The sequence below is a fragment of the Salvelinus namaycush genome, chromosome 14 (assembly GCF_016432855.1).
Source record: "Salvelinus namaycush isolate Seneca chromosome 14, SaNama_1.0, whole genome shotgun sequence".
NCBI lineage: Eukaryota > Metazoa > Chordata > Actinopteri > Salmoniformes > Salmonidae > Salvelinus > Salvelinus namaycush.
The window spans coordinates 14063486-14468410 of NC_052320.1; the positions used below are offsets into that span (position 1 = coordinate 14063486).

The following is a 404925-nucleotide window of genomic DNA, read 5'->3' on the forward strand; positions in this document are numbered from 1 at the left end:
TTCTGGGTTCTAATACTGTGTGTCCAGGGCTTTTTTTAAGGGCCTAGTTGTGTTAATACTTGAAGACATTTAGGCCTTCTACTTTCTTCTTCACTTCTGTAGGGGAACCTGAGGGGCGAGCATGCTCACAGCCTTGTCACACTATTGGTAGAGGGGTCACAGAGGTCACGTCACAAAGCAGCATCAAGACACATCTCAGGGGAAGACAGGATTTTAAAAACAAACAGAACGCTATTAGATGTAATGGTGCCGTTCAATTCTGCCAAATCATTTCTGATCTGATTCTAAAATCCCTTGCCTTCCCACACCTAGCATGGTTGCCTCTTTTGTGTCTGTAAATTGTTTTTTAAAAACTTGGTGCTATTAAGTCAGACATGAAAATACAGCGCACTAACACTCATGTGTCTGTCTCCTTATATTAATGTAGTACATGTGTTGTTACATTTACTTCATTTCTACATTTGAAATAATATCAGTGTAAAACACATGCTACACTTGCCTACTTTCCTCCACCTCTCCTGAGGTTGGGGAGGTTGTGTTGTTCTCCAGATTAAATAAAGGTTTATTTTAGTATTTTTACTGTGGCTCAGTCTCCTCATGAGTCCTATCTGATTGAGTAGATCTCAAAAGACGTCAAGGTGGTGTTTTAAAGAATGAATGTAGATTATATTTGGAAGTTTTTTTTATTATGAGCGGTTCTGAGAATTCTAAGACATTTTGTAATTTTGCTTCTGCAGTCACAATCATGTGCTTACTATTTGCAAGTCAGGTAAAATATCAGTTTAGTCTGGGTATGTGGGGGTCCCAGGACCGACTTTGGGAAACCCTGATTTAGTAGACGCTCTTATCCAGAGCAACTTACAGTAGTGCACTGTACATTTCTCATACTGGTCCCCAGTGGGAATCGAACCCACAACCCTGGCGTTGCAAGCACCATGCTTTTCCAACTGAGCCACACGGGACCATATTTTCATCCCTATATGACGTTGTGTGTGTACTGTATGTGATTGTACTGAATGCGTGTGAACTGTGTACTGTTACTCAATGTGTGTGTACTTTATGTCCACGTCTCGCCATCTAAATCCTCAGGAGGGTTAACGCAGAACTGCGTCAAGATGTTCCTCAGTAATTTTCAGGTTCAGTAGCAACTAGCCTCAGTAGGTCTCATAGAACTAACAGGTCTGATATGGAACTCTAGCAGCTGCATCATTTTGTTAGCTGTTGTACCTAACGCACTATGCAAGCAGACTCATACCAAAATATTTTGACATGGATATGGCTTCCATAACTTGGGGTAGACAGATTGGATGAGACGAACAGTAGACATACAGCAGACAGAGTAGATGACTTCAGCAGTGGGAGAATACAGTTGAAACCTGCCTGGTGGGAAGCGTGCTAGCTGTGACCTATGGAGCTCCAATGAGCATGCTCGCCCACACTGGTTGATCACATGACAAATATGGCATCATAGTTTCACAAACTTTTCACATTTTGTAAGTTTAAGATTATGTTGATTAATATTCTAAAAATGAGCACTATCATTTCACTTAAAGTTGCTTCATTTTTATTTATTTTTGTTTCTTTATTTTATTCATTTCTGTTGTTTATTTCAGGCTTGATTCTGCTGTTGTAGAGCAATCAGAAAAGCTTGCCATAATTGTTTTTCTTGCGTTATTGTGTATTCCCTCCCCACATCCCCGTTCCCTTCATGTTGGATTTTTAATACCGTTCTTCTAAGTGTCTTCCCCGACTGGAGTTCCCACCCTGACATATACAGTCTCAGTTGAGTGTCTGTGGAACAACTGTGATAACTGACAGTAACATCAGCCCGAGAAGGGGTTGTCAACTGCTTTGTGCCAGACCCAAATAGATCTGTGTATCTATATATCTATATATACAGTATGGCTCTGGTTTGAATTGATAAAATGGAGGATTTTATGCTCTGTATGTCACATTGAGTAGAGTTACCATTACTCATTGGGAAAGGTTACAATGTGATTATTGTGTAATTGACAGGAGTAAACACTGCATAAACACAGATGAGAAAAACATCATACAATCACAAATCAAGTACATTGAATGCCCTATTTGTGTGGTCTTAAATCATAAGATATAATTTGGTATGGTTGATGTACTGAGTATGTATAAAGTAAATATGGGCACTCATCATTGATGAAGATATTATTTCACCTTTTTTGACATTTTTAATATTGTCTCTGTTTCATTTTTTGGGATTAAGACATGTTGAAAAATACTGTCACAAATTTCTAGTGAATGGAAGTGTACTACACATAATATTGTCCATTGGATGATACTGCTCTTGTTCCTGACTGAACCATTTCCAGAGTTGAAAGGAATGACTCTTCCCCTCCCTCAGTGTTTCTTCATTAAAACAACATTCATGTGCTATTGAGAATCTTGTGAGTTGTGTTCTTTTCACAGTCATATTATTTTTACCCAGTTCTATTATTATTTTCTTGTATCATTTTTTAAATGTTCTACAGACAGTTGTCCAATTTAGTCCTCCTTTATCTACTAATTCACTTTCAGATATTGCACACTCCAGTCCCAGGATATTCAAATCAAATCAAATGTTATTTGTCACAGGTGAAATGCTTACTTACAAGCCCTTAACCAACAATGCAGTTTTAAGAAAATACCTAAAAAAAGTACGAGATAAGAATAACAAATGATTAAAGAGCAGCAGAAAATAACGATTGATACGATGATACGATTGATAAGATTGAATGATACGATTGTTACCCTTAAGCTTCATTATGTTCGCTCATCATCTTTAGTGGGCCAGCTCTTTACCCAGCACCCGAGAGAGTGTGATTCTCTATTACTCTATTACCAGGCCTATTGACAAAGTCAAGGTTCAATGTTCCCAGTGGAAGTTAGACCCAAGTCGGGTTTCTGATATGGATAGCCTCAGGACCATAGAGATCTCTTATTACTGTAAATTATGATTATCAGATTATATGAGGCATGGCAAATGTTTATATAGTAAGTAACCATGGCAGCATTTAAAAATGCATTTATATTTCATTTTTACTGCTCTGTTCTACCAGCATTACATACACATTACATTGCAACCGGGGAAGAAGAAGCATCCCAACAAATAGGTCCCGTGAACACAGAGAAAAGTTCAGTTGTTATTGATTACTGGCCATGTAATATTGGAGACATACTACTGTATGCACATTGGCCAAACGTCAAAAGAGACGACAGAATTCTTGCAGTTACAGCAAGTCAAACTAGTCATTGTTGAATTCACATTCACTGCTGGGACTGCACAAGACAATCTAGCCTTGGGATACATACACTATATGTACAAAGGTATGTGGACACCCCTTCAAATGAATGGATTCGGCTTTTTCAGCCACACCAGTTGCTGACAGGTGTATAAGATCGAGCACACAGCCATGTACTCTCCATAGACAAACATTGGCAGAAGAACGGCCTTACTGAAGAGCTCAGTGACTTTCAACGTGACACCATCATAAGATGCCACCTATCCAACAAGTCAGTTCATCACATTTCTGCCCTTCTAGAGCTTCCCCGGTAAACTGTAAGTGCTGTTATTGTGAAGTGGAAATGTCTAGGAAAAACAGTGGCACAGCCGTGAAGCGGTAGGCCACATAAGCTCACAGAATGGGATTGCCAAGTGCTGAAGCGCGAAACGCCTAAAAATCTGTCCTCGGTTGCAACATGTCACTACCGAGTTCCAAACTGCCTCTGGAAGCAACATCAGTACAAGAACTGTTCGTCGCGAGCCTCATGAAATGGGTTTCCATGGCCAAGCATCTACACACAAGCCTAAGACCGCCATGTGCAATGCCAAGCATCAGCTGGAGTGGTGTAAAGCTCGCCGCCATCGGACTCTGGAGCAGTGGAAACACATTCTCGAGAGTGATGAATCACGCTTCACCATCTGGCAGTCTGACGGACAAATCTGGGTTTGGCAGATGCCAGGAGAACGCTATCTGCCCCAATGCATAGAGCCAACGGTAAGGTTTGGTAGAGGAGGAATAAAGATCTGGGGCTGTATTTCATGGTTCAAGCCCCTTAGTTCCAGTGAAGGGAAATCTTAATGCTACAGTATACAATGACATTCTAGATTATTCTGTGCTTCCAACTTTGTGGCAACAGTTTGGGGAATGTCCCTTTCCTGTTTCAACATGACAATGCCCCCGTGCACAAAGCGAGGTCCATATAGAAATGGTTTGTCGAGATTGGTGTGGAAGAACTTGACTGGCCTGCACAGAGCCCTGACCTCAACCCCATTTAAAACCTTTGGGATGAATTGGAATCCCGACTGCGAGCCATGCCTAATCGCCCATCATCAGTGCCCGACCTCACTAATGTTCTTGTGGCTGAATGGAAGCAAGTCCCTGCAGCAATGTTCCACCATCTAGTGGAAAGCCTTCCCAGAAAAGTGGAGGCTGTTATAGAAGCAAAGGGGGGACCAACTCCATATTAATGCCCATGATCTTGGAATGAGATCTTCGACTAGCAGGTGTCCACATACTTTTGGTGATGTAGTGTACTTCCAGAGACAATCACTTGGCAATGGATGGTTACATAACAATATTAAATGCAGCTTAGGCTGTTCACAAAAAGTGTGGAAAGCTGCGCTGAAATCAAGTGTTGTGTCTTTACTATCATAAAATGTGAAAACTGTTATTTTATCAAATCAATTCTCTGTAATTATTATTAAGTGATTAAACTAATCATGTACATTTAATTAACTAGGAAGTCGGGGCACCACGGAAAATGTTGAGATTACAAAGTTATAATTTTCCGAATATAACTCTTCAGATATTTTAATATCTGATCAATTAGTCTTCTATTAATTAATTATTATTATTATTTCCTTCCTCAGTCTCATCTGAACGTCGTAAATTGTTGGTTATCTACGCGAACCCAGCCTCTACTATGAATCATCCATACACCAATTGGCTCAATTATTTATTTACTAACTAACTAAATAATCACAGAAATACATAAACAAAGAGTAGATATTGGTTACTAACAATGATAGGAAAGAGTCCCTAGTGGGCTAAGCCGATATGACCGCTTGGTGGACAAAGGGAAGGGGTGGGACTGAGAAAGAGAAGGAAAGACAAATGAATTCATTACACACAGTCTATAATTATATACATTGAAATGCTAATCCTTCTCACATGAACGGCCGCTCATTCGAGAATAATTGCAAGTATATATTTACGCGGGTATGTCATTGTTGTCTTCTCTGTTGGAATCCGGTCCGTCTGCTGGAGAATTCATCAGAGTCTCTCTGGTTGCGTTTCCCAGAAGATCAAAGTATTTTGTGCTTAGAATGGATACTTCAGAGTACCATTCAGAAATGTTCTCATAGAAATGTTCTCAAATGTATTCTCGTCCTCGGTTTACGTAATTTCTAGCTGCAGACTAGTAATTCATATCTAAGATTTACTCTTATTCTGTAGGGATCAATAGTCTCAGAGTTTAACCATTTCCAGCCGTGTAGCCAATGCTCCACGTGGAATAGTGTCCTTTGGTAGAGTTGTAGTTTCACACACTTCACCCGGCATGTTTTCGTCTCAGAAATTCAACCATTTGCAACCTCAGCTCACGCTGGGGTTTGCTTAGTCTTAACTATTCTTCACCAGGAGTGGGTTTTATCTGTAACAGTAGAAAAGAGTGGTCCATGATGCCTAATGTGCTGTCTGGGCTCACAGGGGTGTGGCCACTGACTAGTTCATCTTTATATGAAAAACCCATACTCCCATTTAGAAGGTTAACATCACATTACATCTTTTCACAAATAGTTTCATGTTTAATCACATACGTTTCACAATATTTAGATGTAAACCTAATAGCTTGGAAATACACTTTAAGAGATACCGTTATGTGTGTTTCCTGTCCTTCATGAGATCACCAAATGAAACACACTCAACATAACTGTCCCCTAAGTGTCCACGGACCATTCCCACACTCTCAAAAGTAGACATATTGTTTAATTCTCCCATTTTGGGGATTTAAGAGTTTGACCAAGTGAAGTCCCTTGTTCTCTCTCTGTGCTCTCTCTGCATGACCAGGGGGAGAGAGTCTCTGCCAGGAATTTAAGACCTGAGACAATAAAACCTGGGTTTAGGAGAGAGAGTGAGAGAGAGAGAGGGGGAAGCCACGATCTACACCCAGAAAGGGCCACGTCATGACAGAAGTTACAAATCAATGCCACATTCAAGTGTGAAGACGAGTAACCTTGTCACATTATGTTGGGAGATTTCTAACCCTAGGGTCAAAAGTGAATGTGATACTTTGGTTGTGGTGAGAGTTCACTTTCATGGTTCATGTCACAATGACCGTGTTTATGTAAAAAGGATTATGCCATTGGGCATTTCTATTCAGTGTGGTTGACTAGGGATCAAGGTTCAGGTGAAGATCAAAGGTCAAATATTGTTTACGCATAACGTCAATACACCTGGAACATTGCTTGTTCTTTTTCTCTTTCTTTTCCTAAATATTCACATTCAAGTGTAAAATCCCAAAATGTTCAATTGTATTTAGGTATACTACAGAATCACTGGTGTTGATCTTCTGTGTCTTTCACTAATGTTGAGTCATAAGACTGAAAGGAAACTTATCGGTAACAGCATATCTTTTGCATCTAGTATTTTATGACATCGTAAATCTTCACACCAAGCCCAACAAGAATACATTCATGGGGCTAGGCGTCCGGTCAGCGGGACACCTGTCGACAACTTCCGGTGAAATTGGAGGGCGCGCAATTCAAATAAATAATCATAAAAATTGTGGGTATTAAACATCTAGGTACATACAAGTGTCTTATATTGGTTAAAAGCTTACATTTGTGTTAATCTAACTGCATTGTCTGATTTGCAATAGGCTTTACATCGAAAGCATGCCATGCAATTATTTGAGGACGGTGCCCCACATCAAAATATTTTTCAACCAGAACAGGCTTCGTAAAATCACAAATAGCGATTAAATATTCACTTACTTTTTGAAAATCTTCCTCTGATTGCAATCCCAAGGGTCTCAGCTACAATATGCATGGTCGGTTTGTTAGATAAAATCCTTCTTTATATCCCAAAAGTCTGTTTAGTTGGCACCATTGAGTAATCCACTTGTTCAACATGCAGAGAAAGGAATCCAAAAAGCTACCGCTAAACTTTGTTAAAACAAGTCAAACTACGTTTCTATTTAATCCTCAGTTACCCTAAAACGTAATTAAATTATAATATTTCATACGGAAAGAAGTATGTTCAATAGAAAAGTAAAATTAGCAAGTGCCCGTCCTCTTTGTCGCGCGCGCACAGACTGATTTCCAACTCCGACTCCATGTACCAAAACTCAAAATGTTTCCTCGTTTGGGAAGAAACAAGCCTGAAACCTTGAACGAAGACTGTTGACATCTAGTGGAAGCCAGAGGAATTGCAATCTGGGAGCTGGAATTGGATAGGACCCATAGCTTTCCATTGAACATTTTTCCTGTTGGTTTTTCTTTGGATTTTCGGCTACCATATCAATTGTGTTATAGTCTCATACATTATTTTAACATTTGAAATGTTAAACAAACTTCAAAGTGTTTTCTATCCAATGGTACCAATTATATGCAAATCCTGGCTTCTGGGCCTGAGTAACAGGCAGTTTACTTTGGGCACATCAGTCAGACAGGAAGTGGAGAAAATAGACCCTAGCCGGAAGAAGTTTTAACTAGACTGAGGAGGGTTGTGTACCTGTGACCTAATTTTTATGACAAGCAAGTGGGGAGGCCGGTGACATCAGAGTTTGCAGTTGAAGTTTGCATTTTGTTTTTTACCCTTAGTGTGTGAACATTACTGTATTTCTACTTGGGCTATTGTTTTTCCCCAAAAAATTGCTGGAGTGCATCTTTAAGTACAGTATCTATAGATGGACTATCCAAATACTGTCACAAAATATGTGATTATTTATCCACTTTGTGTTCTAAACATCAGGTCATCTACATGCTACAGATTTCTGGTGATACATCATCTTGACAGCTGGTGAGTTCCTGTCAGAAAGCCAACCCTCACTACGGCCACCGGCCAATAGGGAATGATGTATAACAACAATGTGCCTGTGTTGCCAGTTATTCTAAACTCTTCCTTGTTACTTTAGACTGCAGAATCTTTGTTAGACACAGTGGCATTTAGCAGCACCCCGACCCTGAGGTCCCTCTGTCTTAACAAAGCCCATTGTTAACTGCAGAAAGCTGAGATGTTCTTCCTGTGGCAGTCCAATACGTGTGGAGTCCTCCCTAGGACTAACAAATAAACATCCAGAGAGGCGTACAGGTAGGTGTCAATGAGTCACTCTCATCCTCAGGGTGGGGTGGAAAGGCATATCACTTGATCTATGTGCTTCTCTCCTATTCCAAATTGGAGCTATCTGTCTCTATCCTGTGTACCAAAATGCAAAGTTTGCCAAGTTTATTCTAGGAACGCTAAATTTCCTATATTCTCTGAGACCAACAGTACATGTAGGCATATTATGTACAGTAATTGAATCTCAACCAACTGTTCCACTATACCTCCTCCTACTTGTGAAAATCATTGTTTAGCTATTTCACCAATCACATTCCAGCAAACAGTAGCATACATTATCATCTAAATCATAATCTCCTTATCTCTCTGTGTTATGTTTAAAATCCTCTCGCCTCACATTGTAAAACAATACAACATGCTCTAATACTGATGTGTGTCCATTTCCAAACCTGTTTACCAAACATAAAGGAGGGTTTTGATAGCCTGGCAGGGTGAGGACAGGGGGGTGGAACAGAGGTTTTGGTGGACAGTGATATTTAAATAGTTGCAAGAAAGATTTAGCAGGTCATAGGCTACTGGGCCATTTACCTGAAAACTACGGAAAAAGACAACGATCATGTTGCCTCGCATAACACTGCTGTGAAGGTGCTGTTGTTGTGGTTCCCGTTCAGGCAAATCCCCTGTTGTAGCCTGTTATTAAAACAGGAAAGTCACACTGAACAACAGGATGCAGAGAAAGAGAGGGATTAGGCCTACTGGAGAAACCTGCATTTCACGAGAGCACCCTACAAAGGAGGGCAGGAGGACATTTGGTGAGGAAGGTGCAACTGGGTCATGTTTGTAGTAAAACGTTTTGCACCAGAAAAGTTCAGATAGTACCTGGACATTAGTTTCATTCAATATCAGTCTGTTTTCATCTGTTTGTGCCTACTGAACATAATCCTGTTGGCAGAAAGCTGCTACTCCCTGTTGGATTGATTCTACATGACTGGCTCATCCCAGGTGATGTGTCTCAAGGTCAGGGGAGGTGCTAATTACGGTGCAAACAGGAAGTCTGTTACAGTTGAAGTCGGAAGTTTACATACACCTTAGCCAAATACATTAAACTCAGTTTTTCACAATTCCTGTCACGACTTCGGCCGAAGTTGGTCCCTCTCCTTGTTTGGGCGGCGTTCGGCGGTCGATGTCACCGACGTTCTAGCCATCGCTGATCCACTTTTCATTTTCCATTGGTTTTGTCTTGTCTTCCATCACACCTGGATCCAATTCCATCAATTACATGTTGTGTATTTAACCCTCTGTTCCCCCCATGTCCTTGTCCGTAATTATTTCTTGTAGTACTTGTGCACAGTATGCTGGTATTACCGGGTTTTGTTTGACCCATTTATTGTATTGTTCTGTTGACGGTGGTTTATGGATATTAAATGACACCGTTGTAAATCAGTTTTCGCTCTCCTGCGCATGACTTCTCTACTGCCAGTACGAACCTCACTACAATTCCTGACATTTAATCTGAAGAAAACATTCCCTGTTTTAGCCAGTTAGGATCACCACTTAATTTTAAGAATGTGAAATGTCAGAATAATAGTAGAGAGAATGATTTATTTCAGCTTGTATTTCTTTCATCACATTCCCAATGGGTCAGAAGTTTACATACACTCAATTAGTATTTGGTAGCATTGCCTTTAAATTGTTTAACTTGGGTCAAACATTTCGGGTAGCCTTCCACAAGCTTCCCACAATAAGTTGGGTGGATTTTGGTCCATTTCTCCTGACAGAGCTGGTGTAACTGAGTCAGGTTTGTAGGCCTCCTTGCTCGCACACGCTTTTTCAGTTCTGCCCACAATTTTTCAACAGGATTGAGGTCAGGGCTTTTGATGGCCATGCCAATACCTTGACTTTGTTATCCTTAAGCCATTTTGCCACAAATTTGGAAGTTTGCTTGGGGTCATTGTTCATTTGGAAGACCCATTTGCGACCAAGCTTTAACTTCCTGACTGATGTCTTGAGATGTTTCTTCAATATATCCACATAATTTTCCTCCCTCATGATGCCATCTATTTTGTGAAGTGCACCAGTCCCTCCTGCAGAAAAGCACCCCCACAACATGATGCTGCCAACCCCGTGCTTCACGGTTGGGATGGTGTTCTTCGGCTTGCAAGCCTCCCCATTTTTCCTCTAAACATAACGATGGTCATTATGGCCAAACATTTCTATTTTTGTTTCATCAGACCAGAGGACATTTCTCCAAAATGTGTCCCCATGTGCAGTTGCAAACCATAGTCTGGCTTTTAATGGCGGTTTTGGAGAAGTGGCTTCTTCCTTGCTGAGCGGCCTTTCAGGTTACGTCGATATAAGACTCGTTTGACTGTGGATATAGATACTTTTGTACCTGTTTCCTCCAGCATCTTCATAAGGTATTTTGCTGTTGTTCTGGGATTGATTTGCACTTTTCACACCAAAGTACGTTCATCTCTAGGAGACAGAACGTGTCTCCTTCCTGAGTGGTATGATGGCTGCATGGTCCCATGGTGTTTATACTTGCATAGTATTGTTTGTACAGATGAACGTGGTACCTTCAGGCATTTGGAAATTGCTCCCAAGGATGAAGCAGACTTGTGGAGGTCTACAATTTTTTTCTGAGGTCTTGGCTGATTTCTTTTGATTTTCCCATGATGTCAAGCAAAGAGGCACAGAGTTTGAAGGTAGGCCTTGACATACATCCAAAGGTACACCTCCAATTGACTCAAATGATGTCAATTAGCCTATCAGAGGCTTCTAAAGCCATGACATCATTTTCTGGAATTTTCCAAGCTGTTTAAAGGCACAGTCAACTTAGTGTATGTAACTTCTGAACCACTGGAATTGTGATACAGTGAATTATAAGTGAAATAATCTGGCTGTAAACAATTGTTGGAAAAATTACTTGTGTCATGCACAAAGTAGATGTCCTAAACGACTTGCCAAAACTATAGTTTGTTAACAAGAAATTTGTGGAGTGGTTGATAAACGAAATTTAATGACTCCAACCTAAGTGTATGTAAACTTCCGACTTCAACTATATATCAAGGATACCAGGGGACTAAACCTATTGTTCAGATGCTCATTCAAAGGTGACAGTCCTCAACTTGATAATGAAGAGGGATTTGCCCTGCCTCCATTCCAGTCAATATAACACACTTCACCTGCAGATGAGGACCTGTGCTCTTACAACTACAGAAACCTTCTCGTGAGTATTACTTATTACTATTATTGATTATTAATTTACCAAAATGAATGTTTACATGAGAATGTTTAATTTTATTCTAATTTATTTAATAGTTCTTATGCATTCTAATCCCTTGGTCATTCATTGGTAATATGAAAAATTTATATATTTTGTAATAATTTATAAATTATTGTGTCATTGAAAATATTATGCGTAAAACCATTTTTCAGTTTTCTTGTAGATTTCTTGCTTTGAAAACTGAAATTACAATAATGTTAACTCAGGTATGTATTATTGATTAATTAGATTGTTAATACACCATAATATGTATTTATGTTAATATAAATGACTGTACAACGTTCAGAAAATAATGTATGATCTCCTCTTTCAAATGTATTCATAGACAAGTGAAAATTAAAAATAAAGTGCTTTTTTTTGTTGTTCCTCATTTCTATATCTTTGCAATTTGGTCTGTTATTGCTGCAAACACCCACACCTTTACCTCTGGTTTGGAGAGTAAGTACCATCTAAGGATAACACACAGCATTATACCTGTCGGTCTACAGTATCAGCGTTATAGTTAAAGGGGCAACCTGCAGTTGCTCCGTTCATTTTTGGACTTAATGATATGTACCCATTGATTCTCGAAGAATATAACTTATAAATGCCTCATGAGCTAAGTTCAACTGTTGTACCACATCAGAAACCAAAATATAAGCTGGTTTTACTCCAATGTTTGTAAACAAAGCAAATGTAAACAACCACTGTATAGCCTCAAAACATGGGTAAAACTATAATTGTGATATCATGGTTGGTCAGTCCTTGCATCCACAGCTCTGTCTATTAATTTGAGAGTGGTTATATTTCTCTAGGCCCATCCCTCAGCTTTTTACCAAAACAAAGGCGGGGCACCTACTTTGTTATTGTTTCAACGGCATATTGACCCTTTAAGAGTTTCTCCAGTATTTTAGCTCAGCTGTCTCTTTGTCCTGGTCCTCTCAGCCTGCAGGACTGCTTGGTTCAATGGGGGTAAAGTGACCTCGGAGGGGGGCTCAGAGCTCTTCAGTGACCTGAGAAGGAACCACAGGAGAGGGATCAAGTCTCAGCACACTAAAAACACATTCCACAGGTAGTGGCCACCTTAATGGCCTGATCATAACCTGATTATAACTGGGTTGTCATAACTGTACCTGATCATAACTGTGTTGTCATAACTGTACCTGATCATAACTGTGTTGTCATTACTGTACCTGATCATAACTGTGTTGTCATAACTGTACCTGATCATAACTGTGTTGTCATTACTGTACCTGATCATAACTGTGTTGTCATAACTGTACCTGATCATAACTGTGTTGTCATTACTGTACCTGATCATAACTGTGTTGTCATTACTGTACCTGATCATAACTGTGTTGTCATTACTGTACCTGATCATAACTGTGTTGTCATAACTGTACCTGATCATAACTGTTTTGTCATAACTGTACCTGATCATAACTGTGTTGTCATAACTGTACCTGATCATAACTGTGTTGTCATAACTGTACCTGATTATAACTGTGTTGTCATAACTGTACCTGATCATAACTGTTTTGTCATAACTGTACCTGATCATAACTGTTTTGTCATAACTGTACCTCCAAAAGAAACCCTGGGAATATCAGACGTCAGGGACATCCTACACTCCTACAAAGTCAGAAAACATACTACTGTATCCTAATAACCTGAGTTAAAAAGTGAACAAAATAAAAATACATTTGATGGTGGATTGTCAAGATATTCTCTTTGCAACTGTGCATCTAAAATACTGTGAGTGATTTATTGATTAATAGAGTGGCAAATCATTGGGTATTGATTGACTTTACTGCTAATAAATTATTTTGTGATCATGTCACTTTGCATGAATGAGCATTAGAGTGAGAGTTTCTAAGTAGAGCTTTCCTCTCACAACATTCAGAGTTGCGTTTTGCTTTGTTTTCAGTATATATCAGAGGAACATACATTGAACATACATTTTCCCCGTCTTAAAGGCGAAATCTGCAATTGCTACATCCATTTTTGGACTTATAAATTAAGGATATATACCCATTGATTCTGGAAGACTACAATTTCTAAATGCCTCATGAGCTTAGTTCTGTCAGATCCCACCAGGACTTGTCACGCCCTTGAGCTTTTTATGTCTCTATTTTGGTTTGGTCAGGGTGTGATTTGGGTGGGCATTCTATGTTCTTTTTTCTATGATTTGTATTTCTGTGTGTTTGGCCGGGTGTGGTTCTCAATCAGAGGCAGCTGTCTATTGTTGTCTCTGATTGAGAACCATACTTAGGTTGCCTTTTCCCACCTGTCTGTGTGGGTAGTTGTCTATGTGTTGTTGCCTGTCAGCACTCATTTTTGTATAGCTTCACGGTTCGTTTGTTATTTTGTTAGTTTGTTTAGTGTTTGTTCTTTAATAAATTAGTATGTACGCATCCCACGCTGCGCCTTGGTCTCCTCTCTTTGACGGCCGTGACAGGACTGGAAAATATAAGCTTGTTTTACTTCAATATTTGTAAACATTGTAAATGTAAAGAAACACAGTGTAGCCTCAAAACATGGATAAAATTATAATATTCCCATAATGTACACTATATATACAAAAGTATGTGGACACCCCTTCAAATTAGTGGATTTGGCTATTTCAGCCACACCCGTTGTTGACAGGTGTATGAAATCGAGCATACCGCCATGCGATTTCCATAGACAAACATTGACAGTAGAATGGCGTTACTGAAGAGGTCAATGACATTCAACGTGGCACCATCATAGGATGCCACCTTTCCAACAAGTAATTTCGTAAACTTTCTGCCATGCTAGAGCTGCCCCGGTCAACTGTGAAGTGGAAACTCTAGGAGAAACAATGGCTCAGCCACGAAGTGGTAGGCCACACAACTCACAGAATGGGACCACTGAGTGCTGAAGCGTGTAGCACGTAAAAATCTTCTGTCCTCGGTTGCAACACTCACTACCGAGTTCCAAACTGCCTCTGGAAGCAACATCAGCACAAAAACTGTTAATCAGAAATGGGTTTCCATGACTGAACAGCTGCACACAAGCCTAAGATCACCATGCACAATGCCAAGCGTCGGCTGGAATGGTGTGAAGCTCGCCGCCATTGGACTCTGGGGCAGTTGAAACGCGTTCTCTGGAGTGATGAATCATGCTTCACTATCTGGCAGTCCGACGGACAAATCTGGGTTTGGCGGATGCCAGGAGAACACTACCTGCCCCAATGCATAGTGCCAACCGTAAGGTTTGGTGGAGGAGGAATAATGATCTGGGGCTGTTTTTCATGGTTCAGGCTAGGCCCCTTAGTTCCAGTGAAGGGAAATCTTAAAGCTACAGCATACAATGACAATCTAAACAATTGTGCTTCAAACTTTGTGGCAACAGTTTGGGGAAGGCCCTTTCCTGTTTCAGCATGACAATGCCCCCGTGCACAAAGCGAGTGCCATACAGAAATGGTTTGTCGAGATCGGTGTAGAACTTGACTGGCCTGCACATAGCCCTGACCTCAACTCCATCGAACACCTTTGGGATGAATTGGAATACCGACTGCGAGCCAGGCCTAATTGCCCAACCTCACTAATGCTTTTGTGGCTGAATGTAAGCAAAGTTCCAACATCTATTGGAAAGCCTTCCCATAAGAGTCAAGGCTGTTATAGCAGCAAAGGGAGGACCAACCTCATATTAATGCCCTTGATTTTGGAACGAGAAGTTCGACGAGCAGGTGTCCACATACTTCTGGTTTTGTAGCGTAAATTTGTTCATTACAATGGCCAGACCAAGAATGGACCGTTTGTGCGTCACATCCGGTGGAATATTCTAGCGGATTCGTCTGTGGGGCTTTAAAAGCAGGCGCGCTCAGACGCAAAGTGAGATACTTTGGACAGGAGAATCATTATTGGAATGCGATAAACAGCCACTTTGTACACATGAAGAAGTAACTATTACAGAAGAGAGATTTATTTAATACGATTGTTTAGTTCCATTCAAGACGTGTCAATCATTTGCACTATTTCAGCAGCATCTTTAGGTCATTCCAGGTAAGTACAACTGTTTAAACTAACCGCATATCAGCTTACATAGTGTGCATAAAACCGATTGTTGTCTCCTATATGCAATTTTTATGAGCATTTCAGTCAATTTTATTTAGAGAGGCTATGGATCGAAGATTTTGTTCTCAATGTGTGACGCACTTTGTATAAAATAAAATTGCAGCAACCATTTTGTTTTTGTATTTTGAAAATAATTTAAGATTTAAAAATACTATTATCTACAGTGAGAATTATGCGTTTAGCGCCCAACTTTACCCACTGTATAGACTATTGAACGTAGTAAACCGGTGAAGAATTTATGATGATGCGCGTGGCTCTGGTGCTGAAGAAACTGCGTAGTGTGCTCACACCCACCGGATCAACCTATAGGCTACTGCCGAGCCCACAGTCGACTTGTTATCTGTTGTAGCTAGATACTCTAGTACTTTGACTGTGTTTAGGAACTTGTAGTAGTTCATGTTTTGAAAATGTACAATAAATATTGCTTTTGAAATAGATTTTCCTTTGAAAATGAAATTGATAGTCTTATTTTGGAGCGTTTTTGACTATAATAGATGAGGCTGCTATGGCTTGGTACATTGTGAGCCTAATATTTTTTTTGTGAATGAATTTTATTTTTTTATTTCACCTTTATTTAACCAGGTAGGCTAGTTGAGAACAAGTTCTCATTTACAACTGCAACCTGGCCAAGATAAAGCAAAGCAGTGTGACACAAACAACAACACAGAGTTATACATGGAATAAACAAACATACAGTCAATAACACAATAGAAAAAGTCTATATACAATGTGTGCAAATGAGGTAGGATAAGGGAAGTAAGGCAATAAATAGGCCATAGTGGCGAAATAATTACAATATAGCAATTAAACACTGGAGTGATAGATGTGCAGAAGATGAATGTGAAAGTAGAGATACTGGGGTGCAAAGGAGCAAAATAAATAACAGTATGGGGATGAGGTAGTTGGATGGGCTATTTACAGATGGACTATATACAGGTGCAGTGATCTGTGTTTCCGGAGTCCCATAGGGCAGCACACAATTGCGTTTCCGACAGATTAATTTGATATATAATTATCAGAGAGATTGGTGGTTGATTGAGTTACTTTAGCCATAGGCCTACAGTGTTTATTTATGCCTAGATCAGAGTCCCTACAATAATAATTTGATAGCTCAGTCAATTATAACTGCAGGGGATTAAACCAGTGAAATTGTCTTGTAGCCTACCATAATGGACAAATACAGACCTCAAACCTGGAGCTCTGAATATACCACGATTATGTGCACCATTGTTATAGCAGTCATTGTAATATGTTATGAAGTTGACTATACATTAGGACAGATAATACAAATGAAAATAAAGTAAAATCAAAATGCAGCAAATTGTTCTCTTAGTCGACTGGGTTATCTCACTATGGGACACACCCTCTTGCGGGTCATTGGTTGAAGCCTTATTCAACCACTCCTATTTGCCATATCTTCAATTTTAGCCTACTGGAAAGTGTGTGCCCTCAGGCTTGGAGGGAAGCAATAGTAATTCCGCTACCTAAGAATAGTAAAGCCCCCTTTACTGGCTCAAATAGCCGACCAATCAGCCTGTTACCAACCCTCAGTAAACTTTTGGAAAATATTGTGTTTGACCAGATACAATGTTATTTTACAGTAAAGAAATTGACAAACTTTCAGCATGCCTATATAGGACATTCAACAAGCACTTTACATTTTTTTTAACCTTTATTTAACTAGGCAATTCTTATTTTCAATGACGGCCTAGGAACAGTGGGTTAACTGCCTTGTTCAGGGGCAGAACGACAGATTTGTACCTTGTCAGCTCAGGGATTCGATCTTGTAAACTTTCGGTTACTAGTCCAACGCTCTAACCACTAGGCTACCTGCCACCACTTACACGAATGACTGATGATTGGCTGAGAGAAATTGATGATAAAAAGATTGTGGGGGCTGTTTTGTTAGACTTCAGTGCGGCTTTTGACATTTTCCTTGGCCCCAAAAAACGATACCGCAAAAAAAAGTGCAGCCTTTTAAGCATTCTAGTACAGTTAAATAGTTAACACACACACGGACGCAGCGGTCTAAGGCACTGCATCTCAGTGCAAGAGGCCTCACTACAGTCCCTGGTTCGAATCCTGTATCACATCTGGCTGTGATTGGGAGTCCCATAGGGCAGCACATAATTGGCCCAGCATCGTCCGGGGTAGGCGTCATTGTAAACAAGAATTTGTTCTTAACTGACTTGCCTAGTTAAAGATTACACACACACCACACTAACCAAAAAGTTATTTTGTTGGCATTTACGTATGTCCCCATTACCAGTAAAACATAATCAAAACCTATTTATTTCACTTACTTGCTGTGCTGTTTCGTTGTTCATTTGTTCAATCGTTTCATTCCAAACCAGGATTTCATCATGCATGTCAAGCAGTGAAGTTTCAGCGCTGTTTGTCCATGGCCTCTCTTCCTCGGTGCGCACTGTCACTGTGTCCGTCTCCATCTTGTCCAGCTGTGTATGTAACATTTCACGTTAACCCTGTTTGTCTGCATCGAAGTAGCGGTCCTTGTACCTAGCGTCGAGCATGGTAAAGAGGCTCAGAGAGAATGCCACCGAATCGCTTGTTCACAGCCTCAAGTTTTACCCTCACGGTCTGTGTCAGAAGTTTTGTTGAGCAGGCGTTTCATTGCCATGACAGACGGTATCACGTCTGCGGCAGACGCAGTTGATGAGCTTATTTCCCGAGTCAGTTGTTCGAATGGAGCCTGTAGTGTGTTCATGTTCTCAAATGCCATTGAAATTGCAGCAGCGCTATGAGAACCAGCACATTCTTGAGCATGCAATACGGCTTTCCTCAGTATGAAATCCTCGTCGACCCACTGTGCTGTCAGACTCATAATGCTCATGGGGCTGACATCGCTGGACCAAATGTCAGTAGTGAAGCTCATGGATGTGAGTTTCAACAATACTGTGTAACTCCGGTAGGGCAACATTTGAAAAATAGTGTATACCGGGGCTCGACCAGTCGGCGAAAGCCAACATAATCCACGACAGAGCATGATTGATTGTCAAGGCCAATGAATTCCATTATCTTGGCGTTAATGGATTTCGCCTTTGAGTTGTCTCAGTGAAAATGCCTTACTCTTTAAAATGACTGCTTGACTTGAACTTGTTTAGTTGTTGGAAGTGTGTGCTTAGCATTTTTCTGCATTTGTCTGTGTAGCGCTGTCTTTTTAATTATGTCATCTACTTACGTTATATAGGTATGCACGTTAGCTTTGACATCTGTTTTGCACATCAGTGTTAAACTAGACATCGGCCGATGTTGGCATTTTTGGTTAATATCGTCCGATTCCGATATATCGTGCATCCCAATGTGTTATGGCTTTACACCCCCTGCTATATTGTGGATAAAGAGTTGCCTGTCTAACAGAACACAGAGGTTGTTGTTTAATGGAAGCCTCTCCAACATAATCCAGGAAGCATCAGGAATTCTCCAAGGCAGCTGTCTAGACCCATTACTTTTTTCAATCTTTACTAATGAATTGCTACTGGCTTTGAGGAAAGCCAGAGTGTCTATGTATGCGGATGACTCAACAGCTACTACAGCGACTGAAATGACTACAACACTTAACAAAGAGTTCCAGTTAGTTAGAGTGGCTGGTAAGGAATAACTTAGTCCTAAATATTTCTAAAGCATTGTATTTGGGACAAATCATTCACTAAACCCTAAACCTCAACTAAATTTTGTAATTAATAATGTGAAAATTGAGCAAGTTGAGATGACTAAAATGCTTGGAGTAACCATAGATTGTACTGTCATGGTCAAAACATATTGATACAACAGTAGCTAAGATGGGGAGAAGTATGTCCATGATAAGGAGCTGCTGTACCTTCTTGACAGGACTGTCAACAAGGCAGGTCCTACACCTACTCATTCAAGGGTTTCACTGGCTGTTGAAGAGGTGGGACGCTAACGTCTCATGTACCCAAGAGAGGTTAATTGAACTCTGAAGCATTTATCTGGGCTGCATTTTCTGAGGCTGGTAATAATGAACTTATCCTCTGCAGCAGAGGTATCACTGGGTCTTCCTTTCCTGTGGTGGTCCTCATGAGAGCCATTTTCTTCATAGCGCTTGATGGTTTTTGCGACTGCAAATTTTCCGAATTGACTGACCTTCATGTCTTAAAGTATTGATGGACTGTCGTTTCTCTTTGCTTTGAGCTGTTCTTGTCACAATATGGACTTGGTCTTTTACCAAATAGGGATATCTTCTGTATAACAACCCTACCTTGTCACAACACAGCTGATACACAGCTGATTGGCTCAAATGCATTAAGGAAATACATTTGAAATGCATTCCATGTGACTACCTCATGAATCTGGTTGAGAGACTGACAATATTGTGCAATGCTGTCATCAAGGCAAAGGTTGGCTACTTTGAAGAATCTCAAATATATTTTGATTTGTTTAACACTTTTTGGGGTGTTATTTCATAGTTTTGATGTCTTCACCATTATTCTACAATGTAGAAAATAGTAAAAATACAGAAAAAAAAACCCTGAAAGAGTAGGTGTGTCCAATTGAGGCTCTGCCACAACTTGACGTTGAGTATCCCACGCCTCCCCCACCTTCCAAGAAGACTAGGATGGATGGAATCTCCTCTGAGTGATTCTACATCCGTCTGACAGTGTTTACCAGCCTTCTCAGACTATCTGGTGTCTTGTTGGCGTCTTCCTGGGCAGAGCCACTCAAGTCAACTTTTCCTGCCTTCCGCCACTTGGATATGCACAGCATGTAGTCGTTGGGATGGCTCAGCCCGTTTCCTGTGGAGCCTTCCCTGGCTGAGCACCTTGACCTGACAGCTTTGAGCTCCTCTTCCTGTGCCCCCAAGCTCGCTCAACTCAATGACCGCTTCACTGCGTCCGTGTATTTTTATTTTATTTATTTATTTTATTTTTTTATTTTTTTATTTAACCTTTATTTAACCAGGTAGGCAAATTGAGAACACGTTCTCATTTACAATTGCGACCTGGCCAAGATAAAGCAAAGCAGTTCGACACATACAACAACACATAGTTACACATGGAGTAAAAACAAACATATAGTCAATAATACAGTGAAAAAAATAAAAAAATAAGTCTATATACAATGTGAGCAAGTGAGGTGAGATAAGGGAGGTGAAGGCAAACAGATATATGTATAAATAAATAAAAATATAAAAAGGCCATGGAGGCGAAGTGAGTACAACACAGCAAGTAAAATAAAAACTAAAAAAAAACACTGGAATGGTTGGTTTGCATTGGAAGAAAGTGCAAAGTAGAGACAGAAATAATGGGGTGCAAAGGAGCAAAATAAATTAATAAATAAATACAGTAGGTAAAGAGGTAGTTGTTTGGGCTAAATTGTAGATGGGTTATGTACAGGTGCAGTAATCTATGAGCTGCTCTGACAGCTGGTGCTTAAAGCTAGTGAGGGAGATAGGTGTTTCCAGTTTCAGAGATTTTTGTAGTTCGTTCCAGTCATTGGCAGCAGAGAACTGGAAGGAGAGGCGTCCAAAGGAAGAATTGGTTTTGGGGGTGACTAGAGAGATATACCTGCTGGAGCGCGTGCTACGGGTAGGTGCTGCTATGGTGACCAGCGAGCTGAGATAAGGGGGGACTTTACCTAGCAGGGTCTTGTAGATGACCTGGAACCAATGGGTTTGGCGACGAGTATGAAGCGAGGGCCAGCCAACGAGAGTGTACAGGTCGCAGTGGTGGGTAGTATATGGGGCTTTGGTGACAAAACGGATGGCACTGTGATAGACTGCATCCAATTTATTGAGTAGGGTTTTGGAGGCTATTTTGTAAATGACATCACCGAAGTCGAGGATTGGTAGGATGGTCAGTTTTACAAGGGTATGTTTGGCAGCATGAGTAAAGGATGCTTTGTTGCGGAATAGGAAGCCAATTCTAGATTTGACTTTGGATTGGAGATGTTTGATGTGGGTCTGGAAGGAGAGTTTACAGTCTAACCAGACACCTAGGTATTTGTAGTTGTCCACATATTCTAAGTCAGAGCCGTCCAAAGTAGTGATGTTGGACAGGCGGGCAGGAGCAGGCAGCGATCGGTTGAAGAGCATGCATTTGGTTTTACTTGTATTTAAGAGCAGTTGGAGGCCACGGAAGGAGAGTTGTATGGCATTGAAGCTCGCCTGGAGGGTTGTTAACACAGTGTCAAAAGAAGGGCCAGAAGTATACAGAATAGTGTCGTCTGCGTAGAGGTGGATCAGAGAATCACCAGCAGCAAGAGCGACATCATTGATGTAAACAGAGAAGAGAGTCGGTCCAAGAATTGAACCCTGTGGCACCCCCATAGAGACTGCCAGAGGCCCGGACAACAGACCCTCCGATTTGACACACTGAACTCTATCAGAGAAGTAGTTGGTGAACCAGGCGAGGCAATCATTAGAGAAACCAAGGCTGTCGAGTCTGCCAATGAGGATGTGGTGATTGACAGAGTCAAAAGCCTTGGCCAGGTCAATGAATACGGCTGCACAGTATTGTTTCCTATCGATGGCGGTTACGATATCGTTTATGACCTTGAGCGTGGCTGAGGTGCACCCATGACCAGCTCTGAAACCAGATTGCATAGCGGAGAAGGTGTGGTGTGATTCGAAATGGTCAGTAATCTGTTTGTTGACTTGGCTTTCGAAGACCTTAGAAAGGCAGGGTAGGGTAGATATAGGTCTGTAGCAGTTAGGGTCAAGGGTGTCCCCCCCTTTGAAGAGGGGGATAACCGCAGCTGCTTTCCAATCTTTGGGGATCTCAGACGACACGAAAGAGAGGTTGAAGAGGCTAGTAATAGGGGTGGCAACAATTTCAGCAGATAGTTTTAGAAAGAAAGGGTCCAGATTATCTAGCCCGGCTGATTTGTAAGGGTCCAGATTTTGCAGCTCATTAAGAACATCAGCTGACTGTATTTGGGAGAAAGAGAAATGGGGAAGGCTTGGGCGAGTAGCAGAGGGGAGGGCAGTGCTGTTGTCCCGGGTAGGGGTAGCCAGGTGGAAAGCATGGCCAGCCGTAGAAAAATGCTTATTGAAATTCTCAATTATAGTGGATTTGTCGGTGGTGACAGTGTTTCCTATCTTCAGGGCGGTTGGAAGCTGGGAGGAGGTGTTCTTATTCTCCATGGACTTTACGGTGTCCCAGAACTTTTTTGAATTTGTGTTGCAGGAAGCAAATTTCTGCTTGAAAAAGCTAGCCTTGGCTGTTCTAACTGCCTGTGTATATTGGTTTCTGGCTTCCCTGAAAAGTTGCATATCACGGGGGCTGTTCGATGCTAATGCAGAACGCCATAGGATGTTTTTCTGTTGGTTAAGGGCAGTCAGGTCAGGAGAGAACCAAGGGCTATATCTGTTCCTGGTTCTAAATTTCTTGAATGGGGCATGCTTATTCAGGATGGTGAGGAAGGCATTTTAAAAAAATGACCAGGCATCCTCTACTGACGGGATGAGATCAATATCCTTCCAGGATACCCCGGCCAGGTCAATTAGGAAGGCCTGCTCGCTGAAGTGTTTCAGGGAGCGTTTGACAGTGATGAGTGGAGGTCGTTTGACCGCTGACCCATTACGGATGCAGGCAATGAGGCAGTGATCGCTGAGATCTTGGTTAAAAACAGCAGAGGTGTATTTGGAGGGCAAGTTTGTTAGGATGATATCTATGAGGGTACCCGTGTTTACGGAATTGGGGTGGTACCTGGTAGGTTCATTAATAATTTGTGTGAGATTGAGGGCATCAAGCTTAGATTGTAGGGTGGCTGGGGTGTTGAGCATGTTCAAATTTAGGTCGCCTAGCAGCACGAGCTCTGAAGATAGATGGGGGGCAATCAGTTCACATATAGTGTCCAGAGCACAGCTGGGGGCAGAGGGTGGTCTATAGCAGGCGGCAACGGTGAGAGACTTGTTTTTAGAGAGGTGGATTTTTAAAAGTAGAAGTTCAAATTGTTTGGGAACAGACCTGGATAGTATAACAGAACTCTGCAGGCAGTCTTTGCAGTAGATTGCAACACCGCCCCCTTTGGCCGTTCTATCTTGTCTGAAAATATTGTAATTGGGGATAAAAATGTCTGAATTTTTGGTGGTCTTTCTAAGCCAGGATTCAGACACGGCTAAAACATCCGGGTTGGTAGAGTGTGCTAAAGCAGTGAACAAAACAAACTTAGGGAGGAGGCTCCTAATGTTAACATGCATGAAGCCAAGGCTATTACGGTTACAGAAGTCATCAAAAGAGAGCGCCTGGGGAATAGGAGTGGAGCCAGGTACTGCAGGGCCTGGATTCACCTCTACATCACCAGAGGAACAGAGGAGAAGTAGGATAATGGTACGGCTAAAAGCTATGAGAATTGGTCGCCTAGAGCTACCAGAGCAGAGAGTAAAAGGAAGTTTCTGGGGGCGATAAAATAGTTTAAAGGAATAATGTACAGACAAAGGTATGGTAGGATGTGAATACAGTGGAGGTAAACCTAGGTATTGAGTGATGATGAGAGAGATCTTGTCTCTAGAAACATCATTGAAACCAGGTGATGTCATCGCATATGTGGGTGGTGGAACTGCAGGGTTGGATATGGTATAGAGAGCAGGGCTAGAATCTCTACAGTGAAATAAGCCAATAAACACTAACCAGAACAGCAATGGACAAGGCATATTTACATTAAGGAGAGGCAAGCTTAATCGAGTGATAAATAAGGGTCCAGTGAGTAGAGGTTGGTAGGGGTCGTGGCGATCCAGACAGCTGGCCGGGTATATGGCTATCGGTAGCAGCATAGGATGGAGGTCTGTTTGTAGATACCTCGTGCGTTTCCGTCGGTAGGTTCCGTGTAGTGGGGTTTTGTTCAGATAGCAGCCGATAAGACAGCTAACGATTAGCGGGCCTCAGATGAGCGTTCAGGTAACGCCGGGACGGAGGTGCCGGTTGGATAAATCCCTCGGGCAGATAACGTCGGCAGTCAGTCGTGAAGGCCCGGTGGGGTTCCGTATCTGCAGCAGCAACAAAGAAACGGGTCCGGATGGTGATGGAACTCCTCAGCTGGCTAGCTCCAGCATGATTTGAGTTAGCTCCGGGGTCGACGTAAGCCAATAGTCACAATAGTATGAAAGGATTTCTGATCTGCAGCTCAGACGGGGCGCTCTGTGAAACCATCTGCCCTCCTCTCTGTCTACATGGTAGTGCAGGCTGTGGGACTCCCTGGTGAATACTGGCACCGTCGACCAGGAGAAGCTAATGGAGCTAAGTCCCCTTATCGGCCATACCACTCAAGCGTACGCTGAGGCTTTTGGGAGGATCATGGTGCATTAGATCGTTGGCCAGAGAGCCCTCTGGATGTCTGATAGGGAGAAGGAAAAGATCCTGAATGGACAGCTCGATCCCAGCATGCTGTTTGGACCAGACATATCGGAGATCCAGGCCAGGTTCGAGTCTAAACTAAAGGAGATGTGGGCTCCCTGTTACCATGGAAACAAGCCACAGAAGCCCACATTCACCCAGGTCGTCACCATGAGGCCTCCCTCCCAGAACTGGAGGATCCCTAAGAAGCCTCAGCAGCCTTCTCCGGCACCTCCGTCCCAGGGACAAGGACCGTCTGCTCACCAGCAACGCGGTGCCTCAGGGCACAGGCATCACTCCAAGCAATGAGTAGCGGAGACCACCTCAGCTCCATTTGGAGGGACATGGAAAAAGCAGCACACCTAGCGCAAGGTGTGGGGGCTCGAGGAGCCGGCAGAGCTCCTCCGACCTCGACGGCCAGAGTCTTCTTAGGAGTCCTGCGTCAGGTCACAAGCTCAGGTCACAAGCTCCTGTAGCACAGGTGCCCCCCATCTCAAGACCTAGAAGTTGAGGCAGGTCAACACTGTTTCCCAAGTTCAGTTCTCTAATGGTTCCCATTACATACAGGCCCATAGGCCAAGGGTGATGGTTCAGAATATTCCCATGCAAAACAATGAACCTTTCGAGGGCGTTATTGTCTGGCCTGGCTGGTCCCACATCCCTTCCACAGGACAGGTTGCCCACATGCGGAGTCGCCCCAGGGGAGCAACTTCCACAGGGCTCCCCTTCCCCCCGTCCCCCCAGGGGACTTGTGGGTCCCTTGCGCCCCACAGTGAGCTGTGGCGCACGTGTGCAGTCTCCCCTTGGGTCCTATGCACTGTAGACCAGGGGTACAAACTACAACTAGTCCACTGCACGGGGGAAGCGGCCCTAGTCCAGAGAACAAGATGCAGTCTCTGTTGGCCAAGGGAGCCGTACGCGTGGTACCAAGGGAGGAAGCTCACCAGGGCTTCTTTAGCCATTATTTCTTAGGTCCCTAAAAAGGGGAAAGGTGATACGCCCCATCCTGGATCTATGACACCTCAACAAGCATCTGAGTCTACACATTCTGAATGCTATTGCATGCTGTTAGATTGGATTCGTCCGAATGAGTGGTTCACCACAGTAGACCTCAAGAATTCTTATTTCCACCTCGGACTGCACACAGGATATATGAGATTTGCCTTTGAGGGCATAGTCTACGAATATCTCACCTTACCATTCGGTCTGTACCTTGCCCCACGGACATTCACGAAGTGTGCCGAAGCCACCCTAGCCTCCATATGGGAGAGAGGCTTAAGAGTCCTGATGTACATCGATAACTGGTTGATCTGCGTGGACACTCGGGTTCAGGCAGCGGCGCATATAGCCCGGGTGTTGACGTACTGGCTCGCTCTAGGTTTAAGTATAAATCGCACCCAAAGTTTGCTCTTACCAATGCAGCAGAAAGTCTCTTTGGGATTGTCTCCGGACTCACCATGGAAAGAGCAACGTATTTTTACTACTGCCTCAGTGTTTTGGCTGGCAACATCAGTTACATACTGGATGTGTCTTGGGCTCATGGCCTCCATAATTGACTGGTCAGGTCGTACAATATGTCTACGGTAGTGTATATCAACCGCCAAAGAGGAATGCGCTCCTGTCAACTTCACTCTCTGGCGTGAGAGATCTTGCTATGGAGCAGTGAACATCTGTCTCTCAGAGGAACATGTGTCAGGCAGACTTAGCTCTGGTGCGGATTCACTGTGGAGTGGCGACTTCATCCCAAAGTTGTCAAGGGGGTGTGGGAGCATTACGCCAGGGTTGCCGTTGATCTGTACGCATCGCACGACAATGCGCACTGTAGCTTGTTGTTTACGATGAGATCCCAACGTGGCCAGACGTGCTTATATACGCCTTCCCGCTAGTGGGCCTGGTTTATTTTATTCCCCCCCACCCCTTGACAGAGTGCATTCCTCCTTGACAGAGTGAGGGCGAGTGGACTATCCTGATAGCCCCGCATTGGCCTGGGAAGTGATGGCTGGTGGAGATTGTACAGTACCTCTCCTATACGCGCAACTATGGCGCATCCCACAGCGAAGGGATCTGCTATCCCAAGCACAGGGTGAAATAAAAAAAGCTTGCCTCCGAACGTGGTTGCCACAATTCAGAGCGCCATAGCCCCTTTTACAAGAGGTCTTTATGACCTGAAGTAAAGGGTATTAGAGATGGTGTAAGAGACGCGACATGGCCCCTCGTCATTGTTCCATCACTGCCGTTCTCTCCTTCCTACAGGAATGGCTCAACAAGGGCACGGCCTTTTCCACCTTTAAGGTATACTTGGTGGCGATCTCAGCCTGCCATGTAGGACTAGGTGAGACGACGATCGGGGCTGACCCCCTGGTTCGCCGTTTTATCAAATGGAGTCTCTGTCCGGTCTCCAAGCCACTTGCCCCATCATGGGCCTTGGCACTGGTTCAGGATGCAATTACATGCGATCACTTTGAACCTCTGGAGACAGTGGCTCTTAAGACTATGTCTTATAAGATGGCCTTGTTGCTCTCCTTGGCCACGGCCAAGCCCTTTAACGACTTTCATGCGCTCTGTTTATTTGTGCGGCGGCTAGTTGGGCTCCACCTCACACCTTTTGAGGTTCTATCCCCTGGATGTAACCGCGCCCTCCCTGGCGCACGCAGTCCTTGGTGCTGAGTGGGATGGATCAGGTACATTACCATACATTGTAATATTGTGTGTGTGTCTCTTCACTGTCCATGTTGTTCCATAAGATGTAGTTTTTACTGCTTACTTGAGTTACTTGATGTGGAATAGAGTTCCATGTAGTCATGGCTCTATGTAATACTGTGCATTTCCCAGAGTCTGTTCTGGACTTGGACTGTGAAGAAACTCATGGTGGCATGTCCTGTGAGGTGTCTGAGCTGTTTGCTAGTAGTTTTAAGTTGATGGGTCATTTATAACAAAATCTTTTGATATAGCCAATCATTTCAATGGCAGTTTCACTGGTAAAGTGGACAAACTGAGAAGTTTAATAACATTGAACAGTGAACCATCATATTTGTGTATTGAAGATCTAATAATGAAAGAGAAGGATTTCTGTTTTGAATTTGGTTAAGTTTGTGTGGAGGAGGTGGAAAAACAATTGTTATGCATCAATAATGACGAGCCACCAGGTATAGAGAACGTAGATGGTAAACTATTGATAATGGCAGCAGACATTATTGCCACCCTTATTTGCCATGTTTTTAACCAAAGCCTAAATAAGTGTTTGTGTGTCCACAGGTGTGCAAGGAAGTAATTACACTACCTAAAAATAGTAAAGCACCCTTTGCTGGCCTTAACAGCCACCCAATCAGTTTGCTGCCTGCTCTTAGTAAACTGAGTCATTTTTTAACAAAAACTTGTTCTTTGAAAAATAACATTATAAACTACTGACTTTCAGCATGCATTTAGGGAAGGGCACTCAACTTGTACTGTATTGACTCAGATGACTGATTGGCTAAGCTGCTTCTCTAACATCAGATATGTACAGTGCGGTATCTCTCAGGGCAGTAGCCTTGGTCCGTTACTCTTCTCTATTTTTACAAATGATGTACCACAAATGATTAACCAAGCTAAAATGATTATGTATGCTGATGTTTGCACTTTCTACACATCAGCACCGAAAGCCAGTGTTTTCACTAAGACTCTTAGCAGATGTTCGTGTCAGAATGGGTAATTAACAATAAACTGGTCTTAAATATCTAAAAACAAAAGCATTGTATTTGGTTCAAACCATTCTTAGACCTAAACCTCAACTGGAGTTGTGCATAAAGGGTGTGACCGTTTAAAAAGCTGAACTCCTAGGAGGATATCATAGTCAAGTCATATTGACAAAGTTGTTGTGAAGATGGGGAGAGGTATGTCTGTTATGAAAAAAATATATGTTCTGCATTTTTGACACATCTACTGTACTAGTTATTCAGGCTCTGATCTTGTCCCATCTTGACTACTGTTCGGTAGTATGGTCAGGTGCAGCAAAGAAAGACCTAGCAAAGCTGCAGCTGGCTCAAAACAAAGCAGCACGCTTTGCCCTTAACACATAACTAACATCAACAACATGCATGATAGTGTTTAATGGTTGAGGAGAAATTGACTACTTCTAGTCTTTTTGAGAAACGTGTTTGACAATGCCTAACCACTTGTATAATCTGTTTGCATACACTTCAAACAGATGTACATACCCCATCAGACATGTGACGATGGATTTCGTCACGATACCCAAACAAAAAAAACACACTAAATGCGTCGCTCAGTTATGTATAAAGTCATTGTGGAAAGCTCAGCCACCAGAGTTTACTCTGGCAAAAAGTAAGTTTAATTTACAATATGATGTTGGTCCTTTTTTTTAGCACAGCGCCTCTCCTCTCTAAAGATCTAATTTAACTGTACTGTATATATGAATAGTGTGTAAATAGCATTTTTGTTGTCTGTCTTTCCAATAACTTTTTTAAATGTAATATCTTATGATATTTTTGTCTTACTGTTCTGTACTTTGTCATGTATTTGTACATTTTCCTTTGGACCCCAGGAAGAGTAGCTGCTGCATGTTCAGCAGCTAATGGGGATCCTAATAAACTAAACTTAACTGAAAATGCTATTTCCTTTTAAGTATGTTTTTCAGTCCAGAACTAGGCTTAATCTGTTTCTTGGAAACAGTCCCTAAATGTTGTATTTTTTCCAGCTGTTGTGCTGTGGGCAGACTGACGCAGAGAGAACCATGATTCTGCTGACTCCATCCTCTGGTAAGTGATTGTTTTTGGGTGCCCCTGGGCAAATGTGCATGACAAGGTTTTGATTATCTGTGTCAACACTAGAGGTCCTGGTAAGAATCATGCAAAAGTTGTATCCTGTTTTATAAGTGTGGTGGTAAGGTACTGTAGTATGCAGTATTTGAGGGTAGATGCAGTAGATGGAAATAGTCAAGCCCAAAGGGTCAAGTCAAAGACACACGCATGTGAAGAGCCGGGTTGAGGACAGCTATGAGCCACTAGGCATGATGATGATAATAATTATGTGTTTAGGTGCTGTAGCTAACATAGAAGTGAGTGTCGTTTTTTCACATCTGAGATCACGTTTTTCCCTTATACTTGTACTAGATTAGAGTTATAGCAGGTTGTCTACTTTCAAATGATACAGTGGATAATACATATTGTTACTCATCAATATATGTGATTATGTAGATTTTAATTTAATGCTACAGCAATATCCTTTATTTCTATTTTTTGATGTACTGTTGCACCTTTTTTCTAGGAGTGTAGGATCAGGTCCCCCCTTTCTTATTCATTATAATCTGAAAGGCAAAACTCATCCTAGATCAGCACTTCTACTCTGAGACACTGAATATGGGCCCAGAAATACTAACTTAAAAGTGTGAATGTGTCTAGCTCTGGCTTGATACTTGGTGGTATTTTTTCAGTGGTGAGACAGTATTGACTGGCTGGATTAGGGATCAGACCTGGCGTATCCTTTCCACTGACTTGTGAAACACAAGATGGCCATTTTTATTTTTCCGGAAGAGTAAGAAGTGTGTTTCTGTTCTAACTGGGTTATTTCAATATTTTAAAACATTCTAGGCTAAACAGACACAGCTTAGTGGAAGATACTGTAAATATATCTGGTTATTGATTTAGCATAGTTTACCATTTTGGGTTTTCTGGTTAGGTTGTCGAAAGCCAGGTAATGTAAATCGGAAATGAGAAGCATGCTTGTCAAGTGAACTTAACTTCTTCTTAGAAGTTGTTGTTGGCTTGTGCTTTGTCTCATACACTGTTTTCTTTCAGATGAAGAGTCTGTTGAACTCGACTGGCTTTGGAATCACATGAAGTTCTGTGTGCAAAACAGAATAGTAGGAACATGACTTTAACCCTTTTTCACGTACAGACGTTAGTTTGTTAGACTGTTTTTTTTTTTTGTTAAGTTGCTATGGTAAGCTTGTTATTTATGTTTATTTTATTTAGTGCTATGTGTGTCTTTGTCTGCGAAGACAACCTCTTTGCTACTTTTATCACTTCAGTTTATTAACTTCTGTGTGAAATCTAAACTCTCTAGCAGAGCCACAGACACTCAAGAACAAAGATCCCTTTGTTTGCCTTAATTAAAAACCCTCACAGCATTGCAAGGAACAAAAACAGTTCTGGCCATAGTGAAGCAGCTTGCATCATTAGACCTTCCAGCTTGCTAAGTAAGATGACCTATACATGATGCCTTTCAATATGTTTCAAGATTCTGTCATTATTAATTCAATGAGAGTCAAATTAAATTGCCCTTACATTCTTTCTTTGATTACTTTAATAACTGTGATGGAATTACTCAGTATTATACAGTTACTTCTGATAGGAACTTTGTTATAACAATACTTGGTTTCCACATAACAAATGTATAAGGAAACTGTATTTGCAAGTAATTACTATGCCATTTCTACAAACTATGACAAAGACAGACAACAGACAAACTGTTAAAGATAGATCATTTTTTTAATAGCTACCCATCCATGTGAAAGATGCTGCCATGTGTTTGTCATTGTTCCAGGTCACTGGTTTTGCCAGTCAACCAGCTTAATGAATCAACAGCCCGGTAGAGTCAATATCTCAGGGTTGCACTATAGTAGTATGTGTGGAGGATAGTCCATTACTATAGTATAGTACTATGTGTGGACAGTCCATGACTAAATCATAGTAATATGTATGCACAGTCCCTTACTCCCTCCCCACCAGTCTGTCTCCGCTATAAATGTACTATACACTGCCGGTCAAAGTTGTAGAACACCTACTCATTCAAGGGTTTTCTTTATTTTTACTATTTTCTACATTGTAGAATAATAGGGACGACATCAAAACTATGAAATAACAATTATGGAATAATGTAGTAACCAAAAAGTATTAAACAAATCAAAATATATTTGAGATTCTTCAAATAGCCACCCTTTGCCTTGATGACAGCTTGGTATTCTCTCAACCAGCTTCACCTGGAATGCTTTTCCAGCAGTCTTGAAGGAGTTCCCACATATGCTGAGCACTTGTTGGCTGCTTTTCCTTCCCTCTGCGGTCCGACTCATCCCAAACCATCTCAATTGGGTTGAGGTCGGGTGATTGTGGAGGCCAGGTCATCTGATTCAGCACTCCATCACTCTCCTTCTTGGTCAAATAGCCCTAACACAGCCTGGAGGTGTGTTGGGTCATTGTCCTGTTGAAAAACAAGAGATAGTCCCACTAAGCGCAAACCAGATGGGATGGCGTATCGCTGCAGAATGCTGTGGTAGCCATGCTGGTTAAGTGTGCCTTGAATTCTAAATAAATCACAGACAGTGTCACCAGCAAAGCACCCCTACACTAGAACACCACCTCCTCAATGCTTTACGGAGGAAATGCACATGCAGAGATCATCCGTTCACCCACACCGCATCTCACAAAGACACGGTGGTTGGAACCAAAAATCTCAAATTTGGACTCCAGTCCAAAGGACAAATGTCCACCGGTCTAATGTCCATTGCTCGTGTTTCTTGGCCCAAGCAGTCTCTTCTTATTGGTGTCCTTTTGTAGTGGCTTCTTTGCAGTAATTCGACCTGATTCACACAGTCATCTCCTGTTGAGATCTCTGTTACTTGAACTCTGAAGCATTTACTTAGGCTGCAATTTCTGAGGCTGGTAACTAATGAACGTATCTTCTGCAGCAGAGGTAACTGTGGGTCTTCCATTCCTGTGGTGGTCCTCATGAGGGCCAGTTTCATCATAGCGCTTGATGGTTTTTGCGACTGCACTTGAAGAAACTTTCAAAGTTTCCAGATTGACTGACCTTCATTTCTTAAACTAATGATGGACTGTCATTTCTCTTTGCTTATTTGAGCTGTTCTTGCCATAATATGGACTTGGCCTTATACCAACTAGTATCCCCCCCTACCTGGTCACAACACAACTGATGGGCTCAAATGCATTCAGAAGGAAAGAAATTCCACAAATTAACTTTTAAGAAGGCACACCTGTTAATTGAAATGCATTCCAGGTGACTACCTCATGAAGCTGGTTGAGAGAATGCCAAGAGTGAAAAGCTGTCAACAAGGCAAAGGGTGGATACTTTGAAGAATCTGATTTGTTTCAAACTTTTTTTTGGTTATTTTATAATATTCCATGTGTGTTATTTCATAGTTTTGATGTCTTCACTACTATTATACAATGTAGAAAATAGTAAAATAAAATAAAAACTTGAATGAGTAGGTGTTCTAAAACTTTTGACCGGTAGTGTATATTTGCAAAATAAGTATTACATGAGTCACTATGACAATATTGACACTATCAAATGGTGTTTACTGTACATACTGAGCCAGCCCCCTCATTTGAATGTTTTATTCTGAAAAGTGGAATAGTCTATCGAATGGTGGGTCTCCAATAAACGTACATACTACTTGGTAAGTGCTACTACTTTTTATTAGTTACATGAATCAGTTTTGTATAGGTTTGTAAATAATGTACAATTTGTATATTAAAAATGAAATTTCTTTGCAAATGTTCATTCTTTGATAACGAAATACATGATTTAATACTGTGTGCTTCAAAAAATTATAATTGTTACAATCTAAATCACGTGTATATGAATTTAGGTAATACCATATACTCAACATGCTGGTTACAAGTACTGCTGTAGGGTGGGTGCATGGGACTTTACTTTGGCCCTTTAATTTTCACTCCTCTTTTTTCCATATCTTGGTACAACTGCTGATTGCTGTCCTGGTGTTGAGGGGCCACTTAAGTAGCAAGTCATATGAGCCAAACAAGTTAAACCTGATCATTTGCAAAACAAAATTGTTATAGCAATGATTATTTTGCGTGTTTGGTTTGTTTGACATCCGTTTAAACAGGATAGCACTTTTGGCATACTGTACAGCAGTATAAGTATGGCCATCAGATATGATATGGTCCTATCATATCTTTAGTGTTTTAGCAACAATCCTCTTCAGAGCAGCTAAGTGAACCTAAAATAGACCACTAGCTAATAGCAATCACTGTCCTCACTGTTCTCAGGTTTCTTCCAGCACACCAATAAGCTCTTTCTGAGCGAGCAGGCCACTGGTGTCCAGCTCAAGGAGTTTGTACGCAAAAATGCAGCCAATGCTCTGTCTATGGCCAACATGCTCATGGGCATGGCCTCTATTCTCTGCAGCCTGAATGGGTGAGTGAACACACATTTCAGTATCTGATTTTATTTAAGAAACTATAGTATGGATTGAATGTTATTACTAGTAAATGGATTTGTAAGTGGCAGTATTATGTTACAGCAGCGTACATCTTTGTTAATCTGTGAGGCATATTTTTATTCAAAACAAATTTGATTGCCATATTGACAGTTAAACACACATGTCCTGCCAAACAAGCTGAGCTGTTGAGGGAAGACCAAGATGAATACAAGCAGCTTAACAAGGTCAGGTCATCTGGCCTTCAGCTCTAAAACATTATACAGCACACTTCAAACACCACCCTTAAAGCGTTATTGAAGTTAAATAATATACGCTCGTGGACAGTTTTTATTAGGCATACCCATCTTGTACCAGGTCAGACCCCCCCTGTTGCCTCCAGAACAGCCTAAATTCTTCAGGGCATGGCTTCTACAAGGTGTAGCATTCAAATGTTGCTCAATTGTCAAGGGACCTAATGTGTGCCAAGAAACAATTCCCCACACCACTGCCACCAACCTGTACCGTTGTCACCAGGCCATGGACTCATGCTGCTTATGCCAAATCCTGACTCTGCCATCAGTATGACTTAACAGGAACTGGGATTCGTTGGACCAGGCAATGTTTTTCCACTCCTCAAATGTTCAGTGTTTGTGTTCGCTCGCCCACTGGAGCCACTTCTTTGTTGTTTTTAGCTGATAGGAGTGGAACCTGGTGTGGTCGTCTGATGCAATAGCCCATCCGTGACAAGGACCAACGAGTTGTACGTTCCGAGATGCCGTTCTGCACACCACTTTTGTACTGCGCCGTTATTTGCCGGTTTGTGGCCCGCCTGTTAACTTGCACGATTCTTGCCATTGTCCTTCGACCTCTCATCAACGAGCTGTTTTCACCCACAGGACTACCGCTGACTGTTTGTTTTTTGTTTATTTCACCACTCTCAGTAAACCTTAGACCAGGGGTCTCCAACCTTTTCTAGCATGAGAGCTAGTTTGAATTTTTTTAAACATGTCATGAGCTACTTTTTTCCCCCAAATAGGCACATTCTTCTCTCCCCTGCAACTCTTCCCCGAGTCCTTAGTGTACAAGAGAAAGTAGTGCACTGTTTTCTGTCAATATACATGGTTAATAAACAACTTTAAGGGGGCACTATAAAATCGACAAGTTTATTCTCTCACAAATTATGTTTTATAATTTCCCAAATTATGTTGTCAGTGTTATTTCTTTGCTGTTTTAGATTAACTTTTTTTTTATCCCTCAATTACAATTGTTCATAGAAAAATAATGAAATTGGAAGTTCTGAGTTCAGGTCAATGGTTAAATAACATTAGAATACCATTTTTTTTTAGGTCCGGAAGAACACTTAACAAATGTGGATTTTTGTTGGTGTAATTCCCCTTTTTAATTGTATCTCGCTCTTTAATTGCATATCTACAGTGGCTTGCGAAAAGTCTTTTTTCCTATTTCGTTGCCTTACAACCTGGAATTAAAATGAATTTTTGGGGGAGGTTGTATCATTTGATTTAAACAACATGCCTACCACTTTGAAGATGCAAAATATTTTTACTGTGAAATAAACAAGAAATAAGACAAACAGAACTTGATCGTGCATAACTATTCACCCCCCCCCCCCCCCCCCAAAGTCAACACTTTGCAGAGCCACCTTTTGCAGCAATTACAGCTGCAAGTATCTTGGGGTATGTCTCTATAAGCTTGGCACATCTAGCCACAGGGATTTTTGCCCAATCTTCAAGGCAAAACTGCTCCAGCTCCTTCAAGTTGGATGGGTTCCGCCGGTGTACAGCAATCTTTAAGTCATACCACAGATTGAGGTCTGGGCTTTGACTAGGCCATTCCAAGACATTTAAATGTTTCCCCTTAAACCACTCGAGTGTTGCTTTAGCAGTATGCTTAGGGTCATTGTCCTGCTGGAAGGTGAACCTCCGTCCCAGTCTCAAATCTCTGGAAGACTGAAACAGGTTTCCCTCAAGAATTTCCCTGTATTTAGCGCCATCCATCATTCCTTCAATTCTGACCAGTTTCCCAGTCCTTGCCGATGGAAAAACATCCCCACAGCATGATGCTGCCACCACCATGCTTCACTGGGGATGGTGTTCTCGGGGTGATGAGAGGTGTTGGGTTTGTGCCAGACATAGCATTTTCCATGATGGCCAAAAAGCTACATTTTAGTCTCATCTGACCAGAGTACCATCTTCCATATGTTTGGGGAGTCTCCCACATGCCTTTTGGCGAACACCAAATGTGTTTGCTTATTTTTTTCTTTAAACAAGGGCTTTTTTTCTGGCCACTCTCCTGTAAAGCCCAGCTCTGTGGCGTGTACAGCTTAGTGGTCCTATGGACAGATACTCCAATCTCCGCTGTGGAGCTTTGCAGCTCCTTCAGGGTTATCTTTGGTCTCTTTGTTGCCTCTGATTAATGGCCTCCTTGCCTGGTCTGTGAGTTTGTGGGCAGCCCTCTCTTGGCAGGTTTGTTGTGGTGCTATATTCTTTCCATTTTTTTATAATGGATTTAATGGTGCTCTGTGGGATGTTAAAAGGTTTGGATATTTTTTATAACCCAAACCTGATCTGTACTTCTCCACAACGTTGTCCCTGACCTGTTTGGAGAGCTCCTTGATCTTCATGGTGCTGCTTGCTTGGTGGTGTTGCAGACTCTGGGGCCTTTCAGAATGTGTGTGTGTGTATATATACACTTAGATTTCACATACATTTAAACTCAGTTTTTCACAATTCCTGACATTTAATCCTAGTAAAAATTCCCAGTCTAGGTCAGATCACTTTATTTTAAGAATGTGAAATGTCAAAATAATAGAGAATTATATATTTGAGCTTTTATTTCTTTAATCACATTCCCAGTGGGTCAGAAGTTTACATACACTCAATTAGTATTTGGTAGCAATGCCTTTAAATTGTTTAACTTGGGTCAAACGTTTCAGGTAGCCTTCCACAAGCTTCCCACAATAAGTTGGGTGAATATTGGCCCATTCCTCCTGACAGAGCTGGTGTAACTGAGTCAGGTTTGTAGGCCTCCTTCCTTGCACACGCTTTTTCAGTTCTGCCCACAAATGTTCTATGGGAATGAGGTCAGAGCTTTCTGATGGCCACTCCAATACCTTGACTTTGTTGTCCTTAAGCCATTTTGCCACAACTTTGGAAGTGTGCTCATGTCCATTTGGAAGACCCATTTACAACCAAGCTTTAACTTCCTGACTGATGTCTTGAGATGTTGCTTCAATATATCCACATAATTTTCCTCCCTCATGATGCCATCTATATTGTGAAGTGCCCCAGTCCCTCCGGCTGCAAAGCACCCCCACAAGATGATGCTGCCACCCCCGTGCTTCACGATTGGGATGGTGTTCTTCGGCTTGCAAGCGTCCCCATTTTTCCTCCAAACATAACGATGGTCATTATGACCAAACAGTTCTATTTTTGTTTCATCAGACCAGAGGACATTTCTCCAAAAAGTACGATCTTTGTCCCCATGTGCAGTTGCAATCCGTAGTCTGGCTTTTTTATGGCGGTTTTGGAGCAGTGGCTTCCTTGCTGAGCGGCCTTTCAGGTTATGTCAATATAGGACTCGTTTTACTGTGGATATAAATACTTTTGTATCTGTTTCCTCCAGCATCTTCACAAGGTCCTTTGCTGTTGTTCTGGGATTGATTTGCACTTTTTGCACCAAAGTACATTCATCTCTAGGAGACAGAACGCGTCTCCTTCCTGAGCGGTATGATGGCTGCGTGGTCCCATGATGTTTATACTTGCATACTATTGTTTGTACAGATGAATGTGGTACCTTCAGGCATTTGGAAATTGCTCCCAAGGATAAACCATTTTTTTCTGAGGTCTTGGCTGATTTCTTTAGATTTTCCTATGATGTCAAGCAAAGAGGCACTGAGTTTGAAGGTATGCCTTGAAATACATCCACAGGTCCACCTCCGATTGACTCACATGATGTCAATTAGCCTATCAGAAGCTTCTAAAGCCATGACATCATTTTATGGAATTTTCCGAGCTGTTTAAAGGCACAGTCAACTTGGTCTATGTAAACTTCTGACCCACTGGAATTATGATACAGTGAAATAATCTGTCTGTAAACAATTGTTGGAAAAATGACTTGTGTCATGCACAAAAGTAGATGTCCTAACTGACCTGCCAAAACTATAGTTTGTTAACAAGAAATTTGAGTATGTGGTTGAAAAACGAGTTTTAATGACTCCAAGTTAAGTGTATGTAAACTTCCGACTTCAACTGTATGCACGCACAACTTTTCCGTTTTTTTTATTTTTACTTCACCAATTGACTATTTTGTGTATGTCCATTACATGAAATCCAAATAAAAATCAATTTAAATTACAGGTTGTAATGCAACAAAATAGGAAAAACGCCAAGGGGGATGAATACTTTTGCAAGGCACTGTAGCGAGTGAGGAATGGGCACTTTTAGTGTGCCGGTCTAGTGATGGTTCTTTACTGCTGCCACTCATTTCATGGCAGTTTGCATATAGAAAATAATAGATACAAATGACATATTTACTCATGATATACTTCTGCCAGGTAAGCCTACTTTGCAGTTAACATTTAATTGACAAGGTTTTGGGGAAAGTATTTCTGTCAACCCAGGAGACGGTAATCACATCAACTGGCTACACACAGGGATAGACAAATGTGCACACCAGACAGACTGGGCTATATTGCTGGAAATTGCTTGGCATTTTTAAGCCAATAGTGGCTAACCAGGGGTGGGATAATGTTAATGTTGGGTTGATTAGATAGTAGCTGGGAGCTTGCAGTGTCTGATACCTGTGATATTTGTTTATGACAGTTTGCGGAAGAACACGTGAATTGCATGTACTTTCAGAATTGTTTGGTGAGCTAATAAAAGGTGGGCTGGGCTGGTCACTTTTTTTGCCCATTCTAACGTTCAATCAAACAGTAACTGAATGCCTCGACGTCTGCCTGCTTTACGTAGCCAGCCACATGACTCACTGTCTTTAGGAGCGAACCATTTTCATGAACTGGCCACTGAGAGTATATGGTGTGACAAGCAGCTAAGTAAGTAGAATATACAGTATATCTTCTGCCATCAAGCATCCTAAGTAGGTCCAGTGGTAACAAACAAGTAATGCGTAGGTTATAATTGTGTAATTACAGTTTTATCATGTAAGTACCTAGTGATTTCTGTATTGTAAAATAAAATTCTACCCAACATTTGACCCTCATTTTCCAGCCACCAACATGCTGCCTGCTGGCTGGTCCTGATTGGCTACCTGCTGGATTTGGCAGACGGGGCAGTTGCCAGGCGACTGGATGCATGCTCTGCACTAGGTGAGTGGAGTGATGTCCATTTCCCAGGGTTAAACTTCCACAGACACGCTGATGCACTAGCCTGAAACATGTTAGTTTGAAAATGACTATGAGAGGGCAAGACCACACAAACATATGGAACCAGGTTAGTGATGCACACAGCCCAGCCCTCTACTACAGGCACTGGTCATTATAGCTGATGGATCAAAAGGCAACAGTTACTCCTGAAAAGACAGAAAAAGGAGGCATGTATAATGCAGAGAAGTGAATTTACCAATGTATTTACATATTTTACAGAGGTAAGATCAGAAGCAGATCAGCATACACAGAAGCAGATCAGCATACACTCTTAGAAAAATCTATAACCTAAAAAGGTTCTTTGGCTGTCTCTATAGGAGAACCATTTTGGTTCCAGGTAGAACCCTTTCTACAGAGTTTTACATGGAACCAAAAAGTGTTCTCCTATGGGGACAGCGGGAGAACTCGTTTGGAAGTGTAGATACAGTGCCTTCAGAAAGTATTCGCACCTCTTGACATTTTCCACATTTTGTTGTGATACAGCCTGAGTTTTAAATGGATTAAATTATCACTGGTTTACACACAATACCCCATAATGTCAAAGTGGGATTATGTTTTTAGACATGTTTCAGATTCAACAACAAAGACCAGGGAGGTTTTCCAATCCGTCGTAAAGAAGGGCACCTACTGGTAGATTTTTTTTTTTGAATATTCCTTTGAGCATGAAGTTATTAATTACACTTTGGATGGTGTATCAATACACCCAGTCACTAAAGATACAGGTGTTCTTCCTAACTCAGTTACCAGAGAGGAAGGAAACCAGTCAGGGATTTCACCAGTGGTGACTTAAACAGTTTAACGGCTGTGATAAGAGAACTGAGGATGGATCAACAATATTGTAGTTACTCCACAATACAAACCTAATTGACAGTAAAAAGGAAGCCTATACAGAATACAAGTTTTCTAAAATATGCATCCTGTTTGCAATAAGGCACTAAAGTAAAACTGCAAAAAATGTGGCAAAGCATTTAACTTTTTGTCCTGAATGCAAAGTGTTATGTTTGGGGCAAATCCAATAATGCATTACTGAGTACCACTCTCCTTATTTTCAAGCATAGTGGTGGCTGTATCATGTTATGGATGGACTTATAATCGTTAAGGACTGGGGAGTTGTTCAGGAGAAAATAATTACGAAATAGAGCTAAGCACAGGCAAAATCTTAAAGGAAAACCTGCTTCAGTCTGCTTCCCACCAGACACTGGGAGATGAATTCACCTTTCAGCAGGACAATAACCTAAAACACAAGACCAAATATACGTTGGAGTTGCTTACCAAGAGGACATTGAATGTTCCTTAGTGGCCTTCAAAATCTATGGGATGACTTGAAAATAGCTGTATACCAATGATCAACAACCAACTTGACAAAGCTGGAAAGAAAATATTGTACAATCCAGGTGTGCAAAGCTCTTAAGACTTACCCAGAAAGTCACAGCGGTAATTGCAGCCAAATGGTGGTTCTAACATGTATTGACTCAGTGCTGTGAATACTTATGTTAATGAGATTTATATATTACATTTTCAATAAATGTGCAAACATTTCTAAAAACATGTTTTCACTGTCATTATGGAGTGTTGGGTGTAAATGGGTGAGAATTGTTGTTTTAATCCATTTTGAATTCAGGCTGTAACACATTAAGTTGAGCAGTGTGATTACTTTCAGAAGGCACTGTAAGTGACAGCAGAGAACTGGTTTTCCTTCTGAAGACCCAATAAAAAACATTCTTAAATGACATGGAGAATCCAAAAGGCACCTAAGTGACAGCAAACCAAACAACTTTGAATTGCATTAAGTGTACTTGCTGTCACTGCTATCCTGATCTGATCCTGATCTGCTTCTATCTTTGTATGTAGTTCAATAAATTATCTTCTCTGCATTGCAATGGCTTCATGTTGTTGAATTCCCTCAGCCGTAGGGCTATTTAAAAGACTTGTGTATTATTAGGAAATGGCATAGCTAACGTTTCCATACTCATTGTTCCCGACACAGCACATTCTCAAATGATCACAACATAAAAGTACATACTTTGTACATGACAACCTCCTGTGTGCAGATAGTCACGTCTACACTACCGTGGTCGCCACGGCTGCCTGAAATAGCTCCCAGCAGGTGCACCACAATGCATCGTCACCCGGACATTTCGGGCTTTGGCTTTGTCCCGACAGTATTTTTCTGCATGACTTTGCAGGTGGGTGTTGTTGTACCCCCCCCCCCCCCCCCCCTTTTTGTGTCAATTGAACAATCACTTTACGATTAAGCATTCTAATTCGGGGAGATCATGCTCCAATTGTCTGTTTTATCCCAATGCTTTGGGCTCTCAGCATATCTGAAATTGCTAAAATTGTTGACCCCTGTGCTGTGGAATTCCATCTCGTTCATTGGAGCTGGGGTCAGAATCACCTCATGCTCGTCGCTCAGTGAAAACATTCTCCCTGCTCAGGGGGGACAAATAGACTGTGGCATTTGGGAATGTTGTTTACAGAGGAAAGTGGCAGGCCTGTAAGGTTGACACTGAAATGTCCACTACAGACAAACACACTCACGCATGCACGCACGTGCACATACTCACACACACTGATAAGTAGGCTGTTGGCATAAACAAGATTAGATAAACTTGTTTTGCCTTCTGTAAGAAGGCATTAGCAGTGAACTAGCCTCACAGCAGTAGCATGTTAATCTGAGTGACTCGAAGTCATGAGACAAATGTATAACTAGTCACTTCCTGTCTTTCTGGTTCAGGTGCTAAACTGGATGATTTTGCAGATTTCACAACCTTTGGGATTGCAACTTCATTGCTCCTGAGGACACATGCCTTAATGGACAACATCCTGTGCATGTGCTATGTCCTGTCTGTGATTGTCCGACTCTGCTTCTTCTCCAGCGGTAAGGAACGCCATCAAGCAGAAAAAAAGCATGGTATCCCTTGTGAAATGCTAGGATAATAGCATGATCAATTTCTAGACAGTCTACGAAAACATCTCTTTGTGTATTTGCCATTCAGGAAAAAAACTCATCTTTGGGTATTTCAGATTCAGAAGTCCTGATGTGGATTCTGTCTCTTTCTGTGGCTATTCATCTCCAGGCATCCCCTTCATGTACCGTGGCCTGCCATGTATCTACTCTTCTGCCATCCTTGCCTGTCTCTCCCTGCTGACCGGAGGTAACATGGTGATCCTGCGGGTCACTGCTGTGGCCATGATCCTCTTTATGGTCAACCAGGGATTCTACCCTCACGACAGGGTCCTGGAGTCACAGGCCTGGAAGAAGGTGGTCTACGCTGGAGGTAATACTCGAGACCAGTGTTTCTTAATCCTGGTCCAGGGGACCCAAAGGAATGCACAATTTAGTTTTTGCCCTAGCACTACACATCTTATTCAACTGATCAAATGTTTGAGTTGATTAGTGGAATCAGGTGTGTAGTGCTAGCCTCATTATAACCAGCCTGAACTCACGAGCTTACATAAATGATTTGCTACACGGATCATTTATGTAAGCTCACAAGATTAGGCTGGTTGTGCGAGGCTAGTGTAGAGCTAGGTCCCCATGACCAGCATTAAGAAACTTAACCAGTAAAATAGTGTTGTGGAAATTTAGTACTGAGAGAGATTTGGTCATTTCTTCAAACAATCATCTTTATTTAATATTGATTAATTATTGCAATAACCCCCCCACCATTGAGTGTTGGACTGAGTAACCAAACCTTTACACAAATGCAGAGTACTATATATAGCTGACACTAACAATGCTCAGTCATGGTTGGTTCAACCCCTTTCATGCAGACCAAGGAGCATCATAAACCACTCTGGCTTCATCCTGTCGTTATCTGCAGTTGGGGGGTTGTCTTAAACCCACGCTGACTTTGTCTCAAAAGTTGCATCTGGGAAACTATGAGGGATTGTTCTACTCCTGTAACAGCAGCCTTCCCTCTCTTCAAGAGAAGAGAGGGTGTAACAGGGATCGGACCAACACGCAGCGTAGCCAGTGCTCAACATGTTTAATAAAACGATAAACACGATACAAATGTGGCAAACCGATACAGCCCTATCTGGTGCAGAGAAAACACAAAGACAGGAAACAACCACCCACAATCCCCAACACAAAACAAGCCACCTATATATGATTCCCAATCAGAGACAACACAACACCTGCCTCTGATTGAGAACCATATTAGGCCAAACATAGAAACAGACAAACTAGACACACAACATAGAATGCCCACCCAGCTCACGTCCTGACCAACACTAAAACAAGCAAAACACACAAGAACTATGGTCAGAACGTGACAACTCCTAAGCTATCTCTAGTAAAACACATTCTTGTCTCTGTAATGCAGTCTTTAACCCATTTGTCAGCTCAAGCCATCTCCGGTGACTATACACCCAGATTAGCTGCAGGGAACTAGAGTGGAGCCCATGAAAACACACATTAGCAGGACAAATGTCTTACCGTTAGTTAAATATGAATTGTTAACCATCAATATCAAATAAACCAGGTAAATATGTAATTTTTCTATCACAATAGGTGGTAGAGAGGAATTGAATTAGCTGTTGAAAGGCGAAGGCTTGAACTGCCCTGTTCCGCCTCCGTCCCACCCCCCTGGACGCCACTTCCCTTGAGCTAAACAGCCGTATCACATTCTGCGCATCATGTGTTACGTAGCTGCTCCCTTCACGTTTCTCACTTTACTCACTGTCAGTCGTGAATGATAATTCTTCAAGTTTTACCGGTGAAACATCCATGCTGCATCTGCATGCCAACCATTAGATCTCAATTAGTTACATGGGAATATGCATTTTAGATATTCTTGAATTATATGTACAGTGTTTCGTGAGAATTTTAAAGCAGATGGTGCTAAACTGTAGTATTCTTGTGTTTTTGTTTCAATCAAAGCACATGTTATACCTAGTGGCGCATGCTGTGTAGTTTTGGCCGCATGTGAGAGAAATGCAATCATTCACACAATCATCCTAAAATCTTAAGAAATTTCTCAAGAAATGAGTTGGCTGTTTTTGTCTTACATTAATGTTAGCATATTATATTTGGCTTTGTAGAATACTAATGAAACATTATGTTATCTTGCAGACATTGATTCAGCTTTGATCTAACTTTATTAAACAAGCACCATTCTCCATTTATTGAAATTCACTTGAGTAGCCTATTCTCTCGGGCAGCTGAACATTCTACATGTGACGGCGGGTTGTTCTTGAATTGCGATGTCGTTTAGAAAAAAATATGTTTTTTTAATAAATGTATTTGGAAACATCTTCCCATGTTTAAATATTTGGAAACATCCTTTTTAAATCAACTAATATGTCAGCTTCATGACTTTAAATAGTTTTAACAATGTTGATAACATTGACACCAGTAGGAATAGAAACACCAATGATACATTTTAGGTAAATTAGTATAGTCTTAAATGGAGGCCACAGATGGTCAAATCTAAGGTCATTAAATCTTTTTTAAAAACTGACTTAAGTGATATAATTAATCACAATATGATTTCCCTTCATTTAAATTGAGTAATACCAAGTGACACTTTGGATTTAGGCACACCAAAATGATCAATGGAGTCCTCAAATTTATGACATACTAAAAGGGTGTGATTAGCTAGTAATTTTCTTTAATATAGACCCCTCCCTAATAACTTTGCCACTGGAGGGAATGCTCAAGGTCCTTGTATGAGTGATTTTTCCACACTGCAACACCAATGACCTAAAACCTAGGGACACATTTGTAAAAAATAAATAAAATAAAGGTATTTAAATAGTTATTTGTTTTTATTGATCTCTACAATTTTGTTTATTTTCTAGCATTTAAAATAATAGATAAACCTCTCAATCCCCAAAACATGTCACTACAACTCTACCGGGTTACTACTGGGGCAAGCCAAGTACTTTAAACAATGCATAAACATCAAGTTTTGCAGTATAAATGGCTCGCTTTATGTTTTATCATTGATAAAAAAGTTCAATATAAACAAAAACTTGTATGATGTGTGGCAATTTGTAATTTTAAAGTTTTTCATGGTTGCAAAGGCAAGGGAGCAAATGCCACCATAATTCAAGAACAACTCCGGGGATAGGCTAACCAGAGTTTGACAATGACAACATGCCCGTCAATTCAAGTGATCAGTCTGCCACACATAGGTTACAATGTGTCTGGGCGCTAAATTTGATTGTTGTTTATAGTTACAACAACTTGGCGAAGTTTGTACACCAGACCAAGATATCCGATCATGTGAGTGAGAACAGGAAAGAGGGGCAAGTGGCAGCAGGAGCAGCATCTACGGAAACTTTTTTGTGTAGTCTAGAGAAGGCTTGGTTGTTTACCTATCAGGAAGATGCGTCCGGAGAATTCGGCCAAGCAGCCACTCCATTAAAATAAAGCCTGGGAAACACTTTTCTGTGGAAACTAAAATGGTAGATTGGATGTTAGATGTGTTAAAACAAATGTATATTTGGTCCAGTAAAATATTGGGATGTTGATACCAGGTACTTTACGCATGTGAGCAGTAAAGAGTCCTCACTTCAGAATAAGAGTTCATACTTAAATCTCAATTGAAAGTTTGAAGTTTATTCATGTTTCAGATCACAAAAATCCAGCAATGAGAAAGGTAGGTTATTTGTTTAGCTAGGCTATTCATCACATTTTTCTGTTTTGTTTTGCAGGAGTTGTCATGGTGTTCTGTTCCTCTTTCCCTCCGGCATGTGTGTACTACCTGTTGTGGTCTGTGTCCTACATTTTGTTCCCAACAACACTATGGAGCTGCAAAGTGTAGTAGGCATTAAAGGACTTGCTACAAATTCACACTCGCACATACATGGCTTGTCAACAGGCTGTCCAGTGGGGTTAACTAAAGCGCCCAGACTGCTGCTGCTAGCTATCCACAGCGGATCGAAACAGGACGTAAGAGGACGTTGTAATGTTTTTGTAAGATTGAACTGCCTTTTTCATCATGAACACTTGATGGATAATGTACTGTACCTTAGCCATTTTGTTTTTGAATAAGATAGGTTTTGGGTATCTGTAGCTATTATGTTTGTACAATACAACTGCAGAGTTGTACTGTCTAGTGTGTGTACTGTATCATCCTTATGCACAAATTGTGCTTGAGATTACTACAACAATAATACAAAAAAGTATTTTCAGTCATTAATAAAGTCATTGAGTAGCAGTTTTTACTGTAAAGAATAAGAAAATGTCAACAGTTTTTGCAGTAAAAAAAAAACATGCCCCCCCCCTTTTTTGTTTTACTGAACATGCTAGATTCAAACATATGGCATGCTCTCAATTTGTAAGATATTTGTAATAAAAAAAAGTTTCATTATATTGCAGATACAAACGAAGTCCATTAAATCATGTTTTTTTTAAATTATGGAAGACACTACCATCTTGAGATCTTATGTTCTACTGTACTTAAAATAACTACCAAAGTGATTGTACATAATGAATTGTGTGTGGATATGGGATTGTTGAGAAATATAATTTTTTTATTTTCCCATCAACACCAAATTTGTTGTTTTTGAGCATCAACTGCATTCTTTAATTGGAATAGTTTTAAAAAAAATGTTATGTTCTAGCCATTTTGAGACAAGATTAGTTTGCTTTTATTGCAAGCAAAATGTAATCGTGCTTTAATTTAATAGTGTTTACGTTCCCACCAGATATACAGTGCCCTCTGTAATTATTGGGACAATGAAGCATTTTTTCTTCTTTTGGCTCTATACTTAGTTTGGATTTGAACTCAAACAATGGCTATGAGGTTGAAGTGCAGACTGTCAGCTTTAATGTGAAGGTATTTCATCCATACTGGGTGAACTGTTTAGAAATTACATCACTTTTTCAACAAAAACAAAACAAATTCCCTTGTGTAGTAAAACGTTACATTTTTGGTCCCATATTTGTAGCACGCAATGATTACATCAAGCTTTTGACTCTAAAAAATGTTGAATGCATTTGCTGTTTTGTTTTGGTTGTTTCATATGGTTTTGTGCCCAATAGAAATGAATGGTACATGATGTATTATTGTGTCATTGGAGTCACTTTTACTGTAAATAAGAATAGAAATGTTTCTAAGCACTTGGTAGAATACATTGTAGCACAGATAATCCTGAATGAGTCGTGAATATAAATGATAACCGCCCCTGTTATTGTAATGGTGAAAGGTTAGCATGTCTTGGGGGGTCTGATACTTTTTCACTCATTATTCATGATTCATTCCGGATTATCTGTAATCGTGGTAGCATCCACATTGATATAGAAGTGTTTAGAAACATATTATTTTCAATAAAAGTCACATATTACACAATACATTATTTACCATTCATTTCTATTGGGCAGAAAATGATCTGAAACACAACTAAAACAAAGAGCAAATGCATCCAACAAAGTTGTAGAGTCACAAGCTTGACGTAGTCATGGTGTACTATGAATATGGGACCAAATAGTACTTTTTACTACTTTAATACAAGTGAATTTGTCCCTCCCATTTTAGGGGAGCAATGTACAAAAAGTCCTGTCATTTCTAAACGGTTCACCTGCTATGGATTAAATACCCTCAAGTTAAAGCTGAGGTTCTGCACTTTAACCGCATAGTCAGTGTTTGATTTCAAATCCAAACATGGAGTATAGAGTCAATAAAAGAAAATGCTTCACTGTTCCAATAATTACAGAAGGCACTGTATATTAAAGTGATCATAGGCGAATGGTGAATACAATAATGGGCATTCATATAAAATAACTGGGTTCTCAGTGTTCTTATTAAATGCCCACACCAGTAGAAATCCACTTTTTTTCGAGCTGAAAGACGATGGCCAGAGCTTACCCATAAAGTTTGACAATGATTTAAGTCAAAGTATATTTGGGCTTGAAGTGACATCTGAACTGCCCACTTTCCCAAAATCCGTGTGAATGCGGTGTCTTTTCCTATGACGTACACATTTTCAGCCTCCGTTTTGTTTCAGGGCTGGGTTTTATTTGAATGTTACCACCCACCAGCATGGCATTGTTTATCATTTAGAAACCTCTGCAAAAGTTATTCATCTTGGACTATGTTGAGCCAAACAGTCCACTTGACTGCCTGAACCATGGAGCATATTAAAATACTTGTTTTTATTTTATCATAAAATTATCATAAGCCATTGGATAATTTGTCGATTTTCGCGGCATTATTTATATATATATATGGTATATTGCGTGATATGTTAGCATTTCGCAAACCCGCTACCACTGTCGCCCCAAGATGAACGGTTTTGCTTCACTACACGCTCCACTGCTTTGATTGGTGTAATGTTGGCTAGAAACCACAAGTGTCTATGCAGATAATGAAAAGGGACCCGCAAAAGAGAATTTAAGGAACTTCTAGACGAATTGGTTGTTTACCCACAAAACCGCCGCGTGCGCAACTATGGGGTATAATAGACGGGTTTGGCTTAGATTGTTGACAGCAAAACTATATTTAATCTCCAATGTCTATTGAAAACAAATACATTTGCACAATGAGCACGTGTCTCTCACATCGTTGTTGGTTAGCTAAACCATCTAAAGTTACATGTAATGTGTGGCGTGTCATTTCACTTCCCCTGTGAGAACCATGAGCACGGGCAGACTTGGTTTTGCAGTGTCGCAGCTGAAACCTGCCTGCAGCCTACCTAACAAAGTTTGCATCGTGTCCATTACAATGTAGACAAACGCATATCGGCTATCTTTCAATAGTTATCCATATTTAACGGAGCTTCACCTTATTCATTCGAACTATTTCAATGGCGGATTCGCAGCCGCAATTTATGGACGATGCCAAAACTTGAGATAACAGATGGCGAAGTCAAAGATAAGTCAGTGGTTTCCATCTGTGGCAAAGTTTTCCCTAAACCAATGCTTATGACCAATCCAGCTCCAGAACGAGCTATAGAGCCAGCTGGCTAATCTTTTGAATATGGTGTAGTAAAAAACATGAGGTTAGAAAGACACAGCTGTCAGTGCCCTTATTCATTGATGTTTATCAACTCCACATAGACAGTCCCACCCTCAATTTGTCAATATGTATGTATAAGTAGCCTTCGTCATTCTTCGGGGGTCGACCCTAAATGTGCATTTCCTCTTTAGGATCAGAAATTATGTTGACATAGTGGCGGTAACTTCCTCTGAGGGGCTCCTTTAAAGCAGGGGTTCCCAAACCTTTTCACTCATGCCCCCCTTCCAGCATTGGGGAACACCCTGTGCCTTGTATATTTCTATGGGCACAAACACTGATCATGACATAAACTGTTCACACCCCTCTTGTTGGCAGAGAGAATGACATGTCTATGTATTCATGTGATATTTGAAAGATTCAAACATTACAACAAAATCTATGGGCAAAGAAACCTAGCTAAAAAACGTTAGCTGACATGGGCTAGTTGATCTGGACATAACCGACAAGTTATAAATAGCTCTCTAAGCAAGGTATTCAATGACTTACATGAAAACTGATGATGCATTTCGAAATTTCACCTTGTGCATTCTACTAATACTGTTGAAAGTTGTACGTTGAAAGCCAGACTACGTTCCCCCTTGGGTGAGCCTCACAGTTTGGGAACCACTGCTTTAAAGGCTCAGTGCAGTCAAAAACATGATTTTCCTGTGTGATATATATCCACACTACGAGCTTGGAATAATATAGTGAAATTGTGAAAATGATAATCTCCTTTTAGTGTGAGAGCTGTTTGAAAAGAGCCTGTTTTGGTGGGATGGAGTTTTGGCCTGCCTGGTGACATCACCAGACAGTAAATTAGTTAATTGACCAATAAGAAAGAGTTCCAATTCTCTCTGCCAATAACAGCTAGTTTCCCTCTCCCCACTCTCAGACAGTCATTTTAATTTGACTTACACATGACATTGTGGTCAGACTTCATCTCCTGTGAACGTAGCTTTATATTTGGTGTTTGCGCACCTCTGCTTCTGTTTTAGGAGGCTTTTCACTTTCAGTAGTACATAATAAAAAAATGCTTTACCATCCCATTGCTTTTATTAACCTACGGTACAGTGAATAGTTAAACTTTTTTTTTTAGTTCAGTTGATAACCTGCACCCTTTCACACTATAGTGCCAGCCTGAACCATTCTGTGCTGGCTTACATGTATTCCTTTCTTGTTGTCATTTCCAGTATGATTTCAACAACTATAGTGGGTGTGTAACCAGTCCTGCACAGATCATCTTGGCTTGGTTCGGCTCACCTCAGCTCAGTAGTGTGAAAAAGTTTTGCAGTTACTTTTAAGCGTGAGTCATGAGGACAAAATGTTGTCCGGAATATTCCCGTTCTTGATCTATTTCCACATGCCTCAGTGTGTTATTCTGAAATTGGTGGTTTGTACCTCTCTTTAGAATTTTAGATATGAGTGTGTGATGGAGACAATGTGATGATGGGTTTGTTTTGAATTGGCTTAAGAGACTGACTGACAATAGCAACAGGACAGTAGAACTATAAATGTCACCTCCACACCATCCAAACTGCTTGTTTGTTGGCATCATGGTCAATGATAAGCAATGTTATTCAAATCAACAGTGTTGAGTGTGTGCAGTACAGTTTTACATATCATGATCACAGTGACTTCAAGACAGTCTCATTGTGGACATTAACTGTATGGCTACAATACTACATGTCTCATTACTACCGTTAAAGGCACAAGAGTTATCCTCACCAAATTATGAACTAGTAAAACATCTTATGAAGATCTCTATTTTAAATTCTGTAAATGTTTTGACAATTAAAGTGGTGATATAATGACTTGCCTGGTTTCATGACACCGGGGACAATATGACATCAAGAACACTATTCTTACATTTGTATAATTTCTTAAAATATGTTCTCTTGTGATGGCCTAAAAATGTGAGTAGACAATAACATTATAGTGGCAGATCTTTTTTTCCTGACATCCATTTATGTGCTAAAAGGGACACATCCAAAAATGCAATCTTACAATAAGGCTTTGTTGCATGCTCCATACAATACTTCCACACCCTTATGCACCCTCATTATGTCAACCCATTTTACATTTCATTTCAGCATCATAAAATAATCTCTCTGAAAGTTTATAACACATTTGATACCACAGTACAGTACACATCAACCTAAAATCAACTACAGCCATGCTTTGTCATGGACTCACCCCTTGCTTCTAGCTTCTTCATTCATGAATGTGATGCCTTGGGCTAGATATTTAGGGCAGCACACCTGCCCTCTTGATGTAGTCAATGATGTCCATGTCCTCTGGGATGTAGATATCTGTAGTGCCAGCAAGGTATGTGTAAGACCCCAGAAGCTTGATGATGGCTGAGAACACAGGCCGGTCCTTGAAGCTCCACATCCAGCAGTACTTCATCAGGTCATACCTGGAGAGAGAGACCGGTGAATAGAATGGAATGAGAGCCTAATTAGATTAAATAGGCAGCTACAACATGGAGGCATTACACAGCTAATAATGGGCTTTACATTGGCTATGGCATAATTACATGTATATTCTTATGGTTTAATGTGAATATTCTTATGGTTTAATGTGAATATTATAGACAGACTGTTTTTGGCCAGGGACGGGCAGACTTACAAGGGTCCTCCACAGTTGTCTGGCTTCTTCATCCTGTATGATTTCTGTAGGTGGAGGAACACACACTCTGGCTCCAGATCAGGGTAGGGGGGAGAGCCTGAGGGAGCGATATGAAAAATAAATAAAATATTGAAGACTACTAAAACAAAAATAAACAAAAAACCTAACTGAAAATATTGTTGTCTTATTGTAGAGGTAGTCCTACATTTGCAAAATTACTTGAATCAGATATCAGCAAAGTAACAGTTACCCAATGTGATCAATTCATACAGAAAGATTCCAAAAGACCATCTGAGGGGGAGAGAAAACAAGCATGTTGACATGTTACAAAAAACAACTGAAAGTCAAGTAGAAATATTATGTCAGAATGTTAATAAAACCAAACAAACGTTTGGTTAATGTACACTACGCTATGGGCCGGATTCCCAAGCACAGGTTAAATTTAGTCCTGGACAAAAAAAAACTAGTTCAATGGAGATTTTTTCATTGGGAATGCTTTAGTCCAGGAATGGGCTTAATCTGTGTCTGGGAAAGGGGCCTACATGGCCCAAAACTCACACATCACTCCTGTCTGTGGTTGGGTGCTTCATCATCCTCTCTGGAGCCTGCCATTTGAGAGGGACCTCAGCTCTTCTCCGATTGGCCAGTTTGTCATTCTGGCACCTGCGATTGGCCAGTTTGTCAGTCTGGTGCTGGCGGATCTCGAAGGCCAGGCCCAATCCAGATACCCTCACAGAGAACCCTGGACCAATCAGGATGTTCTGTGCAGCAACATTACCATGTACAAGCCTGTGCTCTGACAACAGATAGTCCTGAAAGAAGACATTGTAATAATAATGAAGTGCTTGAATGCAGACACCTGGATATAGTTGATGTGATACTTTAAATTGCTTGGATTACATGCTCATAGTCATTGTATTCTAGCAACTGACTGCAGTACCAATGTTTTCCATGAGGTGTCGTTTATTGACGATGAAACTGTTGTAAATCACATTGGTATCCTAGGACATTACACTGTATTCACTGCAAAGAGCTTGTTGTGGTACTGTATTTTGGCCTTCCATTGGATATTAGATCTCTCCAAATGCTACAGAAAATCACTTACCAGGCCTGCTGCCACCTGCTTTGCCACCAAAAACACTGATCTCTCTGAAAAGTGTTGCAGTGGATCCAAGGACTCCAAATCACTCTGGAGAACAGGGAAATTAATTATTATTCAGTCAACTCAGGGGGATGCTCAGTATTCAATTTCTGAAATTCAAGTGACCAATTATTTCTCTGTAGACCATTCAATTAATGACTTCGATTTGAATTAAATGTAACTGAAAAATGGAATAATAATGAATTAACATCATATTGGGAATAGAAATACAGTATTATTCATATTCAACATGCTTAATTAGTGAGGGCTCTGGTGAGTATGATTTCCAATGTATTTGTTACAGCAAATAAACTTGAACTTAAAGTCCAACCCATTGTTGTCTTACATTTCTCAGGGTCCAGAGGTAGTGCAGAAGGTTGCCAGGACTACAGGCCTCCAGTACCAGGTACATAGGTAGTCTCTGTGTCTGACAGTACAGCATCCGGACCAGGTTCTGGTGTTTACACACGGTACCATGGAAAAGGATCCAGTCAACAAACTCCTTTGCCTCAGGCTGATTTATGCCTCCTGAAAGGAGATTTTTTTTCTATTTTTTAAAAAACATTTATTTAACTAGGCAAGTCAGTTAAGAACAAATTCTTATTTACAATAACGGCCTACCCTGGCCAAACTCTAACCCGGACGACCTTGGGCCAATTGTGCGCCGCCCTATGGGACTTCCAATCACGGCCGGTTGTGATATAGCCTGGAATCGAACCAGGGTCTGTAGTGATGCCTCTAGCACTGAGATGCAGTGCCTTAGACCACTGCACCACTTGGACCAAAGTTTTTAACTTCTTAAAGAAGGAACAAAATCATAAAAATCCTAATCCATTGCAGTGGGATCCTATAGGAGTCAAATTTAAAACTTCTGTATGTTTTTACCTGCGAGGTACACACAACTCTCCCATACCTCAAACTTGCTTGGTGCAATCTCTCCAAAAATATGCAACAGTGTCCCACGCACAGCCTGTATAAAACTGTACAAGCATATACCTCGGAGTGTCTTGACCACTACAGGACTGGGTATATCCTTTCTTCTCATTGTGCCTCTGCAGATAGGACCATAGTGGCCAGTCTGCCAGAACTCTAGCCCCTCCAGAGTACATTCTCCTGGGATCTCCATCTCCATCCCATCTCTCACTGGGCTACTGGACACACACTCCTGACCTGCTGGATGCAACGCAGTACTGTGCTAAACATTTGTGATGACATGCATTTGAATTTCAACTTGAAGTTGTTTCTTGAGGTTGATATTTTAATGTTTTTACAATGTCCTGTGCCTTCCTTGGCAATAGATGGCTCATGTTAGTCATGGTTCAGAGTGTGCATACTGATGCAGTGTTGATATGAACAGGAACAGATTTCATTAACAATTATTTTTACGTCATAATTCACTGTGGTGAATTCACTAGACAATATTACATATCTAACACAGGTTGATATTTCCAATAGGTTTAAGTTTACCACGATTGGTGTAATGGGCAGGGATGGAGGTCCTCTCTGGTGTTGCTCTTCTATGGAAGAGACTGCACAGTATGCTGGTCACAACAACCACTGTGCTGAGAGCCAGGAGAGTGGGGATAATGATCACAGCTAATGTGCCTGATCCTTCCTCATCTGAATACATACACACAGTTCAGATGGTATGAGGGGAACACAACACAATCACTGTAACTGGTGCACTCAGACAGACAACTGGTACATCAAACTTGGCTCTTGTTGCACATCTAATATTTTATCTGAGCTGGTGTTGAGAGACTGTTGTAGTTTACACATGGGAACATAAAAGACTTACAGCACAGAGGGTCTGAGGTGTTGTTGCATGGAGACGCCTGCACATCCATAGATTACAGATGGTTCTTACCATTTCTCACATCTTCAGGAAGAGAGATTAATCCCACAAAAGGCCTATGAATTGAAGAATATAATCAACATAGTATTCTTTTGGTCTATAAACACTTTTATGATGGGAGCATTCATTCAGAGCCAGTCAGGTAAACACTATAATGGTTGACCAGCAAAAAATCATAATAATGCTAGTAATATACAATAATTGCACCGCATCAATACAGGATAATAAATCAGGTCTAGTTAGTTGACATTTCAACAACAGGCAGTACTGCTGTAGTCATTTTGTAATGGCCTAGACCAGTGGCTCCCAACCTTTTTCAGTTACTGTACAACCAACGGAATTTTGCTCTGCCCGGAGTACCCCTTCATGTTAATTTTACCAGTAGGCCGATGGTCTCATGAGTCTTCTCAAGTACCCCCGTGGATAGGTCAAGTACTCCTACAGTCGGTGTCCTACCCCTGGTTGGGAACTACTGGCATAGACCACATAACAAAAAAAACATACTCTAATTTTCAACTCACGTAAAATATCGTAAGCACATGCAGATACAAGCTGATGGGATAAAGTCAACACCTGGCCATCGTGCCAATTACCAATAGGCCTACTAATTGGTCTTCCAAGCAAGACCGAGAGCTGTAAGAACAGCGCGTCCTCACAGATACCAAATGAAACTGAAGTTAAGGACGCCGGCAACTTACCAGGGAGATATCAAGAAAATGTGTCTCCATATGCCTACCTGTAATATTTGAGTGAGCTCTCGTGACAACAGCTTTTAGAAAATACACACTTTAACGTCGAATGCCCTCTGCTCTGGCTGAGCGGGCTATGACCATGAAGGTGACCGCGGTAAGTTGACTGACTGTTAATTATTAACACGCGGACATTTTGTGACTAACTATTTATTTAACTATTTAGATCATATTGAGGGGAAACGTGATATGATATGTCTAGTACGCCTTTTCTGCTTTTCGTATGTGTCCTCCATTCACAGGTTTCCCCATCATAGACTTAGATAGTATATCATTGTATCAGACTTAGATAGACATCGCATCATTATCTGTTCCGTTATGTCGTTTGTGAGAGCATGGACAGCACGATTGAGGCCATCTCCATAGTGATGGTGAGGAGTCCCATACCGAAAAAAATTAAACATTTTCAAATACTTGACTAAAATATTTGCCAAATATATTTTCATACAAATGTATGTATTCCAAATACTGTACATTTACAAATGTATGTCACGCATTTAAATACATTTCAAAATGCGTACAAAATATATATTTTCTTTTTTGGGGATATATTTCACATGTATCCTAAAATGCATTCCAAAAATATATTTTTAATGTTTTTTTTCCGTATGGGGACTACCGTTTCCGGAAGCGACTTCACCATTAATTTTGTCGACTCGGTTCATTCAAACATCGTTAAGCTTTGTTTTACTATTGACAGTTACAGCAGATTTTGGGGGGATTGGGTATCGAGTTGCTCTCCTTAAATATTAGTGATGGGCATTCCGGGTCTTTTCAGTGAGCCGGCTCGTTCGGCTCAGCTCACCAAAAAGAGCCGGCTCTTTTGGCTCCCAAACGGCTCTTACATTTTTTTGTTGTTGTGTTTTTTCAACTCAAACAGTTTGCAATAGTTTGAATATGATTGGTGTTAAAACAATTCTTATCAAATGAAATCATACTCTACCTTAACCACAATGTATTTAAAAATGCATTGGTTTGTTATGAAAAAGAATGCTATTAAACATTTACATTTAAAGTAACTTTTTAATGTATATAAACAGTGCATACAAATCTAACCATTCAAAACGAATACAATCTGAACAGCATAATAGAATATGGCACCATATCAAAGAAAAATAAATAACAATTTACAAAACTGCCGCATCCCACAAATTGGAATAAATGTAAAAAATGATGCTATTACACATGTGCATTTAAAGTATAACTTTATGTATATAAACAAAGTGTATATAAATTGAACAATTCAAAATGAATACAATCTGAACAACATAATAGAATATTGCACCATATCAAAAAAAGAAAAGTGCAAAACTGCAGCATCCCACTTAAAACATTAAACTGGTCCCTCTTTTCTCTCCTTCATTGCCATGTTATAACCAGCAGCACACAGCAATGCTGACCATATTTTGCTTTTATGAGAGATTTGCATTAAGAAACGCAAGCTGCCTAACTTGAGGGGCTGATGCGGTTTCTTATCTCAGTAATTATTTGTCCCGTTTTCGAGAAGACCCTCTGAGGGAATGGATGTGGCCACTATGCAGAGTCTCCCTGTCATGACTTTAGTAAGCCGTGGGTAGACAGGGGCCTTGTTCTTCCACCAGCTCAGAGGGGCTGAGGGAGCCCAGAGGGGCTCCTCCAAATAGGATCGGACCTCCATTATGGCATCTGCTGAGGGATTCCTTCGTGCTGCATCCCCAGCTGCTCTCTCGTCAAACAGCAGACGTTTGTGGCACTATTGCTGGTGCTTCTGCTCCATCTGATCCCTCTTCTTCCTGTTGTCTGAGCCAACTGACTGCTGGGGCTGTCCCTCCCTGCTGCTGAGGTTATTCTTTGAAGAGCCTCATCAATCGCTCTGGCATCACTGAAGCCTAACTTCTTAAACATGGGTCAAGTGCAGCGGTTTCTGATAGCACGTTATTATATTCCATTCTGCAGAACATTATGTCCATTGATGAACATAGGGTGTCCATCAACTCTCACATGTCCTGTGGTTACATTTGCTTCTCTCTGGCGCCTGGCTGTGATTCGCTGCAGACCCTTACACAGGAGTATCATTTTTGAGGCTGTCACATAGCTGAAAAGAGTGAACAGTAACTTATCAAATCAAATTTATTTATATAGCCCTTCGTACATCAGCTGATATCTCAAAGTGCTGTACAGAAACCCAGCCTAAAACCCCAAACAGCAAGCAATGCAGATGTAGAAGCACAGTGGCTCGGAAAAACTCCCTAGAAAGGCCAAAACCTAGGAAGAAACCTAGAGGAACCAGGCTATGAGGGGTGGCCAGTCCTCTTCTGGCTGTGCCGGGTGGAGATTATAACAGAACATGGCCAAGATGTTCAAATGTCCATAAATGACCAGCATGGTCAAATAATAATAATCACAGTAGTTGTCGAGGGTGCAGCAAGTCAGCACCTCAGGAGTAAATGTCAGTTGGCTTTTCATAGCCGATCATTAAGAGTATCTCTACCGCTCCTGCTGTCTCTAGAGAGTTGAAAACAGCAGGTCTGGGACAGGTAGCACGTCCGGTGAACAGGTCAGGGTTCCATAGCAGCAGGCAGAACAGTTGAAACTGGAGCAGCAGCATGGCCAGGTGGACTGGGGACAGTAAGGAGTCATCATGCCAGGTAGTCCTGAGGCATGGTCCTAGGGCTCAGGTCCTCCGAGAGAGAATTGGAGAGTGCATACTTAAATTCACACAGGACACCGGATAAGACAGGAGAAGTACTCCAGATATAACAAACTGACCCTAGCCCCTCGACACAAACTACTGCAGCATAAATACTGGAGGCTGAAACAGGAGGGGTCAGGAGACACTGTGGCCCCATCCGATGATACCCCCGGACAGGGCCAAACAAGAAGGATATAACCCCACCCACTTTGCCAAAGCACAGCCCCCACACCACTAGAGGGATATCTTCAACCACCAACTTACCATCCTGAGACAAGGCCGAGTATAGCCCACAAAGATCTCCGCCACGGCACAACCCAAGGGGGGGCGCCAACCCAGACAGGAAGATCACGTCAGTGACTCAACCCACTCAAGTGACGCACCCCTCCTAGGGACGGCATGAAAGAGCACCAGTAAGCCAGTGACTCAGCCCCTGTAATAGGGTTAGAGGCAGAGAATCCCAGTGGAGAGAGGGGAACCGGCCAGGCAGAGACAGCAAGGGCGGTTCGTTGCTCCAGAGCCTTTCCGTTCACCTTCACACTCCTGGGCCAGACTACACTCAATCATATGAGTCTTCAGTAAAGACTTAAAAGTTGAGACCGAGTCTGCGTCTCTCACATAGGTAGGCAGACCATTCCATAAAAATGGAGCTCTAAAGGAGAAAGCCCTGCCTCCAGCTGTTTGCTTAGAAATTCTAGGGACAATTAGGAGGCCTGCGTCTTGTGACCGTAGCGTACGTGTAGGTATGTACGGCAGGACCAAATCGGAAAGATAGGTAGGAGCAAGCCCTTGTAATGCTTTGTAGGTTAGCAGTAAAACCTTGAAATCAGCCCTTGCCTTAACAGGAAGCCAGTGTAGGGAGACTAGCACTGGAGTAATATGATCAAATGTTTTGGTTCTAGTCAGGATTCTAGCAGCCGTATTTAGCACTAACTGAAGTTTATTTAGTGCTTTATCACGGTAGCCGGAAAGTAGAGCATTGCAGTAGTCTAACCTAGAAGTAACAAAAGCATGGATTAATTTTTCTGCATCATTTTTGGACAGAAAGTTTCAGATTTTTGCAATGTTACGTAGATGGAAAAAAGCTGTCCTTGAAACAGTCTTGATATGTTCGTCAAAAGAGAGATCAGGGTCCAGAGTAACGTAGAGGTCCTTCACAGTTTTATTTGAGACGACTTTACAACCATCAAGATTAATTGTCAGATTCAACAGAAGATCTCTTTGTTTCTTGGGACCTAGAACAAGCATCTCTGTTTTGTCCGAGTTTAAAAGTAGAAAGTTTGCAGCCATCCACTTCGTTATGTCTGAAACACAGGCTTCTAGCGAGGGCAATTTTGGGGCTGCACCATGTTTCATTGAAATGTACAGCTGTGTGTCATCCGCATAGCAGTGAAAGTTAACATTATGTTTTAGAATGACATCCCCAAGAGGTAAAATATATAGTGAAAACAATAGTGGTCCTAAAACGGAACCTTGAGGAACACCGAAATGTACAGTTGATTTGTCAGAGGACAAACCATTCACAGAGATATCTTTCCAACAGATAAGATCTAAACCAGGCCAGAACTTGTCCGTGTAGACCAATTTGGGTTTCCAATCTCTCCAAAAGAATGTGGTGATCGACGGTATCAAAGGCAGCACTAAGGTCTAGGAGCACGAGGACAGATGCAGAGCCTCGGTCTGACGCCATTAAAAGGTAATTTACCACCTTCACAAGTGCAGTCTCAGTGCTATGATGGGGTCTAAAACCAGACTGAAGCATTTCGTATACATTGTTTGTCTTCAGGAAGGCAGTGAGTTGCTGCGCAACAGCTTTTTTTTTGTTTTTTTGAGATGAATGGAAGATTCGATATAGGCCGATTAGTTTTTTATATTTTCTGGGTCAAGTTGTGGCTTTTTCAAGAGAGGCTTTATTACTGCCACTTTTTTAGTGAGTTTGGTACACATCCGATGGATAGAGAGCCGTTTATTATGTTCAACATAGGAGGGCCAAGCACAGGAAGCAGCTCTTTCAGTAGTTTAGTTGGGATAGGGTCCAGTATGCAGCTTGAAGGTTTAGAGGCCATGATTATTTTCATCATTGTGTCAAGACATATAGTACTAAAACACTTAAGTGTCTCTCTTGATCCTAGGTCCTGGCAGAGTTGTACAGACTCAGGACAACTGAGCTTTGGAGGAATACACAGATTTAAAGAGGAGTCCGTAATTTGCTTTCTAATGATCATAATCTTTTCCTCAAAAAAGTTCATGAATTTATTACTGCTGAAGTGAAAGCCATCCGGTCTTGGGGAATGCTGCTTTTTAGTTAGCTTTGCGACAGTATCAAAAATACATTTCGGATTGTTCTTATTTTCCTCAATTAAGTTGGAAAAATAGGATGATCGAGCAGTGAGGGCTCTTCAATACTGCACGGTACTGTCTTTCCAAGCTAGTTGGAAGACTTCCATTTTGGTGTGGCGCCATTTCCGTTCCAATTTTCTGGAAGCTTGCTTCAGAGCTGGGTTATTTATTGTATACCAGGGAGCTAGTTTCTTATGACAAATGTTTTTCGTTTTTCGGGGTGCAACTGCATCTAGGGTATTGCGCAAGGTTAAATTGAGTTCCTCAGTTAGGTGGTTAACTGACTTATTCAGGTTCATGTTTTGTTTACTGATACTACATACTCATCTACTGCTCATATACATATATAATACTGTATTAAATAATGATGTAGTAATAACTGCTTACTGTACCTCTCTCCACAGTGACCTGCTCAAAGGGTTCCAGGACTCTGCACACCACCTCCACCACCTCCCATTCCTCTTGGGTCAGAGCATCAACAGGTGCATTGACAATGGCCAGGGTAGAGATGATGACATCCTTTGACTCAAGAAACCGCTTCAACATATAAAATGTTGAATTCCACCTTGTAGTGCAGTCTTGTTTAGGCCTCAGCTCAGGCATCCCCATCTGGCATTGTGTAAACTTTCATTTTTCAGCACCTACTGAGATCCTGTGGAAGTATTCCACAGCTGCTTTCACTTTGTCCACAGTGGGCTTCATCACCTTCAGAGCATCTCTTACAATCAGGTTGATTGTGTGGGCAAGACATGGATGATGGGTCCATTTAAAGATTTTCATGGCTTTGGTTATGTTAGCTGCATTGTCGCTAACACAAAAGACCACTTTTCCATCTACTTGCCATTCTCTGGCCACTCTCAACAGTTCCTCTGCCAAGTTCTGAGGTGTGTCTGTCGCTGAACTCAAAGCAGTCCAGAAGACAGCTAGACATCGAAAAATCTTCAATGAAGTAAAATGTAACCAACATGTAAGAACTGGTTACCCTTGATGTCCAGCAGTCAGTGGTAAGGCAAACTGCAGTAGCTTTTTGGACTCTTTCCCGCGCTGAAGCCTGTGTGCTCTCGTACAGTGTTGGAATATGTGATTTTGAAAGGGTTTCCCTGCTTGGAATTGTGTACGTTGGATTTAGACTACTGCTATAATTTCTAAAACCTCTGTCCTCCACGATCGAAAATGGCTGGAAATTGGTGTCAATCATTTTAGCCAATGCAATATCAATTTGGCCTTGTTTTGCTACAGACATAAACTGGTCAATAGAAGACTGTGTTGCTGTGGGTCATGGAGTAGGCCTACTAGACTGAGGATCCACCACTATCACTAGCAGGCCCGCTAGCTAGCTTCACAGTTGGGTGCACAGTTCGCATATCCCGGTGTAGGTTGTGCGTAGAACCGGCTTGATATGAGATTTTGTTTTGGCAAATTCTACACTGTGCTCTAACATTGTCTACATTATTAAAATGCATCTAAATGCTACTGTGCTTCCGACTCATTTTCCAGCTGTTGTTTTCATAGCAGCCGAGGAGAGAGAGGAAGAACAGCTAAGTGTGTGACTGTGTGAGTTGGCTCGGCCCTCCCTCACGCATCTTTGGTTCATTGCTTGACACTGTGTCTGACAGGAACAACAGGTGAGGCTGTTAGTCTGAGCAGACAGTCAGAACGAATGTGTGTGCTTGAGCATTTAGGCCTATATTATTTTAAATGTTTTCGTTCTTTGAATTAGTTATATTATTTTAAATCTTTTGATTTATTCACATCTTTATTGTTTTATATTTTTATAAATAGATTTGTCTCTTCTGATATGCGAGCCGGCTCCCAATGTTCACCTACAAGAGCCGGCTCCTAGAGCCGACTCGTTCGCGAACGACCCATCACTATTAGTCATCTGATTTATTTGTTTCGGTCTCAGCTCCTGATATCATAGCATAAAAAAACGATAATATGATTCCTGAATTAGCCAAGTTGCATGTGCACCCAGCTATATATTTGTAGGTTTTCATTGTAAATAAGAATTTGTTCTTAACTGACTTGTCTAGTTCAATTTAAATAAATACAAATAGTTTCCCCTGGCTAAACTAGCTGGCTAGCTGAACTATGCCAGTTTTCGTCCCCATTGCCAAACTTCCTAAATACTGCACCCTCATCTTCAAAATGTATTTGCTAGTTATACAATCATGTAACTAAGAAAGTTGCTGGAAAGAAACTTGAAAATGATTCATTGTTTTGATCCATTGTCATGACTGGATTGAGTTATCCGTCGTAAGACAACGGTGATGAAGGATATCAATGCTACTTAACAAGGATCCAAGTTAATTTTTGAGATCCACCGGAGTCATTGGCGTAGGGTTAGCTGGCTGTTTCTAACTAGTCTTGGAACTGTGTTAACGGGCAACCTCTCCCTGCTTGGCTCGATGGGATATGTAGTGATTTTGCCAACACAGCCAGATATGTACAGTCATGTACCCTTAACCTTTTTTTAAACTGACTATCGTATTTGTTGATTTAAATCAAGCTTTATTCATATAATGAGTAATCCAGGAATGTCACTAGTTAATTGAGATGAGAAACCTCGAAAATAGCAACTCTACAGAGCACCAAGGACTACAATGAATGGCTAAATTAGAGATGGATGGGAGTCTCTCCTGTCTGAGGCAACACTTATTGCTACGCAAATGGATGTTGCACCTCAATTTAGCAAGGAACACAGCCGCCAGAGGAAAAGGAAGAGATCTCTCAAGAGGAGACCGCTAAGGACAGTGCAACAAACAGGGTTTCGAAACAGTGTTTTTTTACTGCTATGGACAACATAAGTGACTTGGACACTAGGTTCCACACCACTGCAAAAATTGTAGAATAATTTTCTGCTGTTCTGAAAATTGGGCAGATTAGTAAGGATAAAGTATCTTCTAAGATGCAGCTGCAAAGCATTTTTGGACAAGTGTATTGCTTTATGTATATTTTGCGCATTGCCTGTGAATGTTGCTGGTGGCGAGAGCTTTCAGTAAGCTAAAACTGATAAACTATTTGAGGTCCACTATGTCCCAGGACAGGCTTTGCAGTCAGTTAGCTAGAAAGCTGGACTTCAAAGACTTGATCAGGGACTTTGCTAGCAAGAAGGTTTGGCTCTTGGTAAGCAAGGGCCAGTGATAACTGTTAAATGGCATGGCTGTGGATATTGGATCACTACACACGATGCCCACAGCCTGAGAACAAGATGTATCTCAAAGTAATGGCTGGATTGCCATAACATTTGTTGTGCACAATCAAGACCCCAAATGGAAGAAACCTATTGATCTGTTGACCACTTGACCTTCCCTCTAGCACCACCATCAGGCCTTTTCATTTCCATTTCCACTTTTACAGCTGCTTATTTTCTAGTTGGTATGTATACTTAGTTAAAAAATCTGCTGCTGATTTTATTATTTTGAATAGATTGTAATTTTGTATTACATTCTATAGATGATAATGTTAATGTATTTTATTTGGAGAGGTTATACTTTAGTTATTCATTAATGTTAAGAGAATGTTCCATTAAAGGTAATTTTAATGGTAACATTCTTGATACTGTAAAAGATGGCATTTAGCACATTTCTTAGAGGGTATCAGTCTTGCATCAAATAGTGAATTCCACTGTATGCAGAATGTTGCATGCATGTCTGCACAGTGTTATATTTTCACAGCTCACTGTCAGTAAATATTGGACTACAAGAGTTGCAAGCCTGCAAAGGAAGAGTTATTTAAAGCTTTGATTGGGTTCTGGAGGTGTGTGGTTACAGCAATTGCGCAGGTGTGGTGGTGTGGCCCAATGTGATATCTTTTCATGGGGCCCAAAATTCCTGGCAGGCGCCCCTGACAGCAGCGCCCCTGATAGCAGCACACTGATACGGAGCCCCACCGAGCCATCACGACTGGACTACCGACGTAATCTGCCGAGGGGTTTTTTCAACTGGCTCCTCTGTCGCGACGTTCCCTGAATGCCCATCTGCTAGCCTGCTAGGCCTGGCCTGCTAGCTGTCTGAATCGCCATGTCTCCAGCCCGCCTAGCTACTCACTGGACCCCTATGATCACTCGGCTACGCATGCCTCTCGCTAATTTCAATATGTCTTGTCCATTGCTGTTTTGGTTAGTGATTGCCTTATTTCACTGTAGAGCCTCTAGCCCTGCTCAATACGCCTTAGCTAACCCTTTAGTTCCACCTCCCACACATGTGGTGACCTCACCTGGTTTAAATTATCTTTCTAGAGATGATATCTCTCATCGTCACTCAATGCATAGGTTTACCTCCACTGTATTCACATCCTACCACATCCTTTGTCTGTACATTATGCCTTGAATCTATTCTACCTTGCCCAGAAACCTGCTCCTTTTACTCTGTTCCGAACGTACTAGACGACCAGTTCTTATAGCCTTTATCCGTACCCTTATCCTACTCCTCCTCTATTCCTTTGGTGATGTAGAGGTTAATCCAGGCCCTGTAGTGCCTAGCTCCACTCCCATTCCCCAGGCGCTCTCATTTGTTGACTTCTGTAACCGTAAAAGCCTTGGTTTCATGCATGTTAACATTAGAAGCCTCCTCCCTAAGTTTGTTTTATTCACTGCTTTAGGACACTCTGCCAACCCGGATGTCCTAGCCGTGTCTGAATCCTGGCTTAGGAAGACCACCAAAAACCCTGAAATTTCCATCCCTAACTAACATTTTCTGACAAGATAGAACTGCCAAAGGGGGCGGAGTTAGCCTGAAGAGTTATGTCTTACTATCCAGGTCTGTGCCCAAACAATTTGAGCTTCTCCTTTAAAAAATCCACCTTTCTAGAAACAAGTCTATCACCATTGCCACTTGCTATAGACCACCTTCTGTCCCCAGCTGTGCCCTGGACACCATATGTGAATTGATTGCCCCCCCATCTAGCTGCAGAGCTTGTGCTGTTAGGTGACCTAAACTGGGACACCCCGGCCATCCTACAATCTAAGCTTGATGCCCTCAATCTCCCACAAACTATCAATGAACCTACCAGGTACAACCCCAAATCTGTAAACACGGGCACCCTCATAGATAACATCCTAACCAAACTGCCCTCCAAATACACCTCTGCTGTCTTCAGCCAGGACCTCAGCGATCACTGCCTCATTGCCTGCGTCCATAATGGGTCTGCGGTCAAACGACCACCCCTCATCACTGTCAAATGCTCCCCAAAACACTTCAGCGAGCAGGCCTTTCTAATCGACCTGGCCCGGGTATCCTGGAAGGATATTGACCTCAGTCCGTCAGTAGAGGATGCCTGGTTATTCTTTAAAAGTGCTTTCCTCACCATCTTAAATAAGCATGCCCCATTCCATTTAAAAAAAAAAACAGGAACAGATATAGCCCTTGTTTGACTCCAGACCTGACGGCCCTTGACCAGCACAAAAATATCCTGTGGCGTACTGCATTAGCATTGAATAGCCCCTGCGATATGCAACTTTTCAGTGAAGTTAGGGACCAATATACACAGGCAGTTAGGAAAGCAAAGGCTAGTTTTTTCAAACAGAAATTTGCGTCCTGTAGCACAAACTCCAAAAAGTTCTGGGACACTGTAAAGTCCGTGGAGAATAAGAACACCTCCTCCCAGCTGCCCACTGCACTGAGGACAGGAAACACTGTCACCACTGATAAATCCATGATAATTGAGAATTTCAATAAGCATTTTTCTACGGCTGACCATGCTTTCCACCTGGCTACCCCCGGTCAACAGCCCTGCACTCCCCACAGCAACTCGCCCAAGCCTCCCCCATTTCTCCTTCACCCAAATCCAGATAGCTGATGTTCTGAAAGAGCTGCAAAATCTGGCCCCTACAAATCAGCCGGGCTAGACAATCTGGACCCTCTCTTTCTAAAAATATCCACCGAAATTGTTGCAACCCCTATTACTAGCCTGTTCAACCTCTTTCGTATCGTCTGAGATCCCCAAAGATTGGAAAGCTGCCGCGGTCATCCCCCTCTTCAAAGGGGGAGACAATATAGACCCAAACTGCTACAGACCTATATCTATCCTACCCTGCCTTTCTAAGGTCCTCGTAAGCCAAGTTAACAAACAGATCACCGACCATTTCGAATCCCACGAACCTTCTCCACTATGCAATCTGGTTTCAGAGCTGGTCATGGGTGCACCTCAGCCACCCTCAAGGTCCTAAACGATATCATAACTGCCATCGATAAGAGACAATACTGTGCAGCTGTATTCATCAACCTGGCCAAGGCTTTCGACTCTGTCAATCACCACATTCTTATCGGCAGACTCAACAGCCTTGGTTTCTCAAATGACTGTCTCGCCTGGTTCACCAACTACTTCTCAGACAGAGTTCAGTGTGTCAAATTGGAGGGCCTGTTGTCCGGAACTCTGACAGTCTCTATGGGGGTGCCACAGGGTTCAATTCTCCGGCCGACTCTCTTCTCTGTATACAGCAGTGATGTCACTCTTGTTGCTGGTGATTCTCTGATCCATATCTACGAAGACGACACCATTCTGTATTTTTTTATTTATGTCACCTTTATTTAACCAGGTAGGCTAGTTGAGAACAAGTTCTCATTTACAACTGCGACCTGGCCAAGATAAAGCAAAGCAGTGTGACACAGACAACAACACAGAGTTACACATGGAGTAAACAATAAACAAGCCAATAACACAGTAGAAAAAAAAGAAAGTCTATATACAGTGTGTGCAAAAGGCCTGAGGAGGTAGGCAATAAATAGGCCATAGGAGCGAATAATTACAATTTAGCAGATTAACACGAGTGATAAATGAGCAGATGATGATGTGCAAGTAGAGATACTGGTGTGCAAAATAAAATAAAAACAGTATGGGGATGAGGTAGGTAGTTTGGGTGGGCTATTTACAGATGGACTATGTACAGCTGCAGCGATCGGTTAGCTGCTCAGATAGCTGATGTTTAAAGTTGGTGAGGGAAATAAGTCTCCAACTTCAGCGATTTTTGCAATTCGTTCCAGTCACTGGCAGCAGAGCACTGGAAGGAAAGGCGGCCAAATGAGGTGTTGGCTTTGGGGATGATCAGTGAGATACACCTGCTGGAACGTGTGCTACGGGTGGGAGTTGTTATCGTGACCAGTGAACTGAGATAAGGCGGAGCTTTACCTAGCATAGACTTATAGATGATACTATATGTATACTTCTGGCCCTTCTTTGGACACTGTGTTAACTAACCTCCAGACGAGCTTCAATGCCATACAACTCTCCTTCCGTGGCTTCCAACTGCTCTTAAATGCTAGTAAAACTAAATGCATGCTCTTCAACCGATCGCTTCCCACACCTGCCCGCTTGTCCAGCATCACTACTCTGGACGGTTCTGACTTAGAATATGTGGACAACTACAAATACCTAGGTGTCTGGTTAGACTGTAAACTCTCCAGACTCACATTAAGCATCTCCAATCCAAAATTAAATCTAGAATCGGCTTCCTATTTCGCAACAAAGCATCCTTCACTCATGCTGCCAAACACCCTCGTAAAACTGACTATCTACAGCTCAGCGTTCAACACCATAGTACCCTCAAAGCTCATCACTACGCTAAGGATCCTGGGACTAAACACCTCCCTCTGCAACTGGATCCTGGACTTCCTGACGGGCCGCCCCCAGGTGGTGAGGGTAGGTAGCAACACATCTGCCACGCTGATCCTCAACACTGGAGCGTGCTCAGGCCCCTCCTGTACTCCCTGTTCACCCACGACTGCATGACCAAGCACGACTCCAACACCATCAAGTTTGCAGACGACACAACAGTGGTAGGCTTGATCACAGACAACGACGAGACAGCCTATAGGGAGGAAGTCAGACATGGCCGGGTGGTGCCAGAATAACAACCTATCCCTCAACGTAACCAAGACTAAGGAGATTATCATGGACTACAGGAAAAGGAGGACCAAGCACGCCCCCATTCTCATCGACGGGGCTGTAGTGGAGCAGGTTGAGAGCTTCAAGTTCCTTGGTGTCCACATCACAACAAACTAGAATGGTCCAAACACACCAAGACAGTCGTGAAGAGGGCACGACAAAGCCTATTCCCTCAGGAAACTAAAAAGATTTGGCATAGGTCCTGAGATCCTCAAAAAGTTATACAGCTGCAACATCGAGAGCCTCCTGACTGGTTGCATCACTGCCTGGTACGGCAATTGCTCGGCCTCTGACCGCAAGCCACTACAGAGGGTAGTGCGTATGGCCCAGTACATCACGGGCTAAGCTGCCTGCCATCCAGGACCTCTACACTAGGCGGTGTCAGAGGAAGGCCCTAAAAATTGTCAAAGACCCCAGCCACCCCAGTCATAGACTGTTCTCTCTACTACCGCATGGCAAGCGGTACCGGAGTGCCAAGTCTAGGACAAAAAGGCTTCTCAACAGTGTTTACCCCCAAGCCATAAGACTCCTGAACAGGTAATCATCTTCATCTTCTGCACATCTATCACTTCAGTGTTTAATTGCTATATTGTAATTATTTCGCCACTATGGCGTATTGCCTTACCTCACTTATCCTACCTCATTTGCACACACTGTATATAGACTTTTCTATTGTATTATTGACTGTTTGTTTATTCCATGTGTAACTCTTGTTTGTGTCGCTTTGCTTTATCTTGGCCAGGTCGCAGTTGTAAATGAGAACTTGTTCTCAACTAGCCTACCTTGTTAAATAAAGGTGAAATAAAAAAAACAAGTAGGCATGCTTTAAGTTCATGAAGTGAGCGCTATTAAAGCGTCCAGCCTTTGGGAATCGCGCTCCAGTGAAATTGGGCACGCTCCGCTGACATACTCTGTTCAGAACTAGGCTTACTGTTCGTCAATATAGGCCTCGTACATATACACATTTTCAGGATCTACATGATTTAACCACAAGATGGCACAGTCACGCAATAATTGACCCAATGAGTGTGACTGGACATCCCTCTATAGATGACTAGAGAAAATAGATAGGCTTTTTCTGTTGGCCCTAAATGATTAAAACCGTGATTAGTCCACGTGGAATTACCTTCAGCGAATGCATTTGTAATTGCACTGACCTGTTTAATTTATTACTGCTAATCTTTACCATTCAATTACAAACCAGTAATATAACTACCTACCGAGGAATGTGTAGTTACAGGTATAAGGGCAATTTAGTTGAGCGCATCTGTAGCCTACAAGAAGAATGTGATATTGTTGCAATAGTTCACCTACTGGGCGCGCTCGATTTACCTGCTTGCGTGCCGGGTCCCAAAACGTTCCCGAAGAACAACTGAGAACTCCGTCTACCCGCACGCTTGGCGACCTAAATTAACCGCGTCCATTGAAAGCTGATTACGCGGAAGCCCCGCCCAATTATTTTCCATTGGTTGATTTACAATGTTTTTACTCTTGTCCCATGATCTGATTGGAGGTGGAGCCAATCCCCGGCTGTCATTTGAGGCTGGATGGGCTTTCCTTCAAGAAATCAACATGTTAAGAAGGAGCAAAAAAAAGTTTAGGCCATTTCTCAGCGTATGGTTGGTTTCACTGACTGTTGCGCCTTTAGAAATATACCTTGCTGTGTGAGCCACTGGGTTGAATCGGAGACGAGACTACATGAGGCGTAACAACTGCCGAGACCGCGCGCTTCTGAGCTGGGTTTACGAGGGTTGAAGGAGCAAGTTGTCAGCAGTAGACTACACTACGCGAGTTCTACGAATATATTCGCTGCTTGGGCCAGGTATGTTTGTCAGTTTCTAAGGATAAGGATTGCGTCGCTGATATCAAGTTTGAGGATGTAGAACAGGTGCGCGGAACTAAGCTGACACCTGGCTAATTTTGGAAAAATAATTGTAGGCTACATTCGGGCAACAGTTTGTGCTCAATTCAACGATATAGTAGCTCGAGGATATGTTGTTCATCAAATTGATACATCGACTCTGTCTCAAGTGGAGTTTAGGCCATGTGAGTAGCGCATCATAGGCTCAACTACGGATCAGTACAACATTTACTTATTGGCTATTGTGCGCAATAGACTTAGACAACTGTTTCAGACCGATTCACTGAAAGTGAAGTAGGTTACTGATTCAGAAGTAGAGCTTCATTGCCCAACCACTCAAGAATTTAGCGCGAGTTACAACCCAAGCTACCCCGCGATTGATCTCGCCTCCTGCGATAACACTGACGCAGATAATCGTGCACTACAGTCTATTGAATTGCAGACACTCGGGTGACGTTCCAGTCATTCAATGTACGGGATGTTCATACGGATAATGCTTTGAAATGACAGCTGCTCAAGGAATGGAATACAACCACAGTGAGCAGATTCTCATCTCAGTATCTCGGTGCAAAAATAATATTTTGCCTGATAGCCTTTTAGGAGAATAGCTGCTTGTCTCGTCTCTCAAACAACCAGTGTCTGGGACTCTCAAGGATTACACGAGGGGTTAAACATGTCCAGAACGCTGAAGAAGAAGAAGCACTGGTCAGGCAAAGTCCAGGAGTGCGCCGTGTCATGGGGGAATGCCGGGGAGTTCAGCTCGGTTGTGGAGGTACTAGGGGGAGCGGAGCTAGGCTACTTCCCGTACCTGGGACAGGTGATTACCGAGGCGATGGTCTGTCACGTCGGGAGGTTACCGAACAGCGGGGACGTGCTTCTGGAAGTGAACGGCACCCCTGTCAGTGGCCTGACCAACCGAGACACCCTTGCTGTCATCCGCCACTTTCGGGAGCCCATCCGTATCAAGACCGTCAAACCAGGTATGTCAAGTGTTTGCGCTCTTACGCTTGAGGTTTTGTAGCCTGCTATACTTTCCAATGTTAGGCATTTATCATGAGACGTCAGTTTCATACTATGGCATACTGAATTCATAACCCAAGTCTGGTCTGAGAAAAGGCAGGGGGCATTGATTATCATACAAAACCAAATGGATTCCACAGGTCACATACATGAGCACTGCAGTGACAACATGCGTTCTATTTAACACTGACCCCTTATAGTCACCCACATAATTCCCAGAAGCCTCTCTTAATGTCACTCACTCCCTCTCTGTGCTGTACTTGAGGTGTAGGCCTTATGTGCCATGGGCAGTGAATGGCCTGGGTCACGGCTGTGAGGTTGACTGGGCTCAAACACAGCACACTGTCTGTGGTTGGAATGGCATAAATAAGACACACTTGTAGATGGGCTGCATCATTGCAGCTGAGACCCAAGCCTCCAGGGTAGTGAGAGGATCAGGTGTGTGTGGGGGGGGGGGGGGGGGGGGGGTTGTGGTGTGACTGTCTCCGACTCGCCCATGACGACTTATGCCAGTGCCTCCAAGCTAATAACAAAATATAAGTACAGCAGGGGTTTTATAGGCTGCTATAGAATAGTTGTGCTAAGATTTTTGTAGTTCAACATACCTTTAGCTTGAATCGGCACTATCAAATTTGCGTGTAATGTAAACCTTTGTTTTGGATAGACCGATGTTGTGCATCTTTTTCCCTCAACCTTCCTCTGTCCTGTTCTTGCTACACAGCATCCTTGCATTCTCTTCAATAGCCTACATCTTCTCCATGTCATGTACTTACTGATTTAGTAAAATCTCATTATCCTGCTCCCTCGTCTAACCTGTTTTCATGCATAGACTTTATTTTTCTTCCTTAAACCCATTTCATGGCGGGAGGGCCTAGTGTCTGCGTTTTCTTTTCTTTTTTTTCTTTCAGTTAAGACCTAGACAGCAGGTGAGGGGAGTTTGGTGGTGCCTTAACCTCTCTGGTACAAGTGGGATGCTAGTGTTTTGTTCGATAATGTCACTCTTTATGACCAAATACATCCTTTTTTGTTCGCGTTTTGTCCAGTAATCCGAATGCTTAAGGCGCGTGCACTAATAAATCCAGACAAAGTTTTTTTAAAAGTAGAATAAAAGTTAGTAGAAACATGCCAAACGATTTTTAAAATCAATCCTCCGGTTGTTTTTGTCATAAATAATCAATAATATTTCAACCGGACAAAAGCTTCGTCAATAGGAAAGCAGAAACAAGAAAGGCACGTTCCCGATCAGGCGCAAAGCTGATGAATGGAAATAGATACCGACAGGCTCAGAGACAGTTTCTATCAAACCTCATGCTCCAATACTGGCTGCTCAACGGTAAGGGAGAGAACAGCTTGTGTATGGGGTCCTTGATGATGCGGTGTGCCTTCCTAAGGTACCGTTTTGAGTCCTGGATGTTTGGGAGCATGGTCACTAATGTACTGGGCCATCTTCACCACCCGCAGGAGGGCCTTGCAGTCGTGGATGGAGCTATTCCATACCAGGCCTTGACGCAACCGGTCAGGACACTCTTGATGGTGCAGCGGTAGTATTTTGAGAGGACCTGGGCCGGCATGCCAGATTTCTTCAGCCGCCATAGGAAGTAGAGGCGTTGTTGTGCCCTTTTGACCAGAGTGGTGGTGGTTGTCCATGACAAGTCCTTGGTGATGTGGACGCCAAGGAACTTAACTCGGGACTCGCTCTACTGCAGCTCTGTTGATCTGGATCTGGGCATGTTCCAGTGTTTTCCACAAGTATGTAGAGTAGCCAGCCCAATCGAAAAAGTAGCCAGCCAGGCGGCCCTCAATGTTTGGCCGAAGGAGCTCTATCTTGGTGGTCTCTGGTACATTCTAATGTCTTGATTCCATCAGGACTGCACAGTGACATGATTGAAACTTTATTAAGTTCATCTCTCAGAATGAAAACATTTTGTGGTATTGTGTAGAAAGACATTACCTTAAATGACTTCAAGTGCATAAATTCAGTGTAATGTTAGTAGTTTTGAATATTTTATAGTCCTGTATGTTTAGGACTATTGTCTAAGAACATTTAACCTTTAGATTAGACTTCTTTTAAAGTTTTACTGCAAGATATGGATTGCCACTTGAAATTATGCATTTTATTAAAACAAAAATTTTTGGAAAATAGCCTACATTATCTTCAAATAAATGTAAAGGTTTAGTTTTTTTCAGGTTTTCACTGTCAAGTAAAAAAATATATAACGTTCACAACAATGCTTAAACCACATCAGGAGACTACTTTTGAGGTCAATTCAAGTGTGAGGCTGTTTACGATCACATGTGCAATAAAAAAAACAATGATAGAGTTAGCAGAAACTGGTGGACACATGCACAGATGGGGCATTCTTGCCTCTGAAGGTTACAGGAAAAATAATCAGTGTTGCATTCTGCTTATGTCTATGATAAACTTGGGCTTGATACATTTAGTTGGTTCCCTACTAAGGTCAATAGATTTTTTTTAAATTGTTGAATTCTGTTTTACTTCTTGGATTTCGTGAGGGCCCTAATTATTATATTTGTACCAGAATGAGGCTCTCCAATACTAATATTGTTCCTGCAGTGATCTTCATTCACCATCTTCATTGAATGTTTGAATAATTTATCTGCATATGGTTGTCAAAAACCCTAGGCCTACCAGTAGTCTGTGCAAATTAGGGAGCCAAATGAATGGCTCTCTCACCGATTCGGTAGGCTACACTGACTGACCAGACGAGGCACTCATTTTAGCGCCACTGTCTGACAAGCCCGACATCCTAGAAAATCCTTTGGTTTACTTGTCCCGATGCGAAACCATGGACATAACCACATTGCATGATTTATGAATGGCAAAGGGATTTAGGAGATCAACTTTATTCAGTCAGTTCGACACCTTTTTATAAACTAGACAACACATGGTGTTCAGTTGTCAATCAATGCACAGTAAATAGCATACTATACGCCACGTAGCTTGCTATACGAAAGAAAATGGATGAATGTGCCAGAACAATAATTGGGCTAAATTGTGGATTTTGACTCATTGTTACCACTTACAGTACATTACACGGGATGTTGCAAATTCACAAGCATCATGCTCTCTCCCTCCATGTAAAGAAATTAGACCGCAACCAATCACAGGGCACACAAACTGTACCGGGACACGGTACAGACAGCAGTTTCCCTGTCATTGCTCGCTTTGTGACTGACATGCGCCTGTCCTATCAATAACTCTCTAGAAGTTGTATATTGTTCATTCTCGTGAGAGAGGGCTCGACGGACTAGCAAATTGAAACTTTTAAATGAACAGTAGCCTATGAGGTGGAAAAGTAGCTGGTTTTAAATGGTCTGTAACTGACTGATTTAGCCTACAGCCGGCGCTAATGGGAAAACACTATGTTCCCTCTGCTTCCTGACGTCAACAATCAACTCCTTTGTTTTGAGAGGTTGTTCTCATGACACCACAAAGCCAGGTCACATACCTCATCCCTATAGGCTGATTCGTCATTGTTGGTTATCAGGCCTAAAACCATGGTGTCCTTAGCAAACTTGTCGGTGTTGTGCAAAGCCGGTAACGAGGCGTATTGGATTCGCCCCAAACATAACACTTTTTATTGAGGACAAAAAGTTTATTGCATTATCACATTTTTTGCAGTATTACTTTAGTGCCTTGTTACAAACAGGATGCATGTTTTGGAATCTATTTACTCTGTACAGGCGTCCTTTGTTTCACTCTGTCAATTAGGTTAGTATTGTGGAGTAACTACAATGTTGATCATCCTCAGGTTTCTCGTATCACAGCCAATAAACTCTGTCACCATTGGCCTCATGGTGAAATCCCTGAGCCGTTTTCTTCCCCTCCGGCAACGGAGTTAAGGATGCCTGTATCTTTTTGTAGTGATTATTGATACACCATCCAAAGTGTAATATCTTCACCATGCTCTAAGGGATATTCATTGTCTGCTTTTTATTTTTAACCATCTACCAATAGGTGCCCATTGCGAGGCATTGGAAAAGCTCCATGGTCTTTGTTGTTGAATCTGTTTAAAATTCAGTGCTCGACTGAGGGACCTTAGATGTGTGGGGTACAGAGATAAGGTAGTCATTCAAAAATAATGTTAAAGAATGTTATTGCACACAGTGAGTTCATGCAACATATGTGACTTGGTAAGCACATTATTACTCCTGAATACTTATTGACAAGATGTTTCAGGTAATTTGTAAACATTTAGAAAAACACTTTCACTTTGACATTTGTGTGCGTGTAGACCAGTGACAAAATCTCGTATTTTAAATTCAGGCTGTAATACAACAAAATGTGGAAAAAGTCAAGGGGTTGGGTGGATACTTTCTGAAGGCACTGTAGGTGTTCCCCTTGTTCAGATGTGTTAGGCTAGGGCTGTTGCGGTGACTGTATTACTGCCACACCGGCGATCACGAGTCATTAAGGCAGTCATTCCACGTGACTGTCTAGTCACGGTAATTAGGCTTCTCCAAGCTCTGCTGCTGATGATTTTATTAGTAGCCTATCAAACTTGCTAACGGCCTGGTACTCAGCACTCTTGTCACTCTAATCACTCTGACATCAACGCAACTGTAATCAAAAATCTAATCATACACTTCATGAGCTCATGTTGCGCCACATTTCCATATGCAATGCAATTGTGCAAGAAAACAGAGTGATGGCCTCTACTAAAAAGAGGATCCCATCAGCTTTCTATAGGCTAGGCCTACTATATTATATTTCTCAACTTTCCTAATATCAAGCACATTGCTTATATTTACCACGGGAGTATAGCTGACATGAACAGAAGCGTCCTCCATTCACTATTTAACGGGATCGGTGTCCCTATACTGGGACGTTTGTTGCTAACGTGCACTGTGACTAGAATGACGTTAAAAGTAACATCCTACATTCCAGGACATGGACAGGTCTTATGTGCAGAAAGCTTAGATTAACAAATATGTAACTGCACTGTCCAATTTACAGTAGCTGTTACAGTGAAAAGATGCTATTGTTTGCGTTGTGTGCACAACTTTCATCATAGCACTTGGGTTGATACCTTCACCTCTGAAGGTTACTGAATGGAAGTACATTATTTATCTTGCTCTGATTTGTCATTCTGAGGGTCCTAGAGATAAAATGTAGGATAGTTTTTTTTGATAAAATCATTGTATATTCAAATGTAGGATCTGGGTTCTACAGTTGAGCCCCTGCTGTTTCTGGCCCCACACCCACCCACCCCGTCCGTCCATATAGATGTGTGAAGGTTGTCTTTCTGTAGGGAAGCTAATTATCCATCATGTATGACCTTCCTTGGAGTGTGTAAACTTTTATTTTTATTACCATATCATTTTTGTATGTTGTCTGTGGTTATGTACTTTAAAATGTATCAATTGACCAATTCGGCAGACTTGATTTAAACATTTTGTGCCGTATTAAAATGCTTCACTGGCTCAGTCAAACTTTGCACATACCATCTAGTGGCAAATCTAAATTGCGCCTGAACTCTAATTTATTATGGCCTTTCTCTTGTGTTCCAAAGATGTTAGATTAAAAACACATTTTTTATCTTTTACCAGATCTAATGTGTTATTCTACATTTCACATTTCCACAAACTTCAATTCGTTTCCTTTCAAATGGTATCAAGAATATGCATGTCCTTGTTTCAGGTCCTGAGCTACAGGCAGATTTGGTTATGTCATTTTAGGTGAAAATTGGGGGGGAAAAATGGGTACAGTCCTTTTAAATGCGTATATGACATGTGTTTTTTTCCCCCTCTGCACGTTTCGATACAGGTGCATGATAATTGTCCATTCTAAATCAAAACAAATTGCATATACACTACCGTTCAAAAGTTTGGGATCACTTAGAAATGTCCTTGTTTTCCATGAAAACATACATGAAATGAGTTTCAAAATGAATAGGAAATATAACCAAGACGTTGACAAGGTTATAAATAACGATTTTTCATTGAAATAATAATTGTCCCTCACTTTGCTTTTGTAAAATAATCCTCCATTTGCAGCAATTACAGCCCTGCAGACCTTTGGCAATCTGAAGAGATTTCACCCCAAATTGGATTGGCTTGATGGGCACTTCTTACGTACCATATGGTCAAGCTGCTCCCACAACAGCTCAATAGGGTTGAGATCCAGTGACTGTGCTGGCCCCACCATTATAGACAGAATACCAGATGACTGCTTCTTCCCTAAATAGTTATTGCGTGGAGCTGTGCTTGGGGTCATTGTCCTGTTGTAGGAGAAAATTGGCTCCAATTCAGCGCTGTCCACAGGGTATGGCAAGGCATTGCAAAATGGAGTAATGGCCTTCCTCCTTCAAGATCCCTGTACAAATCTCCCACGTTATCACCCCCATACCATCACATTGCCTCCACCATGCTTGACAGATGGCGTCAAGCACTCCAGCATCTTCATTTTTTCTGTGCCTCACACAAATGTTCTTCTTTGTGATCCGAACATAGACTTAGATTCGTCTGTCCATAACACTTCCAATCTTCCTCTGTCCAGTGTTGGTGTTCTTTTGCCCAACTTAATCTTTTATTTTTATTGGCCAGTTTGAGATGACTTTTTCTTTGCAACTCTGCCTAGAAGGCCAGCATCCAGGAGTCGCCTCTTCACTGTTGACGTTGAGACTGGTGTTTTGCAGGTACTATTTAATGAAGCTGCCAGCTTAGGACTTGTGAGTTTTCTTTTTCTCAAACTAGACACTCTAATGTACTTGTCCTCTTGCTCAGTTGTGCACTGGGGCCTCCCACTCTTTCTATTCTGGTTGGATACAGTTTTCGCTGTTCTGTGAAGGGAGTAGTACACAGCGTTGTACGAGCTCTTCAGTTTCTTAGCAATTTCTCGCATAGAATAGCCTTCATTTCTCAGAACAAAAATAGACTGAGTTTCAGAAGAAAGGTCTTTGTTTCTGTCCATTTTTAGCCTGTAATCAAACCCACAAATGCTGTTGCTCCAGGTACTCAACTAGTCTAAAGAAGGCCAGTTTTATTGGTTCTTTAATTAGGACAACAGTTTTCAGCTGTGCTAACATAATTGCAAAAGGGGTTTCTAATTATCAATTAGCCTTTTAAAATGATGAACTTGGATTAGCTAACACAAAGTGCCATTGGAACACAGGAGTGATGGTTGCTGATAATGGGCCTCTGTAGATATTCCATAAAAAAATCTGCTGTTTCCAGCAACAAGTCATTTACAACATTAACAATGTCTACACTGTATTTCTGATCAATTTGATATTTTAATGGACAAATTCTTGTTTTTGAAAGAAAATGTAAAAAAAATTAAGTGACCTCAAGCTAATATTGTCACCTACCAAATGTTTATCACTTGTGAATGATGCCCAGCATAAGAAACCATGCCTTTTTGTGTGTGTGTGCGGCGAATGAGTTGCACACCTCATGTAGCCTAGCCCATGGGCCTATTAGTTGCGATACAAACCTTATCAAAACATAAGTGGCCAAATAAATGAAGCACATTAATCTGCTTTACAATGGATGTAGAGCCTAGCTGGCATACCTAATTTTCACCATAAAAATCACCTTTTTATAATTCAAGCATTACATGCGTAATTGCATTTGTGCTCACTTTTGATATTGGTGTTTTCCCGCTAATGAAACATTTGTGCTTATAGCCTACTGCCATGTGCACATTGCTGAGCTTATGTGAAGAAATAGCCTAATAGTTTATTAACATTTCCAGCTAAACGTTCTGATCTGTTGCGTCAGCCACATTGTTACGCAATGTTTGATGCGAGGGGTTGTATTAATTTGGGATCTATCGCATCCCACAACTGTCCCAGACTGTTTGGAATATTTATTTATCGCACAGAATAGGTCAAGTTTTGTTCTGTGGGGGATAGTAGATTGACATAGGCTAGTGCTTTTGCCTACTCATCTTGTTGGCTTACAAAGTTAATGTGGACAGTTCTTCCAATGGCTTCAAAATGCTCCTCAGAATTGGGTAAGGACGCTCGCAGTTGTCTGTCCTTCACTTGTAGCCTGTGAGAAAGACCCAATCACGTGATGGAGAGCCATGTGAGTGCGAGGTGCTTCGGAGCACACAGCATTCATGAAGAAGGGCACAACGGCCACTGGCTGCGAAAGGCATGGAGAAAAAGAAAAAATAGGGAAATTCGAGGCATTATCAAGTGCTTGTCAAATTGTGAATGAGTGACTGAAGTGTGTACAGCCTGTGCAAGAAACTCAAATCGTTTGGAGAATATCCTTTCTATTTTATTCAGCTTTGTTCTATTGTATTCTTCATACTATAATGCACGGAATTCTAAGCAAATCTTGTCTGCTAAGTGAACTAGTGTAGCCCACAGCCATTTGGCAGTCAGATTAGGACATAACATAAGGACAACTCAGAGTATGCTTTTCTGAAATATACATTTTCTTCATATCATGCTTCTTTAGACTTGTCTAAAATAGATTTATTCGACTTTTTAAAATGTAGATGTTCCAAATGTCTGCATCAGTGGCTTGTAGGCTAAGTGTGTTTAATTAATGGTCAATTACCGTGAGACCGACCAGTTATTTGCTTGAGAATTTTTGTGACTGCCACAGCCCTAGTTACGGCCGTATAAATGGAATCTTCCGTGGATCTGTTGGCGCGGTAGGCAATTTGGAGTGGGTCCAGTGTGCCTGGCATGTGGGCCATGACCAGCCTCTCGAAGCACTTCATGATGACTGAAGTGAGCGCGACGGGGCGATAGTCATTTGGGCATGTCACCTTGTTTTTCTTTGGCACTGGGATGATGGTGGTCTTCTTTAAAGCAGGTGGGGACTACAGCCTGGGACAGACAGGCTGAAGACGCCCGCTAGCTGGTCAGCACACACTCTGAGGACGTGGCCAGGAATGCCTTCTATGCCAGCCACTTTGTGATTATTCACACTATTTTTGTAGGGCACTATGTAAGGATTAGGATGCCGCCATGGTCTGAGTGAAGGGGCATTTTGAAGTAACACTTAGCTGGAGTTTGTTAATGGTGCCAGAGCGGAGCCAGGCCTGCAGCCTTGAAGTGAGTCCAAGTCTAATGGATTCAATCACAGCCTTAAATCCCCAATCTGCTGTGCTGGTGTTACTACTGTAATCTATAGTCCTGAGAGGCCAGGGTAGACCTAAAAGGCTATAGGCTACAATCACCAGGTGATTGCTTCAGGGGCTGTCATTATGTAGTGTGATGAGTGGTAACCATGGCAACGCAGTCCATTTGCTGGCAGGCAGTGTGTAATGAGACACCTGAAACTTAAGTGTAATGGCAGGTGAGTTGTGGTTCCTCTCTAGGTTTCTTCCTAGGTTCCTGCCTTTCTAGCCACAGTGCTTCTACATCTTGCTGTTTTGGGTTTTATGCTGGGTCTCTGTATATAGCACTTTGTGACATCGGCTGATGTAAGAAGGGCTTTATAAATGCATTTGATTGTATTTGATGGATTGCATGTCTTTGTGCCTACGATGAGTGACTGCAGTATTGCACAAGGGATTTCGATATACTCCATCTCAGATTGTGATTTTAAATGTTCTGTAGTTAGAAACGGGTTAGATTAGTATTCCTTAAACACTTTTGTTTAAATATAATTTGATCTGAGAAATTAGGATAATTGATTTCACCCAAATTGGCCATATTTTATTTATAGGGTTCATATAATCGTCAATAAATATAGTAATTAACATCCAATTTGGACCTTAATTCTTCCTAACAATGGGAAAGACATGAGGAATCCAATAAAATGATCCATAGCCACCCATGGACCTCCCACGCCAACAAACAGTATTCAGTATCAGTTCTCAACCTTGGTAGAAGAATACCTTGAAGCAAGGGTATGCTGTAGAAGGATATGGTAGGGTGTTTAGATCCCCTGTGAGGCTTAGATAATGGAGTGGGTGTGCCATTGATTACTGTTAATGAGAGAACCAATTCACACTGGTTTTACCATCTCCTGCCCAGCAGAGTACTGCTGCAGCATATGGTGTTTAATGTGGTCTCGCAGTGCTACAGTTTTATGGTATTGGTATTGGTATTTTGCAAAAGCAGCAGCTATTCTTCCTGGGATCCACACAAAACATGACATAATACAGAACATTAATAGACAAGGACAGAACTACATCAAATGGGGGTTGCTGTTTTAACTAGCTGAAGGGATCTACCAACAACCTCTATAGCTTCTGTCCAATGCTCTTACAAACACATTTCTGCATCGTTGGACAAAGTTGTCTATGAAATCTAAGTGATATTCTCTGTACACTGGCAAGGAATTCCTTTTTCACCAAACATTTCAGCATGTGTATTTGGGTAGAACGGTACCCCAGCCCACACAATTTCACTGAACTAGACCACCACTACCAGAAAAAGTTGCAATAAACCACACTTACAAATCGAATTGTATTTCTCACATGCGCCAAATACAACAGGTGTAGACCTTACATTGAAATGCTTACTTACAAGCCTTTAACCAACAATGCAGTTTTAAGAAAAATAAGTGTAAAGTAGAAAATAGAAATAAAATAATTAAAGAGCAGCAGTAAAATAACAATAGCGAGGCTGTACAAGTACCCCCTGTATATAGAGTCGATGTGCGGGGGCACCGCTTAGTCGAGGTAATATGTTCATGTAGTTATTAAAGTGATTATGCATAGAGTAGCAGTAGTGTAAAAGAGGGGTCTGGGTAGCCCTTTGATTAGCTGTTCAGGAGTCTTATGGCTTGGGGGTAGAAGTTTAGAAGCTACTTGGACCTAGAATTGGTGCTCTGGTACCACTTGCCATGCGGTAGCTGAGAGAACACACTCTGACTAGGGTGGCTGGAGTCTTGGACAATTTTTAGGGCCTTCCTCTGATGCCGCCTGGTACAGTATAGAGGTCCTGGCAGGAAGCTTGGCCCCGGTGATGTACTGGGCCATACGCACTACCCTCTAGTGCCTTGCGGTCGGAGGCTGAGCAGTTGCCATACCAAGCAGTGATGCAACCAGTCAGGATGCTCTCCACAATGCAGCTGTAGAACCTTTTGAGGATCTGAGGATGCATGCCAAATCTTTTCAGTCTCCTGAGAGGGAATAGGCTTTGTCGTGCCCTTTTCACGACTGTCTTAGTGTGCTTGGGCCGTGATAGTTTGTTGGTCTTGTGGACATCAAGGAACTTGAAGAATGGGGGCATGCTCTGTCCTCCTTTTCCTGTAGTACACAATCATATCCTTTTGTCTTGATCACGTTGAGGGAGAGGTTGTTGTCCTGGCACCACACGGCCAGGTCTCTGACCTCCTCCCTATAGGCTGTCTCGTTGTTGTCGGTGATCAGGCCTATCACTGTTGTGTCATCGGCAAACTTGATCATGGTGTTGGAGTCGTGCCTAGTCATGTGTGAACAGAGTACAGGAGGGGACTGAGCACACACCCCTGAGGGGCCCCCTGTGTTGAGGATCAGCGTGGTGGATGTGTTACCTACCCTTACCACCTGGGGGCGGCCCGTCAGGAAGTCTAGTATACAGAAGGTCCAACTCCGTAAATGACTAGTGTTGGTTTCCTCATAAATGTGTGTTATGAAACACTGACAGCAACCGCATTACGTCTGCCATCCCTGTTATTTAAAAAAATAAAAAATAATTCTCCAGCTATAATCAACTGTGTTCCCCACATGCCACAACAGTCCCTGAGAAAATCTAATAAGTGTTCTTTCTCTATCGCTTGCTTTTTTTTTTTTTTTTCAGGTAAAAGCTCATATTTAAAGAAGGTCCCATGGCGGAGTCGGGAGAAGCCAGCTGTGTACAATTAATTTTGTGACGCTGTCACTCAGAGGGGTGGGGGCAAATCCTTGCCTCGGGTGGTGCCTTTCACAGTGCCTTACCCAGAACAGAAGCGAGACAGAGGTCACAACGTCCTACTTCTGTCATGCATGGCATGGAGCAGAGGGGCTCAATCAATGACAACCAACCTGTCATATAGAGGGGGCTTATCTCTAAACCCTGTTGACTTGTGACAATATTCTGATGATTTTTAGCTCATGATTATAGACCATGGACTGCAATTGTTAAATTAATTTTAATGGCTTTGTTAGATTCTCCATGGCCTGCTTATAAGGTTTATAAGCCTCCCCAACTTCCTTTCATTGGTGACACACTGCCATCCAAATACAGATGGAACACCTCTTGACTTCTCTTATCTTTGTGTGTGTGTGTGTGCGTGCGAGAGAGCATATCACAGACCTGACTGGCTCATTCCCCAACCCCATCACCCTCTATCCTGTCCGCCAGCAAGGCCGTCAGTGGGGAAGGAGTGTAGGAGGGAGGGAGGGAGCGAGCGGATGGGTGCGCTGAGGCCCCAGACAGAAGCAGCTGCTGTGAATACTTAAGTGTCTGTCTTCTCCTCTCTGCCTCTCTCCTTCTCTCACCCCTGGCACGGCCCACTCCTGCAACAGCAGCAGCTCTCACTCAGCACTAAGGTGGTTATATGGGCTGACTTCCAGATTGTCTTTATTGCAGTTGCTTTCCCAGGTTCACTATATTGCAGTCATGCTGTGCAGATGATCAGTTCTCACAATGCCTAGAGAAATGCTTAACTTCACGAACATCTCCGAAGATGGCTTAAACTTTTTTGGTTTTGTAGGTCCTGTGTAGCTCAGTTGGTAAAGCATGGCGTTTGCAACGCCAGGGTTGTGGGTTCAATTCCCACGGGGGGCCAGTACAAAAAAGTATGAATGTATGTACTTGTAAGTCGCTCTGGATAAGAGCGTCTGCTAAATGACTTAAATGTAAATGTTACTGAAGTTTTTAAACATTCTCCAGAGATCTGATCAGCAGCACCACAGTGTACATCCACCCCTCTCCCACTCCTTCGTTCCCATACTGCAGAGCATGAGGGAGACACAAATACTCCTCCTGTCTTCCTGAGAGAGGGGTTGAGGGAACCAGGGAAGACTTCAAGAGGTGGTGCTAGTCTCTGTTTGGCCAACACTTGTCGATCCCATCACAGCTGTGAGTGTTTGAAATAGAGGTCGACTTCAAGTTTTCATAACAATCGGAAATCGGTATTTTTGGGCGCCGAATTATTTTTATTATTATTTTATTTTTTTCACCTTTTATTTAACTAGGCAAGTCAGTTAAGAACACATTCTTATTTTCAATGACGGCCTAGGAACGTTCTGCCTCGTTTAGGGGTAAGTTGCTAGCTAGCATTAAACTTATCTTATAAAAAACAATCAATCAATGACTGTCATTGCTCCAATGTGTACTTAACCATAAACATCAATGCCTTTCTTAAAATCAATACACAAGTATATATTTTTAAACCTGCATATTTAGCTAAAAGAAATCCAGGTTAGCAGGCAATATTAACCAGGTGAAATTGTGTCATTTCTCTTGCGTTCATTGCACGCAGAGTCAGGGTATATGCAACAGTTTGGGCCGCCTGGCTCTTTGCGAACTAATTTGCCAGAACTTTACGTAATTATGACAACATTGAAGGTTGTGCAATGTAACAGGAATATTTAGACTCATGGATGCCACCCGTTAGATAAAATACGGAACGGAATAAACGTTTTGTTTTCGAGGTGATAGTTTCCGGATTAGTCAAAGGTATATGGTTTAGAGAGAAATAGTCGACGCGTTATAATTCCTGTAATAACTTGCGGCTGAATTTGAAAGGGGTTCCTTCGTTATTTTACCGTTCATGTCTTCCATAGAGAATGTCTTGATCTACTTCAAATAAGGTCTGTGTTTCGTGCAGGCTTAAACCGCCTCGACGTTTTGATACCCGTGTAAATCTCACTAGGATAAGGTAACGTTTGTCAACATATTTTCATAAATCCACTCTACAATTTTTTTTATCTTCGCTTATATTTAGCCAATATTGATCAGAGTTACCTTGTCCTATGGATATCTACACAGTTATAAAATTGGCACGGTGATGTAAGCCTACACGAAACACAGACCTTATTTTAAGTGAATCTAAAAATATCCTATGGAATAAATGAAGGAACCGCTTTTCAGATTTTGCTAGGTGTCATGGGAATTATGACTCGCACTTTGGTTGTCAATTCTTACCATGCCCATTATTAAAATAGGATTTCCTGCATATAGAAATTAGTTTTTGTTTTCAACATTCATCACAAGTAACTTAAACTCTCTTTTTATTCAAACAGTTGAGAGTATTTGTCTCTTAAGCAGACTCTTCAGTATCATTGTCACTTCAGAGCTGTGTGTGTATTTATGTATTATATTAAGTTAAAGTAAGTGTTCATTGTTCATTCAGTATTGTTGCAATTGTCATTATTACAAAAATGTGTGTATTTTATATATATATATATATATTTTAAAAAATCGGCCGATTTAATCGGTATCGGCTTTTTTGTCCTCCAATAATCGGTATCGGCATTGAAAAATCATAATCGGTCGACCTCTAGTTTGAAATGAGTTGCACTGCTGCCTGTTTGTCTGACAGAGCTGACTCTTAATGACTAGTGACGACCCGCCAACTGGAGAATGCCCAGTGTCCCTGCCGCTTGTTATTTATCCCTGTTTTATTGTTGTGGCTCTGGCTGTCACGGCCGGGACCGTCTGTCTGGTAATGAATACGGCCTGCAACAATGATGACTGATCTCTTCTCATTGCGTCATTATCTAAGGGAAGGGGATGCATCACATTTTTAGACAGGAGATGTGTGTGCTGCTTTCACTACTGCACCCTCCTTTCTCTGACATTGGTTGTTTGATAGTGTAGTGTCAGCATCAGCGGTAGCAGCCATGTCTCAAGCAGTGGAGGCTGCTGAGGGAAGGATGGCTGGAAAGGAGCAATTGGAATGGCATCAAACACATGGAAGCCATTTTTGACATATTTCATACGATTCCTCTCCAGCCATTACCACGGACCATTCCTCCCCAATTAAGGTGCCACCAACCTCCTGTGGTCTCTAAGTACATAGATGCCTGTGGAAGTTCCGTACTGTTCAATTCGGTGGTTTACCACCAGGCAGAGACATGGCTATTGTTTATTCCCCTGGAGGAAAGGAGGTCAGTAAATAAATAACATCACGCACTAGTGTTGCACAGTATACCGAAACGTTGGTACTTAAAATACATTTTAAAAAAAAAAACTGTTTGGTACTAGAATGTTACTTTTGGTACTTCTATCAAATGTGTATTACGTGATTGAGAGGATCAAGTCTATCAGCTCAGTTCCTTCCAGCACAAAGTGCCTGCTTCACTTACTCATTCATTGTTGTAGCTGTCTGGGCTCCAGTAGCTCCCCAGTCCCCACAAGTTGAACACTTGATTTAATGCAACGAAGCATGTAGAAATGTTGAAACTGTTTGCAAACAATGTTTGATACCGTTCCATTGATTCCATTCCAGCCTTTACAATGAGCCCATCCTCCTTTAGCTCATCCCACCAGCCTCCTCTGATGTCCATATGGGCTAGAACACTTTTACAATGCAAGATGAAACCGGAAGCTTCCAGCTTTAATTGTAGCCTAACGTGTCTTGGTAGCTTAGAGCTAAATTCACTACCCAAGTACTTTAAAATAATATGCAAACCATAATGCAAAATATGCAGATTTTTCAAAGCTGACTGTCTCAACTTTATTAATTCACTTAGTTTTTGGTGGCGAGGGAGACCAACTTCTTCGTTTTCCTTTGCCACAAGGCTGGTTTCCACAAGATTCCATTGGGGGTGGGGGAGAAATCTGTGACCAACAGATGCATATCTGTTAAAATGTATTCCCAGTTGTGAAATCCATTGATTGGGGCCTTATTTCAATTGACTGATTTCCTCATATGAACTGTAACACAATTTTTGGGGTAAATTGTTGCATGTTTTTTATTTTTTGGTTTTAGTGTAGAATGAATAAAACGAGTGTCCCCATTCAAGTCAATGATGACATAATCAGTGGACTGGCAGCCATTGTGAGTGTAGCTGTAGGAGCTTTGAAGGAAATAAAAGCATCAAGTGTACCCACCAATATGTGCTGTGATTTGAGTCAACTCAACTGACATTACAAAAAATACAGGTGCCAACCACATGCTGTCACAAGGAATCTTTACCCCCAGCTTAATGCTAAAGTGTACGAGTCAATGACCTGAGAATATAATGCAGCTGTTCAGGCAATGCATCCTGGGACAGATAAGTAGTCACCTCGGTAGATGTTTCCCTTTCTCTCTCTTCAGCCGTAAACGAACAAATGCTGTCTCATTCCCCTGTGCAGCATAACGATCCCTGTCACGGACACACTGATAAGCAGCTAAATGCTGACGGCTTGACGGGAGATATGGAAAGGAGGGAGAGAAGGGAAGATTGGATGGTGTGTGCCCAGGGGGGGCCACCCTAGCCCTTGACCATGACTCTCAGTTCTATTTTAATACACGAGTCATTGGAGGAACGCGTCTTCTGTACGGGGGAGTTTTGCTAAGAGCCCCGATGTTCTGTTTGAAGATGAACTCGCATCGCTTGCGTTATGGTTTTGGAAGCATAAACACTTTCTTTCATATCAGCGAAACATTTCCAAAAACAGAAGGTTAAATTGATACAAACCTTTTTTAGGTTTGTGTTCCCACACTGACATATTTCCATGTTACATCGGGTGTTTACAGAAGATAGATGGAAGACAGAGGGACCACCTGTGCTAATTAGCATTCTAGCATGCTCCAACACCTGTTTGTAATGGAAGAAGGCCGCCAGAAATGTTGTCACTGAAAAATACTGTAGGCTCTGTGATAAAGCAGGTTAAAACAGTGTACATTTTGCTTTTGTTAAATTATTTTGAACTGATATGAAAGTAAATGGCTTTGTTTCTGTAACCATATTGCAGTTTGAGAATCGATTCACGTTTTAAATGGAGGTTTTGTCTGACTGTCAAAAGTCTACCTCTGAAAATAACAATGTCCTTGGACCATATAATTTCATGAAATCACAAGTCCAATACAGCAAATGAAAGATAAACATCTTGTGAATCCAGCCAACATGTCCGACTTTTAAAATGTTTTACAGCGAAAACACAACATATTTATGTTAGCTCACCACCATATCCAAAAAAACAGCAATTTTTTCACAGCAAAGATGGCTTTCACAAAACCCACAAATAGAGATAAAATTAATCACTAACCTTTGAACAACTTCATCAGATGACAGTCTTATGACATCATGTTATACAATACATTTATGTTTTGTTCAATAATGTGCATATTTATAGCCAGAAATCGTGGTTTTACATTGGCGCCATGTTCAGAAATGGCTCCAATAGCGAAAGTAATTACAGATAGCCACGTGAAATACAGAAATACTCAACAAACTTTGATGAAAGATACATTTTTAACATATAATTAAAGATACACTGGTTCTTAATGCAACCGCTGTGTTAGATTTAAAAAATAACTTTAGTAAAAAGCACAGCATGCAATAATCTGAGACGGTGCTCAGCCATTCTCCGCCATGTTGGAGTCAACAGAAATACGAAATTACATCATAAATATTCCCTTTGCATTCTGATGAAAGATCATCAAAGGTGTGCCAGGAATCCTAGTTCCACAATAAATCTTTTTTTTGTTTTATAATGTCCATTACTTCTGTCGAATTAGCAACTTTGGCTAGCATGTGTAGTTCACGTGTCCATAGAACTTTACGCTAATGAACGAAAACTTCAAAAAGTGATATTACAAATCGAATAAACTGGTCAAACTCAGTTGAGAATCAATCTTCAGGATGTTTTTCTCATATATATCCAATAACGTCCCAGACGGAGCATTTCTTCATATCTATATAACCGATAGCAAGGAAGGACATCACATGCGTAGTGTGCGTGGCCAAGAACTGTCAATATGCCTGACCAGTCACTCCAATGGCTCTCATCCGGTCCCACATCAAGCTATACGCTTCATTCCACGTTCTACTGCCTGTTGACATCTAGTGGAAGGCGTATGAAGTGCATACAGAGAATTTTCACTTCCTGTTTTGGAAGTTTGCCTGCCATATGAGTTCTGTTTTACTCACAGATATAATTCAAACAGTTTTAGAAACTTCAGAGTATTTTCTATCCAATAGTAATAATAATATGCATATCATATGATCTAGGACAGAGTACGAGGCTGTTTAATTTGGGCACCAATTCATCAAAGTGAAAATGTCGCCCCCTATCTCATGGAGGTTTAAGCTCTTTAAGAGTACAGCTTGGACAGACCTGCATGGATAGAGGAGTAGATGACTGGAAGGGGCCTATTGGCCAATTTGGCCTGACCACAAGATGCCATTGTACACTGAAGAGGCACCGAGGGGCAAGGGGAGGAGTGGCAGCTGGCATCTCTGCCCACAATCTCCTGACCAGAACATTTCCTGCTGAAGGAGATGCAGAGATTAAAGGGATCAGAAATGCAAATAAACAAAGCAAAGTATAGAGAGTGAGAGGATGTGACTAAGATTGGTGTTGCTTCTCTGTGTACAGTGTGTGTGGTACTAGTGTCTGTGCTCCTGTGTTACTAGAAGACCTGTAATCATTCCTTCCTAGCCTGACTAACGCTCCCCTCCGCTCGACACTCCACCGCTAGAGAACAGGCAGTTGGCTTTTTGGAATCTTTGTCTGCAATTAACTCTGTCCTCCTTGTGAGCTGCCAGTGTGTCCACGTGCTTAAGAATGAGAAACTGGGATTGTTTCTTCAGTTCTAGTGGCCTTTTGAGGAGAAGTGCAATCAGAACGATGGGATTTGTTGCTTTATTCCTGCAAGCTGGGGTTTGATGAGGTCATTGATTCTCCTTCCCTCTGTAAACATTCAGATATCAACAAATGTTCCTTAGTTACCACTCTGTTCTGTGACAACACCGGTGTTTGGCCCTGCTGATTTGTATTTTTACAGCACTTGTTTTTTTCTTTGATTCATTTTCTTTTCTTTTCTCTGGGGTTGTGGTATAAGAGGGAGAGAGAGAGAAGCCAACTGCTGTCTGTGTTCTCTTGGGCTTGCTGCTTGCCCTTTTCTCTTCCTGGTTGTGTTAGTCTCAGGCCTGGCAGGGCCATGGTGGCACATTGGTCCACTGCCCTGATAGGCCTTGCTCAATTGCCTCTGGGGTCTGCCAGGCTGCCAGCTCAACCCACTCAGCTGTTTGGCACTGCCACTCCACCTTGAATTTATTTGGGCCACACCAGCCTACCTTCAAATCACCCACTCAGCCAGCCAGTCAGTTATTGTTCTGTGTCCACAGCTGTTGTCAGCTCCGATTTGTGCCTACCATGGGAACTTTGAGGGGGATGTATCTGGTATTGCGCCCACTGAATTTAAAGAAAAGTAGCGTTTGCTTAGAGGGGGCAAATACAGGGGGTAAGATTTAATGCAGTTGAGACACAAACTAACACTGAAGTTCCAAGTGGTTCAGAGAAAGGAAAACTGAACACCGATTCATTATTACCAATCTCTACAGGATTACCTGGCTGGAGTCTATCTCAAATGTTGAATTGGTTGCTGATGCAAGATGGGAGATACATTTTTAAACCCTGTCATGATATTGGATTGGCCTATCGCAGTATACTATGCTCTAGATAGAAAAGTGTCCTCATCAGATTTCATGGATGCCATAATTTTCTGCTCAGGCAACTTGGTAGGTCTTGCTCGTTTGGTCCGATCAATAAGCTGTTAGGTTTTCTATCTGAGCCAGTTAAGCCAGCGTCCATAGCAGGGCAACTGATCTCTATGTAAAGGACACACACACTACAGTGGACCTGCAAGCCATCCTGTGTAGCATACAGGGTTATTTATTTTCTTAGCAAGTATATCTTCACTGGTCGTTGTAAAGTGTTTCTTTCTCATATTTCATTGGCATGTTGTCCACCATCGTGAGCCTTCAGATTCAAAGACTGCATGTCTATTCGGTCGGTGGAAGTATTTGTTCTAAAAGCGCACACATCCTCTTTATTCAGTCCACGATTGTCATTTCCCGTTCTTCACTAATAGGCACACCGCTCCTGATGAATTGCAAATTGTTTGCTCCTGAAAGGAGGATGCATTTTATATAATCCGATGAAAGCACAAGGCTGCATGGCCTCTGTGTAGCTCAGTTCAACTTCACTAGCACCCCTCAGTACGGGGCCTCTAAGGGTCCTTTTGAGATTGGCCTTTTCAACTGGATTGGTCTCTGTAAGAAGATGAATGGTGGCTCTCTGTATTATCCCTGTGATTGTGACTGCTGGAGTGGCCATTACCAGTAATCATTCAGTACTTTTCATGCAGGAGAAAGTGGGATCCGGATCACTGATTGCCTCGGTGTATAATGGCACAAAATGAAAACTGTTCCTCTCTCATGCACCTTTCTTCACAGACTGCATCTCATCTCTCCTTCACTGTGAGTATGGATCTTTCAGCTGGGTTGACCAGTCCGAATTCTCACACACCTACTGAGAACCTGTGACCATTAACTGAACCCATGGTTGTCCCAAGAGAACCATGTTCCCTCTTGATCATTGTATCTCTGCTCACCTTATTTCCTGAGATGATAGGATTATGTAAATTCCAAGCTGCGAGAACATGCTCTAAGCAGCACCATATGTAAAACTGCCTTCAATTAACTTTTATTAGCAACAATGTGTCACAAGAAATAGATCTGTCAGTTCTGACGGCAGCAAGTGAGTTCTCCCAAGGCGTTTTTCAAAAAGTGCTTCAAAATTGATTTCCTGTTTAACTGCTTTACATAAGCAGGGAAAATGTCCCACTCAAAGAACAAGCGCTACAGTTCTGTCTAGTTTGGAATTATTTAATATATCAAGTGATTTAATCATTGCATAGATATATGACATGACTTGTCAAAACACAATGTTTCATAGTACAGTGACATAAGTCGCTCCCCAATATTTGTAAAAATGTAGCTCCCTTGCATATTGTGTAAAAGACTAGGTTAATATTTGTATGAAATTTGAGTCATGTAAGGAATGCAGATATGTAGAGTTTGATGGTGAGAACGGAACACTGTGTGCAGATGGGAAGCTGTACTCTCAACACGAGGAGTGTATTGTTACCAACAGGTGTTTTTGTTCTGGCTGCCAGCTCACATTGTTTCCATTTGGAGCTGTGAGGAGTACATGATATCCTCTTCAGTGTAAAAGGGTTTCCTTGGTGTTTGTCTTTAATCCTTAGAATAATAGTATTTTCTACGCTGAACAAAAATATTCATGCAACAATTTAAGATTTTACTGGGTTACAGTTCATATAAGGAAATCAGTCAATTTACATTAATTCATTAGGCCCAAATCTAAGGATTTCAAATGACTGGGAATACAGATGTGCATCTGTTGGTCACAGACACCTTAAAAAAAGGTAGGGGCTTGGATCAGAAAAGCAGTCAGTATCTGGTGTGACTACCATTTGAGTCATGCAGCACAACACATCTCCTTCACATAGAGTTGATCCGGCTGTTTAATGTGGAATGTTGTCCCTCTCCTGGATATTGGCGGGAACTGGAACATGCTGTCGTACACATCGATCCAGAGCATCCAAATATATGCTCAATGGGTAACAAGTCTGGTGATTTATACAGGCCTTGGAAGAACTGGGACATTTTTAGCTTCCAGGAATTGTGTACAGATCCTTCCGACGTGGGGCTGTGCATTATCATGCTGAAACATGAGTTGATGCCATTCATCCGCCGGCATGACAATAGGCCTCAGGATCTCGTTAATGTATCTCTGTGCATTCAAATTGCCATCAATAAAATGCAATTGTGTTCGTTGTCCGTAGCTTATGCCTGCCCATACCATAACCCCACCGCCATCATGGGGCACTCTGTTCACAACGCTGACATCAGCAAACCTCTCACCCACGCCATACATGTGGTCTGCGGTTCACTAAAACAATGTTGGAGGCAGCTTAAGGTAGAGAAATTGACATTCAATTCTCTGGTGGACATTCCTGCAGTCAGCATGCCGATTGCACGTTCCCTGAACTTGAGACATCTGTAGCGGTGAGACACAACTGCATATTTTTAGTAGCCCTTTATTGTCCCCAGCACAAAGTGCACCTGTGTAATGATCATGAGCATTTTACCACCCAACCTGGAACTGCGTGAGTAATGTTAAGTCTGAAGCTACTTTTAAAGCCAAGAAGAAAAATAAATGACTGTGATAGTGGTTCCTCCTTTTTAAAATTTGTGCCCTTACACCGCGGGACTTAGTGGTACTCAGCATCATGGCTTCATTGCTACAGACTAGAGGAAAAATCATAACCATTCAACAACACCAATACCGATTTAATATGAGGTTCAAAAAAAGCCGATAGAGATTAATCGGTCTTTTTGAAACCTTTTTTTTTTAGAGATTTGTAATAATGACAATTACAACAATACTGAATGAACAATGAACACTTATTTTAACTTAATATAATACATAAATAAAATAAAATGAGTTTCAAATAATGAAACATGTTCAATTTGGTTTAAATAATGCTAAAAAGTGTTGGAGAAGAAAGTGAAAGTGCAATGTGTGCCAAGTAAAAAAGCTTAAAGTTTAAGTTCCTTGCTCAGAACATGAAAGCTGGTGGTTCCTTTTAACGTGAGTCTTCAATATTCCCAGGTAAGAAGTTTTAGGTTGTAGTTATTATAGGACTATTTCTCTACCATTTGTATTTCATATACCTTTGACTGCTGGATGTTCTAATAGGCACTTTAGTATTGCCAGCCTAATGGAGTTGATAGGCTTGAAGTCATAAACAGCGCAATGCTTGAAGCATTGCAAAGAGCTGCTGGCAAACGCCTTAACGTGCTGTTTGAATGAATGCTTACGAGCCTGCTGCTGCCTACCACCGCTCAGTCAGACTGCTCTATCAAATCATAGACTTAATTATAATATAACACACAGAAATACGAGCCTTATGTCATTTAATATGGTCAAATCCGAAAACTATTATTTCGAAAACAAAAAGTTTATTCTTTCAGTGAAATACAGAACCGTTCCGTATTTTATCTAACGGGTGGCATCCATCAGTCTAAATATTACTGTTACATTGCACAACCTTTAATGTTATGTCATAATTACGTAAAATTCTGGCAAATTAGTTCACAACAAGCCATGCGGCCCAAACTGTTGCATATACCCTGACTCTGCGTGCAATGTACGCAGGAGAAGTGACACAATTTCCCTAGTTTAATATTGCATGCTAACATGAATTTCTTTTAACTAAATATGCAGGTTTAAAAAAAAAAATTACTTCTGTGTATTGATTTGAAGAAAGGCATTGATGTTTATGGTTGGGTACATTCGTGCAACGATTGTGCTTTTTTTGCAAATGCGCTTTTGTTAAATCATCCCCCGTTTGGCGGTTGGCTGTCTTTTGTTAGGAAGAAATGGTCTTCACACAGTTCGCAACGAGCCAGGCAGCCCAAACTGCTGCATATACCCTGACTCTGTTGCACAGAATGCAAGAAAAGTGACACAATTTCCCTAGTTAATAGAAATTCATGTTAGCAGGCAATATTAATTGAGGACAGAGGGCGCTGTTTTCACTTTGGGGAAAAACGTGCCCAATTTAAACAGCCTCGTACTCAATTCTTGCTCGTACAATATGCATATTATTATTACTATTGGATAGAAAACACTCTCTAGTTTCTAAAACCGTTTGAATTATATCTGTGAGTAAAACAGAACTCATTTGGCACAAACTTCCTGACCAGGAAGTGGAAAATCTGAAATCGATGCTCTCTTCTAGGTCCTGCCTATAAATGGGCATGATACGTATTAGTATACATGCACGTCATACACCTTCCCCTGGATGTCAAGAGGCTGTGAGAGAAGAAATGGAGTGTTTATCTTGGTCTGAAGTGGAATGAATCCTCTTGGAATGACGTGTCACCCATTTCCTGTTTTCAGGAAGGCGTGAGGTTGGACCTGGAATTGCCTTCTGAAAAGCTTTCGTTATAGGCGACTACTATCTCCGGCTTTGATTTTATTTGATACATGTGACAATATCATCGTAAAGTATATTTTTTAAATAGTTTTATTAGATTTTTGAAATTTATTCGGGACGTTAGGCGTGTTGCGTTGTGTGCCTTTGTTCAGAAAGGAGAGCTTCGCGCCACTTGGCTAGTGCGCTTGCTAATTCAAGAGGGAAAAAGGACGTTCTAAATCCAAACAACGATTGTTCTTGACAAAGGACACCTTGTACAACATTCTGATGGAAGATCAGCAAAAGTAGGACCCATTTTATGATGCTATTTCATACATCTGTCAAACATGTGAACTAGTCGTTTGCTCCCAGCTGTTGGGTACTCTCTCGCCATACCTAAGCTGGATGCCGTAATGAAGTTATTTTTAGAATTCTAACACGGCGATTGCATTAAGAACTAGTGTATCTATCATTTCCTATACAACATGTATTTTTTAGTTATGTTTATGAATAGCTGTGGGAAAAAGTAGCTACGTTAGCACAATGTATAACCACTGATTTCAGCTCTAAATATGCACATTTTCGAACAAAACATAAGTGTATGTATAACCTGATGTTATAGGACTGTCATCTGATGAACCTTATCAAGGTTAGTCAAAAATTATATCTTTTACTGGTTTGTTACGATCGCTAACTTTTGCTGCTGGGAAATGGCTTGTGTTTCTGGCTATTGTGGTAAGCTAATATAACGCTATATTGTGTTTTCGCTGTAAAACACTTAATAAATCGGAAATATTGGCTGGAATCACAAGATGCTTGTCTTTCATTTGCTGTACACTATGTATTTTTCAGAAATGTTTTATGATGAGTATTTAGGTATTTGGCGTTGGTGTCTGTAATTATTCTGTCTGCTTTCGGTGCAATTTCTGATTGTAGCTGCAATGTAAACTATGATTTATACCTGAAATATGCACATTTTTCGAACAAAACATAGATTTATTGAATAACATGTTATAAGACTGTCATCTGATGAAGTTGTTTGGTTGGTTCTTGGTTAGTTAGGTTGGCTTTGTGCATGCTACCTGTGCTGTGAAAAATGTCTGTCCTTTTTTGTATTTGGTGGTGAGCTAACATAAATATATGTGCTGTTTTCGCTGTAAAACATTTTAAAAATCGGACATGTTGGCTGGATTCACAAGATGTGTACCTTTCATTTGCTGTATTGGACTTGTTAATGTGTGAAAGTTAAATATTTCAAAAAAATATATTTTGAATTTCGCGCTCTGCCTTTTCAGTGGAAAGTGGGAGGAGTTCCGCTGGCGAAACGCCAGCGCAGTACAGGTTAACTAAATATGCAGGTTTAATAATATATACTTGCATGTTGATTTTAAGAAGGCGTTGATGTTTATGGTTAGGTGCAACGACTGTTTTTTTCCCGCGAATGCGCTTGTTAAATCACCCATTTGGTGAAGTAGGCTATGATTCAATGATAAATTAACAGGCACCGCATCGATTTATATGCAACGCAGGACAAGCTAGATAAACTAGTAATATCATAAACCATGTGTAGTTATTCATTGTTTTTTTCATAAGATACGTTTAATGCTAGCTAGCACCTTACCATGGCTCCTTGCTGCAATCGCATAACAGGTAGTCAGCCTCCCACGCAGTCTCCTCGTGGAGTGCAATGTAATCGGCCATGATCGGTGTCCAAAAATGCCGATTACCGATTGTGATGAACTTGAAATCGGCCCTAATTAATCGGTCGACCTCTACTACAGACCACCGCAAGGGGGAGGTGGAGCACTCATTATGCTTTTGGGTCCCAAGGTTTATATACGACCAATCATCAAGTGGTTCAAATGATGAATTTGATGCGAGCCACACGTCCCTGGTGACGTTCTTCAGCAAAGATGGCTACAAAACATTTACAGTGGAAGCAAAGGTATGTAGTTATAGCTAGCTAGCGAGCTAGCTAGTGTTATGACATGAGTATGAATTTGTAATTCCTGTTTAATGTTTTAGGGACTCCTGAGAGAAGCAACAACCCAGGCTGCCTTGTGAAACAGTGGATGTAAAGAATCGAGCTAGCTAAAGCATTTACTGCAAATTGAATGTACAATTGTGTTAGCTTGCCTTGCTTATATTTGCCATGCAATACAGCTGAAGTAACATAGCTAACTATTTATTGGCTTATTGTGTAGTGGAGGATAACTGTATGCCTATGGATGTGTAGCTAGCTACAGTATGTAGCCGATCTGTGAATGGACCCTATCTATGCACCTCAGCTATCATAGTTGTTGAATGGCATTAATGAAGCCTATGGATTGAGTAGAATATGATAACTTTATTGTGCCATGGATGTAAGTCCTATATACATGTACTGTAGTTATTACCACGCATGAGATCCACACAATGTAGCCTGTAAATTGAATATATTCTCTGATCATGTACTCTTCCTTGGCAAATAAACGTGCGGTTCAGGTATGAATCTCAGACATTCTTTTTCAGTCATATCAAACTCCATTATTTGAATGATGTCTTGCATGAATGTATTACAATTATACACTTCAACAGTGTTTACCACTCCTGTCCCTGGGACATCAATGATTACACATTGTAACTATGCAATAGACTAGAAACATGATTGATTTGTAATTCATATATACAGGGGAAAAAACTGTACACTCCACCTATGCATATCTAACTCCCTTCATCTGCATTAATCTGAGGACACAGGATATGCGTAGAATTCCAATTGAGATACGTCATTTCAACCAGTGGAGAATGTGAAACACTTTATTGAAAGTTCATTATCCATGTGTAATAAATACATGCGTTATAAATATTATAAATACAAGTTCAATCTGTACTTCAGTGCACATATGGTGTGCATTATTAAAAAAGAGGACGAAAGATGAGGCGGGGAGAAGTGTAGAAGACAAAAGGAAAGAAGTAAAACAGGAGCAGGGAAGAATGCATATGATTAATAAGTGCTACCCTAATATTCTCTCAGTTCATCACAATTACATAGTGTCTCCTCACCAGCCTTGGGCTCCCAGTCGGCCCGAAGGTTATCTTAAGAGCGGGTGAGGTGGCTGATGGTGCTGGCTTCCTCTCTCACATCAAAACATACCTTCAGACGAGAGACAGATGGATAGAGAGAGAGCATGATTAAGCCTTGTTTTTTTTATTCTAACATGGTCAGTCATCATAATCATCAGGAGGTGAAATGCAGAACTGACCTTGGATCATTAACTCTGGGACTACTACATCTGTATTTCAATGTAAAGCATCTCTTTAATAATTCTTCCTGTATAATATAAGTAATATATCCCTTATAACAAATAATGATAACATTGGCTAGATAGGTACATGTGACAATACCAGGATCATATCAAGGATAGCGTCACAAATGAATGCATAAATACCACTTGACGCTTGATGATGACTTGATAATTTGAATCAGCTGTGTACTGAGTGCTAAGGCAAAAACAAGAATGGGCACCCCTTTGAGTTCCCAGGACCAGGACTGAGAACCGCTGCTTTTCATTGGGAACTCTTACGCTTTCACAGCTCTGTCTGAAGATTATCTGAGGACAGGGAACCTCACAAAAAATAGACTACACAAAAGTACCTGTTCTATCCAGAATAGCCTACTCTCTCACTTTGACAGCTGGGCCTGCTATCCTTTCACCCTCCTCCAAAAAATAGAAATGTTTTCCATTATCAAGTGGCACTGGGGCTAAAACAATATACTCTATAGTGTGGGAGGACTGCACCTAAAAAGGCTGGAGACTCATAACTAATCGAAGAGCATGCATGTATATGTCCTGACCAAACGATGAGTCAGTGGTAGAGTTCACTTGATGTTGTGTTGCAGCACAGCAAGATTCTCAGTAGACGGGGGCATGGGATGTCAGGAACAATGACCCCATTATCAGTGTTTCCAGATTATCATCCTGATAAAGCAGGTCCTCCACCTGCTGAATCTGGAATGCTCAAAAGAAACCTCTGTATTAGTGATGATAAATTTGGCAGCAACAGGGGCTTGATAGTCCAGTGAAAATATCTGAGCGTTTATGTGGTGTAAATCTTAAAATTAGCAGCTGACATAAGGGTTTTTTAATTAATGCCTGTGAGACAGGTTCCATGTACAAGACAGGCAGAGAGAATAAGATCACAGAACATTTTAATTCTCTCTGGTTATGGACACTTTTGCAAGTAATAAAGCTTCCACAGCCTGTTGATCAGACAGTGAACATCTGGCAATATCTACATTTTCGACCCCTTGATCAGCTCGTACTCAAAGTAAAGACAATGGCTTATTTTTTGTAGATATGAAAACAATAACTGTGATGACCGTTCAATCTAAAGCAGCAGATGTCATTTTCAAGATACGTCAATACAGCGCAAAGCATTCTTACGAGGTTTGATGATGAAGTTGTCAAAAGCTTTTATACAGAATGTAACTCCTCACAAGATGTTACAATATGCATAATACAAGTAATTTTTTTCGTTCTACTATATCAATATTTACCTTGAAGGCCATCCATTTCTTCTGACTCCATCCATAAAGTATCCAAAAGCAGTTGCTGCTTTGTTATTGGCCGTAGTGTCCAGATAGGACATCTATACGCTTAACATCAGACTGGTATTGTGGTTGTTCATTAGGTGATGGGAAATATGCATACAAAATAATATACTTACCTACCTTAAATCCATCTATACCACCAAAGATGACAATGTTGTATCTTAAAAAAAAGCATTGGAATTAAACATTTCACTTTTAACCTGCTTCATTATGTATTACCAGTTGAAGAACAACAAGAAAATGTCTACAAATAAATAAGAAAGTTAAAATAACTTCTTAGATTTGGAGACCTTGTACGTCTTTGATATAAATTGTTAAGGTACTATGTGGACGGGAGCAGGAACAGAGTATTTTTGCTGAGCAATGCAACGAAGCTGGATCATTCTGGCAATGATACCTGCACCATCTACAGGCTGCAAAGACTCCCTAACTCTTTGCTGTTGTACACGATTGCTCAGACTTCCTTTGACCATTCTAAAGCCCGCATGGGGCATATTGCCTTACTGGTCCTGACTTTCTGGTCTAACTCTTCATCTGACAGATCAGAATAGCATTTCCTGACAGACATATTGTGTTCTTTCATCCTTCTGTAAAAAAAGCTAACCATTACACTGTCATGAAATATGATTATATATTGACTATGAAACAACTAGGACATGGCCTTATGAGTTGCCATGAAAGAAAGTTAGATGAATTCAACTGAATGTCGACAACAGGCGTTCGTAGCTAAATGCCATATCCTGCCAGCACGCCCTCAAGCGAGCCACTCAGGCGGAGAATGACGCGTGGAAGAGGGCGAGGAACGAGATGGGAGTAACAACAATTTGTTGCAAGTTGGGGAGGGGGGGCTAATAGCTGAACAGTAGACTATTCAACCTACTAAACCCCCCCCATTCTATCACAGACCAGATTTGCCCTAACGACCAATGGGAAGTTAGAGCACTGATTTATGCTGTTGGGTCCCAATGTACTACTGTGTCTAACTGACAATGAATGGGCAATATAAACCAAATAATAAACTTAATTGTGCACGACTTCAAATGAAACATGCAGGGAGCAGGTTTCGAACCCTCAACCTTCTTGCCCGAAGTCCAGCGCGCTATCGACTGCAGAGTCGATAGAGCGCGTCCTCGCAGTAGCTTGCTACTCAATGTAATAAAGTAATGACTTTTCAAGTAAGTTACTTTACATGTTATGTTCGCTGACAATTTGTTAGCTACACTGTCCTTACAAACCACATCATTACAGCAGTATGTACCGGAATGTTAGCTAACGTTAGTAGTTATTTTTTTACATTTATTTCACCTTTATTTAACCAGGTAGGCCAGTTGAGAACAAGTTGTCATTTACAACTGCGACCTGGCCAAGATAAAGCAAAGCAGTGCGATCAAAAACAAGAGTTACACATAAACAACAACACAGAGTTACACATGGGAAAAACAAACATACAGTCCAATAACACAATAGGAAAATCTGTATACAGTGTGTGCAAATGAGGTAAGGCAATAAATAGGCCATAGTGGCGAAGTAATTACAATTTAGCAATTAACACTGAAGTGATAGACTGTGCAGATGAGGATGTGCAAGTAGAAATACTGGTGTGCAAAAGAGCAGAAAAACAAATGGGGATGAGGTAGGTAGTTGGATGGGCTATTTACAGATGGGCTGTGTACAGCTGCAGTGATTGGTAAGCTGCTCTGACAGCTGACGCTTAAAGCAATCACAGGTGTTGATTGGGAGAGCTAAGACAAGGGGTAAGTCAACAGCTAAGACAACAACAACAACGGGTAAATGGCGATGAATGGGCAAAGGGTCAGTTAACTATACAAAGGGCCTGAGTTCAAGGCTGGGGTTGACAGATTAACAAAATGAAGTACCGTGTTATTGAACAGTCCAGCAGGCATCAGCTGTGTAGCCGAGTGATCATAGGGTCCAATGAGCAGGAGTAGATGAAACAGGGAGCCGTTCGGTAGTCGTTACTACGCTAGGCATTCGGGCGACACAGCATTCAGAAAGCTAGCGGGCCGGGGCTAGCAGATTGGTCTTCACCGACATCCACGATCCAGAGGCCGGTTGGGAGCACATCGGCCGAATTACGTCAGCGGACTAGTCGTTATGGATCGGCAGGGCTCCGTGTTGACAAAGGGTCCAGGCAAATTGGCACTAGAGGTATTGTAGTTGGTGTACTTCGTTGGCTAGCCGGGAGATGGGCCTAGCTCGAGTCTAACTGGTGCTTGCTTCTGGACAGGGGCGTTAGCCACAATAGCCACACTAGCAGCTAGCCAGCTGCGGTGATCCGGTGTAATGGTCTAGAGCTTGCGGCAGGAATCCGGTGACGTAGCGGAGAAAAGCAGTCCGATTATGCTCAGGGCTGATATCGCGCTGTGCAGGCTAGAGGTCGACCGATTTAATCGGAATGGCCGATTTAATTAGGGCTTATTTCAAGTTTTCATAACAATCGGTAATCGTCATTTTTGGACACCGATCATGGTCGATTACATTGCACTCCACGAGGAGACTGTGTGGCAGGCTGACTAGCTGTTATGCGAGTGCAGCAAGGAGCTAAGGCGCTAGCTAGCATTTAAACGTATCTTATAAAAAACAATCAATCTTAACAATCACTAGTTAACTACACATGGTTGATATTATTAGTTGATCTAGCTTGTCCTGCGTTGCATATAATCGATGCGGTGCCTGTTAATTTATCATTGAATCATAGCCTACTTCGCCAAACGGGTGATTTAACAAGCACATTTGTGAAAAAAGCACTGTCGTTGCACCAATGTGTACCTAACCATAAACCTCAACGGCTTTCTTAAAATCAATACACAAGTGTCATAATGCTGGCCTGGGGGTAGGTTTATGACAGTCATAAATACCCCCCCCCTTTATTCCTCTCTACCCTACTGATGTAACTATTGAAAATCCCTTGGTTAACATAGAGATTCTGGGAACATCAGAAGGTGGGGGGAAATTAACCATATTTTGGTAATCCAACCAGTTGAACATATTTGTTGGTACTTAATGAATATGATGCCAGTTCGGTTGTCATCTGAGACATTCTCATCAATGATAGGATGACATAAACTGTACAGTAGAAAGTCTAGACATTATAGTCATCAGATTCACATGGAATTGTTGTGCAATTTAAATGTTTAAATATGAAATTATTTGTGAAAAGATTAAATGTAATTTTTGCTTTTAAAATGTGAGAATTGGGTTTTCATGAGTGAATTAGCCCTGACTCAGTGGCCCGCCCACGTGAAGAGACATTGATTATAAACTATGAAACACGCCCTCCTCTCCCTTCCTATATAAAGCCTTGACGACAATATAACTTCCTGTTCCGGGGACATTAAGGCGACGGCCTTGACGTTAGAAGGACAGGTGACACCTACAGAGCAAAGCCAATCTCAGCTACCTAACGAAATTAGCATTGAATACCCACGTGAAGAGGACGATCGACACGTCGAATATGATGAATTTCGACAATACCAGCCAGAATATAGCATGAACATATAAGCATGGCAACGGGGTATGAACTTTGAACTCTGATTCACTCCAGCCGCCAAGCGTGGACTGGGAAAGGACAGACAGAGTATACCGTCTACCACACAACGACGTTACTAAAACGGGTACAGTTTACCTCCAGAGACGCTCTTCAAAGGATGGAAGACCTCTTGGGCAACTCTGCCTTCCATCTACCACCAACCTATTGAAGCGCAGCTCAGAGTAAATATTTATTGCATTTTCCTTTTCCAAATGGGCGGAAAATTTAGAATGCATAATATTCTGTATTTACGATAGAGTAGCTGCCTACGGCCCGATAGAGACATCGCTTCTCCCTTTTGTTCTTCAGTCTTCCCGCTCTTTCACTAAAACCCAGCCCCCTTTTCTTTGTGTAACCAGCTGTCATATCTGTTCCGTCCGCTAGGGACGTTTTCCTTTATGACATAATGTGTAATCAAGGAATGATTCATTCTGTGTATATGTAATTCTGTGTGATTAGTTAGGTATTTTATATTGCTGATTCAACTTGTTAGCCAGGGTTCGTGAAGATAACCAAGAATTTACAACTTTCAGATGAGACTGAAATAAGGTGACGATTAATATTGACTGCTATTGATGTAAAATATTACTAGGTCTTTAAGAGTTTATTCGGAAGATAATTGCTCTATAAATATTATTTCGTCGTGCCCCGACTTTCTACTTAATTACATTTACATGATTAGCTCAATCAGGTAATATTAATTACAGAGAAAGGATTTTATAGAATAGCATGTCATATCACTTAATCCGGCATAGCCAACAACACGACACAAGTATATATTTTTAAACCTGCAAATTTAGTTAATATTGCCTGCTAACATGAATTTCTTTTAACTAGGGAAATTGTCACTTCTCTTGCGTTCTGTGCAACAGTCAGGGTATATGCTGCAGTTTGGGCCGCCTGGCTCGTTGCGAACTGTGTGAAGACCATTTCTTCCTAACAAAAGACAGCCAACCGCCAAACGGGGGATGATTTAACAAAAGCGCATTTGCAAAAAAAGCACAATCGTTGCACGAATGTACCTAACCATAAACATCAATGCCTTTCTTAAAATCAATACACAGAGTATATATATTTTTTAAACCTACATATTTAGTTAAAAGAAATCCAGGTTAGCAGGCAATATTAAACTAGGGAAATTGTCACTTCTCTTGCGTTTATTGCACGCAGAGTCAGGGTATATGCAACAGTTTGGGCCGCCTGGCTCGTTGCAAACTAATTTGTCAGAATTTTACATTATTATGACATAACATTGAAGGTTGTGCAATGTAACAGGAATATTTAGACTTATGGATGCCACCCGTTTAGATAAAACGCGGAACGGTTCCGTATTTCACTGAAAGAATAAACGTTTTGTTTTCGAAATGATAGTTTCCGGATTTGACCATATTAATGACCTAAGGCTCGTATTTCTGTGTGTTATTATGTTATAATGAAGTCTGATTTGATAGAGCAGTCTGAGCGGTGGTAGGCAGCAGCACGCTTGTAAGCATTCATTCAAACAGCACTTTCGTGCATTTGCCAGCAGCTCTTGGCTGTGCTTCAAGCATTGAGCTGTTTATGACTTCAAGCCTATCAACTCCAGAGATTAGGCTGGTGTAACCAATGTGAAATGGCTAGCTAGTTAGCGGGGTGCTCGCTAATAGCGTTTCAATCGGTGACGTCACTCGCTCTGAGACCTTGAAGTAGTAGTTCCCCTTGCTCTGCAAGGGCCGCGACTTTTGTGGAGCGATGGGTAACTGATGCTTCGAGGGTGGCTGTCGTCGATGTGTTCCTGGTTCAAGCCCAGGTAGGGGCAAGGAGAGCGACGGAAGCTATACTGTTACACTGGCAATACTAAAGTGCCTATAAGAACGTCCAATAGTCAAAGGTATATGAAATACAAATAGTATAGAGAGAAATAGTCCTATAATTCCTATAATAACTACAACCTAAAACTTCTTACCTGGGAATATTGAAGACTCATGTTAAAAGGAACCACCAGCGTTCATATGTTCTCATGTTTTGAGCAAGGAACTTAAACATTCGCTTTTTTACATGGCACATATTGCACTTCTACTTTCTAATCCAACACTTTGTTTTTGCATTATTTAAACCAAATTGAACATGTTTCATTATTTATTTGAGGCTAAATTGATTTTATTGATGTATTATATTAAGTTAAAATAAGTGTTCATTCAGTATTGTTGTAATTGTCATTATTACAAATGAATTTTTAAAAAATCGGCCGATTTAATCTCTATCGGCTTTTTTTGGTCCTCCAATACTCAGTATCGGCCGTTTGAAAAATCAAAATCGATCGACCTCTAGTGCAAACTGGCAGGTATTATCCGGGCTAAAGCGGCTGGAGTCTGAGCTAAAAGTAAATACTGCTAGCAGTGGCTAACAATGACTAAATAGCTTGATAGCTAATTAGCTGGCTAGCTTCTGATGGATGTTCCAATTAGAAGTAGATTATGATATTTTTTGGGGGTGGCCAAATCGGTTTCCAGAACTACCGATTTCCGATTGTTATGAAAACTTGAAATCGGCCCTAATTAATCGGCCATTCCGATTTAATCGGTCGACTTCTGTCTAAAAAAATAGCAGATCCGTACCACATTGGGTGAGGTGGGTTGCAGAAAGGTATATTTAATTTTAAAATGTAAAAAAGCAATTTGAAATGTATACGGGGAAAAATGTATATTTACACGGGACATCGGACGCACGGCTTATTGCTGGGCCAAGTTTGACAGTCTAACTACAGGCTGTCTAACTACCCGACGTTTATTGACTTTAATATTCCTATCATTCTTAGCTTAGCTCAATGGTATAGTTGTTGTGCGTTCTTAATGGCCATTTGGGTTCTTTCGTAAATTTGCTCTGGCTATCTACTCCGATTTTAGAACACTCTCGTCTGTGTACTAGAGCTCAGAATAATGAATTTACGAGCGCCCAACACCCGTTGAATATGGCCGGTGTCAGTAAACGTCGGCAAATAAAGTAATTAAATTGTTTCCAGCAGCACAGTTGGTCACCAACACTCTCGTTAACACAAACTGCCTAATCAGCTCTGCTAGGGCGAGTAAAATGGTCAGTGGTCTCATTTGTGTCTAGTACTAGCTAGCCAACGTTAGCTTGGGTGCTTGACTGCTGTTGTAAGGCCAGAATGCTCAAATCAACCCTACTCCTCGGCCCGAACATCCAGTGTGCACTCCGAGAGCGAAGCGGTCTCAATTTACAAACTGATAATGCTATGAATTTATGAGCGCAGGCACTCCAGATTTTGAATTTAAGTAGGCAAGTCTGTTAAGAACAAATTCTTATTTACACGGACAGCCTACTCCTTCCTCCCTGTTGGGGAATTGAACCCCGGTCTCCCACGTGCCAGCATTTTGTAGTACAGGCATGGCCTGTTCTCCCTTATGTAAGGAATTAGGTACTTTCCCATGCTTACTAGAGTATGTATTGTAGGCTATGTTTACTTGTCAGCCTGCACAGTAGCCTAATAAACAAATGCAGGTGGCTTATATCTTCTAAATGCTTTATTATCCAAATGTGAAAGCATGTACAGTACTGTATTTCTTCTTCAGTATATTTATGCTTTTGTTAATAAAATAATGATACATACTTTCAAAATGCAGATGTTGATTTAGTTATAGATCCATAATGAATTACTATGTGAATAAATATCACACATTTTACAGAAATATATTGGAACAAAGTTGTCTAATGAAGGTGCACAATTTTTAGAATCTCCAAATCCTCTCATGCCTACTCCCGACCGTCACGTTGTATAGCGCCATATTTTCCATTCCATCCTAATGTTTAGTTTTTCTTGGAATAGAATCACCATAATATTAATCAAATCAATTAAGCCAAATTTCGTCATCTATACTATGTTATTACAAAAAATATTTTAATCTCTGGTAATGCCAATAGCATAATCAGCGCTTTAACTCCCCCTTGCGCTGGTCTGGAGCAATGAACTAGTGATGCAGGGTACTGTGCTAAACCACAAATGACCTCTAAATCCCGCAGCATAATCACACAACTTTTAGTTGAGCAATCACTAAGTGAAGGCTACCAAGCTTGCTAGGACAGCACAGATCCGGCTGCAACCTCAATTAGCACTGAGGTTGAAGTGAGAGGTGTCAAAGCCTTTGAGCCCAACAATGGTAGAGTTTCACAGCCTCCCCCACCCAAATGCAGAGGGCTTTCAAGTCCCCTCCGTCTGTGCAGAGATCATTACAATACAGTAGGCCTTGGATTCATCTATATTTTAAACTGATATGCAGCCAGGACACTTGTAAATTACCTCAATAAGAAACAATATTGTTGCTTTGATCACATCAGAAGATATCCTCCTCGCAATCTCCAATACAACAGCCACAGGACAACTTTGTTTGGATGTCGTAAAGGACCAATCGCCGAAATTGAAGAGATATAAATAACTAGCTAACTACCTTTTCCACGTGGAAAAAAACGGTAAACAGAGACTTGGGATTAACTACAAGGAATCTGCCTCCCGGGGAATTTTTGTTTGTTTGACCGAGTGGGTGTGACACCTACTCCGCTTGCCTGCTGCACTGCTGCTTGGATTCTATCTGGCAATCTGTTCAGTCTTCCCTGGCCTGTCTCTCCCGTCTGATACAGGTACCCCCGCCATACTACCCCCTCTCGCTCTACCGAGCGTTCACTCGCTTCCAGCACACACGCACTGTTGGGGCGAGTGACTCTGAACTTATAATGGCTAGCTTCAAGTTGTTATTTTTTTAGTGCTTTATGCTATTTGCCTCATGACTCCTGCATGCTTTGACTATGAACTTGCTTGTTTACCCGACCTTGGGACAGACTGTTTTTTCCACACTCGGGACTCTGAGTCTCTCTATTGGTTACACATACTCTTGGCCTCCCATCCTATTCTAACCAAATCTCGTCGGCTTTGAAATTGCTGTACAATATGATCTTGTTGCCATCTACTGTTCCTAGCCCCAATTCTGACTTGTGCTCTGTTTTCTGCACGTTAACACTAGACGCTTATTACCTAAAATTGATCAATTAGAAGTGTGGGTTCACAACTCCAATCCAGATGTTGGTCATTACTGAGATGTGGTTAAGGAAGAGCGTTTTGAATTCTGATAACCTTTCTGGTTATAACCTTTTTTTGTTAAGACAGATTTTCCAAAGGTGGTGAAGGGGCAATCTTTACCAAGGGAAGACCTTCAGTGCTTGGTTGTCCTACCAAATCTGTCCCCAAACAATTTTGATTTGCTAGTTTTAAGCATTAAACCTTCAAATAGCTCTTTGACTGTTGCTGGGTGTTATCGTCCACCATCAGCACTGGCCTGTACCCTAAATGCCCTAAGCTCTTACACTAAGTCTGAATTCGTCCTGCTAGGTGACCTAAACTGGGACATGCTTAAACCACTTGACCAAGTCCTAAAGCAATGGGACTCCCTGAATGTTTCTCAGATTATTACCAATCCCAAAAGGTATGACTTTAAACACCCAGAAAAGGCTACTGTCCTTGACGTTATCCTCACAAATAATCCTGATATGTATCAGTTTGGTGTTATTGTAATGACCTTCGTGATCACTTTTACAGCCTGTGTTCGTAATGGCTGCTGAGTGAAACGAACTGTCCTGGTTTGTCATAGACCCTTGCTAAAAACTTTAATGAGCAATCCTTCCTTCATTACCTTGCCTCTGTAAATTAGTATAGAATCAGGTTGATCCCCTATGTCAAAGACGCTTGGACCTTCTTTGATATTTTATGTAGTGTTAACAAACACGACCCCATTTAAGAAAATTATAATTAAAAACCGGTTCAGCCCCTGGTTCGACTTATCTGGCAGTTACTCGACCTCAGGAATTGCATTTGGCGAAAGGCTCGGCACACACATACTCAGGCTGACTGGCTCTTGTTCAGACAAATGAGAAATAAGTGCACTCGGGCCATTCAGAAGGCCGAAGTTAGTTACTTTTAAGGAGCAGTTTTCTCTGTGTGTCTAACCCCAAGAGGTTCTGGAAAATGGTTAAAGACCTGCAGAATAAACCCTCCTCCTCACAGCTGCACATGTCCCTTAATTTTGATGTGGTTGTTGTTACTGACAAGAAGCACATGGCTGAGCTCTTTAATCACCACTTCATTAAGTCAGTATTCCTATTTGATTTAGCCATGCCTCCTTGCCCGTCCAACATTTCCTCATCTCCCACCCCTTCTAATGCGACTAGCCCTGATGCTCCTCCCTCTTTTCCCCCTGCCCCGCTTGCTCCCTGCAAGCAGTCACTGAGTCCGAGGTGCTGAAGGAGCTCCTTAACCTCTAGGGTATGTGGTAAAATTGCAGAGCGCCAAATTCAAAATACAGGAATACACATAATAAGCATTCATAAAATATACAAGTGTTATACATCGGCTTAAAGGTGAACTTCTTGTTAATCCAGCCGCTGTGTCAGATTTCAAAAAGGCTTTACGGTGAAAGCATACCATATGATTATCTGAGGACAGCACCCCGTGTAAAAAAGCATACAAACATTTACCAGCCAAGTAGAGGAGTCACTAAAGTCAGAAATAGCGATTTAAAATGTACCACTTTGATGGTCTTCATATGGTTGCACTCACAAGCCTCCCAGTAACACAGTAAATGTTTGTTTTGTTCGATAAAGTCCCTTTTTATGTCCCAAAAACTGTTTTGTTGCCGCCTTTTGTTCATTAATCCAATGGCTCCAAGGCGGTCACAGCAGGCAGACGAATACATACTTAAAGTACCGGTGAAGTTCGTTGAAACATGTCAAACGATGTTTATAATTAATCCTCAGGTTGTTTATCTTTATAATCAATAATAGTTCAACCGGACTATACCGTTTTCAATAGAAAGGAAAAATAACAAAGCGTGCCGAATCAGGTCTGCAAAGTTCCTCTGACCAAAATGGCTGTTTACTCGTCGTTTTTCAAAATAAAAGCCTGTAACCATGTCTAAAGACTGACATCTAGTGGATTCTACAGGAACTGCAATCTGATTCCTAACCCATTGGATTCTCTATAGGCATTGATTTGAAAAATAGCCACATGAAAATAATTCCACTTCCTGGATGGGTTTTTCTCAGGTTTTCGCCTGCCATATCAGTTCTGTTATACTCACAGACATTATTTTAACAGTTTTAGAAGCTTTAGAGTTTTCTATCCAAATCTACCAATTATATGCATATCCTAGCTTCTGGGCCTGAGTAACATACTGCCCCCTACCCAAGAGGTTAAAATTGACCCCCCCCCCCCCCCAAAAAAACATCTGGGTCAGATCTTTAGACCCTCCTTTAACTTCTTATGGCTGCAGGGGCAGTATTGAGTAGCTTGGATGAAAGGTGCACAGAGGTGCCCAGAGTAAATGGCCTGCTCCTCAGTCATAGTTGCTAATATTTGCATATTATTATTCATATTGGATAGAAAAGACTCTGAAGTTTCTAAAACTGTTTGAATTATGTCTGTGAGTATAACAGAACTCATATGGCAGGCAAAAACCTGAGAAGTTCCACTTCCTGTTTGGATTTTTTCTGAGGGTGGCAGATTTTCAACCAAGCTCTCATTGAAATTACAGTGAGATATTGATGAGTTTTCACTTCCTACTGCTTCCACTAGATGTCAACAGTCAATAGAACTTTGTCTGATGACTCTAATGTGAAGGGGGGCCGAAGGAGACAGGAATTAGTCACCACTGCCACGAGCTGACCATGCTTTGACCACGAGCGTTCACGTGATAGGCAGCTCCGTTCCATCGCTCAACTGAAGTCAATCTAATTCTCCGGTTGGAACGTTATTCAAGATGTATGTTAACAACATTCTAAAGATTGATTCAGTACATCGTTTGACATGTTTCTACTGACTGTTATGGAACTTTTGGACATTTCGTCACGTTATAGTGGACACGCTTTGTGACTTTGGAATTGTTTACCAAACTCGCTAACCAAAGTAGCTAATTGGACATAAATAACGGACATTATCGAACAAATCAAGCATTTATTGTGGACCTGGGATTCCTAGGACTGCATTCTGATGAAGTTCATCAAAGGTAAGGAAACATTTATGTATTTTCTGGTTTCTGTTGACTCCAACATGGCGGCTAATTTGGCTATTGTTCTGAGCGCCGTCTCAGATTATTGCATGGTCCGCTTTTTCCGTAAACTTTTTTTGAAATCTGACACAGCGGTTGCATTAAGGAGACGTGTGTGTGTATGTATGTATATATATATATGCAAAATCACTTGATGTTTTTGGGACTAGTGAATGTTACGCGCCAATGTAAACTCAGATTTTTTGATATAAATATGAACTTTATCAAACAAAACATGCATGTAACATGAAGTCCTATGAGTGTCATCTGATGAAGATCATCAAAGTTTAGTGATTAATTTTATCTCTATTTCTGCTTTTTGTGACTGCTATATTTCGCTGGAAAAATGGCTGTGCTTAGGTGGTGACCTAACATAATCGTTTGTAGTGCTTTTGCTGAAAAGCATATTTGAAATCGGACACTTTGGTGGGATTAACAACAAGATTACCTTTAAAATGATATAAGACACATGTATGTTTGCGGAATTTTAATTATGAGATTTCTGTTTGAATTTGGCGCCCTGCACTTTCACTGGCTGTTGTCATATCAATCCCGTTAGCGGGATTGCAGCCATAAGAAGTTTTAAGGTTGCGGCCCATATCATCGCCAAGCCTATCACTGACCTTTTTAACAGATCTCTCCTCTCTGGGGAGGTTCCCATTGCGTGGAAGGCAGCCATGGTGCATCCTTTATTTAAAGGTGGAGATCAAGCTGATCCTAACTGTTATAGGCCCATTTCTATTTTGCCTTGTTTATCAAAAGTTGTCAATAATCAACTGACTGGCTTTCTATAGTATTCTCTCTGGTATGCAATCTAGTGTCCGCTCAGGTTATGGATTGCAACCTTAAAGGTCCTCAATGATGTCATCATTGCCCTTGACTCTAAGCAATGTTGTGCTGCTATTTTTATTGACTTGGCCAAAGCTTTTGACATGGTTTCCATTCTTGTGGGGCGGCTAAGGAGTATTGGGGTCACTGAGGGGCCTTTGGCCTGGTTTGCTAACTACCTCAAAGAATGCAGTGTATAAAGTCAGAACATCTTCACTCAGCCACTGCCTGTCACCAAGGGAGTACCCAAAGGCTTGATCCTAGGCCCCACTTCTCAATGTACATCAACAACATAGCTTAAGCAGTAGGAAGTTCTATCATCCATTTATATGCAGATGATAGTCTTATACTCAGCTGTCCCCTCCCTGGATTTTGTGTTAAACGCTCTACAACAAAGCTTTCTTAGTGTCCAACAAGTTTTCTCTGACCTTAACTTTGTTCTGAACACCTCCAAAACAAAGGTCATGTGGTTTGGTAAGAAGAATGCCCCTCTCCCCAACTTTGTGATAAGCTCTAAACCCTCAGAGGTAGTTTAGTTTTTTTTCACCTCACAAGTACTTGGGAATAGGGCTATACTGTATGCTGTCCTTCTCTCAGCACATATCAAAGCTGCAGGCTAAGGTTAAATCTAGACTTGGTTTCCTTTCTCACTCCAGCTGCCAAACTAACCCTGATTTAGATGACCACCTACCCATGCTAGATTACGGAGACGTAATATATAGATCGGCAGGTAAGGGTGCTCTCGAGCAGCTAGATGTTCTTTACCATCAGATTTGCCACCAATGCTCCTTATAGGACACATGACTGCACTCTATACTCCTCTGTAAACTGGTCATCTCTGTATACCCGTCGAAAGACCCAATGGTTGATGCTTATTTATAAAGTCCTCTTAGGCCTCTCCCCCCTATCTGAGATCTACTGCAGCTCTCATCCTCAACATACAACACCCGTTCTGCCAGTCACATTCTGTTAAAGGTCTCCAAAGCACACATCCCTGGGTCGCTCCTATTTTCAGTTCGCTGCAAACAGAGTTTTTTGCAGCTCGTTACAAACTGGACAGTTTAAAAAATAAATATAATTATTTCACCTTTATTTAACCAGGTAGGCCAGTTGAGAACAAGTTCTCATTTACAACTGCGACCTGGCCAAGATGGAGCAAAGCAGTGCGACGCAAACAACAGAGTTACTTACACATGGGATAAACAAACGTACAGTCAATAGCACAATAGAGAAGTCTATATACAGTGTGCAAATGTAGTAAGATTAGGGAGGTAAGGCAATAAATGGGCCATAGTGGCAAAATAATTACAATTTAGCAATTAAAAACTGGAGTGAGATGTGCAGAAGACGAATGTGCAAGTAGAGATACTGGGGTGCAAAGGAGCAAAATAGATAACAGTATGGGGTTGAGGTAGTTGGGTGGGCTATGTACAGGTGCAATGATTGGTAAGCTGCTCTGACAGCTGATGTTTCATCTCTTCATTCAAAGACAATCATGGACACTTCCTGACATGTGGCTGCTTCGCGTGATGTATTGTTGTCTCTACCTTCTTGCCCTTTGTGTTGTCTGTGCCCAATAATGTTTGTACCATGTTTTGTGCTGCTACCATGTTGTGTTGCTGCCTTGCTATGTTGTCTTAGTTCTCTATGTAGTGTTGTGATGTCTCTCGTCGTCATGTGTGTTGTCCTATATTTGTATTTTATTTTTTATTCCGTCCCCTGTCCCCGCAGGAAGCCTTTTGGTAGGTCGTCATTGTATATAAGCATTTGTTCTTAACCTTTTATTTAACTAGGCAAGTCAGTTAACGTATTGATATGCCACACCTGTCAGGTGGATTGATTATCTTGGCAAAGGAGAAATGCTCACTAACGGTGATGTAAACAAATTTGTGCCCAATTTGAGATGCTTTTTGTGTGTGGAATTTCTGGGATCTTTTTATTTCAGTTCATGAATTATGAGACCAACACTTTACATGTCACGTTCAGTATATCTTCTGTACTTTGTCATAATGACAACACAGCATAGTGTTTGCAGCAGCATCTTTTCTTGTGAATATCATAGTGATGATCTGCCATACAGTATGTGACCCAGGTCCACAGATGTGAAAATATGTGATTTAACTCCAGCCCACAGAAAACATTTGTATGACGCTGCCCCACTACACAAAAACTAGTTTCCTCCTCTGCTCCCGTCACCTTGGTTTGAAAGATTTTTTTTTGTGTGTGTGAAGGCTGTCATCACGTACCTTACTTGGACCTGAGTAATCATTAAGACGACGCGCCCTCAAATCCGTGTGTACACACACACACACACCCTCCCTCAATGCTACACACGCGCCATGGAGGAGCTATCAAAGTGAAAGGTTGCCTCTGGAATCACTTGTAAAGGGGAGCCTCATAGTCACATTATAAAATTTCATTGCTTTCACTGATGTGGTCAAAAAACATTTTAAGAACACCTTCCTAATATTGAGTTGCACCCTGCTCTTTTGCCCTCAGAAAACCCTTAATTTGTCGGGGCATGGACTCTACAAGGTGTCAAGCGGTCCACAGGGATCCTGGCCCATGTTGATTCCAATCCAGTTTTAAGTTGGCTGGATCTCCTTTGGGTGATGGACCATTCTTGATACACACGGGAAACTGTTGTGTGAAACCCAGCAGCATTGCAGTTCTTGACACAAACTGGTGTGCCTGGCACCTACCACCATACCCTATTCAAAGGCACTTATGTCTTTTTTCTCTTGCACATGCCTCTTCTGAATGGAACACAATCCATGTCTCAAAAGCTTAAACCTTCTTTAACCTGTCTCCTCCCCTTCATCTACACTGATTTAGAAGTGTATTGAACAAGTGACATCGATAAGGCATCATGTCTTTCACCTGTATACACCTGTTCACTCTGTCATGGAAAGAGCAGGTGTTAATGTTTTGTACACTTAGTGTATATGTGGAATCTTTTTGTTTCTCTGTCCTGATTAAAACACTCCGGAGGGAAGGGAGCAACGCAGCTCTGACACTGAAATGACTGTAGCAGTAGAGCAGCATTGTCTGATTTGAGGAGAGGACTATTAGGGTGACTTCCTCTGCCAAGATGGCAAATGAGTGCATTTCTGTTCTATAGAGCTCCTGAGGGTCTGGGAGAGGAGCCAAGCTCTTTCACTGATGCAACACTTCTTCTGACCGAGAGGCAGGCAGCCTCTACAGCTCGGCAGAGGAGAGGGGACACAGAGGGACAGTGATGGTTAAAGTTAAGATCCTTCTAGACAGCCACCCTCTCCTGAGTGCTGACCTTAGTGACCTTTTCAAACACAATAAAGGAGAGGTGGCTCTAGGCACAGGGAATCATTGCTCCTTGTCGTCTAACTCATTGAGAGCATGTTATTTAGACAGACAAGGTGCTGTGGTATAATCTTGTCACGTATATGACTGACTATGCAATCAGTTCCTGTATTTGTTTAAACCATTTGATGGCTTTTATGTAAAGGTGGTTTTGACTCTCTGTAGGACTTGTACCTGTTGAACCTGACATGGCTCTTCTGACTGCCACAGCCCAATTGATTAGCACCTTTGCCCCCACAGAATAACTAACCACCACTGCTAGCTAGTAGGTACACACCTTAGTGAACTGCGATAATATTAGACAGACTACTGGCTGAGTTTCAGGTCCATGTAGGTCTGTACTACCTGTTGTCGCTCTGCCTCTTTCTACATCTACCCCTCTGTCTACTTCGCTCTTCCCCTTTCTCTCTCTCTCTAGGGTCATTCCATGTCTTTTCAGCAATTGTTGAAATATAATTTGATCTCTGAGAAATTAAGCTAATTGACTTATAGGATTCATATAATATTAGAAATATTGTACCAACTATTCTCTAACAGTGAGTAAGACATGAGGAATCCAAAGAAATGGCCAAAAGCCACCCACGGACCACCCACACCAATATCACCCAAACGAGTATACAGTATCCATTCTCTGTCTGACAAGTAGTATGGTGATGCGACTCAGAGTATTGCTAATTCGTCCTATTTCATGTATTCTCAGTGAATTTGGTGGCTCCGCTGTTCAGAGAAATTAGTAATTGAAGTAGTTTAGGTTTGTCACGTCTTACGTCCTGATTATTACCAGGTTCTGACCACTAGATGGTGCTGTTCCTGCTATATTGCGTAAAAAAAAAGAAAGATTAAATTGGCCAATTTGGATGCAACTAATTAGCTCAATTTCTCATAAATCAAATCATATTTCAACAAAATAATGTTGCGGGAATGCTAATCTTATCTGTTTCTAACAAACAACAATTTCAGAACAATCTGACGGTGGGTGTCAATCCTCCTTGTGCTTTTTGAGGTGGAACAACCATCTACCCCTCTCTCGATCTACCCCCCCTTCTTTTTTCGTTCTCTCTCTCGTTTGTTCCATCAGCCTGTTTGATTACTCTGATTTATGCTGGGTGTTTATCACGGCGCTCCAGCATGTGCCACGATATGTAAATATGTGACCAGCTTTGTCTCAAGCAAAAAACAGCATTATTCAAAAGCTTGCATGCATAACTTTATGATCAATTGTTGGAATCCACAGGCCCTCAGTCACTGATTCCTCTCCTCCTTCCACTGCTATAGGCTAGCTGGTGTGTCATTCCACTGTATGTCACAGCTCAACCTAGGGAGCCAGGCTTGCGATAAGGGCTTAGGTTTCACTGTTGTTCAGTTGACAGTCCAGAGATTTGCTGTTTGTTGATGGTTCCTCAAGTCCTTGATGTTGCCTTAGACTGAGACAGGTGCACACTTTGCTTGGCAGAGTTGACAAATGAGTTGACATTGAACCAGTCTCTGGCTCACACGCACACTCCCCAGCGCCATGTCCTGGACGTATCTATTATTATCTCCTATGCATCCATCATCCCCTTGCTTGATGATGTGGGGTGCATAAGTGGCCCCTGCTCTTTGGCCTCTCCATGGCTCTCCAGTGCTCTGTAGGGGCCCTTCTCCCTCCCTCTGTTGTACTTATTTGTGTGGATCTCCATTGTGAAGGAGCCAGTGACCGGATGCAGAGATTTGAGTGTTCTTTTCCTCTCCACTGACTGGTTACAGTACTGTAGAATGAGAGATGGGGGAACAGAACAGGTTGTTTCCTGTTTGTTGATTGGTTTGGGCATGGCATTATTGCCTCTTTTTGTAGCCTGGTGAACCCAGACTGAATGCTACATTGGTGGTTTATCCAAGCTAGCCACTCAGGGTTTATCTTGACAAAAGGACCAAGAACCATCTGTCTATTGATATGTAGGACATGGAACTGAAGATCAACCCACTGGTTTGTCCTTGCCATTTTTGGAGGGGCTCAGTCACGGTCTCACCTTATTGTTGAGTGTTAGAATAGTAGAATACACAAGGTGCAATTCAGATATTCGTTTTTTGTGCGTCAGCAGCTTTTCTCTTACATCAGTCATTTAAAAAATATATATTCACATGAATCTGTCACCAATTGGATGGATGGAAACCTAGCTAGTTACAGGAGTAGTTCACATACTATGGGAGTGGGTCCTGCTCGTTCTAGTCTTTTGACGACTGAAACCCTAGCAGTGTGGGGTTGAAGATAACATCTGGTTTGGCCCCCCAACTCAACCTCAGGATCACGGTACAGAACCTTCTGGCCGCTCAGGTCTCAGTCATATGTAACTAAGGTGTTCTGTGCTGTTGCACTGGGGTGGTCTGTGCCTGTATTCACAACGCATCTCAGAGTAGAAGTACATTTTCAGTATAATTTGAAAGGCACAACTGATCCTAGATCAGCACTCGTAAGTACGAGCCCAGGTCGGGAGGGCGACTCAGCGGGGTATTTGTCTGGACCTCAATATTCAGTATGCCATGCAGCCCGTGCTGCAGTACAGCTGTATAGTAGGGTTGTTGTGCGGGGGGCCCTGGCCAGTGTTTAGTGAACAAGAAGAGGCGGGCGAGGAGCGAAAAGGGCTTTCGGAAGGCCGCAGCACTGCAGATGCCTTCTCCTTTAACCCTATGCCTCAACACCCACGCCACAACACACCGTCAATGCGCTTACCTCTTGAGTCCCCCTTTTTGTATGAATGTGAGAGATTGAATGTCACTGTAGTGTGGTGGCACAGATACCACATTGTGTATCGTCAGAGAGGCGTGGGGTGTGGTGTATGTGTGTGATGATGAATCGATGATGTTCACAGCAGCTCGCAGCCAAAGTAGCAGCAAGAGAAGAAGATGGCTCAGACAAACAACCCTCCCTCCTGCTGGGGAGCGATGAGCCAGGCTCTACACCAGCCAGGGGAGAGCTGGACTAGAGTCATCAGAAGACTGCATTCGGGGAAAACAGAAACCCAAATTACGCCAATTGTATACTATCACCAGACAACTGTCTCTGTATGCCTCTCTCCTCAGTCAGTAGCACCAGCCAGCTCTACTGCATTAATGGCACTGTGAAGCGGAGAGACATGGCTGAATGACTAGATCTGCCCCATTCACAGCAGTAGCCACAATGGCATGGTATTTCCTGGTGATAGTATACAATTGGTGTAATTTGGGTTCATGTTTTTCCCTAATGCTGTGCCATTATGTTGTAGAGTTGGCTGGTGTGACTGACAGAGCCCATGTATGTAGGCCCGTGTAGATCAGTTGTTAGAGCGTGGCAGCGCCAGGGTTGTGGGTTCCATTCCCACGGAGGACCAGTACGAAACTGTATGCACTCCCTACTGTAAGTCGCTCTGGATAAGAGCGTCTGCTAAAAGACTCAAATGTAAATGTAAAATGTATGTACTGCGTGGTGAGTGTACTGCACTTTGATCAGCTGCTGTTTGATGACTCAGATTTGTGCTCTAATATTTTGTGTGTGCGCGCACCAAGGTTTGTCTCTACAGTTTTCTCCACTGACCAAAGTCCACTGCTGCTCGAAATCCAAGCTGTGAGTGTGGTCCCGTTCGATTCTGACTAAATCAGTTCATGCTTGAGACAATTTGCCTTTGACACAATTTGTGTTCTGCTTGTCAGGCTGGTTCTAACACATGTTGTCAACTGCTATCAAATTAAATATATACTTTTCCTGTAGTCTTCTGTTTGGAAGTGTGAGCATCGGCTACTTCCCACCCTCCACACTCAAACATTCACATTTGTCCTTTGGTCCGTTTATAGCCAGTAAACATGGACTGTTTAAACGGAAACCAAGCCCCTGTGTTTTCCCTACACTACACTGGCCACTTTTATCATGTAGATTCCACATACAACGGCAACACCATCTACCTTAGCCAGCATAGTATTTGAATTATACTGTATAGAGTAGTCCCATCAATCTTTCTGCAAAGCGGAGCACAAAGGAGGGTGAGGCAACATCCCATATTGTAGGAGCTTTGGTCTCCATCCCATAGGACTCAGACATTTCTGTTCACATGCAATGAATTGGTGTAATGTGGTGCTACTTAAGTAGGTAGTTCTACAGAGGAATCACTGACTGCACAGCTAATTTCAAGAGAAGGTGAATGTTGCATAATGTGTTCAGAGGCCAAAACTCTCATTGGTGAAATTAGCCTTTTTGAAGTCATTGTAGCTTTGATATGATTAATAAGAGCCAATGATGTTGAGAAGATTATGCATTCTTTAGGAGTTGTATTTCTCATCTCTTCTTTCTCATCTTTCCTCTCTTCTCCCTCTCCTTTCTCCTCTTTATTCAGTTTGCTTCAACTGCTATTGTGCACCAGCCTCACTATACTCTGTTCATTCAGTATGGTGAACGACATCCCCACTTGTCTCCAGGCTTGGCGAGGCACCAGTAGACAGTGGCGTGTCCGTGACTATTGGCTCTAGAATTGCTAAGTGTGTTTGTCTCTGACTCAACATTCCGAAATGGGCCTGCTGGTAAAGAGTGGAATAGGAAGACTGCAGAAATGGACCTGCTGGTAAAGAGTGGAATAGGAAGACTGCAGAAATGGACCTGCTGGTAAAGAGTGGAATAGGAAGACTGCAGAAATGGACCTGCTGGTAAAGAGTGGAATAGGAAGACTGCAGAAATGGACCTGCTGGTAAAGAGTGGAATAGGAAGACTGCAGAAATGGACCTGCTGGTAAAGAGTGGAATAGGAAGACTGCAGAAATGGACCTGCTGGTAAAGAGTGGAATAGGAAGACTGCAGAAATGGGCCTGCTGGTAAAGAGTGGAATAGGAAGACTGCAGAAATGGGCCTGCTGGTAAAGAGTGGAATAGGAAGACTGCAGAAATGGACCTGCTGGTAAAGAGTGGAATAGGAAGACTGCAGAAATGGGCCTGCTGGTAAAGAGTGGAATAGGAAGACTGCAGAAATGGACCTGCTGGTAAAGAGTGGAATAGGAAGACTGCAGAAATGGGCCTGCTGGTAAAGAGTGGAATAGGAAGACTGCAGAAATGGACCTGCTGGTAAAGAGTGGAATAGGAAGACTGCAGAAATGGACCTGCTGGTAAAGAGTGGAATAGGAAGACTGCAGAAATGGGCCTGCTGGTAAAGAGTGGAATAGGAAGACTGCAGAAATGGACCTGTTGGTAAAGAGTGGAATAGGAAGACTGCAGAAATGGGTTGTGAGCTTCAGAGGCAGCAGTGGATGTGCTATTTTAGCCACAGTGAATAATGCAAGAGATGTATTACATAATGCAAGAGTCTTACATCATGAATAATGCAAGTGTTACATCAGACTGGGTAACAATTATGAGTTACACTTTACTTGACACCCAGTGTCCATAGCACTTATGACGTGGTCATAACCATGTCAAATGTAGTAACTGACAACTTGTCATAACCTGAAATAATATGGTCATAACACTGTCAAGACCCATGTATTTACACCTGTTACATATGTTGTTTTATGGCTGGTTATGACCTACATAAGTGTCAACCCACATTTATTAAAATTTGTTTTTTCCCTGCCAAGAAGTCTCTTAAATCGTTAGTTTTTGTTGGAATAATTTCTTTATATTCATGTATTTTTAATAATTTTAAATAACTTGCATAAAATACACTGTCAAGAAGCATTCTGACCATCCTGTCACTTTACTTCGAATAAGAAAATCTACTTTATGACACGGTCACGAAGCATTATAACCATCATAGGCCTATCTGGCTTATATGATTATCACGTAGAAAGAGGCGGTCTTGTCCTGCTCCTGAAATCTGCTTCTGCATTCATCCCAGTCATCAGCAACAGAGCATTGGGGTAGGTGCATATCTGACATCAATGTGTGTGCAATTACAATGGTAATTTAACATATTCAATTAAAATACAAATAAAAAATTATATATAGTACCAGTCAAAAGTTGACACCTACTCATTCAATGGTTTTTCTTTTCTTTTTACTAGTTTCTACATTGTAGAATAATAGTGAAGACATAAACTATGAAATAACACATGGACTCATGTAGTAACCAAAAAAGTATTTTAAATATAGTTTAAATTCTTCAAAGTAGCCATCCTTTGCCTTGATAGCTTTGCACACTCTTGGCATTCTCTCAACCAGCTTCACGAGGAATGCTTTTCCAACAGTCTTGAAGTCCCCACATATGCTGAGGGCTTGTTGGTTGTTTTTCCTTCACGCTGCAGTTCTTTAGGTGTGTTTTTTTTGCAGCAAATCGACCATGAAGGTCTGATTCATGCACTCTCTGAACAGTTGATGTTGAGATGTGTCTGTTACTTGAACCCTGAAGCATTTATTTGGGCTGCAATTTCTGAGACTGGTAACTAATGCATTTATCCTCTGCAGCAGAGGTAACTCTGGGTCTTCCTTTCCATTGATGGTCCTCATGAGAGCGAGTTTCATCATAGCTCTTGATGGTTCTTGCGACTGCATTTGAAGAAACTTTCAAAGTTCTTGACATTTTCCGCATTGACTGACCTTCATGTCTTAAAGTAATGATGGACTGTCATTTCTCTTTGCTTAATACAGATGTTCTTGCCATAATATGGACTTGGTCTTTTGCCAAATAGGTCTATCTTCTGTATCTACCATGTCACCAAAATTCTTACACAGGGACACTCAAAGTCAATCTTAAATGAATCATTGTTTATTTGTCAGCGCGCTGGAGAGGTTCCAACCAACTCAATGCACCATAGTACACATGTCAATCAGGAGCTCTGCCTGGGCAGTCCCAGCAGTTGTCTTATATATGGCTATATACAGACAAGTTATATTTGCATGGTTTAGCATAATTAATGAATCATTACCGTTTTGTTTCATAACATGTGGCAGACCAATACTGGTTCATAACATGTGGCAGACCAATACTGGTTCATAACATGTGGCAGACCAATACTGGTTCATAACATGTGGCAGACCAATACTGGTTCATAACATGTGGCAGACCAATACTGGTTCATAACATGTGGCAGACCAATACTGGTTCATAACATGTGGCGGACCAATACTGGTTCATAACATGTGGCGGACCAATACTGGTTCATAACATGTGGCGGACCAATACTGGTTCATAACATGTGACGGACCAATACTGGTTCATAACATGTGACGGACCAATACTGGTTCATAACATGTGGCGGACCAATACTGGTTCATAACATGTGACGGACCAATACTGGTTCATAACATGTGACGGACCAATACTGGTTCATAACATGTGACGGACCAATACCTCACAAGGCTTCTCTCTAAGCTGACACCTTGAAACTGGGATATCTTTAGTTCGTTCTCAAAACAACGTCTGGGTGTGCTGCCAAATTGCAGCTACTAATGGCAAGGATTCGTTCAGTCAGTCACTTCGTGAACACAGAAATTGGTTTATAGAACAGCACACATGGAACACAGAAATTAATAATAAGAAAAGCACAAACATTAAAATTCCCATTACACGCATTAGACATACCACAAATTAACTTTTAGTTTTTGCCGATTGCTTACACGCTGAAAGTGAATGCTTAGACAAGCATCAAAACCTTAACTTTTGTAACCATGCCTTAAACAAAGGCACCAAAAGTACAAACACGCTTTGCACTTTGTTTGCAATTCTGCAACACACTTGCAAAACACTACACACTGTTTCTTAGACACTTCGTTCAAGAATGAAATATCTTGCAATCATTGGGAAAACACTTATATTCAAAATGAAAAACATAACTGAAATTGGCAACACCCACACACACAAACACTTCTACAGTTATTGAACCCCAATTAGTTTGAGCCTTAGCACTACAAATAGACCTCAGGTAAGCTCACCACTTTTGTGAGAACTTTGCAAACATGGAGGCAGTGAGAGCAGAGGAGGACAAAAACAAAGAAGGGGACCAGGCAATAGACGGAGACAAACTCAGCAAAAAAAGAAACGTCCCTTTTTCAGGACCCTGTCTTTCAAAGATAATTTGTAAAAATCCAAATGACTTCACAGATCTTCATTGTAAAGGGTTTAGACACTGTTTCCCATGCTTGTTCAATGAACCATAAACAATTAATGAACATGCACCTGTGGAACGGTCGTTAAGACACTAACAGCTTACACACGGTAGGCAATTAAGGTCACAGTTCTGAAAACTTAGGACACTAAAGAGACCTTTTCTACTGACTCTGGAAAAACACCAAGAAAGATGCCCAGGTTCCCTGCTCATCTGCGTGAACGTGCCTTAGGCATGCTTCAAGGATGCATGAGGACTGCAGATGTGGCCAGGGCAATAAATTGCAATTTCCGTACTGTAAGACAGCGCTACAGGGAGACAGGACGGACAGCTGATCGTCCTCACAGTGGCAGACCACGTGTGAAACAACACCTGCACAGGATTGGTACTTCCGAACATCACACCTGCGAGACAGGTCCAGGATGGCAAAAACAACTGCCCTAGTTACACCAGGAATGCACAATCCCTCCATCAGTGCTCAGACTGTCCACAATAGGCTGAGAGAGGCTGGACTGAAGGTTTGTAGGCCTGTTGTAAGGCAGGTCCTCACCAGACATCACAGGCAACAACGTCGCCTATGGGCACAAACCCACCGTCGCTGGACCAGACAGGACCGGCAAAAAGCGCTCTTCACTGACGAGTCGCGGTTTTGTCTCACCAGGAATAATGGTCGGATTCACATTTATCATCGAAGGAATTAGCGTTACACCGAGGCCTGTACTCTGGAGCGGGATCGATTTGGAGGTGGAGGGTCCATCATGGTCTGGGGCGGTGTGTCACAGCATCATCGGACTGAGCTTGTTGTCATTGCAGGCAATCAACGCTGTCATCCTGACATGACCCTCCAGCATGACAATGCCACCAGCCATACTGCTCGTTCTGTGCGTGATTTCCTGCAAGACAGGAATGTCTGTGTTCTGCCATGGCCAGCGAAGAGCCCGGATCTCAATCCCATTGAGCACGTCTGGGACCTGTTGGATCGGAGGGTGAGGGCTAGGGCCATTCCCCCCCCCAGAAATGTATGGGAACTTGCAGGTGCTTTGGTGGAAGAGTGGGGTAACATATCACAGCAAGAACTGGCAAATCTGGTGCAGTCCATGTGGAGGAGATGCACTGCAGCACTTAGTATCTGGTGAATTGCAATAAAATGCAAATTAATTACTTCAAAATCATACAATGTGTTTTTCTGGATTTTAGATTCCGTCTCACAGTTGAAGTGTACCTATGATAAAAATTACAGACCTCTACATGCTTTGTAAGATGGAAAACCTGCAAAATTGGCGGTGTATCAAATACTTGTTCTCCCCACTGTATATATATATTTTTTCAATTTAACCATTATTTAACTAGGCAAGTCAGTTAGGAATAAATTCTCATTTACATTGACGGCCTAGGAACAGTGGGTTAACTGCCTTGTTTAGGGGCAGAACGACATATTTTTACCTTGTCAGCTCGGGGATTTGATCTAGCAACCTTTCTGCTCTAACCCAGTGGTTCTTAACCTGGGTTCGATCGAACCCCAGGGGTTCGGCGGAGGTCAAGACACACATCCGACTCATATGATTCGTGATGACACGCCCCGCTTGGCCATCATTGGCTGCAGGTGATCACGCTACATCGCTTGGCCTATCTGTGCTGCAGGGAATTTGTTGCACTCAGTAGTCGACTTGTGACTGTCGTGATGGTACGTCTTGTGATTTCTTTCTTAATATTTTAATCCCTTCATACTTACTATGTCGAGCAAAAAAAGAAAGTGGTCGGACGAATATGTACAATATGGATTCACATGTATAACGGAACGTGATGGGAGTCAGCGTCCTAACTGCATGATTTTCAATGCCAAGTTGAGCAATTCTAGTCTAGCACCGGCAAAACTAAGAGAACACTTCCTTAAGCTGCATGGAGATGGAAAATACAAGAACACAACGCTCGCTGAATTCAAGGTGAAGAGAGCCAGATTCGATGAAAAGGCTACTCTGCCTGTTCTCGGCTTTGTACCCATCAACAAACCGATCCTCACAGCATCGTACGAAGTTGCGTACCTGATCGCAAAGCAGGGCAAACCACACACCATTGGTGAAACACTCATAAAACTAGCTGTGTTGAAGATGGCGAATATCATACTGGGAAAAGAGGCTGAAGTTAAGTTATCCCAAATTCCTCTGTCAAATGACACCATCAGCGACAGAATAGAGGACATGAGCAAAGACATCTTGGCTCAAGTAGTTGCAGATCTGATTTCAAGCCCGGCAAAATTCAGCCTTCAACTCGACGAGACCACAGACGTTTCCAATCTAAGCCAGCTTGCTGTATTCGTGCGCTATGTGAAAGACGACGTGATAAAGGAAGATTTTTTTATTTTGTAAGCCTCTTTGAACAACAACTAAGGCAGCCGATGTGAAGAAACTTGTGGATGACTTCTTCAAAGACAACAATCTTTCGTGGGATATGGTTTCTGCAGTTTGTTTGGACGGAGCTCCAGTCATGCTGGGAAGAAAGTCTGGTTTTGGTGCGCTAGTGAAAGCCGATGCACCACACATCATTGTTACGCATTGTATTCTGCACAGGCATGAGTTGGGAACAAAAACCTTGCCTCCAAAACTGGCAGAAGTATTAAAAATTGTAGTGGAATGCGTGAACTATGTGCGAACTAGTGCTCTGAGGCACCGCATCTTCAGTGAGCTGGGTAAAGAAATGGGCTCTGAATTCGAGGTACTTCTGTACCATTCTAACGTTCGGTGGTTATCCCGGGGACAGGTGCTGAATCGTGTTTTTGCCGTGCGTGTGGAATTAGCCCTGTTTTTGCAAGAGCACCAACATTGTCATGCAGATTGCTTCAAAAATTATGAGTTCATTCTCATTTTAGCGTACATGGCTGATATCTTCGCAGCTGTCAATCATCTCAATCAAAAGATGCAGGGCGGTGGAGTCAACATCATCGAACCGGAGGAAAACCTGAAGGCTTTTCAAAAAAAGCTACTGTTATGGAAACGACGAACAGAGAACGATTACTTCGCAAACTTTCCCCTGCTGGACGACTGTGTAAGTAAGATCGAAGATGTATCTGGAATCGGAGACATTTCTGTACCCGCGGAACTGAAGCAAGCAATTGCCACGCACTTAGATGAGCTTGCAAAGTCTCTCGACGGATACTTCCCTACAAGAGAGTCATATCCAGCATGGGTGAGACAGCCGTTCACGTTTAGTGTTGAGACAACAGATGTCAATGATGAATACCTCGATGAAATCATTGAAATTCAGCAGAGCCAGGTTCAACAGCAACTCTTCAGAACAACAACGCTTTCAACGTTTTGGTGTCAACAAATGGTAACGTACCCTGTTATTGCTAAGAAAGCTCTGGAGATTTTCATACAGTTTGTTACAACATATCTTTGCGAGCAATCCTTTGAGGATGCTGGACATAAAAACTAAGAAAAGGAACAGACTTTGTTGCGAAAATGACATGAGTGGCACTTGCCAAGGTGAAGCCGCATTTCTGAACTGGTCTCTGAAAGGCAACAGCAGAAGTCACACTGATTTGCAGTAAATATTCATTATTATGTTTGTTTTTGTGTGAAAATCATGTTTTGATGATTTTGTTCTTTGAACACACGGTGTTGATGTTGATGCACGGTTCATTTTGTGCACCAGTAAAATATATACCTATGTTTTGAATTTGAAAAAATCATATTTTATTTTTCCAATTAAGAAGGTGATGTTGACTCCACCGCCCTGCATCTTTTGATTGAGATGATTGACAGCTGCGAAGGTATCAGCCATGTACGCTAAAATGAGGTGAATGCGCATATGAAACTGGTGGGGTTCAGTACCTTCAAGGTTAAGAACCACTGCTCTAACCACTAGGCTACCTACTTGCCCCCTTACACTCCATTTCTCAATCCGATTGAGGAATTATTTTCGGCTTGGCATTAGAAAGTGTATGACCGCCAACCACATGACTGCCTGCCTCTTCTGCAAGCAATGGAAGAGGCATGCGGAGACATTGAGGTGGGGTCAGTCCAGAATTGGATATGACACTCAAGGTCATTCGATATTTTCCCTGTTGCCTATCCAGGGATGACATTGTTTGTGATGTGGATGAGGTGATGTGGCCAGACCCTAACAGAAGGCGGGATCCATAAACCATCCACCCCATGCCTTACAAAACTTTTTTTTTTACCATTGCACTGTAATTATCTTTGTTTCTGTGAGTTTACAGTAACATTGTATTGATTACTGTACTGTAATTCTACCTTTTTTGTTGTAAAAACCTGCAATGCCTTTTATATTTTTGTTTTCATTGAAATGTGAGTAGATGTACCGTACTGGATTTTTTTTCCACAGAAGCCAGTGTCGTGTCTTTGGCCATGCCAGATTAATTGCTATGATATACTATTCTATAAAATAAATTCTCCGTAATTAATATTACCTGATTGAACTAATCATGTAAATGTAATTAACTAGAGAGGGACACCACGAAAGAATATTTATAGAGCTGTTATCCTCTGAATAAACTCTTTAAGATTTAGTAATATTTTACATCCATAGCAGTCAACATTAATCGTCATCTTATTCAGTCTCATCTGAAAGTTGTAAATTCTTAGTTATCTGCAAGAATCCTGGCTAACAAGTTGAATCAGCAATACAAAATTGGGTTTAATTATTTATTTACTAAATACCTAACTAATCACACAGAATCACACATACACAATTAAATCATAACTTGATTACAAACTCGTCATAAAGGAAAACGTCCCTAGCGGGCGGAACAGATATGACAGCTTGTTACACAAAGGAAAGGGGCTGGGTTTTGGTGAAAGAGCGGGAGACTGGAACAGAGGCGAAGCTGTGCTATCGTAAATACAGTATCTTATGCATTCTAAATTGTCGCCCATTTGGAAAAGGAAAATGCAATAAATATTTACTCTGAGCTGCGCTTCAGTAGTTTGGTGGTAGATGGAAGACCGTGTTGCCAAACCGAGTCCTCTGTCCTTTGAAGAATGTCTCTGGTGGTCACTGGATACGTCGTAGTAACGTCGTTGTGTAGTAGACGGGATACTCTGACTGTCCTTCCTAACCTGCGTTTGTAGCAGCTGTTGCTAACTCAACGGCTAGGAGGTATCACTTCTGTAGTGAATACGAGTTCAAAGTTCATACCATTCACAACCAAAGTTCATGCTGATGTTGGCTTCGTTCTGTAGTTATTATCTGAACCATTCTGACATCGGATCATCATCCTAATGTACCCGGAACAGAGGGTTATATTTTTGTCAATGGCTTTATATAGTGGAGGGAGAGGGGTGTGTCTGAAAAGTTTGTAACCCATGTCTCTTCACAGGGGCGGGGCACTGGTTGAGCAGAGGCCCAAACTTATGAAAACCCAAATCTCTCATTTGGAAGCTAAAATTACATTTCATCTCTTCACAAATAATTTAATATTCAAACATTTGAATTAAACAACAATTCCATGTGAATCCGATACCTCTGATGTTTAGACTTTCCACAGTAGAGTTTGTCATTCTATCATTGATGAGAATGTGTCAGAGGGCAACCGAACTGACATAATATACCTTAAGTACCACCGCATATGTTCAGTTGGTCGGATTACCAGAATATAGTTCATTTCCCCCCAACTTCTGATGTTCCCAGAATCTCTATGTTAACCAAAGGGTTTTCTAATGTCACAACAGTAGGGAAGAGGAACGGGGGAGGGGGGGAAAGAGGTATTTATGACTGTCATAAACCTACCCCCAGGCCAACGTCATGACACCAGTATGAGAAAATTACTAAGGACACCAGTGTTTTGTATAAAGTACATCAGTGTGTTGCTGCTTTGAAAGAGTAATTCAGATGGTGCATGTGTGTATCATTTTGTTGCAAAAATGCCATTTTGGAAAATGATTTTTTGGTTTTGATTGCAGAGTTTCATTTTGCCATAGAAGTGAGATGTTTATCTCTAAGTGTTGTCTTATCTGGCTTGTTTGTAGAGTTTTGACACAATGAGTCAAATTCCGCAATAAGTGTGTAAGCAATCGCAAAAAACTGTAACAAGGCACGGGTGTTAGTCACCTGGAATGCATTTCAATTATCTCATGAAGCTGGTTGAGAGAATGCCAAGGTTGCGCAAAGATGTCAAAAGCGAAGGGTGGCTACTTTGAAGAATCTCAAATATAAAATATAACTTTTTTGTTTACTACATGATTCCATATGTGTTCATAGTTTTGATGTATTTGCTATTATTATACAATCTAGAACAAAATACCCCAAAAAAGAAAGTCAAACCCTTGAATGAGTAGGTGTGTCAACTTTTGACTGGTACTCTATATCATAAACATAATGTTGACACGGTGTAATGGAGTGTTTCGCCTTGTGTCGTTGGTTTTGACACTCTAATGTAGGTGTCATAACTAGCCATAAAATAACGCAATGTACTGTATGCCACAACAGGTCTAAATATGACATGGTTATGACACTGGTTGTCAAGTAAGGTGTTACCCAATTATCAATGGAATTGCTATTATACAATACATTCACTCCCAAAACTCAGGGAGCAGACTGTAATCCAGTGGGAATATTGTGTGCGTATGTGTATTCAAGGGTCAGGTGGTTGTGTTGCGTGCCTCGCTGGTTCTCGTCTCAGGGTCAGGTGGTTGTGTTGCGTGCCTCGCTGGTTCTCGTCTCAGGGTCAGGTGGTTGTGTTGCGTGCCTCGCTGGTTCTCGTCTCAGGGTCAGGTGGTTGTGTTGCGTGCCTCGCTGGTTCTCGTCTCAGGGTCAGGTGGTTGTGTTGCGTGCCTCGCTGGTTCTCGTCTCAGGGTCAGGTGGTTGTGTTGCGTGCCTCGCTGGTTCTCGTCTCAGGGTCAGGGGAAGAACAAGGGGAGTATATTCGTGGCAGATGCAATTTAGCTTAGCTAGAACCCACAGCTGTGCCGTTACTTAATGAACACCTCCACCCCCACTCCAACACACACACCATCCCCATTCACTTATACGATGTGGATAGGAGCACAGCCCCAGCCACATCGGGGCTGCAGTGGAGCGTGTTCAAATCACTAAGGACTTATAATGGTCCACTCATGTGCACAGTCGTAAAGAAGGTGCGGCAGCACCTCATCCTCCTCAGGAAGTTAAGGTATGGCATGGGCCCTCAAATACAAAAAATAAATAATAAATCATTGAGAGCATCTTGATTGGCTGCATCACTGCTTGTTATAGCAACCGCACCGCCCTCGATCACGTGGCGCTACAGAGGGTGGTGCTTACAGCCCAGTACATCACTGAGGCCTGAGGTCCCTACCATCCAGGACCTCTACACAAGGCAGTGTGAAAGGATGGCTCGGAAAATCGTTAGACTCCAGCCATCCAAGCCATAGACACTCTCTGCTTCCGCACGTTACCGGTACCGGTGGATCAAGTCTGACACCTACATGCACCTGAACAGCTTCTATCCCCAAGCCATAAGACTGCTAAATAGCTAACAGAAAGGCTACACTGACTATCTGAGTTACCTTTGTATTTTATTTTTGCACTGTCTCTATTCATACTCACGCACACTGACACCAACACACATAACATGCACACACATACTGTCTCTGTGCACACAAAATCATAAGTTACGTTGCTGCTGCTACTCTGTTTATCATATCCTGATGCCTAGTCACCTTACTCCTATACCTATCTACCTCTATCACACCATTAACCCTACACATTGTAAATATGGTACTGGAATTGACCCTGTATATATTATGCTTTTGTTTTTATTTTATTTCCTGTTTTTGCTCTACCTTATTTGTTTGTGCTTTATTGATTACTGCAGTGTTGGGTTTGAAGCTTGCAAGAAAGGCATTTTACTGTGCTTGTGCACGTGACATTAAAACTTTAACTTGAAAATACACTGATTTGGTATTATGCTCGTGAACTATGAAGGTGTGTGTGCATGTGGGACATGAAGGAAAGGGTGGAGACCTGAGTCTGCAGTTTGTCTATGCGTCTGCCTGGAGAAGTAAGCGCATTAAAAGCAACAATGTGTACTTGTCTTTCCCTTTTTCCTCTCTTTTATAATTAGTGTAGTGAAGCCCATACTGTGTGTGAAATTCCATGCTAGTGTAGAACATTTGTTGTGAAATGAAAGGACCCCTTTTCTCCCTGCAACAGGTGGAGAGCGGTCAGTCACACAGACCAGGACATCATCCCACCATGTGTGTTCAGCCCAGCCAACAGCAAACAAAGACTCTCTTTAAATTCCTTGTCCTTTTTCCCCTGTGTTTTTTTCTCCCCTCCATGCAGCCTGTGTTTCCTGACATTTCTCAGTCCATTAGTCAGTGCCTGCTAATTTCAAGGCCTTTCTCCACACATGCCTCTTCTCACTGCTGGCGTTCTCTCTGTTGGCTGTCCTCCCTCGTTCTGCTGGAGCCAGGCCAGGGGTGATGTGATTGAGAGCAGTTTTACTGGGATTGGGGACAGTGGGTGTTTTTGTTTGTGTGAAAAGGGCATGCTCAAATCTCATATTCCCTGACTGACACGCCTTTAACAGTGTGTCCACATACACAAAGGAGGACATATCAGAGGAATGATCAATTGTAATTTTCAGCAGCAGGGGTGTCTTGTGGTGCAGCGCCTTTGTAATGTGCACATGGCAAGAAAGGGTATGCACTCCCACCCACTGTTCTTCCCCTCTAGAATGGTATAGTTTCCTATATTAGCTTTGGCCAGCCGCTTGGTCGAAACTGCATTAAAGCTGAGGCCCGGCAGATACCGTAGCGGTGCACTTCACCTGACGGGCTACGTCTCAAATGTCACCCTATTCCCTTTTGAGTCCATAGGACTGGTCAAAAGTAGTGCCCTATATAGAGAATAGTGTACCATTTTGGGAAACGGCCATGGACTGAAGGACAGACCGCGATGCTAAGTACGGGCTGCCAGGACATCGGTGCTTACAGAGGATGGCCGGACAGCCACAGAGAGCGAGAGAGAACCCTCCAGCCCTCTGCTGAGCTCAGCCGCCATCAGCCCATCACATCAACCAGCAGGGACAAGGATGTGTTCCCTTCATTCTTGGACCTGTCTCACTCCATCTTCACACCCTCTGCCCTTCAACTAGAAGCTGGTCCGGAGGCAGCTTGAGGCACTGAAAAATCCTTGTATAATTAAGACCATAAAGAGTTCCCGTCATCCGTTCCAAGATTCTGAGAAGTTCTCCACTTCCACTTTGTGTTCATTTTGTCTTCGTGGTTAAATGAAAACACCACCCAAAAACGATGTCTTGGTATTTTTTTTCATTAGGCTACTGTTGATAGTCCCTAAATGTTTCGCATGTTAGCGATCAAGTTGTCAAGATATACTGTACATCTTTTAAAATGCAAAAGTCATCATACTGGCTGTATTTCTGTGTTTTGAAAGTTAACGGAATTGTGACCACGTTTTCCAGAAAGTCTGGTAAATATCTGCTCTGAATGAAGATTCAGTGATGTCTGCAGAAAGAATGGGGTGTCAGCTATGATATGACACCTTCAGTTTGGGAAAAATCAATTTTTGTTTTTGAACTACAGTAAATGAAATGGATTTTCACCCGGTTAACATAATTATGGTAATGTATGGGTCCCTGATCTATACTACACAGAAATGCATAATTATGGATATGAATGTCATTCTCCATGTTTTACAAGTTTGGACATTAAAGCACAGCAGTGCACAGTGTAGTACAAATCAGCAGGACGTAGGAAAGTACATTACAATGTACTGGAATGGAGGACAGTAGCAGGAGACACTATGAGCTGAACATAACAGTATGGCAGTGAAAGAGAGGACAGTAACAGGAGACACTATGAGCTGAACATAACAGTATGCCAGTGGAAGAGAGGACAGTAGCAGGAGACCCTATGAGCTGAACATAACAGTATGTCAGTGGAATGGAGGACAGTAGCAGGAGACACTATGAGCTGAACATAACAGTATGTCAGTGGAATGGAGGACAGTAGCAGGAGACCCTATGAGCTGAACATAACAGTATGCCAGTGGAATGGAGGACAGTAGCAGGAGACCCTATGAGCTGAACATAACAGTATGTCAGTGGAATGGAGGACAGTAACAGGAGACACTATGAGCTGAACATAACAGTATGCCAGTGGAATGGAGGACAGTAACAGGAGACCCTATGAGCTGAACATAACAGTATGTCAGTGGAATGGAGGACAGTAGCAGGAGACACTATGAGCTGAACATAACAGTATGTCAGTGGAATGGAGGACAGTAGCAGGAGACACTATGAGCTGAACATAACAGTATGTCAGTGGAATGGAGGACAGTAACAGGAGACCCTATGAGCTGAACATAACAGTATGTCAGTGGAATGGAGGACAGTAGCAGGAGACACTATGAGCTGAACATAACAGTATGCCAGTGGAATGGAGGACAGTAGCAGGAGACACTATGAGCTGAACATAACAGTATGTCAGTGGAATGGAGGACAGTAGCAGGAGACACTATGAGCTGAACATAACAGTATGTCAGTGGAATGGAGGACAGTAGCAGGAGACCATATGAGCTGAACATAACAGTATGTCAGTGGAATGGAGGACAGTAGCAGGAGACACTATGAGCTGAACATAACAGTATGTCAGTGGAATGGAGGACAGTAGCAGGAGACACTATGAGCTGAACATAACAGTATGTCAGTGGAATGGAGGACAGTAGCAGGAGACACTATGAGCTGAACATAACAGTATGTCAGTGGAATGGAGGACAGTAACAGGAGACCCTATGAGCTGAACATAACAGTATGTCAGTGGAATGGAGGACAGTAGCAGGAGACCCTATGAGCTGAACATAACAGTATGCCAGTGGAATGGAGGACAGTAGCAGGAGACCCTATGAGCTGAACATAACAGTATGTCAGTGGAATGGAGGACAGTAACAGGAGACACTATGAGCTGAACATAACAGTATGCCAGTGGAATGGAGGACAGTAACAGGAGACCCTATGAGCTGAACATAACAGTATGCCAGTGGAATGGAGGACAGTAGCAGGAGACACTATGAGCTGAACATAACAGTATGTCAGTGGAATGGACGACAGTAGCAGGAGACCCTATGAGCTGAACATTACAGTCAGTGGAATGGAGGACAGTAGCAGGAGACACTATGAGCTGAACATAACAGTCAGTGGAATGGAGGACAGTAACAGGAGACACTATGAGCTGAACATAACAGTCAGTGGAATGGAGGACAGTAACAGGAGACACTATGAGCTGAACATAACAGTCAGTGGAAGAGAGGACAGTAACAGGAGACACTATGAGCTGAACATTACAGTCAGTGGAATGGAGGACAGTAGCAGGAGACACTATGAGCTGAACATAACAGTCAGTGGAATGGAGGACAGTAACAGGAGACACTATGAGCTGAACATAACAGTATGTCAGTGGAATGGAGGACAGTAACAGGAGACACTGAGCTGAACATAACAGTATGGCAGTGGAAGAGAGGACAGTAGCAGGAGACACTATGAGCTGAACATAACAGTATGCCAGTGGAATGGAGGACAGTAACAGGAGACCCTATGAGCTGAACATAACAGTATGTCAGTGGAATGGATGACAGTAGCAGGAGACACTATGAGCTGAACATAACAGTATGTCAGTGGAATGGAGGACAGTAGCAGGAGACACTATGAGCTGAACATAACAGTATGTCAGTGGAATGGAGGACAGTAACAGGAGACACTATGAGCTGAACATAACAGTATGCCAGTGAAAGAGAGGACAGTAACAGGAGACACTATGAGCTGAACATAACAGTATGTCAGTGGAATGGAGGACAGTAGCAGGAGACACTATGAGCTGAACATAACAGTATGTCAGTGGAATGGAGGACAGTAACAGGAGACACTATGAGCTGAACATAACAGTATGCCAGTGGAATGGAGGACAGTAGCAGGAGACACTATGAGCTGAACATAACAGTATGTCAGTGGAATGGAGGACAGTAACAGGAGACACTATGAGCTGAACATAACAGTACGTCAGTGGAAGAGAGGACAGTAGCAGGAGACCCTAGGAGCTGAACATAACAGTATGCCAGTGGAATGGAGGACAGTAGCAGGAGACCCTATGAGCTGAACATAACAGTATGTCAGTGGAATGGATGACAGTAGCAGGAGACCCTATGAGCTGAACATAACAGTATGCCAGTGAAAGAGAGGACAGTAGCAGGAGACACTATGAGCTGAACATAACAGTATGTCAGTGGAATGGAGGACAGTAACAGGAGACACTATGAGCTGAACATAACAGTATGTCAGTGGAATGGAGGACAGTAGCAGGAGACCCTATGAGCTGAACATAACAGTATGTCAGTGAAAGAGAGGACAGTAGCAGGAGACACTATGAGCTGAACATAACAGTATGTCAGTGGAATGGATGACAGTAGCAGGAGACCCTATGAGCTGAACATAACAGTATGTCAGTGGAATGGAGGACAGTAGCAGGAGACCCTATGAGCTGAACATAACAGTATGCCAGTGAAAGAGAGGACAGTAACAGGAGACCCTATGAGCTGAACATAACAGTATGTCAGTGAAAGAGAGGACAGTAACAGGAGACACTATGAGCTGAACATAACAGTATGTCAGTGGAATGGATGACAGTAGCAGGAGACCCTATGAGCTGAACATAACAGTATGCCAGTGGAAGAGAGGACAGTAACAGGAGACACTATGAGCTGAACATAACAGTATGCCAGTGAAAGAGAGGACAGTAACAGGAGACACTATGAGCTGAACATAACAGTATGTCAGTGGAATGGAGGACAGTAACAGGAGACACTATGAGCTGAACATAACAGTATGCCAGTGAAAGAGAGGACAGTAACAGGAGACACTATGAGCTGAACATAACAGTATGTCAGTGGAATGGATGACAGTAGCAGGAGACCCTATGAGCTGAACATAACAGTATGCCAGTGGAAGAGAGGACAGTAACAGGAGACACTATGAGCTGAACATAACAGTATGTCAGTGGAATGGATGACAGTAGCAGGAGACCCTATGAGCTGAACATAACAGTATGCCAGTGAAAGAGAGGACAGTAGCAGGAGACACTATGAGCTGAACATAACAGTATGTCAGTGGAATGGAGGACAGTAACAGGAGACACTATGAGCTGAACATAACAGTATGCCAGTGGAATGGAGGACAGTAGCAGGAGACCCTATGAGCTGAACATAACAGTATGTCAGTGGAATGGAGGACAGTAGCAGGAGACACTATGAGCTGAACATAACAGTATGCCAGTGGAATGGAGGACAGTAACAGGAGACACTATGAGCTGAACATAACAGTATGCCAGTGAAAGAGAGGACAGTAGCAGGAGACCCTATGAGCTGAACATAACAGTATGTCAGTGGAATGGAGGACAGTAGCAGGAGACCCTATGAGCTGAACATAACAGTATGCCAGTGGAATGGAGGACAGTAGCAGGAGACACTATGAGCTGAACATAACAGTCAGTGGAATGGAGGACAGTAGCAGGAGACACTATGAGCTGAACATAACAGTATGCCAGTGGAATGGAGGACAGTAGCAGGAGACACTATGAGCTGAACATAACAGTATGCCAGTGGATCGGAGGACAGTAGCAGGAGACACTATGAGCTGAACATAACAGTATGCCAGTGGAATGGAGGACAGTAACAGGAGACACTATGAGCTGAACATAACAGTATGCCAGTGGAATGGAGGACAGTAGCAGGAGACACTATGAGCTGAACATAACAGTATGCCAGTGGAATCGAGGACAGTAGCAGGAGACACTATGAGCTGAACATAACAGTATGCCAGTGGAATGGAGGACAGTAGCAGGAGACCCTATGAGCTGAACATAACAGTATGCCAGTGGAATGGAGGACAGTAGCAGGAGACCCTATGAGCTGAACATAACAGTATGCCAGTGGAATGGAGGACAGTAACAGGAGACCCTATGAGCTGAACATGACAGTATGTCAGTGGAATGGAGGAGAGTAGCAGGAGACCCTATGAGCTGAACATAACAGTATGCCAGTGGAATGGAGGACAGTAGCAGGAGACCCTATGAGCTGAACATAACAGTATGTCAGTGGAATGGAGGACAGTAACAGGAGACACTATGAGCTGAACATAACAGTATGTCAGTGGAATGGAGGACAGTTACAGGAGACCCTATGAGTTGAACATAACAGTATGCCAGTGGAATGGAGGACAGTAACAGGAGACACTATGAGCTGAACATAACAGTCAGTGGAAGAGAGGACAGTAGCAGGAGACACTATGAGCTGAACATAACAGTATGCCAGTGAAAGAGAGGACAGTAGCAGGAGACACTATGAGCTGAACATAACATTATGCCAGTGGAATGGAGGACAGTAACAGGAGACCCTATGAGCTGAACATTACAGTATGCCAGTGAAAGAGATGACAGTAGCAGGAGACACTGTGAGCTGAACATAACCGTATGCCAGTGAAAGAGAGGACAGTAACAGGAGACACTATGAGCTGAACATAACAGTATGCCAGTGGAATGGAGGACAGTAACAGGAGACCCTATGAGCTGAACATAACAGTATGTCAGTGAAAGAGAGGACAGTAGCAGGAGACACTATGAGCTGAACATAACAGCCAGTGGAATGGAGGACAGTAACAGGAGACACTATGAGCTGAACATAACAGCCAGTGGAATGGAGGACAGTAGCAGGAGACACTATGAGCTGAACATAACAGTATGCCAGTGGAATGGAGGACAGTAACAGGAGACCCTATGAGCTGAACATAACAGTATGCCAGTGGAATGGAGGACAGTAACAGGAGACCCTATGAGCTGAACATAACAGTATGTCAGTGGAATGGAGGACAGTAGCAGGAGACCCTATGAGCTGAACATAACAGTATGCCAGTGGAATGGAGGACAGTAACAGGAGACCCTATGAGCTGAACATAACAGTATGCCAGTGGAATGGAGGACAGTAGCAGGAGACCCTATGAGCTGAACATAACAGTATGCCAGTGAAAGAGAGGACAGTAGCAGGAGACACTATGAGCTGAACATAACAGTATGTCAGTGGAATGGAGGACAGTAGTAGGAGACACTATGAGCTGAACATAACAGTATGGCAGTGGAAGAGAGGACAGTAGCAGGAGACCCTATGAGCTGAACATAACAGTATGCCAGTGGAATGGAGGACAGTAACAGGAGACACTATGAGCTGAACATAATAGTATGTCAGTGGAATGGAGGACAGTAGCAGGAGACCCTATGAGCTGAACATAACAGTATGTCAGTGGAATGGAGGACAGTAGCAGGAGACACTATGAGCTGAACATAACAGTATGGCAGTGGAAGAGAGGACAGTAGCAGGAGACACTATGAGCTGAACATAACAGTATGCCAGTGGAATGGAGGACAGTAGCAGGAGACACTATGAGCTGAACATAACAGTATGGCAGTGGAATGGAGGACAGTAGCAGGAGACACTATGAGCTGAACATAACAGTATGGCAGTGGAAGAGAGGACAGTAGCAGGAGACACTATGAGCTGAACATAACAGTATGTCAGTGAAAGAGAGGACAGTAACAGGAGACACTATGAGCTGAACATAACAGTATGTCAGTGGAATGGATGACAGTAGCAGGAGACCCTATGAGCTGAACATAACAGTATGCCAGTGGAAGAGAGGACAGTAACAGGAGACACTATGAGCTGAACATAACAGTATGCCAGTGAAAGAGAGGACAGTAACAGGAGACACTATGAGCTGAACATAACAGTATGTCAGTGGAATGGAGGACAGTAACAGGAGACACTATGAGCTGAACATAACAGTATGTCAGTGGAATGGATGACAGTAGCAGGAGACCCTATGAGCTGAACATAACAGTATGCCAGTGGAAGAGAGGACAGTAACAGGAGACACTATGAGCTGAACATAACAGTATGCCAGTGAAAGAGAGGACAGTAACAGGAGACACTATGAGCTGAACATAACAGTATGTCAGTGGAATGGAGGACAGTAACAGGAGACACTATGAGCTGAACATAACAGTATGCCAGTGAAAGAGAGGACAGTAACAGGAGACACTATGAGCTGAACATAACAGTATGTCAGTGGAATGGATGACAGTAGCAGGAGACCCTATGAGCTGAACATAACAGTATGCCAGTGGAAGAGAGGACAGTAACAGGAGACACTATGAGCTGAACATAACAGTATGTCAGTGGAATGGATGACAGTAGCAGGAGACCCTATGAGCTGAACATAACAGTATGCCAGTGAAAGAGAGGACAGTAGCAGGAGACACTATGAGCTGAACATAACAGTATGTCAGTGGAATGGAGGACAGTAACAGGAGACACTATGAGCTGAACATAACAGTATGCCAGTGGAATGGAGGACAGTAGCAGGAGACCCTATGAGCTGAACATAACAGTATGTCAGTGGAATGGAGGACAGTAGCAGGAGACACTATGAGCTGAACATAACAGTATGCCAGTGGAATGGAGGACAGTAACAGGAGACACTATGAGCTGAACATAACAGTATGCCAGTGAAAGAGAGGACAGTAGCAGGAGACCCTATGAGCTGAACATAACAGTATGTCAGTGGAATGGAGGACAGTAGCAGGAGACCCTATGAGCTGAACATAACAGTATGCCAGTGGAATGGAGGACAGTAGCAGGAGACACTATGAGCTGAACATAACAGTCAGTGGAATGGAGGACAGTAGCAGGAGACACTATGAGCTGAACATAACAGTATGCCAGTGGAATGGAGGACAGTAGCAGGAGACACTATGAGCTGAACATAACAGTATGCCAGTGGATCGGAGGACAGTAGCAGGAGACACTATGAGCTGAACATAACAGTATGCCAGTGGAATGGAGGACAGTAACAGGAGACACTATGAGCTGAACATAACAGTATGCCAGTGGAATGGAGGACAGTAGCAGGAGACACTATGAGCTGAACATAACAGTATGCCAGTGGAATCGAGGACAGTAGCAGGAGACACTATGAGCTGAACATAACAGTATGCCAGTGGAATGGAGGACAGTAGCAGGAGACCCTATGAGCTGAACATAACAGTATGCCAGTGGAATGGAGGACAGTAGCAGGAGACCCTATGAGCTGAACATAACAGTATGCCAGTGGAATGGAGGACAGTAACAGGAGACCCTATGAGCTGAACATTACAGTATGCCAGTGAAAGAGATGACAGTAGCAGGAGACACTGTGAGCTGAACATAACCGTATGCCAGTGAAAGAGAGGACAGTAACAGGAGACACTATGAGCTGAACATAACAGTATGCCAGTGAAAGAGAGGACAGTAGCAGGAGACACTATGAGCTGAACATAACAGTATGTCAGTGAAAGAGAGGACAGTAGCAGGAGACACTATGAGCTGAACATAACAGCCAGTGGAATGGAGGACAGTAACAGGAGACACTATGAGCTGAACATAACAGCCAGTGGAATGGAGGACAGTAGCAGGAGACACTATGAGCTGAACATAACAGTATGCCAGTGGAATGGAGGACAGTAACAGGAGACCCTATGAGCTGAACATAACAGTATGCCAGTGGAATGGAGGACAGTAACAGGAGACCCTATGAGCTGAACATAACAGTATGTCAGTGGAATGGAGGACAGTAGCAGGAGACCCTATGAGCTGAACATAACAGTATGCCAGTGGAATGGAGGACAGTAACAGGAGACCCTATGAGCTGAACATAACAGTATGCCAGTGGAATGGAGGACAGTAGCAGGAGACCCTATGAGCTGAACATAACAGTATGCCAGTGAAAGAGAGGACAGTAGCAGGAGACACTATGAGCTGAACATAACAGTATGTCAGTGGAATGGAGGACAGTAGTAGGAGACACTATGAGCTGAACATAACAGTATGGCAGTGGAAGAGAGGACAGTAGCAGGAGACCCTATGAGCTGAACATAACAGTATGCCAGTGGAATGGAGGACAGTAACAGGAGACACTATGAGCTGAACATAATAGTATGTCAGTGGAATGGAGGACAGTAGCAGGAGACCCTATGAGCTGAACATAACAGTATGTCAGTGGAATGGAGGACAGTAGCAGGAGACACTATGAGCTGAACATAACAGTATGGCAGTGGAAGAGAGGACAGTAGCAGGAGACACTATGAGCTGAACATAACAGTATGCCAGTGGAATGGAGGACAGTAGCAGGAGACACTATGAGCTGAACATAACAGTATGGCAGTGGAATGGAGGACAGTAGCAGGAGACACTATGAGCTGAACATAACAGTATGGCAGTGGAAGAGAGGACAGTAGCAGGAGACACTATGAGCTGAACATAACAGTATGTCAGTGAAAGAGAGGACAGTAACAGGAGACACTATGAGCTGAACATAACAGTATGTCAGTGAATGGATGACAGTAGCAGGAGACCCTATGAGCTGAACATAACGTATGCCAGTGGAAGAGAGGACAGTAACAGGAGACACTATGAGCTGAAACATAACAGTATGCCAGTGAAAGAGAGGACAGTAACAGGAGACACTATGAGCTGAACATACAGTATGTCAGTGGAATGGAGGACAGTAGCAGGAGACACTATGAGCTGAACATAACAGTATGCCAGTGAAAGAGAGGACAGTAACAGGAGACACTATGAGCTGAACATAACAGTATGTCAGTGGAATGGATGAGCAGTAGCAGGAGACCCTATGAGCTGAACATAACAGTATGCCAGTGGAAGAGAGGACAGTAACAGGAGACACTATGAGCTGAACATAACAGTATGTCAGTGGAATGGATGACAGTAGCAGGAGACCCTATGAGCTGAACATAACAGTATGCAAGTGAAAGAGAGGACAGTAGCAGGAGACACTATGAGCTGAACATAACGCGGAGAGCATAACAGTATGCAGTGGAAGGAGGACAGTAACAGGAGACACTATGAGCTGAACATAACAGTATGTCAGTGAAAGAGGACAGTAGCAGGAGACACTATGAGCTGAACATAACAGTATGTCAGTGAAATGGAGACAGTAGCAGGAGACCTATGAGCTGAACATAACAGTATGCCAGTGGAAGAGAGACAGTAACAGGAGACACTATGAGCTGAACATAACAGTATGCCAGTGAAGGAGAGGACAGTAACAGGAGACACTATGAGCTGAACATACAGTATGGTCAAGTGGAAATGGAAAAAAGGGAAAACAAAAGGTAAGACAGGGGAGACACTATGAGCTGAACATACAGTATCATGGAATGAACGAGTAGCAGGAGACCATGAGTGCTAACATACAGTATGCCAGTGGAATGGAGGACAGTAACAGGAGACACTATGAGCTAACATAACAGTATGCCGATGAAGGAGGACAGTAACGAGGAGACACTATGAGCTGAACAATACAGTATGCAGTGGAATGGAGGACAGTAACAGGAGACACTATGAGCTGAACATAACAGTATGCCAGTGAAAGAGAGCAGTACAGGAGACACTATGAGCTGAACATAACAGTATGTCAGTGGAATGAGGACAGTAGCAGGAGACCTATGAGCTGAACATAACAGTATGCCAGTGGAAGGAGGACAGTAACAGGAGACACTATGAGCTGAACATAACAGTATGTCAGTGGAATGGAGACAGTAGCAGGAGACCCTATGAGCTGAACATAACAGTATGCCAGTGAAGGAGGACAGTAGCAGGAGACACTATGAGCTGAACATAACAGTATGTCAGTGGAATGGAGGACAGTACAGGAGACACTATGAGCTAGCATAACAGTATGCCAGTGAATGGAGGACATGAATGGATGACAGTAGCAGGAGACCCTATGAGCTGAACATAACAGTATGCCAGTGGAAGAGAGGACAGTAGCAGGAGACACTATGAGCTGAACATAACAGTATGTCAGTGGAATGGAGGACAGTAACAGGAGACACTATGAGCTGAACATAACAGTATGCCAGTGGAATGGAGGACAGTAGCAGGAGACCCTATGAGCTGAACATAACAGTATGTCAGTGGAATGGAGGACAGTAGCAGGAGACACTATGAGCTGAACATAACAGTATGCCAGTGGAATGGAGGACAGTAACAGGAGACACTATGAGCTGAACATAACAGTATGCCAGTGAAAGAGAGGACAGTAGCAGGAGACCCTATGAGCTGAACATAACAGTATGTCAGTGGAATGGAGGACAGTAGCAGGAGACCCTATGAGCTGAACATAACAGTATGCCAGTGGAATGGAGGACAGTAGCAGGAGACACTATGAGCTGAACATAACAGTCAGTGGAATGGAGGACAGTAGCAGGAGACACTATGAGCTGAACATAACAGTATGCCAGTGGAATGGAGGACAGTAGCAGGAGACACTATGAGCTGAACATAACAGTATGCCAGTGGATCGGAGGACAGTAGCAGGAGACACTATGAGCTGAACATAACAGTATGCCAGTGGAATGGAGGACAGTAACAGGAGACACTATGAGCTGAACATAACAGTATGCCAGTGGAATGGAGGACAGTAGCAGGAGACACTATGAGCTGAACATAACAGTATGCCAGTGGAATCGAGGACAGTAGCAGGAGACACTATGAGCTGAACATAACAGTATGCCAGTGGAATGGAGGACAGTAGCAGGAGACCCTATGAGCTGAACATAACAGTATGCCAGTGGAATGGAGGACAGTAGCAGGAGACCCTATGAGCTGAACATAACAGTATGCCAGTGGAATGGAGGACAGTAACAGGAGACCCTATGAGCTGAACATGACAGTATGTCAGTGGAATGGAGGAGAGTAGCAGGAGACCCTATGAGCTGAACATAACAGTATGCCAGTGGAATGGAGGACAGTAGCAGGAGACCCTATGAGCTGAACATAACAGTATGTCAGTGGAATGGAGGACAGTAACAGGAGACACTATGAGCTGAACATAACAGTATGTCAGTGGAATGGAGGACAGTTACAGGAGACCCTATGAGCTGAACATAACAGTATGCCAGTGGAATGGAGGACAGTAACAGGAGACACTATGAGCTGAACATAACAGTCAGTGGAAGAGAGGACAGTAGCAGGAGACACTATGAGCTGAACATAACAGTATGCCAGTGAAAGAGAGGACAGTAGCAGGAGACACTATGAGCTGAACATAACAGTATGCCAGTGGAATGGAGGACAGTAACAGGAGACCCTATGAGCTGAACATTACAGTATGCCAGTGAAAGAGATGACAGTAGCAGGAGACACTGTGAGCTGAACATAACCGTATGCCAGTGAAAGAGAGGACAGTAACAGGAGACACTATGAGCTGAACATAACAGTATGCCAGTGGAATGGAGGACAGTAACAGGAGACCCTATGAGCTGAACATAACAGTATGTCAGTGAAAGAGAGGACAGTAGCAGGAGACACTATGAGCTGAACATAACAGCCAGTGGAATGGAGGACAGTAACAGGAGACACTATGAGCTGAACATAACAGCCAGTGGAATGGAGGACAGTAGCAGGAGACACTATGAGCTGAACATAACAGTATGCCAGTGGAATGGAGGACAGTAACAGGAGACCCTATGAGCTGAACATAACAGTATGCCAGTGGAATGGAGGACAGTAACAGGAGACCCTATGAGCTGAACATAACAGTATGTCAGTGGAATGGAGGACAGTAGCAGGAGACCCTATGAGCTGAACATAACAGTATGCCAGTGGAATGGAGGACAGTAACAGGAGACCCTATGAGCTGAACATAACAGTATGCCAGTGGAATGGAGGACAGTAGCAGGAGACCCTATGAGCTGAACATAACAGTATGCCAGTGAAAGAGAGGACAGTAGCAGGAGACACTATGAGCTGAACATAACAGTATGTCAGTGGAATGGAGGACAGTAGTAGGAGACACTATGAGCTGAACATAACAGTATGGCAGTGGAAGAGAGGACAGTAGCAGGAGACCCTATGAGCTGAACATAACAGTATGCCAGTGGAATGGAGGACAGTAACAGGAGACACTATGAGCTGAACATAATAGTATGTCAGTGGAATGGAGGACAGTAGCAGGAGACCCTATGAGCTGAACATAACAGTATGTCAGTGGAATGGAGGACAGTAGCAGGAGACACTATGAGCTGAACATAACAGTATGGCAGTGGAAGAGAGGACAGTAGCAGGAGACACTATGAGCTGAACATAACAGTATGCCAGTGGAATGGAGGACAGTAGCAGGAGACACTATGAGCTGAACATAACAGTATGGCAGTGGAATGGAGGACAGTAGCAGGAGACACTATGAGCTGAACATAACAGTATGGCAGTGGAAGAGAGGACAGTAGCAGGAGACACTATGAGCTGAACATAACAGTATGGCAGTGGAAGAGAGGACAGTAGCAGGAGACCCTATGAGCTGCACATAACAGTATGGCAGTGGAAGAGAGGACAGTAGCAGGAGACACTATGAGCTGAACATAACAGTATGGCAGTGGAAGAGAGGACAGTAGCAGGAGACACTATGAGCTGAACATAACAGCCAGTGGAAGAGAGGACAGTAACAGGAGACACTAAGCTGAACATAACAGTATGTCAGTGAAAGAGAGGACAGTAACAGGAGACACTATGAGCTGAACATAACAGTATGCCAGTGAAAGAGAGGACAGTAACAGGAGACCCTATGAGCTGAACATAACAGTATGTCAGTGGAATGGAGGACAGTAACAGGAGACACTATGAGCTGAACATAACAGTATGTCAGTGAAAGAGAGGACAGTAACAGGAGACCCTATGAGCTGAACATAACAGTATGTCAGTGGAATGGAGGACAGTAACAGGAGACACTATGAGCTGAACATAACAGTATGTCAGTGGAATGGAGGACAGTAACAGGAGACACTATGAGCTGAACATAACAGTATGTCAGTGGAATGGAGGACAGTAGCAGGAGACCCTATGAGCTGAACATAACAGTCAGTGGAATGGAGGACAGTAACAGGAGACACTATGAGCTGAACATAACAGTATGGCAGTGGAATGGAGGACAGTCACAGGAGACACTATGAGCTGAACATAACAGTATGTCAGTGGAATGGAGGACAGTAGCAGGAGACCCTATGAGCTGAACATAACAGTATGCCAGTGGAATGGAGGACAGTAACAGGAGACCCTATGAGCTGAACATGACAGTATGTCAGTGGAATGGAGGAGAGTAGCAGGAGACCCTATGAGCTGAACATAACAGTATGCCAGTGGAATGGAGGACAGTAGCAGGAGACCCTATGAGCTGAACATAACAGTATGTCAGTGGAATGGAGGACAGTAACAGGAGACACTATGAGCTGAACATAACAGTATGTCAGTGGAATGGAGGACAGTTACAGGAGACCCTATGAGCTGAACATAACAGTATGCCAGTGGAATGGAGGACAGTAACAGGAGACACTATGAGCTGAACATAACAGTCAGTGGAAGAGAGGACAGTAGCAGGAGACACTATGAGCTGAACATAACAGTATGCCAGTGAAAGAGAGGACAGTAGCAGGAGACACTATGAGCTGAACATAACAGTATGCCAGTGGAATGGAGGACAGTAACAGGAGACCCTATGAGCTGAACATTACAGTATGCCAGTGAAAGAGATGACAGTAGCAGGAGACACTGTGAGCTGAACATAACCGTATGCCAGTGAAAGAGAGGACAGTAACAGGAGACACTATGAGCTGAACATAACAGTATGCCAGTGGAATGGAGGACAGTAACAGGAGACCCTATGAGCTGAACATAACAGTATGTCAGTGAAAGAGAGGACAGTAGCAGGAGACACTATGAGCTGAACATAACAGCCAGTGGAATGGAGGACAGTAACAGGAGACACTATGAGCTGAACATAACAGCCAGTGGAATGGAGGACAGTAGCAGGAGACACTATGAGCTGAACATAACAGTATGCCAGTGGAATGGAGGACAGTAACAGGAGACCCTATGAGCTGAACATAACAGTATGCCAGTGGAATGGAGGACAGTAACAGGAGACCCTATGAGCTGAACATAACAGTATGTCAGTGGAATGGAGGACAGTAGCAGGAGACCCTATGAGCTGAACATAACAGTATGCCAGTGGAATGGAGGACAGTAACAGGAGACCCTATGAGCTGAACATAACAGTATGCCAGTGGAATGGAGGACAGTAGCAGGAGACCCTATGAGCTGAACATAACAGTATGCCAGTGAAAGAGAGGACAGTAGCAGGAGACACTATGAGCTGAACATAACAGTATGTCAGTGGAATGGAGGACAGTAGTAGGAGACACTATGAGCTGAACATAACAGTATGGCAGTGGAAGAGAGGACAGTAGCAGGAGACCCTATGAGCTGAACATAACAGTATGCCAGTGGAATGGAGGACAGTAACAGGAGACACTATGAGCTGAACATAATAGTATGTCAGTGGAATGGAGGACAGTAGCAGGAGACCCTATGAGCTGAACATAACAGTATGTCAGTGGAATGGAGGACAGTAGCAGGAGACACTATGAGCTGAACATAACAGTATGGCAGTGGAAGAGAGGACAGTAGCAGGAGACACTATGAGCTGAACATAACAGTATGCCAGTGGAATGGAGGACAGTAGCAGGAGACACTATGAGCTGAACATAACAGTATGGCAGTGGAATGGAGGACAGTAGCAGGAGACACTATGAGCTGAACATAACAGTATGGCAGTGGAAGAGAGGACAGTAGCAGGAGACACTATGAGCTGAACATAACAGTATGGCAGTGGAAGAGAGGACAGTAGCAGGAGACCCTATGAGCTGCACATAACAGTATGTCAGTGGAATGGAGGACAGTAACAGGAGACCCTATGAGCTGAACATAACAGTATGGCAGTGGAAGAGAGGACAGTAGCAGGAGACACTATGAGCTGAACATAACAGTATGGCAGTGGAAGAGAGGACAGTAGCAGGAGACACTATGAGCTGAACATAACAGCCAGTGGAAGAGAGGACAGTAACAGGAGACACTAAGCTGAACATAACAGTATGTCAGTGAAAGAGAGGACAGTAACAGGAGACCCTATGAGCTGAACATAACAGTATGCCAGTGAAAGAGAGGACAGTAACAGGAGACCCTATGAGCTGAACATAACAGTATGTCAGTGGAATGGAGGACAGTAACAGGAGACACTATGAGCTGAACATAACAGTATGCCAGTGGAATGGAGGACAGTCACAGGAGACACTATGAGCTGAACATAACAGTATGTCAGTGGAATGGAGGACAGTAGCAGGAGACCCTATGAGCTGAACATAACAGTATGTCAGTGGAATGGAGGACAGTAACAGGAGACACTATGAGCTGAACATAACAGTATGTCAGTGGAATGGAGGACAGTAACAGGAGACACTATGAGCTGAACATAACAGTATGTCAGTGAAAGAGAGGACAGTAACAGGAGACACTATGAGCTGAACATAACAGTATGTCAGTGAAAGAGAGGACAGTAACAGGAGACACTATGAGCTGAACATAACAGTATGCCAGTGGAATGGAGGACAGTAGCAGGAGACCCTATGAGCTGAACATAACAGTATGTCAGTGGAAGAGAGGACAGTAACAGGAGACACTATGAGCTGAACATAACAGTATGTCAGTGGAAGAGAGGACAGTAGCAGGAGACACTATGAGCTGAACATAACAGTATACCAGTGGAATGGAGGACAGTAGCAGGAGACACTATGAGCTGAACATAACAGTATGTCAGTGGAATGGAGGACAGTAACAGGAGACACTATGAGCTGAACATAACAGTATGTCAGTGAAATGGAGGACAGTAACAGGAGACACTATGAGCTGAACATAACAGTATGTCAGTGGAATGGAGGACAGTAACAGGAGACACTATGAGCTGAACATAACAGTCAGTGGAATGGAGGACAGTAACCGGAGACCCTATGAGCTGAACATAACAGTATGCCAGTGGAATGGAGGACAGTAACAGGAGACCCTATGAGCTGAACATAACAGTATGCCAGTGGAATGGAGGACAGTAGCAGGAGACACTATGAGCTGAACATAACAGTATGCCAGTGGAATGGAGGACAGTAGCAGGAGACCCTATGAGCTGAACATAACAGTATGCCAGTGGAATGGAGGACAGTAACAGGAGACACTATGAGCTGAACATAACAGTATGTCAGTGGAATGGAGGACAGTAGCAGGAGACCCTATGAGCTGAACATAACAGTATGCCAGTGGAATGGAGGACAGTAACAGGAGACACTATGAGCTGAACATAACAGTATGTCAGTGGAATGGAGGACAGTAGCAGGAGACCCTATGAGCTGAACATAACAGTATGCCAGTGGAATGGAGGACAGTAACAGGAGACACTATGAGCTGAACATAACAGTATGTCAGTGGAATGGAGGACAGTAACAGGAGACACTATGAGCTGAACATAACAGTATGCCAGTGAAATGGAGGACAGTAGCAGGAGACACTATGAGCTGAACATAACAGTATGTCAGTGGAATGGAGGACAGTAACAGGAGACACTATGAGCTGAACATAACAGCCAGTGGAATGGAGGACAGTAACAGGAGACACTATGAGCTGAACATAACAGCCAGTGGAATGGAGGACAGTAACAGGAGACACTATGAGCTGAACATAACAGTATGCCAGTGGAATGGAGGACATTAACAGGAGACACTATGAGCTGAACATAACAGTATGTCAGTGGAGGGGAGGACAGTAGCAGGAGACCCAACTGTCGTTTTTGAGTATTTTGATTTCCCATTGCAGCCAATTCAGTTGCAGTAATTCCGTTACTTAATTTGTTTGTGGGTAATTCAGTTACCAATTTGGTAACGGAATTACAAGTTTTATCACTTAATAATTCATAAACAAAATGTATATCAGTAATTTTACTAACTAATTGGTAGGTCCACCATTACTTGTTACTTCTGTGAACTTTCAGCATCCTCCATGAGGAAGAAACAGAACATATATGTGGGTCTTTGGTAATGGAATTACAAGGCACTATTTCTTAAACGTACAGAAGGTACTAAATGTGTTTATTAGTTGGCATGGGTCTTTACGTCAACTTTGTGTTTTGATGTATTTCTGATACCTTTTTAATTTTGCCTGTGAGATGCTTTCGTATACCCCTTTTCCATATTTTGCTTAATCTTCATTTTCAGGATGGAAAATGTATGGTGTTCATGGAAGCCTGGCTGTGCTCGCTTCCATGTACACTACCGTTCAAAAGTTTGTGGTCACTTATAAATGTCCTTGTTTTCCATGAAAACATACATGAAATGAGTTGCAAAATGAATAGGAAATATAGTCAAGACGTTGACAAGGTTATAAATAATGATTTTTTAAATTTAAATAATAATTGTGTGCTTCAAACTTTGATTTGTCAAAGAATCCTCCATTTGCAGCAATTACAGCCTTGCAAACCTTTGGCATTCTAGTTGTCAATTTGTTGAGGTAATCTGAAGAGATTTCACCCCATGCTTCCTGAAGCACCTCCCACAACTTGGATTGACTTAATGGGCACGTCTTACGTACCATACGGTCAAGCTGCTCCCACAACAGCTCAATAGGGTTGAGATCTGGTGACTGTGCTGGCCACTCCTCTGTCCAATGTCTGTGTTCTTTTGCCCATCTTAATCTTTTATTTTTATTGGCCAGTCTGAGATATGGCTTTTTCTTTGCAACTCTGCCTAGAAGGCCAGCATCCCGGAGTCGCCTCTTCACTGTTGACAGTTAGACTGGTGTTTTGCGGGTACTATTTAATGAAGCTGCCAGTTGAGGACTTGTGAGGCATCTGTTTCTCAAACTAGACACTCTAATGTACTTGTCCTCTTGCTCATTTGTGCACCGGGGCCTCCCACTCTTTCTATTCTGGTTAGATATAGTTTGCACTGTTCTGTGAAGGCAGTAGTACACGGGTACAATACTATCTTCAGTTTCTTGGCAATTTCTCGCATGGAATAGCCTTAACTGCCCAGAAACCTGCTCCTTTTACTCTCTGTTCCGAACCTGCTAGACGACCAGTTCGTATAGCATTTAGCCGTACCCTTATCCTACTTCTCCTCTGTTCCTCTGGTGATGTAGAGGTTAATCCAGGTCCTGCAGTGCCTAGTTCCACTCCCACTCCCCAGGTGCTCTCATTTGTTGACTTCTGTAACCATAAAAGCCTTGGTTTCATGCATGTTAACATTAGAAGCCTACTCCCTAAGTTTGCTTTACTCACTGCTTTAGCACACTCTGCTGACCCGGATGTCTTAGCCGTGTCTGAATCCTGGCTTAGGAAAACCACCAAAAACCCTGAAATCTCCATCGCTAACTATAACATTTTCCGCCAAGATAGAGCTGCCAAAGGGGGCGGTGTTGCAATCTACTGCAAAGATAGCCTGCAGAGTTCTGTATTACTATCCAAGTCTGTACCCAAACAATTCGAGCTTCTACTTCTAAAAATGCACCTTTCCAGAAACAAGTCTCTCACTGTTGCCGCTTGCTATAGACCTCCCTCTGCCCCCAGGTGTGCCCTCGATACCATATGTGAATTGATTGCCCCCCCCCCCCCCATCTATCTTCTGAGCTCGTGCTACTAGGTGACCTAAACTGGGACATGCTTAACACCCCGGCCATCCTACAATCTAAGCTTGATGCCCTCAATCTCACACAAATTATCAATGAACCTACCAGGTACAACTCCAAATCCGTAAACACGGGCACCCTCATAGATATCATCCTAACTAACTCGACCTCCAAATACACCTCTGCTGTTTTCAATCAAGATCTCAGCGATCACTGCCTCATTGCCTGCATCCGTAATGGGTCTGTGACCAAACGACCACACCTCATCACTGTCAAACGCTCCCTAAAACACTTCTGCGAGCAGGCCTTTCTAATCGACCTGGCCGGGGTACCCTGGAATGACATTGACTTCATCCCGTCAGTAGATGATGCCTGGCTATTCTTTAAAAGTGCCTTCCTCACCATCTTAAATAAGCATGCCCCATTCAAAAAATGTAGAACTAGGAATAGATATAGTCCTTGTTTCACTCCAGACCTGTCTGCCCTTGACCAGCACAAAAACATCCTGTGGCGTTCTGCATTAGCATCGAATAGCCCCCGTGATATGCAACTTTTCAGGGAAGTTAGGAACAAATATACACAGGCAGTTAGGAAAGCTAAGGCTAGCTTTTTCAAACAGAAGTTTGCATCCTGTAGTACTAACTCAAAACAGTTCTGGGACACTGTAAAGTCCATGGAGAATAAGAGCACCTCCTCCCAGCTGCCCACTGCTCTGAGGCTAGGAAACACTGTCACCACCGATAAATCCACTATAATTGAGAATTTTAATAAGCATTTCTCTACGGCTGGCCATGCTTTCCACCTGGCTACCCCTACCCCGTTCAACTGCCTGGCACCCTCCACAGCAACCCGCCCAAGCCCCCACCATTTCTCATTCACCCAAATCCAGATAGCTGATGTTCTGAAAGAGCTGCAAAATCTGGACCCCTACAAATCAGCCGGGCTAGACAATCTGGACCCTCTCTTTCTAAAATGATCTGCCGAAATTGTTGCAACCCCTATTACTAGCCTGTTCAACCTCTCTTTGGTATCGTCTGAGATTCCCAAAGATCGGAAAGCTGCCGTGGTCATCCCCCTCTTCAAAGGGGGTGACACTCTAGACCCAAACTGCTACAGACCTATATCTATCCTACCCTGTCTTTCTAAGGTCTTCGAAAGCCAAGTTAACAAACAGATTACCGACCATTTCGAATCCCACCGTACCTTCTCTGTTATGCAATCTGGTTTCAGAGCTGGTCATGGGTGCACCTCAGCCACGCTCAAGGTTCTAAACAACATCATAACTGCCATCGATAAGAGACAATACTGTGCAGCCGTATTCATCGACCTGGCCAAGGCTTTCGACTGTGTCAATCACCACATTCTTATTGGCAGACTCGACAGCCTTGGTTTCTCAAATGATTGCCTCGCCTGGTTTACCAACTACTTCTCTGATAGAGTTCAGTGTGTCAAATCGGAGGGCCTGTTGTCCGGACCTCTGGCAGTCTCTATGGGGGTGCCACAGGGTTCTATCCTTGGGCCGACTCTCTTCTCTGTATATATCAATGATGTTGCTCTTGCTGCTGGTGATTCTCTGATACACCTCTACGCAGACGACACCATTCTGTATACTTCTGGCCCCTCTTTGGACACTGTGTTAACTAACTTCCAGACAAGCTTCAATGCCATACAACTCTCCTTCCGTGGCCTCCAACTGCTCTTAAACGCAAGTAAAACTAAATGCATGCTATTCAACCGATCACTGCCCGCACTTGCTCGCCCGTCCAGCATCACTACTCTGGACGGCTCTGACTTAGAAAACGTGGACAACTACAAATGCCTAGGTGTCTGGTTAGATTGTAAACTCTCCTTCCAGACTCACATTAAACATCTCCAATCCAAAATGTAATCTAGAATCGGCTTCCTATATCGCAACAAAGCATCCTTCACTCATGCTGCCAAACATACCCTCGTAAAACTGACCATCCTACCGATCCTCGACTTCGGTGATATCATCTATAAAATAGCCTCCAACACTCTACTCAACAAATTGGATGCAGTCTATCACAGTGGCATCCGTTTTGTCACCAAAGCCCAACATACTACCCACCACTGAGACCTGTACGCTCTCGTTGGTTGGCCCTCGCTTCATACTCGTCGCCAAACCCACTGGCTACAGGTTATCTACAAGTCTCTGCTAGGTAAAGCCCCGCCTTATCTCAGCTCACTGGTCACCATAGCAGCACCCACTCGTAGCACGCGCTCCAGCAGGTATATCTCACTGGTCACCCCCAAAGCCAATTTCTCCTTTGGTCGTCTTTCCTTCCAGTTCTCTGCTGCCAATGACTGGAACGAACTGCAAAAATCTCTGAAGCTGGAGACTCATATCTCCCTCACTAGCTTTAAGCACCATCTGTCAGAGCAGCTCACAGATCACTGCACCTGTACATAGCCCATCTGTAAACAGCCCATATGTCTACCTACATCCCCATACAGTATTTATGTATTTATCTTGCTCCTTTGCACCCCAGTATCTCTACTTGCACATTCATCTTCTGCACATCTACCATTCCAGTGTTTAATTGCTATATTGGAATTACTTCGCCACCATGGCCCATTTATTGCCTTAACTCCCTTATCTTACCTCATTTGCACTCACTGTATATAGACTTTTTGTTTTCTTTGTTCTACTGTATTATTGACTGTATGTTTTGTTTGTTCCATGTGTAACTCTGTGTTGTTGTATGTGTCGAATTGCTAAGCTTTATCTTGGCCAGGTCACAGTTGCAAATGAGAACTTGTTCTCAACTTGCCTACCTGGTTAAATAAAGGTGAAATAAAAAAAAATAATACAAATTCTCAGAACAAGAATAGACTGACGAGTTTCAGAAGAAAGTTATTTGTTTCTGGCCATTTCGAGCCTTTAATCGAACCCACAAATGTTGATGCTCCAGATACTCAACTAGTCTAAAGAAGGCCAGTTTTATTGTTTCTTTAATCAGGACATCAGTTTTCAGCTGTGCTAACATAATTGCAAAAGGTTTTCTAATGAACAATTAGCCTTTTAAAATGATAAACTTGGATTGGCTAACACAACGTGCCATTGGAACACAGGAGTGATGGTTGCAGATAATGTGCCTCTGTACGCCTAAGTAATTTACAACATGAACAATGTCTACACTGTTTTTCTGATCAATTTGATGTTATTTTAATGGACATAAAATGTGCTTTTCATTCAAAAACAAGGACATTTCTAAGTGACCGCAAAAGTTTTTATTGGTAGTGTAAACAGGAACAGGACATCAGGGTCTACCAGCGAGCGATGGCTCTAATTAAGAAGTGGTCTTGTGGCCTTGATAGGTCTTTGTTGCAGTGTTTCCAGTCAGTTTCCCTGGCTTATTGTTACATTTATCTCATCACAACCTAGCTGCTTCTTGTCCCAAGCCATGGTGCTGTGGTTTCTGTAATCAATTAATATTAACTGGATGGGGTATTTAAACAGTAAGGCCTGAGGGGATATGGCCAATATACCAAGGCTAAGGGCTGTTCTTAGGCACGACGCAACGCAAACCCCCAAGGTGCCTTCTTGCTATTATAAGCTGGTTACCAACGTAATTAGAGCAGTAAAAATACATGTTTTGTCATACCGGTGTTATACAGTCTGATATACCACGGCTGTCAGCCAATCAGCATTGAGGGCTCGAACCACCCAGTTTATAATACTTGTTAGATCTTCCCTTCTGCTACTGCCCATCACTCTTTCTCTGCTGCCTCATGTTTTTATTTAAGTGATAATGCCAGAGAGGCTGGTGTTGTGGAGGATATATTGGCACGGGTGTTGTTAGGGCCGAGACAAATATATCCTCCAAACACCGGCTTTGAGGGCATTATATGTATAGTGCTAATATGTTAGACATATTCAAATAATGATTGACATATTTTCATTTTTTTTTTAAACGCTATTTTTATTAATTTATTCATAATCCACAATATATAGTCCCGACACAAATCTAGGGTTGCTACTCAAGCCAGCTAGTTGTTCGTTCGGTTGGTAGAGACGTGACCCAGTCGTTTAGTCTTTTTGTTCTGTATCTGGACGCGACCCAGCCGTTCATTCTAAATGTACCATTACCATACTGGCTGGCAACATTCTTATCCCTTGCTTGCTAGCTAGCCAACTACGGCTAATTTAGTCACGTCAAAAAGTACAGCCAGAATAACAGCATTTGCATTTATTTAGGCTGTTTTCTAGTGACATTTATTTTGCTGTAAACCTCAAATGGGGGACAAATCCCACATTTTTAGAGTAGCGTACACCTGGTACATACATGATGATGATTAAAAAGATCTCTTAAGCCATTCGTACGTCATTGAATTTCAAAATGTTCTTCTCCAAAATACAACCAGGAATGTATGTACTGTACACATGTCTACAATGAATGGCCAATGATCAGTGGTCAATATAATGGACATCAGCATTGATCATTTTGTACTGTGTAGAACAAATGCTTTAAAACGGCATACACAAAAGGGAAGCTACACGTGCTGTATTGATTCCCCAGAAACGCTTGTGTAGGAATAGAAACTACAAAAGGAATGACCAATTTTAGCGCCCTCCTTCTCTTCCTCCTTCATCTTGGTAGTACTGTAGGTTGCCCTCTGCTTTTGACTCTTACCCTTTACGTTCACACATGAGGTAGATCTCTCTCTCATCTCTGAGCTGAGGCATGTTCGCCTGCTCTCTCCCATGTGTCTTTGTCAGAGCTGCTGACGTACACTACACTATGCATCCTTCTTAGCTAAGGTAGTGACTCTGTAGCTCATTAGCCCCTAGTGACCTGCTACTGTCCCCTTCCTGTTCTCTGTGGAGGAGCAGGACAATGTTGTCCTTTTTCTCCACTCACTCAAATCACTACCACTGTTTCTGCCACAGCCACCCCCTCCTCCCTCCCCTCCTATCTGAGCATGGTTGCCATAGTGCCCAGGGGTCTGACAGTAACAGGCGGAGGAGAACACACATGAAGCAGCCGTAAGAACGCTAATGACTTTACAGAGCAGTGACCTCATGGATGGAACACCCCAGATCTGTCACCTGGGATCTGGACGACCAACTGTCCATCCGCAGTGCAGACATGTTGATCATTTTTTATACATCACTGCAGGAGCAATAGGCTGATCTCTTCCACCCAATTAATCATAAAGCTGTCACTCCTTCTCTAGATCTTATTTTAGTTCTGCACCGGGCTATTTTAGTGAGGCGCTGATCACAGTTCACGTTCCAGGTTGAATCAGAGTTTGTTAGAATGTTGCTGAAAAATGTGTTCCATGAAGATGATGGGTCTGGTGTTGGTTCAAGAGGTTCATGTTCTACATCTTCTTATTCTCACAGTGCATGTATGTTGGAACTGGCTGATCCTGAGGCACAGACACAGGCATGGATACATTAATCAACAGAGCAATGTCTGATAGGGGCAGAACAACCGGCTCCAGGAGAACAAACACATCCATCAATGTTAGTGTCACCTAGGTCTAGGAGGTCAGTCCCTAAAAGACTTGGGGCTAGGGCCAGGCAGACATCTTGAGCTCCTGGAAACAACCCAAACCTCCATGTCCAAGTACAACATGGGTGTCCTCCTCCCCTCTCCAGAGTCCCGACCATGGGTTGGTTGGTTACACTGTGCAATCTTTGGTGCAATCACCATTTCCAGCATTACTTTGCCTGCACTCTCTCACCAGGCACTTTGTCTCTGAAGCAGCCTTCATTACTGCAGCTGCTTGCTGCTCAGATAAGGGGTTGGCAGGAGCGTAGAGGCAGGCTATGAGTGCGTGCGTGCGTGTGTGTGTGTGTGTGTGGAGGGAGGGTCTAGGGAACCGGAGAGAGCATGGGACAGAGGTGGTGACCAAGGGCTCTGCTTGGGGACATGGTGATAAGAAAGGGCCCAGTTCTGCTGTGGAGAGAGAGATTGGGTCCGGTCTCATCAGTCATGCAGGGCTCTCTGCAGTCAGAAACACCAGATGAAAGACAGTGGTATACTGTATATACAGAAGCACCCAGAAGGGCTGTGGGAACAAGACTCTAAACGAATGATGCCCCTCTATTGGTTAATGTGGAGGTGAAAGTGCCTCCCAAGTGGTGCAGTGGTCTAAGGCATCGCAGTGCAAGCTGTGCCACTAGAGATTCTGGGTTTGCGACCCCGGAGACCCATGGGGCGGCGCACAATTGGCCCAGCGTCGTCCGCGTTAGGGGAGGGTTTGGCGGCAGGGAAGTCCTTGTCCCATCGCGCACAAGTGACTCCTGTGGCTGGGCGCAGTGCACACTGACATGGTCGCCAGGTGTACAGTGTTTCCTCCGACAAATTGGTGCGGATGGCTTCCCGGTTAAGTGGGTGTTTTTTTTAACTAAATATTTACTAAAATGAACAGAGTAATAGAGTAATAATAAAAATTAAAGAGTAACAGTAGCGAGGCTATGTACAGGGGACACCGTTAGTCGAGGTAATATGTAGGTAGAGGTAAAGTGACATAATAATAACTATTTAGTAGCAGCAAGCGTATAAATGGTGGGTGGGGGGGGTCAGTCCGGGTAGCCATTTGATTAGCTGTTCAGGAGTCTTATGGCTTGGGGGTAGAAGCTGTTAAGAAGCCTTTTGGACCTAGACTTGGCGCTCCGGTACTGCTTGCCGTGCGGTAGCAGAGAAGACAGTCTATGACTAGGGTGGCTGGAGTCTTTGGACATTTTTAGAGCCTTCCTCTGACACCGCCTGGTATAGAGGTCCTGGATGGCAGGAAGCTTGGCCCCAGTGATGTACTGGGCCGTAAGCACTACCCTCTGTAATGCCTTGCGTTCAGAGGCCGAGCAGTTGCCCTACCAGGCAGTGATGCAACCAGTCAGGATGCTCTCGATGGTGCAGCTGTAGAACTTTTTGACAATCTGAGGATATGTGCCAAATCTTTTGTCTCCTGCGGGGAATAGGCGTTGTCGTGCCATCTTCATGACTGTCTTTGTCTTGGGACCATGATTGTTTGTTGGTGATGTGGACAACAAGGAACTGGACGCTCTCAACCTGCTCCACTACAACCCCGTTGATGGGAATGGGGGTGTGCTCGGCCCTCCTTTTCCTGTAGTCCAGGATCATCTCCTTTGTATTGATCATGTTGAGGGAGAGGTTGTTATTCTGGCACCACACTGCCAGGTCTCTGACCTCCTACCAATAGGCTGTCTCATCGTTGTCTGTGATCAAGCCGACCACTGTTATGTCATCGGCAAACTTAATGATGGTGTTGGAGTCCAGCTTGGCCGTGCAGTCATTGGTGAACAGGGAGTACAGGAGGGAACTGTGCACGCACCCCTGAGGGGCCCCTGTGTTGAGGATCAGCGTGGCTGATGTGTTGTTACCTACCCTTACCACCTGGGGGCGGCCCGTCAGGAAGTCCAGGATCCAGTTGCAGAGGGAGGTGTTTAGTCCCAGGGTCATTAGCTTAGTGATGAGCTTTGAGGACACTATGGTGTTGAACACTGAGCTGTAGTCAATGAATAGAATTCTCAAGTAGGTGTTCCTTTTGTCCTGGTGGGAAAGGACAGTGTGAAGTGCAATAGAGATTGCGTCATCTGTTGGGGTGGTATGCAGATTGGGTCTAGGGCTTCTGGGATAATGGTGTTGTGAGCTTGACCAGCCTTTCAAAGCACTTCACTGCTACATATGTGAGTGCTACGGGTTGGTAGTCATTTAGGCAGGTTACCTTGGTGTTCTTGGGCACAGGGTCTATGGTGGTCTGCTTGAAATGTCACGTCACAGCCATATAGGAGTTTACGATACAGCACAAGCGTATCCGGGACCAGGCTAGGGATGTTCTGAGTGCCATCCACTGAATCCCTGTCCTTTGCTTTGTTCATCTCAGTAAGTACTGTCGGAAATTACAGACGAGGCGTACTGTCGCTTGTCTCGGTCTAGCTGGCCAATCGATATGTCTATCTACGGTAAAGTCCAACCTTCTCTTGTACCTTTCCAGCAAAGCTTTCACAATAGCTAGCTAAGGCCTTTTCTTTTAAGGGTTTCCCTTCCCTACAAATATTTAAATAAAACTGATCATACTACAGCTTGTATTCATTTCAAAATGGAAATGATGACCTCTGTCATAAGGAATTAATTTAAGAAAAATGTCAGTTGGCTGATAACAATGGTTGAGTCATAAGAACAAGGCTAGGGCTCAGAGAGGAGGGGGACCTAGAGCTGGTGCTGTTAATGGTCTCTGTGACTGGCTCTCTGTAAACAATGGCCTCTGGACAAAATCGCTCTAGCTGTCTTGGAGCTGAGAGGGGATGTGGTGTGTGGGGGTGTCCGTTTGCATTAGGAGACCTGGGAGCATATGACCCTCACTTGATCTGTTTATGTAAGGGGTTTTGGACTGAGTGTAGAGCTGAGGGCCTGGTTGGGTCATAAGCCGGGCTAATTGACAACAAGCTACAGGGGTAAGAGGGAGGTTGGACGGAGGGGACAAGGCCCGCTTTACAAGCCCACAGCCTAGATATCTTGGAGGTTTTGGGTCTTATAAGCAGCAGCACGCCCAGCAGGATACAGGCCCAAGAGGGGGGCAGGAGGAGTAGCCCATGGTGGTGTTTCTTTCTGTGGAGGATTTGGATCTGATGATCAGCAGCACGCCCAGCCTAGTTCAGCAGGCAGGGCATGTTGAGCAGCATCATCTCCAGCTGTCCCAGCAGGCCAGCTCAGGGGGGCTGATCATGAGTGTAGTGGCGCAACAGCACTGGGGGCTAGGGGGAAGAGCTGTAAAGGAGGGAGGGATCCGGGAGCACCGATGTACACATAGTAAACACAGGTTGCCATGGCACTGCTGCGGTGACGCAAGCCTGTTGCCGTGGTGCTTCCCATTGATAACGTAGCTAGCTCTGGTGTGTAATCAGGGGATGAGACATGGTCATTAAGACACTTGGCCTCATATTGTCTTTATAGGGTTGGAACCCAACGAAGTGTAAGAACAAAGGTTTGCCATGCTCTGGTTCAAAGGCATATCATCATCCAATGAATTACATTCAATTATCCCATTGGATTTGTTTGGGATTAGGGCCAATTTCCTAAAGGATTTCAGTAATCCTAAAGGACGTATTTTTTAAAACTGTAGAGCGACAGCCACAATCTGGCAATTATCACCATCACACCATGTCTGTGTTTTTGTGTTTTGCCTTCATCTTAAGCCTGCTTAGCTAGCTAAAATAAAGGGACACTCATGGTGATAATAGTTGTCTGTCAAGCCTGATATTGCGTTGCATCAACATAATTGCATCATGTTTGGCGACTAGATCATGGCCTGTATTCACAAAGCATCTAGGAGTCCTTTTTTAAGTAATAATGAATGTGGAAGACCTGATCCTACATTAGCACTCTATCTCATAGACTCTTTGTTAATACTTACACCAAACCACTAAACTGTATCTCACTATCTTCTGGCATTTACTTCTTGATTTACCCCCCCTCTTACTCCAACCGGCTCGGTCCGGTCCTAGCAGCCAGTATTAGCAGGATTTAGTGACCAGTGGCTGCTCTCTGTCCACAGCCTGGCCTTAAGTCTGGCATCAGGGCTGAATTACTGCCTTAGAGGGAACTGGTTCATCCACTGCTGTTTTATAATTACTGACCAGCTGTCTTATTTTAGAGCGTTTTCTGATTAGCTGCACTGTGGCCTCAAGGGAAGCTAATCTCCAAGATACAACCTGTGATCTCAATCAGTTTTCATACACCCCCAGTATCCTCTCTGTATATATGCCATCTTCATGCATCTCTGTTCTGCACACACAGAGACCAACGCACAGTCTCTGACATTGTGAGCATCGATTTCTACATGGGAGAATATTGATTGCGTGAGAGTGTTACTTATTGAAACGTGATTACATACTGAATAGTTCTGTCTATAATGCACCAATTGTACATACTCTCCTGGTTGCTCTGCTATGAAAATGACCTGAAAATGAAACATTGTGTTTGGCTATTGGGTTCTTTTCCTTGTTAGCTCTGACTCCTATCCCCAACAAAAGAGCAAGCCATTGACCATCACCAACAATAGTCTCCTCATCCCAATAATAGGCACTCCATACACTTTTGAGTCCTTAAAGGGTCATCTCACAAGCTTTGATTTTGTAGTGTAATGTCCATTTTTAAAATGGGAAGCTTGCATGCATCTCCTTGGGACCACTCAGCTTCTCTGCTGTCGGTGGCTGCTGTGATGGGCAGGTGAACACTCCCGCTGTGGTTAACCCTGTGTGCTGTGTTATTGGCCTGGACACAAAGGGACCCACCCACCTGTCGAAATGATTGGATCAGAGGGGGTGGCTCTCATCCGCTGACAACCCCACTCACTCTGACACATTCCCCCCTCTCCCACCTATCTTTCTCCTCTCTCTCCGGTCTTCTCTCTCTCGCTTTCCCACGTCTCTTCTCTCACACTCCCTCTGACTGTCTGTCTCTGTTTCTTTCTTTCTCACTGTCTCTCTCCTCTGTGGCTGGAGAGGGGAAACATAGCAGGTAATTGGTCTGTGTTGTTGCGTTCCGTCCTGGCGCTCTCATCTCCTCTCCATTCTTCTAATCTCTCTTCCTCCTTTCTCTCTCATCCCCTCCTCTCTCTCCTCCTCTGTCTTCTCTGCTTTTGACTTATCGTTTTCTCTCCCCTTCTCATTCAGCTGTCGCCTCATGACATTCTCCAAATTACATTGTTTACCTGTTTCAACGCTACCCCTCTCCTTGTTCAAAGGTGAAGGAGTGTGTCTCTCCCCCTAAAAGGTTGTTGGGTTTTCTGTCTTCTAGAAAGCGAAATGTCAAAGCATTTCAAAGTCTCATTACCAACATCGTCTCTGGATGCCTCATTAATTTAGAGCTGATGGGGTATCGACTGATTTTAGTGTGTGTGTTGACTGTGAGAGTGTCGACAATGTATATGTGCATCTTTTTAGTTTTTTTAAGCTTGTAATGTATCATATAATGCATATTTGAAAATTAGCTACAACATACCTAATGAATAAAGCACAGCTTTGGTCATACCTCTGTCTCTAAAACGAATGGTTCTGACCGATTGAAACTTTTGGAAATGAAGCTTCTTGTCCTACCATGCCATTCTGCTTGTAAAATGATTACCAACTTTACCCTCTTCATATACAAATCTAAAACCTCTATTGGGTAAACTCCATCTAACTGAAAATAAAGTTTTTTAGAAAATTTGGACAATTCGTTTTTTAGTTCACGGTTATTGTTCATAATTTTACGATTATTGTGCCAGCCCTAGTGTATGTGTGTGTCCATGTATCTGTGTGCGTCTGCTACAGATATCTGTGTGTGTGATAGAGAAGGCCATTATTTTGTATAATTTAGGGCTGAGGAGAGGCATCTGAGGGGTGGAAACGAGTTGACTTCTTAATTTGGCTTCAATCAATAACCCAGACAGCAACTTTTCCTTCCCCTGCACCATTAAACAACCTTTATGCCAAATAGCAAATCAGAAAATGCTGGAAAAATTATCTCTACATTTACTTAAGGGAAGGCCATAAAACAGCTTTAACTTTGGACAACATAAGTAAAGACTAGATGGCAAGGAATACTGGCTCAGGTTTTGTATTCACTGCCTTGAACATTGTTATGCCTCTTCTTCCAAAGTATGTTTAAGCCTATACAATGTTATTGCCTACTTCTAATGTTGGTGTGAGGAATGTTTTATGTAGCAGTCTACCATGCATAATTATTTTTTAGTATGTGTGTGTATATATATATATATTTATTTTTGCCCCTTTTTTCCCCCCAATTTCATGATTACGATCTTGTCTCATCACTGCAACGGGAGAGGCGAAGGTCGAGTCTTGTGTCCTCCAAAACATGACCCGCCACAAGGAGTCGCTAGAGCGCGATGAGCCAAGTAAAGTCCCTCCCCACAGCCAAACCCTCCCCTAATCCGGATGACGCAGGGCCAATTGTGCGCTGCCCTATGGGACTTCCGGTCACGGCCGGTAATGACACAGCCTGGGATGGAACACCAGGCTGTAGTGATGCTTCAACACTGCCGATGCAGTGTCTTAGACAGCTGCGCCACTCGGGAGGCCTCTACCATGCATTCTATACTGAACAAAAATATAAACGCAACATGTAAGCTGTTGGTCCCATGTTTCATGAGCTAAAATAAAAAATCCCAGAAAAGTTCCATATGCACAAAAATAAATATGATTTATCTAAAATATTTGTTTACATCCCTGTTAGTGAGCATTTCTCCTTTACTAAGATAATCCATCCACCTGACGGGTGTGGCATTACAAGAAGCCAATTAAACAGCATGATCATTACGCAAGTGCACCTTGTGCTGGGGACAATAAAAGGCCACTTTTAAAATGTGCAGTTTTGTCACAACACAATGCCACAGATGTCTCAAGTTTTGAGGGAGAGTGCAATTGGCATGCTGACTGCAGGAATGTCTACCAGAGCTGTTGAATATTAATTTCTCTACCATAAGCTGCCTCCGTCATTTTAGAGAATTTGACAGTATTCACAACCGGCCTCAAAACCGCAGATCACGTGTAACCACGCCAGCCCAAGACCTCCACATCCGGCTTCTTCACCTGTGGGATCACTGGGGTGTGCTGAGGAGTATTTCTGTCTGTAATAAAGCCCTTTTGTATGAAAACGAATTCTGATTGGCAGGGCCTGGCTCCCCAATGGGTGGGCCTATGCCCTCCAAGGCCCACCCATGGCTGCACCCCTGCACAGTCATGTGAAATCCATAGATTAGGGGTTAATGAATTTATTTAAATTGACTGATTTCCTTATATGAACTCTTTACTCAGTAAAATCTTTGAAATTGCATATATTTTTGTTCAGTATAGCTAATGGAACTTAATGTCTTCATGTGCTTTTTACATGTGAGTGTGTGCAGATATGTTTTGCAAATGGTGTGTTGTACTTTTCTGCAACACACTCCCCTGTTAGATAAGTAGCTTTTCAGTCAAATGATTGCCCAGTTGATGTAAGGGTTTCTATTTGTTCATCTAGGTCTGATAGCCACCTCTATAGAACAGGAGGTGAATCCATTTGAATTCAATCACTTTTTGACAGCATCCCTTTTGATTGAAACAAAACTTTGTAAACATGTTTGCACGTGGAAGAAGTGGTCAGAAAGTGTCTTTTTGGACCTGAATGCCAAACCATTCAGGAGATACTGGTGCTCAAAATTCACGCCTTCTGCATACCCGACCATACCATGAGACATCCATGTCTTCATCTCTGGAAAACATAAACGGTTGAGTTTATCATTTAAAAGCTTACGTACAGGGTTGTCAAACTATTTTATCATTTCTTGAATATATATATATTTTTTACCTTTTAATGTCAATTATCTGAAAATGTGTCAACTCAGATTAGTTTCATATTTGCATATGTTGTAGCTTAGACCCTAGTTTACATCATCTAAGGTTTTTGTGTTGTGGCCGCGATCGGTTGAGTCACAACATGCTCTCTAATACAGGGTGGGTGTCATTTCAATCATAGAATCGACCTATCCCGTCAGACCACTGCAATTTCGCTGCTACACCATTTCAATTCAATTGAAATTTTAACTTCTAACTTCACTGGGCCACCCACCATCGAATGTCAACTTAAATGGTCATGTATATTCTATATCTATATTTCTATGATTTCAATAGGTATTGAATGGAGGATTGACAGTATAATGTGAAACAGATGTTCCCATTCAAGTCAACATTCTTTGATATGTGGACCTTCAATCATCTTTGTGGTACCATTTTGAAGTTGACATTTCAATTTGATTCCCATTTGAATACATTTATCAGCCAAAACCTGACAGTTACCCTGTATTCAAAAGCATTTCTCAACCGATGGTGAGCACAACACAAAAACATCAGATGCAAAATGGGTCTAAAAAAAAATCTGAGTTTATGCATTTTTAGATAATTGACATTTAAGGTAAGTAAATAGAAAAAAAAAATAGATCCATGGTATGGTGGGGTATGCAAAATAGGTCAACTCTGAGAACCTTTTATCTGTTGAATGGTTTGCCGTTCAAGTCCAAAATTAACTTTCTGAGCATTTCTACAATGGGCAAATATGTATGGAAGGCTTTGTTCAAATCAGAAGGGGTGCTGTCAAAAAGTGATTAAATTCAAATGGATTTACCCCAGGGTAATTGGCCTCTGATTGCTTGGCAACAAAACGATGTCTCCTCGCCTCAAAGCAGATTTTTCCAGGATTTTGATGTAATCTCATTACTGCTATAAGAGCATTGTTATTGTTAGGTGAGTATTGCCTTGGGTTCTATAGATGGTATCTAGCCTATGTGCGGTAGTGCTACATTACTTCCTGGTCCCTTCCTGCTTTTGTAGGAAGCCGTTTGGCTGGAGTGCAGGCTCTTTCTGTGAGGAAGGCCATTTATTGGTCCGCATGGAGTAGGGGGACATATTTCCTCATGTCTCATATGTGGTCTGGGATGACTTCATGGGCACCTTGACATTCCATGGCATTGTGAGGTGTAGATGGGGATTCTGGAGAGGGGAACCATTCACGACATATCAACATTCCAGCTCATAGCGTCATCTTGGAGCATGGACAATGGAATTGGCCTAAGAATCAGGCAAAGGAAGTTGGATTTCTCAGATATATTTTAGAGGAAGACATCCCAAGGCTATTCTATGCACCAAGTCGCTAAGTTATGTTCCACCATAGAATTAGGAATTACAGTACTAAAATGGACATGAACCTTCTTATGTTGGGATAAAGGTCAGGGAGTTGGTCAAACATGATAGTGTAAAATAAGGAATTTGAAGAATTCATCTGCACTGTATGTTTGTTAGCTACTGTAGCTAGCTAAACAGTTTTAGAGGAATGATTCCGTACATTTTTCAAATTCACTGCCAATACGCCAACATTCCATTAAAACAATGCAGTCAAGCCACAGCCGTACACTGGCTGAAATCAGTTGATGATAGGATTTATACAAGTTGTAAATGCAACTAGTACTGATATTGTATCATATAATAGCACTCTCAGCTTTCTAAGAAAACTACATTAGAAATTGGTCTGTTTTACATATTTTAGAGGCTATTTATTCAGACATGTTTATAAAACCCGTTAAATAATCTATTACACAATTTCTGATATCACTTAGCTTACTTTTATTTTCCTGCATAAGTAAAATCTGAATTATGCCTATACTGCCATTCATTCCAATTAGACTGGTTTGGAATTCTCCCCGAATTCACCCAATTCAGCAACTTTGAGGGTTTATGACATAGCCCCTCTAGTAATGTAATAGGATCTCTGTATACCATCTACTTCTTTCACCATGGTGAACATTTAAACACATCAGGGAAAAGGTTTCGTTAACATTTCACTTTTTCCAACAATACATTCTCTTTCAGTTCCATATAGATATTTCTCATAGAGATGTAATTGTGTCAGATGGTGACTTCAGGGTAAAAAATAAAGTTTTAATACAGGGTAAAAAAGGACAAAGACTGCGTTTAGACAGGCAGCCCAATTCTGATCTTTTTTTCACTAATTGTTCTTTTGACAAATCAAACGCTCTCACACAATAAACCCTAATTTCCTCTCATTTCAGACTAGCTCAGTTTGTTTGCCTTCATTTCTGCTACTGTTTAGATCTAATATCACACAGTTGGGAACTGCACCTAACCTGGGTTGTGTTCATTAGGTACCAAACAGAAGAAAACGGACTGAAACAGGGAGGGACTACCTGAACTTATTTTCATTTTTAGTTTATAAACGTTTTGCTACCGTATGCCCTACTGAACACAACCCTGGTGGTGCATAATTGAGATCATATTACATTTCGAAGGACTTTTTTTACTCATCAGAAGTTACATTTGCCAAAGTGAGGCACCCTAGAGCTATAGTTCTCACCAACAAAAGCCCAGTGATCATGTAATCTCATCCAGCTTGTATATTCCACACAAAGCATGGTCTACGCTGAACTATTAAGATTAGAGGTCGACCGATTCATCGGAATGGCCGATTAATTAGGGCCGATTTCAAGTTTTCATAACAATCGGAAATCGTTAATTTTGGACGCCAATTTTTTTTTTTTACACCTTTATTTAACTAGCCAAGTCAGTTAAGAACACATTCTTATTTTCAATGGCGGCCTAGGAACAGTGGGTTAACTGCCTTGTTCAGGGGCAGAATGACAGATTTTTACCTTGTCAGCTTAGGGATTCAATCTTGCAACCTTACGGTTAACTAGTCCAACGCTCTAACCACCTGCCTCACGAGGAGCCTGCCTGTTACGCGAATGCAGTAAGAATCCAAGGTAAATTGCTAGCTAGCATTAAACTTATCTTATAAAAAACAATCAATCAATCAATCATAATCACTAGTTATAAATAACTACACATGGTTGATGATATTACTTGTTTATCTAGCATGTCCTGCGTTGCATATAATCGATGCAGTGCGCGAAAAAGGACTGTCGTTGCTCCAACGTGTACCTAACCATTAACATCAATGCCTTTCTTAAAATCAATACACAGAAGTATATATTTTTAAACCTGCATATTTAGCTAAAAGGAATCCAGGATAGCAGGCAATATTAACCAGGTGAAACTGTGTCACTTCTCTTGCGTTCATTGCACGCAGAGTCAGGGTATATGCAACAGTTTGGGCCGCCTGGCTCATTGCGAACTAATTTGCCAGAATTGTACGTAATTATGCCATAACATTGAAGGTTGTGCAATATAACAGGAATATTTAGACTTATGGATGCCACCCGTTAGATAAAATACGGAACGGTTCCGTATTTCACTGAAAGAATAAACTTTTTGTTTTTGAGATGATAGTTTCCAGATTTTACCATATTAATGACCTAAGGCTCGTATTTCTGTGTGTTATTATGTTATAATTAAGTCTATGATTTGATAGAGCAGTCTGACTGAGCGGTGGTAGGCACCAGCAGGCTCGTAAGCATTCATTCAAACAGCACTTTCCTGCGTTTTGCCAGCTGCTCTTCGCAATGCTTCAAGCATTGCGCTGTTTATTACTTCAAGCCTATCAACTACCGAGATTAGGCTGGTGTAACCGATGTGAAATGGCTAGCTAGTTAGCGGGGTGCGCGCTAATAGCGTTTCAAACGTCACTCGCTCTGAGACTTGGAGTAGTTGTTCCCCTTTGAAGCAGCGTTACCAATGCAGAGCAAGGGTGGCTGTTGTCGATGTGTTCCTGGTTCGAGCCCAGGTAGCAGCGAGGAGAGGGATGGAAGCTATACTGTTACACTGGCAATACTAAAGTGCCTATAAGAACATCCAATAGTCAAAGGTATATGAAATACAAATGGTAGAGAGAGAAATAGTCCTATAATTCCTATAATAACTACAACCTAAAACTTCTTACCTGGGAATATTGAAGACTCATGTTAAAAGGATGTTAAAAGGAACCACCAGCTTTCATATGTTCTCATGTTCTGAGCAAGGAACTTAAACGTTAGCTTTCTTACATGGCACATATTGCACTTTTACTTTCTTCAACACTTTGTTTTTGCATTATTTAAACCAAATTGAACATGTTTCATTATTTATTTGAGGCTAAATTGATTTTATTGATGTATTATATTAAGTTAAAATAAGTGTTCATTCAGTATTGTTGTAATTGTCATTATTACAAATACATTTAAAAAATCGGCCGATTAATCGGTATCGGGGATTTTTGGTCCTCCAATAATCGGTATCGGTATCAGCGTTGAAAAATCATAATCGGTCGACCTCTAATTAAGATGTCAAAAACACTCCCCCAGTTGGATCAATACCGACCGGGAGTTACAACAATCTTATCAGCAACTCTATTATGGAAGAATATTTTCAGAAAATAACCTCAAAACCATGTCTCCATTCTCTTGGACTTTGCATAACAGGACACATTAACATAATGGTTCCCATTACAATGCATGCACGCACACACACAATACACCCTTCTTCATTTATTAACAAGAGAAGGGCCATTGTTTCAGTTCTCTCTCCAGCACCAGGCTTTGTCATGTGGTTCTAGGGGTCTTTTGGGGAAGGTAATTTGCTCGCCATGGCTATAGAAACTGAGCCATTTGTTTCCAAGAAAGGCCAGTCGAACTAGTACTTCCTCCTCGTATCCTCAAGCTGGATGAAAGTCATCCCGTCCCAATTACCCAGCGCCTGGCTGACCTCCTCCATACTGTGGTACTGTGGAGCATGCAGTATTCACAGCACGCCTTCATCCATCACATGTCTGTTACATACAGGTGATCTTGATGCCACCGCTGCTGCATTTTAGTCATTTAGCACACTCTCTTATCCAGAGCCTCTTACTGGTGCAATTAGGGTTAAGTGCCTTGTTCAAGGGCACATCGGAAGATATTTCCCCTACTCAGCTCTGGGATTTGAACCAGCGACCTTTCGGTTACTGGCCCAAAGCACTTAACCGCTAGGCTACCTGCCACCCATCCACATCTCTCAGGTGTGTGAATATGAAGCAGGGAGTCTGCACGTAGTGGATGATACCTCACCTCTCCACAACCCTAAACGCACCGCACCACCCTCACATCACACAACCATAAACAAACCTCACCTATCTCAACCCTAAACACACTTCACCCTCACATCACACAACCATAAACAAACCTCACCTATCTCAACCCTAAACACACTTCACCCTCACCTCTCCACAACCCTAAACACACTTCACCCTCATCTCTGCCCAACCCTAAACACACTTCACCCTCACCTCTCCACAACCCTAAACACACTTCACCCTCACCTCTCCCCAACCCTAAACACACTTCATTCACCCTCACCTCTCCACAACCCTAAACACACTTCACCCTCACCTCTCCACAACCCTAAACACACTTCACCCTCACCTCTCCACAACCCTAAACACACTTCACCCTCACCTCTCCACAACCCTAAACACACTTCACCCTCACCTCTTCACAACCCTAAACACACTTCACCCTCACCTCTCCACAACCCTAAACACACTTCACCCTCACCTCTCCACAACCCTAAACACACTTCACCCTCACCTCTTCACAACCCTAAACACACTTCACCCTCACCTCTCCCCAACCCTAAACACACTTCACCCTCACCTCTCCACAACCCTAAACACACTTCACCCTCACCTCTCCACAACCCTAAACACACTTCACCCTCACCTCTCCACAACCCTAAACACACTTCACCCTCACCTCTCCCCACCCCTAAACACACTTCACCCTCACCTCTCCACAACCCTAAACACACTTCACCCTCACCTCTCCACAACCCTAAACACACTTCACCCTCACCTCTCCACAACCCTAAACACACTTCACCCTCACCTCTCCACAACCCTAAACACACTTCACCCTCACCTCTCCACAACCCTAAACACACTTCACCCTCACCTCTCCACAACCCTAAACACACTTCACCCTCACCTCTCCACAACCCTAAACACACTTCACCCTCATCTCTGCCCAACCCTAAACACACCTCACCGCCCCCTATACATACAGTGGTGTAAAAATACTTTTAAAGTACTACTTAAGTCGTTTTTGGGGGTATCTGTACTTTACTACTTATATTTTTGACTACTTTTACTTCACTACATTCCTAATGAAAATAATGTACTTTTTACTCCTTACTCCCTGACTCTGTACTTTACTACTTATATTTTTGACTACTTTTACTTTTACTTCACTACATTCCTAATGAAAATAATTTACTTTTTACTCCTTGACTCCCAAAAGTACTTTACATTTTGAATGCTTAGCAGGACAGGAAAATTGTCTAATTCACACACTTATCAAGAGATCATCCCTGGTGAGTACTGCTCATGATCATCTTGTCTAGTTGGCTCATTTATTAAAACATTTTGCCAGCATGTTAACAAGTGGATTATTTTTCTCTTCACTCGCAGTCGCTTAGTAGCCAATGCCTACTCCCGACCAAAAGCCTGTGACTTTGTTTCACTGAATCTCTGTCTGTATATTTGGTTAATTCTCTGGCTGGGCAAATAAATGGAGGTGGTATAGCTTGTCTATCACTGATCAGAAACATTTAGCTTGCAATAATGTAGCATAAATAAAGTTTAGGCCTATTATTTTTGCTCGACCGTGTACAGGCAATTCCAAAAGCCCGCAGAGGTTGTGAAATAGGAACACGAGACTCACATGCTTGTATAATCTATACATAGTCACTTTAATAATTCTACCTACAGTTGAAGTCGGAAGTTTACATACACCTTAGCCAAATACATTTAAACCCAGTTTTTCCACAATTCCTGACATTTAATCCGAGTAAAAATGCCCTGTTTTAGGTCAGTTAGGATCACCACTTTATTTTAAGAATGTGAAATGTCAGAATAATAGTAGAGAGAATAATTTATTTCAGCTTTTATTTCTTTCATCACATTCCCAGTGGGTCAGGAGTTTACATACACTCAATTAGTAGTTGGTAGCATTGCCTTTAAATTGTTTAACTTGGGTCAGACGATTCGGGTAGCCTTCCACAAGCTTCCCACAATAAATTGGGTGAAATTTGGCCAATTCCTCCTGACAGAGCTGGTGTAACTGGGTCAGGTTTGTAGGCCTCCTTGCTCGCACACACTTTTTCAGTTCTGCCCTCAAATTTTCAATAGGATTGAGGTCAGGGCTTTGTGATGGCGACTCCAATACCTTGACTTTGTTGTCCTTAAGCCATTTTGCCACAACTTTGGAAGTATGCTTGGGGTCATTGTCCATTTGGAAACCCATTTGCGAACAAGCTTTAACTTCCTGACTGATGTCTTCAGATGTTGCTTCAATATATCCACATAATTTTCCTCCCTCGTGATGCCATCTATTTTGTGAAGTGCACCAGTCCCTCCTGCAGCAAAGCACCCCCACAACATGATGCTGCAACCCCTGTGCTTCACGATTGGGATGGTGTTCTTCGGCTTGCAAGCCTCCCCGTTTTTCCTACAAACATAACGATGGTCATTATGGCCAAACAGTTCTATTTTTGTTTCATCAGACCAGAGGACATTTCTCCAAAAAGTACGATCTTTGTCCCCATGTGCAGTTGCAAACCGTAGTCTGGCTTTTTTATGGCGGTTTTGGAGCAGTGGCTTCTTCCTTGCTGAGCGGCCTTTCAGGTTATGTTGATATAGGACTCATTTTACTGTGGATGTAGATACTTTTGTACCTGTTTCCTCCAGCATCTTCACAAGGTCATTTTGCTGTTGTTCTGGGATTGATTTGCACTTTTTGCACCAAAGAACGTTCATCTCTAGGAGACAGCGGAGGCACCGGTTAGTTGAGGTAGTATGTACATGTAGGTTGAATTAATTAAAGTGACTATGCATAGATGACAACAGAGAGTAGCAGCGGTGTGGAGAGGGGGGGTGTGGGGTGAATAGTCTGGGTAGTCATTTGACCAGATGTTCAGGAGTCTTATGGCTTGGGGGTAGAAGCTGTTCAAAAGCCTCTTGGACCTAGACTTGGCACTCCGGTACCGCTTGCCATGTGGTAGCTGAGGGAACAGTCTATGACTAGGGTGCCTGGGGTCTTTGACAATTTTCAGGGCCTTCCTCTGACACCGCCTGGTATATATTTTTGGAATAGAAGAGACTGATTTTAGTTGTCATACTTCCAAGGACACAAAGGGCACATTCGAGTGGATCAATTTTGTCAAGATGGTCACTGCCTTTTCAAAGTGTGGGATAAAAATGATGTGACTTACGTCGTAATCAAAGATCATGAAGTTTTAACTGTAGTGGACTGTTTCTGCAGTTGCTTTTCACCCATTTCATCCTGCAGCCATCGCCTACATTGTGGGAGGCTCTATTCTGCCTTACAAAGGCAAAGTGCAGTAACTACGTAAAAAAATTACGACCTATAAAATCTGACTTTAAAGTATTTTTCTAGACAGGAATTTCTGGTACTTCATATATATACTTTGCTGCGATTCATGTGTACAGTGGATATACTGTACACTGAGTGTACAGAACATTAAGAACCCCTTCCTAATATTGAGTCAGAACAGCCTCAATTCGTCAGGGCATGGACTCTACAAGGTGTCAAACGTTTCACAGGGATGTTGGCCCATGTTGATGCCAATGCTTCCCACAGTTGTCAAGTTGGCTGGATGTCTTCTGGGTGGTACACACGGGAAACTGTTGAGCGTGAAAAACCCAGCAGTGTTATAGTTCTTGACACAAACTAGTGCGCCTGGCACCTACTCCCATGCCATATTCAAAGGCACTTAAATATTGTGTCTTGTCCATTCACCCTCTGAATAGCACACATACACAATCCATGTCTCAATTGTCTCACAGCTTAGAAATCCTTCTTTAACCTGTCTCTTCACCTTTATCTACACTGATTGAAGTGGATTTAACAAGTGACATCAATAAGGGATCATAGCTTTCACCTGGATTCACCTGGTCAGTCTATATTATGGAAAGAGAGTTCATAATGTTTTGTACACTCAGTGTCTATACAAATGAATGTGATATTTGAGGCTCTCTTACTACTTACTGATTGTACAATGTAGGCTAACACACATTCATTCAGTTTGAGAATGTGATGTCTATTTTGACATTCTAATGAAAAACGTTTAAACAATGGCCTTGTTGATCTGAGCCGTGCTGTTGGAAAACCACATTAGTGTCCGACTTTCGGCTGTCGCAGATGCACCTTCCCCAACTTTACTCCTCGATTTTCGTCTACAGTCCGTTGCTTTCGCCTTACCCAACAAACGCGCCCAAACACTTGGATCTTTCATAGCGAGCTAGCGAAGGACGGAGAGAGAGGGGAGGGACACAGTATAGGCAGGTTGGCCACTAGGCAGACGGAGTCAAAACCGTGCACTAGGCCTATCTATCGGCAATCAAATGCTGCATCTCAAAATGGAATGCTGTATTTCACAATTTCTAGGCTTGCAATGTAACACAACTTCAGTAGAGCAGAGAAATGGGAAAATCATCATAGAAATAGGTTAGGATGGGGAAGAGCCATCTTCTCTGTGATTTTAATTAAATTTTTAAAAGTTTTACTTTAGGGATTTTTTTAAATGTTAAGGATCCCAATTTCGTTCACACCCGTATTAGCTAGCCGTAGACATGGTCCGATGAGGGTCGGTCTGTACTGTGTACATGTACGTGTTTGTGTGTGTCAGAGATGGAATGAAAGAGTGCAAGCATCAGAAAGAGTGAGAGAGGGCTCCCTTTCTGGTGGAATGGCATCAGTTATAAAGTGGAGGCGGGTATGCAAGAGCACGCTGTGGAGACCTTGAGCACATAACACTGAGTAATTGCCCTTACACCAGGTGTGGCTCTCTCCCTCCTTCCCCTCTGCAGTCATCCACCTCTCCTCTCCATAAGCAACATTTATTTGTCAGATTCTCAGAGCTCCCTCTTAGGCTTCCAGTCCCAGCAGCTGCTGTTTGAACCACAGAATGCAGCCATGGGAAAAGAGAGCTCCATTTATCATCCTTATCAGATGTCAGGGACCTTAAAACCAGTAATGCAGCCAGCAGTACATTGTCAGGGTATAGCTGCCTCTAAACCTCCCTTCACTAACCCACCAGTACTAAATCCTCTCACCTGTGTTAAAACCCCTTCAGTTGCCGACTTTGATGATTTTTATCAGGTAGATTTATGTCACATTTTTTCTTCCCTGGACTCTAGTATTTGTTTTCAGCTGCAGCACCAATAGAGGTTGTGGGTGAAATCTGCCCAGTTCTTAGGCAGGGCTGGAACAATGAGAACATTACTTCGTAGTGTAACAGAGTTGGGCTGCAAGGCCACCTCTTGTTTGCTCTGTGGTTTTGTTGTAAACTCCTGTGACTGGAGGTGGTGATGTTCTAGCTACCAATCACATTTTCAGCCACAGCAGAGCAGAGAAAGGCAGAGTCTGGGCTTCTTCACTCAGAAAGGAAGACTAACATACGGAGGGAGGTGTAGCCTATTCAACAATACTCTACAGTATGTATACTCTATTGAGATAGAGAAAAGACTACATTACTTAGTCCTTTAAAGGTGCAATAAGTTCTAGTTTCACTCTGTAGGTTCTCTCAGACTTTGTCTATGTAGCAGGGAGTGATTTGGCAATGACTGTGCTTTGTAGAAAATGTATTTGACAATTTTATTTACACTTTTTTTTAATACATTGAACACATCATTAATCTTTATCCAGCTAGTAAGTTTTTGTCTGGACTGTCTTCCACCCCCACCTCCCTTCCCTCCATGGCGTATGGGTGGAAGACAGACTAGTATTGGTTGAACTATGGTCTAGATTTTTCCCTGGCTGGCATGATCAGTGTGGAAGTATTGAGTCCCACATGAAGCAATCTGGCAGGTAAAGGAATGTGTGTCGCTGAACACCATTTATAAATATTCAGATGAGGAGGAATAAGGCTCCACCTCAGCCAAATACATTTAAACTCAGTTTTTCACAATTCCTGACATTTAATCCTAGTAAAAATTCCCTGTCTTAGGTCAGTTAGGATCAGCACTTTATTTTAAGAATGTGAAATGTTAGAATAATTGTAGAGAGAATAATTTCTTTCAGCTTTTATTTCTTTCATCACATTCCCAGTGGGTCAGAAGTTTACATCCACTCAATTAGTATTTGGTAACATTGCCTTTAAATTGTTTAACTTGGGTCAAACGATTTGGGTAGCCTTCCACAAGCTTCCCACAATAAGTTGGGTGAATTTTGGCCCATTCCTCCTGACAGAGCTGGTGTAACTGAGTCAGGTTTGTAGGCCTCCTTGCTCGCACACGCATTTTCAGTTCTACCAACAAATTTTTTATAGGATTGAGGTCAGGGCTTTGTGATGGCGACTCCAATACCTTGACTTTGTTGTCCTTAAGCCATTTTGCCACAACTTTGGACTATGCTTGGGGTCATTGTCCATTTGGAAGACCCATTTGCGACCAAGCTTTAACTTCCTGACTGATGTCTTCAGATGTTGCTTCAATATATCCACATAATTTTCCTCCCTCGTGATGCCATCTATTTTGTGAAGTGCACCAGTCCCTCCTGCAGCAAAGCACCCCCACAACATGATGCTGCAACCCCTGTGCTTCACGATTGGGATGGTGTTCTTCGGCTTGCAAGCCTCCCCGTTTTTCCTACAAACATAACGATGGTCATTATGGCCAAACAGTTCTATTTTTGTTTCATCAGACCAGAGGACATTTCTCCAAAAAGTACGATCTTTGTCCCCATGTGCAGTTGCAAACCGTAGTCTGGCTTTTTTATGGCGGTTTTGGAGCAGTGGCTTCTTCCTTGCTGAGCGGCCTTTCAGGTTATGTTGATATAGGACTCATTTTACTGTGGATGTAGATACTTTTGTACCTGTTTCCTCCAGCATCTTCACAAGGTCATTTTGCTGTTGTTCTGGGATTGATTTGCACTTTTTGCACCAAAGAACGTTCATCTCTAGGAGACAGCGGAGGCACCGGTTAGTTGAGGTAGTATGTACATGTAGGTTGAATTAATTAAAGTGACTATGCATAGATGACAACAGAGAGTAGCAGCGGTGTGGAGAGGGGGGGTGTGGGGTGAATAGTCTGGGTAGTCATTTGACCAGATGTTCAGGAGTCTTATGGCTTGGGGGTAGAAGCTGTTCAAAAGCCTCTTGGACCTAGACTTGGCACTCCGGTACCGCTTGCCATGTGGTAGCTGAGGGAACAGTCTATGACTAGGGTGCCTGGGGTCTTTGACAATTTTCAGGGCCTTCCTCTGACACCGCCTGGTATATATTTTTGGAATAGAAGAGACTGATTTTAGTTGTCATACTTCCAAGGACACAAAGGGCACATTCGAGTGGATCAATTTTGTCAAGATGGTCACTGCCTTTTCAAAGTGTGGGATAAAAATGATGTGACTTACGTCGTAATCAAAGATCATGAAGTTTTAACTGTAGTGGACTGTTTCTGCAGTTGCTTTTCACCCATTTCATCCTGCAGCCATCGCCTACATTGTGGGAGGCTCTATTCTGCCTTACAAAGGCAAAGTGCAGTAACTACGTAAAAAAATTACGACCTATAAAATCTGACTTTAAAGTATTTTTCTAGACAGGAATTTCTGGTACTTCATATATATACTTTGCTGCGATTCATGTGTACAGTGGATATACTGTACACTGAGTGTACAGAACATTAAGAACCCCTTCCTAATATTGAGTCAGAACAGCCTCAATTCGTCAGGGCATGGACTCTACAAGGTGTCAAACGTTTCACAGGGATGTTGGCCCATGTTGATGCCAATGCTTCCCACAGTTGTCAAGTTGGCTGGATGTCTTCTGGGTGGTACACACGGGAAACTGTTGAGCGTGAAAAACCCAGCAGTGTTATAGTTCTTGACACAAACTAGTGCGCCTGGCACCTACTCCCATGCCATATTCAAAGGCACTTAAATATTGTGTCTTGTCCATTCACCCTCTGAATAGCACACATACACAATCCATGTCTCAATTGTCTCACAGCTTAGAAATCCTTCTTTAACCTGTCTCTTCACCTTTATCTACACTGATTGAAGTGGATTTAACAAGTGACATCAATAAGGGATCATAGCTTTCACCTGGATTCACCTGGTCAGTCTATATTATGGAAAGAGAGTTCATAATGTTTTGTACACTCAGTGTCTATACAAATGAATGTGATATTTGAGGCTCTCTTACTACTTACTGATTGTACAATGTAGGCTAACACACATTCATTCAGTTTGAGAATGTGATGTCTATTTTGACATTCTAATGAAAAACGTTTAAACAATGGCCTTGTTGATCTGAGCCGTGCTGTTGGAAAACCACATTAGTGTCCGACTTTCGGCTGTCGCAGATGCACCTTCCCCAACTTTACTCCTCGATTTTCGTCTACAGTCCGTTGCTTTCGCCTTACCCAACAAACGCGCCCAAACACTTGGATCTTTCATAGCGAGCTAGCGAAGGACGGAGAGAGAGGGGAGGGACACAGTATAGGCAGGTTGGCCACTAGGCAGACGGAGTCAAAACCGTGCACTAGGCCTATCTATCGGCAATCAAATGCTGCATCTCAAAATGGAATGCTGTATTTCACAATTTCTAGGCTTGCAATGTAACACAACTTCAGTAGAGCAGAGAAATGGGAAAATCATCATAGAAATAGGTTAGGATGGGGAAGAGCCATCTTCTCTGTGATTTTAATTAAATTTTTAAAAGTTTTACTTTAGGGATTTTTTTAAATGTTAAGGATCCCAATTTCGTTCACACCCGTATTAGCTAGCCGTAGACATGGTCCGATGAGGGTCGGTCTGTACTGTGTACATGTACGTGTTTGTGTGTGTCAGAGATGGAATGAAAGAGTGCAAGCATCAGAAAGAGTGAGAGAGGGCTCCCTTTCTGGTGGAATGGCATCAGTTATAAAGTGGAGGCGGGTATGCAAGAGCACGCTGTGGAGACCTTGAGCACATAACACTGAGTAATTGCCCTTACACCAGGTGTGGCTCTCTCCCTCCTTCCCCTCTGCAGTCATCCACCTCTCCTCTCCATAAGCAACATTTATTTGTCAGATTCTCAGAGCTCCCTCTTAGGCTTCCAGTCCCAGCAGCTGCTGTTTGAACCACAGAATGCAGCCATGGGAAAAGAGAGCTCCATTTATCATCCTTATCAGATGTCAGGGACCTTAAAACCAGTAATGCAGCCAGCAGTACATTGTCAGGGTATAGCTGCCTCTAAACCTCCCTTCACTAACCCACCAGTACTAAATCCTCTCACCTGTGTTAAAACCCCTTCAGTTGCCGACTTTGATGATTTTTATCAGGTAGATTTATGTCACATTTTTTCTTCCCTGGACTCTAGTATTTGTTTTCAGCTGCAGCACCAATAGAGGTTGTGGGTGAAATCTGCCCAGTTCTTAGGCAGGGCTGGAACAATGAGAACATTACTTCGTAGTGTAACAGAGTTGGGCTGCAAGGCCACCTCTTGTTTGCTCTGTGGTTTTGTTGTAAACTCCTGTGACTGGAGGTGGTGATGTTCTAGCTACCAATCACATTTTCAGCCACAGCAGAGCAGAGAAAGGCAGAGTCTGGGCTTCTTCACTCAGAAAGGAAGACTAACATACGGAGGGAGGTGTAGCCTATTCAACAATACTCTACAGTATGTATACTCTATTGAGATAGAGAAAAGACTACATTACTTAGTCCTTTAAAGGTGCAATAAGTTCTAGTTTCACTCTGTAGGTTCTCTCAGACTTTGTCTATGTAGCAGGGAGTGATTTGGCAATGACTGTGCTTTGTAGAAAATGTATTTGACAATTTTATTTACACTTTTTTTTAATACATTGAACACATCATTAATCTTTATCCAGCTAGTAAGTTTTTGTCTGGACTGTCTTCCACCCCCACCTCCCTTCCCTCCATGGCGTATGGGTGGAAGACAGACTAGTATTGGTTGAACTATGGTCTAGATTTTTCCCTGGCTGGCATGATCAGTGTGGAAGTATTGAGTCCCACATGAAGCAATCTGGCAGGTAAAGGAATGTGTGTCGCTGAACACCATTTATAAATATTCAGATGAGGAGGAATAAGGCTCCACCTCAGCCAAATACATTTAAACTCAGTTTTTCACAATTCCTGACATTTAATCCTAGTAAAAATTCCCTGTCTTAGGTCAGTTAGGATCAGCACTTTATTTTAAGAATGTGAAATGTTAGAATAATTGTAGAGAGAATAATTTCTTTCAGCTTTTATTTCTTTCATCACATTCCCAGTGGGTCAGAAGTTTACATCCACTCAATTAGTATTTGGTAACATTGCCTTTAAATTGTTTAACTTGGGTCAAACGATTTGGGTAGCCTTCCACAAGCTTCCCACAATAAGTTGGGTGAATTTTGGCCCATTCCTCCTGACAGAGCTGGTGTAACTGAGTCAGGTTTGTAGGCCTCCTTGCTCGCACACGCATTTTCAGTTCTACCAACAAATTTTTTATAGGATTGAGGTCAGGGCTTTGTGATGGCGACTCCAATACCTTGACTTTGTTGTCATTAAGCCATTTTGCCACAACTTTGGACTATGCTTGGGGTCATTGTCCATTTGGAAGACCCATTTGCGACCAAGCTTTAACTTCCTGACTGATGTCTTGAGATGTTGCTTCAATATATCCACATACTTTTCTTACCTCATGATGCCATCTAGTTTGTGAAGTGCACCAGTCCCTCCTGCAGCAAAGCACCCCCGCGACATGATACTGCCACCCCCGTGCTTCACGGTTGGCTTGCAAGCCTCCCCCTTTTTCCTCCGAACATAACGATGATCATTATGGCCAAACAGTTTTATTTTTGTTTCATCAGACCAGAGGACATTTCTCCAAAAAGCACGAACTTTGTCCCCATGTGCAGTTGCAAACTGTAGTCTGCCTTTTTTATGGTGGTTTTGGAACAGTGGCTTCTTCCTTGTTGAGCGGCCTTTCAGGTTATGTCGATATAGGACTCGTTTTACTGTGGATATAGATACTTTTGTACCTGTTTCCTCCAGCATCTTCACAAGGTCCTTTGCTGTTGTTCTGGGATTGAATTGCACTTTTTGCACCAAAGTATGCTCATCTCTAGGAGACAGAACGTGTCTCCTTCCTGAGCGGTATGACGGCTGCGTGGTCCCATGGTGTTTATACTTGTGTACTATTGTTTGTACAGATGAACGTGGTACCTTCAGGCGTTTGGAAATTGCTCCCAAGGATAAACCAATTTTTTTCTGAGGTCTTGCCTTATTTCTTTCGATTTTTCCATGAGGTCAAGCAAAGAGGCACTGAGTTTGAAGGTAAGCCTTGAAATACATCCACAGGTACACCTCCAATTGACTCAAATTATGTCAGTTAGCCTAACAGAAGCTTCTAAAGCCAAGACATAATTTTCTGGAATTTTTCAAGCTTTTTAAAGGCACAGTCAACTTAGTGTATGGAAACTTCTGACCCACTGGAATTGTGATACAGTGAATTATAAGTGAAATAATCTGTCTGTAAACAATTGTTGGAAAAATACTTGTGTCATGCACAAAGTAGATGTTCTAACCGACTTGCCAAAACTATAGTTTGGTTGAAAAACGAGTTTTAATGACTCCAACCTAAGTGTATGTAAACTTCCGACTTCAACTGTATATAGATGGGGACAGTAAGGTCCTTTTTTATTGGGTGTTTGATTTTAATATAAACCATCTGGAGAGAATCTCAGCTCTTTGAATGAATTGGTGAAACAAATATCCCACAGGCACCAGTGTGATAATGAGCCATACTGGCGGACTAGAGCCGTTGTTCCACCTCAACAATGGTGAACATGCATAAAGATGGCAGATTTCAGAAATGACGTAATTGACTTAGCACCATCCACAGACTTTAAACTATGGCGTGCGGCATGGTTCAATGTGCAAATAAATCAGCACAAACGATTCTGTTTTTCAGTTAATTGCCTGTGTCTTGAAGCTTAAACTGGGATCATGTATACTCTGCTAATGACCATACAAAAAAAAGAGTAACGGAGAGCAATGTACATTATGACAAACTTAGCAAAACGAGGAATTTGTGGTAGGTGCATGGGGGGCTACCATCTTTATGCACCTCTGCAATTAGCCTGCATTTTCCTGTCACACTCTGTGTCAGGAGCCAAGGTCACTATTAACATTGTGGGGGTGGTGGTGAGATTACCCACACTGGACCCCAAAACACTCACCCCTGAGGAGCAGTAGCCTGGTGCCAGATCAGTTTGTCATGTCTCGCAAACTTATATGGTGATGACGGTAGGAGTTGGCAAGACGAATCTGGGACCAGGCTTGAGGTGCGAGCAGAATGGTTCGAAGGCTAGTAAGTAGTGCGTTCCAGTTCCGGTGGCATGCATTGAAATGTGTGGCTTTTTTTTTGCAAAATAACTATGAATTAAAATATTATAAAATATTGTCAACATAAAACATCACATTAAGGTGTGGGACATTCACTGTATTACAAGGAACAATGGCAGGTATGTTTCGCTCCAACAGCTGGCATATTCCGTTTTTTCACCTATGGGAACATGGCGTCTCTCAACACACCACAATAGAAAGAGTTGACCACTACTATTCACAAAATTGTTTGTGAGGAAATTACCTCTGCCCCCAACTTGTAATTAAAACGGATAAATTAATCTCTTGCACTGGTCACTTCTAAAGTGGATTCCTACAGTGGTTCCTCCTTTAAAAGTTACGAGCTTGCACCGCGGGACTTAGAGGTACCCAGCATCACAGCTTCATTGCTCCAGACCACCACAAGGGGGAGTTGGAGCACTCATTATGCATTTGGGTCACAAGGTTTTTATATGACAAATCATATTGAGTGGTTCCAATGACGAATTTGACGCGAGCCACCCGTCCCTGGTGACTTTCTAAAGCAAAGATGGCTGACAAAACATTTTGGTGGAAGCAAATGTAAGTAGTTATACATCATAATGAGTCAAGCTAAAAATGTACAATTGAGGGGAATATGTTAGTTAATGTAGAGACAAACGATTGTGCATATTTGTCAAAGTTAATTTACGAAAATCGCTATTTAGCAAGTTAGCTGACTAGCTAACATTAGACAGCTAGCTAGCTAGTGTTATGACATGAGTATGAATTTGTAATTTGTGTTGTTTGATGTTTTAGGGACTCCTGAGAGAACCAGAAACCCAGGCTGTCGTATTGTGAAACAGTGGGTGTAAAGAATCTAGCCAGCTAAAGCATTTACTGCAAATTGAATGTACAATTGTGTTAGCTTGCCTTACTTATATTTGCCATGCAATAGAGCTGAAGTAACATAGCTAGCTAACTATTTATTGGCTTATTGTGTAGTGGAGGATAAAATAACTGTATGCCTATGGATGTGTAGCTAGCTACAGTATGTAGCCGATCTGTGAATGGACCCTAACACTTTTGGTTTGAATATTAGTTCAGAACCTATCTATGAACCTCAGCTATCATAGTTGTTGAATGGCATTAATGAAGCCTATGGATTGAGTAGAATATAATAACTTTATTGTGCCAAGGATGCAAGTCCTATATACATGTACTGTAGTTATTACCACGCATGAGATCCCCACATTGTAGCATGTACAGTCGTTGACAAAAGTTTTGAGAATGACACAAATATTAAATTCCACAAAGTTTGCTGCTTCAGTGTCTTTTGATATTTTTGTCAGATGTTACTATGGAATACTGAAGTATAATTACAAGCATTTCATAAGTGTCAAAGGCTTTTATTGACAATTACATGAAGTTGATGCAAAGAGTCAATATTTGCAGTGTTGACCCTTCTTTTTCAAGACCTCTGCAATCCGCCCTGGCATGCTGTCAATTAACTTCTGGGCCACATCCTGACTGATGGCAGCCCATTCTTGCATATGCAATATCAATGCTTGGAGTTTGTCAGAATTTGTTTTTGTTTGTCCACCCGCCTCTTGAGGATTGACCACAAGTTATCAATGGGATTAAGGTCTGGCAAGTTTCCTGGCCAGGAACCTAAAATATCGATGTTTTGTTCCCCAAGCCACTTAGTTATCACTTTTACCTTATGGCAAAGTGCTCCATCATGCTGGAAAAGGCATTGTTCATCACCAAACTGTTCCTGGATGGTTGGGAGAAGTTGCTTTCGGAGGATGTGTTGGTACCATTTTTTATTCATGGCTGTGTTCTTGGGCAAAATTGTGAGTGAGCCCACTCCCTTGGCTGAGAAGCAACCCCACACATGAATGGTCTCAAGATGCTTTACTATTGGCATGACACAGGACTGATGGTAGCGCTCACCTTGTCTTCTCCGGACAAGTTTTTTTCCGGATGCCCAAAACAATCGGAAAGGGGATTCATCAGAGAAAATGACTTTACCCCAGTCCTCAGCAGTCCAATCCCTGTACCTTTTGCAGAATATCAGTCTGTTCCTGATGTTTTTCCTGGAGAGAAGTGGCTTCTTTGCTGCCCTTCTTGACACCAGGCCATCCTCCAAAAGTCTTCGCCTCACTGTGCGTGCAGATGCACTCACACCTGCCTGCTGCCATTCCTGAGCAAGCTCTGTACTGGTGGTGCCCCAATCCCGCAGCTGAATCAACTTTAGGAGATGGTCCTGGTGCTTGCTGGACTTTCTTGGGCACCCTGAAGCCTTCTTCACAACAATTGAACCGCTCTCCTTGAAGTTCTTGATGATCCAATAAATGGTTGATTTAGGTGCACTCTTACTGGCCTGTGAAGCCCTTTTTGTGCAAAGCATTGATGACGGCACGTGATTTCTTGCAAGTAACCATGGATGACAGAGGAAGAACAATGATTCCAAGCACCACCCTCCTTTTGAAGCTTCCAGTCTGTTATTCGAACTCAATCAGCATGACAGAGTGATCTCCAGCCTTGTCCTCGTCAACACTCACACCTGTGTTAACGAGAGAATCCTTTTATGGCAGGGCTGAAATGCCCTGCCATAAAAAAGTTCATTTGCATGGCTAAAAAAGGCTGAAAAAGTTCATTTGCATGACAAAGAGGGACTTTGCAATTAATTGCAATTCATCTGATGTCACGATCGTCTTGCGAAGAGAGTGAGGACCAAAATGCAGCGTGTGGAAAGTACATCTTCTTTATTAAAGAAAGAAGACGAAAACGACACGAACACTATACAACTAAACAAAACAACAAAACAGACGACCGTGAAGCTAATCAAACATAAGTGCTGACACTAAACACTTAGACATAGACAATTACCCACAACAGCTAAAGCCTATGGCTGCCTTAAATATGGCTCCCAATCAGAGACAACAATAACCAGCTGTCTCTAATTGAGAACCAATTCAGGCAACCATAGACTTTCCTAGACACCTACACTGAACACTAAACCATCTACTCTACTTAACCCCCTAAACCATACAACACCCTAGACAATACAAAAAACACCCAAAGACAACCCACCCCAACTCACGCCCTGACCAACTAAATAAATAAAAGAAAAAGGAACAATAGGTCAGGAACGTGACATAACCCCCCCCTTAAGGTGCGAACTCCGGGCGCACCAGCAAAAAGTCTAGGGGAGGGTCTGGGTGGGCGTCTGTCCACGGTGGCGGCTCTGGCACTGGTCGTGGTCCCCACCCCACCATAGTCACTACCCGCTTTCGTAGCCTCCTCCAAATGGCCACCCTCCACATTAACCCCACTGGATTAAGGGGCAGCACCGGACTAAGGGGCAGCACCGGACTAAGGGGCAGCACCGGACTAAGGGGCAGCACCGGACTAAGGGGCAGCACCGGACTAAGGGGCAGCACCAGGATAAGGGGCAGCACCAGGATAAGGGGCAGCTCCGGACTGAGGGACGGCAGCTCCGGACTGAGGGACGGATCCTGGCTGGACGGCGGATCCTGGCTGGCTGGCTCTGGTGGATCCTGGCTGGCTGGCTCTGGCGGATCCTGGCTGGATGACGGCTCTGGCGGATCCTGGCTGGATGACGGCTCTGGCGGATCCTGGCTGGATGACGGCTCATGGCTGGCTGACGGATCTGGCTGCTCATGGCTGGCTGACGGATCTGGCTGCTCATGGCTGGCTGACGGATCTGGCTGCTCATGGCTGGCTGACGGATCTGGCTGCTCATGGCTGGCTGACGGATCTGGCTGCTCATGGCTGGCTGACGGATCTGGCTGCACATGGCTGGCTGACGGATCTGGCTGCTCATGGCTGGCTGACGGATCTGGCTGCTCATGGCTGGCTGACGGATCTGGCTGCTCATGGCTGGCTGACGGCTCTGGCTGATCCGGTCTGGCAGAAGGCTCTGGCTGATCCGGTCTGGCGGAAGGCTCTGGCTGATCCGGTCTGGCGGAAGGCTCTGGCTGATCCGGTCTGGCGGAAGGCTCTGGCTGATCCGGTCTGGCGGAAGGCTTTGGCTGCTCCTGTCTGGCGGAAGGCTCTAGCGGCTCCTGTCTGGCGGACGGCTCTAGCGGCTCCTGTCTGGCGGACGGCTCTGTAGGCTCATGGCAGACGGGCGGCTTTGCAGGCTCATGGCAGACGGGCGGCTTTGAAGGCTCAATACAGACGGGCAGTTCATGCGGCGCTTGGCAGACGGACAGTTCAGACGGCGTTGGGCAGACGGGCAGTTCAGGCGCCGCTTGGCAGACGGGCAGTTCAGGCGCCGCTTGGCAGACGGGCAGTTCAGGCGTCGTTGGGCAGACGGGCAGTTCAGGCGCCGTTGGGCAGACGGGCAGTTCAGACGCCGCTGGGCAGACGGCAGACTCTGGCCGGCTGAGACGCACTGTAGGCCTGGTGCGTGGTGCCGGAACTGGAGGTACCGGGCTAAGGACACGCACCTTCAGGCTAGTGCGGGGAACAACAACAGGGCACACTGAACTCTCAAAGCGTACTATAGGCCTGGTGCGTGGTACCGGCACTGGTGGTACCGGGCTGAGGGCACGCACATCAGGGCGAGTACGGGGAGAATGAACAGTGCATACTGGACCCTGGAGACGCACATTTGGCCTAGTGCGTGGTGCCGGAACTGGTGGTACCGGGCTGGGGACACGCATCTCAGGGCTAGTGCGGGGAGGAGGAACAGGGCATACTGGACCCTGGAGACGCACATTAGGCCTAGTGCGTGGTGCCGGAACTGGTGGTACCGGGCTGGGGACACGCATCTCAGGGCTAGTGCGGGGAGGAGGAACAGGGCATACTGGACCCTGGAGACGCACATTAGGCCTAGTGCGTGGTGCCGGAACTGGTGGTACCGGGCTGGGGACACGCATCTCAGGGCTAGTGTGGGGAGGAGAAACAAGACGTACTGGACTCTGGAGACGCACAAAAGGCTTGGTGCGTGGTGCCGGAACTGGAGGACTGGTACGAGGGGCTGCCACAGGAGAGTTAGTACGTGGAACTGCTACAGGAGGTGCAGGACTAGGGAGGCGTACAGGAGGCCTGGTTCGTGGGACTGTCATTCCCAGACAGTTAGCACGCACCTCAGGACGAGCATGGAGAGCTGACTCAGGTAACATCACTTCCCGCACACGCTCTGTCGGGTGGATTTTGTTTTTTCACGCACCAACACAGCAGCTCCCTCATTTCACTCTCCTCCAACCTCCCCAATAAATCCTTAACAGTCTCTGTATCATTCCCATTGCTCACCTCCAATATCAGCCCGACTGGCTCAGGTTCCTTCTTAGGGTCCTCACGGGTAGCACGGGAAGTTGACGCAGATCTCCTATCTGGACTCGCCACACTCCCCATGAGCCCCTCCCCAAGAAATTTTTGGCGTTTCCTCGAGGGCTTCCTACCGCGCCTTCGTGCTCCTTTCTCCAGCTCCATAATCCTGTAACCCTCCTCGCACTGCTCCAGCGAATCCCAGGCAGGCTCCGGCACTTTCTCTGGATCGCACGCCCACCTGTCTATCTCTTCCCAGGTTGTTCTCCACTCATCCTTTTCCCGGGTCCATTCCTCCACTAAGCGCTGTTCCATCCTTTCACGCTGCTTGGTCCTGGTTTGGTGGGTAATTCTGTCACGATCGTCTTGCGAAGAGAGTGAGGACCAAAATGCAGCGTGTGGAAAGTACATCTTCTTTATTAAAGAAAGAAGACGAAAACGACACGAACACTATACAACTAAACAAAACAACAAAACAGACGACCGTGAAGCTAATCAAACATAAGTGCTGACACTAAACACTTAGACATAGACAATTACCCACAACAGCTAAAGCCTATGGCTGCCTTAAATATGGCTCCCAATCAGAGACAACAATAACCAGCTGTCTCTAATTGAGAACCAATTCAGGCAACCATAGACTTTCCTAGACACCTACACTGAACACTAAACCATCTACTCTACTTAACCCCCTAAACCATACAACACCCTAGACAATACAAAAAACACCCAAAGACAACCCACCCCAACTCACGCCCTGACCAACTAAATAAATAAAAGAAAAAGGAACAATAGGTCAGGAACGTGACATCTGATCACTCTTCATAACATTCTGGAGTATATACAAATTGCCATTATACAAAATGAGGCAGCAGACTTTGTGAAAATTAATATTTGTGTCATTCTCAAAACTTTTGGCCACGACTGTACATTGAATATATTCACTGATCATGTACACTTCCTTGGCAAATAAAGGTGCTGTTCAGGTATGAATCTCCGAGACATTCTTTTTCAGTCATATCAAACCCCATTATTTGAATGATGCTTTGTCTGCATGTATGTATTACAATTATACACTTCAACAGTGTTTACCACTCCTGCTCCTGGAACATCAATGATTCCATAATTGTAACTATGCAAGAGACTAGAAACATGATTTAAGTAAAGGCTGCTTTGTAATTCATATATACGGGGGAAAAAACAGTACACTCCACCTATGCATATCTAACTCCCTTCATCTGCATTAATTTGAGGACACGGGATAGGTGTAGAATTCCAATGAGATACGTCATTTCAACCAGTGGTGAATGTGAAACGCTTAATTGAAAGTTCATTATCCAGGTGTTTTAAATACATAATACATGCATTATAAATTATTGTAATATTATTTATATATATATATATATAAATACAAGTTCAATCTGTACTTCAATGCACATACAGTGAGGGAAAAAAGTATTTGATCCCCTGCTGATTTTGTACGTTTGCCCACTGACAAAGAAATGATCAGTCTATAATTTTAATGGTAGGTTTATTTGAACAGTGAGAGACAGAATAACAACAAAAGAATCAAGAAAAACGCATGTCAAAAATGTTATAAATTGATTTGCATTTTATTGAGGGAAATAAGTATTTGACCCCCTCTCAATCAGAAAGATTTCTGGCTCCCAGGTGTCTTTTATACAGGTAACAAGCTGAGATTAGGAGCACACTCTTAAAGGGAGTGCTCCTAATCTCAGTTTGCTACCTGTATAAAAGACACCTGTCCACAGAAACAATCAATCAATCAGATTCCAAACTCTCCACCATGGCCAAGACCAAAGAGCTCTCCAAGGATGTCAGGGACAAGATTGTTGACCTACACAAGGCTGGAATGGGCTACAAGACCATCGCCAAGCAGCTTGGTGAGAAGGTGACAACAGTTGGTGCGATTATTCGCAAATGGAAGAAACACAAAAGAACTGTCAATCTCCCTCGGCCTGGGGCTCCATGCAAGATCTCACCTCGTGAAGTTGCAATGATCATGAGAACGGTGAGGAATCAGCCCAGAACTACACGGGAGGATCTTGTCAATGATCTCAAGGCAGCTGGGACCATAGTCACCAAGAAACAATTGGTAACACACTACGCCATGAATGACTGAAATCCTGCAGCTCCCGCAAGGTCCCCCTGCTCAAGAAAGCACATATTCATGCCCGTCTGAAGTTTGCCAATGAACATCTGAATGATTCAGAGGACAACTGGGTGAAAGTGTTGTGGTTAGATGAGACCAAAATGGAGCTCTTTGGCATCAACTCAACTCGCCGTGTTTGGAGGAGGAGGAATGCAGCATATGACCCTAAGAACACCATCCCCACCGTCAAACACGGAGGTGGAAACATTATGCTTTGGGGGTGTTTTTCTGCTAAAGGGACAGGACAACTTCACCGCATCAAAGGGACGATGGACAGGGCCATGTACCGTCAAATCTTGGGTGAGAACCTCCTTCCCTCAGCCAGGGCATTGAAAATGAGTCCTGAATGGGTATTCCAGCATGACAATGACCCAAAACACACGGCCAAGGCAACAAAGGAGTGGCTCAAGAAGAAGCACATTAAGGTCCTGGAGTGGCCTAGCCAGTCTCCAGACCTTAATCCCATAGAAAATCTGTGGAGGGAGCTGAAGGTTCGTGTTGCCAAACGTCAGCCTCGAAACCTTAATGACTTGGAGAAGATCTGCAAAAAGGAGTGGGACAAAATCCCTCCTGAGATGTGTGCAAACCTGGTGGCCAACTACAAGAAACGTCTGACCTCTGTGATTGCCAACAAGGGTTTTGCCACCAAGTACTAAGTCATGTTTTGCAGAGGGGTCAAATACTTATTTCCCTCATTAAAATGCAAATCAATGTATAAATTTTTTTACATGCGTTTTTCTGGATTTTTTTGTTGTTATTCTGTCTCTCACTGTTCAAATAAACCTACCATTAAAATTATAGACTGATCATTTCTTTGTCAGTGGGCAAACGTACAAAATCAGCAGGGGATCAAATACTTTTTTCCCTCACTGTATGGTGTGCATTATAAAAAACAGAGAAACGAAAGAGGAGGTGGGGTAGGAGGTGTAGAAGACAGAAAAGGAAAGAGGTAAAACAGAGGAGCAGGGAAGACGGCATATGATTAATGAATTAGTGCTACCCTAATATTCTCTCAGTTCCTCACAATTACATATTGTCAATAGCGGTGTCTCCTAACCAGCCTTGGGCTCCCAGTCGGCCCAATTCTCTATCTGTATTTCAATGTAAAGCATCTCTTTAATAATACTTTCTGTATAATATAAGTAATATATCCCTTATAACAAATCATGATTACATTGGATATATAGATCCCTACTGCCTCTCAAGACCCCAATGGAGGACTCCATCTGTACTTATGGAATCACAATCGTTTCCAATTTAAAATATTTGGGAGTAGATACTTCCTTAGATAAAAACCAATTCCAGAAACTTTAACACAACACTCAAATCAATTAAATCCAACCTCAATAGATCGAATAATATCCCAGTTACTTTAATCAATGTCAAAATATTGTCAAAATGAACATATTTCCAATGCTTCCCCTTGCTCCCCCTTCTGGCTATTGGGATAAAATTCATAGTGCAGTTTCAAAATGTAAATGGCGAGGTAAACAATCCCGGACACAAATAATACATTTATAAAGCGGGAAAGACGTAGGAGGGACTATCCGTACCAAACTTTAAATTGTATTCCCAGGCACTAGCATTTCGACCCATCCTAAATTGGTTTAGACATGATTCTTCTGACCCCTGCCTGAGTATAGAGAGAAATCTGGTGTCTCCTACTGCCCTGGAAGAGGTGGACTTCACTGATATCACTTAACTTCTTATGGCTGCAGGGGCAGTATTGAGTAGCTTGGATGAAAGGTGCACAGAGATGCCCATATTAAACGGCCTGCTCCTCAGTCCCAGTTCCTAATATATGCATATTATTATTCATATTGAATAGAAAAGACTCTGAAGTTTCTAAAACTGTTTGAATTATGTCTGTGAGTATAACAGAACTCATATCGCAGGCAAAAACCTGAGAAGTTCCACTTCCTGTTAGATTTCTTTCTGAGGTGGCAGATTTTCAACCAAGCTCTCAATGAAATTACAGCGAGATATGGATGAGTTTTCACTTCCTACGGCTTCCACTAGATGTCAACAGTCAACAGAACTTTGTCTGATGACTCTAATGTGAAGGGGGGCCGAAGGAGACAGGAATGAGTAATCACTGCCACGAGCTGATCACGCATTCACCATGCACCTTCACATGAGGAGGACGTCCGTTCCACCGCTCTTCTGAAGTAAATCTAATTCTCCGGTTGGAACGTTATTCAAGATGTATGTTAACAACATTCTAAAGATTGATTCAGTACATCGTTTGACATGTTTCTACTGACTGTTACGGAACTTTTGGACATTTCGTCACGTTATAGTGGAGGCGCTTTGTGACTTTGGAATTGTTTACCAAAGGCGCTAACCAAAGTAGCTAATTGGACATAAATAACGGACATTATCGAACAAATCAAGCATTTATTGTGGACCTGGGATTTCTAGGACTGCATTCTGATGAAGTTCATCAAAGGTAAGGAAACATTTATCATGTATTTTCTGGTTTCTGTTGACCCCAACATGGAGACTAATTTGACTCTTGTTCTGAGCTCCGTCTCGGATTATTGCATGATTTGCTTTTTCCGTAAAGTTTTTTTGAAATCTGACACAGCGGTTGCATTAAGGAGAGGTATATCTATAATTCCATGTGTATAACTTGTATTATCATCTACATTTATGATGAGTATTTCTGTTGAAACGATGTGGCTATGCAAAATCACTTGATGTTTTCAGACCTAGTGAATGTAACGCGCCAATGTAAACTCAGATTTTTTGTGTTATAAATATGAACTTTATCAAACAAAACATGCATGTATTGTGTAACATGAAGTCCTATGAGTGTCATCTGATGAAGATAATCAAAGATTAGTGATTCATTTTATCTCTATTTCTGCTTTTTCTGACTGCTATCTTTCGCTGGAAAAATGGCTGTGCTTATTGTGGTTTGATGGTGACCTAACATAATCGTTTGTAGTGCTTTAGCTGAAAAGCATATTTGAAATCGGACATTTTGGTGGGATTAACAACAAGAATACCTTTAAAATGATATAAGCCACATGTATGTTTGAGGAATTTTAATTATGAGATTTCTGTTGTTTGAATTTGGCGCCCTGCACTTTCTCTGGCTGCTGTCATATCGATCCCGGTAGCGGGATGCAGCCATAAGAAGTTTTAAACAATGTAAACTACAGTTTGGTCCTATTATTGCTCACACAATTTCTATTTGGTGCAAAATTGAAAAACAATGTAACTGGGAATCAAAATGGCATGCCAGTACTCTAATATTTCACAATAATGCCTTGCGGGCGGCCTTTTGCATCCCCCTCAATGGTCAAAATGTGTAATAATTTACTGATCTCATGGACAGTAATGGTTTGAGAACCTCCCATGATTTGAAAGATACATACACATTACCAGGGAACTCCTTTTTTTAATATTTAAAACTTAGGTCAGCTATGCTGGCCTATGGAGTCCCTTGGGAAACCCAACTACCGACCCATCCAATGATGGGATTTATAAATAAAGGATCAGGGCTTCCGAAAAGATTGTTTCCGGGTGGGGAGCGAGGATGCGGCAGGTGGATGGGGAATGGGTTGGGGTTATCTTTGTATGCATTTATTTGATTGTTTTTGTACTTGTAATCCCCCCCCATAAAAAAACAACCTAAAAAGTTGGTTACGGGAGTAGTTGAAGATTCTGTGTATTAAAAATGCAACTAAGCTATCATAAAATAAGCACAGTAGGAGGTGTCAGTGAGTTCGCAAGACCATGTCACCCACCTATTACTCCGAACCAGACTGATGATTACAGGAAATGATCAGAGCAGTAATGAAATGCAGGGAACCGTGAGGGAAGAACAAAGAAGGACAAGGTCTCAAACCATTCTGATCCATGCCAGACTTGACATAGCATTATAAGGGGAACACATTGTTGCTCTCCTGACGCATGTGGATGTGTAATGAAATATCTTTCATATCGAGGGAACTCTCTATCTCTCTTTCTCTGTCTCTCTCTGTATCTCTCTGTCTCTCTCTTGCTCTGTCTCTGTCTCTCTCTGTCTCCCTAACTGACCCGTGCGATTAATCCACCTCTCTGACCACATAAACAGCTTTCTGCTTCCTCGCTCTCCATCCATCCAGTGTATCTTTTTATCCTCATCCTTATTGTTAGGTATCTAACATGAGTTTCAGTGGGATTGTTTTAGCAGATATGTTAATTAAGTGTAGTGCTTCTCTGGCAGCCCAATGGTTGGGCCACAGTACAACTCTTCTCAGCTTGATTTATGCCTGGCCTCAAGGACAATCCGCTCGTGCATTGTGGCAGCGCATCACAGCCAAGCCGCTGCATTGTGGCAGCGCATCACAGCCAAGCCGCTGCATTGTGGCAGCGCATCACAGCCAAGCCGCTGCATTGTGGCAGCGCATCACAGCCAAGCCGCTGCATTGTGGCAGCGCATCACAGCCAAGCCGCTGCATTGTGGCAGCGCATCACAGCCAAGCCGCTGCATTGTGGCAGCGCATCACAGCCAAGCCGCTGCATTGTGGCAGCGCATCACAGCCAAGCCGCTGCATTGTGGCAGCGCATCACAGCCAAGCCGCTGCATTGTGGCAGTGCATCACAGCCAAGCCGCTGCATTGTGGCAGCGCATCACAGCCAAGCCGCTGCATTGTGGCAGCGCATCACAGCCAAGCCGCTGCATTGGCGGGAAAAAACGGGATGCAATTTAGGGTTATCGGGAAAGACATGATCTTACCCCCATCTTCTTCAGTTAACATTTCAATCAGAATGTCCCAATTTGATTCATATGTGTTTAACAAGAGCCCTCTGTGATTGTCGTCAAGTGTGTTTGTGTTAGGGGACATCTAAGAACTTTATGCTTCTCCATAACTAAGTAGATCCGCCTGTCTGCTTTGTCACATTCGTTCGGGAGAAGAGATGACAAGTGTTCTTTAAATGTCTACCTTGAAACTGAATATTCATCCTGACCTTTAAGAGGCCTTTTAGTGAGAAGTGCTAACAGTATTCATTATACAGGTATTTTTATATTACGTCAGTAGTTTTACCTTTAAGAGGTCTTGATGAATGTTTCAAGAGACTGCTGGCACATCCTTGTATGCCATGGGTTGTACTTATGTTAACTATTGTTGTACACAACATTTGCTAAGTCACACAATGTAGGCTACAAACTTATTATAACTGGAGCATGCCAATTCTGCTCCTGGAGGTATGTTGGGTGTGCAGGCTTCTGTTCCAGTACTAAAACCCCTGATCATGTGTATTATTGCTGGGCTGGAATAGACGTCTGCTCACCCAGTAGATCAGGGAGTGGAGCAAGGTTGGCCACCTCTGTATGGACTTTTTTTATTCTACTTATGCTTTAGTAATAATAGCCTAGTTACTAAGATGTCTAACATTTACCAACAAGTTAGCTTATTTGTACATTTTGAAATTATATGTTGATTCATTAAATGTGGATTCATTGAAGTGAACTGTTTAAACTTGTTTTAATTGTTAACTTAACTGTTATTCCGAATTAACTACTGTCAATGTTAATTATTCACAGATCCCAATTCTGAAATAAAAAGGGGTGAAGGGGATCCGTCTCTAATTTCTGTGATATTTTCTTAAATTAACATGACCTTTTTGTTCAGTTGTGAGCTCTCCAGTCTGTTTTACTTGATTGTCATTCTGTCCCAGGATATCAGCCATGTGAACCCATTTTGCAACTTATCTTAATGATCTGCATGACCAATGCAGCCATAGGCCTATTGTATGATGGTATTGGTATCCTTATGGCCATGTGCAATGCCCCCTTATCATTGTACATCTGAAGCAGAGAATAGCTAAACTCACCATTGTTTGCATATTGTTGAGGTAGCTATACAATATGTTCTCAATTTAAAATGATACCAGTAGATAATGTATACGAGGCTAACTATAAGCCACATTTTCTACATGGTTTTTCTAACATATTAAAGGATTTAGTGCAAATCCAACCCTTGTATTCTTGGTACAGTACTATACATTACAATAAGGAGCTGGCAAATTGTGTCACTGGCCTACACACAATACCCTATAATGTCAAAGTGGAATTATGGTTTTAGACATTATTACAAATTAATAAAAAATGAAAAGCTCAAATGTCTTGAGTCAAGTATTTAACCCCTTTGTTATGGCAAGCCTAAATAAGTTCAGGAGTAAAAATGTTTGAATGACTACATCGTCTCTGTACCCCACACAAACAATTATCTGTCACGCCCTGACCATAGAGAGCCCTTGGTTCTCTATGGTGTAGTAGGTCAGGGCGTGACTAGGGGCTGATCTAGTATATTTATTTATATGTTGGTGTGCTTGGTATGGTTCCCAATTAGAGGCAGCTGGTAATCGTTGCCTCTAATTGGGGATCATATTTAGGTAGCCTTTTTCCCACCTGTGTTTTGTGGGATATTGTTTTGAGTTACTGCATGTGGCACCTCTGATGTCACGGTTCGTTGTTTCTTTTTGTTTGGAAGTTTCGCGTAAATAAATATGTGGAACTTTAATGACGCTGCGCCTTGGTCCGTCTCTCCACACAACCGTGACAGAATATCCCACCAAACCAGGACCAAGCAGCGTGTTCACCAGGTGAAAGGTGTTTTGGACATGGGAAGAAGTGATGGGTAGATGCGAGACCCTTCCTTGGCGGCAGACGGAAGGTTATGATGGATGATGGCGACGACGCCGGAGTTCGCGGCCACAGAAAGCCCAAGGACAACCCCAAGATTTGGGGGAAAATCTTGGGGGGGTGGCACAAGGGGTGGCCGGTTGAGCCGAGGAGAGTGCCAGAGCCCGAATGGCAAACTCTGGAGGAGCGTGTTGTCAGACCACGCCCACAGAAACCCCAAGATTCTTTTGGGGGGGAGGCACATGGAGCTGGCGGCTGAGCAGAGGGACCAGCCAGAGACCACCTGGGAGGAGATAGAGAGGTGGTCGGTCGACCCAAGGAGAGTACCAGAGCCCGCCGGGGATTCGATGGAACAGTGTGAGGAGGGATACCGGAGAATGGAGTTGGCTAGGAGTAGGCGGCAACGCAGGCGTTTGGAGGAGCGTGTTATTAGTCCGGTGAAACCTGGGCCGGCTCCACGTATCTGGCCTCCAGTGCGCCTCCCCAGTCTGGTACGTCCTGTGTCTCCTCATCGCACTCGCCCTGAAGAGCGTGTCACCAGTCCGGTGCAACCTGTGCCGGCTCCACGCATCAGGCCTCCAGTGCGCCTCCCCAGTCCGGTGCATTCTGTGCCTGCTCCCTGCACTCGCCCTGAAGTGCGTGTCACCAGTCCGGTGCCACCTGTACCGGCTCCACGCACTCGGCCTCCAGTGCGCATTCACAGTCCAGAGCTTCCGGCGACGGTTCACAGTCCAGAGCTGCCGGCGACGGTTCACAGTCCAGAGCTTCCGGCGACGGTTCACAGTCCAGAGCTTCTGGCGACGGTCCACAGTCCGGAACCTCCTGCGACGGTCCACAGTCCGGAACCTCCTGCGACGGTTCACAGTCCGGAATCCTCTGTGCCGATGCCCAGTCCAGGCACGTTGTCCAGTCCTGCTCCATGGCCGAAGCCTTCTTCTGCACCGGTGCCCAGTCCAGGCACAGCGTCCAGTCCAGCTCCAAGGCCGGAGCCTTCCTCTACGCCGATGCCCAGTCCAGGCACGGTGTCCAGTCCCGCTCCATGGCTGGAGCCCTCCTTTGCGCTGGTGCCCAGTCCAGGCACGGCGTCCAAACAGCTCTATGGTCGGAGCCCTCCTTTGCGCCGATGCCCAGTCCAGGCACGGCGTTCAGCCCGGTGCCATGGCCGGATCCGGGTTCTGGGCGGGGGCTACGACCTGCACCGGAGCCGCCACCGACACTAATCACCCCCCCTACCCTCCCCATTTTGTTTCAGGTTTTGCGGGCGGAGTCCGCACCTTTGGGGGGGTACTGTCATGCCCTGACCATAGAGAGCCCTTGGTTCTCTATGGTGTAGTAGGACAGGGCATGACTAGGGGGTGATCTAGTATATTTATTTATATATTGGTGTGCTTGGTATGGTTCCCAATTAGAGGCAGCTGGTAATCGTTGCCTCTAATTGGTGATCATATTTAGGTAGCCTTTTTCCCGCCTGTGTTTTGTGGGATATTGTTTTGAGTTAGTGCATGTGGCACCTCTGATGTCACAGTTCGTTGTTTTTTTATTTTTGTTTGGAAGTTTCACGTAAATAAATATGTGGAACTTTAATCACGCTGCGCCTTGGTCCGTCTCTCCACACAACCGTGACATTATCTCTAAGGTTCCTCAGTCGAAATGATTTTCAAACACAGATTCAACCAGAAAGACCAGGGATGGTCTTGGATGGTGTATCAATACACCCAGTCACTACAAAAACACTGATGTACTTCTTAACTTCTTAACTCAGTTGCAGGAGAGGAAAGAAACCGCTCAGGGATTTCACCACGAGGCCAATGGTGACTTTAAAACAGTTGCAGAGTTTAATGGCATTGATAGGAGAAATCTGAGGATGGATCAACAATATTGTTGTTACTCCACAATTCTAACCTAAATGACAGTTAAAAGAAGGAAGCCTGTACATAATTTAAAAAAATCCAAAACATGCATCCTGTTTGCAACAAGACACTAAAGTCAAACTGCAAAAATATGTGGCACAGAAATGAACTTCATGTCCTGAATACACAGTGTTATGTTTGGGAAAAATCCAACACAACACATCACTGAGTACCACTTCATGTTGGCTGCATCATGTAATGGGTTTGCTTGTCATCGGCAAGGACTAGGGAGAGAGCTAAGTACAGGCAAAATCCTAGAGGAAAACCTGCTTCAGTCTGCTTTCCAACAGACACTGGGACATGAATTCACCTTTCAGCAGGACAATAACCTAAAACACAAGGCCAAATATACACTGGAGTTACTGACCAAGACAATGAGTTACAGTTTTGACTTAAATCGGCTTAAATATCTATTGCAAGACTTAAATGTCTGTCAAGCAATGACCAACAGCGAGCTTGAAGAATGTTAAGAATAATGGGCAAATATTGTCCAATCCAGGTGAGCAAAGCTCCTAGAGATTTACCCAGAAAGACTCACAGCTGTAATCGCTACCTAAGGTGATTCTAACATGTATTGACTCAGGGGTGTGAATACTTATGTAAATACTTATGAATGCTTATGTATTTTATTTTCTATAAATTTGCAACATTTTCAAAAAACATGTTTACACTTTGTCATTATAGGGTACCGTGTAGATGGGTTATAAAAAACTAACACAACAAAATGTGGAATAAGTCAAGGGGTATAAATACTTTCGTAAGGTACTGTAGATGTCAGGGATGAGTATCAGTACAGTAGAGCTCCCTTTAGTGAGAGAATATGGAGGAGGACAAGAGGGAGAAGAAAAGAATATGAACGTGTTAAAAGCAAAGACAAAGAGAGTGAGTGGGATATCTGTTCATCCTGGACTGCTGCGGAGTCACACGTGCCACATAAATACACACACACACTCTTCCGGGATCACTGTCTCACTCCTCTCTGGCCAGCCAGCCTGCTGCTCACACCACTCACTCCCCCAACACTGCGACAGACTGTGACAGGAAGAAGAAGAAAAGACAGTGTAATGTTGTGTATAATTCCAAATGTTGGTTTCTGTAACTAAATAGCTTCTTGACACTAATGACTTTTAGCTGTTGATAAAGCAGCCGGCCCAAATCCCCTGGAATGGCGGCTATTTAATTAGGAGCAAAATGGTTGAATAAATGACACGCCAGTGGCTGCTTCCCCTGCGGTGCAGTAGTTAACTGGGTCTCAACAGCCCAACTACTGCCCTCCTGCCTAGTGCCATTGAGAAGCCTCAACCACGGGACAGTCTGATTAGTCTGATTCTCTTGCCAAATGTTTTGCAACAAAAACTATAGTTTCTATTGAACAAATTCAGGTGGGTCTCTCCCTGTTTCGTTTGGTTCCTAGAGTAAACGGTAATTGCTTTTCAACAGAGAAAATGTTTTGGGGGGGAGAGACCTAGGGATGGGGGGAGAGAGAGCTAGGGATGGGGGGAGAGAGAGCTAGGGATGGGGGGAGAGAGCTAGGGATGGGGGGAGAGAGCTAGGGATGGGGGAGAGAGACCTAGGGATGGGGGAGAGAGAGCTAGAGAGAGCTAGGGATGGGAGAGAGAGCTAGGGATGTGGGGAAGGAGAGCTAGGGATGGGGGGAGAGAGCTAGGGATGGGGGAGAGAGAGAGCTAGGGATGGGGGGAGAGAGCTAGGGATGGGGAGAGAGCTAGAGAGAGCTAGGGATGGGGGAAAGAGATCTAGAGAGAGAGCTAGGGATGGAGGGAGATAGAGCTAGGGTTGGGGGGGAGAGAGAGTTAGGGTTGGGGGGGAGAGAGAGCTAGGGTTGGGGGGAGAGAGAGCTAGGGTTGTGGGGAGAGAGAGCTAGGGTTGTGGGGGAGAGAGAGCTAGGGATGGGGGAAAGAGAGCTAGGGATGGGGGGGAGAGAGCTAGGGATGGGGGGGAGAGAGAGCTAGGGATGGGGGGAGAGAGAGCTAGGGATGGAGGGGAGAGAGAGCTAGGGATGGGGGGAGAGAGAGAGCTAGCGATGGGGGGAGAGAGAGAGCTAGCGATGGGGGGAGAGAGCTAGGGATGGGGGGAAAGAGAGCTATGGATGGGGGGGAGAGAACTAGGGATGGAGGGGAGAGAGCTAGGGATGGGGGGAAAGAGAGCTAGGGATGGGGGGGAGAGAGCTAGGGATGGGGGGACAGAGAGCTAGGGATGGGGGGAGAGAGAGAGTGCTAGGGATGGGGGGACAGAGAGCTAGGGATGGGGGGAGAGAGAGAGTGCTAGGGATGGGGGGACAGAGAGCTAGGGATGGGGGGAGAGAGAGAGTGCTAGGGATGGGGTGAGAGAGAAAATACATTCCTGTTCTGGCTATGACAGATCCTTTCAGACAGGTGGTGATGTAAACCGCTTTGGAATGTTCAACTGAATTTCTCCACAGCAGCAGCAGCATCATGATGAGTGAATGTGTTGTTTGTTTGCCTATGTGGTTCACCAAGGACAGTGTTTTATGTCTGCACAGCCATACATTTTAGTGATTCCTATGGCAGTTGCAGTTGTCACATACCTGTCCTGAACCTTTCTAATCAATAGCTCTGAATGTGCACTGTAAAGACATACAGCTCTTACCAGTAGGCCATTCCTTGGAGGTCAATCCTATCTTCAGTTTTACACTATGCTAATGCTATTGACTTGGCTACTGTCCACTGTATTACAGTATCTATACTATGATGATACCATTGACTCAGGGCTACTGTCCACTGCATTACAGTATCTATACTATGATGATACCATTGACTCAGGGCTACTGTCCACTACACTTCAGTATCCATACTATGATCATATTGACTCAGGGCTACTGTCCACTACACTTCAGTATCCATACTATGATACTATTGACTCAGGGCTACTGTCCACTACACTTCAGTATCCATACTATGATCATATTGACTCAGGGCTACTGTCCACTACACTTCAGTATCCATACTATGATCATATTGACTCAGGGCTACTGTCCACTACACTTCAGTATCCATACTATGATCATATTGACTCAGGGCTACTGTCCACTACACTTCAGTATCCATACTATGATCATATTGAATCAGGGCTACTGTCCACTACACTTCAGTATCCATACTATGATCATATTGACTCAGGGCTACTGTCCACTACACTTCAGTATCCATACTATGATACTATTGACTCAGGGCTAATGTCCACTACACTTCAGTAACCATAGTATGATACCATTGACTCAGGGCTACTGTCCTCTACACTTCAGTATCCATACTATGATACCATTGACTCAGGGCTACTGTCCACTACACTTCAGTATCCATACTATGATACCATTGACTCAGGGCTACTGTCCACTACACTTCAGTATCCATACTATGATACCATTGACTCAGGGCTACTGTCCACTACACTTCAGTATCCATACTATGATACCATTGACTCAGGGCTACTGTCCACTACACTTCAGTATCCATACTATGATACCATTGACTCAGGGCTACTGTCCACTACACTTCAGTATCCATACTATGATACCATTGACTCAGGGCTACTGTCCATTGCATGTGGTATTGACTCAGGGGTACTGTCTGTCCAGTATCCACTGCATGCTGTGATTAATGGTGTGAGTTAATGGCTGCTATCCAATCATGATCTAGTTGGCTTGGTTAAATAAAAGAATAGGACAGATCCATGATCAGTGTTAGAGAATAGCTACAGGACTGCTGATAGAGGAAACCTGGCCTTATCAGCTGATGTTATTATTACCCTCTAGCTGTCTCCTGGATTATAGCTATTTGTGCAAACACCCCTGAATAAAGAGAACATTTACTAGTGCAGAAATATGTGCATGTATTTATGAGGGCATAAGCACTGGAGCGTTGTTGTGTGTGATTTACTGCCGGCTGTGACTATGCTAGCTCTTCCTCTACACAGTATGTAGTAACAGAGGAAGTTATTACGTTGCCAGGTATGCTCCTAGCGCTACCTCTGTTGAACATGGTAAGTTTTTATGTTGCCAGGTTTGCATGACCCTACTCAACAAAGGTCATGTTCCTGGTAATTTAACAGCTTCTGCAAGAGACATTCTTGGATCAGAATTTCTCCTGTCATTACCTAAATAAATTCCCATCAATGATCCGGCTAACATCAGTCTCTGTCTTGTACAACACAGTACTAATGGGTGTGTGAATGTGAAGATATGAAACAATGTGGTTCCCTAGCAGCTTGTAGCAATGTTAGCCTCAGCTTCCTACTGGATAATCGTTTTGAACAGCCCAAATATTTTGAATGCGTTTTAAAATTCCAGATTGTTGGGAATCAGGTCCTCCTTGCTGCTGGCTGCATTCCCTTGTCTGAGGTGGTCAGAAGGTCTTGTGTTTCACCACATACTGTGTAAGAACTGAGTGAGTGGAGGAGAGGACTGCATACGTCACTCCCTCGGGGTTCTACTGCGTATGTCACTCCCTCAGGGTTCTACTGCATACCTCCCTCCCTCCCTCTGGGTTCTACTGCATACCTCCCTCCCTCCCTCTGGGTTCTACTGCATACCTCCCTCCCTCCCTCTGGGTTCCACTGCATACCTCCCTCCCTACTTCATCGGGGTTCTACTGCATACCTCCCTCCCTCCCTCGGGGTTCTACTGCATACCTCTCTCCCTACTTCATCTGGGTTCTACTGCATACCTCCCTCCCTCCCTCCCTCCCTCGGGGTTCTACTGCATACCTCCCGCCCTACTTCATCGGGGTTCTACTGCATACCTCCCTCCCTCCCTCGGGGTTCTACTGCATACCTCCCTCCCTACTTCATCGGGGTTCTACTGCATACCCCCCTCCCTCCCTCAGGGTTCTACTGCATACCTCCCTCCCTACTTCATCGGGGTTCTACTGCATACTTCCCTCCCTCCTTCCCTTGGGATTCTACTGCGTTCCTCTCTCCCTCCCTCTGGGTTCTACTGCGTACCTCCCTCCCTCTGGGTTCTACTGGCATACCACCCTCCCTCTGGGTTCTACTGCATACCTCCCTCCCTCCCTCGGGGTTCTACTGCGTACCTCCCTCCCTCTGGGTTCTACTGGCATACCACCCTCCCTCTGGGTTCAACTGCATACCTCCCTCCCTCCTTCCCTCGGGATTCTACTGCATACATCCCTCCCTCCCTCTGGGTTCAACTGCATAACTCCCTCCCTCCTTCCCTCGGGATTCTACTGCGTTCCTCTCTCCCTCCCTCTGGGTTCTACTGCGTACCTCCCTCCCTCTGGGTTCTACTGCGTACCTCCCTCCCTCTGGGTTCTACTGGCATACCACCCTCCCTCTGGGTTCTACTGCGTACCTCCCTCCCTCTGGGTTCTACTGGCATACCACCCTCCCTCTGGGTTCAACTGCATACCTCCCTCCCTCCTTCCCTCGGGATTCTACTGCATACATCCCTCCCTCCCTCTGGGTTCAACTGCATACCTCCCTCCCTCCTTCCCTCGGGATTCTACTGCGTTCCTCTCTCCCTCCCTCTGGGTTCTACTGCATACCTCCCTCCCTCCTTCCCTCGGGATTCTACTGCGTTCCTCTCTCCCTCCCTCTGGGTTCTACTGCGTACCTCCCTCCCTCTGGGTTCTACTGCGTACCTCCCTCCCTCTGGGTTCTACTGGCATACCACCCTCCCTCTGGGTTCTACTGCATACCTCCCTCCCTCCCTCGGGATTCTACTGCGTTCCTCTCTCCCTCCCTCTGGGTTCTACTGCGTACCTCCCTCCCTCTGGGTTCTACTGGCATACCACCCTCCCTCTGGGTTCTACAGGCATACCACCCTCCCTCCCTCGGGGTTCTACTGCGTACCTCCCTCCCTCCCTCGGGGTTCTACTGCGTACCTCCCTCCCTCTGAGTTCTACTGCGTACCTCCCTCCCTCCCTTGGGATTCTACTGCGTACCTCCCTCCCTCCCCTTGGAGTTCTACTGCGTACCTCGCTCCCTCCCTCCCTCAGGGTTCTACTGCGTACCTCCCTCCCTCGGGGTTCTACTGCGTACCTCCCTCCTTCTGGGTTCTACTGCATACCTCCCTCCCTCCCTCCCTCCCTTGGGGTTCTACTGTGTATCTCCCTCGGGTTTCTACTGCACAACTCCCTCCCTCCCTCGGGGTTCTACTGCATACCTCCCTCCCTCGTGTTTCTACTGCATACCTCCCTCCCTCGTGTTTCTACTGCATACCTCCCCCCTCGGGGTTCTACTACACAACTCCCTCCCTCCCTCGGGGTTCTACTGCACAACTCCCTCCCTCCCTCGGGTTTCTACTGCATACCTCCCTCCCTCGTGTTTCTACTGCATACCTCCCCCCTCGGGGTTCTACTACACAACTCCCTCCCTCCCTCGGGGTTCTACTGCACAACTCCCTCCCTCCCTCGGGTTTCTACTGCATACCTCCCTCCCTCGTGTTTCTACTGCATACCTCCCCCCTCGGGGTTCTACTACACAACTCCCTCCCTCCCTCGGGGTTCTACTGCACAACTCCCTCCCTCCCTCGGGTTTCTACTGCATACCTCCCTCCCTCGTGTTTCTACTGCATACCTCCCTCCCTCGTGTTTCTACTGCATACCTCCCCCCTCGGGGTTCTACTACACAACTCCCTCCCTCCCTCGGGGTTCTACTGCACAACTCCCTCCCTCCCTCGGGTTTCTACTGCATACCTCCCTCCCTCGTGTTTCTACTGCATACCTCCCCCCTCGGGGTTCTACTACACAACTCCCTCCCTCCCTCGGGGTTCTACTGCACAACTCCCTCCCTCCCTCGGGTTTCTACTGCATACCTCCCTCCCTCGTGTTTCTACTGCATACCTCCCCCCCTCGGGGTTCTACTACACAACTCCCTCCCTCCCTCGGGGTTCTACTGCACAACTCCCTCCCTCCCTCGGGTTTCTACTGCATACCTCTCTCCCTCGTGTTTCTACTGCATACCTCCCCCCTCGGGGTTCTACTACACAACTCCCTCCCTCCCTCGGGGTTCTACTGCACAACTCCCTCCCTCCCTCGGGTTTCTACTGCATACCTCCCTCCCTCGTGTTTCTACTGCATACCTCCCTCCCTCGTGTTTCTACTGCATACCTCCCCCCTCGGGGTTCTACTACACAACTCCCTCCCTCCCTCGGGGTTCTACTGCATCCCTCCTTCCCTCCATCGTGTTTCTACTGCATACCTCCCCCCTCGGGGTTCTACTACACAACTCCCTCCCTCCCTCGGGGTTCTACTGCACAACTCCCTCCCTCCCTCGGGGTTCTACTGCACAACTCCCTCCCTCCCTCGGGGTTCTACTGCATCCCTCCTTCCCTCCATCGTGTTTCTACTGCATACCTCCCTCCCTCGTGTTTCTACTGCATACCTCCCCCCTCTGGGTTCTACTGCATGCCTCACTCCCTCAGGGTTCTACTGCATGCCTCCCTCCCTCCCTCGGGATTCTTCTGCATACCTCCCTCCCGCCCTCGGGATTCTACTGCATACCTCCCTCCCTCCCTCTGGGGTTCTACTGCATCCCTCCCTCCCTCGGGGTTCTACTGCATACCTCCGTCCCTCAGGGTTCTACTCCCTCCCTCGGGGTTCTACTACATACATCCCTCCCTCCCTCCCTCAGGGTTCAACTGCATACCTCCCTCTCTACTTCATCGGGGTTCTACTGCATACCTCCCTCCCTCCTTCGGGATTCTACTGCGTTCCTCTCTCCCTCCCTCGGGGTTCTACTGCGTACTTCCCTCCCTCTGGGTTCTACTGGCATACCACCCTCCCTCTGGGTTCTACTGGCATACCACCCTCCCTCCCTCGGGGTTCTACTGCGTACCTCCCTCCCTCCCTCGGGGTTCAACTGCATACCTCCCTCCCTACTTCATCTGGATTCTACTGCATACATCCCTCCCTCCCTTGGGATTCTACTGCATACCTCCCTCCCTTCTTCCCTCGGGATTCTACTGCGTTCCTCTCTCCCTCCCTCTGGGTTCTACTGCATACCTCCCTCCCTCCTTCCCTCGGGATTCTACTGCGTTCCTCTTTCCCTCCCTCTGGGTTCTACTGCGTACCTCCCTCCCTCTGGGTTCTACTGGAATACCACCCTCCCTCTGGGTTCTACTGGCATACCACCCTCCCTCTGGGTTCTGTTTGAGATGCTGCTGATGGATGGGGTCAGAGGTCATTACCCATGAGTCCCTGGGTAATAATGAAATCTCACCAGATGAAACGGCTCTGCATCACATGCAGCTGAGGAATCTACAGTAATGTACTAATGGATTCTGTCATCAGTCAATGAAAGCATGATTACAAAAGTACCTAATACACATGTCAGGATTAGGACAGATCAAATCTGATCTGAGGTTATCCCTTATGCACACTTCATGCATCCCACAGTATATTAGGACGGTGTCAAGGACTGTGCATACACTTTACTTTCTGTAGCTGTGCTGTGTATGTGTTAACAAACACACTAGGATCTCATTCTCCTCAATATCACTGAAACTTCTGGGGTGTCTGTATGTGTATCTCTGTAGGTGTGCCTCAGTGGGGAACAGTTAGTCTTGACTCCTAGGGGCTCCTGCCTTTAAAGTAAACAGGTGACTCTTTTTCATACATACCCCTCTGAGTTTAAGGAAGAGACCTGAGAAGGAGGAGGGGTGTATATAGAGGCCATGCAGAATTCTGATGAGAATGATTCCCAGTCACACTTAGAAATGGAACAAGGACACGGCAGGGTCCAGAGAGCATATTAAATACAGATATACCTTGTCTGCTTTCCTCCTGTGGCATTAAGCCCTCTGATGAAGCACTCTGTGTCAGTGGTATTGCGTCATTAGGCGTATCTCTGCACAATAGACGTTGTTGCTGCTCTGGACAAGGCAATGTTACCTCTGTATAGTATGATTATGTTGCTTGACTAGCCAAGCCAATGCCACCGTATCTCAGCCAGTATCCTATGGTCTTGTTGGTGTGTATGATTGCGTGTTGCTTTACTCGCCATGCTAAAGATGCTGTATCTGATAACAGTATGATCCTGTTGCTTCACTAGTCAAGGCAATGTTATCTTGGTGTTGTATGATCCTGTTGCTTCACTAGTCAAGGCAATGTTATCTTGGTGTTGTATGATCCTGTTGCTTCACTAGTCAAGGCAATGTTATCTTGGTGTTGTATGATCCTGTTGCTTCACTAGTCAAGGCAATGTTATCTTGGTGTTGTATGATCCTGTTGCTTCACTAGTCAAGGCAATGTTATCTTGGTGTTGTATGATCCTGTTGCTTCACTAGTCAAGGCAATGTTACCTTGGTGTTGTATGATCCTGTTGCTTCACTAGTCAAGGCAATGTTATCTTGGTGTTGTATGATCCTGTTGCTTCACTAGTCAAGGCAATGTTATCTTGGTGTTGTATGATCCTGTTGCTTCACTAGTCAAGGCAATGTTATCTTGGTGTTGTATGATCCTGTTGCTTCACTAGTCAAGGCAATGTTATCTTGGTGTTGTATGATCTTGTTGCTTCACTAGTCAAGGCAATGTTATCTTGGTGTTGTATGATCCTGTTGCTTCACTAGTCAACCGTATGTGATCCTGTGGGTGTGAGTTATTTAGCTGGAGACCTTTTGAGATGAATCAGGCAGGTGATCTGTGAAACGGCTCTCACCACCACTACACCACACAGCTCTGATGCACCACGTCAATGGAATGGCACTGATCAGCACCCACGACTGGCTATTTCTTTACCGCTTTACTGGACCCTAGATAAAGCTAGTGACTCACTGTGAAGGGACACTGCTCCATGTCACCCTGGCCTGTATATCAGTGGAATGCACTGACTGCTCATTCTTCCAAGACCATGGACTCTCATTCCTCCTTGAACCCTCTACTGGACTCTATAGTGACTACTGAGTGACTCACCGTGACCACCGCTCCATCCCACAGTCTTCGGGTCCTGGCCTGTACATCAGACGGCTTTGAGTTTGGAATGGGAGTTCATGCATTGTACACATCAGCAGCCAGCCAACTGGACAGATGGAACACTTCGGTAACACATCCATCAAGTCATGTCCACTTGAAAAGGCCTTGTAGTGTAATAACCCAGCCAGCACCTTCCCAGGTCAGCACCAGTCTGCCTGGGCAGTCCAGCCCTAGCTCAAACACCAGGCTACAGACAGCTTGTCGATACACTGAATTACTGGAGAGGGCAGACTTGACAGGCCTTTGAGTATGGCCCGTAGAGAGTGGTGACTCCCATGGGAGTGGAGGGCAGAGGTAGAGGGCCATTCAATATCCTCTCCATGTGGACCCCCTTCCACAGCACCACACAGTGGGGTACAACTGGATCAGCTAGCTGCACATGAGGGGGAACTCAAATAATGTCTTGATTGTGGTATATAGAAAACCTGTGGTATCTTGAATAAGGTTTTAATCAAAGTTTAAAAGATGTGTACTGTAGCTGTCAGATGGTACAGATGGAAAATACTGTAAGATAAGCAGATACAATAAACCATCTTGTTATAACAGTTAAGAACTGGCAGTGTACCTGTGAAAACACAGCATCAACGCCATCAGAACTAAAACCTCAGTTCTCTCTTCTCTCTCTAGCTCTCCTCTCTTTCTCCCTCCATCTCCTCTGGGAGAATTTAGATTCTATTTTTTCTGTACTGTTCATTTTATCTTAATCACACATCGCACCACAGAGGGATGGCTAGCAGATGGATGAGACTTGAGACCCGCAGAGAGGTTTGTGTGCTGAGGTGTTTGCAAAGAGAGAGAACCTCTACTTCAAACCCCACTCCTATCAGTCATACTGAAAGTAATGAGTGTGAGTGTCAGTGTGTCCTGTCCTCAGGTTGAGTGATTGCTCTGAGCCGTCCACACCCCAAAGAGAGGCCCTTTTGAAAGCCTTTGGGCCCAGCACTCTGGTCCCCCTCTATAACCCTGGGCTGCAGAGCCTCTGGTCCTTTTCTCTAACCCTCCTGGCTTGGTTTTCAGTCCACACTTCTAACCCCGGGCTTCAGATCCCTGACCCTCCTCCCTAACCCCGGGCTGCAGATCCCTGACCCTCCTCCCTAACCCCGGGCTGCAGATCCCTGACATTCCTCCCTAACCCCGGGCTGCAGATCCCCGACCCTCCCCCCTAACCCCGGGCTGCAGATCCCCGACCCTCTTCACTAACTCCGGGCTGCAGATCCCCGACCCTCCCCACTAACCCCGGGCTGCAGATCCCTGACCCTCCTCCCTAACCCCGGGCTGCAGATCCCTGACATTCCTCCCTAACCCCGGGCTGCAGATCCCCGACCCTCCCCCCTAACCCCGGGCTGCAGATCCCTGACCCTCCTCCCTAACCCCGGGCTGCAGATCCCTGACCCTCCTCCCTAACCCCGGGCTGCAGATCCCCGACCCTCCCCACTAACCCCGGGCTGCAGATCCCTGACTCTCCTCCCTAACCCCGGGCTTCAGATCCCTGACCCTCCTCCCTAACCCCGGGCTGCAGATCCCCGACCCTCCTCCCTAACCCCGAGCTGCAGATCCCTGACCCTCCTCCCTAACCCCGGGCTGCAGATCCCTGACCCTCCTCCCTAACCCCGGGCTGCAGATCCCTGACCCTCCCCCCTAACCCCGGGCTGCAGATCCCTGACCCTCCTCCCTAACCCCGGGCTGCAGATCCCCGACCCTCCTCCCTAACCCCGGGCTGCAGATCCCTGACCCTCCTCCCTAACCCCGGGCTGCAGATCCCTGACCCTCCTCCCTAACCCCGGGCTGCAGATCCCCGACCCTCCCCACTAACCCCGGGCTGCAGATCCCTGACCCTCCTCCCTAACCCCGGGCTGCAGATCCCCGACCCTCCTCCCTAACCCCGGGCTGCAGATCCCTGACCCTCCTCCCTAACCCCGGGCTGCAGATCCCTGACATTCCTCCCTAACCCCGGGCTGCAGATCCCCGACCCTCCCCCCTAACCCCGGGCTGCAGATCCCCGACCCTCTTCACTAACTCCGGGCTGCAGATCCCCGACCCTCCCCACTAACCCCGGGCTGCAGATCCCTGACCTTCCTCCCTAACCCCGGGCTGCAGATCCCCGACCCTCCCCCCTAACCCCGGGCTGCAGATCCATGACCCTCCTTCCTAACCCCGGGCTGCAGATCCCTGACCCTCCTCCCTAACCCCGGGCTGCAGATCCCCGACCCTCCTCCCTAACCCCGGGCTGCAGATCCCCGACTCTCCTCCCTAACCCCGGGCTGCAGATCCCTGACCCTCCTCCCTAACCCCGGGCTGCAGATCCCCGACCCTCCTCCCTAACCCCGGGCTGCAGATCCCTGACCCTCCTCCCTAACCCCGGGCTGCAGATCCCTGACCCTCCCCCCTAACCCCGGGCTGCAGATTGTATCGTCAATTGATCCCTCCGTTGCACTCGGATGGGTCAGTTGGCGGGAAGAACGCAGTATAAAGGACACATAAAGGACACATAGGCCGAAACAGTGTTAGACCTAGCTATTTTTAAAATTAGTCTAGGCTGCTATTCAAATTGGTAGGGCTTTGTTTCTCTTGTATATATTCAGATATCAGTTTTTACCTTTTTAAAAACTAAGATTATAGCCATATCAAGTGTATGCTATTGTTATTTAATCTTGATCATCTGGGTAAGTGCATTTGCAACATTCTTTCTTCCAATAGGCTACTTTCTGATCGTTTACTGTAGCCTGCCTTATGCTAAATCAGAATAAAACTATGGCTGACTTGGTCGGAAAGAAAAGTATTCATTTTCCGCCTGTTTGGCAGTTTTTCGGTTTTGGGCCGAATGATAAATGTGAGCCAGCAGACCTGACCGAAGTCACTTGCAGAATATGCTAAAAGATCATCAGGGCAAAGGATGGACAGACTACAAACAAAGTCCATCATCCTGCTGAGTTCGCTACTCTGGGGCAGAATGTCACGAACGTCGAAGTGAGGAGACCAAGGCGCAGCGTGATGTGAATACATTCTTTTTTAATAAACGAATGAACCACTAAACAAACTAACAAAAACAACAAAATGAACGTGAAGCTATAAATAACAGAGTGCTGACAGGCAACAACACATAGACAACTACCCACAAAACCTAAATGGAAAATGGCAACCTAAATAGGATCCCCAATCAGAGACAACGATAAACAGCTGCCTCTGATTGGGAACCAATTCAGGCCACCATAAACCTACATTCCCTAGACATACAAAATCCCCATAGATAAACAAAAAACCCTAGACAAGACAAACACACCTATACCCACCCTCATCACACCCTGACCTGACCAAAATAATACAGAAAATATAGAAAACTAAGGTCAGGGCGTGACAGTACCCCCCCCCCCCCCAAAGGTGCGGACTCCGGCCGCAAAACCTGAACCTAAACGGGAGGGTCTGGGTGGGCATTTCTCTGCGGTGTCGGCTCTGGTGAGGGACGTAGACCCCGCTCCACCTCTGGCTTGGCCCACTTAGGTGGCGCCTCTAGAGCGGGGACCCTCGCCGCTGACCCCGGACTGGGGACCCTCGTAGCGGGCCCCGGACAGGAGGGCGACTCTGGCGGCTCCGGACAGGAGGGCGACTCTGGCGGCTCCGGACAGGAGGGCGACTCTGGCGGCTCCGGACAGGAGGGCAACTCTGGCGGCTCCGGGCTGGAGGGCGACACTGGAGGCTCCGGGCTGGAGACCCCCGTTGGAGGCTTCGTGCCATGGATCATCACTGGAGGCTTTGTGTCATGGATCATCACTGGAGGCTTCGTGCCATGGATCATCACTGGAGGCTTCTTGCCATGGATCATCACTGGAGTAGAGAGTCACACAGGAGGCCTGGCTCTGGGAGCAGGCACAGGACTCACCAGGCTGGGGAGACATGCAGGAGGATTAGTTCTTAGCACAGGCACAGGACTCACCAGGCTGGGGAGACATGCAGGAGGCCTTGTCCTTGGCCGAGGCATCGGATACACTGGGCCGTGGAGGCGCACTGGAGATCTCGAGCTGAGAGCCTGCACAACCCGTCCTGGCTGGATGGTGACTTTGGCCCTGCACGTGCGGGGCGCAGGCACAGGACGCACTGGGCTGTGCAGACGCACTGGAGACACAGTGCGCAGAGCCGGCGCAGGATATCCTGGGCCGTAGAGACGTACTGGAGGTCTGGAAAACAGGGCTGGCACAATCGTTCTTGGCTGGATGCTCACCCTAGCCCGGCTGATGCGGGGAGCTGGGATGTAGCGCACCGGACTAAGAACGCGTACTGGAGACACCGTGCGCTCCACCGCATAACGCGGTGCCTGACCAGTACGACGCCCGCCACGGTAATCACGGTGAGTTGGCTCAGGTCTCCGACCTGACTCATGCAATCTCCTCGTGTGCCCCCCCCCCCAAAAAAATTATTGGGGCTGCCTCTCGGGCTTTCGTGCCAGCCGTGTACCCTCATATCGTCGACGTTCCTCCTGTGCTATCTCCACCTGCTTCCATGGCAGGGTCTTGTCCCCTGCCATTACCTCCTCCCAGGTCCAGGATGTCCTCCACTTCTCCTTCTCCCGGGTCCAAGATGTCCACTCCTCTTTAGCACGCTGCTTGGTCCTTTTTTGGTGGGTAGTTCTGTCATGAACGTCGTAGTGAGGAGACAAAGGCGCAGCGTGATGTGAATACATTCTTTTTTAATAAACGAATGAGCCACTAAACAAACTAACAAAAACAACAAAACGAATGTGAAGCTATAAATAACAGAGTGCTGACAGGCAACAACACATAGACAACTACCCACAAAACCTAAATGGAAAATGGCAACCTAAATAGGATCCCCAATCAGAGACAACGATAAACAGCTGCCTCTGATTGGGAACCAATTCAGGCCACCATAAACCTACATTCCCATGACATACAAAATCCCCATAGATAAACAAAAAACCCTAGACAAGACAAACACACCTATACCCACCCTCATCACACCCTGACCTGACCAAAATAATACAGAAAATATAGAAAACTAAGGTCAGGGCGTGACACAGAAAAGGTGAACATGCTGGTGTTCCTTGACAGAAACCTTTAGATAGGCCGAAGACATGGTAAAAAACTACTACACCTAATGGTTGCTAATTTCACTTTAAATGTAGTCTATATTCAAATCCAGATGCATCTTATTTTAAAGACATAGGATAGGCTACAATATTCTGTCAAACCTTGAGACTTATTTGCACGTTTGTTTGATATTGCACAAATGTAGGGATTTTCAAACTTATTTGGTTTAGGCTACTTTATTTATTTTGTCATTTATAGGCCTATATTTAGGATTTATACAGTTCAATAGGCAAAAGACATATCCTAATGGGCCTATTCGGTTTTAGCATAAGCCAATGTTAATTGAGGTGTTATAAAGAATGTTATAGGCTAAATATATCTGATTGTTGTTCAATTATATAAATGCACAATTTGTAAGCTATTGAAAATAAAGCGGGATCTTCTTCTCACCGTCTCCGTGTCTGCCCCACATAGACCGGACAAGTAGGCGTGCAATGATTATGGTCATTGTAGTTAATTACCACGTTTTCTGCGCTAAACTATGTACACTGAACAAAAATATAAACTCAACATGTAAAGTGTTCCATGTTTCATGAGCTGAAATAAAAGATCCCAGAAATGTTCTATACTCACAAAAAGCTTATTTCTCAAAAATATTGTGCACAAATTTGTTTACATGCCTGTTAGTGAGCATTTCTCCTTTGCCAAGAACAATCCATCCACCTGACAGGTGTGGCATATCAAGAAGTGATTAAACAGCATGATCATTACACAGGTGCACCTTGTGCTGGCGACAATAAAAGGCCACTCTAAAATTTGCAGTTTTGTCACACAACACAATGCCACAGATATTTTAGAGAATTTGGCAGTATGTCCAACCGGCCTCACAACCACAGACCACGTGTATGATGTCGTGTGGGCGAGCAGTTTGCTAATGTCAACGTTGTGAACAGAGTGCCCCATGGTGGCGGTGGGGTTATGGTATGGGAAGGCATACAGTGCATTCGGAAAGTATTCAGACCCCTTGAGTTTTTCCACAGTTTATTACGTTACAGCCTTATTCTAAAATTGATGAAATAATTGTTTTCCCTCATCAATCTACACACAATACCCCATAATGACATAGAGAAAACAGGTTTTTAGAAATGTTTGCAAATTTATTTTAAAAACAGATTCCTTATTTACATAGGTATTCAGACCCTTTGCTACGTGACTTTAACTGAGCAATTGGGGGAGAAGGGCCTTGGTCAAGGAGGGGACCAAGAACCCCATGGTCACTCTGACAGAGCTCCAGAGTTCCTCTGTTCGAGATGGGAGAACCTTCTAGAGGGAGAACCATCTCTGCAGCACAGCACCAATCAGGCCTTTATGGTAAAGTGGCCAGACGGAAGCCACTCCTCAGTAAAAGGCACATGACACCCCGCTTGGAGTTTGACAAAAGGCACCTAAAGGACTCTCAGACAATGAGACACAAGATTCTCTGGTCTGATGAAACCAACATTGAACTCTTTGGCCTGAATGCCAAGTGTCACGTCTGGAGGAAACCTGGTACCACCCCTATGGTGAAGCACGGTGGTGGCAGCATCATGCTGTGGGGATGTTTTTCAGTGGCAAGGACTGGGAGACTAGTCAGGATCGAGGCAAAGATGAACAGAGTAAAGTACAGAGTGATCCTTGATGAAAACCTGTTCCAGAGCGCTCAGGACCTCAGACTGGGGCGAAGGACAACGAACCAACAGGACAACGACCTTAAACCCACAGGCAAGACACCAATGGAGTGGCTTCGGGACAAGTCTCTGAATGTCCTTGAGTGGCCCAGCCAGAGCCCGGACTTGAACCCAATCGAGCATCTCTGGAGAGACCTGAAAATTAGCTGTGCAGCGACGGTCCCCATGCAACCTGACAGAGCTTGAGAGGATCTGCAGAGAAGAATGGGAGAAACTCCCCAAATACATGTGTGCAAAGCTTGTAGCGTCATACCCAAGAAGACTTGAGGCTGTAATTGCTGCCAAAGGTGTTTCAACAAAGTACTGAGTAAAGGATCTGAATATACTTTTTTTATTTTTAATACATTTGCTAAAATTTCAAAAACCTGTTTTTGCTTTTCCATTGTGGAGTATTGTATGTAGAGTGATGAGGAAAAATAATTTAATACATTTTAGAATAAGGTTGTAACGTAACAAAATGTGGAAAAAAATCAAGGGGTCTGAATACTTTTCAAATGCACTGTAAGCTATGGACAACAAACATAATTACATTTTATCGATGGCAATTTGTATGCACAGAGATACTGTGACGAGATCCTGAGGCCCATTGTTGTGCCATTCATCCACCGCCATCACCTCATGTTTCAGCATGATAACGCACGGTCCCATGTCTCAAGGATCTGTACACAATTCCTGGAAATGTCCCAGTTCTCACCAGACATGTCACCCATTGAGCATGTTTGGGATGCTCTGGATCAATGTGTATGACAGCGTTTTCAAGATCGATGTGTACGACAGTGTTTTACAGTTCCCCGCCAATATCCAGAAACTTGGCACAGACTTTGAAAAGGAGTGGGACAACAGGAAAGGGAAAGGTGGATACCTAGTCAGTTGTACAACTGAATGCCTTCAACTGGCCAGAATCAACAGCCTGGTCAACTCTATGTGAAGGAGATGTGTCACGCTGCATGATGCAAATGGTGGTCACACCAGATACTGACTGGTTTTCAGATCCACGCCCCTATTTTTATTTTATTTTTATCCTCTTTATCTCCCAAATTTCGTGAGATCCAATTACGATCTTGTCTCATTCCTGCAAAACCCCAACAGGCTCGGGCGAGGCGAAGGTCGAGTCATGCATCCTCCGAAACATGACCCACCAAACCGCGCTTCTTAACAGCCACCCGCCTATCCTGGAAAGCCAGCTATACCAATGTGTCGGAGGAAACACCGTCCAACTGACAACCGAAGTCAGTCTGCAGGCGCCCGGCCCGCCAGAAGGAGTCGCAAGTGCGTGTGTAGCCAAGTAAAGCCCCCTGGCCAAACCCTCCCCTAACCCGGACGACGCTGGGCCAATTGTGCGCCACCCTATGGGACTCTCGGTCATGGCCGGTTGTGGCACAGCCCGGGATCAAACCCGGGTCTGTAGTGACGCCTCAAGCACTGCGATGCAGTGCATTAGACCGCTGCACCACTCAAGAGGCCCTCGTACCTTTTTTTAAAGGTATCTTTGACCAACATATGCATATCTGTATTCCCAGTCATGTGAAATCCATAGATTAGGGCCTAATGAATTTATTTAAATTGACTGATTTCCTTATATGAACTGTAACTCAGTAAAATCTTTGAAGTTGTTGCATGTTTCGTTTATATTTTTGTTCAGTATAGAATATTGGCCATTTGGAAACTTCAACTCCCTAGTACATCGCACAGTTTGGGCTTGATCTGATTTATCTCTAGAGAAAAAAATGGAATGAAATGGAATTCAAATATGCCTGTCAAACATCGTCGATAGACAATGCAATCGTAAAAAAAAAAAACCCTGCTCAGTATAGCATGTAATGTCCTTCATAAGGAAGCAGTGCTCTGGTGATGAGTGGTAATGTCTTCGTGTCTCTGCTTATTATAGCACAGGGAAATTAGTTTAAAACCAGTGGCTGGAGGGATTTCTAATCTGACAGGCAGGTAGACAGAGGCACACACAGAGATGATTAGAAACGGAAAACAGAATCATTGAGATTAAAGCAGCGCTGCATCATTTCTTTGTATTTAATAGCTGTAATGAGTTTCTGAAGTCTGTGGAGAAACACATGGAGGTCATGTTATCTATTCTTCCTGTGTGATTGCTGCTCTGAGCTGAGCTGCTCGTGGTGAACAGACAGCCGCCTATCTCCCACTGGAATCATTTTCACCTTGTCCAAATGGAGCCGTCACAGTATGAATTAACACACACACAAACACACACAGATGCGCACACGCACACAAAACACACATGTAGGGCGGCCCCCAAAGTGAGTATGTACACTCTAAGCAACAGGTTTTATTGTCTTCTACCGAACTCAGCCTTCTCTGTGTTTCCCTCCACATCCACTGTTTTGTCACACCTCTGTGAAGCAGAGGTTCTGTTGTGATAACATCCTGTAGGTCTGATATCTGATTGGAGATTAACTTTACGGGGATACTATTGGTCAACAATTCAGATTTTGTACTCAGATGTTATAAAAGAGTCTCAGATGAATTGTCTTTCTCTCTTTGTTCCTGACCAGCTCTGGTGAGTCTCTCTCTCTCTCTCTCTCCCAAGCCATGGATTCTTTGTCTCTCTCTCCCTGTCTGATTATAAATGCTTTGTAATTTAAGCTCTATGCCTTATATGTGAATCGTTAATTTTACAATGATAGGAAATATACAGTTGAAGTCGGAAGTTTACTTACACTTAGGTTGGAGTCATTAAAACTAATTTTCCATCCACTCCACAAATGTCTTGTTAAAAAACTATAGTTTTGGCAAATCGGTTAGGACATCTACTTTGTGCATAACACAAGTAATTTTTCCAACAATTGTTTACAGACAGATTATTTCCCTTATAAATCACTGTATCACAATTCAAGTGAGTCAGAAGTTTACATACGCTAAGTTGACTGTGCCTTTAAACAGCTTGGAAAATTCCAGAAAATTATGTCATGGCTTTAGAAGCTTCTGATAGGCTAATTGACATAATTCGAGTCAATTGGAGGTGTACCTGTGGATGTATTTCAAGGCCTACCTTCAAACGCAGTGCCTCTTTGCTTGACATCATGGGAAAATCAAAAGAAATCAGCCAAGACCTCAAATTGTACACCTCCACAAGTCTGGTTCATCCTTGGGAGCAATTTCCAAATGCCTGAAGGTACCACATTCATCTGTGCAAACAATAGTACACAAGTATAAACACCATGGGACCACGCAGCCGTCATACCGCTCAGGAAGGAGACGCGTTCTGTCTCCTAGAGTTGAATGTACTTTGGTGCGAAAAGTGCAAATCAATCCCAGAACAACAGCAAAGGACCTTGTGAAGATGCTGGAGGAAACGGGTACAAAAGTATCTATATCCACAGTAAAACGAGTCCTATATCGACATAACTTGAAAGGCAGCTCAGCAAGGAAGAAGCCACTGCTCCAAAACCGCCATAAAAAGGCCAGACTACAGTTTGCAACTGCACATGGGGACAAAGATCGTACTTTTTGGAGAAATGTCCTCTGGTCTGATGAAACAAAATAGAACTGTTTGGCCATAATGACCATCGTTATGTTCGGAGGAAAAGGGGGGAGGCTTGCAAGCCGAAGAACACCATCCCTATCCGTGAAGCACGGGGGTGGCAGCATCATGTTGTGGGGTGCTTTGCTGCAGGAGGGACTGGTGCACTTCACAAAATAGATGGCATCATGAGGGAGGAAAAGTATGTGGATATATTGAAGCAACATCTCAAGACATCAGTCAGGAAGTTAAAGCTTGGTCGCAAATGGGTCTTCCAAATAAACAATGACCCCAAGCATACTTCCAAAGTTGTGGCAAAATGGCTTAAGGACAACAAAGTCAAGGTATTGGAGTGGCCATCACAAAGCCCTGACCTCAGTCCTATTGAAAATTTGAGGGCAGAACTGCATGTGCGAGCAAAGAGGCCTACAAACCTGACTCAGTTACACCAGCTCTGTCAGGAGGAATGGGCCAAAATTCACCCAACTTATTGTGGGAAGCTTGTGGAAGGCTACCCAAAACGTTTTACCCAAGTTAACCAATTTAAAGGCAATGCTACCAAATACTAATTGAGTGTATGTAAATTTCTGACCCACTGTTAATGTGATGAAAGAAATAAAAGCTGAAATAAATCATTCTCTCTACTATTATTCTGACATTTCACATTCTTAAAATAAAGTGGTGATCCTACCTGACCTAAGACAGGGAATTTTTACTAGGATTAAATGTCAGGAATTATGAAAAACTGATTTTAAATGTATTTGGCTAAATTGTATGTAAACTTCCGACTTCAACTGTATCTGCCTTTTGATATAGTCAATTCTTCGACCTCTCTATTACTGTAACTCAACTGTAGTCTCTTGCATATTGCTAAATCAGGTAAACATTTTAATAGACTTTTTCACATTAATTGTATTGTCTTAGTACCGGTCGCATGTGCAGTGTGTGTATGTGTATATATATATATATACAGTATATATACAGTACCAGTCAAAAGTGTTGACACACCAACTCATTCCATGGTTTTTCTTTATTTTTACTATTTTCAACTTTGTAGAATAATATTGAAGACATCAAAACTATGAAATAACACATGGAATCATGTAGTAACCAAAAAAAAGTATTAAACAAATCAAAATATATTTTAGATTCTTCAAGGTAGCCAGCCTTGATGACAGCTTTGCACACTTTTGCTTTTCAACAGGACAATGACCCAACACATCACAGGAGGCTGCTGAGGGGAGGAGCTCATAATAATGTCTGGAACGTAGTGAATGGAATGGTATCAAACACATGGAAACCATGTATTTGAGTTCGATATCATTCCATTTATTCCGTTCCAGCCATTACGATGAACCTGTCCTCTGCAATGAAGTGCCACCAACCTCTTGTGCTATATATCAGATAATACCTCACTACACACACAACACAAACACCTGACCTACAGTGCAGTATATCAGATAATACCTCACTACACACACAACACAAACACCTGACCTACAGTGCAGTATATCAGATAATACCTCACTACACACACAACACAAACACCTGACACACAGTGCAGTATATTAGCTTCTCTACATGCTGGTCGTCAATATTTGAAAGCAGTTAAGCCATCTATTTTTATCAGTCTACTGATCGAGCACTAGCATATCCCTGAGAATAGAGAGACAGTTACTCTCTTACTAATAGAGAGTAACTGTCATTTTCAGTACATGTCATTTTCACAGGTTAAGATAGCTTGCCGATTTAAAGTTAGTATAAATCACTCTTTTCAGAGCCAATACGATTTATAGTCAACCTGGTTATGCTTGTCTGTATGAGTCTGTCTCTCTGCCCCGCTTCTTCCCCTGAATCTGTACTGTACAGTACTTCTCCAGTTAAAGTCCATTTGCAGTGTTGTGTGGAATTTAAATCAGTTTAATTTTCAACCAGCTTCTAAATGCGTTCTACTGCCCTCAGTCAGAAAGCAAATGGAAAGTCATTGTGAATGCAATGTAAACTGTAGACAATCTCATTATTCTGACTTGTATATGTTCTGAAAACTCACCATCCCCATACCTGGAAGTGAAGGCTGTTGTGAAAGCAAAGACACACAACATCACAGGATTGTCTTTACACTGTAAACAACTATCTTTGTGCCTTTTCTTAGAAATGTGCATTTCCTCATATCATCCATTTCTAGAACACCTAGCCCCATGCAGGCTAAGATAAAGTTAGGTGCCCAGGTGGCTCGGCTCAAGGGCATATCAACACTACAGTGTTACAATGCAGTAGACTAGACTGAACTGTGCCATGACATGGCTTTCACACAGACATGTCAGCACAGTGCTCCAGTCATCGCCTAGCCAATGGGGGAATGGTCACTGAGGTATAAAAAACTGGAGAATGCATCCAAGATGTCCGACCGTTGTTTTGAAGGTAATCTAATCCCGTTCGCATATGCCAATTCATGCACTGTCTATATCCGGGTTGCATCCTGTTTACACAGGCCAACATCACACTAGCACTCAGAGCGCACAGGGAGCATCACAGGTACATTAGCACTCAGAGCGCACAGGGAGCATCACAGGTACACTAGCACTCAGAGCGCACAGGGAGCATCACAGGTACACTAGCACTCAGAGCGCACAGGGAGCATCACAGGTACACTAGCACTCAGAGCGCACAGGGAGCATCACAGGTACACTAGCACTCAGAGCGCACAGGGAGCATCACAGGTACACTAGCACTCAGAGCGCACAGGGAGCATCACAGGTACACTAGCACTCAGAGCGCACAGGGAGCATCACAGGTACACTAGCACTCAGAGCGCACAGGGAGCATCACAGGTACACTAGCACTCAGAGTGCACAGGGAGCAGCGCAAGCAGCGACAATGTCATCATGTCATTCAAAAACATGTCAGACATTGGATGAATGTAAAATGTTAATATCTTTGGCTGTGTGTGATGGGGGGAAAAAATTGGCCTCAGCGACAATTGTTTGAATAATTCAATGGAGGTTTTGAGCACAGATCAAAGCTGTGGGGGGAGTCAAAGCAAATAGTCCGGGTAGCCATTTGATTAACTGTTCAGCAGTCTTATGGCTTGGGGGTAGAAGCTGTTCAGGAGCCTTTTGGACCTAGTCTTGGTGCTCCGAAACCACTTGCCAAAAGACTGTGAGTCTTTTACAATTGTTAGGGCCTTCCTCTGACACCACCTGGAGGTCAGTGAGGTCCTGGAAGGCAGGAAGCTTGTCCCCAGTGATGTACTGGGCCGTGCGCACTACCCTCTGTAGCGCCTTGCGGTTGGATGCCGAGCAGTTTCCATACCAGGCGGTGATGTAACCAATCAGGATGCTCTTGATGGTGAAGCTGTAGAACTTTTTGAGGATCTGAGGACCCATGCCAAATCTTTTCAGTCTCCTGAGGGGGAATAGTGGTGTGTTGAATGAGAAATTAGAAAGTATTGTGAGCCAGCTGACATCAGAAATAGGACTAAAAGGATGTTCACATTCATTGTAATGCTATTGCAAAGATTATATTTGAGTAAAAAAAAATTGCTGATCTTTTTTGTTGTTGTTTCCTTCTCTTTCACGTGGACGGTCCTCACCTGTATCCATCTCTCAACTCTGATCCATCACCAGGTAAGAAATAATGAGTCATTTTCATATTCAGCTGTTGAAACTCATCCTATGGTTTTCAACTTTTTGTTAAGGCAGATCTTGATAAGAAAACATTGTGAATCAGTTTCTCCTCTGTGACAGACAGTACTTATCAGGGAATGACCAACAGCTACTTCATCTAATGTGACCTTGTTTGGTACAGTAGCTCACCAGTTCAATGGGTCTAATGGAGGGCTTCAGTAACACAACCCTCCTTTTCATTCTCTCTCTTTGACGGTCTCCCCTTTCCTGTGAACTTCTTGACCATGCTCTTAGGAAACTGGTGACGCAAATATGGAATCTCTCCACTTCATTCATTCATGGAGGGTTTTAGTTAACTCTTTAGTTTGAAAGCCAAGCTCATTCTGGCACTCGTTCTGACAGTTACAATGCATTACATTACTGTCAGTTGGCTCCTTAAAAAGCTGCAAAATTCTATTTTCAGTAGTTTAACCCAGCATGATTTCCTTTCCTCTGTGTAGCTGTTGTTGTGTTACTGTGAAACGGTACACACACACACACTCTGACCAGTCCCTCCAGGATTCTGGAGTAAAGGAAATCATTAGCAAAATCAACAATTCTCTGAACATTATACAAGGTCTTGCAAATTTTCACCAATCACCCACTATTTCCTCATAAAACAGTTAAATCTTCTCTGTTGTATAAAACTTGCAGAGTGAGGTGTTCAGTCCCAGGGTCCTGAGCTTGGTGATGAGCTTGGAGGAGACTATGGTGTTGAATGCTGAGCTGTAGTCAATAAACAGCATTCATACATAAGTATTACATTTTTCCAGGTGGAGTGCAATAGGGATTGCGTCATCTGTTGATCTGTTGGGGCGTTATGCAAATTGGAGTGGGTCCAGGGTGTCTGGGATGATGGTGTTTATGTGAGCAATGACCAGCCTTTCAAAGCAATTCATGGCTATAGATGTGAGCGATACGGAGCGATAGTCATTTAAGTAGGTTACCTTAGCGTTCTTGGGCACGGGGACTGTGAAAATGTCAGTGAAGACACTTGTCCTGGTATTCCGTCTGGCCCCATGACCTTGCGAATGGTAACTTGTTTAAAGGTCTTACATTGGCTACGATGAGCGAGATCACACAGTCGTCCAGAATAGCTGGTGCTCTCATGCATGGTTCAGTGTTGCTTGCCTCGAAGCGAGCATAGAAGGCATTTAGCTCGTCTGGTAGGCTCGTGTCACTTGGCAGTTTGTGGCTGGGTTTCCCTTTGGGATCCGTGATAGTTTCCAAGCCCTGGCACATTCATGAAGCGTCAGAGCCGGCGAAGTAGTATTCGATCTTAGTCCTGTGATGACGCTTTACCTGGCTCGTCGGAGGTTGTAGCGGGATTTCTTTTAAGCGTCTGGATTAGTGTCCCGCTTCTTGAAACCGCCAGCTCTAGCATTTATCTCAGTGCGGCTGTTGCCTGTAATCCATGTCTTCTGGTTATAGTATGTGCTAGCACAGGTCACTGTTGGGATAATGTCGTCGATGCGCTTATTAATGAAGCCGGTGACTGATGTGGTAAACTCCTCAATGTTATCAGATGAACCTCTGAACCTTCCAGTCTGTGCTAGCGAATCAGTCCTGTAGCTTAGCATCCTCTTCATCAGACCACTTCCTTATTGAGCGCATCTCTGGTACTTCCTGTTTGAGTTTTTACTCGTAAGCAGGAGGATAGAGTTATGGTCTGATTTGCCAAAGGGAGGGTGAGGGAGGGCCTTTATGTGTTTCTGTGTGTGGCGTAAAAGTGAGACGTGACATTTCAAGGACATGATGCAGAACATGTCTTCTCTATTTGCCGGCTGGCTTCAAGTACAGTAGGCTACAGTCCTCTCGGTGGTTAAGTTTAGTCACTTCAGAATCAATCATGCTGTCAACATAGTGAAACCATACATGACTGAAGATCAGCATGTGTCATAAGTATGACGAGTCCTTGATGATATTTGTATGAATGGGGTAACACCATTCCCTGGTTAAAAAACGGCACAGGTGCACACAGCTCCCAACGGGCTCTAGGAAGACTGATGCCCCACAGTGCTTTGGTTGCCCCTCTCCCTCTACCTCTGTCTCCATTCACCATGTCCTCTTAGCATTCTCCCTCAGCACAGACAGAGAAGGGCCCTTACGCAGCCTGCCCTGAACAATACTGAAAGCTGAGAATCCATTCAGATGCTAATCTAATGTTGACTCTCTCTCCCGGTGTGGTTCAGCTCTATTCAGGCAGAGGTTGGGTAGTGGGTCATCTCTCACTACGCTACTAGACAGTGCTTATTACTTTTCTTATTTTTTTTACCTTTGCAACTTGAGCTTCTTCCTCCTACCCTTTCACTTTCCCCCCCTCTCTCTCTCCTGTTCTACTCTCTCTCTCTCTCTCTCTCACTATTCACCCTCTCTCTCCTGTTCTACTCTCTCTCACTATTCACCCTCTCTCTCCTGTTCTACTCTCTCTCTCTCACTATTCACCCTCTCTCTCTCCTGTTCTACTCTCTCTCACTATTCACCCTCTCTCTCTCCTGTTCTACCCCCTCTCACTTTTCACCCTCTCTCTCTCCTGTTCTACCCCCTCTCACTTTTCACCCTCTCTCTCTCCTGTTCTACTCTCTCTCACTTTTCACCCTCTCTCTCTCCTGTTCTACTCTCTCTCACTATTCACCCTCTCTCTCTCCTGTTCTACTCTCTCTCACTTTTCACCCTCTCACTATTCACCCTCTCTCTCTCCTGTTCTACTCTCTCTCACTATTCACCCTCTCTCTCTCCTGTTCTGCTCTCTCTCACTATTCACCCTCTCTCTCCTGTTCTACTCTCTCTCACTATTCACCCTCTCTCTCTCCTGTTCTACTCTCTCTCACTTTTCACCATCTCTCTCTCCTGTTCTACTCTCTCTCACTATTCACCCTCTCTCTCTCCTGTTCTACTCTCTCTCACTTTTCACCCTCTCTCTCTCCTGTTCTACTCTCTCTCTCACTATTCACCCTCTCTCTCTCTCCTGTTCTACTCTCTCTCACTATTCACCCTCTCTCTCTCCTGTTCTACTCTCTCTCACTTTTCACCCTCTCTCTCTCCTGTTCTACCCCCTCTCACTTTTCACCCTCTCTCTCTCCTGTTCTACCCCCTCTCACTTTTCACCCTCTCTCTCTCCTGTTCTACCCCCTCTCACTTTTCACCCTCTCTCTCTCCTGTTCTACCCCCTCTCACTTTTCACCCTCTCTCTCTCCTGTTCTACTCTCTCTCTTCTAATTCTCTCCCTCTGTGCTTCCACTCTATTTTTGTGCTCTCTATCTCTCTCTAGTCTTTTTAGAGAGAGATAAAGTTAACTTCTTGACACCATGTGCTGTATCTAATATTTATTCGGTGTACGTAGGCGGATGGGATGCCGAGAGAGCAGGGCCTAGCGCAGGCAGGCAGACAGGCAGCTGGAAGGTGATTTGAATATGCAGTGTTCTGTCACTTGATCTGACTTTTACTCAGTGATAACACACTGAACACACTATGACGCTAATCTTTTGAAGCTCCTCCCCTCCTGTTCTCCCCTCTGTCTGTTTTTCCATTCATCCTTGTTATTGTTCTCATTCAAAGAGACCCTAGAGCTAGTAGCATCCAGTATGTGCTGCTGCTCCTCTAACACCCCTGAGAATTCAATTATTGTATTTATTTTTTCTTCCTCCTGCTCTCGAACCTGTAATACATTTTTATGATTCTTCATAACAATGTGCCGGAATCATAAATCCTACCTTGTGTTCATTTCACACTCTCACTCCCCAGAATGACTCTGCCATGGGCAGTGAAGGAGGACATACTGTATATGACTAGCATCAATCACGGTCTGATTTCCTTGTCTGTTTGCCCACAGCCCAGGGTTTGTGTCTGTAGGATCAGATAGATGTTGCTCCTGTCTGTCGTTACTGTTTACCACCTTTGCCTTTCGGTCTCTTAAAGCAGGCATTTTATCTTCCTTCTCCATCTCCTCTGCTCTTTATCAATGTAAGGAGAGAGCAGAGAGAGAGAGAGCTGTCTGATCCCCATAAAATAAAAAGTATCCTACAGTATGTCCCATTTGTCTACTCTATTATGTGACAGATGTGGCTTTATATAGATCAATAAGTCCAGTATTGGTGGAATATTACAAAATGTATGAGAGGAAAATGGTTAATTAATGGTGTCTGCTGCCCATCTTGTATGTGCTGTCCTGTAGTCCTACCTGTATACTCTAACTCGCAGTGCTGCTATCCATCTAGATAGGATGGTAATAGAGGCATCTTGTACTGTATCCTTGTTTCTCTGTGACATAATGTGTGAGATTTGTTGTGAAGAGGTTTGAGCCAGGCATCTAGACATGTAAGCCTCTCCTTCTGCCTGTGTGTGTTAGCTGTTTGTTTGTGTGTGTTGGCTGTCTGTGGTGTGTGTGTGTTGGCTGTCTGTGGTGTGTGTGTGTTGGCTGTCTGTGGTGTGTGTGTGTTGGCTGTCTGTGGTGTGTGTGTACTTGCCATGTGTACATGAGCGTATTTTGGCGAGTAAGTGACATCGGGCCTGTCCAGATTAATACCCTACATAAGTGATGAGGATGTTTATCTCAGAAGTATGAGGCCCCACCATGAGCGCATCATCCATCCATCCCTCCATCGCCACCCACCTGCTCACCATTTATTAACAGTGAGGTAGGTAGCGTTCGGGCCAGTGACTCCTCAGAGGAGCAGAGGTAGAGAATGAACAGTGTTAAGCTGTCAGGCTGTGAATAAAACCAAAGACATTAAAGAGAGCTTGAGAACTTCCCCAGGAAGGAAGGAAGGGTTGTTAATTCACATGAGAAGACTAATTTGCATCCTAATAAATGGAGGGTTTTGCTATCTCCATGTTTAGCTTAGATCTATCATTGGAGCTATCAGAACTCCAGATGACAACGTCAATCATAACAGACTGAGTACACCAGGTAGAGGAATAATGCCCTTGACTTTACCACATGCAGTAGGCCTACATGGGGGTCCCTATATACCAAGCCAAGGTTATGAAATACAATTATTAACAAACACGTTTGGAAAATGAAAACTATATTGAAACTATTGTCTTTGACTCCAAAACTAACTAAAACGAGGCAACAAATTTCAGTTAATTACTATAGCTCCCGCCTTAGGCCAATCAGTGTCATTTTGTAAATGCCGGATCTCTATGGCAAGATTTATTTCATTTCCCCCCCCCCCCATCTTTACTTAACCAGGTAGGCCAGTTGAGAACAAGTTCTCATTTAAAACTGCGACCTGGCCAAGATAAAGCAAAGCAGTGCGACACAAACAACACAGAGTTACACATGGGATAAACAAGTCAATAACACAATAGAAAAAGTCTATATACGGTGTGTGCAAATGTAGTAAGATTAGGGAGGTAAGGCCATAAATAGGCCATAGTGGTGAAATAATTACAAATGAGCAATTAAACACTGGAGTGATAGATGTGCAGAAGATGAATGTGCAAGTAGAGATACTGGGGTGCAAAGGAGAAGAAAAAAAATAACAATATGGGGATGAGGTAGATGGGTGGGCTATTTACAGATGGGCTATGTACAGGTGCAATGATCGGTAAGCTGCTCTGACAGATGATGCTTAAAGTTTTGTGAGGGAGATATGTCTCCAGCTTCAGTGATTTTTGCAATTCGTTCCAGTCATTGGCAGCAGAGAACTGGAAGGAAAGGCGGCCAAAGGAGGAGTTGGCTTTGGGGGTGACCAGTGAAATATACCTGCTGGAGCGCGTGCTACGGGTGGGTGCTGCTATGGTGACCAGTGAGCTGAGATAAGGCGGGGCTTTACCTAGCGAAGACTTATAGATGACCTGGAGCCAGTGGGTTTGGCAACGAATATGTAGCGACGGCCAGCCAAAGAGAGCATACAGGTCGCAGTGGTGGGTAGTATATGGAGCTTTGGTGACAAAACGGATGCCACTGTGATAGACTGCATCCAATTTGCTGAGTAGAGTGTTGGAGGCTATTTTGTAAATGACATCGCCGAAGTCAAGGATTGGTTGGACAGTCAGTTTTACGAGGGTATGTTTGGCAGCATGAGTGAAGGAAGCTATTTTGCAAAATAGGAAGCCAATTCTAGATTTAATTTTAGATTGGAGATCAAATAAATCAAATGTATTTATATAGCCCTTCTTACATCAGCTGATATCTCAAAGTGCTGTACAGAAACCCAGCCTAAAACCCCAAACAGCAAGCAATGCAGGTGTAGAAGCACGGTGGCTAGGAAAAACTCCCTAGAAAGGCCAAAACCTAGGAAGAAACCTAGAGAGGAACCAGGCTATGAGGGGTGGCCAGTCCTCTTCTGGCTGTGCCGGGTGGAGATTATAACAGAACATGGCCAAGATGTTCAAATGTTCATAAATGACCAGCATGGTCAAATAATAATAATGACAGTAGTTGTCGAGGGTGCAGCAAGTCAGCACCTCAGGAGTAAATGTCAGTTGGCTTTTCATAGCCGATCATTAAGAGTATCTCTACCGCTCCTGCTGTCTCTAGAGAGTTGAAAACAGCAGGTCTGGGACAGGTAGCACGTCCGGTGAACAGGTCAGGGTTCCATAGCCGCAGGCAGAACAGTTGAAACTGGAGCAGCAGCACGGCCAGGTGGACTGGGGTCAGCAAGGAGTCATCATGCCAGGTAGTCCGAAAGCATGGTCCTAGGGCTCAGGTCCTCCGAGAGAGAGAAAGAAAGAGAGAAAGAAAGAATTAGAGAGAGCATACTTGTGCTTAACGTGAGTCTAGAAGGAGAGTTTACAGTCTAACCAGACACCTAGGTATTTGTAGTTGTCCACATATTCTAAGTCAGAACCGTCCAGAGTTGTGATGCTAGATGGGCGATCGGGTGCGGGCAGCGATCGGTTGAAGAGCATGCATTTAGTTTTGCTTGCATTTAAGAGCAGTTGGAGGACAGGGAAGGAGTGTTGTATGGCATTGAAGCTTGTCAAGATGCATCATTCACCTAAGTTTTGTCAAAATTGACCCAGTGCTGTCTGAGATCGCGTGTCACTAATGAACTAACTAACGGATGGACACAGATCCACAGTCTCCTCCCAGATTTCATCGTGGGGGACAATAAAATAAAAACCATCATGAATTATGTTCAGTTTCAGTTTTTTCTAAGCTTTGAGCAAAAATCTAGGTGGTTTTCAAACTTTTTTGCAGGTTTTCAAGCTACTGAATCTGGTGGGTAAATGCTTCCAGGAGATGTTTCAAATAGGCCTAGTTTGTGAATCCCTATCACTAGCTATCACCAGAGATTATGGAGGATTTGAGACTAAGGAAAAAGGCAGTTTCCAATTGAAGATGATGACCAAGGTTCCGGTCTGTGTAGGTGGGAGTTGCCCCTCACCTGAGCATGCTTTCTTGTGTAGCCAGCGACTAGCAGGCAGAGACGACCGCTTCAGGCACTTTGACAACTAGCACTCAAAGTTGTTTTTCTCCTAATGTACTTATTTGCCCAAAATGTACTACCATTAATGTGTGTAATATTTGGTCAAATCCTATGGCTCTGGCTCTGGTTGACCAGAGCTGCTGGCTCTGGTCAACTTAATCCATCCCCTCCTCTACCGGGCCGCCCCACGACCAGAAAAAAATTGCCTATGAGATGACTCGCTTTCTCTACCGTTTCTGCTATCACTAGCTAACTGGGGGAAAATCGTCTAGGTAGTTTACTCCATTCTTCTTACATTTTCTACTAATGTTTAAAAACATTGGATTGGTGTAAATATTAGTGAGAGAGTTTCCTTTCACCATATTTTTTGCACCCGTCTCAGCGCTATTCCTTTTAAATCCAAGTCACATTGAGATTGACTTTATACTGTAATTTAAACCTTACCTAACTTATGACCTGACCCATCACTTTATATATTACTGTCACGATCGTTGTATGTTGGATGAAGAGAGGACCAAGGCGCAGCGTGATAACAATACATCTTCTATTTATTATAACGAAGACGAAGAACACTTAAACAAACTATACAAAAACAACAAACGAACGTGAAGCTATAATTACAATAAGTGCAGACACAGGCAACTTACATATAGACAATCACCCACGAACTACCTAATGAATATGGCTGCCTAAATATGGTTCCCAATCAGAGACAACGATACACAGCTGTCTCTAATTGAGAACCAATCTAGGCAACCATAGACATACATACACCTAGACTAGACACTGCCCCATAAATATACAAAACCCCTAGACAATACAGAACACATACATCCCCGATGTCACACCCTGACCTAACTAAAATAATAAAGAAAACAAAGATAACTAAGGCCAGGGCGTGACAGTACCCCCCCTCCCCCCAAAGGTGTGGACTCCGGTCGCAAAACCTGACACAGAAGGGGAGGGTCCGGGTGGGCCTTCTCACGGCGGCGGCTCGGGTGCGGGACGTGGACCCCACTCCACCATAGTCAATACCCGCTTAATAGACGCTTACAGCGAGTCCCGGACTAAAGACCATCCTAGAGGGCGCCACTGCGGGGACTGAGGACTGAGGGGCAGCGCCGGACTGAGGGGCAGCGCCGGACTGAGGGGCAGCGCCGGACTGAGGGGCAGCGCCGGACTGAGGGGCAGCGCCGGACTGAGGGGCAGCTCCGGACTGACGGGCAGCTCCGGACTGACGGGCGGCTCTGGCGGCTCCTGACTGGCGGGCGGCTCTGGCGGCTCCTGACTGGCGGGCGGCTCTGGCGGCTCATGACTGGCGGGCGGCTCTGGCGGCTCCTGACTGGCGGGCGGCTCTGGCGGCTCCTGACTGACGGACGGCACTGGCGGCTCCTGACTGACGGACGGCTCTAGCGGCTCAGGACAGACGGGCGGCTTTGACGGCTCAGGACAGACGGGCGGCTCTGACGGCTCAGGACAGACGGGGGGCTCTGACGGCTCAGGACAGACGGGCGGCTCAGACGGCGCTGGGCAGACGGGCAGCGCAGGCGGCGCTGGGCAGACGGGCATCTCAGACGGCGCTGGGCAGACGGACAGCTCAGACGGCGCTGGGCAGACGGCAGACTCTGGCCTGCTGAGGCGCACAGTAGGCCTGGTGCGTGGTGCCGGAACTGGTGATACCGGGCTAAGGACACGCACCTCAAGGCTAGTGCGGGGAGCAGCAACAGGGCGTACAGGGCTCTGGAGACACACAGGAGGCTTGGTGCGTGGTGCCGGAACTGGTGGTACCGGGCTGGAGACACGCACCACAGGGCAGCAACAGGGCGAACAGGGCTCTGGAGACGCACTGGAAGCCTGGTGCGTGGTGTTGGCACTGGTGGTACTGGGCTGGGGCGAGGAGGTGGCACCGGATAGACCGGACCGTGAAGGCGTACTGGAGCTCTTGAGCACCGAGCCTGCCCAACCTTACCTGGTTGAATACTCCCCTTAGCCCGGCCAGTGCGGCGAGGTGGAATAGCCCGAACTGGGCTGTGCTGGCGAACCGGGGACACCATGCGTAAGGCTGGTGCCATGTACACCGGCCCGAGGAGACGCACTGGAGACCAAATGCGTTGAGCCGGCTTCATGGCACCTGGCTCGATGCCCACTCTAGCCCGGCTGATACGAGGAGCTGGGATGTACCGCACCGGGCTATGCACACGTACAGGAGACACCGTGCGCTCTTCCGCATAACACGGTGTCTGCCCGTACTCTCGCTCTCCACGGTAAGCACGGGGAGTTGGCGCAGGTTTCCTACCTGACTTCGCCACACTCCCCGAGAGCCCCCCCCAAGAAATTTTGGGGGCTGCCTCTCTGGCTTCCAGCCGCGCTTCCGTGCTGCCTCCTCATACCACCGCCTCTCGGCTTTAGCTGCCTCCAGCTCTTCACGAGGGCGGCAATATTCTCCAGATTGTGCCCAGGGTCCTCCACCGTCCAGAATTTCCTCCCAAGTCCATGAGTCCTGCGATCGCTGCTGCTGCCTTTTACCACGCAGCTTGGTCCTTTGTTGGTGGGTGATTCTGTCACAATCGTTGTATGTTGGATGAAGAGAGGACCAAGGCGCAGCGTGATAACAATACATCTTCTATTTATTATAACGAAGACGAAGAACACTTAAACAAACTATACAAAAACAACAAACGAACGTGAAGCTATAATTACAATAAGTGCAGACACAGGCAACTTACATATAGACAATCACCCACAAACTACCTAATGAATATGGCTGCCTAAATAGGGTTCCCAATCAGAGACAACGATACACAGCTGTCTCTAATTGAGAACCAATCTAGGCAACCATAGACATACATACACCTAGACTAGACACTGCCCCATAAACATACAAAACCCCTAGACAATACAAAACACATACATCCCCCATGTCACACCCTGACCTAACTAAAATAATAAAGAAAACAAAGATAACTAAGGCCAGGGCGTGACAATTACCCAGTTGCAAGAAGTGACATCACAAAAGATCTACTATACAACACAACTGGCTCGCTCCTAGCCTCCCATGCATGCTTTTAAAAATGTGTATATATATTTTTTATTTAATTTAACGTTTATAACAGGGAACAGTGGGTTAACTTCTTCTGGCTGCAAGCCCGACGTCGGTACACTTATGACAACAGCCAGCTCAAGTGCAGGGCGCGAAATTCAAAATATATATATTTTTAAAATATTTAACTTTCACACATTAACAAGTCCAATACAGCATATGAAAGGTACACATCTTGTGAATCCAGCCAACATGTCCGATTTTTAAAATGTTTTACAGGGAAGACACAATATGTAAATCTATTAGCTAACCACGTTAGCAAAAGACACCAGTTTTTTACTCCATCAGTAGCTATCACAAATTCGACCAAATAAAGATATAAATAGCCACTAACCAAGAAACAACTTCATCAGATGACAGTCTGATAACATATTTATTGTATAGCATATGTTTTGTTAGAAAAATGTGCATATTTCAGGTATAAATCATAGTTTACATTGCAGCTACAGTCAGAAATTGCACCGAAAGCAGCCATAATAATTACAGGCACCAACGTCAAATACCTAATTACTCATCATAAAACATTTCTGAAAAATACATAGTGTACAGCAAATGAAAGACAGGCATCTTGTGATTCCAGCCAATATTTCCGATTTATTAAGTGTTTTACAGTGAAAAAAAAATGTAGCGTTATATTAGCTTAGCACAATAGCCAGAAACACTTGGGCGCCGGCGACTACGACAGATATATGAAATAACATCATAAAATGGGTCTTACTTTTGCTGATCTTTCATCAGAATGTTGGACAAGGTGTCCTTTGTCCAGAACAGTCGTTGTTTGGATTCAGAACGGCAACTTTCCCTCTTCATTTAGCAAGCGCGCTAGCCGGGTGGCACGACACTCTCCATGTCAACAAACGGAAGAGAACGGAACACGGCAAAACTCCCGAAAAAATTTCAATAATCTGATGAAACTATATTGAAAAAACATACTTTACGATGATATGGTGACATGTATCAAATAAAATCAAAGCCGGAGATTGTAGTCGCCTATAACGGCAGCTAAACAAAAGGCAATCCCACTGTCCAGCTCGCGCTCTTCAGAGTACCGAAAATGGGGGACACGTCATTCCAAGATGATGTGTTCCATCTCAGACCAAGATAATCACCTCATTTCTTCTCTCACAGCCTCTTGACACCCAGAGGAAGGTGTATGACGTGCATGTATACTAATAGGTCTTGTGCCCATTTATAGGCAGGAAGAAGAACAGAGCATCGATTTCAGACTTTCCACTTCCTGGTCAGGAAATGTGCTGCAGAATGAGTTCTGTTTCACTCAGAGAAATAATTCAAACGGTTTTAGAAACTAGATAGTGTTTTCTATCCAATAGTAATAATAATATGCATATTGTACGAGCAAGAATTGAGTACGAGGCCGTTTGAAATGGACACCTTTTATCTGGCTACTCAATACTGCCCCTTGCAGCCCAAACAGGTTAACTGCCTTGTTCAGGGGCAGAACCACAGAGTTTTACCTTAATAGCTCGGTGATTCGATCCAGCAACCTTTCGGTTACTGGCCCAATGCTCTAGGCTACCTGCCTTCAATCCAGCAACCTTTCGGTTACTGGCCCAACGCTCTGGGCTACCTGCCGCCCCAATGCTTTCTATCCCAAGCAGTAAAACTGAAACCAAATGATATAAAAACAAAATATACATATTTTTTTATCAACTAAAACTAAATAAAAACTTGCAAATCAGGTTTGACTGAATTTCAATTAACAATCGAAAAACTATTAGACATAAATACCTAATATAAAAGCACAAAACTATAATAACCTTGCACCAAGCAATGGGAGTTAATACACTAGGTATTTGCCTATTGCGTAATGACCTTCACCAACTAGCGGCTACTGTATAATTGGTTATTGAAGATGTTTATTTCTTGGAATTAACCTCTTTTCTCAGTATTCCCATGTTGCCTATTAAGTAGATTGGCCGTGAGCGTTCAGCTGCATTCAACTTCACCAGTCATGCACTCCTTAATTAAACAGCTCTAAATTAAAAGTTATAATTTTGTTGCCCTGCATGTTGTCATGGAGAGTAATCAGCTGGGTGTTACAGGGAGGTAGCCCTGTAACACCCTGGAGTTGTGTTACAGGGCTACCTCCCTGTAACACAAGAGGGAGGTAGCCCCGGAGTTGATTGCAAGACGGGCCAGTCACAGTATCTGCCTCCCCCTCTGCCATGGCTCCTGGCTCAGGTATGCAGTATCCTGCTTTAAATGGGCAGGTAGTTTCTGGGTGAGAGAAGTGATGCCCAATCACTAGTGAAGATCTGTGCCAGTGTGCACTGGCCCCAAAAGAAGTCAACCCTGAGCTCAGAGCTGGGGTTCACCTCACCCATTCAGCGTCCAAACATCAGTAAGTACTGATTTCTTATTCAACAGATTATAAGCAGGGTTCAGTAGACCGAGCTTAATGCAGACACAGTCCAGTGCTTATGATGTCTCTCTTACGGTCTGGGTGTCCTCTCCTCCCTCTGTCCACCCCTGTCCAGATGTCCCTGGCTCTGCAGCAGACATCTGGTGTCACTGAGGGGTCACTGTGACTGTCAGTCTGGCTGGTGTCTGAGATTGAGAGACACACAGTTATGGCTGTGAGTCACTGAGCCTTGAAAGCCTGTGGCTGCAGCACTGTAGACCTCAGAATGGTTCAGACAGACTATCTGTATCACCTCTGTCTCTGTTCTCTCTTCTCTTCTGTTAGTTTCAACTATTCTAATCATTTCCCCTCCACAAAGGGCTCCGTCAGACACTGTGGCTGATCACTTTCATACCTGCATCTGACAGCTGGGAGAAGGCTTTCTAACTGTAGTTATGTAAAATAGTTATTTTTGTTACTTTGCTCTACCAGGAAAATGGCTTGATTTTTGACATCACACTGAGTACAGAAAACATTAGGAACACCTTCCTAATATTGAGAGATGCTGGCCCATGTTGACTCCAATGCTTCCTACAGATGTATCAAGTTGGCTGGATGTCCTTTGGTTGGTGGACTATTCTTGATACACACAGGAAACTGTTAAGCATGAAAAGAAAAGCAGCAGTGTTGTAGTTCTTGACACAAACCGGTGCGCCTGGCACCTAGGAACTTACCTATTCACCCTCTGAATGGCACACATACACAATACATGTCTCAAGGCTTAAAAATCCTTCTTTAACCTGTCTCCTCCACTTCATCTACACTGATTTGAAGTGGATTGAACAAGTGACATCAATAAGGGATCATAGCTTTCACCTGGTCAGTCTATGTCATGGAAAGAGCAGGTTTTGACACACCTACTCATTCAAGGGTTTTTCTTTATTTTTACTATTTCCTACATTGTAGATTAATAGTGAAGACATCAAAACTATGAAATAACACACATGGAATCATGTAGTAACCAAAAAAGTGTTAAACAACTCAAAATATATTCATTATTTGAGATGCTTCAAAGTAGCCACCCGTTGCCTTGACCCACTGGAATTGTGATACAGTGAATTATAAGTGAAATAATCTGTCTGTAAACAATTGTTGGAAAAATTACTTGTGTCATGCACAAAGTAGATGTCCTAACTGACTTGTCAAAACTATAGTTTGTTAACAAGAATTTTGTGGAGTGGTTGAAAAACGAGTTTCAATGATATCCAACTTAAGTGTATGCAAACTTCTGACTTCAACTCTACTACCCACCACTGCGACCTGTGTGCTTTCGTTGGCTGGTCCTCGCTACATATTCGGTGCCAAACCCACTGGCTCCAGGTCATCTATAAGTCTTTGCAAGGTATAGCTCCGCCTTATCTCAGCTCACTGGTCACCATAGCAATACCAACCCGTAGCACGTATTCCAGCAGGTATATTTCACTGGTCATCTCCAAAGGCAACACCTACTTTGGCCCCCTTTCCTTCCAGTTCTCTGCTGCCAATGACTGGAATGAATTGCAAAAATCACTGAAGTTGGAGACTTATATCTCCCTCACTAACTTTAGGCGTCAGCTGTCAGAGCAGCTTACCGATCGCTGCAGCTGTGCACAGCCCATCTGTAAATAGCCCATCCAACCAACTACCTACCTCATCCCCATATTTGTTTTTGTTTTTCTACTCTTTTGCACAGCAGTATTTCTACTTGCACATCCTCATCTGCACATATATCACTCCAGTGTTAATGCTAAATTGTAATTACTTCGACACTATTGGCCTATTTATTGCCTTACCTCCTTACTTCATTTGCACACACTGTTTATAGATTTTTCTATTTTATTGACTGTACGTTTGTTTATTCCATGTGTAACTCTGTGTTGTTGTTTTTGTCTCACTGCTTTGCTTTATCTTGGTCAGGTTGCAGTTGTAAATGAGAACTTGTTCTCAACTGGCCTACCTGGTTAAATAAAGGTGAAATATATATTTTTTAAATGCCATTATGCAAGTTGTTCTAGCGCAGCTCATCAGAGCGACCACCTGTGTTTGATTGGTATTAATCTGGAATTTTAATTGAAAATCAGGGGTTGCGCAGTCTCTCGGTCTCTGCCTGGCCTCCCAACAGACCGATAGGGCCTGCAGTGCAGTTAGTTACCATGTGAGATGATGATACCGCTGGCCCCAGGGTGGTTTCACTAATATTTAGCCCCATTTAACTGTCTTTCAATATTTGTTATTAATTTCTATCAATGTTTCAGTATTCTGAATGGGACTATGCTTCATGTGGTACTGAACTGTGAAGAGCACTAGGGTGAGTGTTAGGCTCTTTCATGCTTTTTCCCTCATCCTGCTCTCTCCACCTCTAGTCTAATAAATAGACTCCCCGGGTGGTGTGTTTCCTCTGTAGACTGAGTCTTCCAACATCTCTTACTCTCTCACTCTCTCGCTGTCTCACTCTCTCGGTCTCTCACTGTGTCTGTCTGTTCCTCTCGCTCGCTCTCTCGCTTTTTCGATCTCTCACTGTGTGTCTGTCTGTCGCTCTCTCTCTCACGCGCTCTCGCTCGCTCTGTCGCTGTCTCGATCTCTCACTGTGTCTGTCTGTTGCTCTCTGTGTCTGTCTCTCGCTCTCTCGCTTTCTCACTCTCTCACACTCTCTCACTGTGTCGATCTCTCACTGTCTGTCTCTCGCTCTCTCTGTCTCTCGCTCTCTATGTCTCTCTCTCTCTCTGTCTCTCGCTCTCTATGTCTCTCTCTCTCTCTGTCTCTCGCTCTCTCTGTCTCAATTCAATTCAATTCAATTCAATTCAAGGGGCTTTATTGGCATGGGAAACATGTGTTAACATTGCCAAAGCAAGTGAGGTAGACAATACACAAAAGTGAAACAAACATTACACATACAGAAGTTTCAAAACAATAAAGACATTACAAATGTCATATTATATATATACAGTGTTGTATCAATGTACAAATGGTTAAAGCACACAAGTTAAAATAAATAAGCATAAATATGGGTTGTATTTACAATGGTGTTTGTTCTTCACTGGTTGCCCTTTTCTTGTGACAACAGGTCACAAATCTTGCTGCTGTGATGGCACACTGTGGAATTTCACCCAGTAGATATGGGAGTTTATCAAAATTGGATTTGTTTTCGAATTCTTTGTGGATCTGTGTAATCTGAGGGAAATATGTGTCTCTAATATGGTCATACATTGGGCAGGAGGTTAGGAAGTGCAGCTCAGTTTCCACCTCATTTTGTGGGCAGTGAGCACATAGCCTGTCTTCTCTTGAGAGCCATGTCTGCCTACGGCGGCCTTTCTCAATAGCAAGGCTATGCTCACTGAGTCTGTACATAGTCAAAGCTTTCCTTAAGTTTGGGTCAGTCACAGTGGTCAGGTATTCTGCCACTGTGTACTCTCTGTTTAGGGCCAAATAGCATTCTAGTTTGCTCTGTTTTTTTGTTAATTCTTTCCAATGTGTCAAGTAATTATCTTTTTGTTTTCTCATGATTTGGTTGGGTCTAATTGTGCTGTTGTCCTGGGGCTCTGTGGGGTCTGTTTGTGTTTGTGAACAGAGCCCTAGGACCAGCTTGCTTAGGGGACTCTTCTCCAGGTTCATCTCTCTGTAGGTGATGGCTTTGTTATGGAAGGTTTGGGAATCGCTTCCTTTTAGGTGGTTGTAGAATTTAACGGCTCTTTTCTGGATTTTGATAATTAGTGGGTATCGGCCTAATTCTGCTCTGCATGCAATATTTGGTGTTCTACGTTGTACACGCAGGATATTTTTGCAGAATTCTGCATGCAGAGTCTCAATTTGGTGTTTGCCCCATTTTGTGAAATCTTGGTTGGTGAGCGGACCCCAGACCTCACAACCATAAAGGGCAATGGGCTCTATGACTGATTCAAGTATTTTTAGCCAGATCCTAATTGGTATGTTGAAATTTATGTTCCTTTTGATGGCATAGAATGCCCTTCTTGCCTTGTCTCTCAGATCGTTCACAGCTTTGTGGAAGTTACCTGTGGTGCTGATGTTTAGGCCGAGGTATGTATAGTTTTTTGTGTGCTCTAGGGCAACGGTGTCTAGATGGAATTTGTGGTCCTGGCGACTGGACCTTTTTTGGAACACCATTATTTTGGTCTTACTGAGATTTACTGTCAGGGCCCAGGTCTGACAGAATCTGTGCAGAAGATCTAGGTGCTGCTGTAGGCCCTCCTTGGTTGGTGACAGAAGCACCAGATCATCAGCAAACAGTAGACATTTGACTTCGGATTCTAGTAGGGTGAGACCGGGTGCTGCAGACTGTTCTAGTGCCCGCGCCAATTCGTTGATATATATGTTGAAGAGGGTGGGGCTTAAGCTGCATCCCTGTCTCTCTCTCTCTCTCTGTCTCTCTCTCTCTCTGTCTCTCGCTCTCTCTGTCTCTCTCTCTCTCTCTGTCCCTCTCTCTGGAAGTTATCATTCTTTCCCTATTCCCCTTTCTCTCTCGCTTTCCCTGGGTGTCTGAGCCAAGTCAGTCCTGCAGCTCTCCAGTCCTGTAGCTCTCCGGGTTGGGTGATGTCAACACAGTTCGCTCACACCTAATTAAATGCATCATTGTCTTCCAAATGGCTCCAATTCTTCTCCCTGGGATCTGTGCTCAAGTCAATAAGAGTCATGTTACTGGATTTAAATGTTTCAAATGAGATCATTTAAGTTCATGGAGGCACTGCGCATGCCCTCCTAGAAATAAACTCCTGGTAAAATATGAATAAAATGCTGTTAAAAAGTCATACACAAAGTTAACTGTGCGACAACTGAGATGCACTTCATCTACTACAGAGCACCTAGCAGTTCTTCATGCATACCTGTAGCTTAAGCCTCTCTCTCCAGTGCTCAGACCACTGACTCCTGTCGTCCTGGGCTGTTTTTATTCTTTAATATTGATTGATGAGAGAGGAAGAAGAGGCCGAGGTAGCTTTGTCGGGGCGCAGGCTGCTTTTCCCAGTTCTGTCACGGCAGGTCTTTCAGCTACTTTCAGCTGTCATAGGAACCCTTTAGGAGAGGTGGAGGAGAGCACAAGAGACTGCACTTTTCTCTCTACCGTCATCAACGACTCTCCCATCTCTCTCTGACCAGAGAGGTGCTAACAGTGGATGTGCTGTACACACAAACACACAGGCATGCGTGCAAACACAAACTCTGTTACACTCTCTCACTCTTTCTCGCTCTTCTCTGTCTGGTGCACTCTCTCACTCTCTCTCGCTCTTCTCTGTCTGTTACACTCTCTCACTCTCTCTCGCTCTTCTCTGTCTGGTGCACTCTCTCACTCTCTCTCGCTCTTCTCTGTCTGTTACACTCTTTCACTCTCTCTCGCTCTTCTCTGTCTGGTGCACTCTCTCACTCTCTCTCGCTCTTCTCTGTCTGGTGCACTCTCTCACTCTCTCTCGCTCTTCTCTGTCTGTTACACTCTCTCACTCTCTCTCGCTCTTCTCTGTCTGGTGCACTCTCTCGCTCTCTCTCGCTCTTCTCTGTCTGGTACACTCTCTCACTCTCTCTCGCTCTTCTCTGTCTGGTGCACTCTCTCACTCTCTCTCGCTCTTCTCTGTCTGGTGCACTCTCTCACTCTCTCTCGCTCTTCTCTGTCTGTTACACTCTCTCGCTCTCTCTCGCTCTTCTCTGTCTGGTGCACTCTCTCACTCTCTCTCGCTCTTCTCTGTCTGGTGCACTCTCTCACTCTCTCTCGCTCTTCTCTGTCTGTTACACTCTCTCGCTCTCTCTCGCTCTTCTCTGTCTGGTGCACTCTCTCACTCTCTCTCGCTCTTCTCTGTCTGGTGCACTCTCTCACTCTCTCTCGCTCTTCTCTGTCTGTTACACTCTCTCGCTCTCTCTCGCTCTTCTCTGTCTGGTGCACTCTCTCACTCTCTCTCGCTCTTCTCTGTCTGGTGCACTCTCTCACTCTCTCTCGCTCTTCTCTGTCTGTTACACTCTCTCACTCTCTCTCGCTCTTCTCTGTCTGTTACACTCTCTCGCTCTCTCTCGCTCTTCTCTGTCTGGTGCACTCTCTCACTCTCTTTCTCGGTCCTTGCAATCTCTCTCTAGCTCTCTCTCTTTCCCTCTCTCGCGCTCTCTCTTTCTCGTTCGCTCTCTCTCTGTGCCATCTTTTTCTCACTCATACACACCCGAGTGTACTTACCCACACACAGGCTTCGTGTTTCACGGTGTTATACTGGTTCACAGAACTCCCTCTATCCCTTGTAATGATGCATGTGTATCAGCAGGCAGTAATCTGAGCCTTCTGGGAAAGATTGTATCTTACATACATATGACTGTGACACTAGCTGTGAGGGGTGGTAGTATATAATATCCGTTATAATATAATCTATATAGTCAGTAATGTGTTTGGGAGTTGGCATGTGAATGGGTATAATTTGGCTTTGAGGAATATGTTTCTATGACTTTGTACGCAAGTACTTTAAGTACGCTCCTGCCTCACGGGGCCGAGTCAGAACGACCCATAGGGCAGGAGTGTATATCTCCTGTTTCTGTAGCGTGACGTGAGGCAGCTTGATGTACAACCCCTGGACAGAACACTAGTGACTGTATGTAGTGTTAGTTTTACTTTTTAAATTTTATTTAACCTTTAGTTGACTCAGAGCAGGGGTGTATTCGTTATGCCGATTCTGTTGCAAAACATTTCTTAAACGGAAAGAAACAGACCTACCTACATTTCGTGCAATATAAACTCATGTTTTGCTCTGTTTGCTTCCATTTGGTCCCTAAACGGTTTACGTAATGAATACACCCCTGGTTTGGTCTGTTGTGAGATATGAGGGAGAGGTCTAGGCCAAATGACACAGGGCTGATTTGGCCCAGCTCTGCATTCCATGGTTGTGACGGAGACCAGAAAGCCATGAACACCCCCCACTCTACAGCCCTGTGTGTGTGTGTGTCCTCACAAGGATAGTAAAACAAGGAAAATCCTCACTCGTGGGGATGTTTCCCAGGTCCCGAAGAGTTGAAAGGCTATTTAGTGTTAGGGAAAATAGGATTTCGAATGGAAATCAATTTTAGGTCCCCACAAGGGTAGTAATAGCGTGTGTGAGTGAATGAGAGACTCAGAACTCCACAAAGCCATGACCATCAGATCACACATGGAATTAATCAGTCTCGTTGTGCAACTGACTAGATATCCCCTTTCTCTTCTCTCAACCATTATGCATGACTCCACTAAGCTACCTATGACATGCTACTCATAACAATGGCTCCGTCTTTGGCCAAGCCAAGGCGAGTAGGCTACACCGGGATCTGTGTTATTGAAGCTGTTCAGGATCCACTCTGACCCCTGACCCTTCACGCTGAGACATAGACCTTACTCAACCAGGCCTTCAGTTCAATCCACCCAATCATATACAGTACTGCACTGTAAGTGGAAATCTAATCATTTCTTCACATAGATGGGTTTACAGATGATATACTGTAGGCTTGGGCGGTATCCAGATTGTCATACCTTCATGACATCCTTGATCCATCTCGGGATATTCAGTAATACCGACACTAAACTATTTTCAATCTGAAGGTTACCAATGCTGTAAAGTCCCATAGCAAATTCTAACGAAATGCTAACGAACCCATGCTAACAATTTATACAGTCTCTGACATAAACTATTTACAGGACAGACATCCCAGCTCATAAAGTTATACAAGGAACTCAGAAATGATACTCACAGTTTACTGCACACAAAACAAATATTAGACAACAAGTATCTTGATCCAGGTTGGGGACTCTGCTTTTACCAAGAGGAGCTTGGTTGCAAGAAGCTAAACAATTAGCTAGATAACTAGCTACTACGTTAGCAAACCAAAAGCACAACTGCAGAGCATTTAGCATATTTTAAACAATTAACTTATTCGTTTAGTTATGAATTACTGTAACTAAATCACCTGGTGTGTGATGCACAACCGTGACTCTTAAGCAAGGTTATTATAGTAAACTGAAACTAATACAAAAACTAATCATGAAAAAAAAAGTAATTAAAATAATAATTAACAAACCTGTTTGAAAAAATGTTTTATACTGAAACTATTATCTTTGACTCCAAAACTAACAAAAAGTTTTTAGTTTTTGGTGGTGCAAAAATCGAATGGGCTTTTCACAATTTTTTTGTCAAATGGGCTTTTTAATCATCTAAATCTGGTGTATCACATTGAGATGGCCGTTATAATTTAAAGATAGACTTGGCGAGATGACGTTGCCACGAGCAGCACCACAGATATTGGGTGTGTTTGAGTGGTAAAGCAACCGACTCTAGACAATATCGAGGAGTGAAGTCGTGGGAGATGCATCTGCAACAGCTGAAAGCCGGATACTGTGGATCCCCAACAGCCGAAAGCCGGATACTGTGGATCCCCAACAGCCGAAAGCCGGATACTGTGGATCCCCAACAGCCGAAAGCCGGATACTGTGGATCCCCAACAGCCGAAAGCCGGATACTGTGGATCCCCAACAGCCGAAAGCCGGATACTGTGGATCCCCAACAGCCGAAAGCCGGATACTGTGGATCCCCAACAGCCGAAAGCCGGATACTGTGGATCCCCAACAGCCGAAAGCCGGATACTGTGGATCCCCAACAGCCGAAAGCCGGATACTGTGGATCCCCAACAGCCGAAAGCCGGATACTGTGGATCCCCAACAGCTGAAAGCCGGATACTGTGGATCCCCAACAGCCGAAAGCCGGATACTGTGGATCCCCAACAGCCGAAAGCCGGATACTGTGGATCCCCAACAGCCGAAAGCCGGATACTGTGGATCCCCAACAGCCGAAAGCCGGATACTGTGGATCCCCAACAGCAAGGCTCAGATCAACATGGCAGTGTTGCCATTGTTTATACAATGTTTTCTCTATGATGTCGAAATTAATTTATCTAACCCCCATATCAATCACTCACAAAACTGAAATCATAATATAATATTGTGTGTACATTGAACAATCAATTAGTGAGAGAGAGCCTCTATCACATGTAATTGTATACTGTATATCCATCCACTGTATACATATACCGAACAAAAATATAAACGCAACCTGCAGCAATTTCATAGATTTTACTAAGTTGCAGTTCATATAAGGAACTCAGTCAATTGAAACAAATAAATTAGGCCTTAATCTATGGATTTCACATGACTGGGAATACAGATATGCATATGTTGGTCACAGTTGTGGCATGGATCAGAAAACCAGTCAGTATCTGGTGTGACCACAATCTGCCTCATGCTGCGCAACACATCTCCTTTGCATAGAGTTGATCAGACTGTTGATTGTGGCCTGTTGTCCCACCACGACGTACTGCCAAATTCTCTAAAATGACGTTGGAGGTGGCTTATGGTAAAGAGATTAAAATTCAATGCTCTGACAACAGCTCTGGTGGACATTCCTGCAGTCAGCATGCCAATTGCACGCTGTCTCAACTTGAGACATCTGTGGCATTATTTTGTGTTTTCTTGTCACCAGCACAAGGTGCACCTGTGTAATGATCATGCTGTTTAATCAGCTTCTTGATATGCCACACCTGTCAGGTGGATGGATTGTTCTTGGCAAGGAGAAATGCTCACTAACAGGGATGTGAACAAATTTGTGCTCGAAAATTGAGAGAAATAAGGTTTTTGTGAGCATAGAAAAGTTCTGTGATCTTTTATTTCAGCCTCATGAAACATAGGACCAACACTTTACATATTGTGTTTATATACACTGCTCAAAAAAATAAAGGGAACACTAAAATAACACATCCTAGATCTGAATGAATGAAATATTCTTATTAAACACTTTTTTCTTTACATAGTTGAATGTGCTGACAACAAAATCACACAAAAATTATCAATGGAAATCAAATTTATCAACCCATGGAGGTCTGGATTTGGAGTCACACTCAAAATTAAAGTGGAAAACCACACTACAGGCTGATCCAACTTTGATGTAATGTCCTTAAAACAAGTCAAAATGAGGCTCAGTAGTGTGTGTGGCCTCCACGTGCCTGTATGACCTCCCTACAACGCCTGGGCATGCTCCTGATGAGGTGGCGGATGGTCCCCTGAGGGATCTCCTCCCAGACCTGGACTAAAGCATCCGCCAACTCCTGGACAGTCTGTGGTGCAACGTGGCGTTGGTGGATGGAGCGAGACATGATGTCCCAGATGTGCTCAATTGGATTCAGGTCTGGGGAACGGGCAGGCCAGTCCATAGCATCAATGCCTTCCTCTTGCAGGAACTGCTGACACACTCCAGCCACATGAGGTCTAGCATTGTCTTGCATTAGAAGGAACCCAGGGCCAACCGCACCAGCATATGGTCTCACAAGGGGTCTGAGGATCTCATCTCGGTACCTAATGGCAGTCAGGCTACCTCTGGCGAGCACATGGAGGGCTGTGCGGCCCCCCAAAGAAATGCCACCCCACACCATGACTGACCCACCGCCAAACCGGTCATGCTGGAGGATGTTGCAGGCAGCAGAATGTTTTCCACGGCGTCTCCAGACTCTGTCATGTCTGTCACATGTGCTCAGTGTGAACCTGCTTTCATCTGTGAAGAGCACAGGGCGCCAGTGGCGAATTTGCCAATCTTGGTGTTCTCTGGCAAATGCCAAACGTCCTGCATGGTGTTGGGCTGTAAGCACAACCCCCACCTGTGGACGTCGGGCCCTCATACCACCCTCATGGAGTCTGTTTCTGACCGTTTGAGCAGACACATGCACATTTGTGGCCTGCTGGAGGTCATTTTGCAGGGCTCTGGCAGTGTTCCTCCTTGCACAAAGGCGGAGGTAGCGGTCCTGCTGCTGGGTTGTTGCCCTCCTACGGCCTCCTCCACGTCTCCTGATGTACTGGCCTGTCTCCTGGTAGCGCCTCCATGCTCTGGACACTACGTTGACAGACACAGCAAACCTTCTTGCCACAGCTCGCATTGATGTGCCATCCTGGATGAGCTGCACTACCTGAGCCACTTGTGTGGGTTGTAGACTCCGTCTCATGCTACCACTAGAGTGAAAGCACCGCCAGCATTCAAAAGTGACCAAAACATCAGCCAGGAAGCATAGGAACTGAGAAGTGGTCTGTGGTCACCACCTGCAGAACCACTCCTTTATTGGGGGTGTCTTGCTAATTGCCTATAATTTCCACCTTTTGTCTATTCCATTTGCACAACAGCATGTGAAATTTATTGTCAATCAGTGTTGCTTCCTAAGTGGACAGTTTGATTTCACAGAAGTGTGATTGACTTGGAGTTACATTGTGTTGTTTAAGTGTTCCCTTTATTTTTTTGAGCAGTGTATATTTTTTGTATAAACTGCAGCAAATTCTTTCCTGTTTTAGTCATGTCTTTGCTCATGTTCACGTGAGTCAAACAACAACACACTAATGATTGGTTGACAATAGAGCCTCCCACAATGCAGGTGATGGCTGCAGGAGGAAGTTGTGGGTCCTCGACCGGAACCCAGCACCTCTCCGGGCCGTACCCCTCCCACTCCACGAGATACTGAAGGCCCCTCGCCCCCCGATGTCCAGAGGGGGCAGAGGAACCTCCCGCACCTCAGACTCCTGGAGCGGACCAGCCACCACTGGCCTGAGGAGAGACACATGGAACGAGGGGTTAATACGGTAATCGGGTGGAAGCTGTAACCTATAACAAACCTCGTTCACTCTCCTCAGGACTTTAAATGGCCCCACAAACCGCGGACCCAGCTTCCGGCAGGGCAGGCGGAGGGGCAGGTTTAGGGTCGAGAGCCAGACCCGGTCCTGGTGCGAACACCGGGGTCTCACTGCGGTGGCGATCTGCATTCCTCTTTTGGCGCGTCACGGCCTGCTGAAGGTGGACACGGACGGCTTCCCATGTCTCCTCCGCGAGCCTGAACCAGTCGTCCACCGCAGGAACCTCGGTCTGACCCTGATGCCAAGGCGCCAGAACCGCCTGGTACCCCAGTACGCACTGGAAGGGAGAGAGGTTAGTGGAGGAGTGGCGGAGCGAGTTCTGTGCCATCTCGGCCCAGGGCACGAACGCCGCCCACTCCCCCGGCCGGTCCTGGCAATATGACCGCAGAAACCTGCCCACATCCTGGTTCACTCTCTCCACCTGCCCATTACTCTCGGGGTGAAACCCTGAAGTAAGGCTGATTGAGACCCCCAGACGTTCCATGAACGCCTTCCAGACCCTCAACATGAACTAGCGGCAGAGAAGTCAGACGCAGGAGAGCAATAACTGTGTTTCCAATGGCGCAGTTTATTAACAAAACCCACCGGAAAACAGAACAATAAAATAAATGGGTACATAACCCAACGCACACCAGGATAAACAATCACCGACAAGGACATGAGGGGAAACAGAGGGTTAAATACACAACATGTAATTGATGGGATTGGAACCAGGTGTGATGGAAGACAAGACAAAACCAATGGAAAATGAAAAGAGGATCAGCGTTGGCTAGAAGGTTGGTGACTTCGACCGCCGAACGCCGCCCGAACAAGGAGAGGGACCAACTTTGGCGGAAGTCGTGACACTAATGACTTTATGCATTACTGCCCCACAGTGGCAAGAAGTGACATGCCAAAAAACACACAAACTATACAACACATGAATGGCTCCTAGCCTCTCACACATAGGGCGCTATTCTAACAAGCCGACAGCAACGGTCATTCTAAGCACTGGGCGGTAGCGCTATAGGTTTGGGGGTGTGTCAGAAATATTTTTGCTCATTTCACAAGCACAATTATCGGCCCAGATGCTAGCGTTGGCAGGAACGGACTGAGTTTTTAATGAATAAATACGTTTTGAGTGTGTCGAGGCTTGGCTGCTCGCTGGCCAATCAGAACATGCTCCATGGCTAAATATGTGGTTGCTCCAAGTTGTGTATTTACGGTCTTATGTATTGCCTTGGAATCCACTCCAATTCCAATGTTAGTCTGTTATAGTTCGTTAAAGAGCTTACAGAAACAAAATAAAAACATTTAGACCTATCTCATCTTTGCTAAATATGTTAACTTGAACCTGTTTGCAGTCCATATTGTTCTAAATAAATGTATGGCTTCAATGTGGAAATATATGCATTCTGTAGCATTCACACTGAAATAGGGTTGCATCTGCATTGCTTGCTGTTTGGGGTTTTTAGGCTGGGTTTCTGTATAGCACTTTGTGACATCAGCTGATGTTTTATGGGCTTTATAAACAGCTGATGTTTTAAGGGCTTTATAAATACATTTGATTGACTGATGGTTAGGCCTACCGTAAATTGCATTATGGCTGAGCGTGTGTACAAATGTTGCCAAATGTTGTCAGTAAGCAAGATTAAATTCACTAAAGAGAGAGGTGAATTCTAAAGAAAACAAACAGCCTGTTTTTAAATAGGCTGTGTCTAAACACACTTATAGGCACCATAATTGCTTCCCTTGGGCATATAATATCAACACAATGCAGGCTTTGGAGGGTTTCACATATCCAAACTCTACACAGTAGCTGGACAGATATCCAGATAGGGAGAATGTCCACTCACCATTATACTGCTCCCAAATCTAATGTTTTATATACACTACCATTCACACGTTTGGGGTCACTTAGAAATGTCCTTGTTTTTGAAAGAAAAGCACATTTTTTGTCCATTAAAAATGTGTATAAATAAATTAGGCCTTATTCTATGGATTTCACATGACTGGGAATACAGATATGCAGCTGTTGGTCACAGATGCCTTTTTTTTTAATTTTTAGTTGGGGCGTGGATCATAAAACCAGTCAGTATATGGTGTGACCACCATTTGCCTCATGCGGCGCAACACATCTCCTTTGCATAGAGTTGACCAGGCTGTTGATTGTGGCCTGTTGTCCCACTCCCCCCAGCCCCCTTGACCCACCACACCCTCCTCTTCTCCCAACCACCACCACCACCACAATCAGCCTTCAACCTCTCTCCCCTCTCTCCATAACCATGATGCAGGGTGGACATGGGCATACATGCAGGACTCCATATCCATCTCAGTGGTACTGATGACTGAGTCCCAGCCAGCCCATCCAGCAAGCCAGCTAGCTCATTCCTGTGATAGTAGTGTGCCCTCTGTGCCCTATGCTGGAGCTCCAGGCATGATAGATGGCTGTAATGTAGGAGAGTGGTTCAGGTCCCTGTAGAGGCAGTCAGACAGACTGAGTCACAAATGGCACCCCATTCCCTTTAAATAGTGGACTATATAGGGATTAGGGTGCTATTTGGGACGTACAGTGACTGCTGCTGAGCTGACCTCCAGGAGGAGGAGATGTGTGAGTGGATGGATACACCTGGAGGAGGAGGAGATGTGTGAGTGGATGGATACACCTGGAGGAGGAGGAGATGTGTGAGTGGATGGATACACCAGGAGGAGGAGGAGATGTGTGAGTGGATGGATACACCAGGAGGAGGAGGAGATGTGTGAGTGGATGGATACACCTGGAGGAGGAGGAGATGTGTGAGTGGATGGATACACCTGGAGGAGGAGGAGATGTGTGAGTGAATGGATACACCTGGAGGAGATGTGTGAGTGGATGGATACACCAGGAGGAGGAGGAGATGTGTGAGTGGATGGATACACCTGGAGGAGGAGGAGATGTGTGAGTGGATGGATACACCTGGAGGAGGAGGAGATGTGTGAGTGGATGGATACACCTGGAGGAGGAGGAGATGTGTGAGTGGATGGATACACCAGGAGGAGGAGGAGATGTGTGAGTGGATGGATACACCAGGAGGAGGAGGAGATGTGTGAGTGGATGGATACACCAGGAGGAGGAGGAGATGTGTGAGTGGATGGATACACCTGGAGGAGGAGGAGATGTGTGAGTGGATGGATACACCAGGAGGAGGAGGAGATGTGTGAGTGGATGGATACACCTGGAGGAGGAGGAGATGTGTGAGTGAATGGATACACCTGGAGGAGGAGGAGATGTGTGAGTGGATGGATACACCAGGAGGAGGAGGAGATGTGTGAGTGAATGGATACACCTGGAGGAGGAGGAGATGTGTGAGTGGATGGATACACCAGGAGGAGCAGGAGATGTGTGAGTGGATGGATACACCAGGAGGAGGAGATGTGTGAGTGGATGGATACACCAGGAGGAGGAGATGTGTGAGTGGATGGATACACCAGGAGGAGATGTGTGAGTGGATGGATACACCTGGAGGAGGAGGAGATGTGTGAGTGGATGGATACACCAGGAGGAGGAGATGTGTGAGTGGATGGATACACCAGGAGGAGGAGGAGATGTGTGAGTGGATGGATACACCAGGAGGAGGAGGAGATGTGTGAGTGGATGGATACACCTGGAGGAGGAGGAGATGTGTGAGTGGATGGATACACCAGGAGGAGGAGGAGATGTGTGAGTGGATGGGTACACCAGGAGGAGATGTGTGAGTGGATGGATACACCAGGAGGAGGAGATGTGTGAGTGGATGGATACACCAGGAGGAGATGTGTGAGTGGATGGATACACCTGGAGGAGATGTGTGAGTGGATGGATACACCAGGAGGAGGAGGAGATGTGTGAGTGGATGGATACACCAGGAGGAGATGTGTGAGTGGATGGATACACCAGGAGGAGGAGGAGATGTGTGAGTGGATGGATACACCAGGAGGAGGAGGAGATGTGTGAGTGGATGGATACACCTGGAGGAGGAGGAGATGTGTGAGTGGATGGATACACCAGGAGGAGGAGATGTGTGAGTGGATGGATACACCAGGAGGAGATGTGTGAGTGGATGGATACACCTGGAGGAGGAGGAGATGTGTGAGTGGATGGATACACCAGGAGGAGATGTGTGAGTGGATGGATACACCAGGAGGAGATGTGTGAGTGGATGGATACACCTGGAGGAGGAGGAGATGTGTGAGTGGATGGATACACCAGGAGGAGGAGATGTGTGAGTGGATGGATACACCAGGAGGAGGAGATGTGTGAGTGGATGGGTACACCAGGAGGAGATGTGTGAGTGGATGGATACACCAGGAGGAGGAGGAGATGTGTGAGTGGATGGATACACCAGGAGGAGGAGGAGATGTGTGAGTGGATGGATACACCAGGAGGAGGAGGAGATGTGTGAGTGGATGGATACACCAGGAGGAGGAGGAGATGTGTGAGTGAATGGATACACCTGGAGGAGGAGGAGATGTGTGAGTGGATGGATACACCAGGAGGAGGAGATGTGTGAGTGGATGGATACACCAGGAGGAGGAGATGTGTGAGTGGATGGATACACCTGGAGGAGGAGGAGATGTGTGAGTGGATGGATACACCAGGAGGAGGAGATGTGTGAGTGGATGGATACACCAGGAGGAGGAGGAGATGTGTGAGTGGATGGATACACCAGGAGGAGGAGGAGATGTGTGAGTGGATGGATACACCTGGAGGAGGAGGAGATGTGTGAGTGGATGGATACACCAGGAGGAGGAGATGTGTGAGTGGATGGATACACCAGGAGGAGGAGATGTGTGAGTGGATGGATACACCTGGAGGAGGAGGAGATGTGTGAGTGGATGGATACACCAGGAGGAGGAGATGTGTGAGTGGATGGATACACCAGGAGGAGGAGGAGATGTGTGAGTGGATGGATACACCAGGAGGAGGAGGAGATGTGTGAGTGGATGGATACACCAGGAGGAGGAGGAGATGTGTGAGTGGATGGATACACCTGGAGGAGGAGGAGATGTGTGAGTGGATGGATACACCAGGAGGAGGAGATGTGTGAGTGGATGGATACACCAGGAGGAGGGGGAGATGTGTGAGTGGATGGATACACCTGGAGGAGGAGGAGATGTGTGAGTGGATGGATACACCAGGAGGAGGAGATGTGTGAGTGGATGGATACACCAGGAGGAGGGGGAGAGGTTATTCTGGACATTGAAAAGCATGGGTACACACACACGCGCAGAGACACAAACACACACACACACACACACACACATGGGCACACATACACACCGTCACAGGCGTACACACAAAATCATGTGTTCACACACAAAACAACACTTGTTTGTTCCCCTCACTCTTCAGCTTACTCATCTTTTCATGATGTTCTGACACAAACACATAGATGCACAGTCATGCTACACAAACTCTTAGACACATGTACACCTGTTCACAGTGTCTCCGACGCATGCGTACATACACAGGTCTTGACATCACCTACAGGAGACTCTGTGCTCACTCAACAATGAAGCTATGTGTGTGTGCATGTGTGTTGAGCTGTGTGCAGGCATTTTAGGAAGACACATGAGTCACACATCCAGGCAGCACAAGGTCAACAGAACAAGAGACCCACATCCAGGCAGCACAAGGTCAACAGAACAAGAGACCCACATCCAGGCAGCACAAGGTCAACAGAACAAGAGACCCACATCCAGGCAGCACAAGGTCAACAGAACAAGAGACCCACATCAAGGCAGAACTGTATCCCGCAACAATGCCTTCTCCACACTGATACAGCATACACACACATGTCCACACACGTGCCTCTGACTCTGGGCTGGATGCAGTATGAGGGAGGGTTCACAACACTGGAGCAAGGCTCCTGTATTCCTTTACACACAGTGATTGACTGTAGGTACAGCATGTCTCGTAAAAAAATGCTTTACATTTGAAATACTATAGCACTAGGTTTTGTATGGGGTTTTATATTGTCATAATGATAATAGGATGTCCCCTCCCTGCTTTGTGTGAGACAGTGGCGGACACACACACTACTTCTGTGTTTTTATGAGTCTCCATATTTCTCCTCTCCTGGGTTCTCCCAGATGCATCGGGTGGCCAGATCTTCATTGACAGCTGAAGTTATTGAGGCTAAGAGTTCAGTGCATTTTCTGCCCAGCTAAACCATAATACATGGAGCTGGGAGACTATCACACTACCTGAGTGTCCTGTCTTTATGTGTGGAATAGATGGTGTCTTCTTTCCAAGGCCTTTGTGTGTTGTGTGTCACTGCTGATTCTAGATTACATCGAGAGGTTCACTGGACCTTAGATTGATAGTGAGAAATGAAATAGCCTGACCTCTAGTTCTCTTATTTTTCCAAATCTGGAAGCTTTTATAAAATAGAGATGTCAAGTGTTTAAGTAAATAAAATAAACCTTAACCCATTGCTCAAGTGTAAGCCTTCCTCCTCTCTTCCACCCCCTCTCCATGAGAGGTACAACAATGACTCTGAGGGACATGTGAAAGAAAATGGAGAGATGGTGGAGGAGATTACACTGATCCGCTTTGATCTCTCGCTTTCTCCCTCTCTGTAGTCGGAAGGCTTGGGTGGTATCCAGATTGTCAGACTTTCATATGGACTTTGTGCCGCACCGGGACATTCGGTAAACTTCCGGCACTGAACACAAGGGGCGAGATTTTTAAACCCCACTGAGCCTTTGTAATCAGGTTAGCATTGCTACAAGTACATGTAAACTAAATGCTAACGAGCTTGATGCGAATATTTTCTACCGTTTCTTACATAACCTTTTTTCAAGACAGCCACCCCAGATCATGAAGTTATACAAGTAACTCAAAAATGCTACTCAATGTTTGCTACACGCACAAAACAAATATTAGACAGCAAGTATCTTGATCCAGGAGGGGATTTTCTGCTGTTACCGGCAAGCGAAGAATGATTTTGTAAGAAGCTAACCACTTAACTAGAGAGATACTCTTAATGATCGGCTATGAAAAGCCAACTGACATTTACTCCTGAGGTGCTGACTTGCTGCACCCTCGACAACTACTGTGATTATTATTTGACCATGCTGGTCATTTATGAACATTTGAACATCTTGGCCATGTTCTGTTATAATCTCCACCCGGCACAGCCAGAAGAGGACTGGCCACCCCTCATAACCTGGTTCCTCTCTAGGTTTCTTCCTAGGTTTTGGCCTTTCTAGGGAGTTTTTCCTTGCCACCGTGCTTCTACACCTGCATTGCTTGCTGTTTGGGGTTTTAGGCTGGGTTTCTGTACAGCACTTTGAGATATCAGCTGATGTAAGAAGGGCTATATAAATACATTTGATTTGATTAACTAGATAGCTAACTAGCTTCTAAATTAGTAAACCAAATGCACAACTGCAGAGAATTTAGCACATTTTAGACAGTTAACTTAATAGTTATAAGATATCTAGCTGGCAAACATTTCGTTTTGAATTCCATACTGTACAGTAGCTAGATCACAAGGCTCCGGTCTCTCGTCGTTGTGTGCTTGTAAACAAACCACGAGACTGGGCACTACCGGTAAGCTTCATAATGAAAGATTGTGACAGGTGAAATGAAGAACACAATCTTAATCTCCTAACATATTGCACAAGCTGACAGCTGGTATTTATTTAAAAAGTAGCTACAAATATTGACATGTATTTTTTTTTAAACAGCATCGTGGGTTAATTTCCCAAACAATTAAGAGTGTTGAAGCTCAACTTCTCTGCTGTTTTGATGTCCTGGCGAACACACTGTGAACAGCGTGAAGTAAACCCGTGCACATGCACAGTTACTGTGTGAGAGCGAAGTCTTGCATCTCGCTCACCTCAATATCTGCTGCGCTGCTCATGGCAACGTCAAAGTAGCTACAAATATTCAAATGTATCAAAAAACGGTATTGAAAAACCATCCCGTCGTCAGCCACACGAGACACAATGTGTAAACGGTTGCATATGGGTCTTCAAGCCCCTGATAGCACAGGCCTTTGATGAACCAGTGTTCAGAATGGGGCCTCATACTCCAGATCAGACCGTGACGTGTTATATACACACACAAAAAGACCAGCCAGACAAACAGTAGAGGCAACATGCTGAGATGGAGCTCTATGAGTCACACACACACTTTCCCCTCATATTGTGGGTACTTGTTTCTGTGTAGCTGTTTCATCTCAACCCTCCACTACACGAGGGGGGTAGCTGTAAGAGGCATACATTCTGGATTGAAAAACCAGTCTGAGGCTGGGGATGCTGAGATGATAAGAACAGTGAGAAAGAGATGGAGTGAGAAAGGTAGAGCGGGAGTGAGAACGGTAGAGAGGGAGTGAGAACGGTAGAGAGGGAGTGACAACGGTAGAGAGGGAGTGAGAACGGTAGAGATGGAGTGAGAATGGTAGAGAGGGAGTGAGAACGGTAGAGAGGGAGTGAGAATGGTAGAGAGGGAGTGAGAACGGTAGAGAGGGAGTGAGAACGGTAGAGAGGGAGTGAGAACGGTAGAGATGGAGTGAGAACGGTAGAGATGGAGTGAGAACGGTAGAGATGGAGTGAGAACGGTAGAGATGGAGTGAGAACGGTAGAGATGGAGTGAGAACGGTAGAGAGGGAGTGAGAACGGTAGAGATGGAGTGAGAACGGTAGAGATGGAGTGAGAACGGTAGAGAGGGAGTGAGAACGGTAGAGAGGGAGTGAGAACGGTAGAGAGGGAGTGAGAAAGGTAGAGAGGGAGTGAGAAAGGTAGAGAGGGAGTGAGAACGGTAGAGAGGGAGTGAGAACGGTAGAGAAGGAGTGAGAAAGGTAGAGAGGGAGTGAGAACGGTAGAGAGGGAGTGACAACGGTAGAGATGGAGTGAGAACGGTAGAGATGGAGTGAGAACGGTAGAGAGGGAGTGAGAACGGTAGAGAGGGAGTGAGAAAGGTAGAGCGGGAGTGAGAACGGTAGAGAGGGAGTGACAACGGTAGAGATGGAGTGACAACGGTAGAGAGGGAGTGAGAACGGTAGAGAGGGAGTGAGAACGGTAGAGAGGGAGTGAGAACCGTAGAGAGGGAGTGAGAACGGTAGAGAGGGAGTGAGAACGGTAGAGAGGGAGTGAGAACGGTGGAGAGGGAGTGAGAACGGTAGAGAGGGAGTGAGAACGGTAGAGATGGAGTGAGAACGGTAGAGAGGGAGTGAGAACGGTAGAGAGGGAGTGACAACGGTAGAGAGGGAGTGACAACGGTAGAGAGGGAGTGAGAACGGTAGAGAGGGAGTGAGAACGGTAGAGAGGGAGTGACAACGGTAGAGAGGGAGTGAGAACGGTAGAGAGGGAGTGAGAACGGTAGAGAGGGAGTGAGAACGGTAGAGAGGGAGTGACAACGGTAGAGAGGGAGTGAGAACGGTAGAGAGGGAGTGAGAACGGTAGAGAGGGAGTGAGAACCGTAGAGAGGGAGTGAGAACGGTAGAGAGGGAGTGAGAACGGTAGAGAGAGAGTGAGAACGGTGGAGAGGGAGTGAGAACGGTAGAGAGGGAGTGAGAACGGTAGAGAGGGAGTGAGAACGGTAGAGAGGGAGTGAGAACCGTAGAGAGGGAGTGAGAACGGTAGAGAGGGAGTGAGAACGGTAGAGAGAGAGTGAGAACGGTGGAGAGGGAGTGAGAACGGTAGAGATGGAGTGAGAACGGTAGAGATGGAGTGAGAACGGTAGAGAGGGAGTGAGAACGGTAGAGAGGGAGTGACAACGGTAGAGAGGGAGTGAGAACGGTAGAGAGGGAGTGACAACGGTAGAGAGGGAGTGAGAACGGTAGAGAGGGAGTGAGAACGGTAGAGAGGGAGTGAGAACGGTAGAGAGGGAGTGAGAACGGTAGAGAGGGAGTGAGAACCGTAGAGAGGGAGTGAGAACGGTAGAGAGGGAGTGAGAACGGTAGAGAGAGAGTGAGAACGGTGGAGAGGGAGTGAGAACGGTAGAGAGGGAGTGAGAACGGTAGAGAGGGAGTGACAACGGTAGAGAGGGAGTGAGAACGGTAGAGAGGGAGTGACAACGGTAGAGAGGGAGTGACAACGGTAGAGAGGGAGTGAGAACGGTAGAGAGGGAGTGAGAACGGTAGAGAGAGAGTGAGAACGGTAGAGATGGAGTGAGAACGGTAGAGATGGAGTGAGAACGGTAGAGATGGAGTGAGAACGGTAGAGATGGAGTGAGAACGGTAGAGATGGAGTGAGAGCGGTAGAGATGGAGTGAGAAAGGTAGAGAAGGAGTGAGAACGGTAGAGAAGGAGTGAGAAAGGTAGAGAAGGAGTGAGAACGGTAGAGATGGAGTGAGAAAGGTAGAGAAGGAGTGAGAAAGGTAGAGAAGGAGTGAGAAAGGTAGAGAAGGAGTGAGAACGGTAGAGAAGGAGTGAGAAAGGTAGAGAGGGAGTGAGAACGGTAGAGAGGGAGTGAGAAAGGTAGAGAAGGAGTGAGAAAGGTAGAGAAGGAGTGAGAAAGGTAGAGAAGGAGTGAGAACGGTAGAGAAGGAGTGAGAACGGTAGAGATGGAGTGAGAAAGGTAGAGAAGGAGTGAGAACGGTAGAGAAGGAGTGAGAACGGTAGAGAAGGAGTGAGAAAGGTAGAGAAGGAGTGGGAAAGGTAGAGAAGGAGTGAGAACGGTAGAGAAGGAGTGAGAACGGTAGAGAAGGAGTGAGAAAGGTAGAGAAGGAGTGAGAAAGGTAGAGAAGGAGTGAGAACAGTAGAGAAGGAGTGAGGAAGGTAAAATGTAAAATAGAGAGAGACCCCATTGTGATTCTGGTCTCTTCTGTCGACTTATTCTGATCCTGAAGGGATCAGGAAGGAAGCTGACGTGTGTTTTTAGGGGGAAATGTCACCATCGCCAGGCAACATGGGTCCTCTGCTCTGCTCCTTATGGCCAATGCTGATCTTACCTACCTTGTTGTCTTCTGTCATGTTATGGGATCTCACGTACAGTAGAGGTGTGGTAGTGCCCCCTGGGCCTAACCTACCTGGGTTCAGCCATAGCCACTGTACAAGGCTGATGAGGAGCACCATGTCCCTTTAACATTAGAGGACAATAGGCACGCAGGCAGCACCCTGTGCCAGTATGACCTGGGGTGGACAGTGACTGTTTCTTCACCTCTCAGTGTTAAGTTCACCCTGTCCTCTCAAAGTGACACAGGGACACTCCACTCCATCCAGGCCCACCCAGTACCTTGACTTATTTTTCAACCTTTTGTTAAGTGTCTCGGCATCTCACTCACAACAGCCTAGTCATGAAATCCACCTCAACCCTCCTCACAAACAATAACATATTGTTTGTTTTTCCTTGTCCACCAGTCATTGTTTAATTAAAAAAGCTACACCAGTGAAGCCAGGTGGATTAGAGGACAGGAGCTCTAAAAAACGAAAAGCAATGCTCACATCCCCAAACGAGCTCTGGCTCTGGGCAAATATCACATCACGAAGAAGACACCCACACACATCGAGTCGCCTTGCTGCTCCCAATGTTATAGTCTACCCAGCAACCAACTAATAACTAACGAGAGGGGAGAGGAGCTCGGTGTCCACCATAGACAGCCTAGATGAAAACAGTATTCATCCAATGGAAGCGTAGCTACATGATGGCTGTTCAGTATACACAGGGAGGGAAGCCAGCAATAACAAGCTAGCTAGTAACCCCGAACAAACTCAGATGATTCAACTCATTGATTAGTTGACAAGTTTTTAGCATTTATTTTTGATTATTTATACTTTTGATATTGAACACTGCACTGTTGGGTAGGACTTGCAAGTGAAGTATTTCACTGTACTTGTGACAGATAAAACTTGACACTTGAACCAGGTGTGCTTGTCTGGGGCTGCAACAAAAATGTGTACTGTTGGGGGTGCTGGAGTACTGGAGTTGGGAAACACTGTATTAGTGGATGCTGACAGTAAAAGGCTATGATGCTAGTCATCCATAGCCGTCAGTGTATTAGTGGATGCTAACTGCTAAGTATCCATCAGTGTATTAGTGGATGCTAACTGCTAAGTATCCATCAGTGTATTAGTGGATGCTAACTGCTAAGTATCCATCAGTGTATTAGTGGATGCTAACTGCTAAGTATCCATCAGTGTATTAGTGGATGCTAACTGCTAAGTATCCATCAGTGTATTAGTGGATGCTAACTGCTAAATATCCATCAGTGTATTAGTGGATGCTAACTGCTAAGTATCCATCAGTGTATTAGTGGATGCTAACTGCTAAGTATCCATCAGTGTATTAGTGGATGCTAACTGCTAAGTATCCATCAGTGTATTAGTGGATGCTAACTGCTAAGTATCCATCAGTGTATTAGTGGGTGCTAACTGCTAAGTATCCATCAGTGTATTAGTGGATGCTAACTGCTAAGTATCCATCAGTGTATTAGTGGATGCTAACTGCTAAGTATCCATCCGTGTATTAGTGGATGCTAACTGCTAAATATCCATCAGTGTATTAGTGGATGCTAACTGCTAAGTATCCATCAGTGTATTAGTGGATGCTAACTGCTAAGTATCCATCAGTGTATTAGTGGATGCTAACTGCTAAGTATCCACCAGTGTATTAGTGGATGCTAACTGCTAAGTATCCATCAGTGTATTAGTGGATGCTAACTGCTAAGTATCCATCCATGTATTAGTGGATGCTAACTGCTAAGTATCCATCAGTGTATTAGTGGATGCTAACTGCTAAGTATCCATCAGTGTATTAGTGGATGCTAACTGCTAAGTATCCATCCATGTATTAGTGGATGCTAACTGCTAAGTATCCATCAGTGTATTAGTGGATGCTAACTGCTAAGTATCCATCAGTGTATTAGTGGATGCTAACTGCTAAGTATCCATCAGTGTATTAGTGGATGCTAACTGCTAAGTATCCATCCATGTATTAGTGGATGCTAACTGCTAAGTATCCATCAGTGTATTAGTGGATGCTAACTGCTAAGTATCCATCCGTGTATTAGTGGATGCTAACTGGGATGATTATCCCTTCCGCTATTAAAAGCTTATAATACTAAGATTAAACATTAACGTAATGTGTTCGAGCTACTGAACCAGCTAAATAGACGCCTCCCTCACTGATTATTTAGTATATGAGAGAATCTCTCTCTCATAGCAATAAGAGGATCATTTGCATATTTACTCTGGGGCCAGTTCCCCTTTAGAATCTATGACAAACTGAGATCATGTGCTGTAAGTAGAGGTCCTTTTCACTCTGAGCTAAAGAGTTCAGTCAAGCTAGAAGAAGACCAAGGTTCCACACTGCATTGAAGCCAGACTCACTATACTGTATCAATCTCATGACCCCAAGTCCATGCCAGTATTTTCCCCTTCTGGCACCATCACACTGCAGCCTATATGCTCTGAAGTCTGTGACAGTGTTCTGAGCTAGCTAGAGGGATCTGGTCCAGTTTTGTAGAGTAAACTCATCTGAGAAGAACATCCCTCCCTAGTTAATGCTAGATCTGTGTTTCCCACAGGACCTTGGTCATTATCTTGAGCCAGCTCTGCTCCATGAGATGAATGTCTTCTCTGCCCTGTGCAACCTGAACCCTGCTTTGAGAGGGCAGGCCTTTCAGTTTAACTTCAAAGAAGCCCAGCTAAGCTAATGGGAAGAGGGAGGAGGGTGATTGGGGGGATTTATCTTCCATTTTAGTACAGTGTACCACCATTCTGTAATTTATCTCCATTGCCCATGTGCTTCTCCATACCGGCTAATTGACTTCACACAGTTAGAGACTGCCAAGCCAGTCTAATTACCGCTCCCTCTCAGAGAACCAGCAGCTCTCTCCTACATTGACTATACAGCTCTCACTAGACAAAGGTCTACGGTGTGTGTGTGTGACATCATTGGTCGAGGGACGTCAGTAGACATTTTTACAGGGATGTTTAGGGGAAGGATACAGGGAAATATAGGGTTGCTTATGCAGTCAGTCAGTCAGTCAGTCAGTCAGTCAGTCAGTTACACAGGGAGGAGACAGTGGGCATCTATTCAGTGACCCTGGGATGCCAAGCGGTCTTAATGATGTGCTAATTAGATAGCACCAGGGCCACTAACATGGAAGGTCCTTATTAAAGAACATGTGGTGGCAGCCTCTCCCTGTAACACCTCTGCATTCCATGCTCATTTAGAGCGGAAATCAGTGCTTTTGGAAATCAGTGCTCTAATTTGATGGTTGTTTAATACAGGTGTGTGTTTAGAATAGGTGGGTGGGGGTGTCCGTGTCCACCCATACCATCAATCAGTCCCCTATAATCAGTCCCCTGAGATTTATCAAACTGCTTCACCCATTTCTAATTTCACCTTTCCTATCTCTGTAAATGCAGGCATTTGACTGAATTGAAGCCTCAGGGCTAATGCCAGCGTTTTAAGGACTCAGTCTTTATCTGCTGTCTGATGGATCTGAGTAGACGAGACAGTGGAGGGATGGAGGGAGATAGTGGAGGGATGGAGGGAGATAGTGGAGGGAGAGAGGGAGATAGTGGAGGGAGAGAGGGAGACAGTGGAGGGACAGAGGGAGACAGTGGAGGGACAGAGGGAGACAGTGGAGGGATGGAGGGAGATAGTGGAGGGATGGAGGGAGATGGTGGAGGGATGGAGGGAGATAGTGGAGGGATGGAGGGAGATAGTGGAGGGAGAGAGGGAGACAGTGGAGGGAGAGAGGGAGACTGTGGAGGGAGAGAGGGAGACTGAGAGGGATGGAGACTGAGAGAGGGGTGGAGACAGTGAGAGGGGTGGAGACAGTGAGAGGGTTGGAGACAGTGAGAGGGGTGGAGACAGTGAGAGGGGTGGAGACAGTGAGAGGGGTGGAGACAGTGAGAGGGGTGGAGACAGTGAGAGGGGTGGAGGCAGTGAGAGGGGTGGAGACAGTGAGAGGGTTGGAGACAGTGAGAGGGGTGGAGACAGTGAGAGGGTTGGAGACAGTGAGAGGGGGGTGGAGACAGTGTGGGGAGAAGGAGAAAGTGGAGGGTGGAGACAGTGAGTGGAGGTTGGAGACAGTGAGGGGAGGAGGAGACAGTTGAGGGGATGAGGAGACAGTGGAGGGGATGAGGGGATGAGGAGACAGTGGAGGGGATGAGGAGACAGTGAGGGGGGGTGGACAGTGGAGGGGACAGTGGAGGGAGGAGGTGAGACAGTGGAGGGAGGAGGTGAGACAGTGTAGGGAGGAGGCGAGTCAGTGGAGGGAGGAGGCGAGCCAGTGGAGGGAGGAGGCGAGTCAGTGGAGGGATGGAGGGAGACAATGGAGGGAGCTGGGCTGATGAGAGAGAGAAATATGTTGAGGAGGGGGTTCCAATCCCATGTGTGATTGCCTCATCATTCTCTCTCTCTCTCTTTGACTCTCCCCCAGTTTCTTATGATTCCCATCTCACCCCCACCACTCTAATGCCCAGGTGACGAGGCACAAAGGAGCCCATTGTGTTCCATAGGAGCCTGGCTGTCCAGCGATATGCTAGCTGCCTCATAGCGTAGCGGGATTGTGTGTGTGTGTGTGTGTGTGTGTGTGTGTGTGTGTGTGTGTGTGTGTGTGTTCTCCAGAGATATGACAGTGCAAGCTAATGCCACCTTACAGTCAGGCCGCAAAGACTGCCCTGCCAGAGAGAGTGAGATTACTCAGTCCTAGTTTAATTACAACAATCAGCACCCTACATTGTCCGTACTTAACCCTCCCTAGGAGGATGGTGTGTGTGTTTGGAAATGGAGCCAGGACATTCCCGGGGGGGGGGGGGGGGGGGGGTAGTAAAGACCTCCCTGGTCACCTAACATGGGAACAGAGCAGACCTGACTTCGGGAATGGGGGTATAGTCTCTCAGCTGTGGTTGTGTGTGTGTGTAATGTGGTTCCTTAACTCATAATGTATAGAATCGTTTTCTGGGAACATGGTACCACAGGCCTGAGGTTTACCAGTTCAATGCTTTTCTTTCCCTGACCTACATTCCTCACTAAATGTCTATCGACTTACCCAATGTGTAAAGAGGCCTGTTTCTTTTGGCCATAGACCTTGCTGCCGCAGCCATAAATTTTACTAATAAAATTCATACCATTCATACTAATAAAATACCATTCATACTAATAAAATACCATTCATACTAAGAAAATACCATGCATACTAATAAAATACCATTCATACTAAAAAATACCATTCATACTAATAAAATACCATTCATACTAAGAAAAGAACATTCATACTAATAAAAGAACATTCATACTAATAAAATACCATTCATACTAAGAAAACAACAGTCATACTAATAAAAGAACATTCATACTAATAAAATACCATTCATACTAATAAAATACCATTCATACTAATAAAATAACATTCATACTAAGAAAAGAACATTCATACTAATAAAAGAACATTCATACTAATAAAAGAACATTCATACTAATAAAATACCATTCATACTAAGAAAAGAACATTCATACTAATAAAATACCATTCATACTAAGAAAATACCATTCATACTAATAAAATACCATTCATACTAAGAAAAGAACATTCATACTAAGAAAAGAACATTCATACTAAGAAAAGAACATTCATACCAAATACTAGGGTTGCAAAGGGTCGGAAACTTTACGGTAAATTTCTGGAATTTTTCCGGAATTTTTCCATGGGAAGTTAAGCCTGGGAATTTTGGGAATTTTGCTTAAATTCATCAAAAAAGTTATCTTATAACAGTGAACCTTTTTTGTGGGACACACAAGGCAATTCTAGGTCTTGTGGCATATTATGGTTAAACTATCCCCAATTCAATGGAATTGCAACCCTCTGCATGCACAGTGCAGTACACTCTTCCATCACATGTACAGCTGATTCTCAAGATCTTGCACACTAATGAGATGCTAATGAGCCCACTAATGAGCCTACTACAATATTTGAGCCAAGGACTACATGCTTTCTGGTAAGTTTTGATTACAATACTGGGTGGGGTGAATATATTTTATATGATTTTTTGTTAAATAGTAGCCTACAGCAAAGTGTGTTTAAATTATTTCTAACTTGTTAACAATTTCTGCTAGTTAGTTTTTGCTACCATGTGGGTTTTAGCTGAGCCTGCTAACTGAGGAGTGTAGTTTCCATTTTTTAAATTTTATTTAACTAGGCAAGTCAGTTAAGAACAAATTCTTATTTACAATGATGGCCTACCGGGGAACAGTGGGTTTAACTGTCCTGTTCAGGGGAAGAACGACAGATTTTAACCTTGTCAGCTCAGGGATTTGATCCAGCAACCTTTCAGTTACTGGCCCAATGCTCTAACCACTAGGCCACCTGCCGCCCCATTCTAAAACATTTATCTTACAAAGGAGTTGTTTAATCTAACTGCTTAACCATTTATCTGTACAGGGAATTGTATTTGGGGTTTTTTTAACTCATTTTTTTGTAATCTTTACATTTTACAAACATTGGAATGTCTGTCATGGTGGGGGTGTTACCAGTCCCTCTACCAGTCCCTCTACCCGCGAAACCTAATTTGCAAAATGGCGGACAGAAGACAGGGTGGTGCGGCAGGTGCCGCTTCTCATTCGAATGCTGTAATTTTATCTAAACCATCAGGTGTACGCCGACCCCAGCTAAGTAACTCATGCAAAGAGTTAAAGCGCAATTATGTGTTTTATCTCCAGTACTCTGCCATGATTGTCAGTTATGTAGCTGCTCTACTGATAATCTCAGTGCGTCCTTGCTGGGATGACACAATCAGTCTACTACCGGAGAATATTAACACCAAACACATTGGTTCACCGTTCCACGGGAGCGGACAGTACACAGCATACCATAATGTTCTGAATAATGGCCAAGTCTACCTCGCTCCTTATTCTACTGAACCGCTTAGGCGCAACAAACACAAGTCCAACATTTATCGGAAACTGTTAAACTACCTGTTCACTACCCTCCTGCTCTCCGGGGATGTGCAACTCAATCCTGGGCCCAACATCACCGAGCCAGCGATACGCACCGGAGTGGAAAGCGGTGGATGGCCTCGTCCACTGATCGTCGCCGCTGTGGAAGTGGGTGAGTGCTATGGTCCTATGGTTTCTCTCGACTCACCCGGCTCCAGGATAGATTTTGACTCTTCAAACATACCAAAGTCGCTATATGCGATCCCTGACTCTGCTTCTGGTACGCAAGCTGTTTTAATTAGTTCCCCGCATCCAGTGCAGGCGGGAGGGATTGTTAATTGCGCTACCGAACTGCCCCTAATCAAAACGAAACAAAACGGCCTAAACCCAGCCGTCAGAAAACACAGAAAATGTAACTTTTTTCAATGTGTCAATCACTCTCGAGTCATCTGGGACCCACGAGCTAAGCCCAAGGGACTACTAGGGGGGCACTTGAACATTCGTAGTGTCATTCCAAAAAGTGATCAAATTCAACATCTACTCACAGACTCCAACCTTGACTTTCTCTGCCTCTCAGAGACATGGCTCCATAAAAACTCTCCATCTGCTGCTTTGATTGTGCCTGGCTACAATGTTTTCAGGAGAGACAGGACTGAAGGAAGAGGAGGGGGTGTGATGATTTACATTAAAGAACATATCCGATGTAAACAAATTGAGTGGTCATGTGATAATGAACTAGAATGTATTGGCCTGAACATTACACTGTCTCCCCAAATGTCTTTTACCCTCATTGGAATGTATAGGCCACCTTCCACCAAAAGTGTGTTTTTTGATCAGTTTAATAACATGCTTAGGGAATGTGATTTTGGGAAAGAGGTCATCTTAATGGGAGATTTTAACATTAATTATGAAGACAAGTGTTGTAGGAAAACCCTCAAACGGATCACTAATGCCTTTGACCTTACACAGCTAGTTAAAGGGCCAACCAGGGTGACTTGTTGCTCTAAAACACAGATTGATTTGGTGTTCAGTAATAAACCAGAGAGAGTGACTAAATCATTCAATATGGTTACTGGGCTATCTGATCATAATCTGACACTTATAGCCAGAAAGCTGTCTAAAAGCAGGTTTAACCTCTCTACTGTTAGAAAGCCTGATCAACTAAGAATACCTAAGAGTGAATTAAGCTATTTTGAAAACGCAATTAAGGGAATTAACTGGAATGATCTCTTGTCCTATGCAGACGTGGAAGCTGATAGTCAAGTTTTTCTATCCACAATCCAGACTACATTAAATGGTTTCCTAAAGAAAATCAAATCCAAACCTGGCCAAAAGAGCACTCTTCCTTGGCTAAATGGAGAAATCTGGAAATTGATGAAAGAACGAGATTATTATCTAAAAATAGCCCTAAGATCCAAATTAGAGCATGACAGACGTAGGTTTACCATGTTGAGAAATAAGGTGATGAAAGAAATCAGACAGGCCAAGGCAAACTTTTTTATTAACATAATTGGTGAAGCAAAGGGAAATTCTAAACTGATCTGGGAGAATCTAAAAAAGTTAACAGGGAAAGACCATAGTAACACTGCAAAAAGACTAGAAATCATGGTGAATAACAATCTAACACAGGATGCAGTCGAAATAGCAATAGCCTTCAATTCCTACTTTATTGACTCTGTCAGGGTACTGACACAGAACCCCTCCACTGGTTTCTTGGGCTCAGTGCTAGTAAATGATGCTCAACCTGTCTTCATCATAAGGGAGGTTTCTGAGTCAAAGGTGGACAAGGTGATTAGCTCACTAAAGAACTCTAAAGCCAAAGATGTGTTTGGGATGGAGTCTACCTTTCTTAAAAACTACAAAGAGTCACTCATTGGCCCCATTACTAAGGTCACCAACACATCTATTGGTCTCGGGGTGTTTCCAAGGGTATGGAAGTCGGCCATAATAACGGCCATCTTTAAATCAGGCGACCCTGCTGACGTGAGTAACTACAGGCCCATTAGTATACTACCTGTGGTGTCAAAGGTTGTTGAAAAGTGTGTAGCAGAACAACTGATTGCCCACCTCAACAACAGCCCCTTCACATTACACTCCATGCAGTTTGGCTTCAGAGCGAAACACTCCACAGAAACGGCCAACTGCTTTCTTCTGGAAAATGTGAAGTCCAAGATGGACAAAGGGGGCGTTGTTGGGGCTGTGTTTCTGGACCTAAGGAAGGCTTTTGATACTGTTAACCATGAGATTCTCATCACAAAATTGTCCAAGTTCAACTTTTCCCCCGATGCCTTGAGATGGATGAAATCATACCTTGAAGGCAGAACTCAGTGTGTCAGAGTGAGCAATGAGCTGTCGCCCACTCTTAGCTATGATGTGGGTGTGCCCCAAGGGTCAATACTGGGGCCCCTCCTGTTCAGCCTGTACATTAATGATCTGCCTTCTGTCTGTACTGGGTCTGAAGTTCAAATGTATGCAGATGATACAGTGATATATGTGCATGCAAAGAGCAAACAACAAGCTGCACAAGAACTCACTACTGTAATGGTCCAGGTTACAAAGTGGCTCAGTGACTCGTGTTTGCATCTCAATGTGAAAAAAACTGTTTGCATGTTCTTCACAAAGAGGGCAACAGATGCTACTGAGCCAGATGTCTATGTGTCAGGGGAGAAGCTCCAGGTGGTATCTGATTTTAAGTACCTTGGCATCATACTTGATTCCAACCTCTCTTTTAAAAAGCATGTGAAAAAGGTAATTCAAATAACCAAATTCAACCTAGCTAATTTCCGATTTATACGAAATTGTTTGACTACAGAGGTAGCAAAACTGTACTTCAAATCTATGATACTCCCCCACTTAACATACTGCTTGACTAGTTGGGCCCAAGCTTGCTGTACAACAGTAAGACCTATTCAGTCTGTCTACAAACAGGCTCTCAAAGTGCTTGATAGGAAGCCCAATAGCCATCATCACTGTCACATCCTCAGAAAGCATGAGCTCCTGAGTTGGGAAAATCTTGTGCAATACACCGATGCATGTCTTGTATTCAAGATCCTAAATGGCTTGGCTCCCCCTCCACTCAGTATTTTTGTTAAACAGAAAACCCAAACATATGGCAGCAGATCCACAAGGTCTGCCATGAGAGGTGACTGTGTAGTTCCCCTAAGGAAAAGCACCTTTAGTAAATCCGCTTTTTCTGTGAGAGCTTCCCATGTCTGGAATACACTGCCATCAGACACACATAACTGCACCACATATCACACTTTCACAAAATGCTTGAAGACATGGCTAAAGGTCAATCAGATTTGTGAACATGGTCCCTAGCTGTGTGTTGCCGCTTTCCATGTCTGTTGTCTGTAACTTGTGAGGTGTGGAAACACTTTGTTGCTTTTATGAATTTTGTCTTGCTGCTTTTTGTTCTATGTTGCTCTGTCTGTATGCTACGTCTTGCTTGTCCTATGTTGCTATGTCTGTATGCTATGTCTTGTTCTATGTTGCTATTGTCTATATTGTAATTGTTTTTAATAACCTGCCCAGGGACTGCGGTTGAAAATTAGCCGGCTGGCTAAAACCGGCACTTTTACTGAAACGTTGATTAATGTGCACTGTCCCTGTAAAAATAAACTCAAACTCAAAATGCCATGGGCACTATCTGATGTGTGGAAACATTTCACTGCAGCTAATGTAGAAGGAAAAGCTGTGTACATTTGCAAATACTGTGCCAAATCATATGTGAAGAATGCAACAAAGATGCAGAATAATCTGGCCAAGTGCATAAAGTTCACTCAGCGCTCACAACAAGCAACCTCTGACAAAAGTCCCTCTACTTCTATTTGAGGTGAAAATTATGAATCGATAGCAACAGCTCATGGTCCTCCTGGAATCAGAAGGTTTTTTGACTCAATGGAGGAACGCTCTTCTCGAGCTGTGTATGCAACTGGATCACCTCTGATGCTCACAGGCAATGTGTATTGGAAGAGATTTCTGAATGTTCTTCGGCCAGCATACACCCCTCCAACCAGACATGCTTTATCTACTCATTTGCTGGATGCAGAGTTCAACAGAGTTCAAGTGAAGGTCAAGCAAATCATAGAGAAAGCAGACTGTATTGCAATCATCTCTGATGGGTGGTCGAATGTTCGTGGGCAAGGAATAGTTAACTACATTATCTCCACCCCTCAACAAGTATTCTACAAGAGCACAGACACAAGGGACAACAGACACACCGGTCTCTACATTGCAGATGAGCTGAAGGCAGTCATCAATGACCTTGGACCACAGAAGGTATTTGCACTGGTGACAGACAATGCTGCGAACATGAAGGCTGCTTGGTCTAAAGTGGAGGGGTCCTACCCTCACATCACACCCATTGGCTGTGCTGCTCATGCACTGAATCTGTTCCTCAAGGACATCATGGCACTGAAAACAATGGATACACTCTACAAGAGAGCCAAGGAAATGGTTAGATATCTGAAGGGTCATCAAGTTATAGCAGCAATCTACATCACCAAGCAACGTGAGAAGAATAAGAGCACCACATTGAAGCTTCCCAGCAACACCCATTGGGGTGGTGGTGTTATCATGTTTGACAGTCTCCTGGAAGGATAAGGAGTCTCTCCAAGAAATGGCCATATCATAGTCTGCCGATATGGAGAGCCCCATCAAGAGGATCCTCCCGGATGATGCATTTTGGGAGAGAGTGGTAAGCAGCCTGAAACTCCTGAAACCTATAGCAGTAACCATTGCACGGATTGAGGGAGACAATGCCATCCTGTCTGATGTTCAGACTCTGCTTGCAGGTGTAAGAGAAGACATCTGTACTGCCCTGCCCACTTCACTGATGCTCCAAGCAGAGGAAACTGCAGTTCTGAAATACATCAAAAAGCGTCAAGACTTCTGCCTGAAGCCCATACACGCCGCAGCGTACATGTTGGAACCCAAGTATGGTGGCAAGAGCATCCTGTCTGGTGCATAGATCAACAAGGCCTATGGTGTCATCACTACCATGTCTCGCCACTTTGGCCTGGATGAGGGCAAGGTTCTTGGCAGTCTGGCGATGTACACTTCCAAGCAAGGGCTTTGGGATGGAGATGCAGTATGGCAGTTATGCCAACATATCTCATCAGCCACCCCGTGGAAGGGACTTTGTGGATCTGAGGCTCTTTCCCCTGTTGCCTCTATCATCCTCCAACTCCCACCAACATCAGCCGCCTCAGAGTGCAACTGGTCCTTGTTTGGGAACACACATACCAAAGCACACAACAGGCTGACCAATACAGGGGATGAAACATTTATGGCCATCCGGGCAAATTTGAGGCTTTTTGAGCCTGACAACAAGCCATCCTCAACAAGATTGGAAAGTGACAGTGAAGATGAGGCATCAGAGTCTGATGTTCAAGAGGTGGACATTGAGGATGTCCAGGGAGAAGACACAGAAGCCTGAGAGGAAGACAACCAAAGTTTAGTTTCTAGACTATCATTTTTGGGAGATGCGATGGATCATTGGGGATCATTCAATATTCCCTTTCTTTTGTTGTTCAGTGATTTCATCCCATGTGAAGAGTCAACTCATTTAATTAAAGTTCAATTCGTAACTAAATCGTTTTTATATTTATATTTGAAGGATTTAATCATTTGCAATTATGTCTACTTATAAGGTAAAAGGTTTATGTTTCTCTCTCCATATGATATGGTAAATATATCCAATGCAATTTTTTTTTTTAATGGTATTAATTCATGATACTTAATCTCAAGATGACGGACGAACAGGTGGAAACAATTGATTTTCAAAGAGCTCACCGTTTTGGTGGCAGAGCAGAGGGAAGGCCCCGTCCGATCGTAGCTATGCTAACCCACTACAAAATGAAAATTGCCTTGTTACAACAGGGTAGGGAATTGAAGAACACCCCATTCTCTATTAATGAACACTTTCCTCATGAAATAGTGGAGAGACGATGTGCCCTGTACCCCACTTCCAAAAGGCTCCGTGCAGAGAAGCAGAAGTTTATCTAGTGGTCGTTAAATTATATGTAAATAATCAAATGTTCAAGGACTGGAAGATTACAACGTGGCTGTGGGTGTAGCTACCTCCTGTTGAAGTAGTCCCGGATACGTATTTGCACCACAGTACATAGTACAAATATGGATTCATTGTTTTTTTACAAAAACTATTTTTTGCATGAACGACTTTGTTTTGTTTTTAGTCATGTATTATGGAACCGTGGACTTAAAATAAGGTTGGATTTATGGTAATACAGAATGGGTATGATGAACTTATCTTTTTTCTATTTTGGCAATATGTAATTTTGGACTATATGGACGTAATATCAGGTTTTGATTTAAGGGAAGGCGAGGATGGGTAAGGCTGACCTTTTTATTCTTCATGATTTTTATGTATTTGAAGATTGTACATTTAAAATACCAAGGTAGTTTTTTGTTTGTTTAATATGATATGTCCTAATTGTAGAGGTTGGGTATTTTATGACTTAAAAGCTGTTATATAGTGTGGCCCTTGTTCGCCGATGTGAATCGGAATGATTCGCTTTTAAGATAAAACTGAATAAATACGAATAGATGTATTATAGGGCTAGGATAAAGGATTATATCATTAAAAACCTGCCTTGGTTCTCTATTGGAATAGGCCAATATGATCCTAAAATAATTGGTATTACCCTTTTACATTTAAAAAATACATCTCAATATAAAAAATATAAAGGCTAATTAATCTAATTAATCTATATAGGGCAAATAATGATGATCCACACTTTTTTCGAAAATACACTGCTCAAAAAAATAAAGGGAACACTAAAATAACATCCTAGATCTGAATGAATGAAATATTCTAATTAAATACTTTCTTCTTTACATAGTTGAATGTGCTGACAACAAAATCACACAAAAATGATCAATGGAAATCAAATGTATCAACCCATGGAGGTCTGGATTTGGAGTCACACTCAAAATTAAAGTGGAAAACCACACTACAGGCTGATCCAACTTTGATGTAATGTCCTTAAAACAAGTCAAAATGAGGCTCAGTAGTGTGTGTGGCCTCCACGTGCCTGTATGACCTCCCTACAACGCCTGGGCATGCTCCTGATGAGGTGGCGGATGGTCTCCTGAGGGATCTCCTCCCAGACCTGGACTAAAGCATCCGCCAACTCCTGGACAGTCTGTGGTGCAACGTGGCGTTGGGGGATGGAGCGAGACATGATGTCCCAGATGTGCTCAATTGGATTCAGGTCTGGGGAACGGGCGGGCCAGTCCATAGCATCAATGCCTTCCTCTTGCAGGAACTGCTGACACACTCCAGCCACATGAGGTCTAGCATTGTCTTGCATTAGGAGGAACCCAGGGCCAACCGCACCAGCATATGGTCTCACAAGGGGTCTGAGGATCTCATCTCGGTACCTAATGGCAGTCAGGCTACCTCTGGCGAGCACATGGAGGGCTGTGTTGCCCCCCAAAGAAATGCCACCCCGAACCATGACTGACCCACCGCCAAACCGGTCATGCTGGAGGATGTTGCAGGCAGCAGAACGTTCTCCACGGCGTTTCCAGACTATCACGTCTGTCACATGTGCTCAGTGTGAACCTGCTTTCATCTGTGAAGAGCACAGGGCGCCAGTGGCAAATTTGCCAATCTTGGTGTTCTCCGGCAAATGCCAAACGTCCTGCACGGTGTTGGGCTGTAAGCACAACCCCCATCTGTGGACGTCGGGCCCTCATACCACCCTCATGGAGTCTGTTTCTGACCGTTTGAGCAGACACATGCACATTTGTGGCCTGCTGGAGGTCATTTTGCAGGGCTCTGGCAGTGCTCCTCCTGCTCCTCTTTGCACAAAGGCGGAGGTAGCGGTCCTGCTGCTGGGTTGTTGCCCTCCTACGACCTCCTCCACGTCTCCTGATGTACTGGCCTGTCTCCTGGTAGCGCCTCCATGCTCTGGACACTACGCTGACAGACACAGCAAACCTTCTTGCCACAGCTCGCATTGATGTGCCATCCTGGATGAGCTGCACTACCTGAGCCACTTGTGTGTCTCATGCTACCACTAGAGTGAAAGCACCGCCAGCATTCAAAAGTGACCAAAACATCAGCCAGGAAGCATAGGAACTGAGAAGTGGTCTGTGGTCACCACCTGCAGAACCACTCCTTTATTGGGGGTGTCTTGCTAATTGCCTATAATTTCCACCTGTTGTCTATTCCATTTGCACAACAGCATGTGAAATTTATTGTCAATCAGTGTTGCTTCCTAAGTGGACAGTTTAATTTCACAGAAGTGTGATTGACTTGGAGTTACATTGTGTTGTTTAAGTGTTCCCTTTATTTTTTTGAGCAGTGTATATATAATAATATATTGAGCTCACAAGCAACAAAATAATATATTATTATGGTGGGAGATTATAATACGGTTTTAAGTACCTCAATGGATCGTAAAGGAAGTCATTCTACAAACTATCACCCTCAAGCACTTAAGGAGATCACAAAGATCATGGATACATTATAACTAGTGGATATATGGAGGTTGAAGAAAAAAAACCTGACCTAGTGAGATATACATGGAGAAGTCTTAATCAAGCTAGCCATCTTGATTACTTCCAAGTCTTGTTCTTTCTGGCATCAAACGTTTTTAGAAGTATTAATAGGAGACCGAATGCGGTCAGACCACCATCTAATTGGCCTCCATATAACTCTTACAGAATTTCCACTTGGACAGGGATATTGGAAAATTAATCAAAGCCTATTGGATGACAATTTGTTCTTAACTTAGACAAAATAATTCACAATTGACCTTTTTTGTACAACATAGGTACAGTAGAACCCCTTATTGTATGGGACACTTTCAAATGTACTTTTAGGGGCCATTCAATGTAATACTCATCGTTAAAACCTAAGCAGTTTAGGTCAAAAGAGATTAGACTAATAAAGGAAATAGTGGAAGTAACAGTGCAGGTAGATGGTAATGGAAACTGTACCATAGAGGCACAAAATAGGTTAGAGGAAAAACAAAGAAATGTAGGTACTTATTAAAGAACGATCAAGTGTAATGTATTACAAAAATAAAACAAGTTGGATAGAAAATGGGGAAAAATTCACAAAATTTTTCTGGAATCTTCAACACAGAAATTTGACCAAAAATAATTTACAGAAACTCGTTACAAATGATGGAGTTAACCATGATTCACCAAATTATATTTTGAAAGAGGAAGCAAAATATTTTAAGCTAATGTTTTATTTTCAGTCTCCTCCATTTTCACTGAATGATGTTAACTGTAAGGATTTCTTTCCTAATAATAATGTAAAATTAACAAATTGACAGAAAGACCGGTGTGAAGGCCAACTTACAGAAGAAGAACTTTTTGAGGCAATAAAATATTTTCAGTCTGGAAAAACACCAGGGCTTGACGGTATACCAGTAGAGGTATATCAGACCTTTTTTGATGTCCTTTTTGATCCATTATTAGCATGTTTTAATTACTCTTATACAAATGATAGACTTTCAGGTACTTAACAAGAAGCTCTGATTTCATTACTACTGAAACAGGACCCAGGTGGTAAGTATAAAGATCTAGTCCATTTAAAAACTGGAGGCCTCTAACACTTCAATGTTGTGATGCGAAAATCCTGGCGAAATGCAAAGCATATAGAATAAAAAAGGTTATACCAGATATTGTTCATTCTGATCAGATAGGTTTTTTACATGGACGATATATTGGAGATAATTGACAACAATTACTTGAAACAATTGAACATTATGAAACATTGAAGATACCAGGTCTGGTCTTCATAGCTGATTTTGAAAAGGTGTTTGATAAAGTACGATTAGAATTTATATATAAATGCCTGGAATACTTTAATTTTGGTGAATCTCTTATACACTGGGTTAAAGTTATGTACAGCAACCCCAGATGTAAAATAATAAATAATGATTACTTCTCAGAAAGTATTGAGCTTTTATGAGGAGTAAAACAATGCTGTCCGTTGTCTCCATATCTATTTATTATGGCCATTGAAATGCTAGCTATTATTAAAATGAGATCCAACAAGAACATCAAGGGGTTAGAAATTCAATGTGTACAATGTATGCTGATGACTCTAGTTTTTCTTAAGTCCACAATCTGGATCCCTGCACAGTCTGATTGAAGATCTTGATCACTTTTCTATCCTCTCTGGATTAAAACCTAATTATGACAAGTGTACCATATTACATGCTGGATTGTTAAAAAATACAGTGTTTACTCTACCTTGTGGTGTACCAATAAAATGGGCAGATGGGGAAGTAGACATACTTGGTATTCACATTGGTATTCACATTCACAAAATATAAATGAACTTACCACAATTAATTTCAATAGAAAGTTAGCAAAAATAGATAAGATTTTGCAACCATGGAGAGGTAAATACTTGTCTTTTTATGGAATAATTACATTGATTAACTCTTTGGTCCTATCACAGTTTACTTACTTACTAATGGCATTGCCTACTCCAGATGATACATTTTTAAAATCATATGAGCAAAAAATATTACATTTTATTTGGAATGCTAAATGTTTATAAATGGTATTATATTTATTAATGATATTATGCATAGAAATGGAGGAGTTATGTCACATACAGTTGAAGTCGGGAAGTTTACATACACTTAGGTTGGAGTCATTAAAACTCGTTTTTCAACCACTCCACAAATTTCTTGTTAACAAACTATAGTTTTGGCAAGACGATTAGGACATCTACTTAGTGCATGACACAAGTCATTTTTCCAACATTTGTTTACAGACAGATTATTTCACTTATAATTCACTGTATCACAATTCCAGTGGGTCAGAAGTGTACATACACTATGTTGACTGTGCCTTTAAACAGTTGGAACATTCCAGAAAACGATGTCATGGCTTTAGAAGCTTCTGATAGGCTAATTGACATCATTTGAGTCAATTGGAGGTGTACCTGTGGATTTATTTCAAGGCCTACCTTCAAACTCAGTGCCTCTTTGCTTGACATCATGGGAAAATCAAAAGGTATCAGCCAAGACCTCAGGAAAAAGTTAGACCTCCACAAGTCTAGTTCATCCTTGGGAGCAATTTCCAAATGCCTGAAGGTACCATGTTCATCTGTACAAACAATAGTATGCAAGTATAAACACCATGGGACCACTCAGCCCTCATACCGCTCAGGAAGGAGACGCGTTCTGTCTCCTAGAGATGAACGTTATTTGGTGCAAAAAGTGCACATCAATCCCAGATCCACAGCAAAGGACCTTGTGAAGATGCTGGAGGAAACAGGCACAAAATAATCTATATCCACAGTAAAGCCAGTCCAATATTGACATAACCTGAAAGGCTGCTCACCAAGGAAGAAGCCACTGCTCCAAAACCGCCATAAAAAAGGCAGACTACGTTTTGCAACTGCACATGGTGACAAAGATCGTACTTTTTGGAGAAATGTCCTCTGGTCTGATGAAACAAAAATAGAACTGTTTGGTCATAATGACCATCGTTATGTTTGGAGGCAAAACGGGGAGCCTTGCAAGCTGAAGAACACCATCCCAACTGTGAAGCACAGGGGTGGCAGCATCATGTTGTGGGGGTACTTTGCTGCAGGAGGGACTGGTGCACTTCACAAAATAGATGGCATCATGAGGTAAGAAAATTATGTGGATATATTGAAGCAACATCTCAAGACATCAGTCAGGAAGTTAAAGCTTGGTCGCAAATGGGTCTTCCAAATGGACAATGACCCCAAGCATACTTCCAAAGTTGTGGCAAAATGGCTTAAGGACAACAAAGTCAAGGTATTGCAGTGGCCATCACAAAGCCCTGACCTCAATCCTATAGAAAATTTGTGGGCAGAACTGAAAAAGTGTGTGCGAGCAAAGAGGCCTACAAATCTGACTCAGTTACACCAGCTCTGTCAGGAGGAATGGACCAATATTCACCCAACTTATTGTGGGAAGCTTGTGGAAGGCTACCCGAATCGGTTGACCCAAGTTAAACAATTTAAAGGCAGTGCTACCAAATACTGATTGAGTGTATGTACATTTCTGACCCACTGGGAATGTGATGAAAGAAATAAAAGCTGAAATAAATCATTCTCTCTACTATTATTCTGACATTTCACATTCTTAAAAGAAAGTGGTGATCCTAACTGACCTAAGACAGGGAATTTTTACTAGGATTAAATGTCAGGAATTGTGAAAAACTGAGTTTAAATGTATTAGGCTAAGGTCTATGTAAACTTGCGACTTCAACTGTATGCAGTTAACAAAAATGCATGGGGATATCTGCTCAATCCAAATTGGAGGAGGCAAGTAGAAAAGGGAGAAGGTAGGGAACTTGTTTCCCTACCATATATTAAAGATACAAATTGGCTGAAAGGAACTGGCATAAATAGAAAAATATACCAGTTTCATCTGAGGACAGAAATGTTGACAGCTGCGCCATACAGGTTGCAAAATCAATGGCAGGAGATTTTCGATGTACCAATTCCATGGCACATGGTTTGTGAACTGGTACAAATAACTACACTTGCTTCGACACTTAGAGTTTTTCAATTTAAATTATTATATAAAATTCTTGCCACCAACAGACTGCTGTATATATGGGGCATACAACAATCTCAGCAGACTTTGTTGCGACGAGACCAAATAAAAAAAAATCACTTATTCTGTTATTGCCCCTATGTAGCATGTTTCTGGAATGGTTAAAAAAAATCACAACATGCACTTAAAATTAACCTTACAAGTAGCAGTGATTGACAATCTGGAAAGCTATAGCCAATCAATAAATAATATAATATTACTCGTAGGAAAGGTTTTCATCTTTAGCTCACAATCTTTGGATAATATACAATTAGAAAGATACAAAAATGTTGTGAAACATCACAGCACAATTGAAAATATATGGCACATGGAAACCAAACAAGGTCGGTCTATGGTGATAGGTGGGATGGGCTGACAGTGGCTGAGGGTTGGGATTAAAGAGTTTGTTTGGTAATGTATTGTTGTTATATATAAAAGTACCATGTATATAAAATGTATATGTAAAATGTATGCATATGTAGCAAAAAAGCTGTAAAAAAAATTACGATATTTGTCTTCCGAAGAGGGGGGTGGTGGAGGGATAAATAAATGGTATATATAAATAAATAAATGTTCTTAATATTCATTCCCATATATTCCCGTTAATTCCCACGGAAGTTTCCACCTCTGAATTCTCCCCAAAATGTGCAACCCTACTCAATACTCAAACTACATTTGCACTTGACATACGCTCCCATGTGTCTGCATGTGCCACTGCATTACAAGGCAATGAAGGCATTTATATTGACTATTTTTACAGTGACCTTAATGATCTAAACTATGTATACTATACTCTGGGCCTCTAGGCGAAAGTTAGGAACGGGGTATATTAGTATGCGTCTGAGTCAACCAGTGGAATGTGACTAATCTGCCATCTCAGTGGGCAGTCCCTTTCATCACCCTGGGGGACGAATCAGACCGCAGGAAAAGCTGTGACTTGTTTTGATTCCATATAGTGGTGAATAAGGTGGGCGATCTCACCACGACACCCCTCTATCACTGCCGGTATTTACACTTTATTGAGCTAACCAGCTTCCATCAGCAGAGCCTGTTCCTAGACACACACTGCATCATGCTATGAAGGTTGGTATTAAACGTTTTCAATTCCCCAATCAAGATTCATATTTAAAAGCATGTGCAGGGTGGGCTGCTTAAACATTTAAAATGAGTTATTCTCAATAGATTCAGTTTTCAGATATTTTTCCTCCTTTTGAATAAATGCATCTTTCTGCCCCCGACAGTCCTTATGTCCAGTATGTGCATTTCTGGGGAGTACCCACAGTGATTATTAAGCCTGTTACATTCACTGGGCCTTCGTTCATCAGGGGTGGACCAAACGAAGGCAAGCACATACCCTGCAGTCAGTGACAGCTGATTGTGAGTGAGGGGAGAGAAACAGAGAAACAATGGGTATTGATGCAAGCAACACTATAACTGGCGTCCTGTCAAAGCATATCCTCCCCACCCTGAGGAAGACGCCTTGCATCTCTCTCTCTCTCACACACTTCTAAAGAACAAACCGCTGGAGCCTGAGCTGATACTCAGAGAGGGATCCTGTTCACACACCAGGGAATGTTCTCTCTCTAAACCCCCCCCCCCCCCCCCCCCCCCCAGAGGGGATGCCTGAATTCCCCTCCTCCTTCAGGATGAAGAACATCCCCCAAACGTACTCCATCTGCCTGAACTTCTGTTGTTCCTCCAAGGCAGCAACACTGCCAGCCATTGTGTTATGTTCTCCTGTTATTCATGTATGCATCTGGATACTTGGTGATTCAAGCCAATTAATATTTCACCTTTGTCTTACATGACAGCTCCTCTACCAACGGAGCCTATAGCCCCCCCCCCCCCCAACCCCCCCGAACAACAATGCTGTCACACAGCCCAGAAATGTCTAAACTGTCCTCCTACACACACTCTCGCTGGGGGCATGCTTTCCATCACAGTCACCGGTACCTGTCAGATAGTTTTGAAAGTGATGATGGATCTTTCTCATTTACTGGTGGTTATGCGTTTAGAGTTCCCAACTGTTTAAGAACACTGGTGGTAATGCGATTAGAGTTCCCGACTGTTTAAGAATGTTTGAGTATGGTCTAAATTACGTTTATTGAATGTCCTGTGTGTGGTGTGTGTTCCCTCCGACATTGTACTGTGCTGACCCAGATGTTTCTCCTCTCCACAGGCAAGGTTCTGAATACAGACCTGCGTCACTACCTCAGCCTGCAGTTCCAGAAAGGTTCGCTGGACCACAAGCTCCAGCAGGTGATCAGGGACAACCTCTACCTGCGCACCATTCCCTGTGAGTAGTAACGCCCCGGGCTTCTCCTCTGTTCTTCTCAGAGTTTCCTGTCTACTCCACATCTGCCTGCTCGTTAACGGCTGTTCCATGTGAGTAGGACACCTTTAGATCTCAAGACTGACGGTCACTAGCACTTCAGTAGCCAAGCGATCCTATTTGGTCCTGCCATCAGATAGAAATGCCCCCTTCACAGGTGTCCATCAATCAGCAGAGCAGTTTGCTTTTCCCAAAAGACATGCTACTTCTCCCATGAGGACACAGTGCTTGGCATTCATTGGAACCATCCTCCTCAGAACCCTCCGCTTGTGTCTGGATTGATGAAGGAAGAGAGTGATTAGAGGAAGAGTGACTTGTCAATCACACTCCTTCACTTCCACCGTTCCATCTCTCTGTCCCTCATTCCTTTTCTCTCCTCTTGGCGCTGTGTTTTTAATCATGGATTCTTCTTCTCTCCTAACTGGGGGCATTCTATGCCACGTCTCTGAGGTCTACAAAGCAGACGTCAAACATTCACCATAAAGGCCATCAACTTCACACATAACTACTCTTTGATAGATGAGTTAGGAGATCTCTCACTCCATTTTCAAATACTAATATGTAGGACTTGGAAGTTAATCTCCAGAATATAATATGCATGTAATTATGTTTAATTAATGTATATTTCCATAGTAACCTAATTCCTTCTAAGTACTTGGTGTCAACTCTATGCCTCATAGAACGGCAGTGGTTAGAGCGTTGGACTAGTAACTGAAAGGTTGCAAGTTCAAATCCCCGAGCTGACAAGGTACAAATCTGTCATTTTGCCCCTGAACAGGCAGTTAACCCACTGTTCCTAAGCCATCATTGAAAATAAGAATTTGTTCTTAACTGACTTGCCTAGTTAAAAAAAAAAAAAAAAAAATCCACCCACTATGAATGACTCCCCTGTGTTTGAGCATGTGTCTCTGGGCCTTTAAAACAAGGACTCCCTTTAATGACTCCCCTGTGTTTGAGTGTGTTTCTCTGGGCCTTTAAAACAAGGCCTCCCCTTAATTAATGACTCCCCTGTGTTTGAGTGTGACTCCCCTGTGTTTGAGCATGTGTCTCTGGGCCTTTAAAACAATGACTTCCCTGTGTTTGAGCGTGTTTCTCTGGGCCTTTAAAACAATGACTCCCCTTAATGACTCCCCTGTGTTTGAGCGTGTGCGTCTGTCTTTGGGCCTTTAAAACAATGACTCCCCTTAATGACTCCCCTGTGTTTGAGCGTGTGTCTCTGGGCCTTTAAAACACAGGGATAAATAAGTGGTGTGGAAAAGCTTTTTATTTTTATACCTTAGTGGTTTTTAAATGGACAAAAGGGCAAATTGGCGGGATTCAAAGTGCAAAGTGCAGATTTTCTACGCTACTCTGCCGAATTACATGGCAATTACTCCCCATTTCACAATTTATTAATGCTACAGGACACATTTATATAATCTTTGAGTCACTATTTTAATTAGCATATAAAACGTTTCTAATTTGTGACTTTGTTATGAGGGAGAGCCACCCATCCTCTCCTGAACGGCAGATTTTCTCATGTGGAAATATAATGCTGATGAATAATTGGGAATAACAGGCAACTAAATAAATTGCTGATGTTTGTTTTCACTAGATGGATACAGTATAACTGTTTAGTGTCTGTCAGTTTCATGAGTTAATGCATTGTTAATGTTCTCAGTATATAAATCATGAGGGGCTATACAGACGACTGCAGACATTAATGGTAAATACTGTTTTGTGAAATAATGTATAAAAAAGCCATACAAATTCTGAGGGGAAAATGTATTACGGTAAGTAAGTACGCCAGGCTCTAACGCAGCTCATATTGAATTACTATGGCTGTACAGTCATACACTGTAGCATTTCAAGCATTGACCCTAGTCCAAGCCTAGTTAGTCTCTAGTGCATGGCTGTTTGTTTCTGCCTCCTGCCGCCTCCTGGGTTATATTTTGACTGGTGGTGCAGGTCAGCATATGACCCATGTCGCCACTGCTTAGCCATTGATGTTTGTGTGACTGTGAATGGCGTTTCACTGTGCAGGGAGCCGCTGCTTATCCTCTGCTGTGTGACTGCGACTATGGCCTTCCACAATGCATGGAGCCCGAATGGTCTCGGAGTCTCTCCCTGGGATCCAGAATGGCTGCTTGGCCCCGCTCTGCCTCTCCTCATTGCAGCCCTCTGAATGGCAGGTCAGAGAGGAGCGTGACTTCTCCCCAGTCCCCTCCTGAACACACGGGCAGAGACATCATTAAAGGTCACTCACGAGAAAGAAGGGAAGAGAAAGGACAGAAAAGGAAGGAAGGAGAGTAAGTGCCAGGGGTCCAAATCACCACATAATCCTTGAAGCTTGGCTGAACCCTCTGCCTCCTCTTCTCCTCTGGGCAGTAATATCCGTAGTGGCACCGCAGTAAGCTCTGAGGCTCACTGGGAGATAACAAAGAGAGAAGGATGACAAAACTGTATAAGAAAAAGTGCCCCAAGTATTCAATCCAAAGAATAGTTTTCTCTTAAGAAGATTTAAGTATCTTCCATTAAACTTTTTCTACGCCTGTGAAACAAGACACCATAACCATGAACATAGATAGCTTTTCTGTTAATAGGGAATATCTACTCTGAGTGGACAAAACATTAGGATCACCATCCTAATATTGAGTTGCCCCCCCCCCCCCCACCACATTTTCCCTCAGAACAGCCTCAATTCGTTGGGGCATGGACTCAACAAGGTATCGAAAGTGTTCCGCAGGGATGTTGGCCCATTTTGACTCCAACACTTCCTAAAGTTGTGTCAAGTTGGCTGGATGTCCTTTGGGTGCCAGAATATTCTTGATACACACAGGAAATTGTAAACCATGTTAAACCCAACTGTGATGCAGTTCTTGACACACTCAAACCGGTGAGCCTGGCACGCGCCTGGCACCTACTACCATACCTTGTTCAAGGGCACTTAAATCTTTTGTCTTGCCCATTCACCATCTGAATGGCACACACACATTCTTGGAATAGGAGTTGTCTATTGGAAGCCATACACGACAGGGTCAGGTCTCAATGTGAATATGTGTAATAGCCTCCCAGTGGTGCGTATTACATGTGTTCATGGTCTTCCTGTAAGCAGCTTAAGCAGCTGGCAGTGTTTCACGGTGGTGACGCTTCGCTGTGTAAACTGATACACTAATTGTTTTTTTTCTTGGACTGTGTGTGTGTGTGTGTGTGTGTCTGTCTCTCTCTTTCTCTCTTTCTCTCTGTCTGTCTGTCTGTCTGTCTGTCTGTCTGTCTGTCTGTCTGTCTGTCTGTCTGTCTGTCTGTCTGCCTGCCTGCCTGCCTGCCTGCCTGCCTGCCTGCCTGCCTGCCTGTCTGCCTGTCTGCCTGTCTGTCTGCCTGTCTGTCTGTCTGTCTGTCTGTCTGTCTGTCTGTCTGTCTGTCTGTCTGTCTGTCTGTCTCTCTGTCTCTCTGTCTCTCTGTCTCTCTGTCTCTGTCTGGGCTGTTCCACAACAATACGCTACCTATTGCAGAAAAGTGCCAATTCATCTTCACTACATCCACTCCAAATAACCTAATACCTTTTAATGATGTTTGCGTTTTTTTGCTGCTGTTCAGTATTGTTTTGATTCGATAGTTTCATTTCTTCAAAGGTGACATTTTTGAGAACATTAACAAAGGATGGAAGTCAGTTCAAGTGTTGTTTTCTCGTGCTGTTTTTGAATAGAGTGAAATTTAAATTGGAAGTCAATTTCCTCCCAAGGCTTTTTACGTTACACCTCCCTGTTCCAGTCCCTCACCTCCCTCACCCTCACCTCCATCTCCCTCCTCTCCCTCTCCTCCCTCACTTTTTACCCTGATCCCAGCACTAACTTTTCTCTGGTGTCTACTTCAAACGACCCGTTCTTGATTATCCTCTCTCCTCTACCTCAAAAGACAGACTGAATCCTTGATTCTTCCCCTCTGGTGAGTCAGATTGTTACATGAGAAAGACTGAGCCATGTAACTCTCAAGCAGGACTGTCAACATCGCAGTACACTAAATTGTAGGAATATTGGTTGAAGCCTATCGCAAAATCTGTCCTGAAACCAGTTTTCCAAGAGCAAACACAAGAATACAGTATTCCGTTTTTCCTATGTTTCTCTGTTCAACGATTGTCATATTACTGTCTTTGTTGCTCCTTTGGTCTCTGATTTGACCTCTGATAGAATACAATAGTCTACTTTATCAGATGAACAGGATGGAGGGAGGGAATATGGAGGAAAGGAGGGAGGGAGATAGAGGGAGGTTCAGGAGAGATAGTATTAAAGGAGTCCATTTGGGCTCCTGTCAGGTTGCAGTTCACTCGAGGTAAACACCCAATTATATCTGCGCCATTGTCCTGATGCGTAAAATGTTTCCAATATATTTATACTTGTTTCAATGTATTTATACATGTTTCAATGTATTTCGGATGAGGGGATAAACTTGTTAACAGGACCAGCTTGTTGGAGTCAACTGCAGTACAAAGACAGTTACAGCAGATTATATGTTAATGACTGCTCCATGCTTGGTTTATACTGGCATGTAGTGTATAGTGCTGCAGTTTCCAGATCGAAAACCACAATTTTACGCAATTTAGGGTGAAGAATAGAGATGAAGGATGGAGAAAGAAAGAACAGGAAGAAACATTAAAAAGGTCTGGAATGTTTTTCAACTGTTGCTTTTATATAGTTTGTTATTGTTGAAACAGAAACGGGTAAAAACCCATCTTCTCAGCTCTGGAGATGAACATACCTCAGAACTCCTTGAAACAACCCATCTTCTACCACTGTGTCACCCCAAACAAAAGTCAGTTGCAGTGTTCTTTTTCATATCCCCCTCCCACTTTCATAATGGGTTCCATTCTGCCCTCATTAGAATAATCTATTCATAGCTTAGCTGAAAATGGTTTCTATCCTTCTTCTGTGTATACATAGCTGGATCGGCATCTCGACTCTGCCCCATAAAACTGTCTGTTTTCCTCACTCTGTGCCTGTTGTGTTGTCTCTGGCAGGTACCACGCGGCAGCCCAGAGAGGGGGAGGTTCCTGGAGTGGACTATAACTTCATCAGTGTGGAGGAGTTCCGTGTGCTGGAGGAGAGTGGCCTGCTGCTGGAGAGTGGAACCTACGACGGTTGGTCTGAGGGTCTGGGGGAAGTGTATGGGAGGTGGACATTACAACACCCAGTAACACTATTCCCCACGACTTATGCATTGTTTGTTTACTCATGTATAGTACCTGCTGAGCTGTCACTGTCATCCAGGTCATCAGATAAACTCAATATAAAGATGGCATTCATGCATTGTAAATGTGAAAGGAAGTAGGTCTAGCTTCCCAAGAGTTTCTTCCGTAGCAACATAGCATAGTCCCACTTAGCATTCAAAGTAGGTTGATGATTTCTCAGAAGCCAGCGGTCAGCATTGTGACAGAGAACCCTGGAGGCTTGGACCCTAATAGCCAATCATATCCAGACTGCACCAGTACGCAGGATAAATAATACGTCCTCACAGTAAGGACATATAGCAGGCTGATCTACATATGGCTGCTTCAGCTCTATCTCGGGATGTTACTTATTAATGTAGGCCCTTTTGACCTCCAAGGAATCTCCACCGGACAACTGAGGCATAGACACACCCACACACGTGCACACCCACACACGTGCACACACAAACACATTTTCTCTCCCCCCCCTCTCTCTCTCTCTCTCTTTCTTATGCTCATGAGATTGAGTTTTTGTTCACAAGGGAATGTGTAACGTTTTGTCAATGATCTCCCTGTGAGTCAATCTGTGACTTAGAGCCTGGTGTATTACCGGCAGCCCCATTCCTTTGGTCTGAGAGGAAGTCTATGCCAGGCTGGATGTATGTGTGGATGTATGGCTTTTCCAATCGACCAAGCCGTCAGTGGGACTAATCTCTGTGATCTCTGGACAGATTACCTGTGGCTGTGGAGGTGATCTGTCAGGGAGTGACTAGGTCCAAGGTTACAGCTCTATGTTAACCATTCTCTGTCTGTATTACTGACTCTGCCCTTGACCGTTGGCCCTTGGTTGAAAGGAGGTTTGTGGACAATGTTTTGGATGGACACAGGTCTTTCACCCTCCCTCCCTCCCTCCCTCCCTCCCTCCCTCCCTCCCTCCCTCCCTCCCTCCCAGGCAGAGTAGCTAACTCAAACTCAGGGAGGAAAGTGCCAACAAAGGTTAGAGCTGTTTTATTTCTCAATAGGCACAGAGAGGCTGAAAGGCCATGAGTAGCACTTTCTTGCAGTTGAGAGCTGTGCCTTGACTCCAGAGCAGGGTACGTGAGAGTCTATACACCATGGTTCATAACGTGTCTTCCTCCTCTCTCTCTACCGCTCAGTATAGACACCAGCCACAGGCCAGCCAGGGCAACATGAATTATAGAAGAGAGAATTGGCCAGAAAAGAAAGCAATGATAGAAAAAATACTGAGATAAGAAATAATGGGTTTGTTTATGGAAGCTGTAGGCCTGACTCAGTGAGGTACTGATAGAGGAGCTGTGCCTGTGATGCGGTGCTGTTTGCAGTGATGCTGCTGTATTGTAGAGAGCACAGAGCAGCAGCTTATACAGCACATCTTATTATAGAATAACTATCTTCAAAGTAATGACTCGGGACGTCGGGTTGTGAAATGAAAGCTTCTTTTAGTAATACTACTTGTTTACATTACATTTAACAGCTTTAGATTTTACAAAACAATAAAAGAAAGTTGCTGGCGAAAGACAGGATAATCACTTGTCACTTGTACATAACTGGCACGTTCTCTGTTTTTCTACTACCTGTCGCAAGGCATTCTGGTACTTGCAGTCAATAGCATGATCCAATACTATCCAAAACAACATAAATATGTGTGTAGTTCTCTCAATCTCCATCACACAAATTCTAATACAATTACATATGTAAATAACTGTAAAGAAAATATCTTTAGATACAGCTCAATTAATGAACTGTAAACATTAACTCTGTAACCCGTTAAAAGTTCCAACACATATAGGTCTTTGAAGAGCTCCAGTAGAGCTGAGTATTACTGAAGATAAGAGCAGCCAGGGCAATGGGCCAGCTCACAGGACTGGGGAGGGAGGGAGAGGGAGAAGGTGCTGCACTGACAAGACAAACAGAGGACAATCCCAGAGAGAAGGATTAAGAAATGCTTCAATGCTGAGAAATGTCAGAGTATAGTATGCGGTAGATTTTCTGTGTTTCACTGTGGGTCTAAAAAGACAAACACATATTGGACGAAAGTATACAGACTCACTCGATGCCGTTAAAAGAATCCCCTTTATCCCTCGATGCAGTTAAAAAGAATCCCCTTTATCACTCGATGCCGTTAAAAGAATCCCCTTTATCCCTCGATGCAGTTAAAAAGAATCCCCTTTATCACTCGATGCCGTTAAAAGAATCCCCTTTATCACTCGATGCAGTTAAAAAGAATCCCCTTTATCACTCGATGCCGTTAAAAAGAATCCCCTTTATCACTCGATGCAGTTAAAAAGAATCCCCTTTGTCACTCGATGCCGTTAAAAGAATCCCCTTTATCACTCGATGCAGTTAAAAAGAATCCCCTTTATCACTCGATGCAGTTAAAAAGAATCCCCTTTATCACTCGATGCAGTTAAAAAGAATCCCCTTTATCACTCGATGCCGTTAAAAAGAATCCCCTTTATCACTCGATGCCGTTAAAAAGAATCCCCTTTATCACTCGATGCAGTTAAAAAGAATCCCCTTTATCACTCGATGCAGTTAAAAAGAATCCCCTTTATCACTCGATGCAGTTAAAAAGAATCCCCTTTATCACTCGATGCCGTTAAAAAGAATCCCCTTTATCACTCGATGCAGTTAAAAAGAATCCCCTTTATCACTCGATGCAGTTAAAAAGAATCCCCTTTATCACTCGATGCCGTTAAAAAGAATCCCCTTTATCACTCGATGCAGTTAAAAAGAATCCCCTTTATCACTCGATGCAGTTAAAAAGAATCCCCTTTATCACTCGATGCAGTTAAAAAGAATCCCCTTTATCACTCGATGCCGTTAAAAAGAATCCCCTTTATCACTCGATGCAGTTAAAAATAATCCCCTTTATCACTCGATGCAGTTAAAAAGAATCCCCTTTATCACTCGATGCCGTTAAAAAGAATCCCCTTTATCACTCGATGCAGTTAAAAAGAATCCCCTTTATCACTCGATGCAGTTAAAAAGAATCCCCTTTATCACTCGATGCAGTTAAAAAGAATCCCCTTTATCACTCGATGCAGTTAAAAAGAATCCCCTTTATCACTCGATGCCGTTAAAAGAATCCCCTTTATCACTCGATACCGTTAAAAAGAATCCCCTTTATCACTCGATACCGTTAAAAAGAATCCCCTTTATCACTCGATGCCGTTAAAAAGAATCCCCTTTATCACTCGATGCAGTTAAAAAGAATCCCCTTTATCACTCGATGCCGTTAAAAGAATCCCCTTTATCACTCGATGCCGTTAAAAAGAATCCCCTTTATCACTCGATGCAGTTAAAAAGAATCCCCTTTATCACTCGATGCCGTTAAAAAGAATCCCCTTTATCACTCGATGTCGTTAAAAAGAATCCCCTTTATCACTCGATGCCGTTAAAAGAATCCCCTTTATCACTCGATGCCGTTAAAAAGAATCCCCTTTATCACTCGATGCCGTTAAAAAGAATCCCCTTTATCACTCGATGCCGTTAAAAGAATCCCCTTTATCACTCGATGCCGTTAAAAAGAATCCCCTTTATCACTCGATGCCGTTAAAAAGAATCCCCTTTATCACTCGATGCAGTTAAAAGAATCCCCTTTATCACTCGATGCCGTTAAAAAGAATCCCCTTTATCACTCGATGCAGTTAAAAAGAATCCCCTTTATCACTCGATGCCGTTAAAAGAATCCCCTTTATCACTCGATACCGTTAAAAAGAATCCCCTTTATCACTCGATACCGTTAAAAAGAATCCCCTTTATCACTCGATGCCGTTAAAAAGAATCCCCTTTATCACTCGATGCAGTTAAAAAGAATCCCCTTTATCACTCGATGCCGTTAAAAGAATCCCCTTTATCACTCGATGCCGTTAAAAAGAATCCCCTTTATCACTCGATGCAGTTAAAAAGAATCCCCTTTATCACTCGATGCCGTTAAAAAGAATCCCCTTTATCACTCGATGTCGTTAAAAAGAATCCCCTTTATCACTCGATGCCGTTAAAAGAATCCCCTTTATCACTCGATGCCGTTAAAAAGAATCCCCTTTATCACTCGATGCCGTTAAAAAGAATCCCCTTTATCACTCGATGCCGTTAAAAGAATCCCCTTTATCACTCGATGCCGTTAAAAAGAATCCCCTTTATCACTCGATGCCGTTAAAAAGAATCCCCTTTATCACTCGATGCAGTTAAAAGAATCCCCTTTATCACTCGATGCCGTTAAAAAGAATCCCCTTTATCACTCGATGCCGTTAAAAAGAATCCCCTTTATCACTCGATGCAGTTAAAAAGAATCCCCTTTATCACTACATGCATCCATATTGTAATGTACATGGTGGCTGTGCATTGGCTAAAGCGGGACTTGGTGAAGTGCTTATTAGAGACAGTAGGTCTGGCCTTTAACACTGAAACCTCGGAGCTGGGAGCTGCTGTAGTCTTGTAGAAACATCTATTAACACTGCTCACCCTCACAGCAGAGGAATGTGGAGTTGAAAAGGGTGGCTGTGGAGTCGTGGGAATCAGTGCCAAGCAGACTGCCAGCTCTGTGCCAGCAGCGGAAGGAAGCCCGTCTACTCTGGAGAAGCATATCTATTCTGCCAGCCTGTGAAGGCTGGGCATGCTGCTGGGTAGTTGGCGCTAAGCAGGAGAGAGAGGGGGCTCATCCTCCATGATTAATGAGTGTCTGTGGGCATGGCCTTGCCTGGCTAGTTAAGAGGCAGAGAGAGAGAGGGGAAAGGAGAGAAAGAGATATGGAGAGAAAGAAAGAGAGGGGGAAATGAGTGTGTTAGAGCGGAGAGAGAAAATACTTAAGTGGTATTCCAGGGATGCGAGCATAATGGCTGTGTCCCCTGGTCTGCTAGCGCTATGTATTCACCACAGAGAGTGATGGAGAGAGGAACGCTTTTTAGCACACAAGGCCATGAGTGGAACAGTGAAATTGAGAGAAAAGGAGTGAGAGCTCAGACTGGCACTGCTATCTATGTTTTGTTGGCTGCTGCCCTACTGAGGTTCTCACAGGTTGGGCACAGGATGCCTATGCTAACCAGTTTGCATGACTTCTCCAGCTCTGACAGAACAGTAACACTTCCAACACATCCATGGCCCTGGGCCTGCTGGATCCCCCTGGGCCTGCTGGATCCCCCTGGGCCTGCTGGATCCCCCTGGGCCTGCTGGATCCCCCTGGGCCTGGACTGTACCCATACAGGCTGGTTATGGATAAAGAATGAGGGGGAAGGTTAAAAAGTAACGTCTCCCTCCCACACACAGCACAGCAGCAACCACCAGTTCCTGGATGTTAATAGAACAGTGCATGTGACTAGCTGAATAGTGCTCTATGTGAAAGCTGACCGGACTGACTGTAGTATATAGTCTCTGTAGTCCTGGGTCCAAGATGATGAGGTTGACTGTACTAGTGTTGCACGGCATACTGAAACTTCTGTACTTTTTCGATACTTGAACATGAAAAACGGTTTGGTACTATAATTTTTGTTCCTTTCGGTACTTCTGTCAAATGTGTCTGGCGTCATATATGGATTGAGAGGATCAAGTCTGACTAGTAATTTGACTGAATATTCTGAAGGGGGCAGTAGTTAGCTAACCAGGCTACTTGCGCTTGAGCATGCAGCTGACACAGCGTGAGCCACTTTTGACAAACAAGCGAGAGGAGACAGGAAATGCTGACAGCATGGCTTCTTCTGAAACATCATACCTCCACACCCGCAGCTTGTTGACAAAACTGGCTGCAGAAGCAAACTATGGGAATATTTTGATTATAGAGCAGATGAGGGCCAGCCCACCGAAACAACTAAGCAAAATGTGATGTGTTACAAAGCAGTGCAATGTAAGGGAAGTTTAGTTCCAAAACTAAACTATTTTTTAGTGACAATGACATGAACATATATTCAGCATGACAATCATGTGAGCATCATAATATCATTACATAACCCAAAAGTAATGTGAAATGTACTCATAACTTGACCACAATATATTTAGCAATATGCTATCTGGGATCCTTGGTATGTCCCTAACCTTAACCCTTACTTAAACCTTTCTAGGACCCCTGACAACATTCCGCTGAAAAGGCAGGGCGGGAAATTCAAAAATATTTTTTAGAAATATGTAACTTTCACACGTTAACAAGTCCAATACAGCAAATGAAAAATAAACATCTTGTTAATCTACCCACCGTGTCCGATTTTAAAAATGATTTACAGTGAAAGCACAACATATGATTATGTTAGATCACCGCCAAGTCCAAAAAACACACAGCCATTTTCCCAGCCAAAGATAGGAGTCACAAAAAGCAGAAATAGAGATAAAATGAATCACTAACCTTTGATGATCTTCATCAGATGACACTCATAGGACATCATGTTACACAATACATGTATGTTTTGTTCGATAATGTGCATATTTATATCCAAAAATCTCAGTTTACATTGGCGCCATGTTCAGAAATGCCTCCAAAATATCCGGAGAAATTGCAGAGCCACGTCAAATAACAGAAATACTCATCATAAACTTTGATGAAAGATACATGTTTTACATAGAATTAAAGATACACTTGTTCTTAATGCAACCGCTGTGTCAGATTTCAAAAAACCTTTACGGAAAAAGCAAACCATGCAATAATCTGAGACGGCGCTCAGATAGAAACAACATTTCTCCGCCATGTTGGAGTCAACAGAAATACGAAATTACATGATAAATATTCCCTTACCTTTGATGATCTTCATCAGAATGCACTCCCGGGAATCCTAGTTCCACAATAAATTGTTGTTTTGTTCGATAATGTCTATTATTTATGTCCAAATAGCTACTTTTGTTAGCACGTTTAGTACACATATCCAAACGCTCGTGCAGATCCAGGCGAACGTTGGACGAAAACTTCAAAAAGTTATATTACAGGTCAAATAAACTTGTCAAACTAAGTATAGAATCAACCTTTAGGATGTTGTTATCATAAATATTCAATAACGTTCCAACCGGAGAATTCCTTTGTGTCTCTAGAAGTAATGGAACGCAAGTCGATATCATGTGGAATGCGCGTGACCAGGACCTGGCACTCTGCCAGACTACTGACTCAAACAGCTCCCATCTGGCTCAACATCACTGTAGAAGCTTCATTCAACGTTCTACAGACTGTGGACATCTACAGACTGTGGACATCCAGCAGCCCTGGGCAGAGCATTGCACCCTGGGAAGTGAAATGCAGTCTGGGAGTCAAACTATGCTGTGTAAAATACATTGCATTTGTATGGTGTCACTGTACATGCCGTATCTGCCATACCAACCCTGATTTTAGACCATACTGTACTGCTGTGGAGTATGGATGAGGTTGACTGTAGGTAGAACCCTGACTGTGCTGTGGAGTATGGATGAGGTTGACTGTAGGTAGAACCGTGACTGCTGTGGAGTATGGATGAGGTTGACTGTAGGTAGAACCCTGATTGTGCTGTGGAGTATGGATGAGGTTGACTGTAGGCAGAACCCTGATTGTGCTGTGGAGAATGGATGAGATTGACTGTAGGTAGAACCCTGACTGTGCTCTGGTGTATGGATGAGGTTGACTGTAGGCAGAACCCTGATTCTGCTGTGGAGAATGGATGAGATTGACTGTAGGTAGAACCCTGACTGTGCTGTGGAGTATGGATGAGGTTGACTGTAGGTAGAACCCTGACTGTGCTGTGGAGTATGAATGAGGTTGACTGTAGGTAGAACCGTGACTGCTGTGGAGTATGGGTGAGGTTGACTGTAGGTAGAACCCTGACTGTGCTGTGGAGTATGGATGAGGTTGACTGTAGGTAGAACCCTGACTGTGCTGTGGAGTATGGATGAGGTTGACTGTAGGTAGAACCCTGACTGTGCTGTGGAGTATGGATGAGGTTGACTGTAGGTAGAACCCTGACTGTGCTGTGGAGTATGGATGAGGTTGACTGTAGGTAGAACCCTGACTGTGCTGTGGAGTAATGTATGGCTGAAATGTAAAAGTGTGTTAGACCACGATGAAAGATATTAAACTAAAGTGTCTGCATTCTGCCAGCATGCAGCTGTGCTCCCATATCAACAGGTGTTTTGTTGGCTTGTTGTCATTATGGTCATGGGAGACATCTAATCAAATCAAATCAAAGTTTATTTGTCACGTGCGCCGAATAAATCCGGTGTAGACCTTACAGTGAAATGCTTACTTACAGGCTCTAACCAATAGTGCAAAAAAGGTATTAGGTGAACAATAGGTAGGTAAATAAATAAAAACAACAGTTAAAAGACAGGCTATATACAGTAGCGAGGCTATAAAAGTAGCGAGGCTACATACAGACACCGGTTAGTCAGGCTGATTGAGGTAGTATGTATATGTAGATATGGTTAAAGTGAATATGCATATATGATGAACAGAGAGTAGCAGTAGCGTAAAAGAGGGGTTGGCGGGTGGTGGGTGGGACACAATGCAGATAGCCCGGTTAGACAATGTGCGGGTGCACTGGTTGGTCGGCCCAATTGAGGTAGTATGTACATGAGTGTATAGTTATAGTGACTATGCATATATGATAAACAGAGAGTAGTAGCAGCGTAAAAAGAGGGGTTGGGGGGGGCTCACAATGCAAATAGTCCAGGTAGCCATTTGATTACCTGTTCAGGAGTCTTATGGCTTGGGGGTAAAAACTGTTGAAAAGCCTTTTTGTCCTAGACTTGGCACTCCGGTACCGCTTGCCATGCGGTAGTAGAGAGAACAGTCTATGACTAGGGTGGCTGGGGTCTTTGACAATTTTTAGGGCCTTCATCTGACACCGCCTGATGTAGAGGTCCTGGATGACAGTCAGCTTAGCCCCAGTGATGTACTTTGCCGTACGCACTACCCTTTGTAGTGCCTTGCGGTCAGAGGCCGAGCAATTGCTGTACCAGGCAGTGATGCAACCAGTCAGGATGCTCTCGATGTTGCAGCTGTAGAACCTTTTGAGGATCTGAGGACCCATGCCAAGTCTTTTTAGTTTCCTGAGGGGGAATAGGCTTTGTCGTGCCCTCTTCACGACTGTCTTGGTGTGTTTGGACCATTCTAGTTTGTTGTTGATGTGGACACCAAGGAACTTGAACCTCTCAACCTGCTCCACTACAGCCCCGTTGATGAGAATGGGGGTGTGCTCGGTCCTCCTTTTCCTGTAGTCCACAATCATCTCCTTAGTCTTGGTTACGTTGAGGGATAGGTTGTTATTCTGGCACCACCCGGCCAGGTCTCTGACCTCCTCCCTATAGGCTGTCTCGTCGTTGTGTCGTTGTGTCGTCTGCAAACTTAATGATGGTGTTGGAGTCGTGCCTGGCCGTGCAGTCGTGGGTGAACAGGGAGTACAGGAGGGGACTGAGCACGCACCCCTGGGGAGCTCCAGTGTTGAGGATTAGCGTGGCAGATGTGTTGCTACCTACCCTCACCACCTGGGGGCGGCCCGTCAGGAAGTCCAGGATCCAGTTGCAGAGGGAGGTGTTTAGTCCCAGGATCCTTAGCTTAGTGATGAGCTTTGAGGGTACTATGGTGTTGAATGCTGAGCTGTAGTCAATGAATAGCATTCTCACATAAGTGTTCCTTTTGTCCAGGTGGGAAAGGGCAGTGTGGAGTGCAATAGAGATTGCATCATCTGTGGATCTGTTTGGGTGGTATGCAAATTGGAGTGGGTCTAGGGTTTCTGGGATAATGGTGTTGATGTGAGCCATTACCAACCTTTCAAAGCACTTAATGGCTACAGACGTGAGTGCTATGTCCGTAGTCAGGTGACCTTAGCGCTCTTGGGCACAGGGACTATGGTGGTCTGCTTGAAACATGTTGGTATTACAGACTCAATCAGGGACATGTTGAAAATGTCAGTGAAGACACCTGCCAGTTGGTCAGCACATGCCCGGAGCACACGTCCTGGTAATCCGTCTGGCCCCGCAGCCTTGTGTATGTTTTACTCACGTCGGTTATGGAGAGCGTGATCACACAGTCGTCCGGAACAGCTGATGCTCTCATGCATGCCTCAGTGTTGCTTGCCTCGAAGCGAGCATAGAAGTGATTTAGCTTGTCTGGTAGGCTCGTGTCACTGTGCAGCTCACTGCTGTGCTTCCCTTTGTAGTCTGTAATAGTTTGCAAGCCCTGCCACATAAGAGGAGTGTCGGAGCCGGTGTAGTATGATTCAATCTTAGCCCTGTATTGACGCTTTACCTGTTTGATGGTTCGTCGCAGGGCATAGCAGGATTTCTTGTAAGCTTCCTGGTTAGAGTCCCGCACCTTGAAAGCGGCAGCTCTACCCTTTAACTCAGTGCGAATGTTGCCTGTAACCATGGCTTCTGGTTGGGGTATGTATGTTTGGTCACTGTGGGGACGACGTCCTCGATGTACTTATTGATAAAGCCAGTGAATGATGTGGTGTACTCCTCAATGCCATAGGAAGAATCCCGAAACATGTTCCAGTCTGTGATAGCAAAACAGTCCTGTAGTTTAGCATCTGCTTCATCTGACCACTTTTTTACAGACCGAGTCACTGGTGCTTCCTGCTTTAATTTTTGCTTGTAAGCAGGAATCAGGAGGATAGAGTTGTGGTCGGATTTACCAAATGGAGGGCGAGGGAGAGCTTTGTACGCGTCTCTGTGTGTGGAGTACAGGTGATCTAGAATTTTTTTCCCCTCTGGTTGCACATTTAACATGTTGATGGAAATTTGGTAGAACTGATTTAAGTTTCCCTACATTAAAGTCTCCAGCCACTAGGAGCGCCGCCTCTGAGTGAGGGGTTTCCTGTTTGCTTATTTCCTTATACAGCTGTCTGAGTGCGGTCTTAGTGCCAGTATCTGTCTGTTGTGGTAATTAAACGACCACGAAAAGTATAGCTGAAAACTCTCTAGGTAAGTAGTGTCGCCTGCAATTTATCACAATATACTCTACTTCAGGCGATGTAATGAGGTCTGTGTGTAGCTGGTGTAGAGGAGTCAGGCACAGGACAGCAGATATGAGTAAATAAACGTACTTTACTCAACATATATAAATGCAATACAAAAAAGAGAGCCCACATTAACTGACCTTACTACATACAAACAATTACTCACATACAGACATGGGGGAACAGAGGGTTAAATAATGAACAAGTAATTGGGGAATTGAAACCAGGTGTGTAAAACAAAGACAAAACAAATGGAAAATGAAAAGTGGATCGGCGATGGCTAGAAGGCCGGTGACGTCGACCGTCGAACACCGCCCGAACAAGGAGAGGGACCGACTTCGGCGGAAGTCGTGACAGTACCCCCCCACTTGACGCGCGGCGACACCAACCTAGGGGACGACCCGGAGGACGAGGCGCAAGGCGATCCGGATGGAGACTGTGGAACTCCCGCAGCAACGAAGGGTCCAAGATGTCCTCCATCGGCACCCAGCATCTCTCCTCCGGACCGTACCCCTCGCCCGACGCCTCAAGTCCAGGATGGCTCGAACAGCATACCCCTTGGCCCCCTCGATGTCCAGAGGGGGCGGAGGAACCTCCCGCACCTCAGATTCCTGGAGTGGACCATCCACCACCGGCCTGAGGAGAGACACATGGATCGAGGGATTAATACGGTAAACTGGGGGACGCTGTAACCTGTAGCATACCTCGTTCAGTCTCCTTAGGACTTTGAATGGCCCCACAAACCGTGGACCCAGCTTCCGGCAAACACCGGGGCCTCACTGCGGTGACGGTCGGCGCGCGCATTCTGCCGCCTCACGGCCCATTGCAGGTGCACATGGGCGGCATCCCAGGTCTCCGCCGAGCGCTTAAACCATTTGTCCACCACAGGAGCTTCGATCTGGCTCTGATGCCAAGCTGCCAGAACCGGCTGATACCCCAGTACACACTGGAAGGGAGAGAGGTCAGTGGAGGAGTGGTGGAGTGAGTTTTGGGCCATCTCTGCCCAGGGGATGAACGCCGCCCACTCCCCCGGCCAGTCCTGGCAATATGACCGCAGAAACCTACCCACATCCTGGTTTACTCTCTCCACCGGCCCGTTACTCTCGGGGTGAAAACCTGAGGTGAGGCTGACCGAGACCCCCAGACGTTCCATGAACGCTCTCCAGACCCTGGACGTGAACTGGGGACCCCGATCAGAGACTATGTCCTCAGGTACCCCGTAGTGCCAGAAGACGTGAGTGAAAAGGGCCTCCACAGTCTGTAGGGCCGTAGGGAGACCGGGCAAAGGGAGGAGACGGCAGGACTTAGAAAACCGATCCACAACGACCAGGATCGTGGTGTTGCCCTGTGAGGGAGGAAGATCCGTCAGGAAGTCCACCGACAGGTGTGACCACAGCCATGGTGGGACGGGTAGGGGTTGTAACTTACCTCTGGGCAGGTGCCTGGGAGCCTTGCACTGGACGCACACCAAGCAGGAGGAAACATAAACCCTCACGTCCTTGGCCAAGGTGGACCACCAGTACTTCCCACTAAGGCAACGCACCGTCTGACCGATGCCAGGGTGACCAGAGGAGGGTGACGTGTGGGCCCAATAGATCAAATGGTCGCGGACAGCAGACGGAACGTACAGGCGCCCAGCTGGACACTGGGGGGAGTGGGCTCTGTGCGTAACGCCCGCTCGATGTCCGCGTCCAGCTGCCACACCACCGGTGCCAGCAGGCAAGAGGCCGGAAGTATGGGAGTGTGATCCATGGACCGCTCCTCTGTGTCATACATTCGGGACAATGCATCTGCCTTAGCGTTCTGGGAACCTGGTCTGTAGGACAGAGTGAAAACAAAACGGCTAAAGAACATGTCCCACCTTGCCTGGCGAGGGTTCAGTCTCCTCGCCGCTCGGATGTACTCCAGATTGCGGTGGTCAGTCCAGATGAGAAAAGGTCAATGTATCCACGCCTTCAGAGCCTTGAAAACAGCCAATAGCTCCCGGTCCCTCACATCATAGTTTCGCTCCGCCGGGCTGAGCTTCTTCGAAAAGAAAGCACAGGGGCGGAGTGTGTGGTGACGTGCCCAAGCGCTGAGAAAGCATGGCTCCTATCCCAGCCTCGGTCCACCTCCACTATGAACGCCAAAGAGGGATCCGGATGAACCAGCACGGGAGCCGAGGTAAACAGAGCCTTCAGGTGACCAAAAGCCCTGTCCGCCTCAGCCGACCACTGCAGCCGCACCGGTCCCCCCTTCAGCAGTGAGGTAATGGGAGCTGCTACCTGCCCAAAACCCCGGATAAACCTCCGGTAGTAGTTGGCAAACCCTAGAAACCGCTGCACTTCCTTTACCGTGGTGGGAGTCGGCCAATTACGCACGGCTGAAATGCGGTCACTCTCCATCTCCACTAGAGGTCGACCGATTATGATTTTTCAAAGCCGATACCGATACCGATTATTGGAGGACCAAAAAAAGGCCGATACCGTTTAATCAGCTGATTTTTTAAAATTAATTTGTAATAATGACAATTACAACAATACTGAATGAACACTTATTTTAACTTAATATAATACATCAATAAAATCAATTTAGCCTCAAATAAATAATGAAACATGTTCAATTTGGTTTAAATAATGCAAAAACAAAGTGTTGGAGAAGAAAGTAAAAGTGCAATATGTGCCATGTAAAAAAGCTAACGTTTAAGTTCCTTGCTCAGAACGTCGCCCGAACAAGGAGAGGGACCGACTTCGGTGGAAGTCGTAACAGGCGAGCAAAATCTAGAGACTTCCTTAGATTTCGTGCACCAGCTGTTGTTTACAAATATGCACAGACCACCCCCCCTCGTCTTGCCGGAGTGTGCTGTTCTATCTTGCCTGTGCAGTGTGTATCCCGCTAGCTGAATATCCCGCTAGCTGAATATCCATGTCATCATTCAGCCACGATTCCGTGAAACATAGGATATTACAGTTTTTGATGTCCCGTTGGTAGGATATTCGTGATCGTACCTCGTCTAGTTTATTGTCCAATGATTGCATGTTGGCGAGTTGTATTGACGGTAACGGCAGCTTTCCCACACGTCTTTTCCGGGTCCTGACCAGGCACCCGGCTCTTTGTCCTCTGTACCTGCGTCGCCTCCTCTTGCAAATAACAGGGATGATGGCCCTGTTGGGTGTTTGGAGAATGTCTTGTGCTTCTTGAAGAAAAAATCTTAGTCTAATCCGAGGTAAGTGATCGCTGTCCTGATATCCAGAAGCTCTTTTTGCCGTAAGATACGGTTGCAGAAACATTATGTACAAAATAAGTTACAAATAACGCGAAAAAAAACACATAATAGTACAATTGGTAGGGCGCCTGTAAAACTGCTGCCATTTCTTTCAGGCGCCATTTCGGCACTTCCTAGCATATCTACAATGCCTTCAGAAAGTATTCTCACACCTTGACTCTCTGTACCCCACATATACAATTATCTGTAAGGTCCCTCAGTCGAGCAGTGAATTTCAAACACAGATTTAACTACAAAGACCAGGGAGGTTTTCCAATGCCTAGCAAAGAAAGGCACATATTGGCATAGCCACAATAAGTAGGGGTGCTGAGGGTGCTGCAGCAACCCCTGAAAAGTCACACAAAAATGTATAAAAATACACCCAATCACTACAAAGGTACAGGCGTCCTTTCTAACTCAGTTTCTGGAGAGGAAGGAAACCGCTCAGGGATTTCACCATGAGGCCTATGGTGACTTTAAAACAGTTACAGTGTTTAATGGACAGAACTGAGGATGGTTCAACAACATTGTAGTTACTCCACAATATTAACCTAATTGACAGATTGAAAAGAAGGAAGTCTGTACAGAATTTTTTTTTTCAAAACATGCATCCTGTTTGCAATAAGGTGCTAAGGTAAAACTGTGACTACGGAGTTTTTTAGGATTAAAAAAACGGAATAGAGCTAAGCACAGGCAAAATCCTAGCGGAAAACCTGTTTCAGGCTGCTTTCCAACAGACACTGGGAGACAAATTCCCCTTTCAGCAGGACAATAACCTAAAACACAAGGCCAAATATACACTGGAGTTGCTGACCAAGAGGACATTGAATGCTCCTGAGTGGCCTAGTTACAGATTTGACTTAAATCAGCTTGAAAATCTATGGCAAGACAACACTGTATCTCATGTCCACAAAGTTGGACTGTATAGTGTGTCTCTCTGGTTCCACACCCTGCCTACTACCTACTACCTACCCACGTCTCACAAACATTAAACCCACATCAGGAATGTAGCCCCCCTACTCCACACACTAGTGATGCGCGGGTTGAACCAGTCAGGAAAACATTGTTCACAACAGAACAGATGTTTGTGATTTAATAAATTATCTCACATGACTAGTGCCGGACGGACCAGGCTGAAGGAGTGAATGCAACCAGTGAAGAACATTTGCATGTTTGTGATCCTCTTGTGTTTGGATGATCAGCACATTCACTCATCTGAGACATTCGGCGAACACTTCTCTCCAGACACGCAGCCTAGTCTGGACCAATTGACATAATGCTTAGAGGTGATGGGTGGGTGGTGGGTGGTGGGTGAAGGGTGGTGGGTGATGGATGAAGGGTGGTGGGTGAAGGGTGGTGGCTGAAGGGTGGTGGGTGGTGGGTGATGGATGAAGGGTGGTGGGTGATGGATGAAGGGTGGGTGAAGGGTGGTGGCTGAAGGGTGGTGGGTGAAGGGTGGGTGGTGGGTGATGGATGAAGGGTGGTGGGTGATGGATGAAGGGTGGTGGGTGAAGGGTGGGTGGTGGGTGATGGATGAAGGGTGGTGGGTGAAGGGTGGGTGGGTGGTGGATGATGGGTGATGGATGAAGGGTGGTGGGTGGACGGTGGGTAGGTTGAATAAAGAGAAAACAATACTTTTAAAAATCCATTAATGAATAATTATTGTGCAATTTAAATCTATGGACTACATTGAGGTTTTTCTCTCATTATTTTAGACTCCTTAGTGTCCTTAGTGCGTAAGCCTAAGCTTTAGGGCCTAACTGTACGTGCACCAAATAGCCTGCACGCTAACCACCAAATGCTTTTGGGAACGGGCAGAAAAATCAATACACAGAGGCAAAAAGGACAATGACGGAGTTGATTTGAATTAGAGAAATGAAATTAAATGAAATTCATTTTTTAGAGAAATGAAATTGAAATTAAAGAGAAGGGAGGGACAGAAAGATTTGGTGAAGTGGTAAAAGAGGATGATATGTTGTGTGTGATGATTGTGAGGCGTTATACAAATTCAACAGTCACAAGATGGGGACTTCAAATAGGCCTATAGCACCTCAAGGGAACTGTAGCCTACTGGTTGTATTTGTATTTATTAGTGATCCCCATTAGCTGTTGCCAAGGCAGCATATAGATGCAACGGTTCATCATATAACATTATTACACCACTACATATCTACAATACAAAATGTATAATACCACCATACAACAATATTACTATGTACGTGTGTGCTAGAGCTTGTGTGTGTGTCTCTTCACAGTCCCCACTGTTCCATAAGGTGTATTTTTTAAATCAGATTCTAAATCATTATTTTTTAAATCAGATTCAGTTACCTGATGTGGAATAGAGATCCACGTAGTCATGGCTCTGTGTAGAACTGTGTGCCTCCCATATTCTGTTCTGGTGGCATGTCTTGTGGGGTATGCATGGGTCCGAACTGTGTGCTAGTAGTTTAAACAGACAGCTCGGTACATTCAGGTTGTCAACACTTCTTACAAAAACAAGTAATGATGAAGTCAATCTCTCTTCCACTTTGAGCCATAAGAGATGCATATCATTAATGTTAGCTCCCTGTGTACTTTTAAGGGACAGCTGTGCTGCCCTGTTCTGAGACAATTGTACTTCTTGTAAGTCCCTCTTTGTGGCACCTGACCACACTATTGAACAGTAGTCCAGGTGCGACGAAACTAGGGACTGTAGTAGAGGTCGATCGATTAATCGGAATGGCCGATTAATGAGGGCCGATTTCAAGTTTTCATAACAATCAGAAATCGGTATTTTTGGGCACCGATTTTTTTTTTTTTTTACACCTTTATTTAATCTTTATTTAACTAGGCAAGTCAGTTAAGAACACATTCTTATTTTCAATGACGGCCTAGGAACGTTCTCATTTTTAACCTTGTCAGCTCGGGGGATCCATTCTTGCAACCTTACAGTTAACTAGTCCAATGCTCTAACCTGATTACATTGCTCTAACATTGCTCTAACCTCTAACCTCTAACCTGATTACATTGCACTCCACGAGGAGCCTGCCTGTTACGCGAATGCAGTAAGCTAAGGTAAGTTGCTAGCTAGCATTAAACGTATCTTATAAAAAACAATCAATCAATGACTGTCATTGCTCCAATGACTTAACCATAAACATCAATGCCTTTCTTAAAATCAATACACAAGTATATATTTTTAAACCTCCATATTTAGCTAAAAGAAATCCAGGTTAGCAGGCAATATTAACCAAGTGAAATTGTGTCATTTCTCTTGCGTTCATTGCACGCAGAGTCAGGGTATATGCAACAGTTTGGGCCTCCTGGCTCTTGGCGAACTAATTTGCCAGAATTTTACGTAATTATGACAATATTGAAGGTTGTGCAATATAACAGGAATATTTAGACTCATGGATGCCACCCGTTAGATAAAATACGGAACGGAATAAACGTTTTGTTTTCGAGGTGATAGTTTCCGGATTAGTCAAAGGTATATGGTTTAGAGAGAAGTAGTCGACGCGTTATAATTCCTGTAATAACTTGCGGCTGAACTTGACAGGGGTTCCTTCGTTATTTTACTGTTCATGTCTTCCATAGAGAATGTCTTGATCTACTTCAAATAAGGTCTGTGTTTCGCGGAGGAGCAGACTGACAGGGGACCATGCAGAGAAGCTCTGCTTTCTGCACTACAACCTAAAACTTCTTAACTGGGAATATTGAAGACCCATGAAAGCTGGTGGTTCGTTTTAGCATATGTTCTCATGTTATTTGAGACTAAATTGATTTTATTTATGTATTATATTAAGTTAAAATAAAAGTGTTCATTGTTCATTCAGTATTGTTGCAATTGTCATTATTACAAAAATGTGTGTGTGTGTATGATATATATATATATATATATATATATATATATATATATACACTGCTCAAAAAAATAAAGGGAACACTTAAACAACACTTAAAGTAACTCCAAGTCAATCACACTTCTGTGAAATCAAACTGTCCACTTAGGAAGCAACACTGATTGACAATAAATTTCACATGCTGTTGTGCAAATGGAATAGACAAAAGGTGGAAATTATAGGCAATTAGCAAGACACCCCCAATAAAGGAGTGGTTCTGCAGGTGGTGACCACAGACCACTTCTCAGTTCCTATGCTTCCTGGCTGATGTTTTGGTCACTTTTGAATGCTGGCGGTGCTTTCACTCTAGTGGTAGCATGAGACGGAGTCTACAACCCACACAAGTGGCTCAGGTAGTGCAGCTCATCCAGGATGGCACATCAATGCGAGCTGTGGCAAGAAGGTTTGCTGTGTCTGTCAGCGTAGTCTCCAGAGCATGGCGGCGCTACCAGGAGACAGGCCAGTACATCAGGAGACGTGGAGGAGGCCGTAGGAGGGCAACAACCCAGCAGCAGGACCGCTACCTCCGCCTTTGTGCAAGGAGGAGCAGGAGGAGCACTGCCAGAGCCCTGCAAAATGACCTCCAGCAGGCCACAAATGTGCATGTGTCTGCTCAAACGGTCAGAAACAGACTCCATGAGGGTGGTATGAGGGCCCGACGTCCACAGGTGGGGGTTGTGCTTACAGCCCAACACCGTGCAGGACGTTTGGCATTTGCCAGAGAACACCAAGATTGGCAAATTCGCCACTGGCGCCCTGTGCTCTTCACAGATGAAAGCAGGTTCACACTGAGCACATGTGACAGACGTGACAGAGTCTGGAGACGCCGTGGAGAACGTTCTGCTGCCTGCAACATCCTCCAGCATGACCGGTTTGGCGGTGGGTCAGTCATGGTGTGGGGTGGCATTTCTTTGGGGGGCCGCACAGCCCTCCATGTGCTCGCCAGAGGTAGCCTGACTGCCATTAGGTACCGAGATGAGATCCTCAGACCCCTTGTGAGACCATATGCTGGTGCGGTTGGCCCTGGGTTCCTCCTAATGCAAGACAATGCTAGACCTCATGTGGCTGGAGTGTGTCAGCAGTTCCTGCAAGAGGAAGGCATTGATGCTATGGACTGGCCTGCCCGTTCCCAAGACCTGAATCCAATTGAGCACATCTGGGACATCATGTCTCGCTCCATCCACCGACGCCACGTTGCACCACAGACTGTCCAGGAGTTGGCGGATGCTTTAGTCCAGGTCTGGGAGGAGATCCCTCAGGAGACCATCCGCCACCTCATCAGGAGCATGCCCAGGCGTTGTAGGGAGGTCATACAGGCACGTGGAGGCCACACACACTACTGAGCCTCATTTTGACTTGTTTTAAGGACATTACATCAAAGTTGGATCAGCCTGTAGTGTGGTTTTCCACTTTAATTTTGAGTGTGACTCCAAATCCAGACCTCCATGGGTTGATAAATTTGATTTCCATTGATAATTTTTGTGTGATTTTGTTGTCAGCACATTCAACTATGTAAAGAAAAAAGTATTTAATAAAAATATTTCATTCATTCAGATCTAGGATGTGTTATTTTAGTGTTCCCTTTATTTTTTTGAGCAGTGTATATAAATACATATATATATATGTAAAAAAAAAAAAATATTGGCCGATTAATCGGTATCGGCTTTTTTTGTCCTCCAATAATCGGTATCGGTATCGGCGTTGAAAAATCATAATCGGTCGACCTCTAGACTGTTGGACCTGCCTTGTTGATAGTGTTGTTAAAAAGGCAGGGCAGTTCTTTATTGTGGACAGACTTCTCCCCATCTTAGCTACTGTTGTATCAATATGTTTTGATCATGACAGTTTACCATCCAGGGTTGCTCCAAGCCGTTTAGTCACCTCCATTTGCTCAATTTCCACATTACTAATTACAATATTTAGTTGAGGTTTAGGGTTTAGTCAATGATTTGCCCCAAATAAAATGCTTTTAGTTTTTGAAATATTAAGGACTAACTTATTCCTTGCCACCCATTCTGAAACTAACTGCAGCTCTTTGTTTAGTGTTGCAGTCATTTCAGTCCCTGTAGTAGCTGACGTGTATAATGTTGAGTCATCCACACACATAGACACACTGGCTTTACCCAAGTAGTAAAGATTTTAAAAAGTAAGGGGCCTAAATAGCTGCCCTAAACAGCTGTCCTGGGGAATTCCTGATTCTACCTGGATTCTGTTGGAGAGGCTTCCATTAAAGAACACCCTCTGGGTTCTGTTAGACAGGTAACTCTTTATCCACAATATAGCAGGGGGTGTAAGCCATAACGCACCCGTTTTTCCAGCAGCAGGCTATGATCGATATCGCAATGAAGTCTAACAAAACAGCCCCCACAATCTTTTTATCATCAATTTCTCTCAGCCAATCATCAGTCATTTGTGTGAGTGCTGTGCTTGTTGAATGTGCTTCCCTATAAGCATGCGGAAAGTCTGTCAATTTGTTTACTGTAAAATAACATTGTATCTGGTCAAACACAATTTTTTCCAAAAGTTTACTAACTGTTGGTAACAGGCTGATTGGTCAGCTATTTGAGCCAGTAAAGGGGGCTTTACTATTCTTGGGTAGCTATGACGTTTGCTTCTCTCCAAACCTGAGGGAACACACTTTCCAGATGCTTAAATTGAAGATATGGCAAATAGGAGTGGCAATATCGTCCGCTATTATACTCAGTAATGTTCCATCCAGGTTGACAGACCCCGGTAGCTTGTCATTGTTGATAGACAACAATCATTTTTTCACTTCTTCTAGCACTCACTTTACGGATTTCAAAAGTACTATGCTTGTCTTTCATAATGTACTTGTCTTTCAGATATACTTGGATGTGTAGTGTCAGTGTTTGTTGCTGGCATGTCACCCCTAAGTTTACTAATCTTGCCAATGAAAAAGTAATTAAAGTAATTGGCAATATCAGTGGGTTTTGTGATGAATGAGCCATCTGATCCACTGAATGTTGGAGCCGAGTTTGCCTTTTTGCCCAACATTTCATTTAAGGTGCTCCAAAGCATTTTACTATCATTCTTTATATAATTTATTTTTTTGTTTCATAGTATAGTTTATTTTTCTTTTGATTTAGTTTATTTACATGATTTCTCAATTTGCAGTATGTTTGCCAATCAGTTGGGCTGCCAGACTTAGTTGCCATACCTTTTGCCTCACCCCTCTCAACCATAAAATTGTTCAATTCCTCATTAATCCAAGGGGCTTTAACAGTTTTTACAGTCGTTTTCTTAATGGGTGCGTGCTTATTAGTAACTGGAAAAAGCATTTTCATAAATGTGTCAAGTGCAGTGTCTGGTTGCTCCTCATTACACACCACAGACTAGCAAATATTCTTTACATCATCAACATAAGAATCACTACAAAACTTATTTTATGACCTCTTATATATACACTATTTAAGGCCCAGCCTTTGGAACTTTGGTTTTCCTAGATATGGCCATTATATTGTGATCACTACATCCTATGTATTTGGATACTGTTTTAAAGCAAATTTTTGCAGCATTAGCAAAGATATGATCAATAGATGTTGATGATTTCATTCATGTGCTGTTTGTAACTACCCTGATAGGTTGATTGACAACCTGAATCAGGTTGCAGGCACTGATTACAATGATATATTTTTTCTTGAGTGCGCAGCTTGATGAGAGCCAGTCAACATTTAAATCACCCAGAAAATATACCTCTGTTGATATCACATACAATATCAAGCATTTCACACATATTATCCAGATACTGACTGTTAGCACTTGGTGATCTATAGCAGCTTCCCACAAGAATGGGCTTCATGTGAGGCAGATTAACCTTTTTGCCATATTACTTCAACAGTATTTAACATTAGATATTCTCTAAGCTTTACAGGAATGTGGTTCTTTATAAAGATGGCAATACCACCCCCATTGGCATTTCTGTCTTTTTGGTAAATGTTATAACCATGTATTGCTACCACTGTATCATCAAATATATTATCTAAGTGAGTTTCAGAGATAGTCCAAATATGAATGTCATCTGTTACAATTCAGATGGGTTCAATGGAAACTGAAATCTGGACCCTGACTGTAGGTCTATATCCTCTCACATAGCCTTAATATTAACTCCTGCATAATTAAGCATTTCTTGCAGTAAAATGATACACCAAATGTAGGCAAAATGTTGACTGTGGAACAGGTGCTATCTTTATCAGCATCATAAAAGCTGCTAGTATTTCAAACACATGAAATATGCATCTAAGCCGAACTTAAATCTTATCCAAAACACGTTGGGTCGTTTTCACAGCTTTCCATTTCTTTACAACTGGTCAAACTGATGACATTTGAAAATTTTGCACAGAAAATCTTTCCAGTTTTTTTTTCTTCTGTTGAGTAAGGGTTTATTTAGTCTTCTAGGGCAACATGTAATGACAGAAGAGAAGCTGCATCTGATTATAGAGTTGACAAACAAATGACCTACAAAACATCAGAAATTATAAATCAGGCATGAAAATCCTGCACCTCCTGTCAAAAAATTGTTCCACCAGTCTCTTACTGTAGCCTACAGCACATGTTCTATATTATCAGGTTAGGGTTGGGTGTGGGCCTCAGACTTTCACTTTATCACATATAGTCGGGCAGTTGTGGATTTGTTATTAGCAATTGCGGGCAGGTGCAGGTGAACAAACAGCTGACCTACACACACACTCACACAGACACACACACCCCTCTCTACACACATCCTACAGATTCCCTTCAGATTAATGGTGATGAATACTGTAACAAATGTATCTTCCCCCTCTCCTCTCCCTCCCGCTGTCCCCTCTCCCATCCCGCTGTCCCCTCTTCCTCTCCCGTTCCGTTGTCCCCTCTTCCTCTCCCCCTGCTGTCCCCTCTTGCTCTCCCATCCCGCTGTCCCCTCTTCCTCTACCCTCCCTGTGTCCTCTCTTCCTCTACCCTCCCTCTGTCTTCTCTTCCTCTACCCTCCATGTGTCCCCTCTTCCTCTACCCTCCCTCTGTCTTCTCTTCCTCTACCCTCCCTCTGTCTTCTCTTCCTCTCCCATCCCGCTGTCCCCTCTTCCTCTACCCTCCCTGTGTCCTCTCTCCCTCTACCCTCCCTCTGTCCTCTCTTCCTCTACCCTCCCTCTGTCCTCTCTTCCTCTACCCTCCCTCTGTCCTCTCTTCCTCTACCCTCCCCCTGTCTTCTCTTCCTCTACCCTCCCTCTGTCCTCTCTTCCTCTACCCTCCCTGTGTCCTCTCTTCCTCTACCCTCCCTGTGTCCTCTCTTCCTCTACCCTCCCTCTGTCTTCTCTTCCTCTACCCTCCCCGTGTCTTCTCTTCCTCTACCCTCCCTGTGTCCTCTCTTCCTCTACCCTCCCTCTGTCTTCTCTTCCTCTACCCTCCTTCTATCTTCTCTTCCTCTACCCTCCCTCTGTCCTCTCTTCCTCTACCCTCCCTCTGTCCTCTCTTCCTCTACCCTCCCTGTGTCCTCTCTTCCTCTACCCTCCCTCTGTCCTCTCTTCCTCTACCCTCCCGCTGTCTTCTCTTCCTCTAACCTCCCTCTGTCCTCTCTTCCTCTACCCTCCCCATGTCCTCTCTTCCTCTACCCTCCCTCTGTCCTCTCTTCCTCTACCCTCCCTCTGTCCTCTCTTCCTCTACCCTCCCCGTGTCTTCTCTTCCTCTACCCTCCCTGTGTCCTCTCTTCTTCTACCCTCCCCGTGTCTTCTCTTCCTCTACCCTCCCTGTGTCCTCTCTTCCTCTACCCTCCCTCTGTCTTCTCTTCCTCTACCCTCCTTCTATCTTCTCTTCCTCTACCCTCCCTCTGTCCTCTCTTCCTCTACCCTCCCTCCCTCTGTCTTCTCTTCCTCTACCCTCCCTGTGTCCTCTCTTCTTCTACCCTCCCCGTGTCTTCTCTTCCTCTACCCTCCCTGTGTCCTCTCTTCCTCTACCCTCCCTCTGTCCCCTCTTCCTCTACCCTCCCTCTGTCCTCTCTTCCTCTACCCTCCCTCTGTCCTCTCTTCCTCTACCCTCCCTGTGTCCTCTCTTCCTCTACCCTCCCTCTGTCCTCTCTTCCTCTACCCTCCCGCTGTCTTCTCTTCCTCTACCCTCCCTCTGTCCTCTCTTCCTCTACCCTCCCCATGTCCTCTCTTCCTCTACCCTCCCTCTGTCCTCTCTTCCTCTACCCTCCCTCTGTCCTCTCTTCCTCTACCCTCCCCGTGTCTTCTCTTCCTCTACCCTCCCTGTGTCCTCTCTTCTTCTACCCTCCCTGTGTCCTCTCTTCCTCTACCCTCCCTCTGTCCTCTGTCCTCTCTTCCTCTACCCTCCCTCTGTCCTCTCTTCCTCTACCCTCCCTCTGTCATCTCTTCCTCTACCCTCCCTCCCTCTGTCTTCTCTTCCTCTACCCTCCCTGTGTCCTCTCTTCCTCTACCCTCCCCGTGTCTTCTCTTCCTCTACCCTCCCTGTGTCCTCTCTTCTTCTACCCTCCCTGTGTCCTCTCTTCCTCTACCCTCCCTCTGTCCTCTCTTCCTCTACCCTCCCTCTGTCCTCTTTCTCTACCCTCCCTCTGTCATCTCTTCCTCTACCCTCCCTCCCTCTGTCTTCTCTTCCTCTACCCGCCATGTGTCCTCTCTTCCTCTACCCTCCCTCTGTCTTCTCTTCCTCTACCCTCCCTCTGTCCTCTCTTCCTCTACCCTCCCTCTGTCTTCTATTCCTCTACCCTCCCTGTGTCCTCTCTTCCTCTACCCTCCCTCTGTCTTCTCTTCCTCTACCCTCCCTCTGTCCTCTCTTCCTCTACCCTCCCTATGTCTTCTCTTCCTCTACCCTCCCTGTGTCCTCTCTTCCTCTACCCTCCCTCTGTCCTCTCTTCCTCTACCCTCCCCGTGTCTTCTCTTCCTCTACCCTCCCTGTGTCCTCTCTTCTTCTACCCTCCCTGTGTCCTCTCTTCCTCTACCCTCCCTCTGTCCTCTGTCCTCTCTTCCTCTACCCTCCCTCTGTCCTCTCTTCCTCTACCCTCCCTCTGTCATCTCTTCCTCTACCCTCCCTCCCTCTGTCTTCTCTTCCTCTACCCTCCCTGTGTCCTCTCTTCCTCTACCCTCCCCGTGTCTTCTCTTCCTCTACCCTCCCTGTGTCCTCTCTTCTTCTACCCTCCCTGTGTCCTCTCTTCCTCTACCCTCCCTCTGTCCTCTCTTCCTCTACCCTCCCTCTGTCCTATCTTTCTCTACCCTCCCTCTGTCATCTCTTCCTCTACCCTCCCTCTGTCCTCTCTTCCTCTACCCTCCCTCTGTCTTCTCTTCCTCTACCCTCCCTCTGTCCTCTCTTCCTCTACCCTCCCTCTGTCTTCTATTCCTCTACCCTCCCTGTGTCCTCTCTTCCTCTACCCTCCCTCTGTCTTCTCTTCCTCTACCCTCCCTCTGTCCTCTCTTCCTCTACCCTCCCTATGTCTTCTCTTCCTCTACCCTCCCTGTGTCCTCTCTTCCTCTACCCTCCCTCTGTCTTCTCTTCCTCTACCCTCCCCGTGTCTTCTCTTCCTCTACCCTCCCTCTCTCCTCTCTTCCTCTACCCTCCCTCTGTCTTCTCTTCCTCTACCCTCCCTGTGTCCTCTCTTCCTCTACCCTCCCTCTGTCTTCTCTTCCTCTACCCTCCCCGTGTCTTCTCTTCCTCTACCCTCCCTCTGTCCTCTCTTCCTCTACCCTCCCTCTGTCTTCTCTTCCTCTACCCTCCCTCTGTCCTCTCTTCCTCTACCCTCCATGTGTCCTCTCTTCCTCTACCCTCCCTGTGTCCTCTCTTCCTCTACCCTCCCACTGTCTTCTCTTCCTCTACCCTCCCCGTGTCTTCTCTTCCTCTACCCTCCCTCTGTCTTCTCTTTCTCTTCCTCTACCCTCCCTCTGTCCCCTCTTCCTCTCTCCTCCTTCTGTCTCCTCTTCCTCTCCTCCCTCTTCCTCTCCCCTCCTTCTGTCCCCTCTTCCTCCCTTCCTCTCTCCTCCCTCTTCCTCCCGCTGCCCTGTCTTCCTCTCCCCTCTCGCTGTCCCCTCTTCCTTTCCCTCCCGCTGTCCCCTCTTCCTTTCCCCTCCCGCTGTTCCCTCTTCCTCTCCTCCTTCTTCCTCTCCCCTCCTTCTGTCCCCTCTTCCTCTCTCCTCCCTCTTTCTCCCTCTGTCCCTTCTTCCTCTCTCATCCCCCTGTCCCCTTTCTTCCGCTGTCCTCTCTCTTCCGCTCCCCTCTCTCCCTCTCTGTGCTCTCTAGTACACATTAATCAGAGACTAGGAGAGCTGTGTTTATGAGCTATTAATCACACACCACTGGGCCTGAGAGGGAGAGGGAGGGAGGGAGAGAGAGAGAGAGGAGCGAGAAGGAGATGTGGAGAGAGAGAGAGAGAGAGAGAGAGAGAGAGAGAGAGAGAGGGGGAAGTAGAAGAGAGGGAGGAAGGTGGCTTGGTCGTGTGGTGACAGGTCTGGATTAATAAAATTAAATAAATTAAAAGAGCGAGACAAGAGTCTTGGTCTAAAAACCTAAAGCGTTCCGCAGGAATGCCAGTCCATGTTGACTCAAATGATTCCCCCAGTTGGATCAAATTGTCTGGATGTCCTTTGGGTGGTGGACCATTCTGGATACACACAGGAACCTATTGTTTGACCCTCTGAATGGCACACATACACAATCCATGTCTAAATGGTCTCAAGTCTTAAAAATCCTTCTTTAACCTGTCTCCTCCCCTTCATCTACACTGATTGATGTGGATTTAACAAGTGACATCAATAAGGGATCATATCTTTCACCTGGATTCACCTGTTCAGTCCGTCATACTCAGTGTATGTTAATAACTTTATAATGATAATATGTTGGCATAATGACATCTTTAATTTTGCTGTGCCAGGTCTGGGCCTATGTTTCAAAACACATTGAGCTAGGTTTACTCTTAGATGTTTGGGTATTTTTCCCATGAATACCCATAAGATGAGGCAACCCGTCAGTGTTGTAAACGGACTACTATGTCGTTGAGAGATGTTTCTCCACATGTAATAACTCTCTATGGTACATGCAGCTCACAGGAGGTTGTTGTCACTTTAATTGGGGAGGACAGGCTCGTGGTAATGGCTGGAGCGAAATGGTGTCAAACACATGGTTTCATTCGCCCCGTTCCAGCCATTATTATGAGCCGTCCTCCCCTCAGCAGCCTCCACTGATATAACTATAACTCACCACCGCCCCAGATAGGCTGAAAAACTCCAGGAGTTAGTTTTGCATTCTACTCTAAAGTCAGCGCCACTGGAGGACTGGCTTCCCAGGGGCAGAGGGAAGAGAGGGAACAGCAAAATGAATCAACATGTATACCCTCCTGAGTTGCTGTTTCTCCCCCTTCCTCTCTTTCTTTAGATTGTTCTGTCTGGTTAGCTGTGAGGAGGCGAAAAGAAATCGAGAAATTGGGTCAACTTTCCCACAGTAGGAGAGAGAGAAGATGAGGGAGAGAGGGAGAGAGAGAAGGCGAGGGAGAGAGGGAGAGAGAGAGAAGGCGAGGGAGAGAGACAGAGACAAAGATGGAGGGAGGAGAGGCAGAGAGAGAAGGCGAGGGAGAGAGAGAAGGCCAGGGAGAGAGAGAGAAGGCGAGAAGGCGAGGGAGAGAGAGAGAGAGAGAGAAGGCAAGGGAGAGAGGGAGAGAGAGAAGGCGAGGGAGAGAGGGAGAGAGAGAGAAGGAGAGAGAGAGAGAGAAGGTGAGGGAGGGAGGGACAGAGAGAGAGAGAAGGCAAGGGAGGGAGGGAGAGAGAGAGAAGGTGAGGGAGAGAGGGAGAGAGAGAAGGTGAGGGAGAGAGAGAAGGTGAGGGAGAGAGAGAGAGAAGGAGAGGGAGAGAGAGAAGGTGAGGGAGGGAGGGAGGGAGAGAGAGAGAAGGAGAGGGAGAGAGAGAAGGTGAGGGAGGGAGGGACAGAGAGAGAGAGAAGGCAAGGGAGGGAGGGAGAGAGAGAGAAGGTGAGGGAGAGAGGGAGAGAGAGAAGGCGAGGGAGAGAGAGAAGGCGAGGGAGAGAGAGAGAGAGAAGGCGAGGGAGAGAGAGAAGGTGAGGGAGGGAGGGAGAGAGAGAGAAGGAGAGGGAGAGAGAGAAGGTGAGGGAGGGAGGGACAGAGAGAGAGAGAAGGCAAGGGAGGGAGGGAGAGAGAGAGAAGGAGAGGGAGAGAGAGAAGGTGAGGGAGGGAGGGACAGAGAGAGAGAGAAGGCAAGGGAGGGAGGGAGAGAGAGAGAAGGTGAGGGAGAGAGGGAGAGAGAGAAGGCGAGGGAGAGAGGGAGAGAGAGAAGGCGAGGGAGAGAGAGAGAGAAGGAGAGGGAGAGAGAGAAGGTGAGGGAGGGAGCGAGAGAGAGAGAAGGAGAGGGAGAGAGAGAAGGTGAGGGAGGGAGGGACAGAGAGAGAGAAGGCAAGGGAGGGAGGGAGAGAGAGAGAAGGAGAGGGAGAGAGAGAAGGTGAGGGAGGGAGGGACAGAGAGAGAGAGAAGGCAAGGGAGGGAGGGAGAGAGAGAGAAGGTGAGGGAGAGAGGGAGAGAGAAGGCGAGGGAGAGAGGGAGAGAGAGAAGGCGAGGGAGAGAGAGAAGGAGAGAGAAGGAGAGGGAGAGAGAGAAGGTGAGGGAGGGAGGGAGGGAGAGGGAGAGAGAGAAGGTGAGGGAGGGAGGGACAGAGAGAGAGAGAAGGCAAGGGAGGGAGGGAGAGAGAGAGAAGGAGAGGGAGAGAGAGAAGGTGAGGGAGGGAGGGACAGAGAGAGAGAGAAGGCAAGGGAGGGAGGGAGAGAGAGAGAAGGTGAGGGAGAGAGAGAAGGCGAGGGAGAGAGGGAGAGAGAGAAGGCGAGGGAGAGAGGGAGAGAGAGAAGGTGAGGGAGGGAGGGAGAGAGAGAGAGAGAAGGCAAGAGAGGGAGGGAGAGATAGAAGGCGAGGGAGGGAGGGAGGGAGGGAGGGAGGGAGGGAGGGAGGGAGGGAGGGAGGGAGGGAGGGAGGGAGGGAGGGAGGGAGGGAGTTAAAAAAGAGTGTTCCTCTCCTCACGGAGGGAGTTGTGCTGTTTTGGCCCTGGGCACCACAGTGCACAACACAGGACAATAAAACAGCCAGTAGAGCCAATAGAACCAGGCAGCGCCTCGCCCGGTCTGTCCTGGATAAAGGCTTCTGTCACGGGGCTCTGGGGAGCACAGCCCAGCACTGCACTGCAGTAAATATGACAATAAGAAGAGAGAGAGAGAGATGGGGAAGGAGAGAGGGAGAGTGAGCCCAGGCTATGGTCAGAACTGCATTACAGTGGGGAATCCATTTCCCTTTTTAGTGTTGACATGCTGAGTATAAACTGTCCTATCTCTCCTCCAGGGCTGTCATTGAACGACTGTTTCTGACCGGCTATCTCTATCCTCTCTCTCTCTCTGTGTGCGTGCGTGTGTGCATGTGAGTGGTTGCACCTGCCATATACACTTCCAGTCCAAAGTTTTAGAACACCTACTCATTCAATTGTTTTTCTTTATATTTGCTATTTTCTACATTGTAGAATATAAGTGAAGACATCAAAACTATGAAATAACACATATGGATTCATGTAGTAGCCAAAATAGTGTTAAATAAATCCAAATATATTTGAGATTTGAGATTCTTCAAATAGCCACCCTTTGCCTTGATGACAGCTTTGCACACTCTTGGCATTCTCTCAACCAGCTGCACCTGGAATGCTTTTCCAACAGTCTTAAAGGAGTTCCCACATATGCTGAGAACTTGTTGGCTGCTTTTCCTTCACTCTGCGGTCCGACTCATCCCAAACCATCTCAATTGAGTTGAGGTCAGGGGATTGTGGAGGCCAGGTCATCTGATGCAGCACTCCATAACTCTCCTTCTTGGTCAAATAGCCCTTACACAGCCTGGAGGTGTGTTGGGCCATTGTCCTGTTGAAAAACAAATGATAGTCCCACTAAGCCCAAACCAGATGGAAGGGCGTATCACTGCAGAATGCTGTGGTAGCCATGCTTGTTAAGTGTGCCTTGAATTCTAAATAAATCACTGACAGTGTCACCAGCAAAGCACCCCCACACCATAACACCTCCTCCTCCATGCTTTACGATGGGAAATACACATGTGGAGATCATCCCTTCACCCACACCGCGTTTCACAAAGACACGGCGGTTGGAACCAAAAATCTCCAATTTGGACTCCAGACCAAAGGACAGATTTCCACCGGTCTAATGTCAATTGCTCATGTTTCTTGGCCCAAGCAAGTCTCTTCTTATTATTGGTGTCCTTTAGTAGTGGTTTCTTTGCAGCAATTCGACCATGAAGTCCTGATTCACGCAGTCTCCTCTGAACAGTTGATGTTGAGATGTGTCTGTTACTTGAACTGTGTGAAGCATTTATTTGGGCTGCAATTTCTGAGGCTTGTAACTTTAATGAGCTTATCCTCTGCAGCAGAGGTAACTCTGGGTCTTCCTTTCATGTGGCGGTCGGTCCTCATGAGAGCCAGTTTCATCATAGTGCTTGATTGTTTTTGCGACTGAACTTGAAGGAACTTTCAAAGTTCTTGAAATTTTACAGATTGACTGACCTCCATGTCTTAAAGTAATAACAGACTGTCGTTTCTCTTTGCTTATTTGAGCTGTTCTTGCCATAATATGGACTTGGTCTTTTACCAAATAGGGCTATCTTCTGTATACCTTGTCACAACACAACTGATTGGCTCAAACGCGTAAAGAAATTCCACAAATTAACTTTTAACAAGACACACCTGTTAATTGAAATGCATCCCAGGTGACTATCTCATGAAGCTGGTTGAGAGAATGCCAAGAGTGTGCAAAGCTGTCATCAAGGCAAAGGGTGGCTATTTGAAGAATCTCAAATATAAAATACACTGCTCAAAAAAATAAAGGGAACACTTAAACAACACAATGTAACTCCAAGTCAATCACACTTCTGTGAAATCAAACTGTCCACTTAGGAAGCAACACTGATTGACAATAAATTTCACATGCTGTTGTGCAAATGGAATAGACAAAAGGTGGAAATTATAGGCAATTAGCAAGACACCCCCAATAAAGGAGTGATTCTGCAGGTGGTGACCACAGACCACTTCTCAGTTCCTATGCTTCCTGGCTGATGTTTTGGTCACTTTTGAATGCTGGAGGTGCTCTCACTCTAGTGGTAGCATGAGATGGAGTCTACAACCCACACAAGTGGCTCAGGTAGTGCAGCTCATCCAGGATGGCACATCAATGCGAGCTGTGGCAAGAAGGTTTGCTGTGTCTGTCAGCGTAGTGTCCAGAGCATGGAGGCGCTACCAGGAGACAGGCCAGTACATCAGGAGACGTGGAGGAGGCCGTAGGAGGGCAACAACCCAGCAGCAGGACCGCTACCTCCGCCTTTGTGCAAGGAGGAGCACTACCAGAGCCCTGCAAAATGACCTCCAGCAGGCCACAAATGTGCATGTGTCTGCTCAAACGGTCAGAAACAGACTCCATGAGGGTGGTATGAGGGCCCGACGTCCACAGGTGGGGGTTGTGCTTACAGCCCAACACCGTGCAGGACGTTTGGCATTTGCCAGAGAACACCAATATTGGCAAATTCGCCTTTGGCGCCCTGTGCTCTTCACAGATGACAGCAGGTTCACACTGAGCACATGAGCACATGTGACAGACGTGACAGAGTCTGGAGACGCCGTGGAGAACGTTCTGCTGCCTGCACCATCCTCCAGCATGACCGGTTTGGTGGTGGGTCAGTCATGGTGTGGGGTGGCATTTCTTTGTGGGGCCGCACAGCCCTCCATGTGCTCGCCAGAGGTAGCCTGACTGCCATTAGGTACCGAGATGAGATCCTCAGAGCCCTTGTGAGACCATATGCTGACACATGCACATTTGTGGCCTGCTGGAGGTCATTTTGCAGGGCTCTGGTAGTGCTCCTCCTTGCACAAAGGCGGAGGTAGCGGTCCTGCTGCTGGGTTGTTGCCCTCCTACGGCCTCCTCCACGTCTCCTGATGTACTGGCCTGTCTCCTGGTAGCGCCTCCATGCTCTGGACACTACGCTGACAGACACAGCAAACCTTCTTGCCACAGCTCGCATTGATGTGCCATCCTGGATGAGCTGCACTACCTGAGCCACTTGTGTGGGTTGTAGACTCCGTCTCATGCTACCACTAGAGTGAGAGCACCGCCAGCATTCAAAAGTGACCAAAACATCAGCCAGGAAGCATAGGAACTGAGAAGTGGTCTGTGGTCACCACCTGCAGAATCACTCCTTTATTGGGGGTGTCTTGCTAATTGCCTATAATTTCCACCTTTTGTCTATTCCATTTGCACAACAGCATGTGAAATTTATTGTCAATCAGTGTTGCTTCCTAAGTGGACAGTTTGATTTCACAGAAGTGTGATTGACTTGGAGTTACATTGTGTTGTTTAAGTGTTCCCTTTATTTTTTTGAGCAGTGTATGTTTTGATTTGTTGAACACTTTTTTTGGTTACTACATGATTCCATATGTGTTAGAAAATAGTAAAAATAAAGAGAAACTCTTGAATGAGAAGCTGTTCTAAAACGTTTGACCAGTACTGTATTCATTGTAATCAGACAGTTGTTTCCACAACATAACGTCCCCTTGGGGATTAATAAAGTATCATCGTCTCTACCCGGTTACTGACTGTTTCTATTGACACTGCTGTGTGTGTTCTCTACCAGGGAACTACTACGGGACGCCCAAGCCCCCAGCGGAGCCCAGCCCGGTGCAACCTGACCTGGTAGATCAGGTGCTGTTTGATGAGGAGTTTGATACAGAGGTCCAGAGGAAACGCACCACCTCCGTCAGCAAAATGGACAGGAAGGACAGTGCAGCCCCCGAGGAGGAGGACGAGGAGGAGAGAGAGAGGTCTCCCCTGGTCAACGGACTCACAGGTAAGATGTCCTGTCCATGTTGTCCTGCAACATGTTCCCATCCTCTCCCACAAACTGCCTCAAACTGATCATCAACAACATTGATATTGTTGGTAGTTAAAATGGCTCCGGAGCAGAAGGCAGACGTTTTACGTGCCCCCAACCCATTGTGTTTTTATGTTCGTTTATCTGCGTTGTTTGTCATTTATTTTTTTACTAGTTTTGTACATAATGTTGCCGCTACCGTCTCTAATGACCAAAAAGAACTGTGAGACATCAGGACTGCGATTACTCACCACGGACTAGCAGAATCCTTTTTCTTCTTTCACGACTCTGACGATCCCAATATACGGCTCCCTCGGGAACAGGCCCCGACCCCAGTGATCTGCGTGAAGAAGAGGCGTAGAAAGAGAGGCCAGAGGGCGGGCTGTCTTCTGAGGAGTAGGAGGCGATCGAATAAACCCACACTCCCCTCAGTTCTGCTCGCAAACATGCCATCTTTGGACAAAAAAAATGGACGAGTTATTGGGAAGATTAAACTATCAATGGGACATTCAAAACTGTAACATCTTATGCTTCACGGAGCTGTGGCTGAACGACGACAATATCAACATACAGCTGGCTGGTTGTACGATGTACCGGCAGGATAGAACAGCAGCGTCTATGTATTTTTGTAAACAACAGCTGGTGGACGATATCTAAGGAAGTATCGAGCTATTGCACGCATGAGGTAGAGTTTCTCATGATAAGCTGCAGACCGCATTACCTACCGAGAGAGTTCTCATCTATATTCTTTGAAGCTGTTTATATACCACCACAGTCAGAGGCTGGTACCAATACAGCACTGAATGAGCTGTATTCCGCCATACGCAAACAAGAAAGCGCTCACCCAGAGGTGGCGCTCCTGGTAGCCAGGGACTTTAATGCAGGGGAACTTAAATCAGTTCTACCTCCTTTCTATCAACATGTTAAATGTGCAACCAGAGGGAAAATAACTCTGGACCACCTATACTCCACACACAGAGATGCATACAAAGCTCTCCCTCGCCCTCCATTTGGCAAATCTGACCATAGGTCTATCCTCCTGATTCTTGCTTACAAGCAAGCAGGAAGCACCAGTGACTAGATCAATAAAAAAGTGGTCAGATGAAGTAGATGCTAAGCTACAGGACTGTTTTGCTAGCACAGACTGGAATATGTTCCGGGATTCCTCCAATGGCATTGAGGAGTACACCACATCTGTCATTGGCTTCATCAATAAATGCATCGATGACGTCGTCCCCACAGTGACCATACATACCCCAACCTGAAACCATGGATTATAGGCAGCATCCGCACTGAGCTAAAGGCTAACAATAGGCAAAGCGTCAATACAGGACTAAGATTGAGTCGTACTACACCGGCTCTAACGCTTGTCGGATGTGGCAGGGTCTGCAAACCATTACAGACTACAAAAGGAAGCACAGCCAAGAGCTGCCCAGTAACACAAGCCTACCGGACGAGCTAAACTACTTCTATGCTCGCTTTGAGGCAAATAACACTGAAATATGCATGAGAGCACCAGCTGTACCGGACGACTGTGTGAACACGCTCTCCGCAGCCGATGTGAGTAAGACCTTAAGACAGGTCAACATTCACAAGGCTGCAGGGCCAGATGGATTACCAGGACATGTACTGTGAGCATGCGCTGACCAACTAGCAAGTGTCTTCACTGACATTTTCAACCTCTCCCTGTCCAAGTCTGTAATACCAACATGTTTTAAGCAGACCACCATAGTGCCTGTGCCCAAGAACACTAAGGTAACCTGCCTAAATGACTACCGACCCGTAGCACTCACGTCTGTAGCCATGAAGTGCTTTTAAAGGCTGGTCATGGCTCACATCAACACCATCATCCCAGAAACCCTAGACCCACTCTAATTTGCATACTACCCCAACAGATCCACAGATTATGCCGTCTCTATTGCACTCCACACTGCCCTTTCCCACCTGGACAGAAGGAACACCTATGTGAGAATGCTATTCATTGACTACAGCTCAGCTTTCATCAACGTAGTGCCCTCAAAGCTCATCAATAACCTTAGGAGCCTGGGGATAAACACCTCCCTCTGCAACTGGATCCTGGACTTCCTGACGGGCATCCCACAGGTGGTAAGGGTAGGTAACAACATATCCGCCACGCTGATCCTCAACACAGGGGCTCCTCAGGGGTGCGTGCTCAGCCCCCTCCTGTACTCCCTGTTCACTCATGACTGCACGGCCAGGCACGACTCCAACACCATCATTAAATTTGCCGATGACACAACAGTGGTAGGCCTGATCACCGACAACAACGAGACAGTCTATAGGGAGGACGTCAGAGACCTGGCCGTGTGGTGCCAGGACAACAACCTCTCCCTCAACGTGATCAAGACAAAGTATATGATTGTGGACTACAGGAAAAAGAAGACCGAGCACACCCCCATTCTCATCAACCGGGCTGCGGTGGAGCAGGGTGAGAGCTTCAAGTTCCTTGGTGTCCACATCCCCAACAAACTAACATGGTCCAAGCACCGCATGACTGTCGTGAAGCGGGCACGGCAAAACCTATTCCCCCTCTGGACACTGAAAAATTTGGCATGAGTCCTCAGATCCTTAAAAGGTTATACAGCTGCACCATCGAGAACATCCTGACTGGTTGCATCACTGCCTGGTATGGCAACTGCTCGGCCTCCGACCGCAAGGCACTACAGAGGGTAGTGCGAACGGCCCAGTACATCACTGGGGCCAAGGTTCCTGCCATCCAGGACCTCTGTACCATGCGGTGTCAGAGGAAGACCCTGAAAATTGTCAAAGACTCCAGCCACCCTAGTCATAGACTGTTCGCTCTGCTACCACACGGCAAGCGGTACAAAAGAGCATGGTCTAGGTCCAAGAGGCTTCTAAGCAGCTTCTACCCCTAAGCCATAAGACTCCTGAACATCTAGCAAATGCCTACCCAGACTATTCACATTGTCCCCTCCCCTCTCCACACCACTGCCACTCTCTGTTGTCATCTATGCATAGTCACTTTAATTAACTCTACCTACATGTACATACTACCTCAACTAACCGGTGCCTCCGCACATTGACTCTGTACCGGCACCCCCCTTGTATATATTGTTATTTTTTACTGCTCCTCTTTAATTACTTGTTACTTTTATCTTTTATTCTTATCCATATTTTTTTAAACTGTACTGTCGGTTAGGGGCTCGTAAGTAAGCATTTCACTGTAAGGTCTACATCTGTTGTATTCGGCGCATGTGACTAATAACATTTGATTTGATTTGATTTGAACGCAACTAGTGCCCCTAATGCATCACAGGTCAACCAATGGCGACATCCCAGGGAGCCTAATATGCTCGAACATTCACTCTTTCACTTTGTCGGAGATCAATTTGTTCTGGCTCAACAATAGCTGCCCATGCTGCCCAAAATGAGAGAAAGAGGGATGAGAAAGAGAAAGGGCTTTTATTTCCATCACCCTCATTCCCTCCACCCATCACCCTCATTCCCTCCACCCACCATCACCCTCATTCCCTCCACCCACCATCACCCTCATTCCCTACACCCACCATCACCCTCATTCCCTATACCCTCCATCACCCTCATTCCTTCCACCCACCATCACCCTCATTCCCTCCACCCACCATCACCCTCATTCCCTCCACCCACCATCACCCTCATTCCCTCCACCCTCCATCACCCTCATTCCCTCCACCCTCCATCACCCTCATACCCTCCACCCTCCATCACCCTCATTCCCTTCACCCACCATCACCCTCATTTCCTCCACCCTCCATCACACTCATTCCCTCCACTCTCCATCACACTCATTCTCTCTTTCCCCCAAATGGGACATCCCAGGATTATTCATCTGTCCCTTACAGAAGGTCTCTTCTAAATCCAAACTCTACAAAGTCAAGTCGTTCTCCATCTAGCTGGATCAATAATGTAGAAATCCCTGGTTAAAGGGATACAGTTTGTTCTTGTTTTATTTCCCTTGGAGATATTATCCTCACATGAACTGTAAACAAAAAGAAAAACCACAAGTGCCACAGCTCGTAGAGAAAAGGCAGCATCCAACTGGACATATAGGAAAGGAGTTTTATCCAGATAATGGATTCCAAACACGGCCAAAACATTTTCTGACGAAAAGGTATCCCGTGGTGTATACAGCGACCATTGGTGAGACCAGTGTGGTACCATGGAGGAGGCTATGCACATCAGATGGGGGACATACTGTAGACGATATGATAGACAGAGAGTGATTGGGTACATTGGGCCCCATCCCTCCATCCCGCCATCCCTGGAGCAGCATCTGGTCTTGTCCCATTTGCCCTCCAGGCTTCCCCTGTAGAGTGCCTCTCCTCTGGGCTTGGGGTGCTTCCAGCTGGCCCCTGCTCCTCTCTGTTCCCACAGCACAGCTGTCCCCTGTTTGGTCTGTGGTTCTCTCTGGCTCCGTCCAAAGGGCATTCCCCCGTTCCGAGTCTGCATGCTGCCAATGACAGAGAGGACAATGTAGCCCTCCCGTCCGTCAGATGGTCAGTCTGTCTAGTCCCATGGACCTAAGCCCATGCCCATGACTGTACCCTGTACCGATTCCAGGGTCCTGCCTGCAGCTGGGCACCTGGGTTGTACATTCTCTGCCTGATTTAATGTCTCAGTTGTGATCAGGCAGATGTGCATATCAGAGGGGCCTTGGGCAGGCCCTGAGGGCTGGGCTGCTAAACACAGTTCTAAGAACAGTAAGAGAGTCATAAAGTGTCTCAGTGGAGGTATGTTGATCTAGGATCAGGTTCCCGCTGTCCATAAAGTCTTATTCATTATGACCTAAAAGACAAACTGATCCTATATCAGCGCTCTTACTCTGAGACTCCTCAATAATAACAATTTAATATATGGTATTTAGCTGACACTATGATCCAATGCGACTTACAGTCATGCATCCATACATCTTTCATATGGGTGACACCAGATGGAATCGAACCCATGGCCCGGGCTTTCCAAGCGCAATGCTCTACCAATATAGGAAAAGAGACTGAAGCCCAGGTCTAGGAACAGTTAGACAGGCCATGGACTGTACAAACAGAGAGCCACATTAGCAAGGTGTGCAGACCTGAGCTGTTCCCCTGCACACCATCTCTATCACACACAACAATGGGTGCATGGGTTGGATGAAGAGAACACTCGATTCACGTTTTTCCTCCAAATGATTTATTTTGTTCTTGACGAGACACCCTCAGTTCTACCTTTACCTATGTAGTGCATCATACCCACATCACCTATAGCTGTCCCTGGTGAGTCTCCTGACTGAATGGATGCTTTTCTCAATGGGTTTGCAAAGTAGCAGGGAGGATGACATAAATTGAGGCATATTGTACATGCATCAAACAATACTATTATACACTACATGACCAAAAGTATGTGGACATCTGCTCGTCAAACATCTTATTCCAAAATCATGGGCATTAATATGGAGTTGGTCCCCCCTTTGCTGTTATATTAGCCTCCACTCTTCTGGGAAGACTTTCCACTAGACGTTTGAACATTGCTGCGGGGACTTGCTTCCATTCAGCCAAAAGAGCATTAGTCGGCGTTCCAATTCTTCCCAAAGGTGTTTGATGGGGTTGAGATCAGGGCTCTGTGCAGGCCAGTCGAGTTCTTCCACACCGAACTCAACAAACCATTTCTGTATGGACCTCGGTTTGGGCACGGGGCATTGTCATGCTGAAACAGGAAAGGGCTTTCCCCAAACTGTTGCCACAAAGTTGGAAGCACAGAATCGTTTGTTATTGTATGCTATAGCGTTAAGATTTCCCTTCTCTGGAACTAAGGGGCCTAGCCCTAACTATGAAAAGCAGCCCCAGACCAGTACTCCTCCACCAAACTTTACAGTTGGCACTATGCATTAGGGCAGGTAGTGGTCTCCTGACATCCGCCAAACCCAGATTCGTTTGTCGGACTGCGAGATGGTGATGCGTGATTCATCGCATTTCCACTGCATCAGAGTCCAATGGTGGCGAGCTTTACACCACTCCAGCTGAGGCTTGGCATTGAGCATGGTGATCTTAGGCTTGTGTGCGGCTGCTCAGCCATGGAAACCCATTTCATGAAGCTCCCGACGAACAGTTATTGTGCTGACATGAGTGTTGCACCCGAGGACAGACGTTCTTTACACGCTATGCGCTTCACCACTCCGCAGTCCCGTTCTGTGAGCTTTTGTGGCCTACCACTTCACAGCTGAGCCGTTGTTGCTCCTAGACGTTTCCACTTCACAATAACAGCACTTACAGTTGACCTTCAGAAATTTGACGAACTGACTGATTGGAAAAGTCATATGACGGTGCTACATTGAAAGTCACTTAGCTCTTCAGTAAGGCCATTCTACTGCCAATGTTTGTCTATGGAGATTGCATGGCTGTGTGCTCAATTTTATACACCTGTCAGCAAGGGTGTAGCTGAAATAGCCGAATCCATTAATTTGAAGGGTGTCCACATACTTTTGTATATATAGTCTATATTGAAGCCGGGCTTGTAGATAGAGCAGTGTTAAGGCTGTTTTTATATAAGCTTGACTGTTCAATGACTGATGTGGTGTTCAAATGATATTGAGAATGCATACTCATCACTGTATGGTCTGTACGTGCATACACACACACACACACACACACACACACACACACACACACACACACACACACACACACACACACACACACACACACACACACACACACAATATATATATTTTATATTTGAGATAATTCAAAGTAGCCACCCTTTGCCTTGATGACAGCTTTGCACACTCTTGGCATTCTCTCAACCAGCTTCATGAGGTAGTCACCTGGAATGCATTTCAATTAACAGGTGTGCCTTGTTAAAAGTACATTTGTGGAATTGATTTTTTCCTTCATGCGTTTGAGCCAATCAGTTGTGTTGTGACAAGGTAGGGTTTGTATACAGAAGATAGCTCTATTTGGTAAAAGACCAAGTCCATATTATGGCAAGAACAGCTCAAATAAGCAAAGATAAATGAAAGTCCATCATTACTTTAAGACATGAAGGTCAGTCAATCTGGAACATTTCAAGAACTTTGAACGTTTCTTTAAGTGCAGTCGCAAGAACCATCAAGCGCTATGATGAAACTGGCTCTCATGAGGACCGCCACAGGAAAGGAAGACCCAGAGTTACCTGCTGCAGAGGATACGCTCATTAGAGTTACCAGCCTCAGATTGCAGCCCAAATAAATGCTTCACACAGTTCAAGTAACAGACACATCTCAACAATCAACTGTTCAGAGGAGACTACGTGAATCAGGACTTCATGGTCGAATTACTGCAAGGAAACCACTACTAAAGGACACCAATAATAAGAAGAGACTTGCTTGGGCATTAGACTGGTGGAAATCTGTGCTTTGGTCTGATTTAGACATTTTTGTCCAAATTTGAGATTTTTAGTTCCAACCGCCGTGTCTTTGTGAGCCACAGAGTAGGTGAACGGATGATTTCCGCATGTGTGGTTCCCGCCGTGAAGCATGGAGGAGGAGGTGTAATGGTGTGGGGGTGCTTTGCTGGTGACACTGTCAGTGATTTATTTAGAATTCAAGGCACACTTAACCAGCATGGCTACCACAGCCTTCTGCAGCGATACGCCATCCCATCTGGTTTGCGCTTAGTGGGACTATCATTTGTTTTTCAACAAGACAATGACCAAAAACACACCTCCAGGCTGTGTAAGGGCTATGTTACCAAGAAGGAGAGTGATGGAGTGCTACATCAGATGACCTGGCCTCCACAATCACCCGACCTCAACCCAATTGAGATGGTTTGGCATGAGTTGGACCGCAGAGTGAAGGAAAAGCAGCCAACAAGTGTTCAGCATATGTGGGAACTCCTTTAAGACTGTTTGAAAATTATTCCTCGTGAAGCTGGTTGAGAGAATGCCAAGAGTGTGCAAAGCTGTCATCAAGGCAAAGGGTGGCTACTTTGAAGAATCTCAAATATATTTTGATTTGTTTAACACTTTTGGTTACTACATGATTGTGTTATTTCATAGGTTTGATGTCTTCATTATTATTCTACAATGTAGAAAATAGTCCAAATAAAGAAAAAACATTGAATGAGTACTGTATGTAAGGAAAATCACTTGACTTTCATGTCATGCACTTTACTCTCCTTCTGACAGCTCTTCCTCTTTTATGGGTAGTTTTCTTTCTCCCTTCAGATCAGAAGTCAACTCTGAATACAGTAATGAGCTAGGTCAGAGGCATGCAAATCCAAACCTGCAGATAAGAGCGCACGCACACAAAACACACACACACACACACACACACACAAAACACACACACACATTCACAGGGCAAGGTTTAGTGATGCTAATAGGGTCTGGGTTCTTAGCTCGGGGCTGGGTAAGGCTGAAGTGTGGTGTTGGTCAGCTCTGCCCTTGTTGCCGTTGAGCCTCTCGCTCTACAGAACATCACTGCTGACATGCAAATCCTGTGGCACACTTGCTGCACTTCCATCTCTCTCTCTCTTTGTCCCCTCCCTTTCTCTACTCCCCTCTCTCTCCCTCTCCTGTTCTTTGCTGTGTGTAACAGTCTAAAGCCTACAGTCAGTCTGTCCAGGGAAGCCGCAGAGAGAGATGCATGGAGCTCACAGGGCTCACCACCCAGCCTCCACACTCTCACCACCCAGCTTCCACATGCTCACCACCCAGCTTCCACACGCTCACCACCCAGCCTCCACACGCTCACCACCCAGCCTCCACACACTCACCATGCAGCCTCCACACGCTCACCACCCAGCCTCCACACACTCACCACCCAGCCTCCACACGCTCACCACCCAGCCTCCACACTCTCACCACCCAGCCTCCACACGCTCACCACCCAGCCTCCACACGCTCACCACCCAGCCTCCACACACTCACCATGCAGCCTCCACACGCTCACCACCCAGCCTCCACACGCTCACCACCCAGCCTCCACACGCTCACCACCCAGCCTCCACACGCTCACCACCCAGCCTCCACACACTCACCATGCAGCCTCCACACACTCACCATGCAGCCTCCACACACTCACCATGCAGCCTCCACACACTCACCATGCAGCCTCCACACACTCACCATGCAGCCTCCACACACTCACCATGCAGCCTCCACACGCTCACCATGCAGCCTCCACATGCTCACCATGCAGCCTCCACACGCTCACCACCCTTCTCCTTCCCCCTGTCCCTCCCCCTGTCTTTCTCTCCCTCCGGTGATATGGCCACAGAGCACAAGGACAAGGCTGGACAGGAGTGGATGAAGGCTGTGCCCAGCTATAACCAGTCCAGCAGTGGGGCTGTGGACTTCCGGACCTGGAGCACCTTACCACGTGACGAAAGCCAGGAACCGCTGCCCAAGACCTGGGAGATGGCCTACACAGAGACGGGAATGGTTTACTTCATAGAGTAAGTGTTGGTCTTCTGGTTCTCTACTCCAATACAGTGCCAGCGTGGTGTTGGGGATGCTAGAAGTGGCGAGAGGTAGTTTTGAAAGAGAGCATGGTGATTAGTTTGTTCAGAGAGTAGTTTGTTCCATTCTAAAGTCTGTGTTACACTGTTACATACAGTATCCTACTTGTTTGTCTGCGGCTCAGACATACAGTAGCAGTACAGTAGTTGGAGAAGTTAACAATAGTATATATTTTTTTACCCCCTTTTCTCCCCAATTTTCATGGTATCCAATCGCTAGTAATTACTATCTTGTCTCATCGCTACAACTCCCGTACGGGCTCCGGAGAGACGAAGGTCAAAAGCCATGCGTCCTCCGAAGCACAACCCAACCAAGCCGCACTGCTTCTTAACACAGCGCACCTCCAACCCGGAAGCCAGCCGCACCAATGTGTCGGAGGAAACACCGTGCACCCGGCCCCCTTGGTTAGCGCGCACTGCGCCCGGCCCGCCACAGGAGTCGCTGGAGCGCGATGAGACAAGGATATCCCTACCGGCCAAACCCTCCCTAACCCGGACGACGCTAGGCCAATTGTGCTTCGCCCCACGGACCTCCCGGTCGCGGCCGGCTGCGACAGAGCCTGGGCGCGAACCCAGAGACTCTGGTGGCACAGCTGCGATGCAGTGCCCTAGACCACTGTGCCACCCGGGAGGCCCCAACAATAGTATTATTTTTATTATAATTATGGAAGAGGATTTGTGAAATTATTCATTATTTTAACCCATCTATCGTCTAGAATACAGGTGTATTTTTTTCCTGTGTTTGATGTGATGGTACTTGGCTTGGGCTTAAAGCGCTGGGCCTCTCCCTCTCCCTCCATTGCTTACCAGTCAGTCTGTTTGTGTGGCTCACACAGCCTACAGAAGTCAGGGCCAGGTGCTGTAGCCTGCCTAAAATCAATAGCCCATTCTCGCTTCACAGGAGACAATTCGGCAAATGAAATGCTCCCAGAGGCCTGCTCTCTTTGCTCTCTGTGTTCGGCTCTACCTTTCCCTCCTTTCCCCTCTCCTTTCCTCCATCCCTCCTTCCATTCCTCCATCAAAGGAACTATCTGCCTCTATTTGGTTCTGACTACCTCTCCCTACCTCCATCTGTCCCTACCTCCATCTGTCCCTACCTCCATCTCTCCCTACCTCCATCTCTCCCTACCTCCATCTCTCCCTACCTCCCTCCCTCCCTCCCTCCCTCCATCCCTCCCTCAAAGGCACCTGCTCCTTTTGTTCTTTCCCTGAAAGAGCCATTGGATTCCAAAATAATTACATAAGTTTGTGTTTTTGAAGGGCCCTTTATTTTGATTTGTTTGGGGGTTGGCAGAATGGTTAGGGAGCGCAAGGGGACAGTTGTTTCCAAATACTGGCTGGTGAATAGCTAGCTATAGTTCACCTAGTTGTTGTGGTGTTGTGATGCTTTTTGTTCAGCTTGTAAAGTTGTGCCTCTCTGTCTCCACAGTCACAACACCAAGACCACTACCTGGCTGGACCCCAGGCTGGCCAAGAAGGCCAAGCCCCCGGAGAGGTGTGAGGATGGAGGTGAGAATCTCACACACACACACACACACACACACACACACACACACACACACACACACACACACACACACACACACACACACACACACACACACACTAACACACACAAACACACACACACACACACACACACACGTTCTCATATACAGACGGTGTAGTAGCACTAATCTTTCTTACACAAGCATCTTGTAGCAATATTTCACTCACATGCACTCATTCACCCTCACTACTCTCTCACACTCACACACACATTACTGTCCACAGTCTGAATAGACCACATTAAACATACTGTAATTATGAGTGGAGACCCCCTATGCCACGGAGGTGTGTGACCTACAGTATAGACAAACACACATACAGACAGTAAACCACTAAGCAGGACCCAGCCTGCCCCTGTCCCTAATGGCTTGTGGGAGACCTGCGGAGAGCTCATCAGCGCTGTATCTCTGAAAAGGCAATTCCACAGTCTCCTCTTGCGTGAAGCACTCTTTTCCCCTGCATGTGTTGGTCACAGGACAGCACACACTCCAGATTCCACTCACACACCGCTGGGAAAAGACAAGCCATCATTTTTTTCAGCATGGGCATAACAACTACACATTTCCTTGCTTCCAACTACACATTCTCTCTCTCTCTCTCTCTCTCACTCTCCCCTCTCTCTCTCTCTCAATTCAAGGGCTTTATTGGCATGGAAAACAAATGTTAACATTGCCAAAGCAAGTGAAGTAGATAATAAACAAAAGTGAAATAAACAATAAAATGTAACAGTAAACATTACACTCACAGAAGTTCCTAAAGAATAAAGACATTTCAAATGTCATATTATGTCTATATACAGTGTTGTAACAATGTGAAAATAGTTAATGAAAATAAATATACATAAATATGGGTTGTATTTACAATGGTGTTTGTTCTTCACTGGTTGCCCTTTTCTTGTGGCAGGTCACAAATATTGCTGCTGTGATGGCACACTGTGGAATTTCACCCAGTAGATATGGGAGTTTATCAAAATTGGGTTTGTTTTTGAATTCTTTGTGGATCTGTGTAAACTGAAGGAAATATGTGTCTCTAATATGGTCATACATTGGGCAGGAGGTTAGGAAGTGCAACTCAGTTTCCACCTCATTTTGTGGGCAGTGAGCACATAGCCTGTCTTCTCTTGAGAGCCATGTCTGCCTACGGCGGCCTTTCTCAATAGCAAGGCTATGCTCACTGAGTCTGTACATAGTCAAAGCTTTCCTTAAGTTTGGGTCAGTCACAGTGGTCAGGTATTCTGCAACTCTCTCTGTCTGTCTCTGTGTCTCTCTTTGTCTATCGCTTTTCTCTTTTACTCCCTCCCTCTCCCCCTCTCCCCTCTCTCTCTCTGTCTCTCACTCTTTCTCTCTTTCTTCTCGCTCTTCTCTCTCTACCCCCTTCCATTTACAGCTGTGTGTCTCATTGCGTGTGTAGATGATGTACCAGTTGTTCCAGAGCTTTAGCAGCACAATGATTTGCATCTGCTTCTGTCTGTCTCTTGCCTGCAGAACTTCCGTATGGCTGGGAAAAGATTGAGGACCCACAGTATGGAATCTACTACGTGGAGTACGTACACCTCTCCTGATAGTTGTGGTTTTACAGGAAGTAGTGGCATGGTTATTATTTGATAATAACAAGTGTTTGTTTCATGAGCTGGGATGAGCTGGGATTTCTGTACACCAAGTTGAAGTCATTGAGAGATGCAGGAGATGCGGGACAGGCAGACCTGCGCTTGTGAGGCTGTCAGTTAGTGTGCTTTTCAAATGGAGCCTGTAGTAGCAGTTGAGAAGATGGACTAAGGACAGCTGGCCTTCCCATACAGCATTCCTGAGCTCTGCAGGGGTGCCACTGCCTGGTTCAGGGGGCACTGGGGGTCCAGAGAATGAGTGATGCTCACCACCTCGCCTCACTGAGAAATGCACACTGGCACACAGTTTAGCCAGCATGGCCTCCAATGGGAGTAGCAGGAAGGAGTATTCTGAGGAGAGGAAACGAGGATCACCGGGACTACCAGGGCTTTTTTCCCTCTTTTTGTTTTGAATGAATACAGTAAAACACAATGGATCATTATGTTCTAACTAAAGTAGAGAACGAGTCATGGCAATCAGAAGAACATAGAGGACTGCGCACACTCAGTCACGGAGGAGCACTTCTGTTCCTTGATTGGATAGTGAGGATAACTCTCAGCATGACTCATGCCCAACAAGAGCACAAACAGTACTTTTCTTCGAAACACACACACACACACAAATTGACACACGTATAGGACCGCGGGAAGATATTTTGGGTTGGGGTGCTGTCAACAGGGAGTGTATTTTTCTCCGCTCTGCTGAAGTTTTAATTTTTGATTTATCAGGGGCACACACACCCACACACACACACACACACACATTGTCACACATACACACACTCCGCATGCATGTGATTCAACGAGCAGAGCAGGAGTGGCATCCCTTCCAAAAAAACTGAGTAACGACTGGGGCTAAGCTACAACTGTTAAAGCACAGGCGCATTATGCAGATCAGCTGCTTTCCTTGCTTTACATTCAACCTGGGGGCTCATCTCACAAAGGGCTGGCCTGGGAATCTGCAGCTCTACAGCTACAGGGAACAGGAGGACCACAGGCTGCTTTCCTTGCTTTACATTCAACCTGGGGGCTCATCTCACAAAGGGCTGGCCTGGGAATCTGCAGCTCTACAGCTACAGGGAACAGGCGGCACACAGGCTGCTTTACTGATCCTAGGTCAATCAGATGGGTCCATTGTGGGCAGGATATATATCTTGGGTATAGGGTTATTCCACTGATCTTAGGTCAGTGGTTATACGTGTCAACAGTACTGCAGTGTCATTTTCTTTGTGGTTTACAGATGAGAAAGTGCTGTGTTGGTGTGTCTCTGATTTGAATAGGATCACTGTGATGTAATATAAGCTTGGTACCAGAGGTTTGCAATGACTGGATAGTGCTCTGGGATGTCACCAGACTGTACTGTGTAAGGGTACTGTGAAACAGACAAAACTGTTTTGAGTTTTGGTCACGACACAAACCATTGAAGAAAACGGCTCCAGAGAGATGAGAGATGACTTGGCTTTTGTGTTGCTGCCAAATGAAGAGATCCAGAGAACTGTGTGTCATAGCTCTAGGAGGAGAAGGAAAACATTGAAATAAGGCTGTGAAAACATATAAGCCTCACTATCTTTTGGTCGGTTTCATCTTCTCTAAGATTTATGAAGTGTGTATTAGTCCTCGCTTGAGGTTGTATTTCTTTGTGTTTTTTATACAGTATGTACAGTAGCACTCTATGCATGTGTGTGCTGTATACTGATCTCTCCAGTGAGTGTTCTGTCTTGTCCCTTGTCTCTGTGTTGCAGCCATATCAATCAGAAGACCCAGTTTGAGAACCCAGTCCTGGAAGCCAAGAGGAAACTGAGCCTGGACACCCCCTCCCCTGGGCTGCAGGGGGTTAACACACCATCAGGTAACACATCTCTGCCAGCCCTGGGTCACCATAGATTCAAATGAAAACTGCTCATTGTCATGGTCACTAACTAGTATACCACTTATTATGAAGCAGTGTGTTTAATTAATTGGACATATTAAATGAATTGAGTGTTTAATTGGGCATGCATTCTGTATGCTAGTGTCTATTGGAACAGAGCCTAAATCCAGAATGTCAGAATTGTTCCTAATCAGATCCCCTTAGCTTAGAGATGATGTCAGTGTAGACGCCAAATACACAACGTGCCACTTGGACCACTTGTCGTTGTAGTGTCTACTGTCTAAAGATAATCATGACAGTTGCAGTCAGTGAGGGCAGTACCAAGTGGCCATCGTAACAATGGTATTAAAATGGTACTAATGGATAGTAACCACTTTACTTCAAATGTATTTTGACAAGTATCTTGTGAAGTAGAGAAGGCACTCATTTTGCTCACAGCTCTCTTGCACAAAAAGCTTTTGTCTGTCCCCGTCACTCATCGCTTCAAACACTTCACACTGCCGAAGGAGAGATCCAAAGAGCAACAGAGTCATGAGAGAGACAAAGAGAGTCCGAGAGAAAGAGCGAGTCATGAGACAGAGAAGAGAAGAGAGGGAGCGAGAGTCATGAGAGAGACAGAGAAGAGAGAGAGCGAGAGTCATGAGAGAGACAGAGAAGAGAGAGAGCGAGAGTCATGAGAGAGACAGAGAAGAGAGAGAGCAAGAGAAAGAGCGAGTCATGAGACAGAGAAGAGAAGAGAGGGAGCGAGAGTCGTGAGAGAGACAGAGAAGAGAGAGAGCGAGAGTCATGAGAAAGACAGAGAAGAGAGAGAGCGAGAGTCATGAGAGAGACAGAGAAGAGAGAGAGCAAGAGAAAGAGCGAGTCATGAGACAGAGAAGAGAAGAAAGGGAGCGAGAGTCATGAGAGAGACAGAGAAGAGAGAGAGCGAGAGTCATGAGAAAGACAGAGAAGAGAGAGAGAGTCATGAGAGAGACAGAGAAGAGAGAGAGCGAGAGTCATGAGAAAGACAGAGAAGAGAGAGAGCGAGAGTCATGAGAAAGACAGAGCAGAGAGAGAGCGAGAGTCATGAGAAAGACAGAGAAGAGAGAGAGCGAGAGTCATGAGAAAGACAGAGAAGAGAGAGAGCAAGAGTCATGAGAAAGACAGAGCAGAGAGAGAGCGAGAGTCATGAGAGAGACAGAGAAGAGAGAGAGCGAGAGTCATGAGAAAGACAGAGAAGAGAGAGAGCAAGAGTCATGAGAAAGACAGAGCAGAGAGAGAGCGAGAGTCATGAGAAAGACAGAGAAGAGAGAGAGCGAGAGTCATGAGAAAGACAGAGAAGAGAGAGAGCAAGAGTCATGAGAAAGACAGAGAAGAGAGAGAGCAAGAGTCATGAGAAAGACAGAGCAGAGAGAGAGCAAGAGTCATGAGAAAGACAGAGCAGAGAGAGAGCGAGAGTCATGAGAAAGACAGAGAAGAGAGAGAGCAAGAGTCATGAGAAAGACAGAGCAGAGAGAGAGCGAGAGTCATGAGAGAGACAGAGAAGAGAGAGAGCGAGAGTCATGAGAAAGACAGAGAAGAGAGAGAGTCATGAGAGAGACAGAGAAGAGAGAGAGCGAGAGTCATGAGAAAGACAGAGCAGAGAGAGAGCGAGAGTCATGAGAAAGACAGAGCAGAGAGAGAGTCATGAGAAAGACAGAGCAGAGAGAGAGCGAGAGTCATGAGAGAGACAGAGAAGAGAGAGAGTCATGAGAAAGACAGAGCAGAGAGAGAGCGAGAGTCATGAGAGAGACAGAGAAGAGCGAGAGTCATGAGAGAGACAGAGAAGAGAGAGAGCGAGAGTCATGAGAGAGACAGAGAAGAGAGAGAGCGAGAGTCATGAGAAAGACAGAGAAGAGAGCGAGCGAGAGTCATGAGAAAGACAGAGAAGAGAGAGAGTCAGAGCAGAGAGCGTGTTGGACATAGAAAGTTTTCTTAATCGTGGTAGTTTGATGTCAATGGATTGACAGATCAATTAGAATGTAGTAGTTGTAAATGACATAATGATTGACTCATCCTCTCAGGACCACTTCCTCTAAGTAATGTCACCGAGACATTCTGTACTCTAACCACACTGTTAGTCAGCATTCAGCTCTGATCAAAATCTAATTTTATTGGTCACATCTACATTGTAGAATAGTACAATTATATTGTGGGTGTAGTGAAATGCTTGTGCTTCTAGCTCTGACAGTGCAGTAATATCTAACAAGTAATATCTAACAAATTACACAACATATACCCAATACACACACATCTAAGTAGGAAGTAATTAAGACTATATACATATGGATGAACGATGTCAGAGCGGAACGGACTAAGATACAGTAGAATAGTATAGAATACAGTATATACATATGAGTAATGCAAGATATGTAAACAGTATTAAGTGAATGAGATACCATTGAATAGTATAGAAAACAGTATATACAGTTGAAGTTGGGAGTTTACATACACCTTAGCCAAAACACATTTAAACTCAGTTTTTCACAATTCCTGACATTTAATCCTAGTAAAAATTCCCTGTTTTAGGTTAGTTAGGATCACTACTTTATTTTAAGAATGTGAAATGTCAGAATAATAGTAGAGAGAAGGATTTATTTCAGCTTTTATTTCTTTCATCACATTCCCAGTGGGTCAGAAGTTTACATACACTCAATTAGTATTTGGTAGCATTGCCTTTAAATTGTTTAACTTCGGTCAAACGATTCGGGTAGCCTTCCACAAGCTTCCCACAATAAGCTGGGTGAATTTTGGCCCATTCCTCCTGACAGAGCTGGTGTAACTGAGTCAGGTTTGTAGGCCTCCTTGCTCGCACACGCTTTTTCAGTTCTGCCCGCAAATTTTCTATAGGACTGAGGTCAGTGCTTTTTGTGATGGCCACTCCAATACCTTGACTTTGCTGTCCATAAGCCACTTTGCCACAACTTTGGAAGTATGCTTGGGGTCATTGTCCATTTGGAAGACCCATTTGCGACCAAGCTTTAACTTCCAGACTGATGTCTTGAGATGTTGCTTCAATATATCCACATAATATTCCTACCTCATGATGCCATCTATTTTGTGAAGTGCACCAGTCCCTCCTGCAGCAAAGCACCCCCACAACATGATGCTGCCACCCCCGTGATTCACGTTTGGGATGGTGTTCTTTGGCTTGCAAACCTCCCCCTTTTTCCTCCAAACATAACGATGGTCATTATGGCCAAACAGTTCTATTTTTGTTTCATCAGACCAGAGGACATTTCTCCAAAAAGTAAGATCTTTGTCCCCATGTGCAGTTGCAAACCGTAGTCTGGCTTTTTTATGGCGGTTTTGGAGCAGTGGCTTCTTCCTTGCTGAGCGGCCTTTCAGGTTATGTCGATATAGGACTCGTTTTACTGTGGATCTAGATACTTTTGTACCTGTTTCCTCCAGCATCTTCACAAGGTCCTTTGCTGTTGTTCTGTGATTGATTTGCACTTTTTGCACGAAAGTACGTTCATCTCTAGGAGACAGAACACGTCTCCTTCCTGAGCGGCTGCGTGGTTCCATGGTGTTTATACTTGCATACTATTGTTTGTACAGATGAACGTGGTTCCTTCAGGCGTTTGGAAATTGCTCCCAAGGATGAACCAGACTTGTGGAGGTCTACAAAAAATGTTCTGAGGTCTTGGCTGATTTCTTTCGATTATCCCATGATGTCAAGCAAAGAGGCACTGAGTTTGAAGGTATGCCTTGAAATACATCCACAGGTACACCTCCAATTGACTCAAATGATGTCAATTAGCCTATCAGAAGCTTCTAAAGCCATGACATAATTTTCTGGAATTTTCCAAGCTATTTAAAGGCACAGTCATCTTAGTGTATGTACACTTCTGACCCACTCGAATTCTGATACAGTGAATTATAAGTGAAATAACCTGTCTGTAAACAATTGTTGGAAAAATTACTTGTGTCATGCACAAAGTAGATGTCCTAACCGACTTGCCAAAACTATAGTTTGTTAACAAGACATTTGTGGAGTGGTTGAAAAACAAGTTTTAATGACTCCAACCTAAGTGTATGTCAACTTCCGACTTCAACTGTATGAAATGAGTAATGTCAGATATGTTATATTATTAAAATGACCAGTGTTCAATTCCTTAAAGTGGCCAGTGATTTCTAGTCTATGCCTATAGGCAGCAGCATCTAATGTGCTAGTGATGGCTGTTTAACAGTCTGATGGCCTTGAGATAGAAGTTGTTTTTCAGAATTTTGGTCCCAGCTTTGATGCACCTGTACTGACCTCGCCTTCTGGATGAATTGGGGTGAATAGACAGTGGCTCGGATGGTTGATGTCCTTGATAATCTTTTTGGCCTTCCTGTGACATCGGGTGATGTAGGTGTACTGGAGGGGCGGGTAGTTTGCCCCCGGTGATGCGTAAAAGTTTGTGAGGGTTTTAGGTGACAAGCCAAATTTATTTAGCCTCCTGAGGTTGAAGAGGCTCTGTTGCGCCTTCTTCACCACTCTGTCTGTGTGGGTGGTCCATTTCAGTTTGTCAGTGATGTGTACGCCAATGAACTTAAAGCTTTCCACCTTCTCCACTGCGGTCTCATTGATGTAGATAGGGGGGTGCACCCTCTGCTGTTTCCTGAAGTCCACGATCATCTTATTTGTTTTGTTGACGTTGAGTGAGAGGTTGTTTTCCAGGCACCACAATCCCAGAGCCCTCACCTCCTCCCTGTAAGCTGTCTAGGGCTGTCTTGTTTTGAGTGGGCGTGGATTTCAAGGTTTTCAGTGAGTCTCTTATGTTCAATAAGTCTGTAAGGATATTGATCAATCAATCAATGAAATGTATTTATAAAGCCCTTTTTACATCAGCAGTTTTCACTAGTCCTCTTCTGGCTGTGTTGGGTGGAGATTACAAGAGTACATGTCCATTGAGGCCAGCTCATTCTTCAAGATGTTCAACCATTCATCGATGACCAGCAGGGTCCAATAGTAATCACAGTGATTGTAGAGGGTGCAACAGGTTAGCACCTCAGGTGTAAATTGAGGGAGGGAGATGACCAGGGGGACTGGGACAGCCAGGAGTCGTCAGGCCAGGTAGTCCTGAGGCATGGCCTCCAGCTGTTTGTTTCGAAATTCTATGGACAATAAAGAAGCCTGTGTCTTGTGACTGTAGCGTACGTGTAGGTATGTACGGCAAGACCAAATCGGAGAGATGGGTAGGAGCAAGTCCATGTAATGTTTTTTAGTTTAACAGTAAAATCATGAAATCAGCCCTAGCCTTGACAGGAAGCCAGTGTAGAGGCTAGAGTAATATTATCTGGAGTAATATGATAAACATTTTGGGCTCTAGTCAAGATTTTAGCAGACGTATTTAGCACTAACTGAAGTTTATTTAGTGCCTGATCCAGGTAGCCGGAGAGTAGAGCATTGCAGAAATCTAATCTTGAAGTGACAAAAGCAGGGATTATCTTTTCTGCATCATTTTTGGACAAAACATTTCTGATTTAGGCAGTGTTACGAAGATGGAAAAAAGCAGCTCTTTAAATATTTTTTATACGTTCGTCAAAAGACAAATCAGGGTCCAGAGTAATGCCGAGGTCCTTCAGTTTTGTTTAACTACTGTACAACCATTGAGATTCATTGTCAGATTCGACAGCAGATCTCTTTGTTTCTTGGGTCGTAGAATTAGCATCTCTGTTTTATATAGTTTAAAATAATATGCCTGCTTCATCATGTTTCATCTACGTGTAGACCAATTAGGGTTTAAAATCTCTCAAAAACAATGTGGTGATCGATGGTGTCGAAAGCGGCACTAAGGTCTAGGAGCACGAGGACAGACGCAGAGGCTTGGTCTGACGCAATTAACACGTAATTTACCACCTTCACGAGTGCGGTCTCAGTACTATGATGGGGTCTTAAACCAGGCTGGAGCGTTTTGTATACATTATTTGTCTTCAGGAAGGCAGCGAGTTACTGAGCAACAGCTTTTTATAAAATGTTTGCGCTGAATGGGAGATTTGATATAGGCCTATATCTTTTTAAATAATCTGTGTCAAGGTTTGGCTTTTTCAGGAGAGGCTTTATTTACTGCCACTTTTAGTGAATTTGGTACACATCCGGAGGATCGGGAGCCGTTTACTTTGTTCAACATAGGAGGGCCAAGCACAGGAAGTAGCTCTTTCAGTAGTTTAGTAGGATTATGGTCCAGAAGACAGTTGGAAGGTTTAGAGGCCATGACTGTTTTTGTGACTGTGTAGAGAGATACAGGATAAAAAAACTTGAGCGTCTTCATTGAGCTGAAGTCCTGACAGTTATGTGCAGTCTCAGGACAACTGAGTTTTTCAAAGAGGAGTCCATCATTTTTCTAATGATCATGATATTTTTGCCAAAAAAGTTCATGAATTCGTCACTGCTGAAGTGAAGGCCATCTTCACTTGGGGAATCCTGCTTTTTTGAGGCGTCACTACAGACCCAGTTTCAATCCAAGGTTGTGTCACCACCGGCTGTGACCGGGAGTCTCATAGGGCGGCGACAATTGGCCCAGCGTCATCCTGGTTAGAGGAGGGTTTGGCCGGGGGGGCTTTACTTGGCTCATTGCGCTCTCCCGAGCCCATTGGGGAGTTGCAGAGATGAGACAAGATCAGATTTGTATCGCAATTGGATATCACGAAATTGGGGAGAAAAAAGGAGTAAAATACAAAAACAAATACAAAAATACAAAAGAAGTTGAGTAGACTCCATAGATTTCATGACTAGAACCTCAAAAGAGATATTTGCTGTCAGAAATGTTAGCAACACCTCTGCCTTTGCAGGATGCGCAGGGGGTTTGGTCACTGGTGTAACCAGGAGGAGAGGCCTTATTTAGCTCAGTAAATTCATCACACTTAAGCCATGTTTCAGTCAGGCCAATCACATCAAGTTAATTTGACTATGACTGCCTTGGAAGTGAGGGATCAAACATTAAGTAATCTCATTTTGAGATGTGAAGTATTATCACAATCTATTTCATGAATGACACACATGGAGGTCTTTATTCCAGTGAGATTGCTTAAGCGAACACCACCATGTTTAGTTTTGCCCGACCTAGATCGAGTCACAGACACAGTCTCAATGGGGGAAACTGAGCTGACTACACTGACTGTGCTAGGGGCAGACTAACAGCCTGCTGCCTGGCCTGCACCTTATCTCATTTTGGAGCTAGAGGAGTTAAATCCCTTTCTATGTCGCTAAATAAAATGAGAACACCCCTCCAACTAGGATGAAGTCGGTCACTCTTCAGTAGACCAGGCTTGGTCCTGTTTGTGGGTGAGTCCCATAAAGATGGACAATCATCTACAAATTTAATCTTTTGGGAAGAGCAGAAAACAGTTTTCAACCAGCGATTGAGTTGTTCAAGTCTGCTGCAGAGCTCATCACTCCCCCTAACGCCCTCTAACTGGGATTGATCACCTAGCCATTGATGTTTCTCTGCTGAGCCAACTTGGTTGTGCCCAGTTGCCCACAGAACAGAATTGAACATGGGTCAGACCAGATAGTGACAATGGTCTGACCACAGAGGCTGACTCACAAAAAGGCCTAGGCCCTATCAGCACTACCTCTCTCTGTACCAGCTCTTCCAGACACCCTTCAGGCTGCTATTTTGACTGGTACAGCATTAGCATCCAGAGGCCATTGGAGGGGGAAGCACAGTGTATGTGTGATTTCTACACCACCAGAGACCCCCTCAGAGAGCAGTCTTTAGCCTGGAGGCCCTTACTGTCACTGCCACAGGAACCTACTGCACTGTAGCAGGCTGCTAATGCTGTCCTGGAACAGACCACAATAACCCCAATAACAGAAACTACGATGAAACCTTAAAACACCCACAGATTGTGGAAGGATGCAGGCTTTGCTGCTTTGCTCTGTGTCATTCCTGAGGGGTAGGTCCTTGGAGGTGTCTTGATTTGCACGCTTTGTACAAAATAATAAAATGCAGTACGACAGGATCTTTATAAAACACACCTACTCATTCAAGGGTTTTTATTTATTTTCACTATTTTCTACATTGTAGAGAAGACATCACAACTATGAAATAACACATATGGGATCATGTAGTAACCAAAAAAGTGTTAAACAATTCAAAATATATTTGAGATTCTTCAAAGTAGCCACCCTTTTCCAATCCATCTTAATTGGGTTGAGGTCGGGTGATTGTAGAGGCCAGGTCATCTGATGCAGCGCTCCAACACTCTCCTTCTTGGTAAAATTGCCCTTACACAGCCTGGAGGTGTGTTTTGAGTCATTGTCCTGTTGAAAAATAAATGATAGTCCCACTAAGCACAAACCAGATGGGATGGCGTATCACTGCAGAATGCTGTGGTAGCCATGCTGGTTAAGTGTACCTTGAATTCTAAATAAATTACCGGCAAGTGTCACCAGCAAAGCACCCCCACACCATCACACCTCCTCCACCATGCTTCACGGTGGGAACCACACATGCGGAGATCCTCCGTTCACCTACTCTGCGTCTCACAAAGACACAGCGGTCAAATATGGACTTATCAGACCAAAGGACAGATTTCCACCGGTTCGAATGTCCATTGTATACCACCACTACCTTGTCACAACACAACTGAATGGCTCAAACGCATTAAGAAGGAAAGAAATTCCACAAATTAACTTTTAACAAGGCACAGGTGTTAATTGAAATGCGTTCCAGGTGACTACCTCATGATTTTATTTGATTTTATTTGGATCTCTTTTAGTCCCCATTTGGACTAATCTTCCAAGAGTCCTTAAACATTCAAATACAATTTAAAATACGAACACATTTCCACATATAACACACTATTACAAACATACATAATATACTAACATAATGACCCAATAAATACTCAATCTAAAAAAATATTGATTCTTCATCTACTATAGTCCCACAACATTTCTATGTATTATATTTAAATCGTTTTAAAATAATGTTTAAATGTATATATTGAAAGGTTTCTGGTTTGCTCAGTTAATTTATTCCATTTCTTTATTGCTCTAAATCGAAATGTTCTTTTGCCTATTTCTCTTTTCTGTCTGGACAACGCATAGATGGTGGACAATCTATTCCTAGTATTTACAGAATGTCTGTCTCTTACCAACTGAATACCGTTGTGAATAGAACTTGGCCGTTTTAAATGATGTATATTATGAAATAAAATAAGCATGTTCCTTTCAATTATCTTATCGATTGATGACCAACCAAGAACACTGCGCATGACTGCAACAGAAGAACCACATCTCCACCTTAAAACAATCCTTGCTGCTTTGTTCTGTGCATTCTGCAGCCTCCTAACTTCACTTGATGATGCATTTCCCCAGACCACAGAACAGTAGTTCACCTGACTCTCAATTAATGCTTGTGTTATTTGCTGAATAATTTTTCCTTGTAAATATTTAGCTATCCTTCTGATTATGCATGCTGTTTTAATATTTGTTTTACATAGATTAGTTATTTGAGACGACCATGATAAGCAGTTGTCTAGCTGCACTCCCAATAGTTTGGTTTCTGCCACTTCTTCAATTTGTACTCCTCCCATACTTAATTGTATCCCATGCTGTTTTGGCCTTTTCATAGTGGAACAGACCAACATAACTTTGGTTTTCTTGGTGTTTAAAACAAGTTTGTTTTGGCAAACCCACTCCCTAATATTCTCCAAATCTCCTTGTAAAGCTTGCTGTACCTGTTGAACCGATTGTCTTGCTGCATAAATTGTAGTATCATCTGCAAATATAGTAGCTTGAGTTTCAGCTAAGGCATAGGGAAGGTCGTTGGTATATATTAAATAGAGAAGTGGCCCAAGGCAGCTGCCCTGCGGTATTCCACAGTTTAACACATGAGGGGAAGAAAATGAACCATTGATATAGGTGGACTGTTTCCTGTCAGTTAGATATGACTGTACCCAATTCAATGCTACCTCCTTAAAACCATAATGCATTCATTTTGTCAAAATTATTTCATGATCCACTAAATCAAATGCTACACTGAAATCTGAAATCATGAAGCTGGTTGACAGAATGCCAAGAGTGTGCAAAGCTGTCATGAAGGCAAAGAGTGGCTACTTTAAAGAATCTCAAATATAAAATATATTTGTATTTGTTTAACACTTTTTTGCTTACTACATGATTCCATATGTGTTATTTCATTGTTTTGATGTCTTCACTATTATTCTATAATGTAGAAAATACTAAAATGTAAGAAAAACCCTTGAATGAGTAGGTGTGTCCAAATTTTTGACCGGTACTGTAGCTATAACTGGCATGTTCATGTGTCTCCGGCCATGATCAACTGCAATAACCTAACCTGGGTGGTCTTAACCAATCATAGTGCAGTATGATATGACGGTAGAATGCAACCAATTACAATTCAGTATGTTGACACATACTGTATGAATATTACAGGAGGTTGTTGGTAAACAAACAGGGTTTGATTGAACAGAGACCCTAGTGTTAGAACCAGATCAACTCAGACCTTTTAGACTGAAGAAACACTCTGCTCTATGCACAGCCTATTGGGACCGAACAAGTCCCAGGCTACATCCCAAATTGCACCCTATTCCCTTTATATTACACAAATTTTGACCAGGGCTCTTGTCAAAAGTAGTGTACTCTAAAGGGAATAGGGTGCCATTTGAGAAGTGCCCCCAGTTAGTCCAGCTTCTGTCCAGCTAAAAGAGCTTATTTCCCATGTATTGTTTCCTGGACTGTTCTTTTAACAGATCCTCTAGTTTTTGCCTGAGTGATTCTCTGTTCCGACAGAGCTCTCTACTCTGCTCTCTGCACGTTCCCCGTGGTTGTTAATGAGTGGTCTGTCTCACAGCGAGCAGAGCAGAGTGGATCGGAGAGATCCCAGAGGGGCGTGCTGCCATGTAGAGTTTTAAATGCTGTTTTGACAAGGCAGACTGACCTCCCTCTCAGTGAAAGAGGCTGCGGTCTGTTGCCATAGTGCTATAGCTGTACGGGACTGTAATTATCCTGCACTGACAGTCCTCTCTATATGAGATTTTCAAGAATCACAGATAGCAGCCTGCCTGCCTGAGAAATAGACCATCTCTTTGTGTTACCATGACTTAATCATGGCTATGTTAAAGGAAAATTCCACTCAAAAACTATCTTTTGGTATTTGTTTCATTAGTCCATTGTTGATTTAGTCCCAAAATGTTTTGCATGTCAGCAATCAAGTTTTCAAGATATATAACTTTCAAAGTACAGAAATACATTTTTCATATGATGCAAAACTCAGCATCATACTCTCTCTCTCTTCCCACCGACCCCTGCCCTCACCCTTCTGTATCTTTCCCTTTTCATTAGGGTGATGTGAGGACAGTCCCTTATCACAGTGGAGAGAATAGAGATATGAATGGAGATGGGGAAGGCTCTGACAGTCGGTGTCCTTTGATGTTCTGATGGAAGGACTTAATCTTGTCAGGCACAGAACACACAGAGAACTGTCATGGAATATGTCACATGTCATGGTACATACGCATGTTGGCACATAGACTACGCCCCCCCCCCCCCCCCCCCCCCCCCCACCACCACACACACACACACACACACACACACACACACACACACACACACATACACATACACACACACACACACACACACACACACATACACACACACACACACACACACACACACACACACACACACACATACACATACACACACACACACACACACACACACACACACACACACACACACACACACACACATACACATACACACACACACACACACACACACACACACACACACACACACACACACACACACACACACACACACACACACACACACACATACACTGAGCGTACAAAACATTAAGGACACCTTCCTAATATTGAGTTGCACTGCACCTTTTGCCCTCAGAACAGCCTCAATTCGTCAGGGCATGGACTCTACAAGGTGTCGAAAGCGTTCCACAGAGATGCTGGCCCATGTTGACTACAATGCTTCCCACATTTGTGTCAAGTTGGCTGGATGTCCTTTGGGTTGTGGACCATTCTTGATACACACGGGAAACTATTGAGCGTGAAAAAAACAGCAGCGTTGTCGTTCTTGACATCAACCGGTGTGCCTGCCACCTACTACCATACCCAGTTCGAAGGCGCTTAAATATTTTGTCTTGCCCATTCACCTTCTGAATGGCACACATACACAATCCATGTCTCAATTGTCAGAAGGCTTAAAAATCCTTCTTTAACCTGTCTCCTCCCCTTCATCTACACTGATTGAAGTGGATTTAACAAGTGACGTCAACAAGGGATCATAGGTCAGCCTATGTCAAATCAAATCAACATGTATTGGTCACATACACATGGTTAGCAGATGTTATTACAAGTGTAGCGAAATGCTTGTGCTTCTAATTCCGACAGTGCAGCAATATCTAACATGTCATCTAACAATTCCACAATAACTACCTAATACACACAAATCTAAGTAAAGGAATGGAAGAAGAATATATACATATAAGTATATGGATGAGCAATGACAGAGCGGCATAGGCAAAATGCCATGGAAAGAGCACGTGTTCCTAATGTCTTGTACACCCAGTGTATATGCTCATACACAAACGGCTCAGTGAAACTGCTGGTATGTGAGAATGTCATGTTAATCACACTCAGCATAATCCGTTATTCTCTGAGCGCAATGCAGTTATGCAAATCTAAATCCCATGACACATGACACATGGGGGGTAGTGGAGGAGGACGGGGGGGTGTCTATATTTACTCCAATTAAAGAGATGGATGCCCCCCCACCCACCACTATCCATCCCTCAGTGTGTGAAGAATCACTAGAGGAGACACAGCCTATAACTCACCCAATGGAAACCAAGGTCAGACAGGGGCCATGGATATCTCTTTGCTCCCTCTTCCTCCTCTATCGCTGTCAATATCACCCCCCTCTCGATATCCCTGTCCCCCTCGCTCTCTGTGCTGATGCAGAGGAAAGGGCGCTCCCCCTGCGTCCCTCTCCCTCCCTCTCTCTGTGCTGATGCAGAGTTAAGGGCCGCTGTGTCTCAGTCACATGGTGAGAGCCTCCAGCTGCAGTTTGAGGTCAGCTGTCTGTCTGCCTCTATCCCTGTGTTGTGGTGGTTATTCAGGTGGATGTACCCCTGCAGTGTACACACACACACAAATACACACACAGTTTGTCTCCTGGACATTTATTCCCATGCTCCATCCTGCAGGCATAACATAGCAAATTCAATCTGAAAGTTTATCACATCTCTGTGAGATTTGAAATGTCAAGGTTATATCCAAACGGATTTGTCACTGCTTTGTGCGTCATGTGTGTGTTCTTTTTTCTTTTTTTACAGTACGTCTTTTTCACTGGCAGGCTTAAGTAAAAGAGTAGTAGGCCATCTCTGTTCAGCAGTAGCATAGTTCTTGCCTGTGCTTTGTTACCAGACAGCTCTTCAAATGAATAAGGCTGATGTGGATGTTTTGTTGCCATGTTGTATTTTGATGTGTGATTTGAGTGTTGGTTGAATTAGTGACAGTCTGAATGACGAGTAGCTGTCAGCTCCCTGTCACTGTGGCGGTAGCCTGCACTGTGACGTTACAGGGGACAGATGCCTAACACCCTGTGAACTTGCGCCTATGTGCATCTGTCACACACAAACACACACTCTACCTACCATACAAAATAACGACTGCTACTTCAGGTGTTCTTTGAAGTTGTCCCATATGGATATATCAGAATAAAATAAGCGTAGCGGCATAGACGTGTCACTGTAATCTCTCTCATTGTGGATTCTCATCGTGAATTAGCGCAAGCAGCTAGCCTAGCCTGGTTTCTCTGTCAGATCAATGGATTAGCGCTAGCAGCTAGCCTAGCATGGTTTCTCTGTCAGATCAATGCAGCTGAACAATAGTGACAGGCCTTGTGATGATAATACGACAAACAAACAAAGAATTAATAGTCACTAATTTGTAAAGTAAAATACTTCAATGGGGCATTAAGGTTTGAGAGCAATTAGCTGAATTACAGTCATAATAATTAGGTATTTGCTTATACAGTACTTCCTCAATTTGCATCTCTCTCTCGCTGTGCTTTTTTTGTATTTAGTCAAAAAAAGTTTTTTTTCTTTCTCTTTGCTCTGTTCTCCATCCCTCTCACTCTTCCTTCCCTCTCCCCTCACTTCCTCTCTCCTTCAGATGAGCCTGTTGTGGGTGTGAGGGGTTTCGTACGGAACCCAGCCCATCTCCAGGGCTCCATTCTGAGGACAAATCTGAGGAAGAGCCCCCAGGGGTTTGGCTTCACCATCATTGGGGGCGACCGCCATGACGAGTTCCTCCAGGTGAAGAACGTGCTCCGAGACGGGCCCGCCGCGCACGACAACAAGATGACCTCTGGTGAGTGTTGTACGCGCATGTAAACACACACAGACGCTTGTACGCAGGAACGCACGCACACAAACACACACAGCGCACGTGTGCACACAGATCAACAAGGTTAATTTATCATTGTCTGTACACACACGTTTATGGCAACACACTGATTTGAAGTGGAGTTATACACAGTATTTCAGATTTCATACTGAAGGCTTCTTGTCTGTGCTTCTTTACATGCTTATGATTATTACGAACATGCATATCTATAAGTGTGGTCATACAGTATATATTGGATCACGTACAGTTGAAGTCGGAAGTTTACATACACCTTAGCCAAATACATTTAAACTCAGTTTTTCACAATTCCTGACATTTAATCCTAGTAAAAATTATCTGTCTTGTATCACCACTTTCTTTTAAGAATGTGAAATGTCAGAATAATAGTAGAGAAAATGATTTATTTCAGCTTTTATTTCTTTCATCACATTCCCAGTGGGTCAGAAGTTTACATACACTCAATTAGTATTTGGTAGCATTGCCTTTAAATTGTTTAACTTGGGTCAAATGTTTCGGCTAGCCTTCCACAAGCTTCCCACAATAAGTTGGGGGAATTTTGGCCCACCCCCGACAGAGCTGGTGTAACTGAGTCAGGTTTGTAGGCCTCCTTGCTCGCACACACTTTTTCAGTTCTGCCCACAAATGTTCTATGGGATTGAGGTCAGGGCTTTGTGATGGCGACTCCAATACCTTGACTTTGTTGTCCTTAAGCCATTTTGCCACAACTTCGGAAGTATGCTTGTGGTCATTGTCCATTTGGAAGACCCATTTGCGACCAAGCTTTAACTTCCTGACCGATGTCTTGAGATGTTGCTTCAATATATCCATATAATATTCCTATCTCATGATGCCATCTATTTTGTGAAGTGCACCAGTCCCTCCTGCAGCAAAGCACCCCCACAACATGATGCTGCCACCCCCGTGCTTCACGTTTGGGATGGTGTTCTTCGGCTTGCAAGCCTCCCCCTTTTTCCTCCAAACATAACGATGGTCATTATGGCCAAACAGTTCTATTTTTATTTAATCAAACCATTTCTCCAAAAAGTGTGCAGTTGCAAACCGTAGTCTGGCTTTTTTATGGTGGTTTTGGGGCAGTGGCTTCTTCCTTGCTGAGCAGCCTTTCAGGTTATGTCAATATTGAACTAGTTTTACTGTGGATATAGATACGTTTGTATCTGTTTCCTCCAGCATCTTCACAAGGTCCTTTGCTGTTGTTCTGGGATTGATTTGCACTTTTTGCACGAAAGTACGTTCATCTCTAGGAGACAGAACGCGTCTCCTTCCTGAGCGGTATGACGGCTGCGTGGTCTGGTGTTTATACTTGCGTACTATTGTTTGTACAGATGAACGTGGTACCTTCAGGCGTTTGGAAATTGCTCCCAAGGATGAACCAGATTTGTGGAGGTCTACAATTTTTTTTTTCTGGGGTCTTGGCTGATTTCTTTTGATTTTCCCATGATGTCAAGCAAAGCGGCACTGAGTTTGAAGGTAGGCCTTGAAATACATCCACAGGTACACCTCCAATTGACTCAAATGATGTCAATTAGCCTATCAGAAGCTTCTAATGCCATGACATCATTTTCTGGAATTTTCCAAGCTGTTTAAAGGCACAGTCAACTTAGTGTATGTAAATGTCTGACCCACTGGAATTGTGATACAGTGAATTATAAGTGAAATAATCTGTCTGTAAACAATTGTTGGAAAAATGACTTGTGTCATGCACAAAGTAGATGTCCTAACCGACTTGCCAAACTGTAGTTTGTTAACAAGAAATTTGTGGAGTGGTTGAAAAACAAGTTTTAATGACTCCAACCTAAGTGTATGTAAACTTCCGACTTCAACTGTATGTGACATACAGTATACACAGCCCAAACGGCCATCAATAAACATCCCGGTATTAGTATATAGCTGCCAGTGGCTCATTGAAATGGAGAGGACATATGTAAAATTTAAAATCCCTCGCTATGTCGAGATCACAACTTATTTGTCTCATGATCACTATATAACTAAAGTGTTTTGTCGAGATCACAAATAATCAGAAGTACCACGCATCATCCATTAATTTGTTCAGATGCACGATAACCACCTCATCAAGGAGCCTTGTGGCTGCAATGATCGCAATGCGCTCTTGGGGCATTTAAGCCCTGAACAATGTCTGACAGGCAATGCTGTCTCCAATGCTGCCTCCAATGCTGCGCCCTGCCCCCAAAACCACAGTCAATCTCATGCAAAGAATAACGCAGTTAACTTGGCTAGTCTTGTGAGATGGATAGTTAGCTAGTTAGTCTTGTTAGCTTGTTAGCTATGCTGGTTGTTAGCTTGCATAACCGATATATATATAGTTCATGGATAATATTTACAATTACAGTGGGTGAGCTCCATCCCTGACAGGTTGATCAGATTCAATTTTAGCCTCAGATAAAACCAGGTTGCTGCCTCATAGGCTGTTTCATAGGTAAGGCTCCTTGAAGACAGATTAGCTGTCAAATTGCTTTATAGGCAGATGCATATCTGATCCAGGGGGTGAGCTCTATTCCAGGCAGGCTGATCAGATTCAATAGTCTCAGAGGCTGATTTCAGGATGCTGCCTTGTAGGCTGTTTCAATGGTAAAGCTCCTTGCAGGCAGATTAGCTGTCAGTGCTTTATAGGCTGATGCATGTCATCCAGAGTGGGTGAGCTCTATTCTTGGCATGCTGATCAGATTCAATAGCAGCCTCAGAGGCAGACTTGTAGGCTATTTCATATGTAAGGCTCCTTGCAGACAGCCTACAAGGCTGCATCCTGACATATCAGCCTCTGAGGCTGCTATTGAATCTGATCAGCTTGTCAGGAATAAAGTGCACCCTCTCTTGATCATATACATAATGCATTGGCTGCTAATCTACCTGCAATGAACTTTACCTATAGACGTGTTGGTTGTATAGCAACAGAAACGATGCGCTCGCAACCATGGAGCAAACAGATGAGGGTGGCTTATCTATCTAACCCATCTATGAAACTACAAGGCAGAATCCTGACTTATCAGCCTCTGAGGCTGCTATTGAATCTATTCAAGCTCTGAGCCTGAAATGTAATCTGATCAGCCTGTCAGGAATAGAGCTCACCCACTCAAATTTAAATATCATCCATAAAACAACTGCCCCTTACAATCATACACATACTGTATCAGATATGCAAGCTAACGACCAGAATAGAAAACAAACTAGCTAGCTAACGAGACTACCTAGCTAACTAGCTAGCAGCTCTCTTGCTCGCAAAGTTAGCTGCATTGTTGCTTACATGTGATTGGCTGTGGTCTTGGGCGTGGCAAATAGCCTGGGAGACAGAGCTGCCTGTCAGGCATTGTTCAGGGTTTAAATGCCCCACAAGGGCTTAGCTGCCCCTCAAGTTGATTTAAAAAAAAATGTTACCTTTATTTAAGCAAACCAGACGGCACAATTTTAATTTTTTAATTTTTTATTCACGGATATCCAGGGGCACACTCCCAACACTCAGACATAATTTACAAACGAAGCATTTGTGTTTAGTGAGTCTGCCAGATCAGAGGTAGTAGAGATGACCAGGGATGTTCTCTTGATAAGTGTGTGAATTGGATAATTTTCCTCTCAAAATGTAACGAGTACTTTTGGGTGTCAGGGAAAATATATGGAGTAAAAAGTCTATACTTTTGTTTAGGAATTTAGTGAAGTAAAAGTTGCCAAAAATATAAATTGTAAAGTACAGATACCCCAAAAAACGACTTAAGTAGTACTTTAAAGTATTTTTTACTTAAGTACTTTACACTACTGCTCCCAGCTAGCTAGCGGTGTTGGGAGTTTCCTGCTTTTGTTTTGGCTGGAGATAAGCTGAGCACATTTTCCTAATCTTTATTGATCTGGCTGGGGCTAGCTGACTTAATACACCCAGGCTGGAATGATGGAGAATGAGGGGAAGGAGAGAGTGTTAGGCTGTACCTTACTTCTTTGTTCATTCATCAACCCCAAAGCAGTTGTTTATGAAGCAGACTCCAAGGAAACATATTTCAGCTCCTGACCAACGATGCCTTCATGCGGGCACTGTCTGCGCTAAACGTTATGCAAACTGATTTGTGTGTTAGTGGACTGGGTCTGGTGTTAGTGGACTGGGTATAGTGCCACAACTAACCACAGCACACTCCCATTTTAAAGACAGTTGCCAATGCTGATATTGACACGTCCTTTTCCCTTTTTCCTCTTCTCTCCCTCTCCTCTACCAGGTGACGTCATCGTGGATATCAACGGGCTGTGTGTCCTGGGGAAGACTCATGCTGACGTGGTTCAGATGTTCCAGTCTATCCCAGTCAACCAGTACGTGGACATGGTGCTGTGTCGGGGTTACCCCCTCCCTGAGGACCCCAGTGGGAGTGACGACGCCTCCTCGTGGGACATAGCCACTACCCTGGCCCCCGACGCCACCCCTTCACTTTCGACCTCTAACCCCCAGGAGATACACTATGTCACCAGCCCAGACGGCACCCTCCCAAGACAGGTACAGTACAACCAGTTCCTCCCTAGGTTTCTTCCTTTTAGGGAGTTTTTCCTGGCCACTGTGCTTCTGTTTTTGCTGTCAGGGGTCTAGCCTGGGTTACTGTAAAAGCACTTTGTGAAAACTGCTGATGTTAAAAGGGGATATATAAATAGATTTGGGTGATTTTAATTTGATTGATTGATTGACAGACAACAGCTGTCCCAGCCATGTCCAACGGGGGGCGCCACTACCCTGAGGGTCCAGACCCCACGCTGTTGCAGCCGGAGCTGGTGGGCGTACCCCTGGTGAAGGGGCCAGGAGGGTTCGGCTTTGCCATCGCAGACTGCCCCCTGGGCCAGAAGGTAAAATGTATTTAATGAATTTCCGGTAACACTTTACCATAGCCCCACTTATGTATGACTGGTGTTATAATGCCAGATGTGTGGACTCGAGTCAGATGACTTGGACTGGAGTCTGACTCGAGTCACAAATTTGATGACTTGAAACTCGATAGAAAATAAAATGACTTGACTTGGACTTGGAGCCTCAAGACTTGGGACTCGACTTTGACTCAACTTTGGTTTTGTAATGTTTTGTCACTCATTTTGTTGCACAATCTGTGGATTACTCTCCACGCAGCCAGAGACAGTATATCACTTGCAAAAAAACAGATTGGCTAGTGAAACACTCAGCCCTCTGATTGGACCAGCAAACTGTCAATCAACACATGTCGGGTGAGATAGTGCAATGAGGTTTTGGGGGGTTGCGAGTGTGAAACTGAATGGAGAAAAACACATATTTTTCATACATATTTTAATAGGCTACATATAGCCTACCATTTGTATTTTATATTTATACCTTTGCTTATTCGATCTTGTCACTAACATAAGCCTATGGCATGGCACCAAATTCTAGTTTCAAAAACATCTTATTAGTGCTTCAGAACCAAAAAGTTGTGCGTTTTGACTGTTGACCAATGAGCAGTCAACAGCATTTGTGCGGAAAGGCGGGCACACATATCCAGGTTAGTGATCAGAAAGCACTAGTTTAATTATCTCCGGTTTTGCCTGGCAAAAATAGAGTAGCCTAACTACATTGCTATGGACGCATCCTTGCCACATATAGGCTACCTGGTGATTTCATTGATCATTTTCATACTTCAGATAGGCCTAGTTTGGGTGGGTTATAATTATATAGATGCCTCGGTGGTGGTACTGTATGTCTCTAAAGATACCTGTAACATCGCACTACCTTCAATACTTATGGGATGAAGATGTAACATTCTGGCAAATTAATTACGAGAAAGAAGAATGCTAGAGACAGATCATGCTTTCCATCCGATCCTGCAACCCCTGCTGCATACAGGTAGGCCGTATGATCCTGCAACCCCTGCAGCATACAGGTAGGCCGTATGATCCTGCAACCCCTGCAGCATACAGGTAGGCCGTATGATCCTGCAACCCCTGCTGCATACAGGTAGGCCGTATGATCCTGCAACCCCTGCAGCATACAGGTAGGCCATATGATCCTGCAACCCCTGCTGCATACAGGTAGGCCGTATGATCCTGCAACCCCTGCTCCATACAGGTAGGCCGTATGATCCTGCAACCCCTGCTCCATACAGGTAGGCCGTATGATCCTGCAACCCCTGCAGCATACAGGTAGGCCATATGATCCTGCAACCCCTGCTGCATACAGGTAGGCCGTATGATCCTGCAACCCCTGCTCCATACAGGTAGGCCGTATGATCCTGCAACCCCTACTGCATACAGGTAGGCCGTATGATCCTGCAACCCCTGCTCCATACAGGTAGGCCGTATGATCCTGCAACCCCTGCTGCATACAGGTAGGCCGTATGATCCTGCAACCCCTGCTCCATACAGGTAGGCCGTATGATCCTGCAACCCCTGCTCCATACAGGTAGGCCGTATGATCCTGCAACCCCTGCTGCATACAGGTAGGCCGTATGATCCTGCAACCCCTGCTCCATACAGGTACGTTTCTATATATACAATTTCTGTATCTTGCGCTTTGAAAATGCGTGACCGTTTATGGCTGTAATGACGAGCTACATTTGTGCAGTGATTGTACGCGGGGGTCGCAAGCTTTGAACCAACCAGGTCGAGGGTCAAGAAGTTAGTAAACCACTGAGCTAGAGAACACCTCTGTATAAAGCCTTATGTAGTAGTAGGTGTTGTAACAACTTGATGAATGGTGTATATAAGGAAGCCTACAGTAAAGATTTACCGAATGTACTTTCATCTCATTTAATATAGGTTAAACAAATCCAATATAATGTAATCAAATGTAATGTAACCTAACTAATGTAATCCCAGGTGAAGATGATCCTAGATGCCCAGTGGTGTCATGGCCTGCTGAAGGGTGATGTAATCAAGGAGATCAACCGTCACAACGTCCAGACAATGAGCCACTCCCAGGTGGTGGACATCCTCAAAGACCTACCTGTGGGGAGCGAGGTCAACGTTCTAGTTCTCAGAGGAGGTGAGACAGACATATCCGTTATGATATTATAAAGCTCTGCATTACAGCTGCTTCCCCTATGCAATATGCACTTTCCCTCAGTCTATACTAGACAGTGTACGCCTTGAGCAAGGTCATTTCTGGTGTTCAGTTGAGATAGTCATAAGAGTATCGCTAAGATGTGTATCACAAAACTGCTTCCTCTATGCAGTAGTTTATGGGCTTGCCGTAGACCAGTGGTTCCCAACCTTTTTCAGTTACTGTACAACCAACTGAATTTTGCTCTGCCCGGAGTACCCCTTCATGTTAATTTTACCAGTAGGCCGATGGTCTCATGAGTCTTCTCAAGTACCCCCGTGGATAGGTCAAGTACTCCTACAGTCGGTGTCCTACCCCTGGTTGGGAACTACTGCCCTAGGCCTTGGTAATCAGCGTTGTTATGATAGGAGGGTGGCAGTGCACGCCTTCATCCCAGTCAACATACCTGTGTTCAGAGGAGCTGCCAGACCAAACGGCCAGACCAAACGGATTACTTCCACCGTAGTCTATATAGTAGTTCCTAGAGGAAGTATGTTAGATGGCCGTTCAGCTCCTCAGCAGCCGGCCCTCCCAGAAGCCAGCCCCAGAGCCACCCACCGTTTAATAAAGCAATTTCATGCTCTAGTCTATCCCACTATTGATCCACTATCCATTTCCCATTTGCACCTCTGCACCTTGACCGGAGAGGAGAGGAGGGGGGAGGAGGAGAGGGAGGAGGAGAAAGGTATGCTAGTGCAAGATATATTCAGACAACTGTAGTGTTTGGCTAGGTAGTGATTCATGATGGGGGGATAAAATGTGGTATATTATTTTTGACGATATATCGTATCGTTTTGACAATATTGCAATATTTTTAGCAATTTTCTGTACCTGTACAAATTCCAGTATTCATAGCTTGTTCTCCATCTTCTTTTTAAATATGGAGCCAATTCGTTTTTTTAGCACTTTTTCCATGGCTGATCAAAGCTCATTTTCTCATGACTCTCGTATTGGAACATCGAATCGCAATAAAATCACAGTATCTAATCGCAATGCATATAGAATAGTGAGAATCGCAATGCATATAGAATAGTGAGAATCGCAATACATATAGAATAGTGAGAATCGCAATGCATATAGAATAGTGAGAATCGCAATACATATAGAATAGTGAGAATCGCAATACATATAGAATAGTGAGAATCGCAATGCATATAGAATAGTGAGAATCGCAATGCATATAGAATAGTGAGAATCGCAATACATATAGAATAGTGAGAATCGCAATGCATATAGAATAGTGAGAATCGCAATGCATATAGAATAGTGAGAATCGCAATGCATATAGAATAGTGAGAATCACAATACATATAGAATAGTGAGAATCACAATACATATAGAATAGTGAGAATCGCAATGCATATAGAATAGTGAGAATCGCAATGCATATAGAATAGTGAGAATCACAATACATATAGAATAGTGAGAATCACAATGCATATAGAATAGTGAGAATCGCAATACATATAGAATAGTGAGAATCACAATACATATAGAATAGTGAGAATCACAATACATATAGAATAGTGAGAATCACAATGCATATAGAATAGTGAGAATCACAATGCATATAGAATAGTGAGAATCGCAATGCATATAGAATAGTGAGAATCACAATGCATATAGAATAGTGAGAATCACAATACATATAGAATAGTGAGAATCACAATGCATATTGTATCGATGATATTGTATTTTGAGGTACCTGGCATTTCCCAGCACTAGTAGTTATCTTATCATTTTGTGAAATGGTGTGTAAATGGTGAAGATACAGTATGTTCACCTAATGACGTGTGCTCTGAAGATTCCTAATTGTGCTGAGTGATTAGAGGTCGGTTCGGTTTTGGTAAAACATTTTAGACATGAAATGCATTATGTGGGTTGAAATGATGTAAGAACACAGAAAGAAAATATTAATAAAAGTCCCATAATAGTAGTGACTGGCCATTACTGATTACCACTTATTAACAATCATTTATTTACATTGCTTTACTTTAATTCAATATTTGTTTTATTTGATGACTTTATTATTTCATTCCAAGTCATCTCTATATAGCAGCTGTCTATACCATCTGACAAAATCACTACTTTAGTAGTTCTTCAAAATAAATAATTACTTTTATGATTGCTGAATACCAACTATCAATCACTTAGATCATGTATTTTCAGGCTCACGAAGCAACTGCTTTCTATCTCTCTCCATCCAGCGTTCTCTCTTCCCTCAGTCCCCATGTCTTGCTCTGCACAGACCGGACAAATTTAAGCGAGAGCGGAAGGGATTATGGTCATTGTGGTTAATTACCACGTTTTCTGAGCTAAACATGTAGAATATTGGGCTGTTGGAATCTACAACTTCATAATACATCGCACAATTCAGGCTTGATCTGATTTATCTCTACAGAAACTGCACATTGAGCTCAAGTAATTGAACTGACGTCGGTCCATTAGTTGTTTAAAAACCGAACAATTCTAATGAGTCAAGAAGCAGTATGTTCAGCCAGAGATGTTGTGTGCCAACTCCTGACTCCTGACTCCTGACTCCTGACTCCTGACTCCTGACTCCTGTACTGTGAAGTGTTTGTCCTGAGGAGGCCTGGGGGAGGGAGCAGGATCACGTTATACTGTTGACTCCTCCATGGGAGAATGAGGGGAGACTGGTGGAGGGGCTGGCAGGGTCATCAGGAGGTCACCTAGGGGCTGAGGTATAGAACCTTGGGTCTATGACCAGGGGGTAACAGCAGCTCTCCACCACTGACAGCCATAGAGAGGGAGAACAGGAACTTGCCTGCTGAGTTGGCCCCAAGCACTATCCAGCTCACTCAAGGGTGCTTCCGCTGTGCAATAATGGTGCTTGCCCTAGGCGGTACTGGTAATACCTATGGGAATTGTCACCATGGTCAATGAAAAGGTGCTGACTAGTGACTGCTACCTGTGTGTTGTGTAAGAGTTAGAACATTTTATTAAAGTGTCCCTCCACAATGATACAATAATACACATTGTGGACCACCTAAATTGAGTTTTGAGAAACTAAAAACAATCCTAGTCAAAAATGGTACAGGCGTCATCTAGAATGCATTACATCATCTATACACATATATGCATAAACAAAACATAGTGCAGTGGATAAAATGACAATTATGCACATAAATAAATTTACTTTATTGTTACCTGATTACATTTTCATCAAGACCGTTAGTATTTTTGGTGCGTCATACAGATATACACCACTGGGCTTCTTTTGATGGTCACTGGGCTTCTTTTAATGGTCACTGGGCTTCTTTTCATGGTCAATGGGCTTCTTTTCATGGTCAATGGGCTTCTTTCGATGAGGGTGGAAGGTCTAATGCCGATTATTTGAATGGAGTGTCTTACTGTGGAATGGTAGCAACCGGTGTGGAGAATAAATGACAAGGTTAACCCTTGGTGAGGCACATCTCATCCCTCTTCCCTTAGTCTGTTTCTCTGTGTTGACGTCAGAGATCCTTCTCACGCTGCTGCTTGAGCATAGTACCACCTACTGGTCAAGTTGAACCATGATCCTGCTGGTGTTTAGTATCAGAGAGGAGAATAGGGAGAGGATATAGAGATGTATGGGGCTGTCATGGTTACCACTCATTATGTAGGGCAGAGTGTGTGTCTAGGGGAAACAGTCATCTTGTATGATGATTGAGAATGTACTGTTTTACAGCAGAGCAGGGTCAATGGTGTGGGGAAACAGAGATGTATAATAATCTATCAAACCTCCATCACAATAACCCAGTCACCCAATATGGCACGGGAACCTGTCCTCCATAGTAAATGCTCTTCTTCTACTGTATTGAGTCATCTTTCTATTGTTTTTATCTCTCTCCCTCTCTCCGCCCCCAGGTCAGACATCTCCCGTGAAGTCTCTGAAACCTGTAAGTTAAAAGAAATGCTTTTAATTACCCTGCTCCTTCTCCTCTCCTCCTCCTGCTGTCCTCTCTCACACTCTCTCCTCTCTCTACTCACTCTCTCCTCACTCTCCTCTCTAACAGAGACTCTCTCCTCTCTCACAGAGACACTCTCCTCACTCTCTCCTCTCTCAGAGACTCTCTCCCCTTGGCCACTACAGGGGATTCTAATGAGAGCTGTGCGTCCCAAATGGCGCCCTATTCCCTATATAGTGCACTTCTTTTGACCAGGGCCTATAGGGCTTTGGTCAAAAGTAGTGCACTGTGTAGGGGGGAAAAAGTGCCATTTGGGACAGATACTGTAGAAAGTGTCAAGTGAGTCTAGGAACAGAGACAGAAACACAGCGCTTTTAAACACCAGACAGGAGATGAATTATTAAAACAATCGTGATATAACTTTGTCTTAGTTTCTTTCCCCCACCAGCAAGCGGAGTCGTCTGCTGTAGAGAGCAATTATTCAAAGAGCTAACACGAGTTGCGAGCCACAAACATACACACACACACACACACACACACACACACACACACACACACACACACACACACAATGGTGTTATTTTTGGAGGCAACAGGCTGACTGGGGTGTGTGAATGTGCTCCTTCTCTGAACAACAGACTAGAGGAGTCTACTGGGTCAGCAACAAGCCTTTGTACACGGCTCAGAATCAGTGCAGACAAAGCCTTATATTGAGATATATAACTGAGTCCAGATATAAGGCTTTGGCATTATTATCATTCAGCTTTATAAGGGACTGTGTTAGTAGAGTTAAGGCCAGCACTGTAGACACTAGGGGGAAAACTCCTAAGTGTAGTTTGGGGTTACAGAAGAAAAGTAACTCTCTTCCTAAATCCAACACTATTACCCTCAGTGTCTGAGTTGTAGGTTATTGTATACTGTCTATGTTAAAACCATGATATGAATAAAATACATCGTTTTAATTGAATCATCTTGTTTGTTGTGTTGCAGTGCACTGCTCCCATGTCTCAGCAGAGGCAGGAGAGAAAGGAGAAGGAGATGACAACCAGCACAGAGACCCTCAGCACCCCAGAGCCAGCCCTGCCCCCCACCCCACAGCCCCTTCCCTTCCCCCCCAACACCATCCACTCAGCCTCCCCCAAGCCTGACCCCTCACAACTCTACCTCAAGTCCAAGGCCCTGCTGGACAGCAAACGTGAGTATACACAAACCCCTCTAACCTGACTGACGGACAGTCTCTATCCAGTCTCTCACAACACTCTGCTTGGCTGGTACTTTTAAATGTTCAGTCACAAGAGACTGCACATCATACTGTAGTTCCCATTTTCCACCTGTCAGACTGATAGTTTGTCCAAGTTGTCCAAGTCTTATCATTCCACTGCACAGTATCTGGCTATTCTTCACTAGCAATAGTGAGTTAACCCAGTGTGTCCTTCTCCCTGTCTTTCCCTGTTTATCCAGCCCCCAACACCAAAGACCTAGATGTCTTCATCAAGAGGAACCAGGAGTCGGGCTTTGGTTTCCGAGTCTTAGGAGGAGAGGGGCCAGATCAGCCTGTAAGTACCCACCCAGAGAGACTGCTCTATCCTGGTTCAGCCAGCATTAAAACTTCTTAGGCATCGGCGTCCCATCAACGGGACAGTTGTAAATCATGCAGCGCCTTGTGTCAAGATCGCAGATTTTAGAGAAACAACAAATGTCTGTACATATAAGTGTCTTATATCGGCTGAAAGCTTAACGTCTTGTTAAAAAGCTGCACTGTCCAATTTACAGTAGCTATTACTGCGAAAAAATGCCATGCTATTGTTTGAGGAGAGCTCCTAACAACAAAACACTTTTTTCACAGCGATAGGTTTGATAAATTCACCTCTGAAGGTGAAATGTGTACTTACATTATGAAATCTTGCTCTGATTTATCATCCAAAGGGTCCCAGAGATAACATGAAGTGTTGTTTTGTTAGATAAAATCATTTTTCATATCCTAAAAAGGTCCATATAGCATGCACGATCGATTTTGTATTTCCACTCGTTCAATCTGCAAAGAAAGGAATCAGTGAAAATCTCACCCTAAACATTGTTTCAACGAATCAAATCACGTTTGTATGTATTCCTCAGAGATCCTAGAACGTAACAAGACTTCACTATCTCATTAAGGGTGTAGTATATCCTATAGGACACCATATTTGTTCAGAGAGCGACGCCTTCATGGCACGCCGATGGCAGTCTTCACTTGAACGACTAACTTTGTCAAATAAGCACCAATCGGGGTCAAACAAACCTAGCTAGATAGCCAATGAGCTGGGCTTTACGGAAGTATCCGGAAACCCTGTGTCTGTCGCAACATGTAGGTGCTAACCTTTTGCGACAGCATGCTTTTTCCTTTTGGAATAAAATTATAAGAATATTCAGAATTATGAAGTTATGAAAACTGGTTGTTTTGCAAATGTGGAGCTTATAATATGGCTACTAATACTGGAAAAGCTAAATCAAAGTCCAAGTATACAGATTTGACGATATTCTTGCAGAAAAATGTAATATGAATGCAAATGTCTGCTTCACGATTTGCCCAAATGTACCTGGGTGACTTCACACTAACTGTCATGGAGAACACTCATACTTCAAGTTATCCGTCTGAAACTTTGCACATACACTGCTGCCATCTTGTGGATACCATCGGAATTACAACCAGAGTGATGGCTGGAACTGGGATCTTTCTCTTGCATTTCAAAGATGGAGGTAGAAAAAAAACGGTTGTTTTCTATTGTGTTATATTCTCCTACATTCAATTCACATGTCCACAAACTTCAAAGTGTTTCCTTTCAAATGGTACCAAGAATATGCATATCCTTGCTTCAGGGCCTGAGCTACAGGCAGCTAGATTTGGTATGTAATTTTAGGTGAAAATTTAAAAAAGGGGGCTATCCCTAAGACGTTTTAAAACTCTGGGCACACTGTGGGCTGCTTTCCCGGAACTAGGTTAAGCCTAGTAGTAGAGTTAATAGTGCTTTAAATGGGTTACCTCCATTGATCATGTTTTTTAATCTGGGTCTGGGAAACTGGCTCTAAATCTGGTTAAAGTTATCCCCCTGTGTTTGAGTGTCTTAAATAAATGTCCTCATACCTGCCTCTCTCCCTGTGCCAGGTGTACATTGGTGCCATCGTGCCCCTGGGCGCGGCAGAGAAGGACGGACGTCTTCGGGCAGGTGATGAACTCATGTGTATCGACGGGGTGCCAGTCAAGGGCAAGTCTCACAAGCATGTGCTGGAGCTGATGACCAACGCTGCCCGCAACGGACAGGTCATGCTGACAGTCCGCAGGAAATTGGCACATACAGGTAGGTGGGTGGCTGGGTGTGACTGTGAGTGTGAGTAGGCAGTTGGCTTTGAGAGGAGAGAAAGATTGAGAAATAAAGAGAAATTTGTGTTTGAGTGTTTATGCATCTCTTCTAAAAGTGCTGATAATTGTGTGAAGTGCTGTAGAATCAGATTCAGTCGGAGGAGAAGATTTCCATGGCACACAGAAAACAAGATGAGTGCTGTTCTGTTCTGACGCAGTATACAGCAGCTTTGTTTACACAAAAAAATAAGCTTCTATGACAAGAGAGAGAACTTTTGAAATTGCTTTGAATGACAGACATGATTGTACTGGAGGAAATGAAGCATCAATCATATACTCTTTGTGGTTGGAATCAAAGCATGAGTTGACAAGACAAAGATTCAAGAAAACAAACACATAGGCTACTCATGAAAGATTGACTGAGGCAGAATTGACTTAACAAACATTTCCTTTCCAAATATTTATTTCCTATTCTGTGCACAATCCAGATATGCCAAACACACATCAGTGAGTCTTTCTATACAGTAATTGTGGGGTTCATTTTAAAATGAACACTAGTATGACATTGATACAGCCTAAAATGAATAATGTGGTGGCCTAAACTGAGCATTATAAACAACTTTAAGGGGCGGCAGAAAGCTTACCGGTTAGATAGGCGAGTCAGCAATCCGACGGGAAATATCTGTCGAGAAGTGAGCTGGCAACTGGAGGCTTGCTCGTATCAAATCCTACATGCCATTGCCTGTCGTTGTGCCCTTGAGCAAGGCACTTAACCCCCCAGAACAACAGCTCCCCGGGTGCTCAGTGAGGCAGCCCCCCGCAGCTCTCCAAAACCTGTATATGTATGTCAGTGGAGGCTAGTGGGTGGAGCTATAGGATGATGGACTCATTGTGATGGCTGGAATGAAATGGATGGAACGGAGTCAAACGTGGTTTCCATATGTTTGATGTGTTTGATACCGTTCCATTAATTACATTCCAGCCATTATAATGAACCCTTCCTCCTATAGCTTCTCTCACCAGCCTCCACTGATGTATGTGTGTCTTTCGGAGGAGTTGGGTTAAAAGCGGAAGTAAAATTGAGGTTGGAACGTGTATGCAATTGACCAATAAAGTGATCTTAACTCATACCTTTGAGCTTTCATAAAAATGGCTGTGAGAGAGAGACCATAAACAACCCGACAATTACATGAATAAAATGTAGACAGTAAGTTATCCCAACTGAACCCATATAAAACTATTTCTCTCTGTGCGTGTGTGATCAGAGGGCAGTGGAGAGGAGGATGGTGGTAGTGGTCAGCAGCAGGTGGCTCCAGCCCTGGTCAACGGCTCCCCCAAGCTGCCCCGCATCCAGGTCCCTACAGACAGCTCCCCCCACCAACCAGAATGCAACGACGTCACCCTGCAACGCAAAGACAACGAAGGCTTCGGCTTCGTCATCCTTACCTCCAAGAACAAGCCTCCTCCCGGAGGTGAGATATATTCCAACTCTATACTCCAACTCTGTATGGATGATGCTGTTTGGCAATTTAGAGACAGTTCCTCCAATACAAAACATAACCTCCATATTTGTATTCCACTCAATCACAATCTATTTTCAATGCCTCTTATTTCAAGTAGATTCAAGTAGAGAAAATAGCTTTGTTTTTGCATAATTGGTCTTTCCAAGCTGTGTAATCTCTTCTTATTACTGATTGGGTAACACACAGAGCACGGTATTGACCCACGCAGCATGCCATCTCTTTCCCTTTCTGTCACTCCTTTTGTCTCTCCCTGTCTTTCTGTCTATCAGTACTTGAGTTTGTTTGTACACTGAACTAATGGTACAGACAGGAGGCATGGAGTAGTGAGGTTCACTATACGTAAAGAACATGAAGTTCTTATCTCCTATGAGGGAGATGACAAAGGACAATATAAAGACTCAAATTGTGTTTGGTTGAAAATTAGTATTATAGCTTTATATAGCTTATTGAATACTTGTTTTTTTTATAATGATTATTTTTACCTTTAGACAAGTCGGTTAAGAACAAATTCTTATTTTACAATGACGGCCTACCCCGACCAAACCTTCCCCTAACCCGGACAACACTGGGCCAATACTGCTTTGATACAATGGATAACCAGTTTGGTACAATGAAAAACCATAACTGCTTTACAAGTACCATCTGCAGTAATACCTGACAGAGCGGAGCTAAATGGTCCTGTTGTCTCGTTCACTCTCTGATGCTTCAGTTATCCCTCACAAGATTGGTCGCATCATCGAGGGCAGCCCCACAGACCGTAGCGGTCAGCTGAAGGTGGGCGACCATATCTCAGCGGTCAACTCCCAGTCCATCATGGAACTGTCCCACAACGACATCGTCCAACTCATCAAGGAGGCCGGCAACACTGTCACCCTCACTGTGGTGCCAGAGGATGGTGAGACCTTCCACAGACACACTGCACTCTGGGAAATGGAGTCCTACTTGATATGGGATTCTGTAGTATTGTTTTAATGTTTACTGTGGAATGGGGAACTACTAAATTTGTTAGTCTTGCATTTTCAGTTTTTTGTTATTTTGATATTGCTAGATAAAGTGAAAAAGGAAAGGTTGGAGAGGATGAAATGTTAGTTTGCATGACATTCCATACTGAAAGTCTTCTGTGTTATTTTAGAGAATAGTGGCCCTGCATCTGAAACCAGTTCAGCCAAGCAGAGCCCTGCAACACAGCACAGAGCTATGGGCCAGCAGCCTGCCAGCCACACTGACAGGTACAGGAGCGGACACACACACACACACACACACACACACACACACACACACACACACACACACACACACACACACACACACACACACACACATACACACACACACACACACACACACACACACACACACACATACACACACACACACACACACACACACACACACACACACACACACACACACACACAGACACACACACACACACACACACACACACAGAGCTACATGGCCCATCCTGAAGAGAAAGGGATGGAAGAGAAGGATTAATAGTGGATGGTGTGGCTGCACTCAGTATTAGATCTTCCTGTTTAAACCAGATTACCTGTGTTAGACTTTTAATCCATTACTACAGCACCTATAATTCCCCTCTCATTCCCTAACCCTCTCTCTCTCGCCCTCTCGCTCTACTCTGCTCACCGTGTGGTTTCACCCTGGATCTTTCCTCATTTCCCCTTTCCCACTTTTCTCTCTCCTTCTCTCTTCTCAAGTAAAGACCTTCCTCCTTCTCATGCATCTCTAACACATGCCAGGGTGTGGTAGGTTTCTGTAAATAAGGGGAGAGAGAGAGGGAGGCTGTCTGCTTAGCAGTCTTAAGTATGTAAACTCTTCTGCTAAGAATACTCTTTAGATATCACAGGTTCTCTCTAGCATTTTATTATTATTATTATATCACTGGTTCTCTCTAGCATATTATATTATTATTATTATATCACTGGTTCTCTCTAGCATTTTATTATTATTATTATATCACTGGTTCTCTCTAGCATATATTATTATTATTATTATATCACTGGTTCTCTCTAGCATATATTATTATTCTTATTATATCACTGGTTCTCTCTAGCATATATTATTATTCTTATTATATCACTGGTTCTTTCTAGCATATAATATTATTCTTATTATATCACTGGTTCTTTCTAGCATATAATATTATTCTTATTATATCACTGGTTCTTTCTAGCATATATTATTATTATTATTATATCACTGGTTCTCTCTAGCATATGTTAGTATTATTATATCACTGGTTCGCTCTACCATTTATCATTATTATTATATCACTGGTTCTCTCTAGCATTTATTATTATTATTATTATATCACTGGTTCTCTCTAGCATTTATAATTATAATTATTATATCTCTGGTTCTCTCTACCATTTATTATTATTATTATATCACTGGTTCTCTCTAACATATATTATTATTATCACTGGTTCTCTCTAGCATATATTAGTATTCTTATTATATCACTGGTTCTCTCTAGCATATATTATTATTATTATAAATATATCACTGGTTCTCTCTAGCATTTATTATTATTATTATATCACTGGTTCTCTCTAACATATATTATTATTATTATAAATATATCACTGGTTCTCTCTAGCATTTATTATTATTATATCACTGGTTCTCTCTAGCATATATTATTATTATTATAAATATATCACTGGTTCTCTCTAGCATTTATCATTATTATTATATCACTGGTTCTCTCTGTAACGTCCTGACCAGATGTAACGTCCTGACCAGAGTTCTTATGGGTTTTGCTTGTTTAGTGTTGGTCAGGACGTGAGCTGGGTGGGAATTCTATGTTGTGTGTCTAGTTCGTCTGTTTCTATGTTCAGCCTGATATGGTTCTCAATCAGAGACAGCTGTCAATCGTTGTCCCTGATTGAGAATCATATATAGGTGGCTTGTTTTGTGTTGGGGATTGTGGGTGGTTGTTTCCTGTCTCTGTGTTTGTGTTCTGCACCAGATAGGACTGTCTCGGCTTTCACGTTTGTTTATTTTGTTATTTGTTAATGTTCATCGTTTATTGTTTAATTAAACATGTTGAACACTAACTGCGCTGCATTTTGGTCCTCTCCTTCATCCCAGGAAGAAAGCCGTTACACCAGAGTTCGTATGTGTTTTGCTTGTTTAGTGTTGGTCAGGACGTGAGCTGGGTGGGAATTCTATGTTGTGTGTCTAGTTTGTCTGTTTCTATGTTGGGTTAAATGTGTTGCCTGATATGGTTCTTAATTAGAGGCAGGTGTTTGACGTTTCCTCTGATTGAGAACCATATTAAGGTAGGCTGTTTGTTTGTGGGTGATTGTTCCTGCGTCAGTGTTGGTGCTACACGGGACTGTGACGGTTAGTGTGTTTTGTCAGTTTGTATAGTGTTTTGTTTTGTTTGATTAAATTCATTATGTCTAATTACCACGCTGCACATTGGTCCTCTGATCCTTCTGGCCTCTCCTCGTCTGAGGAGGAGGACGACGTAGACTGCCGTTACACTCTCTAACGTATATTATTATTATTATATCACTGGTTCTCTAGCATATATTAGTATTCTTATTATATCACTGGTTCTCTCTAGCATATATTATTATTATTATAAATATATCACTGGTTCTCTCTAGCATATATTATTATTATTATAAATATATCACTGGTTCTCTCTAACATATATTATTATTATCACTGGTTCTCTAGCATTTATTATTATTATAATTATTATTATAATATCACTGGTTCTCTCTAGCATTTATTATTATTATTATATCACTGGTTCTCTCTAGCATATATTATTATTATTATATCACTGGTTCTCTGTAGTATGTATTATTATTATATCACTGGATCTCTCTACCATTTATTATTATTATTATATCACTGGTTCTCTCTAGCATATATTATTATTGTTATTATTATATCACTGGTTCTTTCTAGCATATAATATTATTCTTATTATATCACTGGTTTTCTCTAGCATTTATAATAATAATAATATATCTCTGGTTCACCCTACCATTTATTATTATTATTATTATTATTAGATCACTGGTTCTCTCTAGCATTTATAATAGTAATTATTATTTCACTGGTTCTCTAGCATATGTTAGTATTATTATATCACTGGTTCGCTCTAGCATTTATAATAATCATTATTATTTCACTGGTTCTCTCTAGCATATATTATTATTATATCACTGGTTCTCTCTAGCATTTATAATAATCATTATTATTTCACTGGTTCTCTCTAGCATATATTATTATTATTATATCACTGGTTCTCTCTAGCATTTATAATAATCATTATTATTTCACAGGTTCTCTCTAGCATTTATTATTATTATTATATCACTGGTTCTGTCTAGCATATATTATTATTATTATAAATATATCACTGGTTCTCTCTAGCATATATTAGTATTATTATATCACTGGTTCTCTCTAGCATATATTATTATTATTATATCACTGGTTCTCTAGCATATATTATTATTATTATATCACTGTCTCTCTCTAGCATATATTATTATTATTATATCACTGTCTCTCTCTAGCATATATTATTATTATTATATCACTGGTTCTCTCTAGCATATTATATTATTATTATTATATCACTGATTCTCTCTAGTATTTATTATTATTATTATTATAAATATATCACTGGCTCTCTCTAGCATATATTATTATTATTATTATCACTGGTTCTCTCTAACATATATTATTATTATCACTGGTTCTCTAGCATATATTAGTATTCTTATTATATCACTGGTTCTGTCTAGCATATATTATTATTATTATAAATATATCACTGGTTCTCTCTAGCATATATTATTATTATTATTATAAATATATCACTGGTTCTCTCTAGCATATATTAGTATTCTTATTATATCACTGGTTCTGTCTAGCATATATTATTATTATTATAAATATATCACTGGTTCTCTCTAGCATATATTATTATTATTATTATATCACTGGTTCTCTCTAGCATATATTATTATATCACTGGTTCTCTAGCATATATTATTATTATTATATCACTGTCTCTCTCTAGCATATATTATTATTATTATATCACTGTCTCTCTCTAGCATATATTATTATTATTATATCACTGTCTCTCTCTAGCATTTATTATTATTATTATATCACTGTCTCTCTCTAGCATATCACTGGTTCTCTCTAGCATATTATATTATTATTATTATATCACTGGTTCTCTCTAGTATTTATTATTATTATTATTATTATATCACTGGTTCTCTCTATCATATATTATTATTATTATATCACTGGTTCTCTAGCATATATTATTATTATTATTATATCACTGTCTCTCTCTAGCATATATTATTATTATTATATCACTGGTTCTCTCTAGCATATTATATTATTATTATTATATCATTGGTTCTCTCTAGTATTTATTATTATTATTATTATATCACTGGTTCTCTCTAGCATATATTATTATTATTATTATTATTATATCACTGGTTCTCTCTAGCATATATTATTATTATTATATCACCGGTTCTCTAGCATATATTATTATTATTATATCACTGGTTCTCTCTAACATATATTATTATTATATCACTGGTTCTCTAGCATATATTATTATTATATCACTGGTTCTCTAGCATATATTATTATTATTATATCACTGGTTCTCTCTAGTATATATTATTATTATTATTATTATATCACTGTCTCTCTCTAGCATATATTATTATTATTATATCACTGGTTCTCTCTAGCATATTATATTATTATTATTATATCACTGGTTCTCTCTAGCATATATTATTATTATTATATCACTGGTTCTCTAGCATATATTATTATTATTATATCACTTGTTCTCTCTAGTATGTATTATTATTATTATATCACTGTCTCTCTCTAGCATATATTATTATTATTATATCACTGGTTCTCTCTAGCATATATTATTATTATTATATCACTGGTTCTCTAGCATTTATTATTATTATTATATCACTGGTTCTCTCTAGCATATATTATTATTATTATTATATCACTGGTTCTCTCTAGCATATATTATTATTATTATTATATCACTGGTTCTCTAGCATATATTATTATAAATATATCACTGGTTCTCTCTAGCATTTATTATTATTATTATATCACTGGTTCTCTCTAGCATATATTATTATAAATATATCACTGGTTCTCTCTAGCATTTATTATTATTATTATTATATCACTGGTTCTCTAGCATTTATTATTATTATTATATCACTGGTTCTCTCTAGCATATATTATTATTATTATTATCACTGGTTCTCTCTAGCATTTTATTATTATTATTATTATCACTGGTTCTCTCTAGCATTTATTATTATTATTATTATATCACTGGTTCTCTAGCATATATTATTATTATTATATCACTGGTTCTCTCTAGCATATATTATTATAAATATATCACTGGTTCTCTCTAGCATTTATTATTATTATTATATCACTGGTTCTCTCTAGCATATATTATTATAAATATATCACTGGTTCTCTCTAGCATTTATTATTATTATTATATCACTGGTTCTCTAGCATTTATTATTATTATTATATCACTGGTTCTCTCTAGCATATATTATTATTATTATTATCACTGGTTCTCTCTAGCATTTATTATTATTATTATATCACTGGTTCTCTAGCATATATTATTATTATTATATCACTGGTTCTCTCTAGCATATATTATTATTATTATTATCACTGGTTCTCTCTAGCATATATTATTATTGTTATTATTATATCACTGGCTCTCTCTAGCATATATTATTATTATTATTATCACTGGTTCTCTCTAGCATATATTATTATTGTTATTATTATATCACTGGTTCTCTAGCATATATTATTATTGTTATTATTATATCACTGGCTCTCTCTAGCATATATTATTATTATTATATCACTGGTTCTCTCTAGTATGTATTATTATTATTATATCACTGTCTCTCTCTAGCATATATTATTATTATTATATCACTGGTTCTCTCTAGCATATATTATTATTATTATATCACTGGTTCTCTAGCATTTATTATTATTATATCACTGGTTCTCTCTAGCATATATTATTATTATTATTATTATTATTATATCACTGGTTCTCTCTAGCATATATTATTATTATTATTATATCACTGGTTCTCTAGCATATATTATTATAAATATATCACTGGTTCTCTCTAGCATTTATTATTATTATTATATCACTGGTTCTCTCTAGCATATATTATTATAAATATATCACTGGTTCTCTCTAGCATTTATTATTATTATTATATCACTGGTTCTCTAGCATTTATTATTATTATTATATCACTGGTTCTCTCTAGCATATATTATTATTATTATTATCACTGGTTCTCTCTAGCATTTATTATTATTATTATTATATCACTGGTTCTCTAGCATATATTATTATTATTATATCACTGGTTCTCTCTAGCATATATTATTATTATTATATCACTGGTTCTCTCTAGCATATATTATTATAAATATATCACTGGTTCTCTCTAGCATTTATTATTATTATTATATCACTGGTTCTCTAGCATATATTATTATTATTATATCACTGGTTCTCTCTAGCATATATTATTATAAATATATCACTGGTTCTCTCTAGCATTTATTATTATTATTATTATATCACTGGTTCTCTCTAGCATATATTATTATAAATATATCACTGGTTCTCTCTAGCATTTATTATTATTATTATATCACTGGTTCTCTAGCATTTATTATTATTATTATATCACTGGTTCTCTCTAGCATATATTATTATTATTATTATCACTGGTTCTCTCTAGCATTTATTATTATTATTATATCACTGGTTCTCTAGCATATATTATTATTATTATATCACTGGTTCTCTCTAGCATATATTATTATTATTATTATCACTGGTTCTCTCTAGCATATATTATTATTGTTATTATGATATCACTGGTTCTCTAGCATATATTATTATTGTTATTATTATATCACTGGCTCTCTCTAGCATATATTATTATTATTATATCACTGGTTCTCTAGCATATATTATTATTATTATTATTATGATATCACTGCAGCTCAACTCTGACAAAAGATTGTAATTAGATTGAAGTCTGCTACAAGCAGCAGTTACTTTAGTTTACAGAACAAGCAGCTTGTCTCTTCAGAGGAATTAAATACAATTTACCTCACACTGTATAAGCATACTGAAGGAAAGAGACACCAAATGCTACAAACCCTGTGAAGGAGGAAACCTTTCTGGTACTGGAGTTGGTGAGTACACTGACACTGTGATGTTTTGTATGTGACTGTTTAGGAATGGAGACGCCCTGGAGTATAAGTCCCTTCCACCCAGCGAGAAGGGACAACTCATCACCTCAGACCCCAAGCAGGTGAGGCTATGGAGAGAAAAGGTCAAACACTGTGTGTATGTGTTTATTGCTGTGTATTCCTAGCCATGTGAATCAATATTGGGTAACTGAATATCAGAAAGCATTAAACATCTATTACAATATGACATTATAGCTACATGTTAGCAGAATAACTGATGTATAGAGATGTATATTTTCTCTGTATCAGGGCGGTTTCCACGTGGAGCTGGAGCGAGGCCAGCGGGGGTTTGGCTTCAGTCTGCGGGGAGGGAAGGAGTACAACATGGGCCTGTTCATATTGAGACTGGCGGAGGAGGGCCCTGCACTGAAGGATGGCAGGATACACGTGAGTCTAACTGGGCTAGTCCGTCACCAACCCAGGGCATTAATACCTACTCTCATAGATGGTGGCTACATCTGTTCTCTCTATGAGAATGGGCACACATACAGTACATGTCTGTTGAATGGTGTCTAGGGGAGAAAGACAATTTTGCTGTGTTTAATGACATTGGGAGATTTCAAGGATTCAAGTGATTGTAGTATTAGCATTATCTTCATACTGAGTAAATACTGTGGCTAGTAGTACTGAAACATCATGTGTGTTACCACAGGTAGGAGATCAGATTGTGGCGATCAACGGTGAGCCCACCCAGGGCATCACACACACCCGGGCCATCGAGCTGATCCAGGCTGGGGGCACCAAGGTCCTGCTGCTCCTCAGACCTGGCCTGGGCCGGGTCCCCGACCCCAGTGAGAAACCACAGACTCAACCACATACTCTACTCAAACACACATAAAAGAGTGACCATGTTCTCAACCACAGAATTAGAATGTGGACTCATCAACATGTAACCTACTCAGACACTGTTACTACTGCTTGCAATACACATACGCGTAGAAGACTGACCATGGACTAAACCATAGAATTAGAATGTTTCCATTCTAGTTGTTCTACTTCAATGGACTCAACACATATTCTACTCAAACACTGTTGTTAAACTTTCAACACACACACACACACACACACACACACACACACACACACACACACACACACACACACACACACACACACACACACACACACACATACAATATAACCCAGTCTATACAGTACATATAAATGACCATGCACCTTTTGTGCATGTGAAAGCTTTTGCAGCCGTCTCGCTTTACCATGGTTTGTCTCTCTAGCTTTATACCTCTCTATCTATCTGGCTCTACCGCTCTCTGTCTGGCTGTCCTGGCACTGTTCTCTCTCTCTTCTTCCTCCCTGTAGGTGTGAACTCTTCTTCCTCCACCCTGTGCTTCTACATGAAACCAGAGAGTCACTAGCAGCCTCACTGCTTTTCTTGGTCTGTCCCTAATAACCTTGGTAAACCACCTCGTACTCTTCTCTCCTGCTCTTTGCCTCTGTTCTCTCCGTTTCAAAGTGCTACACCTCCTTTTAAAAGCAGCTTCTGTTTAGATCTCCTCCTTGCTCCTGTTAATCATAACTGGACATCTCCTCCCATAACAGTCCTACGCTCAGACAAGGCCTCGCCCAATGAGAGCTACACTGATTGTAACCAGTAGGCGGTCTGAACGGAGGCAGTGACTCCAGTCGAACATGTTTACTAACGAAGGCCCCAATTCAATCAATGACAGATAAAGGAAATTGCACTACAGGTTAAGTGTTTATGCTGTACTAATGGTGTTAACCACAAAAAGACACACCCCACAAGTTGTTATCTCAAGGACAAAACCAAACCTTTCTTTGAAATACATTCTGAGTGAAACTGCAGTTTTCCTTTATCTGCAATTGATTGAATTGGGGCCTGAGACCCACGCTGGAGCACGATGTGGCTGAGTTATTATTACAGAACACAAACACGTCACTGCCGCTGAATACACACAACATCACAATGATCGAGACCAGGAGAAAGTCGTTAACTAGATATTGATCAGTGAGATGTTCAAATGATGTATGTGCGTTCACCGGCATCAACTCTCTCCTGTCCTGATTTTAAGAAGAATGGATTTCTATGAGTTGTTTCTCATAGAAATCGAAACCCCATTTCAGCTCCACTAAGTCCATCTCACTTTCTGGTTCTCCGCTACACATCTTTGCTCTTTCAATTACGCCAGCGCTACTCTTATCAGCTCTTGAGGGAAATTCAAACGTCAGCTGTGCGTACGGTGGTGTAGAAAAGCTTACACCTACCTCCCTCAGATTCATATTGTCTGTGTGACTTAAAGCTCCTATTTGAAAGGTTATAATGGAAAGATTAATTTTATTAGTGGATTATTGAATGTGCACTTATTTTAGATTTCAAGATGCTTCACCACCTTCACATATTGAATATACAATATATCCCTTTAATATAACTACAGTCGCCAATCTGCTTCAGTATCACAATCTGTATTGTTATTTCTTTCTCAGCTAATTGGAGGTGGAACCAATGTCTCACTCACTATGACTCTCAATGTCTTTATTCCAGGTATGAAGGAGAAAGTGAACAATTCACCCTCAAGCTTTCCAAGACTCTCTGCATCCGACCAGCAGTCATCCCCCACCTCTCCATCCTCAATCTCCCTGTCCACCTCCGAGCTGTCCCGCCCCTCCTCCGCCAACAACTCTGCCCCCGAGGAGCCCTCTGACTGGGATACGTCTGCTGCAGCTGCACCCTCCCCCTCCAGGCTGCTGGAGCCCAACAAGGCCAGAGGGCAGCAGACTCACCACCATAGCCAGAGGAGAGCCAACAGCCCCAACAACAACACCCTCCCCAAGAAAAGTGATTCCATCACCTCCCACAACGACAAGCATGCTAACCCCAAGAGATCCACCGAAGCCCCGGCTGAAACCAAGGAGCGCTCCCAGAGCCCCAGGAAGACCGACAGAGTAGACCGAGACAACAAGGCAGGGAGTGCTGAACACAAGAATGGCTCAGTGGAGGGAGACCTGAGCAGCGAGAGGAAGGCCCATGGCCAGAGAGAGGGCCGGAAGGGTCGAGAGTGCCGCTCTTCCAGCCCCAGGAAGATGACCTCAAAGAGGGATCCGGAGGCAGCAGTCTCCAGGCAGGCCTCGAAGGGCCAGGAGGGTCAGAGGCACTCTAGGGGGCAGCATCCCATCTCCAACCCTGCCTCTGGTAAGGGCACTCAGGGGAGAGAAAGGAGACACAAGGAGGAGGACCCCTCTCACAGACAAGAGAGGGAGACGAGAACCAGCGAGCACCGCAGGAAGGACACAGGGGTGGAACGAGAGGCAGAGCCTCATAGATCCCACTCCCAGACACAGAAGGAGAAGACAGGGCCGGACTCAGAGGGCGGAACCCTGAATCGGAGAGAGAGGAGTCAGAGAGAGGGCAAACACAGAGAGGCAGCGGAGGAAGAGAATCAGAGGGACACCAGGGAGAGCACCAGTAGTGCTGTTAGCCAGGACTCCACATGCAACAGGAACCCCAGCAGCAAGAAGCAGGCCACCATCACCCCAGGGCCTTGGAAGGTCCCTAGCTCAGCCAAAATCCACTCTCATGTGGAGGGAAACTGATGCATCGTAGACTAACTAACCTGTCCATAACAGATACATACACAGCTTCTACAGTTCTGCTCATTTGCAGCATGATGACATTTAGAATGGACCAATGAGGATTGAGAGGATTTAGGCTATTTTGCGTCACTGTGTTAATCCATATCATCACATTGCCTCTTATTGCATATCAGTGCTTCACAGTTTGCTTCAGCCAACCTTCCTACAGGCTGTTTTAATGTCCAGAGTTCAGTCAGTTTGTGGCTCTGCAGATGCGGTGCGTGCCTGTTGATCTGGAGGATGTGAAGTCCAATCTGTTTTCTGCCAATCAGACTCCAACCTGCTGGGAGGAAGTTGGTCCATGTCATGTGATGTATCGTCCTTTCTGTGATGTGAAACTCTTTTGTGGTTGAATGAAAGGAGATGCTTCCTCTCTGATGCTGGCTTTGATGAAGGATGTTGTTGTTTGTCACTACTGTATGAAGGTTTTAAAGACAGACTCTTATCCAGGCAATCACTCAGCATTTTGTGTTCCTGGTGGCTGGTGGGATTGATCCACTGCTATGTACCTGATGGATGTATAAAGAGGTGAGGGTGATTTCTCCTCAAGTCACTGGGAGATCAGGGGGGTTTGGTTTTCAATCATTTTCTTTCCATATCTAGAAATCCAGTCCAGACATGTTAACTGGTGTGTAGGCTACATGCTCTGTGCAGACTCGGAATCACTGTTGTCATCAGCTTTGCAGTGGATTTTAGATCATTACGGAAAAGCTTTATATGCATATCTATCTGAAGACCAGACACTTGTGGTTAGCTATATTGTTTACTACTACATGTGTGTTTATTATGACGCATATTGTAATTTATTGAGATTAAATGACAAAGAATAAGTATATATGTATCCATACTGAGCCATTCCATATTTTGATGTACTGACCACAGGAGGTTGGTGGCACCTTAATTGGGGAGAACGGGCTCATGGTAATGACTGGAGCGGAATTAGTGGAATGGTATCAAACACATAGTTTCCAGGTGTTTGATGTCATTCCATTTACTCTGTTCCGGCCATTATTATGAGCAGTTCTAGTAAGTGTGTAGAAACATCACCACTGAAAATGTTAATTTGCTTTATTGCAGGAGAACTTTCCTATCCTCAAACTTGTAGTGTATTTGAGGTTTAAAAAGACTTCTGACACTTTCAAATTTCAGTCTTGATTTTCCCTTACGAAAAATGTATCAACCCCTACAAAAGTGAACATGAATTGTAATCCACATAATAATTCACATTTCCTGTTCCTGCAGGATTATTTTCCTACTGTAGCAAACTGCCTCAAGTTAAGATCTTACATCTGTACTTCAATTACTGCTCATCACTACAGTGTTTTAGTGTACATCACATTACATTCACGTCACTGTATCAATAACTGTGCCCCCATGTTGGATGAGCCATGTCAATCATGTATGATAATTCTATCCCATATTAGTCTATGATCCGTATACATTGTATTTCTATCCATTCACAGCCCGTTCACATCCTTAATCGGTAATGTTGTTTATTGTAAGCAGCCATTTTAGATCCTCTGGTAAAATGTGTCTACTACAAGCTGACAGGTGTGTATTTTAGACAGTGCTGTAGCTTTGACTGTATGTTATCTAATATGTGTATTATTTAGCAAGGTGTTTTCTAATCTAAATGTGGGGGTAAATTAGCTGTATTGGCAGATTGAGGTTAAAAAGTGAGACCTTTGCATTATTATGACACCACCATTTTTTTTCTTCCAACGTGCACATCAAAATGTGCTTTTAATTTTACACCAGTCCAAGATGTTAATATTAAATACATCTAAAAACTACAGTAATACCAAACATATCCTGATATATTCTGGCACACATCAGACCAAGGTTTCCCAAACTCAAACTCTGTCCAGATCAACTAGCCCATGTCAGCTACCGTTTTTTAGCCCATAGATATTGTTGTAATATTTTTGTCACTCAAATAACATTAAACATGGCAAAATATATAGAATCGCAAGAAAATTAGCTTTAAAACTGGAAAATGTTCTTTGCACCCCAAACATTTGTTGGTAGAATTGCAGGAAATAAGCTTTAAGCTTGAAAAATTCTCTCCACCAACAAGAGGGGTGTGAACAGTGCTTGTGCCCATAAAAATAGACGTGGCACGTCAATGCGCAAGGGGTGCACGGGATGTTCCCCAATGTTGGAAGGGGGCGCTGAGTGAAAAAGTTTGTGAAACCCTGCTTTAGACTATAGTGCCCTCTTCTGGAGGAACGGAAATAAAGGAACTCCATGCGACAATCCCTGAAATGTTAAACATTTTGGCAGACATTTTAATCCAGAGCCATTTACTGGAGCAATTAGGTTTACGTGCCTTGCTCAAGGGCTCATCGGACGATTTTTGACCCAGTCGGCTCAGGATTCGAACCAGCAACCGTTTTGGTTTCTGGCCCAACTGTCCTAACCGCTAGGCTACCTGCCGCCCCTAATCTGTGTCATGATTTTACAAAATGACAGAAGTTTACACAATGATAGCCTAGTCTGTTTGAGGGCATCGTTATGTGGCAGCTTTGAAAATGATCTGACAAAACCTTACATTTGGGTGTGTCCAGCTTCAAGTCTTCTCTTTCAATCAACCTTTTAAATCTTGTGATAAAATCTTAGACAAGTTTAAGGATTATGATTTACTCTTCACCGTTATATTTAGTTTCCCTTTTACCTCCCATCATTCATGTCATGTGTCTGTATATAATAATGTGGCCTTGCATTGCTTCAACAGAAAACAGCCTTTTGGTCTTTACATTATGTGGTAGTTGTAAATGTTTATACATTGTACAGCACCTGTATAAATACATGCCTTCATTCAGAAAAACAACTGTAAATCTCTCCATTATTTTTTTAAAGTAATTGAGAAGAAAATTATATAAAGTGGTAAGAGAAAGTAATCTGGTCATGGCATTCTGTTCATGCACTGATAAATAAAGTTTTACTGAATAAACGTATTCCATTGTGTGAAGCCTACAGTCATTGGTGTAAAGTGGGTTTTATCGGAGAGGAAGAGGCAAAGCAAGAGGGTTTACTCCGCCCAAAATCTGGAATTCTTTGAATGGTTTAACCCCTAACCCCTAGGTTTTGTATGGCTTAACCACTACCTAAATGTACGTGAGAAACACTCTTTTCACCCCACTTCGATTCCGAACTAAGTTACTTTTTCGTAACAGGTTCCGAGAATTAACATAGCAGGTTAGGAGACTTACGTTAATGTTAGGAAAAGGGTTTAGGGTTAGCGAAAATCACTTTGTATCGAAGTGTTTCCCATATGTATACAGAACAAAAATATAAACGCAACAATTTCAAAGATTTTATTGAGTTCAAAATCAAATCTGTTACAGTTCATATATGGAAATCAGTCAATTGAAATAAATTCATTAGGCCCTAATCTATGGATGTCACATGACTAGGAACACAGATATGCATCTGTTGGTCACAGATAAGGTGTTTTTTAAAGTGGCGTGGATCAGAAAACCAGTCAGTATCTGCTGTGACCACCATTTGCCTCATGCAGCACGACACATCTCCTTAGCATAGAGTTGATCAGGCTGTTGATTGTGGCCTGTGGAATGCTGTCCCACATCTGTTCAATGCCTGTGCAAAATTGCTGGATATTGGCGGGAACTGAAACATCCTATTGTACACGTCGATCCAGAGCATCCAAAACATGTTAAATGGGTGACATGTCTGGTGAGTATGCAGGCCATGGAAGAACTGGGACTTTTTCAGGAATTGTGTAGAGATCCTTGCGACATGGGGCCGTGCATTATCATGCTGAAATGAGGTGATGGCGGCGGATGAATGGCACGACAATGGGCCTCAAGATCTCGTCATGGTATCTCTGTTCACGTTTTAAATAGATGGGATAGTTTGTCAGAATATATTTTTTCGTAGCAGTTTTGGAGAATTTACGAAGCACGTTAGGAGTATTAGTTTAAGGTTTGAAAAGGGTTAGGTAAATGCAACAACAAAAAACGTCAGTTTGACATAAGATGTATCCCGTCTAGCCGTGACCAATTGTTAGGGCGAAGACACGACTATCGTCATTATATCCACAACCTCTGGTTTCATAATTTTTATAAAATAAATTCACTCTGTATCTATAATTATAAACTGGGTGGTTCAAGCCCTGAATGCTGATTGGCTGACAGCGGTGGTATATTAGACCATATACCACGGGTATGCCATCTTTTATTTTTATTGCTCTAATTATGTTGGTAACCAGTTTATAATAGTGTAATGACCTGACAAGATCATAAATGAACAATTGTCCAGACAGAGGCTTGAGTTTGCGAATTGACGGTTTATTAAACCAACTTTACACAGGCTACTGTTTGGGCCGTAGCACACGCCAAATAAATGACAGATAACCCACAAGCCAATCGTGACCTTCTCTTGTGAAGCCCAGACGTAAAAGAGAGAGAACAAAGGCGAAACCTGGTCTTAACTTCCAATGCTCCATCCCCCTGCCCAACCCCCCTCCACGCCACTCCGCCAACCGCCAGGATGCCCGGCATCAGAACATTCCAGGCATTCCCGTGATTGGCAGATAGCAGGTTGATTGGCATGTCGGACCCCGCGAACACTGGGTACTGGTCAGTACAACACAACCACCTACTAGCCTAACACATAACACACGGCTGTCTGTGCGGGTCGCTACCATAGCAATAAGGCACCTCGGGGGCTGTATCCAGGCACACCGCTTACCACACCCTCTCGTGCGTTATTGCTTAAATATACAATAGGCAGAATAGATGTTTTACATGATTTTGGTTCCGTTCAATATTCAACCTGAAATGTTTAGAACTATGGCAGAGGAGATTGCAATTAGGTCCTGTATGGTGTTGTGAGTTCGATTCCTGGTACCATCCATATGTAAAATGTATGCACGCATGAATGTAATAAAATCATTGGATGAAAGAGTTTGCTAAATGCCATATTGTTGTTATTATTAGTGTATTATAACAACAAAGGTGCAGAGAAGGACCCGCACCCGCAACGTCCTCTGTCTATCTCTCCGAGAGTCGCTCAGTTTACCATTACGTCAGCTGTAAAAGTGAGTGCGTGCAGAGACGCACGCATTCTCTAAAACACGAACTTCAACTCCCAGATAGCCATGCAACTAACTACAATACTGAAAGTGCGCAAGAGCTGCCCATAGACCAGAAAGAGTGAAAAACTACAAATACAATATCCCTGGGCGCTTAAAAGAACTACAAACTCCCATCGAGTTGCGCAGTATGAATTTCTATCCCTTTAAATGTACGTGCAAAATGGCTGCGCAGGTCGACATGGTCCGTATTAAAGTAGAAAATAAGGTACGGGACGGTCTTGATAAATTTGCCAAAGAAAAGAAGAAGAGGGAACAGTCACCGTCCGCGGATAAACGCCAGCGTTCATCCGAGGAGGCAAAGAAAGTAAAGCTCCATCATCATCGGCACCACCATGACCCACAACATGTTCAACAGCAGCAGAATGGCCAACCACAACCACGCAACTCCAGTGCCGAAAAACCTACCCTACAACGACACCAGCAGCATCATCATCACCACCACCACCAGCACAACAACACCAACGATGCAAAGAAGGACTCCCACCTGCAGCCTCCTCTGCCTGCGCGGAAGGTGGTACCCGCAGCAGCCAAGTTGGACAGGAAGAAATCACTTCCCCCGGTTCTGCCGCATGGACTGTTCAATTTCAAGCCCCTCAAAGTAGCCGAGCCCAAGGCCAAAATACAGGAGAGCAAGGAAAAGCACAGGGAGAAAGAGCTCAAACTCAAACCTAAGAAGGAAAACACCGAGGCTAACGTTAAACATGGAGTAGGCCTATATAAGAAAAAGAAAGGTAGGTTATTCTTCAAATTCTATTCCATTATATTCGTATGTTACCACTCTTAATGCTTGAATCTTATGCAAAGTTACAATTAAGTCAGACAAACCTATGTTTGTTTACATACGCAAAATAATCAGCCAGATGATGCACGTGCAAGTTCCATGAACGGGGTAATTTTTATTTATATATATTTTTTTTTGCAATTGCCTGCCTTCTCAGACTCTATGGCACGCCCACTGATGTTAGGCCTACTTTTGTTGCAGAGAAGAAACTATGTAGCGAACGATGGTTAGTTTTGCAATACTCCTAGTTGTCAACCCTCCTACCATCATGGCAACCTGGCACCTAATCATCCCCAGCTTCCAATCGGCTCTCCAGGTCGTTGCTGTAACTGAGAATGTGTTCAGTCAACTTGCCTGGTTAAATAAAGAAGTGAACCAATTTGGGTATTGACAAATTATGTGCATAGGAATGAGCTTATGTCTTCCTGTCTCCAGAGCCCCATCATGATGAGAACAGCAAGACTCAGTCGCTGGAGGAGTACCTGTTGAGGAAGAAGAAAAAGAAGCGGAGGCACCGGGAGGATGAGCGTGGTAAGACGATCCGCATGTACAACAAGGAGGTCCAGACCGTGTATGGCGGTCTGACTGACCACAGTCCTTCAGCCCGCCTTGGCCCCGTGAAGGAGGGGAAACACTGCCAGCCTGGTACAGGCGCCAACAACAACCACCTCACTCCTAAAGAGGTACACAGCCACAACCACACCCACCTCCCCTTCCTCTCCCCCCAAGACCACTTCATCCGCAGCTCGTCTCTGCAGACAGGCACCGTCTACGGACGCTTCATCCACGAGGAGCGCCAGGCCAACGGCGGAGCGTCGGTCCTGCACGCCTACGCTGATGAGCTGTCCTCTCTACGGCCGGGGGAGATGGAGCACTTCGCCCAGGAGTTCCTAGAGCTGGCCTTCGCTGAGAGACCCAGAGGGGCAGCCCGCTACGCCCTGGCTGTGGTGCACAGGGCTGCTGCCTACCTACCTGACTTCCTGGACTACTTTGCCTTCAACTTCCCCTCCACGCCGGTCAAGATGGAGATCCTGGGGAAGAAGGATATAGAGACCACTACTATCGCTAACTTCCACTCTCAGGTATAGCAATACAACATTATGGAATTGGCCTGTCACTGTCCTTCTCATGTTGCCTGTGTGGGATTTCATATTAGGTTTTGTGTTAGCCTTACATTTAATATTAAGACTGGGAATTGCCAGGGACCTCACAATACAATATTATCACAATACTTACACTGGAATACCATACACCCCCGCAAGACGGGGGCCCCATGAGCTCTGGGGGCACATAAGCTCTGAGGGCCCATGCGCCTGTCATCGAAGTCTATTTTAAAACATTTAATAAATAATTTTGACAGTAACCCTCAAAAGTAATTTGTAAACCTTTTTAATTTATATATGTTCTAGGAAGCTAAGTGTTTGTTTCTTGGGCTTCAGGACAGTGACTAAAAAATAAACTGATTGAAAGTATGAGGGGATATCAGTGAACAAATGCCGTCCGTGGTCAAGGCTGCGACGGTACCAGTGCAATGAGTGGAGCTTACTCAGGTGTTCAAATGCTCTTATCAGACTGAGAGCCTGATGCTTCTTCGGTAGTTCTTTATGACTTTTAGTTTAGAAAACAATCTCTCCGTGGAAGTGACAGTTACAGGGATGGTAAAAGCAGCTTGATTGCCGTAGCAACCTCAGGGAAACTGGGACGAAGGTAGTTGTGCTTCAAATACAGCAGTTCTGTAACATCTTTCATTGAGCCTCTCATTTTCCTTGCATGTTACGGAAAAATATGAGCTGAGGACAGGTCGTCTGGATACTGGACAGCAAATACATTGACAGATGCAACAGATGATTGTCTTTAGCAGACAACAATTCTTGAGGGCTTGAACAAAAATACCTGTTGGTGATTTCGTTCAAATCAAATTTTATTGGTCACATACACATATTTACCAGATGTTGTTGCGGGTGTAGTGAAACGCTTGTGTTCCTAGCTCCAACAGTGCAGTAATATCTTAACAATACACAACAAGATGCACAAATCTAAAAGTAAATGAATGGAATTAAGAAATATATAAATATTAGGACGAGCAATCTTAGAGTCTAGAGTATAAATGTGTGTGTGTATATGGGATGTATAGACATTATGAACAGTATGTTGATATACTAAATATTCTATAGAATGGGCTCCCGAGTCACTCAGTGGTCCCAGTGCTTGAGGCGTCACTATAGACACCCTGGTTTGAATCCAGGCTGTATCACAACCGGCCGTGATTGGGAGTCCCATAGTGCGTCGCACAATTGGCCCAGTATCGTCCGGGTTTGGCCGGTGTCGGCAGTCATTGTAAATAATAATTTGTTCTTAACTGACTTGCCTAGTTAAATAAAGGTTAAATAAAAAAATGATAATGTTTAAGAATACTGTCGTGTCTTTGACTATGCCAGATTAATTGCTATGACATGCTATTCTATAAAATAATTTCTCCGTAATGAATATTACCTGATTGAACTAATCATGTAAATATGAATTAACTAGAGGGACACCACAAAAGAATATTTATAGAGCTGTTATCTTTCGAATAAACTCTTAAAGATTTAGTAATATTTTACTAAATAGCAGTCACATTAATCGTCATTTTATTCAGTCTCATCTGAAAGTTGTAAGTCCTTGATTATCTGCAAGAATCCTGGCTAACAAGTTGAATCAGCAATACAAAATTGGGTTTAATTATTTATTTACTAAATACCTAACTAATCACACAGAAACACACATACACCATTAAATCATAACTTGATCACAAATTACGTCATACAGAAAAACGTCCCTAGCGGGCGGAATAGATATGACAGCTTGTTACACAAAGGGAAGGGGGGAGTCCTAGTGAAAGCGCGGGAGACTGGAACATAGGCGAGCTGTGCTATCGTAAATACAGTATCTTATGCATTCTAAATTACCGCCCATTTGAAGAGGAAAATGCAATACATATTTACTCTGAGCTGCGCTTCAGTAGGTTGGTGGTAGATGGCCCGTGTCGCCAACCCGAGTCCTCTGTCCTTTGAAGAATGTCTCTGGTAGTCACGGGAACGTTGTGTGTATTAGACGGGATACTTGGACTGTCCTTCCGAACCTGCGTTTAGCTGTTGCTAACTCAAAGGCTAGGAGATATCACTTCTGTAGTGAATACGAGTTCAAAGTTCATACCATTCACAATCAAAGTCCATGCTGATGTTGGCTTCATCTGTAGTTATTATCTGAACCATTCTGACACCGGACCGTCATCCTGGTGTACCCGGAACAGAAAGTTATATTCTGGTTCGTGGCTTTATATAGTGGATGGAGAGGGGTGTGTCTGAAAAGTCTATTAACCCATGCCTCTTCACAGGGGCGGACCACTGTGAGCAGAGGAAAACTTATGAAAGCACAGATCTCTCATTTGGAAGCTAAAATTACATTTCACCTCTTCACAAATAATGTCATATTCAAACATTTGAATTAAACAACAATTCCATGTCAATCCGATATCTCTGACATTTAGACTTTCCACAGTAGAGTTTGTCATTCTATCCTTGATGAGAATGTGTCAGAGGGCAACCGAACTAACATTATATACCTTAAGTACCACCGCATATGTTCAGTTGGTCGGATCACCAGAATATAGTTCATTTCCCCCAACTTCTGATGTTACCAGAACCTCTATGTTAACCCATGGGTTTCCTTACGTCACATCAGTTATAGTAGGGAGAGAGAAAAAGGGGGAAAGAGGTATTTATGACTGTCATAAACCTACCCCCAACCCAACGTCATGACAATACTTAGGATAGAATACTATATATACAGCAATAGTTTAATAGAATGTCCTTGATTAGAATACAGTATATAAATATGAAATGAGTAAAACCGTATGTAAACATTCTTAAAGTAACCAGTGTTCCATGTCTATGTGCATAGGGCAGCAGCCTCTTAGGGGAAAGGTAGAGTAACAGGGTGGTAGTCGTCTAGTGACAATGGCTAAGTACAGGGCAGGGTACTGGGTGGAGGCCGGCTAGTGATGACTGTCTAACAGTCTGGTGGCCTTGAGACAGAAGCTGTTTTTCAGTTCTCGGTCCCAGCTTTGATGCACCTGTACTGACCTTACCTTCTGGATGATAGCAGGATAAATAGGCCGTGGCTCGGGTGGTTGATGTCCTTGATATTTTTGGCCTTCCTGTGACATCGGGTGCTGTAGATGTCCTGGAGGGCAGGCAGTGGACCCTTGTGGGGCCCTTGTGTTGATGATAAGCGTAGCGGAAGTATTGTTTCCTACCTTCACCACCCGAGCTTGGAGGACACTGTGGTGTTGAATGCTGAGCTGTAGTCAATGGAAAGCATTCTTAGATAGGTATTCTTCTTGTCCAGATGGGATAGGGCAGAGTACAGTGCGACGGCGATTTCATCGTCCGTGGATCTATTGGAGCGGTATGCAAATGGAAGTGGGACTAGGGTGTCAGGTAAGGTGAAGGTGATATGATCCTTAACTAGCCTCTCAAAGCACTTCATGATGACAGAAGTGAGTGCTACGGGGCGATAGTCATTTAGTTAAGTTACCTTGTCTATCTTGGGTACAGGAACAATGGTGGACATCTGAAGCAAGTGGGGACAGCAGACTGGGATAGGGAGAGATTGGATATGTACGTAAACACTCCAGATGGCTAGGGATGCCCTCTGGGCCTTCAGACCTGCAAAGGTTAACACGCTCAAGTCGTACTCATGTCGGCCACGGGGAATGAGAGCTCACAGACCTCGGGAACGGCCTACATCTGTTATCCTGTGTTATTCTCAAAGCGGGCGAAGAAGGTAATTAGCTTGTCCGGGAGCAAGTCATCGGTATCTGCGACGTGGCTCGTTCTCCCTCTGTAATCCGTGATTGTCTGGAGTCCCTGCCACATACGTCTTGTGTCTGAGCCGCTGAATTGCGACTCCACTTTGTCTCTGTACTGATGTTTTGCCTGTTTGATTAACTTACGGAGGTCATAACTGGACTGTTTGTACTCAACCATCTCTCCCAGTCACCTTGCCGTGGTTAAATCCAGTGGTTCGTGCTTTCAGTTTTGCGAGAATGCTGCCATCTATCCACGGTTTTTGGTTTGGGTATGTTTTTATAGTCACAGTGGGAACAACATCCCATACAGTGCATTGACTTTTCCACATTTTGTTAAGTTACAGCCTTATTCTAAAATTGATTAAAACAATTATAATGTAATACTCATCCGTCTACACACTACTCCATAATGAGAAAGCAAAAACAGTTAAGAAATGTTTGCTAATTTATTACAATTAAGAAACAGATACCTTATTTAAATACAGTTGAAGTCGGAAGTTTACATACACTTAGGTTGGAGTCATTAAAACTTGTTTTTCAACCACTGCACACATTTCTTGTTAGCTTCTACTTCATCACAATCCCGGATCCGGGAGCACCCCCATCAGTAAAAAAGCTCACTAGCATAGCCTAGCGTAGCGTCACAAGTAAATACTAGCATCTAAATATCATTAAATCACAAGTCCAAGACACCAGATGAAAGATACACATCTTGTGAATCCAGCCATCATTTCTGATTTTTAAAATGTTTTACAGGGAAGACACAATATGTATTTCTATTAGCTAACCACGATAGCAAAAGACACAACTTTTTTTTCCCACCATTTTTTTCCTGCATAGGTAGCTATCACAATTTCGACCAAATAAAGATATAAATAGTCACTAACCAAGAAACAACTTCATCAGATGACAGTCTGATAACATATTTATTGTATAGCATATGTTTTGTTAGAAAAATGTGCATATTTCAGGTATAAATCATAGTTTTACATTGCACCATCACAACTCTCACCAAAGCAACTAGAATAACTACAGAGACCAACGTGAATTACCTAAATACTCATCATAAAACATTTATGAAAAATACACAGCGTACAGCAAATGAAAGACAAAGATCTTGTGAATCCAGCCAATATTCAGATTTTTTAAGTGTTTTACAGCGAAAACACAATATAGCATTATATTAGCTTACTACAATAGCCAACCACACAACAGCATTGATTCAAGCCAACAATAGCGATAACGAATAAATCAGCAAAAGATATTAATTTTTTCACTAACCTTCTCAAACTTCTTCAGATGACAGTCCTATAACATCATATTACACAATACATATAGAGTTTGTTCGAAAATGTGCATATTTAGTGGCACAAATCGTGGTTATACAATGAGAATAGTAGCCAAGCTGCCAACAATATGTCGGGAGAAATCTTGGGAGAGGCACCTAATCTAATCAGTAACTAATCCTAAACTTGACTAAAAAATACAGGTTGGACAGCAAATGAAAGATACATTAGTTCTTAATGCAACCGCTGTGTTAGATTTTTAAAATTAACGTTACTACGACATACAGCGTGCGTTAAAGCGAGACCGCACCGAAATTAATGGCGGAATATGAGTTTTACATTTTTCAACAGAACAACGAATTAACATCATAAATAGTTACTTTTTGATGAGCTTTCATCAGAATCTTGGGCAAGTTGTCCTTTGTCCAAAAGAATCGTTGCTCGGTTGTAGATTGTCGCCTTCAACTTTGGAATTAGCAGTAAACATTAGCCATGTGGCCCAGACGTGCCCAACTCACTAGAACGCAACACAAAGAAATATCAGAAAATCGCAATATACTGATATAAACTGATATAACTCGGTTTAAAATAACAACATTATGATGTCTTTAACACCTATATCGAATTAAATCAGAGCCGGATATATCTAAGGCCTATAACGGTAGCTTTCCAGAACGCCATCCTGAGGTCTGTCTTGCGTCATGGCGAATGTTGAAAAGACTGCACCCCACGTTCCAAAACCCTTTATATGGCCTCAGATCTGCCTAGCAACACCATTCCAATTCTCACTATTTGCTGACATCTAGGGGAAGGCGTATGCAGTGCATCTCGACCAATAGAAGACATGCAAATTAATAAACTGACCCCAGAATAGCCTGTCTGATTTCAGATTTCTCACTTCCTCACAGGAAAATTGCTCCAACTTGAGTTCTGTTTTACTCACAGATATAATTCAAACGGTTTTAGAAACTAGAGAGTGTTTTATATCCAATAGTAGTAATAATATGCATATTGTACGAGCAAGAATTGAGTACGAGGCAGTTTAATTTGGGAACTAAATTTTAACAAAGTGAAAACAGCACCCCCTATTGTGAAAAGGTTAACGAACTATAGTTTTGGCATGTCGGTTAGGACATCTAGTTTGTGCATGACACAATTTATTTTTCCAATAATTGTTTACCGACAGATTATTTCACTTATAATTCACTGTATCACAATTCCAGTGGGTCAGAAGTTTCCATACACTAAGTTGACTGTGCCTTTAAACAGCTTGGAAAATTCCAGAAAATTATGTCATGGCTTTAGAAGCTTCTGATAGGCTAATTGACATCATTTGAGTCAATCGGAGGTGTACCTGTGGATGTGTTTCAAGGCCTACCTTCAAACTCAGTGCCTCTTTGCTTGACATCATGGGAAAATAAAAAGAAATCAGCCAAGATCGCAGAAAAAAATTGTAGACCTCCACAAGTCTCGTTCATCCTTGGGAGCAATTTCCAAACGCCTGAAGGTACAAACAATAGTACGCAAGTATAAACACCATGGGACCACGCAGCCGTCATACCGCTCAGGAAGGAGCGGCGTTCTGTCTCCTAGAGATGAACGTACTTTGGTGCGAAAAGTGCAAATCAATCCCAGAACAACAGCAAAGGACCTTGTGAAGATGCTGGAGGAAACAGGTACAAAAGTATCTATATCCACAGTAAAACGAGTCCTATATCGACATAACCTGAAAGGCCACTCAGCAAGGAAGAAGCCACTGCTCCAAAACCGCCATAAAAAAGCCAGACTACGGTTTGCAACTGCACATGGTGACAAAGATCGTACTTTTTGGAGAAATGTCCTCTGGTCTGATGAAACAAAAATAGAACTGTTTGGCCATAATGACCATCGTTATGTTTGGAGGCAAAAGGGAGAGGCTTGCAAGCCGAAGAACACCATCCCAATCGTGAAGCACAGGGGTTGTAGCATCATGTTGTGGGGGTGCTTTGCTGCAGGAGGGACTGGTGCACTTCACAAAATAGATGGCATCATGAGGAAAGGAAAATTGTGAGGATATATTGAAGCAACATCTCAAGACATCAGTCAGGAAGTTAAAGCTTGGTCGCAAATGGGTCTTCCAAATGGACAATGACCCCAAGCATACACAACAATAAGTTGTGGCAAAATGGCTTAAGGACAACAAAGTCAAGGTATTGGAGTGGCCATCACAAAGCCCGAACCTTAATCCTATAGATAATTTGTGTGCAGAACTGAAAAAGTGTGTGCAGGCCAGGAGGCCTTCAAACCTGACTCAGTTACAACAGCTCTGCCAGAAGGAATGGGCCAAAATTCACCCAACTTATTGTGGGAAATGTTTGACCCAAGTTAAACAATTTAAAGGAAATGCTACCAAATACTAATTGAGTGTATGTAAACGTCTGACTCACTGGGAATGTGATGAATGAAATAAAAGCTGAAATAAATAATTCTCTACTATTATTCTGACATTTCACATTCTTAAAATAAAGTGGTGATCCTAACTGACCTAAGACGGAATTTTTACTAGGATTAAATGTCAAGAATTGTGAAAAACTGAGTTAAAATCTATTTGGCTATGGTGTATGTAAACTTCCGACTTCAACTGTAAGTATTCAGACTCTTTGCTATGAGACTCGTAATTGGGCTCAGGTGCATCCTGTTTCCATTGATCCACCCTGAGATGTTACTACAACTTGATTGGAGTCCACCTGTGGTAAATTCAATTGATTGGAAATTATTTGTAAAGGCAACCACACCTGTCTATATAAGGTCCCACAGTTGACAGTGCATGTCAGAGCAAAAACCAAGCCATGAGGTCGAAGGAATTGTCCGTAGAGCTCCGAGACAGGATTGTGTCGAGGCACAGATCGGGGGAAGGGTACCAAAACATTTCTGCAGCATTGAAGGTCCCCAAAAACACAGTGACCGCCATCATTCTTAAATGGAAGAAGTTTGGAACCACCAAGACTCTTACTAGAGTTGGCCAAACTGAGCAATCAGGTGAGAAGGGCCTTGGTCAGGGAGATGACCAAGAACCCGATGGTCACACTGACAGAGCTCCAGAGTTCCTCTGTGGAGATGGGAGAACATTCCAGAAGGACAACCATCTCTGCAGCACTCCACCAATCAGGCCTTTATGGTAGAGTGGCCAGACGGAAGCCACTCCTCAGTAAAAGGCACATGACAGCCAGCTTGGAGTTTGCCAAACGGCACCTAAAGGACTCTCAGACCATGAAAACAAGATTATCTGTTCTGACGAAACCAAGATTGAACTCTTTGGCCTGAATGCCAAATGTCACGTCTGGAAGAAACCTCGCACCATCCCTACGGTGAAGCATGGTGTGGCAGCATCATGCTGTGGGGATGTTTTTCAGCGGCAGGGACTGGGAGACTAGTCAGGATTGAGGAAAAGATGAACGGAGCAAAGTCAAGAGATCCTTGAAGAAAACCTGCTCCAGAGTGCTCAGGACCTCAGACTGGGGCGAAGGTTCACCTTCTAACAGGACAATGACCCTAAGCACACAGCCAAGACAACGCATGAGTGGCTTCGGGACAAGTCTCTGAATGTCCTTGAGTGGCCCAGCCAGAGCCCGGACTTGAACCAGATCGAACATCTCTGGAGAGACCTGAAAATAGCTATGCAGCGACGCTCCCCATCCAACCTGACAGAGCTTGAGAGGATCTGCAGTGAAGAATGGGAGAATCTCCCCAAATACAGGTGTGCCAAGCTTGTAGCGTAATACCCAAGAAGACTCAAAGCTGTAATCGCTGCTTCAACAAAGTACTGAGTTAAGGGTCTGAATACTTATGTAAATATATTTCAGTTTTTTTTTAATACATTTGCAAAAATTACCAAAACTCTGTGTTTGCTTTGTCATTATGAGGTATTGTGTATAGATTGAGGGGGGAGAAACGATTTAATCCATTTTAGAATAAGGCTGTAACTTAACAAAATTTGGAAAAAGTCACGGGTCTGAATACTTTCTGAATGCACTGGATGTACTTCCTTATGAACTCAATGACGGTGATTCTGAGACAACCTGGAACATATCCCAGTCCGCATGATCAAAACATCTTGAAGCATGGATTCCGATTGGTCAGGCCAGCATTGAATGGACCTTAGTCCTTCACAGGTGAACCGGCATTTGAGTTGTCCCTCATCTCTGGTATATCTTGGCATGCATCATTCAAGACTACATTTTAATTGTGTGCACCGCAATGGACATATAATGCAGAATACTCAGTGTAGAAAACAGTCGGGCCCGCAACCAGAACCTACAGGCCATGGTGAAAACATTTAGACAAAAAAAAGAGGACTTCAGGGGAGTCTCTCAAGTTGGATTTAATTTAATTTACCTTGAATATTGCAGCCCGTTTGTATAGGCTATTCAACAATAAATAGTGGCTGAATTTATTCTCAAACTGACTACTTTTTTCCTTAATGTTTGGCTATTTGATCAATCCCTAGTAAGCTAGTGTTCTGAGGTTGGACGAACTGCAGTTGGCATAAATAGACTGGTTTTACACACAACTTCCTATCCCAGCTGGGAGAGATTGTGAGGACGGCTCATGTCATGCAGGTACAGGACAGTTGTATCTTCTGTGGTCCAGAGAAACCGCGTTACGCCAGTGGATACTTACAGGAGGTGCTGATACTATTTGTATTGCGATTCTCACGATTCTATTTGTATTGCAATTTGCTACTGCGATTTTATTGCGATTTGATGTTCCTAACATATTGCTCACCATACAGTGCATTCAGAAAGTATTCAGACCCCTTCACTTTTTCCACATTTTGTTACATTGCAGCCTTATTCTACAATTGATTTGTTTTTTTCCCTCATCAGTCTACACACAATAATAAACGTTTTTAGATTTCTTTGCAAAGTTATATAAAAAAAAATATATATATATCACAATTTACATAAGTATTCAGACCCGTTACTCAGTACTTTGATGAAGCAGCTTTGGCAGCGATTACAGTCTTGATTCCTCTTGGGTATGGTGCTACAAGCTTGGCACACCTGTATTTGGGGAGTTTCTCTCATTCTTCTCTGCAGATCCTCTCAAGCTCTGTCAGGTTGGATGAAGAGCATATTTCTTCTGGTCTCAGTGTGCTTAGGGTCGTTGTCCTTTTGGAAGGTGAACCTTCGCCCCAGTCTGAGGTCCTGAGCGCTCTGGAGCAGGTTTTCATCATGGACCTCTCTTTACTTTGCTCCTTTCATCTTTTCCTCACTACTGACTAGTCTCCCAGTCCCTGCCGCTGAAAAACATTCCCACTGCATGATGCTGCCACCACCATGCTTCACCGTAGGGATGGTATTGGCCAGGTGATGAGCAGTGTCTGGTTTCCTCCAGACGTGACGCTTTGCGTTCAGGCCAAAGAGTTCAATCTTGGTTTCATCAGACCAGAGAATCTTGTTTCTCGTGGTCTGAAAGTCCTTTAGGTGCCTTTTGGCAAACTCCAAGCGGGCTGTCATGTGCCTTTTACTGAGGAGTGGCTTCCGTCTGGCCACTCTATTATAAAGGCCTGATTGGTGGAGTGCTGCAGAGATGGTTGTCCTTCTGGAATGTTCTCCCATCTCCACAAAGGAACTCTGGAACTCTGTCAGAGTGGCTATCGGGTTGGACCAGGCTGGCCCCATGAAAAGGAACAGTCTGACCTCTGACCTCTCTTTCTGTTCTGTAGGTGGGGCGGACCTACTGCTCGGGGACGTACCGGGCCGGTCCCATGAGACAGATCAGTCTGGTGGGAGCCATGGCAGAGGAGGTGGGGGACTACTTCCCAGAGTTCTTGGACATGCTGGAGGAGTCCCCCTTTCTGAAGGTCAGAGGATGAGAGAATGGATGTTGGTGCTTGGACTTTATCAAATGATTAATACAAAACAACCTTCTTTCTATTTCTTCTTACTAGCCTCCTGGCCATAGTTTTACAACTGAAATGTAGGTCTGTGGTTTATGTGTAGGCCTATAGCTATGCTTGGTTTATGTGTAGGCCTATAGCTATGGTTGGTTTATGTGTAGGCCTATAGCTATGCTTGGTTTATGTGTAGGCCTATAGCTATGCTTGGTTTATGTGTAGGCCTATAGCTATGCTTGGTTTATGTGTAGGCCTATAGCTATGCTTGGTTTATGTGTAGGCCTATAGCTATGGTTGGTTTATGTGTAGGCCTATAGCTATGGTTGGTTTATGTGTAGGCCTATAGCTATGGTTGGTTTATGTGTAGTAGGCCTATAGCTATGGTTGGTTTATGTGTAGTAGGCCTATAGCTATGGTTGGTTTATGTGTAGGCCTATAGCTATGGTTGGTTTATGTGTAGGCCTATAGCTATGGTTGGTTTATGTGTAGGCCTATAGCTATGGTTGGTTTATGTGTAGGCCTATAGCTATGGTTGGTTTATGTGTAGGCCTATAGCTATGGTTGGTTTATGTGTAGGCCTATAGCTATGGTTGGTTTATGTGTAGGCCTATAGCTATGCTTGGTTTATGTGTAGGCCTATAGCTATGCTTGGTTTATGTGTAGGCCTATAGCTATGCTTGGTTTATGTGTAGGCCTATAGCTATGCTTGGTTTATGTGTAGGCCTATAGCTATGCTTGGTTTATGTGTAGGCCTATAGCTATGCTTGGTTTATGTGTAGGCCTATAGCTATGCTTGGTTTATGTGTAGGCCTATAGCTATGCTTGGTTTATGTGTAGGCCTATAGCTATGCTTGGTTTATGTGTAGGCCTATAGCTATGGTTGGTTTATGTGTAGGCCTATAGCTATGGTTGGTTTATGTGTAGGCCTATAGCTATGGTTGGTTTATGTGTAGGCCTATAGCTATGGTTGGTTTATGTGTAGGCCTATAGCTATGGTTGGTTTATGTGTAGGCCTATAGCTATGCTTGGTTTATGTGTAGGCCTATAGCTATGCTTGGTTTATGTGTAGGCCTATAGCTATGCTTGGTTTATGTGTAGGCCTATAGCTATGCTTGGTTTATGTGTAGGCCTATAGCTATGCTTGGTTTATGTGTAGGCCTATAGCTATGCTTGGTTTATGTGTAGGCCTATAGCTATGCTTGGTTTATGTGTAGGCCTATAGCTATGCTTGGTTTATGTGTAGGCCTATAGCTATGCTTGGTTTATGTGTAGGCCTATAGCTATGCTTGGTTTATGTGTAGGCCTATAGCTATGCTTGGTTTATGTGTAGGCCTATAGCTATGCTTGGTTTATGTGTAGGCCTATAGCTATGCTTGGTTTATGTGTAGGCCTATAGCTATGCTTGGTTTATGTGTAGGCCTATAGCTATGCTTGGTTTATGTGTAGGCCTATAGCTATGGTTGGTTTATGTGTAGGCCTATAGCTATGCTTGGTTTATGTGTAGGCCTATAGCTATGCTTGGTTTATGTGTAGGCCTATAGCTATGCTTGGTTTATGTGTAGGCCTATAGCTATGGTTGGTTTATGTGTAGGCCTATAGCTATGCTTGGTTTATGTGTAGGCCTATAGCTATGCTTGGTTTATGTGTAGGCCTATAGCTATGCTTGGTTTATGTGTAGGCCTATAGCTATGCTTGGTTTATGTGTAGGCCTATAGCTATGCTTGGTTTATGTGTAGGCCTATAGCTATGCTTGGTTTATGTGTAGGCCTATAGCTATGCTTGGTTTATGTGTAGGCCTATAGCTATGCTTGGTTTATGTGTAGGCCTATAGCTATGGTTAACTGACTGAAGTCAGACAAATGTAGTTATTATTGATCATTTCTGTCTCAATGTAGGCCTTGGATTTTTTTGAATGAATCGTTGTATATGCAGAGTATGATTGTCACTGAAACCCTGTCTGTCCAGATGACCCTACCTTGGGGCAGTCTCTCCAGCCTGAAGCTGGACTGTCGTTCCCAGAGTGATGATGGGCCCATCATGTGGGTCCGGCCAGGTGAGCAGATGGTGCCAACCGCTGACATGCCCAAGTCACCCTTCAAACGACGCAGGTAGCCTAAACTTCCCAGGACTTTTATCATAGTAACACAGTAATAATATAGTAATAACATAGTATTACTATATGTGTCCTAACACATAAGTAGCCTCCTTATAGGAGTATCATTTATTAGTTTGTGACGGTGTAGCTCTACTCCTTCTCTTCGCTTCCCATTCCTCCTTTCCTTTTCCCACTCCTCTCTGTCCTCACTGTCTCCTCCTTTCCTTTTCCCACTCCTCTCTGTCCTCACTGTCTCCTCCATCCCTTTTCCCACTCCTCTCTGTCCTCACTGTCTCCTCCTTTCCTTTTCCCACTCCTCTCTGTCCTCACTGTCTCCTCCTTTCCTTTTCCCACTCCTCTCTGTCCTCACTGTCTCCTTCCTTTCCTTTTCCCACTCCTCTCTGTCCTCACTGTCTCCTTCCTTTCCTTTTCCCACTCCTCTCTGTCCTCACTGTCTCCTCCATCCCTTTTCCCACTCCTCTCTGTCCTCACTGTCTCCTCCATCCCTTTTCCCACTCCTCTCTGTCCTCACTGTCTCCCTCCTTTTCCCACTCCTCTCTGTCCTCACTGTCTCCCTCCTTTTCCCACTCCTCCTCACTGTCCTCACTGTCTCCCTCCTTTTCCCACTCCTCCTCTCTGTCCTCACTGTCTCCCTCCATCCCTTTTCCCACTCCTCCTCTGTCCTCACTGTCTCCTCCATCCCTTTTCCCACTCCTCCTCTCTGTCCTCACTGTCTCCCTCCTTTTCCCACTCCTCCTCTCTGTCCTCACTGTCTCCCTCCATCTCTTTCCCATTCCTCCTCTGTCCTCACTGTCTCCCTCCATCCCTTTTCCCACTTCTCCTCTGTCCTCACTGTCTCCTCCTTTCCTTTTCCCACTCCTCTCTGTCCTCACTGTCTCCTCCATCCCTTTTCCCACTCCTCTCTGTCCTCACTGTCTCCTCCTTTCCTTTTCCCACTCCTCTCTGTCCTCACTGTCTCCTCCTTTCCTTTTCCCACTCCTCTCTGTCCTCACTGTCTCCTTCCTTTCCTTTTCCCACTCCTCTCTGTCCTCACTGTCTCCTCCATCCCTTTTCCCACTCCTCTCTGTCCTCACTGTCTCCTCCATCCCTTTTCCCACTCCTCTCTGTCCTCACTGTCTCCTCCATCCCTTTTCCCACTCCTCTCTGTCCTCACTGTCTCCCTCCTTTTCCCACTCCTCCTCTCTGTCCTCACTGTCTCCCTCCTTTTCCCACTCCTCCTCTCTGTCCTCACTGTCTCCCTCCATCCCTTTTTCCCACTCCTCCTCTGTCCTCACTGTCTCCTCCATCCCTTTTCCCACTCCTCCTCTCTGTCCTCACTGTCTCCCTCCTTTTCCCACTCCTCCTCTCTGTCCTCACTGTCTCCCTCCATCTCTTTCCCATTCCTCCTCTGTCCTCACTGTCTCCCTCCATCCCTTTTCCCACTTCTCCTCTGTCCTCACTGTCTCCTCCTTTCCTTTTCCCACTCCTCTCTGTCCTCACTGTCTCCTCCATCCCTTTTCCCACTCCTCTCTGTCCTCACTGTCTCCTCCTTTCCTTTTCCCACTCCTCTCTGTCCTCATTGTCTCCTTCCTTCCTTTTCCCACTCCTCTCTGTCCTCACTGTCTCCTCCATCTCTTTCCCATTCCTCCTCTGTCCTCACTGTCTCCCTCCATCCCTCTTCCCACTTCTCCTCTGTCCTCACTGTCTCCTCCATCCCTTTCTCACTCCTCCTCTGTCCTCACTGTCTCACTCCATCCCTTTCCCACTCCTCTGTCCTCACTGTCTTCCTCCATACCTTTTCCCACTCCTCCTCTCTGTCCTCACTGTCTCCCTCCATCTCTTTTCCCACTCCTCTCTGTCCTCACTGTCTCCCTCCATCCCTTTTCCCACTCCTCCTCTGTCCTCACTGTCTCCTCCATCCCTTTTCCCACTCCTCCTCTCTGTCCTCACTGTCTCCTTCCATCCCTTTTCCCATTCCTCCTCTGTCCTCACTGTCTCCCTCCATCCCTTTTCACACTCCTCCTCTCTGTCCTCACTGTCTCCCTCCATCCCTTTCCCACTCCTCCTCTCTGTCCTCACTGTCTCCCTCCATCTCTTTTCACACTCCTCCTCTCTGTCCTCACTGTCTCCCTCCATCCCTTTTCCCATTCCTCCTCTGTCCTCACTGTCTCCCTCCATCCCTTTTCACACTCCTCCTCTCTGTCCTCACTGTCTCCCTCCATCTCTTTCCCATTCCTCCTCTGTCCTCACTGTCTCCCTCCATCTCTTTCCCATTCCTCCTCTGTCCTCACTGTCTCCCTCCATCTCTTTCCCATTCCTCCTCTGTCCTCACTGTCTCCCTCCATCCCATTTCCCACTCCTCTCTGTCCTCACTGTCTCCCTCCATCCCTTTTCCCACTCCTCCTCTGTCCTCACTTTCTCCCTCCATCCTTTTCCCATTCCTCTCTGTCCTCACTGTCTCCCTCCATCCCTTTTCCCACTCCTCTCTGTCCTCACTGTCTCCCTCCATCCCTTTTCCCACTCCTCCTCTGTCCTCACTGTCTCCCTCCATCCCTTTTCCCATTCGTCTCTGTCCTCACTGTCTCCCTCCATCCCTTTTCCCACTCCTCCTCTCTGTCCTCACTGTCTCCCTCCTTTTCCCACTCCTCTCTGTCCTCACTGTCTCCCTCCTTTTCCCACTCCTCCTCTCTGTCCTCACTGTCTCCCTCCATCTCTTTCCCATTCCTCCTCTGTCCTCACTGTCTCCCTCCATCCCTTTTCCCACTTCTCCTCTGTCCTCACTGTCTCCTCCTTTCCTTTTCCCACTTCTCCTCTGTCCTCACTGTCTCCTCCATCCCTTTTCCCACTCCTCTCTGTCCTCACTGTCTCCTCCTTTCCTTTTCCCACTCCTCTCTGTCCTCACTGTCTCCTTCCTTCCTTTTCCCACTCCTCTCTGTCCTCACTGTCTCCTCCATCTCTTTCCCATTCCTCCTCTGTCCTCTCTGTCTCCCTCCATCCCTCTTCCCACTTCTCCTCTGTCCTCACTGTCTCCTCCATCCCTTTCTCACTCCTCCTCTGTCCTCACTGTCTCACTCCATCCCTTTCCCACTCCTCTGTCCTCACTGTCTTCCTCCATACCTTTTCCCACTCCTCCTCTCTGTCCTCACTGTCTCCCTCCATCTCTTTTCCCACTCCTCTCTGTCCTCACTGTCTCCCTCCATCCCTTTTCCCACTCCTCCTCTGTCCTCACTGTCTCCTCCATCCCTTTTCCCACTCCTCCTCTCTGTCCTCACTTCTCCTTCCATCCCTTTTCCCATTCCTCCTCTGTCCTCACTGTCTCCCTCCATCCCTTTTCACACTCCTCCTCTCTGTCCTCACTGTCTCCCTCCATCCCTTTCCCACTCCTCCTCTCTGTCCTCACTGTCTCCCTCCATCTCTTTTCACACTCCTCCTCTCTGTCCTCACTGTCTCCCTCCATCCCTTTTCCCATTCCTCCTCTGTCCTCACTGTCTCCCTCCATCCCTTTTCACACTCCTCCTCTCTGTCCTCACTGTCTCCCTCCATCTCTTTCCCATTCCTCCTCTGTCCTCACTGTCTCCCTCCATCTCTTTCCCATTCCTCCTCTGTCCTCACTGTCTCCCTCCATCTCTTTCCCATTCCTCCTCTGTCCTCACTGTCTCCCGCCATCTCTTTCCCATTCCTCCTCTGTCCTCACTGTCTCCCTCCATCCCCTTTCCCACTCCTCCTCTCTGTCCTCACTGTCTCCCTCCATCCCTTTTCCCACTCCTCCTCTCTGTCCTCACTGTCTCCCTCCATCTCTTTCCCACTCCTCCTCTGTCCTCACTGTCTCCCTCATCTCTTTTCCCACTCCTCTCTGTCCTCACTGTCTCCCTCCATCCCTTTTCCCACTCCTCCTCTGTCCTCACTGTCTCCCTCCATCCCATTTCCCACTCCTCTCTGTCCTCACTGTCTCCCTCCATCCCTTTTCCCACTCCTCCTCTGTCCTCACTGTCTCCCTCCATCCTTTTCCCATTCCTCTCTGTCCTCACTGTCTCCCTCCATCCCTTTTCCCACTCCTCTCTGTCCTCACTGTCTCCCTCCATCCCTTTTCCCACTCCTCCTCTGTCCTCACTGTCTCCCTCCATCCCTTTTCCCATTCCTCTCTGTCCTCACTGTCTCCCTCCATCCCTTTTCCCACTCCTCCTCTCTGTCCTCACTGTCTCCCTCCATCCTTTTCCCATTCCTCTCTGTCCTCACTGTCTCCCTCCATCCCTTTTCCCACTCCTCCTCTGTCCTCACTGTCTCCCTCCATCTCTTTCTCACTCCTCTCTGTCCTCACTGTCTCCCTCCATCCCTTTCCCACTCCTCATCTGTCCTCACTGTCTCCCTACATCCCTTTCCCACTCCTCCTCTGTCCTCACTGTCTCCTCCATCCCTTTTCCCACTCCTCCTCTGTCCTCACTGTCTCCTCCATCCATTTTCCCACTCCTCATCTGTCCTCAATGTCTCCCTCCATCCCTTTTCCTACTTCTCCTCTGTCCTCACTGTCTCCTCCATCCCTTTTCCCACTCCTCTTCTGTCCTCACTGTCTCCCTCCATCCCTTTCCCACTCCTATGTCCTCACTGTCTCCTCCATCCCTTTTGTCACTCCTTCTCTGTCCTCACTGTCTCCCTCCACCCCTTTCCCACTCCTCCTCTGTCCTCACTGTCTCCCTCCACCCCTTTTCCCTCTCCTCCTCTGTCCTCACTGTCTCCCTCCATCCCTTTCCCCACTCCTCTCTGTCCTCACTGTCTCCCTCCATCCCTTTCCCCACTCCTCCTCTGTCCTCACTGTCTCCCTCCATCCCTTTTCCCACTCCTCCTCTCTGTCCCTCACTGTCTCCCTCCATCCCTTTTCCCACTCCTCCTCTGTCCTCACTGTCTCCCTCCATCCCTTTCCCACTCCTCCTCTGTCCTCACTGTCTCCTCCATCCATTTTCCCACTCCTCATCTGTCCTCAATGTCTCCCTCCATCCCTTTTCCTACTTCTCCTCTGTCCTCACTGTCTCCTCCATCCCTTTTCCCACTCCTCCTCTGTCCTCACTGTCTCCCTCCATCCCTTTTCCCACTTCTCCTCTGTCCTCACTGTCTCCTCCATCCCTTTTCCCACTCCTCTTCTGTCCTCACTGTCTCCCTCCATCCCTTTCCCACTCCTCTTCTGTCCCTACTGTCTCCTCCATCCCTTTTCCCACTCCTCCTCTCTGTCCCTCACTGTCTCCCTCCATCCCTTTTCCCACTCCTCCTCTGTCCTCACTGTCTCCCTCCATCCTTTTCCCATTCCTCTCTGTCCTCACTGTCTCCCTCCATCCCTTTTCCCACTCCTCCTCTCTGTCCTCACTGTCTCCCTCCATCCCTTTTCCCACAAACCTCTGTCCTCACTGTCTCCTTCCATCTCTTTCTCACTCCTCTCTGTCCTCACTGTCTCCCTCCCTCCCTTTCCCACTCCTCCTCTGTCCTTACTGTCTCCTCCATCCATTTTCCCACTCCTCCTCTGTCCTCACTGTCTCCCTCCATCCCTTTTCCTACCTCTCCTCTGTCCTCACTGTCTCCTTCCATCCCCTTTCCCACTCCTCCTCTGTCCTCACTGGCTCCTCCATCCCTTTTCCCACTCCTCATCTGTCCTCACTGTCTCCCTCCATCCCTTTTTCTACTTCTCCTCTGTCCTCACTGTCTCCTCCATCCCTTTTCCCACTCCTCCTCTGTCCTCACTGTCTCCCTCCATCCCTTTTCCCACTTCTCCTCTTTCCTCACTGTCTCCTCCATCCCTTTTCCCACTCCTCCTCTGTCCTCACTGTCTCCCTCCATCCCTTTCCCACTCCTATGTCCTCACTGTCTCCTCCATCCCTTTCCCACTCCTCCTCTGTCCTCAATGTCTCCTCCATCCCTTTTCCCAATCCTCCTCTGTCCTCACTGTCTCCTCCATCCCTTTTCCCACTCCTCCTCTGTCCTCACTGTCTCCCTCCATCCCTTTTCTCACTCCTCCTCTGTCCTCAATGTTTCCTCCATCCCTTTTCCCACTCCTCCTCTGTCCTCACTGTCTCCTCCATCCCTTTTCCCACTCTTCCTCTGTCCTCACTGTCTCCCTCCATCCCTTTTCCCACTTCTCCTCTGTCCTCACTGTCTTCCTCCATTCCTTTCCCACTCCTCCTCTGTCCTCACTGTCTCCCTCCATCCCTTTCCCCACTCCTCTCTGTCCTCACTGTCTCCTTCCATCCCTTTTCCCACTCCTCCTCTGTCCTCACTGTCTCCCTCCATCCCTTTTCCCACTCCTCCTCTCTGTCCTCAATGTCTCCTTCCATCCCTTTTCCCACTCCTCCTCTCTGTCCTCACTGTCTCCCTCCATCCCTTTTCACACTCCTCCTCTCTGTCCTCACTGTCTCCCTCCATCCCTTTTCCCACTCCTCCTCTCTGTCCTCACTTCTCCCTCATCCCTTTTCACACTCCTCCTCTCTGTCCTCACTTCTCCCTCATCCCTTTTCACACTCCTCCTCTCTGTCCTCACTTCTCCCTCATCCCTTTTCACACTCCTCCTCTCTGTCCTCACTTCTCCCTCATCCCTTTTCACACTCCTCCTCTCTGTCCTCACTGTCTCCCTCCATCTCTTTCCCATTCCTCCTCTGTCCTCACTGTCTCCCTCCATCCCTTTTCCCACTCCTCCTCTGTCCTCAATGTCTCCCTCCATCCCTTTTCACACTCCTCCTCTCTGTCCTCACTTTCTCCCTCCATCTCTTTCCCATTCCTCCTCTGTCCTCACTGTCTCCCTCCATCCCTTTTCCCATTCCTCTCTGTCCTCACTGTCTCCCTCCATCCCTTTTCCACTCCTCACTGTCTCCCTCATCCCTTTTCCCACTCCTCCTCTCTGTCCTCACTGTCTCCCTCCATCCCTTTTCCCACTCCTCCTCTCTGTCCTCACTGTCTCCCTCCATCTCTTTCCCACTCCTCCTCTGTCCTCACTGTCTCCCTCATCTCTTTTCCCACTCCTCTCTGTCTTCACTGTCTCCCTCCATCCCTTTTCCCACTCCTCCTCTGTCCTCACTGTCTCCCTCCATCCCATTTCCCACTCCTCTCTGTCTTCACTGTCTCCCTCCATCCCTTTTCCCATTCCTCCTCTGTCCTCACTGTCTCCCTCCATCCCTTTTCCCACTCCTCCTCTGTCATCACTGTCTCCCTCCATCCCTTTTCCCACTCCTCTCTGTCCTCACTGTCTCCCTCCCTCCATCCCTTTTCCAACTCCTCTCTGTCTTCACTGTCTCCCTCCATCCCTTTTCCCATTCCTCCTCTGTCCTCACTGTCTCCCTCCATCCCTTTTCCCACTCCTCCTCTGTCCTCACTGTCTCCCTCATCCCTTTTCCCACTCCTCTCTGTCTTCACTGTCTCCCTCCATCCCTTTTCCCATTCCTCCTCTGTCCTCACTGTCTCCCTCCATCCCTTTTCCCATTCCTCCTCTGTCCTCACTGTCTCCCTCCATCCCTTTTCCCACTCCTCCTCTCTGTCCTCACTGTCTCCCTCCATCCCTTTTCCCACTCCTCCTCTCTGTCCTCACTTCTCCCTCCATCCCTTTTCCCATTCCTCCTCTCTGTCCTCACTGTCTCCCTCCATCCCTTTTCCCACTCCTCTCTGTCCTCACTGTCTCCCTCCATCCCTTTTCCACTCCTCACTGTCTCCCTCATCCCTTTTCACACTCCTCCTCTCTGTCCTCACTTCTCCCTCATCCCTTTTCACACTCCTCCTCTCTGTCCTCACTTCTCCCTCATCCCTTTTCACACTCCTCCTCTCTGTCCTCACTTCTCCCTCATCCCTTTTCACACTCCTCCTCTCTGTCCTCACTGTCTCCCTCCATCTCTTTCCCATTCCTCCTCTGTCCTCACTGTCTCCCTCCATCCCTTTTCCCACTCCTCCTCTGTCCTCAATGTCTCCCTCCATCCCTTTTCACACTCCTCCTCTCTGTCCTCACTTTCTCCCTCCATCTCTTTCCCATTCCTCCTCTGTCCTCACTGTCTCCCTCCATCCCTTTTCCCATTCCTCTCTGTCCTCACTGTCTCCCTCCATCCCTTTTCCACTCCTCACTGTCTCCCTCATCCCTTTTCCCACTCCTCCTCTCTGTCCTCACTGTCTTCCTCCATCCCTTTTCCCACTCCTCCTCTCTGTCCTCACTGTCTCCCTCCATCTCTTTCCCACTCCTCCTCTGTCCTCACTGTCTCCCTCATCTCTTTTCCCACTCCTCTCTGTCTTCACTGTCTCCCTCCATCCCTTTTCCCACTCCTCCTCTGTCCTCACTGTCTCCCTCCATCCCATTTCCCACTCCTCTCTGTCTTCACTGTCTCCCTCCATCCCTTTTCCCATTCCTCCTCTGTCCTCACTGTCTCCCTCCATCCCTTTTCCCACTCCTCCTCTGTCATCACTGTCTCCCTCCATCCCTTTTCCCACTCCTCTCTGTCCTCACTGTCTCCCTCCCTCCATCCCTTTTCCAACTCCTCTCTGTCTTCACTGTCTCCCTCCATCCCTTTTCCCATTCCTCCTCTGTCCTCACTGTCTCCCTCCATCCCTTTTCCCACTCCTCCTCTGTCCTCACTGTTTCCCTCATCCCTTTTCCCACTCCTCTCTGTCTTCACTGTCTCCCTCCATCCCTTTTCCCATTCCTCCTCTGTCCTCACTGTCTCCCTCCATCCCTTTTCCCATTCCTCCTCTGTCCTCACTTTCTCCCTCCATCCCTTTTCCCACTCCTCCTCTCTGTCCTCACTGTCTCCCTCCATCCCTTTTCCCACTCCTCCTCTCTGTCCTCACTTCTCCCTCCATCCCTTTTCCCATTCCTCCTCTCTGTCCTCACTGTCTCCCTCCATCCCTTTTCCCACTCCTCTCTGTCCTCACTGTCTCCCTCCATCCCTTTTCCACTCCTCACTGTCTCCCTCATCCCCTTTCCCACTCCTCCTCTCTGTCCTCACTGTCTCCCTCCATCCCTTTTCCCACTCCTCCTCTCTGTCCTCACTGTCTCCCTCCATCCCTTTTCCCACTCCTCCTCTCTGTCCTTACTGTCTCCCTCCATCTCTTTCCCACTCCTCTGTCCTCACTGTCTCCCTCATCTCTTTTCCCACTCCTCTCTGTCTTCACTGTCTCCCTCCATCCCTTTTCCCACTCCTCCTCTGTCTTCACTGTCTCCCTCCATCCCATTTCCCACTCCTCTCTGTCCTCACTGTCTCCCTCCATCCCATTTCCCACTCCTCTCTGTCCTCACTGTCTCCCTCTATCCTTTTCCCATTCCTCTCTGTCCTCACTGCCTCCCCCCATCCCTTTTCCCATTCCTCTCTGTCCCTACTGTCTCCCTCCATCCCTTTTCCCACTCCTCCTCTCTGTCCTCACTGTCTCCCTCCATCCTTTTCCCATTCCTCTCTGTCCTCACTGTCTCCCTCCATCTCTTTCTCACTCCTCTCTGTCCT

At 43.9% G+C, this 404925-nt stretch overlaps 4 protein-coding genes across 7 annotated transcripts; 3 read left to right on the top strand and 1 right to left on the bottom strand.

Moving 5' to 3' along the window:
- Positions 1–15409: 15409 nt before the first annotated feature.
- LOC120059175 (transmembrane protein 269-like) lies at positions 15410–47571 on the top strand. The gene is made up of 7 exons (XM_039008022.1): positions 15410–15590; positions 29670–29730; positions 34003–34150; positions 39401–39498; positions 42293–42436; positions 42636–42836; positions 46222–47571. Exons 2-7 carry the CDS (start codon positions 29706–29708, stop codon positions 46329–46331), a joined length of 726 nt encoding a protein of 241 aa, XP_038863950.1. The 5' UTR covers positions 15410–15590; positions 29670–29705; the 3' UTR covers positions 46332–47571.
- Positions 47572–50366: 2795 nt separating this feature from the next.
- On the bottom strand, positions 50367–55998 carry si:ch73-206d17.1 (tyrosine-protein kinase STYK1). 4 transcript variants are annotated; one of them, XM_039008026.1, is made up of 10 exons: positions 55866–55998; positions 55073–55185; positions 54742–54894; positions 54271–54444; positions 53621–53802; positions 53239–53322; positions 52692–52945; positions 52384–52424; positions 52134–52230; positions 50367–51921 (listed from the first exon to the last, which is right to left on the bottom strand). In XM_039008026.1, the coding sequence occupies exons 2-10, from the start codon at positions 55119–55121 to the stop codon at positions 51750–51752; spliced, it is 1206 nt and encodes a 401-aa protein (XP_038863954.1). In that variant the 5' UTR covers positions 55122–55185; positions 55866–55998; the 3' UTR covers positions 50367–51749. The 4 variants fall into 4 exon arrangements, with proteins under 4 accessions (XP_038863954.1, XP_038863952.1, XP_038863953.1 ...); XM_039008024.1 differs by having other exon boundaries at positions 54271–54447; XM_039008025.1 differs by having other exon boundaries at positions 54271–54447; positions 55828–55977.
- Positions 55999–71185: 15187 nt separating this feature from the next.
- LOC120059177 (membrane-associated guanylate kinase, WW and PDZ domain-containing protein 3-like) lies at positions 71186–378385 on the top strand. Its single transcript, XM_039008028.1, has 22 exons — positions 71186–71614; positions 280427–280543; positions 285573–285692; positions 318471–318683; positions 327961–328138; positions 329631–329710; positions 331234–331291; positions 333095–333185; positions 347409–347601; positions 351873–352144; positions 352333–352485; positions 354460–354642; positions 359614–359785; positions 360052–360146; positions 361733–361925; positions 363205–363399; positions 364160–364345; positions 364583–364679; positions 371840–371915; positions 372103–372240; positions 372506–372644; positions 374375–378385. Exons 1-22 carry the CDS (start codon positions 71308–71310, stop codon positions 375421–375423), a joined length of 4305 nt encoding a protein of 1434 aa, XP_038863956.1. The 5' UTR covers positions 71186–71307; the 3' UTR covers positions 375424–378385.
- A 2356-nt stretch (positions 378386–380741) lies between these two features.
- On the top strand, positions 380742–395490 carry LOC120059627 (lysine-specific demethylase 9-like). Its single transcript, XM_039008752.1, has 4 exons — positions 380742–381312; positions 381798–382444; positions 393208–393345; positions 395344–395490. Exons 1-4 carry the CDS (start codon positions 380742–380744, stop codon positions 395488–395490), a joined length of 1503 nt encoding a protein of 500 aa, XP_038864680.1.
- Positions 395491–404925: the final 9435 nt, after the last annotated feature.

Bases quoted from the DNA above. Each gene is read 5' to 3' on its own strand.
- LOC120059177 (XM_039008028.1), top strand. From the start codon at position 71,308: ATGTCCAGAACGCTGAAGAAGAAGAAGCACTGGTCAGGCAAAGTCCAG. The intron at 285,693-318,470 runs GTTGGTCTGAGG...GTTCTCTACCAG, and splicing joins GGAGAGTGGAACCTACGACG to GGAACTACTACGGGACGCCC. The intron at 318,684-327,960 runs GTAAGATGTCCT...ATATGGCCACAG, and splicing joins CCTGGTCAACGGACTCACAG to AGCACAAGGACAAGGCTGGA.
- LOC120059627 (XM_039008752.1), top strand. From the start codon at position 380,742: ATGGCTGCGCAGGTCGACATGGTCCGTATTAAAGTAGAAAATAAGGTA. The intron at 381,313-381,797 runs GTAGGTTATTCT...TCCTGTCTCCAG, and splicing joins CCTATATAAGAAAAAGAAAG to AGCCCCATCATGATGAGAAC. The intron at 382,445-393,207 runs GTATAGCAATAC...TCTGTTCTGTAG, and splicing joins TCGCTAACTTCCACTCTCAG to GTGGGGCGGACCTACTGCTC.
- si:ch73-206d17.1 (XM_039008024.1), bottom strand. From the start codon at position 55,121: ATGGATGTGCAGGCGTCTCCATGCAACAACACCTCAGACCCTCTGTGC. The intron at 53,803-54,270 runs GTATATGCTTGT...ATCTCCTTTCAG, and splicing joins AGTGGTCAAGACACTCCGAG to GAGGCATAAATCAGCCTGAG. The intron at 52,231-52,383 runs GTAACTGTTACT...TCGCTCCCTCAG, and splicing joins GTATGAATTGATCACATTGG to GCTCTCCCCCCTACCCTGAT.
- LOC120059175 (XM_039008022.1), top strand. From the start codon at position 29,706: ATGATTCTGCTGACTCCATCCTCTG. The intron at 34,151-39,400 runs GTGAGTGAACAC...CTCATTTTCCAG, and splicing joins ATTCTCTGCAGCCTGAATGG to CCACCAACATGCTGCCTGCT. The intron at 42,437-42,635 runs GTAAGGAACGCC...ATTCATCTCCAG, and splicing joins ACTCTGCTTCTTCTCCAGCG to GCATCCCCTTCATGTACCGT.